This window comes from Stegodyphus dumicola, chromosome 2, assembly GCF_044657685.1.
Source record: "Stegodyphus dumicola isolate Sdum_Otavi_A_Nest chromosome 2, ASM4465768v1".
NCBI classification, from domain to species: Eukaryota; Metazoa; Arthropoda; class Arachnida; order Araneae; family Eresidae; genus Stegodyphus; species Stegodyphus dumicola.
Genome location: NC_140769.1, coordinates 67065305 through 67642020, shown reverse-complemented (window position 1 = coordinate 67642020; position 576716 = coordinate 67065305). Strand labels below are relative to the sequence as shown.

General features: G+C 32.8%; 1 protein-coding gene and 1 non-coding gene across 2 annotated transcripts; both read right to left on the bottom strand.

Annotated features, from left to right (window-relative positions):
- Positions 1 to 112954: 112954 nt before the first annotated feature.
- Positions 112955 to 522634, bottom strand: Ccn (cellular communication network factor protein Ccn). The gene is made up of 5 exons (XM_085810741.1): positions 521408 to 522634; positions 153621 to 153843; positions 144076 to 144303; positions 135308 to 135504; positions 112955 to 129056 (listed from the first exon to the last, which is right to left on the bottom strand). Exons 1-5 carry the CDS (start codon positions 521588 to 521590, stop codon positions 128808 to 128810), a joined length of 1080 nt encoding a protein of 359 aa, XP_085666867.1. The 5' UTR covers positions 521591 to 522634; the 3' UTR covers positions 112955 to 128807.
- Positions 330108 to 330181, bottom strand: TRNAI-AAU (transfer RNA isoleucine (anticodon AAU)). The gene has a single exon. It is a non-coding gene; the product is annotated as a tRNA-Ile (tRNA).
- Positions 522635 to 576716: the final 54082 nt, after the last annotated feature.

Here is a 576716-nt window from a genome sequence, read left to right as displayed (position 1 = left end):
TCATCACAGCAGTTGCCTGATGAAAAAAGCAGCCCATTCTACGTGATGTGATTTTTAGAAAGAAGAAACAAGTATGTAGAACTAGATCTCTGAAATTATGTAATGTGTTAGGATTATTAAATTATGAAAATGTTAGGATGTCCCAAATTGCAAATATATCTTGTGACCCAAACCTTTTACATAATGGCAGACATTTCAGACACTCAGTAAGGATCATTATCGGGAAGAGAACAGTTAACTATACGCTTCTAAATATTTTCTTTGTTCTATGAAACATCGCAAGAGGTCCCTAAAGAAAATTATTTCTAAAATTATTTGACGCACAAAAAGTAAGTAAACAAATATGAAATTGATACGAAAGGCTGATCTTTGTGCATGTTTAAAATACTATAATCATAGAATTGTACGCAACAAAAAAGGAGGGGAAATAAATGTCCGTTAGTCTGTTATGACTAAACAATTTTTTTAAACTGAAACTTCTTTCTTATAGTATTCACCTTTTGCAATTTCTTGCATGATGTGCATTCCTTGTTTGATATCATAATCTGCTTAATGTAGTGCAGTGAAAATTTCCTTTTTAATTTCGTTTTCAATTGATAAAATTTCACTCATCGAGAGTTTCTGTATTGTTGTACATTACATAATTTCAGAGATCTTTTCGTGTATGTGCTTCATCCAGAAAGTTGTAACAGTTTCAGGCAGGAAAATAAAAGATTTTGATTAAGCAACGAAGGCTAGAAGAGCGTTTCTTCTCTTTAAATGAATTTCGAATCCTGTCCGAAAACGTGATTCGCCTTTGTTTCTTTATTCTGAAACTTATATTAGAATATAAAATTAGGATATTAGCTCTTTTTTAAGAGGAGGATATTAGCTCTTTTTTTAAGTAGAAATAATTGTTTTTTTGGGAAGAGAAATCATAAAAAGTTAACTGAATCTTTACCAGTATTCGAACCATAGATGTTTCTGTGCGAAGTGTATTGGATAACGAGCTATTTACAGCACTATTTACAGCACTATTTACAGCACTATAGCTTGCACAGGTAAAAGCAATGTTCCTTAAAGTATGAATGTTTTCCTTCGTGTTGCTTTTTTTTTTTTTTTTTTTTTTTTTTTTTTTTGTAAAATAAGTTTTATTGTTGCTTGTCTCACTTTTAAAATTTCGTAAAATTAAAGATTTTTATTTTTCTATTAACCAATAAAATAAACCTTGAAGGAAAACAAATTTAGAATGTAAACTTGAAGAAGAATATTTTCCCAAAAAATTTATTTTGCAAAAACATTGAGTTGACACCATTTTGTTTTCAAACTGATCGTAAAGAAAGGAAATCTGGACATCTAAAAAAACGTTTTTTAATTTAGCAAATATATTTGAGTCAGAAAGGTTTTCTATTTGTTACGGTTTCTTCAGTCAGTGCTTAAAATGTAGCTCAGAAAGAGATCGAATTATAAAAATCAGAATTTCTTATGTGTGAGCTTTAGCATGTTATTATTTTCGAGAAGCAACATCTAACTGAAAAATGGTCCTTTACCAATAATATTATTTCTGTTATAGCACACTCATCAACTTAACTTTTGCTCTGTCGAACAGTAATTAGTGAGTAATCTTATATTCTACTTTTAATTTCTCTGATATTTTTGGTAACATCCACTTCAAGAAGCAGAAAAGAAATAAAAAAATCTGAAGTTTTCAGTTTACAGCAAACTATAAATAATAACGCATATCAACAAATTAAAAACAGTTCTAAACAATCAGCAATTAAAGGAGATTAGTTGTGTCTTTAACTTTAAAAATGTGTTATTGAAATATTTAAAAAATTATAAAACTAGGAGCATTAGTAGGTGTATTTTAAGAAATAGAAAAAAGTGTACATGGCTCGTCAGGCTTTAGTAAAATCGGTATGCATCATAATACAGAGAATCTGCAAAATATTTCTTAAGATAGTGAAAGAATAATGGAATCTATCATTAGTTCAATGTATAACTAGATCTCATACTATGTAAATTTAGCTTCCTTAGATAAAGAATGTCTTTGTTGTTCAATTCTCTTAAGCTTTGAAAATGATCGAGACATTAGTGTTTCCCAAAATGCTGCAATTATAGCCCGATTCAACCTTGTAATTACTTCTGAAAGCATCTCATTTGTCACTCGCTTAGTTGCCCTGTTATCGCTTACGCGTGCAAGTAAATGTTTTCTGTCTTATCTTGAGACGTTGTTTTTACCTTACTATTTCATTATTAGTTTCATAGACAATACTCATTTATTTCGAAAGAGAAAATTTATCTTATGATCTTAATTACTGTAATTTAATTAATTAACTTAATTCTGCAAAAATATACGTGTTCGAAGAATTTCCAAAATAATTTTAGTTCTCGGTACCGGCTTCCATTGAAAATCTTTTATCGCGTTATTTAAAAAGTATTGTTTCGGTTAAACTGTTTGTCATGAATTTTATGATAATTTTGCATGGTTTACTTTTTTTTGTTATTTACTTTAAAGGCTCTTTTAACTAATTAGTTGTCGTGGAATTTAAATTCTATGTAATTAGTTGGCGTCCTAGACTATCTGTAAATACATCTGAACAGTTTGAAATACTATTTTATAATGCGTATGATCATGTTAAATGTCATTTTCATGTTCATGTATAGGCCCACCAGCGGCCGAGCAGTAAAGTCGCTGAACACTGGAAGTTCAGACCGGGGTTCGAATCCTGGCGAAGGGGTTATATGCATGGGTGCTTTCGTGGTTTTCTCCTTGTGTATACAAGGAAGTTTTCTTTAAAATGTCCTCCACGAAGGCATCCCTTACCTAAAGCAGATAGCCAAAACCAAACCATGTTTATGCATATTTTATTACTAAGGGTTACTTTAACGAAGTTCTAGTTATTTCGTCTACATATCTGTCTGCATGAAGCATACACATGAACAATATTGAGAAAGAAGGTACACTTTAAAAATAAGATTCAAGTACACTAAACATTCATATAAATATATATATACAAGCACTCTATGTATATATATATATAATATGAGCAAAGAAGAGTAAAGTTTAAAAGCGATTGCTTAAAAGTACATATGATACTGTAGTTCCTCAGTAAAATAGTTACACCGTGTAAAAACAACAATAGAATACTAAAGAAGTAAAAGTTATCGTGTAAAAATTTAATGTAAAAATTACAAAACGAGATAACTTCAAAATCAAAAAGGGGTGAGAATAAACTAATAAATTTTAAACAAAAAAATTAAAACTTTTTTAAAATGATGCACGCAAATAATTAAAAACATTTCAAATACACAAAAAGTATGTACAAAGAATTGCATTAAATGGTAAATTAGCCCAACTGTAGGTTTAAGACGGACTTATCAAGGGAAAAGCGTCACAAAACTCGAATCCATCTAATACCATTAGCGCGTTTCGTCAATAGTTGAGACTGAAAGCGGAATTGCATTAACAGAATAATCAAACTAAATTATCTTAAAATAGTAAGTTTCGATGGTTTTGTTTCATTTTCCGACGCGCCTGCAATTTAAAATACTAAATGTAAAACTTATTATTTAAGCAAGGAAAAAACTATACAAGAAATCCTAGTTAGGTAAATGTGCAATTTAAATAAATAGCTAAAAAGCTATTAGTCGAAAAGTACACAGTTTTAAGGGAGATCCTAATGAGCATGAAGAATATAAACTTTATTAAAGACAAGAATTAAAAGAAACATAATAATAACGTCTCAAAATGGGTCCTGTTAAGAACAAAGGCAAAGAAAATAGAAGAATACGTCAAACATACCTGCGTCCATAGCATTGGCTTGATCAAAGTAAAGTGAGCAAAAACTCCTGAAAAAGATTGCCGGGATTAGAAGAATTCCAAAGGAGTGCTACCAGAAAAGAAAAGTAGTCAAAATTTTCCAATTAGGGTGAGACAACGTTGAAGGGGGGAAACAAACGCAATGAAACAGTAGCCTGTAATGTTGCGCGCTCCCAACCTGCACGCAACAATAGTGGTGACTGCTATGAACTGGAAAGTACACAAAGTCTTGAGAAGGGTTTAAATCCCTTTTTATTCAACTTTAGAAATTACAGCTGCGTGCTCTTGACGCTCACAAACTACGCCGACCCGGCGGTAAAATAAAAATAAGAAACTAAAAATGAATAATAACAAGTGACTACCTACGAGGCTCTCTAAACGTAATAACCTAACCGCGTTCTAAGATACCCCTGATAATTCAGCAAACTTCTGAATATTAAGTTGAAAGATTTAACTATCTGCCGAGGAAAGCACACAGGCCGAAACGCGTGGTTCTTCAATTTCTAACTAGCCACCTCCACGCTCGTGAAGCAAGAAAACACACTATCGAAATCGTTTCCCTTCAATTTAACTCAGATTACTTCCGCTGACAATTTGAATACTTTGCGCGTTCTACTAAAATTTACATACTCTGGCATTGGCAATTCCAGGGGAAAGTAAGGCTTGACAGGAAAGATAGTTTAAACTTAAAATAAATGTTAGTTAAAATAAATATAAACCCTACAAGCCAATGGTACGTAATGGGGCCAGTGGGGAAAACCTTGTATCCATAAATGGGAGTTTTCGAAGATGGAAGACAGATGTTATTCTTACAATATATAATATGAAATATAAATAGAAAATTATGTATAATCTGAATATATTTATAATATGAAATATAAATAGAAAATTATATATAATCTGAATATATATATAATATGAAATATAAATAGAAAATTATATATAATCTGAGTATGTACATAATATGAAATATAAATAGAAAATTATATATAATATGAAATATAAATAGAAAAAGTTTCATATGAAAATCCGCTTAATTCTCCTTTTTAATCTGATTATTTTCTATTTCTTTTTTAAAAATAGTAACTGCTTATATTAAATCTTAATAAGCTACATCATTTCAAAATCTGTCTTTCTCATAGGATTCTTGCGTAACACTAATGAAGCAAGAAGCTTCAGCTAACCATGATATTTAAATTTGCGAACTGGAACTAAAATTAAGCAATCAAAATTAAGTTGAACTTCAACTAAATCATTATTAACCAGGCTTGGTATTTTTTGCATTTCTTTTCGGTTTCTTTTTTCTGCTGGTTTGATTTCTTCTGCTGATCTTTCTTTCTATAGACATATTACAAAATTATTAAACAGTTATAACTATGCCCTTTTTGAGCTAGTTTAGCTGTTTGTCTATCAAAATTTTTATCAAGGAAAAAAGAGGCTTATCCTACTTAGTTTGCCATTTTAGCATCTAGTACTTCATTAATCGAGTCTCCTCGTGAAAGCTGCTATAATAATGTCATCAACATCGAAAATATTATGTAAATTAAAAATGATATAAAGGAGATAATTTAATAGTTCACGCTATTTGAGATTTTCTTTGCTAGAAACATAAACGTAGATCGATATTAAAACTGCTATCAAACAAACTAGTCATATAGAAAAATACTGTGTTTTATCGTATGCTTTATATGCATTAAATGGATAACATTTATAAAAATCCCGATTTTACTAAATTTTGGTATACTAATTTGCTTAAATCGTATAACGTGCCTACAGGCCTTATTGTCTAAAACGATAGTTGCTTTTTTTTTCCTTTACCTGAAATATTCACTAAAATTTCCTGTGATATTTGGACGATTAGTGCAATAATTTGAATATATTCTAGGAGTTATTTTGGGAAACAATATGTAGAGAGATTTAATTTAACAAAATCACGTTTTCATTTCTTAATAACGAAAGTGAAATTAATCTAAGTATAGAAACGTTTCTGATGTAGAACTGTGGCGGGAAGAATTCTATAAACAAATAAGATCCACGTGTTTACATAAAATATTCCTATGAAATTTTTAAGAGGCTTCCATCTTAAATAATATGGCGGTTACTCGATAACTTTGTAGTTGGCGCCTTGAAGGTATTCATTGTGTGCATCTGTGGTAATTTTGCACGCTTATGTTTTAGAGCATTTCATAACTAAGAATAATACAAATTTTTTAATTGTAACAGGGATCCTCTACAGTTATCTTATTTAAATCTAGATTTTAGTTTTGCTTGAATTTCCCACCCACAGTGAGCTGGTTTACTAGCGTCTGAGTGATAAATTTGTTTAAAACTGCTAATTAAACCTTTTGTTAGCCATTTTGCTCAGATTTCAAATTTTATTTTATTAAAAACGTACAGTACTAAGCAAAAGTGTCTTTCCTGTTGTTGTCTTCTTTAATGTATGACTGATACAAACATACTTTCTTAATAACGAAAGTTTTGAGGGATTTGGACAACATTATTATTTAGATTCGGTTACGAGAAAATTTAGGTTTAATTCTTGCCTGTAGCTATTTATAAACTGAAATTTTATGTATGCATAAATCAAGTTTCTAAGCGGTTCTATAACCTAAAATTTCCATTCTTCAATTTGGTTTAACTTATTAAGTTTCACGATAAATTATATTTAGTGACATAATTGATGAATTTCCAAAAGATCAGCATGGTAGTCAAAATCGTAGCTCAAATTATCAGTACTCCTAGGTCTGGTCCCAATTAAACTTTATGTAAGAAACAAATTCAACGCATTAGTCAGTTGAGAAATTTTTATGACTTCAATCATTCAAAACTCACTGAGATTTCGCGGAGCCTCACTTTGATTAAATGTTTCTGAATTACTTCGAGTTTGGGATATCTGATGTTTTCTTTAGCAGTTTTACAATAGTAGTTGCTTTTTTTTCCCTTTACCGGAAATATTCACTAAAATTTCCTGTGATATTTGGACGATTAGTGCAATAATTTGAATATATTCTAGGAGTTATTTTGGGAAACAATATGTAGAGAGATTTAATTTAACAAAATCACGTTTTTTTTTTTTCATTTCAGACTTTAAATCAGCGTTCTAGAACCTAAAAATCACAAAAATACAGTAGAATGTTAAATGCTTATCAATTTCTATAATAAAGTTCTCCTTTCAATTAAAAGTACGATTTAGTTTTCGATTTTTTTTCTACTGTCATAACGTTAGAATGCTCAGCATTTTAATATTTAAGAATATACCGCTTTTAGCCACATTTTTCAGCTAAGCTACATAAAGTGCTTATTTAAAATTATTTTTATAATTAAAGCATTGCAGTACTAATACAGTAAATGTTTCACTGTATTTACAAACGGGATTGTCTCACTGTATTACAGACACTGTATTTACAGACATTAAATACATGGTTTTAAACGAAAGCAAAAGTTTCCTTTTATTATTCTCATTTTCTTCTTCATCAGCTGGAGATTTACTCACTGAGTTATCAACTTTTATGTTCATGATGTTTCTCGTCAGCACTCGCTTTTCCGATAAAAGCGTTCATTTGTTATTATTGTCAGTAATCTCTTTTACCCTTTCTGATCTTTGGATCATTCACTGTGTGGACTTTTTACACAGTTTTTATTGCAAGAGTCTGAGCTGCAAGGAGCAAAATAAATGTTTACTTGTTCAATAAAAAGTAAAATTATTAATAGTAATAAAGAAAATTGTAATCATGGAATTTATCTTTACTCTGGTGTCATCAGTGAATACAACTGTGAGAGTATGTTTGTGTGGTTATTCCTTTACATGCGTAATCATATACATAATTTGTTCATTTTCTTTCAAATTCAGCTTATTTATTATTCGTATGGGCTCATTTAATGATGTCTAGCATATAGATAAAATATTTCATTCACTTCATGTTATCTAATATGTCATGATGGGACTGGATTGAATACGGATTTATTTGATAATGACAACACAAAGGATCTGTTTGTTTAAGAGGAAGGATAATTTCTTGGACGATTTTTTTAGAAAAACTGATTTTATTTCTATTGTACATGAGAAAAAAACACGAAATTTCGTACTCAGCCAACGGAGATAAGGATTCGGGTTTTATCCCCAGTGTTCAGCAACTTCATTCATTTAGTCATTTGTTCGCCTGTAATCTAAGAATCTTCATTTCACTATTAATCAATCTGCAGTGGATTGATTACTTGAAAATATTTCTGTTATTTAGATTAAAATTTCGTAATTTGTGCATAGATTTTTGTTGAAGCTTTTTATTTGAAGTAGTTTTTGTAGTCACTTAAATATGTATGAATTTTAAGCTTCCGCACTTCAAACAGTCGACTATTTCCACATGACTTTCTTGTATGAAATACTAAATTATACTCTTTTTCCCTAGCATTTAATTTAAACTCACTTCCTCGAATTCCATTAGAGATATATTTCTCATTCAATTAATTCAGTTCTCACTTCGCGGCAAGGAAAAATACATAAAATCTCAAAATATTTTCATTAAAAATTTAAAGATATAGAAAAACATAAAATATGAAATACAGTCAAAACAATTAAAAAACAATTTTTAGAATCAAAATTACAGCTTCTACGCAAGAACAATTAATTTGGCCAGCGGGCAAGAAGGCAGATATTTCGGTGCACAAAAGTAAAAGTTTCCTTTTGGTCCCTATCGGCAAAATGACACTGAAGGTACAGAAAGACTTAATCCACTATTCTGATAAGTTTCAAATATATACAGAGATGTCTGCTATGGAAAACAAAATTAGGCCTAGCGGCACTTAAACAACTTTTAAATCTTTGATAAATAAATAAATATATATATATATATATATATATTTGGTGCGGGCGAATGCAACCAAAACCGAAGGTGCACAATTATATGTTATATCAGTCCTATATATAAAATTTCACCTTTCTCAGGCTATTCGTTTTTGAGCTAAGACGCCACAAAATCATCTCTTTCGAATCCATTTTAAATGTTTTATAATTCGTTTGGAGGAAAAAGTCCTTTATTCTATTCTTACTTACAAATGTCACGTAGAAACATCGTAAAATTGCATTCAATAGCGGTCAAAATGGAAAATGTAGTGCACGGAATTTTTCGTGATTACGATACTTCATTTAATTTGTTCAAGGATATAAAAAGGGGATTTATTTAAAATTTAAAAAAGTGTTATAGAGTAAGCTTAATGAAAATTCATGAAATAATTTATGAACTCAGCCTAAAAGAAATATTTTATTATGTAATTTCAGGGTAACAAGAGATTAAATAACTATCTTTAGAAAATTCATCTACAATTCTATATCATGAATAAACGTGCAGTGCCCTTGATAAATTTATAGAGTTAATAACTTATAATTTTGACAATGCAATTCGATTATTAAATTTCATTATTTAAACTCCCAAGCTTTTATTACTTTAAAATTGCAGATGAATTTTGTAAAGATAATTATTTAATGTATTTTTCCCATTAAATTGCATGCTAAATTATTTTTATACTTTTCGTTATTTCATGAATATTAGATCAAAGCTTATTTTATAAAATTTTTATTTATTTTTTTTTTTTTCATTTTTATCCTTTTAGTCACAGCGACCCATTTATCAATGGAATTATTATTCATTAACAATTCTGTTACACAAAATGAACGAAAAAATAAAAAATTACGCTATTTTCTCGTACGTTAAAATCACAATAGTTTACAAATCGATGACAAACTTTTGATAATAACTACAAGCCTTATGCGTGAGTTAAATAAAAGTTTATTATTCTAAAAAAAAAGGCTTAGCACCATTCGTATCTAGACTATTAGGGTTTTGAAATCAACATAAGGTTGTCTTCATACGCTAAATAGACAGGTTTTGATGGTTTAGTTTTCGTTTTATTCATGTATCAATTCATGTATAAATTTTTTCCGCTATGCTTAGTTGCAAATTTAAGCGGAAGGAATTCAACTATCTCTTTTTCCAAGGAAAATAATCAAATTCAAATACCCGAGAAAACTTTTAAAGCCCAGTGTTATCAACCATTTATCAAGAAGACGAATTGGTATTCATTCAGAGAAATAAACATAGAAGTTTGGTCCCTTCATTTAAAAGGGTGGGGCGGGAACATCTGTGAGTATCGATGACATGATTTTGACTTAAACTGGTCACGAATAATACTACTCTTTCGTTTGCATGCCTATAGATTATTTATCCAGTTCCGTAATCACTTGCTACTAGCGTAGCATTAAATTTTCTATTCTTTTACACAGTTTTGATGTTAGGTAAATACTACTCAACTTTTGGCACTGCTACTTTTCCACATTTAACATTATAAACGAATTTATCCCTTTCTGTTATGTCGTGGAGCAAAATAATTTTACTTTACACCTGACTGCCATTGGCATGTAGAGTATTCACATTGCCGACATAGCAATGTGAATACTCTACATCTAAAATTTTAAACACCATTCCAGAATCTTAAATGTTTATTTACTAGAATTCAATCATATATTTGCAAGTTATACACTATAAACACAATAACAAAATTTTAAACTTATCTGCATCAGCGTGAATAAGCCTGGCATAATATTCCGAACTCGACGCAACTTTAGAAGGTAAAATACCGCAAATTCAAACACAAGGGTTTCATCCTTTTCAACGCAGCTAATTTTCTAAATATATTTTACTACTATACGCAGAGGGGCAGCGGATTCCATTTCATTCACCCAAAACTCAAATTTTGTAACGCAATAGTGTCGCAAAAGCCGCAAAACATCGACTCAAAATCAAAGTTAAAAATCTATAGAATATCATCCGCTGTTGCCATTCCAGCACTGCCATGTTTTCTTCCTGCAGCTGTTGCCAGACTTATCCTGGCTGTATGTGAGAAGTACAACATCCTCCCACCTTGATTTTTCTCAAAAACCAAACATTGCACAAAATTTTCTAACATTACGAATAAAACAAAACAGTACTATGTATCAGTTTAGAAAACACATAAAAGAAACTCGGTTAACATACAATATATATGACAGATCATACTAAAATGAGTTCAATAAAGAATAAACTTCTAATTAAAGTCATTGCTAAAGAAAAGAGGATATAAGTCCAAAACGTCTATATTGTACATTATGTCTAAGAGCATGTCCTTGGTTTTAAGAGTCTACCGTATCTAGATCTGTTTTCAGTTGCCAGAGTTAGCACAGGATCACTGGTAATTGAAACTTCTAGTGGATACAGTTTTTTGAATGGTCTTACCAAATATCCACTGCTTGGTTTTACCTGTACCACTCTGGTAGCCCCATCTCTACTACTGAATATTTTTACAATTTTGCCCATTGGCCACATTAGACGTTTTTTATTATCTAGTTCTATGAGGACTACATCCCCCACCTTTAGGTTTTGACATGAAGCGCTTGCCTTCTGCATTAGTTGAGCCAGATATTCCTTGCGAAAGCGACTTGTCAGTTCTTGTCTCAACGTATTGCTGTAATTTACACGCACATTCAGTTTCTGGGAATCGATGTAATCCAGATCTGGTACCGCCACTTGTTTTATGTCTTGCGAAAACAGGGAAGGTGTCAGAGGTACGAGCTCTTCCGAATCATCATAGATGTATGTTAAAGGACGGTTGTTTAATGTGGATTCAACATCACACACTTCAATTCAACGAAACACTTCAATTCTATTATTTCACCACCACAAAACCTTTAAGTAATTTTGATCCTCACGCTCTACCTCAATCTGTAAAATATCCGCCTAATATCGGATGTTACACCAATTGCCTTTTCCCAAACCGCATTAGAATGGCTGAGATTTCTTCTACAAGGTTTGGACCTTTTATCAAGCAATCATTTAGCGAAAGCGAACCAACGACTTTGCTCGACGCATCGAATACAGGCCTAATCTTGGTAGTGAGGCTACCTAATTTTATTACTGGATGGTGTGGTAAATAATGCCCTCCGTCATTCTTTACTGATTTTGGGACAATTTCTATGACATCTTCCGCTAGCCATTCGTTAAATACTGTACTATACTCATCAAATTTATTTAATTTTCTCAATTTTCTCGTAGTAGCAAAGAGCCTCTCTTCTGCAATATGCCAGTTAGAGGGAATATCAGGAGGGAATTTTAGAGCCCAAGGTAAACTCACGCAATATCTACCATCTCCGGTTCTGCGAAGGCCCCTAAGAAACTGCTCTTTCGCTGCTTGATCTTCTGCGACCCTGGAAATGCTTTGCGCATCATCTGCAATGCCGATAGTTTCTAACTTCCACATAAAGGAAGGTTCCATGTCTTGAATAAGAATATTAGCTACTAACATAGATGGGGTACCCTCAAAACTTTGGATAATCGTTCTTTTCGATTCCCCGCACAGCGTCCATCCCAGTTTAGTATTTATGGCTGTCAAACCACCCTCAAGCTGAATTACTTCACCAGTATTTGCCCATAAATATCACTCCCTATGAGGATTTCTATTTCCTGGTGAACCTCACCGACATCTGAAATCCAAATTCTGTGTCTTTTTAATTCCTTCAATAACGGTCCTTTAGGTATGCGTGGTATGCCTCCAAAAATGGTATTTTGATCCAGAAAAGTAAATTGGCACACTTTGTTTTTCCCAACCGGGCTTAGACCTATAGAATATCTCTTGTGAATTTTTGACTCAGTCCTTGTTCCGCCAAATAACGCGTGAGTTAAAGTTTCAGAGGAAGTGCTTTTCAGATTTAAAACTTCAGCTGTGGATTGTAAAATGTAAGATCGTTGGGATCCACAATCCAAGAGGCACCTGACCACTTTCTTTACAGTGCCTACAACTATTTCAACCATTAACGTCATAAGAGTGATTTCATTCGTACATAAGGGAGAAGACATTGTACTTTGTACCATTACTGACTCGTTTCGTTTTTCCTTATTCTCAGCATTGTTTTCTGATACCTCAGGGCATAAAATTATAGGGTGAGATCGCCTACACAAATAGCATTGAATAAACTGTGGACACTTCTTCGCAAAATGCCCAGGTTTAAGACAGCGGAGGAAGCATTTTAATTCTCTTAATTTGTCTAATCTTTCCTTTAAGCTCATCAATCGAGCTGTAAAACATTCTTTGCTTTAGTGAGATTTTCCGCAAAAAACACATTTTTGTTCTTTGACAGCCATTAGACTTGCTGCACTAGCGATTGTTTTTTTGGTCTTAACTTTTACATCTTTAGAATGTTCACTGCTCGAAGTAGAAGAAATTTCAAATCCAGACTTAGCTAGTTTAACTCTCTGCTCTCCTTCGACCTCTTTACGCAAAAATTCCAGGAGATTTGTGAGACGTGATCCTTCTTTACTGAACAAAACGCTTCTCTGCCATACTCGAAACATCTCAGCAGACAGACAAGACTAGACCATGGGATATAACCAGGAAACATTAGTATCCAGGGCTAAGCCTAAAGACTCTAGAGATCTGAGATGGAATTCGATTTTGTCAAACAGTGACACTAGCGGCAACCGATCTTTCCCTTGTGAGCGTACATTTTGGATAATTAATTTTAACAATTCCCTCATATATATCTCAGTTAAAATTTCCTTGTTTCCAAAACGCTCCTCAAACGCAGAAATGGCTTTCGGGTAATTTTCAGCCGTTAAAGGATAACTATCTATCAACTCACTAGCCCAAGTTCCGGGTAACATTGATTGAGCTAAATAATGGAATTTGTCAACGTCATTAAGCTCCTTATTCTCATGGATCTTTTTAAATTGACCCCAAAATGTAAAGTAACTTAATAATTGTCCATCGAATTTCTAAATATATCTTACTAATATCCGCAGCGGGGCAGCGGATTCCATTTCATTCACCCAAAACTCCAATTTTGTAACGCAATAGTGTCGCAAAAGCCGCAAAACATCGACTCAAAATCAAAATTAAAAATCTATAAAATATCATCCGCTGTTGCCAGTCCAGCACTGCCAAGTTTTCTTCCTGCAGCTGTTGCCAGATTTATCCTGTTAGCATAAATTTAGGTGTTTTGCATAATGAAACTCGAAAGGCATATGAAACGAACGTGCGCCAAGATTGGTGAGAGAAAGTAAAGTTCGCTTGCAATGCAGTATATTTGACTTTCACCTTAGCTACGTGCAGTGTGTTCGATTTTCACCCTAGCTACTTATATCACGGCCAAAGGCCTAATTCAGTTAGTACTTTCTTTTTTCAGGTGCCGTGTCAAAGTATGTTCCTGTTTTTTTTTCTTATTGCTTAAATAGGTATGCTTGAAGATGTATGACTTATATTTGTATGTAAGTTATCTCCTCTTCGATAATTCAGTGTTTTAATGTCGGTGAAGATTATTACTTTTTGTTATGCTTAAATTAAGCAAAATTCTCCTGTTTAATTAAATAAAGATTTCGTAGTTAATTTTTTGACTTATGATTCTTTAATGAAAACTGCGCCTCAGGAAACTTACTCATTACGCCTTCAGTGCTAATGCACAAACCAACAATAGATCATGACACTGAGTAGGGTATTGCCTTGTGGAAATGCTTCTTAAAAAATATTCTAAAATTGAAATTTTATAATGTTGTAGGATTCCAGGGGCATAAGGTTTTAAAACTCTTTTGATGAAAAATACTAGTTACAAAGTTTATAAGAATAATTGTAACAAATAATAATGTCTATTTTAAAAGAATCAATTTGTATAGAAAAGTTAGCTGAAAATTACTCATTGTGAAAATTTAAAATAGAACAACTTCTAATAAAAGAAGGTTTAGATGATCTTGTATTCGAAGAAAAACCGGAAACTGTTACTGATATTTGGTTAAAGAACGATCGTAAAGCTAAAGCTTTAATATGCCTAAACATTTCGGATTCGCAAATTATCCATGTTTTGCATAGTAAATCTGCAAAAGAAGTTTGGCAGAAGTTAAAATGTGTCCATGAACGTGTAAATTTAACAAACAAGTTATTTCTTCTTAGAAAACTATATTCCATTAGATATAATGAAAGTTCTAAAATGCAGGAACATATCAAAGGAGTACTAGAATTGGCTGAAATTCTGCGTAGTATAGGTGAAGAAATTAAGGAAAATAATTTAATAGCAATATTACTATGTTCTTTACCAAATTCATACAACTCCTTAATAACTGAAATAGAAAGTAAATCGGAAGCTGAATTGTCGCTAGAATATGTTAAAAACAAACTAATAGATGAGTATTGTAGACATGTGGAAACTAAGAAAGTTCAAAAATACGATTCAGTTGCTTTAAAAAGTAAAAGCGAAAATAAATCAAAGTATGTTACCCGATATTGTACTTATTGTAAGAGAAATAACCATACGATAAATGACTGTTTTCATTTAAAACGCAACGCTAGAACTTCCCCGAAAACAGATGTAAATAACAGTAAAGTAAGAAATTATTCTCAAAATTATAAAAGTAATGCATGCCAAATAGCAAATACGCCAAGTGTAGAAAACATAACAAAACTTAAAGAAAATAAGTATCTTAAAAGTATTGAAACTGGAAAATCGCATATTCAGTTTAATCATGTTCTAAAAGTGGAAAATAAACATGAAAACACGCAAACGCAAGAATGGGTTATCGATTATCGACTCAGTAGCCTCAACTCATATGACGAGTGATAAGAATTTTTTCTCTCAGTTAAATTACTCTAATAAACTAATAGTAACTGTAGCCAATGGTGCTAAATTAAATTCTTATGGTATTGGTGAAGGCTATTTTAAAGTTCAAAACTTAAAGGGTCAGGTTACACAAATAAAAAATTAGAAAATGTATTGTATGTACCAGGTTTAGATAAAAGTTTACTTTCTGTTCAATCTGTTACGAATAAAGGTTGCATTGTTACATTTGATAGTAATAAGTGTTACATAAAGCGTAACAATATACTCGTAGCCCACAGCAACACTCAGCAAGGTTTATATAAATTGACCGTAAACTCAATTGACGAGAAAGCATACTTAGCTAATGATGTTTCATGTTCTAATACGAACTGTATACTAAAATGGCATCAAAGATTAGGTCACAGAAATATAGATGGCCATAAAAACGTTTGAGAAAAATGATTTGGCAAACGGCATTAAACTTGGCAAATGCACTCATAGTGTGGAATGTTCTACTTGTGTAAAAGCGAAACTAACTGAAAAATCTTATCCCAAACCTGGTTTTAGATCTAAAAATCCACTGGATTTAGTGCACACAGATGTGTGTGGGCCAATTAAAATCAACAGTTTAGGAGGGAAAAGATATTTCGTAACTTTCATTGATGACTATTCGCGTTATACTCAAATTTATTTTATTACTTCAAAAGATGAAGTATTCGACAAACTTAAACAGTATGTTGCATCGACAACAAATAAATTTAGAAAGAAAATAAAGGTTCTCAGATCCGACAACGGTACAGAATACTGTAACGAAACTACTGAAAATTGTTTAAAGAAACTTGATATTTTTCATCAAACTTCGGTTTCTTATTGTCCGGCACAGAACGGCGTCGCAGAAAAGAAAAATCGCTCTTTAATAGAAATGACGAAAGCTATGCTAATACACTCTAAATTACCGAAAGGATTCTTGGCTGAAACAGCAGCTACTGCCGCATATCTTCAAAATAGGTTACCAACTAAAGCCACAGATAGAACACCATATGAATTGTGGAATGGTAGAAAACCAAACTTAAGTCACTTACGAGTATTTGGCTGTAAAGCATTTTATTATGTGAACAAACAAAAACGGCGTAAATTCGACAACAAAGCTGAAGAAGGATATTCGTAGGATACGATTTACGAAGTAAGGTATACAGGATTTATGTAGGTGGAAGGAAAATAATAGTTAGTAGATCTGTTAAATTTTCAGAAAACGCGTCTTTATCTGACAAACATGCAGAAAATAATGCTGAAGATTTAGAATTAATTCACTTCAATAACTCACAAGAAGATGAAGAAAGTAATGAAGAAACATCTCTTGGCGATGATTTTACAGAAGATTCAGAAAGTTCTGAAGAGTTAATTAAATGTGAAGAAAATGTAGAAAGAAGGGTTTCTAGCAGATCAACCAAAGGGGTCCCACCGGAAAGATTCTCTTATAAAGCAGAAGACGAAGAATCGATCTTACCTAAAAATAAAGACTCAGAAAGCTTTAAAGAAATTCTAAACTTACCAAAACGTGAACAAGAAGCTTGGATCAAGGCTATGCAAGGAGAAATACATTCTCTAAAAGAAAATGAAACGTATACGCTTACAGAATTACCACCAGGAAAACATGCAGTAGGCAGCAAATGGGTGTTTAAGACAAAATATTATGAAACTGGTAAAAATATAAAATACAAAGCACGCTTAGTAGCCAAAGGATTTACTCAAAAATACGGCAGTGATTATGATGAAACGTTTTCACCAGTAGTGAAATGCGCTCATATAAGAGTTTTCTTAGCATGGGCAGCGTATAATAATGCCAAGGTACATCAACTATATGTTAAAAGCTTCTTTGTATGGCAACTTAAATGAAGAAGTATATATGGAACAACCAGAAGGATTCGTGGTTCCGGAAGAAAGACATAAAGTTTGTAGATTACAGAAGTCGATTTATGGTCTCAAACAAGCAGCTATGTGCTGGAATGCAGAAATTGAAACTACATTGAAGAATATTGGGTTCAATCAAAGCAAAGCAGATCCGTGTCTTTTCACAAAAGGTGTTCGTGGTAAAAGAATTAATTTAATAGTGTATGTTGATGACATCCTAATAAGTTCTACAGAAGAAGGACTAATTCTTCAAACAATTAATGATTTAAAGAAACGTTACCAAATAACGTATCTTGGTGAAGCTAGATATTTCTTAGGCATGGAAATAAATCGCAAGGAAGATGGAAGTTATCTCTTATCACAGAAAATAAAAAAAAATCACCTTGTCAAGCAATTTCAACTTGAAGAAGCGAAACCCGCTAGCACACCAATGGGAACAAACTATTATAACCTAAACAAGGAAGAAAATCTCCTTTTAAATGATAAATTTCGCCAAGCTATTGGAAGTCTTTTGTATATATCGTCTATCACAAGACCAGATATCACAGCTTCAACTCACATACTCAGCAGAAAGTGTAATAATCCACGTCAAAAGGACTGGAATGCTGTTAAAAGAATTATTAGATACTTAAACACGACAAAGAATCTATCCTTACAAATTTCGTCGAGTGAAGAACCTAATATTACAGTTTATTCAGATGCTGATTGGGGCAAGATATTGAAGGTAGAAAATCTACATCAGGAAGTGTTATTTTATTAGGAAAAAACTGTATTTCGTGGTTTTCAAGAAAACAAACTTGTGTTTCTTTATCCACAGCAGAAGCTGAATATGTTGCACTATCGCAAGCTACGCAAGAAATATTATGGCTAAAATTAACAGAAGATTTCAATCTATCCCAAACTCTACCGATAAAGGTATTTGAAGATAATCAGTCTACTATAAGACTTGTAGAATCTGAAAAATTCAGTTCGCGCACAAAACATATTGATACAAAAGTTCATCATATACTCGACTTGAATAACAAAGGAATAGTAAAACTTGCTTATCTTTCAACAGAGCAAATGGTTGCTGATATTATGACTAAACCAATTCCTAAAGCTAAATTTCAGTTTTGCAGGAATGAATTGCAATTGGTATGAGTTTCATTAGCAAAACAGGAGCAATGTTAGCATAAATTTAGGTATTTTGCATAATGAAACTCGAAAGGCATATGAAACGAACGTGCGCCAAGATATATATTGGCGAGAGAAAGTAAAGTTTGCGTGCAATACAGTATATTTGACTTTCACCTTAGCTACGTGCAGTGTATTCGATTTTCACCCTAGCTACTTATATCACGGCCAAAGGTCTAATTCAGTTAGTACTTTCTCTTTTCAGGTACCGTGTCAAAGTATGTACCTGTTTTTTTTTCTTATTGCCTAAATAGGTATGCTTGAAGATGTATGACTTATATTTGTAATCTCCTTTTCGATAATTCAGTGTTTTAATGTCTGTGAAGATTATTAATTTTTGTTATGCTTAAGTTAAGCGAAATTCTCCTATTTTATTAAATAAAGGTTTCGTAGTTAATTTTTTGACTTATTATTCTTTAATGAAAACTGCGCCTGAGGAAACTTACGCCTTCAGTGCTAATGCACAAACCAGCATATCCTCGCTTTATGTGAGAGGTACAACACCTTTCTTTTCGCAGCTGTGCTGCAAAATGATGTCATGAAGTTTTATATCAGCGAACACATCCTTATTTTAAGAATTTTCTTATTTTACTCGTGGTGTGGCTATTTCGTCACGCAAATATTTATTGGCATTGTAAGTCGTCTTTTTTTTTTTTTTTTTTTTCTTTTTTTTTTTTTATCTCTTAACCTCGATTACATGCCTTGATGACAAACAGTCACATCCTTTTTCTTCCTTTCCTCCTACTAAAGAGTGAACCACAGCTTATGATAACCTCGCGTATTGAGTCTACCGAGCAGTTATTGGTTAAAAGAATCAGGCACGTTACTGTGTTATATTCATGGTATATAGTCAGTTGTAATTGGAGCAAACCGCATCGATGCTTTCAATCCCTGTTCTGTGCTTCAGTGCCTGTCTGGCAAAGCTCACTACGTCTATCTGCATATGAGAAGGGATGTCTTCGTGGAGGATTTTCTAATGGAAACTGCCTCATATACAGGTTGCACTTTGGGAAAACCACGAAAACACCCATGGAGCCATCCAGTTTGCCTGGAATGGAACACAGGTCGGAACTAACAATGTTCAGCTATTTTACCACTCGACCGCTGGTGGTTTCTTATGGTGGATAAGTAATTATTGTAATACATATTTAAATGGTTTAACGTATGCTGCACCCAACTGATAATTACCTTAAGCATTTCACCACATTCATAACTAATAAAAGGTATTCTAGAGGTGAATATTACATATTTAGGACTATGATAATCGCTTAATTTAAATTTAAGGATTAAACGCACAGATAAATTTTATTCAATTTGCAACGGTAATCAGTTAAAAAACTAGCGAATTTAATGTACAGATTTTCTTTTATTTTGCCCAAGGAAAATATGTTATAGCAAGACCAAAATCTTTTATAATTCTGTATACCACAGTCTGTTCCTTCTATTTCAGAATCTCAATTCTGGACATATACGGGTCAACACGTACATAAAGATTCTTTTACTCCTCTCGGAAAGTTCGAAACAAGAAGAAAGAGTAAACACTACTAGACACGGTTCTCGCTCGAAATTCTTCACTGTAACTGAAAAGGAATCACTCTATCTAGTGTTGCAAGCCCCGCTATCAAATATCAGTGGTGCTAGTAATACAGATGGCGTATTTCTTAGAAGAGAGCACACGCAATTTCCTACGGTTTATTGAATTTCTTCTTTTTACCATATGCCTTAGCCTAGATCAAATATTGCCGTGAACTGTAGATCATGGAAGAAAAGTTCACTTAGAATTGCAGGAATGCTTCGATTTTTTTATTTTTACTAAGTCTGTTGCCTTCGAAACTTTTTCATAAGGATGTTTATTCTATTTTTTAACAAAGCATTTGAAATCCAACTTTTTATACGATTGCTTTGATAAAGTTGGTTATTTATTTAAAATATTTTTATCAAAGTGGAAATATTTTATATAAAGTCTGCACCTCATGGGGCAGTTGATATGTCAGGAAGTTTGTTGCAGTTGTAGAAATATAGTTTAAAACTTATTCTATACTCCTGATCCTCTGTTAATGGTCTGACTGTTACGTATTAAAAATTCGTATTGGTGAGCTATCATATAAAGTATGCTAAATAATGATAATCATATTATTATATATAATTACAAAGTATATTTCATTACGTATATATAAATATATCAGAGGTGATAGGAAAGTCGAATTTAAGAAAACATAGTAAACCTTTTGATGATTATCAAAGAATGTAGCTCGCATTTAAGGAATACACCGCACTGGTCCCAAACGAACACATCGCATTAGAAATTTTCTAATGACAGTTATCGCGCGTATTTGAAACGAAGGTATTGCTTAATCTCGCAATCGGTAAATAACTGTTAAAATTTTACGAAATCAACGATAAATTTAAATGTATGATTGTAAGTAGTAAAATATTAATCCAGTCTGGACATTACTGGGACACAACTTTTTTTTTATAGTTTTAGGTAATTATCTTTCTTGTGTCTTTAATTCCTATAATGCGTAATTTTACTTATACAGGGTGTTCGGGATAAATTTGACATATATTTAATATGACATATATTTGATATAATTGATTATATTTTTCCGTAGGTTGGAGGTATTGACACACACTACTCGTCATTTAAAAGTTTGGACCCTTCTTCATTCATATGCAAGATGTCAGAAAGGATGGATGACTAGAACCCACCTGAATAATGGAAGAGAATAACTTGCATCATGATGATTCGTGCCGGCCATCAAAATAAGGATATTATGACTTCTGCCCAATGCTCCCTGAACACGGTAAAAACAATCAGGCATGAACTGCATTGGTCGTTGCCACACCTTGCCCCTTGCCACACATCTGGGAAAAGTCAAAAATGGTTGTCTGAAAATTTCTACGACTTCACCAGTCCAAATGTTTGGCTTCCAATCTCCCCAGATCTTAACCCCATGGATTATTTTATATGGGGCGCAGTTGAAAAAGACACCAGTCGCACTTCCAGTAATACAAAAGCCCAGTTAACGGATAAAATTAAAACAGTTTTTGAGGCCCTTCCCAGGGAGACTGTAGCATCAGCTTGTTCGAGGTTTCGAAGCAGGATTGAAGCTGTGATCGATGCTAATGGTGGTTATTTTGAATGAATCTTGTTGATAGTACTGTAATTTACTCTGCCTGTAATTGTTTTGTGAATTCATTAAATTTAATAGATTCAAAGCGGATTTTCTTTTTCCTTACGAAACTGTCAAATTTATCCCGAACACCCTGTATGCCAGTTTGATCTGAACCAAGTGCTGATGCCTGTTTTCCTTTTGTCATCAATATGACAAACTTTCAGTTACCTGGACTAAATAACCACCTTATCTAAAATTTTTATTTTATTTAGTGAAGAAAAATAGAAAAATTACTATTATAAACCCTTAACGTAAAATAAAATTGCCCATAGAATGAATATAAAAGTACGAAGCAAATGCGTTAGATCCGGTTTTTTCCTAAATATCATTCTAAATGTATAATTAATATTATTCCCTTTTTTCTGCAATATATTCTTTTAGTTTTGAATAAAGATTTAATTTATGTAATTAAATGGACATATTCTCCAGGTTAAAGGGCTGAAATATACATGTAAGTTACTAATAGTATTTTTCTGTTAATTATAATATTGGTTATCCCTTTTCCTGTGTTCTTTTCTTTGGCATTAACTATGATTTTGAATTAACTTTGGAATTCAAGTACTGCATCCATAAATAATAGTGTGAGAGTGAACTGCAATATAATGTCCATAAAACATCTTTGCCAAGACCCCTTCATTATTCAAAGATATTGGCTTAAACAGTCTACAATTTGATTTTCATACAAAATAAGAATATTTTAGACTTTGGTAGTGCAAACTGTAGTAAAAAACAGAGAAGTTTTGTTTCAAACTCTTTCAAAGACAGTTTAATGCAACACCGCAAATTTAGATCACGTAAAAGTTTGCTTTAATTTTACAGATAATTTGCTACATGAACTTCTATGGCCTGAAATAAAATAATAATAATAATAACAATAATAAAGTAAAATAATCAGTTTAAAATAAATGCTTGTTTAAAGTAAAATTTTTATTATTTAATTCGTTTAAGAAACTAATAGAAATAACCTTTTTTCCTTTATAAATATGATAAACTTTACATTAAACATACTATCAGGTTCAGTGTTCCTCCTTACTTGCTTTGGGAACATTAAATGACCTGACTCGGAACAGGGAGCTTACTAAAGCTATGTTCAATAAATGTGGGAAGTAGACAAGATACACAGGAAGGATATACGAAACCCTTTATTTTTCTCTCTTTACAATGATTTCCGGACTTCGGAATACAGAGACCAACCACTTGTGGTCTGAACGTAAGAATATACAAATATTAACTAAACTCTAACTTAACTAACTTTGGATTAATAAACAAGTGCCTACTTGAAGATTGGCCGTATATTAGCAGAAAGCCGTATGTAGCACAGAGAACTGTTAACACTACGATACGTTTAAAATTATCAAGAAGATTATACCTCTGGCCTTGAAGGCAACCAGCAACCGAATAAAACTGTTATGGCAAGCGGCCTGCTCCTAATCACTCCTCCCTCTCTCTTGCTTGGCAAAAAGCCACAACTTAAGTACTTGGCGTTCGCAAGACAAATTTGCATAAATAAGTTAAAGCTTTTAATTCTGGCCGGAAGTAGAAAATAAGAAGTGATAGTAAAGATTCAAAATAAAATAAACGTTAGTAAAACTTAAGATCCTTACATACTTCCCGCCAGAGTTAATTAGTTTGAAACTGAGGTCTAAAACGACCTTGTTGAAATCTTTTAGCTCTAGAATGTAACGCGAGGCCAATCTTTTACAAACATTTCTCACTAGAAACTAGAAATTAAAAAAAAAAATCGTTTTTTACATTATCAACTTCATGGACAAATACTTTTCATCTGTACTGCATCTGAACAGGAGCTCTTAGTTGAAATCTGGTTCCTTCCAGAGATCTGGAAGGAAAACTAGTTTAATGAAATGTTACACAATTAAATGGCAAGTAACATGAATATTTATCTTTCTCTTAACATTCTTATTTCATTCATGACTTTATTTAATTCTCTCCCCGTGCTCTCTGACATGTGTTGTAAAAGAAAACACCAAACACGAACGTGTTTATGTACAAGTGTTCAACACTGCCGCCTACAATCAAAACACTAACGTGTTAAAATTCAACATAACAAGACCTCGTAACACACCTTATATTCATCTCTAAATCCTGAGGTACTATTTTGAAAGTGGCTAACTCTGAAGTGTAGCGTCAGAGAGCCTAACTACATTCATTCAACCTTTAACACATATTCACAATAATTTGGCTCTTTTTACAGTCACACGAATAAGTTAAAATTTTTTGGCATTACTTTCACTTTTAACATATCACAGTATTTCTTAACGCTTAAAATAACAGTTCACATTGTATATAAGAACATATTAACATACCGTTAATTTTACGCATTTTAAAACATACATTAGTAGTACATTGTTAACTTCTATTCTTTTCCAAGCAAGTGCCAATTCTTCTACATTGAAATACTACATTTCAAAAGTCTTTCAGACTAAAACTTCTTTCTTGCCAGAATCTTTTACATAAAATTTTATACAATAACTTTTACAATATTCAAGTATTTACACATTCCTATTATATATTAATTTTAGTTTTACTCGCGAGTAATTGAAAAACATAATACGAAAATAGGTAACAACTCATTTCTCGCCTTTTTGGCGATAAAGGTAGACCTCACATGAGGTAAAACGTCTTGAATTCTGCCACTTGCAGTAAGAATGAAAGATTAACTTAAGGTTGCAAAGTAACATAAAGTTTTACTTATCTTTGTGATATTCAGACATTCTTTTTTCTGCCCAGTCCTGGAAGGTAGCGAGGATTACTGTTTGGTTTATCTTCCTTCTTGTGCGGGTACGCCCTTCAGTTCCTTCCTCCATGAGCTTTCTTTTCCTTCCAGTTCGGTCACCCTTGAAGAATTTCTTCTTAGCCTCTGCCTGTGGTCTTGGCCGTTTGATGGCAGCTGGTCTTGGCGGAACCGGGACACTTCTCACTCGTTCCTGCTTGGATCTCGTTGCTGGCTGTTCAAATTTTCCTTGTTTCTTTGCCTCCGCAGCTGGTGTTCCTTCAGCAATTCGTCGACATTTGCTGCGTAGACTCCTGTCCGATGGGTAGATCTTCCGTTTGGGAGCCGGGTTATAGTTGTCGTTTTTTCTCCTGGCTCTCTTTGCATTCGTCGTACTTCTCCCTTCTTCATTCTGAGGGTGGTCGTGCGCTCTCTTTTCTGGTCGGTGGAACGGCTTCTTTTTCTTGATACCTTCAATTTTCCAACGGGGAAACTTTCTTTTCACTTGCTCCTGCCTCCTAATGGCTTTACTTGTGATTCTCGTTGTTCCACCTCTGGAGCTTGTGCCTGCACCGCCTGCCGTGCCTGCCGTCCCGATCCTGCAAAAGATCTTTAAATATTTGCATTTTATTACGGTCATAGAATGGTTTTATCTGGTCAAAGTTTGCAGAGCATGTTTCACCATTCCTGGCTTTTAACACCACTACAGCCTGAGTTATTTTTTCTATGACATATGGTCCTTCAAATCGTGGAAAAAATTTGGGGGTTTTATCTTCTGGTGCTGAAGAAAGTGAATGCTTAATTTTTAATACTTCATCTCCTACTTTATAAGTTACTCCCCGTCGTTTCATATCGTAATAAAGTTTCTGTTTTCTCTGTGCTACTTCAGAGTTCTTTTTTGCTTCTTTAATAAATTTTTCTATATCACCCATTTTAAATTCTGGGGCTCTTTGTTGAACATAAAATAATTTATCTAACGGCGTTATAATCTTTCTGCCTAAAAATAACTCAGCAGGAGTTTTGCCCGTTGTATCATGTTTTGCGGTCCTAAGGGCGAAAGCTAATTCATTGACATAGTTATCCCAGCTTTTATGAAAATTTTTAACATAACTACGGATAATTTTCACTATATTTCTATTGACCCGTCCCGCTATATTTGATTGCGGCCGATACGGGACCATTTTTAAATGACGTATGCCCAGTTTTCGGCACATGTCTTCAAATATATTACTTACAGATTGAGGACCATTATCCGATATAACTTTTAGGGGCGCCCCGTATTTTAAAATATATTTAATTAAAATAGAATCAGTAACTAATTTCGCGGAGGCTCGTTTTAAGGGAACAATTTCGGTCCACTTACTAAAATGATCAACCATAACAAGGAGATAGCTACTTTTATTTAACTGACTTTTTGGGAAAGGGCCCAATAAATCCATGCCAATTATTTCATTTGGAAATTCGGATTTAATGCTATTTAGAAACCCGGCCGGGCGGAAATTAATATAATTAACTGCTTGACATGTTGGGCAGGACTAGACATACGCCCTTGTTAACTGGTGAAGTTCAGGAAAATAGACTGCTTCGCGTACGCGTTGGATAGTTTTTCGAATACCAGCATGAGAAGCTAAAGGGCAGTCATGTAACTCCTGCAGGATATTTAATCTAAGACTAGCTGGGATAACAGGTCGAAATTCGTTGTTGGAAATTGTAGTTTTTGTATAAAATAATAGGCCATCTATTAGTTCGTAATGGGCCGCCCTATTTCTTATCGCCACAATATCTTGGTGGCTAAAATTTTCAGGATCCTTTAAATATTCATAAATGTTTCTAAATTCAGGATCCTTACCCAGTTCGGTTATGACAGATTCTCTGGAATTTATTGTACATGCTGTGAGCATTGCCACCTTTACATTATTACCTTTTTCAGCTATTTTTATTCTGGATAGGGCATCTGCTACGATATTTTCCTTTCCGGGGGTGTGCTTGATTACCAGATTATACTCTTGTAACTTGAGTGCCCATCTTATTAACCTTGGGGATAAGTTTTTCCCTGAGTACAATCTAGTTACCGCCGCATGATCAGAATACACTGTTATTCGCGCCCTTCCAAAATAGACTCGGAACTTTTGCACTGCTAACAGAACTGCAAGTGCCTCTCTCTCGGTCGCGGAATAATTTCTTTGTGTTTGATTTAAAGTTCGACTAAAAAATGCCACGGGCTGCTGATTTTGCAAAAGTACCGCTCCTACCGCATAATCCGAAGCATCCGCTGAAATTTCTAAATTCTCATCCTTTTCAGGAAATTTCAAAACAGGGGCTTGCTTTAATTTTTCGAAAGCACTATTGGCTTCGGCCGTCCACGAGAATCTTGCCTTTTTCCTTTTTAATTTTAACAATGGTTCAGCAATAGCTTCAAAATCTTTTATAAAGGACCTATAATATGAACAAAGTCTTAGTAAAGAAGAGAGCTTCTTCGCCGTATTTGGCGGCGGATACTTTTGTACAGCGATTTTTTTTGATTCGTCTGTCTCGATTCCTTTCTGAGATATTTTGTAACCTAAATATTTACATTCAGGGGCTGCAAATTTGCACTTTTCGACATTAACTTTTAGACCGGCCTCATTTAATAATGAAAACACCTGTCTTAAATCCTGTACATGTTGGTCCAGATTATCACTAGTAATAATGATATCGTCTAAATAGATAAATGCAGACTTTCCAAGAACAGGCCTTATCACAATGTCCATACATCGCTGAAATGTTACCGGTGCCCTTGAAAGGCCAAACGGCATACGCAGGAATGCATAAGTGCCAGACTTGGTTATAAATGCAGTCTTATGCACATCTTCCGGTCTAACCCCTGTTTGAAAATAACCAGTCGTTAAGTCTAAAGTCGTCATGTATTTGGTAGAAGTTATGTTCCTTAGAATTTCTTCAATAATAGGTAACGGTTATACCGGATATTTAGTCATGGAGTTTAATTTACGATAGTCAATCGCAAAACGCCACCTTTTTGGATGTGTTTCTGGATAGTCATTGTTTTTCTTACATAAAACAACCGGGCTAGCATAACTACTTGAGATGGGCGTTATGATCTTTTTACGTAACATATCTCTAATTTGCCACTCTATAATTTTTTCTTTATTCTTATCATATCGGTATGGTTTGTGGCGAACTGGCAGTGAATCTCCGGTGTCGATACTATGGTTAGTAACTTGAGTAAATCCTGGAATATCACTAAATAACGAAGCAAATTCACTTACCACTTGTCGAATTTTTTGTTGCGCTTCCTTAGGCAGGTGGTCAAGGTTTAACATTGGTGGTTCTGTTTTTTCTTCTCGAACTGGTTTCATCGTCAGCTTAAGGGACGCTTCGTTAAAATCCAGCGTTGCTTCTGTCTCTGAAAGAAAATCTATATCTAAGATGATATGTGCTTGCAAATTCTTTAATATAAAAACATAATCTTTACTTGTTCGTCCTTGATACGAACGTATAGCGGTAATTTACCTATGCACTTGCATCTTTCTCCCTGCGCAGCTAACACTGTCGTATTATCCGAATTATATATGCGGTATTTACGAAAATACTTCCTAAAAAAATCTTCTGCCACACAGGAACACTGCGCGCCTGTATCCAGGAGTGCGGTGGCTGGGATGTTACTCACCAACACTTCAATCTTTGGAAGAGTCAAATTTTTCACCATCACTGTATTTAACTTGAAGGAAGAGGGGTTTTCTTGGCCTTCGGATTTCCGCACCGTCCTGTCAGCAGAAATCCGTTTTAGTTTAAATCTTGTTTTTTCCTTTCCATGCTTTCTTTTTTTTCCACTGGCCTTCAGACTTTTTTCCTGGATTACTATTGAACTGTAGACGTTCGCCGGTTGTTTTTGGATATTCGGGTTTCCTTGCCCACTGATTCGCTTTGCTTCCGTAGCCGTGTTCTTGACTTTGCTCTGGTCTTGGCGCACCAAATTGGTTTCGTTGCTGATACTGGCGTCTTCTTTCAATGTCCGCCGTTCTTCTACTTTCAAACTGGATTGCTAGCTCATATAACTTTTCCAGTGTAGTCGGATTCCTTAATTCAATAAAGTCTTGTACTTGGGGAAGTAACCTCGGCAAAATCACTTGAATTATCTCAGGATCCGGACGGTTTCCATACAAGAGTTTGAAGACTTGAATTTTTCTTAAAATAAAGGTGGAAAGATTTTCGATTCGTTGCTGATATATGCTGAAAAGTTCCTTTTCTAATTTTGCACGATCCCTTACGACAGGGAAGGGTTTTACTAAGGCAGTCTTGAAATTTTCGTAAGTATAGGTGGGACTTCCCGCTTGACCCAAGAGGCTTCTGCCTATACATTTGAACCAATTAAGCGCTTGGCCCCTCAAAGCGCTGGTAGCTAAGGTGACTTTCTGGAACTCATGCACGGTATACAGCATTAAGTGGTCATCCAATTTTTCCAAAAAACTGGTTACCGGTGAGTTTCCATTAAATGTTGCTTCTGGTTTCATCGATGCGCGCATGGTCTGGACGATGTAACCAAATCCTTCCAGGGCGGCAGCTGGCATTTCTGGATTCTGAGCCGCTTCTGCAGGCAGTACAGGTTCTTCTTGAAACTCGGCCATGGTTATTCTTCTTCGTCGGGCGCCACTATCAGGTTCTATGTTCCTCCTTACTTGCTTTGAGAACATTAAGTGACCTGACTCGGAACAGAGAGCTTATTAAGCTATGTTCAATAAATGTGGGAAGTAGACAAGATACACAGGAAGGATATACGAAACCCTTTATTTTTCTCTCTTTACAATGATTTCCGGACTTCGGAATACAGAGACCAACCACTTGTGGTCTGAACGTAAGAATATACAAATATTAACTAAACTCTAAGTAAACTAACTTTGGATTAATAAACAAGTGCCTACTTGAAGATTGGCCGTATATTAGCAAAATGCCGTATGTAGTACAGAGAACTGTTAACACTACGATACGTTTAAAATTATCAAGAAGATTAAACCTCTGGCCTTGAAGGCAACCAGCAACCGAATAAAACTGCTATGGCAAGCGGCCTGCTCCTAATCACTCCTTCCTCTCTCTTGCTTGGCAAAAAGCCACAACTTAAGTACTTGGCGTTCGCAAGACAAATTTGCATAAATAAGTTAAAGCTTTTAATTCTGGCCGGAAGTAGAAAATAAGAAGTGATAGTAAAAATTTAAAATAAAATAAAAGTTAGTAAAACTTAAGATCCTTACAATACGAGATAAATTTTAAATTTTTGAATAGATTATATCGTTAGACTTGAAGGAAAGGATTTTAGTTATTTATAAAGGTATAGTTATTATTTATTATATTTCAATATTTATAGAATAAAGTTTAGTTATCAGATTTGTTGTACTTTCTAATGCTCATTTGTCTGACCTATAGTCAGCCCACGAAATTCCTCATGGCAAGGAGCGCAAATTTAGGCCTGCCGTTGGCAACTGCTTTGTGCACCTTATAGGTGACAGAGCGATTTAGCTCAGTTTCCCCTTCAAATTTGATGAAGAGCACCTCGGGCGCACAGGTCCGAGGGTCTCGCACCCCTCTTTCCCTACCACCATCCTCTCGAGAGGACTTTCGGTTCGCCGCATATTTAGAGTTTCCCCATACCGCACGAACTCAATCATGTACAAACATCTATGCTTTCGGATGTTCAATCTACATGCTAATCATTGGGAGCATTTTGCAATCACTATTAAATGAATCGTATATACAGACAATACTCATAAAATGTCAAATGGCATAAATTTCTTCTTTATTAATACAAAAATTTTTCAGATGATTTAGTATACTAATTTCAAAAATTTTAATACTGTCTCAGGTATTGTTAAACCGCACGTTTGCTTCAACATTTTGAATTGAATACTCTTCCTCATTAGGAAACGGGTTCCAATTTACCAAGTAAGAGTAATAAATTTCAGTCGAAGAATCTCTTAATATCATTTTGGAAAACCAATAACAGGTGCTTCCATTACTGTAAGTTTTAAGGACTATATCAATAAGCACCACTATCCATTCTCCATTCTCTTCCCTCTCCACAACTGTGAGATTTAAGTCGTAAATTTTGCTGTGAAGCATTGCTTTGTTCGCCTTCTTGAAAATCGATAGTTTTCCATTGGTTTCAGCTAACTTTTAAATTAAGCTCACACCAAAATTTCGATAATTCATCATTCACTCATTTTCTCATAGCAAAAAAAATTATTTTAAATTTTATCCATCCTTGATAGAGTATTCATGAGTTTTGGAGCTTTATTGAGCGATGAAAGTTTTTGTTCTTTCTGCGTAAACATGAGAGTCTAAGAAGGATAATTGAGTTTCTTTCAATCTACAAGAAAGTTTTGCTTTAAAAAAATCACCTAGGCTGAACGAAATGAATTATGATATAACAGGTATATGTTTACCCATATCATTATACATCTATTTCTTAATTATTAGCAAATGCACTATGGCTAGACGGAGAAGCAGATTTTTCCTTTTTAAAGAGGATATATCTGTTTCATAAAAACTGTACATATTCAATGACTTATTTTGTCTAGTTTAAAACATACTTTATAACTTTTATTCAGAACTCCTGGCTAATGTTTAAAAAATATTACATTTTCTTTCTTCTGAATTTAATTGCATTTATGATTCAGATACGACCATGAATTAAACCAAAATTCTGTGCTTTTACATTCAAGGATGAGAAAGAATCTAATCACTTATTTTTGTCTTCGTTCATCTTTTCCCATGTGTATTGTCTAGTTAAATTCATGACTTTGACAGGTAGTGCATAAATCATCTATAAAATAAAGTTTGTTATTTTGGTGATTAACGTTTCCCTGTTCGATGAAAGAGGATTCTTTAGTCAACTTAGAGCTGACTAACTTAAAATACTACATATCTCTATGAACTTATGTCAGTAAGAAAAAAAAGAATTTAATTAATAAATTCGTTTCGAATATAATTACTTTATATCACTACTATAAATATAGACCATTTTGTTTTTCACTTATTAAAATATATAGTAGATATTGTTAACTGATACGTTCCTTGTATAGCGACTAAATGGAAATTTTACTTTCTTGCAATTTTTAAGGCAAGTAATAACTGATAAATTAAAGTAAAATCCTTTTCCAAAGGTGATGTATTAAACTAAGAAAAGCTAAATTTATATGCTTACAATGATTTATTGCGCAATCTTAAGTTGTCCCGCTAGCAACTGGAAGACATGTGGCTTGAATGCCTACAAGAGCGTTATTGATTTTTCACACTTTCTGCTCCCATAAATCTAAAGGTTTCGACCTTGACGGCCAGACTAAAATGTAGTGAGCGAGAATTTCCTCACTACTTGAAATTAGTCGACTGGGTCTCGTGACTCTTCCTAGTCTCTCTTTAATTATGAAAAAATGTAATGACGTTTCACATTTGCCTGTGCGCTGCCTTGCGATGTAAGTAGCGGTCTGCCTGCCCGCGGGCCGCATAAGAAATTTTACGCAGTTCGTGAGCATTTTCTGTAAATTAATTAGTATTAATATAACTTTATTTATTATAACAAGAAGCTGAAGAAATCTTTAAAATTTTAGTGATTTTGAGTCCAGATTTTCATATTTGCATAAATGATGAAGTTGAGTAACGTAGCAAAATAATCTGCTAATTGTGCTAATTAATTTACACTGTGACATAAATGTTATTTAAAGACTTAAAGGTACGAAGAAACAGATTTGCGTAACCTTTTCTTGTATTTGTCAAAAGCTAAAATATTCTTCTTATGAAATTGTTCAATTAGAATAATTTCTTTGTTTAGGAATTTATTTATATACAAATAGACTTTTTTTTTTTTTTTTTTTTTTTTTGTATTCGAAAATAAAGAAGTCTAAGAAAAGAACCAGGCTGATAGGTATCAATAATTCGTATTAAAAATAGTTTCCGATAGTTTTCCTCCAATGTTACCAGTTTTATCTTAATGTAAACGTAATTAGATGTTGTAGCTAAAAGCTCTAGTAAGAAATAAAGAAGTTTTTAATTATTTACATATAAAATATATATTTTCTCCTGTATTCGTCAAAAAATGATAAATAAAGGAAATATAATAATATAAAGAAATATAATTTATATTGTCATTATCTATTCAAAATTTTTATCATACTTTTTAAATATTTGTTATTTATTTATATTTAGTTTAAGTTGTGTAACTAACAGAAATTTAAAATTTCATTTCAGGCAGAAAATTAATTAAAATTGATTTTTTTTTCTCTAGGCATCATTGTTATTACCGTTTATGTGTGTTTCGATAAATATTTAGTAAATAAAATTTAAAATTTAGTTGCAAAAAGTTTCATTTTATAAAAAAAAAAAAAAAAAAATGTAGCTTTTCAGTGTTATTTTTTAGATCATGCATTTGGCCCGCAATTTGAGTTTGAGACCATTAATATAAGTGATAATGATTTCAATTCAGAACTGGAAGATCCATGGCTTGAACCCAAGGTATTGTGTAGTTGATTTTTCTATTTTTTTGGCTCCGAAAAAATCTGTACATGCTTTTTCGTCTACAGTGAAACTTACCTACTGAACGAGCTTGCTTACGTTCTAGAAATCCTTGTCCCATATTGCTAAAGTGCAATATTGATGCATTTGCTCGTTTTCATGGAGATTATGCTGTTATCTTCAGTTTTTCTGTGATTAAAGCTGCCATTATCACTTTAAATTCTCATAATTCTCATTCATCAGGAACTTAAAATTAAAAAAAAAAAAAAAAAAAAAAAAAAAAAAAAAAAAAAAAAAAACGAATCTAATCGTTAATCACCCAATTATACAGAATCCTAATTAAATGTCTAAACATTTTATTACTTTATAGAAATAGATCAATTTTTACTTCTTCCTAACATCTACAAATTGCATTAATTTATTCAGTTTTCAGAGATTATTAGATTTTTAGTTTATTAAAAAGAAATTTAAACAATTTAATGTTTCTAGATATAATTCCCGGAAATAAAAAATAATCAAAAACATGCAAGAATCCAGGAAAATGAGATACGGAAAGAAACCTTGCTAACATGTTTCAGGAATCTTAAATAATAATACAAGGAAAGAAGGCTTAATTTTATTTTATTTGGTTTCGTTTAGTACTAATGATTAATCTCACAATGAGTCAAAGGAAACCATATAAATCAGTTGTCAGCTGCGCCAACTACCGAAATGCAAATGTCCTATTTTGTAAAAAAATGTACAGAATTATCTTTAAAATTTTCATCTCTGTTGTTGTGACCAATCTCACTTGTTTGATCTTGTAGCTAGCTATATTAGGTTATTTCGAAGCAGCATATATGAAACCTGCGCAATCCCCTCCCCGGGTCTCGAACCTGGACCTCTCAAATACGCACCGAGTGTGCTACTGTTACACCACAAAGGCATGCAGAAAGAAGGGAGAAAATATTAAAGGCGACTGGGGAGTAGGGGACCCAATAGCCAAATCCGTATGCTGAAGCATCATCATTCGCCATCTTTTAGTTTGGGTTATACTGTATAATAATTAGGTTCCTATACATTCCACATAGACCAAGAAGTGAGAAACATTATATTGGTGCTCTCGCCGTGACTCTAACCGGGATCTTTAGAATACGCGCCGAGGGTGCTATCGTTACACCACGAAGGTATGCAGAAAGAAGGGAGAAAATTCCTTATAATCTCATCATCAGAGGCCCGAGATTTATTGTAAAAAGAAGAACAAGATCACATCTGTCGTTTGTAATAGCGTTGGACACCATATATGTGACAGTACGATTTTGCCCAAGTCCCGCCCCAATTTCGAGAGAAAGCAGCCCGACGGATGCGTTCAAGGATCTCTCACCCCTCTTTCCCTACTACTAAACCACCGCGAGAGAAATTTCGGCTCGTCATATAGTTTGCATATAGAGCCCTGACCTTTGAGTCTAGAACTTCAGTTACGTTACAGTAGTCGTTTGTTTGTAGCGGGCTATCATTAAAATAATTAACGGTATCTTATCTCAGAATATCTTGTTCTATACCATTGTGTGCTTTCCTGTATGTATTAATATAATATTTATGAACTGTTTCTACATCTGAACATGTTACGACTTCCGAATGGTTTAATCTATTAAAATAACTAAACCTTCTTCCTTCTTCATCTGTCTTAGTATAGACTGATTCAAGCAAAAACGTTTTATTCAGTTGAATATGTTTCCAAATATATATTTGCAGAGGAAAGTTGAAATTCTCTAATGCTTTCAAGTTCATTTGATACTGCAGTTCCAAAGTAAACAAGTGACACCAAGTATAAACAATTATACAATACTAAAGCAGTTAAATTTTACGTGAAAAATCTACTGTAATTACTACTAAATTATATAAACTACAAAAACAAAATTGGAAATTTGAAAAGACTAAAATTTTTTTTAAAAAACCTAAAAAATATCATCATATTTTGTTCGCAAACAATCAAAAGCATTGTAAAGACAAAGAAATCATATACAAATAATTGCAATAAATGGTCAATTAGCTCAGTTCGAGGTTTCATACAGACGTATCAAGGGAAAAGTGTAAGAAATCTCCAATTTAGCGATAGGCATATTTCGTCAAACCAAACAACTGAGACTGAAAGGGATAATTCATTAATACAGATATTAATTTAAATTATCTTATTCTAGCTATGTCTCATTAGCTTCGTCTTTTTTCCCGACGTGCCTGTAAGTTTAAGTTAAAATTGAACTTCACAAAATGGAATATATATATACGAATCTTAAACAATTTACAGTCTGAATTATCCATCAGCGCAGAATTCGCAAGTCCTGTTAGCTCAGATTTTAGATAATTCAAATTTATAGTTTGTTCTCTTGAGTTTCAACAGTTCGAAGCTCTGTTGTTCTTTGTTACCAGTATTTAGGCATACGAGTAGTCAAACATGTGCACTGGTTTTAAAAACTAGGCAAATAATTAGATTGCAAGTAGTTTATTACCTGGAGTCTAAAGGTGTAAACACAGAAGTTAAAAATGAGAGTTCCTGAATCAAACTTTTATGTTTTGATAGCTCATTTAGGACACATAACTCAAGAGTTTAAAGAAAATTATTTGCGAAGCATAATTGTTAGCTTTTGCTACTTTCCCTTTTCTTCTGATTTATTACTTGGACTTTGGTAATGTACTCAGATCTTAGAAATTCGGCATTTCTATTATTTTACTCCTGGAATATTAATGAGGAAAGTTGTGTTTGCAAAAATTATCTGCCCTGGCTTGCAATAGAAGTTTCAGTGCAAACGTCTCACTCGACATCGCAGTAATTGTAGCGAGTGGGATTTCATTAGTGTTCTAGCGGACATTTCATTACCTTCTAACTACGTAATTTAAAACGACTTTGCAACTTTCCGTTCAGAAGTAAAAAGAGGAATAGATTGTGCGCAACTCTTGAAAACTTTCTTTTCATTTAAATCAACTTGTTTTTAACAGAACTGATAGTAACTCCTGGAAATTTCCAGCGAAAGAACACTGCTATCAGATTTAGAATTTTTCGGTTACATTATCATGTAAATTCGAATGAGAAAAGGCGAAATTAAAGCGTCTGTTTTTCTTTTTCTGAACTTTTAAAAGTGTCTGTGAACCTAATTAAAGTCCTCTCGAAAGTTACGCTACTGCATTTTAACACGTTGCTTCGAATATGTCTCTAGATTCATGTTCTTCTTCTTTGTAAGATTATAATTTGCTTGCAGTTATAGGTCTGAAGTTTTTATATTGTTTAAAACTTGACAACTTAAATAATTAAAAGTGCATGAATGTTGCGTCTTAGAAACATTATTTTGCCTTTTGTATGCTAATAAACATTTGTTATTGGAAACACCTTTTTTTAAGTTAAAATTATTTTTAACAAACGTATGATTATTTGCAGATCATTGGAGTGGAATTAATTACGTCCACGTAGAATATGATTTAAATAAAATGTTAACATTTTTACAAAATGTTTGAATTTGTATGAATATTTTCCATCAAGAAAACATAGAAAATATACATAATTGACGAAATCAAGTAAACACGCACTTATTATTAAACTTCAAAAAATAATTTTAAACATTTTAGTTAATATATTATGAAATAAAGAAGTAATAAATGAGTTAGAAACCCTCAGGGTGCATTAGATATTACAAAAGCGTAAACTGTACTCCTTTATGGATAAAAAACTGAAACTACGGAAAGTAAAATCTAAATTTGTATTTCATTAATTATGCACCAAATGTCGTTACAAACATTTTTCAAATTTATAAGAACTTTTCTTGCCATTCGGGGTAGAAAGCCTATAGAAGGCCAAGGACAAAAATGAATGAAAGCCACATTCGAGTAGGACATGCAAAATTTAAGAATAGGACTAATTGTAGAGAAAAGAATAGGAGGGAAATTTTGAATAGTGGACATCGATGTGTGGTTAACTTCGATCCATATTTTACGTTTCAATTCAATGCATTCACAGTTTTTTCATATCAGTTTGAAAGTACCATTTTGTTTTGTCTAACTTTTCTCTGCGTCGTCATTATGAGTGTTTTCCCATTATAAAATTTCATTAAGAAAAACATTTTTTCATCAGTACAATCTTTCCACAATCAGTACAGTCTTTCTACAATTTCGTTTGTAAGTGTTTAGTTCTTGGATGAGGTTTACTAGATATGGTTTTGAGCAACAACTGTACAATATTCGAAACCGTGATATATAGACCTGCATATTAAGCATTCTTTCAATTGTGATAAGAAACTATCGGTACATAATGGTAGCTGTTTATATCAAAGAGAACTGTTTGCAAAAGGGAGATTTAAAGTTGTAGGTGTATAATTAAGATATTCTGAGTTGTTAGCCCGGAAGATCTATTAGTCTCAAAACGGTATTTTCCGTTGAATCACTCCACCCGAACATGGAATCTGGAAACCCGAATCTGGAACTTGGTTTATTGTCTATTTCATATTTTATAAACCTTTAACGAATTTTTGATTAAACAAAATAATTTCAAACCGAGCATTTGCAACATTGGAAGGAAGAAAACATTTTTATCTCCAGGGCGCGAGGCTCTCTATCGGAAATACTAGAGGTATGTTGTTTTTAAATGCTTTTAGCACAGTGTGGCGTTAGGACAAATGCTCTAAAAAATGCTTCTGTGTCTCTAAATGAAAAAAAAACGCCCGTTTAGGCGTAATATAAAATCTGAACGCTTTCATATTTTATTTTTTACATATTTTTTTTTTTTTGAAAAACATATGTAGTTAATGCTGTTATATTTAAAATGTGCTTCGGAAGTTTTGCAAGCAAGAGGATGGAGGATACTCTTTCAAGAAGCTATTTTAGAATATTTAATAACATCTATTTTCTGAAGCTGTTCTGTAAAGAGTTTTAATCAAAGTGAACTTAAGCTTTGAAAAATATGAGTATATTACTTTAATAACGCCGTAGAAAAATCTCAGTGAGAATGACTGAGTCTTTCGTTCGTAGTGTTATTACTCTTCACAGAATGATTGCAATCTTAAGATATGGAATTCAATGCATTTTTCTATTAATAATATTAATTTTACTGCTAAAACAGAAGTGCCTTTTTTTATGAATCGGTGAAATGAATAAAGGTGAGATTTCTACACATATAAATTGGAAAATACTCGAAATATTCACCCTAAATATAATTTTAAATTTCAGACTTGTTTTACAGAAAAATATAATTTTGATATCCATAAATATTATTTTTTTCTTATTCATAAATCTCAAAATTTTCCAAAATGATTCCTAATTATTTATAAAAGATATGTCTGCATAGTTATAGTTTAAAATATCATTATTTTAAGTATTTTTCTGTTTTTGATTTGGTTTTGTATCAGGATTTGAAATTTCTTTCTGTACATATGTCAAGCAAAATATTTTATGTTATTGAGAAAGGATTTTTAATTTCTGTATTGAAAGACAGAAATCTATGTTGATCAGCTAGGTTATGCCTGCTGAAACTAAGCCGTAAAATAAGTAAGTTCGAAGACTTCTCCAAAATATTAAAGGTATTTTTGTTACCAGTACATTTAATACTTTTATTCATTTTAATAATCAAACGTAGTGCTGATTTATTTATTAACACTGAATGCAAAGTAGGTTTGGAGGTTGTCAAAATAAGGAATACTTACCCAAAATATTATGCAGTTGCGAATGTGAATATGTTCTCTAACATTTTGTAATGAAATGCATAAAATATAGCGTTAAAAGTAATTCCCCAACTATAAAACTTGAAAAATATTTCTGTTATTTAATTCCTTAGGTTAATATAATTTCATGGCTTGTCTTTTTCCGTGTAGGGGACAAAATAAAAGAAATCGTGCTTGGTTGTTTTCTAGTAATTTTCTAAAAAACATAAACATTTCAAAGTTTTGTTTGCATAGCAAATTAAAATGAAGAAACAAAGAGGAATGAATATTATCTTGAAATGTCTTACACGGTATAATATTTAGTAAAGGACGGAGTTTGCTTTCTCGAGACATATAGAAGGAGGACCAAAAGTGTTTTACATATGGACTTGATGTATTAAAGGAGAAATAACAAGAAATATATATATAAGTAGTAAAGCTTTAAAGAAAAAAAATACATTCTTCATAAATTAGCTAAACCAGCAACCTTGTGTTTGGATTGGATTTAGTTGAGAACTCAATCGATTTCAAGGGCAAACAGGTGCACGTCTCTCTTCATCAGGAGCAAAGAATTATACAATACTGTAAAGCACCTTTGATGCTTTGTCTGTGATACTGGCTTTCAGCAGATTAGGTTGATCCTGCAGAAGTTCCAGTTCCTCAGAGAATCCCGTTCCGGGGTTTGCATATGAAAATCCGCAAAGAGATTTACAACATTCGAGGTAGTACAACTTTCGGGGAGTGAAATGACGCACTTTTCTTCTTGAGCGAAGATCGTAGATGTCTTGAAGGCCGAAGAGCAGGTCATCTGTCATTAATAGCGAGTCAGAAAATGCGGGGGCTGGAGCTTGAGAACTACTTTGGGAAGTGGGAATATGAAATGCAGAAACATGAATATAGTATGAAATACAGAATAAAATGAACTTATTTACAGTAATATATAATATGAAACAGCTGCAGTTTTCAATTAAGCATGCGACTTGTTTGATATCAGATTTGCACTTAGTGCGCAGGTGTTACGTAGCAAAAAAAATTAATTTAACTTTTTAAAACTGTATATTTAACTCTTTAACTATCTTTTAACTGACTGCTTGGTGCCGCGACAAAAAAGGAAAAAAAAAAAAAAAACTAACTACTAACTACTAAACTTTGTACATACATAATCAAAACTTTTAAATCTCTAAAAGACATCAAAGAAAGATATCCTCCCTGGTGTTAAGATTAATTGACAATTAATTGACAAAAACAAAATTCGAAAATGCACTTCCACAACAAAATCTTTAACACGCTATCTCTCACTAAATTAAAACTAATTTAGATCTCCAACCTGAAAACACATAAATTTCAGTACAAAATCTAGAGATAGCCTTAAACATTTATCTTTTCAAATACCACACAGAACTCTTCAAAACACCAGGGAAAGACACAATCTCACAATTATGAAGTTTACTCAACATAATCAAAATAAATTCAGTAAACAGATCGTATAGTCACCAACACTAAAACTTATTTTTCTACTGCCGCAATATACGAGGTAATTACCCAGGTTCGAATAAAATAACCATGTTTCCGTAAGGATCACATGGGTGACCTACAGTAGACCACAATTAATACACAAAAAAAAACATACAATATTAAAGATAATAAACACATTTATTGAAAATTCCCACACATTATAACTTAAGATAGCTGGCCAGACTACCCCTACAAAATCTTTTAAAGTTACTCATAGTTTTTTTTTCATATCAATCTCATATTTAACATTAATCCATTAATACAAACATCATCGTGAAACACGTCACAGTTCTTAATCATTTTAAGCAGGAACTCAAGAAGATTAAATTTATTTAAAAAGACTAATTTAGAATAAATCATATTGAACATAGCACTTAAACATTAAAACAAAGATTCACTTCCTCCAATTAGTTCAATTAACTTCTGACTATTAAACATTAAATAAAAAATTACTTTCTCAGCTAGAAATTTGGTAAAAATATTCAATTTTTATCTAATTAACATGACAACTCTTGCTTTAGTATTAAACATTTCCAAATTTAAAAAAGATTAAGTATCAAACTAAAACACCAATGAAAATAAAAAGTCACTCACGAAATCCGCGGACCACTTTCACAGTTCCAGCTGTAATCACTGTCAAGCAGCACTTTAACTCAATCAACTTCCCGTTTTCGAAGTTCCACTGAAGATAAGAGAAGGAGGTCGAAACTGGAGACAAAAGACCAAGGCAGACCTCAGGTGATGACGACCTTCCATATTTCCATCTTTACTAAAGCAAAATAGAAACTCCAACACGAACGAGCAGTTCAGACTGTACCACAAATAGGAAAAAGAAACCTCAGCGACGAAATTGAAAATAATAGGCCGCAAGAATTGCCGCCGTCAACATGACGAGCACCCGCACTGTCTCGGGCCCTCCGTACTCAGATTCTCGGAGATAAAACTTAACTCTAAACCGCGGTCGACCCCCGAAGAACCGCCGCATTTTTCCTCCGCTCCATCTCAGCACCTCACTGACCGCGGCCGGCCCCGTAGGGGCCGCCGTCAAAGTAGCAAACCCGCTAAGGCTCCAAAAAAAAAATCTTCTAAAAAACGTCTTCTCTAAAAATCTCTTTTCAGTCCAAAAAGATCTCCTCCTGCCTTCCTCCGTACGGCTTAAGAAACCTCGGTTTACACACACCAAGAAACGCCTCAAAATTACTATTGGTTCAAACAACACTAAAATTAAAAATTTAGCCAATCTTAAAGAAACTTAGATTCCCTTTCGTCAATTAGAAGAAAGGTAATAAATCGCCACTGAAATTCTCAGAAATTCAGTACTTTCTACAAGATGACAGATCCTTTCTTTCCCACGCAACAGAAGAAAGTTTCCAATCTATAACTCTGTCAAAAAAAATCGCCGCCCCTTAAAACTATTCGTCTCTGAACGAGAAAAACACGTGCTTTCAACCCCCGCGAAAAAGCGGAAAATGCAGCTGGACAGTGATCTCTAACCTCCAAAGAAGCCTACGCGTGAGAAACGGAAATACACCCGCGCCCTTTTAATTGTAACACAATTCTGCCAAACTTAAAGGAGCTTTGCCGTAAAGTTTAACAATATTAAATATAATACATTAATTTTAAATCAGAAAAATACAAATTCATTAAACACAGTAAAATATTATAATAACTAAGAATACAATATGCACAGTAAAATAACACGCAATAATTATACACAACAAAAAATACATAAGAATTTTCCATAACACAGGAGTAGTCCTTTTACTGTAGTAAAAACTATCCGAGTGCCAAAAAATAGTGAACAAAAATACAAACTATGTAAAATGCCTGCTTAAAATTATCAGGAAATTTTGGGCAATATGAAAAATGGGGGGACGAGTTCATGAAATGAGGCACATGATTTTTATTATGTTTCCAACTTTGAGAGATTGTTGAAAATACGTACTAATATTTCATTGGCTGTTGGAATAGCACTGATTAAGATGCACTTAGTAAGCAGTGAATGGGCGAAAGCTCCTGTTCTCTTAGAAACTTTCATATTTTAGAGTGTCGGAAAAGTTGACAGGATTGTTTTTGATTACTCTTTTGAAGAATTTATCATTACTCTCATTGGTAAATTCTCTTATTGAAGTTCGCATGAAGGTTGCAGTTTCTAACGTAAATCTGAGGCCCGTCGTTGATGCGTAAAACTTTATTTTGTTCTTTTGGCAAATAGAGATACAAGGCTCACTATTTAATTGCTTGAAATCTATTTTTTTTATGAAATTTAGAAATTTTTATTATCGCTTTTAGTCCATTTAAACTCTTTCAAATTCTTTATTTTCTCTAACTGCGATCATCATAACCTCATTCATATAAGTAATAATTTCTTTTAATGTCATAAAGCTGATTTAGCATCTAAGACAAATGTATTTAAATAATAATCCCCAGAACAAAACTTAAGGGAAGCATACGAATGAAACGTAAGGCAGGCATAGTAAATGGTGAATATATGCTATTATTTATATTAAACATTTTTTGCTGCTTGAAACTGTGAGCAAGTGGAGTTTTGTACTTGTCTCATGTTTCCCGTAAAATGTAATTGTATTGAAATTAATATTTTTACGGGTGGTTAACTTTTATAAAAACTCAAATATCATTTTCTCTCAAACTCTGCATTTCTTCATTCATGGCTTTCTTCAATAGATTCCATGAGCTCATTTCTATTTGTTCGTCTTCCGGTAACATCGATATAACTTCATAAAACGATGTTTCTTGTTGAGCAATCATGTTTTCATGCAGTTCTGGCTCAGGATGTCTAAGTAGAGGCTTTCTCTCTTGGAGGACTTTCCTTTACCATATACACAATCGTTTATATCTTTACATTTTAAAAGAAACTTTTTAATCATCACTCTTCGGCTTTTCTTTATTAAACTTGCCATTTCTGCTTACCATCATGCGCTTTGTCACCGGATCCATTAAACCAGAGTTTCTTAAACCTTTTTCAATCGCGACTCCTTTCTATCACTGAGATTTTTTCGCGACCCCCTGGACTCCATAATATTTACAAAATTTTGTAGGGCCCCATAAATATCGCGCGAATCCGACACAAGCGTGAGTGAAACTGTCACTTTTTTCACATGTACTGTAATATACTATTGCATTTTTAGGTCATTAAAATTAATTTCCAATTTTAAGACGTAGAACAATGTGAAAATTTAAAATTAAGTAACAGACGAAATGACAGCGTCACGAGCAAATCAAGGAAAGTGAACTTTTATATTATGAAAAGAATACGTCGAAACGTTTTCGAATTTTTTTTTTGGGTCTGTATTGTCTTATGTATATCTATTTTGAGATACTTTGCGTAAAAATATTTGGCAGTTGTAAAATTAATATAATACGTTGAAAAAATATCAAAACTGCTAAAAATTTTCGCGACCCACCGTTTTCGCGCGTTTAAGAAACCCTGCTGTAGATTATAAATATATCGTTACGTTCTCTGCTTTCCAGTCTTTCAGATTACTTTGCACCTGATGAAGATGTACTTGTACATGTTTGCCCTCGAAAACGATTGAGTTCTTGACTAAATCTACACCAAGCACAAGGTTTTTGCTTTGCTTATTTTATGTTTCACGTTGGTGTGTTTCTCTTCTGTTTTGAAATATATGTTTACATAAGCGAAGCTAAACAAACATATATTTATTTTACCAAAGCCAAGCAATAAATTATATTTTCCTCCGTTTCTAAAAGCTAGGATGCACATATAAGTAACTTTGTTTTCATTCTGATATTTTTCTCAAAAAAGGAGAAGTCGTCATTTTGCACTGGGTGTAGTATCGTTATCTATATTTAATTATACGTAAATAACTATGTGTATATTTTCTATATTTTCTGTTACTCGTCTATCTGACGCGAAAAATTTAATCTCTTGCGAAAAATACACTCACAAATTTTATTAACATTGGCAATGCTAATTAATATAAGATCTAGACTTCTAAGCATTAAAAATTTAGTGTTAAATCTAAATAAACTAACTAATTTGGAATGAAATGCCAACCGCAGAAACTTAAGGAATAATAAAAAACAATTAGTGAAGAAAATGTAACTGCAATCCGTCTTTTATGATCAGATGATGCGTGTAAACTACATCTATGTATCAAATAAAACATCATTATTATCAGCAAAAGAAACCAATAGTACTAATTTAATTTAAAGAAGGTAACATACTTTTTTTTTATCAGACGTAACAAATTACTGTCGGAAGTTAATTGTGAATAAAAGTAAGGAGCAGAAGCCGTATAATTTATGGTATGGTTTTAAAAGGCAAAATAATATAATAAGCATTTATAAATAATTTAATTATTGAATATGAATGCGTTTATCTTTCAAACGCAAAAAGCGAAAAGATCATAGCAAAATTACATTCAAGAAGACGAAAGTAATGTAATTACTGTCTAACTAAAGATAGGAAATGTAATTAAATAGAAGCATAATAATGCTTTCCCATATGAAGTCTTAAGCTATTGCTTAACATTTGGTTAATCATTTTTACGAACTGTTATTTTCTTTAAAATCTTTATCTCTTAAGTAGATACTTCGATTCAGTAATGTGATAAAACTTCAAAGCGTGCGCAGTAATTAATATAACTTATTTATACGTACTTAAATAAACGTAATCAATAAGTCGATTCCTTTTATTAACCTACCTCTACGTCGATTCGTTCGAAATTCTTTGCTCATTTATTTCTCTAATATATTCCACAGTTACGGAAGTACAAGTTTTATAACAATAGTTTCATGCTTACATTATAATTTTCTTTAATATGATTTAAAGAAAGCCAAGTTAGAAAATTAAGTGAAGTAATTGACAGATATTTATTTTGGTGCTCCCTTATTCCCTCTATGCTTCTGAGATTTATTGTTAGAATGTTAAACTCATTCCAAATCTAAATATTCAAAACAAATCAATTGTCTTTCTACAGGTATTTAGTAACGTAAGTAAATATTTGCAGCTATTAAATTAATGGAAATTATCCTCATAACAGATTTCTTACGCAAGATATAAAACATGCTAAGTAAATATTTATTGGCATGTGCTCGTCGTTGTTAAAAAAAATTTAATTTTTTGCTATACTACCTTTTAAAAAATTTAATTTAATTTTTTAGTCTGAAGAAGAATTTGAATTCAATTATTTGAATTTTCCGGGTAGTCTAGAAATGAGTGACCACTGCAATCAAAAGAAACTGAAATGAAAAAAACTGAGATAAAAATTCGTTAAAAAGGACTACTTTTAACGAAAAGTACTTATTTTCGTTAAAAAAGATAACGAAGTACCTTCACTATACAGAATGAACAAAAATAGGTCACTTGAAATAATAAGTAAACAGCAAATAGTTTTTTTGGTGTTTTTCTTTGGGTTCCACATGATGTCACAGCTGCAACGAACGTTGATTTGTATTTCTCCTTTCACTATAAATGAAATATCTTAAGTCGTATTCGTCTTCAGTCATATTCTATCTGGAAATGGAAACAATCTCTTTATGATAATATTAAAAAAGACAGTTTTTTAGCCACAAGAGACATAAATTGATCAAAAACCTGACTAGAGCTTTCAGTTGCATAACACCAAATCATAGATAGCAACAGAGACTCGATAAATGAGCAATAATAAGAAAGTCTTATTCATCCTCCTAAACATCTAGGCATTATCCACCGTCTTCAGTACCTGTTTAGATCACTGCAGCGTTCTTTACTTAGCAAAAGGTTTCAAAGCAAACTAGAAGTCGAACATGTGATAAGTGATTATTTAACGGCCAAATCAAAAAGTGGAATAGCTTGAAAGATAAAAGAAAACAATAACTCCCAGAAGAAGATGGACCCTATCAACAAGTAAATACTGAAAGAGTAGTAGCTCAGATGGTACAGTGGTTAGGGAAGCCTGATTGCGACACCGAAGGGCCTGGGTTTGAATACCGGAGAAGTCATGGATGTAAAAGTTATCTGTCCCTTCATAGGAGGCAACGTTGGCCCACCTATTAGATGACTCCATAATAAAAGAAACCACCACATCTGGCCTTAAGAGTGGCTGATGCCGGCTTAGGCAAATACCCGCCATTTCTTGATTTCCAGGTTTCAGACTCAATTCTGCGTTACTTTTATTTCCGAAATTAATAGTATGCCCTTCTGTGGACCTAACGGCAGCAACCATCGTCGAAATACGTATAATGTTATACATTCTCATATGTTTGGGAAACATAAATTCACGAGCTCTATAAAGACTGTAGAGGAATTATCCTCGTGTCTTTAACAATAGGTAGGGAAAGTCAGAAGTGTGTACATATCCCTTTTATTAGATCAAAAAAATTAACAGTCGACCCCACTTGGGTTTACATAAGCCAACACTTTTGGTTTAACTTAGAACAAGTAATATTAAACTTAAAATAAAATGCAAGTTATATTAGCCTAACGGATCACAGGATAAAGTAAACGAGCATGAAACCTCTGGCTCGTAGAAGCCGGCGAGACAAGCTTACTGACCAGAAGAACTCAATGCCCGAAACTCAAATCGGTACTTAGTCACGGTAACAACGTAGCCTCAAGTAAGTAAAACGCTCTATAAAATCAACTGTTCCGTTAAGTTCCGTTTGCCGTTGCACCGTTGTTCCGTTTGTCCTAAACCGTCTATCTTCATTCGGTTGTTTCATGTAGCGATGCAGGGACAGAAATGCATAAGTGAGTCCTGGAGACAAGATATAATGCATAAAATACAAATTTTTCTCATAAACTGGAAGATTATATACACAATATTTACAACCCTTTGCTTTGCATTATGAGTGATGAGGATGAAGTCAAAATCATGCTATAAATACATATTCAGCTGAGATTTGGGACAGAGCAGATGCGAAAACACATTTAAGCTTTATGTAGGAAAATTTTGGTTATGTAGGAAAATTTATAAGCATGAAAGCAGTAAAAGGGCAAAGATGGCGTTCCTCTTGAAGAATCTCGTAGCTGAAAAGTGGTTCATTATATTACATTCCTGTGCTTCTTTATAGAAGCGTTCATTGAGTTTTCTGAGAAACTTCGCCAACGGTTTGATCTTAATCTCGTCGTGAAGACATTTGTTACGCACATAGAAATGGGCATTTGTAATAATGCGAAGATATTTACTTGCACCACTTGAAGCTTCCCAAGTTCCTTATCGGAAGTAATTGTCTATGCTGGCGAAGCGTAAGCCATGACTGTTCTGATAACGGAGAGATAAATAAGTCTCTTCTTGTTCAGGTCCAGTGAAGATTATTTCCCAATAATTGGGTATATGCATTTGAGGATTTTAAGTTCCCTGTCATGCACATTTTTAACATGATGTGTCCAAGTAAAGCGCTCATTACATAAAACAGCAAGATATTTGGCCTGGGAAACCACCGGAACAATTTCGTTGAATAAAGAAAGTTGTTTTCTGATCCGAGCGTTCCTTTTGCATTTCCAAATGATCAAGACCTGTGACTTTAAGGCATTAATTTGGAGTTTTCATTGTGGTACAACACTGCTCAATCCAAGGAACAAAATCTTGAAGGTTTTTGATTGCGTGATTTACATTTGCAGATTTTACAGCTAGCGCGATGTCATTTGCATAGCAAGCCAAAATAGGATTGTTCTGTAGTATTTCTGGAAAATGCGCAGCATAAAATAAATTAAATATTGGTCCTAGGGCCAAACCTTGAGGAATACAACTGCGAATATTCTTTTTGCAGGAGTCAGCACCATTTACACAACCATAAAACGTCATGTTCGCGATGAAAGAATGTACCGTAAATAAAAACTCTCTATCAGAGTGACAGGAAATCAATTTTGAGATAAGTCCACCATGTCAGATGCTGTCGAAAGCTTACGCCATGTCTAGCATGAGGAGAGCAACACACTGTTTATTATAGAACGCTGAGCGAGCAAACTTCGTAATTCGTACTAATTGCTTGGTCGACGAAAGTTTGGTTTGGTTTGGTTTGGTTTATTATATTACGGCAAATCACTCGAGGGCTATCTGCCTTAAAGGAGGGATGCCTTCGTGGAGGACGTTTCAAGGGAAACTGGCTCGTATACACGTTACACATGAGGAAAACCACGAAAACGCCCATGCAGCCAGCCCGTTCGCGGGATTCGAACCTCGGACCGAACTACCAGTGTTCAGCGACCGTCGAAAGCTTGGCTCGAAAACCAAATTGTTCAGTCAGTACTGAATTAAGATAAGGTTGCATGAGTGATAAAATAATCCATTCGTATATTTTTTCTAGCACTGGTAGCAAACTGATCAGCCGATAACCATCAGGTTTATTGTAATCCTTACCAGCCTTCGGAATCAACTTTTGCACAATTCCATAAGCTAGGAAAATAGTTGTGGTACAAGCATGCATTGAAAATGCTGGTCCGTTTACAAATAATGTTGTGCGGCAGGTTCTTGATAGCCGCATTAGTGATGCTGTCATTACCGAGCGCTTTGCGCGGTTCAAGGTTTTCAATAATATTCACAAATACCGCATGAGTGGCAAATTTCGGGATACTTTTGACAGATGGTGCACAGATCCATTCAAGTACTTGAAATAACTTGGATGATTCGAAATTTTTATCAACAGGCCTTTTATTTCGCTTACATTGAGTTTCCAAATGCATAGCGAAAATATCCGCTTTGTCACTATTAGAGATAGCCACTTTTCCATTGTAGTAAAGAGGGCGATCTGACGCATAAATACGATTTGACATTTTTATTCAAAGGGAGCCGTCCAAAGGGAGCCGTTCTGAATGTTAATCCCCGATAATTTTTCGCTCCACATTTCGTCTTTGTGGGATTTCACTGCTTTCTTAATGTCCTTATTTAAGCGATTTATCGCGTCTTTTGCAACTGGATCCCAGGTTAGGTGGTAGACCTTTCTGAGTCGATTACGTTGCTTCATGAGTTGTCGGATATTCCTAGGGAGCCAGAACATCTTTTCGCTTTTATGAATCATATAGCTTGCTTCTTCCACAGCGATTCGAAAATGTTCAGTAATGGAAGAGACAGCTGCATCGACTCCTTGTACACTCACTGTTAAAATCATTTAAATGAATTATAGAATTTTTCATAATATTTCCATAAAGTTGCCAATCAGTTATTTTCCTTGAGGAATTGAAATTACTTTTTTGAACCCCAAGTGTAGCAATGAGGGTTATATGATCTGACGAGAGTTCGTGGACAACTTTTAATGTAATGTGAATCGTGTTTGTAGATAATGCAATGTCCATCAGGGCGATAGGTGTATTCATCCGGTGCATAAAATGCTACAGGATGGTTTAGAATTTAATCCTGGAGAATTTTTCCGTTCGAATTACTGCGTCTGCAGTTCCATACAGTGCTTTCGGCATCCCCAAAAATCACAAAAAATCAACTTGCGAAAACTTTCCTTAAATTAAAATTAACTATTGGTCTAAATAAATAAATAAGTCATTCTTCAGAACGTTAGGATAAAATCAATCTATGGAGAACTTTTATCAATTTGAAATTTCAAATATACTTTTTTTTTTACTTAATACTCTTTTTGTTTTACCATAATTCAATTCTACCCCAATCGATAATCACTGGTATGTTGATTTTGGTAGAATTAAATTAATTAAATTTTCCCCCTGTAATCTATAAAAAATTTATTGCAATATTTAATCCAACGAATAGCGAAGGCTTTATGTTTGAAACATGCTTTCTCAGCGTATTAACTCATGTTATTATACTTGGAAATCTTTGGTGATTATAAATCAGATCATTAAAACATTTATGATATTTGGCACTGTATAAGTAATATATATATATATATTACTTAGGTTATCTTTAAAGGAAATTTAAAATTGAGATTATGAGATTTGTGTGCATTTATTTAAAAATATATTCTTTTAAGCTATTTTAACAAAACTTTTAGGAAAAATGTGTATTATGTTCTTATATATATATTATATATATGTATTATTTAAGTTATCTGTAAAGGAAATTTAAAATTGAGACTATGAGGTTTGTGTGCATTTATTAGTAAATATATTCTTTTAAGGTATTTTAACGAAACTTTTAGCAAAAATGTGTATTATGTTCTTTTAAATAAATGAGCTTAAGCAGATATATAGCCTTGTGGGCAAATGCATTTGTTTCAAAACTGCCACAATAATTTTCTTGCGATGAAGACGGCTGTATGTCAGCCCTTTTGGAAACTATAAAGTTTAGTGTAATACAGAAACCTCTTTAAATATGCGCTTAACTTATCATTTAACGTACTTCTCAGGGTCAGTTTAGGACTTTTAGAAACCTCAAGAATGGGGATTGTTTTAACGTCTCGTTCATGTCAAGTTAAACAACATCTGATCATTAAGTTTCGCTTTTCAAACTGAAATAAAGAATAGCAGTAAAATGGAAAATTATACATATATATTTTTTCCTTAACTTATTTTGGAAGTTTTGTCTTCCAGATTTAATTGCAAATATTTCAACGAGGTACTTACAACTTGTTTTGGGTAATAATTTCTGCTTTTTTTCAAAACTACGATTTTTTTTTATTTATTTTTTAATGTATTTTATCTGAGAAAAGGAAACCCAGCTGAGTAGCCGGAAGCAATACTATTAAAATTATGTCTGTTATAAGAAAAGAAAATACTTAACAACGAAAAAAATCACATTTCTGCGAAGAGAGAAAGAGCAAAAATACAAATATTTGAATAATTTTGGATTTATCGTGGATCAATACGTTTTATTAACAGAATAATTAGTACACAGTTTCTTGTTTTTCCGATTAAAATTTATAAAGCTTTATACTATATGTACAGAATCCTGTTTGGTTAGTTTTAAAAATTTATACAATTTAAACAACTTTTAAAACTTTTATCATAGACTTTCCTTGAACCTCGTTTTATTAGAAGTTAAATTCTTCCTATGCTTCATTACGATATGCATATTTGAACTATGCATTTACCTTTATTTAATTACTAATATCTCATAATAAATTGTAGCATTAAAATGACTCAAGCCCAAAGAATCATTCAGTGGAAAGTGGCGACACCTTAAGCTTTGGAACATAAAGTTAAGATCATATGAAGCCAAGCAGTCTCAACCGATGTGCCATCTAAATACGGTAATTATACGACAAACTTAACGAGGAAAAAAAAAACGTTGCGAGTAATTGCCCCCAGATGAAATCAACCATCTTCTTAATTACTTTATTTTGGGCTCCCAATTAGTTCCTGTACGTCAGGATTACAGGCAACCTCTTTACTCTTCCACGAAGCTTTTGGAGCAGAGAAATTCATCTAATACTATCTGCTGCTAATTAATGGGAGGAACGCCCTCCAAGGCTGTATCAGGTTCCTGCTCTACGTAAGAACCAATACAGGCAGATTAAATAAAAATTAACCTTTAGGCAATTTTGTTTGCTGCAAACCAGTGACTACCGAGCTTTACATGAATATCTTCACTTAATCCTTTACCACTCCTTTCATCTAGGTGAGATCTTCAATAATCGCCATTGTTTCAAAGTAAACCTTTTAATTACTGTTATTTAGATTCTTGTTTGCGTGGCAACTTTTGTCCCGGAACGCGCCATATAATTTTAATGGCTAAAATAATTATGGAATTTTAAATGCAAGATACATTGAAATTAAGAAGGCACTCTAAATGAGATTCAACTGATAGTGAATGAAACGTACTTTAGTTTTTGTTTAGTATCATAGCTAAAGTAAGTTAATAAATTTATTTAAGATATAATTATTAAAAGAACTAGAAATTAAGAAGGGGTAAGAACTTGTGCTTAAATATTTCTAAAGATTTATAACAGTACGTAACTAGATTTTGACCAAGCCATAATTGATCGATTGATTATGTGTACCTGTCATTGTTCTTGAATTTAACTTGGTAGGCTTTAGGAAATAAAAAACTTTATTTTATTTTAAAAACATTTTACGAGGAGTAGAAGAAAAATTTAATAGTGCTATTCGGAATTATAAGTAAGGATTGTTTAAGATTGATTGGGAGAAATCGTTTGAAACAAAAGAGTTTTAGTAATTAATACGTGCATTTATACTAAATACTTGCACAAACACACCCACAAATAATAATAATATCTGAAATTGGCTAAAAGAAGTCATATATCCCCAGTTTATATAAACTTGTCCGCGACAAGTACAGAAGAATCTGCCAGATGTACTCTCACATTTCCTTTTTAATAAAATATTTGTACAATAGGCACAAGAATCTGCCAGATGTCCTCTCATATTTCTCTTTTAATAAAATATTTGTACAGTGTCATTGAAATTTTAATCTTTCGACATGCATTAAATTCCTCAGTCGTCATACATATTGGAATTTAGAAGTCTTTGACAGAAGCAAAGTTAAAACCATCTGAGTTCTTCCCATCAAATGACTATTTTTATAAAATCTCATAATGTTTCCACAACGTCTTCAAGCAAATTTTTGTAATACTTTCATTCATACTATGATTCTGAAACCTTAAGACTCGGCAGATGCTTTCCTAATATTGTATATTAGATTAATATTTCATATATTTGAATTTGCTTGTAACTTAAAATTAAAAATTAGTTGTCATATTACATTGTTGTTCATGGAGATGACTAAATTTATATAGATATTAAACTAATTCCATTTATAGCTTCAATTCGATTTTTAGAAACAAGAAAAAATTTAATGAAGTAAAACATTTAACTGCGTGAAAAACTGCCTTTATTTATGACGATCAAAATATTGTGAAATTACGATATTCTTACTATGCATATGGTCAGCATACATCATCAATAAAATTGTGTCCATTACTCCCATCATAATCAAAACAAGCAACTCAGGCAAAATCTAGTTATTATATTCAGTGTTATAATGTAGTAAATAAAGTGACTAGTCTGATAAATTTTATTTAAGCTTAAAAGCGTTAAATACAAACTCAAGAACAAGCGTGAATTATTGGGGTAAAAAAGCAAATAATGTAAAATAATGTAAAAATGAAGTGAAATTCATACCTTAGTACTGTTACGTGCGTACGGGTTCGTAATGGATTGAAACCATTCAGAACCGATAAAAGATTGATTAAATTTATTTTCCAATAAATAAATAAATTATTTCACAGTTTCGAAACTTTTCAAACAATAGGCTTCGGTAGCTCTTCTTAGTATGACAAAGCACGATCAGTAATTATTACTGGAAACTACCAAAAACATTAAACACAAAACAATTCTACATTTATTCAGATGTTAGGCTGTCTAAACACAGAGCGACAGGAGAACTTGTTGCTTCGTTTAACGCAGCTCAGTAGGGTAAATGCTGTAATCACATTGCCTTTCCTAATGACTTCGTCTTATCATTGACGTTGGCAACTTATTACTCATTATTGCTCTTAGTCTTCGTTAGATAGACGAGTTTGGAGGTTGCTGTCGTAGTTCTGAAGATATTTCATTATGCCGTACCGGAAATTTCTGTTTTGAGCTAAGGATTCAGCTATGAGAATGGTGGTACTAGGTCATTTTGTTAATCGTGGCACTGTGATGATTCTCTCAATGATAGTACCGTGATGATTATGTTAATGGTGGTACTAGGTCATTTTGTTAATCGTGGCACTGTGATGATTCTCTCAATGATAGTACCGTGATGATTATGTTAATGGTGGTACTGTAATCATGACATTGTGAAAACTTCTGTTAATGGTGACATTGAACTAAAATTTGGTGGACGAATTCAATTCATTTTTCATTAATTTTGAGTAGGTTTATGTCTTCCCAGGTACAATGACTTAAAATATTCTTGAAGTTAAAGCAAAAAAAAAAAGTATTTCTTAGAATGTATAATCTGAATAGGCAAGAATCCGTGCCACATATGCCGTGTATAGATACGCGGGTGGTACTTTCAAACAAGATGTTAAAGCTTAAGTTTCCATCTACCCTCGATTTTATGACACAACAACAGTAACGTAGGGCGGCGTCCAGATCAGTTTGCGTTCCTGTGGTTGAGCCAGATCTTTTCGGATGATTGCAACACTGAATCGTCTATCGATGGTTAAAAATGCAAATAACTCTAAACGGAGTTATGTCCCATAATGAAGTGTCCATTACTACCTCCATTCGCTGCAGAAATCTGAAAATCTTAAAAATGAAGTTTCTCAATATCTGGAAAACCCGCGAGATGGCCACAAATTAAATTTCTTCCTCTTTGTTGGGAGTGCTTTAATCTTGAGATATTCTGTTGTTCCTTCGTATATAGCAGACCAGCTTGCAACGCCTCGACAGTCCTCCTCCAGGGCATTTCGTCGTGCGAATGATGCCTTCAGCTCATGTTTTCCGTTTGTCTCTCTTTGATCACATGGAACTATCACTGCTTGCAAACTGACGCATAGGTCCGATATGCCCCTTTTTAAGTTCTTGTGGGGTTACTGCAAGATTGTGTTTTATTCCGAGGTTAAGTTGCCTGTTTGCCTTCAGTGATACAACCTCTGCTTTATATATAAATTGCTTCATGAAAAATATTTAAATTTCATATACATTCGAGAAATCAGTCAGTGTGCACTTTATATCAAAGTACAAAGTACATATGTTGCTAATATCTATTCTGCAAATATGCAGAAATTTTCTCAATACAGTCGTTTCGAAGAAGTTTCCCATGTTTATACTTTAAACAAACCAAACATCCTCCAAGAGAAAGGCGTAAATAAATTGAAACATCTTGATGTGTAAAAACTAGGATGTCCTCGCTTGAGGCAAAACTCAATATGCATAGCAACTATTAATTTAGAACTCAAACAACAAAAATCAGCGTTATATTTTCAAATTTCACGACTAATTTCGATGGTTTTACCGAACCATACTCCTCAGCTGCAAAAGCGCAAACGAACGAGATAAGATATAATGATAAGAAAAGACAAGAAAAGCCTGGACAAGGGATAAGCTACTGGCGCCGTCTGTTGAAGAAACCAGAACTAAAACATAATTTCTTTAAAGGCTGAAGGCAAAGATGGATTGGAATTAGGGTCGTTAACTAGAACAGAAAGATTTTTTTGAATGTAAAATGCCTCTAGAAAATCCAGTTCACCAAAAAGTGTGATTTTCGGACTTTCAATTTGGAAGATGGAAGGTCTTGTCTGTCTTGTCGCTACAGAATTTAAAAAACACCAATGGAAGATGTTTTTTGAATAATTTTGGCAGCAGAAAAATTGAAAGTGTGATTTTTGGACCAACAATGTTGGGCAACGGAAGATTTCTGTGTTTCCATTTTCCTAACATATGCCTCATGTTCCTTAACGCGAAATTTTAAGGCTCTCATAGTTTGGCCAATGTAAATTAAACCACACTGGCAAGGAATCCTGTAAATACCCCAGGAATTCATATCCGGAATGGGGCCCTTGAGTACGGAACTCGGACCCCATTCCCCATTTCAACTTCAGTACTACGGTTTACCGTAAACCTTCTTCGGTTTGTCTTCCACCACACTTCAAATCATGCTATCCGACTAAACAAAAGTTAGCTTCATTATATTCCTATGTTTTCCGTGCTCTTCAAGTTTGCTCCTCCAAACTATCCCTTGATGAAGACCTAAATTATTTAAAAGGAAGAGCTATTGACAGGGGCTTTTCAGCCAACATTATTAATCAATCAGTTAAAAAATTCTCATGTCAGCACACCAAAAGACACACTCTTGTTTTAGGAGATTATCTATAACGTTGCACGTATTTTGCAGAAATTTAACTTTCGGGTCGTTTATTCTCCCATCAATAAAATTCCGAGTTCCATACTCAAGGATTCCATTCCGGATCTGAATTCCTGGGGAATTTACAGGATTCCTTGCCAGTGTGGTTTAATCTACATTGGCCAAACTAAGAGAGCCTTAAAATTTCGCGTTTTGAAAACATGAGGCATATGTTAGGAAAAAGGGAACACAGAAGTCTTCTGTTGAAACAACATTATTCGTCCGAAAATCACACTTTCAATTTTTCGGCTGCCAAATTATTTAAAAAACATCTTCCATTGGTGAACTGGATTTTCTAGAGGCATTTCACATTCAAAAAATCTTTCTGTTCCAGTTAACGACTCTAATTGCAAGCCATCTTTGCCTTCATCCTTTAAAGAAATTATGTTTTAATTCTGATTTCTTCAACAGATGACGCCAGTAGTTTATCTCTTGTCCAGACTTTTCTTGTCTTATCTTATCATTATATCTGTTCTCGTTCATTTGCTTTGCAGCTGAGGATTATGGTTCGGTAAAATCATCGAAACTAGTCCAGTGGAATTTGAAATTATAACGCTGATTTTTGTTGTTTGACTTCTAAATTAAAATTTGTTTGGCGTGTTATTGTATCTTAATACATAGCAACTGTTAGGTTCAGGTTCAGGTGGAAATGTAGTGGGACACTCAATGTTTACTATAAGTAATGTAGGTATAGTCCCACTACACTTCGGTTTATTTTTAAAGTTAATATTAAAAAAAAATACATAGTATAATATAACACATAATATAACAGTATAAATAGCATATCGCTATTTTGATTGATATCATATCTATTAGATATAATTATAGAAGTTATAATAGGTATAATAATAGTAGGCTAACAGTCATAATTTATAACAGTTCGTAATAGTTCCTTGAGATAAAGTTTATTTTATGAATATGTATCTTCTTCCTCTTCTTTTTCCTTTTTTTTTTTTTTTTTTTTTTTACTATATCAGTATTATTGCAAGGGTTTGTTTTTAAGTTAATTTGATAAGAAATGTTTTAGATGAATTGTAAATTTAATTTTTGAAAAATTACTCAGCTGATTTTATGTCGTATTACAACATAGCAACTGTTGTAGTACGACATAAAATCAGCTGAGTAATTTTTTAAAAATTAAATTTTCACTTGTCTCTATTTCTTTGGATCGCTTTTTTCATTTCCGCAGAAATTTTTCGTAGGCCTCTAGAGTACTCGTACGATGAATACGTAGATTTCTTTTGAGCCATTCATTACCTTGCTCACCAACTGGTAATTCGCGTTTCTGAGTTCTGTTCCTAATACATCTGCAATTCCTCTGTAGTTATGAGAATTCTGATGAAGTTACAGCTTTCTTGCTACTTGATGTACCATCGGAAACTTCCTCTGGTATGTCTGGATTTTCGACCGTTGGCCTTGTTCGTGATCCAATAGCTCGCTTGCTGTATAAATTATGGCTTGGTTCTTTTTCCGCCATTCTGTGCCTCCCTCACAGCTGGGCTTCTCATTCGTTGACTTCCCAGCAATCGCTACTGATTAGCTTTTGTTCGCCGCTGTCTCTGATGTATCTTTGTACTTTTTTAACTTTTCAGTAAGCTTATTTTCAAGTTTCTGGGTTCCCGTTTTTCGTAGCTTTCCTTTTAGCAGAATCATCAAACTTAAGTTTCGTCCTCCTCTTTTTGACCATTTCTGAACTTCCTTTCTATCATTTTACGGATCTTGTACTCCGAATGTTGACACTGTACAAGCCGCACTTCTAGATAGCCCTTTATTGACCATACTAGGTGATTCCCTCAAAACATCTCGTAGCTGTGATATTATTAGCGCGCTCATAATAGCGCTTGATCTGATCTACGTGTTCTTTGGTGCTTTCGCCATCTTCACCTTTCAGAAATACTTTTGTTTCTCTTATTAGCTTAATTAAAAATCCGGCTTCGAACTTATTGCAAAACTTCGCAAATTTTGCTTCTCGTGCACACGAAAGAGAATATTTAATTTTTAAGACATTATCTCACACCTTAAAATCTGCTACCCGTCTTTTCCTGTCGTTAAAAAATTTTGTTTCGTCTTGACCGTATCTGAATTTCTAGTTGTCTCGCAAACTAGTTTCAGATGTCTGTCATCTTAAATTCCGCAAACCACTTTTGAACAAAGAAGTTTATCTAGGGACGTCCTTTCTGTCAAAAAATATTTCGGCCGATGTGTTCCCTGTAGCGACATGTTACCCGTGCTCAAGGCTAATGCCAATTTGTCACTGCAATTATTCCAACGTTCATGATAATTGTTTTATAAGGTATTTTTGGCATGCCTTCGTAGTGTAGTGGTCAGCACGCTCGCCGCGTATTCAAGAGGTCCGTGGTTCACGTCTCGGCGAGGGCATTGCTAATTTTTCATCTCTCCTTCTATCGAAATAACCTAATGTCTTTACAGTGGCGCCCGAACTAAAAGGTGGTGAATGATGAATCTTCCCTATCAAGATTTGGCGATTGGGTCCCCTAAAGCCCCAGTCGCCCTTTAAAAGGGGGCCCTTTTAAAGGAATATAAGTTATCATAGCATGCCTTCATGGTGTATTGGTCAGCACGCTCGATGCGTATTCCAGAGGTCCGTCGTTAAAGTCCCGGCGAGGGCATTGCCCATTTTTCATCTCTCCTGCTTTCAAAAAATCGTAATGTCCCTGTTGTGTATATGGCTGCAGATGATTTTAACTGTGTACCCATTTACACGCTCTGCAATATTCCTCTGTTGTCGAAAAGACACCAACTTAAAATACGCATTGATCGCATTGCTCCAAGACTTAAAATATTGTATTCCAAGACTGGTACAAAAATTTGACTAACGAATTGCATTCTGTTGTCTAATAATGTTTTAAGAGAACCTCATACTTTAATATATATATGTTTAAAAATTATTCTGCAGCAATATCATCGAAAGCGGTTTTGAGGGGATTTATTTCTACCCATTCTGAAAAATGAACAAATAACGAGCACTGCCTGGTAGCACGAACAAATAACTGCCTGGGTAGGGACATAAAAGTTCAGTTCCTTTCATTCATCAGGGAATATAGCTTTTATGCTGTTAGTATACCCGGCCAGACTAATATCGTCAACTGACAAATGTTGCAGGACATGACATATCCAGTGACCAATGTCTATAGCTATGGAAAATAAAAAGCTTCCTTTACTCTCTCGACTGTTTTTCGTATTCCGAGATGGCCTGAAATTGACGCATCAGCAATTCTTACAAAATTCTTAATTTTAAACTCGCTAAAATAACCAGTTTTAATTCATTTGTTATTATTAATCAGCTTGTTGTAAAATAAAGATTATCAATTATTTTATAATTTAGAACTTTGTTTTTCATATCTGTCATACCATAATATTCAAATTGGTTAGGATCTTTCAAATTCGCGTATATGATTTTTTAATTCCAGGTCTGTTTTGTGTCCTGAAATAACTGTTTTTTGAGAATCTGAAATTTGTGAAGTTAACATTGCTCATTTCACTTGATTCTCCTTACAAGTTTAATACTTGAGAAAGCATATGGTACTCATTTACTTTCCCAGGCGTATGTTTAAATATTAAATTGTATTCTTGCAAACTAAGACCCCTATCGTATGATTCTGGGTGATCAATTCCTTCCCGAAATTCAAACGAACGACGGTCGCATTGCTATATAGAACGGGAACTTCCTAAAATACACTCGAAATTTCTCTGCTGCCAGAAGGAGTGTTAATGTTTTTTTCCTCGGTTGTGGTATAATTCTCTAGAGTTCTAAGTGTCTTACTTAGATATGCAACCGGCTGTCCGTCTTAAATAAGCACGTCTCTTAACGCAATATCCGATGAAGCTGTTGAGATTTCTAATTTGGGGCCGACTTTAGGAAAATTCAAGACGGTAGCTTGAATTAATATTCTTTTAAGTCTTTCAAATGTAAATGTTGCTTCTATCGACCAGGTGAAAATGGCTTTTTTTCCTCTAAATTTAATAGGGGACCTGCTATGAGCAAAATCTCTCATGAAAAGCCTATAACAGGAACACGATTTCAAAAATGAGGTTAAATCATGTGCCGTGTTATGGAGTGGATAATTTTTTATCGCTACGATTTTAGAATCTACCGTTATGATTGCACTTTAAAATACTATTTTATAACCAGAAAACAATGTTCTTTGGTCGCAGATATATGTACACTGGTGTGCAAAAATTAAGGACGAGACGGTTTTTTCAATATAACTTTGTACAAAAGCTTTCCAAATCAACACATTTAATACCGTAAAATCCCCAATACGTAAGGACATGAGTAATGTAAGCAACACTTACTAAAAGAGAAATAAGAGGGATAAAAAGAAGCTTTCTTGAAAATGTAGCATGGAGTGCAATGCGACTGGAGGCCGAAACATCCCTGTGATGGGTGTCCAGCAAGAAACATCCGGTCTTTAATAGGGGATATGATCTCCCCTTACTGCTAGGCAGGTTTCACAGCGTCTGCCTATGCTGAGAATGAGGGTGTCAATGAGTTGTTGAGGCATTGCTGCCCATTCGTCTTGCAGCGCCAATCGAAGCTCCGGAATCGTTACTGGTGGTAAGGTACGAGCTGCCAAGCGTCTGCCTAGAAAATCCCATACATGCTCGATGGGATTGAGATCCGGAGATCGTGCCGGCCAATTTATACGTTCAATATCCCCACTCTCTAAGAGCTGTTCGGCAGCTACTGTGCGATGACATGGTGCATTGTCGTCCATGAAAAGGAACTGCGGACCCATAGCGCCTCTAAAAAGACGCACATATGGAAGAAGAATCTCGTTACAATAACGGGTCCCGTTGACTGAACATGCGTCGAAGATGTGAAGGTTTGTACGACTACCAAGCATGACGCCTCCCCAAACAAGAACACCGCAACCTCCATACCTGTTCCTTTCAATGATGTTCGAGGGATGATTGCGGCTTCCCCGCTCTCTCCAGATGAGTATGCGATGAGAATCGCTACTCAGACTGAATCTGCTCTCATCTGTAAAGAGTACTCGTCCCCATTAATTGTCTCTCCAATTCCGGTGTTCCCGGCACCACAGAGAACGCCTTCTCCGATGGGCAGGCGTTACAGGTACACACCGCACAGGGCGTCGTGCAAACAGACCACCACCGTGCAGTCTTCTGGCCACGGTAAAACGCGATATCGGTCGTCCAGTCGCCTGTGTCGCCTAGCGATTTCTCCCGCTGTCTGCCGCCTGTTTCTTCTGGCCTGTAAGGCAATATACCGGTCATCTGCGGGTGTGGTTCCTCGTGGACGACCACTACTAAACCCCCGGATAGCTGTTCCTGTAGTTTGAAATTGTCTCCAAAGTCGTGAAACGATGCTGTGATTCCGAACTCTGCAGCCACACTTGTCACACTGCGGCCTTTCTCCAACTTCCCAATGATTCGACCTCGGGTAAAAGCATCCAGATGTCGTCTAACAGATTGATTATTCGCCATTTCTCGCTGAGGCAGCAACTCGGTGTGATTTTAACTGCTATACGGCGTGCAATCTCTTTGCCAGAAATACTGATCTTACACCGACAGCATGCTTTATACTACTCAGACACTCCCCCATTACGTCTACCTGTATATCTGCGCATGTGCTACGTACATCACCTTACTTAATCTCCTGATTGGTCTTTCTGTCCGCTCTGCCTCTTCGTTCAGCTGATATGCTAATTTTCCGATTTCGTCCTTAATTTTTGCACACCAGTGTACATTTGGCTGCATTCATAGCTAAATCTGTTTCTTCTAAGAGCAAAAACTCTTCCATAAAGCCCGAATATATTCATTAGTTGTATCGCTACTAACGATTATATCATCTACGTTAGTAAACGTAGAAGTTCCGAGGATAGTTCACAGAATAACAACCATGACTCTATTAAACGGGATGGGAGCTTCACATAAACGGCATTCTAAGAAAAGCATAAACTTCTGATCTGGTAAGTGCCGTTCTTGCACATCCTCTGGTTTCACATGTATCTGAAAGTATTCAAAGAGAAGTTTAACGTCGTCATGTATTTTGGCGATTTATTTTTACAAATAATTTCGTCAATGCGCAAACTGGGTATTTTGTTATGCTATTTAGTTTTGTACAGTAAATAGAAAAATGTTATGCTTTAAAATCCGTAGGTGGGATTTTTTTTCCCTCCAACACTACTACAGGACTAATGTAAGGGTTGCTTACTAGCATTATGATTTTATTCTTTAACATTTTTGTGATATATTGTTTTACTATTTCTTCCTTATCTTTATCATAGCGATAGGGGTTTGTTCGGCTGAGGTGTGTGATTTCCAGTGTCTGTTTGTTATATTTCCCCTCAGTTAACCCTGTAACCTCGTCAAATATTCCTGAAATTTTCTTACCAACTTCTCCAGCTTATCTTTTTCGTCCGCGTTTAATTCTTTAAGTCCAAAACCGGCAGCTGGGCTTCTTTTTACACGAGCTTACTAATTTCCAATTGCACAGATGCTTCGTACAAAATGCATTACTTTATATTGGATTTGTTTGATAATAAAATTATCTTGTGGAGAAAAGAAATAAAAAGCATGCATTATTTCAAGATAATAAGATTTTCGTATTTAACGTCATGCCCAGTAAAACCAGTCTTAATTTATCTTAGCCTAAAAACAACATAACTTTTATGTTATAGATGCATTAATGATATTCCTTTAGATAATGGCTTTTATTAATGATTACGGATTCATCTTATCTGTCTATACTTGGAAAATCCTTGTTCTTTGAAGACATGCGTAAAAAATTCGCTGGATAGCGGATGACATTAAGCCCAACGGATAAATCGTTGTAATCCTAATGTGAAATTAAAGAGCAAAAAGCTAATATGTCATGAAATAATATTAGATTATTTTCGATTAATGCTAATAGCAAATAAATACAAATGATCGCGAGCTTACAAGTAACGTTAATGGAAACAGCATCTTACAGAAATGGAGTTTTTGAAATATGACTAAACAAAATGCATTTTTAATGAAAACTGAAAATATATATAGTATGAATATATCTTGAGTGCCAAATTATCTGTGCATATTTTCCTGGGCATGTAAACTTACATCATTAACTAAATCTATGAACTCATAAACGAATTTTACTCTGCCAAGCAAATTACAAAAGAAGCTTTAATATTCATGAATATGAAACTATACTATTATTAAAAAAATAAATAGCAAACGCCAAAAGTAAAAATTATGAATCAAAGCAGGCATTTTATATATGATGTAGAGGTTGCATAACTGAAAGCAAATAAGCAACGTAAGGATAAAACGCAATCCCGCAGTCACACCACAGAGCCTAAAAAGGCACATCCCGGACCTGTGCGTCAGTTCGCAAGCGGCGATAGTTCCGTGTAATCCAAGATAGCCAAATGGAAAACATGAGCTACTATTTTTAAAACTGAAGTATGTTCTGTTAACTGTTTTGTACGTATTAAGTGTTATGATATTGCATATAATAAATTTAAAGTACAATCTAGGAATTGATAATGATTTGAAATAAAATAAATGCTTGCGTAGTGGATTTGGGTGGCTATAAGTTATACTCTCCAGCCTACACTATAAGATTTAATGAAGTATGATTTAAGCTCAGTATGTTATGTATGATTCAAGCTTAGTATGTTAGGTAACATATTGAAGTAGTGGGGAGTTGAAGTCTAAAATGCGTCTAAGTTGTTAACATTGTAGGATTTCATTTAGCAGGAAGTTTCTGGAAATTGCGCGTACTTTCACATGCACATGCATACTTTATAATGTTGGAGAGCAAGCATGAGAAACTGAGTTTGTGGGAAACAAAACGTTAAAACTTAATGAAATTGTAAATGGGAAGTTGAAAAGTATAAGTTGCGAAATATTTGCTTGTTAAACTATTTTTATCCAGATGACCTGAAAGAGATGAGCTGGAATTAAATGGCTATGACAAGAAATTTTGTAAAACGAATTTTAAACTTCTGTAAAAATTTAACTTAGATTTAGACATTTAAATTCATTGTTGCGAAAGTTGGCTTTAGAATTTAAAATCTTAGCAATGTTGCTAAACACCTTCATTGGAATTACTTAAATTCTGGTGGAAAAATTTAAATAAACTTACGTTAATTAATCAGTTATTTATAATTTCAGTCTTCATTATAACTTGGCGTTTTCCGTATTTCTCATCAGAACGCAAATTAGTAGCAAGTATATAATCTTAGGTCTTTGAATTTGAGACACAGAGTGTTTCTGACATTGCGTGTGCGCTACATTATAAGTTTCTGCCAGCTCTGAATAGTTGTAATTTTTCGGCTCTGTGTTTTCTCGCTGCCGACCCTTTAATTCTGACGCCGCTGTAGAGTTAGTGAGCGAGATTTTAATAGTAACTAATTGTGCAGTCCTTAACTACCGTTCAACGTTTGATTTAATTTTAAACGTTCTATTTTATTTTGCATCCCCACGGGTGTGGAAATTTGTAACCCACACCCGTGGATTTGCCGTTTGCAACATAGAATGATCTTATGTTGCAAATTCTGTTTAAATAGAAAGATTATTTTATACGTCTTAAGAATTTAACGTTGTTTTCAGACGTACGAATAGTTCGCTTCTAGACTAAATCAGCATTATCAGATCAAGCGTAAATCTATAAACGTACGATAAGTAACTTAAGATCACGTGATCGTGAGATGGAATCCAAGCCAATCAAACCAAGAATCGTAGTATAAGTCGAAACAAGTGAGCAAGAATTTCCACAAACATCAGAGCGATAATATAGAAAAGTGCGGAGACAGAAAGTTGAGAACAGAGTAAATACAATACTTCTACAGTAAACAGTACATAAACTTTTAATCACTGATACGTGCTATTATTGCAAAGGTGAACGTTTGTAATTAAAGCGATATATATTTTATTTGCTATCAATTAATTCAACGTTAGAAACCTCACGTGTAAAATCTTTATATTAAGAACCGGTGAGAAAGGAGATAAGACGAAAGAAAAAATATAAAAATAGAGACCTTCAATCGAAAGTAGACATGAAATAATTAAAGCTTCAGAGCAACCAGTACAATAAAAATATAAATAAGATATTTATTTAAGTAATCATAATGCAATAAATTGTTAATAAATTCAGGATAAATATAAATTGTGAGAACATGAACGGGGTATTCGAATTATTGTTCATATGGCCTTTCTACTGTTTTTAAATAGCGGTTTCCAGTAAACGCAAGTTGAACTTCTTAAAGAGATCTAAAAAAAATTAAAGTTCATTCAGATGATTTCTATGGATTATGAAAGAAATACGAAATGAGGCACTTTGTCTTATAGGTAAAGATAAACTGAACTTTTAGGAATCATCTTAATTCTACATTTATTTATGCGTGAACTAGCTTTTACACAACGTATATCGTAAGTAAATTACATAATATTTTTTGTTATTATTTCAGTAAGCAAGGGTGTGTCCTTTTCAAGAAGTTTAGTTATGTGTGGTGATTGTAAAATAGTATCAAAGTAAATAAATTTCTGTTTAATTAACTTAAACGGGACCAAACCATTTACTTCATCATTACTGTAAAATACAGTAACATTATTGTAAAGTATTATTGCAGCATTAATTGTAAAGTACAGTAGATCCTTATATAGCAATACTAATTGGGGCGAAGACATTTCTAATACCCTTAGAATAAAACTATGAAGTGCTTTCTAGCGCAAAAGCAAAAAGATGTTTTAAGAATCAGTTATAATAACGCTAAAATTACGCTAAAATTAAGAATAACGCTAAAATTGGAGTATGAAGAACAGAACGAGTTTATACGCAAAATTATGTATATATTAAATGTACCGAAATTCTTTGTGAAATCATGTAAGTTTCTATGTCATACACAATATTATATTCACCCATAATTAAACAGTGACAGAGCCAGAAAAGAATTATTTGATACTTATCCACAAGGAAGATCATCGTTCACAGAAGATATGCTGCAATTTGATGAAAAGACGTCAAAGTGTTAGAATTTCAGGTTGACAAATGACTCAGGAATTACTTTTTAGGTTGACCAAAAAGCAACTTTCATTCATCGCATAATCTAAATTTTTTTAACATAGAAACACATGATCAAAATTACTTTATAACTGGGTTATTATTTTCTTCAATGCTCAACATTTGAGTTACTGGCTCTAATACACTGACAATTCAAGTTTGACATTCTCTTGAAGTTGAATAAATCGGAAATCATTCAAAGTTCATAAACGAAAGGGTGAACGCTAACTCGAAATTTATTATGGTACATTTCGCCAAGCGTTTCACATTCATCCACCGACATCTGTAAATTGAAAAAAATAGAATTCTCTGTAAATATATGTGAAGGAATTTATATTTCTCAAATACTTTTACATAGAAATTTAAAAAAAAAAAAAAAAGAGACTATAATTGAAAATATCACAAAGCTACGCCTTTCATAGCAAGCAGTTATTTTAACACTACAAATCTTCTTATTTTTCAAAAATGTAAATATTTCTTGCTAAAAAATTATTAATATTGAACAACACTGAATCAGGTAATATGGTACTCGTCTTTCTCCAGTTCAGTGTTGTGATTTGTATATTTTCTCTTTTTATTCTGCTTTCCTAAAATTAATTTGAAATTATTATTAGCTCTTAGAATAAGAAATAAGCAACAAAGAGTTTAAAATTTCAATCTGAAAAGGAAATTAATCTTCGTTTGAAACGAGAGATTTAAAACATCATTTATATAGAGTGCTCCATTTGCATTTCAAAAGTATCCTATTTCGGTGCATTACTGCGTGAAAATAAATGAGCTGAATAAAAAAAAATAAATTGTTTAAGAAGAATAACTCAAAGCTTTGAGCGATATTATTAACAAGAATTAATACACTTCTAAACAGGATATTTTTATGGTAATGAGAATTTCTATTTTCTTTCATATAAACTCAGAAGTAAATGTTAAGGGAGGTAATATCATATGCGTATTTGAAAGAATGCTGTGATCTGATTAAATAATTTCACATTTGTTTTTTCTGACATGGATATAACATGCTTCCAATTAGATGTAATCACTATTTTCTTGAAAGAATAATCTATGTATGCTAGTCTCCTAGAAATGTGAATCAAAAGAAAAAAAAGCAATTTGCCTTCCAACAAATACAGGCTAGTGTGTTGAGTAACATCGGCTTCAACCGAAGGAGCAAGATTATGAAACCACAGTCCGTTTTTACTTCAAAGTTTATACGGCTGTGCTCAAAGGTTTATTTTATGCTTCCCATTTATGCTCGCTGAGTTGATTAAATGTGTGATAAATTGCTTGATCACTTACTGGCAGTGATTCAAAATTTTTCGATTCGTTTTCAATGAATGGAAGAGATTAAAGTCGATTTTCCTAGGACAGGCTTTAGAACAATGTCCATAGCTCTCTGGAATGTTCACGGGGCCCCACATAACCCAAAGGGCATGCGTAAAAATGCATAAGTGCCCGATTTTGTTATAAACGCGGTTTTATGTATGTCTTCGGGTCCCATAGCTATTTGATAGTAGCCAGACGTTAAGTCCAACGTAGTCATGTATCTTGTAGATTTATTCTTTCTAATAATTTCCTCTATAACCGGCAAAGGGTAAACTGGGAATTTAGTAACACTATTAAGTTTTCTGTAATCGATAGCAAACCTCCAAGCCCTTTTATCCGAAGGAGGAAACTCGTTCTTTTCCCTACATAGTACGACTGGACTCGCGTACTCACTATTTATGGGCGTTATTATTTGGTTGTTTAACATTTCCTGAATATGTTCTTCTATGATTTGCTCTTTCTGTTTATCATAGCGGTAAAGTTTAGTCCTACAGGGTTTGTCGGCAGTTAACTGTATCTCATGCGTAACTATTTGACAACTACCAGGCCGTTCTGAAAACAAGTTTGAAAAAGTACTCACCACTTGCTGGATGGCTTGGCTTTCATGGTCATTCAAATGGCTAAGGTCGGCTTGCGGTTGTTCCACTGGTTCCACCACCCTCCGGTCCATCTCCAGCACGATAGAACTTTCCTCAAAATTCAGTTTGGCCTTCGCGGCTTTTAAAAACTCCATACCTAAAATAAGTGGACTTTGCAAGTTTTTACTACAAAAATTAATACTTTAAGGCTTTCATTTTGAACCTGTATTTTTAAAGATACTTTTCGAATACAATGACAAGTTTGTCCTTGCGCTGCTATGATTTCTGTGTTTTTATTTTTAAATAATCGAAACCTATTAAAATTCTTCTTAAAAAAAATATCACTCATAAAATTACCTTCTGCTCCTGTATCGATGAGGGCTTCTACTGGTACATCGCCAACCAGGACTTGTGTAATTGGTAATTGTATAATTACCAATTACCAATAATGATAACCGTATTTAAGTATCTTCTTGAGGGTTATTTCAAAACTTCCGGGGTCTGGACCCTCGCTTTCACAGGCCCCTCTACTCGTTTAAAGCTTTACTTTCAACTTCTGCCTTCTGGGTACGCGGACGGTTGTTTTCAAATTCCCTTTTTGGGCCTTGACCTTCGAGCTTCGATGAGTTAGCTTGATAGCTCTTTCCCCCATAAGAGCGGTTTGCATTTCTGGTCTGCTCATTTGAAGATTGCCTTCGGATACTTTGAGAATACGATGCCCCTCTAGCTTTTTCCGCTATTTTGCGATATTGGAACTTGACCGCCAATTCGAAGAGCTCCTGCAATGTGCTTGGGTTTCTAATTTCGAAGTAATCTTGAGCAGCAGGTAGCAATCTTGGTAAGATTATTTCAATAATCTCCGCATCGGCTTTCTTCCCATACAGCATATCCGTCAGCTTAATTTTTCGCAGAATAAAGTCCGTCAACTCTATATTCCGTTGATAAAAACTATATAGTTCGGCTTCTAGCCTTGCTCGGTCTTTCACTATGGGGAAGGCCTTTAATAACGATTTTTTGAAATTTTCAAATGTATATGTCTGGCCTCCGAATTCCCCTAATAAAAATTTGCCTATATTCTTCCACCATAGCGAGGCCTGTCCTCTTAGTGCAGATGTGGCGATGGTAACTTTTTGTCTTTCAGGCACAGGGTAGAGCTGGAAGTGATTTTCGAGGACTTCTAGAAATATCGCCACCGAATTTTTTCCGTCGAAATTGACGTTTGGCTTGTTTGACGCTCTCATCGTCTGGACCAGGTATTTAAATCCTTCCAACTGGCTTGCCATTTCTTGTTGTTGTCCAGCAGCTTCCATCCAATTTTCGGCCATTTCAGTTCGACAAGTGTTCGGGCGCCAATGTAATGTTGCGCGCTCCCAACCTGCACGCAACAATAGTGGTGACTGCTATGAACTGGAAAGTATACAAAGTCTTGAGAAGGGTTTAAATCCCTTTTTATTCAACTTTAGAAATTACAGATGCGTGCTCTTGACGCTCACAAACTACGCCGACCCGGCGGTAAAATAAAAATAAGAAACTAAAAAAAGAATAATAACAAGTGACTAACTACGAGGCTCTCTAAACGTAAGTAACCTAACCACGTTCTAAGATACAGCTGACAATTCAGCAAACTTCTGAATATTACGTTGAAAGATTTAACTATCTACCGAGGCAAGCACACAGGCCGAAACGCGTGGTTCTTCAACTTCTAACTAGCCATCTCCACGCTCGTGAAGCAAGAAAGCACATTTTCGAACTCGTTTCCCTTCTATTTAACTCAGATTACTTCCGCTGACTATTTTGAATACTTTGCGCGTTCTACTAAAATTTACATACTCTGGCATTGGCAATTCCAGGGGAAAGTAAGGCTTGACAGGAAAGATAGTTTAAACTTAAAATAAATGTTAGTTAAAATAAATATAAACCCTACAAAGTCATATTTTTATCATTTTCAATTTTCTGAAAACTATGATTTTACTAACATTTCTATGAAATAGCTAATCTAAATGCACCAAATTTTACATGGATGTTTATATGCTAGATATGCTTAATATGACGAACAAAAATGGTTCTTATGTAAAAACGTTTTTGTAGTTAGTTTACGCCAAAACAGTTTGATAAAAATTTAAATTTTGTTTTTTAAAAATTATTTTTGCAGGAAAAGAGCATTTAAATAAAATAAATCTTCGTCGTTTTAAAGATACATTATTTTTCTACCATATGAAAAAATGGGTACCTCTTATGCTTTATATAATTGCAATGCTGCGCGCAGTGAATTTCAAAATATTGAGCGATGATCTGGAGGAGTTTTGAGCGATCGATGGAGTCAAAGGCTTCCTTGATGTCAAAGGATGGGTTGTGGCGGCATATCATTTTTAAATGTTTGAATCACTTTTCAAATTGTTCCCTTGATGTGAAAGGATGGGTTGTGGCGGCATATCATTTTAAATGTTTTAATCACTTTTCAAATTATTTTCACGAAATATTATCATCCCGTATTGATTTTTAAGAAATTAAATTAAAGAAGAATCTGCGTGAATGTATACATAATTCTCACACTTCACATTCTGAAAAACGACGGTACCTAGGGCCATCTAATGTTGAATAATGGAGTCCTACCCCTGAACATATTCACTTGGAAACCCGAATTTTGAATTTCGAATTTTGTATTTCATATTTTGTAAACCTTTTATGAATTTTTACAAACTCATCGACTCGAAAATGATCAGTGGTAACACTGTAGATATTAAAACATTCTTATCTCCAGTGTGTGACACTGTTTACTGGAAATTCTAAATATTCGCCCTGTTTAAATATTTGTGATATTATTGGGGAAGAGAACTTTATGTGGCGTAAGTGAGAAAAGCATGATATTTAATTAATAAATTTAACACACAGAATGTTAATAATAAAAAGACAAAAAAATCTTAAAGAAAATGTACACTGAAGTGACAAAAGTCATGGGATAGCAATATGCAAATATACAGATGGCAGAAGTATCGCGTAGAAAATGTATAAATGCGAACTGCTTTGGCAGGGCTTTCATTTGGGTTCAAGTTATTCATGTGAAGAGGCTTTGACGTGATTATGGCCACATGGCGAGAATTAACAGACTTTGAACGCGGAGTGGTAGTTAGAGCTAGACGCATGGGTCATTCCATTTCGGATATCGTTAGGGTATTCAACATTCCGAGATGCACAGTGTCAAGAGTGTGCCGAGAGTATCTAATTTCAGGCATAACATTCCACCATGGATAGCGCAGTGGCCGACCACATGCACTTAATGACCGAGACCAGCGACGTCTGCGTAGAGCTGTCAATGTTCACAGACAAGCAACACTGCGTCAAATAACCAAAGAAATCAATGTGGGACGTACGAGGGACGTGTCCGATAGGACAGTGCGGCGAAATTTGTCTTTCTTGGGCTATGCCAGCAGAAGACCAACTCGAGTGCCTTTACTGACAGCACGACATCGCCTGCAGTGACTTTCGTGGGCTCGTGAGCATATCGGTTGGTCCCTAAACGAATGAAAAACCGTGGCTTGGTCAGATGAGTCAGGATTTCAGTTGGTAAGAGCTGATGGTAGGGTTCGAATGTGGCGCAGACCCCATGAAGCCATGGACCCAAGTTGTCAACAGGGCACTGTTCAAGCTGGTGGTGGTTCCATAATGGTCTGGGCTGTTTTTACATGGCATGTACTCGGTCCTCTGGTGCAACTGAACCGATCATTGACTGGAAATGGATACCTTCAGCTACTTGGTGATCACTTACAGCCATTCATGGACTTCACGTACTCAAACAACGATGGGATTTTTATGGATGACAATTCGCCATGTCACCGGGCCACAATTGTTCGCGATTAGTAAAAGAACATTCTGGACAATTCCAGCGAATGATTGTCCACCTAGATCGCCCGACATGAATCCCATCGAACATTTATGGGACATCATCGAGAGGTCAGTTCGTGCCCCAAACCCTGCACCGTCAACATTTTCACAATTATGGACGTCTATAGAGGCAACATGGCTCAATATTTCTGCAGGGAACTTCCAACGACTTGTTGAGTCCATGCTACGTCGAGTTGCAGCACTTGGCCGGGCAAATGGAGGACCAACAAAATATTAGGAGGTATCCCATGACTTTTGTCCCTTTAGTGTATATTGATATGATAAACTAAGAAAAGACTGGAAAATAAAAAAAGCATGTATACCAGTACTTATGATTTCACGGGGAATTCTAAACACATGTTGCATTTAAAGTTTTTGTAAGTTTTCTGTTGAACTGTATATGGCATTAAGTGCGAAGAAAATGATGCTTAGAAAGCTAAAACTATTTAAAAAAAGTAGGTTTGCAGGAGTGAGTGCAAAAGCAGACTAGTAGACTGCGGGCTCAGTGTGAGCGTAAAATACCTTAACAAAACCTTTGAGCGACCGTAAAATCCTAGCTCTTTCAGATTTTTTAGCCGAATATCTCAGTCAATTTTTGAATTTTTGTCTAATATTTTGTTTTCATTAAAACGCTGCTTTAATTTTAGACCATTTCTGTATTGGTTACAAGGAACGTCGTATCATTATATTCTGCACTTCCGGTCACGTTAAGTGTTAGGTTGACGAGCTTTTCAAAACTTTTTTATATGAAGTAATTATATGATCAGTGTTAAAGAACAACTGTTTCAATTAGTTTGGGTGTGGATGTGTGTATTTTAAAAATGATCTTCAGCGCGTTTGTTATAATTTAGAAAGCTGATTAATTTGGAAAGTGATTATATTTATGATTGTCGCCCAGATGGTACAGTGTTTAGAGGAGCCTAATATGGTATCGAAGGGCCCGGATTCGAATCCTGGAGAAGACATAGATCTTTGTAAATGTATGGTGTCGGTGCGACGTGGCGGCACTCTAAATATGTGGCGAGCCGAAAGTCCTCTCGTGTGGATTAGTGAAAGGGAAGAGGGTTGGGGAGACCCCCCGGATCATCCCCGGGGTGCTCTCCCTCAAAACTGGGGTGGAAAATAGAACTCCAACCCTTTTAGGGGAAGGCTCTGGGAACCATTGTTTCATGTAATATGAACAAGACAACAACAACATTATATTTATGATTCTATTTAGAAACTGATTTCATTTATGGTAATTATAATGTATATGATTTTATTTGAAAGCGATTTATTATTTATGATATTATATTTAAAGACTTCTTTAATAATGTTATTCGAAACAAAATTTCGTATCTTAAACTAGTTGCTAGCCATAGCTTCGAAATTACGTTTGTAGTCTCAAAATAAAATTTTTCTTACACAAAAATTCTCACTTTACTTCCAAACAGATTTGCAGAAAATTGAACGAAGTCCTTCTAAATAACACTATTTAATTAAATTGTCTCGTATTTTGATTCTTTGTGTAATTTGTCATTGGACTCTTTTATGTTATTTTTTGTCTCAAGAGCATACAGACCTAAGAAGAACTTTGTACGGTTCTTCCATTATGTGAAGCACATGGGAACAGTTTTCCGTTATAGCCCTTTCCTTTTAAAAAGGAATTCCATGTAAGTAGATTTGTCAGCCATTAATGCGTCACTTGGCTTGATCATGAAGTTTCATCAGGCTTTTTGAAATTACCCAAATTGTTCTACAGATACATAGTTTTAGTTCGTAGACACGTTCTCTTAAAACTAAGGGCAAAATTTAGAAGGAGAAGCTGAATGAATCGGTTGTTTTCAAGAGATAAACTTTTTGTGACTTATTTCATATTTTACTGCCCAAGTATATGACAGATAAATTTATAGTATATAATTTAAAATTGATGTTCAGAACTATGATTGAATAACAAAGCTTTTTATCTGTAAAACGCTTAGTTTAACAAGGCTGTCAAGTTATTCATATTATTATAAGCGTATACATTACGTCACATATTGTGCATAAATTACAACACATATAATAGAAACAGGTCTGAGACTCGGGAATACCTAGACCTTCCCATTGATTAAATAACTAAATGTTTGAAAACTTATCAGAAGTCCTCCATTATCCAGCGCGCTATGAAAAATGGATCAAATAGAAGTTATTAGATTATGCGAAAGCATACTAGGGCTATTTGCTCATGAAAAAGAGTGACTTTATGTAAATTTATCAGGAAATCGGCTCCTATGCACTTCAGACATAGTAAAATGCACGAAATTAGTTTGCATACACACTTTGACCCCTCGCCAAGATTCGAGCCCGTGTCCAACTACTGGTATTCAGCAGTCTTAACCCCTCGGCTGCTGTTAGGTACCGTAAGAAATTTAGAAATATAGAAGTTGGGTTTACGACAATATGAGAAAAATAAGTCAGTTGCACCTGACATAAGTGAATGTATATTTGTCAAATTATTGGATTACACAGAATATTCTTTAATTATTTATAATCCGAAAGAACTTCAGTAAAATAAAAATAAAGAATGTAATCACATTTTTGACAATAAAAGAGCTCTTTGCGACCTGTTTCCGTGGGAAATCGGTTTTATTACCTAGCCAATAAATAAATAATTTTAGCCAATATCCAGCGAAATCGTGTGTGATGTAAAGTCTGTTTTGAATTTAATCTATTTTCAGAGATCACCTCTGTTATTAAATAAAGAAGAATCCGTATACATGCACAAATGTATATATTTTCCTCGCACTCAAAAAGAAAAAAAAAAAAACTGTAGTACCTAGAGGCATCAAACTGTGAATATACATAGTCTCCTAAATCACACATGTGCACCTCAAAGCCAAACTATGAATTTTGAAATATTTTTATTTATTTCATATTTTGTACGACGTTTCTAACATGAAATAACTTTTGACTATATAAAAGCAATTTGTTGCCAGTCGGTAAAATGTAAGATATTTATGTTTCAAATTTAGTCCGAAAAACTCAACCATATAAAAGACATGTGCAGCCATTCGGTAAGCTGCATTAATTTGTCTTTCGAACTTAAGTAAACAAAACTCAATTCAGACATAAATAAAAGTAAAGCTATATATGTGGGTAAAAAAAGAGCGCTTCTGATTATAACAGCATTATCACATTTATTTCTGTTAAATCTCAGAGACGTTGAAAATTTCCCCTGTCATGATAAATTAGGAAGCGGTTCTTAGGTAACATAATATGTATTTTACCTGAACCCAAGTATAAATTTATTCGTATTTCATAGTAAAAAATATAACCATTAACTTCTATATCTCCAGGATATGCAAATGAAAGACTGTATAAAGTAGTTAATAAATTTGATCAAAAATATTTCATACAAAAATATACCTAAATCTAACAACCCCCCCCCAAAAATTTCACATATTCATTTCTAAAATGAAATAATAACCTAACAAACAACATACATGATAGCACTATTTAAGAAAAAACATGAACTAGCAGTGTTTGAAAGTTTAAATAGCAGAAGGAAGGTAACAGAACTAAAATTTCAAATTAATAAAAAAAATATTTGTGTTTTTCAAATAACAAGCAATTAAAAGTGCAGTAATTAGGGATTGCAGTATTTACTAGTAATGCTGATGTTTCTTAACACCATTTCTTTCGATCATATGTAAATGTATATTCTTATTTTTAGTTTCTACATTTTAAAATGGTAGTAGATTACAATGATTATTTCATGCACTTTTTATAATCAATAACTTTCCTTTTGATACTGTACAGAAATAATTTAAATAATACAGCATACGATACTAAGCTAAGTACGCTTAAGTAAGCTCTTCGTTAAATAGCACACGATGAAACTTTTTATTTATATTTATTATGAATTTCTTTGTTATCACAAGCACATAAGAAGTAAGCGAAGAAAGTAGAATATACTTAACTTTGATAAAAATAAAACCTAATTTCCAACATTCATTTCAGATTAATAAACGTACATAACGGTAGTATTTAAAAAAACGAGAATTACACAGCGTTTGGAAGAATAGATACCAAACGAAAAGTAATAAAACTGCAATTTTCAATCAATAAAAAATATTTAGTGTTTTTTAATATTACACAATTAAATACTACATTATTATAGATTACAGTATTTCATAGCAATGCTTTTGTTTCCTTAACTCTATTTTTTCGATCATATGCGGATGTATATGCAAATTTTTAGTTTCTGCATTTTAGGATAATGGCAGATTACCATAATCATTTCATACACTGCTTAAATTCATTAACCTTTTTGCATACTATACAAAAGACAACACACTGTGCATTAAAACCGGTTCTTTAAACAGCATGTCATATTTTTAATGCATAGCTTTCTTGTTATTACATATATCTAATTAATCTTCAGTAGTCATATTAAGTACTGGTACCAGTCAAATAATTTCTTCGTATTTTGAAAATAATGTACATACCATAACAGCTTGAATTGTTAAGATACAATAACACGCCGAACAAGTATTAATTTAGAAGTCAAACAACAAAAATTAACAATTTAAATTCAAAAAACTTCTTTTACAGTCTTCCAATTTAAGTAGTTAAAAAATCTTTCCATCGTAAACATTAAGCCAGTAGTTAATATTTCCAGTGTTAGTTTGTCAGAAGAACAAGAGACAATTCTAAATTATAATTTTAAATTCTCACAAACCTCTAAACCCTTGATTCCAAAGATTTTGGCTTCTATCGAAAAAACTTGCAAATTCGGTAAAGTTTCAGATTCACAGAAAGAAATGATTAGTCTTAACGCTCATAACGTGAAGTTCAATAATAAACTTTTGAAACCAAATCTAAACGCGAGCGAAAGAGCTACAATGCGCGAAATTCATTCTAACCCGGATGATGATTCCGAACTGTGATTCCGAGCATGTAGGACGCACTTTGGTTTTCTGCTCATTTTTCTGCGAACTGACCCAGTCCCGTAGACGGCCAGTGAGTTTACTTTCAGTCACTTTCTGAGAACCCTTGTTGATTACGAGTGTGATTCCTTCGGGTTTCACAGGTAATTATGTCCTTTTATAGGGCAGTTAATACCGACGATGCTATTGTAAGGATCGTAAGTTTTACTAACGTTTATTTTATTTTAAAACTTTTCTTTCTTATTTTCCACTTCCGGCCAGAATTAAATGCTTTAACTTTTTTATGCAAATTGTACTTGCTAACGACCAAGTATTTAAGTTGTGGCTTTTTGCCAAGAGCTAAAGAGAGAGATAAAGAGGAAGCGATCCGCTTGCCACTGCTTTCTTACGAGCTTTCAATCAGTTGCTGTTTGCCTTTAAGGCCAGACGTTTAATCCTCTTAATATTTGAAAACGTATTGTAGTTTCAGCAGTTTGGCGTACTACATACTTATCCTTAGGCATTTGTATACTAATTCAAAGTTAGCGTTTAGTTAGAGTTTTAGTTAGTAGTTTTATATGTTTACGTTCAGACCACAAGTGGTTGGTCCCTGTATCCCGAAGTACGGGTTCCCGAAGAAGAATTCTCATTCAAACCCTTCATGTTATGGTAGGAAGGATATATGCGTTACACATAGGATCATCACTTCACGCGTTACATATAGGATACGACTACCAGCCCAGGCGCTTGTTTTCATGTGTGTTTAGCACCTGAGCCTATAACCTGTAAAGTAATAGATAATAACGGGTTCAAATTCCACACAATCTGGAAAATAGCTTTAGTAAGCTCCCTGTTCTTATTCAGGATACGTTATGTTTCCGAAGCAAGTTAAAAGACATACAAATCCTGACAATATTAGCGATTGTACGGTATTAGCGATCTGAACGATCTAATTTATCTTTACCAACCGCCGCAAGATGAATGAATTTTTGAAAGATCCCCGACTCCGGAAAAAAGGCAAAAGCAAGAAGGAGAAAGCAAAGTTTGAGGCGATAGACCCAAAAAAACCCGAGAAGTTGAATTACAAAATCTTATCGAAAATTATGGAGTGGAATATGTGACGAAGCACCCGGAATTTGAAGAAAGGATGAAAGCTACCAAAACCCCAGAAGAACAGTACAGAACTGCGTCGGAACACTGTACGAATGTCTCCAAATATCTCGTAAAGAGAGCACATACGGACCAAGATATTAATGATTCTGTACAGAAGGAGAATAGACCCTACGAGAAAAGACTGCGAAAACTAAGGAAAAGCCAGAACCGATGGATATCCCTCAAGATTCTAATTACTTCGAAAATTGTCGAGGAGAACCTTGAATGACAAGCCAACGCTGAATTCTCACTCCCACCTATTGTATATTCACACGAAGAAAGTGATGGATGATACTGAACGAAATGTTCACGAAAAATTGCACAGAGCCCTACGAAAGCCAAATGAGAGGAAAATCTATCTTCGTTTTTACCAAGAATCTGAAAGACTACAGCAAAATGAACGAACTACTATTAGAAAAGAAAATTTCATACCCTTCTTACTAGTTAGATTGTGAAAAACCGATACGTGTCATTATGAAGAACTTTCCGTATCTGTAAAGGAAGAGACTATACAAAAAGACCTTAAACTCGTGAACTATCCCATCGAGAAAGTGAAACAGTTTTCCAAATGCCGCGACGGAGAAACAATAAAACTTCCCATCTTCTTACTTGAGCTCAGAAGAATCCCAGAAGGAAACAAGATCCCTTAGCTAAACAAAATGTTTAGCTTCAATAATACTATAGAAAAATTCGATCCCAGGAAAATACCAGTGCAATGCTTCAGTTGCCAGCAATTTTGACACCTCCAATTCTGTTGCAGTAACCCAGTAAGGTGCGCAAAATTCCGGAATCAACACCGAATTAATCAGTGCACTATGAAACTCGAAGATAAGCCAATATATATTTTCTGTGGGAAAAAAAAACACGTGAACAGCTATAGAGGTTGCAGCGAGTACAAGAACAAATTTCAGAAGAAAAGCCTCCCACCGCAGCCTAAAGCACCCGAATTCACAGAAAAACATTTCCCTACTACGAAAACTGAAAAGAACCTAAAACAAAAAAATCTCCCTCGAGTCAAGTACAGCGAGAAACTCAAAGGTAAGATTACTTCTCCTCCGAAAGACTTAAACGATGCAATAGCTTGGATAGAAGATAAAAAAATCAACGCCTTCCTTACCTCTCTAATTTCATTCATTGGATAAATCAGATCTGCAAAAAACTCAGCCGAAAAACTTCAAACTGGTTTCCAGGCAGCAATGCTACTCATTAAATTCGTCTAAGCAGAGGATTAGAAAAGTAACTACATGCGATCAGCTATGGACCAATAGGAACGCAGACAGCGTATAACAGCTAAACTTTCGGATTTCTAATTATTTCTATCTTTTCTCTTTTAATTCAGCAGCAGTCTGACGATCATCCTTTCCATAGTAGCTTCGTTTGTCTATGCGAAGGTTCATCAACGCATCATCGAGAATTTCTTTCAATTCTCATTCAACACCCTTCATGTTATGGTAGGAAGGATATGTCACTTCACGCGTTACATATATGATACGACTACCAGCCCAGGCGCTTGTTTTCATGTGTGTTTAGCACCTGAGCCTATAACCCGGATATTATCGTTTCAAAGGCCGACAAAGATGGCCAGATAGTCGTCATAGATAAGAACACTTACATCGATGGTGACAGTAAACTCTTAAACGAAGGCCCATATAATCCGATCCCTAATGATCATTTACCTTCGGACTTGTCAAAAATAAAAACTCCGATCAAATCTTCATAAAGCCATTCAAGCAACTTAAAACAGCCGCTTATACCATCTGTTGCCAGTTGTGCCAGATTATATGCTCTTCCCAAAATTCATAAAAATGGCATTCCTTTCCTCCCTATTGTATTAAATTTAGGTAGAGCCTTGTGTCCGTGAGCTAAATATTTAGTTTCTAGATTTTCAACTCAAATAGAAAATAATATTTACACCATAAAATATTCAATAGAGTTTGTAAAAAAAGTTAAAAGCATTTCTCTTAGAAATTTACTCATGGTTTCTTTTGATGTAAAATCATTATTCACCAATTTTCGAGTGGAGGGCGCATTAGGATGTCTAGAAACCAGAATTTTATTTCTCTTGCATCGAAATTGATGAGCTAATTTTCCTGATTCTGTTTGAAACAAACGCATTTTGTTTTCCAAAGTAAATAATACAAGGAAACTGAGGGAATAGCCATGGAAAGCCCTCTCAGTCCCATCCTGGTCATATCTACATGCATTATTATGAATCAAAATTGTTTGAAACATTAAATTTCTCGGTATGATTCCGCTACGTAGACGATACTTTTACCCTGTTTGAAAGTAAAAAAATTGATTCAAATAAAGTTTTTTCAACAATGAATTCCATTGATCCTGCTATTTGGTTCACTTTTGAACTTGAGACTTGCAATTCTCTTCCGTCTCTCGACATTCTTGTCACACGTAACACAATGATTTCAGTACTACGGTTTACCGTAAACCTTCTTCGGTTTGTCTTCCACCACATGCTTCAAATCATGCTATCCGACTAAACAAAAGTTAGCTTCATTTTATTCCTATGTTCTCCGTGATCTTCAGGTTTGCTCCTCCAGACTATCTCTTGATGAAGTACTAAATTATTTAAAAGCAGTAGCTATTGACAGGGGGTTTTCACCCAACATCATTAATGAAGCAGTTAAAAAATTCTGATCTCAACAACACCAAAAGGCACACTTTTGTTTTAGGAGATTATAAAAATTCTGTTGTTATTCCCTTTTTTCCATCAGTTAGCTATAAAGTATTTTACAGAAATTTAACTTTCGGGTCGTTTATTCTTCCATCAATAAAACTCCGAGTTTTATACTCAAGGACCCCTTTCCGGATATGAATTCCTGGGGTATTTACAGGATTCCTTGCCAGTGTGGTTTAATTTACATTGGTCAAACTACGAGACCTTAAAATTTCGAATTAAGGAACATGAGGCACATGTTAGAAAAAAGGAAACACAAAAGACTTCAGTTGCCCAGCATTGTTGGTCCGAAAGTCACACTTTCAATTTTTCTGGAGCCAAAATTATTTTAAAAAAAATCTTCGATTGGTGAACTGGATTTTCTAGAGGCATTTCACATTCAAAAAATCTTTCTGTCCTAAATAACGACCCTGATTCCAATCCATCTTTGCCTTTAGCCTTTAAAGAAATTATGTTTTAGTTTTGGTTTCATCAGCAGACGGCGCCAGTAGCTGGACTCCTTTTCATTCGTTCTTATCTTATTTTATCTAATCACTATATCTTCTCGCTCATTCACAATCTATCACTATCTCGTTCATTTGCGCTTTTGCAGCTGAGGATGATGGTTCGGTAAAACCATCGAAACTAGTACTGAGAAAATTTGTTAAAATATAACGGATTTTTTGCTGTTTAACTTCTAAATTAATTGCTCGAATTGTTATCGCTTCTAATGCAGAAGCACATTGCATTTTCAGCAAAACCAAATGTGACTTACCGTTGTATGCTATATTTGGTTTCATATGAATGAATTCTGAGCACCATCCTTTCACTATGAACACAATAATTGAGTAAGATGAATGATATACGATATAGCACTTAGAACGTTATAACCGAAGCACAACGCTAATCCGGTATCCAAATATTGCGGAACACCACCACATATTTTTAATCACTGGAAACACATAAAACACCAAAACAGAACACTATTTCACTCTATGGTTGATTAACATTGTAGCACGTTGCATCCGATATTTTCCAAATGATAAATCGAAAATTCAGAATTTTAGTGCCGTCTTGTAGCGCAGATATTCAGAAACAAAATAAGCACAAAATCGGCATTCCCACGATGACTTCTCCTCAATTTAATATAAACTGGCCATCATTATATTCCTCTACATAGTCTACTTTCTGTATTGAAGCTCTTCAGTACTTAATTCCGACGGTGAATTAGAAAACCGTGATGGAAAAATTCACGAAAATAAGATGGAGTCTCAACTAATTGCGCAGTTATCAATTTGTTTGAATTTGGCAGCTAGTCAAAGCGCGCAAACCTCGAGATGTTCTTTTATATAAGCATTCAGGAAATAATATATGTTGAATGTCATCGGTTGAGCAGCAATGCAGTGTAACTTTCAGCGATTTATACGATTACAATAAACCTTTCCACGGTTCTTCTGATAATTGAATAGAAGCTTTTTTATATGGCCTAAAAGAATTATTTCAACTGAATAGAATTACGAACAATGTTCGCAAGATTATATTTACAAAAAGATATTTATCGGGGTCGCTAAAACATTTGTAATATCAATGTCGCCAAATCCCGAGTGCACCGTATACTAGGATTAAACCAAGGACTTTTGAATACATGGAGATGGACAAAAACGTAACAATCTAACAAACAGTTCATCAGAATTTTTATAGGTAATGAATTTCGTCTTTTTCTACAGTTTCTCTAATTTTTATGTCAACATTTCTTAGTACTTTATCAAATTCATTAATTTTGTCTTTTTCCATGAAAAGTGTTAATATTTCTTTCTCTTTTTCCAATATTGTTTCGGTTTTGTTTCTCCTGACTGTCGGTGAGTTTTCCTCATATATACTGAACAGCCGTAAATATGCATGGATATGGGTCGTCTTTTGACATTGGAAGCTTTCTTGGAGTTCTTCGTCCCATTTATAACCGTGAATACATTTTCACGAACAATCATATCTTCTCGAAAATTGTACTTTTTGCACTGTATGCAGTAAAATGTTTCATATTAAGTCAGTATATTAATTCAAATAAATTCGTCCTTACTTCAAAAATAGTAAATTTTTCAGTAGTGAAATAATTGCTAACATGTAATTTGAATTGATTTCGGAAATATGATTTTTTAAAATATATAAAATGCATAACTTAATAACTTACATTACAGATTAGTTTCATTTTCAAATATTTTGCTATAATATTTATATAAAAACATTTTAAGTATTAATTGTTTTAACAAAATTTTAAACAATAATTAAGCAGTATTTTAATACTAATTAAATTTAATAATTCAAAAGTATTTATATTAAATTTATATTTAAGTAGATGAATCTACCTTAGATTAATATATTTAAATGAAATAAAGTAATGAAACATTACAAAATAAATCTTATGCGAACTTCAGATTCTCGAAAGGGCAGATATAGACTCTTTCATTCTAAAAGTAACGCTGATGTGCTAAAATAACCACGTTTAAAAGCGGTCATATCATGCAGTTTCAGTAACGTCGACAAATTACCAAGATGCAACGGCAAATATTTTTCGTTTTCGCTGCCTTATAAAGACGTCATAAAAGTTACCACGACCACTTTGCACCGCCTTTGCTACGTCATGTGCTACTCAGGCGTAAACCTTCGCTAATGGCATTGTAAATTCCCGCATGGATTATATAGGATAGACTTTGTGCAACTTTTATTTTATTTAGAAATCATTTGGAGTCTCAAAAATATAAGTAAAATATACGTTTTAAAACATTACAATTCAAATAATTTTATAATAATATTTTTGAGGTTTACTATGTTTTTAAGAATTGTCAAAACTTTGCTTTTTTATCTGATTTATAGCTACAAAGGGTTAGAAGTTTCACCCAAATAAATATTGATATGTCTTTGTGTAAATAATTTGCGTTCAAGCCTAAAGCTATAGAATTTCAAGATTGTAAAAATATTTCTTCCGCATTTTCATACTATTCCTGTTTACATATTTTCTTTTGGATTTTTCCTTACTGTAGCATATTACATTGCGCTTGAGACATAAGAATTGCAATCGAAGTAAGAATTTTCAATGTTAAAAAACAAATTTACTACCAGCATCAATTTTACATAGATTTTTTAATAGAATTTCATAAAATAAACTTCTAAGAAACTAGCAGACCACATTAAAGGCTAGCAAATGTTAGTTTTAAAATTTTTATGTTAGATTACGCAGCTATGTAATAAAATGTTAACAATAATAACATTTTGATTGAGGAAAAGAAGAAAGAAAAGCTAATTGCTAGTTCTTTGAAGACAGAAAAAATTGTATGTCTTACTAAGACATGTATTGTTTAAACTTGAAAGAATATTCTAAATTGAGTTCAGTTCTTTCGTGCAGGATTGCAGAATACCTTGTATGGTTTGAAGTTTTCTCTGCTGTAACCTATAACCAAACCTCTTACAGACGTAACTACAACAAGACTTAAGAAGGGGGTAAAAGACCTTTTATTTAAATTAAAACGAATGAACAGAAGGCACGTCTGGTGCCTAAAAATCGACAAGCATTTATGGCGAGAAATTCAAAGGTAGAAATTCAAAGGTAAATCTTAATTTAAATATTAATAGCCAGCGGATAACGCAGAGTAATTTATCGCGAAGTTGGCTTGGATTTTACCGATGTGTCTTTAACTATCAATATGTATAATGCAAAGCCGAAGACTAGAACTCTTATCTTATAAAAACAAACTAGTAATGTGGCGTTCAAGATGCAGAGCCGTCTTTAACAATTTCAAATTCTCACTTATACGCGTGAACAAATTTGCATTCTGACAAGAAAACGGAAAAAGAGAATTTCCAGTAAAAGTTTGAAACATTAAACAATTGGTTAAGCAAATTAAATAAACCTCACAACCTAATAATACTTGACCGTTTATAAATAAAATAGATAAATTGTATAAAATTTATTATTAACTGAAATTTATGATTTTACATTATACGAGTTATGTTCAAGAAATCGCTCTTGTAGCCTATGCTAAAATTTAACGAATTAAATGGAAACCGTATTCTAAGTACTGACATTTTTTTGATTAATTAAGTCGTTGGATATGGAAAACGAAATATAAATTTTTCGATAAGCGTTTTAGCCGCCCAGGCGGTATAGGGGAGCCTGACTGCGTTTCTGAAGGGCCAACATTGACTGTGTATTCGTAGGAGGTAACGACGGCCGCTTATTAGGTGCTTCCACAATAAAATGACTACTACTTCTGGCCTTAGGAGTGGCCAATGACGTTATAAGAAAGTGCCCACCATTGGGAAAAAAATATAAGTCTTCTCAAAAAGGTGGGAAGCAAATGCCGTGTTATTTTCTGAAAGCTACAAAGCATAATTTCTATGATATATATTTACAGGATAGTCTGAACTATACACAAAAACACGCTATATGATTCCTTATATAAAATTACATCGAAACACCCGATTTGATGTTTTAAACTGTATGCTGCATTCGAGACATAAACACTATTGCTGCATTCGGGACGTAAAATCATCTTGCGTAGTTTCCAGCTCTGGAGATTCCCCATGAATCCAAATACTAGTTACATAAATAGTTGTGTAACGATCCATTCAAGGCTAGAAATTGTTATGAAATTGATTTGAAAACTTGGAGGATATTGCCACTTAAAACTTTCACCTGTACTCCTGTACAGCGATTTAGAATAAGGTGACTATACGACTTTAGTAACTAAGATTATATTGATTTTAACTGCAGTGTGACCAGGGGTGATGTCGTACAATGTATATTAGGATTACTTTGATATTACATATACCAGAAGAAACTATGCACTAAGTGTCGGTAATAATAATAGCTTCAAATCAGCAGTAGCCGATTCGACAACATACAAGCCTCAGATCATCCAAAACTTTGACAGCTGGATGTATTAAACAGAAGATGTGGCATTATATTTAAGCGCAGACAGTGATGATGGAAAGTGTTTCTAGAAACAATGGGAATGGCGTTAACTAGATTACATCAAGTGTTGTCAAAGAGATTATTATTAAACGTATGCAATATTTAAAACTTGCGTTTCTGACGTTTTGATCGAAATTTCTTTTCGTTAATTACAAAAAAGTGTTTTTAGTTTTAGTTACTATTTAATACTAAACATTATATCAAAATACAGTTTTTGCATGAAAAGTTGTAATCACAAGATTTTAAACAGGGGAAAAATAATCCAGAAAAGAGCAATATTCAAATCTGAGTTGGCTGTTTATAGGAGTATAAAAATAGCTCTAGTCGTGATTAAATCTTCTAAATAAATATTACACGTACTTTTCAATAATAAAATAATTTATTTGCTCATGTACGTAAGGCATAAACCAAAAACAGTTTGTTAAAGGATTACAGTTGTCTTTAGAGACTGATAGCTAACAAGAATACAGATCTGAGATAGCAGAATAATATTTTAGAAGAATCTTTCAGTAAAATAAAGTGCAGAATATTTTCGAAGAACAATTTATTTATTTATAGTTTTATTATTATTGAATTCAGATATTTATTTCTTACTGTGGATTATGCGTTGTTTCTCCTTTCCACTTTCATCGGATTACATTTTTTGACTTAGGGTTTCATCGAATCTATTTTTATTTTAAATCTTTCTTTGTTTTTTTCTTACTTAAAGCAAAGGAACGCTGATCATTTTCTCTCTTGAAAGGGGGAAAGGGTTGTAAACGTATGTTGAAAGCACTCAGTTACTCAGTTATTGTCAGCAGTATAAATTCGATATAAGAGGATAAATATCTGATTTAGGTAATTGCGTTTATGGTATTATTCCTTGTCGATAGCAAACATTTTAGACGTTGCCAACGCGATGTTTATAATCTGAATGAAATAAAAAATATATGAAAATGCTCTTCGAATGTTTCTTTTCTCATCCCCTTTTCAAAACAAGTGTGTTTTTTCAGCTTTTAAATTTTGTTATATTAAATGTGCAAAATAGAGAAAAATCTTGACAGTCATATGAATCTGATATTCGAGTTTTTGAGGAGATTACGAAGCTTCTCCCCTACCCGTAAAGTGTTTTCTTTTGTTTCAAAAACGTTCATCTGTATCGAGCTAGTTCATATTGAAATATTCAAATGCCCATTTCGTATATATCACACCAAATTCGTCCATGCTCTCTTAACTTCATTTGGTATGTGTTTCTAAATAACTAAATTTTATTCGCAAAACGCATTTCTGGATGCCCATCGATGCATATAAGAACAATTTTCCCTATGCTACTTTATCTAATGAATAGCAAAAATTTAATCCCTGGATCATAATCTAATAGGCTATGATGCGTCAAACACATGGTCCAACTATTACCGGAAATTCACAGAATAAATTTAGATATAAAAACAGATAAAATATCAGCATATTTATATAACACATAAAACAAATTAAGCTATTTAAAAATCAATCAAATTAAATAATAAAAACCAGTTTATGTCAAATACTGAAACAGATTAAAACTGATTGCTGTTCCCATTAAACGGTCCAAAGACAAATCAGAGCTGTTAAAATATTTTAAGCGAAAACTCTCAAAATGTATACATTCTATTAAAATGTGTCGTACCGACAGACGGGCGTTACACTTTGAGAAACGTTGATCACTCTCGGGTTTTAGAAGGTAATTATATGTAAAATGCGAGAGCCCAATTCTAAGTCGAGTCCAAATAAAATCCTCTCTGCGATTTCTATTAGCATCCCAGTCTTCCTGTCTAGATTTTAAGGTTTTCAGCTTCTTGTGAACAAGTAGGTCCCACAGTCGCTGTCGTTTATTGATGATATTCTCCTTGATGACACTGTTGATATCTTTAAAAGGAACACGCTGACTAGACAGTTCAGTGGCAGTCTTATGTGCAATATCTGCCAGCTCATTACCTTTGCTTCCAACATTTTCTGCATACCTGATAAACTTGTTCCTTGAAGTTCAAATTTAGATTTATGACATCAGCAAGTCCTGATTTCTCTGCAATAGAAAATATTTCTTTTAGGGCACTAAACAAGTCTATATACAGTATAAACGTTCTATGACATAGTTTAGAAATGCAGGAAAGTGCGTAATATACAGCAGACTGAGAAAATATCAAACAAAGAGACACCTTCTATGTGATTACTAGACACATAAAATGCTCCAGTATGATTAGCTTGCTTGGACCCATGTGCATATATATCTGCGGTATTTTTGCTTGCGCCCTAGAAAGACTTCACTATATCTGATCTCATTATTATTTCTTTTGTAAAATTGGTGAAGACATAAATAAGCTGTATTTGTGCTTACTTCCAAAGTGGAATTTACTGATTGGTCAGTGAGTTCGTCAATCAGTGAGTGAACCTTAAAGAGAGAGAACGGACACTATATAGTCATACTTCAAACAGATGATCAGACATGTTATCAAATAAAAGCAGCTTACATGGATGGCCTGGGTGCGATAATATATTCAAATAATGATGAAGAGACAGTTGTTCGCGCCTCAACTGAAGTGACGAATCCTAGGAGTACGCAGACTGACTCTGGAGCCTAGTTATAAACAGGATCGAGTTTCAGTAAGATAGAAGGCCATACGGAACCATAAACCACTGGTCTATAATCCAATTTTGAGCTGATAAATTCTCTATAAATGCGAGCAAAGAGCAATTATCTGTACCACAAGCTGCTCGCCAAGATGTTTAGAAGGCTCAATGTTCTGAGACAATTGTTTCTGAGGCACAAGTTTGTTGAAGGAAGATCAGTTTTCGTTCGAAAATCACGCCTAAGAATTTCACCTCGGATGTGACCAGAATCAAGGATCCCTGAAAATAAAGCTCCAGCTCAGGATGAAGTTTACGTTTCATGTAAAATGGACACATACAGTCTTCTACTTTGAAAATAAAAATCCATGTTTATTTGATTACTTTTGGGTCCTGTTAAGCACGATTTGCAATTGTGTCTCTACATATCTCATATCTGTATTATGACAACTTATTTAAAGGTATCTACATGTAATTATCCTGAAACGGTTGATGGAAGTTCCTTTACAATGGAATTTATTTTTAAAATGAATAAAGGTCTCAAAACACAGTCTTGAGGTACATCCTCTTCTTGTGCAAAGAAAACTGCCAAAACAGAGACAATCCTGACTTGGAAAGTAATTGCTCTGAAAATTTTTTGAATGAAAATAAACAGGTTCCCGTGAAAGCCACAGGGAGGAAAATCAGTCAGAGTACCTTACGTTCATGCCTTGCCGTAAGTGTTTTTCTAAGTCACAAATACAGAAACTAAAAGTATGGCGAGATTATGTTGTTTTAGTAAACTAGTGGCTGTTTTAGCACTTTTTCAAACAGCTGTGTAGGATACACCGATAGTTGGAGGTTTTTTCTGGTCTCTTCCTCGTTTAGCTAGTGGAATGACAACAGCTTTCTTCTAAGCATTGAAAAAATTATGCACCTTCAACATCTCATTGTAAAGTCTGAGAAGAGCAGTCAATGACGTATAGAACAGATGCTTTTGCATTTCATATTTAATACTGTTTATACACGGACTAGACTATGTGTCAGTAACAAAGAAATCTTTAGCTCAAGGATGATAAAATCGCCATTATATGCATCCGAGTTGAAAGATGTGAAGGCAATGGGAAATTTCTCATAAAGTTGCCTGACAGAAAGAAATGCCGGTGGATAATTTCTGCTGCTAGAAATGGCAGCAAAGGTCTCATAATAGTATTTGCGATATATTCTGTGGTGCTAATCACTCTGCCTTCTTTTTCCAAAGAGGTAAGTGAGTGCTCTTTTTAACTGTTTCTTTTACATAGTGTACAAGAGAATATTGATAACACATATGATATCCATAAAACCATCTGACTGTGCTTCCTTATCCTTATTGCATCTGCTTTTGCTTATTTGAAGGATATAAGTTGTGACAAAGAGGAGGTACCTATGAAAAATTCCCCAAATGTTTTTCTGTTTTCACATCCTTTCTTTGCGTCAGGATTCCACCACAGTTTCGAATATTTTGTGAGATTTCTTAATATCACAGGAATTGAATATGTTGCTGTCTTAATTAATTATAATATCACTAATGGCTTTCACTGCATTCTCGAAAGGCATGTCTTTTACCATTACTGAGTGAGCTCTGCAGAGATAAGAAGCGTTTCCAGTCTACCCTATTAAGTGTAAAACGGGAGGTTCTTGACATAAGATTTGTTTATTCTCGTAAGAGAGATACAAAGATGGGAAAGTGAACGCTATCGTAAAGATTGTTTCCAACACTAAAAGTGTAAAAATGCAAAAGAGATTGTAAAGAGATGGTAAGATCAAATGTGTGAAATGGCCTTGTAGGCTCGTGGATTTTGGTATTTTGCCCATTATTGAGGTGGCAAAGGAAATGTTCTTCATTCAGTCACCCAGGGAGGAAACTGACACTAAATTCTGTTTATTTTTTAGACAGCAACAGCCCGGATGTGTGCGTATCAAGAAATCAAACTAGAAGTGTAGTCAGGTGAGGTGATGAGACTTACACCTCCACCGACACGATCACTTGCCAGATTATCTTTCCTAGCGGAAGATTACCTCCAAGGTTTCCACTATTGTTCCGATTTCAACATGGTTTCGTGAAATGCTAAGCGCACACAATAATGTATATCGATCAAATTTTTTATGTTAACAAAATTTTATTGAATGCCTCGACAGCTCCATGAAATAAAATTCGCCATTATTACTAATGTTTGCTTTTCCTGTGTTATATTTTGGTTTTCCGTGGAAATAGTCCTTTAGGATTTATAGCTCTTCTTCCACGCCAATCTCTGAATATAAAAGATCTGAAATAATGCTTCTGAAGGATTCTGTATTTGGATTTGTGAGAGGTTTTGTAATTTTGTTTCTTTTTTGACATTTTGACTTTTCTCAAGCTTTGGTATTATTACTATTGATGGAAAAGATTTCTGAGGTGTTTTTACTTATAAGGGCTGTTGATTTAAGTACAGAGTGATGTCTACTTATTTATTGATTAACTGATTGAATTTTCGTAAGATAATTTTTTCCTGGCTGTGTCTTTGCTGTTATCCTTTTGGCTTCAAATCAGAAAATATTTTTTGTAATTTTTGTCATCTGCACCTTCTTTTCTGGCTTCCATTTTGGGAAGAGTCCAGAGAATTCTGTGTACTGTTCATTAAAATTTGCGCATAGTGACTCAATTTATTCATTGCATATCTTACAGTTGTAGTGTTTCAAAGAGAAAAATATTTACTGTTCTTAATTTATTATTGAATACCAAGAATTACGGAACACTTCGACGGGGACAAAGCTACAGTGATAAAACCAAAGCGTATAAAGGTAGATAATTTATACACTTTGGTATTATCACTGTAGCTTTGTTCCCTTTTATATATATATATATATTTTAAATTTTATCTGTTGGATTTTAAATTTTGTATATATTTTCTATTGTATTATTAATTTGTGTGTCATGTTCATAAAATTATTAAAGTATTAATCGTTGTTCAGTTGCGGCATTCCAGCTATTAAGTATAGGCAAAATAATGGGCAAACCGCACGAAACTGTGTAGGAATTATATCTTATTGAAAATAAACTTGGCGATTAGAAAATGGCTTGGAGAGTGGCAATGATGAATGGTGGTTTCAGATTTGATTTCAGAACAAATTTTTGTAGTTTCTGTTCTTTATCAAGAATGATTGTGTAGGAATTGTTTTGTGTATTTTCTCCAGCGGGAGATTCGAATGAAAATTTAATTAAATTGGACGATATGATTAAATGTTATAATGATTTTTCTTTATTAAGAAATTTTATGTCTAAACATTTTAGCTGGGAGGGGCAAAAGTATGTATAATAGGGTAATTTAAACTTTTGGTTACATTTTACAGACTGATTTAATTATTTAATAATGACCCCAATTCTTTGCCTACCAATGTATCTTCAACTCGAGAGGTTTGACCGGATTCGATCTTAGGCTCCTCTGAAAGGTCTTCAATGTCTGTGGAATTAATTATTGAGCAAAAGAAGTACGTTTGCTTTTAATTTTAAGTGAGGAATGTGCAGAATTCCCGAAATAATTAGATTCTCAAGTGATATACAAAGAGTTTAAATATAGATTAAAAGTTTAAAAGGTAAAATGAAGAATTTAAGGAAAGAACTGATAACTGTTGTAGAGAAAACTAGACGTGATGACGTTGTTGTTGAATCGGAAAATATATTATTTGATGGAGACAACAGGATTCCTAAATTTAAGAAGAGAATATTCCTTTCCGCTTGCGTTGCTTCCGCGTCTAGCTTTCACAGCTGCAACCTGTAAGATGAAAATTTTATATTCAGAAGGTTTATGTAATATTTTAAGAACGTTATTTTGTGGTGGACATCGGAATTGCTATAGATTAAAGCGACTGTTTCGCGCATTTAGAATTAAAAATGTTTTTATGGAAAAGAAGATTTGATATGTAGAAGATGTTGAAGATAATATGAAGCCATAGTAAATTAGTATTTTTTTGTTGAAAGCGCGGAATCTTATGAGATTTTCTTCGTGCTGTGAGTGATCAGGCATGTGTCTCAATTTTTGTGAAAAAAGAAGTTAACACTGATGCAAATAATTTTTAAGTTATTAAAGGTTATTTTATTAGAAAATTTCACTGTGGTTTTGTTGAATATGATTTTCTAGGTGCGGATTTGTTACAAGCAAGATTCTGTGTTATAGCAAGATTCTGTATTCTGCCTGCTTGAAGGCCACGTTATTAAATTTGATTTTCTAACGTTTATTATTCCGCAGTGTTGAGTATTCCTAATGGTAAATTAGGCTTGCTTACACCGACTTCGGGCAGAGCCATTTTGCGGATTAGTTAAACTGTGAAGCGGTTAGGCCATATTTAATTTTTGTAGTTTTAGGTCATCCACTACCTTTGATTTAAGCTAAAATATACCTTTGATTTACTAGATACCTTTGATTTAAGCTAGATAAACTATTGGCTTCTATAAGCATGAGTTGGTGCCGTCTGTTAAACTGTATTTGGATTAAATAAAGGGTTCTTTACACCCTTTCCTTTCTTTGTTGTACTTTCAGAGATACCTCACAAATTTTCTTTTAGAGTTCGGGTTTAATTGTATGCTACTTAAGAAGGCCAGACCCTATACTATTATCACAAAAGGAATTTAAATTTGCAAAAAATTTGATGAGTTGTATAAATGGTAATAGAGCAGTGTTGGGAATTTTAATTTGATGTTTCTAACTATATATATATATATTATTTTATTTTATATGAGACCGATTGAATGTGAGAAACATGAGACCGATTAAAATCGGCTAGGAGGGTTGCAGTTAACTAGTATACTGCATTACATTGCATTATAACAAGACACTATTATGGATTACGCTACATACTTAGCTCGCATAAGATTTGGAGGTGTGAAAATCCCTAAAGATAGCAAAAATGCATTCCATTTAATCTGGGCTCAAATTATGAAGAATAACAAAAACAATGTTAATGATTCGAAGCTCAGAGAAAATCGATGCAAGGATCGGAGATTGAAGGTAAAGCAAAAGCAATCTAGAAATTTCCGAAGAAAAAGCCAGAAATTTTTCCTGTACAGATGATAGAAATTCGACAGCGGAATAAATTTTCACCACTAAATGATGTGCCAACAGACAACGATACGAATGATGAATTAGATGTAATTAGATGAAGGGAAAGAAAAATTTCCTCTAATTGTAATCAGCGGCACTACGTTTGACTGCGACGAGCTAAAGAAAAAAATTACTTGTGATTTGTGCAGATCAAGCTAAAGCGTAGTTGAGAAAAAATTTCCTTTTCATCTACGAGAAAGATAAAAATGACGGATCCCTAGTGGCACAAAGTTTACAGAAAAGAAATTTCCTTCTCATTCCTCTCAAAATAAAAGTGAAAAAAAAAATGTGAAAGTTATTCTTAAAATAACTCCCAGGCGGACCACGTGTGGAAGGGGTTATATGAAGTTATAGGGGATGTGCGCAATACAATAAGAGTCTTCCAAAACATAGAAAAACTGGAATAGGAGACAGAAAGAAAAATTCGAATGACAAAGGAAAATTTTCCTCTACTGAGTAAAAATTCTGAAAAAACGTTCTAACCAGACAGACTCTTAAGAAATACAGAAATATGCTTGGAGTAATGCAACCAAACATTCATTTTACAATTATCAAGAGGAAAATTATCCCCCTGCTAAAGGATTAAGGAAAGTTGTAATGATTTTAAGTTTTACTAACGTTTATTTAATTTTAAAACTTTGCTCTCCTCTCTTATTTATCCATTTCCGGGCAGAATAAACGCGAACAGATTTAGTTATGCAAATTGAGCTTGCAAACTGTTAAGCATTTAGATATGGCTTTTAGCCAAGACAGAGTTAGAAAGAGACTTCGCGCTGCCTTACCACGCATGCGCTTTTCAGTCAGTTCCTGTCCGCCTTTAAGGCCAGAACTTGGTTCTCTTTAATTTAGTTAAGTTAGTTGTATTTCTTATTTTCTACGTTTCAAACCATAAGTGCTGGTCTTTGTATCCCGAAGTGCGGGATCAGCTATACGCTGGGAGAAATAAAGGGTAATTTTAACCCTTCGCATTTGTACTGTATCTTCTACACTCGCACGAACACAGTTTTGAGTAAACTCTCTGTTCCTACTCAGGACTCCAATAATGTTTCTAATGTTTCCAAAGGCTATTAGAAGGAACAGAAGTCCTGGCAAAGTCACCGGCGGATATTCTGTATTTATTTTTCAAATTTGCGAAAATACTCAGGAATTCTAAAGGACAATAATAAGGGATTATTATTAGGCTTCAAGCTCGACAACAGCAAAATTGAAAGCCGAAAGAATACCCCATTCCTGTGTTACTAGATGATGGCACAAGCTTCACCAACTTTTTTCGATTTATCAGGAGCATGCTTACACATTTAAAAAATAATTAACTGCTACCACATTAGAGATAAACTGCACAATACTGATTAAAGGTAAATTAACTGCTACCACCTTAGAGATATACTCCACAATACTGATTAAAGGTTAATCAACTGATGCCAGTTGTTATACCAATTTCTTATGTTGATGGCACAGTTGTTTACGATGGCGGCCGATGCATGAAATGGGAGCTGCATTAAAGTTGGTGGCAACTTTTTTCGAGTACCAAAAGTGTCTATTAGACATAAAACTCACGTTTTACTCGTATTACTTTTAAACATTTCAAATTGTTATCACGAAATGCTGTCAGGATGTAGTATTTAAAAAAATAAATAATATAGAATCTGTGTATGTATGCATGTATATATATGTATGCTCTACGTATTGTGAAAAAACGATGGCATGTAAAATCATCTAATTTGTAATGATTGTAGTTCTAAACTGTAATGTGTCCACCTGAACATGAGCACCTCGATCCTCGAATTTTAAATTTCAAATTTGATTTTTATTTGCTTCATATTTTGTGGAAATTTAACAGATTTTTAATTTAAGGAGATCAGCAATGTTTAAGTGAGAAGCAGCAACATCTATAGAAATAAAATATTGTTATCTCCAGTGCTCCAGACTGCTGCCATTCGGCAAAGGGTAACATATTTATCTTTCAATTTTAATCCACCAATCTGGCTATTTGAAAGCATTGTATTTCCATTGCCCCGAATAGAATACATATAATCTCCACGCACCAGCTAGTTGTCATTCAGTAAAGCGTAAGATATTTAACTTTCAGATTTAATCTTTCTCTTACTGAGTAGCAAACCAGTGACTAAAAAGCAACAAACATAATTCTTAAAAACATTTTTGCTACTTTTTAATCTGATTTATTTAAACAAAAATGTGTTTAAATCATGAGATGTCTAATTAGAAAAATTAAATATTTTTATGAAATGGCACTATCTGTGCTCATTAAAATCATTATATATATTTTTGTTTTTATGATAACGTTTTAGATGGCTGGCCATTTGATGGTCTAGTTTTTAAGGAAGTAAATCAGCGAATATATTTATAAAAAAAGGCATAGAAACTTCTAACGCCTTTAGAAGGTTTTGAAGAACACTACTAAGAACTTCTAATACTGTAGAAGTTGAAGAACACAACTATCATTCATAGCGTACTGCGACGCCTACAGTCGCAGATAAGTGATCAGATCGTTTCGTCAGATACGATCATACTCATGATATCTACTGCATATTCAGGGCAATGAGTTTGCGTATAAATGTGTTCTGCTAGAGGAGATAGATGTTTTTTACTACGCACAGGACATAAAAATGGTAACTTTCTTTTCAGTCAGTCCTGTAACCTCCATCACTACATGCACTGTAGGAAATTCTAAAGATATGCTGTTTTTAAATACTTCGTAATTTTGCTCTTTACTTTTATGTGACGTATGAGCGAAAAAACGGAGCTTAGTAATCAAGCTAAAAGGTGAAACAATAGGTTAGCAGGAGGAAGTCCAAGAGCAGCAGATTGTTAACCTTCAGTACTCAGTACAAATTCTCTGGTACGAAGTTATTTTAGATTTTCTTTCATTTCTTTTTTTTTATTTTCTAGAAGCACATTTCAATTTAAATGACTCAGTTCAATAGGCGTAATTTATGCGCTTGTTCGTTCATATTTCTGTCTTTATAAAAATTAATTTCGATGGATTAAAAATGTTTGCATCATAGCGCAAGCAGGTTTATAAGACTGAAACAAAAGATAGAATGCGACATGTTCAGGATGAAAGCCCATTTAGAATAATTTGGTTTTGGTTTAATATTATTTCCATAGATTCATTTTAAGTTTCTGATGTTATTATTGACTGGAACGTTTTGTAAACATCTTCCTTATAGGCATTATGCCAGACTATAACAGAGATTAATTTTACAATGACGCAGTTGGAGATCAATTTATATAAGTCGTTACAATTTACAGGAGAGAAAGGAATATTAACCCGATTAAAAAGGAGAGCAAATTAAAATCGGTGTCTTATCCCATCTATATTTTATATATTGCGCGCTATATATCATTATCGTTTCTATTTCTATACTAATAGGCTATCATTTATAAGGCACAAACCTTAATTTCAATGCCATAAACAGAAGAAAAATAATCCATGATATCAAAGAAATAAAGGAAATAGAAAGTACAACATTACCATCCTGGATGGTATATTTATTAGCGAAAGCTAATTGTCTGGCCGAAATGAGCAACTGTGTGTTTGATCCCCGCGTAAAGCCTTGCTTTAAATATGTTGCCCTTTCATGCTTTTTCGGGTTCTCCTGTGTCTGCACCCTGATCAACGAGATCGGATCAAAATATTTGACAATTTTTCTGGCAAATGCTTAAAAAGAAACTCTTCGGCCATTAAAAAATAAAATAAACAAATAAAGATACTCAAATAAAAATAATCAAATAACGTATACGATATATACATATTTTACTGCAAGAAAGTTTTATTTCTTGAAGTCATTACTGTATCAGTTTAACAACACATTATTTACCACTTGCCAGCAGATCAATGTAAGAACCAGATTTTTCTAAGCTTTTGTATTGCTGTCTATACCTTAATCAATAATACATACGTTTTATTTCAAACCTTGTTTCTTTTGAGTAGCCTTTACATTCATTAGAGAACAATGTGTGGCTTCTAGAGCATTTGTGCAGCAACGGTTTTTAAAATTAATGGACGATCAATGCTTTAAAATGTTAATTTCCCTGTTGGTATTGCCGATTTTAGAAATTTCTTTCTATTTTTGGTAGAAGCGTAAGTAGAACGCTGTCAGTCAAAAGCCATAAGAAATGTTACTTGCTCAAAAAATCTTTAAATGTTTTTGTGCTTAGAGGCTACATTTCAACATAAAAGCAAAGCTTTTAAATGTATGCAACACAGTAAGAATGAGCTTCTGCCAATGAATTCGCAGTTGGAAACAAAATATTTGCTATACCTAAACCTAAAAAATGGAAAATTTAAGCTAACGGTTGGCAGCTCTGGAATAGCAAAGGTTTTTAAAGGTAACGGAACTGTAAACTATGCACTCAAAATTTATAGTATTGCATCGTACCAAAACATAAAGAACATACCCACAAATTATAAGTAAATTTCTAGAAGAGACAGGCTTCACTAATTACGTACTACGCACAAGATGGTACTAAAAGGGAGCAACTCATTACAATAGGACACTTCGTGTTCTTCCGTTAGCTACTCTAAAGTACTGCTACCCGAAATATGCAATGAAATGTATAATATCCGGGAATAGGAGTTGAATAGGCTGCGCTGGAACCTTCATTCCATGTTCATAAGCACTACTGAAATGCTGATTGACAAAACCAATAAGTTGTCGTTGCAAAAGACAAGAAAAAAGATGAATAAGCCTAATAAAGGAAGTTGAACATGTATGCTTCTCCTCTCTTCTCTCGGGGACAAAAATTGTTTTATCCTAGTGCGAAAATGTTTCCTTGATTACAGTTATGGACATGAGAACTTTTCTTCCTGAAGAGATTCATTATGTCGAAGCTATTGCTATCGCTCGATAGCATTGTTACTTCAGTTTTCTCAAAAAATAGACATAAATGATTTTTCCCTCTTAAACTTCCATTTGATTAATTTAAATTTAACTCTGTCACCTCAAATTTATAATTTTGTATTGGTACTAATTATCTTGCATTAGGAAAGGAGAATATGTGAGCAGTGAACTTACGTCAGCTGATCACATGGACCTTATAAGAAATAGACTAACCCAAACAGGTTTTCTTCCTCGTCTGAGGCGTTTCCGGCTGTCACCTTGATCACATCCGGAGGAGTAGGGACTACTTGCTAAAATTTAACATTGGTTGCCTATTGCAGCGTGTATAATTGTCAAGAAAAAGCTGGTTGTAGCGCCACATTACACAAATTAGAATTTTTACATATTTTTATTTTTGAAGTTGAGATTGACTTTTAAAAATTTAGCATATTTATCAAGCATAATTAACGTTCCACATAATTATAAAGCTATTGCATGCTTTCAGGGCTGAATATATTTTTAGCTTTTCCTATGCTGTAAGGAAATTTGTAACTACTTCTTTTAGAAAATGATATTTTAAATCTGAACTAAAAGAAAATTTCAAACAAGCAATTTTCTCTTGCAATTTTTATACTTTTTATTGGCGTAAATAAGCAAAAAGTACTAAAATATTTAAAAACGAATTTTTGAAAGTTTTGTTTAAAATTCTAAATTGTACTGCTTTTTTAAAATTATAGATGAGCATAATAGCACAATTTCTATAAAGGAATTTTATTTCAAATATATTTCATAATACATCATAGTGATAAACCCTTTTGACTCCTTAAAAATTTTTATACATTTAATTCTAATATTAAAATTGTATTTAACCGTAATAATTAATTTTGCTTGTATTTTATAGTGATTATTTTTTTTAAATTTATTTTTAGTTCTGCATAAGATTTTTTTTTATTTATTTACTGTTAATTTGATTTATTAGCCCAAAGCGGCGGTAGCCTAGAAAGGCTGTTAGTTTCGAAGCGGCATTTTGAGCTGTTTTACTATAAATGTCCCTGTCTCTTGCAAATTGTTACCAAATATTATCGCGCTGTATTATATATAAAAAAATTAAATAATGAAGAATCTGCACGAATGCATGTATGTTTCTCGCACTGTGACAAAAACGACAGCATCTAGAGCCACCAAATTTTGAATAATGTAATCCTCCACCCGAATATGGTCATCTGGATAGCCGAATTTTGAATTTGTTTTAATCTATTTCATATTTTGTAAATCTTTAACGAAATTTTTATTAACAAACTCAACGAGTTCAGAGCGAGCACTGTACGGAAAATAACAGCTTTATCTCAAGTTCGGAAATTCTAAAGATATGCTGTTTTCAAATGTATGTGGTTTAAGGGCGAAGAACATGATATTCAATAAATATAGGTAACACACAAAACTTTAAAAAAAGGTTCCTTTTAGGCGTATTATAAAATATGAGTGCTTTTAGATTTTATTTTGCCTTCTTTTTTTTCCTTCATTACGCTCAGAAAATTTTATGCTCAATTTTATGAATTATTAAAATAACTAACCCACTTTAATGTTAATAATTTAATGATCATATAATCAAATAAATATGATAGTTTTTTAATGTTATTATAGTTTGGATTTTTTTTTTTTTTTGCCTTCTTTTTTTTTCCTTCATAACGCTCAGAAAATGTTATGCTCAATTTTATGAATTATTAAAATAACTAACCCACTTTAATGTTAATAATTTAATGATCATATAATCAAATAAATATGATAGTTTTGTAATGTTATTATAGTTTGGAAAATCACTGCCTGAAAATGTTCATTAAATTCAAAAAAAAATATCAGATCTTGTTTAATTTTACCTTATTTATTTCAAAGCATCACGTACTATCAATCTTGTTTAATTTTACTTTATTTTTACTCAAAATTAAGTTCATAAATTTTGTGCTTAGAGCTTTTACCTTTTTACCAAAGTAAAGATGTTTGTACAAGAATTACGCGTGTAAAAAATGCGCGAAATGCAGTAAAAAGTGCTTTAATGAGATATATTAAATCCTAACTGTGGCTTTCATAATCTCATCACTATACAACGTATCACATTTAATAATTAAAAAGAGTTATGTGATAGAAACGCCATAGCTTTCAGTGTTAAAGTAAACCAGATCGTCCCTACTCTTTCTTGGCGACATGTCGGTGACGCGCGCCCCGCCCACTGGGTTCGTCTATCTCTTATAAGGTCCATGGCTGATCAATGTTCACGTTTGCAGACTGTTAAGGGCTTCCATAATATAAGGTATTTCTTCTCGCCTTCGTGGTGTAATTGCAAGCACACATGGCAAGAGTTTTCAAGAGCTCCCTTAGTTCAGTTTCTTGCCTTCGAAAGAAATTCTAAATGATTCTGCTGTGGCGCCGTATGTAAAAGGCGGACGATAATTCGTTATCACCAGGTTTTGCAGACTGAGTCCCCTAATACCCAGTCTCTCTTTAAAATAGGTTATATGTAAGGTATTCTCTCTCTCCTTTCCGTGGGCCCTCGTGGTGCAGCTGGGAGCACACTCCATTCAGGAGTCCCGGCGAAGACACTGCAACATTAAGTATCCGATTGATTTGCTCCGCATATCTCCCCCTACAAATACTTGGAATTGTAAAAAAGGTTTAATTTTTTTTTTTTTTTTTTGCTGTGCTGCCATGTTTATTTACAAAGCTTGGACGAATGATTAACGCACAAAAATACTAACTGAAAACATTAGATAATATGAAAATATTTGTTTTTTTTATTTCGAAGTTATGGATGGCAACGATTTCTAAAGCAATTTAAAATGAAACCTAAACTTTAAAACTTTTATTTTGGAAAAAATTTAAGATGTTAGTTTTATATATTTAAAACTGAATTTTAAGACACAAATATAGAATCCGATAAAATATTTTTCACCTTATTACTGTGATTTACTTTTCATTCAGTGAAATCTCTTGATATTAGGTTTAAGATATTATGAGATGAATGAGTTTTATGATGTAAAATGTCTACTTTAGTTATTGAATGTTAGTACTGACGTCAGCATCCTGGTTAATATGACTGAGAAAGGAGGCGATAAAAGAGGGAGATAAGAAAAAAAGCATATAAAAGCATATATAGGAAACATAGCTGCAGCTGGTAACATTCCAAAAATAATAATTACTTAATTTTTTATACAGTGAAAAGAACGAATCGAAAAAATAACTTCAATAATACTCTTTTGGTTTATAATATTTTCTTTGGAAGGGGGGATTTGATTCTTTGAACTTCTAAAGAATTAGTGTATTTTCAACAGCAGATAAAGTTACAAAAATTATTTCAAACATTAAAAAATATATATATTTAAAAATATGCGTACGTATGTAAAAAAATGAAAGTTAATTGACATTTCGATTGTAAACCGCAACAATAGCACTAAAACTGATCAAAATTTAATGTTTACAAGCACAGGTGTATAAAATGGCGCGACACCAGAATTTCACCATAAATTCTACAATCCCACTACACTAACTGTACAGTTCCGCTCCAATTTTGAGGGAAAGCACCCCGAGGGATAAGTAATTTTTCAAAAACAAGAGTAATCAAAACAGTCTGAGAGAGACCATTGAGTAGTCCAAAGTTATTAATTCTATCGGTACACTAGACGCGTTAATATCAACATTGAGCAGTCAGAAGAGTTTCGTTCTTTCCGAGCGCTCGACGAGACTTAACATGAATATTAACTCATTAAAAAGCTATTCGAGACGTAGCACTGGGGATTGAAAACAAAGGTTTTACGTTGTACAGGATACAGGTACATTGATTATTCATTTTAATTTAAAGAATTATTTGATTCGTTAAAGAATTAGGGATTAATATTTTCCTACAATTTATTAAAATTGCCGTTAAATAGGAAACTGAAGCTAACCATTTTCTTCAATAAAATGGATCTTAATTTCTTCATATTTCATTATATTTGTTTTCTCCCTTGATTGTGTTCCGTTGAAATATTTTAACACAGTTACTGCCAACCGGAGGGAAATTTCGTTTCCGTTTATTATTTCGTATTTTCAGTTACTTTGTGTTTTATTTCATTTTTATCTTGCGTTGTATTTTATGGCCATTCGTAATCAATTCATGTGGACCTTAAAATAGTTTAAACTTTCGTTTTATATTATAGCTTTCCTTCATTTTATGTTTCAAATAATTGCAAGTTCTCAGTACTTAAGTAATTTAAATTATGTTGCTGTTTTTAATTGGGTTTTAAATATACAAAATATGAAGTATATTTTTCTTAACTCTCTAGCTTGCTTTAAATCTCAATATAGTTAAGTTTTAGCCTATGTTAATCATATAACATACCTTCTCAATTAACTTTACTAATGACTAAATGACTAGAATATTGTTACATTTGGAAAATTAGAATTCTTTCGACCCTTAACTAATATTTAATGTCGAAGATAAAATAAATTTAAAATAAAATCAAGTGAAATAAATATTAAATTTTATAGCTAATAAATATTTATGAAACAAAGGAAAGCTTCCATGCCCTTTTAGTGAATAGAGTGTTGCTTGCGAATTTCATCAAAATTCCAATGGTTTTCAAACTGTGTTTCGCAGCTTTGACTTGTAGAACCCTGGGGTTCTACAAGTCAAAGCTCGGGGGCTTTGTGAGTCAAAATAAAAATTTGGAAAGATAATTTTAAAGCACTCACACTAGTGTTTATTAACTAAAATATATAAAGATACACTGCGGCCGACGTTCGTAATGTGACATCAACTGCGACGTACATTCGAGAGTAGCTTCATTTTTTTTTACTTTTCACTCTATATGTAAGTCAAAATGTTTTTCACACATCTACAAACATTTTAATGCCATTTCGAGTAATGTCTTGTTTCTTTCCTCAATGTATGTCAACAACTTATTCTGTGACTCACAATATTTTTAATTTCGCAAAATTAAATCCTGCATTTTCTGTATGAGTTAAATAGTGTGTCGAGTGCTTGGTTTTGTCAATGACTATGCATATTGTACTCTTTATGCACCTGTGGGTAATAAATAAAAACGACTACGTCGGACAATAGAATGCAACTATGAGACGCCCGTAGCGCCACATGCTGTCATTATTCATAACTTCTGTACTCGAATATCGGCAGTTGCGTTAGAGCACGTAGTTTAAATTTAATTTTTGTTCTTGTAAAAGAATATCAAGCCGCCGGCTGGATGGAATACGTTTTGGGCCGAATTTGGCGCCCTGGCTGTAGTTTGTCGACCCTTATCTAAATGAGACTGGATTTTATTACTTAATATGATTTTGCTTTTAAATACGTGTTTTAATCATGCCTACTTTAATGACTGTCACATTTGTGCTTTCAGCTGGTTCTGATTTCATTCCTCCCTGCAATTTTCATTTCATCTCACCATCCTAAATTTAATAAATGCTCATCACTTTATACTTTACTGATTTCATGAGGTAGAATAACTCAAACTAATGTTTGGAGCATTATGAACTATTCAGGCTATGAGCACAAATTTTACCATCTATTTGTTCAATTCGAATGCACGTATTTCAAGTGGGATGGCTAAAATGAGTTGTAAAGGTCTTACTAGTTCTTAAAAGAAATGTCAAACATTTTTGCCATTTCAACTGCGGTTTCAGCTTTGATTTCAATACATATTAAGGCGAACTTAGCTACAACGTGTTGGAAAGTCATAAGTCTTGAGATTCTAGAATACAAAAAGACCAAACAGACTCAGGGATGTACGACTTTTAATAGAAATGAGTGTTTCAGAATAAGTTAGAGAAGTAGACTTCAGACATCAAATTGTAACAATTTACCTGACACAAAATGCTGTTTGCTGTACATAAAATAGCGTATCAGAAGCAAGGCAAATGATGACCAGAGATCTTTCCCCAATAGTGCGGTGTAGGACTCAAGCTGTTGGCTAAGATATTAACACAGCAACATAATAACAGTTCCAAGAAATATTGATTAAACGAACAACGCAGTGGTTTTATTCTTTTTATTCTTATTTTATTTTATTATGTAATCTGCCATTAGGCTTTACAAGGTCAGGGAAAGATGCCCTGTGGAAATTTTTTTAGGAAAATCGGCTCGTGTCAACATTACGCATGGCTGGAGCCTTCATAACGTCCATACAGTCGGCCCCTTCATCTGGATTCTATCCCTAGACAAAATTACCAGCGTTCAGCAGTTTTTACCGTTCGGCCTGTAGTGGAAAATGTAGTAGTTTGAAAATTTATATTTTAGTTTGAAAGTTGCTTAACTCGTTTATTATCATATTTTCACTGCAAATATGTCCTCATAAATACTAATTAAATTCGCAGATTTGTGGAGAATTTAATTAGTGTTTAATTAATTACACAGGTAGGATACATGGGGTATTTCAAAATTATTGCACATCCTTCTTGAACAGTTAGACATAGAATCATAATAACAAAATAAGATATCAAATAGCATACGTTTTCAGACTACAATAGATTGCGTTACGCAGTTTATTTCAATAAAAAGTGCACAGAAGTGTAATTACATATCGTCTGCCAAAACAATTCAGTTAAAAAGTTGCTGCTTGTTTTATTAAAGATCATTTCAAACAATATTCAGTTTTCTTAACGCTAAAAATTAACTTTTTTTAGCGTTAAGAAAACAATATTCAGTTTTTTATTTCTCATAACTATTTTGCAATATATATTAATTAGCTATTTCGTCAAGCGAAAAGGAATGGCAAAAGAATTTACTTTTTAAGATTATATAAAAATTCAATTACGTTATAGAAAAACGCTTCTAATTTTGCAACCCATGTAAATAGGAGAAAGTATTGCAAATTCATCTCCACCTAAAATAAAGGATAATGATCTGCATTTTGAAAGTTATTATGAACTATCACTTTCAGCAGGCATTACATACGTTTCTTAAAACGGTAATTAATAGTATCGCAGGCAATTTTAATGGCGATGCATGAAGCTATCTTTTGAGTAATTACTGTAGAAAAAAGGCTATTTCCTCGTTAAGAGTATTTTACTGTAAGAGGACCGTGTAAAAGTTCATATTTGTTTATTTTTACTATAAGATATCATGGAGCTAAAACTGAGGTACGAAAAGGTACTAAATGTATTTAATTTCTAAAGCTGAAATGATGTGTATGAGATCTTGTTTAAAAGATAATCTGTCCTGTGATCTATAAATACTTTTTATAAGTCGTATTTGCATAATGCGTTAATTACACAATCATTTATTTGAATAGAAACATTGTTTATAGAGTGCAGAATATTTAAAAGCATTTACCTAAAAATATTCATCTGCTCACTTTTAGAGATTCTTCTATTGCTGCTGATGAAACCGACCGACATACATTTAATAAAACGATTTGTTAATGAAATGCAAAATATAAAATTTTCATAAATGAGAGAATGAGCACCTTAACCTTTTCAAAAATCATAGCACTCAGAGAATAAGACTATGAAAGAAGATAAAGCAGGAAATTCGGTGTGCCCACTTCTTTCTATGTATCACCATTCCTGCCAACAACTGCTTGTCAGGTGACGCATGAAACGCGATGCCAGTAAATCCCGGCTGAGCATTCATGTAGTGTAAAATTTCCTTTCTTGTAAAACCTACATCCCATAAAACGGGACAGGAGGAAATCAGAAATATTTCTTATGCATTTGCATAGCATGGAGGAAATGTTTACGCTCCAGTGACTTCAGACGTTTCACAAAAGAAGGGGTAGTAGGTATGAAACAACTGATTTTGTTATCTTTTGGAGAGAGGTTTTTCAAGCAGATTTATAGACAAGAAACATTTGCTTAATGTTAATCAAAATTTTTTTCAGCGGAATGTTAAAAGAAGCACTTTAGAAAGCACTGCATAGCTATTACTGAACGAATAATCTAATATTTTCGAATTAAATTACCGTTTCCAACGAGAAATAGTTACTAGAAATTTACTTTTCGTAATTTAGCAAATTTCATATTTAAGGATTTTCCGATGCGAAATATATCTGCGTTTGATAGGTGTTACATATTCACATGCCCTGAACATGTCAAATTGCGCTAGATGATTAATTGAAGTTGACTGTATATATTCGAAAGTTTGGATTCAAATATCAAGCAAAAAGGGGATATTTGTGATTGAAGTGACTCTTACATTCTATCCATTCGAAAGTCCTTTCAAAGTTTGATGGTAAGAAGATGATGACCCTGGGACTTCATCTCTGGGATAATTTTAGTCAAAATTGAGATGGATCATAAAGATTTGGAACAAAAAATGAGGTTAAAACTGAGCTGACAACTTTCGTGTACTTTACCTAAACTAAAATGTTCGAAACCTTAAACTGTAAAAATTAGGCTCAATATTTTCAACAAAAAGCCTACCTGAATAGTATACAGATTAGCAGAAGCAGACTGCTATTCCAAAATCAAGGCTGATGATTCGACTCTGGCGTAAGGCCTGGTTGTATGAATGTACCTCTCGACCCTTCTTGGGATGTTTAATCAATCTGTTTCTTTCGGTGATACGTGCGTAATGTTCTCAGTGGCAAGGCTGCTAAATGACTGATGTTCTCGGCCATTATTGATACAAAAAAAGTAAAAGTACAGAGTGATAGTGGAAGGAAGGAAATCGATCTTATGAGAAAAGATCGTATCAAGATGATATATCTTGATATGATATCATCTGATTTTCTGATTTTTGATGTCTAACTTTGTGCTACAACGACATTGCGCTTCATTACCTAAATTAGACTTTTAGCTATACGAATGGGAACAATTTCATTTATTATCATGGAGTTATTCTTAATCTGAACTTCCATTGTTCTAATTGTATGTATAAAAATTCAAAAACGGTTAACCTTCCAGCAGGCGCGTATGCGTAAAATTTACGACTGCAAATTTTTCGCATATCGAAGCTGAGACATCTAAAGGTCATTTCGATTCCTCCTTTCTACCCGAAATCATTTTTCATTTGATTTGTCATTGGAAGTCATTTGATTTTTTTAACTGCACTTTTATGCTACGTGACAGCTTTTTCATAAAAGTTACGACACGCGCGTGGTCGTGTTTTAAAATTCGGAAAATATTTTTTTCTCAAATATTTTGTAATTTTGTGTTATTAATTGTCGTGTATTATTTTAATTTGAACACATTTGGCTCTATAAATTTTCTATCCGTTTTCATGGCAAATATATATGTGCAACGAGCTGATTTTCCTCGCATTCTTCAAGAATTATCTGATGAAGAAAAGGAAACCTTTGGAAGGGAGAACAATAGCTATTTCCATTCCTTGTTTTCTTTTACTTCTATTTTTTAGAAATAAATAAAAATATTAAAGTTAGTTCAAAGTGCGTTTTTGTAACCAGTAAGAAGTAAATTTCCTTGCAGAAGTAAGTAATGCTAAACTTACTTTTTTTTCCTACCAAGGTGTTTTCCTTTTTTATTTGTCTATGCTTGCCTTTGATGAATATTAAAACTAGCTTCGATTTTAAAATATAATTATTAAATAATAAATTTAAATTGTTCTATAATGAAATATATCATTGCATTTCCATCTCACTAACATAAGAATTTAAAAATAATTTACTTATATTTGAATGTGATATAGTTTGTATTTTGAAAAAATAAGATGAATATTTTATTTCTTAACAAATTTATTATCAATAATTACTCATTTTTGTCGATTTTCGTGCCAAACACGGTAAAATAACGGATGTCGTAAAAAATACGACGAGCGCGTGCTCATGTAAATTTGCCAAGCGCGCGTGCTGGAAAGTTAATTAGTTCCATGTTTCTGAATTCTAGTGATATACAGAATAGGAATTCAGCTTTCCCAAGATAATAACAGCAATAATATCTATGTATAATGGTTACATTTTTAATTAGGTAGTTTTTTTTTTCACAGTTCTGATTTGGTATGTTTCATATAATGCATGTAGTTTTTCAAGACTACGTATAATCAAATTGTCAACAACATTATATGATCATCTGATATATTATTATGTTTCTGTACTAACAAATTCTTTTACATAATTCTTAAGAAAATGTTATGTGTAAGAAAAATCATTTTTTTAGACAAATATGATTGTGGTTTTTAAATGTTTAGATAGTTTTATTTTCAGAATGGAAGCAACATACATTTTTAGGCTAGCATCAGATCACCACCACCACCATTTCGAATTTTGCAGATGAAAATAACAAACATGCAGATGAAGATTACGATGAATAAGATGTTCTCATGCGCGTTAAATAGCAAAAATTAAAGACATGTTTCAGATAAATATTTCCTTTGAACTTCGGTCGAAATGCCATTACAGAAAATCCTGAAAGACCTAACTGAAGTAATTTATTTGACTTTCTAACACCTTTACTAATAAAAAAATTAATAATCTACTTTCTATTATTAGCTACTACTATTATTTCTACTATTAGCTATGCATCTTTTTTTATATTTGTAAAGTGTGAAATTAATGGATACAAAATGCTTATAAAACATTTAAGTAAGATGAAGCGGTTAAAACTTTCAGCTACCTTGACTATATCACTGTTTAGTGAATATGAAAAACAACCGCTTTTGTGTGAGCAGCATATAAATTTATACAATTTTTACAATCAGCGTTAAACTTACTGAAAATGCTTCAGAGAAAGACCATTTGTTTTCATTCAATTAAGTTAGGAAAGCAGTTATCAAGCAATATATAGGATGCGTTATTTTCCTTTAATGTCAAGCAGGTATATTTAAAAGGTCTCTTTTCATCTATCTACATTTCTACGTTATTTCTATTAAATAAAAGTACATACAAGAAGAAGCGACTGAAAAAGAATGGACTGAATAATTCGAAGCGATTTATTTATCACTTTTATGTTGCTCACTACGTGAAAAATTTGCTGTGATTGAAAAGAGTGGATGAAATGCTGTTAGAAACTAATAATAATCCAGCATTCGAAATTTGCCCTCTCCAGAAAATATTGAATTTTATTACAATAATATTATTTACAACAAAAGCAGTTTCATACCTCTTAACTTCTAAATGTCATTTCGATTCCTCTTGATTTCGTTTTCCTGCTCAAAATTTATTTAATTTGTAGTCTTTCATTTATTTGCTTGGAAGCATTAACGCTTTTGATTCGTCATCGGTTTAGTTTTATAAAGAAAGTGAGGTTCAACATGTACTAAATTCTCAGTTTTAGTAAAATTTTGTTCTTATTCAGCAATTCTTTTAAGAAATAATTAGCTGTAAAATGTGTTTAAAGGTATGAAAGTGGTTACGTCATGTAGAATTTTGCCGCATTTCCGCGCACTTACTCATGTGGTACAAGTAATTGTCATCGAAAGTCATACAGAGGTGGCAGAACTAAAAGCTTTGTGAACATACCACTTGGATTTGGTGGATTAGCTGACGTGCCTCTTTCTAGTCTCCATTTAAGTAGACGTCTCTAAAGATTTATCCCATTCCCCGTGTAGTGGCATAAGAGTTTAGGATGCTCAGTTGACAAGACGATCCGTGGCTTCTATCATGAAAAGAATATGATTGATTATCTACGTTCCTTGCCCTAAACTCTTTGTCATAGAATCTCTTCAGGTTTATAATATTTAGCTATAATTGCAAACATAAAGGATGTACAATTCCAAAACTGCATAACAAAACACATTATGAAATAAGTAAAATCAGAAAAGTGTGATATTAATTGGTCTTCCACTATAGATTCCTACTTTATGAAACATTCAACATGATGTTTTAAAGGAATCAACCCACTAAACTTAATCAAATTCAAATGTGTTCCTTAAAATATATGATATTCTTGCTCCAGTTTATTCATTTATTGTAGACTAGGTAAACTTAATTTCTGAAGAGATGCAAATAGGGATTTGGCAATTGCGAAACTAATTATATTTGTTTTTGTTTCTGTGCCTTACACATGCAGATAGTTAGAATGATACTTCTACCTTCGAAATTCCTAAAGGTCTTACATTTGCTTGCAATTCCTTAAATAAATTTAAATGCTTTAAAGTTTGACAAATTTCTAACCTGCTTAATCTACAAGAGTATAGACGTGATTATTCATTACTATGTCGCTTTTACTATATCTTTCTTTAAGTATTTCTAGTCTTATTTTATAATTGCCGCCCATTAATCAAAATCATTGAACTGCAACTAGCGCAATTCCACCTAAAATTCTCGATTTTTATGTTAGCTTTATCATATTGATTGCAAAAGTTGACCCAGGCACTAGAGCCCAAATTAAGTTAGGTAAATAATTGTGGTAGATAAACTTACAAGTTTAGATTCTGGAAAGTGTTCTATCATTGATCATATTAAAGTTTGAAACAATTCTTTCTTGTTTATTTAGTTAAAATAAATTCTAATTTCGTATTTTTCACAAATGTATGTGAAGGTAGGGGTGACTAATATAAAAGTTATTAAAGAAATGTAAAAGACGCTCTTCTACAATAGAAAACAAAGATTCTTAGCCTGCCAACAACAAAAAAAAAAAAAAAAAAAAGAAAAAAATGTTTTATGAAATTTTAGCCTTTGTATTACTTATCTCGTATAACATAAGTACTTCAAAGTTTAAATTTAGAACAGTATTTCCATACTGTAATTTCAAGATTTATTTGTGTTTTTATAAGTGGGATTCTCTCAAGTAAATAAAGAAAAGAAAATATTTTATGTTCTACACTGCTCTTCTAAAAAGTGAAAGTTTCTTCCTTGTAGCAAATTCCAGAATTCAGGTACAATTTATAAGGTATTTCTTCCGCTTTCCTAGCGTGCCTACGTGGTGTAGTGGTTCTGCACTCTGGGCCGGTATTCCAGAAGTCCGTGGTTCGATTCCCGACGAAGACGTTTGCTAATTTTTCATCTTGCCTGCTCCCAGTCGCTTTTTAAAAAGGGGAGTATATAAGGTATTTCTCCCACTTTCCTAGTGTGCCTTTCCTAGTAGTGTAGTGGTTCTGTACGCTGGGCCGGTATTCCAGAGGTCCGTGGTTCACTCCCGGCGAAGGCGTTTGTTCCTTTTTCATCTTGCCTGCTTCCAAAAAGTACCTAATGTCTCTACAAATTCCATTTCCAAAAAAATATGGACGTTAATTGTACACTGTCCTTGCGGCACAATGCATCTAGAACTTAACATGGTAAAAAGCTCTTTTGAGAGTTTTTGGTAAGAAAAACGGAATATTAGATTGTACGGATTCAAATTGAAAATTATGTTTCATATTAAATATCGGGTAGAAGTGGGCGTGAAGTCAATCTGTTATGAATATAGCTCAAGGTCTCAGGCCAATGACAGAAGCTTTCGATATCAATTCATTCCAAGGAGTTGTACTCCTAAACGAAGGAGATCCAAATAACAACAACAATAACGAAAGATATTAACAACGTATAATGTAGATTAAGCTACTTAACGATAATTTATCACAGATTACATAATACTTTACCACTGTATAACTTATATAGTGTGTAATCTTAAGAGATTAATTTAATTGATTAAATATGACATTAGCACAGTGTTAATAAACCGGTAAAACTATTTCGCAAGTTTTATGAACAAGTCGAAGAAATTTTATTAATTCTGATCAAGCAGCGAACAGCAAGCACTCTAGCTGAGTTTAAGGTTAAGAATATGTTACCGAAGATTTTGTTTACATCGGTTCAGTGCAAAATACTTAAGGAATAACATCAGATAATTTCATTAAAAACCAGGAAATCAATGTATATTTTATGATTGAATTCTATGCAGATGGCATAAATCAATTTTATAAGCCATTCTCCTTAAGTATAATCTTAAAGCATTTTGCAATATTAAATTATTTTAGAATATTTTTCTTGAATTTACTTCACGCAAAAGTCTAGTTACATTGAATTTAGACCAAATGAAACGGATTTAAACATGCAAATTGTTTATTAAACAGTCCTCTGTTTTAAATATTAACTAACTGCACTTAGTTTTAAGCAGTCAGATTTCCGAAGAGAAGATCCCCGCCCATACACAGAATCTCTAGAGAAACGTATGCAGAGTGCTTAAAAATAAGATCAATTTTAAGGAGAGCTCGTTTTCAGATGGCTTCTGATTACGGAGGAGAACCAAGCTAGAACATGCTGAAACAATTTAGCTTTGTCATAAAATGTATTACTGGAAAACAATGAAGGCCCTACAGGGTGTCTGATGACAAAGTAATGGCAGACAAACCAAACCCTTAATGACAAGAATGTCACAGAAATGAAAACCAAAACACATTTTTTTTATCCCTAATAATACGGTAATTATGTGGATGACTTATCTCGACGCACAACGATAACCGAGGGACTAGATATAAAGGAAGCCTCATTGACGAGACGCTTTCCAGCAAAAGGAAATCGAGATATGGTAGTTTGTATGATCACGGGGGTTTACTCTCCCAGTGTAAACGGTTTAAAGACGTAACATATGTTATATCGAAAATGGGCTGGTGTTCCAGCATGGTAGATGACTTATGCCGCTGGATGGCTCCTGGAACGTTCTACAGCAATTCCGCTTGATCGTTTGCAGGAAAAGTCCTCTGTCTTCCTTCTCGTCAAATCCTAAAGTGCGCATCAGTATTCTTGTTGATTGTATACTGATTCATAGCCTCAGAAGATGGAGCTGCTTTGCATTTATGCATTCGAAACTCACACTTGTTGGAAAGTGTGGGTGTGTAGCACCTTTATCATTCTGGCATGTATTCTATGAAAATAATTATTGTTTTGATATAATCTACCAACTCTTAAAATGTGATCTATTTTTATTTAAATACCCCGTGGATATCGCTATGTAAAGGAAGTGAAATTTTGTTAAAAATAAGAAAAGGTAGGAAATGCTAAGCGGCTTTTAGATATGTTTGATAATCAGATATTTGTTGACAAGGGCAGTTAAGATAAGTTCGAAATTTGTCGATAAGCGTGATCACATTTTATATGCAAATACAAAGCTGCTTTTTTTGTACACTGATCAGGTTTTTATTATTTATTGCTAATGACAAAAATCAAAATTTATATAGCAAACGTTAAACAAATGGCCCGAATTCCAGTATACCCACACACATACACGTACACGCACAATGAACATAGCCATACTACAAAATGAGCACAGCCACACTATTGTTTTAGTAAAACATTTTATTCGTACATAATATTTAGATTATACATTTGGGCTATACATAAATTATTCAAATCATAACAACATCAGAAAACTGTTTATATGTACATTCTTGTAATATCTTTATTCCCCTCCATTTGTAAAGCGCTCTCTCTACTAGCTTTGGTGCTCAAAGCTGTTCCGTGATATGTGCATTTTATGCTCGAATTAATAATCTTTGAAAACTGCCACGTAGTTTATTTGTACAAATGTCACTGCTTGATTTACTGAGATGTGATATAAATTAATGAGACATACAATAGCAGTCATTATATACTTACTAAGGTCAATGCTAAAAATAATTTATTGATAGCTCCCATATTTATCTTGATCCTTTTCGTCACGTCTTTAAGCAAAAATCGGATTTATAGGTGATCTCAAAATCATCCCACAATCAAATACCTTTTAAATGACTTGAGCATAGACACAGTTTGTGAAATGAACCAAATAAGATGGAATTTAAGATGAAAATCAGTTTGGCTTAAGTGACACGTTTGGCAAATAAATTTCAATAAGCGGAATAGAAAATATGAAAATTGCTAAACCGCGTAAGTAGACAAAAGGAAAATTACAAGACATCAGAGCAATGATAGTTTGACCCGAGTTCGTGTCCCGGCGAAAGGGCTGTTTGCATATCTTTTTATGTTTCAGCTCATGTAATATATGAACATGAATCATATTGCCTTTAAAAAGATACTCAATAGTATCGTTCAGTTAACAGATAATTTTTTTTTGTGTTTTTTGGTATATTCAATTAAGCATAAGTGATTACTCAAACAAAAGTAAATATTTTTCCTAAGGATCAAAATTTTATGAAGTGTCATAAATTATAATGCATTTAGAGTCCGTTTAAAATTGTTGCTAAAAATAGTTACACTTTGCAGAAAGTGTCTATGGCAAGTGAATTAAAGAAACATTTTATAAAAGAAATAAATTAATATAGGCATGACGTTTGAATTTCTATTTACGAAAATGGCATCTGGAAATAATTAGGCAACATAATTCAGTTTTTTACAACTACTTTGATCATCGTAAAAATTAAAATTTGGGTTATTTGGCTTATACGTTTAAAGGAGTTTATGAACATTTCCAGCTATTTTAATAAATTTTACAGGTCTATGTTTACATGGACCCTATTTTCCCTTTCAAATATCTTTAGCAATGTAAAGAACAATTTACTGACGAGAACGTCTATTGAGCTAATTCTCATAACAATTTTACTTTTCAGTATTTTTGCAAAAGGCTTTTAATAACAATTGTCTAAAAGTTTACCTTATTTGATTCATTTCTTAGCCTTTAGTCATCGATCAGTTGCCAACCTTTTAAGAGATATTTCATATGTCAGCAGCCTGAAACACTCTGGAAATAACTATGATGAAGTAAGTGACTTTAAAGGACTAAATTAAAAATGTTATTTATATATAAATGATAGATTATCAAATTGAATGCATTTATTAGGCAGTACGGAAACTCATGCATGGTGTCTAATTGTGTATTATGTGTGTATTTAATTATGGCAAAGCACACGAGGGCTATCTGCCTAAAGGGAGGGATGCCTTTCGTGGAGGACTTTCTAAGGGAAACTGGCTCGTATACACGTTACACATGGGGAAAACCACGAAAACGCCCATGCAGCCAGCCCGTTCGCGGGATTCGAACCTCAGACCGAACTACCAGTGTTCAGCGTCTTTACCGCTCGGCCGCTGGTGGGAATGTGTATTATGAAAAAGGGTATTTTTAATTATTCTAAATTACAATTTAATACCATAAATGAAATTTGTGTCTAATTAAGAAGTGCAATTAAGTCTTATACTTAAAAAACAAGGTCTTAAACGTATTTCTTTATCAAACAGGATTTATATCGCAAATCATTTTTTTCATATTTGCATATATATTTTTTCAAATTTGTTCCCGAATTTAATTCTTTAGTTTAAACCAAACATACATTCATTTCATTCGTATAAAATTGAAAGAATATGATCTATATTTCCTTTAAATATATTCTGTACTCTTAAATCATTTCTTATAATTGAAGAATTGTACTTAGTTCCCATTTTGTTAATCGCGAAGCCAAATGTTTGCAATTCATTTCCATAATGTTTCCAACTACATAAAATCAAGCATAATGAAGAATGAAATAGCATATTATGTTATTATATATGAAATAGCATATTATATTATATTATTATATATAATCACATGCTTAATTTACCATCATTTCAAACTAATATTTACTTTCGCGCGAAATGAATTCAATTATTTAATAATGTTAATTAATTAAAATGAAACAAATATTTTGGTACTTAAATAGAAACTGTCCTTTCAACAAAAATCCAATCTTGTTGCAATACTTCGTTCCTAGCATGACCCTATATGTTATATAAACAGCTCCAAGATATTTGATAAATCAACAAGTTATGTTGCAAACCATTGCAATAAGGCCGACAGTCCTTAGAATCTTCCTAGCTTACGTAACAAAACCAGTTTACATTTTTATAAAATGAGATAGAAAATACAATAAAAATGCAACAATAACATGTAACCTACTTCGAGTTCTTCCCGTGAACTAAGAAAAAAAAGTGATTTCTTAGGACAGCTGGCTATCTGGCTGATTTCCAATATACTAGGCTTTGATCGATAATCTTGTTGTCGTTTAAATAATAGAGATCACAATAATAAAAATATTATCTTGTCAAAAATGCTAAAAAGATTATTCGGTTTTGATATAGATTTAATTATTTACTATGATTTCGCGTTATACGTATTTTTTAAGGAATGTCAGTTTACATTGCAAACATTTTATCAAATATCTGTCATAGATCGGATAACATGCAGTAAGGCATCAAAACGCAAGAGTACATGAGATGTGTTATCAGTCAGGAGGTAGAAATACAAAATAGCGTCATCATGAACACCAGCTATCAAGGTGATATCTCTGAACTGCTTTAGAGCATATTGTGGATCACATTGCGTGTGTTTCGCATTATCTTTCGAATAACATGAAGTTTGCAACGAAAGCCCAAAATGTCTCAGTTATACGTTAAGAAACACAACCATCCCTATAAGATAATGTAGCAAAGCCGGTCGTAATAGCCGGTATATACAGCTTATGTTTTTCACGTTTACGAAGTTTATTTCAAATGTGCCTGCCATTTGCGGAAATCTTTTGGCCTCAAGATACATCTGCGTTTGTTAAATGGTGCCTTTTTCAGACTTAGCTTCATGGGTTATTTTCAAATTTTCTAAAACCAGAGCACCATTTAAAATTCTCTTGGCAATATGCTAATCATCCGGAAAACTTTAAATAGAGCTTTCAAAAAAGTGCTTTATTAAATTTTTAGCATTCCTCCATATTAAAGTAATCAGACAGCTCGCATTTCAGTGAAGATTTTTGCATTTTGCAAATACAATGAAATCTCTGACATCGACCATCTCATTATGAGAGTGATTAGTATTCTGAAAACATAAACATCAGCATTGGACATCTCTTTCTGAGGCGATCATTTCCACAGAAAATGAAAACCAGCTCTACCCGTGCTTGTGGTTCTTTTGAAAAGAATCCATCATGCTCCAGGATTTGCTGACACGAATCTTGTTAATACCTATCCACATAGCATGAAAATATTTTCCTGGGATCAGAAATGTATTCTATAGTAAAAGAATGCATGCTTTATAAATGTACATTTTGGGAAATTAAAGAGTTCACAAAAAGACCAATTTTCAAAAGATTTATAGGATACCTATTTCAGTAGCATTGCGTACCTTGAAAATACTCAGTGAAGTTGAATTTTCTGTAGAATTTTCATGAGATCTAATTTAGAAAATTTTGCAGAATATCGGAAAAATCAGCTTACAGAATACGAAGAACTTTACTTTGAATAAATCAAATTTAACAAGTCTAAATGAATAAAAATATTAGAAAGTATACTATAATTTGCCCAAAATGCTAAATGTATTCTTTATTTTTAATGTCAACAATGTGGAACGATTTTAATCATAATATTAATATAATACCATTACGATGTGAACTATTTTAATTGCTACTTTCAACTGAATGACTGAAAGTTTTTAAATAACCATATTGAATATTAATTTCTGTATATTGTTTATATAATCTGCATATTGGTTTTATTGAAGCGCTCTTATTATTATAATTGGCAGTGTTAACCTAACTGCTGATTAAATTAGCAATTTAGCCAATACAGTCCGACTTGCAACTGCGTGAGATATTGAAGAGCAATGGCAAGTCTTGATCAATAGCCTTAGCAAGATCAAGATCTAGCAGAACAAGAAATAATTGCGGAAAATGAATATTTGGTTTCTGGGATTAAGAACTATAAGAAAATTCATACTAGGAAATATGTAGAAAGAGTTTTCTACATATTTTCTAGTATATCTTGATTACGAGTATTTTGTAACATAATATTTTATAACATATTTAACATATTTAATAACATATATTTTGATTACGAGTATTTTGTAACAACGAACTTGATTTGACAGAAATTCGATAGCAAGATAAAACATTTAAATTCGAAGTCAGGTTGGAAGGAATCACTTCACGAAATAGAATAAAAATGACTAATGACTCCACATATTTTTATTTTTAAGATATCGAGAACTATTGAATATCCATATCTTCAAACATATATACATACATAGAATGAAAATTTTCTGTGTCGAAGTAGAATGTGATATGGAGTTGATGAAGGCCAGTTAATGCAATCTTAATTTTGCACACAACTTCCTTCGTTTAATAATTACACTCATGATGTTCACATATTTACGGAAATATAACTGGAATAAGGAACGAAGGCGGGGTACTATATGGCAAGAAGACAGAGATAGACATGTGAAGAATGTGAAATGACAATGTTGGTGCTATATCTAGAATAGCAACGCTATATTCCCGCTTTATTGATATTGGTTAATTCAACTTTGGTTAGAAAATTTATTGCCTTATTACAGAATAATATATTAATAATTATATTATTACTGAATAAAAGAGTTTAGTTTGATAATTTTTAATATTATGCAAGTAAAAAGTCATTAACATTGAGTAAGAATCATATTTAGTTATGAAATGACGCAGTTAAAAAGGTTTATTTTTAATGTATTGTCATTTTTAGGATATAAAAGAAAGTGGAATTAATCAAAGTAACAGGATATTTAAGAATGTCTTTTATTATATAAAGGGGTTACTGCAAAATTAGTCTTATTCTCAGGCTTGCTTTCTCCAACACTTTGTCGCCATCTGTTCAGTTTTGAGTGCTTTGCATTAGATATGCATCCTGGATATTAACAGGTGTGTTACTTTATATCTGTGCTGCTTGAAACATTCTTGTAAATTATTTCACCCAAACATATTTTTCTTTCCCAAACACTTTGTTCAATTAATTACTGTTTTTAGCAAATTTTCCGATTTCAAATATCAGTATCGTCTGGATTTTATAAGCAACGATTATGTATATACTATTTTATGCGATAATTGCAAAACCGATATCCTATTGACAGTTAATTTAAAGTGAATATAAATGCAAACGTTTACCGATCATATATAGTGCTGACGCCCCAAACAAGAATCCGAACGACTAACAAGAATTACAAACTTCCGACATTCGATATCCCAATACTTAAGACGTCAAATTGCTAGGCTGCGCCTAATTAGAAATAGCCAACGAGGGTAACCTTAAATGAGATTTAAATTACTGCCCCTGGAGTCATTATGAGATGGCAGGAGTAATTAGAGGCGATAAACTCAGTCTTCGATTACTCCGAACTGTTGAGTGCCCCCTTCATCGTTCCAGGGTTCGGGACTTCTGATCAGCCATTTTGAATTCTTTGAAGGAAGAAAAATATTTTGCGTACAATTCATACCCTTCCTCAGTTTACGCTTAACAGATTTCAGCGAAGTAATTAAGCTAGGGAATTAACAATTTCGTTTATTAAAATATCGTCAATGGATATAGAGAACGGTATGTTTTTATTACGCGTTTAAGTAAATTCATGGTCTTCATGAATTGAGCCATTACAGATGATTCATTAGATTATTTTTATGAGATTTTTCATAAATTATTGTGAAGAAAATAATTAATGAAATAAAATAATGTCGGCATATAATGGCAACATAAAACTAAGTTAGAAAATGAAATCAGTCAATGTGATTATTAAGGTTATCATGCTCTGATGAATTAACTGGAAGTTTAGTACCACTAAGAGTTAAGCAAGCAGTTTCGCTCATGCATTGATAATTAGAAGAAAAATATGAAATGAATGCTTATAATACGTTTTAAACTGTGCAAGTGTTTCTTAAACTATTTTCTATAAAAATTCGAATTTTTTTGTCAAATATATTTGTGTTTATTTCAGTTTTATTTGCAATAAATAAGAATTTCTGAGCTGAACATAACTGTGATCTTTATATATATGTATATATATATATATATATATATATTGAAGTAAAGTGAAAGATAAAATGAGTTTAAGATATGAATATATCTGCAAATGTCCGTATGTATTAGAAGTTTATAATTAAATTAGACATTTACATTCATAATTTAATTAAAACTAATCAAAATAACACAAATGTTTATAATAATGTCTCTATGTTTCTGTTTTGCGTAAATTAGAGGATTAAATTCAATTTTATTTTTAAATCAATTAAAATAAAATGCGGATGTGCCTAACTGTAATGTCAAATAATATTTTTAATGTTTATACATAATCATACTTAGTTCTGAAATATCTTCTAAGAGACTGTCGCCTTTTGAAAGATTTCTAAGAAGCGATATTGCACGGCATCTTCTTTTACAACAGTCCCTGAATACCTATATATTTTATTCTCACTACACCTAGTCCCAACAAAGGCCGAGTATCTAAGACCGCTGAATATACTCTGTTTTGACATCTACTTGGTCTACAATAGCTTGGCTGCATGTACGTCTTCGTTCTTTGCGCTGTGTAAGGGAAAATACGAGCTAGTTTTTCTGAAAACAACGTCCGCTAGCATATATTTTCCGTTTAAAAGTAAAGCTGGATCGTTTTTCTGTAATTCATTGAATAAAGCAACATATTACAGATATTAGAATCGTTATTGTTTCTATAGTGCGTAATTATTTTATCAGAAATTACGAAATTCCTGAATTAGCTTCTTAATGCACCAATAAAAATTCATGAAGTGGACGTGTTCCGCCATTTTTAGGGCGTCAGACCAAAAGGGCTGTTAGTATCAAAACGCCATTTTGCGTAATTTCACTTTCTATGTTGGTTCATTTTTCAAACTGTTGCCACCAAATATTAGGTTTAAAGAAACTAAATAATGAAGAATCTGCATGAATGTTTCTCGTATTGAAAAAAAAAAAAAAAAAAAAACTGTACCTAGAGCCGTCAAATTTTGAATAACGTAGTCCAACTTAACATGGTCACTTAAAAGCTCGAATTTTGAATTTTGAAAATGTTTTATCATATATTTCAAATTTTGCGAAACTTTAACAAATTTTTGATCAACAAACTCAACGAGTTTAAAGCGAGTAATGACAACACTGTAGAAAAAAAAAATATCTCAAACTCGCCGAGACTGTGTATCGGAAATTCTAAAGATATGTTGTTTCGCTGGTTTTAAATATTTTGTGAAATTGCTGTTAAATTGAATTTTATGTGGTTTAAGTGCGAAAAACATGATATTTCACAAATAAAGGTAACGCGCATAACGTTAAAAAAAGCTTTCAGATTTTTTAATTTTTTTTTTAATTTTAAATGAACATGTTTTCTTTCTTTATTTTAACTCAGACCTGTGGCGAGTTCTTCTATTGTACTCATATCTGAAAAATGAAATTATGAACGTATTTACTGGGATCACATTATTTAATTCCTCGAATATCTGCACTTTGCTGTCATTCGAATCTTAACTTGAGAATCTGTTATACATTTTAATTCCCTGCTTTCGAAAATAATTTACCGATGTCCGGTAGAAACTTTCATTTAGAAAATAATTGTTGAAAATAATTTACAAAGATTGTTGCAAATCCAGTTGATCTGGATCCCAAGTTTCATTTCAAGCCCGCCTTGTAAGCCAGTATTAAATTTCTGGGAAAATAATTTAGTGCTTAACTAGGTTCAATCTGATATAATTTATCCTCTGCATGTTTGGTTGAATATATTTTGGAAAATGTACACGATCTGAACTCTTACTCAAATATATTCCCTCAAATTATATTGCGAAATGAATCTGAAGATCAAGAAATTTGAATTGTGTAATATTTTATTAAATATAATTTCTATTTAAAAATGTATAATATTTTTTAATTGTGTTCTTAAATATGCTTTTGATAGAAATTTCTTTTCAAATTTCGCGTTAGTTAGAAATTTTCCTATTGATTAAAATATTTTTTTTCACCTTATTCTTATATGATTCAAGAAATTAAAGAATCTTTTAGAATATGGATCCAGTTCAGATTTGAGAACATTTAGAATTCATTCTACATTTAAATAAAATAATTTAAACGATATCTTTGTGGTATTTCTGTGACATTTTTTGTACCATATAATGGGCAAAATAATTGGTTATTTGCTTGGACATGATTGAGTTGCTTAATTTAATCTAAATCCATTACAAAGCAATATATTTTGTAAGATCTTCAGCAGTTTTAATCCAACTTAAATTTATGTTGTATAGCTGAGCATTGCAAAAATCTTTCATTAATGATAAATGCCAAAACGGCTTTTCTTATGCGGAAAGCCATCATTATTTTCACCAAGAAAACTGAATCAGTAAATAGTTTTTTTCATGCTCACGACTTCCTCCTTACCAGAGAAAATGCTTGAAATTGCCAAATACCGTTAAACAATGCAATGATCATTTATTTATTAGACAGAGGCAATTTTCTCTTCTGTTAATGAAAGAGGAATTTTCGTTATGTAACATGTAAAGCGGGAACACTCATTAATACTACAAATGAATAACGTTTTTGTTGAAATGGAATTAAGTTTACTTTTATTTTCTGAATATCTGTTCTTAAGGGAAAACTTTCCTATCATTTCTTTTGAAATATTTAAGATTAACACATTTTCTTACGATAAATAAAGCAAGTATAAAAGTTAAAAAAAAAGTATCACAATTTTCATTATTCAAATTTTCAAAATAATTACTCACAGTTTTGCTTGAAGCTGAGTAATAATTTGAGTCAAAATGTTGGCATCAAATATCTTGAGTTTCAGCTATTTTCCAGGAAAAAATCGAAAACTGCACAGGCAAAACTTTTTTATACAAGAAACATTTCTTCGCAGTAATAGATAGTGCTACACCGTTACCCCACATATGTTATTCAAAAGCACAAACAAGATGAAACGTACAATAAAAAAACTAAGATTACGAAATAAAGGATTCTTATATACAGAAATAGGTTATTAGTTCTTAGCGAGTTTAAAAGAAATGTTGAAAAGTTTAAACACAAGACTGTCACATATTAAGTAAATGGTGAGCGACAAACGCAAGAGCATGAAAATTTCCTGAACATAATATACTTTTATTTCAGCTACTAAAGTTCTGAATAAGTAAGTATAGCTTTATAAGGCTTTGAATTTTTATTATTAGATATATATGATTATTTTTACGACGTTCTAAATTGTTATATGGCTGTACTGGTCTACACCGGAAGAATCTAAAAGTAAACTGTACCGACTTTTCTTGAATGAAGGTTCCTCAAAGTAAAGAATTATCACTACTATCGGATTATGCTTTTACTATACGACTGTCTCTTTTCCTTTGATAGCACTATAATAATATGCCTAATGTTGATAACAGATGGCGATATAACACGCAATGTAAAAATATTATTTTAACTAGCTGGCCATAAACAAAGACATAATCATGCTTTATTTAAACTACTAATTAGAAAACTACGCATGCTATTAACTATCATAATTACACAACTTCTATATTGCAAAGCGGAAATTCGGCTGCCCCAGTCGTCTCAGAAAGCAATGGCATAATTTGAGATACTTATTTCAGCTGGAAGTTTTGCGGGCATCATATCTACATAGTTAATAATAGAAAAGATATTAAATCCTTATAACCAGAAAAGAGAGCACGCTATATGCTTACAGTTTTCATTAAATGCTGAAATACTGGCAATAAAATTTAACTTGTCATGGAAATTATCTCTTATAAATTGCTAATTGTAACTACGGTATAGTTTCTTTAAGTTAAACCATTATTTTTAATTGTGCTCTAAGTTGCGTAACTATGAATTTAATGTTTTCTATTAAAGAAAGAATTTCCAGATTGATGATACTAAAACATCAATCAGACATCTTTTGTACGGTAAGCGAGAGGAAAATGGACAAAATCGTCGCTGTTTTTTAGCACATGTAAGAGAAATTACTTCTGAAAATTTGAATAGATTTTCAAAGCATATTAAAATTCTTCCGAATGCCTTTTTGACAGTATTAGACGTCAATATTTTCTCATTTAAATATTTGGTTTTAAACATTTAGATAAAAATACTGTTATTGACGAAAGCTGACACATTATAACAATTTTATATTAAATATTTATATTCATGCTTTCTTGTATAACAAAACATATAAATACCAGATAAAGATCTGATCGATGAGTAAAGAATATATTTTTTATTAGTTTTAATATTTCCAATTTTTTTTCTAACTATAATCAATATATGACGAAGAGTCAAAGAATTAAACTTAATACGCCAGTAAAAATGAACATCACATATTGGATTGCTGTGTGGGAGATTATGAGACTGACGCGTCGCCTACTGCGCCTATGCCTTGGCTTTCAGATTACACGACTGAAAACAGCTACAGTTACATGATTTGAGGATGCTGAAAATGAGAAACTCACAATCATCCATTTATCATAGGATAAAAATATAACGTGACAGATATCTAGGCATTGTTACAGCTTGTTTATGATTTTCAACTAGCTGATCGCTAACAAAATGGTCAGTAATCAGATCAAATGCTTGATATACTAGTAGCTATGTCATCAGTCTCATGCGATTTTGTTCTTGAGACACACATGCATAACTGAAACCTATACTAAATATGATGGTGTCTAAATTAAAAGATATGAAATATTTACGAGTCTTATTACACATACCTTACCTACATGATTTGTTTCTGTGCAAGCTTTCAGCAAGAAATAATAACGCTATTTATTCAGTTTTCTTCACACTTCAAAAAGAAATAAAACAATTGATAAATGTTGCTTAATTAAATGCTGTTTAATTATAATGTCTTAAATTTTATGTTGCTTTCTACATGAATTAATTCGCATATTTTTGTTTTAGCTTAAGATGCTATAGATTCATTTATGTACAAAGAAATTTTTACCACAAGAAATTTCAAATTATAATTAATTGTTTACTAATTCTTAATTACATTTCAATTAATAAATTTTAGTATTTTCTGAAATCTGAACTATGGATCTGAATTCATTTCATATTTATTAATTTTTTTCATATTTGTAGTGTCTTTCAATATTTCCCATCTGGGAGCTTCTGCACTCACAAATTTTATCTGAAGAAGGTCCTTAAATAATTTCTAATTAATTTGCATTTTGAATTTTTCTTTCGCCTTCAAGAAAATTAATAGTAATCAGAAGCAAAAAATTGCGTTTGTAATAAATAAAAATTAATAATAATTTACTAATTTATGAGAGCAAATACTCAAAAAATAAATTTTTCAAAACATTTTAAACTAAGTAATAATTCAAATAAGTGAATTAAGGCCCAAAACTCTGGTAAATTATTAATTTAAATAATTTTAATAAATGTTTCTAACTTAAAATGGGGAAAAAGAATTGAAAAAAACCGTATTTATATAATTCGCTAATTATGATGAAAAGCATTAGAATACAACTCAGCTGAGTAGGTATCTTAGCTGATTTACTTTTTCCAGCCAACTTACTTTCTCGTTTTGTTACCGATGGAACATACGATGGATGGTGGAGAACAAACTCGGGCTCTTTTAGAATTTAATTCATTACATATTACCTTTCAATGTATCGTATCGAGAACATAAACTTTCTATAACACTTCTGCTCAGAACATTGTTTTACGACCGTTGCTCTAAAATGAATTTACCTTTTCCTCAGTATGTGCACTTACTTTTTAACTACATTTTAAATTTATGTTTTGTCGCACTCCATGTTGCTAAAATTATTAAATGTCAGTCCATTCATATGAATATATTGCTTAACTCATGCTACATTTTGTACTATATGGGTGCCGAAAGAATCAGTGTTGATTCCTTGATTATACCTAAAAGCTTCATAATTAAATTCCTTACTTGCAAGAAATCTTAATTAAATAACCTGACATGTTTAGTATAGAAAGAATAATCAACTAAAGATAGCATTATATATATATATATATGTGTGTGTGTGTGTGTGTGTGTGTGATATTTTTTTTTTTTTGAGAAACATTAAAAAAACTATGTTTTAAGGTTAATAAATTAGCAAAGCTTTAAGATTTCTGAAATATTAAGATTCAAATTTGCTTAATACTTTAAGGAATTTTATGATAATTAGCGAGTTATTTATAACTTCAACTTTTACTATAACTTCTACTTTCCGTATTTCGCACCAAAATGCAAATGAGAAGCAAGTATTTAAAGTCATGTTTTGGGATTTTAAGACCCAGCGTGTTTTTGACATCGCGTGCACTCTACAGCTGTTAGTGTCCTGTTACCTCTGATAGATGTAATTATTCTGCTCTGAATTTTATCGCTGCCGGCACTTCGGACTTTAGAGTAGTGAACCACCTTCTAGTAATATTTAATTATATAGTCCTTAACTATTGTTCAACGTTTGATTTAAATGTGGATATTCTGTTTCGTTTCATCACCACGAGTTGTGGCTTATATTGTAGTACAAGAGAGTGGCTTTGTGTTCTAACTCCTGTGTAAATAAAAGGGTTATATTTAACCTTCTCATCACTCAACATTTGACATAAAGCGATGATTCGATTCTTGTCTATTAGGGTTTTTTAATAATTATCATTACCAGATCAAGTTATTCAATTCAAATAACATTGCTCTCAGCCCTAGAGTGAAGTTAGTTAAACGATATAAGTAACATATATCATTTTATAGCATTTTATAATATTAAACAGAGAGGTAAATTAAATAAATTAGACATTCACTTCCACAAACATGTAAAATTTAAGCACGAAAGTACTAAACCTACTTTTAAAATAAGAAATGCTGTAACTACTTTATTTTTCACAATGAAACATCAAATAAAATGCAGGAATTTTAATTATGGAGTTCGCTTACTACGTTTTTGTTTCTATGATCCATTTCATAGATAACCACTCGAAGTGCATTTCAACTGTCTGTTAATGCAGAACATGAAGTCATTCAAAAGGCACAGAAAGAATGCAGAATAATTTTATGAGTTTGGAATTTTTCACTCGAATAGTTATAGATTCAATATGGATGGGAAAGCCATTTTTATATAAAAGTTGAACGTAGTTGTTTCAGTGGTTGTTTTCATAGGCAATGTGAAGATCGTATCTGATTCATCTTTTGTAAGGCATACTTAAAGTTTCTTGATGAAGTTGATTTTCAAAACGAATATCGCTGCTAAAAAATTTTAGTCATTTTAGAATAACAGAAATATTAGTGTAAGTTTTAAACAAAATCATCTTTTATAACTAGAATATCGATTGCACAAAGCTCTTCAAAACTATATGTCTGAATAATCCTTTGAGCGGATAGCGCAGCTTAAAATGTCTAGTATTCCATTTTAAGAAAAAAAATTGTCAAGACTTCTATAGATTTTAATTTTTGATAACATCTAGTAAAAAATATGATGTGGACACTATGCGAATCAATTATACGGCCTACTAAATTATACATACGTGCTGCTGCATTTCATTTAAACTTATTACCTCGAATTATTCGAAGTTAATTAACCGGTCCCTGAATGAAAGATGAAAATCGCAAAAAAATTGCAAATTTTAAAATTAAATATCCCAAATATAAGTATAGGAATCGGGAGACTGCATTAAAAGTTAGATTTCGTTATTAGTCGAAATTTATTTTCTTTTAAACTTGACATTGCGTAAAATAAAGGCCAGGTAGGACTTTCAAGCCATGTAAGGGTGTAGGTAGATATATATGTATAGACTTTCTGAGAATTGCCGATAGCAAAAAAAAAAAAAAAAAAAAAAAAACGGGAGGTGCACAACTAGATGTCAGAAGTCTAGATTACAGAAGTCGCATATGCAAATTTCAGTGTTCTACGGCTAATCGGTTTTGAGTTCTTCGAGATGCATACACACGTGCGTACGCACAGACGTCACGAAAAAAAATCCCTTTTAAAACAATTTTAAATTCATCTTACAACCCGTTTAGTAAAAAAGAGACTTATTCTGTCTGCACGTACAGACGTAACACAAAAAAAAAACATTCAAATGGATTCGGGAACTCTCAAAATGGATATTTCTGTTGAAATATCATAACCGAAATTTCTCGATTACAATACTGCTTTTTCGCTTCGTAAAAAATGAGGAAACATATAAAATGAGTTTAAAATTTGTGATTAACAGATTAAAAATCTCGGGCTTAGTTTTAAAGATAAACTTTTAAATCTTACTGTGGGAAAGTGAAATTTCTAGGATATTGCGATTTTTCGAGGTTGTACCAATTTTAAATATTTGTGCACATTTAGCTTCGTTAATACAGGATGAAGAATAAGAACTTATTTTACACTTTTGCATTTACAATTTTTAGCAAAATTACTTATTTATTCGTCAGTTTATTACGTGAGGTACAAAAATAAAAAAATATTTTTTTTAAAGTTAACCTACGCGTTACTTGTGTTTATTGCAAAAAAATTTATATATATATATATAATTTATGTTTTCTTTAGTTTTTAGCACTAATTTACATACGAGCTGTACAAGATATGTGTACAAGATTTGCTATACTTAGCAAACCCATTCTAAAACAAACTGTATTATTTGAGTATACATTATAAAGTATATGAATACACGATATCCTCTGTAATTGTTAATTAAGGTAACGTAACTTTCGTATGTTCCATAATATACACAATTCAGACACCAAGAAATACCTTCCAATAACCTAAAATAATTTATGTTAAAAATGGAGAGATACAGTTTTAGATGCAAATGTTAAAAGATGAATTTTAAAATAAATGCATGCTTTTCAAAAGATTAGCTTACTCAAACATTATTTATTAATTTTATGTTTTTACCCGTTCGCTGTTTGTAATTGATGACATGTGTCAAACCTTTTTATGCATATCACTAGTATTATTCCAATATAAATTTTACTAATATTTTTCTTGACGCATTTTTATGCAATATGAGAAAAATTATTTTAGAGCTATTTCTAGATGATAAACTCTTACAATCGAAAGCTGACTATACACAACACATATTTTTGCAATATTTTATGACTTTATCAGAGTTTAACCTAAATGAAGGTTTTAATAAAACAGAAAAAAAATACGACCTTTTTTACGAGTGACATATTGAAATTATGAAGACAACAGCGAAACTTCGACAACAAATATAGCTAGCTAAAATAGTTGTATAACGAAAGTTTGTGTTTATTCTTAGTTCCGCTTTACACCATAGCATTGCGAGGACACGTATATCTCCACATCCTCTGCAGACTGGACATAAACAAGTATTTTCATATGTATCTAAAATCTCATTTTGTTATACTTCGCAAACGATGTATCAGCTAAAAACACGATTATGGTATATTAATTGGACGGTAGCATCAGAAGGAGATATTACAAAATAGGTTGAGGCCCTATTATTAGCAAACCGTTGTACAGTTGCATTTGATAATCCACAAGACTTCTTTCTGCATAATATTTGTGCCTTCTTCGTCAATGCACTTGAATTGGATCTTTTTGCTTGTGGTCACTTTTGGATGACAACAATGATGACTAGTGCAGTATCCGCAGTATTTCGGTTGGTACAGCTCAACGCTAGTGCAGTTGCCATCGTCGGTTAGACGTATGGGAGTGGTGCTGCGAACTGTGGCGCGACATACATGATTTTTCTGAAAAAAAAATAAGAGGAAATATAAGCAATTTATTGCTAATTAGCCTATCATATTCACAATTAGAGATTGCAAAATATGTTCCTTATCAAATCATTATATAATTAAAATTTTAAAAAATTGTATGTGTTTGCAGTTATCATAATACATTTTGTGCATTTTAAACGAAAAAATTAGCTGTCACGTTGCTAAGCAAATATTTATTGTGATCATCAGAAAATTGGTAACCCCAAAAAGCATTTTTTTAAAATCCACCTATGAATATTAGTTGCCAAGAGTTACGCAAAACATTATCTTATAATTAAAATTTGATAAAAGAATTCTATTTTTAACTATACAACAACTGTACATTAGTTCAAAATAATACAAATGATTATAAGTAATTAACAATTGCTGAACGTAAACCTATATTTACGCACAGTAACGCAAATCAATAAATGTAAATGAATATTTAATGAATGTTCACAAAATATAATACATGCATATATAAAGATAGATGTAATAATATAGGCACATAGATTGCATGAATGTTAATTCATAATGAACAGCAAACTTGGCAGTCGAGGCAGATTAAATACTCATTTTTATTTCATTTGACATCTGTGGCCACAGTTCATTCGGCACCTTAATTGTGCCTGATACAAATCATTTACCTTTTTCATAGCTTTGCATGTCGCCCAGAAGGTATAGTGGTTAGGGTAGCCTACTACGGGCGCGGGTTCGAATCGCAGAGAAGAAATGGATGTTTGCAAATACATATATTTGTCGGTGCGGCATGGCTGCACTCTAAATATGCGGTGAGCCGAAAGTCCTCTCGTGTGAATGGGTGGGAGAGGAGAGGAATGGGAACCCCCGCATTTCCCCCCGGAGTTCTCTTCCTCAAAATTGGAGGTGGAATATAGAAGTTAAAATTCTTTTCGGAGCAGCTCTTGCAACCATTGTTCCATATAATACGGGCACGACAATAACAACATAGCTTTTCGTTAAGAAGAAAAGCAGCTAGCAGCAGTCCAACTATGCCGGGGGTGCAGAAAACAAGCTCGTAGTTATCCAGTATGGAAGCTTTATTAAGACAAAGGCTTCGGTGCGAATTAGCTACGTCATCATCGTTATGTAAAAGTCATAAGATAACTAGAAATGTCGCAGTCTAGAAAAAGTTATTATACCATTTTTAGAGCAGGGAGGTGAAATTCCCAAATTTAAATGAAGAATTAAGGGGTTAATGCTAATTTAAGTTATAATTTTAATTTACATATTTTTTTTTTACCTTACACTGACACATACATATACATATATGTAAATTTTCGATGTATAATGATTATACTATTCTGGAAAGTCAGAATAAGTGAGTGTAAAGAACTATTGCCATTAGTAATAAATTACGATCAAAGTAGAAATTAAGATTAAGCAATAAAAAATTTAATTTTCCATTTTTTTAAGTATAAAATTTGTATATAATATTTAAAACAAACTCTAACTTAATTTTACATAGTTTAATGTTTGAAATAAGCTAATCAAGGTGTGATTACCTCAAAATTCGTTTCATCCTTCTTGACTATTTGAGAAAATTAAAACACTACTAAAGAGAAAACGTAAAAATAAAACTATGTACGACAATGTTTTAACACCCCATTCGCAAAGAGTCAAGAATATACTCCTTTTAAAAAATATTTTCACATTCAACTGGATAACCTGCATAGATTTTCAGAATTAAGTCTTTAATTTTTCTCATTTTATTAAACTGGTTAAAGTAAATGTATGTAATATATTTGTAGAAGTGTACACATTCTGTTAAATGTGATGTAACTGCATATACGTTTACAATAATATTGTTACGAATTTTGTACATATGTAAAAACGTTTTGTGAAATAATATGTTTTACATATAACAGCTCGAAGTAGCAGCGTAATGTAGCAGCTTTTGTATAATGTAACGTTAAAGGCCTCAGAAATACAAACCTTTCCCTAAAAATAGGATTACAGTGTTAAATCCATTTAACATTAAAGTACGCCAAAATGACGAGGGTTTAAGCGACTAATTAAATTTCGCGAGAATTCGCCAAAAGCTGCCAATCTCGGCGACCAGCTGGCGACATTTTTCCCGATCTCAGTATTTCTGTAACTGGTCCAGTCTCTATGTAACTGCAAACTGTATTCGGCCATATGTAACCGTAATTGCGTTTAGTTACACTTATATAGGGTCGGATAGTTGACTGTAACTGTGTTTAGTTACAGTAACAGTTACATAGTTAGTTCAGAGTTTAGCTACGAGCAATTTCGAGAATCTTAGGAAATGGAAATTTCTCGGCGGGTGGGGAAATTTATATACGACCGGAAAGAGTATCAAAATTTTCAGTTTAATTCAGAAGTAAGTTCAGAGTTTAGCTCAGAGTATTTAGTTTAGATGAAAGATCACTATAAGAGCTTCCGCATATTTTTTTGTGTTTAACGTTCTCTATAATTTTAAGTATTACTTACTGATTGCGTTCTGTCATACTGAGAAATGCTGTACGAGTTTGCGAAAAGTCCCAGAAGTGTATAAAGTGTTTGTTCTGGGGGAAAAATTTTATCAAGCTATCATCGGTACTGTACCCGTTATGAACATAACAGTATATACAGAGAGATAGTATATTATAATTCCAAATAAAAATGAAATATTAAAAGGCAATAAGAGAGAGAAAGTGTGATAACATGCATGCGTAATAACAAATATTTATTTATTAAGACAGGAATATTTTTCACATGAAGTTATTACAAAATTATCAATTTGCTTGGTGTTTTATGTGTCCGTGTTCTGACACTAAGCCATAAATATTTTAAGCTGAAACTAAGTGTTAAATTCAATTAACAATTTAAAATAAATACTTTTGTAATTTTATCAACAAAGCTATTATTACTGCTAAGGCTAGAAACGTGTCCCTCAAAGTTTAAGCTTTCGCTATCGATTTAAATGAGATAGGTTTCTACGATAAAACATGTCTCATATATTCCAAAAACATCTTGCTTTAAGCTTGGAATATCTAACTCATAAAACTTTTATTGGAGTAAATGTGACGTAAAAATTGTCACCAAAAGCTGTTAATAAATTTTTAATGGTGATTCTAAACCACCAAACACCATTATTATTTTACGATCACAAGTGAACATGCAGATAGGAGTCTTGGAAGTTGAAAATAATAGAAGTGGTTTCCTAGTAAAAGAGTACAAACGGCGCTTCCTAGTAAAGCTCACAAGCGGCTTTTATGCCGTATAAGGTAATTACGTTTTGACTGGAATTCATCCTCTTTTTTTCGAACCTAGTAAATAATAATTGACTTATATTTAAGTTTTCGATTGAAGCTGATGTTCGAACAACCTTCCATTGCTTACGGTTCTTTTGTAAAAATCACTTAGTTACTTAGTATTCTCATTGTGATAGAAATGCAATGTGAGATTCTAGTTGTATAAAACTGCGTTTAATAGTGTTCAATTAAATATGGGTAGATATGACTGCAAGGGTAAAAGCCAGGGAATTATATCTCTATGGTGCCAAAAACGACACAATAGAAAATAAATAATTTGGGGAGATTAAAAACGAATACATATATTTTTACGTGCACTTCAGTTACCCACAAGATAAAGTAAAATTTCTTTTATTAGTAGAAGAAATAAAATGCAAGAAATGATTATGTAAAATTGTAGCTCTTCATTTAGCATCAGACATTTTCACGTAATGGTAGTCTGCTTTCTGATAAACAGCTGTAGTTTTACGTACTGATTCCGTTCCTTTTACATCTTCCATTAATAGTATGGTTTCCTTTTATTTTTATCATTTACCTTTCACGCTTAGGAACCATGATGGATGTAAAACTTTCCTGCAGAGTTTCTTACTTTATCGCATTTACTGTATCTGCGTTTGGTGCAAAACTAATGCAACGTCATTTTTCTTTTAGTTTCCTTTTCTTATTTCTCTTACACACTACTACACATACACAAATATATAGAAATATAATACGGATGTATGTTATAAAATTTAAAGTAATGAACCAAAATGTCAGCAAAGCTAGTTCGTGTGCCTTTCTGGTTAAATATTCGCAGCAATTTTAAATAAATAATTAAAGATGTTATTAAATTCGAGGAAGGATCAAAAATAAAGTACAGTGGTTTTTCTTATCCCTCCCCTTTCTTGGTGATCGGTAGACAACTACGCCAACTACTTAGTAGGTTAATTAACACCAGTTTTCTGAATCAGCTGTAGCGAATGAAGTGTCTGGAACTGAAAAACGTTTTCCCACGCTAAATGGAGAATCTTGACTGAAATTCACAAATAAATAGTAGATGCGTGTGTTGGTGATTTTATTTATTTACCTCCCATCAGATGAGCAGCAGCACCACTTTTAAGACATTCAGCTTTTATGTTCAACTGATGGAATCATCTACCAACTGTGTTGTTATATATAAAATACAATAATTTGTTTATAATTACATAATAAAAATTAAATATCTCAAGAAATACATATATAAATGCATAAATAGATCCAATAAATAAAAATTAAAAAATTAGAATTATATAAAAGGCTAAATACAATGTGGTTATATATGGAATCAATATAGTATTAGAATTTTGAGAATTATATAATAAATTTTTTTTAACATTAAATATATAAATACATACTACTACCTAAATAAATATATAAGTAAATGAAACATAAATACATAAGTAAATACTTAAGAAGATCATTACAAATTTTGAAAATGAACAAACAACATAATGTATGAGAATAGTACGGGGCTGAGAATGTAAGTTTTGTAAAGAGTTTAGAATGAGAGTACAGATTTTGATTATGGAGAGTGAAGAGCAGTAACCAAATAAAAGTTGATGAGAAATAGTATTTGAATGAATTAGGATAACTTGAATGAAAAGTTCTTGATAAAGAGTAATTCTTGTGTAAAAGTCTTGACTAATAATCTTGAGTTGATACTTTATTAATATATTAAGGAGATGGAGTTAGAAAATATTCTTAAATTCTTGATTCAGCTTGGGAGATCTTGAAGATGTACTTAAATAAAGATGGTCTTGAGTGAAAGCATGGAAATGTATTTTTAAAAAGTAAATAATTAAAATGAGGTAGCAAAAAGGATGGCGTATTAAGTAAGATAAATGGACATAGAATAATATGATTTCAAGTTCCTTTAAGATTATCGATGAGTTGTTATGTGTTGGTGATTACTTGAACTTCAGCAAGATCTTCATTTTACCCATTTTTTGATTTGACCACAAAAATCCAATCGATCGTTCGCAGGAAATTAGTGCCACATTTGGAATAGTTTCAGTTCTCAGTTATGCATAAGTTACCTAAGATTATTATCATGATCAGTACTTTTTTCTCTATCTGTTTAGCTTACAGGGAAAACAAGTCTTGAAGAGTTTTCAGCATTCAGTCCTCTATTGTATTATTAATCATAAAGGGATGTTGCTAAAATAAATTCCTAACTTTGAATTCGAGCTATTATTCTTAACACCGATATGAATTTCAGATCCATAGCAATGGAAAAAAGCGGATAACTGAAGTGCACATAAAAATATATGCCATTTATTCAAGACATATATGAATTTGGCACAAAAATATGTGCACGTCTGCTCTCTTTTGTAGAAAAAATGTAAAACTAAATAAATAAATAAAATAAAATCTGAAAGGTTTCAGATTTACGCCCAAGCTACGTTTTAAGAGCGTTTGGGTTAACGCCCCATTGCGGTAAATATATTCAAAAACAATCTATCTTTAGAATTTCCAATAGATAGTCTCGCACGCTGGAGATAAAAATGTTTTATTCCTTACATTGTTGCCACAGCTTGCTTTGAAATTGTTGAGTTTTTTAATCAAACATTTGTTAAAAGTTTAAAAAATATGAAATAGACAATAAAACAAATTCCAAATTTCAAATTCGGGATTCCATGTCCCCAAGTTAGGGTGGAGGATTATGTTATTCATGTGGAGGATTATGACTCTGTGTACTGTTGTTTTTTCACAATGCGCGAAACATACGCAAATTCATGTAGACTTATCATTGTTTATTTTCTTTAAATAAAATTCAGGGCGGTAATATTTAGTGGCAACAATTTGAAAAGTGATTCGAGACTAATAGCCCTTCTTGGCTAACGCCCATTTGAACTAATAAAATATTTATTGAACTTACAGAATATACTTTGATTTCTTATAGGTTTTCTAGTAGAGTCTTTAAAACTAAGGAATATAAAAATTTGAACCTACTCTTACATGGTGTCCATGAGGAGTAATCAGCTGCAAATCCTCTCCGCTCGGACAAGGTCTCAAAAGACACAACCTTGTTTCATTTTTCAATTCACATTCAGGATTATCGTTGGATATGCGTGATGATATTCCCATACCGCAGGTTGTGGAACAAGGCGTCCATTCGCTGGTATACGATTGGCAGTGTTTTTTACGGTCTGCAAGGAACAGAAATCGATAATAAACAATCAGTATTAATTTCTTATTTAAATCGGAATAGGCGTAAAGACAAGAAACTTTTGCAAAACAATTTTCTTAGCTCATTAACTTACTCATTTTTAAAATACATGTTTAGTTTGTTATATAAATAGAGAAATTACAAATATTTATTTTTTTCCTTTGTCATGGAAAAAGGTAGTCATGCTGTTTTATATTTAACGTGGAGATTCAATAAGTGAAATATTTGACAAGTTTCTCCGTACATAATCTATTGTACAATATTTAAATATACTTGTAATGTTATATGGGTGCTATATTCGTTTTCTTTATATATGCACTTCTCTTGCAAGAATTTCCTCTATTAAGCTATTGCAAGCTCTATGTGAAATCAGTATGATATCTTGGTATTGGTGAAAATAAGGGAAAGAAGAGTCAGCATCGAATACTAGTCTGTTATCGAATTTTGGACCTAAGATATGGACAGCTTGATCAATATGCATGACATGTCAAGCATATGTAAATGAAATCTCCCTCTTCTATAACGAGAATGCAATGAAGAGATGACGAATGTAACTGAAAATTATTCTGAGAATTATGATGTAATCTTTTCAGAAATTATAAGAGTGTATTGAGTGCTCTGAGGTTCAAAACCGAGTAAAAAACAAGAGCATTTTTTGAAACATTTCTTAGCTGAATGTTGAACATTCCGCTTATAAATGAATGCGTAACTAATAAATATAATTACATCAATGACTTAAACATTAATTGTAGACTGTTTCCTTATGATTTTTTTCTGATTGCATCAAATCACTGAAATGTATATTATGCCAGGTGATTAAACATTTTAATTACATTATCTCATAAAAATTTCAATATAAAATATACTTATTTAAAAGAATATCCGATAAATACAATGGTATAACACGCGTTTATTAATAATCTGCATGAATATTTAAAGATACGAATAAGAAATTCTTCCGTCTTTTTTTGTTATAAACATTAGAAGATATTCCTCAGTTTGAGTGTTCCCGTTAAGGTCATGCAACACGTATGAAACTCCCGTTAGTAGCATTAGGTTGCACGGAATTTTACGTTTATTAGCCAGTTATTTATAATTTCAGCTTTTATTATAAATTCTACTTTTTTTATTCCTCACCAGAATGCAAATAAGTAGCCAGTATTTAAATTAAGGTTTTTGTAATTTAAGAAATAACGCGTTTCCGCGTGCGCGCTAAGGTTGTTAGTTTCCAACTAGCTTTGATAGTTGTAATTATTCGGCTTTGCATTCTATCGCTGCCGACACTTTGATTCTGACGCCCCAGTAGAGTAGTAAGCCAGCTTCTAGTAATAGTTAGATGTGTAGCCTTTGACGACTGTTCAGTGCTTGATTTAAATTTGGCTGTTCTATTTGTTGCATCACTATGACATTTTAGCATAACAGAGGGTCTTTGTGTTCTAAAGTTTGTACAAATACAAAGTTGATTTTTATTCTTCTCACTATTTTGTTGTTGTTTCCAACATAGTGATAATTCGCTTCACGTTTGTTAGCGTTATAGCATTACCAGATCAAGTGAAATCCTACAAGGTATTTTTCATAAAAGAGATATATAAAATTACGTCATGCAGAAAAATGTAGTCTCAGTTGTAATCGAAATGATGTACCTTTCAAGCATTTGCCAAGATGTTCCATTTCGACAAAGGGCTTTTCAGGAAATAAGCTGGATATCCTTGATAAAGAACTGATCTTATAAGGCCATAGCTACTTTACCTTTCATATGTTTCAATTTATGAACCGCAATGCTACCCTAAGCGAAAGGTTTAAGACAATTCAAGCTAGCTTATAGAATTCGATGCTTTATCTAAATGCTTAGTTTTGATAAATACCAAACGAAGCATTATACCATTGCTTCAGGGAATATCAGAATATCTGCAGCAAATATGTCCGTTTTGAGGCTGTTATTTAGAAGGAGATTAGACAATACTTTTTTTTAAATTTAAGTTATCTGCAGGCGTTTTCTTCCAACATTCTGAGCGTATTAGTATACAAAATATTTCAGATATACGAGAGCAGTTCGAAAATTAACCTCCGTTTCCCTGTAAATTAAAACCCCTCAACAAGTTTTTTATTTGCATCTGAAAGGAAAAGCTTTCCATTTGTTTTTCAACTTAGTCAGCATATACATTGAAGCACCTGTCATAGCATTATGCCAACAGTGTTGCAGTGCACTTCAGAATTGACTGTCGTACGACATTCAATGAATTCGACAAGCAAGATTCCATTAGCATCCCACAACATGGTGACCAACTTCACCTTCACTTATATAGTATTTCTCTCTTGTTCTTCATAAACTAAAGTAGATCCTAAAAGTACCTGACGAATTCATGCACGGGCGTGAAGAAAACTACTGACTCAAAAAGGGGGAAAAATATTCCTTTAAACTAAAGTCAAAACAGTTAACAGAAAAACACGGGCTTCGTGCGTTACAAAGACACCGTCCAACTGCGGTGAAACTAAAAACGTAGAATATAATTTAAGTCAAACATAAAATAAATAGTGCAAAATAGCACTTAAGTAACGCCTACCAGGTGGACTCACAAGACCCCCAACCGGCGTGATGATAAATCCGATATGTCCAAGATTCTTACTAGCGTAACAGTGAAACAACAACGAAACATGCGTTTGGCTAGAGAAACACGCTTTGAATAATCTCAGGTTCACCCGTTTAAATAAGCACTTCACTTAACTTTAAATTTACATCCTCACACTTCAACCCTGCACACTCATAATGTTTGGGCTGTGTACGACACACAATTCACGATGAATGTCCACCGCTGACAATGTTTTTCCCAAAGAAGTCGTATTACTGCTCTTACTTCGCATTTGGCAGGATTTTCAATACCAACGCACATTTTGTGACCTTCTAACCAGCACATGTGCGGAATACGACACTGTCACTGGGACAGCAGGAAGTTTACTGAATCAGATTGGTTGATGTAACAGTTGTTGCGCTCCACTCAGTGCTAGTAGTTCCACGCCACAGCGGAAGTTAGTTTGCGTAATGCCCCCCCCCCGTAAACACTGTTGCTGTTGATTTTCGAAAGATAGAAAAGTTATGCTCCTTAGCTATTTAAGCATATTAAAAGATTTAACCGTAAGCCCAGACATCCTAACTCAGCATGTGAAATGGGCCAGATAGTCATCAACGCACAATAGAACGAGCCGCAAGAAACAAACAGCCATTTTCATAGCTAGCGAAAAAATATACCGTATATACCCGCGTATAAGTCGAGATATTTTTGGACCAAAAAAAAAGACTTCAAAGGGGGAGGTCGACTTATACGCGGGGCCATAAAAAATTAAAAGAATCGGAAGTTCAAAAATTTCTTTATTTAATGCAGTTGTTTATTTATTGCAGTTTATTTATTTAATGCAGTTTCCCGCACTCAAATTGGACGACTTATCAAATAAGTCACTTACTTGAAGTAATTTCATGACTTAAATTATGTGACGAATTATACACAGAGTTTCATACTTTAACTAGAGTAAGTTTCGATAACCCCTAGATGTCTGCCTCAATAAGCCCTTCAAAGTAAAGTAAGAAAATATTGGGCAGAGTGGATTAGTTCCGGTCGACAACCATTTACAAAGGGAGGCAACATTAAAAAGCCCGATATTACATTAATTGCTCAGTGGGTTAAAGATGCTTTGAACGAAATACCCTGTGAAATGATTATAAAATCATTTAAAAAAATGTTGTATTAGCAACGAACTAGACGGCACGGAAGATGATGCTGTCTTTGAAAGTGAAAATGACGACGAAGGCTCTAGTAGTGATTGTAACAATACGGAGTTCGAGACTGAAAATATGTATGATGACGAGCCAATGACGACAGAAGAGTTCTATGAAATGTTTTGCGAATCTGACCATGAATCGGACGTTGAAGGATTTGGATTTTGTTTATTTACCAAGGTATTTTTTATCGTATATTTACTTTTTTTCTCAGATGATTTTGAATAAATGTAGTACATAAAAAAATTTTTTCGAAGTTTCTCGATCGATTTCGGAAGTGGGGAGGGGATCGACTTATACGCGGGTTTCTTATTTTCTACGAATTTTTTATGTCGAAGTGTGGGGGGGGGTCGACTTATACGCGGTATCGAATTATACGCGAGTATATGCGGTACATGTAAAAATTCTTAATCCTAATACCACTGATATGTAATTCTTAAAAAAATATATGTAAAAAAAGAGAAATCTAAATAGTAAATAAGTATTTATTATTTTCTGCCGACGCATGGCACCTTTTCACTCAGACCAGCTTTCAGATGTTTGGATAAATGTTCTCAGGCTGATAACTTTCAACAGAAATTAAATTAATGTCTCTTAATCTGGATTTTGCTAGAAACTTTTTCCTTTTCTTTAGTGACAAAAGTTGTTCACACTGACACCTACTAATGAACATAAAAACAGAGTACGTTTTAATCTGGCGTCTTTAGGGGAATAGCAAGTCATGGTAAAATTCGAGGATATGCACTTCACAGTTTTAAAGTTGAGTCGCACTGAATTTCTACTAATTCCCATCTGTAAAAAGGTTGATATATTCTTAACGTCAGCTCAGAGAGTATTTTTGTAAAGAGACCGCCGCAAGAGTCTATTTTCGCAACCGAGGGTGAATACAAGCTTCAATATTCGGTGGAATTCAAATTTTTATTTATTTATCGTAAAAAATGTGTTTTTTATTTCTTCGAGATGAGCCGCAAAAAATTTTTTTCATGCAACGTTCAGGTCGTCTAGGGTTAGATATACCTGGTCTAGATTATCAGAAGAAAATTTGACTCATAGTTTTAAGGAAAAAAAAAATATTAGTTTCTGAAACTTATGTTACTTTATATAGTACGCTTTACCTTACTGTATTAACTTTTGACTAAGAAGATATTGTGTAGCAATTTAATCATTTTTAACATTCTTTCTGAATGTAAATGCACTGAATCCTTTTGTAGTCAGCACATCTGAAAATAACCCAAATCATTTGGATTCGTGTACGATCGTCTTAGGGAAGCTGTACTGAAACATAATTCCTTTACATTTTCTGCTGAAATATATATGTATATATCTTTTGCTGAGATAGTCTTAAAAATTTATTTTTTCCTTATCCAGTTCAACAGGCTAGTCAGGTGTTACAAAAGTGTCAAAAAGGGTTAAAACAAATTGAAGTTTTGTTTGTAACGATAGAAAATAACAATGCATTTTTTTATAATTTATATCCCAGGAAAATCAAAATTCGTTCTAAAAATCAAATTAACGAATTTAAACTTCACATTCTGTGTTAGTTGCGCTTTATTACCGAACGGCAATAATCAAAAACAAAACAATCAATAAAATTTCGCGAAGAAACTCATGAGAGCCTATAACTAATTTTTAATTGTAGCAGTAAAGAAAGTTACTTCTTATATTTGCGAAACAGTCTTTCAAAAAATATTTATAAGCGTAGTTATAAAGTTATAAGCGTATCAAAAATAGGTTGAGGCAAACTGCTACTGTCCTGGCACAAGAAATAGAAAATAAAATTATTTCCTTATTCTGTATTAAAAAAAGTGTTAAATAAAAGTTAAAGAAAGAAATTAACAAAGATAAATTTCACATATCGGATTAATTATACGTTATTACTGCTCGACAAAAACCACAATAAGAAATCAATAAAGTTTCACAGAGGGAAGAGGAAATCCCGAAAGCCTATAACTAGAGGTTAACTACAGCAATAAACAAGGTAAATTCTTATATATATTTGGGGAAAATTCCTTCAACAAACATTGGACCATCTTTTTCTGGAAGCCGATAGGAGACTGGCATCAAACAATTGCTATTGGCCATGACGTTTGCAATAACGAACAAAGGAGCCACCTCTCTTCTGATTCAAACAAAGAATAGGAAAAGAACCGAAAAAAGAATCGGATAATATGGGTTGAAGCATCGGCGCTTTGTGGCAGTACTTAAGTTTAGATGAGAATCTATATAAGGAGCGTAAAGAAAACTTTGACTTTTCGATTTTTAGTATAATGTGTACTGGAAGATACCCTTTGGTATAAGCTGCCTTCTTTATTGATCAGAATGGTCTCTTTTTCTCCAAACTACTAGCAATGCTTTGATGGCTGCAATTTTTCCCTTTGTATTACTTCTGTTCTTTGATTCTTGAAAAAAATCTAAACGTTTTCGCATTTTCTGTTTCAAACTGCTTCTTTCTGATATCGATTCCAAAACATACATTTAGCATTTACCCCTTTCTTCTTATGTCATTAGCCATTCATTTATGAAAATATTAAACTATGCAAAAATAGTTACGTTCCATGAAAGAGGCGGTTCTCCCTAGTTACCTTCCGGCTATGTTGAAAAGATTATTTAGCAGCCTTGTTGTGTGACGTAGATGCAAGCAAATCTTCCATATAAAGTTTATCACAGAGCTATTTTTCCGCATTCACATAGCCTCTAAGTCCTATGCCAAACTTAATTATCACATCACAGCTAGGTATCCATGTATGTGACCATTATGGACAAAATATGAACAACGATAACAGTTTTTAATAGTTTTGAAACGACATTTCCTACATGCTATAAAAACAGCTCAAACGTCAATACTTTTGAAGTTTTTGAGACTAATTATATCAAAGGAACTTAGGGCTTCTATTTCTTCCATCCAGTGGTCCACCAGTGGTAAAGCGGAGAGGTTCGCTTAACACGGTATTTTGATCCTGGTTTATATTTCGGCTAAAGAGCTAGCTGTATATTCGTTTTTGAGATTTTCCTATGTTAATGTCGATACGTACGCTTTATGTACAAAATCCTCAAGAAATCCCTCTACTTACTCAGACATCTATGCCATAATTAGAAGATACAATATTCCACTAAACATATGTGTTTTCATATGGATACTTTGGTTCGCTTGGTGGCTGTTGGAACTCAAACATTTGATTTAATTTTATTTGTATTATTATTTTTTTTTACTTTGACAAATATCTAAAAAAGGGTTTTGAGGATTTTAAATGATTTGAAAACATTTTCACTCGAATCTTATAGCTTACAAATATATAATAAATTAAGTTAAACTGGCCTTGAATATTTAGTAAATATTTATGCACGGATTTCTTTCATACCAGCATAAAATATACATAAATGTGTCACAAAACATTTTTATATTTGCACATCTAATATTTTAAACACGAAAAACGAAAGATATACGACAAAACTTATTCACCTGTCAAAATAGGAAACCTGTCACTTGAAAACAGGAAACATTGATAAATAAACTCTCTTACGTAAATGCATATTTTCATTTCTTTACTTTAACCTGTTTAATACTTACGAAATTCTAAAAGGCTACCTACTATTCAAGGAGGATAAAAATTATAAGCTTATTTTTGATATTGCGTGAGAACCACCTCATTTTCCGATTCAGTATTTATTAATAAAAAGCGAATATAAAAATCAGATCTAATTAAACTAAATGCTGCTACACAGAAATTCCATCAGATACTAATTATAAATGCTTAAAATAAAAATTCATAAAAATATTATCCGAAGTACTATACAGTATTTCCTATTTTCATTTTAAAACGCTAAAAGTATTTTATAGATTATCACCTAATTTCAGCATATTAATCACAAATTTCTGAAAGCAAGAATTCAGTGAATATTGCACTCAAACTGTGCTTTAAAAACGAATGATAATTTTAATGTTACCATGGAACTATTAGTATTTTGGCTAATATTATCATCGTCATCATTATTTTAATTTAAAAGGAATGAACAGATTATTTTTTTAGCATATGCATTAATTTCATTGTACACTGATTTTATCGATACCGAAATAATCAGTAATAATATGCGGATACCAGATATGAGATGCATAGAGTAGCGAAGCATATATTCTGATGTAAATAAATAAAAGCGTTTTCTATTCCTGAAATTTACGCGTAGACAAATAAATAACAATACTTCTTCAGATATAAAGATTCTTTTAGAAAAATTGCAGAACTACAAGCCATAGACAATGCAGAACTATAGATGTCCCATTTCTAAAAATGAATCAAATAATCAAATTAAAATAATTTTAGGCGCGAGGCGCATTTCAGTAAGATTATACAAAATTTGAATTTTTATACTTACCCACTACGCAGAAAGCTCAGTTTATTAAATTGTTTTTTATTCTACTAAACACAATTAAACTTCCGTGCAAAATGTAAACATTTCCTCGAAACTTGTGACAAAATAGCCAGGTTAGCAATATTTACTTTTAATCCAGCAATAAAAATCATTTCTCGTACCAATATTTGTTTTCTACCGGATGTGTATAAACGTCTTTTTGCTCTCTTATTATCACATGATAAAAGGGGTTTAAGCCCAAACACTTATATTATTTCTTAGATTCATTTTTTAAACTAGATTCATGTTTTACGACGAACTACTCAAAAGCTTTTTAGCAGGCAATCTTTCGGAAAGATCCTATTTATAGGATATTTCGTATTTTTTAGAAATGGCGAACGAGGAAAAGAAAAATTAAAGCAAATATTTTACCTTCCATAAGTGTTGAATCGCAGAGCCATTCCCTGCAACAGGATTCATGCATCTTTACCAGTTGTGGATGATGGCACTTAGAGGAAGGCCGCACGTTTTCGTGAGGGCACAGTGACACGCATCCGTACGTACCATTCTGGCAAGTGCACTGCGTCCTACAATCCAACTTAAAGGTTTCACCATCCCGGTAGTTTGACTGCCCAACATGGCACCCTTGACCTCTTCTCACTAAAAGAAGAATTATATATAGACATGTATATAATAAAGATAAAAATATGTAAATATAAATTATAATTTAAATTAAAACAGTCTATAAATGTTTAATTTTAATTTGGGATGGTCCCCTCTCTATAAAAATAACTATACTTTTTTTTTTTTTTTTTTTGGTATTGCTTTGTATGTCCTATGGCTATAACTAAATGCTGGTAAGATAAATGGAACTAAACCTCAAACACCCAACAATACATTTTCAGCATTATGAATTATCCAGTCAAATTCACTGAAAATCAAAACTAACACATTATGAATTAAGATTTCATCTTGAACGCTAGACAATTGCTTTCTACACCTCGGCCTAGATATACTGCTGCTTGCTGCTGCTTTTGTCGTCGCAAAGCTATCCAAAATATAAAGGTTCTTGAAAAAGGCGCAAGTAGTATGCCAATTTGTTTGTTGCCACAAAATATTTACCAAAATATAAATGAATATTTAATCTACATCGGCTGCTAAGTTGCTGTTCATTTACGAAACGCAATAGTTCTACATCTACTCTATCAATATTTCTACATCATTAAATCTAAGTTCGCTTCATTACAAGCAGTCGACAGGATCACTTATAGAAAACTCATTTTGATGCAAGTCTGTATTATGACTATTTCTAATTTTTACTTTCATAATCAAAGTTTTACATTTCTACATTTATAGTTTTTTAATTCTGATGCAAATATGTGCCATGCCTATTTTATATTTCTGCGTTCATAATCGTTTGCTCGTGTTTTCTCCAGTGTTCAAGAAGGGAAAACAAAAAATTACTATATAATTAATTTGAGTTAATTAACTTTGCAGTTAACCAGTACTTCAAACTCAATGGAAGTATTTCAAATCAATTACAAAACGATTCAGCATTCCTGTCATCAGCCTGTATTTATTAGAAGTGTTTTCAATTACAACATGTTCGTAAATTTCCATTCTGGTATCGAAAATTAACAGATGTTATTAATCTTAGTGTCATTTGCTAGGCATGTTTTGAACTACAGGAAATGCTTTTCATCAGCTTCTGATTCGTGTGTTTTAGTATACAGCCTTATACACGTTTTATCCATAATTTGTTTCTTTCGTTCAAAGCGTATTACATTACTGTTTTTCAGTGAAAGAAAACAAATGCTGTTGTACTGGGTTTTCAAATTTGCTTGAAATGAGTTCATTAAAATTTCACAATTTGATTTTTGCTTTAAGAAAACATAAAACATTGTGTTCACATAATGAAAACACAAGTATAATGAAAACGCAAGTTTTTCTTTACTTCGTGTAAGAAAGTAATTTACAGATGTTTTATATAGGCTCAAATTTCCTTTTATTTGCTCCATAATATATATATATATATATATATATATATATATATATATATATATATATATATATATATACATATATAGTATGTGTGTATCTTAAAACCGTGTGAATTTTCAATTAAGAAATGCTTTTTACTTCTAATTTTGAACAATTCAGGTATTTGCAATTGCTTTATTTTATTTTCTATCCTAAAGAAAGTATAAAATCTGCTTCTGAACCAGTAGTTTGTATCTTAGAAAACATTATCAGTTTGTCTTTCAAATATCAAAGTTTATCTACCAAGAAAGAGGACAGAAGATTGTCAAATTTTAGAATTTACCTGTGTAACCTGATATTTTCGAACATGACGTTGCAAAAGAGAGAAATATATATTAGTATTATATGCACTCTTGCTCAAAAGATAAGCGACAGAGGCAAAACGCAGAATACATTAAAAACTGTTTAACGGAAGTGCTTGAAATTGATCCAAGATGCTGGTGTGGGGTTACTAGACCACATATCAAACATTAAATCAAAGGCATCCAAACACACATACATTACTATCATCACACTGCGAAAGACCAAATGAGGCAGAAGAAACTGCAGTGGAGAGATCACGCTAATACCAGGTTCACATCGTACCCTCTAGCTGAAATGTCTGTTTAAAACAGCAAGGCAAGTTGGGAAGAATATCGTTGATAGCTTGTTGTGGCAGTAGCATCCATTTCTGTCGCATTTCATATCGGAAACTCGTGGATAATATTTGGAGGCACGTTGAGACCAGCTGTTCGTCGTCCCAACATGTTCCACACATGCTGTATGGGATTCAGGTCCAGTATCTAGCAAGCCAAAGCATATGCAAAATTGTTTGGCTCTCCAGATAACTATACACACCACTAGCTTTATGCAGGTGGGTGGGATAGGCCATAAATATCTTGTTGATAACCATTACAGCGATAAAAGAATACACAAAAGGGTGAAGAATTCCGTCGCGATATCGGACGGCTGTGACGGAACCAGCAGAAATTATGCAAAGATCCGTGCGGCCGTTCGTTCCTATCCCACAAGTTCGCCTTCTCCTCTCTGTAATAGTCTTACGACGATGGTTGGCGACCGACAGTGTGTCTCTGGCTCTCGCCATATCATTACACTTCGGGAAACGCTCTGGATATTAAATCGAGACTCATCAGTATATAATACGTGGGCCTACTACTCCAACTGCGATATTCAAGGAAGTAAACGTTTGCCGTTGTGTTACTTCTCTGGTGTCCAGACTCATTTGTTCTACATGAGTTTTGATCTCTTTTATAGTAATTCCACAGCCTATTGATGACGCTATGATGCCCGCTAAGCTCTCTCGCGACAGCAGATTGTCTTGCACCAGCTTGCAACATCCCGACAGGCCCCCAAAGCATTTCATCGTGTGTCCTCGGTTCATGATTTTCGTTTTGGCTATCTCGGATTATACGGAACTATCGTTGCTTGGTAACTGATCCACAGGTCTGGCATACCTATTTTTAAGGCTTTGTAGGGTGATAACTGGATTACGTTTATGCTAATACTTGTTACTTATATACATTCGGATGTGCAACCTCTTCCTCACATGTAAATTGTATGTTTTATTTCCCCTTTTTCCCGTTCGTACCTTTTCTTTTAGCGTTTATCTATTCTTTTAGCATGAGTGTAGCGAATAAATGCAGAGAATGAACTTTATTTTAAAGAGGATAAATATTAACAACAAGAATTCACTTAATATACTTATAAGATTTGTCGCAATTCTATACAAATTTCAGAAACTATAGCTGACCGCTGGTAAAATTATTGATACTTTGTTAAAATAATTTTACCAGTCTACATTAAAGTGACAAACTACTATATCACTATTTAATTAATTTAAAAATGTTTATAAGCTTTTTATATTTAATTTTTATAATAAATAACCAGCAGGCTGCATTTAAAATACTGAAAGTTATCTTAGCGCTACAAATATCTTTAAGGAATGTATTGTTTACAGCTTACAGATATAATGTTATATGAATATTACAAGTTGAGAATTACATAACTATTCTTCTCCTGGTCAGTATATCTACCGGAAGCTAGCAGAAACTTTGTACAGGCAATCCTTAATTATTTTAAAGATACAAAGTAATATAAACAAATATTGTGTTGGCTCGGAGATAAAAATATAAACAAAATTATAATCAACTGCTTTGAGGTAACTTTTGCCAATGCACAGAAGTATATTTTTAGAACAGATGCTGGAAAATTAAGTTTATTTCTTTCACATATAAATTATAGTTTATAAATACAGTATTGCTCAAATCAAAATAGTGTTTCGTAGATCGTAAAAAATCTGCTCAGTAGCAAAATATGGCAGTTTTCGGTAACTTGAAAGACGTATGGCATATAGTTTCTGTCATAAACTATTTTTGTCAGAAATCTATTTATTTTTAAATTAGAATTTAATTTTTCTGATAACAATAATTTGCAATTAAAAGTACTATTTTGTCTGTAGCATGTCTTCTTTTAATCCCATATGTGGCGATTCGTCCAACATGTTTGTCCATTTCTGCTCTAGAATAACCATCAGAGTATTTTTTACAGATATATTATACTTTCATCAGAGAGTTTTGTAATTTTTTATAATCATTATTTCGTTTAATATGTTACATTTATAGTTTTGTTTAATAGTTTATAATTCTGTTGTCATATAAATCACTATATAAAGCAGGTCTAAATAATATCTTATTTTCTGTGTTAATGAAAATATTCAGTTTTATAAAAATAAGGATCTGATAGCACTCTTAGTAATGACAAACACATCTCGAAAATTACCCAAACAATTCCACAAATTAGAACTATTGATGTAGAGATGTATAGAATTCTTTCTTAGAACAAAGGCGAAGTTTTGACGGATGATGAAAGATCCGTGGAAACTTATTCGACAAGGGTAAGAATCTATTAGATCCGAAGTCTTGTACCTCATTCATCAACTTATTCAACTAAGGTTACATGGTTCTGCTTTTCACATTTCTCAGGTTGTCAGCTGTGACTGATATATCAGAAATTTAATGATTTTCTGCAATTTGATCAGAATGTAGTGGCTACAGTGAGAATACTTTGCCTTATTGTTTTATGGAGCAATGTGCAATGTACCCTTAAAACTGGAATTTTTACTAAACGTACAATTTTTATTTCGAAGAGTAATTATAGATACATTTTTATAGTGTTGTTTTTGTTACTTCAGACCACTGTGCTATGGCAGGACTTCAATTACCTGAAGTCCAAATGTCCGGAATTCCAGTTAATATTCTTTTTACCAAATACCACCAAATAAATCTTTCTTAATGTTTTTACATGTTTTTAACTTTAATCTACTTACTTCTTAATGTTTTTACTTTATTTAAGAAAAGCCAAAAGAATATACTACAGAACATTTATTGAGAAGCTACTAAATTAATTTAGATGATTGTGTTTGATGAATAAATTGGTCTTCAATTTTCGGCCAGTATGTATCCATGAAGTTTTAATAGAAAAGGTGTTACTTTTTATTCACTGGAAATATTGTTGTCTACATATAGTTACGTAAGGTATATGTCTTCTATTCTTTATTTATTCCAGAATTATCGGTTAACCATAATAAATGCTCTTTTTGTAAATGTAGACCAAAAATAATTTTAAAACAAATTTTTAGAGAAACGTGATTATTTTTATTGAAATATAAAAGCAAAACTATATTCTTAAATTTAATGTACAAATAAAAAAAATAATTTTGGTACTTTGCTTTACAAGAATAGCAATAGATTATATGTTTAAGCAAACAGGAAATAACTGGTTGATTAAATTTGCTAAAAAAGCTTTTCCGTATTTCTTTTCAAAAAGCATTATATTTTATGTTTTAACTAATCATCTTTATCGAAACTTCGATAGAAGAAAAGAAAATTCTAGCTTTTGCTCTACTGCAAACGTATATTTTATCTACTAAATGTTTTGAAAATTCAAATGTCTTGAACTCCCAAATATTCCAGATATATGTTAAAGAAAATGCTCAATCACCAGGATAGAGCTATCTGTCCGAGATACAAGGTTATGTTTCTGAAGGAATGCCTCATGACGTTTATTTCTATCACTTTCCTACCAGTTCCTCTTTACAGAGAGTACCCATCCAGCGAGCTAGAAAATGTACCATCATCTAATATTTTGAGCGAAATAAATAAAAGGAATTCATGAAACACCTAAGTTAAAAAAAAATTACAAGGGAGAAAAAATATGGAAGTTTTCAGATTTAATATTACATCCAAAGGGAAGTTTTTTTTCATGTATACATATATACACGTTTTGAGAAAATTAGGGCTAAAAATATTTAAAAACAACATATCTTTAGAATTTACGTTAGACACTCCCGCCTACTGGAGGTAAAACTATTTTATTCCGCACAGTATGTTGTCACTGCTCGCTTTGAAATTGTTGAGTTTCTAAATAAAAATTCGTTAAAGTTTAAAAAATATGACCTAGATAATAAACCTAATTCAAAGTTCAAGAATTGGGCTTCCAGGTGCCCATATTCGGGTGGAGGATTACTTTATTCAAAATTTGATGACTCTATGTATCGTTTTCTCACAAGGTGAGAAATATACATACACTCATGCAGATTCTTCATTATTTGATTTCTTTAAATACAGTACAAGTTGATAATGTTCGGTAGCAGCAATCTGAAAAGTGTACAGCCCTTTATAGTGATTCTACGCAAAATTCGTTTCGAGTCTAATTTTTGTTCTAGGGTAAGGCCCCTTTGGGCTAAAAAGCTAACAGTGCATCCAGCTTTTATCATACAAGTAGACTGCTACGAGTGCATTTGCAGATGCTTCGAGTCTGCACAATGAACTGTACAAATCTCAGCACTCACTCACATCCTTTCCATATTTAAAACTTCGCTCAACAGCCACAGCAGAATACAAATTCAGATATTTCTTATCGATGATTTTTTAATTTTATGCATGTAGTAGAAAAAGAGAACTTACGGACATGCAAACATAAATGATTCGGTTGTAAAAAATTAAAAGTTCCCCCCTTACAATGCTGCGATGAAAATATTATGTATCGGGGGAGCATTTCGATGATCATGTTAAGTACAGGGATTTTTACACTAGTAATAAAGTAAAATCAGTAGGATTCTCTCTATCGTAGTTTTACTTAACACGGAAGCATTCTCTATCAATCAAATTAATTATTTTTATTGATGCAATGAATCATGGGATATGTTCTTAACTCGGCCTTAAATCTAAAAAATTGGCAATGAAATGTTAACTGGTGAAGTCCTTTTCACTATTTCAATTTTCTGTATCTTTAACCATGCTAGGTAATATTCAGACCTAATACAATTATCGTTACTATTACCAACTGTTACGCGTCCCAGTGCAGCGGTTCTAGAGGATGAAGCTGCACTGTTACGATTTTAGACAATGTATGTATCACAACAATTAATGTTATTTTACGTTTTTGTTTGATATTTCGTAATGATCTGATACTAAGGGCATTAATGGAAATTGCCTTTCCGTTTTACGTGATTTCAGCTTATGAAGTATTCTAATATTTGAACTACATTAAATGTAATAAATTTCTAACATAAAATATGCTAGAAAATTGTCTTTTTAATGGGTAACATATTAAGATTCAAAAGGAATATGCGATACTTCTTAACTTTTAATTCCTGCAGGACAAAATTTGGAACAAAAAATGAGGGATAAAGTACTTAGCGTTACACGTTTCACTGAATTCAATGATGTTAAAACGAATTTCTCTCAGGCATCGCATGTTTTATTTCAATGCTGCACACTTTAAAGCACCTTAAGGCTCACAAATTGCTAGATACTTAAAAACAAACAGGAAAAGAGTTCATAAAAAAACTATGATGACTAAATAAAATTAATTTAAATCTGTGCTATAATTTTTATTATCTGCTTCAATAAACGTTAAGAAGATGAAAATGTTACTGAAGTGGAGGAAAGATTAGACGATTTGACCTGAATAATTCACTTTCCGGAGGGTAATACAGACTTATTTTCCAATATTTGTTAGTTCAGAAAAGAGTCCTTCTGTTTGACTATGCACTTATTAAATCAAATTTCCCAGTGATGTGTGCATGCCCAGGGGTGTACTCTTCTTTTAATAGGGAAATAAGTTTCGGAAAATCTCTTACTTTTGAGATATCTTTAATGCACCGACCACAGTCTACATGATAATTTATAAAGGTAATCAAATTACCTTAAATATGCGGATGAAGTATTGATTAATGACAGAAGCAAACAGTGGAAGTAGCGAGATAATTACTGATCAGGTTATTGAGAGGATATTCAATATGTATCAAAAGCCGAAGTTCTGATGTCTTGTAATTAAGCTGTTTATAATATATAGATTGGAAAGGAGTCAGTTGAATTTTTTTGCCATCACATAAACTCTGCAGAAAATTATATCAGAAAGTATGACTCACGATATAATTTATTCAGCTTAAAAGGACTTTCAGTAAGTAATCTATTATGAGTAATCAAAAGTTTCGTAGATATATCTTGAGGGATAGAATGTACTTTGGACTATTTATCTCAGAACAAGTACTTAGCCAAAATTGTTGAGAACATCTGATCGATAACCGCGTTTCATAAAAGAGATCTATTTAATTACTTAGATGTCTTGATTATTTAACTTGTATGTAATTTGAAGTGAGAGTTATGATCATATGGATATGAATACTTCTGTTTATACAAAAGATAATTTAGTATAATTTTTGATAACGGAGAAGGACCATATTGGTATATATGTTTGAAGAAATTATTTAATCGTAATGTAAAAAAAAATTGCATTCATATCGTTTGGAATATTATCAAGAAATGGGAAAGGAATAAATATTGCAAATGTAGAAATTTATATGTTATCAAATATGAAGCTTATCTGCGCTTGTATCTCATATACATACGCGAATTTTTCTGCCATTGTTTTGTAAAAGCACATTTCTTTTTTGTTAACGAAAACCTAAAGAATATTTTTGGTTTTTGAATGCAAAAATGTCGTAATGGTTCTTTTATTCACTGCGAGTAACTAACGTTTATTTACTACCAATTGGATTTAAAAGTATTGATTTGTATAAATTATATTTATTTCTTATCTCAAAATACACCGCAGGAAATGGTTTCGAAACTTTTTGGAATTATAAATTTAAAGCGTGCTTTAAATTTCTATGCATATAATATATTGCACTTATAACTATGCGTTAGTTAAAAATTATTAAACATGCTCTAGAGAATCTCATTATTTTCCAGAGAAAAAAATTAGATTCTTAGTTCTGGGGTTTAGGACGTTTCACGTCTCCACGCCTTCGCCTTCCATTCCGTAATTATTATCTACAAAGAACAGAAATAGTTGTGCAAGTTGCAAAACAGTTTCTCCAAAACTTACAGAAAGAGAAATATTTGACACTGACTCCGCATCTTGTTCGGCATTAGTTTGCCATGAATTAATCTATTTTATCATAACTGAAAAAGATAATTTTTAAAATTTTCTTGTGCAGTAAGTAATGTATTTGTCTTACACGATGCATTGATGCTTATCTTATGACTTATCTTACACGATGCATTGATGCTTATCTTATCACTTACCTACATGTGTTTGTCATAAAGTTATTTTATATTTGCTGAAGACTCTAAATAGTTTTTAAAGATATTGGTATCAAAGTGATAGCTCATTTATGTTTCCGAAAGAACAGAGACTCTAACACGAAGTACAAATGTAGCTGTCTGGAAGCCTTGTTCTTACTTACGATTCTAAACTGCAAATTACTAACTGCATGAAAGTATTTTTACTCATGAAATGTCTTATAGATCTAAAGTAGATATACTGACCGTTGGCGCTGAAATTACATTGTAGTGTATTTTCAATGCACGTAACGAGAAAAATTTTGGAACAAGAAAATTTATTTTTGATGATATTTTACTATCTTTTACCTCTGCATATCCCAGACGTCGAGAAGGGATCAGCATAAATGCATTGTAGTTTCCTGGTGACGTCACATACTTGAACACTGTTGCAAATATCTCCTTGCTGCCGTGCGCAAACTGGACAACATCCGCATCCATCTATCACAACTGGAACGCCATCTTGACATTGTGGATACGTTTCTGGGCATCTGCATGTTTCTGGACATCGGAATGACCTGTCATCGATCATCTAAAAGGAAAAGGAGTATAATTAAATGATAAATCAAACAAAATTAAGTATGTATAGTTGGGAAAAACTTACACAAACTCTTAACTCAATAATCATCGTATTAGGTAAAATTTAAAGAATATGAGAACTATAGTGAAAAACTGCTTGTAAGGATCTTAAGTTTTACTAACATTTATTTTATTTTATAACTTTACTATCATCTCTTATTTTCCACTTCCATCCAGAATAATCGCGGGAATATGTTTATGCAAATTGTACTTGACAAAGCCCAAGTATTTAAGTTGTGGCGTTTCGCCAAAAACAGAGTTAGACAGAGAGAAAGTGAGCCGCCTTGCCTCTGGATAACACGCGAGTTTCCAGTCAGCTGCTGCCCGCCTTTAAGGCCAGAGGTTTAGTCCTCTTGATATTTAAAATGTATTATAGTTTCGGCAGTTTGCGTACTACATACGTAATAATTTAAAAGGCCAGTCTTAGCGTTAGTCAATTGCGTAAAGCAATCGCAGTTCTCTTGTTTTTAGTTAGTTAGTAGTTATTATATTTTTAAGTTCAGACCACAAGTGGTTGGTCTCTGTATCACGAAGTGCGGGAGCACCTGTAATATCGTGGACAATAAAGGGTAAATTTATCCCTTCCTGCTTGTGTTGTCCATTCCACACATATTTGAACATAGCTTGAGTAAGCTCCTTATTCCTATTCAGGACACGTCATATTCCCAAAACAAATCAAAAGACATACAAGTCCTGATATGCTTAAACGCGGATAAAAATAAAAATAGTTTCAAAATGGTGCCATGAATTTCAGATAAATTTAGTAATTAAATACTTTAGTAAATATGTTGGAAGGATTTATTAATTTCCAGCTAACCAGTTATTTTCTGTTAAGTAGCATTACTATCATTTTCTCTTTCCGTTTTCCTGCCATCATGCTAGTTTTAGTTTGCGCATATTATATGAGGTAGAAAGAGGTAGTGTTTAAAGGAAGGTTTTAGATTGTTAAATCAGAATGAGCGAGTGGACCGCTAAGATGTCTTCCGACTACGGAGGTGAACGAAACAGAATTATATGTAGAGCACAGAGAGGAAATCGCCAAAGTTAGAATGTTAAATGTACGTTCCTCCTGTTATTATCGGCTGTTCTACTATAGCAGTCTGTCTTCGCCGTTTCATTATTATTGACAATAGTGCTTGTCACTCCCATTATAGGTTGAGCCAACTTATGCATTAATAAGTTCTGCATAGTCTTCGGCTAACTTACGACTTGGCTTACTTTTAATTTGAATTTTTATAATTTGGAATTACGCCATAAATGCTGGCTAGTCTGTAAGCACAAAAAGCGCCTACTGCTACATTATATTGAATTTTGAAGAACAGTGTCTTTTACACCCTTCTTACGTTCTCTCTCTTTTTAATAGACATAACGAAAAATCGCGCTCAAATAGTCAGACTCCTTATTCTCACAATCTGGTACATAAGCGTTAATAGTCAGACTCCTCATTCTCACAATCTAGTACATACACAAAGCATCATGAGTCACAATAACTTGCATCATAAAGCGGTGTCCTGGCGTAAGTGTCATTAGCCACCCGAGTTTCGAAAGCTATGTATTGCAATACGAAAGCGAAGTTCTTCGACATTTATTTCATCTACGGGACTGCGGATGCGAACGGATTAACTGCTCACAGGAAGTAGTCAAGAAGTGGTCTTTGTGCTTGCTTTCGCAAGCTGCTCCGTTTCTATTCTCAGACCCATAGATATGATTCATATCGGTGAAGTCAGCATTGATGTTGAGATTCATGTTGCTGGAAACCGCTCGAGGAATGACGATGTAAGCCAGATGATCGCTTTTATCTACCACTCAGCATCCCTTTCGTACCATCTCAAAACGTGGTTTGATTGCAAATTCATTCTTATTTAAGTCCGCCTCTCTATGTTACCAGATACTTTCGAATCATCCTGTATATACAATCCTAAAATCAAGTATGCAGACGTTCTGACAATTCAATCCCTGGCAAATAAGAGATGTTCAGCTCAATATTTATTTTCGTCAATAGTAAAAGTTAAAAATGATATAGCACATTTGCTACATATTCTATTACGGTTATTAGGTATTCATTATAGTTATCGCGATAAGATATAAATGTATTACATCACTTGGGAAAGAAGAATGCCACGCCTTTCAAAAAGGACAAAATATGCATCATTTGAAATGAATAAGGGGAGTATGCTCTGTGTAAGTAAAATTAATTAGGGCGATTTAAATATTTACTTTAGTAATTAAATTCTGTATGTAGATTTATTTAAATCATTATTTAGTTGTGTTAATGCTAAAATTTTCCCGTTTGCGTTAATGCAGAAAGAAATATTTTCAGCTGCATAAAATAAGCTCACAAACATTCTAATACCAGCTAAACAACTCAAACATTAAATCAACCATCAGAAGCCAACCAGAAGATAAATCTTAGAAAGCATGTATTACCAAAAAACTACAGAAAAAATCGATAGAAGAAGAGTCAATTGCAGCTTTTTAACAAAAAAAAAAAAAAAAAACTTCACTTTTTCCAAAGTGGTATTCTCACTAAGCCTGCGGATTCAAAATGTTACTATTACTCAAGATTGCTTTAAATCCTCCATATCCTACTAAATGACATCTAAAAATAAAACCCCTGACATTTCACTCCTAGTTTAAGAAAGAAAAATTGGTTGAAAAAGTAAAATAATCGATATTAGTGTTGGACTGAGGCTGAAAAGGGACAGAAAATACTTCAAAAACACAAAAGGTATGTGAAGTAACTTGACAAGTGCTTTGGTTGAAAATATTTCCCTAACCGGCTAAAATGCTTTACTGAACCAAATGCAGAAAGAATACTTTTCACCAAAATTCGAAGTAAATTTTATCACTAGTGAAATTGTCTTGATTTATTAAGTGCCATAAAAGGGAAAGGAAGTACTTTTGTGAAACATTCAAAGGCTTTCAATGAAAACTTTCAAATGTACAAACTTTAAATAAAACTTTTAGTTTCTTTTATACGGACGTTGAATTGAATGTATTATTTATTTTTATTACTTATTATTATTTTATTAACTTTTCTTTTCTTACTTTAAACATTCATGATTTAGAAAAATTTGCTTTCACACTGACATGAAAAGAGAAGAGTCTTTACACAGTATATATAAACCTCAAATAAATATCTGAGTATTAATCTAGATGCAACATAATAGCGTTTCTTTTAATAACTAAAAAAAGTGAAATATTTTCCATGTTTTTTTAGACCTCAGAACTAAACGTTTCTCTCAATTTTGCCAGTGATTTCGGAGTAACTGAAACTCGCAGAACACTGGTGTCGTGGTTTGTATGTCCTCCTTATTTAGCAAGTAAAGAGAAAAATTAACAATTAACTAATTCCCATTATATATATAATCCCAATATTCTACAAGCATTAAGTCATGAAGATAAACAGAGTGGGCGGAAATTAACTTCCTATTGAAAACTGCTTGTAACGTCTTTAATATTAAACCCATTTTCAGAAAACAAAAAATAATTTTGTTTCTTACACTTGTTCCTTGCATTTCTTGCACTTGTTCTTTGCATTCTTGCACTCGCATTTCTTGCACTTCCTACATTTCTTGCACTTGATCCTTGCATCACTGTACGAAGTATGGCATTCCGTGGTACAATTACAGAGATGGTAGCGAAGTGCGAAAGGATGTAATGCTTCGGTAAATGTAAAGACTATAAAAAGAGTAATAAGTAGTAAAAAGAGTAGTAAGTAAAGACTATGCCGAGCAATGTTAATGAACAAACATTCTGTAGCAGATATTAGGAGATGAGTTCGCCCCTCAAAATCCAGGATGGAAGAAAATTTGCAAGCGATTTACAAAATGTTCACACGAAGTCCTTATAAACAACAAAGACAGCCATCTCACGAAAGTGGTTTCACCCATCGCACAATCTGAACTGTTCTAAAGAAAGAGTTGAATTTTTGTCCATAAAAACTAATCTGGCAGTGATAATTATGATATCGCTAGAAGACTATAATCATCGCTTGGAGTATGGGGTAATGCTTGCTTGGATGAAGATTTGTCCGATCTCTTCAGAAATATACTTTGGTCAGATAAAGCCGCATTCCATGCTGGGGGTTTGTTAAACGACACAATTGTTATTATTGGGCAGACGATGATCCGAGGATTGTTTCTGAAAATCACCAACATCACCCAAAGGTAGCAGCGTGGTGTGGTATGACCTCCACGAAAACTGTAGTTATATACGTTATTCGAGGCACAATAAATGCAGAACGGTACCTGGTTATGCTAAGATTATGTTCACAGTATTGTACCCATAATAATTATTGCGAAAATTACAATGACCTAATCTATAAACAAAATGAGGCCTCGCCTCATTTTGCACGTCCTGTCCGTAAATGGCTCGACATCGATTTTCCAAGACTTTGGTTGGGAAGTCGTGGCCCCCTGAAATGGCCGGCAAGTTTTACCTAACGCTCTGCGACTTCTTCCTCAGGGGGTGACTGCAGAGGAAGTTTATAGCAGAAAATCAAAACATTTTGAGATACTGAAAGAACAAATTCACTAAGCTTTTACAAAAGTACCGCAGGAGAATCAGCAGGTGATTCCCACAGAGATAATGGTCGGCTTATGTGGAATTTTAGCAATATATAACAAATCATATATTGTGAACAACAAGATGCTTTTTGTTTCATGAAAGCTAGTCAAGTATTAAAAAAGTTATAAAGAAGTTTCAATAGGGAGTTAAATTCCGCCCACTCTGTAGATCTCTGCGAGGACGCAAGTTACCGTGTGAAGCCAGTGAAGCATTTAAGAGCATACGAGAAATGTTTTTGCCGTTTGGAGAATTTGATTGTTTAATATTGTCTTAACGAGGAACTTTACGATTTATTAACTTTGATAAGCCATGTGATATTTTTAATGCGAATTACATTGCCTTATTTAGAAAACAGACAAGTAAAATAGATTTTTGTAATAAAGTATGCCACGGATTACAACTTATCTTTTCGCTTCTAGTTTACTAGTGATCATTTCTAATGGAAATATTTCGTAATAATGAAAATTAAATCAACTCGATATTTACAATCTCGAATTGCGAGAGAGCTCTCTCTCTAAAACAGTAAAGAAACAGAGTGCAGTAAAGATATATTGCCTAAATCGCCAGAATGTCTTAATGTCTGACGGTTTCGATTAGCGGCTTTACGAGCAGAATTTTGATGTATTTATAGTCTCAGAATGACATAACGTTAGGCGAACTGATTATTTAATTCCTCAAGCATTACAGTATATTTGCACAATTGAATTTGATAATCCTGCTTTATCTGTATTTCTTTTGACTACAAAAGTCCCAGTATCACTGAAACAGTCGCAAGGTGACAATATTAAATTTGACGCTCCTATTTAAAGATGCTATTTTTATGCTATTAAAGTTGTCATTAATAACACAAGTTCTTCTCACACCTTTAATTGTGCACATCATCATAGCATAGCGCTAACTTGATCTTTCACAGAGAAGATACACTTTCAGAACTCTTAGGAATGTTAAAAGCAGAAAACAGGCAAATTTCAGCGATACCTTTGCCGTGATTCGAACTCTTGGCCTCTCGATCACTCGCTGAACTTGCTTTTAATTGCAAACTAAGGTACACGATGAAGAAGGATAAAATTTCTTGTATTTTATTAACAGTTAAATTGAGTTAAACTTCCTTTCCTATCGCTTCTTAATTTTAACTTAACCACTTTCGACCAGAACGTAGTTTTAGAAACACGTTTAGATGCAAATTGAGTGGTGTTTAACCGCGAAGGTATGTCATAGTCAAAGAGAACCAGAGTTTCTACCTAGTACGCGTCTGCCTTTTTAGGTTACTCTCTCTTAAGCTATCATTACGCTTGGCCGTACTTTAGGCCCTTAATAGCTTCGCAGTCAATTATCGTTAAAGGGCCAACTCCGTTAGAATCTTGATAGCTTCGGTTATATCTTTTTAGTTAAGATTAGTTAAGTTTTAATTCTTAGTTTTCTAAGTTCAAGCCCGAGTGTCGGCTTTATTGAATTCTAAGACAGAGTTCTGTTAAATCTCATTTGAATAATAAAGGGTCTTTTGACCCTTTCCATGTTTAATTATTGTCTCAACTCAAGCGATTATTCGCTTACTAGTTCTTAAGATTCTTCACATTCAACTGTAACTTAAGCACACAGTACAGCATCTTTACAGACTTAGATAGGAAAACTTCTGAAATTTTTACTGAGGTATATTTCATTTCAGCATTACCATATATATATTTAGATATTCTGAGTTCATTACTTCATACAGTATTCTTCTTTTAACTGATTAATAAGCTTTCTAACCCTTTCTAATTCGTGATAGATAACAAAGTTTCTCCCTGATTATTTTGTCTTTTACACAAAATCTTAAATTTTGTTTCGAACAGCATTGGCACCTATGTTTACAGCCCATTCGCAAAAATCCTTTTAATTGCATTAGAGAATTTTCTTCTATTCTCCAAACGCAGTTTTATATGTTTTCTGCAAAAACATATTTTGAATATTTTCGTTACTTTAATAATTTGATTTACAATGGACTGTTCCTGTGAATTCTTCTTCCAAAGTTTAAAATTTTCTGTTTTGGTTATACCCCATGCATTTTCCCATATTTTCCTCATAAATATTACATTCTTCACATACAAAATGCTTTGCGTTCCTTTCTGAGGACCCAAACAACTCTTTTCTTATACTTGTCTTCCTACACAAATACTAGAGCTTACTTAAAGACAGAGCAATATATATATATATATATATATATATCAAGAAGCATAGGAAAGCAGATAACAAATTACTTATTGACAAATACATAAATAAAATCTTTTGATGTTAATTCTGTTAGCCAATGATATAAGATTACTCAAGTTAACACCTCAATGGATTTTTCAGGATGAAAAAATACTTAAAATGTTTCTATCTGACGTATTTTGTTTAAACCTGCATATTAGTTAGTCATCTAGACTATAGGGAAAACTGCTATAAATTACAACAGTTCAATTTCGCCCACTATAATGCTCTTTTCACGCAATGCAGAAACTATGCTATGCATTTTAAAATGCCAGTATTCAACGCCGTGAATCATTTCTGATCGTGCTTTTAAAGAAGAAAGGTTAAGCTATACCAGGCAAGCTGTTTTAAGATATCTGCAATATTACTTTAGCTGTGCTGCAAGAAAATCAATGTTTGAGAGGCTTGGAAAAATGAACTATATCGAAGAATGATCTAACGAGATGATTACTAGCACTGAAGCGAGTGGGCGATTGCGTGTGCTATTTGGAAGAGGATAGAAACTGATTTCTAATAAAGCTGTAGAAAACATCGCTGTTCCTCTATTTTTTGTTCCTTTATTTGAGCATCCAGTTCCGATATTTCCCTAAAAGTCTGGGAGGGGTATTATGTAATTTTTCCATCCCTCTGCGTACAGTGCGAAAGATTCTGCGATCCAGTTTTCTGCGATATCTAAACAAGATCCAAATGGTTTAAAAACTGTATCCTTAAGAACTACATAAACGCTTTCATTTTGTTTGCCGGTTTTTGGCGAGAATTAGCCGTGGATAACGCATAATTTGGGAACATTTTGTGATCAGATAGGACGTATTTTGCCCTAAACGCAGAAGTTAATGCTTAGGTACGTCACGTAAAGTGTATTACAAATTCTAGTATTGTGCGTGAACAAACGTGAGGAACTGTATGATTTGGTTTTACTGCTGCTTCATAGTTGACTTTTTCCTCTAAGCACTCCAAGATATTAAAATTTTTATCGTCTCTAGTTTCTGTTACTACGGGCTTCTGCATTCCTGCTTTACAAGAACAAGAATGTTTACAGAATACTGCCCTTATGCAAGAGGGTGTGTCATTCCATATTCAACTACAATTGACGAAATTGCTTTATGTTCATTTTGAAAATGATCGAGTAGTTTCAAGAAATTTTCCAAATGCTTAGCCTCCTCGTTTCTCGAACTTTATTCTTTATCACTTCTAGTAATGTGGATTCCGAAAAATCGTACCTATGAAAGAAACGCATGGACTCTGCCTTAATTGAGAGCAAGCATAATACCAGTTTTGCCGAAATTTCTCAAGAAACCCTTGTATGCTAACCCTTGTATACCCTTGAATAAGGTTCGTTGATTCTGCAACTAATACAGTTGGATGCACTTTGAGCAAATGTTTCGATAAAATAAATGTGCTTTTGATAATTTGTCCTTCATGTTCTTTATATGTCACGTTTAACCTGGTGTTTGAAGTTTGAAACATTATTTTCTATTGCACTTTACATCCCATGATATGTTTACCAAGTTTCAAAGGATATACCAAGTTTCAGCAGAATACTTCATCTACAGCAGGCTCTTCCTTGGTATGGGGTAGGGTCACTTTAATTGTGGGCATCCTATATTTTTGCTTCACATCACTCACTGCTGTAAGTTTTGAATTTGTGAAATTCTCAGTGTATACATTAGAGAGGTATGCTTTCTTCTTACCTTTTGTCATAAGAGATTTTGAATTGAATATGGTTCTACAGACCTTTGTTGTGAATGTAGCTGCGGAAATAAAAGTTTCAGCTGGTGTAGCAAATAGATATTTTGTGATCATGGCATCTTCACTTATAAGCTTTATTAAATATTTCTGCATAGTATTTACATTCGATTTTTTGTTTTCCGATCTATGGATTTTGTCCGTGACCAAAATTAAATGATTGCATTTAGGACATTTCAAATCTATGAAATATAGAGTAAATGATATTTCAATCATATTAAGGAAAATATTCCTCATATAAACAAGCTCACGTTGCTTGCGCAGGAAAAGGATGGGAGTTGCCTCATATGTGTGTGTGATTATGGCAAAGCCTCTAGGACTATCTGCCTAAGGGGAGGGATGCCTTCGTGGAGGACGTTCTAAGGAAAACTGGCTCGTATACACGTTACACATAGTTGCCTCATATGAAAGTAATTACAATAACTGCATACTCATTCATGAATTTGTTAAACAACAAAAACCTGGCAGTGGTATCAACCTTACAATGATTCGGGAACCAAACGTAAATTGAAATTAGCTAAAAAACAAAGTGAGGAAGTGTACTGTATCAAGAAGTTATATAACATTATCAAAGGAGATAAAAATATGTTTGAGACTAACACTAAAATGACCAAAAGCAGTCTTTTAGAATGTTAACTGGTAAATCCTTGCTTTATCGTCATTTCAGGTGAACATTTTGCGTAACCAGGTCTGAAAATTGAGAGTTAATGCTCGATGGAGAGTTAATGCTTTTTAATCTTTTACTGCAGTTAACGTCTAAGGACAGGGAAGAGCCCTAAAAAGCAGCTTTTCTAGCCAGTTTATTAGTTATTACTATGGTCTACATCTGCTTATACATTCTCAAGTTTATATAGCTATAAACTTCTGCACAATAAAGATAATTAATTCATTGTTGTATTATTATATTTTACATATGATAATCTTCTCAGTGAAGCATAATACCGTAAGCTTTTCTTGAAAAATAATTTACACGTAATTAAAATTTTAAAATATATGTTTTCTATCAAGGTGCACAATACGAGAATAACTAGTGCAAGTTAAAATATTTTTTCAATCCCTGATTTGGTTTATGTTTATATCATAAAACGTTAGATTTTAAAAACTCCATTCATGTTACAAAGTGAAACATCTTTACAATTAATTTTTGATGTGTCGATAAATCTTATCCAGTTATCCTGGATATAATGACTGCTGACATTCACTTACTGCATCTTGATCATTATATCAAAAATGTTTTCGCTAATATTAATAGCTCTTTCTCATATCTGTTATGAAATAACTGCAGTACTGCATTTTATTATTAATTTAATCTTTATTTGACCTTCTTCTTTTGTAGTCCTCCGTCAGGGGAAAAATTATTTTTTGCATACTTAAGCCGAGAATTTGAACGTTTTAAGGACAAAGCTTCTGGCAGCCTCACATCGCAGTTACAAAACATCAACATCGCAAAGAAAGTTATTCCGGCTTTAGCATCTTGTTAGCTGATGTTTAAAATACGCGACGGTAATTATGTTTGGCCAGCTTAAGTAGTCAACTGCATGTGTGGTTTCAGATTACGTTACCTGCATTTGAATTTAACTTTATCTTACGGTAATTTTAATAAACTCAAGTAACGGAAGTTTACCCTTAGACAAGTAAAGCGTTCTATCTATTTGATAGTTAAATATAAAGGTCATTTTAATATTTTGGTTTTGGTCAATTGTTTCAGACTAAAGCGATAACTCTCCTCCCTGTCGTGTCTGCAAGACACTGAGAAAAGCTTATAAACATATCAGAACACTCACTACATCTGCTAGGGCAAAGAGTGAAATTTTGCGATGTTTAGTTCATGCCTTAAAGTAAAATGTTCGAAAAATTTGTGAAATGTTGCCTCAAAAAAAAAAAGTAAAAATGGAATGTTTAAAATACTTCTTTGAGGTGTATACACACATTAAAACACACAGCGCTAATTTTAAAGCTACAGACCTTTCGTTTTCTAACCTAAATGCTGAAAATACACAAGCATAAAACAACCTTCTTTTATCCTTATTAATTTAATGCAAAGCAAATATAAAAATTATGACGATGAATTTAAATACTGTTTTAATATTTTTGTCTGTATCGGCGAAAGACAACAGACTGTTATAAATTGAAAGGAAACATTTTTTGCTACAACAACCTGTGCCAAAACTGCCAATGAACGAGACAGCGAGCATAATTATTAATGTGGCAATGTAATGTAGATTAACATGTAAGGTAACGGCATAATAGAAACAGAAAAGATTAGACTACAAACATTTGCAACCTCAAAATTTATTCTGTTGTCTTTCTAAAAAAAAATTTACATTATGAGCAAGATAAGAAGATACTGTGTATTGAAATGTCCTGAGTTTTCTCCTCAATTCTCTCTCATCGTTCATTAATGTGCTGCAGATTTGATGTTCAGTTTTATTTCTGCTGCATTTCCGTGGCATAATTACTTTTGAGCTTTTTTCGTTGCTATATTTCTAAGGTTTTAAATGTTATCTTTGTGATACATGTAATCTGTTTTCTGCTTTCCATCTGTGGTAACAAAATAGCAGAAAATTAATTTATATCCCCAACATTATTAAAATACTGCATGTTTATGTTTCTCTTGCTGACATTTTTCACGGAACAGCATAAAATCCTTAACAAATATAACCTTAGCATTTGAAAACAAAGATTAACCCAAGCTATGTTACTTAAATTAGGCAGGTAAAAAATGAAATAAATGCAGTATGAAGATAATTTTACTTCTGCACAAGAAAGCAAGAATATTTTGCAATAGTTAACGAATTTTACAACAATTGCAAACTCTGAAACAGCGAATAAAAAACAGAATGTATGAGAAGAATGAGAATGAATGAGATCGTTACGAAGAATGGCAGAGGCCTTTGCTCGTTAAATAGAGGCAATATTTGCATTATTACGAAAAATATTTATTATATTTCAAAACATTTAAACTTTTCGTTGCAAATGCAAAAGGTAAATATTATGAAATGTGGCAGCAGATATATATGTGTGTGTGTGTGTTTGTGTAAGGTATACAAAAATACGATGGCTACGTTAAGAAATACATGGCAACTTTAAAATTGAATAAATTTGATGAGAATGTCTTAAATTTTATGGTCTTCCCGTAGGTTCAACTTTTCTCCCAAATTCGAGATTTTTCCACGTCACTTAATGATGCTTGCAAATGAAACTAAAATCTAAAATTAACCAATCGCAGCTTAGGTGTACATATGCACCTACCTAGTATAAATACCTATTAACTACGTAGTCTCTTTCTATTTCGCTTTTCGTATCTTCGCCTACCTACTGCCAGCGTGTCGCTCAGCCTCTGCTAGCTATTCGCCATTATGTAAAATGTAATTGCATATTTAAAATAATGGGGCGCGTTTAGTACCCCTAATCTTTTGCCAGTTATGAAGATATGTACTAGCAAATTTTTCATCCAAAAATAAATTATGCTTAACTATCAAGATGGGTCGTGCTTCTTCCAAAGTTCCAGCCGATCATTCCACTACGTCTCAATTTCCATTCATACGCAGCAGTATTTTCGGTCATGACTAAAACATGATTTTTTTTGTCTCCCGCCAAAATTACATTACATATATCTACATATACATATATATATATATTTGCATTTATATATATATATATATAAATGTAAGTTGTTAGAGTAAAAAAACCAAAATATGCGGTTTTTCTGAAATTATCAGAGCAGAATTTGAAAGTAAACATTTTTCAGCCACATTGCTGCATTAAGGTATATATGCCTTCCAATAAAATTTAAATTAAAATCTCACAATTTCAAACTTTATGCATTAATTTTCATTTCGAGATATTAATGTTGAATATGTATGTCCCTGTAGTGCATTGTTGTTTGGGAAAACATGAATCTATCAAAATATAATAATCAAATTTTCCAGAAATTCTTATACCTCTTTTTAAGGAAATACTCATTCGCTTCTGTTTTGTAATATTTAATACATTCACATTGTGAGTTGTTGAATAAAATTCCAAGCATCAAAAGTTTAAATCTCTATTGTAATAAATAAATTGTTTTCCACAGTTTTAATAAGTACAGACTATAAAAGCATACAGTTATATTAAAAATAGCTGTATGCTTGAACATGTACTGAATTATACTGTATGCATGAAAGGCATAACCATTCATAAAAGCTTCAGCAGATTTTGTCATTTTTGAATTTTTACAAGTTTAATATTTTATCTTAAAATTTGAATATATTCTTCTTGCACCTCTGTAAATTGAATTGAATATTAATACATTCGAGAACTACTCCAATTCTGGAATATAATAAAATATGAATTAACTGCACAAATTCTTTGACTGAATATTTTTACACATATTTTAAAATCAACAGTTAATATAAAACTGGAATAAGAGCATTCTTGATTGATTTGAAAATAATACGCATTTTATTGCCTTCTGAATAAAATATTGAGAATAATATGTTATTAAATGTAAAATTTAAAACGATCCATTATTTCAACCATTTATTTGAGAATAAGCTAAATTCTCATTTAGGAAAACACTAAAAGTAATTTACTACGAAGAAATTCCTTTTGTGTAGTTTCGAGCGAGTAAAGTATTAATTCTTTAACAATGCCAGAAAATATAAGAAACTACAAGAATAAAAACACTATTCTCAAATTTTAATCCCATTTATGATTTTTCGTAAAATCAAACATTTGCGGACAAACCTTCTGATTTAAATGTAGAATAATTTAGCTAAGTAATTAAGAAATCTTGATACTATAGTTTCAAAATTTTAATTAAAATGTGTTGAATAAATTGTACAATGAACTTTCGCATTCAGGAAAAGAATACCAGTAATTCCGCTTAATTTTTACTTATGTGTTTATGACATAAATTGCTTAGGGATCAGTTCTTTTACTTTCATAGAACAAATGATATAAAGGAAATGTCACAATAAATGCTAATAATGCGAGTTTAAGAAGGCCAAAATATGATTAGTTATCATCATATGCATTATTATGTTCAATAATATTAGCATCAGTTTTACATATGTAATGCTTGTACATAAATACCTCTCTCCAACATAACTAAATACAATATTTGCTAGTCTGAAACGCATTACTAACAAAATTTGAGTGAAAGTAAAAAAAAAAATTAGTAAAGCAATAAAAAAATTTTAGTAAAACCATTTCATCATCGTAGAATTTATTACCTTAACTTGTTTAGATAAATAAGCAGAACATCATAACATTTTCTATGCTTAATTTATGATAAAAAGCCATTGACATATATTGTCTAAGACTCTGTAACATTCCTGATATTTCATCTACATCACGCATTTTTTACGTCGTTATTAATCATTAATTACGATTTTGCATGTATTGCCGGGATGAAAAACTAGTCGGTTACCTGGGAAATTTCAGTTCTAATAAATACATTTCATTAAAACTTGCAATTACCAGAAATTTGGATAATTAAAGAAATGGAATTAATCTTGAAAACTCATAATTTCCGTTAATCAAGAACATGAAAAAATTAATCGCGTTTCTCAAACATACAGATTGATAAAGTTAAGCAGATAATATTATACCTTCGACGTAAAAAAAAAAAAAAAAAAAGAAAAGAAAAAAAAAAGGAGCTTTCGAAAATTTAAATCTTCCGACCATCACTGCAAATCGTGTCATATGGATTTGGATTAATTTGAGTATGATAAAGCACACTACAGTTACTTGTCAAACTAAGAATATTATCAAGAGGATTTTCTATGAGATGCTGCTTCGCCCTGATCTCACAGCTCTGCCAATATGAGGTGTTCCTGGTGTGTTCAGGTGCCAGTGTGTGGTGTGCCAAATGTTCTTCACACTGGCAGAACATTTGCTCATAAGAAAAATCATGAAACTGCCCACTCAGTCAGTCCGCTAGCTGATATGTGAATTTGGTAGAACTACCAGCGTCCATCGATTTTATACGTTTGGGAGCTGGTGGAATCTGTTTCTCGTGAATGCCAAAGCGAATGGTGTAACCTTTTTTACGTAGGCTTTATGTATTGGAAGCCATTTAATCAACTATTCAATCAACAAAGAGCAAGAAAACAATTCGACAATGTCTGCCATTCCTTACTTCTCATTAAGTAGCAGATTTTAAAATAAATTAACCATTAAATTAAACTAAAAACCATATAAAACTAAATTTTTTAGTCTTATTTAATGTAGTGAAAGACTTATATGTGTCAGGTCACTGGAAAAGGATAAACGTCTTATTTCATTATGATTTAAAAGAGCCATTATATATAAATAATGAGAAATATGCCGAGGTGTCGGACATGCTTTTCTTAAAACTCAGGCTCGTGTTAGATGACAATGTTTAATTTGCTTGGAGTTCATTTTGCGGTTTTATTCAATGGTGAAAATTTAAAAGCAAATTTACGAATATATTTTGTTATAGATCCATAAACAGAAAAAAGTTTTTATATAACAATAGTAAATATCAAGATTCATTATCGTTCGACTCTGCATTTCTGAAATCATAAAACTTTTTCTATATTTCAGTGAGATTAAATTGTAAAAATGCAGAAGGAGAAATAATTTCTCTTTATTATTTATTTATTAATAATTTCTCTTTAAGCATTAATAGTTTAACTTGTCTGAAAAAGCTAAATGAAATATTTTATTGAATTATATTTCAGCTTACAATCCTAATTTGAAACTTTCCTTATTTTTAAGATGAAAAGCATAAGTAGATTCTTTTCTTTAAAATGCTTTTCATTGGCTCTGAAGATTTTATTTTATTTTGCCTTTAAGTATTTACATTGTCGAAAACTAATAAAAAATATTATAAATGAGAGTCGAATGAATTGCTATGATATTTTTTATGAACTGTACGATCCGTTGTTAAAAATAGTGGACTGTAAGTTGACTTGATATTACTTCAGTATAGAACCCAAGAAACCTCAGAGTCATAATGTCGACCGAAACTTCTTTATTGGTTTTCAAACAGTAAGTTGGTTGAGGAACGGACCACACTGCAAACTCTGACATCGGTAGCGGCTTACCAACACAAACTCAGAAGAACCTCTGCTTAGTTGAAACTCCAGTAATTCACCTCAACCTCAAAGCTCTAAACGCGAGCTTTAAAAACCTAACAAATTTGCGTCTGCGCCGCTCCTCGGTACAAAGAAAGAAATACAATTTGCATAACATCGAACATACCCCCAGCCTTGAAGTCCCAAGGGATTCAAACAATAAATTTAAACTGTTGAACTGCATAAACCTGAAAAATAAAAATTAAATTCTCTAAATCAGGAATTAAATGGCAAAGCACATAGCTTTGCTATAGGTCGTTTTATTTCACCATTAGACGTGCGTAACTCACCACTCGAACTTTCTCATCAAGACCAGGATACACTTTAGTAATTCTACCTAATTTCCAACGTAGCGGAGGTAGATTTTCGTTCTTAATAAGAACCATATCACCAATCTTCAGATCTTGTTGTAACTTGCACCACTTGAGTCTCTGCTGCAATCTAGATAAATACTCACTGCTCCATCGATGCCAGAAATGTTGAAATAACCTTTGCACGTTCCTCCAACGGTCACTGCAGCTCATGGTTTCTTGAATGTGGTTAGATTCTGGAACAGCCCTTAAAGCCGCTCCGGTTAAAAAGTGTCCTGGTGTTATCGCCTCCAAGTCGCTACAATCACTTGAAGCTGGTACCAAAGGCCTAGAATTAAGACAGGATTCAATTTGGGTTATTAATGTCAAAAATTCCTCGTATGTTAAAATAAGTGTTCCTAAACATCTTTTTAAGTTATGTTTCATAGACTTGATACCCGCTTCCCAAAGCCCTCCAAAATGAGGGGCAGAGGGAGGATTAAATAACCATTTAATATTTTCTGAAGAAATATAACCCCGTAGCTGTTCATCACGTTGAACAGTAGAAAAGGCTTTCCTTAATTCTTTATTAGCTCCTATAAAATTCGTTGCACAATCACTGTGAATTTCACACGGTTTGCCTCTACGAGCTATAAACCGCTTAAGTGTCGCGAGGAATGATTTTGAAAGATCTCCAACTAATTCTAAGTGTATTGCTCTTGTAGTAAAACAAATAAATAGACATACGTAACACTTAAAGATTTTGACTCCTCTACCAGGACGATATTTAACGTTAAATGGTCCTGCTAAATCAATCCCTACACGAGAAAAAGCTCTACTTTGAGTAACTCTTGAAGCGGGTAAATCTGCCATTAGCTGAGTTGCAGTTTGCGCTATAACTCTACGGCAGATAAAACATTGGTTTATACACTTTCTTATAATATCTCTAGCATTCACAATCCAAAATCTATGTCGTATGACAGAAGTGAGTAGCTGCGTACCTGCGTGAAGATACGTGTCATGATAATGCTTAATCATTAAACGCGTAATATTGTGATTCTTAGGTAAAATCATTGGATGTTTCTGATTATTTGAAACTGTAGAGTTTCTGAGCCTTCCTACACGCATTACTCCCGCGGAATCCAAGAAAGGACTTAAAGACAGTAATTTACTTGATGTCTTCAAGGGTTTACCAGAGTCTAAACAGAATAATTCTTCTGGAAATTCGGCTCTTTGCACAATCCTAATAATCATAGAAGTAACTTCACATAATTCTTCAGTAGATAAATAACACTTTATACGCTCTGTAGGTAACTTACTACAATTATTTCTGAATCTTAAACACCACGCTAACACTCGACATAACTTTAACCATGATTAAAATCTTGAAAACACACTAGGCTATGCATGATAATACTGCATGTAAGAGGTTGGTTAAAAGTAACGCAGCACACAACTCTAGTCTCGGAAGAGACTGGGTTTTTAAGGGCGCTACTCTGGTTTTCGATGTCAGAAGGCTGACTTTGACTGACGAATCAAGGATGATTGTTCAGAGATAGATGACTGCACAGTAAATTTTTCTGAAGCGTCGCAGAAAGCATGGATTTCTATAACTACTGCCTTCGGACTCAAGACATACCTCGGAAATTGTAAGCTTGAAAGTAAGGGCAATTCTAGATAGAAACGCTTCCATTTTCTACTTATTCTCTTATCAATCATCCAACCCAGCTGTAAGTTCCATAACTCTTGTAATAATATTTTCGCGTATATTATTGTTGGCGCTTACCATCCCATTGGATCAAAGATTTTGGCTACCTCTGATAAAATAGTCCTCTTAGTAAACTCTTTATCACTTATGCATACCGAAAAATGAAATTTATCACTAGAGTTGTTCCAATTAATTCCCAATACTTTTACTTTCTTGTCACTGGTTATTTCAAGAGAAATACTGGATTCTCGTAAGCACTCGGGAATATTCTCTAAAATAGCTGAACTGTTTGAAATCCACTTCCTTAAGCGAAATCCACCCATTTTCATCATTTCATTCAACTGCTGAACTAGAACATTCGCTGCCTCTTCACTTTGTGCCCCTGAAAGCAAACCATCAACATAAAAATCAAGAAGGGCAATTTTTGATGCTAAAGGAAATCTCACTTGTTCATCTAATGCAAGTTGTTTCATTACTCTAGTAGACAAATATGGCGCACAGGCAGTCCCATATGTAACTGTCACTAATCTAAATGTACTCAAGGGCTCACTAGGACTATCCCTCCAAAGCATTCGTTGCCAATTTGTATCTTCTGGGTGGACACGAATTTGTCTGAACATTTCTACATCGGCACATACTGCAATTTTGTGAGTTCTAAACCGTAGAAGAATTGGAAACAGCTCTTGCTGAACTCTTGGCCCAACCATCAAAATATCATTCAATGAAAGACCCGATGTCGGTTTAGCTGAAGCATCGAAAACAACTCTCAGTTTAGTCGTAGTACTTGGTTCCTTTAATACGGCATGATGAGGCATGTAATACGTAAAGTCAATAAGAATCTCTCCCTCAGGCACTCCCTCCATATGTCTCAGCTCAAGGTATCCCCTCATGAAATCCTTATACTGTTCATATATCTGAGGCCTTTTTAGAAGTGAATTTTCTAAAGATTGGAATCTACGCATAGCTAATTGTCTGGAATCTCCAAGCTGAGAAGGCGGAGAGTGAAACGGTAATTTCACAGTATATACCCCACTTTCCTCTCTCGTATATGTAGATTTGAAATAATCTTCACGTATTCTCTCCGATTTAGGTTGCATGTCAAACGTAGGTACAGCATCCAATTTCAAAACGTCAGACAGCATCTGATCAGTTTCCACTTGTATATTATTAACATAGATAGTAGGATTAATTTCTGTTGAATTATTCACACTACCTGAAATAATCCATCCTAGTTCAGAACGAGAAGCTACCGGTTTACCTTCTTCGCATTTAATTATTTCTCCCTTTAAAAGAGGTAAGGCAATATCTACGCCTAAAAGTATATCAACAGGCCCACTTTTGTAAAATGTTGGATCTGCTAACATTAAATCATTATATTCCTCAACGTACTTCTTATCCAATGTAAAATGCGGCAAAGTTCCAATAATTCTATTGATGATAAATACTGGTGTTTTAAATGACACTTTCGCCGGAAAATGCGGAACGAAGTTTATTTCCGTAATTCCATTAGTTTTCGTATCCAAAGACCCTAAATATGAAATAAAAACTTTGGCATTTCTTCTTGCTAACCCTAGCCTTTGTACAAAATCTTCTGAAATCAGGCTTGCTTGACTTCCAGGGTCAAGGAGGGCTCTACACAATTGGTATTCACCCGATGAATCTAACACTTTAATAACAGCCGTACATAATAAAACTTCACTCTGAAAATTAAAGTCTGAAACATAAGATTTAATTACTGGACCAGAACTTGCGATATTTTCAGCTGATTGAGCGCGAGGTTCTGGCCCAGGGAAAAATGGCTTAGCCGTCACTGATAATTGATTCGAACTGTTCGTAACTCCTTTACGTGCCTTTGTTTCATTTTGAACTCTTTCGAAATGCAGCAGTGTGCGATGATTTTTAAAGCACTTTTTACATTTATGTGTACTTCTACACTCGAAAGCTTTATGATTTGAAACCAAACAATTAAAACAAACATTATTTCTCTTGACAAAATTAACGCGTTCCTGAACATTCAGATTTAAAAACTTATTACATTTAAAAACTGAATGACCGGCTTTACAATACGTACACTACGCGCGAATCTCTGAAGCCAATGAAGTTAATTTGTCTTTTGTAACTTGTTTTTTAACACCTTGCGTTTTACCTGCTTGCAAGGTTCTGGCATGAGATTTCAAGAACTCTAGCAGATTATTAAGTGTTGGTATTTCCTCACTCTTTAATGTTCTTTCCCACCATCCTCTCGTCGAAGAATCCAATTTAAATTGTACTATTAACATTAAAATAGTATCCGCGAATTGCTCCACTTTGAATCCTAGATTTTCAAACGAACATACACACTCTTACAGTGTCTACTAACGCTAATATCTGACTAGGAATTTCAGCTTGTAAATTTGATAAATACAAGATTTTCTTTAATAACGATGAAAGTAATTCTCTCTTATGTGAAAATCTTTGACACAATAAATGCCACGCTATTTTGAAATTCCTGTCACAAATAGTTAAAGCTTGAACAATCCGCAAAGCATCTCCTTTTAAAGAACCCTTTAAATATTGTAGCTTTTGTGCACCTGATAAACGGTCATTATCCACTATCGCCGTTTTAAATAAATCAAAAAATGATAACCATTCTTCAGTACTGCCACTAAATACAGGAAGAGTTAGCTTAGGTAAGCGTATACTCGCTATTTCACAAGATTTAGTTTCCACACTAATGTCTTTAACATTCTTAACTCTGGTTAGCATGAAAATTAACTCATCAACAGTATCTTGTATGACCTGTTGTTCTTCTATAAATACATCAATATCTTTTTTTTTCACACACTACAAATATGTTACTAAAAATATCCGAAAGTTCGGTCATTAAATTATTTAATCTAGATTTAAAAAAGTTCTAACTGATCAACATCAGCAGAATCGTAAGTAATTTAGAGAACTATAATTTTCTCTTTCAGTTTACTTAACTTAGTTTTAGCTACACGCTTTTTAGTCTTAAGCGTTGTAAATTCCATTATCTAATAAGAAAGATAAAAAACACACTGACTCACCAAATTTACTACGACTCCGGCTCGACGGACCTAAAAACATGTACGATCCGTTGTTAAAAATAGTGGACTGTAAATTGACTTGATATTACTTCAGTATAGAACCCAAGAAACCTCAGAGTCATAATGTCGACCGAAACTTCTTTATTGGTTTTCAAACAGTAAGTTGGTTGAGGAACGGACCACACTGCAAACTCTGACATCGGTAGCGGCTTACCAACACAAACTCAGAAGAACCACTGCTTAGTTGAAACTCCAGTAATTCACCGCAACCTCAAAGCTCTAAACGCGAGCCTTAAAAAACTAACAAATTTGCGTCTGCGCCGCTCCTCGGTACAAAGAAAGAAATACAATTTGCATAACATCGAACATGAACACTCACTCAATCACATTTTTTATTAAATTTCAACCAGGACTTCATTTAGCATATGAGTTAAAAGTAGCATTAATTAATACATATAAAAGTAATACAAAAAATATTAAGTTCCACCGAGTATTTGTCCAGCTTCATCTATTTGATATTTGTTTTATTGTTTAAAACTGATAATAGAAAAAAACGTTTCACCGTTTCTGTTGTTTATTTAATGTGGTTTCATAGAAAATAAAATGTTGTAACATTTTTTTTTTTTTCTTTCTTTTTTTTTTTTTTTTTTTTCAGATTTATGGAGTATTTATCTTTATACTACAGAATAAGTCAAATTATTTTCTGTAAAACGATTTATGCAAAATCTTACGTTAGGAAAGAATCTTTCATTTCGACTGAGGTGAACGTTTTCTAAACGTAAGGAATGTGTTCTTTATTTTAGTTATTTCACAAAATATACAACGAAATAAAATGACACATTTTACTTCTTTTTATTTGTAATACTTACTTTGGAAACAAGAAAACTATTGTGAAAAATAAAAGCAACACATTTAGTCTAACGGTTTCCAGTAAGCGTCATTAGCAGACATATCTTTTTGCAGAAACTTGTTTGGTGGGTGCTGTTTCATGATAGATAACATTATAAAATATTTCTCCCGGCCTCTTGGCATGCCTTCGTGGTGTGGTGGTCTGCACGCTGGTCGCGTATTCCAGAGATCTGAGGTTCGATTCCCGCCAAAGACGTTGATCATTTTTCACTTCTCTTGCTTCCAAAATATATCCTAAAACAGTGGCGCCCGAACTAAAAGTGTGTTGGATGATGATTCTCCACACTTAGGATTTGGCGACTGGGTCCCCTAAAACCCCAGTTGCCCTTTAAAAGGGGGGATATATAAATATTTCTCCCGCTTTCCTGGCATACCTTCGTGGTGTGGTGGTCTGCACGCTGGGCGCGTTTTCCAGAGGTCCGCGGTTCCATTCCTGGCGAAGGCATAGCTTATTTTTCACTCTCTTGCTCCCCAAAAAAATCCTAATGTCTCAAGATCAGTTCATTTTGTGCAAAATATATTAAAAATGTCTCATCAAAAATAATCCCACTTCAGTTAATTCGGTTATTATTTTCCCATCTGCATACAAAATTAACCTGAAATTATCTGAATTTATGTGGATTAAATATCCCTATCACTCGTCATTTGTAAAAATAACGCATAACAGCTAGAGTACTGCAAAATGTCGTATTCTAATGCTCGCTGTTTTCCAAATTAAAATTAATGTTTATGAATGTAAGTAAAATCGATATACAAATATTTACGTACAACAAACACCATTTCAAACTGATGCTAATTATTTTAGAGGCTGAAGGAGCATTCAACGTTCATGCATGAGTGATAAGGAAAAAATAATCATTTCTGAGGATCACATCCAAATATCTACATAAAGACCTTTAAACGATGTAGTATTGATTCAGAAAATGAGTGATAGAAAATTCAGATATCAAAAACGATAAAACTGCTCACACATATATGCTTGCAAACGCACTTTAAACAAATATTCTCTCTCATAGCTTCTGGCAGAGCTGGCTCAGATCGGGCTCGAAAACGGATCGAAGGATCAAAACTAAGAGAGATCTTAGTTACAAATCGATAATAACGGCAAGATAACACACCCAAGTTCATAAGAGAAAAATTAAGAGCGAAAACGTTGCATAAAGATGAAGTCAAGATAAATTTGTCGTGAAGGGAGATTCAAAGTGAGTTACTGGAAAAATATATTTCCCACTTACATTTTCCGATATCAACAATAAATTACTTATTTTATTTTAATGTTTTCAAACTTGATTTACTGAAAACGAACGGGAAACTTTATACGCTTACTAAAATTTATAGAAAGAACATGAAAATAATAATTTTGTGTTGCTGTATCTAAATATGTTTGCCTGATAACGGTCAGTAATGATTTGTTTAATAACTACGCTAAATACACAGGAATCCATAGACACTTTATTGAAGTAAATAACAGCAAGGCAGTTATTTACTTCAATAAAGTGTCTATGGATTCCTGTGTATTTAGCGTAGTTATTAAACAAATCCTTCTATAAAGTGTATCTGAGTCAAGCTGAATCTTTTCGAGCTATCAGCTAAATCCTTTCGAGCGGAGACTTAGTGCAATCATCGACTCTAAAATACACTATAAAATTCTAGTACTTTACGTCCTCGACTACTCTTTCGTTCGCTCACAGAAATACTACAGTCTGCCTTAGAGGAAAGCCTCCACATGGGCTTTAACTAATTCTATTTAACTCAAATTAGCCAAAGCTATACAGAAATAACTAAACGAGTTGGCCCGTAATTACATCTCACCGGCGAATACTAACAGGCACGTAAAACTACGGTCGAACGTAAGATTAGGCTTAGAACGTAGGAATAACGACGTGGTCCAAAGGCAAAACACACTCTAGTTAGAACTTCTGAGCTCCTCTACGGAAGTGATTGAATTTAGATTGAAGAAGAAGAAGTGAGTGATCATTAAATACTTGTTCTACTTCATTTACATGAAACGCGATACTAAAAACTCATTTTGGTAAAGAGTTGTAGATGAGAAACAAGAATTCAAAGAAAAGAGTTTCAAAATTAAAAATAACTATTAGAAAATAATCCCTACAGGACAATTGAACTTACTTCTTTTCGATAGTGCTATCTAATCATTTCTGAAAGCTTCAAGAAGAGTTGTTTCTAAGAAAAATCACTTCAAAAAGGAGTTTTTCAAAATATGCGAAATTTTCAGGCTGTCAAAAAATTGCCGACTTGACGAACCTGGTCTGCTTGGACACAAATATTGTCATTAAAAATTTTAGAAAATTTCTACGCGTATCACTCGTTCTAAATGAGATATTTTTTCAGTTTATTTATTAATTGTTTCGCCTTAAAGATATCTGTAACACAATACATAATCTACGAATTCAATTAAGCAAAAATACTCTATAAAATTATTACATGGAATGCACTAAATAAGCAAATTAACCAATGCGCAGTAAATAAAGTCTAGGTGCAATCAAATAAACAATAATATTTTACATGTATTTACAAAAATATCAACCGGCAAGGACGCAATTTAACAATAAATGAATAATGTCCTTTATTTTGTTTCACGTGCTATGAGCTTCTTCCTGCAAATCAAGCCTGCAATCAAATATCGTAATCTCTTTATGCCTTAAACCATTAGATGTGGGGCGTACGTAGGGATTGTAGAATGTACCATAATAAGTAAACTCTAACTCATTTGGAAAGCTTCAGTTATCCATTTCCTTAACCTATTTTAAAAAGTTTGTATTTTTCCCCTTTTCTTTTTTTTTTTTTTTCTTTTTTCTTTTTTAAAGAGTTAGCTAGTTTGGAAAGGCACTAATCGCTGGTGTCCCCCATATTTTTATCTGTACGTGTATTAAAGAGGACGCATATGTTATAAGAAACTCTGATCATATTGAACTAGTTATTAAATGGTTGAAATATTACAAGATTAGTTGTTTAGTGTTGCAATTAATAATGTTTAAGACCTGGAAACTGATAGCGAAAGTTCACGTCTTCCATTTTGAAACATTATTATTATGAAATTTAAAAGGATTCTAATGATTTTCGAAATTATTTACATTTTGTTAAAGTTGTGTATTAAAAATCGTCCAATCGTTCTGAATGAAATTCTGCAGAAAACTGGAAACAAATTTAGCGTTTTTAATTACTATGCTACTTCAAAAGCATTTAAATCAGTGGGCATTTCCTGGGCAATTTACAAGCGGCACAAATAAAATTAATGATCAAAGATATTATGAGAAATTCTTCTAAAGATTTAAAAAGCAGTACAAATGAGTTTTCACTATTACAACACACATTTCTTCAGTGGTCTTATATTACTGTAGATTATACTAAAGATGGGTTTTGATCAGCAGTTATTTACGAAATATTATAAAACATATAATCCCTTGTTTTTATAAATTTAGTTTTTGCGTTACTTCTCCCTCATTAAAATAACTGTATTTATATTTTTATCATGCCTACTAACATTATTTGAAATAGATAAATAGCTTTAAAGTAATATTTATAGGAAATATAGGGTGGCCCAGAAATCACTTTACATTTTGAAAATTAAATAACTTTTTTTCTATTAATATATTTCTTTTTCTCTTTTCAGAATTAAAAAATATAATCCCTGGAAATTTTTGGCATGGATAAGTTTACAACAGAACAACGAGTGAAGATAATTGAATTTTACTTTTGAAATGGACGGTCAATTGTTGCAACGCAAAGATCGTTATATGCGCCATTTTAATGTTCGACATCCCCCTAGTAGGCCTGCAATAAGGAACTCAGTGACGCGTTTTCAAGGTTCAATTAGTGCAATCTTTAAAACCAGCAGACTTTCAGAAACGAGTAAATTATGCTGTCAGGTTTCAGAGAACTGCAAGAAATTTATCTTGACTTCATCTTTATGCAACGTTTTCGCTCTTAACTTTAATGAGTTTATTCACAAGTTGATCATGGGAGATGAAGCTCATTTCCATTTGAATGGACATGTGAATAAGCAAAAAATAAAAAAGAATTAATTAAATACAGTCATTTAAGAAAAAGTTATTTAATTTTCAAAATGTAAAGTGACTTCTGGGCCACCCTATATAAAGCAGTAATTTTTCTTTTCACCATTACAGGCTTATTTCATAACATTACGTGACTAAATTAGAACATTAAAATATAAATTTTGGAGTTTAGTTAAGAAATACATCATTTTCGCAAGTGATGTATATAAAAAACGACGTTTAAATTTTATGATACGAACCTGTCCAAGGGCAATCGGAAGTAGTTCTGCCTTTTTTTACAAGGGGGGGGCGGAGTTATAAAGAAAATTCTACGCTGTAATTTATTTACAATTAATATGCATTCGTTGCTGAAAAATCTAAACATTTTCGATTCGTATAAAATGTGCTTCTAACTAAAATAGCTTTTGTTAAAAATATAAAATAGAAATGGTTGAAAATAAACAGCTGACGTGACAGAAAATCTGAAGTAGAGTGAGTACATTGCAGAAAAAAGGAAGAAAAAATACCTCGTTCCACGCAGACTGAACAAGAATTCTCCATCAGGAATAAAAACGTTAATAGGAGAAAAACAATATCGAAAATGGCCAACCAAACCCATGTTATCCCTGTACGCAGTTAGCCTGGTCTGCTAAAGTACTGCATCGGTTACAGTCCCAGGATGGGAAATGGCAGACCAAAGCTTTTCTGGAAACAAGGGAAAAGAAGGGTTTATTTATTTATTTATTTTCATTTTTGTTTTCTTTTTTCCAAGAATGGGGTTTGGTTTAAATCGATTCTGCTAATACTGTCACTGACGGCATTATTTGGGTTGGGAAGGAAATAATTTTGTAGCTGTAAAACACAGAAATTCTTTGATAGAAAAGTATACTTTTATAGAAATCTCTGGAAAAGAAAGTTTTTCCAACTTTTTGTAAGGATTTTGATTTTTTTAAATTAAAATAATAAACATAGAATCCACACATATATGCTTACACATAGCATTACACTTTCAAACAAATTTTTATTCAAATAATGCAGAGCGCTGTTGATTAAGCCTGATAATGAAATCAGGAATTTAAAAAATCAATCAGTAAGTTGTATAATAAATTTTACCGAACAGATATATCATTAAATTAAAACAACATATTATTAAATATACGCATACCATTAACAATTTCTAAATATTTTACATTGACATATAATTCAATTTTATAATTTTGTAGATAAAGAATCTCCAAAGATTATCAGTAACATTCAGAACTGGTAATATTAAACTAGAAAGATATTACGGCTTTTCAAATTTGGAAACACGAAAAATCAGCTATGAACTCTAAAGATACAAATCTCAGATTTTCAAATATTTTAAATTATACATTATACTACGCACGCAAGGGGGCACGCAAAAATCTGATAATTCTATACTGTGTTTATTTAGAGAAATACTTAGGAAGAGGTCAATACTGAATCTACCAAATCAAAGAGATTACGTATTATTATGACTATATTTTATTTAGGCCACGTTGGGGAGATAGTAGGTTCCTTCAAAGAAGAAAGACTGAAAAATAATTAAGTATTCTCTCACCAAATCATGGATCTTCCAGTTGCTAGTTAGAGGTGCTACTACTGATACGATAGGACTTTATTGGGAAAAGTCATAATTTTTCGAAGTTTTGGTTGCTTGAACACGTCAAAGCACCCATCGACTATCTGTCTAAGAAGAAGTTTACGTTTGTGTAGGATTTCGAAAAACTTCTCATTCATATCTGCGTTACACATGAAAACAAATCTGTGGAAACACCCACAAAAATCAGCCCGTTTATCTAAGTTTGAAAATTCCTTTGGACTAGCATTGTTCAACCGTTTTCATCACTTGACCGTTTGATGGGCGCAGCAGTCTGCTTAATGTAGATTTAAGTTAACTTTAACGGATTATACCTTTTTTAGACTCATCTTTTTATTTTGAATCTGAAATTAATTTTAAATAGAATTATATTACACATTATAATTTTTAACTATGTGTAATATGGGAAATTTATATTTTTGTTTAGCTATCACATTTCCGCCCCTAATTGGTCTTAAGATGGTATATTTAAACGTACAATCGTGTTCCGTGGTGTATAGCCTAATAATATGATCCCATCAATATTTTCTGTTTACACTTTAATTTTTCAGTTCCGTTTTAGTATTTTAATACACGGATACATATCGCAGCTATAAATAACATATACTGAAATACGAAAGACAGTTTCAAAAGGGCACATGATTCATAATTGAATTTTAAATAAAATATTTGGCAGTAAAAAAAAGTAAAATTTGAATTCAAATCTGCACTGGAAACAAATTGAAGTTTCTTTCAAATATGACGAAAATGGAAAAATCGTTTCCCGCAAGATCGGCAACTGATAGAACTGATTTAGTCTTCAAATATAAGAATTTGAGAATACACAAAAATATGAAAATTAGATTTCATAATATTATTGAGCTCCTTAGGAATGGTACTATTCATATTCTGCTTTTAAATATGCATATTCAGAAATTATTTTACTACGTTCTACACCCAAATTTTGGAAAACGGTATAAATAAATCTAACTGGTGTTATTTAGAATAGCATTACTTAAAATGATAGAATCAGGTAATAAACATATTATCCAAGTAAAAGTTTTGTTTTTTTTCTTACATTTTGGGTTTAAAATAAGTTGAATTTCAGGATTACTATCTATGTTCCAGCAAAAGTATTTATCAATATTTTACTTTTATTTTTGTGCCTTATATTTATTAAAGTATAAGTAATTTAATAGACTAAAATCTAAGCGATAAAATAAAATGTGTATTAAATATCCTTGTTTGAATACATGCACTAACCATTTTTCGAGAAAGTTCTCTCTTTTCATTTTCAAAATTGTTTGAAAAAATTTTAGATATGCACCTAAACCTAAACCTTTAGTGCATTTAATTCGCAATATTTCATAGAAGATATGAAGAGAGTTTCATCAAATTACTATAGTAATGTTTAAAGTTTTTTTCGTAACAACAAAGTTGGAAAAAAAATCAAAATTTTCAAATAATAGTTTAATATAATGCTAACCCAAACAGAATCGAAAGAAAATATTACCAAGTATGGAAATTATATTGCAAAACTAATCTTGTTCCCGAGCACTAACTAACAAATATAAGGGTTCAAATTCACCTTTTGAACATCACAAAATATATGCAAATGAAAAAAATCTGTGTACCTTTATCCATCACCTTCCGGGTTCTTTAACCGAAACTTCCGGTTCACGGTGTAGGACAAGAACAGTCATAATTCTTCTTCTAACGACCAGACAGCCAAAATAAAAATAGTTTTGGGAAGCTTAATATATAAGCTTTAAAAAAGTAAATAAATATATTTTCAAAATTTGATCAAAATTGAGGATTAGAATGTATTCGTATACTTTAAACTACTTACTATATTTGTAAAACTGATTCAAACATTTCGTAATCATAAATGAATGGAAGTACAAGTAAGAATTTTATTGAATAAACTTAAATCCTTGTCTTGCATTAGTAGAAAAATTTAATTTTGTTCTATAAATAATTTTGAATAGAAGTAATAGTTCTTTACAAAAGTAAAAGATCAAATAAATAATTGAGAAAGCAACGCAAAAGAAGTAATGTTACTTTTATATCTAAGATATCAGAATACACTGTGAAGTTTAAGGCTTTAAATTTTTAAAATTATTTAAAGTTTTTAGAATTCAAGTAAATAGTTAATTCCCAACCTCTGAGATTTTTATATGGTTTACGCAGTTAATTTGAGTTTTACTTTTTTCCTTTTCGAAATATAGGAGGATGATAAAGACAGGCTTCTAGAACCGCACTTTTGGTCCGCGGAATCTAAGACTGAGAAACACTAACCTACAAGTAGACCAACGACAGCCACCATTTCTTACCTCTTAGTTACGATAGATATTCGTTAACCTATTCTTACTGATATCCAGATTAGGAGGCTTAGTAAAATTAACATGTCAGTAAATAGGTTTTAAAATGTTTCTTACAATATTAATTCTTTATTTACCGAAATAACTAACTCAAGAGTCATGTTTTGCACGTTTATAAAAATTTTATCACAATCAAAATGAACAAACGAAGAGAGAACATTACCTGTTGGAATTAAATTGACGCTAAAATATAGGGTAATTATAATTAAAACTGTGATTTCAAAACGCTTCAACTTTAAAACTGCTAATTAGAATGACTTGTTATTTTACTAGAACAATCGTGGGGCAATGGAATTTTGTTTGGCGAAGAAAAAAATAGATTCCAAATATGCCGATAGATGGCGCTATCAGGGTTCACACTACATGCAAATTACTAAGACGTAACACTGCAAACATGGCTAAGATAAAAACGCAGAGCACTAACGATGCACAAAACATTTGCCCGAGAGCTTCATCCTAACTCTGATGAAGAAGGATCATGCTCTTCTCGTGAAACATTTCTATCAGAATAGCGACTGTGCGTTAACAGCTATCAGGGACTTCCGGACATTAAAAGGCATAAAATCCGGCCCAGTGATGACATATGGCCTGCGGAAAATGATAGACAAATTCGAAGAGAACGGTTCATTTGACGTGACACCACGTAGAGGACGAAAACCAGTTTCGGAGGCACTAGTGGAAAATGTGGCCACTGCTTTACAAGAACTGTCAAACAGTGCTCGGGAAACTGGCAGAATGTTGGACATGCCTAACAGCACAGTATTAGTTCTACGAAGCATCTTCCGCTGTTATCCGTATTAGACAAGTCAAGCAGTTCACCTGGAAACACGTGAATCGTTTGCACAGCAATTCTGTTGTGGAACATGCCGTTTTGAGCTTCCAGTTAACATCGGAACAAGGAGGAGAGCATATCGAACAACTAATGAGTTAATCATCTGTATGGTGTTTGTTTCCTGAAACTTCTCTTCTCGCTATCGCTGTTTTCTCTGTAAATACGTATTTTTGTCTTTTCGCTAATAAAATTGTCGTAAGCCCTTAGAGTCTATTATTTCCTTTCGGCTATCCAACAGCAATGTGGATACTAACAACGCCAACCTATCGAAAAATGTGAACTATTTTTTCCTTGACCATTGACCAAACTAAATTCCAATATATCAGGATTGTTTTGGTAAATATCATATTCTAACCTGTAGTTTTAAAATTAGAGGGTTTCGAAATCGCAACTTTAATTATAATTACCCTGTATTTTTATCGAATATTGCTTGCGTGGGTTTTCTCTTTAACAAAACAACTCATAACTGCCATATAAACTCAATGTCTTTTATTCAATGTGTCTCTGCCATCCAATCAAGGATACAGTAACAGAAACTGTTATTAGTGATAAACAGTACGTATTACAAGAACGCATGCAAAATGTTAAAAGGATTTTAAGCTAATAATTTATTCAAATTAAATATTCAAAACTATTGGTGATTCATTCATAGCTTTTATACTTTAAAAGCTGCAATTTGCTAACTTTTAAAAATTGTTTTTCTTATTAACGATATGAAAGAAAAAATTTGAATCTTATTTATATTACGGAAGTGAAGATATAGAAATATTAAAGAAACTTAGTATCTTCGGGTCATCAACTAATAAATACATTCTTGGTAACATATTCGATTAATATATGTAAAAGTTCGGTTTAATTATGGCGAAGCATTAGAGTGCTATCTGCGTAACCCGGCGGAAGTCGCACTAAGAAAAGTTACTAGAGTGGGCGTGTGGGGTATCACATACCCCAATATTTAAAATACGATAAAAATAGTTTTATTTAGTTTTAAAGCTGTGTTTCTTGTTCTCGTGTATTATAAATGCGTGAATAATAATTGGGTTTCAAAAAATTAATTTCCAAACTAATCTTAGAGTTAAACTTAAGATAAATGAAAATAATAAAAAAATAAACATCATACCTCTAAGTTTCATTGCATCTTTAATACATAATGCTTATTTTATTTTTTTACACTTTGAACAAAATACATTCATGTTTTCTTGGCACAACATGTTTTCACATTTTAAACATTGCAATCACATTCTTCTGTCCTTGGCGCGAGGGCAATTTATGACATGATTTCATACTTAGTTGTTTCAAATTTCATGTATTCGTTTTAATTCTTCGTCTAAAATCTGCTTTTGTTTTAAATGCAGTACGTCAGTTTCTTGGTAAAGTATTATAAAAACATATAATACCTGACATTCAAAATCGTAAAAACCACCTTGTATTTAGCGTAGGTATAATGAAACACTCAATCGATTTCGAGGGCAGCTAAAGGTCCCTCCTCATCAGGAGAAAGAAATACCTAGAAAGCAGAAAATAAAGGAAGAAGGAGTCACAGAAACACGTGGTCCTTATCAGCACTGCACGTGGTTATAACTAGATTTTTAATCAGCGTTGCACTGGCCGCCTACTTTTACTGAGCCAGGCTATCTGATCAAGCATAAAGGACAAGAAAAATTAGCGAAGTTAAAATAGGGAGCGAGGGGCAAATGCACCTTACGCTCAAAATCTGAACTTCAAATAATGGAAAGCAACCACTGAACGGATTTTTATACCCTCTGGTAGTATCAAACGCGAGGAGGTAACGCCATCTATCGGCAAAAATAACTGAATTAAGATAGTAGAATTTTAAAGGCATTAGGAAGGACTGGATTGGACTTCATATCATTAACTAAACCTGCTAAATCTTTGTGAATGTGAAAAGCCTCAATAAAATCCAAGAAGCCTTTTAGATAATTTTTGCAGACCCAAAATCAAAATTACGGTTAAAAGTCTAACTATGATACGCTATTGAAGACTTGTTAATTTCGCCTTTTCTGACATAAGATTCATGTTCCTTGATACGAAACTTCGACGCTCTTTTTGGTTGGCCAATATATCTTAAAATACACTGACACGATATACTATAAATTCCCCAAGAATTCAAGATAGAAACGCAATCTTTTAGAATCGAAGGGTGAATTTTATTAATAGGGGAGAAACCGACTTGAAAATTGAATTTCTGGAGAATCCGTGCAATTTTATAGCTAACAGAAGGATAAAATGGAAGCACGACAAGGTCATTGATATTATTTCTAACAGTGGAATGTCTTCTTTGATGGGAATCTGAAAATTTTTTGACGGCTTTATCAATAATCACGGGAGAAAATCCACGGTCAATCGCAACTGCTCTCAAATAATTAAGTTCATTGGTAAGCAAAGATTCAGAGTAACAAACTTTAAGCGCGCGGAATACATAATAGTAAAAAGAAGCCATTTTTTGCTTAACAGGGTGGCATGACTTGGCATGGGGTGGTAAACAAACTGAAAGGGTTTACGGTACACAGTGGTGCTAAAATCAGTTTCATTGCGGATTATAAGAATATCGAGGAAGGGAAGGGAATTGTTGGATTCAATTTAGTAAATTCAATCAGTAAACTGGATGGCTGGATCAATTGAATTCATAATAGATAGAGTCTCGGATAAATCCTCTTTATAACCGTCAAAAAGTACGAAAATGTCGTCAACATACCGAATCCAAAGACGAAAAGATAGTTTATCGAATAATTTCATCTCAAAATAGTGCATATAAATGTCAGCAAGTACCGGACTGAGTGGATTACCCATAGCCAATCCTTCAACTTGACGAAAATAGGCATTTTGGAAAACAAAGTGGGTTTGACTTAGAGAAACTTTAGTAAGCGAAACCAACTCATTAATTTCAGTATGTGTGAAGTGAAATTCCCGAAGCCTAGTTTCAAGACAATTCAGTGCTCCTTCGATCGGAACATTAGTAAATAGTGATTTGACATCAAATGAAACCATAATGGAACGAAGTGGAGAAATATTTTTAAGTTTATCAATGACTTCAACAGAATTTTTTACAGTGTGAATATTGTTAGCAAGTAGAGGAGAAAATCTGGAAACTAACTATTTGGCCAAAGGATTTTGAAGCAGTACCTATGTTGGAAACAATTGGTCGAAAAGGAATACCGGTTTTGTGGACTTTTGGAAGAGCATAATGTCTAGCGTAATTAGTAATAGGTGGAATAAGTGATTTCTTCAACTGAGTTGGCCGAATGTGGGAAGATTTAATAGCACTTTTTACTTTCGTGAGGTCCGAAGTTGAAGGATCTTTAGGGATCGAGCAGTATGGGCCTTCATTTATCAGTTTAGAGACTCCAGTAATATATGTGTGTTTGTCCATAGCAACGATCTGTCCGCCCTTATCAGCTTTGGAGATAATGATATTAGTATCAGAATACAATGTACCTGACATTGTATTTTCTCCAATAGTATGATCGTTATATAATGTTGAAAGCATAAGAACAGTTTTTCCTTTTTTAGGAACATCAGGAATTAATTTTTTGTCTTTTTCGAAACCAAAACAGTGTAGAAAATATTCCTAGTTTCATCTTCAGTTTCCGAAATCCAATCTTCATCGCTTTCAAATAATTCTAATAAATCTCACAGGCATTGCAACTCCAACTCATAGGGAGTCATTCTTTTTACCATAGTGCGGTTAGAAATTTTTAAGAATTCAATGTCAAGTACTTTAAAATAACTTGCGAGTAGAAATATTTACTGTTACACTCTAGAAATAAATTTCTGAACTAAATATTCAGTCAGAAAAACACTTACGCGGACAGGCAAGTGGGATGTGTCATACCCCAGTTCCAACGAAATACCGATAAATATTTTTCTGAAACACACAGTCAAAGAAAAAGCGGTTCTGAAAGTCAACCACAACTAGAAACTCAGCTACTGAATGCAGCACAGAATTTCAGTTTCATAAGTTAGGAATATTCCACTTTTATGTAGGAGTGGGGTATGATACACCCCACGCGCTTTCCCTCGGGTTAAGCAGAGGGATGACTTCGTGGAGGATTTTAAAGCAAGCTGTCATGTATGCATGTTACACATGGAGAAAACCACGAAATGCCCATATAAGCTAGACCATTTGCCGGTATTCAGATCTCGGACCGAACTACCAGTGTTCAGCGACCTTAGCTCAGCCGACATTAGCGACACTAGCTCGGCCGCTCGTGGAAATTGTATAAGAGTTTCAAAGTAACAGATCTTATTCGTAGAATTTAGTATTCCTAAAATAGAATCTTTGAAATTAATTTGCAGAATCCTTAGACTCCAACCTATCTAAATAATGAGATCTGCCATCGGAATCGTCCTGTGTCATTCTGCCACAAATTAATTACTCAGCATTTATTTCAGAAGAGAAAATCTGGGTAAATGGGAAGCGAGATAAATTACAATAATTACGTTTTAGAAAAATCTTACACTTTCCAATAGTTGATGTCTAATAGTTTAACATATAGTTTTCCATTCAGTCTAAAATAGGTTAACCCATTAACTACTAGGAATGTTTCTTTTCTCATGAAAATAATAACAAATATTAAATTAAGCATTTATAACATAAATTTACATTGAAAATAAAAAAAAATGCTCTTACCTGTGGAAAAAGCGACTGTTGCGTTCGCGCAATGTCAGCGGAATAAGACTACTAATGTTTAGTGAGTAGGATTGTACTCGTGTGATGTTTCTTTTGAGTCGAGCGCAGGTTTACTTTTTAGCTGTATAACGTTTTATAAATTTACAAATCAATTTACTTGTAATTAATTTAATATTAAAATATACATTGTATTTCTTTTACAAATTCAGATTATTTCGTTTGAAAGATTTAAGCATGAAAAGCTTGATTACAATCATGATGTAAAGCTACATTACATACTTTGCATCTATAAACAGTCTGGCTATGGTACTCTTTACAACAAAGTGTTTTGTTATCAGCGGACTTTACGATAAAATGTCTACCATCTCCATGCAGTGGTTTTTGAATGCTGAATTTACCAGGTCTTCCTGTTGCTGATCTATTTCTGGCTAATTCTACAATCTCAATAGGAGTTTGAAAAAGGAAAAATGCATTCGCGCGTCTGAAATCTAAAAGAGACTTTATATTTCCAGTAATAAAAAGTAGTGATATTTAGTAAGTTTAGATACGGTCTCACCTCATACAATTTATCAGTATTGTCAATTTGACTATTGTCAAATGCAAATTCTGCTTCATATTTCTGTACTGCAAACGTGATATCAATTCTCGTACAAAAGGAACAGAAATGTCCTTATCAAAACACCAATACATTTTTTCTTGAGTTAAAGAATGATATCCTGTAAGCAATAATATTCCAAAAAATCTTCTCATATAGGCTTCAGATGCAATAAATTCTGGGCTGTTTTTTTTAATGCTGAGCGTATATATTTGTCTCTTCAATTAGAAGAGAGTAAATGTCTAAACCAAAAAGAAAATCGAAAATCTGTGCACTAGTTTTACCTCGTGTTTTGTCTTTTATAACTTCCCTTCTATCTCTTTCTTCATGTTTTTTCTGAGACATAACTAACAGTTCCTTTTTTATCCACTTCAAGATTTCAGTCTTCTGCTTTTTAAACTTTTTAGTATGACTATAACTGCTTTTAGAAGGCTGAAACTTACTTCTTACGTGAAGTTCAACTTCCCCAGCAGTATCATTTGGTAAAATATCATTATCATTATTTAAAACATTGCCATATTGCCATTCCTTTCTTCTTGGTCACTAGCCTCTGCAATTTCTGGGGGAACAACAACAATATCAGTTTCATTCTGGTCATTATTAACATTATCATCATCTGTTTCTTCATTAAAAACTCTTTGAAGGGCTTCTTTTAATGTACGATACCTCGTTCTAGGCATTTTTAAACAACCAGAACATGAATCAGAACATCGAAAGGAATGAGTGAAAAAGAAGATTGACTACCCGTTTCCTGCTGACGTTGCGTCAACGCAACACCTGTTTTCCCTTTCTTCCCAATACAAATATAGACATCTGACTGATGTAATGTTCTGATAAACGGTGACCCTGACAAAAATAGATCACTCATAAAGACGGCGATTCTTTCGTTAAATATTTTCAGCAAAAGTAACCGATCGAAAATTTTGCTTAAATTTTGATTAAAGTATAAGGTTAATTATTATAAACAGAATGATTGTTGAAGGCAAATATTTTTTTGCAGAAATAATCTTCATAATCCCTACACAAAATCATCTGCTGGTATAAAATATCTTAGGTAGTTATATTTATATACGCATTTATTTTGACCGTTGCGTCAACGCAACACCAGCGGCTAATGGGTTAAACTTCTAGATAACTTGTGATGCGAAGGGTCCACTTGAGTCAAGTCCTTAGTTTTCAATTTCAATCTGAAGTCTTAAACAAAGCAAAGTTAACACTTTCAGCGCCTGAGTAAAGAATGAAAACTGCTAATGAAGCCTAACTAAGCTTGTTGATCGGAAAGGTATCAAACAGCATGAAGGATAATGACTTGTAAAGCCAAAATCAAAGGCAACTCTTATTGAATAACTTCTCATAGCCAACGAGCGTTGTTCTCGCTACGAAATACTCATTTATGACAAAAGAATCATCTGTTTTAAAAGAAATATGATAAAATGAAAGGCCCTCTGGTGCTATGTAATCATAGAAAAGTAGCCTTAACTATGATAAAATATCCCCACTGCTAAAGGAAGAAGGTAAAGTAAAATGTCTTTAGAAATTTTCCTAAAGAAAGTCCTTTACAAATATATATTTTATAGGAATACTAAATACATTTTCTTTAAAAAAATTACGTATTCGTGAAAGGTTTACTTAGTGTTCATCAGCTTTGTGTACTGTAAATGTACTATGACTATCTTGCTTAGTGAGTAAATAAACCAGAATGACGGGAAATTCCAAACTATATTACGAATACTGTGCTTAAAGTATTTCAAATCCTACATTCCCAACTTACACCACTTTGTTTTGCAAGCATCACTTTTCATACTATATTACGAATACTGTGCTTAAAGTGTTTCAAATCCTACATTCCCAACTTACACCACTTTGTTTTGTAAGTATCACTTTTCATAGTAGGTCCAGTTTCTTGCTCTCTTTCGAAAGTGCTTTCCGAATAATGGCAGACTTCTGCGACTTGTGACCCCCAGAAGATCTAACTCCCTATCACCAACAGTTAGTGATCTCTTATTGGCATTGATCGAACACCCTGGGACTTTTCTTGATTGCTTCACACAGCGGTTTTTCTTTATTTCGTTAACTCAGTTTTTCCTGCCTTCCGTTCCTCGTTTTTTTTTCTCTCTATCTGGCGTACCAACGCAGTTAAGTTTTCCGCTGCTTTGCTTTCGTTTTTATACTTGCTTGGGACTTTTTTCCTTGGGTTTTTACGGTGGCTTAACTTGTTACGCCTTTGGCAGTTACATGGGTCAGACTTGTCGGAGTTAATCTGAGATAAGGTTCTCTTGTGTGATCTGGATGGGGGACTCTTAAAAAAGTCGCAAGAGTTTCTAAAAAAGAATTTTCATCTGAATAAATGAAAGGATAGAAATATTCATGCTTCAAACTATACAAACAGTTTTTATAACACTAATTATAAAAATGAGATACATTAAGCTACTTATTGAAAAAAAAAAAGTACTGAGGTCAAAATAAGAGTTTTTTTTTTAAATTTTTTTAATTAATTTTTTTTTATTTCAGTATGAGCTAATAGATCTACTATTACGTAATTACGCTTTAAAAAGTTGATAATGAAAAATCCAGATCGTCATTTGGCATTTGGTGCCTTCTTGATTAAACAATTGGCGAATTTATGTTCCTTTATTCTCTTAAGCATTTCATTTTTACTCAGAAATTTACATTAGAAGGAAGAAGGCTTAAAACTTTAAGATTATTTAATTCGCGTTATAAATCATTTCCAGAGAATTTGAGTTTTGGTCTCTGTGAGTCTTATTGTTAATTACAGAAAAGTTTATATCATTTATCTGAAATCAGAAAAAGATTTTTAACTCTCGTTTATTTTTTCTGTTCCCAAAACACAGAATAAGTAAAATAAATGTCCCAATTTCATAGGTGCATAACGAAAAACGTAATAAATGTATTCATTAAAAAAGTACATACATGCATAATTAATATAAGCTAGTTTTGAATCTACTCCTCACAAATGTTCGATATACGCTCCTTTTCATATAAGGCATACATCAAGTCTGTATCGATGCTGGCGATAGCAGCTGTGATACGGGCTTTCAAATCACACATGGTAGTTAGACCTGGAGGCATATATACGGAAACTCTTACCAACCCACACAGGAAAAAATCGCATGGAGGGAGATCTGGGGCTCGTGGTGGCCAAGGCAAAAGTGCATTATCTGCAGTAGATGCAGGACCAATCCATTGCTGTGGTGACATGTTATTGAAGTGGCTCCACACTTCTGCCATAAAATGTGGTGGAGCACCACCCTGCTGCAGAATAAAGCAAGACATATTCTCTTGTAGCTGTGGCAGAAGCCATAATTTGAGCATACTGAGGTACACTCTTCCAGTCACAATAGTTTCAGAAAAAAAGCAGGGACCTTAGATAGTTTCATGGGATGTGTTACAAAACACATTCACCTTAGAGGACTCACGTTGGTATTGCATTGGGGCATGTGGATAATGAAAAATCCAGATCGTCATTATCAATATCCCAAATTTTCACGTTGTGCTTATTTACTAATCCCGAAATGTGAAAAGCTGATTTATCACTGAATACTAAATTTTTGAAAATTCATCATCCTTCATCCTCCATGCGAGTCAGAAGAATCTCACAGAAAGGTAATCGACGCTGCACATTTTAGAGTTTCAGACGTTGTACTAACTGCAAACGATACGCTATCATTTGCAAACACCTCCTAAGAATTCTCCACACAGTTTTCTGGGCTACTGCCAGTTCTCGTCCAGCTTGATACGTCGATTTTGTAGCGCTTCTCCCATAAATGGCATCAATACGCTCAACTACGTCCTATCCTACCGAAGGACAACCTGTTGATTAACCTTTACAAATGCAGCTTGCCTCTTGAAATTTTGCATATCAATGACGAATTGCCTTATGATCTTCCGCTCTCTGTACGTATTTTGTTCCAAACTGGAGCTGAACAGTGACAATAGACTTGCTAACATGAAGCTCAAGCACACAAAACGGTTTTGGCGTTGCGTCGACAATTTACGTAGAAGTTGTTTTTCTGCCGGTTTTGTTTTCGCACAATCTCTAATGACAATTGGACTTCCAGCGCCAACTATTGACGAATGCTCAAAACTTGTTTACATTACCTCTGCACATATGCACATTTTTAATGAATGTATTTATTACATTTCGTATAATATACCTAAGAAACAGAGACATTCGGTATTGAATTATCTTTGTATAAGAACCCTCATTCCAGACGGTGTTACAAAATAGCTTATCTAGAAAAAGAGGCTTCGCTGGCTATTGCCAAAGTAAGAGCTGATTCAGATTAGTTGAAAATAATCAAAAATTCTGTATAATCCATATGTCATACTTTTGACGGTCCAAAGAAGTAACTGTGTGGATAAAACTAAACTCAGTGGCGTAACAGCCCTAATGGGCCAAAGCCTGCAGTGCCCGAAATCTGCTTTCTTGACCGTGGGCCGAGGGGTGTTTAAGCATATGCCCTAAAGAAGTGGTCCGCTTGTCGCAGAACTCCCAGTGTTTAGCCCCCAAGCGAACTTGGCACTCATTTCATCGATCCAGGTAATGGAAATCAAGGGATGAAAGGCTGAGTCGACCTTGACCAGCCCGGGAATCGAACCCCGGACCTGTGGTGCTGCTGCGCTATGCACTACCCACTGCGCCACCGGGCCTCAACTGTGTGGTTAGTATTTATTATAAATGTTTTAAAGAATTTACCGGTGAGAAAAGTAATTAGATCATCTCGGCTCATTAGTAAATAAATCGAATTAAGATTCCGTTTTTGCAGAGCGTAGAGAACAGCTGCGCTTAGCCAAAACTCTATGTTAACACCCGAACTGTTGAAATCATCAGATAATAGTTAGTGTCGCGGCATATAGGTTAAATATGATACATCTGCCTCTCTTCAAGATTTTGGTTTTATAATAATATTTCCATTTCACCATACTGTTGCGTCATTTTCTTCCTTCACTTTCGTACGGGGTTCGTGTGGATTTGGAGTGAATAACGACGACACTTTATGAAGTATCGAAACACAATTTATTTATCAATAATTGTCAGGACAGTTCCAAAACATGTTTTACAGTCGTCGATGAACTACTATAAACACGCTGACACGATCAGCGACACAGCCTTCAGGTTATCAGGCTATTACGGTGGAGACAGCTTCCTGCAAAGCACTCGACTCTGCTTTCCAGAGTACGAATAAGTGGTATAAATCAATACTGAGTGGTATAAATCAATAAAATGTTCATAAAATAAAAATTTAAAAAAATAGGCTTCTTCTGCTTTCATGTTATAGCTATTTACATAAAAAGATTATTTTCAGATCAATGGACGCTACATAATTAAATCAGTAATGCAATTCAAATAGCTAAATTAAAAAGTTTAATTATAGTAGTTTTTAAAGGAATAAATAATTCGGATATCAGAGGTCTGAATTTAACTCGAATGATTTCAGTGTTAAATTAAATTAATACTTATACATTTTTAATAAAGATAAATGTCCATACATATTTCATTAAAATTTATTCAGAACAATTCTAAGTTTTTTCATAAAATATACAGCATGTATTTTTTTCCGACTCTGCTTGGTCGTTCTCGGAACTCCGCGTACTCTCGAGACTCTCCACGCTACAACTCGTGGTGCACTCGACGACACACGAGCAAAGCTCCTGACTCTTCGGTTCAGTCTTTCCCGGAGCTCAGCACGCTCCCTCGACGATGCACTAACCGCGATACACTAACAGACTCATTCAGTGGACTCGACGACCCGCTCGGCACTCGCTGCCCGGCTGTCAACTCGATCGACTCCGCAGGGACTGACTCGCTAGACGAGGCACACACACTCTCGATGAGAGACACACACTTCCTCTCGATGAAGCACACACACTGACTGCTGACCAGCACGGTTTATATACTAGCTTTCGGCTTGTGTTCGGGAACATTCTGGACTAAACCGGTAAGAAATCGTTCCAGAAGATTCTCCAATCGTCCATGGTATATCGCCAAATGTCGCCAAATAGGTGATTTCTTGCCAAATGTGGCAACCCTAAAACTGCTTTGCGGGGAAGCTATCTTACCGCGCCTTTACATTTCGTAACACTACTTTTCCATCCCTAGCTGCAACAGTAAGCTTGAAATAATAACAATTATTGTTTTAATGGCTAACATTTTACTTTCTACAAATCACATATTTATGAAATTTTAGTTTCAAATACAATATGGAATTTGTTTTTTCCCTTTTCTACTGCGCAAGAACAAAGATACAGTAATCTTATTCACACATAAGAAACCATATCAATTTTTTGCTTTTGCTTTTATAAATAAGATTTCTTTTATTAGCCCAAAGGGCGTTACCCAGAAGAGTTTTTAATTTCGTTTCGGCATTTTGCGTCGAAAGATTTAAAAGTCTGAATCACTTTTCAAATTATTAAAGAAATTAAATAATGAAGAATTTTCATAAATGTGTGTATGTTTCTCACATTGTGATAAACAACGGTACCTAGAGCCATCAAATTTTGATAACGCACGTCTTCACCCGTATATGGGCATCTGGAAGCCCAATTTTGGAATCTGAAATGTTTTTATTATCTACTTCATATTTTTTAAAGCATTTATGAGCGTTTGATTAAACTCAACGATTTCATAGCGAGCAATAGCAAAGCTGATAGAAAAAAAAATAAATAAAAAATATAATAATCAGGGCGCGAGACTGTGTATCGGAAAGATACTCTTTTCTTAAATTATTTTGCGACATTGCTGTTGAATTGAATTTTATTGTTAAATGCAAAGAACATGATATTTAATAAATAAAGGTAACGCACAAAATGTTAAAAAAAACGCCCCTTTGAGGGTAATATAAAATCTGAAAGTTTTCAGATTTTTTTAAATGTACTATTTTTACGAAAGTTTATAATATAAGCATCGTACAAACAAAACTATTTCTTTATCAGCGCTATAGCTTAACAAAGATGTTTAACTTCTGAATTTTATTTTCATCTTACCTCGTGATAAGATATCGTATGTAAATTTTACGGTTTATTGAACGTAAAGTTTACTGTTTTATAGGGTATTTTTTACGTGTTCTTAGCATGCCTTGGTGGTGTAGTGGTTAGCATGCTCTACGCGTATTCAAGAAATACGTGGTTCGAGTGCCGGCGAGAGCATTGCTCATTTTTCACATCTCCCGCATCCAAAAAATGCCTAATATCTCTACGGTTTATCGTACATAAAGTTTTATGATGGAACTTCTGTCTTCTGGCAAAACTTCCATCATAATCATTTACGTCTCTGCATTCTCATTTAGTTAAATAATTTTGTCACTTAAGTTAAATGGTATAAATCAATAAAATGTTCATAAAATAAAAATTTAAAAAAATAGGCCTCTTCTGCTTTCATGTTATAGCTATTTACATAAAAAGATTATTTTCAGATCAATGGACGCTACATAATTAAATCAGTAACGCAATTCAAATAGCTAAATTAAAAAGTTTAATTATAGTAGTTTTTAAAGGAATAAATAATTCGGATATCAGAGGTCTGAATTTAACTCGAATGATTTCAGTGTTAAATTAAATTAATACTTATACATTTTTAATAAAGATAAATGTCCATACATATTTCATTAAAATTTATTCAGAACAATTCTAAGTTTTTTTCATAAAATATACAGCATGTATTTTTTTAATTAGGCAGAAAAATATAACTTTTATACTTAGAACTTCCAACTTGAAATTGCTCTGCCACATTTATTATTTTTATAAGCTTTAAATAACTAGTCAAAAATATAAAATGCGATCCAGCTTCGAAAAGAACATCACTCTCTGATTGGTTTCTGACCGTAATTTTAATAACGCCAGAAAACGAAAAAGAAGGAAAAGTCTATCAAACTCCAGCGTTGCATATTAATGATTTGCAATCAATACGTTTGCGAGTCCTTTGCACCAAGTAATTAGTCACGCATGAGTTAAAGTCACGTACAGGCTTTTGCGAAACATGAATAAAAACATTTTATGTGTTGACAATTTCAGAACTCAGAAAACTCGTGCTACGAATGAAATGATAGTTCTGGAATTCGAAAAGAATGAACAATCCATCAAAAAACAGGAAAAAAAATCCTCTTCATAAATACTGACTGTATTTAAAAAATAAAAATAAAATGCTAGCAATTTAATGTGATGAGATTAATTTAAATTAATTAAGCATTCCAGAGTAGTATGCGTATTACGAGAATTGCGAACTCAAAATAATTAAAGTGTTAAGAGATTTATTGAAAACTACAATAGCTTTAATCCAGATTAAAGTACTGATTTTTCAGAATGCTGTCAGTCACATATAAATCAGCTAGCATTTGGAAAAATTACAAATACCATTATCTCATCATTACGATTAATAATAATTTTGAATTTCTGAGTGTCAAGAATTCCACGATGGAAACTAAATTATTTTGACATCAATCTGATAATATATTGGTTCTGAACACCCAGATTGGAATTTTATATATATAGTATATATATATATATATATGAAGAATGTGCTAGCAAGCCGGCATCTATCATCAAACTATCGCTTCAAGAATCGTCATCGTTTCGTCCAAGCCATTGGTTGGCAGTTGTTGGACCAGTTTCTTTCTCTTCGCTGCTGGGAGTCCAAGGGTGAAGGACGGGCTTCGGCCTGTCTCTTCACTGACTGTCTCTTCACCTACGACCTCGTTTCATGATGCACGTTTAACTTTCCTGAAAAGTCCGATGACATGGATTCTGATGTATAGAAAGCCAACTGTAGTTTTATATTGAATATATTCATTCTATATGCAGTTGCTGAAAATTCATCCTGGGTGGAATGATGTTTTTTAAGCAAGAATCCTGAACGATCTCATTGTGCAATTTAAGACTCATCCATTGTCTATCGCCACGTGGTGCACTGCTCGAAATTAATTCACTGGTAGAAGCTTCAAAATCAAAAGAAATTTCAAGATAAGTATATTCCTGGTCTACATATATCTTCGATTCCAGGTTTTTCGTGATTGATAGAAAGTGATGCAAATGGATAGTGCTCAGTGTATCGATAAACGAGTGGACGCTCTGTATTTATAGTAGGACTATAGTTATGATCTGATTATTTAATTTTCTTGTTTATTTGTGTGAGCTCAGCAATAAAATTTTTGATAGGAAAGATAAATAGAGTAAATTGTAGACGAATAACTTTTATTTTCTTCTTCAACTGTCACAACGTCTGGGGTAAGTACTTTATTTTGCTATCCTCTGTAGGTCACATATTTTATCCCTATCATTCGGGTTATTGCGGAAACAACGTGATGACTGTTATAATTTCATCGCTGATAAAATTGATATTCAAAATTTTGGTTATCACTTATACACCTGAATAATTATATTAAATATTTCTCATAGCCTACAGATATTAACACATTTTTCATTACATAAGAAATTAAAATATATAAGTATTTTTACTACATACAAATATTTTCACTATATATATATTATTTTCACTACATATGGTGCCGGAATCATAGAAAGAGTTCATCGAACTATGAAAGAAAGCATAGCTTCTTTATCCAATAAGGTAATCGAATGGTCAGATAGATTAGCTTTTTTCAAACTATATTACAACAATTCTAAACACATAGTGACAGGTTTTACTCCGGCACAGTTATTTTTTGGGCGAGAACTCAATACACCTCTAGATACAAATAATGAACCGGCAACGGTAGATAATCCTTCACAATACTTGTTACGTCAGAGAGAACACATTAAAGCAACTAGAGAATTAGTGAAACAAAACGAAGAAAAATATTTTCAGTCTCAAAATAAAGTTGTTAAAGGTAGAGAATCACCAAAATCTAATATTGGAGATGAGGTATTTTTAAAGGCTTTACAACCACCTCATGCTTTTCAGCCAAAATTCAATGGACCTTTCAAAATAATAAAAATTTTTCGAAATAAAAACTACTTAATTCAAAACATCGAAGACCACAAAACTAAAAAAATTCATTGTAGCAAATTATTTAAAAGAGTTGATCCAAGGTTCAATTTGATTAATTAAGAACATTTATTTCATCGAGCTTGTTTTTCTTGTTCACTAAGTTAGAAAAAATAAATAAATAGAAGACATACACACATATGTAAGTGTTAGGAATTTAGTGGATTTATTTCCAACAAAAAAAAAAAAAAAAAAAAAAAAAAAATTGAGATTTCATGATTAGTTTGGGTGTCGGTTGGCCACCTTCACTCATACGTTTGGTTGGCTGCAGGCTAGTCCGGGTTGACTAATGTCATAAAATTTACAAAAAAAAAAGTGTGCAGTACACTTAGTGATCATTACAAGTAACGAGCTAGACATAAAAATTGTGCTACTAAAACAAGCTTGCGTAGTAAAAAAATATATATATATATACATATATAACAATAATAAAAAGAGGAAGAAGAAAATTAATGTGTTCAAAAAAAATGAAATTGTAGAGTAATTGGTCTAGATGAATTTAGTAATTTCAAGGGCAAATTGATGTCATCCAGAAGAATTTATAGAATCTGTATAATTAGAAACTTGTCAAAAAATGACCATTAATGGAGAGTTGTGTTTAACAGTGAAATTGTATGAATGTAAAAATAGGTATTAGCTTACAATTTCCATTTACAAAGAGAAAATTGTAACTTGAGTACAGATTATAATGAAAGTGTATGCTGTAACTATATGAGTAACTTGTATGATATGTATTAGTTATTAATTTTTGATTGTACTTCATATGTGTAGCACTTATCCCAGACAATGAAATTATGATAAAATAATTTTTGACTATTTTTCATTTGATTTAACTATTATACCAGATCATACTTGTAATGAGTTTTGTGCGTCAGTAAATTTATCGTGCAATGAACTGTGTTTCGGTGAAATTTATCATGCAGTGTTCAGCGTCAGTGAAGTGCATTTATCATGCAGTGTTAATGCGGTGATCTGTGCTTTTTCTTTGGCCGGAGGGAATGTGCTAGCAAGCCGGCATCTATCATCAAACTATCGCTTCAAGAATCGTCATCGTTTCGTCCAAGCCATTGGTGGCAGTTGTTGGACCGGTTTCTTTCTCTTCGCTGCTGGGAGTTCAAGGGTGAAGGACGGGCTTCGGCCTGTCTCTTCACTGACTATCTCTTCACCTACGACCTCGTTTCATGATGCAAGTTTAACTTTCCTGAAAAGTCCGATGATATGGATTCTGATGTATAGAAAGCCAACTGTAGTTTTGTATTAAATATATTCATTCTATATGCAGTTGTTGAAAATTCATCCTGGGTGGAATGATGTTTTTTAAGCAAGAATCCTGAACGATCTCATTGTGCAATTTAAGACTCATCCATTGTCTATCGCCACGTGGTGCACTGCTCGAAATTAATTCACTGGTAGAAGCTTCAAAATCAAAAGAAATTTCAAGATAAGTATATTCCTGGTCTACATATATCTTCGATTCCAGGTTTTTCGTGATTTATAGAAAGTGATGCAAATGGATAGTGCTCAGTGTATCGATAAACGAGTGGACGCTCTGTATTTATAGTAGGACTATAGTTATGATCTGATTATTTAATTTTCTTGTTTATTTGTGTGAGCTCAGCAATAAAATTTTTGATAGGAAAGATAAATAGAGTAAATTGTAGACGAATAACTTGTATTTTCTTCTTCAACTGTCACAACGTCTGGGGTAAGTACTTTATTTTGCTATCCTCTGTAGGTCACATATTTTATCCCTATCATTCGGGTTATTGCGGAAACAACGTGATGTACTCTTAATGACTGTTATAATTTCATCGCTGATAAAACTGATATTCAAAATTTTGGTTATCACTTATACACCTGAATAATTATATTAAATATTTCTCATAGCCTACAGAAATTAACACATTTTTCATTACATAAGAAATTAAAATATATAAGTATTTTTACTACATACAAATATTTTCACTATATATATATTATTTTCACTACATATGGTGCCGGAATCATAGAAAGAGTTCATCGAACTATGAAAGAAAGCATAGCTTCTTTATCCAATAAGGTAATCGAATGGTCAGATAGATTAGCTTTTTTCAAACTATATTACAACAATTCTAAACACATAGTGACAGGTTTTACTCCGGCACAGTTATTTTTTGGGCGAGAACTCAATACACCTCTAGATACAAAATTGTGATTCCAGTGAGCTGTACAAGTACTGCCACCGGCGGCGGCATCAACGGTACTCAAGTGGGGTATAGAAGGCCTCAGAGAAACAGGTTGGTCAAACAAGCGTTTCAGCCGCCACCTCGGTGGGAGCGATATGGTAGTTCCTCGGTGTCGGCCACAAAAAGGAAGAGGTAGTCTACCATGGCGGAGGAACAGGGCGTGCCAGAAACATAAATGAACGCGAGGTTAGCGCAATCATAAAAGCGGCCACTTTCGAATCAACAATGTCGCTAGCGTCTATTCAACGCTATTTACCCCCTTCCAGCCATTTAGTGGCATCAAGCGAAACCATTCAGAGACGACTGGACGACGCTGGTATATGCCATTAAGACGCCTACCAGTGACCCCCCATCACAGGTAGTGTCGATTGGATTTTTACTGAACTCGGACAAGATGGCAAACTGGAGTGTGACCGACTAGAGGCATGTGATCTTCGTGATGAATCGAGTCAGTCTCGATGCCGATGACCAACTCACACGCGTGTGGAGGCGACCAAACCAGCTGTCTGATCTGGCATTTGTTTTCGAGCTGCATACGGTGATTACACAAGGTTTAACAGCGTGGGGAGCGATTTCTTGGGACACATGATCACCTGCAGTCGTCCTTCGAAGCACTATGACAGCTCGCACTCACGAGGACGACATTTTAACGCTAGTTGTTCTGCCTATGTTATCAAGTCGCCCATGTGCCATTTATTTATCAAAACAACGCTCGCCCACATACTGCGCGACTGTTCCAAAAATGTCTTCATGGACACGATATACTCACATGGCTTTCTAGGTCAACAGACTTCTCGCCAATAGAGCACGTTTCAGACATGCTTTGAAGGGAATTGTATCCATCCCTGGATACTGGTGAACTAACTGACCAGTTGCAATGCTTATTGCATGATCTTTTGCAAGGGGTCATAGATAGCATTTCTGAGTATGAAAGTTATGAATAAAAATTTAATAATAATTCAATTAATTACTTTGCTTTATAATTCCAACCCCACTTTGTTATGGACTTCAAAAACAATAAAAAATAATAGTTTCAAAAAGAACAATGAATACGAAAGAACTAAACTATGGTACAAATATTTCCAATTTTAATATAAATAAATATTTCCAATTTTAAACAGGAAGAAAGTATAAATACATTGAGCTTAAACAAACTACCTTTAATTTTTTGATGAAAAAATACATGAAAATAGAAACAAACCGAATATATAGAGAGAGGGAGAGACAGAGAGATACTACATAAATTTATTACATTATATATTCAAATATAGATAAAAGCAGTACCTTCAGAACTGCTTTAATCAGAGGAAACATACTAGTTAATACAATGTATCTTTATATAAAGTTTGTAATCGGGCGTTATGGCCATGTAGAATAAATGCAATGTTGAGTTTTTTGTCAGTTGATCTTATCAAACTAGTTTTAAACTCTTCCGTTTCTGAAAGTGATATTAACATGTCTGGCAAAGATGTTTCTTCAGTAAAATTTTTAAATCATAAAAAAATTTTGACAGAATGATAATATTCACTATAAATAGTTATATCTTTGTCTTTGAAATATATTTCTTAACAAGAGTAATATAGTAGGCATTTAAATGCAAATAATCTGTACGACGGAGCCAGTTTTAAAATTTAGGATAAAAGTATTTTTATATATATACTCATTTCGTTCTCTGCTTACAAATATGTTTGGAGACTATAAATGATCTGCTAAGCAGTACACTTTCAGTCGTAATTAGTGTCTATTGTGCGTGGTTAAATGCTTATAATGAATGGGCAAAATATAACCATTAAAAAGCTCCGAATAATTCTTGCTTGGAACAGATGATTTAACTTTAACATGCAAATGATAGGAGTGAGCGCGTCCTTCAGAATTCGCTCATAATATGGTAGAACAGGATAAAAATAAGCATACACCAGAAATGTACCATGTGGGGATGCAAGTATTGTCCCGTGATGTTGATCCAATGAAGCATCCCACAAACGTTCCGTGCCGTTTTTATAAAATACTTTTTATGCAGTTATTATTTTGAAAGATATGTGCAACAGAACAAAGACTATTTCGTAACATAGTTCTGCTCACAAATATGTTGGCCTTGTTCTGAAATGGATTTGACAATATTCTTAACATTCTAAAGACATTTTGGATTATTTATAATGTATCTTCGATACTCGAGTTAGTTTATAGTTGTTCTAGAACTCTGATCTACATCTGCTAATGGACGTGAGTAAAGATAGTGGTGTGCAACTTTAGCCTCGAACGTAGTTTCCGAGGAAGAAATATTTGTCTCATAGTAATAGATGGGGAAGTGTCTTTGTCCAGATATGAACTAATTTGAACGGGCTTTAATGCGACATAGTTTCCTTTTTATTACGTTAATTAATGCATGCGTTCTCCTACCTATTTTCAGAACATAGGACATCCCGATCATTAAATAATGGAATGTCTCTGTGAGGTCTATATTATTTTACTAATGTTATTTGAATTTGTTAGCCGTTCATTTCTTGTTTTTCTCGTGTTTTTTCGCCAGGATGTAAATGAGTTGAGCTAAACAAGTGTGTATTTAAATTTAAGTAGCGAAAAGGTTAGTCACAGCATGTTTTGAGTGCGCAACTTGTTGTTTCTCCCAAATGTTTGAATTGGAAATCTTGGCTTTGCATTCTTGCTGCCGAAGTTTTATATGACGCCAGTGTAGGTTTCGGAGACAATCTGCTAGGTTAAATCTGTGTAGTATTAAACTAATAGTTACCTTTAAATTCAATTTAATTTACCAGCATCCTTATTTTTATTGGCGCAAGTAGATGGCGGATTCGTAAGCACAAATACTGTGCCGTCTGTTAATAACTTTCTTCAAAAGATTTTTTTTTATTAAACAAAGATATTCTTAAAATTTTTTAAATTATTAAATTTCTTTCGACACTGAGATAAGATATTTGCCAACCAGCTTAAAATATTTAGAAGATAGTAACATATTATCCTCTTCTATTAAAATTTCATTGTTTTATTTATAATTTCATATATACTATAACTATAACAACTTTCATCTATGGGCATAAGTTGTATATTCAGGCATTATGTATTTTTTTTTTACTGTTTGATAGAATTTTACGAATTCAATTAACTGTGGACTTCATTCAATTTGAATATCTAGCGTAAAATTTTAATTTAAATTGTTTGTCTTTATTCACGTACACGCCTCTCAAAATGTCTGCATTATATCAAAATTTATATAAAATATTTATAAATAAATTTATAAATAATATATTATCACAATATTTACATTGTATAAATCAAGAATTGAAATATAAAAAAAAAACAAAAAATTTTGCTATTGTAATAAAGTAATATTAGTTAATGATGGATGTTTAACAATACCTGTTAACTACGAGTGAAGACCAGGTTTCCCCATTTATCATCAGCTAAACTGAACTGACTTACGGAACGGTTCCCTTCGTTCAGCCAAATTCGGTTTTTTTTCTGATGTGCTTCGTTTTTACTTCCTTGTACGAAGTAAAAAGGAAGTATTGTAATCGCGAAAAGTTTTAGGCAGCATATTTCAACGAAAATATCCATTTTGACCGCTATCGAATGCAATTTAACGATGTTTTTGTGTGATATCTGTACGTAAGGACAGAATAAAAGACTCGTTTCCTCCAAAAAAAATTATAAAACTGCTTTAAAACTAATTGTGAAGAGAATTTTTCGTGGCGTCTGTACGTACGTACGTACGTATCTCGCATAACTCAAAAACGAGTAGCCTCAGAACGTTAAAATTTTGTATATAGGACTGCTATAACATGTAGATGTGCACCTCGTATTTTGGTTGCAATCGGCCGCACCAAACGTATATAAATATATTTATACATATATCCACTCTGTTACCCGGCTCAGTGATCTCAGTTTCTTTACTCGTATATGTTTGTAAATTGTACATTTTTTGCTTTAAAAATGATTGAATTATGTTGTTTTTATCTTCCGGTTAAGGTTTTTATGCCTTTAGTAAATCTGTATGCAATATTTTTAGAATAATCAACAATTTTAAAGTTGTTTAAGTGCCGCTAAGCCTTTTTCTTTTTATGGTGGCCATTGATTGTTTACATTTGAAACAGACGACTAGTGGATTTGTTGCCAATCTAGAGAAACTTAGCTTTGCAACAACAAAGATAACGCCTTCATTTATTACTGCCAATTAAATCATGCTTAATCCTTACTGGAATTTTTTCGAGGAAATAAGTGTTTAAGATTTACTTCGTAATTTTTAATATAGATATTTTGAGTTTTTATGTATTTTTGCGTTCTCGCGAAGTGAGAACTGAATTAATTGCATGAGAAATACTCAATCGTCTGTGAAAAACTGTTTCTTTTTTGTTTTGTTTGCTTAATTTCTTTTATAGATCATTCTAGCATTATTATAGTATTTGAATAGAACATGTGGCAACGATTAGATAATTCTATTCTTTAATGATATAAATTTTGTGCATTATGAGTTATAATATGAACGAAAGATAATACTTTTAAGTGAATCTAGCGCCAGAGTGTCGCTATGGTAAACAAATATTAGAGTGAATTTTAAAGAATGCATTTATTCTATTGTGGTTTATGCGCTGTCGGCGAAGTAGATTTAATTCAATCTAATAAGTTTAAATGAAATGCAAGAAAAAATGCGTATAATTTAATATTCCGTACAAGGAAGTCATGTGGTGTACACATCAGATTTTTTAGATATGACTTAGGCCCTTTTAAATTCAAAATTTTGGAATTGGGTGTCCTAGATGTACCTTTAGCAAAGGAGTCAGAATCTTTGTTATTGGCAACCCCTGCATATCATTTTACACAAACAAGCAAAAATTTAATTTGGCTGTTTTGTGGGGGAAATGAAAATTGACTTGTACTATAGGAGAAGGGTGTTTAAAGTTCCCTATTGTTATGTAGATTAGGCTGAAATCTGATTGGAGCTGATTGTATTGATTATTAATCGTTATTTTTGTTGTTTTTTAATAGCTAAAATTTCCGCTTGAAAAACTATGTTTTCTGAACTGAGGCGTTCTTTCCAGTATACTTTTAGATGTTCGGCTTTATGGAAGATACAAGCTGTTCCCCAAATTTATATTTATTTTTTATCCATCATTGTATCTGTATATGATATTCGTTGATATCTATAGAGTTCTTGAAGTAGAGTTTGATGTTAGGAGAATATGCAGGGTGTCGAGAATACGGGGAAATTATAAATTAAAAGTTATTAAGAGCATACATTAGTCCGTATAAGGAAGATTGAATCCTAAGTTGTAACGTCTTAAAAATTTCTAGCTCCGATAGAAAATATAATGTGGGTATTCCGGAGAGTGCTCGCAATGCTGCTTTAGAAGTGCCGCGTAAAGATTTTATTATAGTGAGGAGATACGGCACACAACTGAATGGCACGAAGCTGTTGCTTCTACCTTTGTATCGAATATCATGAAAAGAATAAATAAAACTTTGTTTATCAGCAACAGTAAAGCATTGTGTTTCTTGATTTTCGTTGTTAATGAAATGTTCTCGTATGTCCTTACTTTAGGCTTAGATGGCTGCTCCGCTTGTATTGTATAAATTTCCAATATTTTATGTTTGAATAAGCTTTTAAATTTAAATGTTGTGAAAAGATCCCTTCTTAGAATATTGGTCACTTTCCAATAAAACTATGCCATCTAAATCTCTGTTAAAATCATATGAATTCAAAGTATCACAAACAATAATTTTCTAATGTAATTAAAAAAAACTTTTTAGTTTCTCGATTTTAATTGCCGATGCCGACCAGCAGCTTTTCATGTGCTAAACTAATAATCATTTTTGATAGCATAATAAAGAATTCCCACTACTTTCTTTCTTAAAAATGTTTGTAAACACATCTGCGTGGAATATTAAGTGTTTTTCAAGCATAACTTTGTAGAGATATTAGGTATTTTTTGGAAGTAGCTAAGATGAAAAATGAGCAAACGGCCTTCGCCAGGAATCAAACCGCGGACCTCTGGAATACCAGCCCAGAGTGCAGAACCACAACACTACGAAGGCATGCTAGGAAGGAGGAAGAAATACCTCATATACTTCCCCTTTTAAAGGGCGACTGGTGTTTTTACTGGACCCAATCGCCAAATCCTGGGTGAGGAGAATAATCATCCAACACCCTTTTTTTAGTTCGGGCGCCATTGTAGAGACATTAGGATTTTTTGGAGGCCGGAGAGATGAAAATTTAACAACGCCTTCGACGAGAATAGAACTGAGGACCTCTGAAATACCGGCCCAGTGTGCAAACCACTACAACACGAAGACACGCTAGGAAAGCGGGACAAATACCTTATTAAAATTCTTATTGTAAATCGAATTTTCGATCACATGAAATTTTCTGCTTTTTTCAACTACCCCTGAGAGCAGTTCAAATGGATATTCATATAGATATTTTTATTGATGAATTAAACTTTTAAGCATATGATTGATTCCCCTTTGCATTATAACGTTTGATCAAAAGTTGAATGAATAATCCAGGGCAAATTTTGAATGAAGTTGAATATACTGTTATTTTCATTGTAATTATATTAAAATGGGATAACGTAATTGCATGAAATTATTATGTAATAGCAACAGTGATTATGAATAATGAAATTATTAATGACGTAATCTCCTTATCTATTTCTGCAATTACACTAAGCTTTACATTTAATTTTATACCTTTCCTACGTCCCGATAAAACCAAAATTTCGTTTGCCTTAGCTCTAAGTTTGGCCAGCTGAATAGACATAACGATATTACTGTGGCAAACCTTGTATTAAAGATTCACTAGCATAGTGGTTCATATTAATTATTAGTAATACAATTAATACTAATTACCGCGCGTTTTCATATAAATTACTAACACTCTAATTTCGTTAGTAATAATTACTCTTAGTGAAATTACTGAATAGTAATTTATATAATTGCTGCATAAATTTGTTTATAATTACATTATATTATTTTTTTGTAATTACATTAAAAGGAAATAATGTAATTATAATTTAAGTTTGATTTTTTTAAATATAAATGTAACACGTTCACGCATACAAGTAAGCATTAAAGACTTCTGTTATTGATTCCACTTTCATTTCTTTTATATTGGCAGTGGCAAGTTATCATTTGTCCAATCACAAAAATGTTATCATTATCATAAATTATTTGAAGCACTTTATCAAACTTTCACTTTCAGTTTGCACAGGAGAAAAACTGGACGGTAGTGAAAAAAAGAGAAAATAAAAGATACTTTGAAAGCTTTAATACATCAGTTTAGCTATAGAAATGATGGATGGTTATAACACTGTTAGATCTGGTGTCTGCTCTTCCTTATAGAGATTCCTTTAAAAAATTAAAGTATGAAAACAAACATCTTTTTTTGGCAATGATTATTTTCTTTTCCACTTCGAGTTTTTAGACCGATATATTCTCTTTTTTTTTCGATACTGTTTCTTTTTCGATACTTTAAAAGAGATTTTTATTGCCCTCATTAAATTTAGTCCTCATTAAAAGATTTTTCAGTTCACTGACGCGAGGAAAGATGCTTCTACAAGAAACGAGGCAGTCGAAATTATTTTCAAGCTCAGAGAATTATTTTTAAGTTCAGCCTTTTTTAAACTTCGATACTTTTCTGATAAATCTAACTCACCAAATGATTAGTTTTTTAAGCATTTTATTTTACAGCTTGAAAGTGTATTCTTTCTGATTATAAAATGATAAAAATGTATATTTTCAAAGGATCATCTTCAAGCTCTTTACAAAACCTATGAAAAAAAAACGAAATTCATTAACATACTTCAGTTTTATTTAAGAACTCTATCACTTAATTAATTTGCTTAATTTTTTTATTAATTTGTAAATATTATACAGGTTTTGTAAAATGAAACGAAAATCTTAGTGGTGGATTGTATTATGCAAACATGTATGTAAAGATATTTAGATTCGGTGATACGGAGCATCTGCATAAACAAGTTGTAGCATCCATAGCTAACTGAATAACTCTTTATTCTTCGCAAAATATTCTTAACTTAATTACTAATGTTAATAGTGATAACAACAATAATAAATCTAAAAATACAGTTCAGATGCCGCACAACGCGCACTAGTGTTAAATGATAAAATCCTTTCTTTTCACATTGACATAATAATATTATCCGAGGTGCCCCCCCTACGAAAAATTGGTAAAGTCGCTGAAATCTGGTAGTTCGGTACGGGGCTCAAATTTCATCTAAAGGGCTGGTTGAATGGGCTCTATCGTGTTTTTTCATATATGTAACGTGGACAGGATCCAGTTCCTCTTAAACGCATCTTTACGAGGCATTCCTTTCCTTTGGAAGATACCACTGTGTGCGTTGCGTAACCAAACAAAAAGAAAAATCACATTGGAAGCAGGAAAGAAAGCGTCGAATTACATGTTAGCAACACCTAGAAGCGGGTTTTTTTTCCCCAATGGAATTGTGAATCTTTACACTTTTTGTAACAGAGTCCATTAATCTATACTAAGGCCAAACGTGGTGGTTTCTTTATTATGGAGGCACCTAATAGGTGGGGCACTTAATAGGATTCGAACCCAGGCCCTTCGGTATTGCAGTCAGGCTCCCTTAACCACTGTTTCTGTGGGCAAGTTTTTAAACTACCTTGGTTTTCTAAAAAAATTGTTTTCTACTCTTATTTTTTATTTTATTTTATTTTTTTTTTATTTTTAATTTAATTCTTGTCTTATTTCTCTAAATTCCACTTGTTTGAATTTCTTTTTGGTAATTCACCGCATTTAGTGTTGCTTTTGGTTTTGACTTTTACTCTTGCCTACATGGATGACGAAACACGAATTGAATGATTGAAGAGTTAGGTTTGGAGGCAACTTCCCCTTGATAAGTCTGTCTCCTGCCTGCTCATTCACTTATGCATTTTTCTAAACAATTTTTTAGGATTAAATAACTTTTAGAATTTTATATTTAGTCATGAATTTGATACTTGCATTTGATTTACATATGCTCTCAGAATTTAAATGATATTGTACATTAGTTCGCAACAACATTAATCATTTATTTGGTTTCATTAAATTTAATTTAAATTAACTTTAAATTTGCTTTTAATTTGCTTTTAAAGAATAGAGAATGTTTGTTTAATTCAAATTTAAATTTAAATATAGATATAAGCATGTTTTTGTTTTTTTGTTTTAAATAAAAGAGAGAAGCTACCAGATTGAAAATGAGGCTTAAGGAACTGCTATAATTTCAAGTTAGAATTTCTATTGCATAATGCTATATTGACTTATATTATTCCTTGTAAAATGTGTCGATCGTGGGTCATCATAAATGAATAGTTTTATTTAGAGTAGTGCCCTTGCTAAGTTTGTACTGTTTGAGCTTACTTGAATTATTACTAAAATGTTTCGTAAACTTTTGAAGACAATTATATCTTTATACGTTTTCATTATATAATACCCGAAAACGAGAAAATTCAAAACTAAATATTAATTCAAATCTACTTTATTTTGTGAGGTTTTAACTGCTTTCATAGTTATATATGTTAAGACTTTGTTGAATATTCACAACTCCATTGAAAATTTAAAGTTTAAAATCCGATTCTTCCTTAATATTATCTCTTTCTAAAATATTCTGGTAAAATACTTCTTTGTTAGGAAAATTACAATACTTTAGTATCCCTACTCTGATATCATATTATAGTTGAAAATTTGCTCATTAACTATGACCGTCGTCATTTATCAAAAGTAAGCTGCACGAAGGACTGAACTTTCAAACCCAGCAATTATTTTTAAAGTTACAAGACACGAAAACGGAGTTTAGTGACGTTAATCTTTCGGCTCTTGAATACTATTTTTGAATGATATATGATTCGTGTGCTGTAACCAGACGGATTAAGCAGTTCAAAATATCAGTCCTGAAAAAGTCAGCAGAAATACAGAATCATAATACCACTTTTCTTTAACTGGCCCGTCACTGATGGAAGTACGGACATGAATAGTAAAGTGATCATTAATGGAATAAAAAAAGAATTGAAACACGAATTGAATGATTGAAGAATTCGGTTTTGAGGCAACTTCCCCTTGATAAGTCTGTCTCCTGCATGTTCATTCATTTAGAGTTGAATTCATAATGCTTTTCATTCTATACCATTTTACCTAAAACTGATACCTAAAACTGATTTGCTTTCATGTGAATGATCTAGAGTGGATGTTTTATGTTGGTATCATCAAACCCTACAAACGCTTAAAACTCTAGTATTTAAAGAATCCGGAACTGCATTTTCATCTAGTATACATTGTATTTACTTTATGTTATTTTTGTAGCTTGTTAGATAACTGCATAATTGTTGGCGATAGTTTTATTTTTAGTTGTCAGTAGGACACTAGGATATGTTCATTATTCGTCACAGTTATGAATAACTATATTTGAACGTCACTATATGAAAAATTATTAAACTAAACTAAAAAGGATTGACAAAAAAATGCATCTTTAAATTGCCATCGATTTTGAAAGCAACTCTATCGATTTCGAGAGCAATTACACTTACTTTTTCTCCAAGGGCAACATATATTTGCAAAGGTAAGAGAATTTGCAACAATTGTATAGAAACCAATGGGTAAGCAAGGCGAACACGAATGTAAAGTTATCTGTCGAGGAAAATTTTAATAAAAAGGGGAGAAAAGCTAACATGTTAGAATTTTTAAATGTCAAAAAGAAATTTTCAGAAATTAATAATATTGACGAAACATTTTACAAATCCGAAAAGCTTCAACGAAATGCAATTCTCCAACTAAAGGATACTGTATGAATCATTTTCGTAGAAATGAAGTCAAACAAACTACGTGGAAGTACCCAATTGTGATTCAGTTTCGAATTTTGTTTTACAGCAGGAGCGTTTCGTTAGCAGGAATAACTGCAACAACAAACTGATAAAATATATGCTCAGCGAGAGTGAGAAACTTTAACAAACCCTTTGGTGTGACCGTTAAAATCTGAAGCCTTTCAGATTATTTAAATTATTTTTATTTATTTCTATTATTTTATTTTTTCCCCTTAAAATTTTACATACATTGTTTTGTTTCTTGGGAAGGTTTTAAAAATATTTTCAATTAAATTTTGATTAATTTTCTGCTTTAGCTCAAATTATCTTTTAAATGCAATTACATGTATAAAAGTTATATTATTCAATATTTCTATTTTGTGTACTTAGCTTTATTGGAATAATTAAAGCGAGTTCTAGCACATACGACAGCCTCTGATCAATGTCGTTAAATTTAACATTAGTATTGTGGTCACACTAGATATTTAACGTGAATTCCTCTACATTACTGAAATGAAAGGATTATGGTAATCAAAAACATCTCGATTCTTCCGTTAAACATTTTCTCAGCGTTTTTGAAAGAGCCTGTCCCAAGCATTTATAATGTTCACCAAAAATTTGATATTTCATTCTTGGAATAATAATGAAACGTTTTTCCAAAGCAGTGGCTGAGGTGCTTTCTGTCTAAAATAATTATACACATATATCCCATTTCTGTAGAAAATCATAGGCGCATTTTAACGGATAGTGCAGTTAAAGTTTCCTCGACTGTTAGAAATCAAACATTGCTGCCTACTTATTCTTTGCCTTGTGCCTATGCATTTGTCAAATGTCTTGAAGAAACGGTTATATCTGCAGAATTCAAAACGTTGATTTATAAGTAAACTGGGACACCTTTTGCGTAATTTTTATATATGAATGAAAAGCTGAAAAGCTTATGCATTCTACAAAAGATTATAAATTTCTTAGTATTAGATACTATATAGAACTTTTGTTTTCTCTAAAAATACTTTCTAAGTTTTATAACTTCCGAACATACTGTAAGGATCTTAAGTTTTACTAACGTTTATTTTATTTTAAATCTTTACTATCACTTCTTATTTTCTACTTCCGGCCAGAATTATAAGCGTGAAGGTTTTTATGCAAAGTTTGTCTGGCGAACGCCAAGTATTTAAGTGTGGCCTTTTTGCCAAGCGAGAGAGAGGAAGCAGTGAGTTCGAGCAGGCCGCTTACCTTAGAAGTTACGCAGTTGCTATTTGCCTTCCAGGCCAGAGGTATTAAATCCTCTTGATAAATTAAACGTATTGTAGTGTTCACAGTCTCTGTGCTACATACGCTTCCTGTTATTATAAGGCCAATCTTATTCTAAAGTTAAATTAGAGTTTAGTTTTATTTTGATATCTTTTACGTTAGACCCCGAGTGGAGGGTCATTGTATTCCGAAGTACGGAAGTCATTGTATATAAAGAAAAATAAAGGGTTTTGTATACCCTTCGTCTGTATCCTGTCTACTTACTACAATTAGTGAACATAGCTTTAGTAAGCTCTCTGTTCCTAGTCAGGTCCTTGTATGTTTCCGAAGAAGGTTAGAAGAAACATTGAACCTGATAATACTAACTTTAAATGATCTCAATGCATATTTAGGATTTGTAGTATATGATGCTATAAATCACATATCTAACATCGGAATAATGAAAAAAAAATCTTTCAATATTTACATCACTTAATTTGTGTTACAAAGTTCTCTGAAAAATGAGCCACTATACGTAATTTAACGTTAAAATATTTTATAATGATCCTGTATTTAATAACTGCATTTAATTCTTTAAATTTTTAAATTAAAGAAGGTTGTTTCAGCAATCAGGAAAAACTAATGCCCTTTAAGCAAGAGGATTAATGCTATTATTTCTCGAATTTTAAATAAAACAATGGTTTACATAATTCTAAACAAACAGTTATTTCAAATAAAATAAAAACGGCATAAGAAAAATATTTATTTCAATCTACTTTAGAGTGAAAGCATTCTAAAACCAAAAACATTCCGAATGCAAATATTTGCAATAAATTAAGAAATAATTCCAGATTAAAAGATGCTTTACTCTGTCTAACTAAATATTGTCTCGATAAATTGCTTCATTTTCTTTTATTTTTTGCTCGTGATTAGATACTGTTGGAGAATCAATTTATTTGCCAGTATTTGCCTTGAACTGTTTATACAACATTAATTCTTTTCTGAAATTTATTTAATTGAGGGCTTTCCGCTTACTGCATTATGTCAAACAAACCGAAGACAAATGAAAGTTTTACGATAAACCACAAAAATAAAATAAAATCGTTTTATATTATTTCAAGAATGCTTCGATTCTTGGTGAAGTAATTAAAGAAATGTGAGACTTATTACATTTTATACCGGATTTCTGAGAAAATAACATTATGTTAATAACATTATGTTTTTGTTCATATTATGTAAAAATTTCTTTTATGTACAGGGAAAGGTTTGTTAATTTTGGGTTTTCTAGTTAAAGCACAATGACCGACATATTAAAATACCACATTGTTAGGACAAACATTGGGACGGAAGAACTTAATTTTGCGATGTTAAAACCTGTTGTACAAAATACTGTGAGGAAAGGAGAGGGGAGAAATCTTAGCCGCCAAACTTTGGAATTTCAAGAGATTAAGGTATGACTGCAGTAAAAACAAAACAGTTAAAACCATCGCACAAGCTTGCATTTGTGTATTATATTAAAATATCTTAAATATATACTTTCGATTGTTTTTATTATTATTACTATTATGGGTATTATTATTCCCATGTTGTGTTTCTGGAGGATGTTTTAAAATTGCAAAGTTTTATCACTGCTTCCTTTTCCACAATGTTTCATACGGCGAGTGCTTTCAAATTACGAATTTCTCTCCCATACCCATGTATGTGTATTTGTGTATTTAATTACGGCAAAGCACACTAGGGCTATCTGCCTAAGGGGAGGGATGCCTTCGTGGAGGACTTTCTAAGGGAAACTCCCATACCCATCCTTTCCGCCAATGTATTTGCACGTCGACGATTTCCTCTCGTTATTTTTCTGCGATAATTTCCTTCGCGATGTATCCTTTTAATGATTTTGTTTGTCTCTAATGATAAATCTAGTGCTATTAATTTTGCATATTAACAGACATATGAATAACCATTGCAAGTCAATACCAAATCTGTTTAAACTTGCTGATCAGATTCTCTAAAACATTGTTTCTGCAATAATAATTTGCACTACAACGCGATATACATTATTTACTTTATCTAATATTATTTATTTTAAGTATTGTTCATGAACATACATATACAAAAAATTATTTTTTCTTACTTTTCCAATACCACTTTTTTTAATGACTGTTATTTACCTAATCTCCAATGCAAGCGTCCGAATCTCCCTCCCTTGTTAAAATATAAATTTGATAGTACTTTCTGAAACAAAGGTAAATGGAAGCTTATTTTGTTGTCAGATTATAGAGTCTCGTTCTCTGTGAAAGCATAAACTAAGGAGCTCTAGAAGGCTGTATGAGGAATTATTCCCAGGTCTTTAAATACAACAGAAAGGCAGAAGAAGGGTGTAAAGAACCCTTTATTCACTGACTATAATTTAACAGATGGCCCCACTTGGGTTTACACAAAGCCAACACTTTTGGCTTAAAATTATGCCTAAGTTTAGAAATTTTACGTTAGGCTTTGAACGTATTATCAGCTGTGTTATTTTATATAAAGGAATCTTCTGAAGCCCAGATAAGAGATATACTGCAGTGTTTCTTTGGGGATCTTGTTTTGTATGTTTTTTTTTCCTAGCGGCTGATTTAAGCAATGTTTTACAGACATAATAACAATTAAAAACATCATACTCTCTTAAAAGGTCTCAAAAGAAGCAAAAGAAGGCTTTAATTGGCACAAAATAATTAACTCATGTACGTAGACATAAAAAATTTTAATAATACTTTGTATTGCATAAAAAGCGTAGAAGCTGCACAAAAACAGACCATCGTAAATAAAATGGCTTAATGTTCTTCCGATAATGTTACAAAAAATATTAAATAAATTTAAGATAATAACGATAATTGATAAATTTAGTATATTATGTTAAATTGCATTAATTGATTTAGCAATTATTTAAGAATTAACATTCAGTAAATAAAAGCAAATTAGTAGTTTCAAAATGAAATTAACAAAATGATCCCAAATACATTAACTTTCTTGTAATCACTGCTTACTGATATTTTAGCAGTGTCTCATGAAATAAAGGATTCCTCTCGAACTTGGTAGAGAAAATCCCATCTTATAGCTATATATGATATAATGGCATCTTCTTCTGCTAGTAAGAATTTATAACCTAAGGCATTAAAGCTGAACTATATGAAAGAAAACAAAAGCAACCGATGTTATAAAATCAAAGAATAATCCTATAATGTTTGTTGAATTAAATGTCAAAATCAAGTTCTTGCTCCTAAGGCAGAACTAAGTGTTTCAAATGCATTCACATTACAAGAGTTTGCTGGAAAAACTCTCCATCTTTCACGGGGCCGATTTATAAGTTTATATCGTGGCGTTATTGGTTATGCTTTATCCATCGAATGGAAATGTCGCCCAGTTTTCGAGAGATCGCATTCCGTACGTCAAACCAAAATTTACATTATTGGACAGGGATTCTCGTTAAGATGCACATTAAGTTATCGTCTTATGATAGTTGGTTAAAGTTGAATCATCAGATAAGTCAAACTATTTCTCCTGAACTGAGACAAACATTTCTGCTCTTATTTTCCGTATGGCATTAGCTGCGTATACAGACTGTTTTCGCCGCTTTTATTGCATTTGTTTTTCAGTTGAACGTGAAGCTCTAAATATGCCGTAAATGTTCAAATTCGTCCACTTCGCATTTCACATTGTTTGGTATGTAAATAAGTAAAATATGCTCAAGATTAGAATATATTGTGTTTTGAAGAATACAAAAAAGGGGGAATATACAAAAAAGGGAATAAGGAACAACAAACTCCTAACAATAGAGTGTTATCGACCCATATGAACGAAACGAGCTTACACACCTATCTGCTTCCTCGTAATTCTGGTCAACGCAGAAAATTTGCAAGTTTCAATTCTCTTAACTACCTTAAATTTGATTTCTATTTAGCTCAGAATACGAGGAACAGCAATTTAAGTTTCGAAAATTATGATTCTTTATGTCAACAAATGTATTCCTATTCCTCGATCCTTCATCAAATTAGCGCAGTAGAGACGAATGTTTGAGAGTGTAACCGTAACCATTAGTTCGATGATTATATGTTTTAATCATTTTCGAGAGAACTAGTCTATACATCTAATATCTTCTTCCACCATCTTTTTCATGTACATTATGTATTTTTTAGATGAGTGGGCTGTAAGACGAAATAGTAGCATATCACTTGCAATTTAACGTATTATGTTCAAAGGTGCGCAAAGGTGTAATACGCATGGGTATATAAATTTAATTAGACATTAAAAGTTTATATAGCCGTATACATAAAAACGCCGTCTGTAAACTTATCATAAAAAATTGTGTTATGATACAATTTATTTATTACCGACCGGTATTTCAAACATCGGTCGGTTCCGTATATTGGTCATATCGTCTACATTTCAGCTTCGATCTGCAGATAAGTGCATCAACTCATGCAATTAACATAAAATATTAATAAGAAACAAATATTGAAAATTGTATCCTAATAGCAAATCAGCTTATATATTACATACATATAGTGGTAAATAAGCGACTATATTACACAATTTTAATAGCAAATAAGCACATAAATTATAAAAATGTTATAAACGTCGTACAGATATAAATTTTTAAGCACATAGATTACATAAACATGAGTTGAAGATCCAGGGAGCGACAGCAGATGATAATTTTCGATAGCAAAAAGCTTTTTATTTTGCTCATACTCAGACTATCGGATAAGAATACACAGGTAATTTGCGTATATGGGCCCAAAATAGCAGAGTTCTATATATTGTCGTGAATAAACAAATTTTTTTATTATAGTTCCAAAATGACGCTCTCAATTTTTGCTTTTTTTTTTTCTTTTAATGTACGTCCGACCCGAAATCCGATAGACCAGGAGCTAGCAGAGATTTTCACGCGGAAGGAAGTGGAAAGCCATCCTTCTATACAGAATTTTAAGTCTATATCCGTTGAAGAAATCTTCTAGAACTGATAACTGCTTATCAAAATGTGTAGAAGTAACAGATTCCAAAAATGTTAATCATTGCAATAAATGATAGGAAAGAATGCAAAACATAGGCTATTAATGTAAACCATTGCGTCTATAATATTTCATATCTGTAATAATTTGCAAAATTACATGGTACAGAGGTCAAAATTAAATTAAAACTTCAGCGAAATTTTAAAAAGTATTCAAAAGAAAGGAATTTTTATGAAGGAAAATATTTCTTTCGCTTGTAAAAATAATAAGGAAAATAATTTTTCTAGCAAATTTTTATCAATTTACCTAAGTTTTATAATTTATTTTACAGAAAAAATGTTTTATATTTCTGAATTATGACAAAAGCAATCAACTTCGGTGTGACAGAAAAAGCAGAATACGTCGCTAAAAATATTTTGATTGTTCTAAATAGTGATGCAGTTAATTTGATTTAATCATCTTTCTATGTTATTATTGTTAATATCATCATCACTGCTACGGTTATTCAAGAAACATAATTTTAGGTAATAGATGCGACGACCAGAACCGACAAGAAACTGCGTAGCGTTGGTTACACATGTATCGTTACGTAAGGTATTTTCTTCCTGATTTCCAGATGCCTTCGTCGTGTAACTTGAAATGCACTCGACGCTTATTCGGGAGGTCCGGAGTTTGTTTCTCGGAGAGGTCAATGCACATTTTTCAGGTCTCTAGTATTAAACAGCCTAATGAATCTACAACGTGAATATTCGATCCTTAAAATAAACCTTCAATCAGAAGCAGTCTAATTTGATTCATAATATTAAACGTTTACTCCCTTTTTAAAATGAAAAATTTACTATTTCTATCTTTATAACTCTTAATAGGCTTAGGAAGCATACGCTAACGAGCTCTAAAAATAGTGTAAAAGAATTATCTTCAAGTTACAAAACAAAAGTCAAAAGAAGGGTGTATAAGAAAGACCTTTTTATTATTGTTTGTTCTGTCATCAAGTATTTCTAGTCACCGAGCTGAGTTGAGGCACAAACGCAAATAAGTTAGGTCTTTTAAGCTAGAACTTGGAGTTTCAGGGGTAACTGCAGTTCCAACGACCCAGATTTACTTTTGAGATTTCACTTTTAACACAAGAGGTTCGCCGTGTTCGTGAATCGCCATTCTTCAACCAACGTGACATTTATAAAGCGAATAAAGGAGATTCAGTCAAGATTAGGTAAATAAGATTTTTTTTAGTTCTACTGAAGATTCACAATCCAATTGACATCCAGGATTTGCTTAAAGAGAGCAAGACTTTAAAGAGTTAAAAGACTATTAATATCTCCTGGATAAAGGCACATGATGGATACCAGGCGAATGACGAAGCCTGTGAACTCGCCAAAGAAGCAACAAGAAACATCAGTGCTCAGCCTGTGCCCATTCTGCTATCTAGATCTCATCTCAAGAGACAAATATGAGAGAAGGCATTAAAACAATGGCAAGAAGAATCAGATGCAGCTCCTCAAGGTAGAAGAGCTTATGTATTTTACAGCAAGCTTCCACTGATCGACTTATCTCGGTACCTTTTGTAACAAGATTTGTAACGGACCACTGCTCATTCCCAGAAAATTACTGTAAATTCTGTATTCTGTTCCAGAATATTTCTGCGTTATTTTTAACCAACTTCTTACATGCAGTATTATCATGCATATAGCTACCGATTAACAGTGTTTACGCATGGACAAACTCATGGGTTGCATTGGCATGGATGTAGTCCGATCTTCGCCATTGGCTACAATTTATATCAAATTGAGTTGCGCAATAGTTAAACAAATCTATAATTCATGTACAGAAAAAATTAAGTGTAGAATTAGAGAATGAGGTTATACTAAGGAAACAGAAAAAGAGTTTTATTTCGAATTTTATGAATTTTGAAGAACCTACTGTATTTTCGAAATTTTTACCATGGCCAAAGATGTTAGACGGGTGTATGAGATTTAAAAATAATTGTAGTAAGATACCTGCAGAGCGTATAAAGAGTTATTTCTCTGCTGAATAACTTCATGAAGTTACTTTTACGATTGTTAGGATTGTACAAAAAGCTGAATTTTTAGAAGAATTATTCTTATTAGAATCGGGTAAACTTTTAAAGAGATCAAGTAAGCCTTTGTCTTTAAATCCTTTCTTAGATTCCGCAGGTATAATGCGTGTAGGCGGAAGGCTCAGAAACGCTACAGTTTCAGATAATCAGAAACATCCTATGATTTTACCTAAGAATCATAATATTATGCGTTTGATTATTAAGCATTATTATGAAATGTATTTTCACGCGGGTACCCAAATACTCATTTCTGTCATACGACATAGAGTCTGGATTGTGAGTGCCAGAGATATTATTAGAAAGTGTTTACACTAATGTGTTATCGGCCGTAGATTTAGAGCGCGAAATGCAGCTCAATGGCAGATTCACCTGTTTCAAGAGTTACTCGAAGTAGAGCTTTTTCTCATGTAGGAGACGATTCTGCAGGACCATTTAACGTCAAATATTGCTCTGGTAGAGTATTTAAAAATCTTGAAGTGTTATGTATGTCTATTTATTTCTTTTACTGCCAGAACAATACATTTAGAATTAGTTGGAGATCTTTCAACAAAGTAATTCCTTATGGCACTTAAGAGGTTTATACCCCGAAGAGACAGATTCATAGTGAAATTCATAGTCATTGGGCAACGAACTTTATAGGAGCTAATAAGGAATTAAAGAAGGCTTTTTCTATTGTTAGAAGCGATGAACAGCTTCAGGATTATACTTCTTCAGAGAATATTAGGTGGTTAATCCACCCTCTGCAACTCATTTTGAAGGACTTTGGGAAGCGGGGATCAAGACGAGGAATTTTTTACAGTAATAACTCAAACTAAATCCTGTATTAATTCTAGGCCTTTGGTACCAGCTGCAAGTGATTGCAATGATCTGGAGGCCATAACACAAGAACACGTTTTAATGGGATCGGCTTAAAGTGCTCTTCCAGAAACTAACCAGATTCAAGGAAACTTGAATTGCAGTAATAGGTGGAAAAACTTACAAAGATTTTTTCAACACTTCTGGAAGAGGTGAGAGTAGTGAGTATTTTTCAATATTGCAGCAGAGAACTAAGTGGTGCCAGTTGCTGCAAGATCTGAAAGTTGGCGATATGGTCCTCTTTAATAATAGAATCTACCTCCACTACGTTAAGAATTAGGTAGAATTGTTAAATTGTATCCTGGTTTGGATGACAGAGTTCGAGTGGCGATTTTACGTACTTCCAATAGTGAAATAAAGAGACCTACAGCTATGTCATTTAATTCATGATGTTAGCCACTTTAATTTTTTTTTTAATTTTTCAGGTATATTTAGTTTCGATAATTTACAGTTTATTGTTTGATTCCTTGGTACTTTAAGGCTGGAGGTATATTGATGTTATGCAAATTGTATTTCTAGTCATCGAGCTGAGGAGAGGCGCAAACGCAAATTGGTTAGGGTTTTTGAGCGTGCGATTGGAGCTTCAGGCTTTACTGGAGCTCCAACGATGCAGATATCGTTTTGAGATGAACTTTTAAAGTAAGAGGTTTGTCGTCTTCTTGATTCGCCTTTTCTCACCTAACGTGACGTTTAAAAAGTTAATAAAAGCGGTTCAGTCAAGATTATGAATCTGGCGATTTTTTTGAGTTCTACTGAAGGTTTACAATCGCAAGTCAGCACTACATTCCACTAACCATTAACGTGGATCATACAATTCAAACACAAAAATATTTTCAGACGGGCTTACACAAGTCAACATCTGGTTTAACTTAAAGAATAAGTGCCGAACTTAAATTAAATGTAGACAGATTATTTTAACCGCTCACAAGATAAAATAATGCGCAGGACGGCTCTGGTGTGTAGAAAAACGGCGAGGTAAGTCTACAGCACTCAACGCCACAGAATTAAATCGCTATTTAGTCACGGTAATAAAGTGGCCTAAGGCGTTCTAAAATCATCTTGCGAAACCTTCGCTTAAATAGTACTTCTTTCTCCCTCAGTCTGAATAAACGTTCGCTATAGCATTAACATTCTGGCATGAAAACCGTGGGTATAAAGGAGAGCGGCAGAAAAGTACTTCAACTCAAAATTTACTATTAGTCAAAAATAAATAGATAAATCCTCACAGCTTAATTTTATATTATTCAGTCAGAAGTAATCTAAATCGCATCAGAATATTAAGCAGTTTACTCCATTTTCAAAATGAAAACTTTTCTACATCGTTAAGGTTCTATTATTCAAAACTTTACAATATGATCACAGCTTTGTAGTAGAGCCTCGCCATTAATCCTTAATTTTGCGATTTTATTCCCTTATGAAAAAAATCATCTCTAGATGTCTCTCGTCCAGTTTTTAAAAGCAATAGCTTTGTATTGCTATTTTGAAGCTGCATTTTTGTGTTTATATGTTTTTATTAGCTCAAAAGGGCTCGTAACACGATTTTGCGTTGACTCACGTAAATGGCATTCTCTGTAAATGCCTTCTTGCTCCGTTTTAAATACAATTTTCATTGGTCTCAAAGATTTAGTTCAAAATGTCAAACATGTGACTAAACATGTTTTCCTTACAATGCGACTAACGTTTGCAAATTAAGTGAACTGCAAACAAAATAAGTTAATTGCAAACAAATCAAGATGTATTGCAAAATAAACAATTAACATTGCAAAGGAATGCTTTTTAAAAATAAATCGTATATATGTGCCCTTGTAATCGACAAGCGATCAAAGTATAAGAATATCGAGACGAAATGCCAGATTAGTATTGCACAACTGTTTGCAGAACATGTACTAAATCCTTTTGAGAAAAATGCCAAAAATAAACTACAGTAAACACTGTGCTTTATTAATAATATACCTCAAATATACTTTCAACAGAAAGTTTAAAGCTGGATCTGGGAACTCTAAAAAAGAAATTAATTGTATGATCAGGATAGTAATAGTCACGTTTTAGAAATGTGTTTCGTGTAATAGAATAAATATTACTTTTTTATAATTTATAAATTAAATCAGATTAATATTCAAGACAATTAGTTTTTATGTATTTTAGTTACATAATTAACAACTGTTTTTGTCTCAGATCAATTTAAATATTCTAAAATTAGAAATTGATAACCAAATAACATCTATATTATTGCAAAAATTGGTCCTCTTCATTAAAAGCTAACGAACAAGTCAGTATAATGCTTCTTCGTATCATCCAGCCTAAGCCGCACAAGCTTTAGTTATGGAAAATTCTTATGTATTTTTTGTTGTGTATAATTATTGCGTGTTATTTTACTGTGCATATTGTATTCTTAATTATTATATTATTTTACTGTGTTTAATGAATTTATATTGAGCTTAATTTAAATTAATGTATTATATTTAATATTGTTAAACTTTACGGCAAAGCTCCTTTAAGTTTGGCAGAATTGTGTTACAGTTAAAAGGTCGCGGGTGTATTTCCGTTTCTCACGCGTAGGCTTCTTTGGAGGTTAGAGGTCACTGTCCAGCTGCATTTCCCCTTTTTTCGCGGGGGTTGAAAACACGTGTTTTTCTCGTTCAGAGGCGAATAGTTCTAAGTGGCGGCGATTTTTTGACAGAGTTATAGGTTGGAAACATTCTTCTGTTGCGTGGGAAAGAAAGGGTCTGTCATCTTGTAGAAAGTTCTGAATTTCTGAGAATTTCAGTGGCTATTTATTAGCTTTCTTTTAATTGGCGAAAGGGAGTCCAAGTTTCCTTAAGATTGGCTAAATTTTTAATTTTAGTGTAGTTTGAACCAATAGTAATTTTGAGGCGTTTCTTGGTGTGTGTAAACCGAGGTTTCTTAAGCCGTTGCACAGAAGGCAGGGAATCTTTTTGGACTTGAAAAAAAGAAGCGATTTTTAGAGAAGACTTTTAAGAGGGTTTTTGGAGCCTTAGGGGTTTGCTACTTTGAAGGCGGCCCCTACGGGGTCGGCCGCGGTCAGTGAGGTGATGAGATGGTGCGGAGGAAAAACGCGGCGGTTCTTCGGTGGTTGACCGCGGTATAGAGTTAAGTTTTTATCTCCGAGATTTCTGGGTACGGAGGGTCCGAGACAGTGTGGGTGCTCGACATGTTTGACGGCGGCAATTCTTGCGGCCTATTATTTTCAATTTCGTCGCTGAGATTTCTTTTTCCCATTTGTGGAACAGTCTGAACTGCTTGTTCGTGCTGGAGTATCTATTTTGCTTTAGAAAAGATGGAAATATGGACAGTCGTCATCGCCTGAGGTCTGCTTTGGTCTTGTGTCTCCAGTTTCGACCTCGTTCTCTTATCTTCAGTGGAACTTCGAAAACGGGAAGATGATTGAGTGAAAGTGCTGCTTAACGGAGGAATTTGAAAACTTTAAACTGGAACTATGAAAAGGCTCCGGTTCCGGAAAACAACGATGAAGATTTGGCAGTTATTGTTTCGGGATTTGTAATTTAGATCGGGGCAGCTCCCTGAGTCTCTCAAAGGTGGTACGCCGATTTCGTGAGTGACTTTTTAATTTTCATTGGTGTTTAATTTTGATAAAAGGATTAACTTTTAAATTTGGAAATGTTTAATACTAAAGCAAGAGTTGTCATGTTAAGTAGATAAAAATTGAATATTTTTACCAAATTTCTAGCTGAGAAAGTAATTTTTTATTTAATGTTTAATAGTCAGAAGTTAATTGAATTAATTGGAGGAAGTGAATCTTTGTTTTAATGGTTAAGTGCTATGTTCAATATGATTTATTCTAAATTAGTCTTTTTAAATGAAGTTAATCTTCTTGGTTTCCTGCTTAAAATGGTTAAGAACTGTGATGTGTTTCGCTATGATTTTTGTATTAATGGATTAATGTTAAATATGAGATTGATTTGAAAAAAAAGAAACTATGAATAACTTTAAAAGATTTTGTAGGGGTAGTCTGACCAGCTATCTTAAGTTATAATGTGTGGGAATTTTCAATAAATGTCTTTATTGTCTTTTATATTGTATGTTTTTTTTTTTTGAGTGTATTAATTGTGGTCTACTGTAGGTCACCCATGTGATCCCATGTGTGAAATTAATGTATTATATTTAATACTGTTAAACTTTACGGCAAAGCTCCTTTAAGTTTGGCAGAATTGTGTTACAGTTAAAAGGTCGCGGGTGTATTTCCGTTTCTCACGATTCGGCTTCTTTGGAGGTTAGAGGTCACTGTCCAGCTGCATTTCCCCTTTTTTCGCGGGGGTTGAAAACACGTGTTTTTCTCGTTCAGAGGCGAATAGTTCCAAGGGGCGGCGATTTTTTGACAGAGTTATAGGTTGGAAACATTCTTCTGTTGCGTGGGAAAGAAAGGGTCTGTCATCTTGTAGAAAGTTCTGAATTTCTGAGAATTTCAGTGGCTATTTATTAGCTTTCTTTTAATTGGCGAAAGGGAGTCCAAGTTTCCTTAAGATTGGCTAAATTTTTAATTTTAGTGTAGTTTGAACCAATAGTAATTTTGAGGCGTTTCTTGGTGTGTGTAAACCGAGGTTTCTTAAGCCGTTGCACGGAAGGCAGGGAATCTTTTTGGACTTGAAAAAAAAAAAAAGCGATTTTTAGAGAAGACTTTTAAGAGGGTTTTTGGAGCCTTAGGGGTTCGCTACTTTGACGGCGGCCACTACGGGGTCAGCCGCGGTCAGTGAGGTGATGAGATGGTGCGGAGGAAAAACGCGGCGGTTCTTCGGTGGTTGACCGCGGTATACAGTTAAGTTTTTATCTCCGAGATTTCTGGATACGGAGGGTCCGAGACAGTGTGGGTGCTCGACATGTTTGACGGCGGCAATTCTTGCTGCCTATTATTTTCAATTTCGTCGCTGAGATTTCTTTTTCCCTTTTGTGGAACAGTCTGAACTGCTCGTTCGTGCTGGAGTATCTATTTTGCTTTAGAAAAGATGGAAATATGGAAAGTCGTCATCGCCTGAGGTCTGCTTTGGTCTTGCGTCTCCAGTTTCGACCTCGTTCTCTTATCTTCAGTGGAACTTCGAAAACGGGAAGATGATTGAGTGAAAGTGCTGCTTAACGGAGGAATTTGAAAACTTTAAACTGGAACTATGAAAAGGCTCCGGTTCCGGAAAACAACGATGAAGATTTGGCAGTTATTGTTTCGGGATTTGTAATTTAGATCGGGGCAGCTCCCTGAGTCTCTCAAAGGTGGTACGCCGATTTCGTGAGTGACTTTTTAATTTTCATTGGTGTTTAATTTTGATAAAAGGATTAACTTTTAAATTTGGAAATGTTTAATACTAAAGCAAGAGTTGTCATGTTAAGTAGATAAAAATTGAATATTTTTACCAAATTTCTAGCTGAGAAAGTAATTTTTTATTTAATGTTTAATAGTCAGAAGTTAATTGAATTAATTGGAGGAAGTAAATCTTTGTTTTAATGGTTAAGTGCTATGTTCAATATGATTTATTCTAAATTAGTCTTTTTAAATGAAGTTAATCTTCTTGGTTTCCTGCTTAAAATGGTTAAGAACTGTGACGTGTTTCGCTATGATTTTTGTATTAATGGATTAATGTTAAATATGAGATTGATTTGAAAAAAAAAAACTATGAATAACTTTAAAAGATTTTGTAGGGGTAGTCTGGCCAGCTATCTTAAGTTATAATGTGTGGGAATTTTCAATAAATGTGTTTATTGTCTTTTATATTGTATGTTTTTTTTTTTTTTTGAGTGTATTAATTGTGGTCTACTGTAGGTCACCCATGTGATCCTTACGGAAACATGGTTATTTTATTCGAACCTGGGTAATTATATTGCGGTAGTAGGAAAAGAAATCAATTTTAGTGTTGGTGACTATACGATCTGTTTACAGAATTTAATTTTGATTTTGTTGAGTAAACTTCTTAATTGTGAGTTTGTATCTTTCGCCGGTGTTTGAAGAGATCTGTGTGGTATTTGAAATGTCAAGGGTTTAAGGCTATCTCTAGATTTTTTACTGAAATTTATGAGTTTTCAGGTTGGAGATATAAATTAGTTTTAATTTAGTGAGAGATAGCCTGTTAAAGATTTTGTTGTGGAAGTGCATAATTAATCGTGATTCTATTTAAACACCAGGGAGGATATCTTTCTTTGATGTCTCTTAGATTTTAAAAGTTTTGATTATGTAAGTACAAAGTTAGTAGTTTTTTTTTTTTTTTTTTTTTGTCGCGGCACCAAGCAGTCAGCTTTAAAGAGATAAAAGTTAAGCGTAAATTTTTTTTTTTTTTTTTTTTTTTTACCACGTAACACTTTCTCATCTTAGACGATTTGCAGAATATAGTTGCCAGGAACTGGGAATCATTGAAATAGTAGATATACAAAGAATTGAATAGCCTATAAGTTTTATATGCCTCCCGTAAAGCGTAAATAAAATATCACATATCCTTTTGTGCGAAAATAAAATGCACTTTTTTCACACAAAAATATTTTAAGATTTCAAAAGCTTGTTGATTCAGTTGCATTTTTTCGGAGTTGAAAACATGAAAAATATGCAGCGCCCCCACCATGATTCCAAATCCGTGTCTTTCAGTTGTTGACCTGTTCTGCTTAAAATTACGCCACGAATGCACGAGACTTCTTCTCTTAAAGAGCAACTGAAGATGGGAGACTCAATCACCAAATGCTGGTGGTGAGGATTTATGGCCCACCACATTTTAATTAGGACACCACATGTAGAATCATTAGGTTTATTTCGAGCTGGAAACAGGAAAAATGCGCAATGCCTTAGGCGAGATCCAACTCCAGATCTCCCGACTAGTGGATAAAATGTTTCCAGTTACACCCCGAAGGCACGCGGAATGCCTTTACAAATTTACTTATATGCATAATACGTGAAGAAAATTTAAGAACGAATTACGCTTAGAATAGACTCGGATACGAATTGGACATAAATGTGTATGAGTTACAAGTCAGCGCACGAAAAACAGGCCCTTTTGTCGTCACAAGTCCATTGTTGCGATTCTTTGCTGAAGAAAATGTATTTTACTAATCAGCTTTACGTATCTCCATGACTTTCGTACTGGTAAAAAGAATAGGCTATAGTAGTCACAAGAATGAAGGATAGTGAGACACGTTATAGTACCTCTCTCTAGACGTGTATCGCTCAAAAACATTTTACTGAATAAACCTGCATTGAGCCGATTCTCTGTGTGCCACTTTTTATAAGTATAAAAATCGCGAATTTAAGCGAATTGTCGAAAAGTAAGCAATCGTAAAACGTCGAACCCTGTTACCAGAATGAGGTCATCGATTTATATTTTAGATATTTTCAGAAACTGCGAATAACAGTGACTTTTCAGTAACGTGTGATAATTCTCATTCAAGCTGTACAACAATGTTAAGATGTGTGCTACTAGTACCAAACAGAAAGATGCTTTTACGCAAGGAAAGTGAATACATGAAAAGCGCTTTTTAATCGGTTTAAATTAATGATAGATTTTAAAATATTCAGAAGAAAAATATAATGGCATAAAAATATGCTATTTCTCCTCTTAAGGTTTGCACATGAAAATTACACGATTTTATACTAGCATTTAAAAATTCACTTGTATTTGTTTCGCTATAGAAGAAGAAGCTTAAAAAAATTCAAACGGAATATTTTAACAGAGAGAAAAATTTACTTGAATATGCATTGGATGTTTTAAATTCAAAATTATTGAAATGAAGAAGGTGCAATTATAGAAGGTGGGCTATAAATAGGTTTTATTTATAACATTATAACGTTTGAGTTGGTAATGCATTTTATTCTGACAATATGCAATTGTTGCAGATCTTCGTATAGCGAAAACCCAAACGTCGCTTCTAGATGTTAACAGTATATTGTTGAAACGAACTGCAATAGTAGTGTCACATAACTTGAGATATGAAAATAAAATTGTTGATACCTAGGCAAAAAGGGTAGAGTTGCGATCTAAGCTGATCAATCATTACTTTAACGCTTGAAAAAGGAAAGAAAAGAAAGAATAAAATCCTGATTTGCTGAGAATTTCTTTTAAAGAAAATTTAAGCCACAGTGTGTAAGTGAAGAGGGAGCCTCCTTTATTTACATTGACAGAATTTTACGGATTCAATAAATTGCTCCACATACGCGTCCCTTTTTTTCATGTTGAGAATGAGCAATATTTCCCCTCACATAAAGTAATTTATTTTCATAGCATGAGAGATCTCTTTGTAGTGATTTCAAAGCAAATAAATGAAAGCTTGTAGAAGACAATATAAGATAAAATTTTTCTTCAAAGACCTACAACATTATTTGATAGTAAATATTTTTCTGTCTGCTTTGTGAATAAATCCACGGTATATGAGAACAGAAACAAGGGAGGAACGAATTAGAACTAAAGCACATTATTTTTTTTAAATTTTAATTTATATTAATGAAATATTTTTTGACCACCCCTTCCTTCAGTAATTGTCATAATAATAAACAGGAGCTGTAATTCAAAAATAACTACGATATAACCGGAATGAGTGTAAATGAAGAAAAATTAGAAAACAAGTATCAAATTAAAAGATTAGTCTTGTTTAATTTTAGAGACATTAAGATAATGCTTCACGTATTTTACTGGAAAACATGAATTTGTATTGGATATATTGTATATAATAGTTTTCAGTTTTAACGCATTAAAATATGTTATATATAAACACTATCATATTTTAAGAATTTTACCACCTTGTAGAAGGTGACGTGAACTAAAACGTTTAGATTTGTTACACAGTAGATGTAGTAAGAACAATGGTTTTCTTATAAAATTTTTAAAATTACATTTTACTAGATTTACTTTATTCTAATAAAGTTTCAGCTCCTTGCAAAAGGTGAAACGAATTAAAACATTTAAATTCATTGTAGAGCTATTAGAGCAATACTGTTAATTTCAGATTTGAAAATTTAGTTCCATTCAGATAGAGATTTAGCTACTCACAAGAGGTAATGTAAACAAAATTTATTACAATTGCTAATCAGATGCAGGGAAAGCTAATATATCATTCTTATAAATTTTAGTAGATTGAGTAATATTATTGTTTAGTTCTTTTTAGTAGAAACTTAAGCTCAGCTCTTTTCAGTACAAATAAACAGATCTCTTCAGTAAATTAAAGCTAAATTTTATTTAACAGAAATACCATCTATATCCAACATAATGAATTTTTTATTTTTTAAAACAAAAAATACTTCTACAATATTGTAAGTGCTATAATATTATAAGTCATCTTCAAGTTTTGTTTCCGATATTATATTTTATAGCTCATAGACGCTTAAATGACTGCTTTAGCACGAAAATATTAGATAAAAGAACTGCTGAAGCTTTGCAAAATTTCCAGAATTGTACAAAATACTGTACGGCGTGCCAGCGGAAAATTATCGTACAAAAATTAATGTTTGAGGAAGACTCATAAAGTATTTCTCCCGCCTTCTTGGCATGCCTTCGTGGTGTGGGGGTCTGCACGCTCGGCGCGTATTCCAGAGGTCCGTGGTTCGATTCCCGACAAAGGCGTTGCTCATTTTTATTTCTTGCCTGCTTCAAAAATTAACTAATGTCTCTACAGTGGCACCCGAACTAAAACGGTGGTGGATGATGATTTCCCCTAGCCAGGATTTGGCGATTGGGTCACCCTAAAAGCACCAGTCGCCTTTAAAAGGAAGAGTATATAAGGTAGTTCTCCCGCCTTCTTGGCATGCCTTCGTGGGGTGGTGATCTGCACGCTGGGCGTGTTTTCCAAAGGTCCATGGTTCGATTCCTGGCGAAGGCATTGCTAATTTTTCATTTGTTGCCTGTTTACAAAGCTACCTAATGTCTCTATAGACTTTAATTTTGGATAGGTTGATTACATACCTTGCAAAAATTGAAACTTACGCATGATATTAAACGATGTGACTTCTGTTGCGTATTCCTCAACAAGTTAGATGATGATGATGAGTCATTTGTGGAGAATGAATCTTCTGTGATGAGACTGCGTTTCAACTTACTGTTTTGAATTGTCATAATGTAAAGAACGTAACTAGGTACAACATGGGTCTTGGGTTGGTTTTGTCTCTTCATGTGCATGACTTGTGTCGTGCTGTTAAGTGTTGCTAAGTAACAAAATGTTAATATTGGAAAGAATATTTTGGGCCAACATGCAGATAATTTTTAAGACATAGATCCGAAGTCCTCTTAAAATTTTGCTATTTTTCTAGCTTTTGAAAATTTGCTTAGGCTTGATACATTTTAGATTTAGCTCTTAATAGTATTAGTTAAGAAATGTTTAGAAACTAGCTAGACTGAAATTTCTATAACTAGGAAAATATCAACATACTACAATTTCAGTATTAAGGTACTTCTCCCGCCTTCATAGCATGCCTTCGCGGTCTAGTGGTCAGCACACTCGGCGCGCATTCGAGAGGTCCGCGGTTCGAGTCCCCGAGAGGGCATTTCACATTTTTCATGTCTCCTGCTTTGAAATAACCTAATATCTCTACAAAGTTCTGAAACAGATTGTAGTTTAAATAAAAGAAAAGAGATACTTATAAATGCAATCTCTTTTCTAAAAAAAATTTCCTCCTATCCCTTAAGTTTTATTTTTGCTGAACACAACAGTATACCCAAGAAGTAGATTAAAAAATTTTGATGGCAACGTCGACATTATATTTGGTGTGAAAAGTGTACTTTATTTGTTCCCTTAAAAGTATAAAATAACTCATGCTGCAAAATTTTATTTCAAAATAAAAACAAAATTACCTCTCAAAGTTTCGCTTTAGTTCGCTTATGAACAACGAACTTTTAGCATATGAAAAATAAATGAAAATTTTTAAGCCGTTGACAACAGCCTCTGATCTTTTTCGTAGCGGGAAGAAACGCTGATTGAAAATGCGTGTTTGAAATATTAGTAGGTTCTGCACTGGGGCAAATTATGCCTTTATTCAAATAAAATAATAATATGATAAAAAGCTGAACGAAGAAGGTTTTGGTTGAACAAGAAGTTGCAAATGAGAAAGGCTTGTCAGATCGGAAAAACCGCGATAGAAAATTTGGAAAATCTCCTTCAAAAGTATGGAAGACAGAGGCCAACACTTTTTAGTTTGCTTAATATACTACCTGTTTATAGGAGAAAGAGCTCCCAATAAATAACTAATTAATTCTGGCATTGCACGTAAAAATAAATCTAAGTCTATTCAAGTTTATTAAGTTTTTTGCTGTTCTTAAAGTAAAATTTTATTCTACATTAAAATTTATGCTATTATTTTCCAAACGAAGATAATGTAAAACAGTTCATGATTTCGAATGTAAGATTGGAACATACTAAGCAAACATACTCTCATCTTGTGATGGTTCTGTATTCTATTAGCAAGAATACATATAAAATTTCTACAGTCTCGAATTCTAGGGTATTGTTTAATTTGATATATCGTAAAGAATTTTTTGTTTATATGTGTATCACTTTCAATGCAATGTCTCTGTTTGCATTATAACAAACGCGCTTTTCAATTGAAAATAAACATTCTTGATGCAAAAGTTTTCGAATACGCCGAGATTCAACTGTTTATTTTCCTGGAATAAAATGCATTTCCATTCAGTGAAAGGCAATATGATATTTCTCAGTGCTTTCGAAAAATACTCGAGCTTTCAGCATGAAATAAGTATGGTATAAATATTTATTTTAATGGAAATATCCAAAAGCTGAATCATAGAATATTAAGATTATTAATACTGGGCTGGATATATTGCTAAAAACTAACTAACATTGAATATCTCTATTCTATGCTTTTAAATACAGATAATTTAATGTTGCTATTGTTGCGAAATATGAGGAGTATTAGGCAACTTTTACCATTTCATATTTCTATTTGCCATTTCATATTTCTGTTATATCTCAGTTTAAAAATAGAATATATTGAATGAATACAAGATATGTGATCATTTTTATGAATACAAATCTCTTGAGGAAAATATGTCTTATGTATAGATGAAAACATATACACTTGATGAAAATATATATTACGTACACATGGTATATAATATTTAATCATAAAATGCTAAACTCGAATTAATTGCATTTATATAAAGATAGTAAAGTTATATTGGGCAAGTATTAGAATTTTCCCGAATATTACACTTTGTGGAATGCAAAGACATTCAAATAATGTAGTTAGAGGTGTTATTTCCTGAAGTAATGATCTTAGAGTGCTACTTATATTTTCAAAGCTTTGTGAAAGGGACAATACATCCTAATCATGACAATACAAAATGACCAATACAGGGAAATGACAAAATAATTTCATCCTGTATTGGTCATTTTGTGAAAATATATCCTAATTTTCGACCATACTGTTATAAGGTATTTTCTTCCTACTTTCCACGTGCGTTTGTGGTGTAACTGGAAGCGCACTCGACCCCTATGACAGAGGTTCGGAGTTCGAATTCCGGTGAAGGCACTGAAGATTTCTTCACTTAAACTGTTTATCCCCAATTGCGCTTTAAAAAGGGGGAGTATATTTCTTTCTCTTTTCCGCATACCTCCGTGGTGTAACTAGAAGCACACTCAACGCGTAGCATAAAAAATAATAATAATAATAATAATAATAATAATAATATAATCACTTTGCACTTCATCAGATCTCAAAAGTAATAAAAAGTAATCAGATGTTCTAATAAAAGTGAAGACAAAAGTTAAAATATTTACATACAACATTCACAAAGATATGCTTAATTAATACTTTCTAGCGACCAGTTATGAATTAACAAAGAAAGTTGCTTACAAAAGACGAAACCATTAATCATGAAAAAGAAAAACTCTTGTTTTATAGTTGTTTTTTATATTTTTTCCATGCATCGGGGTTAGACGCTATAAAGTGATTTAAATCATTAACTGAAGATAATAGCGTTCGAAATGCCTTCATGACAGTTCTCCATCTTTAAAGATGCCCACACCTTTATGGATGTAGTGGTATTACAACAGTTTGAAATTAATTCTAGTGAGGGTACGAACAGAGTTATATAGAGTTTAGAGAGAGAAGCGCCCTTATGAAAGATTCTTTTTCATCGAACAAACGCTGACTTACGTAAAGATATCCGTAACTCTATGACGGAGCACCGTTATAAGGCCTTCCTGCAGTTTTTAACCTTCAAGCATTGATTTTTCAGATATGCGTTTAACATTGATTTACACTTTAAAAATGTTTTAATGCAAACTGAATACAGATCGGAATAAAATTAAGCTTACAGCTTAACCGTAAAATTAAAATTTCGTAAAACGATATTTAATAAATAAAATTTAAATATCAGCATTTATGATTTTTCAAAAACACATGCTTTCAGAATATCATTATTATTATTATTTGATTTAAATTCATTAGACCTGCAGATTTTGAAATTATATAACATTGCATTTGTGAAAAATCATTGTTTCGGATGTTTCGATGATTTTCCCTTTCCTTTGAGATTAAAATCTATATATTTGGTGTTTAATCCACATCTTTAGCTCGTTTGATCATAATTTTTTATCTTCAAAATAAGCTTATAATTTCTTCTGCACACATAAATTTTGTTATTTTGCTTTTCCATAAGTTCGCTATTGAGGAAGAATACTACCAATTTACTTAATGACAATGTGATCCAAGAACACCGCTTTCAAGTGAAGTCTTTTATACGTAACAACGTATGCTGAGTATAAAGCAGTATTTATTACACAAAACTAAGACATGCAGGTTTTAAGTGATACATTAAACACAGAAAATCCTCACATTGAAAAATGTTAAAACAGGAAGATGTACAATCTCTATACATTTGGAGAGTTTTTTTTTAATTTTTAGATTTATTTATTTATCTTCCCCTCTTTTCTATGTAAGAAATTTCTGACACTTACGTGAATATGTTAACAAATTAAACGAAAAAAAATAAAGGTTTATTCCCTTCATCTTTCCTGTTTTATTTATTTCAGCCATGCAAAGTTTGGTCAGTCCAGAAGGTTATGCAAATTTGTGTTACTAGAAATTTAAATAGCTGGGAATCTGAATTACATTTTATGGTAAAGCGAGTGTGTGCTGTTTGCTTTAGGGATTTGGCTTGCTGTGATTAAACTTCATTTTTCTTTGTGATTGACGAATTAATTTATGCTCGATGAGTGAGACTTGAATTTCATTTCGCCCAGTTATTTCAACTCAGGTTCAAATCTTGGCCACGAGAACCATCGAAATAACGGCGTTTATGGTTTATCTTGCTTAATCTAAATCGATGTCACATTTTCTTTGCAGGTCCTCTACAAAGGCATATCGTATTTGGTAAATCATTTTCGTATACTTTGTCATAATGGACTATAAGGGGAAAGAATGTCACCAGATAACTACAGGACAGCGTTTTTAATAATTTATATTTAATTTATTTAATTCAATGATTTTTAAGATTTGATTGTTCGAAAAGTACGCTTGGAGAAAACAGGTAAAAATCGCATGCAGTCAGCCCACTCACCGAAATTTAAGCCCAGGTTGGACAACTGCTCAGCAGTTAGACTGCTCAGCTACTTCTTTGCCTAATTTTAATTATATTTATTATTTTAATTTAAATTCTTAGCTTTAAAATTTTTATTTCTACCTTTTATACAGCAAAAGTGATGAGAAACTGAATATAAATATATATACCCACTAAATTAATAATGTATTATTTTACCTCCAAAACAAATTAGTTCTAAATTAAGCTTCAGTTTAGTAGTCATTGCAATATACGAGCTATTTCATGTAATATTACAAATTATTAAATTCAAAGTGTTCATTAAAAGGTTTCTAATGCAAAACACTAAGAGGTAATAGTTAAAACAAAAAAAGTATATTTTGAATTGGGAAACGAATTGTAATTTTAATTCTCTATAAAACTCCGAAACGTATTTCTTCATACAACCCATTTTTAATAGCGTTGAAATTTAAAAAGAATTTCATTTACGTATGACTACATATTAACTCCGTGAATGTATTCCAATGTCTAAAATAACATGTTAAAAACTAAATAATAAAACATTGGAGTGAACAACGCTGTGTAAAACATATGCAGGCAATGGCAGTAGATGTCGCTTTATGTCATCTATTCTCGGCATATGGTTTCCCTATCACTAACAAAGCCTTTATTTTCCAAGCTTCAAGGTAAACGCCTGCTTTGTCTTATGAATACATTATGACGGCAATATCGACCTCATCAACAACTTAGGCCTTTCGCATGTGCCACATGTCGTACGTATACATAATGGATGAATGTGATCTTTTCAAAACACGTGAATCGATTTTTGTAAAAGTAGTTAGCTGAATCGATAGTTTCGGCCGTTACGGCAAAAATAAAAGGCGATATCTTTATAGAGCTGTGCTCCGTAATGGCAGCTCTTATTTCATAGAAACGGCTGAAAGTAATATCGAAGCTAATGTGATATATGGAAACGATCCTTACCGCAGGTTTCGTATCCTGAATAAATTATTTAAGTGAATGTCTACTTTATCGCCGCGTACAAGATCTTCGTCATATAATTTAATGGTTCTGTTTATATGAATTTTGATCAGCTGTCCTCCGCCAGCTGGTGGTAATACTTTTCAGTTAGATGAGAATTTGAAATTACTTTGTATTTTACCGATGCAAATTTTAAATTTACATAATTTATGGATATTTTATTATTTTCTAGAATATTATTTTTAATAGAACTTTCTACCTGCATTGAAATATCAGTGGAAATTGAGTCATATAACAAATGAGAATATGAATCAAAAATAAGATAACGGCTTAAGAGCATTTCCTGCGATTCCGGTTATCTAACGGGACAGTAGAGAAAAAAGTTCAGTAGATGAATTATAAAGGAAAACTGCCATCCGCTTATCTTGAAAGCCTGAAAAATTGAGTTGATATCTTTCTTTAGTCTAAATAAGTACTATTACGGAGCTTTAAATTTAAATGCGCATATGCTATGGAATTCTTAACTAAAATTTCCTTCAGAACCTATCTCTCATCTAGCGGCTACTCTTAGCTATGTAAAAGTGAACCCAAGTAATTGCTTGCACGAAAAATATAGAGTAATTAAATTATAAAACTAAAATTGCAATAATACCGTAGTTAGTGGTTCAACCATAAATGAGCTTACAACACAAAACTTCGCAAATTCGTTCACTTGCCACAAAATACATAATTGGCCTATATCCTCTAACCGTTCACTTTCACTCAACTAGATATTTGATATTCTTCTCAATGAATGTTACCTTCCACTTACTTCTATCACGTCGATCTACGGGTCGCGCTAGACAGCAAGAAACAGCTTCCTAAAAGATATAAGAACTTCTCCAGCTGTTTCATGTAATCCAGACAAAGTAGAACAAAAAAAAAAAAAACTGAAAGGTTTCAGAATAAATATCATGTTTGCACTTAAACCATAAAACTCAGTTCAATAGCAATGTCGCAAAATAGTTTTAAATTGAGCCTATCTTTAGAATTTCCGATACAGAGACTCACGCGCTAGAGATAATTTTTTTTTCTGTACAACGTTGCCATAGCTCGCTTACAAATCCTTGAGTTTGTTAATCAAAAATTCGTTAAAGTTTTACACAATAGTAAATCGATCACAAAACAGATTCCAAATTTCAAACTTGGTCTTCCACATGCCCATATTCGTAGGAGAATTACGTCATTTAAAATTCGATGACTGTATGTACCATTGTTTTATCATAATGCGAGAAATATGCATACATTTATACATATTTTTCATCATTTAATTTCTTCAAATATAATGCAGGACTCTTAACATTTGGTGGCAACAGTTGAAAAGTGAAAAGGACATTTATAATGATTCAACGCAAAATCGCAAAACTAAAACAATAGTTCTTCAGGGACAAAATTCTTTTGGACTAATAAGTTCATGTAATATTGAAAAATACTGTAGCGTATTTGGACGATTTTCAGAACGTTTTGGATCAGAAGAAATACAAAGAAAAATAAATTAACACTATTACCATAAATCATTATTGTTATTAGATTTTAATACTATAATTTTATATATATAACATAATATATATATTAGGAGCAGGATTTAAATTAAGGAATCGCTGTTCAATAAAAATAACTTCTAATGCCCGAAACAAATTTTGGAAAGCTCCAAAAATTCTGATGCTTTCCAGAGCGTAAACTAAGAAACTAATGTAAGTGATTAATCTACTTATTGCGAATTGCGAAGTGTGGAATCGATCTTTCTTTTCCTTGAATTCTACCAAGAGGTTTAGAGAAACCCACCATTTAATTCCATTCTGTAAGTATTAAAATCCATACAAAATACTGCTGCCAGCGTACGGATTCGTAACAGATTGAATGCACAGAGAACCGATGATAGTTTGATAAATTCTTCACAGTTCTGAAACTTCCCACAGAAATACTCGTATAACTCTTCACAATATCAGAGTTCAATCAGTAGTTACACTTCAAAATACTAGGCATGTTAAAAGCAACAGAATGCAAAGCGTATCTAAAAGGCAAAGCTCTTACCGATATCTCAATACAGCGAAGTCGTTTTGAACTAACAGTTGAGAAACTGGTGCTCTCTTCGGCCTTATATAGTTTTCCCAGGCCACCTAGAAATTTCTAGTAATTCCTTAAATTACTGGAAGGTGTATGAGGGCCGGGTACAGTTACAGTTGCATATAGGATAAATTATATTTATGCAGGGACAGGACCCAAATATTGCCAGTGGTCGCCAAGTTTGGTGACTTTTGATATTTCTCACAAAATGTGGAGACAAATATAATTACCAAAACCGTTGCCATCTTGCCGGCATATCGCTAATTTCCAATTTAGCCAGATAGCCATTTACTCAATGTTAAATAGACTTGCCCCTGTATTCGTATTTTTTCGGTAGAGCATCGTTTCTCTCAAACTTTTCATGTTACATTATACAGAAAAATTACAACAATTTCACATATAATTTCACTAAAATTCGTAACACTACTAGTTCCAGACGATGAATTTGATCTGTCCTTTCAAGAATTCTTTTATAAGTCATTGTTACAGAGTTTATTTTCTTAGCATAATCGTCACTACAAGCGAATGAATTCGGAATAGGCGGGTGTGATTCATAATAAAAAATAATAATTATGCATTTATACGAGATGTTTGAAAAGGACTAATTAGCTGTTCATATTCTACAACTATCCACATCCTTCAGAAAGTAATCTCTCTCATTCTGCAGGACTAATTATACCTTGAACGGATGACCTCAGTTTCTGGGTTCAGTCACTTTCAGAACAGGACAGTTACGGTGATTTAGGTTTTTGACAAATTATGCGAAATGTAAACTTTCTTCCGTACGTGGGAAAAAATATTTAAAAGCAACACATGTCAAAATCAAACATATAATTACGCTCCAAACCCAGAGTTTTCTTTATTTTGGTTTATAGAATATCGATTTGAAAAGACTCAAGCAATGAAGTCATACGTTTTCAATGAAAAATATATTTTGAAACTGTGTATATTTTTGCTTCTAGAAAATGAGACCTTATCGAAATGAACACTTTCGAAGAGGATAAAGATTTTTGTACAGCATTATATAGCCATTAGGTTATTTTTAAAGCAGGAGTAATAAAAAACTAGCAACGCTATCGCCGGAAATCGAACCACGGACCTCTGTAATACTCTTCCAGGGTGCTAACCAGTGCACTACGAAGGCATGCTAAGAAGGCGGGAGAAAAACCTTATATAGCATGAACAACCTAAAATTGGAATTTTGCCTAACTTTTTACTTGAAATGTTAAACAAAAACTTTCATTCCCATACCATTAAAATACCAAAATAACTAAAAATATCACATAGCCCAACACAAATATTCTTAGGGATAAAAACGCATATGAAGTTTCCAAACGCAATCATTACTTTCAAATTAACATTTCTAAAAATGCTAAAATTTAGAATTTATAATAAACGAAATTTGTATCTTTTATCGACCTTAAACCCGATATTTTGTCTATATTCTTTGGCGATTTCTATTACAAAATACTGAAAATTATGTGTCTCTGTATATAAAGAACGGCATATTAATTCAAGAAAAATATTTAGTGGGTTTTCGTTCAGAAAAGAGAAACTGTAAGGCGAGTTCTATGTGAGGAACATTACGAAAGCTTCGTATATTTTTAGAAAAAAGTTGCACGTCAACAAAATTGCCATATTTTGAAATCATATCTGATCTTTTTTTTTTTTTTTTTTTTAACTGGAAAAATTAACCAAAAGTCAAGAGACATTTTGGCATGATATCGGCTTGAAACACAATGCAAAAAAACATCCTACGTGAAGTCCTTTTGATGTAATTTGTTGCACAAATCACTTCATATGCATTGGAAACTACTTCAACAAATTATATTTCTACGTACAATCAGTGCCATGTTTGGTTATAGGTATAAATAATGTTTGTTATTCTTTCATGAAGTTTTTGATGTTGTTCCACGCTTTATAAATTCAGGAATAGCAGAATATGTTTTCAGTCACTCTCAATTATTTTTTAATTTGAAGATTTAATGAGATTAGAAGATTTCTGTGTAATAGTGAAATAAATACATTTTATGGCATAGTTCCTAAATTTCCTTTTAAAAAAGGGGACATTATTTTTTACTTTTTACAGCTAGATGCTGTGAGGAGTAATATAACGTTTTTGGTAATATGCCTTGCGATATGCATATAATTGCTTTTCAGGGGTTCAGTACAATATTAACCATTAATATCAAATTTGGATACCTTCAGCTGAAATGAATGCATTGCAAATAGACACCAAAGTTTATTTTAACAATAAACTGATTTCTCAATTAAACTTTATTTTACAAAAATATTAAATGTAGAAATGTATATTCATGAATATTAGATGTAGAAAAAACTACACGTTTCATAGTAAAATATTATAGCATTCCCTCACGCATGCTATAGTGATGCAAAAGTTTATTATGTTAAGCTAATACTTGAAAAATCTGCAGTGAGTATTCCGGTAATTCACAAATGAAATTTCAGGGTTTTTGCTTAAAAATTTCAATATCTCTACAATGTACTGTATGGAAAGATATTTTTTTTATTTACAACTTGTTGCTAATAAGAACACCCTCTATATTCATATATATATATATATATATATAGCTTATAGGTAGTTTTAATTTTAATATAATAAATGGGTTTTTTTATAATTTCGCTGAGAACAAAATAAAATGTCACTACTGAAAACATGTCTGATTTATAGAAAAATAGTTTGTACATGCTGTCAATTTTCCTCTTATATGTACTATGTAAATTTCATATATGAATCTAAAGAATATTCAAAGCGAAAACTTTAATTGATGCGGTTTTATTTTATCATTAGTTTACTGAAAAAAAAATATTGAAATGCACGTTTAGAAAGTAACTAGATATTTATCTTATATTCTTCATCGAAATAGTTTTGGTGTGGTGTATTTAATTATGGCAAAGCACACTAGGGTTATCTGCTTAAGGGGAGGGATGCCTTCGGGGAGGACTTTCTAAGGGAAACTGGCTCGTATACATGTTACACATGGGAAAAACCACGAAAACACCCACCAAATAGTTTTGGAGAAAATGCATTACTATTGATCAAATGACAGTTTTCTAGGCTGTTCACAAAGCACGCATCCCCAACCTCCAAAAAATGAAACACGTTTCCATTTTTAATAGATAAATATAACGGTTAAAATTCCATATTATATCCTGCAGAATATAAAAAATGAAAAATTAAGTTATCTTTCAGTGTTCTAATTTTATTTCTCTCTAGAACAGCGGTCACCAAGAGGTGGTCCGTGATAACATTTTGCTGGTCCGCAGAAAAAATTGGGACATTATTTATATTTTAATGAAAATTAAGTTTAAAAAATGACGACTAGCAAAACCTATCATGGATTATGGATTATACTTTTTAAAGAATTTTAACTACAACTTTTTTCGAAATTCCTTCTGAATTTAGCCACAGTTTAGCTACTTTTGCCGGTGTATCTAGCGACATTTGAAAGTGAGAGTTGGCATCCATGGATATGTTGCTATTATCAATATCAGCGGGAACTGAAATTCTCTTTCCTTCTCAATTGCAAACATATGCTATTGTAGTCGTTAATAACACAATCTTCCTTCATGCCATTAGGCAACTTGATGGATTTTTATGAGAACCATCTGCATTCTTTTTTATAATTCCATCACTGGAAGTTTCCGTTTTTGTTTTGTTGATCGTTGAACTGTTCATCGATGGAGCCTATTGCTGAGTAAATGATGGTTATTTTGTTTACAATAATTAAAAATTGGCGGCATAACACTATGAGTTTATTGATATTGCTTTGCGTTTGCAGATTTGTTCTTGCTTCTCTTGAAATTTCTTTTCAATGATATGGAAATGTGAAGCCTTCTCTACAAGAAAGTAAGATTTTTGTATTCTTCATGTAATTTTTCAATATGAAAAAAATACGTGTAGATTGCTGATTATTATTGTATAAATGTATTTACCTTTTTTATTCATATTAGTGGTCCACCAAATATAAAATTATATATGTAGTGGTCCGTTGAAGTTCTAAGGGTTGACGACCGCCGCTGCTGTAGAAGGATTTATTGAAATATACACTTATAAAGCATTTCATCTGAATAATTTTATAGAAATGTATTCGTATCATTTTTATATAAGGAGAAAAGTAGAAAAAATCGTATGATATTTTTTCTACTTTTCTCCTTATATAAAAATGATAAAGAACAGAAAATTCTTTAAGAAAAGTTTCAATACATCATGTATCATTTAATATGGTGCTTTGATTTTAATAGAAACGATTCATCTTTACTGTTTTGCTATTTTACACTTTTCCACCTAAAATTTAAAATTGGAATCCTTTCTTCTGGAGCAAGAAATAAAAATTATAATGATCCAAAATTGGAGCAAAATATTTCTGAACGGCAAAAACTATCTCCAAAGGATTATGTTGCTTTCTGTTATGCGAAACACATTAGCTGCTCTCCGTTCCTATCTATTTACTAGTTATCTCTTCCCATAAAAAAGTAACTATTCACGAGCAGAGTACTTAAATAAGCTTTCAAACTTTTATCTTTAGAAATTTCAGAAGTTTTGATTTCTTTATTATCAGATATACGTTAGGGTATAGAATTATGAATAGAGAGGAAAAATACGAAATTTTAAGATATTTGTTATTTTAAATATGCAAAAAATCAGATAAAACTATATTTTGGCTATTGTATTTCTGTCTCTGCACCTAGTTATTTTTTTGTTTTTTACATTACCTGATTTATTTCTAAGCAGTTACAACATTTTGCTAAAATAGGACTAGCTCTAAACTAAGTAACATAAATATGGCTATCTAACGCATTTATAATTAATTTTTTAATTCTTTATGCTTTACATTAATTTTTAGTAGTTTTATTAATTTATATTAATTTTATTAATTTATATTAATTTTATTAATTTATATTAATTTTATTAATTTATATTAATTTTATTAATTTATATTAATTTTTAGTAATTTTCATTTCATTTATATTAGTTTTCATTATTATTTATTCTATTATACCTTGAACTTCCTTCTACTTGCCTGATTAATGAATATCAACAATTCTTTAAAGCAAAGTATTTGCTAAATAGACAAATTATTTAACGAACGAGTATGCATCGAGTCGAGTTCGAAGTAATCAGGTGATCACGAGTCAAGGTTCATCGAGTAACCATCTAGTAGAGTTCAAGAAGCCACAAAAGCAATGATTATCCGCAAACAATGTATTAATATTGAATTCTATTATATTAGCTTAAAGCAAATTTATAAAAAATCTTTTTGTACATTTCGCAACTGCGATATCAATGCATTGATTATTGTTGCTTAACTTTGGGATTATTTTTTTCGCTCGCTGCCAGTATACCATACACTGGTGTGCAAAAATTAAGGACGAAGTCGAAAAATTAGCATATCAGCTGAACAAAGAGGCAGAGCGGACAGAAAGACCAATCAGGAGATTAAGTAAGGTGATGTACGGTAGCACATGCGCAGATATGCAGGTAGACGTAATGGGGGTGTCTGAGTAGTATAAAGCATGTTGTCGGTGTATGATCAGTATTTCTGGCAAAGAGATTGCACGCCGTATAGCAGTTAAAATCACACCGAGTTGCTGCCTCAGCGAGAAATGGCGAATAATCAATCTGTTAGACGACATCTGGATGCTTTTACCCGAGGTCGAATCATTGGGAAGTTGGAGGAAGGCCGCAGTGTGACAAGTGTGGCTGCAGAGTTCGGAATTGCTCACAGCATCGTTTCACGACTTTGGAGACAATTTCAAACTACAGGAACAGCTATCCGGGAGTTTAGTAATGGTCGTCCACGAGGCACCACATCCGCAGATGACCGGTATATTGACTTACAGGCCAGAAGAAACAGGCGGCAGACAGCGGGAGAAATCGCTAGACACACGACACAGGCGACTGGACGACCGATATCGCGTTTTACCATGGCCAGAAGACTGCACGGTGGTCTGTTGCACGACGCCCTGTACGGTGTGTACCTCTAAAGGCTGCCCATCCGTGAAGGCGTTCTCTGTGGTGCCGGGAACACCGGAATTGGAGAGACAATTAATGGGGACGAGTACTCTTTACAGATGAGAGCAGATTCAGTCTGAGTAGCGATTATCATCGCATACTCATCTGGAGAGAGCGGGGAAGCCGCAATCATTCTTCGAACATCATTGAAAGGGACAGGTATGGAAGTGGCGTTGTTCTCGTTTGGGGAGGCATCATGCTTGGTAGTCGTACAGACCTTCACATCTTCGACGCAGGTTCAGTCAACGGGACCCGTTATTGTAACGAGATTCTTCTTCCACATGTGCGTCTTTTTAGAGGCGCTATGGGTCCGCAGTTCCTTTTCATGAACGACAATGCACTATGTCATCACACAGTAGCTGCCGAACAGCTCTTAGAGAGTGAGGATATTGAACGTATGGATCTCCGGATCTCAATCCCATCGAAAATGTATGGGATTTTCTAGGCAGACGCTTGGCAGCTCGTACCTTACCACCAGTAACGATTCCGGAGCTTCGATTGGCGCTGCAAGACGAATGGGCAGCAATGCCTCAACAACTCATTGACACCCTCATTCTCAGCATGGGCAGACGCTGTGGAACCTGCCTAGCAGTCAGGGGAGATCATATCCCCTATTAAAGACCGGATGTTTCTTGCTAGACACCCATCACAGGGATGTTTCGGCCTTCAGTCGCATTGCGCTCTATGCTACTTTTTCAATAAAGCTTCTTCTTATCCCTCTGATTTCTCTTTTAGTAAGTGTTTATTACATTACTCTTTACGTATGTCCTTACGTATTGGGGATCTTACGGTATTAAATGTGTTGATTTGGAAAGCTTTTGTACAAAGTTATATTGAAAAAACCGTCTCGTCCTTAATTTTTGCACACCAGCGTATATCACTACAGCCACCACAACACTGGTGATTTAGCTAATGTAAGAGCGTACAGCGGGCCAGTATGTAGGTAAAAAAGCATTTTTTGGTAAACCTGAATAAGAAAAGATCACAAGATGTAACGAATAAAGAGCAGAATACTGTAGACATCGAAACAGATCGTCATGTCTTCCTTGTGTGTCTCCTATCCTTCTTAGACAGAAACCTTTTGACTAAAGTATTTTCGCAAATGATGGGAGATGAGTGAATGAAAATATCACTATTTTTATTCCACACCTTTGTGTTCATTCAACAGCTTTCCAATACGTCACAGTAAATCTTCCCATGAGTGCATCTAACATCAGGAAAAGTGGATTTACTAAATGTTTACGAAATACACTCTTTTGCAAAAAAAATCGATGCACCATGAAGAAAGTGGTTGTTTTTGACGAAACTGAATATGTGTATAGCTCATACACATATAATAAAATGATTAAAAAATCAAGGACATAGAACCTGTTCACTGCTCACAATCACCCATTGAGTGTTCAAATTAGTAGTTGGTCAAACCACCTCTGGCGGCAATGCATGCTTGCTTGAATTCTTCGAGGCAAGGAGTGGTAAAGGTTCCTAATGTCATCCTGCAACACATTCTGCCAGACATTCATCAGTTGTCGCTCGAGAACTGCGATATTTTGTAGTTCCCAAATCTGGCGGCCTACCATGCCCCAGACATGCTCTACTGCTGAAAGGTCTGGTGACCTTGCTTACCAAGAAAGAAAATCAACCGGAGACAGTCCAGAGATATTCCAGCGGTATGTGGCCTGGAATTATCTTGTTGGAAAATGGCCACAGAATGACATGCCATAAAGGCCACAGGATGGTATCAACATATTGTTGAGCTGTTAAAGATATACGAAAGATGACTAAAGATAACCAGTTGTCATAAGAAATAGCGACCAACACCATCATGCCAGGGATTATAGCCGTATGCCTTTGTAAAACAAAGACTGATTGGGACAGCTGCCCTCGTCCTCTCCAGACACAAACACGGTGGTGATCTGCTTCAAATGTAAGCGGAATTCGTCGCTGAACACTATACGCTGCCAGTCTGATGGCAGCCATAATAATCGGCTGCAAAACCACTCCAGACGACTCCGCCCATGTTGTGGGGTCAAAAGAAAACGTCTTAAAGGCCTCTGTAAACGTAACTCCGCCTCAGACAAGCGCCATGAGATGGTGAACTGTACCACGGGAGGTATAGGCGTGGCTGTCGTGCGTTGAATAGTCGACGATGATACCGTTGGAGCGGTTCGGGTCTGGCGAGCAATCAATCTATCTTGCCTCGCATTTGTGCTCCTTGGCCTTTCAGAGCCTTCATTTCGTCTGCAATTTCCTTGTAGCAACTATTGCAGCCAACATCTCTGCACAGCAGTGTCTGTACGCTGCAGGTGGCAGCCTATTGCTCGGTATGACCACCCAGCTTCACACAGCCCTACAATGCGACCACGTTCGAAGTCATTTAGTTGCCTGTAAGGTCTTCGATATAGTCGTAATGGCATCTTTAATTGCTTCTTTACGGAATTACAATGGCAGCAAAAAAAAAAAAAAAAAAGATAAAATTTCCGTCTCTGTTACTGGTTTTATACTTTGCGAATTGTGCACTAGAAATGTGCGCTATGATCGCAATTCCTGTTCATTTTAACTTTAAACTTTGATCACTTGCACGTTCGACCAAGATGTTTTTGCATACCAAATTTCGTTACGATTACGAAAGTCCTTCTTGGTGCTTCGATTTTTTTGCAAAGGAGTGTATGTTTGAAAACATTCTTCTATCTTTGCGTAATAAAGATTAATATCAGTTACACGATTTATGAATATTTAAGAGTTTCACGGAATTATTAATAACTGCGTATATGTGAGATAAAAATGTAACTTTAAGCTATAGCCTTTTTAACCTTCTATTTAATTTGATTATTTTTCACTTCCTCTTCGAAAAATAGTAAAACACTTAAAATAAATCTTTTCGAAGTAAATAACCTCAAATGAATCCCTGCTACACGATTCTTATATACTGTAAATGATACATACATTCGCGTTGTGACTTATCTCACCTGTTTGACAGTAACATCAGAACAAACCCACGAAATGAATCGTGGCATGGAGAACAAGTTTGCGCCAGCGCCTGGCAAGCATCCCAGGGGGACGGATCCGAGAGTCTTACACCCTCATCCCTTACCAACAACCTCTCGAGAGGACTTTCGGATCGACAGATATTTAGAATGTCCCCCATGCCGCAAAGACACTATACATTTAAAAAGGGATTCGAACCCGGGCCCTTCGGCACCACAGTAGGCTCCCTTAACCACTATGCCCTCTGGGAGGTAAATGAGACATATAAGCACATACATATATATAGGGCAAAACTAAAAAAAACATTTTTCTAATTTTAATCAAAATATCATTTTTATTAGATTAATATTATAATATGTTGCTCTTCTGAAAAATAAAATAATTTAATTTCACCATTCTATATTTTTCATCCATAACAAAATCTTTTCTCTTCCTGAGCCTTCCTTTGTCTTACTAGCACATGACTCGCAAGCTTTCTTTCCCACCTTGTTATAATGCCATGAATATAATGGTTTATAGAATTAATGACGCATCTCTTGTGCCATTTTAACTACATACGCTTACTTCAAAAATAGCAAACGAACTGTACCAATTAAGCCTGACTTCTTTACATAATTTTACATTAAGTCCAGCCTTATCATTTTTACGTCAAACATCAAATTTTCATGTATTCGAATGTAAAACTTAAACTGAATTATTAATTACAAAATATATTTAACAAACAATTTAAATAATCTGAGGAAAGAATGAGGTATTAAATAATTATATTCATCGAAAAAGAGAAACTTTTATTATCTCCCCTCAGAAGTGAATTTTCAGTTATTGATTAATAATGAATAGAAAAAATTTTGATTTAATTTCATTTAAAACAAGTTATTAAAATGTAGTTTAAAACTCTAAATGTGAAATTTCATTATATGGAATATGGTTAATTGCCAAAATGTTTAGTGATGGAGTTTTTCTCTTGGCTTACACTGATATTGGTTGAAATCTTAATGAGAATAACATAATGTTTTCTATATTTTCCATTCTTCGCATATTAGCATAAATCATAAACTCTTGTTTTAATTATTAATATCTTCTTCCGAGACTGCATCATTTACATTTTCTTTTATTTGCGTTTTCTACTATGTGTGTCTTTTATCTACTCGAATTTTGGTTCACTCAAACTTGATATAGATGACAAATCTGTGGAAAACTTTGACTGCTTCATTAAATTCCAAAACTCGTATATACTGAGTGTAACTGAGAAAAATATTTAATGATTCCGAAGGAATCCAAAACCAGAAAATTCATTTTCTGAAACCAATATTGAGAACGCAGTACGATAAGAGTAGAGTAATGAGGGGAAAAAAACTTTAAATCAAAGTTATTTTAATGTGTGCTCAGAATTTTGATTATATTTTCATTTGAAAACTATTGAATACTGGGAGAAGCAAATAAAAATGTTATTCAGTTGAAAACATATAAATTAATTAAATAGATGGATGTTTTGAGAAAATTTTAAACATCGTTTGTCTTTTTATCAGGAATTTCAGAAATTGTCTCATTCTATCATGCGCATTCTTGCGGTGTAAATGGTTAATATATTCAGTTTGTACTTAGCGTAACCATGATTAGATTCCAAGCGAAGATACAATTTATGTATCATATTTTTCTCTGAGAAATGCCCGTAGATTATATATAACAAATACACCAATCTGGTACATTATGTGTCTAGCTCAAAGCTTTACTCATCGCAGTAAGATAATGCTCATTATACGAGTATATGGATTAAAAGTTACACATAGCTTAAATTAACTTGTTTTGTAACGCAATGCGAGAAAGCTAATAGAAGAAAATGTTTGCAATAAAATATGTTGGGCTGAATATCAGTCAAATAATAAACTCTTCCAATTCAAAAATTAATAAATATGATCCTCTGTGTGTGTGCGTATGCAGAGTCTTCAGATGTTTTCTTAAGTTCTTTTTATTAAAATGTTGTATCAAATCAATCATCAAAGCAGGACTTCTTTAAACCAATCATTCCTAGCTCTTGCATAATACCTTAAAGAACTTCTGGAATCCATTCTTTGACATAAACTTCAACTCAGGGAATGCCACTTTTTTCACGTTTTCTGCGCTATACAGCCAACGAAGCTTAAGTTGACTAGCCAGCTCAAGAAACAGGTAGGAGTAGCATTTTCTGATCAGATGAATATAGTAATTGTGAAAGAACGAGAGTTTCTACTTCATAAGAAATTTCTAAGTTATGAGAGAAACATATATGAAAGAACATTATCATGTAACTGAATTCAACGCAAACTGAAACATAGTTTAAATTAGGAAAGATATAAAAACTGCATTTCAAGGCGAACAATAACCTTGGAGTCAAAAAATGTTTGCGATATGATCCTATCTCCGCTAATATTTTGCAGAGTTTCTGTTTATATGAAGGCCTATGGACTTTCAAACAGCTCACGTCCATTTGTTTGTCCCATTTAAATCTCCTTTAGGATAGACAACGTTGATGTCAACAGAAGAGTTTTCCCACATTATTACCTTTACTTTCTTTTAACATTTATTGAATTCTATAGAGATATTTTCACACGTTTAGAGTATTTGAACAGACGTTGCTTTTTAGCACTTAATCAGGAGCATTATTCATTATAATGCTATTCATATTCAACAAACATTATTTTTGTACATATTTTATAAAACTTTAACGAATTTTGGATTAACAAACTCAACGTTTTCAAAGCGAGAAATAGCATCACTATAGGAGGGAAAAAAACATTTTTATCCCCAGCGCACGAGATTGTATCGGAAATTCTAGAGATACGCTCTTTTAAAATTATTTTATGATATTGCTGCTGAATTGAATTTTATGGTTTACGTGGGAAGTACATAATATTTAATAAATAAAGGTAGCATACAAAACGTGAAAGAAACGCCCCTTTGGGTTACTATAAAATCTGAAAGTTTTCAGACTTTTTGTATTGTTATATTTATTGTTTTTACCTCGCTTCAGTATGTTAAGTAACTACATCCGTAGTTTGAATGATAAAACATACAGTGTATACCACATCAAAAGCAAACATTTTAAGAACTGAAATTTAACAAGCTAAGTGATCGATAAATAAAATATATTTTTCCTCTTGAAATAAAAACACTTGCCAAAGCACATAAGTAATGAATGCTACACACACAGCGACACCGAAATGGTTTAGAGATACCGAAATGATTGAATAAATGTAGGAAAATTTAGTCGTAGAAATGGGATACATTTTTCCGAATTTCATAATCTAAACCTAGATCTGAAATAATGCAAACCTAATGTCTGAAAACCTAAATCATACAGAGGTATGAGCTCTATATTTTTTCATACCCCATTTTTTTAACCAGGTTTTGATTTTTCTTTTAATTTCATCAATTTTCAAAGTGATTTAGGGAAGGAAAAAATACTACTCGAATAATTGAAAATGCTCCAGCTTGATCGCTATCTAGCTAGCGGAATAAGCTGCCATTTTGCTGAGCACGATTTTGAAAAGTGTATAATGTCTTCGCAGCTTCGAGAAGTTTAAAACTACTTCAAAATTTGCTCAAGAAGTTACGTTAAGGTAAGAATGGTACAAAACCTTATATGCCATCCACAGAGTGCTCTCGAACAAAATTAGTATACACCTGAACAAAACATGAGACCTTATAAGGTGTGTACGAAGTTCAACAACGACAGGCATTCCCTTCCCTTCAACCAGGATATATCTCAAGATCACGAAGAAGTACAACAAAAATAACATAGCTCTAGGTACTGAATTAGTAGCTACAACGCATAACTAGATTTTCTTATTCAAAAGAAAAGTGATATTTCATGCAAAACTTACATTTACAATTTACGTACGATATCTGCATGAAATATGTTTATCCTGCAGTCCTTGTTTCATATACAGTATTCGCCTTTCAGCCTCCTAAACTTAACATCATAGTAAAATACAGCTATCAGATTTCCTCTAAAATATTTTCACATGATTTAACTTTATGATAACGTGATAACTCTGATTAAAATTAAGTTTGCTTTCCACATAATAACAAGGCCGAGCTACCCATCCGTCATATATCGTCATTCTCTATAAAGTCATTCTGCCCTAAATGACTTTTTCCCCAGCCGATTACGGCAGAATATTCCGCAGAGTTATTTAACGATTTCGCCTGCCTTAAAACTATGGGAAGGTTGGCCGCAAGGTTGGAACGCATGCTTATTTGAGCGGAACTAATTGAAAACTGGGCTTTAATTTCCGGTTCCTGATTTCTGAGATTTTCGTCATGGCTTCCTCTTGATAACCTAAAGGTTTGATGAAATGGGTACAGCAGTAAATGCTCACGTACAGACCAAGGGAATATGTCATTTAATGGTAATTTCTCTGGAAAGCGGATCAATGTATGGGAATAGGGGATATATTTCAGAATCTGTGATGTATTTCTGAATGATACAACGAAATGCTTTTCATGCAATTTGAAGAATGCTAACCGTACAAGACTGATTTCGATATCGTCTTCAACTTAGTTAGTTTAATAATGATAGAAAATGGTAATGTAATAGATGAAAGATTTCATAGTGGAATAATTAATAGCTTATTAGGGCTCAAAAGTCTTATTAAATAAGAATGTTTGTGGTTCAGAACTAAAAAATGGCGATGCAGTTAACAATTAGGATTCAGAATTGGCAATACGATAGATGATTACAATTCAGAACAAGTTATGAGTTCAAGGGTAATTAGATAAAGTAGATGAAAGTGATGCAGTAGATGAAAATTTCAGAATGACATATGTTGGGCTACTAAAGGGGCTATACGATAGATGTTTACGGCTTAGAACTGGAAAAAAGCTTTCCACTGAATGTATAAGGATCAGATTAGATACTGAATAGACAATTAAAGTTCAGATAACGTTATGCAGCACATAATATCGCTCTGAATCCTAGCACAGTGATAATTGCAATACTTTTAAATCTTCACGATTTAATACTTTTAAATCTTCACGATTCTTTTTTCATGAACGAATAATGTGCATTTTATTCAAATTTAAATAGAAAGCATTTTAAGGAAAATTTGAACTGCTAGCGAAAACTGGATTTTTTAAGAAATTGAATTAAAATCTTGGGGTAAATGATTCTAAATTCCTAATTTGAGAAAAAAAGTGTTGAATGACTATTAAAGTGGTCTTCCTGTGCTTTCCATTCTTCACTTTAGTCGAGTGATTAGCTGGAAATAACATCGTGAAAAATTATTTTACGCAAAGTTTTCCGAAATTAAATTCTAAACTTTCTAGAGTACGTTTATTTTTCTTCAATGGAAGCATGCATTTCCTCAACTTTCCAGATAATTTTATATGCAAATTCAAAATTAGTTCAGATAAGAGCAAGTAAAAATTCAAAGTCTTATGAAGACTATTTGACTCAGAAAGGAGGATGTTCTAAGTAAAATTGGTTCAGATTTCTGCTAGACATGAAAACGCGGCAATCAAATCCCGGACAAAATACAAAGGTTCAATCAAAAGATATTTTAATTTGTTTCAATGGCGTCAGAAAGACAATATTTGGGTATTGGTGATTTGAACGTCTCAACAAGCAACCAAAAATATGACATGACGGTCTAGTAATAATAGATTTGCATAGAATGGGCTTTATTGCACAACTAATTTTGCCCAAATTCAGGAAATTACTCAGTGCTGTCTAATGCCTCCCAGAAGGATAGGTTTAACTAATATCTCCCTGGAGTGCAGAAATATGCAATTATCACATTCTCACCCAGGGAGTTATGTGCATTATTAAGCACATATTCGTCCTACCATAGCCTCACATATGACAATTAAGATGTGCATGCAGATTAATCACTTGAAGTATGCCTTAATGTAATTACGATATATATTGCAAACAATTTCTAGATATATATATTATTAAAAGAATTCGTAAACTCAACATATTATACCTCTCTACTCAGTCTTGCATATTTCCTTTCCCTTATCAATTACTTTTCATTAACTGCTGCTGCAAAATATTTAGTAAATAAAATGCGATAATTAAACTGGTTGCTGATTTAAATATCTTTCGAACGTTCTGTAGCAGAGCCGTAATTACAGCTTAAGAAGTAAAACAAAAAAAAGAGAGATTTTTCATACTAGACAACTTATAGAATGAAGCGCTTCAAATATTGAATTGCTGTAAATTATACCTTTCAACAGAAACGTGTCGAATTTAAATTTGTATAGTAAACGCGTAGGAAAACAATTAGCAAGCAGAAAGAATTTTCGTAGCTGCATTAATCTAAAACAAAATCCGAAGAAAATAAAATTATCCGAGCTACTTTAACTCTTTGATAAAAATAAAATATCTCTAAAATTTGCTGTAAATGTCAACTTATTTTTTTCTCAGTTTACATAAACAGCATTTTAAAAATGTTTTCAGCAGGGTAAAGACCGACTTACTCATATAAATATTCTCAGCAGGAGGCATGTGTAAATCTCCGGATTTCGCGTATGTTTACTAAAATTTGTTAAATTATCAAAAGCATCGTAATCTGAAGCCTACTTAATTTCGTTACTATTTTAATTTGGATACATTTGATAACATTGGAAAACATTCAGCATAAATAGCAAATTATAGACATCAGTAAATTAATACTTATGAGGTGCTTTACTGCAAATATTATAACGTATCTAACTAAGTTTGTAATAAATTTATAATAATTGAATTCTTAAATCACTTATTGACAAGTAACATTTAAACTTTTTCTCAAGGCATTTACTTAAATTATATACCGAAAACTATTTTCATAAAGCTACCTAGATCGGTATTACATCTTTTTTAATATATGGCAGTACATGAAAAGGAACTGCCTTGTGGTATCTTGTGTGTCTTGTGATGGTGATAGGTATGCATCTGTTACAGCCTTAGGCCCGAGTCCAAGGTGTTTATAAGCATTTATCAAACTTATAGAATGAAGCGCTTCAAATGTTGAATTGCATTCGAGAGAAGAAACACCTCTCGAGAGCGCTGAAATAGAGAAAGAAGCGTAAGAAATCTTACGGTTTGACCCAAGAAAATTCCTCCTAAACCTTGGGATGGGATTAATAAATCTTTATTGTCAGCTGTAAAGTACACAAAGCCTAGCCAGCGGCATGCGCAATCCTTTCTTCATGGCTATGGCAAAATTTGAAGACTTTAGATAAGGAGAATTAGAAATAGCAACTACAAATTAGCAGCTTTAATAGCAAAGAAATGGAAAAGAATAACTGTGACTCTCGGAAATATTGAGACTGTCCAAAAAATGACTAATTAAGATCGTTCTGCCATATAAAATGAAATTGCATTCTCATTCAAAAATGAAAACGGACGAATGCATTGCATTCCAACTAGTTTAACTCAAAAGGTTGCTCGAGACAAACGATGAAAGAAAATTCAAAGATAATTATTATCCGATGCCTTAAAAGCTGTCTTTGTCGCTGTCACATGTGAAGAAATGGAAGTTTATTCTCATGAACCTAAAACAATATAACAATTTATTCTTTCAGTGTGTCATAAGGTAACTGCAAAAGTTGTAGTTCATACACAAAGTGATTCAAAGAAAATAATGCCTGTGTGTTTTGGCAAATGCGGCTATGTTGGAAACTTTGGTCTGAATGACTGTAGAATAGAAAATATTGATCCTTATGCGATGATTTTTGAGCCAGAAATAGCTGTTGAGCTCGGGGAAATACGAAACTTTGTAACATTATGTATCGCGGCAAAGCTAATTTTGGCACTTCATCTCTAGTTATGAAATATTTGAACCCTGAAAAATTTGATTTGATGAGTCATTATCCCTTTCTACTTATTGATTTCTTCTAGTTTCCAACAAACTAACTCAAACTACGTGATCTCTTATTTAACACCGCGAAAGATACAGTTTAAGCTTAAATATCACGTTTTTGGCGCGCAAATTTCTGATGGGCATAATTTTTTTTGAAGATCGGCTTATTCAAATGAAACATTGTACTAATGTTAAAAAATACTTTAAACAAAGAAATGTATTTCCATACATAAGAATCCTGTGCATTTTTTAAATGCGTATAAGTATTGGCCTACGGATGAAAATACAGTATGTATTGCCAGCTTTACAGATGAGTTTCCTGAATTGTTTCAAGTTTTATAATGCTTAGACGAAAGTGCTGCAACATTGACTCGGATGAATGTATTATACTGAATACTGATGAATGTATTATACTGAATTTACTGATGAATGTATTATACTGAGTATTATACACTTACTCAGGCTAACAACAATAACAATTAATCTATTCAAGTATATTTCCAGTGATTCTTTAGATAAGGCTAATTTAAAAAACAACAATACATTTACACAAATTATATTTCATGCTTTATTATATTTTTGATGGAACATATATTGAGTATTAAGAAACAATGAATCCAAACCCATTCCGCTATCATCTATAGCTACTATGACGCCCGTCTGACAGAATGCTCTGTACCTTCAGTAGCATAATCCTGTTCAATCTATCTGAATGGCATCCAGTGTTGAATATTAACTTCGATTATATCCGTTATAATATACATCGTTCCTTTTTAGTAGATTTAAGTTGGGATTCTCGAAACGAAAATGTTCAGATAAGTTACAATGGGACACTACCTCTTCTTGAGTACCTTTTCTTACTTTTTTAGCTGCATTATTTGGTTTTATTAGTACATTTTTGTTTCCAATGATGTTTTTAGAACGCTTAATTATCCCTTTAGTGCATACATCTATAATATAACATATCTTTCAAAATTAATCTTCAATTTGTTTTATGAAAATAAGATGCACATACTGAGGTTTCTGAACATTGTGATACTTCTTTGGCAATATGAAGCAACTCCAATGATGGAACACAGAAAAAACTTTATTTAGCACTCAAATGGCGACATACAAAACAAGAAGAGAAAACATATTCTAACATTTAAAAATAAATTACATTCTTCGTACGAGAGTCGCATGTGGCACTCGAGTCTGGTTTCAAATATTGCCATACACAAATACCTTAATGTTCATCTATTTAAATTGTTTAAACTACAAAATTTTAATATTATTTAAAGCTGTTACAACATTTACTTATGTTTTTCTGAATGTTTGGGGATTTAAGTGTTATAATAAAATATAATATACCTGGTTTTCAGTGTGCTATGATAGAAGTTAGATTTTTAAACTCGGAGTGATTATGTGGGGTTCCACCCTTTTCTTTAGTAACTAAATGTGGAGGAACCTAGTCAACAGCTAAGCGAATAATCACTTAAGTTCAGGAACAGAGACGTAAACTTGAGAAGGGTTAATTACCCTTTTTTGTTCAAAATAAAAGTTAACGGATGGCCCCTGAGAGACGTGGCCGAAAGGCAAACGCGCGCTAGTCAGAAATTCTGAGGATCTCTCTCGAATTCAATGGAACTTCGACTTAAATACTATTCTTACTCATTTGCATTAAACGCGATTCTAAAAACACATTCTGGTAGGAAATTTTAAGCTGAAATTAGGATGGACAGGAAAGTAGCTTTAAATAAAAATATATTTAAAAACTTAGAATAAAACTTACAATTAAATTTCTTAGCATAGGAAAACATCTTTCGCCTGACGTTACCCACTTCGATACGTGAAAACCATAAATATTAGACAGTAAGCGAATCTGCATAAATTCCTTTAACCATTATGAAGACGTTTCTGGTAATGAGAGATTTGGAATGTGCTAGTCGTCACTTCCAGTTACAGTAAAATTGCAACTTTTTTGGAGGTTTAAGTGTTCACTGATTATTTGATACTGAACAGAACAGAAAGACCGAGTGTCACATCCTCAAACTGCCGTATTCTTTGTAAAACCTTTTAATCAAGTGATTCACTTCAAGCAGGTAATTTTATTTAAACCTAAGGAATATCCGAAGACAATATATCAACAGAAATATATGCGATTACTAAGTGATTGGAGCTGCTGGTAAATCCTTAATAAAGGTTTCTCAACGCTACTGAACTGCTTTCCAAATTTACCAAATGCAGCGTGATGGAATACTACCTAAGATGGGCTTGACGTAGCTCTATAGAACGTCCTGAAGTTACACGAAAAGCGCCATTATAATTATATTTAAATTAAATCTCTCAGACCGTTTGGAGCTTTCGGTGGGTGTAGGTGACTGAAACTAGGTCCTTCACATACCACCGCAGGAAAAAGTAAAATGAAGTAATTATAAGAAGACTAGTTAGCCTGCCTCTAAACTGCTATCATGCTCTTTGGAAGAGCCAATACCATTTAAAAGTATTCCATGGCGAATGGTAATCATTTTCGTAGCATCAACAGAAGCATTAACGAGACTACTAACTAAAACTTTCAAAAACCGGCAAAAAGTAAAACTCTTTCTGTAGTTTAGTGGCCATTGTGTCAAAACCCTTCTTATAGAGCAGTTATTTTGAAAACAGTGCTTATTCTTGGCATCACTCCATAACTCAAAGATTTCTTTTTTAAGTGCATGCCACTTTAACGCACATTCAATAGGTAGGAAATTATTCTCAGTTAATTCAAGCGAATCCTTTTAAATAATCCCTCACATTTCAAAATCGCGTTGGGACTAATGAATTTAAACAAACAATAAAAAAATAAAATCTGAAAGTTTTAGATTTTAAATTACGTCTAAGGGGCGTTTTTTTTTTTTTTTTTTTTTTTTTTTTTTTTTTTTTTTTTTTTTTTTTTTAACATTTTGTGTGTTACCTTTATTTATTAATTATCATATTCTTCGCACTTAAACCTTAAAATTCAGTTCAAGAGCAATATCGCAAAATAAATTTAAATGAGCATATTTTTCAAGTTTCCAATACACACACTCACGCGCTGGAGATGAAAATGTTTTTTTCTGTACAACGTTGCCATTGCTCGCTTTGAAATCCTTGAGTTTGTTAATCAAAAATTCGTTAAAGTTTTACAGAATATGTGTGTGTGTGATTATGGCAAAGCACACTAGGGCTATCTGCCTAAGGGAAGGGGTGCCTTTGTGGAGGACTTTAAGAAATACTGGATCGTGTACACGTTACACATGGGTAAAACCACGAAAACGACCATGCAGCCAGCCCGTTCGCGGGATTCCAACCTCGAACCGAACTACCAGTGTTCAGTGACTTTACCGCTCGGCCGCTGGTGGGCCTTTATAGAATATGAAATCTATAATAAAAACATATTCCAAATTTCAAATTTGGGCTTTCTGATGCCCATATATGCCCACTAGGATTACGTGATTTAAAATTTGATGGCTGTAGGTACCGTGGTTTTATCATAATGCGAGAAACATAATATATTTATGGAGATTCTTAATTATTTACTTTATTCAAATATAATACAGGGCGATAATATTTGGTGCCAACAGTTTGAAAAGTGAAAGAGACATTCAGACTGATTCGACGCAAAAATTGCAAAACGAAAACAATAGTCCCTCAGAGACAAAGCCCGTTTGGACTAATAATCTAGCTGCCCTGAAAAATATTATTCTATTTCACATCTGGCATAAGTTTATATATAAAAAGATATGTTTATTAAAGACCCCATCAATAAATCAAATAAAAGTAAACTGCATTAAAAGTATCCCACTCTTTCAAATTTTCTAAAAAGAGTAAAGCTACTAAAGTGAGACTAAATTCTGTTAAGTATTCTGGTCACAGCTATTACGTCACGAATTTTGGAGCTTTCACCCTCAGGGTTACGTGACTGGCAAAAATGCTCTTAAACCTTCATAAAGAAGAGTTTCAACTCTTCAGGCCAAAAAAGCATTATTTGAATAAATAACCGAAGAAGTTTGTCTGGCGGTACCTTTTTAAAGAGATAACGCGTTTTTAGGATATACTCTTTTTCAAAAAAAAATAAAAATGTAAAAAAAAAAAAAAAAAAAAAAAAAAAAAAAGGGGAAGAAAAAAAAAAGAAAAAAAAAATCTTGAATTCGTTAAAAAACTATAATTTAATAAAAAAGACTGAAATAATTAGTTTCAGCTTTTTGTATTTAACGTCGGATAAAATTTCAGTTTTAAAATCTTCTCAAATGCTTTAAATTTTCTAAAATGCATAGCTATTTATTTCAATGAATTTAAAGAATCCCAGAATTAATTCTAGAATCAGAAGTTAACCTTAGTTTTACCAACTATTAAATATAAAAATGTACAGAATAAACAATATTTTACCCTTTTATAGGACATTTCATAGTTTCAGCAAGTTTCATGCAAGTGGAGTAACTCAACACTTGATCAAAATCGAGTTACGCTGGGAAACGATAATGCCACCGCTACCTACTTACGAGAAGTGGCAAAGCTTTTGTACTTTAAGCAATGAAGCAAAATTTATCAATTTTTCCAAAATATCAATTTTTCCAAAGATAATATCCGCATTTAGGCAAAAAGTCCATTCTTGTTTCCTTCAGAACAGCCGGAAAGCAAGCCCATTCTTCCATAACATGACTTAACTGATACAGTGATTAGTTTTAAAATGATATACGGGCTCCTCGTATATATATCTCAGATGACAGGTTTTATTAATAGCATTATGATTAAAATAACAGCTTCCAATAAACTTCTTAAAATATTTTAATATTATATAAATGTAGATCGAAACCGCAACATCATTTCCTTTGACCTTTAACGAAATATGAAAGTAATCTGAATGGCTTTCACTACGTAAACTTCTATAAATTCACAGAACATAAACTTCTTCACAGATTAATGCATTGAAACAGCAGACACTAAAAGACTTCAGCTAGATCTACTAATAGAAATAAGATGCTTAAAATTGCCAAATAAATTCCTGCTTTCTTAATGTTGTAAAATATATTTGTTAACTTTACATCTTGCCAGCCTTTTTCCCCACACCCTCTCAGATGTCTTATGAGGAAAAGAGAAAATATTATGAACATGTTTTTGGTTAAATCTGAATAACTACTAGCTTATTTAATATTCATTTTACGAAACGAAAATAAAACACATTAACCAGCTGTAATTTCATCTTATATGAAATGTTTCATATTCGGGCTTTATCATTTGATTTCATATATAACATTGAGTTTGCATGAATTTTATACAAATAATATAACACATGTTTTATTACTTTTTTATACACTGGTGTGCAAAAATTAAGGACGAAGACGAAAAATTAGCATATCAGCTAAACGAAGAGACAGAGTGGACAGAAAGACCAATCAGGAGATTAAGTAAGGTGATGTACGGTAGCACATGCGCAGATATGCAGGTAGACGTAAAGGGGGAGTACCTGAGTAGTATAAAGCATGTTGTCGGTGTAAGATCAGTATTTCTGGCAAAGAGATTGCACGCCGTATAGCAGTTAAAATCACACCGAGTTGCTGCCTCAGCGAGAAATGGCGAATAATCAATCTGTTAGACGACATCTGGATGCTTTTACCCGAGGTCGAATCATTGGGAAGTTGGAGGAAGGCCGCAGTGTGACAAGTGTGGCTGCAGAGTTCGGAATTGCTCACAGCATCGTTTCACGACTTTGGAGACAATTTCAAACTACAGGAACAGCTATCCGGGGGGCGTAATGGCAGACCGCACATTGAGTTGAACAGTGTTAAGCGAATTTCGCTTACTACGCATGCTTGATGGTGTACCTTTGGCGCAGGGAGAAATATTGGCGACTAAGCAACCCTACGCTAGCTTATTCGTGATCTCCATGGCTGTCGAGTGTGTTCGAGTGATTCCACAACTGCAATGTTGTGGAACTTTGCTAATTAGTTATTTTAACGTCCATACCGATTGCACTTGCTTATTTTTCTAACATATGTTTCATTTTAATTTGTTAATAACAGTGCATTTAAAATTTGTTAACATATGTTCGTAATAATTCGTTACTTAGATGTAATTTGTTCACATGTTATAATTCAGTAATTGTAAACTGGAGATTCTAGCTTAGTTTGTTAGCGTATATCCGCGCTTTTATTTTCTCATTTTAAAGAATTTAATAACTAGCATTAAGGAATTGTAAAATTCAGTGTTATTTGCAAGCACTTGTTATATTCCTCAGTATTTCTTTATGTATGTACGAATGGAACGTATGGTAAATCCTGAATTGTTTTTATTGCTTAAAAGTATAATGAATAAATTTTCAACTAATATATCCTAAATTTCATTCTTTTTCTAAAAGAAAATTTGTACAGTTACAGAGGAATGTGCAGAATTTCATAAGTATTATATCTTACATTTTGAATGCAAACACTGCTTCACATTACTTCGCAATAATTTCAGCTTTCTAGTTGTTTGAGCAGTACAGCAAAAAATAGTATTTTAACACAGTAATTAATTTACATTTACATTATACTCTACGAAGTTTTAAACGCCAGATTTGTTTACAATCAGATGGCGGTACATCTACCATATGCCGTATTTATCTTCTTTTCAAATCGCGCCAACATAGTTATTACGCCAAATTCTTTTCTGAGCATGCGCAGTATGCGACATTCGTTTAACACTGTTTAACTCAATGTGCGGTTTGCCATTACGTATCCGGGGGTCTAGTAGTGCTCGTCCACGAGGAACCACATCCGCAGATGACCGGTATATTGCCTTACAGGCCAGAAGAAACAGGCGGCAGCGGGAGAAGACAGCGGGAGAAATCGCTAGACACACGACACAGGCGACTGGACGACCGATATCGCGTTTTACCATGGCCAGAAGACTGCGCGGTGGTCTGTTGCACGACGCCCTGTACGGTGTGTACCTCTAAAGCCTGCCCATCGGTGAAGGCGTTCTCTGTGGTGCCGGGAACACCGGAATTGGAGAGACAATTAATGGGGACGAGTACTCTTTACAGATGAGAGCAGATTCAGTCTGAGTAGCGATTATCATCGCATACTCATCTGGAGAGAGCGGGGAAGCCGCAATCATCCCTCGAACATCATTGAAAGGGACAGGTAGGGAGGTCGCGTTGTTCTCGTTTGGGGAGGCATCATGCTTGGTAGTCGTACAGACCTTCACATCTTCGACGCAGGTTCAGTCAACGGGATCCGTTATTGTAACGAGATTCTTCTTCCATATGTGCGTCTTTTTAGAGGCGCTATGGGTCCGCAGCTCCTTTTCATGGACGACAATGCACCATGTCATCGCACAGTAGCTGCCGAACAGCTCTTAGAGAGTGAGGATATTGAACGTATGGATTGGCCGGCACGATCTCCGGATCTCAATCCCATCGAGCATGTATGGGAGTTTCTAGGCAGACGCTTGGCAGCTCGTACCTTACCACCAGTAACGATTCCGGAGCTTCGATTGGCGCTGCAAGACGAATGGGCAGCAGTGCCTCAATAATTCATTGACACCCTCATTCTCAGCATGGGCAGACGCTGTGAAACCTGCCTAGCAGTCAGGGGAGATCATATCCCCTATTAAAGACCGGATGTTTCTTGCTGGACACCCATCACAGGGATGTTTCGGTTTTCAGCTGCATTGCGCTCCATGCTACTTTTTGAATAAAGCTTCTTTTTATCCCTCTGATTTCTCTTTTAGTAAGTGTTGCTTACATTACTCCTTACATATTGGGGATCTTACGGTATTAAATGTGTTGATTTGGAAAGCTTTTGCACAAAGTTATATTGAAAAAACCGTCTCGTCCTTAATTTTTGCACACCAGTGTATACTTCCTACTAATATTATTTTCCAGAAATTGCAGTATTTTGCACGTCATGTTAGCGACTGATGGAATTGTTTTGCTTCTGTCGTATTTTATCAGGAATAAAAGATTTTAATTACGCCACTAAATGTGTTACTGCCTGTGCTGACTCGATGACCACGCATGCGCATTTTAGCCTAATGGCGCCCATCGCCTCTCTCTCACGTGCCGTAGAAAACAATAAATGAGAATGTGATAGTAACGAAAGCTATGCGCTGTATGCCAGCCTTGTAATAATCATACGATTCTATTTTTTGTGTTAACTATTTGATGATATTCGTCTGATAATAAAGTGTTCGTGCTACTAAATGTATGTTATATGAAATTCTTACATTATGTTCACAGCCACGTTAAGTAAAAAAAAAAAATACCTAGAACCCACACCAAGAAGAATGTATGACGTTACCTAATTTGTTTTGCTACTTAAAAATGATACATACAAAAAATATTCATAGTCTGCGATAAACTGGACATGTAAGCAACTAATTACAGCATTCGAACTAACTGAAATAGAAGTGTTCTTCTTCATAAGGTATTCGCACAACCAAAAATATAGTAATGAAAGGATTCAAGAGAGGGGAGAAGTACCTATTTTAAATGAGACAACAATGACACATATCAATGTCTCAGGATCATCAAACGCAAGTCATTAAATGAAAAGTTTATTTCAGGTTAACTACAATGAAATTTTCACTCGGTTTCCATTATATAAGGTTATGGTGTCCTCCGAAAACATCGCGGACGAAAACGTCGGGGAGAAAACAACGCAATGCGAAAACGTCGTGGCACAAAATATCGTGGGAGAAAATAAATCAAAGAGAAAACATCGCAGTTGTAAAATACCGTATTCGAAAATTAAGCAGTTCAAAAACTTCGCAGTTTAAAAACGTTGTCGTCGAAAATATCGTGGTACAAAGTAACGTACTTACAAATCATCGCATGACGATAACATCACAGACATGCGTTTTTCAGGCTTTAATAATTGTGAAAAGATACTCGCATAATGCTTTGTGAGCGCAAGATAGAAAGAAGAGTAATTTTTACTTTCGTATTTTTTGTTGACTAATAAATATTTTCTGGAAGTGTAAAAGGGAAACTTAAGCATTAAAAATTAATGCAACCTATTGCACTGAACAGAATTTTAAAATGACAAAGGTCATTAATAAACTATTTTTATAACGTTTTTACTGGTAATTTGTCATGAAAAGTATAATCTACAGAGATTAGGAAAAGGAAGATAAGTAACTGCATTCCCTTATCTACAAAAAAAAATTGCCAAGTTAATTATGAGATTATTTTCTTCACTTTTGTTAATCTGACACTCTTATAGTGAAAATTATTTCTTATTTGTTTAAATTTTTTGTTCTGTTTTTTATAAATTTATTAATTAATAAAATTATTGAAATAAAAATTATCCTTCTTTTCATCTTGCGCTCACAAATCATTATGCGAATATGCATTTACAATTATTAAATCCTGAAAAACGCATGTCTGCGATGTTATCGTCTTGAGATAATTTGTAGGTCCTTTATTTTTTACCACGATATTTTCGATGACGATGTTTTTAAACTACTCAGGTCTTCAACCGCTTTATTTTCGACCACGATGTTTGTTTTGTACCACGATGTTTTAGAACTGCGACGTTTTCTCTTTGCTTTATTTTCTCTCACGATGTTTTGTGCCAGGACATTTTCGCCTTGCGTTGTTTTCTAGGCGAAGTTTTCGTCCGCGATGCTTTCGGCTGTAACCAAGGTTAAATTGGTTATACATTACACTGGTTACTTATACATTCGTTTAGAATTCAAATTCAAGGAAATTATTGTTCTGATTTTCCAAGCAACAGAATTTATCTCGTTATTAAAAGGAAACTGATATTTCAGAGCGTACGATTTCAGGAAAAATATCGGCCACAAAATCATCGTAGACGGAAATGTCACAGCAAAGCGATGCAAAGAAAAAAGTACAAAGCATCGGCGGGAGAATCTGAAGCAAGGCGAAGACATCGCAGTTCTACAGTATTGTGGTATAAAATATCGTGGCAGAAAATAAACTTCGCTGTTTGAAAATATCGTCACACAGAATACCCTGATAAAATACAGAACATTTACAAATAACCGTATTAGGGTAACAACTAAAACATGCATTTTCTAGCAATAAGAAGTTTTAAGGAATTTACGTATAATGATTTATGAGCACGAATGGAATAAGATACTTTTATCACACATACATTTTTACTCGAAAAGCAAACTCAAGCATTCAGAATAAGGGAATTAATAAAAATTAATGCTTGTATACCAGCTACAATATAATTTTAAACTTGTGTTCTTAACTATTAAATGTCATTGTTTAATTAATACATTTTATAAAGACGTATTAGTAGTTTCCATGACAAACTATAATATAAAGGCGCTTAGGAAGGAGAAGGGATATAAATTCAAAATTCTATTGACTGTCATACGTAGCATTGCCTTTAACTTAGATATTTAAAATATTTAAATTTTCTTCTTACTTTATCAATAAATATTTATTACTTAACACAAAAATATGAAACATAAAACAAATTCTTTTTCTTTTGTACTCATAAAACGTTATATGTAAATTAATTTTTTTAGACTCACAAAATGTATTTATATGATGTAATCATAATGCGATGATTCATAATAATTACTTTTTCTTTTACCAATTTTTTACGACAATGCTTTAGAATGATCGTGTGATATTTTGTTTTGCTTTCTTTTTTCAGCGATGTTTTATACTAGACGTTTTTCAGCGACATTTTCGTTCGCGATGTTTTCTTTCGGGTACTTAAGTTATACCAATTGAGATTTTGAATTGAGAAAAAAATGGATGTTCTATTAATGTAAATATTTTTTATAAAATACGTTTTTTCATGAAACTTATTAAACACGAGATATTTTAAAACAGAGTACGTCCCTCTAGTAATGTAATCGATAGGCTATTTAATTATATTATCTTAGTAAAGAATAAAGGAAACCTAAGAGAAAGATGAATAATTATATTATTTTCTCAAAACATATAAAGCGTTGTATAAAATTTTATGTAAGAAAACAGTTAAATGAAATTTAATTATGATTAAAATTATGATTCATATTGTTACGCAAACATTATCACACTTTCAAATGATTTCTAAAATGCACATGACACTCGATTTAGGATTATTTTCTGCATACCTTTTGAATTAGCAAACTTTCTGTGTACTAACTAAATTTTAGAATTAAACTAAACTACTAAATTATTAAATTAAGAAAGATAGATACCAGTTGTAAGCTTTAATGTTTCAATATGCATTCAAGTAACTGGAAAGCAGTACTCAATCTTTCAGCTTCGTTATCATTTTCATTCAGCGCCTCACATTCCAAAAAGAAATACATTCAGGACCAACGTTACAAAAATTAAGTATTTTATCTATAGTACAAATGGTTAATACAAACTTATACTCTTTCAGACATATCAATGCAGCCTTGAAATATCCGTGTGAAATAAAGGATTTTATAGTTGCTTTTCGTTTACAGTTTCAATATTTTTAGAAAATTTCTGAAAGGAAAAAAATCCATATAAGAATGCCTCTGCAAGTAACAACGCATAAAAGGGTAAAATAAAATAATGATAAAAAATTCTCAATTCGAAAAATTGTTTCCACTCCGTTGTGTCAATAAAACGATAAGACAACTCGATATTGGAAATCCTGTCTGCTTTTAACGAGAGCCAATAGTCTTAAAGGAAATTTACTGTTGCCGATAACTACCTAGACCTCCACTAGCCACCCTTGGTATAAATCTCGACAAACTGCCCCATTCGTCTTTCAAAAGGGAAGTGTGTCGAGGATTTATATAAAAAACAATGTTTTCTTTGAATATTACTGTTTCTTCTCGTGCTTTGAAAAGGAATGTCGTCAGCTATTGGGAAGACATTTTGTCTTTTAGTCAGTTAGCTGTCAAAGAGTTTTCAGTTTTGATGTTTATCTTATTTTTAAACTCTAACAAAAACCCATCGTTAATAAACAAAGCGCATATTTTGTCGGAATTGGAATATTGCTTCACGACCAACTCTTAATGATAAATAAAAAATGAAATCTGATAATTTCATAAACGTTTTAATAGCTAGATTCCTTAAATTATTGCATTTATTAACTTTGCATTTTCTCTTGTGTGAAATAAAATATTTTTATTATAATCATTTCATTTAGTACTATCATTAAAATTTCTTCTGATCTGCTGTATTGCTTTTTTTAGCAGAAGGAAGTAATACTAATAAATTTGCTTTTTTCCGTTTTGGTTTTAGGAAGTAATTCAGTTTAGAGAAAAATAAACGTAATGAGCTATGTAAGGCAACTTTAGTGAGAGAAAGCTCATTTTTTTTCGATATAGCAATAGAAACACTAGGAGGCAGATATAGTAATGATATTATCTTAAAAACAGCATAATTAGAATGAAAATGAAATTAGTTTTGAGCACGTTTTAAAAAATTATATAAAATATAAGCATGCATTTTATACAGTAGCCAAGGGAAGGGATATGTCGCACATTAGCAGTTATAAGGTATTTCACCCACCTTCTTGGCATGCCTTCGCGGTATGGTGGTCTGCACGCTGGGAGCGTATTCCAGAGCTCCGTGGTTCAATTCCCGCTAAAGGCGCTGCTAATTTTTCATCTTGCCTGTTTCTTAAAAATTACATAATGTCTCTACAGTGGCGCTCGAACTAAAAGGGTATTGGATGAGGATTCTCCTGATCCAGGATTTGGCAGTTCGGTCCCCTAAAAACTCCAGTCACCTTTAAAAGGGGGAGTATATAAGGCATTTCTCCCACCTTCTTGGCATGCCTCCGCGGTGTGGTGGTCTGCACACTGGGCGAGTATTCAGAGGTCCGCGTTTCGATTCCCAGCGAAGGCGTTGGTAATTTTTCATCTTGCCTGCTTCCAAATTATCTAATGTCTCTAGACTGTGTAAATTTAATTTCAAGAACTGAGGCTATAGCCGCCCACAACATAACTGTCGTCGGGTCTGAACATGGCTGAGTTAATATGTGCATAATTTTTGACAGAAAACAGGTTTGTTTAGGTTAGGTAGATTATGGCAAAGCACACTAGGGGTATCTGCCCAAGAGGAGGTATCTGTGTAGGACTTTCTAAGGGAGGCTGACTCGTACACACGTTACACATGGGGAAAACTACGAAAACGCCCCTGCAGCAAGCCCGTTCGCCTGGAATGAAACCCAGGTCAGAACTACCAGTGTTTAGTGATTTTCCCGCTCGGCCGCAGGTGGGCTTCACAGAAAACTAATTTGCGAGTATATTTTGACCAAAAATTAACAAACGAAATTTATGACACCATATAATATAAACTTTTCTTTTAAAGACCTAAAAGGAGTTACTGAAATTGAAAATGAAAAGATGCCAAGAGAAATACCAGATTTGTTGATGTAACATAAGCGTTTTTGTGTTGGTGCACAATGTGATGGTTACACTAAAATAAACAACTATAAAACAATAATGATGGATATTATTACATCAAGATCTGCTACATTGTTACAAAAACTATCTTTTAAAATTATTAAATCACAAGGAATAATAAATTACCGCGGGGAAAATAGATTCATTCTAAATAAAAGGTACGTGAACATTTTCTGCACAGTCTGTGTCTCAGAAGCATTGTATTATTCTTGTGAAAGTCTTTCTGGCCCAAAGCTCAATTATTTAATTGCACCTTCCTCCCTTTACAAATATTTTATTCCTTGTGATTTCTGGCTATTTTTACAATTAACAATCTGTTTTTAAGAGGCTAAGAGTTTCCAAAATATTTGATAGTCAAGAAAAGACGGAACAAATTGCTTCATAAAATAATTTCCAGTCCTATTTACAGATTTGGGAACACGTCTAAGTAAGTCTAGTGCACAAAGAAGTATCTATGAAGGTAATACGTATTATGTATTATGGTACAAAATTAGTATTCGCACCTTCCTGTCAAAAGAAAAAAGTTTAAAAACACATCCCACTTTCCAACCAAAATGTGATTATTGCATTCTATTTAGTAAGAGTGAAACAGCATAGATTTCTTTTCACTGCTGCTTGTCTGAAGAAAGAAAGAATAATTGAAAGCTATATGAATATTATATCAAAGGTTTTGAAAACACTCTGGCGGTACTTTCAAACTGAATTCTTACACTTTTTTTTATCTCTGTGTATTGCTTTAATTTATCATTTAAATCAACAAAAAATGTCGATACTAAACGATTTTATGCCGAAGTGCTTAACATATGGCATTGACATCTTATTTTATTGATTACGCATGATGCTGCAAATGTTCATAATTAAAACTTCATACGGTACAAATGAATAAAACTAATTTTAGTTATATAAATCAACTATGCATTTCATAGAATAAAATATTTAAACTATTAACACCATCATTTGTTCTTTGTAATTTGCTCGATTTAAAAAGAAATAGAGTTATAATCTGAAAGAGAAAGATCTTATGTCCCCTGAAATGGTAACCTACTGGAAAGTAGTTATTTACTAGGTCGCATAGATGACAGCTCATATACTTCTTGCAGTGACATTACTTGACTATTTACGGAACGATAAATGATATAGTATCGTAACGAAGCCTTTAAATATTGCTAACGAAAAAATATCGCTAAACATTTCTAAAGCCGTTTTCAATGTAAGAACACGTAAATAAACAATTAGCAGGCTTAATTCTACTTTGTTTACAATAAGCAAACGAACCGAATAAATGGAATTTTACAGCAGAGCCTTCCTTGGCGCAGATAATGGATAATTCCATATAATTTTTATCATTTAGGAACTATACTCAAGGACAAATATTACCGATTAGTTTCATGTATGTTTAGTGGCAACAGTTCTGGATTTTACTAATTTTGTCAACTTAATCGAAAAGTTCTTACCCTAGTTTCTTACTGAGTGAGAGATAACTACTGCAGACAGAATGAATAGTTCCACGCCTAAACTTAATCTTTTTTGGCACTAATTTCCTTTCGAATTACCCAGCTAATAGCATTACCTCTTCTTTTATCATGCATTAGGTATAAAAAGTTTATATGTTCTGTTGAGAAAAGGTAACACAAATGGCCAAACCGAATGAGGAGGATTTCATCAGGTCTCTTTTTTTCTTCAGCTGACAGAGAGACTCCATGAAAAGAAAATAAGATGTTTTCGATCTAATTTTTTACTTTGTATTTCTTTTCTTTTAAGGAATAAAACATTTTATCGGCGAGTATTACTTGGAAGAAACTTGCAAAAAATAGTGTAAGTGTTGCTTAATGATACTTAACATCATGAGCGGAGACTGAACACATCATACGCTATTATTAAATGTTATAAAACGTTTTATAGAACAAAACTGTTGCATATAATTAAGCTAATTAATGTACAATTAAATGAATTTCATACTCCCTAGATATGGCAATTTTTCGTGATAAAATTACTTGAACTGCTGGAGAGAAAACTATTCGGACAAAATAGAGATTTCAAAACAAATAAAAATAAAATTCAAAATAGATAGATTCAAAAAGGGGAGATATTCGAAATAGCTTAACATTAATATGGGAAGAAACACTGTCATCTAAGGAGAAGTTAATGAAGTTTTAAAGAAATTAATGACGTCCATACATAAAGCGTTGAAATAAAGTTACTTTTCATGTTACCATACAGACAGTTCACACTTCAAAGTGAGTTTGAACTGCAAGGATCTATTTGATAACTGCAAACATTTTCCAACAACTGTATTGAAAACAGTTTCAGTAAGACTAAAAAAACGCTGGTGTCGACGGAAATGCGTAAAATATACCTCAATATATTTTTATTATTTATATCATAAAATTTGCAAACGATACAATTAATGTTTACCTTATTATGGTGCGAATATCTACTATGTTTTCAGTCACACTAGACAAAACTGACGTGAGCGCAGACAAACGATTCATCTTGCAAATAGAGGACGTAGATTTACGCTTCGATAAGTACATTACAATGCAATTGCGACATTTGATTTAACTTACCTAACAATTAGTTTATTGTTTCTTTAGGCTTTGTTTCCCTTTGTACTCTCTCAGTCTACGCAGAAACTAATGGCAAAAGTTGAGAGATGAGAAGGAAATTGCAAATGGTATGATTCGGAGTAGATGCTGCTGCATGACTGGACAGCCGTTGATTCGAGTAGCTGAGAACACCGAACTTTGTCCCAGTTTGTCATTTTCAAGTTAGTTGCGTTTTTTCTGTCCGGCAGAGTTAGTGTTGTTGCTCCTCGTAGATTGCTGTACTTCCCTCTTCGTTGTAATATGTATATTTTTAGGCCGCACAACCGGGATAGCGGCTAGCGACGTTGCCTGCCGTACCGAAGGACCTGGGTTTGAATCCCGAGGAAGGCATAAATTTATAGTCTCTTTGCGGCATGGGGCACTCTAAATATGTGGCGAGCCGAAGGTCCTCTCGAGAGGTTGGTGTAGGAGGACAGGCGTGGGAGACGCTTGTGCCCATTCCCCCAGGGTGCTGTTCTTCAAAATTGGGAGATAGCCTGGACAAAGTTGTCCTGTCACCAGTGTGGTGCTCAAAGCTCTTGCCAACGACAAGCTCAGTTTTGCGATCCTTGCCCTGATAAATTTCGTGGACGTGTTCTGATGTTACTGTCAAACAAGTAAGATAAGTCACAACAACGATATACGTTTAAAAAACTATAAAATAGCTAAACAAAATTTCAAATAATAAGAACAAAACAACTCTGGTATCTTTTTCAGGTTAAAATAACACGCCGAACAACGATTATTTTATAAGTCAAAAAACAAAAATCAGCGTTATATTTGTAAATTTTCAAGGACTACTTTCGATGGTTTGACTATCGAACCAAGTTCCTCAGCTGTTATAGTACAAATAAGCGAGATAAGGTATGGTGATAAGATAAGATAAGTATGGCTGCACATTAGCTAAACTACTGGCGCCATCTAATGATGAAACGAGAAAACAAAAACATAATTTTTTTAAAGGCTGAAGGTAAAGAGGGATTGGAATTAGGGTCGTGAACCAGAACAAAAAGATTTTTTGGAAGGAGAAACGCCTCTAGAAAATCTAATTCACCACTGCAAGATGTTTTCTGAATAATTTTGGCTGCAGGAAAATGGAAAGTGTGTGTTTCGGACCAACAGTGCTGTGCAAAAGAGGAGTTCTGTGTCTCCTTTTTCTTAACATATGCCTCATGTTCTCTAAAGCGAAATTTTAAAGCTCTCTTAGTTTGGCCAAAGTAAATTAAACCACACTGGCAAGGAATTATGTAAATACCCCAGGAATTCTTATCCGGAATAAGATTTTTAAGTATGGACTGGGAATTGTATTAGACGCACTTAACAGAAGAGATGCCTTTCAGACAATGAACGTCCGACGTTTTAAGGAGGGTTTTCATTTTAGGTCTATGAATGACCTATTATTCCATCTGTCGTACCGCACCTGCAATTCACCTACATGCTCTCAGACATGCACAGGATTTGGGCACGATGGATGAAAAGGGAACTGTGAATTTTAGGAGTATTAGTGCATCTAGATCGATGTCAGCAGCTTGAATTCATGAATCCGATGGCATGCGGTGAAAGTTTCATAAACCATGACATTCTACATTGTGCAGAATATGCAGGAAGCGGTTGTAGGATCAGCAAAAAAAATTAGTGAGACGATTTGTTGAAAGCAATTTTCAGTCACGACGTCCATTATAAAGACTCGTTTATGAAACGCGATCGACATTTACGATTACAGTAGTCTCAGTGTAGAGCTTATTGGACGGCGAAACGATACAAGAGAGAGTATTGTTTCTTCACTCTTTGTCACATAGGAGACTGGAAGCGACTTGGAGGTAGGTCCGACATTGCTACGACTGTTATATATCATACTATTCAAAAAGGCAACATCGCCATAGAAGGGTGGTAACCTCTAGTTCAGATCAGAGTCATAATGACGGCATGATAGTGAAGTGGGTGAAAAGCTAAACTATTAATACTATCCCACCCTTAGCCAGTTGCAAAATGCTTTTTTTTTTTTTTTTTCAAACAAATAATGCCCGAGTTCACACGACAATCATATGGCTCTTCTCTTAAGATACCTAGGTACTCCAACGCTTTCATGGCCACCGAAATCTCTAGCTCTCACCTCAATGAAACATTTTGGGAACCTGATTGACAGTCGCCTGTTTGATCTCCCCAGTCTCAGCTGGAAAACAGACTCTGAAAAATGGTTGAAAACATGCAAACTGCATTGACAGTGCATACGGTCATCGCTACCTCATTTCACCTGAGCTTCAAAAGGTTGTTTTTTGTATTGGTGCAAGATATCGTCCTTCTTATTATTAGTCACCCTGTATACCCGTTCCAAAATTAAAATTATATATTTATATATGTATTTTCTGTCTTTCCGCCGCTTTTAATCACATTCCACTTACTGTTGCATTGTGTTGCGTTTTCTCTCTCATGCAGAATCTTTGCAATCAGTTTTGTATTTCCTGATCAGGCTTATTGTCGTTAATATGTGGTTTGAAACTGCATTTCAGGAAAGCCGAAAGCTGTTTGGTGATTTTTGACAGAGTGGTAGCATCTTCGAACACTGAATTCTTTAAGATCGGTTGCAGTTTAGAAAAGGAAATATTAACCAGAAGTCAAAGTACTTTTTTTTTTGTTTTACAATTCGCTAGTGTTTAATTAGTTTGCTCTATTCTATTGAGAAAGGATGCATAATCTTTATAAAGCTGCACTAAAAAATACTTTTACGAAACCTTTCAGTAAATTCTTGATTTTTATTACGAAATACTACTATTTATTTCGCAAACAAGGAGCTTGTAATGCCGTAGATTTGTTCCAAAGCTTGTATATAATGAAAACAAAGGATTATAAGTAAATGCCATTCTGGTTGCTGATTAAAAATCAAATTCCTTGTTAAATACTTTAACAAACAGCTGAATGTTATGTTAACTAACCTGCCCTTATTCGTCTTCTGAATTCTAGCTACAAAACTATTAAATTAAAGGCGAATAATAAACAGCGAGACATCCTTATAGTTGTACGTTTGCTCAAAGTACTTCGTTGACGTAAGTAATTAAACGTGTTTGGATTAGTAAAACATGATTCGTAAAATTCGAATTAACAAAGTTGGGTTGGTGATTAGAGGATAGGTAGAAGGTCTTTGATCCGTTACTGCAGCAGATTATTTCAAAAAGCTATTATCTTCAAGAAGGAACATTCTTGAAGTTCTTTATTAAGAGGTTATTAAGAGAGAAATCCAACAATAATGAGTGACTAAATATATTTATGCTTTAGGGATCGGGAATGCAGTTTGGTATCATAACTAATCAAAATCTACCTGCAGCCTTTTTTCATTTTATGTGAAATAAAAGTAGCATGTGTAAACATTAAAAACACTTTGTCATCGACGAAAACCACGTGCAAGTTTGGCTCTTTTTTAATCCAAAGCAACTTCTGCATTGTTTATGATTTTGCATATGTTAAAATCAGTTTATCTTTTACTCTAAATTACAAAAATGAAATCAAATTATTAAATCTTTAAGCTGCATACTTTATTAATTTTATGTACGAGTATATTTTAAACCAAGTGAGCCTTTTCCTGATTTTCTTATAACTCCCGGTATTTTCTACAGAATTCTAAAGCAATTTTTTCTTAGCTGCTCTTTCAGTTCTGACGGAAATGTACAGAATGTTTCGTTTAAGGAGATTATTCATATAGATTAAGGAAGCTGAGTGAAACACTGAGTCTATTTGCTGTTTGCGCTACCACTGATTGCGTAAACCTTGATGAATGAACTCGAAATTTCTCTTGTGGGTAGACTGTGAATTCGACCAGAATCCGAATCATTACGTACACGAACTTCTCGACTTTGAGTCCTCTTTTTGAGAGAATTTCCAACAACTGCATAGACTTCAGAACTTCTTTAGAACCTTACTGAATTTCAGACGGAAACTTTAGAATAATAGTGCAGTGACATTAAAAATGGAATTATTTTTATGAGTTATTAATACAGAGCGAAATACAATACTTGGAATTTTATTCTATATTTTGTAGGAGGCCTTTGAGAGTAATTTTGAAAAGATGTGGAACCATAAACGTATTTAAAGATAATGCTGTTGCTAAATGATTGTCACAAGAATTAAAAATAATATTAAAATACAGTTGATTTTGTTTACATATGTCGATAGTGTGTATCTGGATCTAATAAAATTTAGAAAAGTTATTGATGTCTCGAATACCACAGGAAGAGAAAGAAACTCGACATTAAGAATTTTGAAGATAAGATAATTTGAAATTTAGATAAATTAGATAAATTAACAATGCACACAAAGATTAAAACATGAAACGTGCTGTAGAGGCATTAGGTTATTTCGAAGCAGGAGACATGAAAAATGAGCAGTGGCCTAGCCGGGATTCGAGCCTCAGACCTCTCGAATACGTGCCAAGTGTGCTGACCATTACACCACGAAGGCATGCTAAGAAGGCGGGAGAAATACCTTATATACTCCATCTTTTAAAGGGCGACTGTGGATTAGGAGACCCAATCGCCAAATCCTGGTGATGGAGAATCATCATCCACCACCCTTCTAGTTCGTGCCCCACTGTAGAGACATTAGGTTATTTCGAATGAGGAGACATGAAAAATGAGCAATGCCCTCACCGGGACTCGAACCTCTCAAATACGCGTCGATAGTGCTGACCATTACACCACGAAGGCATGCTAAGAAGTTGGGAGAAATACCTTATAACACTACTAAAAACGTATTTAGTTTTAAGGTTTTTCAAACTAAGCATACAAACTTTATCACGGTTTAAATAAAATTCTATTGTGATGTTCATGCTAGAAGCATGAGACTTGTAATGTCTTAAAAAACTATTTCCACTGGAAGGATTGGTGTATATTTCAGTTGCTTTCCTGTAGTGGAATTCCGTATCTATATAGTGGAGTTCCATATTCTGTATATTCCGTAAAGTAATCGAGAAGAAGAATTCAGAACAAATATTTCCTGAGAATTTTAAAATGTAAGCAATATCTTAAGAACTTCTCCTTCCCTCACCATCATGTTTGTGTAATTTTCTTGTGGGTATTCTCCATCTTCTTCGTCTGATAGATATGTTATAATTGCCAAATATTTTAAAATTCCACATGTTGTATATAAAGTGTCTTCTTTCATGCAATAGAATTTCAGAATTCTAAGAGAGTTAAATTCTAAAAACAGTTAAGAGAAACTAACTTTTCTCTAATTGCTAAATTGCACAGGCAATTATCGTAGTGAATTACTGTAAGAAATTTTCGATGTTTTGCCTTTCAGAACACAAAAAAATCCCATTCCCTGGAGTAAAACTATTGGATTACGGAAGAAAACTAACCTTTAGGTAAATGAAGAATACTCAGTGTTTCCGGGTTAAAAAGGAATTAAAGTATTATTTCAGGGCAGCTGCACAGATGACTTTATCATTGTGGCAAAGGATAAGGATCTTGAGCGTTATGGGTGCAGAAATAGCACCGAGATTATCCAACTATTTTTTATCCACCTCAATTTACAGTATTATTGGTAGTCGCTCCACTAACTCGTAGACATTTAAACTGATAATTGAAGGATACTTAACTACAAGCCTTCATTGCAGCAATTATTCCAAAAGGTTTAATAATTTGAAAAGATTCGAAGATTTGGATTCTTCCATGTTAATGCCGAAATGAAGTGAAGCCAATATAATGTTTTTCTATTGCTTTAACTTATTGGATCTGGCAACTCAGTGTAGAAAAGAATAGGAGGAAAACTGGCTGTCATTAATTTGGTGTGTTCTGATTGCATGTTCTAAAGCTATTATGCTGATTATCTAATATGTACAAGTACTTTAGTCCGGGTGGCTAGAGGGACCACCCAAGTAAATATAATAAAGTTCTTATTGTGTGTTGACAAAATTAAAATATTTGAATAGGGTCCGCTGTGTGAATTTCATGACTTTTGTTTTAGTGTGGTAGATCTAACATTTATGTCCAGCCAGACTCGAACCAGAGACCTCTACTGGTTCATAGAAAAATGATGGAAGAAATATACGTGTCTGTTAAACTGCTGAGTGGTTAAGTAAGAAAATAAAGAAATTTACTACTCAGTAAGATCTTAAATATAGACTGAGGAACTCAGTTAGCTTTGGAAGCAGGTTTGAATGAGAATCCGATGCCAAAAGTACACGACTAATTTTCAGGATATCATTCAACGCTACATAAATTTCTGCAGAATGATAAAGAAACAGAAGGAATTTACGAGCCTGTATTACAATACTGTTATTATATTGTATAAAATTTGTTATTGTCTCTTGTAATTTTATTATTTTACAAATAAAAAGCTCAGAATTATTTTTGCGTCTAATGCTTTTCATATTTATAATTAGCCTTTAAACCATATGTACTTATTATAATAATTTTTACGTGACATTTATCTAATATCGTGATTTAAAATTAATAAGCAATGATTATAATTCAGGTAGCAATAATGTTCGAACAAAAGGAATGGGTTCCAGAAACGCTGTGCTAGAGATTTCTTTCATTTTTCATGAAACACTGAAGTTTTCCAGAACATGCAAGAGTAAGGTAACATAAAATCATCGTTAAGCGACGCATAATTAATTATTTTATTTCGGGATGATATATATATATAACACTAATAATATTTTTCGTTATCTATAATAATGAGAAATGTTTTAATTAAAATATGAAAGCTAATATTTATAAACGTTTTCAGTTACTTAAACTACATCATTTCGGGCTATTATTTGAAACGTTTATTAAGAAGTACGTATACTGCTTTTAATCGCTACGTTTTTCGAGAAATAGTATAGTTTTAATTTAGAAGATAAATTAAAATTCCAAGTATAATCTTTGAGGAGTAATAAAGTCTAGTCGCAGAGATGATGAATAAAAGTTCTTCTGCCTTGTGAAACGTCAGGAACTCCAAGTTACATGGTTAATAAATGCCCTGGTGACGTTACCTAACGGCTACGAAACATAAAATTTATAAGCGTCCGTTATTTGTACACGCATCAGCACCTAGAATTAAAAAATAACTTAGTGAACTTGAACCACATTCTGTTATCAGTTCAACTAATCTTATGCCGTTGCGAACATTATTTCAACTTCAAAAGGTGCTGCTTTTACGCACCAATAAAAAATAATATTATGAATTTTAAGACATTTTAACTGTGATAAAAATCCATACGAAAGTGTAAGAAACAAAATCCCATTTTCCATTTTCTTCCTTAAAATTCATGAAAAGAGATGCATAGAATTTTTTTTTAAAAATATGCAAACATGTTATTTGTTGCAGCATCGATCAATAAAGTATTAGTTAAACCTGACTTTTCAGACACGACCAAGAAATTAAAAGAGAGCCAATAAGGAGCAATGAGAGTTTCCTGCAGCGGCTTATAAGCTGCAGCAAATGAGTAAAGCACTATAGTATACTAAATCAAAGCAAAATGAATAAAATTATTATATGAGGAAGAACAGTTATATCATAAATCGACTGCAGGAGAATATTAAATTTGTAGGAAAACGAAATTATATTATATGGAGAATGCCAGTTAATGAAACTGAAGGTTAATCCGAAGGTAATTTAGAAAAGCACAAGAAAGAAGAGTAACCCGCCTTGTAACCAACATAAAATTACTATTAACAATCCAAGTACATTTTTAGCACTTTAATCTGAATCTATTTGGCTATGAAAAATGATTCTATTTGGCTATAAAAATTAAAAATAAAGAGAATGCATCGTAAAGAATATATCGTTAGAAATAAAGAAACTATACCCGGCATTTATCAGCAGTTTTACAAGATAACTTGACCAACATTAGTGAGTTCACACTAGAGTAAAACAGTAGTTTAGATATTTTGTTTTTCTTTGGAATTAATCTGGCAGACATCGTCAATTATTCAACACCTTTTTTTTTTGTTTGTATTTTCTGTAGACAGTTTTGTTTTATATTGGTGATTCGTGCATGCAAGTTTTCTATTCTTTCTCGTTAAATGACTAAAATTTTTTCAAACAGGGTGCAGTTAACTTTTCCATGGAGGACGAATGAATGAATTCTATGATAGCTTTCATACAGGGAGAAAAAAACAAGAATTAGATTCGGCTAACACAATCAGCATTAAACAGCATATTTATGAGAATGTGCAGAAAACATTTATGTTTTCCCATCATGAGAAATTTTATGTTCAAGGAATTTATGAAGGAGAATAAACCTGTATTCCCTTGCAAAATAATAAAAATTAAGTAGGTCTAAAGAGGTCTGCGAACATGTATGAAAGGATTAAGATATACATAGATTTAGAGATGCTGTTATTGGCTCCAATATTTAGCTGACATTCTAACAGATTGCGTATTTTGAGTGTTATTAAATCTTTTAGTTTAATGCCAAAACATTCGTACATATACGATGAAATTCTCCAAATGCGTTTTTGCTCTATTAAATGAAATACAAAATTTATATACATTTTTTCTATTAAATCCAATTTGCTGAAAAATAAAGTTCAATCGTCCAAATCTTCTACAAACATGCATGCACCTGAGAGAGAAACTTCAATGAAAGAAAAGGTTTTCTCAGTCAATTTATGCATCAAGTGGGCATCGTTTCTATGTTCGAAATCTTACCTGTATGGCATCTAAGTGGAAAAAAGTTACTTTTGTGCTCAAAGAATGGAGATATCGGAAGAATGGCCAATCGTTGAACAGAAAGGGAAAAGAAAGAAATGTTATTACCATAGCAATGGGGTCCTTTACATTCAGAAGACCAGATCTCTGTGATTAGGTTCGCCCTAGTGCATTGAAGAGCAGCCTAATAATAGAGCTCTGTTCTTTGTTCGAAAAGAAGGATATGGTGTGCTTTTGGATCTAACTAGGCTCTTGAAATGAGTAAAAGTCTGTACAGTCTCATAAGAGAGGAGGTGGTGCTTCAGCATTAAAGAGTTTAAGGCTTCCAATAATTAAAATGCTTTGATTACTGACAAAAAGCACTTCGGTATTTATTTGCCTGTACAATTACTGCAAATTCTACATTGGTAATATCACTGAAAACAAGAATTTACTGTTTCAAAATACTCTTTGTTGTTATTCATGGCTATTTATAATATTATTTGCTTTGGGATGCATGATGAAAGTCTAATCTTCCAAGCTAATATATTGGTTGTTAATTTCTTCAACGATTTCATATGCTCCAAGTCAAAATTATTTACAGTATCATAAAAGTATATAAAATATATCCCTAGTTTACATTATTTTAATTTACCTATACTTTAATATTACTTCAAAATCATTGACACTAAAATAACAAAACAAACTTGCTTTATATATTTTAAATATATTTATCGATTAAGTCACTTTCCAAAATTTTATTTTTACAATCGAAACAGCTTTTTAATATGTCTTTTCACTAATTCCTATAATTGTTGTTTACCTTTGCCCGCCATCCGATAATTATACACGTTTTAGGATTTTGTTTAAAGAAGTTTAAACTTTAACTCGTATAAATCTTTTATTTAAACTTTCCTTCGCTCTTTATTAGTAAACTTATATTCATAAAACAAATGGAATGATTATCTTTTAGGGCTCGTAACGAAGAATTTTAATTCTATGTGCTTTGAATTCTAGTGCTTTGAAGTGTCCAATTATTTTGCCATTTTTATAATAAAAATTGCAGATAATAAAACTCTTATTATATAAATTATGCTTAAGTTTTGAAGTGTTAAAATTATTTAATTTCTATAATTTAATATGATAGTACAGTTATTGGGCAAAGAAATATAGACTGAGTTTTAAATAATTAATTCTTAACTAGCCGTTAAATAGATAGCGGTTTGAATACAATAAACCAATTTTTATAGATTAAACTGGAAAATAATTTATTTACCTAGCTAAATATAATACCAAACGTGAAATTCAAGTGCGAAATACTTTATTTTTTATTTTGGATTACAAGTAACGAGAGTTGGCAAGTCATCACCTAAAAAAAAATTACAATTTTGCATCTTACTCGCATAGTTACCAAAAACGCTAACGTGTCGAATTAGCGAAAACATAACGATGAACAAACCAACAGTCTAGTGACAGTCCAAAACCGCAGTCTTGTCCACCATGCTTCTAAAGCGTCACTTTATCATTTACATCAAAATAAATGCTACACATACGTGGTGGTTCTACTGAAAACAATCAAGAAATGATACTTAAATCGTTGTAGATGAATTATCGTTTCCAGTACTAAGATATTTCAACTTAAACTGTATTATTTATAAAGGCAGTATAAAATTGCTAGATGCTATTTCTAGAGGCGCAATGGCATAGCCTAGAGAATATCTGAATTTTCATCGTCACTAAATTGCAGTTATTATTTTGGACTTTCTATGCTGTTATAAATAAGATCTTATTTCTGTATCCACAGATTGCTTCAGCATTTGCATTTCCTAAAACCAGAAGAGGGATGCGCTTGTTGGGACAAGAACCGACGGAAAGCACTCTCTGCTCTACAACACGTCTGCCAAAAAGCGTGTTAAACAGGAATCTTTAATTCTAGAAAATTGCTACACAGTGAAAGAGGTGTGCACAAAATATCAAAATTTCATAAACGGTACATACTGGTGTATACAACTGACCATTACTGCAAAGCATCCCAACGAAGCAGCGCTGAAAGCATACATGAGTAACGCCATTACGTTACGTATAAATGCGAAAATTACAAAGTGAGGTTCTCATTTCAAAGATGTTCAAAGATTTCATTTGAACATTGGTTGCTTGAATAAAGGTCATTTTATGCTTTGTGTAAGAAGAACAAGCTCTTAGCAGTACGTGACGGACGTCAGCCGCGGCTGGATCATGGTCTATAGCGACTCCGGTTTATCGTTCCGCGACATTGCTGATCATGTTGGTCGCGATCTCATGACTGTCAGGCAAAAATTGAACCAATGGGTCCACTGAATACCATCTATGATCTCAGCGACCCCGGGCGTTTAGAGTTCAAGAGGACACACATTTTAACATTACCGCCTATACAAAACAGAGGTGAACGGGGTATTCATACGGATATAAATACCCCTTTCACCTCTGTTTTGTATAGGCGGTAATGCGGATGTAATAAGGATTTTTTTAGTTCTTAAATAGTTGGCTAAGATACTTTTTTAGTTCTTAAATAGTTGGCTAAGATACTTTTTTTAGTTCTTAAATAGTTGGCTAAAATGTTCCTTGCAAGATAATAGAGCCACGTCATGTACCCTGCGATAGTAACCTGGATTATGCTCAGGACGACAAGTATCCGCATGGACAGTTCGATGATATCTGCAGATAGACAGACTGTCAGAACGACGCAGCAACACAAATTGTCACCATTGCAGCATCTTCCCTTGACACTGCAGTAGGGACGAGCGCACATGTAGTGATGCGACGAACGACGACACTGGACACAGTCTATAAGGATGACACCACGACATTCTTTCAGTTGAATCCCGGTTCTCCGTACAGCATCATGGTGGGCGTATCCGTATGTGTAGTAGGGTAGAGTGAAAAAGGCAAACAGAAAATTTTCAGATTTTATTATTTCCTGACTCAAAAAATGGTTCTGTTCGATGAAAAAAGCACAGCAAAAAGTTGCTGCTCAATCGCTCGTCATCTTCGTCATCACCAACAAAGATCTCAGAAAGATGTACTTCTAGTTGACGTCATGCTAATGCAACGTGAACAATGACTCATAAAGTAAGACTGACAAAATACGTAGAACAACTGAATATTAAATAATAAAACGTCGTTGAAAGATCGTGGAAGCAACAGGATTCTTATCACCAGCTAGAAACAGCAGTCAGATTAGAACCCGCTCTATCATCTAGCAGCATATGTTGGCATTAAATTTGATATTTTGGTGTGGGAAGCTATTTATCGCGCTAACGATGGTATGTTTGACAAAGCAATTCATGAAAAAATTATGAAACCGTTAAAAAAGGTCAGTGCAGATATACACTTGATGTGTGGAATATCAAGATACCAATATTTCGGGCTGATTTTTAAACACAATTTTTTCTATCTCATTTGGAACCGTATAATGACTCAAGCAATATAAAGTTTTAAAAAAATTTTTTTTCGCTTAGCCCTAAGTGTAGGCACTGTCGAGAATGAGTGTTGCAAGCTTCATCCGTTACCATCATACGGATATAAATACCCCGTTCACCTCTGTTTTGTATAGGCGGTAATGCGGATGTAATAAGGATTTTTTTTAGTTCTTAAATAGTTGGCTAAGATACTGTAACCGTCTGTTTAAAATGGTTGAATTGAGAAGTTAATGTTGTAACCGCAATAACCTTAAGAACTTGAATGTAAGATACAATATGTGACCTAAGGAAAGGAAACATTATACGCAGTATTTACCCAGACCGTGTAATCCTGGACGTAAAATGAACAAACTTTTATTATGTAAAACCTTTTATTATTTATTGTATTATCATGATTATTCTTGGGTAACATAATTGGACATGCACATCAAACTAAAACCAGGTCTATTAAGCCTCGTCTCTACACTAGATTAACAAAATACACACATAAATGGAGAATACGCCGGATCAAAACAATGTCGATCAATCTACTAAATCCTGAGAAAAGCAAAACTGACACTATTTACAGAATAATCCCAGTCCGAACACAAGCTCTATCACTAGCTTTTTTAAGATGATAGAAATAGATCGTTATTGCAAGTACTGAATACATGGTTGGTCTCCGCATATGGTCGGCGAGGTGAATTCAGAAAATGGTGAAGCTGCACCTCGTCCTTTTTTTTTTTACTCATATATATGGAAGTTATCATAAGCAGCTTTTCTATACTATTATGGAGTTTAATTTTTTTTTAATTTGTTAAAGTATACAGGTCGAGTTCTTGCTCACTATATATAAGCAGCGGCATAGCAATAATCGCTCGCGAAGCAAGCGAAAAAGTAAAAATAACGAGGGAAAGGAGCGAAACCCCTTCATCCTCTTACCACTCCAACCAGCAGAAGGAAGAAAAACCTCTCGGGGAATTCCCTAAGCTTATCTGCCGATTCGATGACGATTAACAAAACGATACGAGTTCCAAAGTGCAGGCTTGCTTTCACATTCCCTCCAGCTAAAGAAAAAAGAAACGTAACACAATTCACAATGGTATCGCTCGTGATATGCCACAACACTAATTTTCAGGTTAGATCTAGAGTTGCATTTGACATCAGCAGATATCAATTTATTAGAATTTCATGATCTTGCATTACATTTGATATTAGCAAATACTAAGTTATCAAAATTTCATGATCTTGCATTACATTTGAGCAAATACTAAGTTATCAAAATTTCATGATCAGGCATTACATTTGATATATTCTGAGATATTATGCTACACATGTGATTTAAAATTAAGATCAAAATTTAGAATCGATACATACAATATGAGTTTCAGATACTGTAGCATATGATTTCACTATCATCTGTTGACGTATTATAATTTTTCTTCTATAAAATGACAATTGTAAGTTAATACACATTACTAGATTTCATACAATCAGTTACTGTTATTCCCAAATCTTAATTAACTAAAGCATCTCTTATTTAAAATTTTTCAAACCATGTTATATTTATGCAGCTTTTTGCACAGTGGATAGCCACAACTGCATTTCTGACGTCCTGAATCCCGTGGCTGTTCCCTGTATTCGAAGACTGCATGACGTCATCTTTCAACAACACGACCGCATGTTATCCATGCTGTCTTAGCCTTCCCCGACACGGAGGATATTCGACTGTTGTCTTGTTCAATAGGTCCTCCAGATCTCTCACCTGTTGAGAATATCTGATCAGGGGCTGCCGAGAGGAACGTAACCATTTATGAGCCAACTGCGACTGAATAACTCTGCCATAGTTTTTAAGCTGAAATGAATGCAGTGCCCGAATGATCTCTCATGCAAACTTAGTTCGACTCGATGCTAAGATGAATTATAGCTGTTATTGCAGCTAGAATTGGCAGCTGTTTGGCCTAAATTCTACGCACTGTGTACCCTAAGTACCACATGAAAATTTAATCATATCTCACTTCCATTATGGCAAACGAGCTGGCTACGTGTGAATTTTCGTGGTTTTTCCCGTGTGAAACATGTATACGAGCCAGTTTTCCTTAGTAAGTCCTCCACGAAGGCATCCCTTTCCTCAGGCAGATAGCTCTCGAATGCTGAGCCGCAATCACATAAAGCATAATAAATCACTTCCATTATGTTGCACGTGCATAGTAATAAATAAGATTCTGCTATTTTCTTATCTTCCTAAAAAAAAGCTCAAATTTTAAAACTATGTTCAGTAACATTCATTTCAGAGTTGAATAAAATGCATAATAATATGGAATCTTAATAATGCATAACAATATGGAATTTTAATAATGCATAACAATATGGAATCTTAATAATGCATAACAATATGGAAAACAACAATGAAGAATTTATTGCTTTTTGAGTTAAATATATAAATAATAATTACGCAAATTCGTTTGTCAAACTAATCTCTGTCATTCGCAAAATTAAATGAAATTTCGTGATTTATAATTTCGTGATTTATAATTAATACTATAATTAATAGTATTTAAAACTATATTAGAGAATGTAGCTTAGATTTCTTTACTCCTTGACAGAATAATGCTGTACTAAAGAACTCAATCTCACCACCAAGATAGTAAATAAATAAAAGCAATGAAATCCTTCAAGAAGATAAAAAGATAAATCTCCAAGGAAAACAACATTCACCAAAATGAGAAATAAAACCTCCCGTAAAATCTGAAAACAGCGCGATCCAATCTCAGAGGAAACGAAAAAATAATTGAAAACTCCGCCTTTTCTTTAAGCATATTTTTTTATTTATAAGAGATCGTGTAACATTTTAGCCCACTCACACTGCATCTAAAGCAAAACATAAACAAAAGTTATAGATGATAATAAGAGCAGAATGTAATATTATTAATTTAAAGATGATGGAAGACGAAAAGCAATCAGTGAGAAACTGCGCAATAAAGTGGAAAATATTGGTAAGAAAGAATATTGGTAAGAAAACTTATCTTTATACAGTCACAAAATATATTTAACAAATAAAGCAAAAATTAATTTAATGGGAGTAGACGGTAGAAAAGTGTAATTTCTTAGCGATAAATATAAATCAAAGACTAATCAAGTTGGATCAGGCCCTAAAACAATTTTGAAGTCACACTATAATTATTATATTTATTAACACTGTTCCGTAAAATTAGGTATACGTAAACGAAAAAACAACATCAGTGACATTACATGCATAAACATTCAATTAAATAAATATCAAATTCGATATTGTTTGAAATTTTATTGTAAAATCGCAGTATCTCAGAGGAATTGTGAGTGGGAGAATAGATGCACACTTAAGTAAAGACAATAGACACCGGTAGTGACCTTCCAACCACTTACAATTTGTATCAAAGAATATGAGGGCAATTTAAGTATTTCCTGTTTTCTATTTCAGTACCACTAATATCTCTTAAGAACATACCAATGTTACCTCAATATTTTCTATATTACCAGTTGTAACGAATCCCCATCTAAGAAGTTTCTTGTTAAGAAACAAGATCGCAGGCAAATATATTTTATTCTTAGCGAATTGTCATAAATTTGTCTATCAATGGCAAATGTTTTCCTTTTGATGACAAGTCAAGGACTTTTACGTACACTGTAGAATCATTAGGTTATTTTGATACGGGTACACCTGAAAAATGAGCAATGCCCTCGCCGGCACTCGAACCTGGACCTCTCGAATACGCTCCGAGTGTGCTAACCGTTACACAACGAAGACGTGCTGTAAGGAGAGAGAAAATATTTGATGATGCCATCTAGCTGGGAGAGTTATTTCGTCACGTGGATTAAGTAGGAGACAATGTCTGAAACATGTGAGAAAGACAATGGATGAGATCCTTTTTTTCTCTCCTGTGGGATGAACGAATATCGAGTAAGTTCTTTTACTCCAAAATAAAATCGTAATCTTTTTGCAAATAATAAAATGTTACATTTAATTTCCAAAATGCCACCCGATTTCATCTTCGGCTCTGTTATGCCGTAAACAATTTTGCGATATGTTTTCCACAATTTGTTTGCGTTATTTTTCTGTGCACCCGACAGACAGGAGAAGCACAGATATTCATCTCATATACGGAATTCGATTACTGTATAGAGTAATTTGTTTCAAGCATACATAGGAGAAGATGCGCACGATTATAGCTGTATATGATATCAGTTACTAATTCTTTAAGTTACCCATAATAGAATTAAAAACTTGGAGCTTCAATGGCAATTAGCTACGAAGCTATCTTTTGAAAAGCAAACTATCTTCAGAACGCTTACGGAGATATATTTTAAAAATCCAATGAATACAAATTATTAACATCTTAAGCTTCGAGATCAAGGGACTATCGTGAAAGAGCTTTAAGGAGTTTCGAAAACCTTACTTTCCTCGACGGCTGTCCAATACCTAAAAGCCAAGTTTAAATAACATTTGCGAATAATATTTAATGCTTTCTTAAGCTAATTGGTAAAACCGGAGCACTGTAATAAATTATTCGGTACATTTCAGAGCACTTAGACATTTATCCTATTCCACTGAACAGAGATCCAAACTTTGGAAAAACGTGATCTCAGATTCGAGCTGAAGCCCGGAATTGCAAAGCGAAAAGATATCAGATTTTATTCTTGGAAAAGATTTTAAATAAAAGAAAATCTCACGAGGATAGGATTAATATCCGTCTTCAATAAAAGAGAATTGCATCAGTCGAGCTTAAATGTCACAGCTTCTATAGAAGAATCACATTTTCTTTAGAATTTTGACTCTGAATGGGGAAAAACTGGAAGAAATGCTATGGGTAACTTTTAGGCTTGTATTCTACAGGACACAATTCAGTTATGCTAAAGAACATTTTCATGTGCCTCGCCTCAAGAACCCTAGCTTATGAAATGGAACTAAGGATCTTGTGTTTTTTAGGCATTAGAGACCATAGATACAAATAGAAAAAATTCATGAAACTTTGAACGCTCCGGATGGGGACAGTGCCTGTTGATGTCCACATAGAGATATCTGAATTTGTACAGAGACCGAGGATTCCCAAGATCGAGGCACACAATATGTATCAAACGTTTTAGGAGGAGAAGAAAGGTTGTTTTTCTGTAAAAATTTCAGAATTTTGGAGAAGTTCCAAATCCACATTGCATGAATTCTTTCTTTTCTAGGAAAAAAACATAATTCAGTTTATGCATTTTAATTTCTTCTAATTATTTGTATTTTTAATATTTCATTATCACTATATTCACGATTGAAATGAGGAAATAACTTAAAACACAAGTTAAGTAGTCTCTCAAGTGTGTAGAAATTCCCCGCTATTGTTTTGTTGTATTTTGAACTGCAATATTAATACCAGTTTGAATTTTCAATTAATGTTACTGCTCAAAGATATTTAAAATTCATTGATTCTGTTATTCATAATTATTAATTAATAATATTATTAAAATTCTCAGGGTAATCTTTTGGTTGTAGTGAACTAATACAGACGAATACAATATTAAACAACTGAAATGAAATTAATAGAACGAATGTAATATTAAACAACTCAAATTAAATTAATGGAACTAAAATAATTAGATAATCCTATCAACTGCTGCAGGATTTCAGAATCGCATAGGGAGAAGTCTAAGGATTCACAAAACCATGCCCTTAGATTTCTACCAGTTTCGAGAATCCCCGTCCATTTTCAATTGCGGTATTTCTGTTCTCGAGAAATGTTCTTAAAAAACTCTTGAAATATTTTTTTAAAAAGTTCCGTTCTTCAGGCAATTTGGGATTTCTCAAACTTTAAATGTATTTTGTATATTCTAATAATGCAAGTGATTTATGGTTCCTTAATATTGCAATATTTTTGTTGATTAAGGGGACTCGATACCCCAAAATTAATGAAATTACCAATTTTTTAATTTTTTGCTGGAAACGTACTTTAATACCCTTACTACACTGAAGAGAAATTTTGAAATGATCTGACGATAATAAATGCCATAAAACGGTTTTTAAAAATTTTGGCACCCCTTTAAATGCCACCCCCACTCAATGTTTATTTATTTTTTACTTCTTAATTTTTCTAGTATCTTACTGAACATCAGTGTAAATGAAAAGGAGTGTAATTAAATATGACTCCAACTATAAAAAAACTCTGTTTATGTGTATAAACTGATTCATGTAAATGCAAATTGAAGTTGGAAAAAAATTGTTTTTCACCTTCAAGCTGGTAAGTTTATATATTTATACTGAGCTCAGAAAATAATTTTATGCGGATTATCAGTCAAATTCGCTATACGTATATTATCTGTGATTAGACACGAACAGAAGAGGTGGTATAATGAAAGTGATCAAGTTTCTGACTGTGGCATTATTGAAATAGTTGGCTGGAACAAACCTTAAACTCTTTCATTAATTAAAATGCGCATAAATTAATCAAAATACAATTTATATATGAGAACAAATGGCTAAAATAAGAGAAGAAATCGCATTAGATGCTGAGTGGTTTTAAATAAAATGTTTTATGTCTGTTAAAATTTCAAATTTTGCTTTTAAAAATGGATAAAACAACAAATTAATATTATTAATATTTATTATAAGCGTTTTAGAAAATATGTTATAATTAATTTATGCATTAAAATTCTTTTGAGCGTGTTTTAAAAAACAAAAACAGATAAAGGAAATTGTACTTGCATTTTATGATTTTTTTGCAATATTTCTAGCCAGGTAAGGTTTTAAACAAAAGCTTGTAACTTATGTTCATATTAATCAATTGTACTACGTTTTATTTTATATATACATATGTATTGAAATTCAGTAATAAATTTTTTAGGAAATTTGAAATGATTTAAGGATCATTCAGACAGTTTACGTTCTTTAAACTGCATTTTCTCAGTTTGGAATTGTTCAATATATCCTTTTACTTAAAGTCCTAAAACCTGTGCAGATGAAAAATTATTGGAAGTGAAAATGTGCTTGAATTCTTATTTTTTTAAAGTTTTTATATAAAAATGTGCTTTTTATTTTTTTTCTCAGAAACTAATTCATATTTTGCAAAATCGATCCTTAAAGTTATTAAGAACACTATTATAAATACAATAAAAACGTTTGAAGCACAAATATTGAAAATTGTGAAAGAAGAAAGAATTTTTAACTGTTAAATTTTAAAAAAAGTTAAAATTAAACAAAAATGACTGTTAATTTTTTTTACAGTTTAAAATCATTGTGTCTCATAAACCACTTAATTTTATTCATAAAAAGTAGATGAAATCTCTTAAATAAAAAAAAATATCCGAAAGATACAAAGTCGCCTTGAAGGCGACGCAGATTGAACGCAGACTGCAGCCAAATGTTGACTGATTGACAATTAAATCTAACAAATTTAATGCGTAACTGTAAATACTATACTGCAAAATGGGGAAGAAAATTTTACAGATCTATTCAAGCAGCATGGCCTTTTAAAATAAACCAATATATTCGTGAAGACAAAACGTCTAAGGCGTTTATATACCCAAAAGATACGTAAACGTTTGTCCGTGCCCTAATTAATACCATGGTTAACGATGCTAGCTGCTGTATGGTTGAAATCAGGTATTAACGGCGAGAAGTCTTGTATGTTTATAAGGGTACAGTGAATTTGTGGCATGCCGACATTTAAAATGCACAATGAGCCGAAAGCCGAGGCAAAGGAAGAGTGGCAGTCCATTGAAACCGTCTCTCAAGAGATTCTGCTTCAAAAGTGGGACAGAGAGGAGCAAATTGTACTACCACATTTGAAATACCAGTGACATATGGAATGAAATATTTGCATTTATATATATATAACATTTTAATCTGTATAAATATAATATCTGCTGTAGCTGTACATATTTATGTTGTTGCTACAATATTTCGGCTGCTACGGGGTTTTTAACGTGGCCATGATGTTCAGATTCTGATGCATCATACATAAAAATAATTAAAAGATAGTTTATAAATTTAAACTCAGTTTGGGCTGGGCTAAACATTAATATATCCCTCTGCACTAGCTGATGAATATCCATTCCGTTTTTAGCTTTCAGTTCCAAAAGATTAAGTGTAATATAATAACGTTTAGTAATTAAAGATTTTACTTAAACTTACTTTGAAGCATAAAATTAATCAATTAACAGAACGAGGGTCCACTCATTCCGGCATTGACAAATATCACTTTAAAAAAGTATTTAAAGTCAAAACTTAAATTTATAGCTTAACTAGTGTCGTCTTCTCCATAACATCTCACCAGCAGTAGCGACACGCTGATTGCAGGAAACAAAAAGAGTTTCACCGGCAGGCTGATGTTTTCGCTCTTAATTTTTTCTTATTTATTTATTTATTTATTTCGGAAGAAACTTAACTTCACTTACATTTTTGATGGAGAAGGTGAAACAGCAAAAGTGTATTACATATTTATCATAAAGAATAATATATTACGTAGAATAAATCTTATAAGCTTGTGGACTAAAATACATTATATAATGGATACTGAATCTAAAATTGCTGGATTGCAACACTTCGCATAAAATTTCCATCAATGTAAAAGTCTGACAGCCTTCTCCATTATTAGGACTTAAGTATGCAAAAGAAGAAACCGTTCAGTAGATAAATCAATGCACTGTTCGTGTATTTTGTGAAATTATTGTGTGAAAACAGTCAATAATTTTAAACCAAATACGTATTATTAATTGTTGAGTACTGAGCAAGGATTAGTTAAAAGTGCAAATGCAAATTAACCCAATATTTCAATTTTATTTCGCAAATTTGTTCTGTTTCGTCATGGTTTATTTCTTTATTAAAACAGTTTATATTTGGCTAAATATTTTCTCAAAATCTTGATAAACTCATAAAATATTCTAAATAATCTCCAAACCTCAAAAATAATGAAACTATGAATTCAAGAATTATCGGATCTCGAGAAATTAGAAAATTCACTAAACACCAAAATCTAGAAAATACTGTACTGAAAAATGTCTCTTGGCTAATTTCGGATTTTAATAGCCAGACTCCTTTCAAGTACTCCAAAAATGTATTGCAACTTAAAGTTTGCAATGTTGTCCCATTACAAATCAGGCTATGCCATTACTGGTGTCTGACTCCATTTGAGATTCAGCTATGACTTCGGATTGCAGAATTTCTGTTGTTAATTGGAACTCTTCCCAGGGTAACTAAAATTAAGCTTGTTGTTGATTTATTTACATATTTTTAAAGCTTTGTTGGTTTAAATTATGTAAAAGCTGTCATACTACAGCACATACTTTATTTAGTTGAATGTATAAAAGTGTTAAGCATGACTTGCAAATTTCGCTATGACACAGCTGATAAATATAAATGGAAAAATATTTACGTAATGCATGTTCCTATTTTTTGTTTGTTTTTTTACCGCTGAAATAATTACTTACTCAAAACTAATGTTTGTTTGCTAAAAGTGCAAAAAAAATGGTGTTATTACTCTTTTTCATGTTCAGAAATTTGTTTTGCAGTACAGTAAATATGAAAATAAATCGTGCATTTAGTTTTAGAGCTTACGGAAATAAAAGTAAATGTCATTGTTTTATTTTAGTGGAAATGGGATAGGGTCTTTTTAGGTGTGTAAGAAATAACTTCCTCGTTTAATTGTAAAAAATATATTGATTTACTCATATTAGAAACAGTTATTTTACGATAAAAAAGCATTGAAGTCAAATTAAACTTATAATTGTTGTTACTATGCTGGATGTGAGTTGACTCGCTTCTCCTTTCGGAAGAAAACAGTTTTACCTGTACTACATTAATTTATAATTCACCCATAAATGAGTGAGAATCCATTTATTCATATGTTTCTGTTATTCAGAAAGCTGTAATCAGAATCACACCGCACACATTCAATTCTTCAAGTAGGAACTATTATAAGAGAAGACTTAAAGGCAGAATGTTTACCAGTTGATTAATAGTATGAAACTCAATGTTTCATGAAAATATACATGCTTTAGTCTTTTACTTGAGGTAAAGAAACGTAATACAAGTATAAAATCCTGTGACAGCAAGTATAATTTTAACTAAAATCTAACTCGAAATGCAAAGATCAGGTAAAGAAGATTATATACCGGCAGTTACATGATAGCTTCCATACAGATTTTTTTGATTTAATTACTGACTGCGCGTTGAGCATTTGCTCATCAGAATACATGTACAATATCACTGTTATTTGTGCAATGCAATTTTTAATAAAAATATATATCATACGTTACTTCTTAAAATGAAGAAGCAAAAATTTTCAATTTTCCACAAATGAGATGCTCATCAAATCGCTTACCTGTAGAAACAAAAGAATCTATTATTAAAAATATATTTATTTTAAATTATTTGGCATACAATCAAAAACTGTGGATTGTAAATAAAATTGGATAATATATACATGCAGTTACGAAGAAAGTGACGAAATCATTTCTAAGTAATTTCATTGAACAAAAGCTGTTGCTCTCAAATGACTTTTATATGTTCGCTATATAGGGCATACATTCTATTCGCCGCAAATCATTTTGCTTTCCCTTTTTAATGTTGTAAACAAGTCTTAGTGTTTTTCATAGGATAAGCTTAGAGAATTACTGTTATAAAGTAAGAAAAAAGAGAAATTTCTTTTTTTACTATAGTGCAATAAATATTTTCATTAGGTGTGCAGAAAATGAATTTCGTTTACTCCCCTTTATCCAAAGTTAGCTATTAATGGATGTTGTAAATCAAAATTTGAAAGTGTTCTGTTCATGCAGCTGAATCTTACACCTTATTTCGAATTTTTATTATTGATTAAGCAGTACAAATATCTGATATAATCTTTCATATCCAATAGATGAATTTTAATAAAAATATAACCTAGGAATTATAAAATACATATATAATTTCATATACAGATATAAGAATTTTTTAATAATAAAGTTAAAGAAGATTAATAAAAAAGATCAAATCTACTTTTAATACTAAAAACAGGGATTCTAATAGTTAAAGCGTATTTTTATTTATCATTAAAAAAAAAGAGATTAACAGCACACTATTTATAGCGGCGAAATGGAGACAGTTGGGCTCAAAATGATATTCTTGGAGATTGAATGGGCTAGCTGCACAAGTTTTTCTTAGATTTCTAATTGTAACTCAAACTAGCCGATATTTCACAGCTTGAAAAAATAACAAACACATATTTAGAAGCATAACCATAACGGGGTATTAAATCTTGATTCTCCTGTATTATAAATTGTCTGATACGACTCGGTTTTGGAAACTGCATGGGTGTTTCTCAGAATTCGCATATAATTAATATGATATCAGAAAATCCATTGAAGAAAAGTAACATTTCACGCTTAGCAATACTAAGCAATACTAATACTCACGCTTCGCAATACTAATTTCCCTTAAGAGAAAATATTGATAATATTTCCTCTTAAGAAATATTATCAATTTTAAATAATGTTTTTGCCTTTCTATTGTCCGATAACATAAAAAAAGTCCATTATCCTCATGAGGATTCAAAATTATTCAGTCTTTGTTAAGAAGTAGACTGGAGATATTTTGCATTAATTTCTAACTCACGACTGGTATTCTTTCTTATTTGTAGTCATAACAAATTTGAAAATGTTTATAATTTTTTATTATGTTCCATATTCCTTTCGTTCAATTTACTAAAGTTCTGTGTTCTTTTAAAGGCTGTGTAATTTGACTACTAGAATGAATTTCCTTGTAACAGCTAACAGATTTATCAGTGAATCAAAAAACGTAAAACTTTTAATATTAAAATGGATAAATGAGCTGTATTTTTCCTCTGATTCTAGCTATCTACGATTCTTGCATAGAGATGCCTTTAATTTTAATGTAACGCGAGTAGCCTTACAGTGTAGGTTTAATTATGATCTCACATTATATTATGACAATATTACATTATAACGAAGGAAGCCTACATAACTTATTTATGTTTAAACAAATATAATTTCCAAAAGCAAGTTTTCTATAACATTTGAAAAAAATACTTTAACCCTTAATGAAACCCAGATCGGCCACGGTTTGTATTTGTTTATGTTGTTTGAAATAATAACACATGACATTGTAGCAGAATGCAAAAATACAAAATAATTTAATACAAAGAGAGCAACAAAGTAAACTAGGCCGAGTTTTATATTTTATAAAATTTTATCATACTTATAATTCCAGATATGATATTTTTTCCTAACGGTGACTGAACAACTGTCCTACTTGTAATCCAATCATTGGAGAGAGTTTGTAGGAACACGTGAAAACATGTGTAGTGCTAAGATTAGTCTGTAATAGATGCATTCGAGAGAAGACACAATATCATTGTATTTTATATATTACCTGCTTTTACATACGATAATACATACAATAGCTTCGTAATATATTACTATATAACGGTGGTAATATTGTAATATAAGAAATCTGTTTTGGACAAAGGAATCCTTCATAATAGATAAAAGGAAATAACTAATTATATACATAATTTATTTAATAATTAATTAATTTATTTAATAATTAATTTATTTAATAATTAATTTATTTAATAATTAATTTATTTAATAATTAATTTATTTAATAATACATAATTATATACATAATTTAAGTTTTTCTAATTTATGAAACTCTGTTTACTTAAGATATGGACAACAAATTAGCAGTGATGTTGCTAGTTCAGTAATTCGTATTATAGCGTTTATATGGTATAATACTCATCATCAGTTTAAATTTTGGTAACAACTAATACTTTCTTTTAATTTTCAATGTTCATATCTTTCACGAAACGAAACATACATTTTGTACACAAGAAGTATCCAATATATAGATATTATACTAAATTGCTGAGAAAACGCTTGAGTAAAGAGAAGCAGCCTCTCGTAATGTCTAATACTAAACATCATTTTGTTAGATATTATTTAATTTTTCACAAAAAACAAAACATAACATTATTATTATTATTATTATTTCAAGTTTCTTTTCTAATGAATGAAAACATTCGGAGTATTAAAACGTACATTTCATCCTGTTAATGACAAAATTGAGCATATTCTTCATAAATCATTTTCTCTTCAGTTAACAAAATTTGTGATTTCTTTAAAATAAGGTAAAACTAAAAGGGCTTTCAAGAACACTAATTTTATGTCAGAAAAGGAGATGTTAATTAATCTTTCATTTCCAGTAATTTCTAGCGTCTTATTAATTCTCTTAATTTGTCTTCTGCTATAATTAGCAATAAAAATGCTTTAGCAGATGAATTATATTTTATTTAAGGCTTTGATATTCATGAAAATCTGTCAACATTCGTGAGGGATTTTTAATTCAAATTCCTAACCATATAAAATTCCTTTAAAGCCTTTTTCATGCTTACTTGTTCATTTTTTTCTAATTTTCGTTTATTTCCTTTTAAAGTATTTTTTGCTTGTTTCCACTTTTCATATCAATGAATAAGTTTCGATGAATTTTCTTTTCTTATTGGTTGCACTCAGTAGAAGGTATCATGAATTTTGCTTTTTTTATTTTTATTTTACACTTCAATGATGTGAATTAACAAAATAAGATAAAACATTTTCCTTCTCAAAAAGACATCTATCAGACTCTTAAATGAACATTCCTCTAAAATTATCATTAATCTAACATCGAATTCTCTAAGTTTATCTATAATATAAAATATATATGTATTGAAATATAGCAAAGTTTTATACCGAGACTATCTGGGTGAAAGACGCTACTTTAATCAGAATAATTTTAAGCGCTTAATTAATTTTCTAAAAATTTGTCTTGGGGATAATGTACTATTTAATTTAGTCAGACCTTGCTGGTAATTGAAACAGTAGCACTGATACTTTTCACTGACTAGAAAAGTCCTGAGTAATTTTATTTTATTTTATTTAATATTAATTTTATTTAGTAATTAATTAAAATTAAGTGATATCTATTTGTTCTGCGTAATCGTCGGCAGATTTTTATGCGCTTTTTATCTTTTTTTTTTTTAAAATTTCCTGTATTACTTAAGACAAGGTCAAATGCATTTTTTTTCTAATCTGTGCAGTCAAACCTCTATATCTCGAAACTTTCTGTATTATGAAAAGTAAACATTTTTCGTATTTTCATCAGTCAATATATTTTCTATAACTCTCAAGTATTTTCTTTTTACCTTTTGCTATCTTGTGTTTCTGATTTCTGATTCAGAGCAAAGAATACGCAATTGAATCTATGTTCCTTTTTCTCTGAAACTTAGCAATCTTCAGTATTGTAAAGGCTTATTCATCCATAATAGACAGGTTTTGGGCCGTTGGGCAGAAATTATTTATTCTTTACTACACGTTCTAAAAGAAAAATACCTTTATAAGATGTTTTATTTTAGAACTTTTTCTCTCTATCCTCTTACATTTTCTCTATATCCTCTAAAGGTATAGCAATAATTCGCACTGATATTTTCCTGTGACCTTTAGCCTCAATACAATGAAGACTAACTAGAGAAGTATTATAATTTCTTGTCTCTGTTTTTTCATAGAAACCATTTTCTCAGAATCATGAACTTCCGTTTAAAAATTCTGAACATTTCATATGAATCATGTACGATCCCCATCCTTCAAAAAAGAAGTGACCTTAAAAGAAGCGAAAAAGTCATTTAACACATTTCATGTATTTCCATAGTGATATGAAAAACCTATTTATGTCTCTATTAGTGCTTTACAGAAAGTTTTAACTAAATATAAGCTAGGTGCCATACATAATTAATAGATCATTTTTGAGCTATATTGTAACCCTAGTATGTGCCAAACATCATTAATATATTATTTTTTATTAAGTTATATTGTAGTTATTTTCTTTTCAGTGATGCATTTTACTAACACATTTATTGAAAGCACAATTTTTAATTTAAAAGCTTAAAGTCCGCATTACTAATCTAAAATTGATCAAAAATACCTTATTATCTCGAACGTTTATCTTTCCGCAAGATTCAAGACATCGAGGTTCGATTGCGTTTTAACTTAGTTTATTTTTCTATATACTACCAAAAATATTCTTGCATTTGCTTGAATAGGAAAACTTCGAGTTCTATTGTAATATACTGAAAGCGATAGAATATCAAAGCAAGATTTAGATATTGTATAATTTTCATCTCTCCGGCAATTACATCTCATAAAATTATTTTTGTCAGAAAGAAAACTTCTAAATCCGACTGAAACGAATCAGCTTTTCTAAAAACGAAGAAGGGAATTCCCACTTCATTTTAAGCCTATTTCACTCAATCTTTTTCTTCTATTGCTCGAGAGGTTTTTTTCCCTATTCAAGTCTTAAAAACGAGTACTTCCCCCTAAGGGCCTTGTGAAAAAAATGACGCTCTCCTTCAGGAGTTGGAATCCCCAATAAAGGGAAGGTGGTTTGTTGTGAAAGGGAAGGTCGACGGTCCAACGCGCTTGAGGTTATAAATAAGAGAATATAATAAAATCAATCATTCCTCCCAACAATAGGTTGCCAGCACCTTCCCCGGAAAAACCCTTCTGTAGTTCTTTGTGATACGAATCAATCTTACGCCCGAATGGAAGACTATGTTAGCCCAGGAATTCAATACATTTTAAATCTTTTATTTCTTTTTTTGCTTTATTTTCGCATTACCTCTGGGCTTGAATAAAAAAAATTTTATGATATCGATTACACGCATTTTTTCCACTTTTCTTTCTAAAGGTATTTGTGAAAATTTGCGTGAGGTTATGGTTGAATTTATTTGGTGCCTTTGTAGTCTTTGAAACGAAGGATGATTAGATTAGAAACCATACCAATACTCAAAGAAAAAATTAGAGAAAAGACATTTCAAACTCTATTGAAAATGAAATGAAACTTTGTGCTCTTTTTCCCCTAGATGATAAATTAAAAAAGAATTGAACTTTTAGCATACATTATTTCACAGTATTCTAACATGCCTAACATTTATAATTTATTAACATAAGTACAAAACGTTAAGACACCTCCAGCAAAAATGTAATTAGTTTACTTTATATGACTGATTATTAAAAAACTTCGTTCTATATTTACTTTCAGAAATGTATTTATAACATTTTAGAATATTTTATAATATGATTTCAAAATAAGTTTTCTGTACAATGCGCACGACACGTGGAAGAGACAGAAAGTGACATTAAAGTACGATAAATAAAAAAATATATATAATACCGCGGAATACACAGTTCGATCCGGAAAGTAAGGAGAATATACCTTATTTACTCCCCTTTAGGGCGACTTTGGATTAGGAGACCCAATTACCAAATCTAGGTGGTGATGAATTATTGTCCATCACCTTTTAGTTGGAGTGCCACTGCAGAGTCATTAGGTTATTTTGAAACAGAAGACGTGAAAAATTTACAGTGCCGGAACTCGAACATGGACTTCTCGTATACGTGCCCAGTATGCTAGGGTCTCTTTATTTTGACTAATTTTTTGCAACCATTGTTTGTATTTGATGTTCGCTTTTTGGGGGGAGGGGTGTCTGCTTTTGTTTAAATGTCTGTATTTGTTCTTTTTCTTCACTTTTATGTTTCTAACCATTATTAACACAAGATTATTTTCGTTTTGTTATTTTATGTTTCACTTATTTTCCTTTGTTGAATTAGGCGGGGCCTGTTATGACCATGATAAATACGTGTTTAGTTAGGTGGGTCGGGCTGCACCCATTTCTGGTACCTTATAGGACGAACCAGTCAGTTATTCAGTCAGCTTATCATCGAAAATGTTGCCCACGATGCCATAGGAGACTGACCAGTAGTGTATGAAGGGAACATACGAAAGGTTATAAACAATTAACGAAGATTTTCGGGGTACCTAACCCTTTCAACATCTATTCACCGTCAACAGCTATTCTGTCCTAGACGACATAGTATATGATTTTTCTGTATTGCGTAATTAATGCTTTCCTTTTCAAATTTTAAGTTTATAGTTTACTTTTTAAGAGCCCGGTAAAGAATTATATGTTTCATGAAAAATATTACGTCAACAAATATCAGCTAATAACTGACCACACTCACCACTGGGATGCATGAAGCAGTGCTGTCATTCATCTATTACACTTACCATGAAGCCATCACACAGAAGTTAGATTTCCAAATGATGAAAGTAAGAAAGCAAAAGACACACATCGAAGGATTAAGAGCCTCAAAGAATAGAGATAATTATAATTATTTCAACAACGTGGAAGTTAACGTGGGTGACAGAGACTTTTCTCGCAATGAAAAGAACCGCAAATGACCACGCCCAGAAAAAGTAGATTTCGACTTTGTGATTTATTCAGTATATTAATAAGGTTTTCTTTTCATTATTAGTGGAGAATATATATATATATATATATATATATATATATATATATATATATATTGTAGTGTGCGTACGGGTTCGTAATGAAATGAATGCACAAGTCCGATGAAAAATGAACAAAAATTTATTATTATCACAACAGAAATGCTTAAATTTTCTCAAATTATCATGCAGTATCACAATATCTCACAGTAGTTATCTTTTAACTACTTAAATGTACAATAGAACGTAATTCAAAACAGCTAAAGAACGCTAATCCGCGAATTCGCTACAATCAACAACGGCAGTTTTCTAAACAACAACAAACTAAGCAACAACTACAAACTGAGATGTTTTCCTCCTTTTATAACATTTTAAAATCACGCGCTAGAATTTTCCAGTACTTTCTCGAAATGAAAAAAAAGAGATATTTATTTATTTAACGCACGCGCTCTTGTATTTTTAATTTTCCGGCTTAGCTTTCTTTTAATATTCGTCACGCGCTGCACTGCGCGAGAAATAAAACCATTTGATTAATAATTGAACTATCATTAGCTTTTTAAATACCAAATTCGTAACACTGCCCCCTTCCCAAGGACTGCACGTCCCGGGCAGTACAATCCCTGGACAGGAAGCTAAACTTACAACTGTGGCATAAACATTACATTACAATATCAAACAACATGAACAATAAATGCAATAACTAACTTAAACAAATCAAATGCTATCAAATACTAAATACAAAACAAATACTAAATACAAATCAAATCAAATACACATTTAAAAACATAAAGGACCATGGTCTGATACTATTTACAATTATTTACATTACGTACTATGGCCATAGTAATGAGCTAACCTGTCGTAATGAACGACTTTAGGTTTAGAGTTCGAAGACTTACGAATCCGAACCACGACGTCATTCAGCCTGTTTAGGACTGTGTACGGGCCATCCCAAGGTGACTGTAATTTCGGACAAAGTCCTTTCCGTCGAGTCGGATTCCACAACCACACCTTGTCTCCTTCGTGAAATTGATGTTCAGTAGCTCTTGTGTCGTATCGGGTCTTCATCTTCTCCGTCGCTAAGTTGACTCGCTCTCGTGCAAAGTTGTGCATCACTTCAAACCGGGCCTGGAGATCTTGAATATATTCCTCAGACGATGAAGGAGCATCCGGAGGGCGGCCAAACAATAGATCACAAGGCAGACGAAGGTCACGACCGAAGAGCATCTGTGATGGAGAATAGCCGGTAGTCTCGTGGACAGCACTGCGGTAAGCTAGTAAAAACAGCGATAATTTCTTGTCCCAGTCCTGCTGGTTTCTGGAAACCACTAATGAGAGGTTATTAAGGATGGTTCGATTGAATCTCTCTACCATGCCGTCCGACTGGGGATGTAATGGCGTCGTTTGGGTCTTGTCAATGCCGAGTAGTTTGCATAGTTCTTTGATTACTACTGAGGTAAAATTCCTTCCCTGATCGGAATGTAACTGAAGAGGCACTCCGAACCTGGAAATCCAGTGCTGTATCATCACCTCAGCTACTGTAACAGCCTCTTGATCAGGAATAGGATACGCTTCAGGCCACTTGGTGAAGTAATCAACGACAACGAGTATGTATTTGTTGCCATCAGCAGTTCGTGGCAGAGGTCCCAGGATGTCAAAGGCGATACGTTCAAAAGGCGCCCCTACGTTGTAACGTTGCAGCTTGCCTCGGCTGCGTCTCTTCGGTCCTTTCCGACCTGCACAGGCATCGCAAGATCGGCACCACTTTTGCACGTCATCCTTTGCATTATTCCAGTAAAAGCGCTCACGAACTCTCTGTAAGGTCTTCATTATTACAAAGTGACCTCCCGTAGGGCTGTTATGTAGTTCTTTAAGGACATCAAGAATGCGGGATCTTGGAAGTATCAGCTGCCATCGGAACGTCTTCCCATCATCCGATTCGAATTTCCGGTATAAGACGCCGTTTCGAATGTGAAGTGAATCCCAGAGTGCCCAATATTGTTTGGTTGTAGGACTACAGATAGAAATGTCGTGCCAGGTAGGTTTTCTGTTAGACGACTCCATTAAATCAATTATGGGCTTAATGTCGCGGTCTTCCAGCTGGTCTTTCCTGACTTCCATCATCACTCCACGGTTCTCGATCAGCCGATGTTGATGTTGTAATTTGTCTTGCGACCGGAGTCAGCAGCTCGTATTTCGCTTCCACCCTGGAACAATATCGGCAGTTTTCTTGGCAAGGTCTTCTAGACAGGGCGTCGGCGTTTCCGTGTGATGATCCCTTACGATGACGGATAGTGATGTCATATTCTTGGAGTCTCTGTATCCACCTGGCTACTTGACCCTCAGGATTCTTGAAATTTAAAAGCCAGGTCAATGATGCATGATCGGTGCGGAGCAGGAATTTTCTGCCGTATAGATAGTGATGGAACTGTTCTACAGCTTTAACTATGGCGAGCAACTCTTTCCTGGTGACACAATAATTTCTCTCCGGTTTAGACAGGCACTGGCTCCAGTAAGCTATTACACGTTCTTGGCCGTCTATTTCTTGGGACAAAACAGCACCGACACTTTCATTGCTCGCGTCGGTGTCGAGAATAAATGGTCTATCGAGCTGAGGATACGTGAGGATTGGAGCAGATGTTAAAGCTTCCTTTAAGTTGTTAAATGCATCTTCGCATTCTTTTGTCCACAAGAATCTTTGCTTGCTCTCTGTCAGCTTGTGAAGGGGTCTTGCGATGGAAGAAAAGTCCTTCACGAATCTTCTATAGTAGGTGCAAAGACCTAGGAAGCTTCTCAGCTGATGGACATTTTCGGGACGTTCCCAGGATTTAACCGCTGATACCTTTTCAGGATCCGTGCGCACACCTTCTGCAGAGATGACATGTCCCAGGTAAGTCACTTCCTTTCGGAACAATTTGCATTTAGCGGGACTCAGCTTCAGATTGGCTTCTTTCAGTTTCTGAAGCACCTTCCTAAGATTTTCTAAATGTTCTTCAAAACTCTTTCCGACGATGATGATGTCGTCCAGCTATATCAGGCAGGCTTCGTAGGAAAGGCCTTTCAAAACAGTCTCCATAAGACGTTCGAATGTTGCCGGCGCATTACACAGTCCAAACGGCATCACCTTGAATTGCCAAAGCCCTTGTCCCGTAGTAAATGCCGTCTTTTCTCGGTCTTCAGGCTGTATTTCTACCTGCCAATCCCCACTCTTTAAATCAAGTGTTGAGAACCACTTGCTTCCAGAAAGAGTGTCTAGAATGTCGTCAATTCTAGGAAGAGGGTAACTGTCTTTCTTCGTAACCTCATTCAACCGGCGATAGTCGACGCAAAATCTTGTTGAGCCGTCTTTCTTTCTGACTAGGACGATGGGAGATGCCCATGGACTTACTGAAGGCTCGATGACATCGCCTTCTTCCATATTTTTAACAGTGTTCGCACCTCTTCCTGTTTAGCAAACGGTAGACGTCTTGGATGTTGCTTGATCGGGGGATGATCGCCGGTATCTATTCTATGTTGTGTCAAACTAGTTCAACCCACGTCAGAAGACGAGCGGAAGAAAACAACTTGAAGATCTTTAATGACGCGATCGGCAGCATTCCTCTCTTTATCGTTTAATTGCGCATTCTGCAATAACTCCGATGTAATGCTCTCTGAGGACACGGACTCTTGGATGTTACTCTTTCTTTCAACGCTGGTTACTGGAGTACATGCTGCAACCACTTCACCTTTCTTAATAATTCTCCCCTTCTCAGTTACATTGGCGACTCTCACCGGGATAACCGTTCTGGATAGGTCGACGAGTGTTGAGGCTACTAGTACTCCTTTTGGGCTATTACAGTTAATGGGATATTCTATGATGCCATAGCGGAAATTTCTATTTTCGGCTATGGATCCAGGAAGTAAAAACTCGGTTCTTGCGGGTATTGTTATATCATCTTGAGCTATAATTTTGTGGATAGATTTAACTTCTTCGTCATTAACTCCAAATAACGCTATGTCCTCAGATGTAGAATGCAATTCGTTATTTTTAAAGTCCAAGGAAAAATTGTATTTCCTTAGAAAGTCCAATCCGAGTATTCAAGAATCAGTGATCTCTGCTACATATGCCGTGTGATGGTAAGCGGCATTTCCAAATGTGATGTTAACATTTACTTTTCCGTTGATGTCGATCTTCTCACCGGACACAGTCTGGAGGGTAACGCATGGCGGAGTCCAAATAAGTTTGCTTTCCAGTTGCTGAGCCAAATCTTTTCGGATGATGGTAACGTTGGCTCCTGTATCTATAGTCATATTGCAGGGAACTCCATTAATATATCCTATTATGAAAAGTCCATTACTGCCGCCTCTCATTGCAGAAATCTGAAGCGCTTTAAACGGGGGCTTTTCATTATCTGGCAACCTCCGCCCCGGGAGATGGCCACTGATTAGTTTCCCTGCTGCTTGTTAGAAGCGGTCTTAACATCAGTACCCTGGGGTGTTTTGCAGTTTCGTCGTATGTGTCCTTCAGCACCGCAGTTCCAGCACTTAACGGTCGGTTTCTTCTCACCAATATTCCGTCTCAAGGCGTTCAGTTGTCTAGTTAAATCGTCAAGTCGAGCGGTGACTTGATCCCCTGGCTCCTGGACTTGAGCAGCTCTGACTGGGTGGCGGTCTCGACGAGTGGCTTGCTGGGCTGCCTCAAATTTCATGGCGTACACTAGAGCACTTTTTAAATCTTTTACATCCGCCATTCGTAGAGCTTTCTGTATTTCAGTATCTCGGATGCCGTCGATAAAGTATTGCAAGGACAGGATTTCCCTTGTTTCTGTCGGGCATTCCGAAAAGGCGAGATGGGACAGCCTTTCAACATCCGCGGCGAGCTCCTGAAGTGTTTCGGTAGGCTTCTGTTGACGAGATTTTAATTGGAGCCTGCTGTAGTCTTTTAAACACTTCTCCCCAAAGCGCAACTCCAAGGCGCCGGACAGAGCTTCGAAATCTAACCTTTTGTTTTCGGGAAGAATCTGAAGGATATCTGCTGCGTCGGCTCTTAGAGAAGCGGCGAGATGACAGGCCTTAGCTTGGGAATTCCATCCATTCGCATCCGCCACGATAGAAAATTGTGTCTTATACACCTGCCAGGAGGTCTTCCCATCATATGTGGATAGTTTCAGAACGGAACGAGCAGGCATCGATAAAAATTTGAAACAATCAGAATTGTTTCCTACCGTCGCTATGCACTTCTTTAGGCTGTCAACTTCTTTGGCGACGGCAGCAGAAACCCTATCATCAATTTGTTGTTCGACGGCAGAAACTCTCTCTTCTATATGTTCTTTTACAGAAGAAATTCTTTCTTCTACTTGTTCTTTTACCGAAGAAAGTCTCTCTTCTATTTGTTCAACTTTAGTTTCAACCGCGTCTATTCTGCCTTCCATAGCCTCAAATTTATTTTCTATTACGCAGGTAATTTCTCTTTTCATTTCGTCCTGACCTGCTTTCATCTCATTTTTAAGAGATTTCATCTCTTCCTTAACGGATTCCTGGCCCAATTTCATTTCTCCTTTAACGGATTCCTGGCCCAACTTCATTTGTTCCTGTGCCGCTTTCATTTCTTCCTTGAGGGATTCCTGGCCCAATTTCATTTCTTCTTTAAATGAGGCAAAGGCTGATATTAAATGCCTTAATTGCTCTTCCATCGCTCTTGTTATTGGCATTCAAATCCCACTTCTGACACCAAAAATTGTTGTGTGCGTACGGGTTCGTTATGAAATGAATGCACAAGTCCGACGAAAAATGAACAAAAATTTATTATTATCACAACAGAAATGTTTAAATTTTCTCAAATTATCATGCAGTATCACAATATCTCACAGTAGTTATCTTTTAACTACTTAAATGTACAATAGAACGTAATTCAAAACAGCTAAAGAACGCTAATCCGCGAATTCGCTACAATCAACAACGGCAGTTTTCTAAACAACAACAAACTAAGCAACAACTACAAACTGAGATGTTTTCCTCCTTTTATAACATTTTAAAATCACGCGCTAGAATTTTCCAGTACTTTCTCGAAATGAAAAAAAAGAGATATTTATTTATTTAACGCACGCGCTCTTGTATTTTTAATTTTCCGGCTTAGCTTTCTTTTAATATTCGTCACGCGCTGCACTGCGCGAGAAATAAAACCATTTGATTTATAATTGAACTATCATTAGCTTTTTAAATACCAAATTCGTAACAATATATATATTAAAGGAGTAATTTATATTTTATATAGAGTTATTTCTTTTCTTCTCTGTTTTATAATGCTTATTATGCATCTAGCAATTTACCTGGCTTTGTGGTAGTTATAAAATTTTCTGAGAAAAAGGCCCTCATAGATAAGGAGTTTTTATTTCTTTTAAAAACATTAACAAATTACACAGCATTTGACTTCTTTAGTCTTCTAAAAAAACAAGAAAAATTTAAATTAAAATTTTAATATATATATATATATATACATATGTAAGATAATAATTATGTAAATAAAAGTTATAATTTAGCACATAATACAAATGGAACTAAAAACTCAAAAAACGAGTAATAATTTTACAGCCGTATTCATTATCCAGTCAAAATACACTAAGACCCAAAACTAACTCAGTCTGAATTAGGATTTCATCCTGAACACAAAGCCCATCGGCTTAAATTTCTCACTTTATGTCTTTACCGGTAATTTTTCAACAGCTTAATGCGCTAAATTAGTAGGCATGATTATATTTTGTCTCTAAAATATTGTTTTGTAATTATGAAATACAAATAAGCAGCAGAAAATATAACGCTGATTTTTGTTGTTTGACTTTTGAATTAGTATTTATTCGGCGTGTTGTTTGACTTCTGAATTAGTAAATAAGCAGCTATTAGCACTTATACTATTTTAATAGTTTTACAAATTTAGGGCTTAGAATTAACATCACAAAGACAAAGTTCAAAGGTTTCCTCTATAAATTTTACTATAATATAGGTTAGCACCATTATTACTTTTACTTATTGCTCGTAAAAAGAATATTGAAATAAGGAATGTCAGAGTTCCACCTAAACATGTAGGCATAACGTTACTCCTTCACGACATTTAATCATATCATATAATGTATAAAATTTTAGATACAGTACCTAATCTTAAAAATAGACTTTTTAAGGAATGTCTGTATCTTTTGCAGTCAAGAACGTTTTATCCCTATGGATTAAACTCTTCTAATCATAGTAAATCTGCCTTTTATGCTACTGTTTACGAACAATTCAGTCTTTAGTAAAAGAATGCAAAGAGGTACCAAAGGAAGTAGCAAAAAAGTTAAAACTTCTCTTAATACTAATATTCTACAGTCAAATTTTTTAAATTTATTTGAAGAACAAAATTTCAAAAAAAATATTCTTAACCAACTTCAATCCCTACCTCACAGACATCTTATTATCATTCAAAATATTTTCAAAGATAAATTCAAAAGTAATAATCTCATTAAAAATTTAGTACTTGATTTCATAAAATTTAAATTCTACAGTGCTTCTTCCAAAAATTAAAAAAATAATTCTGTACCATTCACTTTCTACATAAATATTATGATAGTCTTAACTTCATAAGATTTTTAAACAAGCACAGCAAAAATTCCCTGCAATAAATTCTAAACTTTCGGTTTTCTTCAAGTACAACAAAACACTAAGTAGATTTGTTTCTAACCAAAATAAAGATGATTTAGCAGCACCATGATTTTGTAATGAAGAAAATATTCTGCCATTTGTTGATGAAGAGCACAAACATATTATAACAGGAAATCTAGACATTATTTGAGATCAAGAGATTAGCCTGCTTATGAAAAAAGGAACAAAGTTTAGACCTATTAAATTCATTAATAAATTACATTGAATTGAAAGTATTTCTACATATATTGATAATTTCATCTTGACAGTAAGTTCTCAACTACGTTTAACTTCACATCTATTTAAAGAATGGAAGAATGAGATTATTACTCAAAGCAAAACGAAAATTGAAAAACTTGAAGGATTTAAAGTAATTAATAATTGGAAAAATTTACTTCTGAAATTTTCACAGCTGAAAAAGCAATTTACCATCACCAAAATTGATAAAGCAAACAATAAGTTCAGTACTTTATGAAAATATTTCTACAATAATATAATTGAAAAAACTGAAAAACTCTTTTATCTATAGTAGCTGCAAAAATAAAGAAATAAAGTCTTTTAAAACAATCTGGAAAAGTCTACACCCTATAATATTTTTTAAAGGATGAATTTTTTATCTGATAGCTCCAAAAGAGAAGGATAAAGAAGAATGGTTAAGGGTTTATAGGGTTTTATTTTTTATTTATTTTTATTTTTCTCTTAATTACTATTCTGTTATTAAATAAGCAGTAATTAACAAAATTTCTGCTTTATACAAAAAATGGAGAATTTCTCTTTTCACTGAAAATAACAGATTTGTAAATCTTTATGCCTTACCAAAAGTTCATAGAAATCCTGTCAAAATCAGATTTATAGCCAGTGTTATCAGAAACTTCAAGGAGAATTTTGTTCAACAATATTAATTGCTATGACTTTGAAAACCTCTACACGTCTCTTCCACTCAAAAAAATCTACGAAAGTCTTTTAGAAATGACAGAATTTTATCCTTAAACACTTAAAATTATTGATTTGCAAAAATGGAAAGAATTTCTACAATTTTCGTTATACAATACCTAAATTAAACATTCACAATTTTTCTACCTGCAAACACAAGGAATTCCAACGGGAAGTTAATATACCATTTATATTTGTAATTTATTTCTATTTTCTTAAGAATTCAAATTCCTAAAATGCCTTTCTAATTACGATTTCTGTAAATTTGACACACTTATAGATAGATATATTGATCGCATTGTTACTTTCAACATTTTATAATTAATCTCATCGATAGCAGCAACATATGCCAAAATTGTCTAAAACTAAATAAGACTAATAAAAAACAAACAGAAATAGTTTATCTTGATCTAAGAATTCATAATCTAAAAAAACTTAAATTTTTGATAATAGAAAGTATTTAAATTTTTCTACTAATAAATTAGTACTCCAACATATCTAAAAACGTTTTTGCAAATACTATTATTAACCAAATTAGCAGAATTAAAAAAGTTTACACTTTAATAGAAACACAAAAAGAAAAAATTCAAATTCTCACCAAAATTTTAAAAGAAAATGAAATTCCTTTAAAATTCATTAATAGTCTTTTAAAACAGTCTGGAGATGTCTACACCCTATAATACTTTTTTAAAAATGTGAATTTTTTATCTGATAACACAAAAGAGAAGGATAAAGAAGGATGTTTTTAAGGGTTTATAGGATTTTATTTTTTATTTATTTCTATTTTTCTCTTAATTACTATTCTGTTATTAAATAAGGACCTTCTATATTCAAATTCGTCGTGGTAAGCCCATGGAATGTAGATTCCTTACTTTTCTAACAATGTTCCATTATTAAAAAAATTTTCTGTAATTAAAAAAAAATCTAAAATTCAGCTTTATGCATTTTACATTCATCTACAAAACAATAATTAAAAACCTTTTGACTATTTTTGGGGCACCTTTTTGAGACTACTATTTTTTTAAAAATAAACTGATTTTAAAATTTAATTAAAGTTTTACCCTGATTGATCTTCTTTATTCCCATTTTTGTTTTAAAAGAATCAGAATTTAAATTAGTAAAGTAATCTTTTTCTTTGTCAAAATTAAAAATTTGCCTATAAGTATTAAAAAGCTTTTCTTTTGGTTTCAAAATTCCATCTTTTGTTCCAATTTTTAGACTTTTGAGAGACTACTTTCTCCACAAGGTATTTTATCTTCGTCAATGAAGCGAAAATGGCAAACCTATACGTCACTACTGCAAGGTTCTCATTCATAGTTTTGATTGTATTCTAAATGAAAGTGTTTGAAGTTGTTGACTTTACTGTGAGTAAAGTCTTTTCACTAAAATTTTATAATGTCACTTATGTTTTAAAGTTTTTGGATTGTGTGCTATTTGTTTAAAGGTAAAATATTGATTTGAATTTATCACTGAAATATTTTAGTACTTTATTATCTCACATACGTTTACAATTCCTTAAATAGAATACTCTTTATTTAAGGTACAAGATTCTAATTAGAATTTTCTTTATTTTTTCCTTGCTTTGGAGAGAGGCCAAAATTTTCAGGTGAGCTTGTAAGGATCTTAAGTTTTACTAACGTTTATTTTATTTTAAATCTTTACTATCACTTCTTATTTTCTACTTCCGGCCAGAATTAAAACCTTTAACTTATTAATCCAAATTTGTTGGCGAACGCCAAGTACTTAAGTTGTAGCTTTTTGCCAAGCAAGAGAGAGGAAGGAGTTAGTAGAAGCAGGCCGCTTGCCTTAGCAGTTTTACTCGGTTGCTGGTTGCCTTCCAGGCCAGAGGTTTAATCCTCTTAATAATTTTAAACGTATTGTAGTGTTAACAGTTCTCTGTACTACATACGGCTCCCTGTTAATATACGGTCAATCTTCCACGTAGGTCCTTGTTTATTATTCCAAAGTTAAGTTAGAGTTTAGTTAATATTTTTATATTCTTACGTTCAGACCACAAGTGGTTGGTCTCTATTCCGAAGTCCGGAAATTATTGTAAAGAGTGAAAAATAAAAGGTTTCGTATACCCTTCCTGTGTATCTTGTCTACTTCCCACATTTATTGAACATAGCTTTAGTAAGCTCCCTGTTCCGAGTCAGGTTCTTGAATGTTCCCCAAGCAAGTAAGGTGGAATACTGAACCTGATAAGCTAACATAATTAAAATACAGTAAAATTGTTCATCTGCTAATTCTGGATACAAAAGAGCAAGTATTTTTCTAGAAGAGAGAGAGAGATTTCAATTGATTTCAATATTTCTCCTCCTGACGAAGTGGTATTGAAGCTGATTGAATTGCTCCTCTATATTGTTCGTTTTTCTCTAAATTTCATTGATTATTTTCAACTGGGGTATTGCTTGTTTGAAGAGTTTTGGTTTTAACATATTTTAAATTGTTTGTTGCATTTAGAGAATTATTTGAAATTTATTACTTCAGAATTTCAAATTTTGGTCTTTGTGAAAAAGTAGTTCTAAATTTCTTATTTTATGTCTCTACTGATATATATATATATATTACTGATATATATATATCAGTAGAGATATAAAGTAAGAAATATAGAACTAATATTTCACAAAGACCAAAAACTGAAATTCATAATTAATAAATTTCAAATAATCTTATAAATGTAACAAAGAATTTAAAAATATTAAAACCAAAACATTTCAATCAAGCAAAACCCTATTTTAAAAAAATTAATGAAATTTAAAGAAAAATTAACAGAAACAGAAGAGGGATTCAATCAACTTCAATGCTATTTCGTCAGGGGTGGAGGAACACTGAAATCGCTCTTCCACAAAAATCTTGCTTTTCTGTATTCAGAATTAGCTGATGACCATTTCAATGCACTTTAATTATAATAATTCAACCGATATATATATATATATATATATTATATATATATCGGTTTATATATTTCGATATTATATATATATCGAAAATTCTGACCCTTTCCCAAAACAAAGAGAAAACAAATTTAAGTCTAATTAGTATATCCTTAGATAAAGGCAATTCTATTTTATTAAAAGAATTGAAATTGACATCCATACTGCTTCGCATCTCATAGTTTAGACTGGTGTTTAATGAGAGTTCTTGAAGTTCTTAATTACTTCCTATGTGTTCTAATAAGGTTTTTTTCAACTAATATTTCATAAATTCCTTCACATCTTAATTTAGATATCTGTTTAAATTTTGATTTAAAATCTTTTTAACTTTCGTTTTCAATTCTTATGTCCTTAAAGACTGATCCAAGATCCCTACTACTACTTCCTGTGTTTGAATTCAATTAGCGGATTAACTGAACATTTATTTCTGCAATGCAAATTGTTATTTTGTGCTCGGAATTACTGGCTTTATATGAAGAGTACAACTCTAATGTTCAAATGATTAATACGCAGAAAGATAATTTAGAATTCTAAAACTTCTTTCCAGGTTTTAAGCGAGCTCAAATATAAAAGTAGACAAATAGAAAGCAAGGCACAATATTTCTCGCTCGTTTCCTTTCCATTTTAATTTTTCAACATAAGTCTTGCTCATATATTTTCTATTTTATCGAAACTGCACTACGATTCGCATTTCGCACAATTCTACTGTTTTCTAAACAACGTCCTTGAATTTTTTTCTGAGTAGAAATTTAATCGTTAATATTACATAAAATAGCAGAGATAATCTAAAATTCAAACTCAAAAGTTCATACCATTTTTTCAGGGTTACGCGTTTTTGGTTTGCTCATAAATAGTTAAGCAGTAGAAAGGAACGATTTTATATCTCGAGTAAATATGAAATAGTAAGAAATTAGGTTTAATAAAAGCATGCGAGGATAAAAGTTTGATCTGAGCCTGGAGATGTTTTTAGAAAAGAAAAAGAATCGTTGCATTTAGACAGTGTTTGCGATTACATCATACTTTCAACTCCATATTGCTTTATTCTCTAAAAATAAAATTCGCAAATTTAGTCTTTATCAAATTAAAATTCTGAGGGAATTTAGTGCAATAGCCGTTAGCAAGAGAAAAGTTGTACATTATCTATCTATAGATTTAAATAAGAAAGCTTTGAAAATTTTCACTAAAGAACACCAATCTTGACTTTAAATAATTTAAATCTGAATCTTTTAACATTCCTTCAAAAGGGCTCATTTAAAGTTTAATATAGATTATCAGCAGGCATTATTAAGAGAGATGGTCTCGGTGGAATAGCGAAGCATTTTATAGGATACTAGATGAGTATACATTTAGACAAATATGGGAATGTTATATATTTTCAGTATATTTTAAAGCTGAACGAATACACAATGTAATTCTGTGAAAAATTAGTCTTTTTAATTAGCTATATCATGAATTAAATGTATTTTAATTTAACTGAATGAGATTCAAAATTAAAAAATAATATTTTAATGAACTGCATCTGTTGCGTTTAAACAGCTTAGTTTGTTCATCACAATCCGACAGATAAAATTTGAAAGATAAATGTCTCACATTTTGCGAAAGGGAACAGACTTGCATGAAATATAAAACAACGTATTAAAGTGAAACAAAAAATCGGTTTCTAGACTAATTAGATTGAGAAAAAGAAATTAATATACTTGTTCTACTCCTAATAAACTTCAGTATTTACATTTGTCTTCCAATTTTTCTTCTGAAAAAGTATCCAAAGAATTTTAGTTGGGGATTTCGTTTTCCTTGAAGTTCACAATTTAAGTTAAGTATGTTTTCACTTTCTAAGAGTTCTTAAAAATCTCCCATAAATGTTTTGTAATTTTCCCCACCGATTTTAATTTATAATCATTTCTCTAGTTAAAGCAATGTAAATGCGGCCCTATCATATCTCTTGCTACACCAACCTATAAAATACCTTCTTCTTATACAGCGAGATTTGGCAGGTTATTTACTGAAATGCTCGCATATCTTCATTTATGATTAGAAGAATATACGTTTTTCAAATGTACCACAAAAGCGTGTCACATTTTTAGCAATTTTTTGTACATCTTGTGACATCTATGATGAATGTTTTAATAACAGTTAGTTTTATGTTGATTTATATACTTAGTTACTTAGCTCATTACAAAATTGGCCCTGACCAAAATGTAATGCAGATTTAAAAGTAGGATGCAATCTTAACTTCGAGCCTGTTTGGAGCTTGTTCCATAATTATGTCCCCTTGTTCGCGAGAAATCGGTTGTATAGCTATGAAACCCTTACCATGACGCTTTGGAATAATTAGGCGAGTGTCAAGCAATTAGTTTGATTGTGTCCCCCAAGTGTTAGGATAATTTTGTAATCATATTGTTTTCTCAGAGTAAAGGAAAATAATCTGTTGTTAACTGATGATATCTCTAATTTAGTTGTTACCATTTTTGTTTTTTAACAGACGTAAGACGCATCTTATAAAGCTTAGCTTTTGGGCTTTATCTTGCGTTTAATAGTTAAACACAATTAAAGACGATAACTCGTCAAGCAGTGCAATTAACTTCTGTGAATATCCTTTAGGTATTCAGGGAAGTAGTTCTAAGTTATTTTACATCACAGATGATATATCCTAAGTTAACACTTTTATTTATCTAGTTTCAACTACTAGTCTTCTTCGAAATATAAAATATCATTTTCGTAGCAAATATGAAATATCTGAGGGACAATTGCGCATAAAATATCATTTCTTGTTTATAAATTAAATTCTATAATCCTAAAATGCTTTTGTATCGTAAATAAAGAAAAAAAAATCAAAACCTAAAAACTTCTATCCAGTTCCATATTTCCGAGAAATGCTTACATCCAGAAGAAGTACTTAAGAATATCACGATTAATTTGGTGGTAAACCTTAGTCTATTTGGTTCCTTTTAAATAAGTATTTAGAAAATGAATAAAAAATGAATTCACCCTTCTTGAACATATTACAATTAAATGATCCTATGTTACCTCTTGTTATCTCTTGTAGAAATTTGTTGCCGAGCAGATTTCTGTTTTTGAGTCCTCACTTTCATTTAAACATGTGGTAAAATCTTTCGGCCAAACTTAATTAGAATCAAAGAGCTCTTATTGACTGGGGAGACGTTGTTACCTTAGGTGACGTAAGGTTCCATAAAATGCTTTGAAAGTTTACTTTTGAATTTTGCACGAAAAAACAACTATTGTACTCGTACTTTCTCCTGAAAACGCAAAGTTTTCTTAAAATTCTCGAAAATACTTTTTAACTGGCTTTCTCAGCTAATAACAAATAAATGCTTCGCAGAATAATTATACTAACTTCTTTTCCTCAATTAAGAGTTTAGAAACTCTGTTATCTAAATTACTTGCTCTGAACTCAAATGAAAAAAATGTATTTATATGAAAGGAATGTAAAGCACACTTTAAATTGCTCTTATCGCTTATGCGTAAGAAAAGAAGAACATTATTTTTCAGTTTAATTAGCGTTCAAAGAATAATTATCTTTTAGTATTTGTCTTTTTTTACTGATAAATCTGTTATCTTCTCAACAGAACGCACACAAAAGCTTTCAATGTTTGCAAGTCTTGTAGTTAACGATTCTCCGTAGGTGCTTTAGGCTACGATTTCTGTCTTTGTTACACATTTCTTTAAATGCCGTTTTGCACAATCTTAAAAGAGTGTAAACAAATGATGAAATATGCAGTGAAGCGTATATTCAATAATTAAAACACTTTGCTTAATTTTTACCGCTATTGGAATGACATTTGCATGTACTTCATGTCCTTTGTTTTATTTGCTTAATAAAGGGGTTGACGTTGCAGCGTTTCTGCATTATTGCATACTAAATATGTTGATTGAAGCCTACTATCAGTGACTGTAACAAAATATTCACTTCTTGGAGTTTCTTCTTTTTGCTGTCTATAAATTCTAAACAATGGAATGCAAACAGCAGTTTAAAATTCGTTAAATATTCATAATTTCCAACATAGGTACAAAATTTCCTGTATGTTCTCTCAATTTCTTCCGTTTCAATTTTAAGACAAGAAAAATGTTTAATTAAATTTCAGATGCTGATAAAATAATCTAATGATAATTCATAATTTGCATAATTTAATTATATCTCAAGTACTAAGTAAATTATTTACTAACTCAATGAAAGCCTATATTGAAATTTTGTTCCACTGAGAAAATTCGGGGAAAAAGGTATTAAATTCAATAAAATAAAGTTGTAGAAAAAAGTAATAATCTAATAAATTTACACAAAGATTCCTGCAAAAGTGAACCTTCATTTAGGTAACTAATCAGAAACAACGTAGCATTGAAATTTATGCTCGCATTTAAAAGGCACAGAAAGAGCATAAAGACCCTTGATTTTATAATATTTTCCCAACCTGGGTGAGATACTGCCCACTAGTGGAGGTTAAGTTAAATTATTTTATTATTGCAAATGTTGTGTAGAGAATTTGTCTGATCGCTTTATAAAAACTAGGTGAATGATTTTCTGATTTATGGAAATCTTAATTTTATTTGATTCTGAATTATTTATTTTAATGCTTTAATTTTGGGGAAAAACAAATGCTTCTGGGAATATTATTTAGTTTAAAAGAATATCATTTATTTTTCTTTTATTTGCAATTTTTGTACAAGCTTTGATTCATTGTGAAAAGAAGCAGGGAAAGGGAAGCAATTTTTGCTAAGTCATGATTTCGCGCGCTTTGCCCTTTAGAATGTTCTAGAAGGAATTTCATTGTGTAGTTGACCTTAAGACAGGAAGTACGTGATAGAAAGGTCAGAGGTTGCTACTGGACTTTCAATGTAAGTCATTCAGGTTTTTGGCGATTGAGGGTCCGGTTGTTGGCTAAGTGAAGAAGGGCGCGCATGCGCGATCACCCTTATTTCCGTATTCAGGGGTTGAAAACGCAAATTTTGCCAAAATTAAGGGGGCGATAATTGAAGCCATAGTGGAAGCCCGCGTTTGTGGAGGAGAGGAAGAAAATTCGAGTTTGAATCACTTTTCGTGCAAGACTTGACGAGACTTGCTTGCGGAACTTACTTTGGACGTTACTCTTGAAACTTGCTCTGGGATTGAGCGTTCGAAACGATGTAATTTACGAAGAGAGATGCTTCCCGGCCGCGTTTTGACTAAGAGGCGAGAGACTTTACTGTGAGTGAGTGAGTCAGTCAGTCAGTGAGTGAGTGAGTGAGTCAGTCAGTCAGTGAGTGAGTGAGTGAGTGAGTCAGTCAGTGAGTGAGTGAGTGAGTGAGTCAGTGAGTGAGTGAGTGAGTGAGTGAGTGAGTGAGTCAGTCAGTGAGTGAGTCAGTCAGTGAGTGAGTGAGTGAGTGAGTGAGTGAGTGAGTGAGTGAGTGAGTGAGTGAGTGAGTGAGTGAGTGAGTGAGTGAGTGAGTGAGTGAGTGAGTGAGTCAGTGAGTCAGTGAGTGAGTGAGTCAGTGAGTGAGTGAGTGAGTGAGTCAGTGAGTGAGTGAGTGAGTGAGTCAGTGAGTGAGTGAGTGAGTGAGTCAGTGAGTCAGTGAGTCAGTGAGTCAGTGAGTCAGTGAATCAGTGAGTCAGTGAGTCTGTGAGTCAGTGATTCAGTGAGTCAGTGAGTGAGTGAGTGAGTCAGTCAGTCAGTCAGTCAGTGAGTGAGTGAGTGAGTGAGTCAGTCAGTCAGTGAGTGAGTGAGTGAGTGAGTCAGTCAGTCAGTCAGTGAGTGAGTGAGTGAGTCAGTCAGTCAGTCAGTCAGTGAGTGAGTGAGTGAGTCAGTCAGTCAGTGAGTGAGTGAGTGAGTCAGTCAGTCAGTGAGTGAGTGAGTGAGTGAGTCAGTGAGTGAGTGAGTGAGTGAGTGAGTGAGTGAGTCAGTGAGTGAGTGAGTGAGTGAGTGAGTGAGTGAGTCAGTCAGTGAGTGAGTCAGTCAGTGAGTGAGTCAGTCAGTGAGTCAGTCAGTCAGTGAGTCAGTCAGTCAGTGAGTCACTTACTCTTCTTACTCTTGGAATCACTTACTGGGTGGACTTGCTTACTTTTGGGCTAAGATTGTAACTTCGAGCTTGCTCTTGGGATGAGCGAGAGAAGGTGAGCTGTAATTGCCTAGAGAGACGTTTTCGGCCGGGAGCTGTAAACATGCTCCCCTGCCGCGTTCTGGTTAAAAGGCGAAATTGAACCGGGCGAGTGACTTAAGACGTTCAAGACCAAGCGGACAGCCGTGCCGGGCATCAGTGCTCCTGTTTTTGTTTTCCAGAGTGAAAATTGCTTCGTCGTTATGAAAACAAATTACCTGCCGTGTGTGTTTCGCCAATAGTGCCAGGACAGGACGATGTCCTCTGAAACTTCCATTTGCAACCATGGATAATCTCCGCCGACGTCAACTCTTATTAGGATACGAGTCCTCCACTTCAAGATGTACACCACAAGATAAGTTCTATTTTTTTGTGTTTGAACTTTAAGTAAGGTTTCAACAACTTCCTTGAAATGTAAAAACAACGTCGAATCTTAAATCAATTCTCAGGCTTTCAATTGTTTCCCTTTCCCCTTCTTAATTGACCGAGACAAACCTTAAGGTCTTTATATGAATTAGGATGTAATAATTTAAGTTGTTTGTGTAATCTTCCTTAGAACATATGTGAATTGCAAATAATATGTTTTCTTTAACCTCTTAGTAATTATAGAACGGATACCCGTTAAATTAAAAGCGTCATGTAATAGATTTACAAATCATGAATTTAAATGTAACAAAAGTAAATGACAAATTGAAGAATTCCCCTGTGTCTAAAATAAGTATATTGAAACGGTAACCTGAATAAGAAATTTGACTCTCTGATTAATATAAGATTTAATTTTAATTGTGAGGAATTTGAATAAACTGGTAGTTAATCTGGAAACCTATTACTTATGTTTTCTTTATATCTTTTATGTGTTTTTCTTATATATTTATTGATTTTACATGTTGTTTATTCGATCCTCTCACGGCGCAGTCCCGGATGAATTTTCACAACGCAATGCATTAAAAATTCACTTATACGATCACTAAAAGTTTGGTAATTAACAAACTCTTAAGAATTTCTCAGTTGCTTTTTAGTTATTTGCGGTTTCACCGATCTGTTTCTGCATTAGCTTCCTCCCTAAGAGGAGGTTGTAACAGAACATTGGTGCAGTAGCTATTTAACACAAATCACACGACGGCTAATTGCCAAGGGAAGGGAATGATTTTGTGGAGGACGTTTTAAAGGAAACTAAGAAAACTTAGGTTATCTAGGACTAGTGCGCTAAATGGAAGACCCGCGTTCATCCAAAGAAATCACAAGTCTTACTTATAAGAAGATTCCGTACCAAAGACAATATCACCAATAGCATCACTCTCTTCGGACATCAAGGTCCAAAGGTCACCCAAGCAGTATATCTTGGAGTCACATTATATCGCTCATTCACTTGGTATTCTCACATCAAAGGAATGCGCAGTAAGGCCGGGGAGTAGCCTTGAGATTATATCCCCTTCTAAAGGATCAGCTCCTGTCACTAAATCGTAAAAGGCAAATTTACGCTTCAGTCATCCGGCCTATTCTTACATACGCATGGCCTACCTGGGCAAGTGCCAACGAAAGTGACATCTATTCCCTATAAAAATTTCAAAACAAGATTCTCAGGATACTCAACGGAGCTCCATACTACGTTAGAAACAAAAATCCCTCATTCTGACCTGAAAGTGGAAATTATTTCTGATTTTCTGCACTGAATAAATGCTAAACTTTATGATAAAGCTACGCAGAATCCGTCCATCGTCTTTGTAGATATTTTCGTTCACGAAAGACGTGAAGAAGATAGGAATAATAAGCCATTTGCAGCTTTTCTCTTAGATAGCGCACACACGCAAGGACAAGATCAACATGTGTAACCTTCGTAATAATTTTATTGCAAATTTTGGTCTTAAAAACTGTAAGTAGCTCAGCAGAAAGCACAGAACTGCCGCCACACCCCTGACGGGACAATGCTAGTCTTCTGTCGTCGCATCCTCACCCGCCAGTGAGATTTCAGAGACAAATGCGTCTCAATATTATTTTTTTATTTTATCTGTATTTTATGTTAAGGTACACACCTTTATGGTGCACTAATTTGACGAGCCTTAATGTGTGAGGCCCCTCAGGGGATTCTGTGATAAGCTCTGGTAAGAGCGGAATTAATTCCCGCTGTAAACCAGAATATGCAACCAAAGCATCAAAGCATTAGAAAAAGTAGGTACGCGTTATTAGTTCAAACTGCAAATAAAAATACACATGAAAATTTTGGCTACCTATAAGTTTTCAAATAAACATTAAACTTGCATAGTAAAGAAAACCATTTCAATGCACAGATATTTTAACCATGCATCTATTCAAGAATTATAATAATCATATTAGGTAATATTTCCCACATGTAGAATAAATTTGTATGTAACTACAATATTTTATTCTGAAAGAACGCACAAAATTAACTTTTCCTTTGAAAGTTGCTTGATTTTTCATAGACATAATACTGCAGATTTTATTGGTCACAATTGGATTGCACTAGACATGTGTGGAATAAAATGCAGCATTCCTGTGAATTTTTATGTAACTATTTATCAAATAAAAATAAATTTCACTTATTTCTAGAAGGGCACAAGGAGGAGAATTAAATCAAAAGTGAGGCATCAGATGAACGAAAAGGGACGATACAGAAATTTAAAAAGTACTAGCTTTCTAAGTAAATAAGAACTGAAAACTTCAAATGAATATTCATGTTTCATATATATATATATATATAATATAAATTCGGTGTTATAAGACCTTGAACGGCAGGATGAAAAATTACGGCAAAATCCCAAAGAAAGCATCTTATTTTAACTGTGCTTAAATAAAAGCTTATAAAATAAAATGTAAAATATCTATAAAAATTAATTAGGCTGTGTTCTTCAGTATGAAACGCTGTCTTCTCCAAAGCATTTATTCGTAGCAATGTCTCAACAGTGCTTATAGGTGCATTTGACAACAAAGCTTTTTCTCAAATAAGTCCCTTTTTTATACAGCATGAAATTGTTGGATGAGATTGAGAGGAACGGCAAGTTTCTCAAGAGCTTTCACATAGGCTGGATAGGATTAATGTAAGGTGGTTTTAGTTATAAGGCCATATGTATGATGAAATCTCTTAAAAGCATTGCCAAGCTTCCTTAACGAAAAACATTTGAAAGAAATGTATCATGTGTTTCAAATGGATAAGAACAAATGTGGATTTCATCACGTAATCTCTTTTCCTTCCGAAACACATGTAAAGATTGGTATTTTCATGTGATTGTGTATCACTCTAAACATAAATATGTTTTCATTATGAGCTTTCATGTAGCGTTTACAAATGGGATGCTAATTTGATACTTTAGAGTACGTTTCAAATAGCTATGGCAGAGTAAGCTATGGTAAGGAAGAGCGAACGCTAATGAAAAATTAAAATTAAGGTAAAGTTTAATGTTGTATTGGTATTGGTGTTAATTCACATATCTATGCATTTCGAGGGAAACCAAAGGGTTTCTCGTCTTCGAAAAGGAAAAATTCTTTGCATGTGAAAAATAGCTTTGAATTTTAGCGTATAGGGTGTACTACTTATTTTGCAATCAGTAAGGGAATTAAGATGTCAAAAAGATTTTTTTGCTGTTTCTGTAAGCGGTATTTTTACATCAATTAATAAAAACGCTTTATGCTCTGCAGTGAAAAGAATAAACCGTTTAAAATAGACTTTAAGGGCACAACATATACAAGAATCTAAGAAACATATTTCGATTGCAGTCTTTTTAAAACTTGCACATTGATTTTTGCATACTGATATCATATTCTTAGGAATTAGAAACTCCATGTGAGTCTTGAAGCTGTACTATTGAAAAACATTTATTGCTTGAAGCATCTACTTACTGATCACGGCCAAAACAATTTAATCACAAATTGTATCCGTTATAATGTTCAATAACTTCCGTTGGGAAATGAATCATTTCGGGGCATGGACCTTTTCCTGAATTCTTCGCACGCTTTGGCATAAGTGATACCAATGTCTGCAGTTGTGGTGAACTCGGCTATCCGGAGCACTATTTAGCCAATTGTCCCCTGACAGAAGGCCTACACATACGATTTCCTACGCAAAATCGTCAGGCATTTTGCAAACTCTTAGTTAAGCAAAGACACCTGATCCGCAAACTAAATTGCGTAATGGAGAAAGTCTCCAGCATTGGGCTTGACCTATGTCAAGTTTAATCTAAATGGTTTTCAGGAAATATATTAACCATGTACTATCTGCTTTTTGTATCTAGACTGTTAATAACAAATGAAATATAAGTTTGACTGCATCACGTTAGTTTGTGTGTATCGAACTCCATCTATCACCTTTTCAGGTTTGTTAGAAATTTTTATTTTTATTTTTATTTATCTATTTATATATATATATATATATATATTTAAGCTATGCCTTTACATAGTTCTCACGTTGGTTTGATTGTACTGTACTCTTCTATCGATAGTATGCTTTTTCTTATTAAGTTGATTGTCTATAAGACAATCATTATCTTAATCATTGTATCATGCTTACAAGTATCTTCATTCAGTATAGTATTATTAGTAAATTATGTTGATATGTTCTATTGTAATGTATAGTGAGCCTTTGTACTATAACAGAAATTGTAAATGTTTATTTGATGGCATCATGTTAATCTAATTACATTGAAATCTGTCTCATGTTGTAAGAATCTGTCTACTTTTTATTTAGTACACAATTTCAATATCATTGTTTCTTGTCTCATGTTAGCTAGTTTCATTCTTAAGTCAGCAAGTATAGCATTATCAGTAAATAATTCTAGTCGATCTGCAAATATCGCATTCCGTCAGTAATATAGTTCTGTCGGTACTATAGTTATTGTTGTCAATATGGATAGTTTCAGTCAGCAAGTATAGCTTTTTCCGCAAATTCTTCTTTATTTTGTATGCAACTTTCTGTCTTTGTATATGTTTTTGTTTAACTATTGCATATTTGAGCCTAGTATTTTTACAGATGACTTGTTTGTTTGTTCCGTACTCTCCTACTGTTCATATGCATTTTTTAGTCCAAAGGGATTTCAGTCCCGAAGGACTATTGCTTTCGTTTTGGCATTTTGCGTCGGACTCATAAACGTCGGTTCACTTTTCAAACTGTTGCCACAAAATGTTAGAGTCCTGCATTATATTTGAAGAAATTATATAATGAAAAATCTGCATAAATGATTGTCTATTTCTCGCATTGTGATAAAACAATGCTACATAGAGCCATCGAATTTTGAATGACCAATTCCTACTGCGAATATGGGCATCTGAAATCCCAAATTTGGAATTTGTTTTATTATAGATTTTATATTTTGTAAAACTTTAACGAATTTTTGATTTACAAACTGAATGCTTTAAAAGCGAGAAATGGCAACGTTATATAGAAAAAAAATACTTTTATCTCCAGCTCGCGAGACTGTGTATATCGGAAATTCTAAAGATATGCTTAATTTAACATTATTTTGCGATATTGCTCTTGAACTGAATTTTATGGTTTAAGTGCAAAGAACATGATATTTAATAAATAAAGGTAACACTCAAAACGTTAAAAAAATGCCCCTTTGGACGTAATTTAAAATCTGAAAAATTTCAGATTTTTTTTTTTTTTTTAACCTTCCAAACTGTGTATCATTGCAAATTTTGTATTCATTTCAAATTATGTATCTGTTTGCTAATATCAATAAACGGCTGGGATCACGTAGTGGGGAGACGGCGCTAAACCAATTAACCAAATGGTAAAGGCGTGGTGCCCGTCTTCCCCGTTCCTAAATCCTAAATCCTAAATACTAAGGGAAAAGCAGTTACATACTAAATGCAACCCTGTTCGTCGTTGATTAGGCCAGTGAGTCGGTGCATGCTGCATCAATTTTCCAGTTTCTAAAGCTAAACAGAATAAATTTGGTGAATTTATATTATTTCTGTCTATATCTAAAGATAGTTTTTTTTTTCATGGTATGCAGCGTAACTTCCCGTTAGTGTTTTGGTATTGAGCGTTTTTTTTTTTTTTTTTTCCTGTGTAAGATTTTATATTTCTTTGAGGTATGACATTTAATGCACCTCTATAACTCTTGCTAAAGCAAAATGCGTAAACAAAATAATGCCTCACCTGCATTATCCATACTTCAGAACTGATTTCAAATTTTTGGATTTAGAGAATACCCGAAATTTCTGTCCACGTGTTTGTTCACGGCACAGAACATTCTTCGGTGTAAGAATATGTTCTCAAAACAAATTAAAACAAATCTACTATAAATTTTAATCCTTATGAAATGCTGCCTTGTAGTAAGGATTTAAAAGGAAAACATTTTTGCATAGAACTATTTTTTTAAAATAAATTTAATTACTTTTTAATGAGAAAAGCCTTTAATTAAAATAATGCAATGTTTTGCTTAACGACATCTTTTATGCACAGACCTTAACAAATGCATGAATGTATTCTCTATTCGGCATAATGTTTTCCTTGAATTAATTTTCTTAAGAGACCGTTCTTTTCGATGTTTACTGCAGTACATAAAACATGTTTTTTTTCTCTTTTTTTTTTCCAAGAAAACGTATAAATAACAAGAGAAATAAGAAAATAAAGAAAAAATAAAGCATAATAAAGGCATGACGAAGCAACTTGTCATTATGAAATTCCTACTCGGAAATTAAGAAACGAAAAAAACAACAACTGAATGGGTCTAAAATTAGCTCAGTGCAAAGTATTTAAAAATTATTAACGCTAACTCTTTTTTTTTTCTAGAAATGAAAATGAATGGAAGCTATAACCCTAGCAGAAAAATAACAGATGAAATAATTTATTTCGCTTTTTCCCACAGAAGAACAAGTACTTTATAATTCATTTTAATGCATTTTGCTACACTAGTTTGACTTGCACGAATACTAGTGCAAAACATTTAAATGTTTTTATTCCTCTTTGGAATTTATATTTCGTTATAAATCTGCTACGCTACATTACATAGAATCAGCAATAATTTTATATTCTCTCGAAAATCAGAATTCATCTTTTGACATTTAATGCAAAACAACATAATTCAGTTTTCGCTGGTATGTTGACTACTTTGGTGGAATAAATTTTTGTCCAAGGAAAAGTTCCTTCATGAGCAAATAAAAACATTGAGCAAACGAAAATATATGAACATAAAATTATATTTCATTTGTTATTTTAAAATTACCGCCTTGAGCCGTTTCTAGTAAATCTTATTCATTGTAAAATAATAACTCTTTACAGGTTTTAATATGGACTTTTGTTTCTGTTTCTTCCTTTTTATATCCTAATTCGTTTAATTTGATTTTTACCACATTTTTTTAATTCACTTATAGCAATTTTACGCACTGATTGGATGATTTTGAACGAATTTTGTTTTTGTTCTACTTTGCTGAAGCTAAATATGACTTTTACTTGAATAAACTTTTTATTTTATTATTCTTTTAATTTTTATTTTACATTATTAATTAACTTGCAACACTTTCAGCGCTTGATTTAGCCACACATGTATTAGAACTTAATGTTAAATTACTTATTTCTTTCATTTTTTATTTTTATTAATTCTATATAAAAGATAGAATATTTCGATTCTTTAATACAGATTCATAATTATTCGAGGCTTTAGATGATCATGGTACGATCTGAAACGTATTATCAGCGGCTATTGAGAAACAATTGTACTGTTTTCCCACGACCATAAATTGCAAGAGCGCATGCACAGTTCTGATCAGAATTTTAGTGCTAATTCATTTTTGCAATAGCAAAGCGTGGTTTTTATCCTTTTGTCATACTTTGAAACTTCAAACCATTTTTCAGCTCGCGAATGGGAATCAGGATTGTAGAATCATTAGGTTCTTTCGAAGGAAGAGTATATGAAAAATGAACAATGCCCTCGGCGGGACTCGAAACACGAACCTCTCTAATACGCACTGAGTGTGCTGACCACTACACCACGAATGCATGCTAAGAAGGTGGTTGAAATACCACGTGGGATAAGCACAGAATTCAATGCTTAGAATTAAAAATGTTTTATTTGTAAAAAAACAAAATGAAAAAAAGTGTGCTATAGATGTACAGTGCATCATACAAAATGCTTTGGTGTACTTCGCTTAATTAACATGGTTGGGATCAATATGGCGGTATGCTATACTGGTGACGCAACTTCATGAGGTACCTGGTGTTGGTTACTTTTGTTGTGTATTACTTACTGCATTAGAACTAAAATACACTTAATATAAATCTATGAGAAATTCCATCAAAGTATATAACAGCATTTAAGGCATAGAAACAATTATAGTACGTTATTGTCCTCATCTTGTGAGGATTTTGCTAACGGCAAGAGACTCTCTAGTAGGCAGTTTATGAGCATTCTGAGTTATCTCCTTGTCTAAAACAGTCTGCAGACTAAATTAATCACGCTCTCTTAATTTTCATGTTGTGCTTCCAGGCCTCAGTTATGTTATAGTCGAAATGATATCAGAGCAGCAACAAATCTCCCTGAAATCGAGGAGATTTGATGTCCCACACATTGCGGATCACTAAAATATCGAGACATTGGCCGTAAAATTATGATTCTTGTAAATGCCAAGAGGAGCCGTAACTGAATGAACATTGATTCTGCAATGTGAGAGACTTTCTTCTCACACCTAGTAGCAAATTCTGTATTCTTTAATTAAAAGCAATGCTTCTTACTGAGGGTTTTTTTAATTTAATTATTTTTTTTAGTTTGCAGTTTCTTTATTTATATTTTCAAGTATGAGTTTTAATCTCTTTTTTCCAAAATTAAATGCGCATCCCTTTTCCCCCCTTTTTTTACTACTTTGCAATATTTGCATCGAGTTACTAGAAATTTACTTTGATTATCATTTATTTATTTATTATTTTTTTAAATTTATATCACAAGCACCTCAAGTATTGATTTAATTGTTGTAATACTTTGCATATTGTTATTGAATTTCTGCATCATTTATATTTTAAAATTATTATCATTTCTGTCATTTTTACATATAGTATAACTGTTTCATTGAATGATTTCATGTAACGCTTTATTTGCTGTAATGTTTGTAAGGTATGTGTAGAGTAAGTGGGGCACTGTTTTAAAACAATTAATGTAATCACCTAACGCAATGTATTATCGTATTTTGTTTGACTCATTCTTAAATAACTATTTATGTGTTATAAAACGCTTTGCATTACTACAGTTCTTATGTCAAACAACATAAATTTAATGTATCACACTTCACATTTAATCGTATTTAACTTATAGTACTATTCGTACTTTATCATAGTTCTATCTCATAATATTAAGGCAATATACTATGGAATACCATTAAATTATGTATTTATGTATCTTCGTGTATCATACATTTATCTCAGAATATTAAGGTAATATACTATGGAATACCATTAAATTATGTATTCATGTACTAAATGCACTATTATTGTTCTATAATATTATACACTGACGTTTTGCTTATTGTCATTAGTAGCATCTTATGCAAGATGTCCTGCAATCATTTTCGTAAAATATTTTCTGTGACATTCCTGATTAAGAGCAATTGATGGCACTTGGTCTTTTAGCCATTGACTTGTTGTGGTGGTTGCTTGTTGATTTTTCCACTGATCAGGCATCATTCCGTTCGGTTTTACCTTAAGTCGAAAGCCTTGTCAGTGGCGCGTAACCATAACCATAACCTCGTAACAGCTCGAACGCTGCGACCTGTGAGGGATCGCACGCAATAATTTCTTATCTTTGAGTGGTCCACCTCACGGTCTTTATTCCGGTTAACTTATCAGTTATATCATTGTGCACACAAATATATTTATATATCTTAATATTTCTTCTTATGAGCTTTCATAGTCCTTCGCCGAAAGTGATGGAACTTGTTAGCAGAGGATAAGGTAAGAGAACTCTTCGACTATAGTTATAGTTATAATTATTTAAGACAATCAATTAATTCCATAGCTCCCCTTCCCTCATCTTCTATCTTAACGCGTGTCATCATAACTATACAGATAGAAATATGAAATTTTTGCAAATTAGAGAATTTGACTTTTTTCCTGCAGCAGTCGTTATTTTGGCTATGAAGGAAGGGAAATAGCCTTAAAGAGCCCGTTCTGAAGTAACAGTCTGTAATGAGTTCCTACTGACTTCTCTGAAAACGAGGGAGTATATTTTTTGCAATAAATTTACTTAGGTTTAAGATTAGTAAGCAAATATGCTAAAAAGATTCCTTTAATCGAATCCTTGTTCAGTTAAATGTATATATTCTTCCTGGTCGATAATGAAAATCGTAATTCACTATTTCTATATCGCGCCGAAAAAAAAAATGAAAAGAATCTCCATTTGCAAGTCATTTGAAAGGGCAACTATCAATTGCACATCTTACATTAAAAAAATCAAAAGGTTACCGGAATAGAAGAAAAAATTAAATTACGCAACTGAAATAAAAAAAGGTTGTGCCAAAGAAAGAGATTTAACTGAGATTAAGATGTAAAAAAACTGTATGAAACAAACTAAAAAAATTAGTAAATTCTACGAAGGGGAAAAAGTAAATGATGGCAATCCAAATTACGGAAAATAATCAAGTGGAAGCAAACAGAACATGAAACGATTACTGAATTAAAGAACCAAGGAAGCGGAAGGTAATTCACAGAGCATAATTTTTTTCTTCTTTCTAAAGGGAAAACTTTGTAAAATAAATAGCTTGAATTCACGCAAATGTCATAAAATAATTATGATTCCCTGAAAACCTGGTCTAATTATTCAAGGAAAAATACAACTTATTGCAGTTTCAAAACACTACTTAAATTATTAGAAACACGTAAATAAATATAAAGCATAGATAGTGAAAAAAATTATGCAAAGCTATGAATTAAAAATTATTTAATGAGTGTTCTTCAACCCCAAAGTAATTTCTAAAACACTTATAATGTTCTATGACTTCGCTTTAAAAAAGAGAATAACGGATTTATTACCTAAAAATATCCTAAAATGAACACAAGAAATTAAAAGTGCTAACTGGCCCGTGGGGGGATTGAACCCACGACCTTCGCGTTATTAGCACGACGCTCTAGCCAACTGAGCTAACGGGCCACGTATAAACCTGCTGACTAAGTAAATCAAATTAGTAATGCTTTACTTGCTCATCTGCTTTAGTATTCTCAGTAGAATGAATACTAAAGCAGACTTTTAAAAATATAAGTCTTGAAATCATAATTGCAAAATGAAACTTGAAAGATGCTTTCTAAAATGAATACACTTACATTCTTCTATTTTATTTTTTAAACAGAAGTACTTGATTAAATACATTTTTTGAAAAAAAATCTACCTTAATTGTTGACTGAAGTTGCTGATGTAATTTAATTTCCTTTTAATTTCAAATCCACACTGATTTCAGCAAAATGCTGTTAGAACTAGCCTAGTTGCTTGAGAAAGAGAAAGTTATAAACATGTCATTGGTACAGTCTAAATGAGATCGTATCATGAAATGCATGGATGCAATGTTACATTTTTCTGAAATCAGCTTAAGACTAAATAATCCGCAATTTTGAAAAATCTCATATATTGATATTTAACACTTTCAAATGCTCTCATGAATTATGAATGTTTTATCCTGTATTCTCTATAGCTAATTTTTGACATCCCTGCATTATATTATAATATTATCAATTAATGCATTCTAGAATTATTTTATAAAACGATAAATAAAGTAATTTTTTAAACAACTAACCTACTACTTAACCTCTGAATAAAAACGTGAAATATTTGTTAGCTAATTAATATTAATATTCTCCGTTGAAGTAGAGTAATTGCTCAACGACCATTTCTGTTGCCTTCGTTCCCTGTCAGCGATCGAATGAAAAAGACCGCTGTACAGTAAGACTGTCGCACACTTTCGACCTGGGATTTAATGTTGACGAAAATATTGCATGGAAATTCTCATATTTTTTCCCATGTGCAACCTGAATACGAAACAGTCTTTTATATTAAATCCTTCTGCCCCTAGAGATAATCCTTTCCTGCTTTGCCATAGTCCGTTTATCCATTCATTTGTCCCTTAGAAATTCTTCAACATATATAAGACTTCCCTTAACCCAGTATAATCCTCAAATAGTCCCCGAGTGTTTTGTCATAACGCAATGAAGTTCAGTCGTAAGAAATCTATCAACGAAGGTATCTTCTCTTATAAAGATAACACTTGTTTACCTTGCCCTTACAAACTATATATCGTATTCTTAAAAAGTTGGCATTATGTAATTAATTAAAATAAAATGTCCATTCAGTTTTAACAATTAATTTATTATTTATTGATTATATGTCTTCTTTAAGAATCTGGGAAATGTACCCATACTATGTGATCATAACTGAAAATAAATTTAAAATTGCTAAAATTGTTCAAAATAAAGATTCTCTTCACTGGGCTACATTTAAAAAATAACTTCCATGAGAATTGTTTATATATCTTATTATTCAACATGATCAGCTGATTCAAAAAGCTAATTAACGGTTATATGATTTACTTTTTTATTAACACGCATTAAAAATGCTAAATGTGATTCCACCCACGTCGACAGCTAATCGAGGTGAATTCTTGCATTGTAGCGTTCCTTTCTCAAGAAATATAGGGACAACAAGAGGGACTCCCCTGCCTTAGTTTCACCATGTTTAGAATTTTTGTTTTCAACGATCGAACATAAATTTTTGCCCTGATGAAAACATTGTGCTAACCTTAAAAAGGATCAGAGAGACATTTTCTGGTTTCTGGCTGAAAGGGCGGAACTTCCTCCACATCCCACCATGAATGTTGGGCAGTTGCGAAGAGACTAGAATTCGAACAGGAAGAAAACGGACGCAGAGTTTCCTTCGCTACGTTGTAGAAAAGATTTATTTTAAAGATTTTAAATGTAACTTCTGTACACAGTTTTATGTATTATTCAATTTAGATTAATGCAGAAATTCAAATCCAGTCTTGATTGTTAGCTACTCTATAGCATTTTTATTCTAAGTTCCAAGAATATACCCTCTTTCAAGAGTTTAAAGCATTTAAGCTATAATGTGGTTTTTCTCTTCCCGACTTAATAAAAAAACTGCATATAACTAGCTTCTTAAGATATCTTACTCTAATTCAGAAGTCAAACAACAAAAATCAGCGTTATATTTACAAAATTTTCACAGGACTAGTTTCGATGGTTTTACCGAACCATCATCTTCAGCTGCAAAACCCCAAATGAACAAGATAGGAAATAATGATTAGATAAGATAAGAAAGCCTGGACAAGAATAAGCAAGTGGCGCCATCTGTTGGCGAAACCAGAACTAAAACATAATTTCTCTAAAAGCCGAAGGCAAATTTGGATTGGAATTAGGATCGTTAACTAGAACAGGAAGATTTTTATGAATGTGAAATGCCTCTAGAAAATCCAGTTCTCCAATGGAAGATGTTTTTTGAATAATTTTGGCAGCAGAAAAATTGAAAGTGTGATTTTCGGACCAACAATGTTGAGCAACAGAAGACTTCTGTGTTTCCTTTTTTCTAACATATGCCTCATGTTCTTTGATGCGAAATTTTAAGGCTCTCTTAGTTTGGCCAATGTAAATTAAACCACACTGGCAAGGAATCCTATAAATACCCCAGGAATTCATATCCGGAATGGGGTCCTTGAGTATAGAAGTTGGAATTTTATTGATGGGAGAATAAACAACCCGAAAGTTAAATTTCTGCAAAATATGTGCAACTTTATAGCTAATTGATGGAAAGAAGGGAATGACAACAGAATTTTTATAATCTCCTAAAATAAGAGTGTGGCTTTTAGTGTGTTGAGATGAAAATTTTTTAACTGCTTGATTAATAATGTTGGGTGAAAAGCCCCTGTCAATAGCTATTGCTTTTAAATAATTTAGTTCTTCATCAAGGGCTAGTTTGGAGGAGCAAACTTGAAGAGCACGGAAAACATAGGAATAAAATGAAGCTAACTTTTGTTTAGTCGGATGACATGATTTAAAGTGTGGTGGAAGGCAAACCGATGAAGGTTTACGGTAAACTGTAGTACTGAAGTTGGATGTGTTACGTGTGACCAGAATGTCGAGAAACGGAAGAGAATTGCAAGTCTCAAGTTCAAAAGTGAACTGAATAGCAGGATCAATAGAATTCATTGTTGGAAGAACTTTATTTAAATCATCTTTATTACCTTCAAACAGGGTAAAAGTATCGTCTACGTAGCGGAACCATGCCGGGAAGTTTAAAGTTTCAAACAATTTTGATTCATAATAATGCATGTAGATATCAGCCAGGATGGGACTGAGGGGGCTTCCCATGGCTAATCCCTCAGTTTGCTTGTAATATTTATTTTGGAAAACAAAATGTGTTTGGTTCAAACAGAGTTGAGTGAGAGAAATTAGCTCATCAATTTCGATGCAAGAGAAATGAAATTCGCGAAGTCTGGATTCTAGACATCTTAATGCACCCTCCACTGGGACATTGGTGAATAATGATTTTACATCAAAAGAAACCATGAGTAAATTACTAGGAGAAATGTTTTTAACCTTTTTTACAAACTCTATTGAAATTTTTATGGTGTAAATGTTATTAAAGATGATTTAAATAAAGTTCTTCCAACAATGAATTCTATTGATCCTGCTATTCAGTTCACTTTTGAACTTGAGACTTGCAATTCTCTTCCGTTTCTCGACATTCTGGTCACACGTAACACATCCAACTTCAGTACTACAGTTTACCGTAAACCTTCATCGGTTTGCCTTCCACCACACTTTAAATCATGTCATCCGACTAAACAAAAGTTAGCTTCATTTTATTCCTATGTTTTCCGTGCTCTTCAAGTTTGCTCCTCCAAACTAGCCCTTGATGAAGAACTAAATTATTTAAAAGCAATAGCTATTGACAGGGGCTTTTCACCCAACATTATTAATCAAGCAGTTAAAAAATTTTCATCTCAACACACTAAAAGCCACACTCTTATTTTAGGAGATTATAAAAATTCTGTTGTCATTCCCTTCTTTCCATCAATTAGCTATAAAGTTGCACATATTTTGCAGAAATTTAACTTTCGGGTTGTTTATTCTCCCATCAATAAAATTCCAACTTCTATACTCAAGGACCCCATTCCGGATATGAATTCCTGGGGTATTTATAGGATTCCTTGCCAGTGTGGTTTAATTTACATTGGCCAAACTAAGAGAGCCTTAAAATTTCGCATCAAAGAACATGAGGCATATGTTAGAAAAAAGGAAACACAGAAGTCTTCTGTTGCTCAACATTGTTGGTCCGAAAATCACACTTTCAATTTTTCTGCTGCCAAAATTATTCAAAAAACATCTTCCATTGGAGAACTGGATTTTCTAGAGGCATTTCACATTCATAAAAATCTTCCTGTTCTAGTTAACGATCCTAATTCCAATCCAAATTTGCCTTCGGCTTTTAGAGAAATTATGTTTTAGTTCTGGTTTCGCCAACAGATGGCGCCACTTGCTTATTCTTGTCCAGGCTTTCTTATCTTATCTAATCATTATTTCCTATCTTGTTCATTTGGGGTTTTGCAGCTGAAGATGATGGTTCGGTAAAACCATCGAAACTAGTCCTGTGAAAATTTTGTAAATATAACGCTGATTTTTGTTGTTTGACTTCTGAATTAATATCTTACTCTATTTATGAAACCGTGTTTAAATAAAAGAAATAGGTTGCAGGAAACAAATTTGATGCAAAAAGAGATAATTTTAATACCTGTTTATTAACTTAGGAGTAGCTACCTTAGCTTGAAACTCAATGGTTTTCAACTTTACAAAATTCGATTTTTCTACTCCCTATTGTTTCTACATCTGCTTAAATTGATACATTTTGAGTATAGTCGCATTAATATCTTTACTCTTATCATTTCGATAAATAGTTATAATATTTAACCATTGTTTGAAATTTTCTGATTGGGATTCAGAGACTTGTAATTCTGAAAGGTTATATGGAATGTTAATAAATATGTTGATGTAAAATAATGGAGATAAAATAGAAGCGAAAAAGATTATTACTAAAGACATGTGTGTTCAATTAATGAGACTAGATATAATAAAAGTTACACCTCAAGTATTAATTGTTTGGGGTCTGAAATGTTAATCGCTAAGAATAAGAATTATCATAGTGTAAGACTAGGAAAAGCTGAAATTAACCATTTAAATAATATAATATTCCGGAAGCGATATTTTGAGTAAATTAAGTTGTAGAGACATTAGGTTAATTGGAAACGCCGGAGAGATTCAAAATTAGCAACCGCCCTCACCGGAAATCGAACCACGGACCTCTTGAATGCGGCAGAACCACTACACCACGAATGCACCCTAGGAAAGCGGGACAAATACCCTATAAAGTAAAAGCAAGAGAGCAGAGTAAGATAAGGTTTAGGTTGTTTTGTGAAATTATGGCAAAGCCTCAAGGATATCTGCCCTAAGAGAAGGAATGCCTTCGTGGAGGACTTTCTAAGGGAACCTGGCTCGTATAAACGTTACACATGGGGAAAACCACGAAAACGCCCATGCAGCAAGCCCGTTGGCGGGATTCGAACCTCGGACCGAGCTACCAGTGTTCAACATCTTTACCGCTCGGCCGCTGGTGAGCCCAGAGGAAGTAAACCGTGTGCAATTATCAAAATAACTGCACCCGTTAGTCCAATTGGTTTAAGGATTATAAGTCTAGCTAAATCTAGTCTTACTGTTGTGTAGAGAATTTGTCTGATAGCGTTTTAAAAACTAGGTGAATGATTTTCTGATTTATGGAAATCTTAATTTTATTTGATTCTGAATTATTTATTTTAATGCTTTAATTTTGGGGAAAAACAGATGCTTCTGGGAATATTATTTAGTTTAAAAGAATATTATTTATTTTTCTTTTATTTGCAATTTTTGTACAAGCTTTGATTCATTGTGAAAAGAAGCAGGGAAAGGGAAGCAATTTTTGCTAAGTCATGATTTCGCGCGCTTTGCCCTTTAGAATGTTCTAGAAGGAATTTCATTGTGTAGTTGACCTTAAGACAGGAAGTACGTGATAGAAAGGTCAGAGGTTGCTACTAGACTTTCAATGTAAGTCATTCAGGTTTTTGGCGATTGAGGGTCCGGTTGTTGGCTAAGTGAAGAAGGGCGCGCATGCGCGATCACCCTTATTTCCGTATTCAGGGGTTGAAAACGCAAATTTTGCCAAAATTAAGGGGGCGATAATTGAAGCCATAGTGGAAGCCCGCGTTTGTGGAGGAGAGGAAGAAAATTCGAGTTTGAATCACTTTTTTCGTGTGACACTTTTTCGTGCGAGACTTGGAGAGACGTACTTGCTTGCTGAACTTACTTTTGGACGTTACTTTTTGCCCGACTTTGGACGAGTTTGTTGAAGGATTTAAGACTTTCAGGATTAAGACTTTTTTGCCGGACTTCCAAGGCTAAAGGATTTGTTAAGTTTTTGTGGATGAATAAGTGGTGAGTCAGGCGGATCACGGCGGACACTATCCGGCCGTCGCCTTGCTGTCGAAAAGAAAAAAAAATGATCCAGAGAGTATTAATTTCCAAAATTATTGGCCAAGTTCCACCCCGGCCAACGTGAGATTTGATACTCGACATCCTGACTGCGAGCTTGAAGATTCTGCTTGGGTGCTGGTTCGAGGGCTTGTTTTCTGCAAGGCTGTGCGACCTGCGGCCAGTGACACCGAAAAGCGTGAGACTCCTTAGACTCCTGTGTTCCCCTTACGGATTGAATTTCCAGAAATTATGGTGGGACTTAAATTCCTTTGAATTTTCTCCCAGAATGCAAGGCCAGCCCAATTCCCTTCCGGGTGCGTTTCAAGTCGTCAAAATCACAGATAAGTGCCTTATCAATTCTCCTTAGAACGTTTGGAAATTAGAACTTTACCTAAAATTGAATCTTAAATTCAGTCTACTGAAAATGAATTGCTTCCTTTTTCCCCTTCTAAATTACCGAGACAAACCTTAAGGGTTATATATGAATAAGAATGTAATAATTTAAGTTGTATGTGTAATCTTCCTTAGAACAGATGTGAATTGCAAATAATATGTTTTCCTTAGCCTCTTAAAAATTATAGATCGGGTATCCGTTAAATTAAAAGAGTCATGTAATAGATTTGCAAATCATGAATTTAAAATGTAACAAAAGAAAATGACAAATTAATGTATTTCCTATGTCTAAAATAAGAAAATTGTAACTAACAAAAATAAGAAGTTTGACTCTCGGATTCGGATAAGATTTAATCTTTATTGTGAGGAATTTGAATAAACTGATAGTTAATCTGGAAACCTATAACTTATGTGTTCTTTATATATGTTATGTGTTTTCTTATATGTATATTGATTTTACATGTTGTTTATTCGATCCTCTCACGGCGCGGTCCCGGATGCATTTTCGCAACGCAATGCATTACCGTTTTACCTATACGATCACTGAAAGTTTGGTAATTAGTTTAGAGTTTGCTAACTAAAAAAGCAACTGAGAAACTAAACTCTTAAGAGTTTAGTTTCTCAGTTGCTTTTTTTAGTTAGTTGCGGTTTCACCTGTCTGTTTCTGCATTAGTTTCCTCCCTAAGAGGAAGTAGTAACACTGCATTGTTGCCCATGATTTTTACGGCAAAGTATAGAAACAGAACATTGGTGCAGTAGCAATTTAACACTACACATGTGACGAATGAATAGGTAATAAGAGATTATATATTCTTTTATAGTGAACAATTTATTCTATTTGCTGTAGCACCAACTAATCTAATTCTAATAAACCAGTTTTTAAGTGTAGTTAGTTTTTGTAAAATAAAAAGGATAAAGCGGATTTTACTAACAAGAACCCTTTTTGTGCATAATATTTGTTCTAGCATCTTTGCTAATGGAATTTTCTTACATTTCCGATATATTCCTTAGAACCGTGCCCATTTCAATCAATTTCAGTACTCTGAAATGATCTGAGTTCGACTGACAATGTATTAATGTATTCAGTACCGTAGTTTTAATTGCCGATTTTTTTAATTTTATACGTCATTAATATTTACATATAATGATATTTATATAATTTCAGGATATCTTGCAAGAAAAAAAGAGTACTTTTAATAAATGTAAATAAATATTTAAACGGAACCGAAGAAATTGATTTACAATGACAGATTAATAAAATTAAAATATAAAAAAAATTTTGAATTGAAAATTCAATTATTGCATCATATTAGTATAATTAACACCATATTATCATTATTAAATAAGGCTGATCATAAAAGATATACTAAAGCCATAATATCATTCGGTATTTATGAAAAATTGTGTTTCCCTTTTCAACTATAAATTATTAAAGAAATAATTCTTCAAGTTCTCTAGATAATTTTTGTTTATCAGTAGAGGAAATTTGGTATTTCATGGCAAGTACTTTTCCAAAATAATCTATACTTTTACAAATCTATATGCTAATTAATTCCTAAGCATAAGGCTTTAGATGAAAGAAGTCAAATTAAACGAAATCAGCTTCAGTTACTTTCTAAAATGTAAAGATGGGAACCATTCTTCCTACGAAATCTGGTCCAATTCACAGGCGTAATGAACAATATGATACAATAGAGTCAAAATACAAATTAGTTCAAAGAGATAAGAAATTTTAAAATTAATGACAGAAAATTAATAAACAGAAAATAAACATTTATCTTATATAGGACGTTAATGAATTCCATACTGATGATGGAACACAACCATCTTATACGAAATGACTATAACACTCTCTGTGTGCGGCTTCCAGTCCTTGTTGTAACCACAGATGTATAACTCGTCTCTCTACACTATTATGCGATTACTAAATGGAAAGGTACGGTCAGTGAGGCTTTATATACAAGTGGGATGGAATGTACCATAATCTGAATATGGATACTAAACGATTTTGTAATCCTTAACTCACGATTAATAAGAGCATGAAAACCAAAATTTGAAGACTGCCTTAAATGAAACGTGCTTTCCATTTATATACTGAAAAGCTACATTGAAAATACAATTACTGGTATATTGTGTAATTTTTTTATTATTTCATTAACTATTTAAGTTTCAAATGTGTTTTTAATTGCACTTCAGGCTAAAAGAATTATTCATTTTTCAACATGTACTTACAAGATTCGATGAATGTATAGGGTGTCCGAAAAAAAAAAAAAAGAGTCATGAAAAAGAACAACTCCTACATCCGAAATCAGTGTGTTCATTGCAATGCATTTTATGCAGCTGGATGAAGAAATGAAAGAGTTATGTTGGCAGGGAAGGATGGGGTGAAGCTGACTTAACCACTTTAGATTTCTATTTGAGGCTCACGCCGGAATTAATCCTTTTGCATTTCTTTCTGTAGAACGGTTTTATCAGTATCTCGAACACTTGTGACCAATGTTACACATTCGCATATCCGAATAACGGGGGCTATAATACTTTTCATGCTTTCGAACATATGGAATGAATATTGTTATGTAGTAAAATGTCTGAATTGATCGATAAGAGAATTAATTAACGTAATTGTAATTATTTAGAAGCTAGAATTATTCTGGTGCAATTTTGAATCTTTCTTCTTTGATTAAATAGGGAGTTTTTATTTCACTAAATTATTGATCTGAAAAACCAGTGCTTCAATGCTATTTTTTGTTTGTTAAATTTTAATTGGAAATTGTGAAAGTAAGGAAATAATTTTTGTGTGTAAAATCAGGGGGTCCGGCAAGGTTTTTGCTGCACAATTTTCAAATTACGGAAAAGCAATAGAATGTTCTCAAGCTTTGCTTTATTGTTTTTTATCTTGCTTTGGGCCTAAGTACGTAATTCTCCTTCTGTAAAACTCAAGGGTTAATGTTAGGTTACGCGGAAAAGTCAACGTGTTAAAGCTGGCTGTGTCTATTTTTGGCTTCCGGGCTTACTGAACGCGCTTGCGCAAAGGGTTGGTTCTGACCGATTTGGCGGAATAGTACTTTTAATCGTGTTTAAAAGGTGCGAAATTCTGGAATTCTGGTATCCTGGTTGTTTTTGTGATAGCGCGAAGGATTTCGTGCGCTCCTCACTTTTCGTCTGCTTTCGTGTAATTCGTGTGCTCGCGGCTTTTTTAGTTTTCTTCGTGAGGGTAAGACCTGAAAATGCCTCTAGGTAGGTTTTACTACTGGATTTTCGGACGTTCCGAAGGAAAATTTTGCGTTTAATTTCCATCGTAGGAAAAGATTTGAAAATAATGCAAATCATTAGTTTTGTGGTTGGAAACTTAATGAAACGGAAAATTAATAGACTTTTTGACTGTTCTTCGTCAGGGTTAGACTATTTTCTGAGTTCTTGGTGATCTCGTTTGCTTATCTTTAGCAAGTATGGCTCAACGGAAATGCCTTCTGAATGCCGATGGGTGCACTTCTCTCAGCGGTCCATCAGCAACTGAGCTAAAGTGGCGTGAAATTATGCAGTGCGTTTTAAGATTATCCTCTGTGGTTACTGTCAAAGGAAATGCTTTTGTGAATTCTTGTTTGGATGAATTTAAGAACTTACAAAATTCTTCAGCCGAGCTGTTTATTTTTTCGAGAAGAAAAGTTTCTTCTGGTGGATCCTGCGGCTTTATCTAGCATCTAGCTCTCCAGGGCTGTGAACTGTGCCTATCTCACATTTATCAACGTGTGCGGTTAAGAACCATGAGCATGTTCATCTCATCAATGTGTGCTGTTCGCGAGATCCGGTCTTTCCGAATATTTGAGCTCAGGTTTCGCCAAAAGCTCACCGAGGTTGTTGATCTAGTCTAGGCATGTTCCTGAATTCTTCAGAAGCAGAGATCTTGGTGTCTCCCTTTTCTGATCCCAGTATACCTTATTCCTGTTTACATTTTCATCCGCTTAACGAAGGGAATTTTGACTAACAGTAATTAACTTTGCAGGTTCTCTTGGTTTTCAGTTAATATAATCACAATAACTGAACCTCTTCGTCGTCCCTAACGCGTCTAGCGTGTTCAAGTGAAACTTCCGCACGGTGGCCGTAACGCGCTATAAGCGTTCTTCTACATTTTAAAACTTTAAAACGTTTAAAACGCTTTCTAAATGTTTACTTGTTTGAGTTTTTATTTTTTTTTGTTTTTATACCTCCTAGAGGGCAGTACTAATCAGGTATTCTATTTCTAATTGAATTTTTCACGGGTTTTATGAATATTCGCGCCATTTTACATAAGATACAAGACAGTGAGAGGTGGCTTCAACGTCTACTCAGCAGAAAATGAGAAAAAATGAGGTTGGGAATTGGAAAGACAAAGAAGGATGTACGTTTGATGAGTGCAATCCATAATAACTCGATGATTCATGTTGGAACACGGAAAAGAACTGTAAAAAAATCAATAATTGTAAAAGATTTAACAACAAAATGGGAGGAGTGGACCGCCTGGAACAGATGTTATCAAATTATCCTGATGTGAGAAATAAGCAGAGATATTATTTTTCCATTATGATTTATTTCCTTATAATTTTACTTATTATTCATTGACATTCATCCACTACGAAAGTTATGTATGGAAAGTTATGATGTACACAGAAAACAACATTACACGCTACGAAAAACAGACAGCCGCTGGGAAGAAATTTTCGCGGACAGGAGAGGACGGCGAAAGAGAGGAGGTTAAAGGCTAAATGATAGTATTGCTATGTTAAGAAAATGCCTCCTTCACCTATCTGGCTGAGGAAACAGTTTTATTCTCTAATAAATGATTAATATTTTTTTTGTAACTGACTGATGTGTAAAAATGTGTAGTTCTACTTGTGGACCTAGTATATAATTGTTAAAAGAAAAGAAAGATTGTTAAATTGGATACCCAATCCATTCTCATGAAATGATTACTTAATCAATGTTTCATTGTGAAAAATAGTATAATCAACTCTAAACATTTAAGTAAAAATGGATACTAATAAGCTTAAATTAATCAGTCGTTTATTTGTTTTACTTTAGTATTATTTTATTAATGGATCTCTTAAATGGTTATTCAACAGGCACGAGCCCGGCAACCCCTAAAACAACGCAAACTACTCTATATTCGGTCTTAATTAAGGTTTCGATTAAATTGAATTTAATAAAGTATTTCAGTCATATCTTACAATCTCATTTAGCATATGGAGAAATTATTCAATTGGGCTTGAATGATACGTATTATTGGTACTGTGAATTAGGTACATAACAAAATTATAATGTCGAGTAAGCGGAACATTACAAATGTTACCGTGACCAGTTCAAGACTTTACAAATGGACCGTGCACAGTTGACGATAAAACAATATATCCTAAAAATAATCCAAAAAATAAATAGCATTTACATAAAGGTGCATAAAACATATTGAGACGGCTCACTGCTATTATCACATTAGTTTCGGATATATGTAGCTATTTTTACATCAGTTCTCTCCAGGACATCTTTTATTCATTCTTTTACAAAAAGATTATTGATAAAGGTGATTATTGATGCATTTTATTAATATATTTTAAAATAAAATTATAAAATATAAACTCAAAAAAAGAAACCTTCAGTACAGAAAGATTGTTATCTATAGCAAACGTACTTAGATATTCAGTTATATTTCGGATGTACGTATGTCTCAGGATATACAACGAATCTGCAATATTTAATTCAAATACATACACAGCTCTGCAATTCTGAAACACAGATTGAAACTTGACTTCAATCCAAATAAATAAATAAATTATTTAAAAAGTATCACATTGTTCGATATCCATGCACTCTCCAGTTGCTTATCCAAATAAAACTTTCATAACAGAACGAAATCTCCACTTCATATAAAGCACTGAAGCACGATTCTGTAGTGATCTCTCATTTCTTATTTTTTTTTTTTTTTTTAATGTGAAAGTTTTCTACTGCTCTGGAACTCGTGTTTTTGCATACATTACTTTTGTTTCTGTTGGAATGCACTTTGATATCCATGATAAGAAACAATTATGATCTATGTTACTTATAAAATTTTAAACGAAATTAAACATGGTTCTTATCCATTCTACTTCTAAGCAGTTTAAGCATATGCCGTGTAACAGGTTTTTGAGTTTAGGAAGTAAATCATAGCCATTTTTTACCCTTGTGACATCATATAATAAAACATCTGATATGTATACATGACATGACTTCCCTGTACGGAATATTGAATTATAAGCACATTTTGCTACATTTCATTTAATCTTAATTCCTCTAATTTCATTAGAGATATATTTTTCATTCAAGTACTTAAATTAATTTCTTTGTGACAAGGCAAAAATACACAAAATCTCAAAATATCTTTATAAAAATTGAAAAATTTTGAAAAATATAGAAAGAAAAATATCTAAAAATTTTCAGATTTTATATTAGTCTGAACGGGTGTTTTTTTAACATTCTGTTTGTTAAATATCATGTTCTTCGCACTTAAGCAATAAAATTTAATTCAACAGCAATATCACCAAAAATAATATTATATCATACTAAAGAAGAAACGTGATTCTCGTTGGAAGATCATGTTGTCCAAGTTTTTCTTATTTTTAGTTAAGCCCGGTTAGGGGAGACATAACATACAGTGCTTCGCAGGAATAACTTGACAAAGGACTGCAGGAAGATTGTGTAGATGGCCCAGGCCAGTGTCATACTTTGAAACTTCCAAATTGGCTGGAAGAAGTTAAGATTATTTATGGGGGATTGCGATAAATTTATCGCATTTCATTCCTCTATTTCATGTGTGTGGTTTTCTATTCTGATTATGGCATGTAGTGGATGACAAACGCTTGCTTCCACTCAGCTGGGAAATAGCATAGGTACAGGCAGTCATTGTAAATGCTACAGAGTTTGTTGAGGAAATTACCAGGCAGATGTTTAATCGTTAAATTAGAGATTTTGTCCTTCCCAGGTGCTTTTCTGTTATGAAGTTTAGCTATAATAGAACTTACTTCTGTGGGTGAGTTAAAAACAGGGAGATTTTTGACACTGGGCTGGTTAATCCAATTATCGACAAAGCTCCTGTACCTCGAGGAGAAGCCCTATTTATAGATATGTCTGCGTCATGTTGCTCATCCAATCAGCGATATTAATTGAAATCACGAGGTGACGCTATCTTCTCATCAGGAGTGTTCTTAAGGACAGTAATATGACAGATTTATGAGTTTGACGATTTGGCGGGCGCCAACAGGTTAATATAATTTAAAATAAAGGAAGGATTACGCCAAAATTTAGGAACAGGGTTTCAATTTAGGTAGAGAATCGCCAACACATTATTAAGGAATATAATTAGAATTTAGTTTAATCAATTGATTTAAAAATAGCATTACATATATATATATATATATATAGCCGATTCCAACCAAAAAGGGAGGTGCATAACTACAGCGTTTCTGTATGCAAAATGTCAACATTTTGAGGCTACTCGTGTTTGAGTTGTGCAAAGATGCATGCATACACGACGAAAAAAATCTGACGTCACGTCGTTCGTTGAATTTGATAGCAGTAAAAATGGATATTTTCGTTGAAGTATGACACCCAAAAATTTTCGCAATTCCAACATTTCCTTTACTTCGTACAAGGAAGTAAAGATAGAAATTAAAACATTTTATATGGGCATTTTACATAAAAAGATGTAATTCATTCTTAAGGATTTAAAAAAAAATTCCAAAATATTTCTGTAAAGTGTAAAACTGGGCTGTAACAATTTTCCAAAGTAAAAGGAATTGTGAGATGTCATTTTCAGGTATCATACAAATATTAAATTACGTGAACCACAAAATTAATAGTCTTAGAAATTCTGTAATTGTGGATGAAACCCATGATTTTGCATTGATTTGTTTTCGTATAGGGAAATTATCTTAAAAGTCTTCAGTCGTAAAAATTACATGGCTAGCTCTCTTTAACAATATGTATGTGTACACATGGTTGTCTAAATTTAATTGATGGTATGGGTTAACTGAATAAATATAGATAACTTTGAGCAAATTAGCTGTATAAAATGCTTTTTCTCATTAACACAGTTTTACGCTTCCCCAACTTGTATTTTTACTAAAGTATATCACATTAACAAAATTGCAGTCTCATAGCATATTTTATTTTATTTCTTAATTAAATTGGAATCCTCAGTCTGTGACTGTTTGCTCGAGAGAAATTTGATATTAAAATCCTTATCATTCTTCTTAAAACATCCGATGGACTATATTTTGATAGAAAACTCAAGGTGCGTAAAATTTTAAATAGGGCTTAATGAAGTAAATGGAATATTTTAAATAGAAAATAAATAAAAAAAAGAAAAAAAATATAAAATTTGAAAACTTTCATATTTTATATTACTCTCAAAAGGACGTTTTTTTAACGTATTGTGTGTTACATTTATTTATCAAATATCATGCTCTTTGCACCTAAAGTATATAAAATTCAATTCAACAGCAACATCACAAAATATTTAAAAACAGCATATCTTTAGTATTTCCGATAGACAGTCTCACGTGCCGGAGATACGCCTTTTTTTGGGGGGGGAGGGGGTACAGCGTTGCCATTGCTCACTTTGAAATCGTTGATTTTGTTAATCAAAATTTCGTTAAAGTTTCCCAAAATGTGAAATAGATTATAAAACAAATTCAAAATTCAGGCTTCCAGGTGCGCATGTTCGTGTGGAGTGCTAAGGTATTCAATATTTGATGGCTTTATGTACCTTTTAAAAAAATTCAAAATAATACATACATTCATGCAGTTTGTTCATAATTTATTTTCTTTAAATATAATACAGGGCAATAATATTTGGTGGCAACAATTTAAAAAGGTAATTCGCCGTTTATAGTGAAACGCCGCAAAATGCTGTTTTGAGACGTCCTTTTGGTTTATCGCCCCTTTGAGCTAACAATAAGTTTAATTTTGCTTGAACTAGAAAGAAGAAAGACTTAAGTGTAGGGGATTCTTTTCTTTCGCTACAAAGAAAACTCTTACTCTGCAATTCTTTAAGACGAGACTGATAAATGAAACGCGAGGGATCCTTTTTTTTTTAGGTTCATTAGGCTTGTCGAAAAAGGAAATGTAAGAATTGTTCGGTCCCCCTCGCCGTATTTTAACTGTGAATCTTCCGACTGCTAGCTGAACGTGCTTCTAATTGCACCATGAAGGCACACTGTAAAATGGGAGAAAAGAACTTACAATTTTCTCCACTCAAAAGGCGACTAGAGAGGCGAGGAATACCCTTTCGCAAAATTGTGAGGGTTACGAATTGTTTTGTACCACACTTTAGTTCAGGGTTCTTTTATAATTTTTATTTAAAGAAGAAAACAGAAAAAACCAACATTACCCTCTCTGAGATTCGAACTTCAGATCTTTCGATTGCCAGCTGGATATGTTTCCAATTACACTATGAAAGCAGGCGGCAAGGGGAAAGAAAATACCTTACAAGTGTGATGTATATCATCTGATTAGATTTGACAGACATTTATTTGAAACTGATGTAATGAAAAAAATCCATTTAGAATTTTTGTGTTCAAGTGAAGGAATTATATTTTTGTCTCAAGATTTTCATACTGTCTTAATTAAATTATAACATATTTCTCCCGCCTTCTTAGCATGCCGTCCTGGTGTAGTGGTCAGCACACTGGGCGCGTATTCCTGAGACCGTGGTTCTAGTCTCGGCAAAGGCGTTGCTCATTTTTCATCACTCCTGCTTTAAAAAAAAATTGAATCAAATTTAGACAACAGAAAACCGTTGATAACTCATCTTTCACGCAGTTTGACAAATATCCAATTCTCAAAACTTTATCATTCAGCGTTCTCTATAATTTTTGTGTTTCAAGTTGGGACTGCAATTAATCAAAAGTATGAATGATTTAAATGTAGTAAGCGCACTTCTCGAAATTCCACCTTCATTTTATTCTAATAATATTACATTTCATTAATATAATTTATAACACATTTAAAAGGTGTAAATCGAATTTTTATGCTTTATGAAAATTTTCCCGCTTACTCTGTTTGATAATATATGTTTCTAATCCCATATAATATTTTTTCTCTTCAGATATTCATTTGTAATTTTATGGGCACAATTCCTATTTATGAACCTCTTATGGTAATTTCGAATTGTAAAGTTCAGAATTGCATTTGTACTTTTTTTAAGATATACGACTTTACACTTAACAGTGTATGAAAAATATTAGTTTATTAATCTGCTTATATGTCCTATTTAAGAACTATTAGTTTATTAATCTGCTTATATGTCCTATTTATTTATATTGGTATATTAGTTTATTAATCTGCTTTATATGTCCTATTTAAGAACATTATTGGTATTGCTTTAACTACCTAATTTTATTCAACGTATGTAATTTAACTCACTAACTATATTGTACATGATTATACTGCAACAATACTGACTCTATTTCAAGATGATGATGAGATGCAATTTTCTGTGATGATTTAAATAATTCAAATATAGGATCTGTTTATACTATTATAATTCAGGAAACAGAAACTATGTTTTAAAAATAACTATTAGCTAATTTACATAAATATTTGCTAAACGTTATGCTTGGATTATAAAGAGGTGAGTGAAACAATACTTCTTTATTGAAAGCACCATACAAGTTTTCACTTATATTTGAACTTGAAAATTATCATAATTCATTAAAAATTTCAATTGCGAATGTGTAAATCAAAACATATAAACAATATCATATTTGGAAGAAAAGCGTGTTAACTTGAATATTAAAAATCAGAAAACACTGCATTCCTTCTTCTTCAATAAGAAAGAGTATATTCACAAAGAGCAGAACGTGTAGTTTTCAAGATAAGTTTTTCCACTGCAAGATAAGTTTTTACAGTAAAAAAAGAAACAACGTAAATATCCATTAAGAGGCAATGAGATTTTTCTTGATGCCAGTTGTAGTTTCAAAGGAGTTTTTTTCTGATTTTAAGTTTATAACTTATGTATAATATTCAAAAATTTTCCCCTTATTATATATTCCCTACGCATATAATAGAAAATTGCATGTCATCAGAATTCATTTCAGCGTAACATAATCGTAATATTTAGGATTAATAAGTGACCTTTGAGATTTGGCTTCCAATGGTAATAAGCTTCACGAGCATGGAATTGATTCTGGGGCAACGGGAAGTGCTTATTAGTCCGAATTGCGCTCCTTCATAAACATTTGGTCCGCAGTCTTATTGATTTACTTTTGTTTCGAGCATTAGGCCTGATTCGAGATCAATCCCTTCTACCACTGTTTGCTCCCAAATAGCAATTATGAGAAATCCTCGAGGGAATCAGATATGCACCTTATGCCGTAGTTTGACATGAAGAATTGACTGAATATGAACAGCTCTATTAAGCAAAATGTGTTGTAATATGTAACAAAAAGTCACATTATTATATAGTGAAAGGTTAAACTACTTTATCAATTGTCGCAGGCTAATTATCGTTCTTTTGTCTACAGAAACAACACTAGAATAATATATAAAACAAAAATAACCAGTTTTTAATGTTTAGTTAATGTTCTATTTTGAGCACGAAAATGGTGAATAAAATTCATTCAAGTTTTCAAAAGTAATGGAAAAGTATTTAATCAAAGACTAGATCCGTGGTCACAGAATCTGATGGATTACATCTTATTGAAAACAACAGATTTATCGTAATAATCTTTTGCACATCATACATATAAGTCACACATTATTTCTTCTTTAACGCTCTGTTTTTATCCAATTTCATGAAATATATTTTGAAGAGTGTTAAAATCTTAATTATATATCGATATTTTTTCTGACACAATTATGTTATTTAAGCTGCAATTCTTAACGTAATTTTTTAAAAAAATAGAGACGTAATGTTACATTAACTAGAGAAATGCACTGAATTTTCGACTCGATACAGAATACTTTATTTAAATGTCATGCTATATCCGCTTCGCATAGTACTACATTACAGATGACGTCTGATGGTACGCAATAAAGCAATTCTACCACATTTATGAGTGTTACACGAGCAGCGCGTCATGACAATGTTCTGTCGTGTCACGTAATTGTCATCAAGTCTTGAAAGCCTTAGCGGTAGATTTGGTTGCACTACTATGCAGCTGATACTGTAGATATTTTCTATTGTTGTTTTATGAGACTGTCAGTTTGTTATTCAAATAAATATTAATTCCTTCACAAGATGAATTTTATTTTTTCTTAACACCAATATTCGCAACGTTTACTTTAACTTATTTTTATGATACTTCTCTGGTGTTACTTCTATGTCTTTCGTCCTCACTATAAAGTAAATTAGAAGGGATTTGAATAGCACGCGAAATGCAATTTAAGAGAGAGAATTTGGCAGTGTACCAGCTGTCTTATGAATCAGCAATCGTTATTCTAAATTATGGGGGTGTTTTCTAATATTTTGCTAAGTTTATACTTAAAAGTCGCAAATAGTTTGGAGGCAGATTGATGTATATTTAATATACTTGTTCAGTTTAAATGTATAAACACTATTTTTGCTTTCAAAGCCGAGCAAAATGATGTGAATTATTTGTTTACGTTTTAACTGTCATTTAACTCATAATCTAAGTAAACTTTTAGATTAAAATTCACGGTTTTCTATATTTTAATAGACTAAACTTTTAATTCAGCAGTAGGATGATAATCCTTCTTCCAGTAAGTATGTAAAGTAAGTAAGCTCAGTAAATTCAACAAATGTTTAGTTTTTAGAGTTAATTAGGTTTAAATTTACATATTCAATTTTATTTCCAAATAATTATTATTCAGTATATTATAGCTCGTTCGAATATCATATTATTCCTTCATAACTACAGGTAATGTTTCTTGAGGAATTAGGAGACGAAAGGGACTTTTCTATCCATATAATTAAATGATTTTCGAAATGCCTTACACACATACTTGCTATGTAATGCACGTATGATGCAAGTTTCTTCATTATAATTTATCCAGCTGCAATCGTCTCCATTTTACAATTAAAAAATGTTTAGTAAAACATCAAAGAAGAAACGTATGTCTAAAGGTTTACTCGGGCTCTGTAAGATCCCTTTATGATTTCTGTTTGTTGTAGTAATATATTTCATTAACATAAATCAAGTCGTTTATAAAATTAATTCTATACTTTGTAAGAGACTGCAAGTACAGTGGTTCTCAATCTGATTTGCCCTATGCATTTCTTCCTCCATTACTATAATATTTGCTTCCCTATTTTCCAAAACTAAAAAAAATACACGTATACTTTTATTTAGACTCATTTTTTAATGTTTTTCATAACTTAACTAACATAAAGTACAGAAAATGTTAATAATATCCAATACATGAATAAAAGTAGATTTTATATTTAAAAACAAAATTAAATACTTAGCAACCAAATGCAAGATTGACCACATTTGATAGTCCCTGCCATTGAGGCAACCTAGCTTCTAATTTTGAATTCATCCATTGCACACTATTCAGTTGCAAACGTACTCGCATTTTGTACAATTCAAGTAAATCCAAGAATCGTTCTTCTGTTATAATAATGCCAGTGACAAAGGACAGGTTACAGAGAGTATGGCATGATTTCGGCCATCATGTCGATGTTGTTCGTACAAATGTGAGACATGAAAGACAACATTTGTAAATTTAAGGACAAAATGAAGACACTTGTGCATGCGTCCTGACTAATTTACGTTTAAAAATTCAAAAATGAAGGTGTATCAAAGCATTCGTACGACTGGTTATTTCTTCCAGACTGTTACAATTTTTCATCGTAACAGTTTGGAAATTTACATTACAAGTTTCATTGAATCATTAAATATCTCTTTTAATTTTTCAATTTATTTTTCATTCTAAGAATATCACATTTAGAGTTGACACATTAGAGATACATTTAGAAATGATAGAAAACAAATAATCGTGCTAAAGTGGATACTTTAGTAAGAAAATCACTTCCAAAACATGAAAAGTCTTCAATAAAACGACACAAAAGTAAGATAATCTAGACAACAGCTGATGATAAGCATATTTTGAGAGTCTACGAGAAGGACTTATTCTTAAATCTTACCAGAGATATAACGCTAGAAAACAAAACAAAACAAAAAAAAAATTATAAAGAAATACAAAACGAAAGAATCCTCATTGAAGTTAAATTTGGTTTTTAGGGCAATTTATTATTCCAACAACATGCCAACTGCTTAATCTCGTTTTAAAAAGTGAACCACGGCACGAAATGCTCCTGTATTTTAAAGCTTTGTTTCTGACCATTTTCTTGTCGAATTATTCATGAAGCCAAATGGAGAACGGATATATACGTATGCATGAAAGATGAATAAAAAGCTAACACGTGCAAACAAAAACGTGAAAGGTTGTTTCTTTTATTCGCATACTTCCAGAAGCGTATGGAATTTTTTGGGGGGGTTTATTTTGTTTTTTGTTATACTTTACACGATGGATTTGATGCGGATCAAATGTTCCGTCAAAATGTAATTCTGGAGAGAATAAAATATAGGGTGCACTCGCTTGAATAAGAAGGCGGATTTAAATCGCAAAGTGAGAACATTGAAATTCATGTCTGCTGATGCAAGCGAGTGTTCAATTTCATCCTGTTTGGGACCTTATTTATTATGCAGTGGATGACAAAATGGTCTTCTGAATTGCCACCAGCTTTCAGTATTGTTATCATTAATGCGATATTATTTCGATAAAATACCTTTCTGGGGAAACAAATATTTATAGTCATGTCTTGTATAATGATCATTGCTAAACGAAAGACTCACACAGTAGTAAAATGATTAATACCGTATGTGTTCAGGGAACAAAGGATTATCCGAAATTGATTTGGTATCGTAGAGGAAATGTATGCTTTGTATGTCACTGAATATAAATTTAGCGGTTTGATGACAATCTATGTCCATTTATTTGTTTCTACTTTGTCGTTAAACGTATATTGTTTTCTTGCTTTCGCTTTCGTTCACAACATATGTTTTATAATAGCAGCTTGAATACATAAACTGCGACAGCCAAATATTATGGTAGTATGCACTCAGAAAACATTGAATGTAAATGCAAAATGATAAAAGTAATATTCATGTCTTCGCTATATAACGATAAAATATGAATTAGTTTCAGCAAATATGAAAATAATAAAACATTCCCAACAACTTTAACATTTAATTCCATTTTTATTTATCTCAAAATGAGTTCACAAGACATATGGTAAAAAAAAGACTTTCTAGAATTATATTCAAAACATGATGCCTATCAGAAATTCTTATTACTGTTACACACTTGCATGCTACTTATTTCAAGATTGATGTATTTATAAATGACTAATACTACTAGAAACTGGCTGTAGTCTGAATAAACAGCATTTATATTTGGCTTTAGAGTCAAAAATGTCATAAGCTGAACACTGTTGTTACGCAACAAGACCATGCTACATCACGAAAACTGGTTAAGCACTTTATGAAGCGTTCTAACCTTTTAAATATATTAAAACGTTTTTATTAATGTTCTAAGATGAAATAAAAATCACAAATCATAGGCAAATGAGCAAGTTGAACATCTGAAGACACATTCACGCATGCATAAGTTTAACTTTCCTGATTGGCTATTGGAACCTGTTCGACAGGTGTGAACTAGCTAATGAATCTCATAACTTTTGCCCCAAGACAATTGTGATGCTTAAGCTTAGATTAATGCTCCCTTACAGATCAGAAAAATCTACAAAAACCCACTTTCAGTTATCAATTTGATGTCCAGACGTATGCTTTAACGAATTACAACCATTTAATTCTCTAAGTCATTCGAAAAGCGATACGTCTGCATTGAACTGTATAACCTCCCTGATCTGTATAGTGGTTAGCATTGCTCTCTGCCGTACAATTGGTCTCGGGTTCGCATCGTGGAAATAGCATACATATTTCAGGTGTACGTATGTTTGCAGTATCGAAACACTTTAAAAACATTTGGAAAGGAGTCATGTTTAGTGGTAGGCAAACAATGATTGGAAATTCTCGGATAATTCTCCTTCAAAATCAGTGAAAAAGCCGAGGAAAACGTACTGGTAGCTATACGGTACCCAAGGCTCATACGAACGACAGACGCAATCCTAATCTTCTCTAATTTTCTGTCTCTGGTTTTTCTCCTTCTTCTAGTTTTCTGCCAGTAACTCAAAGGAATTGTGTCTTGGATCAAGCAGTATATTTCTTATTCCAGAAAGTAGAAGTAACTTAATTTCTGAGAATAGTTTAATGTGTTAAACACAAAAAGTTCCAATTGGATATTTTCCATAAATGTCCATTCTGGCAATGTAATTTCATCCATAATTGTTGCACTGAAACTGCAAGATTCATTGTTCATTTAACTGTTATAAAACTAGCATTCAGCCATTGCCAAATTATTCCGTGAGAAGAAACTTTATTATCACTGTGTGAGAATTCATAAAATTCTAAAATATCATAAGATAAAATGCAGAAGTATAGTTCTCTCTATGTCTCACAAAAATAAAGAATAAGGTTTTGGTTTTAGATAATTTGTTAATAATTGTTTAAGTCATTAAGTAATTCACAAATTTGTATGATGCATTTGAAAACAGCAGTTAATTCATGCATGTTCATAAGTAGGTTAACCGTCCTATTTCACGATAATCATTTCATTAGTTAGGAAGTACCACTTGCAGATGCATAGTTCAGTTTGAAAATGCTAATGAAATACGATGAATGTACAAGAGAACAGATCACTAGAGATGGACAAACCGCTCCTATAAGGCATCAGATCGGAACCGTTCGCTCACTGAAGTGAATCATTTCTTTTTAATGATTCATTGCTGACTAACAATGACCTTGATGAAAACGCTCGGTACAGACGTGGATCAAGAGCGGTGTGAAACATGGGGGGGGGAGCAGAAAGAATTGAAGAAAGAGTGGGATCGCTGTAATCAACCAAACCGCTCATTTTCTGGACTAATTTGTTTCAACTGTACTTTTGAGATTCCCTAAAAATACTTTTTACGTAGAACAACAATAAAATTCTGGAATTAAGAAAATGCTAAAAGTTAAAAAAAAAATGAAAACCAAACTTAATTTTATTAAGGATTACATGATTTTATAACCATCATTTATATTTTGTTGCTACTACAAAGAAGAGTGTAAAAATAAATTTTTAGATTGGAGGAGTGTTCCAAAGAACGGGAAATTGTTTACTAGCAATATCGGCATTTTCCCCTTTTTTTAATCTAATTTGACAAAATGATACCAAATGTCGCTCGAGGTTCTTCTGTTCGGTGGGATCCACATTTTGTTCTGCAACCTTGAAAAAACACATTAATTGGAAACATTTATGTTTATAAATATATACTAATTCTAAAGAAAATTAAAGAGAAATTTTCACCTTGTGTTTACAAGGCATTAATAAATAAGTATGCAATAAAAATATAATTTGTTATTTTACATAGATATTACAGTAATACTGTATAAAAAAGGTAATACCCAATATACATAGCTATACTATGGTACAGTGTATTCCAAGAATCGAAAAGAAACTCAAAGGAGCAGCTCCGAGGAAGCGAAAAGAGCAAATAATCAAGACTCCCCGGGAGCCAGATTTGTGGCTATAGCAAGAACGATAAAAAGCGAATAATGAAGGTTCCGTTGGAATCGTTGGAATCAGATACGCAGGAGGGAAGAAAATCACGACTTCGAATACCCAGATCTGTGCCTAGCGCAGGAGTACTAACAGTTGGGAATCGGTGAAACTACTCGTAGTTTCTATAATCTACGTACTTTAAACAGATCCTCGCACTTCCAGATGAGAAAAATCTCCATTCATTTGCAAACAGAGGAGGGGGTAGGTCAGTTTCTCTGAGATGCATCAGTTTATTTAATGTTTTTTGTTTTAAATACTAAATGGAACACAAGCAAACCAAAAAGCATACATATATATGCATACATAACGCAAAAACACACATAAAAATAGGTCAGAGATGTTTCTGGTAAATAATAAAGGAAATAATGCTATTGTTTACATTAAGACGAAATCACATTTTTGGCACCCTTCCCAACAGCAGGTTTCGGTGAACTATTAAAGAATTGCCGTTCTGTTTTCGTTGGAGCACTGATCATTCGTTCAATGGAGTGAATCGGTTCCGGAGCGGATTGTCTATTTCTACAGCAGACCCTCCCCCTAAAAATCTGTTTATTTGGGGAAGGAGGTGGCATAAGAGTTTCATGCGGAAGGTATTCATAATCGAATGTTTCTTATGTGTGGAGAGAACTGTTGTTGAAGGAAGCCGTGCACAAGTAGGCGGGAATTATTCTCAATGCCGTTTTAAAATTTTAAATGAAAACTGACGTGTCCGTCCTGTTCAGACTGGAACAGACTCAACAGCACAGAGGGTGGAGTAACTGATTCGAGAAATTTACTGTACACAATAACAGTAATAGTAGCAGTACCTAACTGGTCCACTAAAATTTCTTGCAGGCAAACTCTTTAAATATGATGACGATGCTTAAGGTGTGAACCTATCTCAGCCGAAAGAATTTTATGCAGCTGTTACTTACAAAGGATGGAACAAGTATATAAATAATTAAAAATATTATGTTGAGAAATAAAAATAGTTTTCATGTGAGTATGTCGTTAATTTATTTTGCAATCGTCCCTCTTATTGACTGTCTCTCGTATTTAATTCTTATTAACATTCATCTGTCTTAGCTATTTATTTAGTTTTATCTTTCAGACCTTTTTTTTAAAAATTCAATTTTTAAACTGCGCATTATCAAACATACGTAATACGATGCAATTGTTCAAACAGAGATTGAACACTGATTAAAGTCAAATGCATATTTAGTTTCATTCCTCTCAAAACTGTAAACGAGTCCACTTTTTTACCATTTGTACCGTCCCGTATATGGTAGAAGATCTCTGTTCTAACTGAGACTATCATTTGCAAATATTCTACTACCTAACACTTCTGTCACCAATTTTGCATAAATGCATAAAGTACCCAAAGCTTATTACTCAAAGCTTACTCCGTCAAATATTAAAGAGCAAATATGTGTAGAACATTCGGTGTTGATCATTAAAGATTTAAATATGACAAGTTTGGTTTTCGGCAGTTTTCGACAATTTCTGAGCTTTAACTTTGAGAACGGTAAGTGATCAAGCTGTTTGCTCTTTGAGAACAAACATCTGGAAAAGCCGTTCGGGAATAAACTCATTAAGGCAGCCTTTGATTAAGGAAAAGTAGTAAAAATTTTATCGTACTTGAAAATATCACTAGTAAGTAATTTTGTTCTCAAGTGCAATTGATTTTGCCCTTTAAATATTTCATATCTATGAGTATTACAAAAAGGCTCGGTTTAGTAAAATTAATTAATTTATGTGCCTGATATCTAATCGCAACATTTATCAGCCTTTTAAATACCATTTCGTGAGTTTCAAAATGCAAGGATTTATTTAAATGCATATTACTTTATTTCCCAAATAGTTAATTAAAAACTTTACGCTTATATATTATTTGAACGTATTAACGTTCTTTGTAATTTTTCTGTGGTCTTGACGTTTGGTTTATACATATTTAAAAAAATATTATAGTGACTTTCATCAGTTTCGTACGATAGGTTTGCTACCTTAAGATGATACTCATGCTATATAATAGTGCTCCACAATAGTATGTCATCTATCAGTTCGCATATCAAACGGGAATATGAAACAGTTTTAATTAGAAAAGCCTCCTCGAAAGCATCACCCGTTTAAGCGGACACCTTCAGTGTGCTTTGCCATAATATAAAATCTTCAAATCCAAGATGTTAATATCGTTCATTTCTACATTTGATATTTTCTGGTACGGTTACCTTGTTAAGCTTTATTTCCGTCAGGGAAAATTAATTTTGAAATGTTTGCTTAAATTTTGGGAAATTACTGGATGATCATGTTAAAAGTGTTCGGAGTATAGCTGGATAAATATTTATCCTAAACGCTTAGGAAATTCGTTGAGCTACCATTTAAGGGGGGGTACAGGAAAAATCTCAGAATATCTAGTCATCCTAAAATTCATAAAATTCTCCGCTAAAACTCAAGCTACAATCAATTTATTATCATATTTATAATTAATAAAATAAATATATATAAAGCGGTATAATAATGAATAATCGTTTCCACACTGCCTAATTAATTATTTTGTGTTCTGTTTAATATAATTTTGATAATTTTCTATTTATACGTTTAAATAATGTTGGGAAGATTTTGGGTTTCAAATCTGCCCATGAACATACTACTAGTTTTCAACGCCGAGGCCCATTTCTATTTTCTTTCTTTATTGACAGACAGGTTTTGTGTTTTATCTCCTCCAGTTTCAAAGCACCGTAAAATTTCTTATACGAAAACTTAACTTCTATTCTCACCAACACACTTTCTTCCAGAATCAGAGAAGTCTCGTTTTTAATACACCTGTGTATTTTTCCAATGTCGAACATATTATTCAAAATATTTGAGCTTGGATATACGGTTGATATAATTAATAAGTTTGAGAAATATATTTGTTGCATAAAAGTGTTTGTATAGCTCACAGAAATGCATATCATACATGTGTTAAATATCTTAAGTTAATTACGTAGCATCTAAATTACACAGTAATCCATCAATTGTTAATTACATATATTTTACGTTTGTAGAGACATTAGGTAATTTAGAAGCAGGAGACATAAAGAATGCGCAATGCCTCCTCGGGACTCGAACCACGGACCTCTCAAACACGCGTCGAGCGTGCTGACCACTACATAACGAAGGCATGCTAAGAACGCGGGAAAAATACCTTATATACTCCCGCTTTTAAAGAGCGACTGGGGATTAGAGGACTCAGTCGCCAAATCCTGGTGGCGGAGAATCATCATCCACTACCTTTTTTAATTCGGGAGCCACTGTAGAGACGTTATGTTATTTCGAAGCAGGAGGCATGAAAAATGAGCAATGCCCTTGCAGGGACTTGAACTAAGGACCTCTCGAATACGCGTCGAGCGTGCTAACCATTACACTACGAAGGCGGGAAAAATATCTCATAAGCTAATTACATAGAGGAAAAGCATATAATATTCTAACAAATTAAAACAGCATGCTATAGTATGCATACTGTCTTTTTCTAATATTATCGCAAAAACGAAATATGTACAACAATTAAGTTGCTTTTGCAAGATGCCTGTAATAAAGATTATTAAATTTTGAGAACTTAAAAACTTATATATCGCATATAATTGAATGAAATTGAAGAACAAACGCACGGCATATGATTCTAAAATGGTAAATGATCTCGTTCTTTAATGAGAGTTATTTAGTAGATATTTATCTTCAACGTCATCTTTATGAAGCGGGTGGCTGACATATTAGTCATACATTTCCCTCGTAATGCATATTTTGCGATATGGAGGAGAAAGACATCAAGCCACGGAAACATGGCAATAAGGAGATTAATCTGGAAGAGATTATGGACAAAGGGAACAACAGATGTTCTGATCATAACTCGAGGCATCCATCATAATCCAGAAGCATCTGACAAGCAATCTATCTCGAATGTTGATTATTCGGACAAAATCTAGGAAAACCAGGCATTTTCATTATTAAATATATATATATGATCAGGGAATTAGAAAGTTTTTTAAGAAACTTCATAATTATAAAGTCCATATTATAATATTTTTGGAAAAGCTTAAAATTTTGCGATATCAAACTGCTATTTTTTGGTGTTGACTTCTTCGCTTAATTAAAGACACGCATAAGTAACTTAAACGAAGTTCTTTTATCTTGCATTTTTCTCTCTAATCAGTAAAAAATAAAAATTAAACAACTATTAGGCGCTTGTCCACTTTCATCTAATATTTTTAAGCATATTTATTTAATTAACATAAAAACTCTCTTTCACTTTCTATATATATACTATATACATATATACATTTCTAATAAATGGCACATATCTTGAGGATTACAAGTCACATCTGTTGACATAACAACGGAGAAGAAAAATTTTAGTAGAAGTGACGTTGATTCATACGCTGTTTTACTCTCGTAGTTAAAACAGGTTCACATATCTATGGGCCCTCTATGCACCGCACTATTTTTAAAGCTTATAAGGTATTTCTCCCACTTCCCTAGCATGCCTTCGTGGTGTAACGGTAGCACGCTCGGTCGGTATCCCAGAGGTCCGTGGTTCGATTCCCGGCGAAGGCGTTGCATATTTTTCATATTATCTGTTTCCAATTAACCTTATGACTCTACAAGTGGCGCCCGAACTAAAAAGTGTTGTGGATGATGATTCTCCGCACCCAGGATTTGGCGACTAGGACCCCTAAAATCCTAGTCGCCCTTTAAAAAGGGGAATATACAAGATATTTCTCCCAATTCCCTAGCGTGCCTTCGTGGTGTAACGGTAGCACGCTGCGCCGGTATTCCAGAGGTCCGAAGCAGGAATGAAAAAGAAGTGCGCAGTTAGTAGCAGTAGTATTTATATTAAAACATTTCTTTAATTTCATTGGCTGGGAGCTATTCTGCATCTCAGTGATCCATGAAATGAAAGGACTTTCAAAGACGTACTTTAGAAAACTATATTACTATTTTTAAGAATAAAGAGGAAAATTATCCCAAATTAAAAAAAAAAAAGAATTAAGGGGCTATTGTCAATATGAAGTATAATTTATTGTTGCATGTCTCATATACATACAGATATATATATATATATATATAATATAACAGAAATTCTTTGCAACAAGCATTACCGCGAAAAATGCTGCTGAAATATTAATTAATTACAGGTAAAAAGTACTAAATTTAGAATCAAAACAACAAAGACATGAAAGAAATTGAATATAAAACCAGTACAATCTCAAAATTTTGTAATAATAGTGTAAAATGACTAAGTGTAAAGAAACGTCGAAATTCTGTTAATTCATAATTCATGACTGCTCCTTTCAGTAACGTCTTTCCAAAACGCTTTTCTGCAGTAAATTTTATATCTTTTTTGAGTATGAAAAAGGATGTGGTAATCAGTCATTTAGAGAATATTGCCCCTTTCCTTTGCCATGAATGGCACAATATGATGGTATCCATTGCAAGGCAAATTCTTTGCCATCCGAAGCTAAGTTGTTTAAAACATACACAGACATTGGTAGCTCTGTGTGTGTTAAGACACAGAGCTCTGCGTAAACACATACTCTGCGTATGTAAGAAGCTAAGTGACAGTTGAAAACATACACAGACATTGGTAGCTCAAAAGAAAGAAGAGCAACTTTAAAATCAGAGAGTACGAAAACATTTTGGAAAATTTTCAAGGTGACATTGGAGTTGGGAGAATTCTATGCGTATGGCCGTAATCCCAGCATCAAAACCAGTCTTAATCCTTCCAACAGGACACTAAAATGAAGAAAGCTTGGCGCCAGCATCTGCATTCATATACTGTAAGCCAACATACAGTCATCCGTAAACACATTAGTCATTCACTCTCGGAATATAAATCATTAACGGTTCCCAAAGACATAGATTTTAAAATTTGGTCATTCGCTGTTTTTGAGGAAATCGTGTAACAGATTAGATCTGAGTACAAACCCTCTTTTATCAGTTGGACATAATGATTTCACAAAATTTTCAGCTTCCCATCTAGGGCTTTAGCTGATTACGGTAAAAACTGTCTGAAGAAATCATTCTGAGTAGTTTTTCCCCTTCGATAAAAGACAATAGTTACACATGGAGAAGCAGTCTGGTTCTCTCAATTTTTTTCCATGGGATGAGCGCTTTCTCTTCCACAATGCTTTTAGTGCACATATTGTGTGTAGCTAAAGTGCATCAGCTAGAATTGTTTCATTAGAACCAATAATAAGTTGGACAGTTTGGCTGTGAAATCTTTCAGTATATCGATCACTTGGTTAGATGCTGCCACGAGGGGCTCGCAACAGTAAGTAATAAGAGGTAGAATATAGGAGCTGCATGTCAAATCAAGAGTGGTTCTAGAACAACCCCAATTCGGGACGGTACGGTTCATAATTTTAATGATACATATCAGGGTGTGTAAATAATAATTCGTTTCGTATTAAATATTTTTCGGAATTAAAAATGTTTGATGACTCGGTGATAATGGTATCAAATAAATCACATACGTTGCTTGTAACTAAAGACGAATTTGTAATTATTAATTTTGTCAAATTTGAATGTAATTAAAATTTCTATTAGTTTAAAAGTAGTAAAAAAAATTAGTAAAAAAAAAGAAATACCAAATTTTGGGTTTTTTTCTGTGTACATGAATCAAATACTTTCTTGTATGATTAATTAAAAAATGAATCAAGTACTTTGATTAATTATCCGTGATACTACCATGCCGTAAACAAATGTAAATTGGTTTTTATTAATTTCATATCGCATTCTTGCTGTTGAGAAAATAAAGGAATTGTACAGTAATCAAAAGTATTCTTACATATTTTCCAAGGGATTCATTAGATCATTTTTTTAATTTAGCATTTTTAGACAAAATTATGAAAATTCTCACTCAGAAATGAGTTCGGTGTTTGAAGTCCTGATGCAACTGCATAAGAAAGAAATATTTTTTTTTGCTTTCTTTATAATTGTCAAGCGATATTAGACTTTATATAAAGTGTTACAAAATTCAGATATTTTTATTTTTTATTTTTATTATTTATTTATTTGTTTTGCACGTACTCTTCTTGCATCACGAAACATCTTCTTTCACCACAAAAGCACCTCTATAATAAGTAATTTCTTTAAAAAAATGTAGAATCAATCTGAGAGGAGCTACTTTATCATCTTGTTTGTAAGTGTATGATTGTTACTATACTTTTGAACACCAACTTAGTTTATATAAAAGTATAGATATTTCCTTATATATATTTCCATTATCCTCTATTTCAGAAAATCAAACGTCTGTTTATATTTCACTGAATTTTATTAACGATGCTTACATTAAATCTTAGCTACAGTAAAAACAAATCAGTAGTGTGATCAGAAACTTTGCAAAAATCAAACATATTTTGACTTTGATTCGATAAAAAATACCCTGAAAGTTTCGAAAGTGATAAACAGGGTTCGGTCTTTTACAAGGAGTAAAATACATTTTGTGCAGTTTGCTAAGAATAGGCCATTTCATTAAAAGAAATAGAATAAGTAGAAAAAAAGGGAGCATAAATTTTCCAACCCCATCTTAAGCATAAAAATAATACAAAACAGAAAGCTGAAGAAAAATTACGTGATGAAGCTATTAAAGGCAAGAGAAAAAATTTAAGTGTTACTAGAATCATTAATGAAAACGGTCCCTAAGGAATTAAATTAATTTTAAATTTTTTTCATATCATTTGAGACCCTATTAAATAATATATTTTCTCACAAACTAATTCAGTCAAGTGGGATTATATATTGAAATTTATTTTTCTTTACAAATCAGAAATATTATAAAAAAATGTGTTGTCTACTAAAGGTGTCTACGAAGACAACTGAAAAATACGTTTAAATAAACTTTTAAATATTTGTCTAGATTTTCCCTTTTTTGCATCCCGTCACATTTCGTTATTCCGATGTTATAAAAGCTTGGTAAATTGCCATTTATTAGAATAGCGGGATAAAAACTTTTAATTCTTTATATTGCTTTAGTTACTTTTAATGGCATTGCTACAACAATCTTAAAATTTATTTATTGGTAATTTGTATATTTGTTCTATTTTAACAGCATAAATTATTGCATAAATTTATAACTTATAATATCCATAATCTGTATAAACTGTTACCGCGTTAATATAAAAGACGCTACCAATCCAATGCATTGCACGTATATTCAGCCAAATCGGTAATCATTTTTCTTTTTCTATGTTACCCAACAATTCCTTAGAATTTTAAAGATTAGAGCGCCACCATGACTGCATTTTGATAGCGAAGCTTTTATTGAAGAAGGACTTCTGTGGTAAATGTCCCCTCTAGACCAGAATAAAGCAGAAAAAAAAGAATCGAAATCCTTAAGGTGTTTCTTTTACACTTGGTGGAGAAGAAACCGGAACTACCCAATTGCAGAAAAAGGGATGGTAGCTCAGGAAGTTATTCTTCCTTAACCTAATCTGTATATCAGGGATTTGCGTTGGAGGATTTCAACTGGCACTTCTCTGTTGGACGTGAGACTTTTTCCTCTAGTGCCGCCTAAAAGATTTTAAAGTGGCTCTTTCAATTGCTTCTTTATCTCTCTCTCCCCCCTTTTTAGTGTTGGGGGAAGCAGTCTCTAAACCATTAATTTTCTCTTTTGCAACTTGGAGAAAAATAAAAAAAATCTTTTTTTTTTAAATTTACAAGTGTCTAATTCCAGTTTACTATAAAAACCATTACTTTATATTTTAATGACATGTGCTTTATGATACTACTAAAACAGAATAAACTCGGATCTGAAATAAAGGTTATTTTATTTAACATAATGTTATTTTATTTACATTCTCAGTTATTTCTCATCAGTTCTCAGTTATTTTATTTAACATAATGTCGGTCGTTTCAGAATAAAAAAAACTGTAGTCCCTAGCTGCCATTCGAGAATGGAAAATTAATATTTTATATCAGCCAGAACATTAACCCTCTCAGGTATTTAAAAACACAAAATGGTTTCGAAATTCATATAAAGTATTCAAATATTCCTTGAACTGCGATAGATCATATAAAATATTCAAACAGCGTAAATATGTACTGAAATTCATATAAAATGTTCAAACAGCGTTCTTTTAACTGTGATAGAGTAAGTATGTATTCTACGAATACATAAAGTTACTACTAAATCCTACTACTAAGATCCTAAGTTACTAAAGTTAGATCCTGATACTAGTTTGGATTTTTCTAATTCGATAATAATATTTTTATTCTAGTACTAATGACTTTTTAACTCTTAGGTTTGCTTCTGTATTCGCTTTTTTTATTACTATTTTTCGTCATCATTTTAAACTTCAGATATATAATATTCTCGCATAATTACACAGCATTTCCTCTGATGTCAATTTTGCATTTGTATATGTATACAGCATAAGAAAGAGGTTAAAATCAAATCAAATCACGTTTCAATAATTACTTAGTTGAAAGGGAAACATTCTAACACATGATTTAAAATTAGGCGAAAAAGCAGTCTTAGATTGCCGTAGCGTTTGAAACACAACGGCAATACCCCTTTCCTCCACAAATGGCGCTATATCGTTTTTTCTTCTTTCTCCTCTCTTTAATTTCCCTACAGATATGAATGGTACTCCATTCTCTTTGACATACAATATTTATTTCCAAAGAAGAGTCTCATCGCTCTTAGAATACACAAAGTATTATTAGCTCTTAGAATACACAAAGTATTATTAAAGTATTATTATTTATTTTAATTTAAAACTTTGTAAATGAAAACTTTGTAAACGCTTTTTTTGCCTAAATTTACTGAAGTTTATTTTCTTATCGTTGAGAAATAAATGGGTAAAATACGTTTTGCATAATTTTTCACATTCCAAATAAGTACTCTGATATGAGCTTGTTTCTTTAGAGCGTAAAAAATGCAACAAAAATTTAAAACTGATTTCCGTAACATATTACAAATATTTACCCGTGCATGTGTAGATATGTAAAACACAGCGGAGAAATCGAAGATTATGCCTTCTAGGTTGGCGAAATTTGCTGTTTACGGATAATCCTGACGCCTATTTGGCGAAATGTCCTACTTTAAAAATACCCGATTTTCATCGAATAGTGTAAACAACATCTGCTTTTCAGCGTTAACCAGTTATGTTGGCGTCCATGCGAGGAATAGCAGCATAAGCCTCTGGCCACAGCATGAATGAATGTTTTCAATTAGGGTCCATTTTCCTCACCTTCCAATTTAAATGTGTTTTTTGAACATTTTAATAGTTCTGATTCTTAGGACGTACTACGCTATTGTTTTTCTAATACCGCTAAATGAATTTGCAATGAAAAAAAAACTTTGGGTATTGTGAATCTTGAATATTTTTCGCAATCAAAGGAATAAAAATCAAGAAATTTCTAAACTGCCTCTAAACACCTTGAAAGAAAATTTAGCATAATGTTATTAGCAATTAAACTCATTCCTACGCACTGTCTTTGCCACTGCAGCTAAATAGTGAACTGGTAAGTTTGAGTTCCATTACCGGCAGCTATATGATTGATATTTTGGTATTCCTAATAGAGTAATATTCATCCTAATTAGCACAGAATTCTGGTAATGGGATATTAATTGGTCATGAGTTTGAAAAAAAGTAAGACTGGAAAAGATGGAAATACAGGTTAAAAAAGTTTTCCAGAAACCAAATGCAAACGGTTATTTTAAATTAGAGGGCCAGGTTAGGTTTGTAAGAAAAAACAATATTTGACTTTTACTGATTCAAGATATCGTTTCATGTTTTCCTCTCCTGGATAATAGTGTAATACAATATTTATTGGTTTAATACTAAAGCAACCGTTAACCATTTATCTTAAATTTCAAAATTCTAGAGGGTGACAAGAATACTAATTCTTGAGTTCCTTTCCCGTTGAAGAACAGAACAGATTAATAAGTATTACATAAAATTGCTAAGTAATTATATTCGCGTACTTTTCCCCCTTTTCGTATTAATTTTATCGGTTGAAAACCGAGACGAGATAAGTACTTGGTGTATACTGTTCTGAAGAGGCTTCTTAAATGGTAAACATATAACATTAAAGGCACAAACATACTAATATTATTATAGTATGAATTTCAAAGGACTTATCATTTTTGGTAATGTTCTTTTTACGCAGAATATAGTTTATGCTACATTTAACATTGTAACTATAAATCATAAATCCTATGCTGAAAAATATATATACACGATGCGGAGAAATATGCGAATAAATACAGTATGTCCTGCGACAATTTCTTTAGGACGCTTTTCAAATTTAGATAAATAGAAAGCAGTGAACAAAGTCGAAAGTAGACCGAAAGAAAGCGTTGAATCTGGAGTTAGTTAGGACTTTTTCACGTAATGGGCCTCAATATATTATTGAAATCATTGGTTCTGAAATTAACCATTTAACTGTTTCATTTTTCTCGAATCGATCCAGAAAATGTCACATTTTTTATCGCAACTTCGTATCATTTTACATTTCTAAGGGGGGAAATGTTATTAAAATTACCATAGTATTATTTTTAAGAATTAAAAACAGCTTTTTACTGCAAATAAATGCTATTTTCACTGAAAGTTGTTTTTTCTTCCTAAATGAGCGCGAAGCAAGGAAGTTACATTTACAATTGTCTAATTGTCTATATAAAAAATACAATTTCTTTATACTTATGTTCGATTACAATTAGTACAATTACATTCATTTATCATTTTCCCCCGAAGATCCGATTTACTGCGATAGATCTTTAAAAAAATAAGAGGCACAAACCAACAGAACAGTCCAAATAAAAATTCCGAGTATCTTTTTAATTCTTTTTGCTGCTGTCATTTTGTTTCAGCGAATACACATCGCATCGTTTTGCGGGTATTCATTTTTTATTTTCTGTAGGCACCTCTTAAAATGTCTCTCTGATAGTCTTAGTGGAAGCGATAAAAATACAGGAAAACCTTTCCTTTACATTCTATTGTACATGCCTTTTAATCAGACAGTAATATGCAGTCGAAACTGTAAATTAGTATCTTTACCACCATGTTTTTTATACTTATTTCGAAGCCACCTAGAGAATTTTCAGACCCATTTACAGATATTTTAGATTCTGACATCGAATTACGAATTCAATGCAAAAATTAATTGCATACATTCTAAATAAGCCATTTTTTTGTAAAAAGCAGTTTAAACTTATTTCACATCAATAACGTTATGAAATCAACAATAAAATACATGTAAAATGTTAAGCATTTAAAGATAAAAATTCGACGTGTCATGCAAGTTACATAAAACATACTCACGCTTTTGAATCAATTTTAATACAACCAAATAGATTTTACCACAAAGTGGCCATCTACTGCCATCTGTACGATAATTTGACATTAAAGATAGAAAAGATACTGTAGAACAGCGAAAGTAGCAGAAAAATGGGATTGCCTGTATCAATAAAGGTCCGAAATACAGCGCACGAGCTAAATTGGCAAGTGTTTAAAAAACAAATATATCTTGTAACGTTACGTACATTAGCAGCCTTATAATAAAACTGACTTATGAAAAATATTAATTAAAGAATTAAGCGCCCTATATCGATTAATTGTAAGTTTGCTGCTAAATTTTAGGACTAAACAGAGCTTGTCAAAGTGAGAGAAATACTTACAAAAATTGTAATTTAATTTTGACACAAATGTCAATGCATGTGTATGTAATAAGTAGAATTCTGAATCTATCGTATATGATGATGATCATGATGAACATAAACTAGATTTTCACAAGGAACATGCAATCATGAGAGCTAAGTATATTGTGGGAATAATATTTTGGCAAAAACACATACCTAAATAGGCTTAAGACACCCGTCCAGTATTTTATAATTAGAACTAAACATTCACATATCCATAGCATCATAACCTATGATAAAGCGGTACGCCAGACAGGTTGTTAAGTGTGCGGAGACGAACGTGAGACGAAGAAAATCTTCCATCGCAATTAGATTAAGAAGGGAGAAGTTACTTAATTAACTGATAAAGAATTTTACATTCATTTCGGTAGTTGTATAAGTAAAAATATCATTAGCAATACGTAACAGTAATTTAACTTCCTTATGTAAGTAATTTAACTAAATTTTGAAACGACGCACTTCAGGAAGCTAGGTTAGGAAAGGAAAATAACCCAATTAAAAAGGAGACTTATAAGTTTATTACGAATAAAGGTTAGAATTATATGTTACATGAATACGAGTGTGCATGTGTGTGTGAGCGTTTACGAAGAGGCCCTCTGAAAATAAACTTGAAGTATCTTAATTAATTTTTAAGATTTTAAAATTCTTATGAAAACGTAGAAAGCTTGTGCAGCTTAGAGATTCTCTCATAATATACAAATATACAGCATAAATGTTCTATACATACAACCCTAAAATTACATAATGAATTATGACATTATTGAATTTTTATAAAATTTTACATCTTATTCTTATAAGCAATGTTGTTGATAGAAAAGCAGAACGACAATCTCTACAGCAAAATATTGTTACGCTTTTCCTATCCAACTTCTGACACCAGTTGTTACGTTTTTCTTCCTTCACGTTCGTATGGTGTTCGTGTGGATTTGAAGTGAATAACAACGACACTTCATGAAGTATCGAAACACTTTAATAGCCAGTATTGTCAGGACAGCTCCGAAACACGTTTTACAGTCGTCGAAGATCTACTATAAACACGCTGACTCGATCAGCGACACAGCCTTCAGGTTATCAGGCTATCACGGTGGAGACAGCTTCCTGCAAAGCACTCGACTCTGCTTTCCGGAGTACAGATCCCAACTCTGCTTGGTCGTTCTCGGAACTCCACGTACTCTCGAGACTCTCCACGCTACAACGCGCGATGCACTTGACGACACACGAGCACAGCTCTCGACTTTTCCGTACAGCCGTTCCTGGAGCTCAACACGCTCTCTCGACGATGCACACTAACCGCGATGTACTACGAGACTCTTGCGGTGCACTCGATGACCCACTCGGCACTTGCTGCCCGGCCACTCCGCAGGGACTGACTCGCTAGACGAGACACACACACATAGTTTTCAAAGTGGGGGAATATTCTTGCCATACTGGAGCACACTGCATAAGCTGCACATCAAATTCTGTCATCTCTGTATCACATGCATTTTCAGATGGTTCAATACTCGCGAACTGCGACTTCATAACTTCACTATGTTTTAACGAACTTAACAATCACATTTTCACTTTCTTCCACTTCAGGCACTTGAGAATCAAACTCTACTTTCCCTTCTCTTATTTCTTCTTGTTTTCGTTCTTTATCTTTAATCCAGTTAATTGCTTCATCTTTCATTTCTGGATCTTTCTCAGGCAGTTCGCTAGCTAATACTTTCATTTCTTCATCCTTGGATTCTCCAGATGCCACTACTGTCATTTTCACATCTTCTTTTATGGCTCCACTTTCTTTTGCAAGCTTCACTTTCAGCTGTTGGAGTTGCTCTCACACCTTTTCTCGGCCGACATTTATTTCTTCTTCCCCGGCTTTCTTATCTTCCAGTCCCGCTTTCATCTCTTTCAGTCCGGCTTTCATCTCAGCTGCCATCTCTTTATATCCAGCTTTTAACTCATCATATCCGGCTTTTATCTCTGCTAACAAGTCCATCTGGTTTTCAGGAAATAGAGGTAAATAAGCATGTACCATCTGCTAATGATACCGAGGTGAACTATACGCATGCTGCGAATGATCTACAGAGTGGTGCACGAATTGTTTTAGATTTTCCTGTGGATGAAAAATCTGAAAGGACTGAATCTTCATACTGTGATATGCAAAACAGAAATGCATCTGAGAACTGCAGTGGAAAAGTTTTTGACCCGGGTATATTTTAATGGAAAGACAGAGACTGAAATTATACTTTAATTTGATATTAGATCTTAGATTTAATTAGAGATTAGATTTAATTTTATATTTTAATTGAGACCTTAATTTGAATAATTTAAAATTGTTATGCGTTTAATTTGTGTATATGACTTGTACATACTGTAAATATCTGTTTCTTTAGTTATGTTATTTATTTATAGCTTATGTTTGTTTCATTCCGCTTTGTTTGTATCGAATTATGCTTCGGACCAAGGGTTGTATTGCCCGAGACGTGCAGTCCTTGGGAGAGGCAGTGTTACGAAATGTAAAGGCGCGGTGAGATGGCTTCCTCGCAAAGCAGTTTTAGGGTTGCCATAAAATGACAAGGAAAGGCAGGCGCCCATTTGGCGACATTTGGCGATAAAATTGGCGATAGACCATGGACGGTTAGAGAACATTTTGGAACGAATTCTTACCGGTTTAGTCCATAATGTTCCCGAACACAAGCCGAAAGCTATATAATCCGTGCTGGTCTGCAGTCAGTAAGTGTGTCTCTCTCGAGAGTACGTGGAGATCCGAGAACGACCAAGCAGAGTCGGGAGCTTTACTCCGGAAAGCAGAGTCGGCTGCTTTGCAGGAAGCTGTCTCCACCGTGATAGCCTGAAGGATGTGTCGCTGATCGTGTTAGCGTGCTTATAGTAGATCTTCGACGACTGTAAAACGTGCTTTGGAGCTGTTCTGACAATATTGTCTAAATAAAGTGTGTTTCGATACTTCATCAAGTGTCGTCGTTATTCACTCCAAATCTACGAACCCCGTACGAACGTGAAGTAAGAAAACAACGCAACAGCTGGTGTCAGAAGAATTAGAGAAAAAACGTAACAATATTAATCATAAGATATTAGTTACATTTTACATAAAAATAAACGATATAGAGCGAACGATATTTCTTTTAGAATATAATAGATAAAACGATATTCTTTTTTATGTGAATTCAGTAATACTAATATCTAAAATTGTCACAAAGAAACATAATTTGATTTAATGGCAAAAATGCAATCTTAACAAATGTAATATAAAATATTTGATTTGACCAGCGCATGAATTCCTTCCAATTCCATGTTTTAAATAGCATTCAGCTTTATGTAAAGTATTCCTTTCGTTTGATTATTTGTAAACAAAATCTAATTTGTTTTTCCAATAAACAGAAAGGTCTGTTATACCATATTTTGGATTACATTTTATTATGTATAATTGGCCATCTGGAGAAATTGATTTAATACACATCAACAAAATCAAATGGGTGCTCCTTTATTTCTTTCTATTCAAATCTTATTTTACTCAGCTGTTTAATAACATATAATTTAAATGGCTTCTGGAGTCATTAGACTATTTTAAAGCAGGAGACGTGAAAAATGTGTCTGGACTCGAATCCAGAACCTCTCAAATGCGCGCTGAATATGCTTCCAATTAATTACACTACGAAGGCATGCGAAAAGGAAGGAGAAAATACTTTATAAGCTTTTAACTAAAGAAATCAAATCTTTATAATATATTCAAATAAATTCTTTAAAACACTTAAAACTTTTTCTTCTATGTTTTTCCTATAGCATCAACAAATCTAATTTATTAACTGTTTTTAATTAAAAGTTTTAATTAAAGTACCAGTTTCGTTTATTACATGTAGTAAAAATTTAATATGTTTTTCTCAATCAGATACGAGATTTAAATGCCAAACATGAGATGTTTTGGGTTATATCATAATATAATTTTTTCACGAAGATCTGTTCTGAGTTTCACGTAAATAATTACTTACGTTTTGTCAGTTTTAAACCAAAATATAAAATGCTGTTTTCTCTCATTTAAAGGTCTTAAAATACTGAAACTGAGAATTGTTGAATTATATTTTAATACCGTTTTTCATTAAAAACTGTTATGGGCTTCAAGTAAATTATCACTTTTGTCCAATTTTACCCAAATCTAATCAACTCTTTATATGAATGGGGGAATTTTACTACGGAAAATGTAAATTTTTGAAAGTTTGGCATAAAAGTTATCTTGGACCAAGACATCACCATACACAGACAGACATAATCGTAAAATCATAAAAACTTGTCGTAGAAGACTCTAATTCATGCTTATTCACTGAAAACTCAGTATCGGATTTTTGGACCAAAAAACATTACCTTTATATATATATATATATATATATATATATATCTAAAGGTTGGCGAATGTAACACTTTATTCCAAATATTGAACATGATATTAATTGTATGAGCTATGGTAATTGCTAGGGAATAGGATAACAACTACAACTACTATTTCCTTTCTTTTCCAAATGCGTTAGATTCCTATGTCCATCTGTCCGCTGTATGTTTCTGTCTCCGTCTAAATTCAAATGCACAGTGCATTAATAATAATTATCTCTCAACTTATTTTTTAAGATAATGTACTTTTCTTACTATAAGTCATGCATTTTGACAACCGTGATCATTAATAAAAATTTTGAATTTTTATATATTATATATATAATATTAAATTTCTTTCCGAAGACATTTAGAGAAACAGAATCCCCACATCTTATATTCATACACATTTTTGCTTTAGAAGTTCATGGCATACGTTATGCATAAAATACGATTCCATGCTGGTAAACAGGTATGGGGGAAAATCACATTTCGCGAATCCTATTCTCCTTTACGGCCGTTAAAGCAAATCAAAGTTTAGAGGCTTACAAGATCAATGCTCAAACTAAAGAAGCCTTTAAGCTATTTTCAGATCATTCGATTTCATTTTATGGGACATGAAGTCACAGATCGAGAGGAAGTGGTAATAGGAACGTGATTTATTCCTCTTAAAAGGGGTCTCAGATGAGAGAGCAACTTGAAGTTACGGCTTTTTGATTACTATGACGATTAAGGTTTCCTTAAACTTTTCCGAAATTAGTTTTGCACTGCTTTTAATGCGTAGAAAACTGGAAAGAATATCAGGCTGGTCAAAGTATGTTCTACACTGTTAAATTTATTGCATTTATCGTATATTTTGAGATTTTCTTAAATCTAATGACTATGTAAAAATAGGTGCATTTGTGATTAAAGGAATGCTATTCAAAGTTATATATCCCTTTACCTTTCATTATCCATTTTTCATAGTCATAACAAAAGGCATTATGTTAAAATATTTTTGTACGTTTGTATCACCACATACAAAACGTAGTAGCGGTTTATTTTGAAAGAACGAGAAAGAGTTGTTGAAATTAAACGTTTTTATTTTGAACTTATTTACTCGTTCTACTATTCCACAGAAACAATCCACGACATTGAGTTACTTAAGGTACTGAAAAATAGATTTTTACATAAAGCTTAACATATGCTTTTGTCTCCAATCTATTAAGACATGTAACTACTACTGGCTGGAGTTTCTCCTTGTCAGTAAAGCGCGTTCCAGACCAAAAATCTCTTCTATTAAACACATTATGAGCGATAGAGATAACGTCAAATTTGTAGGCTAGATGTCTCCAAATATCCTGAAGAAAACAGTTTTGTTAATTTTGTTACTTACAATAATATAAGTAAAGTATTTCCTTTTATTAAGAAGCATTTGTATTTTTAATCAGCATGTTGATTCTATCTCCTGCATGAATAAAATCTAACATGATTTCCATAAGAAATTTTTATCTGTATTTATTCCGAAATTTTAAGTAACACATGCTCTTAATGCTCAGGTTCACTCAACAAGTTACGCTACAAGTTATAATTTGATTCCATTTTCTCCTACCCTTTCATGATTTTTTTTTCTCTAAGTGATAAAAAAAAACTAAACGAACTGCAGTATGTTATGAAAAAACATTAAGTCTCGACTAAATATGGAAAATAAATAAAAGAGGCGATTAAAATATCAAAGCAATGCCGCTGAAATGTTCTTGATCGAAGAACATTTTGATGAATTCTATCTTTTGTTCTTTAAAACATCAAAGCAGCTATAACAATATTTGCAATTACATAAAATATGTTTTTATTTTTTATTTAAATACAAATTTTTATGACGTTTCCTTTCTTACTGGTATGAAAAATATTTCTCTGACTTTCGCTTAGAACATAAGCGTAACATATTTTAAGAAGTGAAATTTATTGCATAAATCCAAATTAAGTGCAGAAGTGCTTTGTCACAGTATATGTATGTATGTATGTAAAATTCAGCTACGGAAAAGTAAAAATGCGTAATTAAATTCTCTCTGGCTTTAATACATAAATATTCTTTAACGTTATTCTCAAATTAATGCAAATCCTTAAGATAACATAGCTTTGATTGCAACTTACTCGATAAAATCGAATATCGTAATAAAAAGAATCGGGTATATATATACAAATATATATACACGATAATAATTTAAGTATATATATATACTTAAATTGAAGAAAATATATTCAATAAGGACTTAAAAACATTTCCTGCGCATGCTGCTGCTAAAGTATAATTTGTAATATTTATTTTATCATATCAATTAAAGAACAGAAGAAGAAATGACTAAAAATTGGAAAATTAATTGGTTTAATTATTGCAAAGTACATTAGAGCTATCTGCCTAAGAGGAGGGATGCCTTCGTGGCGGACTTTCTAAGGGAAACTGGCTCGTATACACGTTACACATGTGGAAAAACCACGAAAACACCCATGCAGCCAGCCCGTTCGCGGGATTCGAACCTCGGACCGAACTACCATTGTTCAGCGACTTTACCTCTCGGCCGCTGGTGGGCCCAAATACGAAATGGAGAAAGACATTTGTAAAAGTAGATTTAGATAAATTTCGGATCGTCATCAGGTAGCACTCATATACATTCAAAATCAATCGCTTTTTAGATTCTAACACTAGAAAAAAATTTTAAGGGGTCAGATATCCTTCAAAGCAATCCGAAAATTCGGAATTGCTCAGGATTTTATATTAAACTCCGATTTCTTACAAGTTAGAACAAACCCCATGTAAAAATTCGTTTTAGAATTAAAATTATCTCCAAAAATATTTCTAAAATTTCTTTTTTTGTCAGATGGTTTCTTTATATTTGTATTTCAGCAAATTACCTGTGTTAAATCCTTTGGATTACATATAAAATGCTTCTGTGTAAAATTTTATATTAAGTTATACTTTATACAAAAATTAAATTATTGGTGTATTTAGCTATATCTTTATTAATTTTAAGAAAGTAACATGCTTAAAAAGTTGCAAGACCCTCTTCAGCTAAGAAATTATTATAATATGATTCTCTTGCTTGCGTGTATGCTGTTACTCCTATAATAATTTCAAAAATGATAATTAAGTTTGAAATCGCATAAAAATTTCGTCTCGTCACTTTTCATTTTCTCAAGTAAAATTACAATGATTTTGTATTGAATAGCACTTAAATTTAGAATTATGCATGCATACAAACTCATAAATTAACTAAAAGGCCTTTACGTGTCTTTATCATTTTTAAACAATAATGTGAATTTCTAACCAGAATTATTACATATTAATGTACGCATGATTCCTTAGAAACCGACAATTAGAATTTCAAGAAACCAGTTATATAAACTCAATAAGAGTATAAAGTAACCAATCATTATGCTTCTCGCCTCAAAACGCTAGAACTTACGTTAAATTGAATGTTAATAAAATCGAACTGGCTTTCGCAAATGAAATAATAATATTTGTTAAAATACTTTTCGAGTAAGTCGTTTAACTGCACATTAATTTTCTAATTTGAAAAAATAAATTAGAGAAAAATGAGTGTTTTATCCGTAATGCTGCGCGCAGTGGATAGTATAATTATATATACATCTATCATAAAGAAAATATATTTTTATTATATTTAAAAAAATTAACAGGGAACAAATGCAATATAAATGACATTTAAATATGTCCACCAAATTTGGCAATTAGGTGCAGTTAGGTTTAAATATATTACGGTTTAAAATGCGTTAAATGTTTGCCATATTTTACCGTATAAAATATAGCAAACATGCAACATTTCATGCTGTAGCGTATAAAAATACCGTATAAAATTTCGTATGCCATACCGTATAAAATATCGCAAATATGAATTAAAAATACACCAAAAGTATTTTAACAAATATTATTATTTAATTGGCGAAAGGCAATTCGATACCGTATATTACCATGGCATTCTCCTTTAATTAAATTTTTAAACATTAAACAAATACAGCGTTTGCTTTAGTAATTGTTTTAATAATAATTGGAATTAATCAAGCTGCCAGTATTTTTGGAGGGTTATAATGAATGCATGGAACCGATTTTCCTCATAATTGGTATTTGACATTTTTGCTTTTCTTTCTTTGAATAAATATCAATTCTCAGAGTAATTGCGTTCGCTGCAAATTTCTTTGGATCTTAATGTTTTCTTGGGAGTTATTGTTTTGCGCAATGGATAGGCTAGCTTTCTGATCGGCTTCATATCCAGAGAACTCCAAGCACAATCCCAAAGTTGCACAAACGCGGTGGATTTCGAATGACTTTGGCTTTCCCTGTTGATGGCTAAAAAAGGAGCATATCAAAAATATGTTATCCGATCGTCTTTCTCCACCCTTTAACTGAAAATTCAAGAGGATCTCCTTTTCCTTTTCTCCTGCCAGGAGCATTTTATTGCAGGTTAAACGAACATAAGAAATACAGGTGCGGTCCGGTCCCAAATCGCGATCTAGAGTCTGATATTACGTAATCGAGCCATTAAAAGGTGCAAGATGACATGTTTTGATATATGAAAGAAGAAATATTATTAACATATATGTATGACTCTACTTTACCTTACAATAATTATAATTTTACGAACTGTGTCAGAGGAGTTTAGTGATCCGAAAATCTGTACCATTGAAACCCTATTTCCTTAGCCAGAGCTATGTCTTTGTATAATGTAGATAAGTAACTGTTCTTACTTTTGAAAGCTAACTAAATACAGCTTCCACGGATTTAATATTTAATTGCTAATTTGTTACTGATTTTGTCAGTAATGTAATTATGGTAATGAAAGTTTTGTAGATCAATAATAAATATGTTAAAGTTATAAGGTTTTAAGTTTATCAACCGTTATTTTATCATTTTGCATATACGTTCGTTGGCTCCCACCGGTATTCAAATTAGTTAATGTATCGATCTTTGTCTCATAAATCTCCTATTCTAATACTTTAAATTTTACTTCAAGCTGTATTTCTTTACTCCCACAAACTGCCAAGTTGAGCTGTTATTACGCAGGTTGCGAAATAATAGGCAGTAGAACTAGTAAAATGTTTTATTTTAAACTGTGCTAAAATTATTTTACTAAGAGATTAAAAATGGAGAATAAGAGATTAGCATTTAAAGTAGTCACGATTCGTATAGAGTTCACTATTTCACTTGCTCATGAGCAAAACATGCAACAAGACGCCAATCGCTCAGAGGAGCCTCTCCAAACTTATAGTTTTCAAGTGAAAGAAAAAACCTGATTTGAACTTCTCTTAAAATTAATACCTTTATCAATTTTTATACAATTATAAACATTTATATTCTTAACGTATTTCATGAAATATGGCTATAATACCATATATTTTTGTACCTAGTCTATGGAAATTTCTTATAAGTATTTTATTCGTTTATTCACTTTCATAAACAAATTTTCAAAAACATTAAATAGAAAATACGATAGTTAAAAATAACATTAAAAATTCATAAGAAATGATTCTGTATTTTAGATCATGTTTCTTGGTAATCTTTATTAAGTAAATAGCGAATCATTAGTAATAAATGAAATGTTTACTGTACATCTAACGTTTATTATTAGAAATGCGAGAAACTAGTATGACAGTTTAACCGAAATACAGATTGCGAATAAAAACAAAACCCTTACAGGTACACATTTACAATGTATATTTCAAATAATGAATTCTCTGTATATTTCAAATAACTTAATTTATAATTAAATATTTGTTGAAGCTCTTTACTATCTTTTGTATCTTTTAAGAGACTTTTTACTCTGGTCGTTACATTAAAAAATATTTCCCTACAAGTTAAATTCGAAAATGCGACACTGTAACATAGGCGTTTTACCAGACGAATTTTAATCCTATTTTCCACATGCTGTATGCACTAAATTATGCAAATTTAACGGGTGTTGAATATCAGAATAAATTAAGAATCCCTCATGCAGTAATACAAACAGTTAGTTCACACCGTTCCCAAAACTTGGTTTCCCCAGAGATCTTAGGGCGCTAGCGGTTGCGAATAGGGATTAGATTTAAGTGGCAGTCCCTGAATAGGTACCTGATACTTTAATTACTAAGCAGAGTTCACTATTCAGCGAATTTCAGGAAGCACATTAGACTTCAAAGGTTGTAGTTTCTATTTACTTAACAGCAAGTAATAAATGATTCTTGTGGCGCAGAGTGCGTTTGAGTTTGTTGAACTGTTTAGCAGGAAATGTTTTTGGAGAAATGGAACCTTCTTAATGTATATAATTATTAAATTGTCAGCAGGTAAAATACCTTACTGTATAATAAATAATGAATTACTCGCAAAATATTCCACACTCAAGTATTTAAGTTCTCAAAAAAGTTTTATACGATGTTAATTCACAATGTTCACCTTATTAAAGGTGTAAAAGAAACCTTTAGGAATTAAAATTATACTTCAAATCCAGAAGTTTCTTTGAAAGTATAGTAATTAGAAATTTTAATAATAGTGTACACCTATGGTAAAATTTTGTTCTAAAAATATACTAAGTATCATGTAACATCTTTTTGTATATATATATATAGATAAAATGTTGAATGTTCTGCGCTACCACTTCAACTCAAAATTGAAATTTGAAGTCAAGATTTTTTTTAATTAATCTGAGTTTAAAACACTTTTTTAAACAAAATGCATTTCATATATAAAACTGAAAAGATAAGGAAATATTGTAGAGAAATACTGAATTTTTAGTTACAAATAAAATTAAAATATATTTCGAGAACGGAGAAATAAACACTAAAATCTTTAGAAAATAATGACAATTTTCAGCAAACTAATTTTTACATCACTGGGTCACCTTTTATTAGTTTTTATATTGTTGAAGATTGATGGTAGGTTAGTTTGTTAATTTTAATTAAGACAGAGTATGCTGGAGTTTTGCCATAACCAACCAGGCAAGAAAAATTTGAAGGGCTGTCTAAAAAGAAACTGTTGAACCCGCGAGCGCGCGCTCTGGGTCCAGAGGATACGCCCGATTAAACAAACCTCAGTCAAAGCACTCCTATTTTGCTTAAGTTGTTGAGGTCCTGTATAGTCGCGTCCAAAGTCATTCTCTTTATCTCTTCGGGGTTTAGCTTCAGTTTTGATTCGAAGTCTTGTTTTTGATCGGATCGGGTCCATTAGATCCAGCCTGCCTATTCGCATTCTTGCTTTACAGTTGATTTGAGATTGTATAGAAAGCGGCAAACAAGTCGCGTAATTTAACGTAAAAGGAAGAAATGGTGCAAAATTATTACAAGATATATCAACTGGCGGATAATCTATTGAACAAAATTAGGAGAGAAGTGATCACGAATTTTTAGTTCGCCTCATACTGATTCAAAAACTGATATAGATTATGAAAACGAATTTGATAATGACATATAGTGTTTTATTGAAAACAAAATATCTGAAACGCAAAACAACGCAGTGTTTACTCAACAAAAATGCCCAGAAAAGGAAAAACGCATTGCGCCGAATATGAAGAAATACGTGTGTTTGGAACTCACGCCAACACTTTGTTCAATGTGCTACTAAAATTTGTTGTTGCATTTTTTTCTCTGCGTCTATAGTACTAATAAAGGAAATACAGAATCGATACAGAGTTAACGGTGTACTATTCTTCCCTGTGCTAATATATAATATGTTTTCCATTTCCTTTAAGAAATTTCATAAAAATATTAATGTGCATACTTTTAAAGTTTCATCACAAAATTTCTTGTTGGCACAGATGTAAACATTTTAGCTTTAAATTTACAATTTTTCAATCCGGATCTTTTGGATCCAGTATGCGCCCTCAATTCAAATTTGCGCGCACTCGAGGGTTAATTTTAAAATTACCCATTCTGCTGAAGATGAAATTCACTGGCATGCTACATGCAACAATAATATATTTACCATCTAAAATTTTACCTGTTAACAATTAGTACCTTATGAAATATACATGTAGATTGTTTTCACTGCAAAAACATAAATTAATGCCATTAACGTGTATATTTCTTGACAAATAAGAATAATTTAAATTTATACATATATCTCTACGAGAAATGTAAAAATTTACATTGATGAAAAAATAAGAAAGTTTTAAGGTAAATGTACAAATTCTAACTATATCATTCTTGGATTCTATTGTCCCGCTCCTTTCGGTACAATAGTTACTGCTCCTGGCTGTTGTTTTGTTCGTTGGCTTCCAGTTCAAATCTCGAAGATGGCATGAATGTTGCAAATGTATCGGGCTTGTGAGGCATGGGTACTCAAAGTAAATGGCAAGTCGAAAGTCCTCTTGAATGATTTGGTGGTAGAAGAAGAGAAGAGAGAGAAACTCAGACGCATTTCCTAGCGTTTTCTCTCCTTTAAAATCGGGAGGGATATGTGGAAAACGTTCACCTATATGGTGTTCAACTTCCGTGCAAGGACAGATGCAATCATAAAGTCATGATAAATCTCTTGGACTTGTTCTGCTAGTTCAGACAAGTGAGTTAAGCCATAGCATAATTATTGTATTGCATTAAACTATGTAATGAGTTGAATACGGATTCTAAAAACTTCCCCTTAACTTTAAAAATGACAATATCTTATTTAACAATCTGTGTTATGTTAATTTCCTCTGATGAATTTCTTGTAATTTTGTAAGTCTTTCTGAAGCTAAAAAAATCTCCAATTATTTTTTATTTGAGTAGCATGTATAATTATTAAATCAAAGCTTTCGAAATTTTTAAGTCTGTTAGAAATGTTAAGATTGTTGCAATCAGGACATTCCAATGCAACATGTATTTTGTAATTCAAAAAGAACTTTTTAATTTGCATTTCATTAACCCACAGAATTCAGTTACTGGTGCTTACTTATATTTCTAAAATGTAATGAATTTTAAAATGTGTCTTGTTTTAAAAATATCCTTTAACTTATATTTTACATAAAACGTATATTTTACATAAAAAAATATATTAAAAAAATTTACAGACCATTACGTTGCTGTACATTTATTACCTACCAAGTTTGGCAATTGACCCTAAGCGAAATTTAAATTCTTCAATATGCCTTCCGCATGGCATTACAGTCAAAGGTAGAGTGTTATCATTTTGCAAAATACGAGTGTAACATTATTGATTTACCTTTAACGTTTAGTCAATATGTAAATACTTAAGGTTTATATCAACTAAAATGGAATTAGCGTAAAGCTCAGTAAATTAAACTTTTAGTGTCAGTAAAGGAAATGCCCATTCAGGCTTCAAAAACATCACGGCTGGAATGCCTCAGGTTTTATTACCTTATTCCAGTTCTCTCCATGTTTTACGCAATCGATTGTTCCAGAGATAAACTGAACCATAAGTCTATGTCAGCTTGTTTTGCCGACAATGCGGTGGTAGCCGTGAGCTGTGTTCAACCAATAATGCCATCTCCAATCTCAAAGATTTTGTTTAAGATATTCAGGAATGGTGCAGAAAATGAAGAATCAATATAAATAGCTCAAAGCTCCTATTGGTAAGAAAGCGCAAGACTCAGAACATAGTATTGAACAATTGTCATATTAATCAAATAGTAGGAAAAGCCTGTGGTATCATCAACCAACTTTCTGTACTTCTTGGAAATTACTCTGGACAGTATTTCAACAAAACGACTAGGGTATGCCTATACGTTTTAAGACCAAGTCTACACTACGCATCTGCAGCTTGGTTGTCAGTCTCAAAGGCAGACTTCTACAAACTTCAGGTAGTACACAATAAGATGCTGAGAAGAACTGTAAATGCTCCTCACTTGATTAAAAACAAATTGATCCATTACGACTTGAAAATCGACCCTATAATTAATCACATTACTAAATAAATAATTCTTCAAATCTGAACTTACCTGTGATGCTGTAGCAAATCATTCCATACGATAATTTGATTAGACCATTTGCTACTCACATGCTTAGAGAATGCAGCTTTGTAACTTTGTTTTAACTGCCAGAGTTGTCTTGTTTTTCCTGCATTGTTTGACTTTTGCCTCTTGTCGCTTTCCATTAGATTATAACCCATACAGTAGAGGAGACAATGGTCTCCTCACTTTTACTTCACTTTCTTGACCGTTCTTGGAATTCGACCTGCTAGGTCTTCAAAGTCGTGTGACCTCAGGAACTTAATTTTCTTATCTAGCATATTAAGTTCCCTTTTAAGACCACATAAGAAAATTCACAATCCGTATGCACTCAGTAATTAAAACTCTTATTTTAAATTTTCAAAAATATAACTGATTGTTGTGATTTAACATGCTTTAAATTTACAATACATTCAGTTGATAATTACGAGCATTTTTAAGCATTATTAAATCAACTAAATATTTTTAACGCCTATATTTTATATTTTGTTGTAGTTGGTTTGCTCGTTTGGCGCCTATCCATTTAAAGTTTTCCTTTGTGTGTTCCGGCTAACACATCAACGTCGAAAAGTACAACACTCGCAGAAATTCAGCTAAAAATAAAACATGGTATTGTAAATATATTTTGTTGGTAATTTTGTTAATATATTCTATTTTATTAGGTACTATGTGAAATTATCTTTCCCCTATTTAAAAAAAAGAGAAAGATTTTTAAAAAGATCTTGAGCCTCCTCTCTAGAAGACGTAGGATCTGTAGCCGAAAAAATTCAAAAAATTCTTGAATGTTCGAACTCTTTTCACAGGAATTCTATAAAGCGTTATCGGATGCAGCTATTTAGCTTATAACGTATCTAGCGATGTATGCTGAAACACGTAATGAACAGAATAAAATCAAAAACACTTAAGCAAACTGTTATTCTCACTTCGATTGCATTCTTTCTGCCTTATAAGTAAACCACCATCTATCAACAGATGTCTTTCTACAATTAAAATAAATGCTACAAACTGATGCAATTACAATTTAAAAATTTTTTGAATATTATTTATTTAATTTATTGCTAATTAATTCTTTTTCCTTGAACCTTTCGAGATCTCGAGTTTAGTAGTTTATTGCGCTTACTGTATTCTATTCAGGGTTTAAGCTTCTGGTCGAATTTTCTTAGTTCTCAGTGGGTTTATAGTTTTGCCTTTGCTGGTCACCGTAGACAAAATATATTTTTTTAAAAAAAGAAAAAACGAAAAAGAGGAAGTATAAGAACCAAGAAATTTTCGCTTAATGTAAGGTGTATACTGGGCAATATTTTTTTGTTTTGACCGTATTTAAAATAAATAACTATTTTAAAATCTTTCGTAAGATATTAGGAACTAAATCTATGCAGTAAGAAGATTACATTAAAAATACCTTTTCAGGTTTGCTAACGGTCAGATAACATGTTCATTACCAATAACTTATCAGTAAATCTGTAATCAGAGAGCTATAGCTTTAATGTGTACTACACAACTATTGCAATAAATGTGACTAACCTATATCCTATATCTTGGCCTGGGTCAAGTGGAAAATATACATGCTATATCTCTATTTTCTTTACCGATTTGGTAGTCATTAATGTAAATAAAAACATTCTATGATTTTTATTTATGCATTTCACGGTTAACTGAAAAATATCTTTACTATCACAAAACTCGCCAGCATTAGCTTAGATAATAAATAATCAATACGTGATATTCTTTTACTTAGGTCTTAAAAAATCAGAATAAGAATGACACTACAACTAACTTCAAAGACCCGAAACAACCATTTTGAGATACTTGATATTCATAACATCCAAATGGTGGTACTGGATGTCTTTGAAGAGATAACTGGCACATCAAGTTGTCTTCGTCTTTGACAGAATACCCGATCTGCAATCTCAAATGGCACGTTTTCTTTATCTCACCTGACAGATTGGAAATTTTCTTTGCGCTATGATCTGCCCCCATTCGTGTCACGGATTTACGATAAGGATTTCGAAGAGAAAAATGGTTATATTTATGACCAATACGGATTTGAGCCAAATTCTTTTGACGTGGGATACATGAAAAGGCGGTGTAGTGGAAAAATCTATAGATGTAGGACTCAGTTTAAAATTTTCTTTGCAAAAAATATGACAAAATAATGTTTTATTTCAAATAATATTACGATCCTCTGATTTATGATTGAATCATTGACGGTTTATTGCATATAATTTTATGATCCGTTTATTTATGGTTCGTTGGCAGTATTAGCTTTCAAAGTAGAAAAAAAAGATTCACATGAGAAAGTACAAAAGTAACGGTATAATATAAATTTGTAATATATAAAATTAAGTCAAAAACGACTACTTGCTTAATCTTTTCCCAATTATTATACTTAATATGTTACACTGACGTGCGCCTTTTCTGTCATAAATCCGTGCAAAGATTTAAGTTTTCTTTTAAAATTAAAATATCGTCTATCTTGTAGCTCTACTGCTTAGCGTAATCTTAAAAATGTATTCATATATCTTCTCTTCACTAAAAGTTACTTCTTAAAATGTCAGCGAGTCACCACCTGATTATAAGATATTTAACACTAGCACAGATTTAAATATCAACAAGTTTATTTGCCCATTCCTGAAAGGTTACAGCAAAACGGTAATTTACAAACTAAATGGTTAATTCCTTATTAAAGATAAACTCTTGCCCTGAAAATTACAACTATCAATATCAAACTTTGAAACACTTTTTATTCGTAACTGAGCGCTAGAAAGGCATGTTTTACCAACCTCCAGTGACGATGTGAATGGGCGTAGCCTCCGACCTAGCTCCTACTAAAGAAATCGGCCTCTATTTCTCTGTCAAATCTCTTAGGAATAGCAATGCTGTTTCTTAGAGCATAGAAATTGAATTAACAGATGAACTTCGCTACTTTTTAAACTATCTTGCACATGAATTATTTTGTGTGTTCTAATCTGAGGGAATATATGTGACCTCAACCAAAGAAAAGGTAGGAAAGTGTTTAAAATAAGCTTAATTGTTTGTAAAACTGTCACAATCTTTCTCAAATTAAATGCAATAATTTTTTTTCGAAACGAACACATTTCTAAACAAAGAAAGTAACGGTAAAATTATATTAATATTTACTAGTACAAGCTTATTAAAAGTATAGCTATAACACCGTAAACTTTTTTATTGTAAAACCTGGACACAAGCTGTCAAGGTGTATATAAAAACTGAGCATGTGCTTGAAAATTTACGAAAAGAATTGAAACCCAACAAGGCCTCGAAATAACGTAATTATGCACAACTGAATTAAACTGAAGGAAATTAAAGTTTTTACATATTATACGTTGATGGTTATTATCAATTACTCTAATCTTGCATTTACTGTTAAATGCAACCAGTATATGTTTGGCTATTATTTTTTCTCTCTAGTATATGCCCAATATATAACATAAACCAAACTTCTGTATCCATTAATTCAATAAGCACATACTTCACTAAGTTACACATTCTCTGAAGTATTCAGGCTCTCAAAATGAATAGCACCTTATCTAGAACTCGTACTCCGTATCTAATGGTAAATAACAACACGAAATTACTAGCGGATTGTCTCTGACATCTAGACTTGCAATAAGGAAAATGCATGGTCAGCTTCATGCCTCAGCTAAAATTCCTTCTCAGAGAAGTGCAAAGGCGTTGCTGCAAAGAATCATTATCACCTTCCTCTTGTTCGAATTGTTCCAAATTCAGATTAATGGCTATCCTTCACTTTCTAAAGCCTCCGCTAGCTAAGCCTTCACATTACTTACTCATTGTGTTTCCCTTTCGCCATTAAACATCCCAAACAGTTCGTGCGCATTTACTCTAATTGGACATATTACGGTAAGTTTTGTCGAAACCTAAACTTTACTTTGGAACCATAGTTGGTCATGCCGCTTTTAAAAGAACTTCTGTTATTTCAACATTCCTGTGTATCATTCTTTATGACAATGAATAAATTAAAATTCTATATCAGGCACACTATCAGACAGCGTATTTGACATAGTCAATAAAGTTGCTAAATCTTTGTACATTCATGTAATTAGCTAGTTGCATTATGTTCACAATGAAAAAATATTGCTTTAGAAATTATTGATATATGCCGTCAGATAACGTATTTTACCACTGTCAGTGACGTTGGATGATCCTTGTTCATTCGTGACTTCAGGTAAAGGACAATATAGAAAAGTATTAGAGATCATTAATAGTGATACCCGTTGCATTGTGCCTTTTAACACTGCTAGCGGTGCAACATTATCTTTGTACATTCGTGGTTTCAGATAGTTCCATAATAGACATTATGAAAGAGTATTGCTTTAGGGATAATTGACAAATGTGATCGAATAGCATGGTTAATATTGTCAAGGCATTGGATGATCTTTGTACATTCGTGATTTCGTCATTACTGCAGAATCGACGACTTTCAGAGCTAGGTGACCACTGATAAGGAAAATGGCGGCTCATGCACTCGTATTTCCCAGGAATACAGCATAGTAAGAATGAAGTATTGTTATATAAAATTCAAACTTCCATATCACAAAATCATTGCTTGCTTTTTCTCGGGTTAAAGATACTATTGTTTCATAATACGTTAGTGTAATGCAAACCTGTGGTTCTGATAATTGCAAATTACAGCCAATTACTAAGAATTTTAGGCGCAATGTCATATTTAATTAATTGTTTTTGTTGCTGTTGACTAATGGCTCACTTGTCGGACCTATAATGAGCCCAAGCCCACGAAATTTCTCGTGGCAAGCAGCGCAAAATACGTCTGTCGTTGGCAACAGCCCTAAGAAACTTACAAGTGGTAGTGTGATTTATCTCATTTCTGCCCCAATTTTGATGTACCGCAGTCCAGGGGATGGGTCCGATGGGTCCGAGAGTCTCTCACCCCTCTTACCCTACTACAACCTCTCGAGAGAACTTTTGGCCACCAGCATATTTTGAGTGCCCCCATGCCACACATACACTATACATTTACAAAAACCCATGCCTTCTTCAGGATTCAAACCCGTGGCCTTCGCCACGGCAGTTAGGAAATCTAACCACTATACTGGTTGGGTGGCATATTTAAGGAATAATATTGCTAATAAAAATTAAGAAATATAATTTTAAAAAGAAACTTTAATTTTCCCCGTATATGAGCTGCCTGCGTTAGCATAAGTTGTATAAAGCTACTGAAACATAGATTTTAAGTAATTTTATTGAATTTTAGATTATTATATATGCCTATTAAAATATCACACGCATAATTACAAATAAAATTATATTTGTAAGCAAGCAAACATTTTAAAATAAGTCATTAAATTTTTTGTTAGATATAGAAATAAACACAGTATCCCAAAATAATGTTTACACTTTTTAACATTAATAACAGAAAAACTTCTAAAAAGTACCTTATTCTACACTTTTTCATTTAAAACTACACTATCTATCTAGAGTATGTGTGACTGAATGTAGGTATTTTGTTTGATATTAATTCCGTCATAATACGCTAAGCAACAGCTATCATTGTACATTAAGTAGCAGAGGTAAGAACGTTTCCTTTCAATTAACATAAGTAAATTTCAAAACACTACAGAAAGGCTGAGAATGCGTCTAATGTACAAAGAGGATTAACAATAGATTTGGTACTCCGGGACCAGAGTTCGAAATTTTAACATTCACCACATAGTTAGGGAGAAAGAAATTAAATTCCTTCAAATTTCATTAACTGATTTATTAATTCAATAAAATTTTATTTATTATTACTCATGATTTAATTCTGACATAGCAACTTCAGAATATATTAGCAATTTGCTTGAATTTTCTATACATGACACGCTCTGACAGCGTTATGCCCAATTCAAAGATTATTACTGTAACCAATAATTTAATTGAAAAACAGCTTAAAATCTATTGTATTTTTGTGGCATTACCTCCTTTTTATCCCAATACGGTTATTAGTTTCGAAATGGCATTTTGCGTCGACTCACTCAAAGCGTTGAATCACTTTCAGATTATTTCCGCCAAATATTATTGCTCTATATTACATTTAAAGAAATTAAATAATGAAGAATCTACATGAAAGTATGTATGTATGTTTCTCGCATTCTGTAAAAAAGACGGTAACTAAAGCCATCACATTTTAAATAACGTACTGCTCCACCCAAATATGGACACCTAGAAGTTTCGAATTTTAAATTTCGAAATTTTTTATTATTTATTTCGTATTTTGAAAAATTTGAATGAATTTTTGATTAAGAAAACTCACCGATTTCAAAGCGATTAGCGGCAACACTGTACGGAAGGAAACAGTTTTATCTCCAGCGCTGCGAGGCTGTCGATCGGAGATTCTAAAGATAAGCTACTCAAATGGCGTTATCCCAAATACTCTCGAAAGGTGTATGTCTGTGTAAATGAATAAAACGCATCGTTGGGGGTAATATAAAATCTGACAGCTTTCATATTTCTCAAGTTTTTATATGCAAAGTTTTTCACGTTAATGTTATGGTATTATTGTTTCTAAACTCATATAGTGCCTAAATGGCTTTTCATATTGTTGGCACCAAATGTTATCCCCATGCATTTTTAAAAGCAAATTAAATAATGAAAAATCGGCATGTATGTATTATGTATGTTTCTAGCCATTAACGACGACACCTAGAGCGACAATGAATAACAACGATACCTACAGCCGCCGAATTTTGATCACACGTAGCCCTCTCCACGAACATGGACACCTCAATGCCCGAAATCTGTTTTTGATTTCAAATTTGTCAAATTTGTCAAATCAAAAACAAGTCAAATTTGTTTTTGATTTATTTCATACTTTGTACAAAGTTCACGAATATTTGATTAATCGACACAGTGATTAGAAAGCAAGAAATGGCAACATCCTTCGAAATAAAAAAAATTATATTCAGCTTGCCAGACAGTTGTTATTCCGCAAAATGTAAGATATTTCTCTTTTAACTTAAATCAACAAACTCTGTTATTTAAAAGCAATGTTTTGTCGCTGCCGAAAATACAATCATTTTTATTTTTCTCGCCCCAGTGTGTTGCGATTCAAAAGCCTAAGCTATGTAACTTTTAGATTTAAACTCGAAGTAAAAGCTACGTGATTTGAAAGCAATAAAGGCAGTTCTTAAGAATATATTTTCAACATTTTAGTATAATAGATTTAAATAAAAAAACCTTTAAAATCATGAGATGTCTAATCAGAAATATTAAATATTTTTTATAAAATTATACTAACGGGACTCATTAAAATAATTATATAACTTTTTTTAAAATTACAGTTATTTTAGGCAGCTGGCTGCTCAAGCAGGCCGTTTTTAAATAATTAATGCAGTGAATATAAAAAAAAAATGTATAGCTGCCCTAATACTTTATCGGGAATATTAAAGATATGTTGTTTTTAAATATTTTATGACTTCTCTATGGAATTTTATGTGGCGTAAGTGAGAAGAAATCTACGCTTAATAATAAAGCTAAAAAGACAAAAAACAAGTTGTGTTAGGAGCAGAATGGTTTCCTGCGTTGCTCAATGAGAGTATAAAATTCCTTAAAAATCTTCTGGTGCGACTTAAAGTTTGAATCTCATCAGACTTTTTTTATTCTCATGTAGTTTTTAAAGTAAAAGTTTTCTTTATGATTCAATCATTGTAATATATTAAATTTTGTATTTATCAAACTCATCATTGTTCATTGTCGGTCTCTCTCTCTCTTTATATTACATATGTATATAATTGGTGCGTTTAATTTGCGTGATTTCTTATGTGCCCAAATATGGCATCAGTAGCAAACCTGTTCCATTTAACAGAATTTAACTGCCATTTTCGACTGCGTGTTCCCCGACGTCACCTGATTTGCATACTAGGGTATCAATAATTTCTTCGTGTCCCTTTCGCTTGGCAGATAACAGAATTTCCCAAAGTCCACCCGAATTAGGCAAATGCGCAGAATAATTAAGAGGAGTTGAACGTTTATTTAAGGTTGACTGATGTAACGTGCTTTCCGTGAGTACGACAGGAACTCAGAATTAGCTAATTTAGGGCAAATAATTACATTCCTGTCTTATTAGTGCTAACGAATTCAGTCACCTTAAAGCAGGCATGAGTGAGAACCTTAATATACAATACTGTAAATGGCATGGTAATTTTCTTGAAATGAGGCAGCCAGCTTATTTCAAATAAATCTATAGCAGTAATCTTGTTATAACTACCTGATTTGCGTTTGTAGGTTTTTAATAAGAATAGGTATTTTATCCCGGACGTAAAGCGATGCTTTCTCTCTGCAATTCCATTCTGTAGCTGCACTCGTTTTATATATGTAAAGAATTAAAAGCATTCCTTATCTGTGCACTTGTAATGCAATAGTTATCATAATACAGTACAACTCCAGTTATCCGAATAACTTTCAGAATTTTCCAATTTCTCTGTCTATTAAACTGAATGCATAGAAGCAAGATGTTTAAACGGCCCCAACAATTTTCCACAACTCCGAAGAGCGCATTTCCCTCTCTTTCTTGCATCTCCGTATTTTCCTTCCTTTATAATTTACGACTTGACTGTAAATGATCAGCATTCGAGGGAGCGTCAATCCGAATGTAACCATATGCAACTTCTCTTCGTTACGCGGATGCGCGACTTGGCTGCCCGAAAATGGATGATGACAGACAAACTGTTTACTTTGACCGGGATGTTCAGCAAGCAATGACTTTCAGCAGTTATACGTACTGTACAGTACGCTATATAACACGTACATAAAAGTGTTTGCCTTTGATTTTAATTAATTAAAAGCTCTTATTCTTTAAAAATAGTTTTTTTCTCCCATTTTCAACATACGGTACATACAATAATTAATTGAAGTGTACGTAGACCCTTCCTTCGAAAAAATCCAATTATCCGAATGGGATCTGGTCCCAATTGATTTGGATAATTAAAGTTCTACTGTCCAATGAAAAGTTATAACTTGAATTACGTACATACTTCAGAAACAGTTATTGTATATCATAACACACATATAACTAAAATAACTCAAATTTTGAACGGTTTCTGCTCCATAAATCGTCATATCTTAACACACATTTATGGGACGTAATTTTCTTAATATTTCTTTATTTTTAATTTTATTTTATGGCCATTCAAGATTTATATTTTTAATATACTCACCTTTTCAAAAAGGAAAATTGTTAACTATCAAAACGAGTTTGTTTTCGATGCATGATACTTAAAACAGAGAATAGTAATCTTACCACGACCTAGAAGAGTAATATTTCTGAAAGGTTACGAATGCAACTATAAACTGTCAAACATACTTCAAATAGAAATTTTGAAATTTTTACAGTTATTACCGTTACATACAGAACTAACATTTTTCAAATAGTTCAACACTCTTTCTCGTACTCCGACACAGTTTTATTGGGGTATTTTGCATTTCATTTATTTATTTATTTTAAGTACTTTACCGAAGAAGAAAATTTTTAATGATCAAAAGGGAGTTCAGTTTGTTACATGACACTTGATGTTATATTGATAAGATTTCTTAAAATGAACGGAATGTAGATGGAGAAGTTATCTGGATATAGTTTCTGAGTGGTCAAACATATTTCAACGTTATTAGTTTATTTGTCGTTTGACTTCTGAATTAATATTTGAACGCCTTTTACACCTGACTTTAAACTAATAAAAGCCCTCAGCCGACTTTATTTCCGTAATCGTTTGGCACAGACGCATATTTCACATTACGAAAATGTTCTAAATAACACAAAGATTAATATTTTATATTTTATATATCTGAATATGTTTCAATTTAGAGAAATCAGTTTTATAAAAATTACGAAATTTAACGCTTTACATTTCTTAACTTTTTACCGTTCCCTATACTTACGTTTAGGAACATTTCGTACTCGCTATGAAAAACAAAACATAAATTTTTTCATTCCAGAGAATTTCGGGGGACAAACTAACCACGGTATTTGATATTAAGATCGAGAATCATATTCAGGGGTCATACACATATTGCAAAGCGAAATGTTTGCATTTGTACTTAATTAAAAATAAAATATCGCTTAGAAAAACGATTCTGATGCTAAGAGTTTACGTGACAAGCATTTTTGTGTAGATTACTGAAAGAAATTTTAATCTCTCTCTCGCTATATATATATATATATATATATATATATATATTGTAAGGATCTTAAGTTTTACTAACGTTTATTTTATTTTAAATCTTTACTATCACTTCTTATTTTCTACTTCCGGCCAGAATTATAAGCGTGAAGGAGTTTTATGCAAAGTTGTCTGGCGAACGCCAAGTATTTAAGTGTGGCCTTTTTGCCAAGCAGAAGAGAGGAAGCCGTGAGTTCGAAGCAGGCCGCTTACCTTAGAAGTTACGCAGTTGCTACTTTGCCTTCCAGGCCAGAGGTTTTAATCCTCTTGATAAATTAAACGTATTGTAGTGTTCACAGTCTCTGTGCTACATACGCTTTCTGTTATTATAAGGCCAATCTTATTCTAAAGTTAAATTAGAGTTTAGTTTTATTTTGATATCTTTTAAGTTAGACCCCGAGTGGAGGGTCATTGTATTCCGAAGTACGGAAGTCATTGTATATAAAGAAAAAAAAATAAAGGGTTTTGTATACCCTTCGTCTGTATCCTGTCCACTTACTACAATTAGTGAACATAGCTTTAGTAAGCTCTCTGTTCTAGTCAGGTCATTGTATGTTTCCGAAGAAAGTTAGAAGAAACAATTGAACCTGATAGTGGCGCCCGACGAAGAATAACCATGGCCGAGTTTCAAGAAGAACCTGTGCTACCTGCAGAAACAGCTCAGAATCCAGAAATGCCAGCTGCCGCCCTGGAAGGATTTGGGTATATTGTCCAGACCATGCGCGCTTCGATGAAACCGGAAGCAACGTTTAATGGAAACTCACAGGTAACCAGTTTTTTGGAAAAATTGGATGACCACTTCATGCTCTACCCCGTGCACGAGTTTCAAAAAGTTACCTTAGCTACCAGCGCTTTGAGGGGCCAAGCGCTTAACTGGTTCAAATGTATCGGCAGAAGTCTCTTGGGTCAAGCAGGAAGTCCCACCTATACCTACGAAAATTTCAAGACTGCCCTACTAAAAGCCTTCCCTGTTGTAAGGGATCGTGCGAAATTAGAAACAGAACTTTTCAGTATATATCAACAAAGAATGGAAAACCTCTCCAGGTTTATTTTAAGAAAAATTCACGTTTTCAAGCTCTTGTATGGAAACCGTCCGGATCCTGAAATAATTCAAGTGATTTTGCCGAGGTTACTACCCCAAGTGCAAGACTTTATTGAATTGAGAAATCCGACTACACTGGAAAAATTATTTGAGCTAGCAATCCAGTTTGAAAGTAGAAGAACGGCGGACGTCGAAAGAAGACGCCAATATCAACAGCGAAACCAATTTGGTACGCCAAGACTACAGCAAACTCAAGCACATGGCTACGGAGAAAAAGCGAATCAGTGGGCAAGGAAACCCGAGCATTCAAAAACAGCCGGCGAACGTCGACAGTTCAATAGCAACCCAGGAAAAAAGTCTCAAGGCCAGTGGAGAAAGAAGGAAAGCACCGAAAGAAAAAATAATTTAAACTAAAACGGATTTCTGCTGACGAGAGGGTGCGGAAATCCGAAGGCCACGAAAACCCCTCTTCCTACAAGTTAAATACAGTAATGGTGAAAAATTTAACTCTTCCGAAGATTGAAGTCTTGGTAAATAATATCCCGGCCACCGCACTCCTGGATACCGGCGCGCAGTGTTCCTGTGTGGCAGAAGTCTTTTTTAGAAAGTATTTTCGCAAATACCGCATATATAATGCGGATAATACAACAGTATTAGCGGCGCAAGGAGAACAATGTAAGTGCGTAGGTAAAGTACCTTTGTACATCCGTATCAAGGACGAACAAGTAAAGGTGATGTTTTTTATAGTAAAGAATTTGCAAGCACACTTAATACTAGGAATAGACTTTCTTTCAGACGCACAAGCTACACTGGATTTTAAGGAAGCGTCTCTTAAGCTGACGATGAAGCCAGTGCGTGTAGAAAAGGTTGAACCGCCAAGGGTAAATCTCGACCACCTGCCTAATGACGAGCAAGATAGAATCCGACAAGTGGTAAGTGAATTTGCTTCCTTATTTAGTGATATTCCAGGATTTACCCAGGTTACCAACCATAGTATTGACACCGGAGATGCATTGCCGGTTCGTCAAAAACCATACCGGTATGATAAGAATAAGGAAAAAATTATAGAATGGCATATTACCGATATGCTACGTAAAAAGATCGTAACGCCTATCTCAAGTAGTTATGCTAGTCCGGTGGTTTTATGTAAGAAAAATAATGATTATCCTTTGGAGCATCCAAAAAGGTGGAGATTCGCTATTGATTACCGTAAATTAAATTCCATAACGAAATATCCGGTATATCCGTTACCGATTATAGAAGAAATTTTAAGGAACATAAAATCAACCAAATTTATGACAACTTTAGACTTAACGAATGGTTATTTTCAAATAGGGATCAGGCCTGAGGACGTGCCTAAGACTGCTTTTATAACCAAGTCTGGCACTTATGCATTTTTGCGAATGCCGTTTGGCCTTTCAGGCGCCCCAGCAACATTTCAGCGATGCATGGACATTGTGTTAAGACCTGTTCTCGGAAAGTCCACATTTATCTATTTAGACGATATCATTATTACTAGTGATAATCTAGACCAACATGTACAGGATTTAAGACAGGTGTTTTCTTTATTAAATGAGGCCGGTCTAAAAGTTAATGTCGAAAAATGCAAATTTGCAGCCCCTGAATTAAAATATTTAGGTTACAAAATATCGCAAAAAGGGATCGAGACAGATGAATCAAAAATAATCGCTGTACAAAAGTATCCGACTCCAAACACGGCAAAGAAGCTCTCTTCTTTTCTAGGACTTTGTTCATATTATAGGTCCTTTATAAAAGATTTTGCGGCTATTGCTGAGCCATTGTTAAAATTAAAAAGGAAAAAGGCAAGATTCTCGTGGACGGCCGAAGCCAATAGTGCTTTCGAAAAATTAAAACAAGCATTAACGCAAGCCCCTGTGTTGAAATTTCCTGAAAAGGATGAAAATTTAGAAATTTCAGCGGATGCTTCGGATTATGCGGTAGGAGCGGTACTTTCGCAAAATCAGCAGCCAGTAGCATTTTTTAGCCGAACTTTAAATCAAACACAAAGAAACTATTCCGCGACCGAGAGAGAGGCACTTGCAGTTCTGTTAGCAGTGCAAAAGTTCCGAGTCTATTTTGGAAAGGCGCCGATAACAGTATATTCTGATCATGCGGCGGTAACTAGATTGTACTCTGGAAAAAATTTATCCCCAAGGTTAATAAGATGGGCACTCAAGCTGCAAGAATATAATCTGGTAATCAAGCATACCCCCGGAAAGGAAAATATCGTAGCAGATGCCCTGTCACGAATTAAATTAGACGAACAGGGTAATACCGTAAAAGTTGCAATGCTGACAGCGTGTACAATAAATTCCCGAGAAACTGTAATAACCGAACTGGGTAAGGATCCTGAGTTTGGAAGTATTTATGAGTATTTGAAGGATCCTGAAAATTTTAGCCACCAAGATATTGTGGCGATAAGAAATAGGGCGGCCCATTACGAACTAATAGATGGTCTATTATTTTATACAAAAACTACGAATTCCAACAACGAATTTCGACCTGTTATCCCAGCTAGTCTTAGATTAAATATCCTGCAAGAGCTCCATGACAGCCCTTTAGCTTCTCATGCTGGTATTCGAAAAACTACTCAACGCGTACGCGAGGCAGTCTACTTTCCTGAACTGCAAAAGTTAACAAGGGCGTATGTCCAGTCCTGCCCAACATGTCAAGCCGTTAATTATATTAATTTCCGCCCGGCCGGGTTTCTAAATAGTATTAAATCCGAATTTCCAAATGAAATAATCGGTATCGATTTATTGGGCCCTTTCCCAAAAAGTCAGTTAAACAAAAGTCGCTATCTCCTTGTTATAGTTGATCATTTTAGTAAATGGACCGAAATTGTTCCCTTAAAACGAGCCTCCGCGAAATTAGTTACCGATTCTATTTTAAATAAATATATTTTAAAATACGGGGCGCCCCTAAAAGTTATATCGGATAATGGTCCTCAATTTGTAAGTAATATATTTGAAGACATGTGCCAAAAACTGGGCATACGTCATTTAAAAATGGTCCCGTATCGGCCGCAATCAAATATAGCGGAACGGGTCAACAGAAATATAGTGAAAATTATCCGTAGTTATGTTAAAAATTTTCATAAAAGCTGGGATAACTATGTCAATGAATTTGCTTTCGCCCTTAGGACCGCAAAACATGATACAACGGGCAAAACTCCTGCTGAGTTATTTCTAGGCAGAAAGATTATAACACCGTTAGATAAATTATTTTATGTGCAACAAAGAGCCCCAGAATTTAAAATGGGTGATATAGAAAAACTAATTAAGGAAGCAAAGAAGAATACGGAAGTAGCACAAAGAAAACAGAAGCTCTATTATGATTTGAAACGACGGGGAGTAACTTATAAAGTAGGGGATGAAGTACTAAAAATTAAGCATTCACTTTCTTCAGCACCAGAAGATAAAACTGCCAAATTTTTCCCACGCTTTGAAGGACCATATGTTATAGAAAAAATAACTCACGCTGTTGTAGTATTAAAGGCAAGAAATGGCGAAACCTGTTCCGCAAACATTGACCAGATAAAACCATTCTATGACCGTAATAAAATGCAAATCTTTTCAGATCTTTTGCAGGATCCGGTACGGCAGACACCGCAGGTACAAGTTCCAGAGGTGGGAAAACGACAAGTACAAGGGCAAGCCAATGAGAGACAGAAGCAAGTGAAAAGAAAATTGCCCCGCGGAAAAATTGAAGGTACAAAGAAAAAGAAGTCGTTCCACCGTCCAAAAAACAGAGTTCACGAACACCCCCAGAATGAAGAAGGGAGAAGGACGACGTATGTGGAAAAGACCGGGAGAAAGGACGGCAACTATAACCCGGCTGTGAAACGGAAGATTGACTCATCCGACAGAACTCTCCGCAGCAAAAGTCGCCGAACTGCGGAAGGGCCATCAGCGGCGGAGGAAAAAGTACAAGAAAAATTTGAACGGCCAACAACGAGGTCCAAGCAGGATCACGACAGAAGTTTCCCGGTTCCACCAAGACCAGCTGCCTTCAAACGGCCAAGACCACAAGCAGAGGACAGAAGGAAGATGTTCAAGGGTGGCCGTAGTGGTGAAAAACGGAAGCTTCCAGAGGAAAGCACTGAAGGGCGAGCCCGTACAAGAAGGAGGATCAACCAAGCAACGGTCTGCAGCACCTTTAAAGACTGGGCCCAGAAAAGGATGTCTGAATATTACAAAGATAAGTAAAATTTTGTGTTACTTTACAAACTTAAGTTAATCTTTCATTCTTACTGCAAGTGGCAGATTTGAAGAAGTTTTACCTCATGCGAGGTCTACCTTTATCGCCAAAAGGGCGAGAAATGAGTTGTGACCGATTTTCTTATTATGTTTTTCAATTACTCGCGCGTAAAACTAAAGTTGATGTATAATAGCGTTGTATAAAGACTTAAATATTGTAAAAAGTTATTGTATAAATTTTATTTAAAACATTCTAACAAGAAAGAAGTTTTAGTCTGAAAGACTTTTTGAAATGTAGTATTATTTCAATGTAGAAAGAATTGGCACTTGCTTTGAAAAGAATAGAAGTTAACAATGTACTACTAATGTATGTTTTCAAATGTGTAAAATTAACGGCATCTTGATATGTTCTTGTATACATGTGAACTGTTATTTTGAATGTTTAGAAATACCGTGATATGGTAAAAGTGAAAATAATGTTAAAAAATTTTGTTATTCGTGTGACTGTAAAGATTAAATCATGGTGAATATGTGTTAAAGGTTGAATGATGTAGTTAGGCTCTCTGACGCTACACTTTAGAGTTAGCCACTTTCAGAATAGTACCTCAGGGTCTAGAGTTGAAATTAGGGTGTGTTAAGAGGTCTCGTATGTTGAATTTTAACACGTTAGTGTTTTGATTGTAGGAGGAAGTGTTGAACACATAGACAGAAACACATTCGTGTTTGGTGTTTTTACAACACATGTCAGAGAGCACGGGGAGAGATAATTAAAATAGTCATGAATGAAATAAGAATGTTAAGAAAAGTATATTCTATATGTTATTTACAATGTCATTCTGTAACATTTCATTAAACTAGTTTTCCTTCCAGATCTCTGGAAGGAACCAGAATTGAATAAAGCTCCTGTTTTGATGCAGTACAGATGAAAAAGAAAAAAGATTGTTGTATATTCCGGGAGCTGCTATTGTAACAAATTTCTTTCTTTTAAAATTTTCTAGTTTCTAGCTAAGTTATGTTTGTAAAAGGTTGGTCTCGCGTTAGTTTCTAGAGCTAAAAGTTTTCAACAAGGTCGTTTTAGACCTCAGTTTCAAACTAATTAACTCTGGCGGGAAGTATGTAAGGATCTTAAGTTTTACTAACGTTTATTTTATTTTAAATCTTTACTATCACTTCTTATTTTCTACTTCCGGCCAGAATTATAAGCGTGAAGGAGTTTTATGCAAAGTTGTCTGGCGAACGCCAAGTATTTAAGTGTGGCCTTTTTGCCAAGCAGAAGAGAGGAAGCCGTGAGTTCGAAGCAGGCCGCTTACCTTAGAAGTTACGCAGTTGCTACTTTGCCTTCCAGGCCAGAGGTTTTAATCCTCTTGATAAATTAAACGTATTGTAGTGTTCACAGTCTCTGTGCTACATACGCTTTCTGTTATTATAAGGCCAATCTTATTCTAAAGTTAAATTAGAGTTTAGTTTTATTTTGATATCTTTTAAGTTAGACCCCGAGTGGAGGGTCATTGTATTCCGAAGTACGGAAGTCATTGTATATAAAGAAAAAAAAATAAAGGGTTTTGTATACCCTTCGTCTGTATCCTGTCCACTTACTACAATTAGTGAACATAGCTTTAGTAAGCTCTCTGTTCTAGTCAGGTCATTGTATGTTTCCGAAGAAAGTTAGAAGAAACAATTGAACCTGATAATATGATCATTCGTAATAACTAATGGGTACATAAAATTTTTATAATTGTGATATTGTATGTAAAAATTTTTGGAAATCCTTCGCTAAAGTATCAAAATTGTGATGTGAAAGTTTCAGAAAGAAGAAATTTCTACAGATTGGACTAAAATCTTCATAGGACTTTAAAATTATTATTCAACTCAAAATTTTACGCATCGTAATTTTATTGTTCAAAAGCTAATATTATATTTTGTATTTTTTAAAATTATATATCTCATGTTCTGCCGCTCTAATGCTTTTTCTCTATTACTCTGCCTTTTTTAAAAGGGGGGATTATGTAAGATAAAAAATATGAAAGCCAACTTCTAAATTTAATTCACTATAACCTCTCTTGTTTTTTATTTCATTTGGGAACTTCATATATCTGTTCTAAAAATAGCGCTGTAAGTCTAAACTGCGTCATTAAAATTAATCATGCGATCTTATGTAACCCTTAATGCAACCTTAATGCCTCTTGACCAATCACCAAATTGTAAACCAAAATTAAAAACTGAAACTTTTGACTATATTTCTTCTTTCTATAACCTGATGCGTCACTTTCGCTTGTGCTTTCGTCTTGGCCAGACGCCTTTCAGCAGTCATGTATGTGCTGCTATATTCGCTTCTATGACAATTACATCAAAATTGGAAATTTTCTTTAATACGTACGAGTAGAGTGCCAAGTGAATTGTGGCCACAAAATAAGAATTTTAATAAAAAAAGGAATTTAATCCGGCTTTACTGCTTATTCTTCAAAATGGATGGATGCTCTAAGCAATTGGTATTTCTACGCATCTAAGTTTTAATGTTCTTAATTCAGTTATTATATATTAAATTAACATTTGTTTTTTAATAACCTTTCTGTTAATGTTATTAGTCCTACATATTATACCTGCAATTTTTTTAACTGTCATGAGTTTGTCTCTTCATACAAAAATTGAAATAAAGAATAAATTGTGTTTTAAATATTAGTATTTATAATTTTGCAAAATTATAGTGCTATTGACGGAAGGATGATTTACAAAACAGATAATACCTTTTTCTTATTGAGAGTTTTCTCTATGAATTTTTTAATTTAATGTAAAATTAGTAATGTTATTTCACACAACGTGTCAGTGTTCAGAATGTGCTCAAACTGAGTCATCTTACTATCCTGAAAATGTTCATATGTTTTGCCAAAAGTTTTCGTGAAAATGCAATGTTCAACAAGATTCTTTTCTTTCCCCTCGCAATAGTCATTAATTATGGTTTTTCATAAATTCTTTACATCTTCAGCAAAAAGAGGCAAAACTCACAAAAGTTATTTGCTTAAGGAAGACATGTTTTTACGCAAACGTTCAAGAATAATTTGACTCGTATTTAAGCTATGCTGAAAACCAAGAATGCACCCATGCAGCTAGCCTTATTCGCTTGAATTCCATTCGAGCTACTATAGCTCCGTGCACTTCAATCATTCAGTCTCTAGCAGCCTGTAAACTCTTTGGTATCCTATTCATATCATTCATTAATCTGTAGACATTAGGTTAATTCGAAGCACGGAAGATGAAAAATTGAAACCGCCTTCCCCGGGATGAGCAACCGCATTCACCGGGAATCGAACGCCGGACCTCTGGAATACGCGCCCAACGTGCAGACCACCATACCACGAAGGCATGCCAAGAAGGCGGGAAAAATACCTTGTAAATCATATCTAACATGGAACAGATGTACTGACTTCAAGTTAGGCCTTCTGGTTTGCCCACAAATGGTCTAGAAACGTCATAAATTACAGATTAACGATAGTTTCTTTCCCCTGCATCTTAATGTTTTATATATTATACCTCTTCCATCTATAGCTTCCACGTCTGAACATTTCTTTGGCGTGAAAAATATATCTGTTACCAAAATTTTTATCTCAAAAATTTTATAAATGGGCCCTTGAACAGTATTGGTTATTTTATTTATATGAAAACATTTATTTCTTCACTGGAACCTAGCGCATAAAATTTGGAAGTGCCTACTATTGTTCCTACTATTCAATATGCTCTTTATTGACGTCGTTGTTTTTATATAAATTCTTTAATGGATAATTAATCGTGGCAGATGCATTGTAAATATTTGGCGTTTTATTTCAGAAAACTATTCTGGACACCTTTGCATTAGCGCAAAATCTTCGGTGTAACTTGGTAATTTTGGTATGAAAAAACGATTTGTAACTACAAACAACTATGTTTAATTAGATATTTTATATTTTAAATAGGTATGTATCCCGAAAATCAATAAATAGACTTGCGTGCGGCTTATTGTTTCTTTTGTTCTTCAACCTCTTAATCTTGAGCACAGATGCCCCTTGTAAGCATTCTATTCTTCTCCCCCACTCCCAATTTTGAAAGCAAAATTTAATATTGATAATTAATTACTTCCTGCAAAAATACATAAAATTGATTGCCATAGTGTAAGGCACACGGTTACTTTTAAACTAATTACCAGTCCGAATGCCAAAACTTCAATCAAAATGTTCACACTATTATTCAAAAAGAGTTTTTTCAAGAGACGAACTTCATGAAATGCGAATTATTTGAAAATTCTCATTTTTGCAGCAAAATAATATTTTATTCCTGCCGCAATTTTCCCCCACTTTCTTTTGTTGGCAAAAAATCTTGTACATACGTATTATTCCGTCGACTGCGAAACTTTTGTCAGGCAGCTTGATTTACTGCACACTCATTACACTTGAGTTGCCGTTTAATGTACCCCAATTAATTCTCAATAAGCCACCTTTCCTTTATGAACAAAAATATAAATTGTCTGTTATTACTGTATTTTTTCTTGGCGTTTAAAAAATGATAAAAATTTGTGGCATGCTTTTCTGAATAGAGAACTTGTGACTATTTTCAAAATTAGGAGATCCTACTACCCAATAAGTGGGTATTCATGAACACGATATGGTCATCTAAACATGCTTGATTATTTTACAGTATATTGGAACAATACTTACTTGCAGAAAGATTGTACTCATAGCTCTCTAATTAGAACTTCCGGCAGAAGAAGAACTTAATAGTAGAACTCAAAGGAAACCTTTAACAAGGCGCAAAAACGAAATGAGCCTGTCGATTTCTGATCATTGTATTGAATAAAGAGGCCGCAGTTCCTTCCGAATTCCGTAGAAACAATTGACACAACTTCAAACTTTCGTGAATCAATGGTAGACAAATTTCACGGTTGACCGGTTAGTACCAAAAGCGCAAACCCTAAATTTTAAAACTCTGCTTATGGGAACATGCATCATTATTTATCTATAAATCTGTTGAAAATAGGAATGCATCGAACAAAACGCATAGAAAATAGCGACAGCGTTTGTTAAAGCTAATTAATTGTTATGCACATGATTGCCAGATTTCGGAGCATTTTGAAAATTTGGCGATTTCTGCTAGGTAGTTGGGCTAATACGTAGAATCTTACTCTGTGTCTGGATATCAGTAACAAACTGATGATCCCAGAGCAATTTAGTCAAAAGTAATTCGTTAAAAATTTGTCCTGTTCTTGCAAACAGCATTGCAATTAAGTACAAAAATCAATAACGATCCCTTTTCGATACAAATGTATTGGTACTTAATTATGTACTGTAGGGTAATTATGTACTGTAATATAGATGTACTAGTATTAATATTACTCAGTGTCGGAATATTACGTCTGCAGTGCCATGCAGTCTTTAAACATGGGACCGAAAATACTTCAATAAAGTATTTAAATAATATGTTTTTCCCCATGAATGTAATTAAATTTTAGAAGAACTACATTACTGCCAGTTCATTTTTCACAGCTTGCCATAATGGTGACAGCTTGACTAACTTGAAAACATAAAAATAAACTAGTTACTTTATTTTATACGTAAAAAAGTAATGAACTCAAAGAAAAAGGTTCAAAGCTATCAGTACAGAATATTATTTTGAAAATTATTATTTTACAAGCAAGTAAATTTCTAAAATATTAATATATTATACATTAATGTTTGCTGTTATTAGATTACTTTTGATTAGGAGAATACTGTTTGCTTGTTAACACTATTTATTATGACTATATATATATATATAGAGAGAGAGAGAGAGATACAGGGTGTTTGCGTTTGTAACCGACAAATTCAGAAAAGTGATATTAGGCATCAAAAAGATGAAAATTTGCTATAGAACATGATATTGGAAACCACGCTTATCGAGAGAAAATCGCAAAACAATTATGAAGGGTTTGACGTCAAATGAAACGAAAGAGACCAATAATAAATAGGAAAACTTTTATGTGACTTAAAGCAGGATTACAAGGCATCACTCTTCAACTGAGAAAGGAGACGACGAGAAAGTTTTCAAGAATTTTTGCATTCGCGAGGTTCATTGCACAGCGGGCACCGAAGTACATACCCAGTCTTTTGATAATGTATGATGAAGCGTCGATTATCTGTGCTGTTATATATCCTCCGATATATAACAGCATATCCGATATGTTATATATCTTATGTATCCACATATCTGATAAACAATCGATTTCAGGTTGCTGAAATGAGAAAAACCAAGGGACTGAGGTCCGGGAAGCATAGAAGATAAGCAACAGGTTCTCTGCTTCCAAGCCACATCCCGGGATATGTACCCGGGATCCGGAATCCCGGAATTGAAAAATATGCTGGAGCATCATGCATATTGTAGTTCATAGTGGCCGGTACTCACTGCAGCAAATCTGCGACGATATGTTGCAGGAAAACAAAGTAAAGTAAAGTGTTCTGGTAAGTGAAAGTAAAGTGAAGTGTTCGGGCAGAAGGTACGGTCGCAAAAGATGATCTCTGAAAATCTCTGCTCATATACTGCAATGCCCACTAATAAGAACTTACTCGCTGCTTTTGTTCTTGCCATACGCATATGATATTTGCGTACGAGAAAGTTCCTTCTTTTCGACTGATGCTTTTACTTTACCCATATGCTTTGGGAATTTGCATATAGAAAGCTTCCTCTTCTCGATGGCAGTGGTCCTTATCCTAACATTTGTTTGGCTACTTTCTTCGTCAAGCTCACTGTCATCTTTACCTCTATTTTTGCAGTTTTTACTCACTAAATAAGGTTTCAGAGCCAATATTATAGGGTAATTTTTCATCCTCTTGTTCTTCTCTTCCCTCTTTCATCCTCACTATCTTCTTATTTTACTTGTTTTCATGAAATTTTACAGCATAGAAAATATTTATTGCAACTTAACCACAGCTGAGTTACATATGTAAGGAATTTTCTGCTACCTCACCACATGTCTTCATAGTGTAATAAGTAGCACATCTGGCAAGCAGTTAGGAGGTCCAGGTTTAGAGCGCCGGCGAGGCTATCGCTGACGTGCTCTAATATAAACATAACCACTCTAAATAATAATAAGCGCTGTGTAATTATAAAATAAATCAATATGAAATCGATTCCGTTCTGAAGACCCTTTTAAGGCAAATGGACTAAATATGAAAATTGTCTTAAAGATTATGTTGCCTTTATGATTTAAGTAATAACAAACATTCTCTCCTAATTTCACTTTTTTTACTATTTAATCAAATTGCCGGTGTCGCAAGACATATTAAAACATCACTTCTTCAATTTAAAACGCATAAGACATATTACGTATTTAATATACTTATTTTTATAATAAAAGGGAATTAGCCTATTAATGCACTAAACCGCGATAACTCAAGTACACCGAACAAAATTATTTCTGAGCAGCTGAGTAAATGAGTTCAGGATTTTGTGTCTTCCAAGATATGAGTACAAGAGAACATATCCACAACAGTTTTGAGTTAAAATACAGAAAACGATTAAAAGAAGCTGAATTAAAGAATAAAACAACTGGAGGAAAAGAGACCACTTTTTGAATTGTTACTGTGCATGAAGGGGTTAAACACTGTAACATTGCTTATTTAATTAAAATTCTGAGGGGAAAATTTAAATTTAGAAAATTTTTATGTTTAAAATATAGAATGTTTAAAAGCACAGCTGAAATCAAAGTATTGATCCCAACAGTAGAGAATTTCTTTTTTAAATGATTAAATATATAGAATCAGCTTCTTGCTGAATTTACACGTATATATGGTAACATTTCACAATTTTTAATGTGAGTTAATACCCGGTTCATCAATCGTTATAAGATTAAAAAATGCATATATGTAATCAGGTTATATATTTTCTCCCTCCTTATAGCATGCCTTGTGGTGTAACGGTAGAAAACTCGGCGCGTATTCGAAAGTCTTGGGTTCGAGTCCCGGCGAGGACATTACTTATTTTTCATGTCTCCTGCTTCAAAATAACTTAATGACTCTACATGTACAACATAGAAGAAAACATAAAATGACTTAGAAACAAAAATATCATACATACACACATAATTCGCGTTTGAAAGGTGACATGTGATTAATAAAAATCGTCAAGTTTTAATAGAAAATATATGACACTGATGTATTCAAATCTTTACTAAATTATATGGAGTCACGTAAAACATTCTGCTGTAGTTTCTTATGGATAAATGTTTTCACCGCACTCTAAAGATTGAGTAATACATCACCCATACTCGGACAAAATATATAAATATATGAGTATTCTGCTTTTCAGTAAAAATATTAGCATTTGTTACATTTATAGCGAATAATAAATATACACTAAAAACAATTTGATAGAATTGAAACTTATTACAATCAATATAGTTGAAACAATAATGTGAGGTATTACAAAAGCATAGGACGGAATTAATTCTGCGTATGAGCACTACAAGTTTTTTATATGACGTTTTAAATTTTAAGATAAATTGCTGAAAATATTATTAATGAATAAATTAGATAACTCATTTTTCTCATTTATCTTTGATAATTTTGAATGAATATTATCAGCAGTGATAATTAATTACAAAAAAAATTGCTTGAGATTTTACAGACTCCGAAAGAAAATCCCCTTTTTTATTATTTTTTAATCAATAACATATTGAGCATGCTGTAGTTTTGCATATATTTTTTGTGTATTCATTGCATTAATACAGAAATTTATAGGAAATAAACATAATTTGCTGCAAAGTATACCATTAAAAATGCGTCAAATTAATTATTATTCAGATTAGGATTCCTGTTTTATTTATTTAGTACATTAATTTATAATTGAGAATCTCATTTTGCCAATATGAATAGATACCCAGAAAATGGCTCACAAAATTCGTCCCAAATTTTATACACATAAATGAGTTACTTAATTATTTCATATTCCTCTTATACGTAATTCAATTAGGCTTATAGGATTTACAAATGCAGAGCGAAATCTAATGCCTTTTAACATGCTTTCTAATTTAATGTCTTTTCTATTGAAGAGACTGTGAATTATTGGGGAGGACTTGGGTTTCCTAATCATCGACTGATGGATTCCAGACTTGAAGATCCATGGCCGATGTCACGTATCAGCAGCTCATTAGAGGAAATGAAGGTCATTAAGTTTTCACCATTTTAGGAAGTCGTTGAGCTTAAAGATCAGATCTCTAGCCTCATTAAAGGATCACCATTTGCCAAAAATCAATCTATTATACATACTCATAGAGAGGATCTCGTTAATATAAGCCTATTGTGCTCTAAATATAACCCATGCCGCACTTTTAGAGCACACAAAACTTATGATCTTCATCATGGAACAACATGTCTTCAGTTTTTCAAATGCTCATCTACTCTGTTTTTTATTTCCCAAAAAATAATAAATTACTTTACATGAATATAATTAGTTTGCAAAATTGCCTAATTATACATATTTCGCCAAATTTCGAAGCGCCTTTATAATTCAAAGGCTTCATTTAAGGGTATATTTTTCAGAAAACGTCAAATTTACTAAATTATAAATGGTATATAAAACGAAGATCAGTCTGAGGTCAATACGTATATGATGGCTAAATTATTTATGAGCCATTCACTGGGCTTAAGTTCTTGTTTCCAATTTCATGAAAGGAATTAAATAAAACTATTGTTCAGTGATATCGTTTGGTAAAATACATAAAACTTAGATTTTGATATTGCATTAGTTAAAGGGGAAGGATTAGACAATGAGAAAATTATTGCGCATCAACCACATTTGAGCCGGTCAAATCATGTATTATTTCATTACCATGTGCCATGTTTGCTTGTAAGAGATTTCTCAGTTATTGCTATCTCTTGCAACTTTTACAAATACTTCATTTTGTTAGGATACCTTCATAACGCTCCAAACTCAAAGAAATTCATCATACTCGACCTAGTATGCTCCTTTCATTTGGCACATTTTTGCGGATTATCAGAGGCTTTATTCCTGTCTCCCTTACTACCAGAACTTTTTATCTCAGTTGTGAACGACATTCGATTTTTTCTCTTCATTTGACCAAACTACTTACAGCACATCATTTAACTTTCCTCATTCCCTATCCTTGCTCCTTTTCCCCCTCTTATCGTCTTTTTTCCAATATTTTTCTTTCTTTAACTCTTAATTTTAATTAAAACTCACACATATGGCCACACCTCATGTCTCCTCGCATTGGTGAAACTTCGGTCACACCACATTATTCTAAACCAATTATAGGCACTCAGCAATCGAAATTATGGACTACACTTTCTTTCATTTTATCGCGGGAGAGACGCGAACATATTTTTAAACCTCAACGCACAGTGGCAAAATCTGTATCACCGACGGAACACATCTTAAAAATAACAATATATTAGAGAGTTTATAGTTTATTTATTTATCAGAACAAGGTGTTTAAGTCAAGTCTTTTTTCAAAGCTACAGCTTATCTATAAACTTTTAGAATAAATGTTGTTTATTGTACATTATAAATCTCTCATATTTTAGTTTCTAGACGCTTCGACAATTAAGCTCAAAAGGACTTTAAAAGCAGCATCCGTTCTTCTCAGCCATCCCCCACAGCTCACTAAAACGGCAGAAAATGTTTCTTCTTACGCTACCAACAATATAAAGCGAAAGAATCTTATATTCAAATATATATAATAATTCTTATATTCTTTATGTCTATTTATCTTTCCCAGCTTCTGAAACTTATCCACTGTCGCGGAATTACTCGACTCTCTGGTCACAGAATTAAATAACAAGATTTATCTCTGAAGCCATATTGCTAAGCTGTATGGTTAGTTTTCGTAGTTTTCTGTATTTGTAAAGTGCATGCCAAACAGTTTCCTTAGAAAGATACCTATCAAGACACCCCTTTCTTTAGGCAAATAACCATCTTGTGCTTTGATATATTCAAATAACCCACTTTAACCTAAGCATAATATAATGCAGCAGAGCAGGTGTCCGAAAGATTACAAGTGCTTCAAAAAACAAGTTCTTAGAGTCATTATTGATGCTCTTTCTTTAACCAGATTTTCTAGATATCTCAAGATTGATTAGATGAACAACTATTTCAATTATATTAATGATGAATTTCGCGTCTAAACCAAGAACATAAATTTGTAAATTTTTCACATAATCTAAATTACGATGTGTTATCAAATGTTTTATATGTTCATCCTTTTACAATCATTCGCTTCAAAATTACGGAATGGCCTTAAAACCGCATTGATTTCCTATATTTTTCATTCTGAATACTGCCTCCAAAATTAACGAAAGCTCAAATGAATGATAAACGCAATGTAAAATTTAAATTTAGGCAAAAAGGCAACAATAATTTGACGTAGATTTTAAATAAAACTCGATTGATTACAAAGGTGATCAGGCACATGTTGCTCTTTTCAGGCGTAAAAACATTTTCTTCTAAACGTTTGTTCTCCTTATGAAAAGGGATCTTTGTCTTTTCTTCCTCAAAATCGATAAAGATTTATTTAAAATCTTATCCAAATTGAAGTTATTTGTTTACTTAATTTTAAACATGGAAAGCTCGTTCGAATTATGCAAGGAAATCTTTTTTCCTTCTTTTTTAGCTTCTTTTTGCAATTTTTAAAGTAGAAGCCAGATACCTGAATGGCATTCGAGATTTATTTCCAAATGTATATGTACTATATGAATGCACAATATTTCAATATTAAGTTATCAAAGATTTGCTGTTCTATGATTGCTTTGCATGTCGGAAAGTATTTTTGACTTAGAAGAAATAATCTTATTAACAAATTTAAAAATAGATGTTTTCTATTAACTACGCTCTCTTAAATTCTTTCAACTTATAAAGATCGAAAACTAATTTAGAATAACAAACTATAAATGCTGATTTTTGAATGCAGTTTACTTTGAAAGGAATAAAAGTATTATAATCAAGATAAGAACAACACATTCAATTTAATGGTGGACAATTGACAAAGTTGCCATACACGTTCTGCTGAAAATTGTTTGGGTCATATTATCCTATAACGAAAAAGATTCAAATGTTCCCATAGTTGCTTTTTCTAAAATACATTTTGACCTGAAGGTAACTAGATTTTAAAATAATCTGACTTGCTAATGACTATACTTACAAGAAACTGATTTTTTAGTTGATAATTCTTAACTACTTTCTTGGTATTTAGACATATACTTTCTGCTGAAAATTGTTTGGGTCATATTAATCTATAATGGAAAAGAGCCAAATGTTGGCATAGTTGTTTTTTCTAAAATACATTTTGACCTGAAGGTAACTAGATTTAAAAATAATCTGACTTGATAATGACTATACTTACAAGGAACTGAAATATTTTTTAGCTTAAAATTCTTAACAACTTTCTTAGTATTTAGACATACACTTTCTGCTTAAAACTGTTTGGGTCATATTATCCTATAACGGAAAAGATCCAAATGTTGCCATAGTTGCTTTTTCTAAAATACATTTTGACCTGAAAGTAACTAGATTTAAAAATAACCTGACTTGATAATGGAAAGGATATTACAAGGAACTGAAACATTTTTAGTTGAAAATTCTTAACAACTTTCTTGGTATTTAGACTTATATTCAATCACACTGCTTCTCCTTACTTTGTTATCTTTATATTAGAAATACAAATGTACATAAAGCGAATCCTTTCAAAGTATACCTGCAAATAACTACATAATTATGTATGCTGCATTTTATCTTTGATTGCAATAAGTAGTTAAATGTTTAATATGTCGTTAGTTTAATAGTAGGCCATAACACTCGAGTACTTATTACTATCATTTACAGTAATCGTACCTTAGCGTGTAATGATAACTTAGCGTGCTTTTCAGCTTAATGCACATTCTTCGTAATATATTTTAGGAAAATATAAGTATATATATTACTATATTCTACGCAATTTTTATTCCGCGGGGCAAAAAGAACATTTTTCTAGTGTTTAAATGACTAGTTAGAAGTTTCCGTTTCTAACCTTGATTGTGTTACAGTATTTAACGTAATCCATGGTAAAGTTTCTTTACATGACCGCTGTCTTAATGTCTGTATAGCATGATAGTACCGCTTCAATGCGATTGGAAGGTGACTTTTTTATTATATAAACAAAGTCCTTTTTTTAATAGTGAACAAGTATTTCTAAACTTAACAAGAACAGAAGCGACAAAAATCAGAAAAAAAATTAAAATAAACTTCCATTTACTGCAACCACCAGACTTAATTGTGAACTATTAATGGTCTCAGAGCCAAAAATAGTACATTTCATCTAACCACTTTTATCTTAGAATTCAGCACAATTTATTCGTTATTCATGATTTCCATAGAAAATGTTTAGAGCTTTTGAACTTAATATCATTATCCTTTCTATAAATTGTCACCACCAGTCAAGTGGTTAAGACTACTGAAAAATGGTAGTTTAATTAATTTTCAATTCCTAGAAAAACGGCTTTCGCAAAAAGGATATTTTCGTTATTTTGTACATTCGTAATATAAATACAAATCAGTTTATCTTAGAACGTCCTCCTCAAAGGCATCTTTTCCCTTAAGCAGTTAATCTTCGAATGCCTTTAATTTTCAAATAACAAATTTTCTATGAATATGATTGATTATTAGGCAACAACAACAATTTTTTGTGAATATAATAGATTATTTGGCAAATATCTGAAAAATACTCGTTTGATTGTTGGGTTCATAGGATGTATAACTTTGCACATATTCTTTTCTATATTTCCACTAATGAGCAAGTTTAATAATGGTCGATTGGACCCAACCTTGAAAGTCTAGCATTTTCATAAATGTTTCAATAGCAAATGGCTAAATTAGTTAATGCACCCCTCCTTTTACAACGTGCAGTGTGAGTCCTTTTCAGTTTCCCAAAAAAATCTTGTAGTCTGTTCTATGGAAAACAGTTCTCACAAGCTTTGCTACAATAATCCAATTCAACATACGTAATCCTTATAATTTATTTCCCGAACACATTCCATGCTCATTAATTATGTTCCTTAGGAGCGTTTATAATTTTTCATTCAAATTCTACAAGTGTTACAATATTTAGTTTACTCTTACAAGACCATGACGCCTTTATTGTTATGAACCGACATTATAACGGGCTCTTAAGTCCAAGTTGCAATTATGCCACTTTAAAGGATTTAATTAAAGTACAAAGAATAATGACGATGTCTGTTCTATTACAACAAATACGTTTCTTGACATTTGTTAGAAATCCTTCTCTCCAATGTAGCAGGAGCAACTTCATCAAATAAAAAAGCTCTTTTAAACTATGAGGCACGATTTGCTTTCGTTTCATTTTAATATCTAATTAAAAACTGGGTTTATTGAGATAAATTAGCAAAAATCAAACCAATTTCTTATGTATTTTCTTCTTCGGGTATTAATACGTAGTTATATTATATTTACTTGATGTAAAAGAAGTTTCGGTACTCGCACTAAAGTTTCACCACTTGCTTAAACTAATAATAAACATCAAAACCTGTTGGAAAAAGGGTGAAAATTTTGGAGGTAAAAATAGGTTTACAGTAAATGTACACATGATATCAATGGCATAGAAAGTTAAAAGTAAAAATTGCATTCAAGGAAATTTTAAAAAATTTAATATTGGTAATGATATTACTAATATCGATGCTACATGCATCACCTAATGATATGAATATTATTACGTACTATTAATGCCAGTAGATTATGTAAACGACTATTATTTTACACGTTGTTAGACTTACATGACTGTAATATTAATGAAATTACATGGCTGTAATATTAATGAAAAGCCAAGTGCATTCAGATAAGCTTTTTCCCTTTTATGAAGAATTCAGTTTAAAATAAGATTTTTGAGCTTTATTATTGAAATAAACTCCATATTGATGAAACTGGAGGGTTGTAAGTGGTATTATAAACAAAACTGTTCGTGTAATACTTGATTCTTGGAAACCGCGGGCCCGCATCATTTCAGGAAACCATTAGTGAGTTTCAGCGAAATAGTTCGTATACGAACATCAAGAATATATATATATATATATATATATATATATAATTCCGCGATATTAACGTCAAATAGTAACATTCAAATGAATTCTGAAGTGACTTCAAGTATTATAACATCTGTGATGTTATTTAATGGGTATTGATTTGGCATAAATATATAGTAATATAACTAGTTAGGTATTTCAGATGCATGTAGAAAGTACTTTTCCTTCAACTTTCAAAAGTTTTATTATAGCAGATTTTATAAAACAATAGCACCCGCGGTTGCTCAGTTGGTTATCAAAGGCCAACAGAACACGCATTGGGCTTCGTGTCAATGTGTGTAGGTGAAATAGCTTTGCAGCATATTAGCACTTCAAATCTCTGAATCCCGGGGAAAATACCTGCTAGGTGCTGGTAACAGGGAGATAATAAAAGAGCCTTGAAATTCCATCTTTGAACGTGGTGTCTTTAAAATTGGGACACAGCTTCGACTACTGTACTCTGTTACTTTGAAACAGGAATTTTAAGGGGTTCCCCCCCGCCTCCTGATTTTATTTGTAACAATAAAACAACAACTACGGAAAAAAAGGCGACCCACCTTAATCTTTTTCTCCTCTTCATTCTCTGTAACGTGATTTTCTTCCTGCTGTCTCAAATTTGGGAGAACGGGGTAGGTGAACTGGCATTGAAGCGCCCATTTTAAAATAACAGACTATAACTGTAATATGCTTCCTTAGATTAAATAATTGAGTTAAAAATAAAAATGAGACTGTGAAACAGCCTTAAAACACGTAATACCTGAAGTAAACTATACTGTATTTTAAATATGCATTAAGTAGTGCAATATCTCAGATTTCTGGATAAAGATATTTTTGTAATTTAATTTTTATTTTTCTTTGGAAGTTATAATTATTTCTAGGTATGGTATTCAAGGAAAATGCCATCACTTTAAGACTATAATTTTATATGATTATATGACATACCTAATGCCCATAAGCCTTATTCTATCAAGTTTTAGCAAACATAAGAATAGATTCTCCAATTTTAACAACGAAGATAATATTTCCAACTTACGAAGCAACAACCGTTATTAACAGAATTTTTAGCTTCATTTTCCCATCCCTAATGTTTTCAAAATTTTTCAACATTTCAATAATTTTTTTTGTGTAACTTTCAATGCAAAGCTTTGTCAATAGTTCAAATATACTCAAAATGCTAAAAATTGCAAATTATTTTACTGATCGGAAACTCATAAGCATTTTTTCTAATATTAGTATTTGAGATATTTTCAAAAATTATTAAAAGTTTTATGGTAATCATCACACGAATGGATCTGCTTTTTGCTTCGTGTTTCCAATACTGTATTTTTTGCACCGCCACATTTTGAAAATCACACTGGAATGAAAAACCGGAATAGAAATCCTCGAAGATAAACAATACAATACAAAAAATCACGAAAAGAAATGAATATATCAGACGTGCTCTATTTTCCTACATGCTGAAAATCTGCATAATCATACACCATGAAATAGATGCGGAACATCTTCGATGCGTCGAACGCCAAAGAATGTAAAATATTCACTCTACAAACATGGATTGTTTTTTATATTTCAAAGAAGACTGCCGTGGACTTGCGTTTTCGACTGAGCAGTAAGGCTGAGTTAAAATACTGGTAAAACTTTGGGTAATTGCAAAAACTGTTATTGCAAGTATAAAATTTAAACTGAATGAAGGGATTAAAAAACATATTTCTATAGACAATGATGATACTAAATAAATATCGTTTATTTAAAATAAAAACCTGCCAGAAGGAATTAAACAAATTCTAATAGCAATGATGATGATAAATAAATACTATTTATTTAAAATAAAAAACTCCCAGTCAGAATATTTGAGTGGACGAGGGAAATAGAATCCTTCCTATTCACGATACACATGAAGAAAAATTCACTTAGGTAACTCATTTTGTCACCTACAACCTTAACTTGCGTGAACTTCATTATTTCTTACCTACTTTGCCTTGAATATCGATGACAAACATTTGCTAAAGTATCTAGCAATAGGATCGTGGATAAAATGTTTGAATACTGGTTCTTCTTCTGAGGATTCTTTTCCAGCCAATGTAGTTTGCTTCCTGCTCTTTTTAGTGCATTTCTCCATAGGAAAGGTGAGCAAGACACAGTTTTTTAGAAACTCTTTTCAGAAGACTTATATCTCCTTAAGCAGATAAGCTTCCTTATTTAAAGATGACACTTAGCAAAAGAATTCCTTACATGATTGCTTCTTTGGGTAATAAATTAGCGAAGCAAAAAGGCTAAGTCATTCTTTCCTGAGAATAAAACATCTAAAGGACAAATGGTAAATATTTAATTTTATTATTGTTTTCGTTTTGCGATTTTGCGTTGAATCACTATAAATGTCCGTTTCACTTTTCAAACTTGTTGCCACCAAAAGTTAGAGTCTTGCATTATATTTGAAGAAATTAAATATGGAAAAATCTGCATAAATATATGTCTATTTCTCGCAATGTGATAAAACAATGGTACATAGAGCCATTGAATTTTGAATGACGTAATGCTCCTACGAATATGGTCATGCGGAAGACCAAATTTGAAATTTGGAATGTAGCTTAGTATCGACATTATATTTTGTAAACCTTTAACGAATTTTTTAGTAACAAGCTCAAAGATTTAAAAGCGAGCAATGGCAACACTCTACAGGGATAAAAAACCTTTTTATCCCCAACGCGCGAAACTGTGTATCGAAAATTCTAAAGGTGTGCTCATTTTAAAATTATTTTACGACATTGCTATTGAACTGAATTTTGTGGTTTAACTACAAAGAATATGATATTTAATAAATAAAGGTAAAAGACAAAACGTTAAAAAACGCCCCTTTGGACTTAGTTTAAAATCTGAAACCTTTCAGATTTTTTCCTTTTTAAATTTTGAGGAACTAATAGGTAGTAAAAATCTTAACGGTAGTAAAAATACGTATAGCAGATAAATTGAATTATATTGTTAAATGTCCGAATTTGGATGGAATTTTTGAATTTGGAAATCTTAATTCCAAACGTTTTAATATATGACACTCAAATTTATCTCCAGAATTAAACAATTTCTTTTGGCTACTTAGATTCTATGTCAGTGAAAAATAATTATCACGTACCCACAATAAATTTGTACAGTAAAAGGTAACTAAGTTTATCAGGTTAAGAGACTGTTATTCAAGCTATACAGGAAGAAAATCAACAGACATTTCGCCTGGAATCGAATTCAGTATTCAGCGGTCTTCAATATTTGACCATTAGTGGAATGTAACACATTTTAATTCCTGAGAGCGGATTATTAACACAAATTACACAGTGCGACGGGCTAAAAATTTGCGTCCACCTTCTTAATCGCACTTGCGCTTTTCCTGCATCTTAAAGCAATTAAACTCGATGGAGGGAAGAGCAGTAGGTGGTAAACGAGCTGCCATCAGAGAAGCTAAAAACCAAATGCGGCGTGTCCAAGATGAAATCCCCGGTTCAGAAAATTCAGTATTACACATAATTAACATATTAATTCAATTTCTGGCTTCTGATCACATTTTAGGAAAGTTAGGTTAAAATATGGTGTTAAAAACTTTAGATACATTAGATACAATTTCCAATTAAGATATTTTCAAATTACAGTTGTTTTAGAAGCAGCCTTATCACAAATTATAGTAGTTAGAACGTAACAGTAGACGTACAAAAATGAATCCCAAATGTATGCTAAATGGCCATCAAAACTGCAGAACGGGTAAACAGCATAAAAAATTATATATGCTGAACATATATAATTTTGTTACGGTTTCTATCGCGACGCATAGGCTAGTTGCATAACCGTTTTCATATCTTCCCTGCATATAATATGAATACGAGCTAGTTTCCGTTAAAACTTTCAGCAAAAAGGCATTCCTCCTTTTACGCAGGTAGTGCTAGCGAGCTTTATCATTTTTTTATTAAATCCGATCCATTCCATTGCATTTTGAGGAGCTCAGAGTTAGGTTAAGTTAGGTTATTTGCTGTAATGCATAAGAGTGAGGTGTATATATCTTTATAGACAGAGTAGTTATAAATAAAACAAATGCATAAAAAATTACTATTTGTTTTCAGATTTGCTCTTGCTAAACATATTCATTTTTAGACAATTATGAATATCTCATCTTGTTGGCATTCTAAATTATTTAAGAATTTTGAATAAAAAATTCAGTTAATTTTGCGTTTAACAAATATTTTGAAAATAATCAATAAAGCATCTAAATTAATAAAATCCCAAAATCAAATTTCAATAAAATTTTACTTACCTACTATATTATTAAAAGAATAGTTGTAAGCTAAACCTTTTCTTGTAGATCCTTGAACCTTTAAAAGCAAGGTAAATGGGTGAGCAATAAAATGTAAATTGGCTCCAGCCTTCAGCACTCTCATAATTATTAATACCGTTCGTGCATTCTTCGCTTTCCTATCCAAACTATTATTGCGATTCTAGGGTTGCAAGAGTGTATAATTGAAACGAAAAGGAAAAGAAAGCACGTACGTCTTAAACCCAGCATTTGTGACCTCACTCGAGACGGCGGAAAAGCAATTTCATTAACGTTTCAATTATTTTGCGACCAACCGCCATTCCAGGCGAGATTAATATCAACGTTTGGGGTGAGTTTTCTTGCGCTTTGCTTTTTCTTCTGGGCGCAACTACGTCTTTCCAATTACTGGTGCTATTGCTGTATTTCACAACAATGAGAACTATTCCTGTGACGCCGACGAAAACCAATGTTTCGGCAATCGTGGCGCAGTGGTTTTTCTTTTTCAGTTTGCTTACACGGCTTATCTTTGAAGACAGTAAATATTTAAGTTGTGACATTTTCATTAACACCAAGTTCGGAAGTTACTTTGCATTTGTCATGAAACAGCAATATGTACCACGGTTTCAAATATACAACGTAACTTCCAAGTTATAATGTACATTCATTGTTGCTTCGCATTAAATATCTTAAAATAATAAAATGCAAAATATTTATCATTCTACATCGTAAAGTTGAGATTAGTGTTCCTAATTTCTTGGCCTTTTCATTTCACTAGAAATGTAATTTTTTACTGTAAAACTTTTATCTTTTTAGGGGTTTCTTGAAAAATATATATGTTAGTAGAAAGCATCATTATCTTTCGTAAATAACAAATTTTCTATCAGAACCAGCATCCAGCAAGAAAATTAAAGCAATCTTTGCAATCAGTAAATTTACGCAAGTCAAACAAAATTATTGCATATTATGTTTTCGATTGCATCCATCTTGTTCTTTAGCGCAAAAGGGTTAGTTGTCTCGAAACATAGTTTTGCTTCGTGTACTGTAAATAGGCTATTTTACTTTTAATTCGAATCTGTTGCCATTGAGAAAAATATAATCTGTCGTATTTAATTTGTCCGTTATTAATAAACTAGGCAATTTAAAGTAATAGATGCAGTACTTAAGAATGTTATTTTTTACGCTTTAATTGGATTGATTTAAATAAAAATACATTTAATTCATGATATATCTAATTAAAAATATTAAATACTCTTATATAATTATATTACATACATATTTTTTATTTATAAAATGCTCTGTACTATGTTTTATTGACAACCTCTACAAATAAGCCATACTAAACTTTAAAAGAACCGTTTCAGGTAACCGTTAAAATCAGAGGTATTTCAGATATTCCTATTTTTATTTTTTATTCGAAATTAGTTGATTAGCTACTAATTAAATTGATTAGTATAATTTTTAAATCAATGCGCGCATCCGCGATTTGCCAAATACAGAATATTTCTCTATTCTCTGTTTCCAGCATTGCAAAATTTTTGTTCTACTACAAAATTTTTGTAAATGCGTGCCAACAGCAGGAATTAAGAAGAAACTTAACTGTAAACTTTGTAAACTTTTTAGAAGTGTTCAAAGAAGATCTCTCCTTCCCATTATTCGTGGTTACAGGACTGTTAGTCACGAGGCAGCATTCATTATTTCGGGTTTTCGTCCTATTGATTTAATGATCCTAAATGATATGGATGTTAGAGATAAACATCCTAATGACAACACTGGCGATCCCTTGAATGGAATTCTTTCATTTTCAGATTTACCTCACCCTTCACACAGAAACCTTTGATAATTGCTAGGTATGATAATAGTGTTTTTCAAGAATATAGTATCAATTGTTTCATAGATGGTAGTAAGTTAAATGGAATGGTTGGCCTTGCATTTGTTATTTGTGAAGATGGCAGGGAGAATATAACTGTTCGGTATATCATATAGATGTAATCTTATAGATGTATCATATAGATGTCTTTCAAGCTGAGCTCTTGTCGTATAATAGATACAAAACTCTTGTCGTAAGAATGAGACGTTTAAATATCTTATTTGCACAGATTCACTTTCTTTTCTCTTTTTTCTACGTGATAGACTATCGAATGAAAACCTGGTGGCAGAAATTCACTCTATATCACACGTGATCGGACATACTGCAGATATTCATTTTACCTACATTCCAGGGCACAGTGATATTCTCGGTAATGAGAGGGCTGACCAATTGGCTAAGCAAGAGACTTATCGTGATATGGATTTAATGCTGTCTGCTCCCAAGTCTTATTGGATGCATGTGGCTTGGAAGAAAACTGTGGACAAAGAGATTTTTCTTAAGTGTCCTTCAACGACTTAAGTGTAGGCCTTTTCACCGAATTATGAACTTACTCAGATTTTGACCGGTCGTGGGAATTTTGGAAATTACTTACTTCGTATCAATATTGTTACTATTGGGATCTGTGCTTACGGCGATGCTGCAGAAGATATGGAATTTATTTTATTGCATTAAAGGTTACACGCGACTGTGCCAGAAGTGCATTTAAAGTGAGTTTAAGCTGTCTATTTTCTGGTCTCCTGTTTTCTATGATCTTGTTAGGAGTTCCGGCGCCTTTGCCGTCTTGCGCGACTTATTTGTTCTTTGAATTTTTAGTACTATTATTTATGTGATTGCATTTTTATCTTTTATGTATCATTGTATTATTTTGCGTATTGTCTATGTATGATTACGTTATGTACTGATGTTTGTACTGTTAATGTATAATTTTTCTTTGTATTAATATTATTTTTAAATATTATTTCATTTTTAAAATTACCATGTTATTTTAACTTAATTTATTTTCTTTTATAGGAGTATTAGCATAGTTTAAGTATTCATGGTATATTTTAGTATTTTTATTATAATAGATTTCGTTTTTTTTATTTATTTTTTTTCTTTGCTCTCTACAGGCCTAGGTTTTGTGTTTTCATTGTTGAATTCCTTGTATGTGTTTACTTACATCTGTGAGTCTCGTGGAATAGTTCGTTTAACACGAGAAGTTTTCTATCTGTTTTCCTAATTAAAAAAAATCTGATATCTACATAACATGACTTCATCGTACAGAATATTAAATTATACACGTTTTTTCTTGCATTTCATTTAAACTTATTGGATTAAGTTAAATCTACTTTTTCGATAGCGCATAAACCACAATAGAATAATTGCACTCTTTAAAATGCACTATATTTGTTTACCGTAGTGACACTATGGCGCTACGCTAAGTTCCTTTAACAGCGTTACATTTCATTCACTTTATGGCTTTTGACCTTTGATATCCCTCAGTAATTAATATCGACTACGTTGTGTCTTGCTTAGAAGATCAAATTGTGGCACTAGGCCAATAACGGTTGTATCAAGAAATGATACCCCTTGGTATCAACACCCTCAGAAGATACTAAAAGATAAGCATCAAATTATACTAAATACAATTAGCGCGATCATCTATTCTCAACATGGCATAAACAGGAATTGCTCATTTTTCATGTCTCCTATTTCGAAAATAATCTAATGACTGACAATTTTTCTGACGCACGTCATAACTAGTAATGAGAGATGAGTATTCAAGTACGACCCAGAAATGATGAGCCAGAACCAAGAATAGCACACTTCAAAATAACAAAATGCAAAACAAAAACAAAAACTAGAATGAGCAATTCAAATATTATTTGGCTTTTTTCGACGGCTAGGAAGTCGTCGAAAAATTTGTCTCTTCAGACCAAGCTGTGAGCCAACACCTGTACCGAGAAATTCTTGAAAGACTTCAACAAATGCTCATTCGTGTGAGGACATTAATCAAGACCAACTGCGTGTTGTTTTAAGACAGTGCGCCTTGTACTGCCAAAATAAAACTCCAAAAAGGTTTTATAAAACAAAGGCAACTTTTTCAATAGCATAAATGCCTGAAATGCAATATGTTTGAAATTGGGGAAAAACTTAATTAATCAATAAATAACATTAATAGCAGGCCTAAAAATATTCCATTATGCCGTAAGTGAATTTTCTGTTTTGAGCTATGAATTGAAGTAGTAAATCTTTCATTCTTACCGGTAGTGTAGTATCGTCTTGAGTTACTATTTGATGGACGTAGCATTTGATTCTTTTATCTCTGATACCAAATGGAGTTTGTCCTCAGAGGCAGAACTCGTTTCAATACTTTTTATAAAGTCTAATCTGTTTATACAAGAGTCTGTAATATCTGTTCCATATACGCCATGTTGGTAAGTGACACTTCCTTATGTGACATTGTAGGGATCCTAAGATTTACTAACGTTTATTTTATTTTAAATCTTTACTATCACTTCTTATTTTCTACTTCCGGGCAGAATTAAAAGCTTTAAGTTATTTATGCAAATTTGTCTTGCTAACGCCAAGTACTTAAGTTGTGGCTTTTTGCCAAGCAAGAGAGAGAGGAAGGAGTTATTAGAAGCAGGCCGCTTGCCATAGTAGTTTTACTCGGTTGCTGGTTGCCTTCAAGGCCAGAGCTTTAATCCTCGTGATAATTTTAAACGTATCGTAGTTTTAGCAGCTCTCTGTACTACGTACGGCTTTTTGTTAATTAACGGCCAATCTTGGAGTTAGGCACTTGTTTATTAATCCAAAGTTAGTTTAGTTAGAGTTTTACTTAATATTTTTATATTCTTACGTTCAGACCACAAGTGGTTGGTCTCTGTATTCCGAAGTTCCGAAAACCTCTGTAAAGATAGAAAAATAAAGGGTTTCGTATACCCTTCTTGTGTGTATTGTCTACTTCACAATTTATTGAACATAGCTTTAGTAAGCTCCCTGTTCCGAGTCAGGACAGTTCATGTTTCCAAGGCAAGTAAAGAGGAACACAAGTCCTGATAACATTAAAGCTTTACTTTCCATCGGTGTCGGTTTCCTCCACGGACAGTCTCCATGGTAGCGCAGAGCGGAATCCAGATGAATTTACCTCAAAGTCCTTGAGCCACATCTTTTTGGATTAAGTAGCAATGATTTCTGTATTCATGGTCATATTGCAAGGAACTCCATTTATATGATCCATGGTAAAGAGTCCAGCATTGGTGTCACTCACTGCAGAAATGTCAAGCGCTTTAGAATAAGGCTTTTAAATATCTGACAACCTTCGCCCCAGGATATAGTCGCGGATTATTTACCTCCTTCTTGCTGGAAGCGGCCTCATCTCGGTGTCTTAGGATAATCCGCAGTTCTTTCGTATGTGTACTTCATCACCGTAGTTCCATCCCTTTAACATCCATTTGTTGCTGCTGATATTCCACCCAAGGCATTGACTTGCATCGTTAAATCGTCTAACGAGCGGTCACTTGATCCGAAAGCCCCTGGGTATGAACATTACTGACTGCATAGCGATCTGTATAGATTGCTTGCTGACCTGTTCCCTGGGCTGTCTGGAATTTCATGACATACACAAAAGCGCTTTTAATAACCTTTGCATCCGCCATTCTTAAGCATTTCTGTATATCTCAGGATCCAGGATGCCATCGACGACGTAGATATTTTAACTGAAGCTTACTATAATATTTTCAACACTTTATACCAAAGGGCACCTTTAAGACGTCAGATGCAGCTTCGAACTCTAGGCTCCGGTTTTGGGCAACGTTTACAGAATATCCTCTGTGTCTGCTCTCAGAGAAGCGGCAAGATGGGAGTGTTTAGTCTCGGAATGCCATCCTTTTGTATTCGATACTACCGCATACTGAGTCATGTACACTTATTGGTGCACATTTTTCATCAAACGTGGGTAGTTCTTAGAAATGGTTCAGACGACATAGGTAGAAAATTAAAGCTGTGATAACCATCTCCAGCTGCCACTAAGGTTTTATTTAAGCTGATAAATTGCTTAGTGTTAGCAGCAGAAACTCTGCCAACATTTTATTGTTCGACAGCGAAAATCTTCCTTCGATTTGGAGGCCCACCAGCGGCCGAGCGGTAAAGTCGCTGAACACTGGTAGTTCGGTCCGAGGTTCGAATCCCGCGAACGGGCTGGCTGCATGGGCGTTTTCGTGGTTTTCCCCATATGTAACGTGTATATTTCCCTTAGAAAGTTCTCTACGAAGGCATCCCTCCCCTTAGGCAGATAGCCCTAGTGTGCTTTGCCATAATTAAATTAAATACACACCTTCGATTTGGAAGGGAGGCATAGAACAAAGATATGTGATTTTCGCACAGTTTCCCGGATTAAGAAAGCCTGGGTTTGCTATGTGAATTCTTATTCACATAGCAAACCCAGGTCGCAATCCGTGTACTTAGTCATAAATGCAATTTAAAATGCATTTACTATAAGAAAACTATGATGTTTCTATATAGACGAATGCCGAACTACAGAATGTTTCAGCGGTTACTTTGTCAACTTTGCGGAACAGGTTCTTTCCACATCACCAGACAGGATGCTGGTCGAAGACGAACTATACGCAAAGATTCCAAGAAAGGATCTTGAACATTGTGGCTTATGTACCCGTCTCGTCTACAAGAGCTGATGCTTGCTATCAGTGTGCAACTTAAGAGTGTTAACGAAAATCATTTACATCCCTTCCATTTTCAGCGAGTACAAGCTTTCAGTCCGCAATATTATCGTCTACTCCTGAAGTTCTAGTGACCTTTGGACCAATCTGCATTGCAGTCGGAGTTCACAGCTCATGTGCTATTTACAGAGGAGGCGATGGTTACCCGCGCGGGTGTATTTAATGCTCAGGGTTCTCATGTGTAGGCAACTAAAAATCCAAACGCAACGCGACAACAAGCGTCTCCACAACGAAACAATCTGAATGTAGGGGAGGAGTATCGTATATATAATTTTTTAATTAGCTCATACCTAATGTCGTAACTACTCATGGAAAATGTTTGAAATTATCTGAATGCCATTTTGGGGGTTCGATGGACTGGCCGCAGTTGATGAGCCCCTTGGGGACTTCGATCTTCCGATTTATCGAGACTCGATTACTTTTGCTGAGAACATCTGAAGAGTTTTGTTCATACGACTCCAGTTGACTCAGCTGAGGATCTAGTTGCTCAGAATATCAGTAGCAGCTGCATGTGTGCATGAAATACCCGGCATCTTTGTCCATGTATACCAGTCGTTCCGCCGACGCTGTCAAGCATGTATCGCTGTTGGTGAAGAGAATTTCGTATTCTGATAAACATTTTGTTCCATTTGAAGTGAGGCACCCTGTATTTTATGACTATCTAATAGATATGATATCAATCAAAATGTCGATATACTATTTATACTGTTATATTCATGTTATATTATACTATGTTCATTATATGCGTGTTATAGTACACTATGTACTATTTTGAATATTAACTTTAAAAATAAACCGAAGTGTAGTGGGACTACACCTACATTACTTATAGTAAACATTGGGTGTCCCACTACACTTCCACCTGAACCTGAACTTGTATTTATGACCAAATAAATGGATTGCGACCTGGGTTCATGAATACCATTCATACGTTTGTTCTGTACCTCCTATCCAAGTTTGTACCATAAATTTTGAATCACCCTGTACAGACTATCCCCTAGGACAATGAAGAATATAAACTATTGTAATTATAAAACACATTAATATCATATATAACATATTAATATTATATATAACATATTAATATCATAGATATAATAAATTATGATCCTGTTGGAAAAGAGATTTTTAAACTATTGTAATTATAAAACGTTGTAATTAGTGTCATTATTGAAAAAAGAATACAAGATAAAAGTATATTTCATTATTGCTGATTCCATGGAAAAAGGCTGGATTTTGTACGGAAATCAGGCCTTCTCAATAAAATCACCGACAAATATTTACATCTGATCGTGTTTCCTCCCTTTCATATATTTGAATGCAATTCAGTCCAATTTAAACCAGTAAAGGTTTTCAGTTTAGTTAAGTTAATTACAGTCATTTTGAAATATACGAAAGAAATTCCCCGACATGATCCAGTTTCAAGGAAAAATGAAAATATCCGAATGCCGGTATAAACACTCGAACCAAAATACGCAAAAATTAAACATAAATTAATCTTCTAAAAAACTGCAAATAAAACCTAAATATTTACAAATGTCATAGTTAAAATAATTCTTCATACTTTACTTACAAATACTTATGAATGTACAGCAATGCGTTCTATTGGTAACCATTTTTCTAAATCCAAACGATAGCCTTGTACAATTTTTACTTAATGTATTAATTATATATATATGTATTATAACGATTTTCTAGAATGTAAAATTTATCAAGTAGTTCTACTAGCTGATTAATATTAATAGTAATAGTAGAATAACTAATCGGCATCATTTTGTTGCATTGCATAACATACTCTTTACCCTTTTATTCGAAACTTCGCTAACGACTATTTTATTCTTGTTGTGACTTATTGCTTCATCAGCCCTTGAGATCTCTAAATATTTTATGCTATCTTAATTTTATTCGTATAAAAAACTCAGTTTTGCAGTATCCAATTTCACGGGTAATCTTGCATCGCATCTTTGCATGTATCACCCAACAGACACATAATATCCCTTTTGGAAAGCTGCAGTTAAAATTACCGTTAACTCTCACTCCTTACTTTGGACACCGCACTTAATCAAAGGATGGTATCAAGACCCGGATGTGTCTTGAAATATGTCCGAAGGATTAAAATACCATTTCTGTATCGGAAATGCTTCACATCGAAGCCATGATGAGTTTATCATACCAAAAATAAAATGCTCTAATCTAAACTTAAGGACACTGCAATTAATTACATCTTTCATTATTGTATTTGGTTTGGTTTCTCTTCGGGGGGTTAAAGTTCTCAAGAAACTGGGCATAACGAACTTCTCTTTTTTTAGATAAGTATAATACTTTTGGCAAATCATTTAATCTGTCGCTCTAAATGCGATTAACGTACACAACAAAAGATTTATTTAATGTAAACAGGAACTTTAAAACATTTTATCCTCCGAAAGTTAATCTCAATACTCCAGTTAACAATCACTGGGAAAATATTATAGTTTAAATCTAGAAATTAAAGTTTCGAAATCATTGAAAAATGTTCAAAAAATAACACACGTGGCGGAAAGTCCACGAATATATTTCAATAAATTATTTCTGCAAAAACAGTGTTGCAAAGATTTCAAGATTTTAGTTATTTGAAGTCCGAGTTTACATTATTTTCATTACTATTAAAACACTAACTTAAATAACACGTGATATTATCTATAAATGAAGCAAATTAATTAAGATACAATAACACGCCGAACAAATAGTAATTTAGAAGTCAAATAACAAAAATCAGCGTTTATATATTCAAATTGTCACAGGACTAGTTTCGATTGTTTTACCAAACCATCATCCTCAGCTGCAAAAGCGCAAATGAACAGGTAAAATATAATGATTACATAAGATAAGAAAGCTTGGACAGGAGATAAGCTACTGGCGCCATCGGTTGATGAAACCAGAACTAAAACATAATTTCTTTAAAGGGTGAAGACAAAGATAGATTGGAATTAGGGTTATATTGAAGCAAATTACTTTACATTGAGACATAAATCTTAAAGATTTCAAAATAACGATTTAATTAACTTTTATTAATATATGCAAACAATAAATACGTTCAGTCACCAGTTCTTGCGCTATGAACGAGTCACCAGTTCTTGCGCTATTGCTTTGTTTGGGAATACATTTATACACGAGCAGCTCTTTTGTCGACTTGAAAATTAATAAGAAATGAACGTGATTGATGATTATCGGCAATCCGTAATGAAAAAGATTTCTAGTTATCTCTTCTAAGTTTACAAGTTTAGTTCACAAGTCCCAAGTGTCATATTATCTAGAAAGGCTTCCGCCTGAGCTCTGAGATCTAATGGCGGTATTCTCGCTAATGCCTAAGAAAACGCGCTCTTACCACCCTTCATTTAAGAGAAGACGTTCGCTGCGTTGAGTTTTACCAATAACTGGGTTCGTTCTTAGTGTGCTTTATGTGTGGTAGTCATGAGAGTTTGTTATCAATAAGCAGCCCTAAGTATTTAGTTGCTGTACACACTTGATACTTTCCTTAACACAACGATTACGCTTAACACAACGATTACGCTTGGAAGTACATTTCGGCCAGTTATAAGATAGCTGCTGCTAGGCTGTTGATTATATCCAGCCATCACAGTGAATCAAATGCACTCTGAATATCAATTGACATCATCATAATGTGTCTATCATCACCTGCAGCTTGGGTTCGTGACCATGGAGAATTCCTTTATTACGTTTATAACACATTTTATTTTCGATATTATGCATGCAACTGTTCTAAACATAAACATTTCGGTATTACAATTTCGTGTTGCAAGTTCAAAATTTAAATCGAAATCCGCCCATAAGAAATTCGTGACTGATGTCATATGCCTGTCTATCGAGAAGCCGAAATATCCTTCCCACCCTAGTCAACCGCAAGAGATCTGACCAGCTGCAACGGTCGAGTCACTTCTTTGTGATGAATACGCGGTACGCATGATTTGCATTCACCATCACGGCCTTCGCTTATCCTTTCAACAAGGACTTTTTTCTACATATGCCGAGGCCGTGCGTCCTTCTGAACAAATCCCAGATCATGTTTCCTAATGGGAACTAATTTGGCAATATTGCGTACTTGATAATAACTGCAGAAGATATCCTTTAGACCATCTGCTAGCTACGTTCTTATGCTTGAATAGAAAAATGCATGTTTGTTGCGAAAGTCTTAACAGCTGCTGTATAAGTGGAACAAGCGCTTAAGTTGGCTGAATGACTTATGTTGCACTCTACACCTTTTGCGCTGTTTGAAATTTAAATCTGGCGCAGGAATTCGTGGGTGAATTGCTGTTCTGCAAATTGTGGCTTTTGTATACACTGAAATGAATTTGTGAGATCGACTTCAGTGTTCCAGGTCTTGACAACGGTAGCAATGCTGGACGTAGTGGAAAGTTCGGAAAAGGCAAGTTTTAAAATTAAGGTAAGCAGCATTACTAGCTTAAATAACTTATAAGAAGCATATAACCCTTGCATCAAGGATTGCAGTTCTCCGTTGCAATGTCAGTGGGACTGGGAAGGAGTGGGGTGATATGATCAGGATCTTCACCAGGTATAATGTTGGCAAATGCTTGGATGATGCTATCGGCTTGGGCATGCGTAGGCACACCAAAGGTAACTATATTCGAACTCCTTGGATTCCCCAAAGAGAACTACATCACAGAGACAACATGTGTCTTGTATTCTCCGCTTGAGTCGCAGGAAATGCGAATTTTCCCGGCAACATATAAGAAGCTGGCTGGAACAAGTAAGGCGCACCTGTTAAACTGTAAACCCAAAACTTTCAGGGCTTATATCTGCTTATAGCAGTTGTTTAATGGGTTCTGGAGTACGTGTTGACTTGTTCGAGCTTATTAAATACACATGATCCGATGTGAAAGTTGCTAACAAGTTGCTACCGGAGGAGGAATTGACAGGAAATTCTTATACTTCATGTATGTGATCAGTGTGAACGGACTATCATCCTCTTGTTGGGAAGAATTGTTTTTACTATTTGCAAGTGGTTAAATATCTCTGAAGGGGTTGAGATCAAATTCTTCAGAGAATTAGCAACATGCTCTTGAAATGCTGTTATCTTGTTTTTTTTGCTTAGATAGGCAGTTCTTGCTGCCCTATCAGGGGATTATGCAGCCCATAGGTCTTTGATCGCGGCCGAGATGTTTGCGGTTCCTAAATTTTGTTTTTCCCATTTCATTAAATGTCCTTGAGATTGCCGATGAATAAGTGATATTGGGAACAATGCTAGGTAGTGGTGATGGAAGACTGGTTGAAAGAGCTAGGGAAAGCAGATGAATTCATTCTATTTATTTGTGGCTGTTGAAGACCCATTAAAGCAGTTGAAAAGATTGCACTCAACAACAAGAGATTTCGAAGATGATACAGAATTGGTGATTCACCAAAAGTGGAATTAAAAACTCGTTAAGAGACAAGTTGGAGAGTATGTGAAAATCACACACACACATGTAAATTAAACACTGACACACTTTGAAAGAGAAACAGCAGAATACAGTATTTGAGTACTTTTTTTGGATGCTAGCTTGATAGAATGTACTGTTGGGAAAAGTAAGCAGGCTGCTGCAATGATTTTTGACAGAAATGAAGAAGGCTTCAAGTACTATTAAAGGGCTTTCTAGTAAACACAATAAAATATTAGGGCACTGCGCTGCACACTAAGATAGTCTTGTAACTAGGCCGACTGCAAATGTATCTCGCATTTTAGCTCCTCAATGTTAATTGCATTTGGTATATATTTATTCATATCTCTTTTTCTGTTAAATTTACTTGATTTCTTCTTTCGCAATTCAAAATTTTGGTTCAGCCCAAATAAAATTCGCAGTTATTTTTTATTTGCTTTTAAAATTTACATTTTTTATTAATTTTTATAATTTTTTTAAAAACGTTTTGAATTATAATCTATCAAATTTTACCATCATCTTAAAATAGATGTTTTGCAGGGCATACATGAACAATATTAGAGCTTTTTATTGAAAGTTCCCAAAGATAAATGTGAATTTATATATTGGCGATTTGAAATTTGGCAAATTTATTATAAGCGATAATGGCAACAAATATGCTCAACGAACTTTGTTAATATTATTTGAAAGTATGAGGAATGCAAATTTTTCCCGCTTATGCACAATGCAAAAAGAAAAAAGAAAATAAGTTGCTATAATTTAAGAATTTCCAAGTGAATTATTCTTGGCGCATATTGAAAAAAGTGCGCCAAGGTCAATGTTTCAATTTCTCGGTAAATTTTCCAGAAAATTTTCCAGAATTTAATATTTTGACATAATTTACCGAAAGATGGAAACACCGGGGCATGCCATTTCAGAAAATGTCTGATTTTGTGTCAAAATACTTATTAATATATATTAGAACTATTAAAATATATATTAGAACAATACTATGTATGAATCTAATATGTATTCTAAGTCGAGCTTTCGAGATATGGAAAACGCAATTTAAATTTCGGCTGTCGACCAGTTGAACGGGGGATATAGGACTGTCCTTCCACCTTTTTTCTTTTTTGGTGTAAGGTGTTCCACTGAGTACAACACTCGGTGGTAGAAAGAGTAGTGAGCGATGTGAACTGCTTCTGATCATCGCATGAACCAAATAGGTTATTAAACTATCTCCATGGAATATATGAACAGCTAGCCAAAGTCCAATTAAGGGAGAATTGGCAGTTCAGACCATATTAGTATACCTAAATTTGAATGATTTTGCATGGCCGTTAAATAGTGCATAGCAGCAGAAAATGTCACAAAGTTATACAAATATACAAATGTATGTTCATTATATACATATGAACCTAATTATACAAACTGCATTTTCATGTATGTTCATACATAGTTATACAAAACTTAATTGCTAACAAGTGCACAGTATTCTGTTATTTTCAAACAGTTATCTTTATTCCACTATTATGAGCACGCATTTTATATTGAAATGCGTTATACAAGGATACATTATTTCAGTTTGCAAAAGGTTTTAATATACTAATACTCTAGAGTGTTAAACGCACACTGAGTTTTCATTAAGATCAAGATAGATATCACTATTTCGGCTATGTAAAATCTTTTTACTCTTTGATATTTTTACCGAGCGGTCTGTATAAAAATTTCAGTTTGACGTATTTCTAATGAAATTGTCACGTAACCGAAAACATCTGTAACTTTTATTTGTTTCATGTCTTTAATTTCAAATATATGCGTACGATCAAGTATATTTTAAGAGACATTTAGTCGTGGAACCGATTTGTAACATCTCTACGTTACCATATTGCTACAAAATTGCCCTAGTCTCAGATTTAGGAACACTTGTACATCCGATAGTATTCATATCGAAAGTTTCTGAAGCGCAAATTCTAACATAAAACATATGTGATTTATTTGTTTAATGACATATCGAATATCGATATATTCTCTAACGTTTTTGTTTAAAACTCTCAAATTTCTTTGCTTATTTATCATGGTGAGAATAAAATCCATAGGTCTATGGATTTTTGCGTCTGAAAATGTAATGAGAGAATTTCTTTTAAAGTTTTTGTTGTAGCAACCGAAAAGTGATATCGATTTTGTCTTGTTTGTAGAAAACGCATTTAGAATCTTAACTATTTTTTTTCTTCTCACATATGTTTCGTTGATTTTACACCAAATTTGCTGTGAAATGTTATCAGGTTCAGTGTTCCTTCTTACTTGCTTTGGGAACATTCAGGGACCTGACTCGGAACAGGGAGCTTACTAAAGCTATGTTCAATAAATGTGGGAAGTAGACAAGATACACAGGAAGGGTATACGAAACCCTTTATTTTTCACTCTTTACAATAATTTCCGTACTTCGGAATACAGAGACCAACTACTTGTGGTCTGAACGTAATAATATAAAAATATTAACTAAACTCTAACTTAACTTTGGAATAATAAACAAGGGCCTACGTGGAAGATTGGCCGTATATTAACAGGAAGCCGTATGTAGTACAGAGAACTGTTAACACTACAATACGTTTAAAATTATCAAGAGGATTAAACCTCTGGCCTGGAAGGCAACCAGCAACCGAGTAAAACTGCTAAGGCAAGCGGCCTGCTTCCACTAACTCCTTCCTCTCCCTCGCTTGGCAAAAAGCCACAACTTAAGTACTTGGCGTTCGCCAGACAAATTTGCATAAATAAGTTAAATCTTTTAATTCTGGCCGGAAGTAGAAAATAAGAAGTGATACCCTGCTAAAAATGCCCCGTAGAAACCCATAAAATGCTTTTACGGGGAATTGGCCTACGGGTACCCGTACAGCTCTGCGGGTACCCGTAGGCCAAATCCCCGTAAAACCCCACAGACAGAAACCCGTACAACTGTACGGGTACCCGTAGGCCAAATTCCCGTAAAAACCCATAGAAAGAAACCCATACGGTTGTACGGGTACCCGTAGGCCAAATCCCCGTAAAAACCCATAGAAAGAAACCCATACAGTTGTACGGGTACCCGTGCGCCAAATACCCATAAAAACCCATAAAAAGAAACCCGTACTTTTGTACGGGTACCCGTAGGCCAAATTCCCGTAAAAACCCATAAAAAGAAACCCGTACGATCGTACGGGTACCCATAGGCCGAACACCCGTAAAAACCCATAGAAAGAAACCTGCACGGCTGTATAGGTACCTGTAGGCCAAATACCTGTAAAAAACCTGCAAACAGAAACCCGTACGACTGTACGGATACGAGTAGGCCAAATCTCTGTAGAAACCTGTAGAACTGTAGGCACTATAAACAAAATCCCAGTAAAAACCCATAGCCAAAAATCAAAACTTTACATGCATATCCATTGGCCAAAATTCCATTAAAAAAATGGACATTCCGTAGGTCTATGCCTTGTAAAATCCAGTAAACAAAAGCATGTACACCTATACAGGCACCCATACGCCAAAGCCTGTAAAAACCACTTCACAAAAATCCACTGACCAATAAAGGTACCTCTTGGAAAAATCGCTGCACAAAACCCATAAACAGAACCAATAGCATTATACCATAGTGGAGTATCCATACATAGAATCGTACATAGAACGGGTATCCATATACAGAATCCCTATAAAAAAACAATACACAAAAATAGAACTGTAAATCAAATTTCCATAAAAACATAAACCAGCAGAAGTACATAATGAGCACTGATGAAATGTACAGAACTAAATTGCGGAGAAAGCATGTAAAGTAATTTTAAATAAAACTCGATGCAAATAAATAGAAATTTTAAAATATCTAGAAGCCTACGAGCCCGTCCTTCTTAATGCACGTCAATATCTATAAACATATTACAAAATATTTGTATAAATTCTCTTTACAAAATTTTAAACTACCTTTATATAATTCTGAAAATAAAATGAATAGAAAGATAATAACCAAAGTCATGATTCACAACCATCGAATGATATATGTACATATATATATGTAAGAAAAATAAGGAATATGCAAAAGATTAAATTAGCAGCATAAAATTAATTTTCCTTCTCTATTCTAAAAACAGTAATCTTTCTGCACTGCATCATTTGGAGATTAATTCATGTCATATGACATATTGAAATGCGTTATACAAGGATACATTATTTCAGTTTGCAATAAGTTTTAATATACTAATACTCTAGAGTGTTAAACGCACACTGAGTTTTCATTAAGATCAAGATAGATATCACTATTTCGGCTATGTAAAATCTTTTTACTCTTTGATATTTTTACCGACCGGTCTGTATAAAAATTTCAGTTTGACGTATTTCTAATGAAATTGTCACGTAACCGAAAACATCTGTAACTTTTATTTGTTTCATGTCTTTAATTTCAAATATATGCGTACGATCAAGTATATTTTAAGAGACATTTAGTCGTGGAACTGATTTGTAACATCTCTACATAATTTGATGTTGTAAAAGAAACTAAAACTCAAACAGCCAATAGTAATTTTACAGCAGTATTAACTATCAAATACGAGTAAAAATGCATCGAGAACCAAAATTAACTCGGTCTGAATTAAGATTTCACCCTTAACATAACGCATTTGCTTTTTATGCTTTGTATTAGCTGGGTTGCAGTCTGTCTGCTCCTTGTTTCTTACTACACATTTATCAAAAATGTTAATTTTTGGAATAGGAATAAATAATGTGCCAACTTGTTTGTGGCTGCAACATATTTGCTGAAAGAAAAGTTGAATTAAATCTACATCGACTGCTAAATTTCTTATTCATTGTGGATTGGAGTTTCAACATCTCTAAGCCATCAAAATTCTTGCTGTTCATTACGGATTCAGCTGCTTGTATTCGACTATAGAATCTATTACATATATATATAATATCATTTCATTTGATGGTTGCGAATCATTACTTTGACTGTATATATATTATTGATTTCATTATAAATATATACATATAGTACTGTACCTCACTGCATATATTTGTATTTCAGTTCTTTAATTGGGAAATTAAACAATTGTATTTAATCACATCAGCTTGTTTAACAATTTGATACCTAATGAGAAATGTATTGCCAAAGGATGGTACTTTCTAGCATCTGTTTAAATTTTAAGTTACCTACAATGCACTAAACCAAATTAAAAAATAACTAGAAGAAACCAAATTTTCAGGAAGAGAAACATTATTAACAAGCAAGCAAAAAGTATACGGGACTTGCAAATTAGAAACTTAACATAGAGTTCAAATTTAGCATACTTGCTATCCCCTTAAAGCTCGCTTACCAATGATAGTAACACCCTGCAGCTTATTATGACATGCATACACATAGATGTTTTGCATGGAAGAAAGGATGAATCCAAGAATATAATGTAGTGAAGAAATAATAATATACAAACACTGTGTCGACCCCTTATTACAACACTTTGAATGTTACCTGTATCTCTCAAAAGATAAAAGAAACATGAAGATAACATATAATAAACTTAATAGTACCCAAAATACAATAAATTATATTGTAACAAAATGAATTTTAAAAAATTTACAAGTTTTAACAAATACCAATTCTCAACGCACAGTTCGGGAATTAAGAAAATATCTCATAGTGTATAATGTTTTATTCCGTATTTCACTTTTAGTGCTACATAATCTTCCACAGATTTTATATAAATAAAATCTATAACATAATGGGTATTTATAGTACATGTAGTTCTTGATGTAAAAAAGATCAACTTTCGTACTGTAAAAATTCCATCTATGTGAATAAGTATGAATATACTCATATACACATAATTATACTAAATAACTAATTTAAGGAAACTAAATTCCTATAGAAAAATGGGGAAAGTGTAGAATCGCCCACTGCTTGGCGTGTTTTTAAGAATTGCACATACTCTGTATCCATGTACACATCGACCTATTTTCACTTAAAAAAACATCCCAGAATTGCACAAAAATGCCATTGTGCACTCCTTTGACTTTATTCATGTACACATCGACCTATTTTCACTTAAAAAGTCAAAAGAAAATTGACAAAAATCCAATTTCTTTGTATCCTTATCTTACTTTTGTAAAAAGTGCCAAATAAATAAGTGGGTGATTCTGCACTTTACCCAAAAAAATATATAAAAATACCATTTACCTATATATATTAATAATTTATTATTACACAAGGTTCTTCATATATCATCTCAAAGAAACATAAATTTAATTAAAGCGATGCATTATTTGAATAAATTTGAGTCAGTGTTTTAGGTGTAAGTTATTTAGATTTCTATTGTAGAAAGAATACTTTAGAAAATGTATAGAAATAATATTTTGAACCATAAAAATTCTAAATAGTAAAATTTAAAGTACTGAAAAGGTAGCTATTGTTTTTGACAGTAGATTATAAAAATACCTCATGTTGAGCATTTTCTGAAATTACAATGGCAAATGAAATTTATATAGTGCAGTATTTAGCAATAATAACCTTTTGTAAACAAATGTAGCTATATTCGCTTAATTGTAATGACAGTAATTTTAACTGCATTTGTATAAGGCTGTACAGAAGATTTATTTATATGGGTTTTCATCCGCAGAGAACAACCGGATTCTCTGTGGAAGTGCTTTCGAAAATAATGTTTAAATGTTACTCCAACTATATCTGAAAGCAATGCTATAACAGTGCCCTTATAAGACTCATGATCCGAAAAGCTTTGGTTTTAATTGTCTCGTAAAAACTTTCAATTACTTCTGCAAAATTCATACCCACGTAAAAATTACTACACCGAAGTCATTTGATTATACAGCAAAACGTTCCTAAAACAATCAACTCCACAATTCGGGAAAATGCCAGTTTCCTGTAGCCTGACAAAACTATGAATGATTTTTAAAGTCCTGTTATTTAATTATTGTCCTGACAAATGTGCCATTATCAGAGGTGGTCATTTAAGAAAATAACCACTATATGAGGTTTCAACTTAATGTAATTTTTTTCAAATAAATAATTCACTTTTTATACTCCCAAGACTAGTACATTTAATATTACATAAATCTTATTTACAAATCTATTTCTATTTCAAAAGCAATTTATGAAAAACACATTTGAAATTTTCTTCATCAAACTAATAATAATGAAAATTAAAGTATGCATAAAAATGATTATATGTGTTTTAACAAAATAGCACAAAATATTTAATGTAAAAATGTGGTTCTAGTCTCATACTTGTAAAGAAAAATAGACCAAAAAGAAAAAAACAATGTAAGCTACTATGATCATCTAAATTTTCACATAATTTTAGTAGTGGAAAAAAGATTCCTTAAGCTTGTATGTCTTGTCTACCCCATTCAATAAGTAATAAACACATTAAATATTTCAATGTTTATTTCATTAATAAAACTTACCTTTTTTGCTCGCGAAATATAATTAGTGCATTTTTTAAAACATAAAAGAACATTCTTTTTGCTTGGCCACATCACATTAGTCGAAAAATTGAATCATGCAAGATAATTTTTAAGTAAGGTATGCTCAAATTTATTAGTACATAATATTCAAATGATAAAGCATCTACATGAACAAGCTTTAAAAAAGTATTTCTAAACTGTAATCAAAAAAATAAATTTTTTAAAATACAGTTTCAGTAGAATGCAAAAACTATATTTCTGCATCTGCACACTGAACCAAATTATCAAGTCTGAAATTATCACTTTTCAGTCTTTAAGCACATTGTTTTTCAGGTTAAAACTAAAGATGGAACATCAATTTCACGCACAAAAACTCCATTTCACAATTAGTCAGTTATCAGCAACGTTCTCTCAAACATTAGACACGATTACACGTGCATGGCTTTAGTTGTTTATTCATAGTCAGTGCTGGTATTTTATTATTTATTATTAATTTCTAAACAGTAAAACATAGTAAAATTTGTAATACAGTGAATCCTAGTAAATAATATATTGCATTACTACAACCACACGAAGAAAATAACACCACCATCGCACAACAATAACTACAGCGGCGCCATATTGCTTGTTTGGGAAACTTCTGAGAGTGGGGGAGCGAGGGGAATTTTTTTCTTCTCGTCAGCGTTAACAGGGAGAAAAGTTCTGCGATTGTGAATGAACTTGTTCGCGTTAAAGAGATGTCGGTTGATACCGGTGTTTATTTGTAATTCAGAAATGTAAGTGCTTATGTGTGTGTATTCAGAGAACCAACTCGTAGCAAAAACCACCTCCCTAAGACGACCGCCTCTGAAAGAAACTAGTATTTCTGAAAACATAAGTATACTTTGGTATAGAATATTCCCTCTGTAACGCGACCATTCACAAAGAAAATTCTGCAAGTGTGTCTGGTCGCCTTAGAGAGATTCATTCCGTAGATGCAATCTCCCTAAGACGACCACCTCTAAAAGATAAAAGTATCTCTGAGAACGTGAGTATATATTGGTATTGAGCATCACCTCTCCACCTCTCTAAGGCGACCACTTGCAAAGATGAATTTTTATTTGCGGCTGGTCGCCTTAGAGAGACCTCGTTGTGTGTGGTGTATATGATTACTGTTATTGTTTCCGAAAAAAAAATTTTAATCAAATAAATAAGCATGTTTAGTAAAAACCCTCTCTAAAACGACCACCTGCGTTTCCAGGTTACTCTGATGGTCTTAAAGAGATCATATTTTCATTCTGTTAATTTTATTGTTTACAAGAAGTCTATTAGCGTCAGATAAAAAAAATAGCATAAACCCATATACACCAACAGAAGATTTATTATTATATTGATACCAGTAAGAAAACCAGTAAAAGTCAATATAAACCTATAAAAACCAGTACAAAGTTCTGCCATTGAAAAAGAAAAATGTTGGTTGTATGGGTGTCAATTGATACCAGTAAGAAAAACCCACATAGATCAATAGAAACCAGTAAATTCAGTAGAAACCATCAAAAATTCTATAGGTACCAGTAGAAAATTTTACTGGTTTTTATGGGTCATTTTGAAACCAGTAAAAAAAACCCACAGAGACCAACAGAAACCAGTAAAAGTCAATAGAAACCCATAAAATGTTATGGGTACCCATAAAACGTTTTACTGGTTTCTATGGGGCATTTTTAGTGGGGTAGTAAAGATTTAAAATAAAATAAACGTTAGTAAAACTTAAGATCCTTACATACTTCCCGCCAGAGTTAATTAGTTTGAAACTGAGGTCTAAAACGACCTTGTTGAAAACTTTTAGCTCTAGAATCTAACGCGAGGTCAATCTTTTACAAACATTTCTCACTAGAAACTAGAAATTTAAAAAAAAAAAATTGTTTTTACATTATCACCTCCATGGACAATTATTTTCATCTGTACTGCATCTAAACAGGAGCTTTTAGTTCAAATCTGTTTCCTTCCAGAGATCTGGAAGGAAAACTAGTTTAATGAAATGTTACACAATGAAATGGCAAGTAACATGAATATTTATATTCCTCTTAACATTCTTATTTCATTCATGACTTTATTTTAATTATCTCCCCGTGCTCTCTGACATGTGTTGTAAAGAGAAACACCAAACACGTGCGTGTCTATGTACAAGTGTTCAACACTCCCACCTGCAATCAAAACACTAACGTGTTAAAATTTAACCTAACAAGACCTCGTAACACACCCTATCTTCAACTCTAAACCCTGAGGTACTATTCTGAAAGTGGCTAACTCTGAAGTGTAGCCTCAGAGAGCCTAACTACATTCATTCAACCTTTAACACATATTCACAATACTTTTTTTTTTTTTTTTTTTTTTTTTTTTTTTTTCAGTCACACGAATAAGTTTAACATTTTTGGCATTACTTTCACTTTTACCATATCACAGTATTTCTTAACATTTAAAATAACAGTTCACGTTGTATGTAAGAACATATTAACATACCGTTAATTTTACGCATTTTAAAACATACATCAGTAGTACATTGTTAACTTCTATTCTTTTCCAAGCAAGTGCCAATTCTTCTACATTGAAATACTACATTTCAAAAGTCTTTCAGACCAAAACTTCTTTCTTGCCAGAATCTTTTAAATAAAATTTATACAATAACTTTTACAATATTCAAGTATTTACACATTCCTATTATACATCAACTTAAGTTTTACTCGCGAGTAATTGAAAAACATAATACCAAAATAGGTAACAACTCATTTCTCGCCTTTTTGGCGATAAAGGTAGACCTCACATGAGGTAAAACTTCTTGAAATCTGCCACTTGCAGTAAGAATGAAAGATTAACTTAAGTTTGCAAAGTAACATAAAATTTTACTTATCTTTGTGATATTCGGACATTCTTTTTTCAGCCCAGTCCTGGAAGGTAGCGAAGATTCTAGTTTGATTTATCCTCTTTCTTGTGCGGGCTCGCCCTTCAGTCCTTCCTCTCGAAGCTTTCTTTTTCCTCCAGTTCGGTCACCCTTGAATACCTTCTTTTTTGCCTCTGCCTGTGGTCTTGGCCGTTTGATGGCAGCTGGTCTTGGCGGAACCGGGACACTTCTCTCTCGTTCCTGCTTGGACCTCGTTGCTTGCCGTTCAAATTTTCCTTGTATCTTTTCCTCCGCCGCTGGTGGCCATTCCGCAGTTCGGCGACATTTGCTGCCGAGAGTCCTGTCCGATGAGTAGATCTTCCGTTTGGGAGCCGGGTTATAGTTGCCGTTATTTCTCCTGGCACTCTCTGCATTCGTCGTACTTCTCCCTTCTTCATTCTGGGGGTGGTCGTGACCTCTCTTTTCTGGACGGTGGAACGGCTTCTTTTTCTTGATACCTTCAATTTTCCAACGGGGAAACTTTCTTTTCACTTGCTCCTGCCTCCTAATGGCTTTACTTGTGATTGTCGTTGTTCAACCTCTGGAGCTTGTGCCTGCACCGCCTGCCGTGCCTGCCGTCCCGGATCCTGCAAAAGATCTTTAAATATTTGCATTTTATTACGGTCATAGAATGGTTTTATCTGGTCAATGTTTGCAGAGCATGTTTCACCATTCCTGGCTTTTAACATCACTACAGCCTGAGTTATTTTTTCTATGACATATGGTCCTTCAAATCGTGGAAAAAATTTGTGGGTTTTATCTTCTGGTGCTGAAGAAAGTGAATGCTTAATTTTTAATACTTCATCTCCTACTTTATAAGTTACTCCCCGTCGTTTCATATCGTAATAAAGTTTCTGTTTTCTCTGTGCTACTTCAGAGTTCTTTTTTGCTTCTTTAATTAATTTTTCTATATCACCCATTTTAAATTCTGGGGCTCTTTGTTGAACATAAAATAATTTATCTAACGGCGTTATAATCTTTCTGCCTAAAAATAACTCAGCAGGAGTTTTGCCCGTTGTATCATGTTTTGCGGTCCTAAGGGCGAAAGCAAATTCATTGACATAGTTATCCCAGCTTTTATGAAAATTTTTAACATAACTACGTATAATTTTCACTATATTTCTATTGACCCGTTCCGCTATATTTGATTGCGGCCGATACGGGACCATTTTTAAATGACGTACGCTCAGTTTTTGGCACATGTCTTCAAATATATTACTTACAAATTGAGAACCATTATCCGATATAACTTTTAGGGGCGTCCCGTATTTTAAAATATATTTATTTAAAATAGAATCAGTAACTAATTTCGCGGAGGCTCTTTTTAAGGGAATAATTTCGGTCCACTTACTAAAATGATCAACCATAACAAGGAGATAGCCACTTTTATTTAACTGACTTTTTGGGAAAGGGCCCAATAAATCGATGCCAACTATTTCATTTCGAAATTCGGATTTAATACTATTTAGAAACCCGGCCGGGCGGAAATTAATATAATTAACTGCTTGACATGTTGGGCAGGACTGGACATACGCCCTTGTTAATTTTTGCAGTTCAGGAAAATAGACTGCCTCGCGTACGCGTTGGATAGTTTTTCGAATACCATCATGAGAAGCTAAAGGGCTGTCATGTAACTCCTGCAGGATATTTAATCTAAGACTAGCTGGGATAACAGGTCGAAATTCGTTGTTGGAATTTGTAGTTTTTGTATAAAATAATAGACCATCTATTAGTTCGTAATGGGCCGCCCTATTTCTTATCGCCACAATATCTTGGTGGCTAAAATTTTCAGGATCCTTTAAATACTCATAAATGCTTCCAAACTCAGGATCCTTACCCAGTTCGGTTATTACAGTTTCTCGGGAATTTGTTGTACATGCTGTGAGCATTGCCACCTTTACAGTATTACCTTCTTCATCTACTTTTATTCTGGATAGGGCATCTGCTACGATATTTTCCTTTCCGGGGGTATGCTTGATTACCAGATTATATTCTTGTAGCTTGAGTGCCTATCTTATTAACTTTGGCGATAAGTTTTTCCCTGAGTACAATCTAGTTACCGCCGCATGATCAGAATACACTGTTATTAGCGCCTTTCCAAAATAGACTCGGAACTTTTGCACTGCTAACAGAACTGCAAGTGCCTCTCTCTCGGTCGCGGAATAATTTCTTTGTGTTTGATTTAAAGTTCGACTAAAAAATGCCACGGGCTGCTGATTTTGAGAAAGTACCGCACCTACCGCATAATCCGAAGCATCCGCTGAAATTTCTAAATTTTCATCTTTTTCAGGAAATTTCAACACAGGGGCTTGCGTTAATGCTTGCTTTAATTTTTCGAAAGCATTATTGGCTTCGGCCGTCCACGAGAATCTTGCCTTTTTCCTTTTTAATTTTAACAATGGTTCAGCAATAGCTGCAAAATCTTTTATAAAGGACCTATAATATGAACAAAGTCCTAGAAAAGAAGAGAGCTTCTTCGCCGTATTTGGTGGCGGATACTTTTGCACAGCGATTATTTTTGATTCGTCTGTCTCGATTCCTTTCTGAGATATTTTGTAACCTAAATATTTTAATTCAAGGGCTGCAGATTTGTACTTTTCGACATTAACTTTTAGACCGGCCTCATTTATTAAAGAAAACACCTGTTTTAAATCCTGTACATGTTGGTCGAGATTATCACTAGTAATAATGATATCGTCTAAATAGATAAATGTGGACTTTCCAAGAACAGGCCTTAACACAATGTCCATACATCGCTGAAATGTTGCCGGTGCCCCTGAAAGGCCAAACTGCATACGCAGGAATGCATAAGTGCTAGACTTGGTTATAAAAGCAGTCTTAGGCACTTCCTCCGGTCTAACATCTATTTGAAAATAACCAGTCGTTAAGTCTAAAGTCGTCATATATTTGGTAGACGTTATGTTCCTTAGAATTTCTTCAATAATAGGTAATGGATATACCGGATATTTAGTTATGGAGTTTAATTTACGATAGTCAATCGAGAAACGCCACCTTTTTGGATGTGTTAATGGATAGTCATTATTTTTCTTACATAAAACCACCGGGCTAGCATAACTACTTGAGATGGGCGTTATGATCTTTTTACGTAGCATATCGCTAATGTGCCATTCTATAATTTTTTCTTTATTCTTATCATACCGGTATGCTTTGTGGCGAACTGGCATTGAATCGCCGGTGTCGATACTATGGTTAGTAACTTGAGTAAATCCTGGAATATCACTAAATAACGAAGAAAATTCAGTTACCACTTGTCGGATTTTATGTTGCTCTTCCTTAGGTAGGTGATCAAGGTTTAACATTGGCGGTTCCGATTTTTCTTCTCGAACGGGTTTCATCGTCAGCTTAAGGGACGCTTCATTAAAATCCAGCGTTGCTTCTGCCTCTGAAAGAAAATCTATCCCTAAGATAATATGTGCTTGCAGATTCTTTACTATAAAAAACATAACCTTTACTTGTTCGTCCTTGATACGGACGTATAGCGGTAATTTACCTATGCACTTGCATCTTTCTCCTTGCGCAGCTAACACTGTCGTATTATCCGAATTATATATGCGGTATTTCCGAAAATACTTCCTAAAAAAATCTTCTGCCACACAGGAACACTGCGCGCCTGTATCCAGGAGTGCGGTGGCTGGGATGTTATTCACCAACACTTCAAACTTCGAAAGAGTCAAATTTTTCACCATTACTGTATTTAACTTGAAGGAAGAGGGGTTTTCGTGGCCTTCGGATTTCCGCACCCTCCCGTCAGCAAAAATCCGTTTTAGTTTAAATCCTTTTTTCTTTCCATGCTTTCCTTCTTTTTTCCTGGATTGCTATTGAACTGTCGACGTTCGCCGGCTGTTTTTGAATGCTCGGGTTTCCTTGCCCACTGATTCGCTTTGCTTTCGTAGCCGTGTGCTTGACTTTGCTGTGGTCTTGGCTCACCAAATTGGTTTCGTTGTTGATATTGGCGTTTTCTTTCAATGTCCGCCGTTCTTCTACTTTCAAACTGGATTGCTAGCTCAAATAACTTTTTTAGTGTAGTCGGATTCCTTAATTCAATAAAGTCTTGTACTTAGGGAAGTAACCTCGGCAAAATCACTTGAATTATCTCAGGATCCGGACGGTTTCCATACAAGAGTTTGAAGACGTGAATTTTTCTTAAAATAAAGCTTGAGAGATTTTCAATTGGTTTCTGGTATATGCTGAAAAGTTCCGCTTCTAATTTCGCACGATCCCTTACGACAGGGAAGGCTTTTACTAGGGCAGTCTTGAAATTTTCGTAAGTATAGGTGGGACTTCCTGCTTGACCCAAGAGACTTCTGCCTATACATTTGAACCAATTAAGCGCTTGGCCCCTCAAAGCGCTGGTAGCTAATGTGACTTTTTGAAACTCGTGCACGGGATACATCATGAAGTGGTCCTCCAATTTTTCCAAAAAACTGGTTACCGGTGAGTTTCCATTAAATGTTGCTTCTGGTTTCATCGAAGCGCGCATGGTCTGGACGATGTAACCAAATCCTTCCAGGGCGGCAGCTGGCATTTCTGGATTCTGAGCCGCTTCTGCAGGCAGCACAGGTTCTTCTTGAAATTCGGCCATGGTTATTCTTCTTCGTTGGGCGCCAATATCAGGTTCAGTGTTCCTTCTTACTTGCTTTGGGAACATTCAGGGACCTGACTCGGAACAGGGAGCTTACTAAAGCTATGTTCAATAAATGTGGGAAGTAGACAAGATACACAGGAAGGGTATACGAAACCCTTTATTTTTCACTCTTTACAATAATTTCCGTACTTCGGAATACAGAGACCAACTACTTGTGGTCTGAACGTAAGAATATAAAAATATTAACTAAACTCTAACTTAACTTTGGAATAATAAACAAGGGCCTACGTGGAAGATTGGCCGTATATTAACAGGAAGCCGTATGTAGTACAGAGAACTGTTAACACTACAATACGTTTAAAATTATCAAGAGGATTAAACCTCTGGCCTGGAAGGCAACCAGCAACCGAGTAAAACTGCTAAGGCAAGCGGCCTGCTTCGACTAACTCCTTCCTCTCCCTCGGTTGGCAAAAAGCCACAACTTAAGTACTTGGCGTTCGCCAGACAAATTTGCATAAATAAGTTAAAGCTTTTAATTCTGGCCGGAAGTAGAAAATAAGAAGTGATAGTAAAGATTTAAAATAAAATAAACGTCAGTAAAACTTAAGATCCTTACAATGTAACATTTAAATTTAGAAGGCTGTTAGGTCTAGTTTTGCATTTGGTTTTATGAATAATATCGCTGTAGCAACTGAAAAGAAAACGTTATATAATTGTGAAACTCAAAATTTCTTCTTTAAACATAATCTGAAAATTGGTTCATGCAATAATTCTCTGGTTCACCTTAATTATTTCAAAGATTATCAAGAAAACTTAAAACAACAGAAAACCAATACAGAGTACATAAAAAGAAAGTACGGTAACAATATATTTGTCTAGCAAAATATCTACTGAATGAAAGAGGTGGGAAAATGTAGATGTATAAATTTTACAGTCTTAATAATATTGTTTGAGTACTTCAAGTACTTGTTGTAATGTATTTGTTTTAATCAAGCTTTATTCCCGTATTACGTTTTATGATCGGAACAATGCGTAAACATATATCATTCATAGCTAGGCAAAATGATCTACTCTACAAGATGAATATTATCCTGGGGATTGTCCAGATATGTTTTTGACTGCACTAGTTTATAGAATTACTGAAGATGATAATAAGTGCCGAGAATCAACAACTTGTGTTAGTGCAGATTCATTTTATCTATTGTAATTAAACCTAAGTCAGAATAGTCTGTTTCTGTTTTAAAAATAGAAAGTTTATGAAACGAATAAACAATGATTTGTTTGGCAAAATTACAAAATACTTCACTGTTTACCTACCACAACAAGTGGCTTATCTCATATCTTTTAAATATCTTAAGAGAGTTTAAATCCACAAATCTCCTACAAAGAGCTTTTTGTCATTAGTTGTACGATTTGCTTTCCACAAATTATCTATTTAATGGTATGCGAAATGGAGTCTATTTCGAATCATGAGGCGATCGAAAAGAATTCATAATGCTGTTAAGGTACACTGTTACAGATTATTGTTTCTAGTGAAAAATATTCAAACATTATTATGAAGAAATTTTAATTCCGAATTTTTCCAAAATGGCTTTTTCCTCGTACTTGATGGAATACTTTATTGTGGAAATTATAACTTATTTTGTACTGAGATTCGTACTCCTCGGATTCATACCTTCAGTCTGTACTCGTCAGACTCAATGCACCGAAGCAGCGTGCAGCCGGTTTTTGTTTGCCTTACATTCAGTCCAATGAATTGCACGATCTAACCGAACGCTGGCTTCCCAATCAGCTAGGTAATGCCATACGGAAGGGCTGTTATTATCGAAACTCACTTTTGCTGTCGCGTCCAGCCAACTAAAATAGCTAATATAAATGTATGCATATGTATATATTATGTTATTTTGCGAAGATTTTATTTTGCTATATTGATGGTGTGGAACGTAAACAATTGAATCCGTAATGAACAGCGAGAATTTTGTCGTCGTAGAATGATGAAATTCTGATCCACAAGGAATAGGAAACCGGCAGTCGAGTCATATTAAATTCCATTTTTACTTAAACTCACATTTGTGACCGTAATTCACTTGGCATTCTGATTGTGCTTATTTTCAGAACATTTACAATTTTGAATACTGTTGCAATAGGAAGAGACCACAGCGAAATTAAATGGCATTTAAGCAGCAACAGAACTTCAAGCGAAGTACGTAAAGATCCAATATGGCGGCTCACCAATTTCGGTTGCGTTAAAACTAAGCAGGAAAATTTCGGTTTGCGTTAGACAGGTTTCAGATCTCAGAGTTTAGGTTCCAAAATATCTACGTCATGAGCGTTACGCAAGCTTTGTGTCATAGATTAATATAGAAATGACGCAGTTTAGAAACGTTATTATTATTTTTAGAATAAAGAGGAAATAACCAAATTAAAATATTGCAATTAAAGGGCTATTACTAAATTGAATTAGAAAGCTGATTTGCATATTTTTTATCTTACATAGTCTTACTATCTTACACACATTTTTATCTTACATCATGTATTCCTTTTAATAAATCGAGCTACTATAATTTCACGGGTCAGTGTGAAGTAACTTCCACAAGCATAAATTATTCAATACAGAAGTCACATTACATAATAATTTATTTAAAACAAAAGTGAGATTGATAACAGGAATCCACTAGCAATAATATTAATTCAATTAACCCATCTAGGAAAACCTAATCTTGGTAATGCACTTGATAAGATTCTAAATGAAGTGTAGAGATCTAATGAGGGATGAGCAGTTACCATGAATCAATCTACTAAATAGCGATGAATCAATCTACTAAAATATCGATTAAATACTCCTACTAAAATACTCCTCTGCAGAACAGAAAGTCGCCGGAATAGGTCCCTTCCCTGAGATTACAAAACACGGATATTTGAAAACCCGGTGGATGTATTCTGACAAATTACATTCGAATATTAAAAGACCATTAGAAGTGCATATACACACATATAAATATTTTATACAAAGTGAGATTATTTACACACGAACTACTTATGGTGTAGTTTAGGTATGTACAAAGAAAGTACTTTTATAATTTTGAATATCAGTATGTGGTGCATATCGTAACAGCAAAATTTATCTCAAGACCGGAAAGGACAGTAATTAGAATGGAAGTTTCAAATATTCTTCTTCAAGCAATGGTTTTCACTTAGTGTCATAATTTATAATAATTTTCTTAATTATTTCACGTGTATTCTTCTTTATTTTTAACTGATGCGAATTAATTGTACTTTCATTATATTGATTATTCTATTAAAGTGTAACAAACTTATTTCAATGTAGATAACTACAGAAATTTCATAAATAACTGAATAAGAATCACAGGTATCTCTTGTTAAAAACGACCTAGCCCATAGAGATAAATAATGTTGTTGTGGTTTGATATACTTCGAAAGCTTCAAAAAAATTAAAAGTGAATTTTTCGTAAAATTCTAATAATTCCTTTCAATTCTCTTTACATCCCAGCAATCTTCTTTCATTGACAGTAATTCTCTTCCTTTGCTTTTGTAGTTCAGTAATGCAATTTGCATTTTCAGTTTGTAGTTCAGTAGTTCATAATATATTTTTTTCCAGTAATTACTTGCTTTGTCACTTATACTAATTCTTGTCTTTATATTCCGGTAATACTCTGTCTTTGCTCATTTATTCCAGTGGTCTCCTTTCTTTGTCAGTCATCATCTTCATCACTTACTCTAATAATCTCCTTTTTTTTGCCAGTAATCCTCTCTCTTTGCCTTTGTATTCCAGTAATCGTCTTTCTTTGCTTCTTTTTCTTTGTAACAATCAATAGCACTTGCCCGTTACTGACGACCAGAGATTAATCTTCAAATCTTGAGTCGTTTATCGCTATTATTATGATTCATTAAACTCAAAATTAAGTGATAGCAATTATGAAATTGCATTTTCCCTCTCTCCTATTCGCGAAAATATAATACTATTTTTCTCCAAATTTAAAGCGCTGACAAATCTTAATTTACCATCAGGAGAAAGTGAAGCTATTGTTACATTTTCAAGGAATGGATGTTTTACCCCCGACCCGAATTGGCGGAAACGGACGTGAGCTGAAGTTTCACTTAAATACATGCGAAATTTGTGTGGAGATACAATGGGAAAGATTTCATATCGGCAACTCTTCTGCTGCTTTAGACATCACATTCATAAAAGCGGTAAGCTATATTGCCGATTTGCAGCCACCTGAAAAAGTAATTTCAACTATTTTAAGCAGGAATGGGTATATTTCAAAGTAAATTGAAGTAGGTTTTTTCATTGTCGTTAAAATACTTTTCAAAGCAATTTTGTTTTTGTTTATTGCCTAAATTTAGAGATGTTTTCCCTTGGTGCTTTGGTCACCGATAAAACCGATTACCACAGCTGAAAGTCATTTAGCCTGCTCAGCTTTAGAATTCACTTTTATGTCCAAAGACAGTATTTTAAGTCTTGCTTAATAAGTGAACTTGCAATATTTATGTCTTTTAACCTCCAACAAAAGGAATTTCATGCAGTAAATATTTTTTTTCGTGTGCTTTGCCATAATAAAATAAAGGAAACCAAACACTCTTGTTTATTCAAGTTATCTGGAACGGCTTTTAACTTTCTAGGGAAGTCTTCAAATAAAAATACATATGTGCATCTTGAATTTTGTCTAAGAAATCAAGCGATTATATTAAAAAAATCCAGTATAAACATCCAGCAGTATTTGGGTACAATGATCATAAACATTATATTTTTTATGGTAGTTTTGGATATTTTTAATTTCGGAACCAGACATCAGTCTGATTGCAGAGTTTTGAAGCAGTGATATATCGCTTGTTTCAAATAAATATTCTGCACATTTATTTCTGATTTCATATAAAGAAATAGCTCTGTTTCTGAACTAAAATGAAAATATTAGTATGCTAGTAAAGTTGAAAGGATTCCCGAAAGAATTACAAATACTTATTTATAATGTTCTAAAACCAGTAAGAAATTTCTAACTGTAAAAGTAAAATGTTTATGCTGGAGATATGTAAAAAAATGTTTTCAATTATAAATTTTTGCAAATTACTTTTGATAAAAGAAAATCTGGTCTTGAGACGGATATCTCTAAAAAAAGGTATAAAGTATATTTTCTAATTTTAACCAATTATAACAAAGCTGACGGTGTTTCTTGTTTTCCTTTAATAGAAGGAAATTCAATTTATAAGGATGTTTAATATTACCTTCGTTTTCATGATAATCTAACTACCCACTCTCATTTCCTGTTTCAAATGCATTTCTGTTCTTATCTAAGAGGTCTTATATAAAAACTGAAATTTTCTTTCTTTTTATTCGATTTTGTTTCATTTTTCTTGCAGATCAAAGAGTCCCAGAGAACAAAATATCCCATTCCTCGCATGTTTATTCTCTAAAGTATCCTAAACCACGCAAATTTCGGTTATATTCCCGGACTCTGTTATTTACTTTCGCAAAAACAAATTAAGCAAAGAATAAAAATTGAAATAGATTCGAGTGGGAAAAACACAGTTGGAAATGTTTTGTTTAAACAAACGCATGAGTAATACGATTCAGTTAGGAAGGAAAGTAAAGTATCGTCCAGGGAGTTAAGGATGAAGTGATTTTCGAATATTTCTTTTATTTTTCTGAATTTGGGCAGTGGAGAGTTTTCTTATTTAAGAAATAATGATCCGCTTTTCTTGAAGAAGGAATTTCCAATAACAAGCTGAAAAGGTCTGGGTACTTAAAATATATTTCTTTCCATTTGTATAGATATTCGTCTAAACGAATGTTGATATTTCAGTGGTTGTTATGTTTATATAAAAATTTGTTTTCTGTTTAAGTTAAATGTAATAGCATAAACTGATTTCAATTTAAAATAACTCCTCCGAAGCTCAGGCTTTAGAAAGTTTAAAACACTCACAGAAAAATTCAGCAGGATAAGTAAATTCACAGTATTAAAATTTTCTAGAAGAATGTCTGATTTATGAACAATGAAGGAAATTTAAACTTGCATGGGCTTACTTTGAGCAAAATAACCTCCCTTCCTCCCAAATGGCACGACACTTGCGGGAATGGGTTATTAATATAGACTCTCAATTAGCCATCTCATCATGAAGAATATTATCCAGGGTGCACCGCAAGAGCAAGATCGATATTGAACCAGCGTGAGGAAAGGAACGGCATATTCAAACAATTAAGTTTTTCCGTCATCGTCATTTTTACGGCGATGATGGAAATCAAGTAGTAATCAAGCCCACGAAGCTAAAACACGGGATGATGGTTTTGCGGGGAAATCGAAGCCGCATCCATGATATTAGTTTATTAATCAGCTATACCATGACCACCAGCCATTTTTCATCAAGGCCAACTTTATTTTCAATTGCCGTTTGCAATCCGCAAAACGTAATGCTATGGCGGTAGAATACTTAAAGCTTTCATATTTTGTACAGAAAAATAAAACGTCAAATCTTGTAAAATTGCTACTTATAAGCACAACAATCATTTGAGCCTAAAACAGACGTTTTGAGAACAATTACGTATACTTCATTATTACTGGTTTATTCACCTCAGGTGAGGTTGTTTTTGAATTAATAGATATAAAACTGCAAGTCTGAACTCGCAGAAAAGATATTTTGATTGCTTTAATTTATGGTTTAACAACATACTGAGAACGTAAATGAGCAAGAATTATTAACCAGCACTAGTGATTAGTTTGCACTAAAGATCTGATTGTTAATTTCTGCAATTTGTTATGTCTACAACTGAGCTACGTCACTGTAAGTTAGTATCCTACTGTAACTTAGTAGCTTATATCAACTGCAGGCTGTTTTTAACTTTAAACTTTTATTGATATAAAGTTCTAAATGTAATTATCTTCTCTCAGTGCTTCTAAGCCACCTAATAGCATACACAGTGGTACATAGTCGTTGCCTGTAATCAATATATAAAAACTGTAATTCTCTTATTGAGTTTTATAAACTGTTTATTGTTTAATTAAGTTTTAAGTTTATTGTATTAAATAATATTTATAAACTTCTATTTTTATTTCTAAACTGCTTTACATTTAATTAAGTAGAGTACGAATCCACTGCAATTCTTATACTGAATTTCAAACCGCGGAGCGTCATAACTACTCATGCGATTGGAAGAAAATACTAGAAGAACTATCGCATGAAGTACAGCGTGCGGCAGAAAAATCAGACGGTTTTTACCGTCTAACGAAACTAAATAACTCACTTTTTTTCATGATGTAGCTTAATACTTGATTATTAAAATATCGATTATCGACACCCTAATATTAATTTCTTAAAATTATACTTTTCAAATATCGCCCTTCTAGGCTAACATACTATTACAGTCAATAAGCGAAATTCACATAATGGTTCACAGTATTTCTTTCGATATGGTGGCTGTGGCTAACATATGCTAAAGGGCAGCCTTGAGTGACTCAACAGAAGAAGTAGCAAGCCAAAGATGAGGATGGTCGCACGATATTCCCAAGTCGGGAAATTAAATATTCAGTGAAAATTTCCCTTTTATCTCGAATTCTCAGAAGTGTAGGCAACAGTCCCATATTGTTGAAACTGTAGACTTTTTTAGTCGCCTTTAGCGATGTTCTGGAGTAAATAATTTCTGCAGTATTGCAGTGCATCGTTCTGCATTCACTGTTGCTAAAAAATAATTGCGGAGCGATCATTTCAATGTTTGACGTTCCACAATATATTATAACTTGCAAGCCTGCAGAGGACATTCATGAAGTTGTATGAAGTTTCGTTGATTGGTTCTAGCAGTGTGCGGACGGAGAACGACGATATAAGTAAAATGTCATTTTCGGAACTTAATATTGAAATTTTTTTATTATCATTTTTTCTAATAATGGCATGTATTAAACTGAAAATTTACAAATGATTAAAAATATGTCTTTTGTATTTTTTGTGCTATTTCATTGCAAAAATCACACTTTTTTGCCATACACTGTAATATAAAAGTGTATTTGTACATAGATTCGAAAGTACCTTGATAGAGATACGCAAACGTATTTTAATATGGTAGGTGTATAAATACAATACAGTACTACATGACTTCACTTCTATGTGTATTTATAATCTTAATTGTTGAAAGCAATTAACATAGGTTATCCAAAAGTGCGGGTTATCCAAAACTGTTCAACATAAGGCTCGAAAAAATAGAATTTTGGTGGACAAACAGGATAAAGCAAAATATTTTTTAATTGTTCTCTAGACTGAAATTCACAAGATAATTTATACCGCTATTATATTCCAATTTAAAACAGAAGTACATTACTTGCTAAAAACAAATAACATAGGTTATCTGAAATGCCTCAACCTAAAGATTGGCTAAATACGTTTCAAAATATAAATTGTATGGAGCGGAAGTTTTTTCTCGAAACAGAAATATATAAATTGATTCTTGCTGATCTTATCACTAAATTTTCAGCCACTTTAAAAATTATAATTCTTAAAAGCTATAGTTGGCAAGGGTGACTAAAACGTACTCAAACTAACGTTCACCCCGCCAGCGGCCCAAGTGATAAAGTGGCAATGAATTCGAATCTCGGCGAACAGGTTGGGGGCAAGGGAATTTTTATGGCTTTCTCCATCTGTAAAGTGCATACGAACCAGTTCCCGTAAAAATATTCTCCACGAAAGTGTGCTTCTCAATATATATATAGTGCTCGATTTGCTTTGCTCTTATCAATTAACCTTCATGTAACACCCTAAAGTTCAAATAAATATAATCGCAAAGAGAAAATTGCATAAAGCAGAATTTCTTATTTTTATTACTATTATTCTCCGAACTGAATAATACAAAATAATCTTTCTTGACCTTATCTCTGAACTTATGTTTCCTTCTTGCGTCTGCGAAAGAGGTGCTGAAACTCCTCACTTGAAGAGTGATCAGAAAATAAGACCGTTTTATGAGGAATTCCGGCTATGTAGAAATAACCAAGAAAGAGTAAGTTCCCGAAGCAAGAATTGTAGTGTCTTCTGTGTAACCTAATTAGGAGTTGTTGATAAAAAAACAGTCATTCGACTCCCAAATAGTTCTCTTGTAACATTATCTTAATTCAAGTAGACAAATAATCTTGCTGTTTTCCCCGTAGCAAAAGAAAAAGAGCCTTGTTTTGCCTCTACCAAAAGTTAAACACAACGAACCGTTTCCTTTCCCTCTTGTTTCGTTAGAGAAAAACATTTATTGTTATTCCTATAAAAAATTTATTGTTATTCTTATCGATAAATGACATGAGTCTATTTCTGACTTCCGTTCTTCATCAAAAATATTTATCTTCATCTATTCTGTAAAATAGACTATTATCTGTTAATAAACCTTTTATTTACATTTTATTACAATGTAATTCCGTGAGCGTAGAGTATAATTTGCTATTAACAGCGAAATGTTTAAAATCGGCATATTATTGTTGAGTTCAGAAGTGAAAACCTTAGGTTTTGTGTTTATTTGAGACTTTAGCTTGGTCTTATTTTTAAGAAGTTTTGGAACTCATATTCAAGTATTTATGTTTTCTACCTACCAGTTCTATGCAACATAGCTTAATAATTTTCTCACATGTCTTACATTTTTTTTTTCCTTACAGCGAATTATATGCACCTGTGAAAATTTCTCGAAATTCCAATGGACATAATGCGAACTACTTGTGAATTGTACTTTTACGCATTATATTACTATTAATGTTTTCCTTCCAAAAACCAAAGATTTCTTTATGTATATAAAACTGTTCAGTACATCGTTGGCATGGCTATTTCTTTTGTTGTTAGGTTTAGTTGAAAGAGTTATAGAAAACACTCATATTAATAAATAACTAAAACTATATGTTTTATATGAATAAGCTAGATCTAAATTTTTAATGCTTGCAGCTTTTTCGGATGACACTTTACCATCAAAATACAGAATTGTATCATCCACAAGCAAGTGGGCGTTGTTTATCGATGAAGTTTTCAAATACATAAAATTCAATTATTCTTTTCCTCATGTGCTCTACTATACCTAATTATTATTTTAAATCGCACATATACAATCACTAGATTCTATTTTATAATCATGGATTATTTCTTAGACAACCATACAGACATATATTAATTCTCATTATTTTTTAGACTCATTACAAACATAATTGCTGTTTTTTATTAACAAGAGAACTAAACTAAGCATATCAATAATTTTGATCTTTGTATCAGTAATATGAGGTAGTTTCTGTTTATTAAGACTGTCACGATAAATTACTTCGAATGATAAAACGACTGACTGTATCGTACAGTTTTATTTGCATTGCGTCCTGTCTCGTATTTAACAAGAAAAAAAATTAAATCTGAAGGTAGGCCATTTTCCTTTCTGCAAGATTTACTATATACAACCTTACCCTAATTCTCCATAAAACGTAAACGTAGCATCGAAACTTCGTAATCGATTACAAAGTGCAAAATCTATCCGCTATTCTCCATCGATGATGAAATCACAGTCTGTGCCATCTGAAAAAGCGCGATCATTTTTACCCCGCGAGCACACGCACCGATCCGACGAACACGAGAACACGCGCCGGGTATGTCATACCCGAAAAAAAAATTGTAAATAAAAATTTCCCGGAAAAAATTCATCGGTTTTTTAAAAGAAATTAAAATATAAAACCAAGTTAATACTTCATTTTAGATAGAATAGGAAACAATAAGGAGAGGAAAAATTATTTACTTACAATTTTTTTAACATTGTTTACAAAATGGAGTCATATGTTCCATACATATACTTTTGCTACAACTTTCACAAATGAATCTAGTCTTTCTATCGTTTTTCTTGTAACCTCTGTACACCTCTTGTAAGTCATTTAAGGTTTTTTGGAGGGCGGTCCATTGTTAACATGTTCATCGGTGGTCAGTGTGCGTCCAGAATCAGAAACCACAGATGCTCGTCGTCGTTCATTTTGAACATTTTCTATTAGCTGCATCCCTAAGGCTTTGAGAAAAGTACTCATCCCGTTCACGAGTGAAATTTTCTCGTATTGAATCAATATAAATATTTACATTATCAACTTCATCGATAAGCAATGACAAGGACTTTAACATATCTTCATCGATAAGCAATGACAAGGACTCTAGAGGTGTTGAGACGTCTTTAGAATACTTTGTATTTCCAGGGAGTTTAGTAATAAAATTTTTGCCTCAATTCTAACATTAGTCCGGAATTTATTTTTGTTCCATTTTACTTCATTTTTTCCAACATAAAACTCATTGCTACATTCCAGAGTTTCATTTTCTGTATCTGAATCACTACTCTATATGGATGCATCATGATTACTAATTTTATTCTTCGTCATCAACATCTTCCTCTTCTTCACTAAGTGAATCCTCACCAAAAGAAACTGTTTCAAGGAGATTTCTCAATCTTTTCATCTCTTCATCGTAAGGAATATACGGCCCCATGCTTACAACTCAAGAAAAACTTATACTAAAAGCTTGAAAACGAGAGGTACGAAGTGACTCACGCCAGTACACGCGCGGGTATGACATGCCCGAACAATGCTGGTCCTAAAAAACCGTTGCACTTGCCACCTCAGGAATTTCCCCCATTTAAGTATGTGACCTTGAACTCAGCTATACCAAGTTTCGTCCTTTTATGAGAGAATGGGCGAGAAATATACAAAAAGAAAAATGCACATGGGTATGGCATACCAGCTGAGTGTGCTCGCGGGTTAATATCGAAAGAACATTTAAAATTGATGCCACGCATAGCTTATGTTCTAAATGTAAAAAAAAAAAAAAAACGATTATTTTTTAATATTGGAAATGAATTGTTCAAAATAATCTTTCAGCTTTGATGAAAGGTAAAATACTCAATCTATTCTAACCAAATCATATTTCTTTATTACACAAAATTTGTTTAAAAATCATATCTTTCTTGTTATATAATTATACGAACCAAACAGATTTCTATACATGCAACAGTATTGCCTTTTGGCCATCTCCAATCATCCAAAAAAAAATAATTACTTTTATCTTTTTCCAAAAATCAAAATTCCTTGTTAAAAAAAAGTTGTCCTTTATTTTTAGGTGCCCATTGGCCTCTTCAAACCAACAGCATGTGTATCTTACCACTATCAGGAATGTGATTTTTAAAGCACTGAGCCAGTTGCCGATGGGAAAGTCTTTCGTTTACTACGTATTTCACATCACATCTTCATACGGCTCTACCAGTGCTTAAGTGAAACTTTATTTCATACTCGTGTTTATAAATTCGGATAAAATATCATTTTCTTGGAAGAATGTAATAACTTAATTTTTATTTAAAGGTAAATTGCAAATTGTCAGCATTTTGAATCCGGGAAAAAAGAGCTTCTTAAGATACAGAAGAAAAACATTCTTGGTATTTTTTAACTGTAATTTTTGGTTTGCTATACATATTGGCGATTAATCGCCGGATGCCAATAAAGTCAACAAGTTCCCAATGTTCGTATTCTGAAATTACGAACTGTCAGTAAGAAGGTTTTGAAATGCGTCATTCTGTTCTTTGTTTCTTTAAATAATTCACTAACAGACAATCGATAGTTGACAGTAAACAAAGGCACCATTGCTTTACCATAAATTCAATAGGCGTCACATTTCGATTGCGGCATTCTCTGAATATAACACTTTTTACCTTACCTTTTTTCAACATTGAGCTGATGACGAAAGTGCATTTGTTTTCTGAAAGTATCACACATTGGCTGGGATTTTCTATTTTATTAGGTATTTTTACTAGAATTGTAATTAAAATTGTTTTTTTCCCCGTGCAATGCAGCGCGTGACGAGGTTTAAGAGAAATCTACGCCGAAAAAGTTAAAAATATACGAGCACCCGCTTTTAATAAATAGCTATCTCGTAATTTATATTTAAATTGAATAAACGCAATTGTGTGTTAGCTGTAACTGTAATTCTAATCTTTTATTTTCCAGAAACCTCGAGAAAATACCAGAATGTTCTAGTGCACGATTACAAAGCTTTAGAAACCCGGAGTAAAACATCTCAGTTTAGTTGTTTACTACATTGTTGTTGTTTACTGAGCTGCTGCAATTTTGAGATCGGATTAGCTTTCTCTACACTTTGAATTATTTTCTATTTAACGTTTTAGTAGTTTAAAATATAACTACTGTGGGATATTGTACGAATACCTGCGAGGAAAAATTTCCGAATTTTGTTTTCTCTCTTGTGATAAGAATCAGTTTTATTACCTTTTCATCACACTTGTGCATTTAATCCATTACAAAACCGTACGCACGCAACAATATCTTTCTAGAAAGCATTGCATAGTGGGCATTAACCTATTGGATGAGATCCAAAAAACAAAACGCGTAAAAAATATATTCCTGAACGTATTTAGATCATGGTACAGAATTTTGGGCTCTCTGCCTAAGTAAAAGGGTACTTTTGCAAAGGACATTATAAGAGGACCTGGCTCATATTCACAGTACACTCTGAGGAAATAAAAACAGCCTGCCGCTTTATGTAGATTTGAGCTTGGGTCCAACTACCTCAGTTCAGAGATTTTGCTAGTCTGCCGCTGGTGAGCACTAGATACCTAAACAGAATTAATTTATTGAAAATGTTTAGATGAATAATTTGGAGGGGGGGAGTGATATTATGTAATATGCAAAAATGTTGCGTAGTGAAAATAATTTATTTGCTTATCATGATATAAAAAATGATTATTTAAATAAATACTTTAATAAAGTATCTCTGAAGCATTTTTGTTCTTTTGGATCGCGTGTGATTAGGAATGCGACTGAGGTATGACAACTAAGCGATTATTCAGTCGTTTTGTAATTGTGTTCCAATTATAATTAATATGCTTTCATAAAAATACAAAGTAGAAGAATGCTTTTAAGAGCTTTAGTTTTAAACATATATCTCATAAACATAATATCCTATTAAATCGGTAGATTAATAATAAATAATACACTTTTTAAATGAATAACAATTTGGAAAGTAATTGCATAATTGAAAAACTTTTGTAATAATTTGTTAATCCCCAACAGATACTTTGCAAATAATGGATATTAAGTGCCTTTTTAATTAGCTATTTTAACGAGCATTAATCTGCGTTAGAAGCAACAGAAGCTCAATAATATTAAAAAATAAACTTCTAACATTTAGTGTCTGTACGTCTAGAGAATCGTTCTATGCATTTCGAAAGAATCCAATTTAATTATGTTTCTTTTTAAACAGGAAAAGTATTTTGTAACCTTTAAATCTTGTTGGTCGGAGACGCGAATTAGAATAGCGTATATTAAACCATATCAGAAGTGGAAACATCAATTGACGAAAACATAAAGGGACCTTTAAATATTTGAGAAACAAATATTTATAAGCATGGCATGCAAGATAAAGATTATATAAGATAAATTTCTGACTTTAATTTGTAATAGACATCCCTTTGAGTCTCTTTTTGAATTTTATTATTTCCCCTTGCATTCAGAAAGTTATAACATCCTTATAATGAATCTTTCTCAAATTTATTACTTCAATATTAAGCCCTGTTAAGTGATTCTTGCATAATGCTAATGAGACATGTACTTATGAAACGGCAAAAGTGGAACTGAAGCTTTTATTTAACTAATAATGGCAAATTAACAAACCAAACTTTTAACCAATCGAATAGGAATAAAGCGAAAGGATAACATTATTCATCTTAATATTGTATTAATATCGTAATTTGCGCAATTTTCTCACGCTTCTCTATGCTATTCAAGATGTTCTCCGCCTTTATTTCCTACCGCTAATTACAGTTCCGTTAATTTAGGAAAAGTAATCTAATAAATTATGTAAATCCGCATCCTAACTTGAACTATTTAAATGTGTTTGTTTCATATTGTGGAGAGAGCAAAGAGAGTTCAACGCCACGACGATTTCCTATAGTATAATATCCGACTTTTATCAGCGCATCATCTACGCTAAATTCCAGATTTCCATTACATAAATTTATGAATTTTATTTTTCACGCATACATATATAAGACAAAGTCAGTTACTATTTTTAGAAGGTTATAGTTTAGAAAAAAAATTTTAAAGTGTTAATGTTTTTTGGATGTGTCCGGCTTTAAGAAAATCTAAAGCATCAACTGAAGAAATTTATGAGATTTTAGAATAACTTTAGTGCTTTGTATTTAAAATTCGATCTAATTCATAAAGTGACCTTTAGCTTGATTCCATAAATTAGTTCTTAATTTACGGATGTACACATATATTTAATTTTCTTCATATTTATTCAGAACAAAAAAAAGTTTAAATCGTAGAATATGTAGAAGTTAAATTCCTCTATAACACTCTATCAGGTTATGTTTATTTTTGTCAGAACTTGAGCCAAAAGAGAAATTGGTAGCATAACAGTTTGATTTGGTTTGGTTCATTTGAATACTGCAGAGCTCGCGAGGACTAGCTGCCTAAGAGGAAAGATGCCTTCGTGGAGGACGTTTTAAAGGAAACGGGTTCCTCTCCCCTTTATACGAGGAGGAACAGACGACAACGTCTGTGAAGCTAGAACGTTTTTCAAGAATCGAACACACAAAATAGATTTTTTAAGTACACTCAGCGTTTTGATATTATATAAGTACTCTGTAAAATAAGCCTTCAAATGTATGAGAATGTATTCGAATGAGTTTAAAGTACGCACTGAATTGAAATATAAATACTCTGTAAAATAAGCCTTTAAATGTATGAGAATGTATTCGAATGAGTTTAAAGTACGCACTGAATTGTAAAAAATGAGTTTTGAATACTATATCACTGACGTGATACAGTATTCAAAACTCATTTTTATTTCTACATTTAAAAAAGCCAGAATTATTTGAATATAGTCATATAAAGCATTTAAAGCACATTCAGAGTTAGTAATAACTCTGAATATTTAGAAGAGTAAGTCGAAATCTGTTTAACAGATTTTAAAAGAGAAAATATGGACTTAAATATTATACTTTTTCAATGAATCATAAAATATAATGTTTCGCTTTTTGATTCTACAAATTTTTATTGCGTATATTTTTCCTTTTCTATCTGTTAACTAAATAAGTGTTTAACACGCAAAAGTAGATTAAAGCACTGAGCAATGAATTAGTTAAATATTAAAGTGCAAATTATAGTAAATACTTAGCGTTAAACATCTAAAGATGCCTCTGCAATATATAGTTTATATAAATATATATCAATTTATATAAATTCAAATGCTAAAAGAGATAATACGTTTTCCCATTTCATCGCATTTTAGCGACTATATTTTTATTGGCAGTATGTAATGAAATAACATTGAAGATATTTCGATCTTTTAAACATACTTTTCGCTATACTCAGGTCAGGATTGTTGGCATTTCTGTAATGAGCAGATTCTAAGAGAAGAAAAAAAAAGATTATGATCTTGTTTTTACCTTATTTCTTTTACCTCACAGTTTACACTGAACTTCTTAGCAAGTGTCCATATGGACAGATCTTTTCTTAATGCTCTTATGAATATTTGTCAAGGTTTCAGAATCATTTACAACTTTCAGTACTCGAAGTCGGACTACTTTTTACTCCTCCTTTTTAAGTGTATTTTCACATCAGAGCAATTCCACTATGATTAGCTGACCATCTTATTTACTATCGACTCTACAGATCTATAACGTGACAGCAGAGAATAGCATATTTGTATTATAAAGTTTTTACTTCCTGATTTCGATTTAACATGCAAAATTATAGAATAACATATTTTTCTTATTTGAATAATAATAATTGCTATATTTTATCAACATTATTTTCAAATAAAATATCTCTTTTTCTTAAACCATGGTGACAAACAAACAGAAGAAAAATGTTTCCGCTTGCTTCAAACAGTTTAAATTTGCTTTTGAATTCTAAGTGCTTTGCATAAACTTAATTTTTTCTCAGCTTTTTCTTAATCATAAAAATTGAGTTTAGTTTTGTTAGACTAACTCGGTATTAAAAATCTGCATTCCTACACTTTTTATGTCCGTTGTTTTAACATTCATATCACAATGACTATTTTTATGGGAAATCTACGTATTATAAGCTCCATAACATTAGCCATAACTTTTGTTTTAAAACGTCTGTTTTGTGTAAAGGCCTTCCTCGTGATTCAAATATATGAAGAGAACCAGATGTTCTACTTCCCCTTTGTGGTTAATGTCTAGGCTTATTAAATGAAGGAACCCTTTTATGATGGGGAAGTATCTCTGTAAGTGAAGACTGAACACAGAAGCCTTCTGTTTTCCTTGTAAACCGCAGATAAATGCTTTGGTTCTCTCCCATCGATGCTTGAAACTCGGAAACTTTATTATTCTTTTCCACATAAATCAATGAAAACCATTATACTTCAGAATACAATAAATTTGTATAAAAATATAATTCCTATTCGTTTGCATTTTATTGTACATTTGATTTTATTTATCTCATATACATTTTGTATCTTTATTTATTTTTCCTGTGCTCTCATACTTTAAATTTGAGAATATTCTTTCTATTATTCTTATATTTTATTAAACTGTTTTGTTTAGGGTATTTAATTAGATCCTTATGTTGTAGATTTCTAAATTCTGTGTAGATAAAATTAAAAATGTTGTAAATAGTTTCAGTAGAATCTCTTTTAAACCCTTTAAGACATCTCCATTTAAATTCCACCGCGGCTTGAAGATATCGGCAAAAGTGCGCTACATTTGAAGATTTCTTTTGTAATGTTTCCAAAACATGATGCCGAAAGTATACAAGCATTTTGTGACATTTGAACAGAATATTTGAGGAATGCTATCTCTCTTTCTTTCTATTTTCTGACCAGAAAGATAAAAATACCTGGTGAGAATGCAGATTCGTAATGAATTCCTTCAATAGGAAATTTGTGCATACTCGCATTTATATTGCTTATTTAGTCGATTAGATCAAGGCACACAGGGACTTTCTGACAGTTTGGGATAATTTCTTCGTGAACGAACTTTTAACTGGCTTCTAATCACATTATGAAGGTGACAGGGAGGGAGGTCGGAGGCACCTGGAGTCTACCAGAGTTAAGCAGGTGTATGTCCGTTGTCTTCCACTTTCCAGCGCTTACTGAAGAATTTAAGAATTTAAGTAAGATACAGGACAACAGACGGGTTAAGTGTTATGTGGAGAATTTGTCTGATAGCGTTAGAAAAACTATGTGAATGATTTTCTGATTTATGGAAATTTAAATTTTATTTTGATTTTGAATTATTTATTTTAAGGCTTTAATTTTGGGGAAAAACAGATGCTTCTGGAAATATTATTTAGTTTAAAAGAGTATTATTTATTTTCCTCTATTTGTAAATCTTGTACAAACTTTTATTCATTGTGAAAGAAGCAGGGAAAGGGAGGCAATTTTTGCCAAGTCATGATTTCGCGCGCTTTGTCCTTTAGAATGTTCAAGAAAGAATTTTAATTGTTAGTTGACCTTAAGAGAGAAAAGTACGTGACAGAAAGGTCAAAGGTTGCTACTTGTCTTTCAATGTAAGTCATTCAGGTTTTTGGCGATTGAGGGTCCGGTTGTTGGCTAAGTGAAGAAAGGCGCGCATGCGCGATCACCCTTATTTCCGCATTCTGGAGTTGAAAGCGCAAATTTCGCCAAAATTAAGGGGGCGATAAGTGAAGCCATAGTGGGAGCCCGTTTTGTGAAGGAGACGAAGGAAATTCGAGTTGGATTCAACTTTTTGACGCACTCACTCTTGGACTCGCTGACTTTCGGGCTTGCTGGACTTGTGGACGTTGCTCTTGAAAACCGGCTGGAAAGAGATCGACAATATGTAGTTCATTACGAGAGATGTTTCCCGGCGGGGAGCGGCAAATATGCTCCCCGGCCGCGTTTTGGGTTAAGAGGCGACTCTCTCTTGCTGACTGGCGGGTGGAACTTACTTGGAACGTTACTCGTGAAGCTTGCTCTTGGGATGAGTAAGAACAGGCGAACCGTAATTGCCTAGAAAAAACGTTTCTGACCTGAAGCTGAAAACCCTCTTCCTTGCGGCGTGCTGGTAAAGAGGCGAAATTTGAACGAGTTACCTGCATGTTGACATAGGACTTTCAGGACCAAGCGGATAGCCGTCCTGGGCAGCAGTGCTCCTGTTTCTGTTCTACAGTGGGAATTGGCGCCGACATTTTTAGAACCAGTGTCAAGATGAGCCCGGCCGACATCAACGCTTGATAAGATACGAGTCCTCCACTTCAAGATGTCCCCTCAAGATAAGTTTTATTTTTTTTGGTGTGTTTGAACTTTAAGCAAGTTTTTCAAAAACGTCCTTAGCAGTAAAAACAACGTCGAATCTAAAATTTAACTCTCAGGCCATAAATTGTTTCCCTTTCCTTTCTTTTAAATTACCAGACAAACCTTAAGTTTTTTTTTATGAATTTAAATGAAAAGACTCTCAGATGAGGTTAAGATTTTTCTTATTGTGATGTAATTGAATAAACTCACATTTAATCTGGAACCTCTTACAGTATGTTTTCTTTATATATTTAATATGTTTTTTGCTATATTTCTTGTATATGTTTTTCTTATGTTTACGATCCTCTCACGGCGTGGTCCCGGATGCATTTTTTTCACAACGCAAAAGTGCTGTACACGTTTCACTATACGATCACTAAAATTTTGTTAGTTGGCAAATTCTTAAGAGTTTAGTTTTCCTCCCTAAGAGGAAGTAGAAACCTTTTCACGGCAAGTAGTTTCATATTTAACATTTAACATATAGGAATTTCAGATATAACATGGTACCTTGAAGTAAAGCTATTTAACCTTGGTGTCGAAACTTTCCTATTTAACATTGGTGCCGTGACCTCTGCTTAGTGAAGGATCGAATCAGTAACTTATTTTTTGAATTTATTTACTTTGTATAACTTACTGTTTTATGAAAGTGTTAAATTTTATGTGTGAGGACTAATTAAGGTTTTGATTTGAATTATGTTTGCTTACTGGTTACTGCAGGATATTAATTCTCTAATTTAATTTAAGACTTGAATTTAAGATTAGTTAAACTGTTTTGGTATAATATTAACCAAAAAGATAGTGTTTTAGTACGTGTGATTCAATGATTTCATACTGTGCATGTTAGGTTGTTTGCTAGTACAAAAGTATTAGGTTTTAAGAAGGCTTGTGAATTTCAAATTTTGAGGCTTTCGAAATACTCAGTATGTTTTAGATGTAATAATCGATACTTATGTTTTCTGTAAAAGTACCGGAGTTGTCAATGAGTGGAGGTTCTTTTAAGTTTTGCGCGTAACTGGCAGCTGATTAAATTAGCTTGACAATTTGGAAACTTTTTTGAATGACTCAAAACTATTAGAGGGCGATATGTCGAAGAAAACGCGCCGTTCTACTAGACAGCCTGACCCATCAGTAGAGATGTTGGAAGAGACAGCCCCGGGCGTAAAGGGTACTTCAGTTTTTGGCTTGGACCCACTGGAGTCAGTTCCTATTTTTAAGGGAGGAGAAAATAGCATTAGCCTAGCTGATTTTTTAGATAGACTCGAACTGATAGCATCACATGTAGGATGGACGGAGTCAGATAAAGTTACGGTAATTCGGGTTAAACTTGGGGGGGAAGCCGCGGAATTTGTTAGGAATAATCCGCGTTTGAGGAGCGAAGCTGGTTTTTCCTACCTGGTAGGTGCCTTGAAGGACAGGTTTACAACAGTTCAAAGTCTACATTCCCATATTCGCTCCCTTATACAGGCATTTCAAAAGCCGCGGGAGTCAGTCAGACAATTCGCTGCGCGTATCGAGGCTTTATCTTATAAAACAGTGCCAGTAGAAAGGATGGGCGATCCGGCAGCAGAGACTCAGAGACAGGAATTGCTATTATCTGTTTTTCTGGAAGGATTGCATTTGCACCTTAGACGTCTGCTTTTGCCCCATAATTATAAATCATTTGTAGCAGCGAAAAACCACGCAGTTTTGGAGGAAGAGATGTGGATAAAAAACCATGCTGAGGCAGATTTTCAGTCAGCGGAAGTTAAGGCGGTCCATACTACGGGTACGGTAAATTCCAAGGACACTCTTTGTGTTTCGGGTGATAATGTAGAGCTTGTAGAGGCTATTCGATTGCAACAACAGAACTTAACCCAGTTGACACAGATGATGAATACTTTGCAGAGCCAAATGCAATCTTTGATGGTGCATAATCCTCTGTCGAGATCCTTACAGCCTAGATGTTTCCGTTGTAACCGGGTAGGACACATAAGCAGAAATTGTTATGTAAATGGCAGGTCTAATAACGAGCAGGGTAGATCAGATCACAGATTTCGACAAAGAGAGGCAGGAACGGCGAATACACTTAATTCTCATATGGCACCCGAACATTTGACGGTAGCATCTCAGGATCGAGGTGCAACTGGTAGCAAATTGAATCACCAAGCTCAGACATTTAATTTAAACTAGAAAAGGGTGGGGAGAAACACGCTTCCATTTCTTCCTCGAATGCCCTTTTGGAGGTGCCATCCGTCTTTGTAGTCACTACAGGAGAGTCTTTATTACCAATAGTAGAGGGTTCTATATTACAGACAGAAATTAAATTTTTGATAGATTCGGGGGCAACGGTTAATATTATAGAGGAAAAAATTATTGCAGGGTTAGGGGATAAAGTTTCATTTTCTCCTTGTAAACTTTATTTAAAAGGAATTTCTAATCAAAATGTTCTAATCACACGAAAAGTTTCACTTCCCGTAGTATTGCAAGGCAGGATTTTTCCTGTTGATTTTCTCATTAAGGACAAGGATTTTTCTTTGCACTATGGTGCCATTTTAGGAACACAGTTTTTACTTGATAATGCACTCATGCTGGATTTTAGCACTAAACAATTACTTGGGCAAAATTTTGCTTTACGTTGGTGTGACAGTTCAAATTGTCTCTTTCCGAGACCGATAGATTCCTTGGATTATTGCTATGCAGTTCGTAAACATAAACTTTTGCCGTTTTCTGAGAATATAGTAAAGGTAATTGCTCCTACGTTTAATGATTCGCATGACACAGTCCTATTAGAGCCGATTGATAAAAACTCTCATAGTAAATTCTCTGTGGCAAGATCAGTTAATTTAAATAATGATTCTAAGACTTTTAACGTTAAGATAGCAAATTTTACTCCACAGACTATTCATATTAACAAAAGAACTAAGTTAGCATCTATTCTTCCTGTTACTGTGTCTTCAATAGAAACTGCTTGCGTGAATAACACGACGACCATGGAGAAAGGAGAGGATTTTGAGTCGTGGGGGGAGAATTTGACCTTTCTCACTTGTCACCGGATCAGCAGCAGCACCTGACTAAGCTTTTAAGCCATTACAATGACATTTTCGCTTCTTCTGTAACTCAGCTAACGGGGTGCGATACAATTCTACACAATATTAACCTTAAGGATAGTATTCCAGTTCGACAAAAGCCATACAAAGTGCCTTTTCATCTTCGCGAGGAATTAGATAGGCAAATAACAGAATTATTGGATTCCAATATTATTCAAGAAAGCGATAGTCCATATAGTGCGCCGGTTCTTTTTGTAAAGAAAGCTGATAATACGTATAGATTAGTGACGGATTTTCGGAAACTTAAAAAACTGTTGAAGATTCATTTCCTCTTCCTAATATGCTCGAGCTTGTGGAACAATTGGGTGATGCGAATTTGTTTTCAACGTTGGACTTAACTTCGGGATTTTTCCAAATGAAGATCCACCCGGATGACACATTTAAAAGTGGTTTTTCGACCCCTTCCGGGCATTACGAATGGCTTCGGACACCTTTCGGAATGCGCAATGCACCCAGTTCCTTTCAAAGGCTTATGTCTGTTGTCTTAGCCAATCTGTCCCCGTTAAAAATAGGCATATACATAGATGACATTGTGATAGCTTCGAGTACTTTTGACGAACACCTTGAAAAGCTTAAAATAGTTTTTGACAGACTCAGAAATCATAATCTTAAGTTGAAACCGTCCAAGTGTCATTTTCTCAAAAGCCAAATAACTTATCTAGGATTTAAGGTATCAAAAGGTATCTTACAACCAGATGACAGAAATTTAAAAGTTGTACAAGCATTTGTTCCTCCTCGGAATAGAAAAGATGTTAGAAGGTTTCTCGGGCTTGTAGGGTTTTATAGAAGATTTATACCTAATTTCGCACAGAAGGCTCTTCCTCTTACACAGCTAACAAAAGACAAAGTTGTATTTAAATGGACCAATGAAGCTCAAAATTCCTTTGACACTCTTAAAAATGAACTTTTAAAGGAACCTATTTTAACTCTACCCAATTTTTCCAAACCGTTTTCGCTTTGTACGGACGCTTCCAATTTAGCCTTAGGAGCTGTTCTTTGTCAGGAGGATGATACTGGGTTCTTGCATCCAATTTGTTACGCAAGCCGGAAGTTAAAAGATCCGGAGACCAGATACAGTACAGTTGAAAGGGAAGTTTTAGCAGTAGTTTGGGCTACTGCCTTCTCTCGCCAGTACCTTTTAGGGAAAAGGTTCACAATTTATTCAGATCAGGCGTCGCTGTCCCACGTACTAAAATTGAAGGATCCCACTTCTCGGATAGCTAGGTGGATTATGGGCTTGTCCCAATTTGACTATACAATAATACATAAACCAGGGAAATTGAACGTAACAGCTGATTTCTTGTCTAGAGCAGTAAATGTAACGCACCTTGTTCAAAATTCTGTCAGTCCAGACTTATTACAGACGTTCAAAGAAGAGCAGGGTTCAGATATGCATTGTAAGCAGATTATTTCAGATATAAAAAAAATTGACTCCTAGTCCTCGTTTTTTGAAATTTTTTATGCGTAATGGCATTTTATATTGTGAATATGCTAAGCAACGTACCCGTTGGCAAAACCTGCACAGGTTGGTTGTTCCACGATCTTTAGTTTCACGTATTCTGCAAGAGCACCACGATTCGCCGGTGGCGGCGCATTCCGGGTTCCATCGCACACTGCAACGTATTCAAAAATCCTTTTATTGGAAAGGCATGTATAGGGACATTCATAATTATGTAAAATCTTGTCATTCCTGTATCGGAAGGAGGGGTCACCGGCCTTCTCACAAGGCTCCTCTTCTGAGAATGCCTGTGGCTTCCCGTCCGATAGAAAGAATAGCCATGGACATTGTTGGTCCCTTACCCATTACTTTACAGGGAAATAAATACATCTTAGTTATCACTGGTTATTTTACGAGGTGGCCCGAGGCTTATCCTTTGAAAGACTTTACTTCTGAATCTATCATAGAAAAACTGGAACTTTTTATTTCGGCTCACGGTGTGCCTTTACACGTAGTTACTGACAGGGGCTCGAATTTTATTTCACATGCAATAAAAGAAGTATATTAGAAATTAGGCATCACTAAGCACACTACCACCAGTTACCACCCGCAGTCTGACGGAGTCGTTGAACGCTTAAATGCTACTCTAATAAATTCTCTCAGCCACCTTGTGAGTGAGACGCAGGAAGATTGGGACAGACATTTGCCTTTCGCACTTTTAGCGCACAGAACTGGACGGCATAGCGCATTACTGGACTGCCCAGCATTTTTTCTTTATGGAAGAGATTTAAATTTACCTATTGATTTGTTGACACAAACAGACTTTAAGACTTATCGTGACACAGACACTTATTCAAGGGATTTAATTTTAAGACTCCGCAGGGTTTTCTCTTTAGTAAATAAAAACTTAACGGAAGCGGCTGAAAGACAGGAAAAGATTAGAGACAAGGTTGTTTTTTCAAAAAATATTAAAATAGGGGATATGGTGTATCTTTATACTCCTGTGTTGCGGCCTGGATTGACTAAGAAATTTGCGAAGTTTAATAAGGGTCCATTTAGAGTGGTCGAACAGGTCACCAAAGTGAATTTTAAAATTGAGTCAGTTACGAGCCCACAGCAGTCGCAGGTAAGTACATGTGGATAGATTGACAAAGGTACCTGAACGTATAAACTTTCCTTCATTGCAGGCGTGCAACTCTGATGCATTGATTATTCAATGTGCTGATATTCCTTATAACCTGAGACGTAGGGATTCGCAGGGTTTTGTTGCTTACTAATGTAGGGCTTTGCAAACATTTATTTTTGGACTCCGTAAATCAGACTTCAGCGAAATATATACATATAGATATATATTTTTTTTGGCTGTATATAGTTTGACTTTTTCAGTTTGGCCAAACGTTATTTTGTATAGGCATTGGGTTGTATTAGTATTATTTTTGTGTGTTTTGGATAAAATTCTAATTGGTATTTGCACAGCGTATTCTGGATGCTATTTTCGGAATTGATTATGGTTGGACTGAATTTTTGGGCAATCACGTTATCTTTCTGATTTTTTGTGGGGGGTATTTTCGGCTGGTTCCGAGGTTCCTTGTGTTGTAACGTTCTTTTCTTTTCTAATGCTTGGCCCTGATCAGGTCGCTTCTGTTCTTAGACGTGATTGTTTGGGATTCATTCCTGGAAGTTATTCAATTTCGTAGTACTTAAGGGGGTCTTTACTCTTTGTTTGAATACGTTCATGTGACATATTTTATTTGGAATTGTTTGAATTATTAGTGTGTTTATTTTCTCAGGAATGTATTTTATGTATCTGCGGCGCGTTAATTATCTTATTTTTATTTATTTCATTTTTTGGTGTGAACAATTGGATTAGATTATTTCTTTCTTCGGGTGTGAGTATCCGAACACATTCAGTGGCTTATCTATCGTCAGGGAAAAATTGACAGATAAAGTCTTCTTCAACTTTGAAAGAGTGATTGTTCTTCCTTGGTCGAAGGTGAGACGTAGGGGGGGTGAAATCTGGTTTCTTTTAAGGTCAAGTTCCTCTACTAAGGAGTATTGTGGTGCTGAGTTCACATTCCGGGGTTGGTTGCTTTCATTTTCTCGCGTTGAAGGCTGCAGGCAGGAGTTGCTAACACAATGATTTCTAACTACAGGGTTTTCCCTCGATTGCATTGACAACTCCGTACTCATTTAAAGTACTCCATGTGTGCTCAGCAGAAATTGTCACAATAGTAGAATGTGCTCGACCTCAGGTGAAATTGTTTACATTAATGGACTGAAAAAGGAATGAATAGATAAATAAACGTTCAGGAATGTGGCCACACAGAGACTGCAACACTAATGTGATGTAATGAACTGAAAAAAAAAAGAGAAATTCTTTTTGTCATTATTGATTGATCTTAGACATATTTTGTTTGTGATTAACGCCTTATTTTTATTTTTATTTTTGTATGTGTTCTGAGAATTTCTAGGTAATTAATTAAGTGATTTAATTGATGCTTTTGATTAATTATTTTTGATGATCTTCTTTGAGTATTTTAATTAGTAACTGCTTTGATTAATCTTGTTGTTTTACTTGCACATTTTGGACTTGAAATTTAATGTGTCAGTAACGTCACTGTACCAAGGAGTCGTGTGAAATAGTGTTACATTATGTTATCCTTTAGCCTTATTGCACAGTATGAGTCATGGTATTTCAAGAAGTGTCTGTCTGCTAAATTTTGGTAAACCAAAATTTAATTCCTTAGGGGAAAGGAATGTTATGTAGAGAATTTGTCTGATAGCGTTAGAAAAACTATGTGAATGATTTTCTGATTTATGGAAATTTAAATTTTATTTTGATTTTGAATTATTTATTTTAAGGCTTTAATTTTGGGGAAAAACAGATGCTTCTGGAAATATTATTTAGTTTAAAAGAGTATTATTTATTTTCCTCTATTTGTAAATCTTGTACAAACTTTTATTCATTGTGAAAGAAGCAGGGAAAGGGAGGCAATTTTTGCCAAGTCATGATTTCGCGCGCTTTGTCCTTTAGAATGTTCGAGAAAGAATTTTCATTGTTAGTTGACCTTAAGAGAGGAAAGTACGTGACAGAAAGGTCAAAGGTTGCTACTTCTCTTTCAATGTAAGTCATTCAGGTTTTTGGCGATTGAGGGTCCGGTTGTTGGCTAAGTGAAGAAAGGCGCGCATGCGCGATCACCCTTATTTCCGCATTCTGGAGTTGAAAGCGCAAATTTTGCCAAAATTAAGGGGGCGATAAGTGAAGCCATAGTGGGAGCCCGTTTTGTGAAGGAGACGAAGGAAATTCGAGTTGGATTCAACTTTTTGAAGCACTCACTCTTGGACTCGCTGACTTTCGGGCTTGCTGGACTTGTGGACGTTGCTCTTGAAAACCGGCTGGAAAGAGATCGACAATATGTAGTTCATTACGAGAGATGTTTCCCGGCGGGGAGCGGCAAATATGCTCCCCGGCCGCGTTTTGGGTTAAGAGGCGACTCTCACTTGCTGACTGGCGGGTGGAACTTACTTGGAACGTTACTCGTGAAGCTTGCTCTTGGGATGAGTAAGAACAGGCGAACCGTAATTGCCTAGAAAAAACGTTTCTGACCTGAAGCTGAAAACCCTCTTCCTTGCGGCGTGCTGGTAAAGAGGCGAAATTTGAACGAGTTACCTGCGTGTTGACATAGGACTTTCAGGACCAAGCGGATAGCCGTCCTGGGCAGCAGTGCTCCTGTTTCTGTTCTACAGTGGGAATTGGCGCCGACATTTTTAGAACCAGTGTCAAGATGAGCCCGGCCGACATCAACGCTTGATAAGATACGAGTCCTCCACTTCAAGATGTCCCCTCAAGATAAGTTTTATTTTTTTTTTTTTGGTGTGTTTGAACTTTAAGCAAGTTTTTCAAAAACGTCCTTAGCAGTAAAAACAACGTCGAATCTAAAATTTAACTCTCAGACCATAAATTGTTTCCCTTTCCTTTCTTTTAAATTACCAGACAAACCTTAAGTTTTTTTTTATGAATTTAAATGAAAAGACTCTCAGATGAGGTTAAGATTTTTCTTATTGTGATGTAATTGAATAAACTCACATTTAATCTGGAACCTCTTACAGTATGTTTTCTTTATATATTTAATATGTTTTTTGCTATATTTCTTGTATATGTTTTTCTTATGTTTTCGATCCTCTCACGGCGCGGTCCCGGGATGCATTTTTTTTCACAACGCAAAAATGCTGTACACGTTTCACTATACGATCACTAAAATTTTGTTAGTTGGCAAATTCTTAAGAGTTTAGTTTTCCTCCCTAAGAGGAAGTAGAAACCTTTTCACGGCAAGTAGTTTCATATTTAACATTTAACATATAGGAATTTCAGATATAACATGGTACCTTGAAGTAAAGCTATTTAACCTTGGTGTCGAAACTTCTCTATATAACGTAAGTGCGGTACAATGGCTGCAGTTTTGAAGACAGAGGATGTAAGAAACTATTGTAACGCCAAAATATAAAACAGAGAATATAAAATATAAAAATGAGTAATACAATTTAAAAGTACATAAGAAGTAGAGATATGTAGTAAAATGAATTAGCACGATGGTAAAGTACGTTTAGTAGATAGGTGATGGAGGGCTGAGACGCATAACCTAGGTAAGCTAGTATAGCTAGTATACTTCAATTGTCCTCCTTTGGTTAGAAGAAATAATTCCTTAGAGCTCATAGGAGCACCCTTCGGGAGTTTAGACAAATACAAATACAGCGAATAAGTTCGCGGTTCGACGTTCATTGTAGTTCGCGTGATTACACTATATTGTGCTAAGTGTTTTCAGACTTCGCACGGTATGCGCTGCAACTCGGCATTGCAGAATTTACACTGTTTTGTTGCCTAAAGTTGGAGTGGCTCAGAGAGAGAAAGTCTTATGTGTTACGTGCCTTTTTAAGAAGACAAGGTAACACGAATTTAAATTTTCCTAACCGACTAAACTAACTCAAATTTAATAAGTAATTGCGTTGCGTGTTTTAATTTTGTACAACACTTTTTCCAATTTAGAAATCTGCTCTGGTGAAATGTCAGAAGTAAAGTTAAATAAAACATACTAGTAATTAATCCAGAGAAGTATGACAATTTATTTACTAAATGGCATTGTTAAATTCAATAATCAAGTAATAAAATCAAGAAAAGAAAACAAAATAGAATATGATTTTTCCGGAAAAATCTGAAAAAAAACAACATAAGCTTACTATACTATTGCACATTACTCTTTTGTGTTACATTCTCAGATACAATTTAATTTTCCAATGCGTCAATGCATTAATTTGCTTCGGAGGAATAGTTACTAACATCTGCTTTAATGCTAGAAGTACTAGCCTAATAGCCCATAGATTCAATCATTCAAAGAACAGTAGCTTTAATAGATACATAACAGATATTTAATTTTTAGTATTAATTTTCACACTGAAGTTAATATACCATGACTTATTATTGCACATACAAAATCAATTTATCATGAAGAATGGAAAAGACTTTAGCAATTCTCTAGTGGTAAACAATTTTAAATTTTACAGTAACAAATTCTTATCAACACATTTCCTAACTCTTACGCTTAAGGCGAATTTGTTAATAACTAATATCTTTGGGATTTAGAAATTATTCATTTTTGGACCCGCCTACAGCTCCATATAGTAACAAACACATTGATTATAAATAACCGTTTTACTTTGCATTGATACTTTCTATCCAAAATGTTATCGAACGAATACAAAGAATTTAGAACAGACTTAAGGTGATTAATTCTATGGAAATCATATTTTGTTTTTCTGAAAGAAATATGGGTGAGTATTTAACAAACTAGAATTTTCCAAAAAAAAAAAAACTTATCTGATTAGATGATTAGAGGTCAGGTTCAGCGAGAAGCCGGATCAACCTTGTGCCAGGAACTGGACCGGGGGATAGATCTAAGGTAACCGTTTTGATGACAATGCAGATGACAATAGATTCGAAGACCATACAGCAGCTTAGATGACAAAATGCAACAGCGTTGATAACAGAATGCAGCAGCTTAGATGACAAAATGTAGATGCAGAAGGCGCTCCTAGAAACTTGCTCCAGACCTCTTCTGCAACCTCGGAAACTGAAGAGAAACTGTACGGATATCATAGGTTAATTTTTTTCCAAAATATTTAACGGTAAGTCAAGAGATTTTCTCGGTTACTGACCATGGTTGCTGTTCGTAAATCAAAATAATAACTGCAACAGGTGGATGAAGAATAAACAGACAGGAAAACTATTATCGGTCATGAAATGAGAGGTAAGGTAGATTACAATTTAATGACCGTGAAATCTTGTAATACCACTTGGGCGAATGGCTCCGTAGATTCGGTGGGAAGAACCACCGCCATTTCGTAAAGTAAAAACTTGAGCGTGCAACACCACGCGACAAAATCGAGCAGCAATCGTAGAGTGACGAAAATTTCTCCTCGCCCCGAAATTAACCTGTTTTAGATGTGACGGGGCAGCTATCTTGGCTAAGCCCACGCCAGCCAAGATGAAAAAAAACCTGTTGACTAGACTCCAACCTTAAAACCTTAACCTTATGCAAAATTTCACCTATTTCCGTAACGTTGAACTAAAAGCGAAACTCAATTGTCGCCAAATACGCGCCAAGGGAAGGCCACGTCTAAACAACTGCAAGTGAAAAATATGGCAACCACATACGCTCTCTTAAGAAAAGCTTGTTCGAAGTAAAAAAAAACCGCACTTTTTTTTTTCGTTAAAAGTGAATTCCTCCCCCTTTTAAGCCAAACAATGGGTTTTGCAAGTTTTACATTAATTAAATGGCTATAACTTAAATTCTGTTGAATGTTATATAAAACAACATATATTCACACTTAATAAATACAAATGAACACCATATCTGTGAAACAACTAGAGAAAAAGTTCATTCTGGGTTATGCGATAGGTAACTGTGTATATAAGTCACTTAGCTGAACATATCAATCAATATTGTAACAATAACATACTAAGTGTGTGAGCAGTCATAGTGAAACATAAAAACAAAATACGTAAACAATTCAGTTAATTGCGTTGTGAAAATATTGTTAACCCGTTCTATGTTTAAGGTCCAGTGTAAAAGATAATTACAATAAATACAAACAGGAGAATAAAATCAACTTACGTTTATTTAAGGTAGGAAAATATTATGATTACAAAACATAAAAAGAGAATCGAGACCTCACTAAACATTACAATTAAACGTGGTGGCTGAATCAATTAAAGAACTAATTTGAAAACAACAGAAAAGGATGACATACCCTTCTTTAACATATTTGGGATCAATCATACATTTTAGTTTTGTTAGCGAACATTATTTCTCAAGGAAAACTTGGGATAATATCTGAAATTAGAAAACAAAAAGGGTTAGATTGACGAGACTCAACAAAGCTATTGGTTCGGAGGCCAGGCTTCCCTCCTATTACTGCTTCCAACCAGCAGGACACAAGTCTTCCCTCCACAGGCCATCAAGATAGCGTAAATTTTTGGATGAAAATATAGATGTTGCAGTCTCTCTTCGGTGCTGGTTAATTTACGTTGCTACATCTACAATGAGGCTCACCTCCGAGCTGCTCGCCCAAGATGACATCTTTTATATTCTGAAATTTCTTTTTTCCGTCTCTCTTCTGTCGTCTCCGTCACTGTCCCCGTCTTCCGAAGTCTCCAAAAACTCTGCGCATCCGTTTAGTAGCTGGCGCGTTTTTTGAAAACTTGGCGTAGATGGTGACTAGCAGGAAGCCAAAAAAGGCAACCCACACTCTGGATCTTCACGGGAAGGGGTTTTCCGACTACCAAAAGGAGCCGCTTCTCGCCATTCTATTGTTCAACTTCCAAGTCCACACCAATGTGTCATCACAACTGCAGGAGGAAACAGGGGGAAAGAAACTAGCCTCGCTCCAGGGTCCCAGTCGATAATGCAGATCTTCTGTCTCAACGTATATTTTCCCCCACCATAAGTATGCTGTAGAACATCACCCTGCTAGCCTGGTCCAGCAAAACAGGTTCCTCTTTTCGTGAAAACCACATGGTAAAACTATCAAGCACTTCGCCCCCCACACATGGTGGAACGCTTAGCAGAAAGGAATTTTGGGGTGCAGTACAATTGCTAATAAGAATTTCCGCTGAAGGAAAGAGGGCAAGGGGCGAAAATCTCTGAACTAAGTTAATAAAAAATGACTTTGGGAAATTTAAAAAAATGAAGCTACTAATTACACAACATTATAATTCATAATAAAAATGTCAGCACAGTAATAATTGTTTCCTCAGCCACCAATTGAGACTAAACACAATTTATCCAAAAAAAATACAAATAGAATCAAATTATTTTTCTTCTACCGCCAGTCAGAAAGTATGTTTTCGTTTAACGTTAAAAGAAAAAAGGATACCAATTAAATTACTCAAAGTTAAGGAAAAAAAAATTAACACACAAAAGTGCAACAGCAAAGTTTTAAAATAAAAATTAAAGCTAAAAGTTAAACAACCTTAAGGGTAAAAACAACTAGATACAAAAACCAAAAATCTAAGTCCCTAAACTCAAATTAAAATTAAACAACTTCAACTCTGAACTTTAAAAGCAACCTAACCAAAAATTAAGTTTACAAAAGTTACAATTTAAACTTACAACCAACTTTAAACAGAAAAAAAAAAAAAAAATTAGAACTTCAATTACAAATCAAAACTGAAATAAGCAAAACAACTTAAGCTTAAAAATATATATATATATATATATATATATATATAACGATTAATACATAACATGAAGGTAGAATTATGAAAGTACTCTCAAATAAATGAGCTATTTTTTTTTCATCTATTGATATTAAATTTTAAGGCTTTAACTTAATTTAAGTCATGAAACTCCTAGTTCATGACGTGAAAATTTACCAAGATCCATTGCGTGAGTAATCGCGAATACAAGCAAGAATGAATGAAGCTAGCTAAAAAATATTCGTGCAAGTTCAGATAGATAATTTACCAAACAATACCAATAACTAATTGAACAAATACATGTTGTGTAGCATAAAATTTAGAATAATTAATACATTAAATTTTGATAGCAGTAATTACGTTAATTTGCTACACAACATATGTTGTTGTGGTGTTGTGTGTGACAATCCCTATTTAACTAGATACCTGCAAGTATCAAATCAATTTATATGTGCCCAATATTTGCTGGCCTGTCTGAAATCGATATATTTAGTACATAGCTTTGAAAGAGTAACAAAATACTTCATTTACCCATAAACATATCAAAAGGACTTCAGAGAACAACTTGTTTGCTCAAGCTCATTTTATTTCATTAATTATTGATATTTAATCTGGGTTAGATATTCAACTTGCTAACATAGCACACAAAAATATAAGAACACCAAAGCGTATTACAAGAACACTAGAAACGAAAGAACACGAATACGGAAAGACCGAAGAACGGCGCCGTCTATTGAAGATAGAATATGAATTTCAAATCTGTTAACATCGAGTACTGAAAATTATTTTCACGTTAACTACACGCATTGCTAATGGTGCTTTCCATACGTGCTGACACGTTTTTACGCACATTCTTCTGGTCAACACAAGGTAATTACCACTAGGAGACGAACTAATCTAAAAAATGGTAGCAGTTCCTTGATGCGAAACACACATTAACATGTTACTTCTATGCAGGTTAAATTTAACATAATTCTCCAATATGGATCAATTTTCAACTTAATCCTTTTTTGATAATGTGTGTAATTTCCATGCTGCTCTGCTCCTTCTTATCCATCAAACAGAACGACATGAGTGTGAGATATGCAAGGGCCACAACCCCGCATACTCGTGCTAGCCGAAGTCAGCCAAGAGAGAGAGAGGGGGGAAACACCGTTTGGCGGGTGTTTATATATTCACGTGCAGTTCTGCGATTACGATTATTGCTACAATAGTGTCCATGTTGATTAACTGCGTTGTGTGAGAAACATTCTCACAGTTACTTGGCAGATGTCCTGTTCTAGGGCTGCAATCGTAATGATAGTCTGACATATCTTATCCACAGTCAGACGATTTTGTATAATAAAGTTTCTTTAAGTTTCCACATTTCTGAAGCACTGACGTAGGTGAGTGGCGTTGGTGAGAGGGCACTGATAATCGAAGTGGTTATGGAAGCCTTCTGTTCTGCAGACGCACGTTCCAGCTTTCGAAATGCCAAAGTAGAGGATCTAAACAGGAAACGGTCCGTGGCCCGTGACAAAGTTTGTAACTTGTACAACGGAATCTCTGAAAGTTAATTTTCGGGAAGAAATCGTATGAACGTCCCTCGGTATCACTTAAGCCCCATCCCTGTTGCCATTTCAGGATGGATTTTTGAAGCAGCTCTTTTTTGAAGAAAGAGGGAGGTGCCGGAATACTGATTTCAGCTGCGTTTATGTTGCTCCTGTCTCTTTAGCAGTGTGCTGTACATTGCTTATCAGGCCTGCAAGTGCTCTGACCTATATCAGCTGTATGTACTTGTTGATATCGCTTTTCAGAAGACGCTGTATGTTAACAATGAATAGAGAGAAGTGGTTATGGTTTAAGACTACCAGAAAAGTGGACATGCTGTCTGAGTAAACAGTGATGGAAGAACAGGTCGAAGCCATAATGTATTCATTAGCCGCTTTAATCACGCTATGCACGAGAACATGAATGAAATCACCTTACTCACCGAAAATGAATTCTTAGTTGAATTAACAAAGGGAACCAGTGGGTGTCCATCAGTGGCTGAATGATTAAACCTGCTTAATACTGGTAGTTGGTACGTATATTTTCCAAACATTAGCTCATTAAATGAATCTACAAAACTTCTGAAGGTTTGCATGAATTATTTATTGTTAAATTTTCAGCAGCTGGTGATACTGCAGATTTGGGCCTAAATATGCGATATTTTCCCCTCCTTAAAGTTTTTTTGCTTGTTATTCATATATGCGCTTAAAATGTCCTTTGCAGCAAAACCTGACTTTAGAATTGGATTTTTTAGATTAGGGCAAAATACAATACCACTGTCTGTTAAAGAGTATAAATGCCACTATGAACATTTTAAGGGAGATTAACTTGTATGTGGAAAACCATGAAAACTCCCATGCAGTCAGCCCATTTTCGGAAATATGAACATAACAGATATTAACGGTTTTATCGTTTCTGCCATTTGTAGACCACCTCGATTCATATGTGATAAAGCAAAATCAATGTACCTACCGCCTACTTAGCATACATATTTATGAAAATTTAATGTAATAATAACTCGATATATAATAGCTTGATCTTTTAAATAGTCATTATTTATACGTATAATTTAGAAAACATAATCAAATAAAATATATTTTGGTAATTTTAAGTCCGTATATGATTTTAATGCATATATTCAAACCTGAACTTATGTTAATTTCCATCCTGGTAGGAGCCTAAAAAAGAAGAAACGGAAGAAAATGAAAAAAATAAGATAACTGGTTAATAAACATAAAATACCCTAACAGTAAAGGCGGACTGGAATTAGGATGGTCACTATCCTCAGCTTTAAAGGAAATTACGTATTTCATAGCTCTTTTCATTTTATATTAATAGATGGTGCTAGTAGCTTGATTTCCTTCTTCTGACTGCTATAGCCTGAGCACAGGCTTCTCTTTCATCAACTGAACCTCTGTAGCTGAAGAAGTAGGTTCTATATTAAAACTTTCAAAATTAGTATTGCAAATGTATGGATATTTCGCTGATTCTTGTTGTCTTAACACTTCCGATAATTGTTATTCGGCGTGTTAACTCAATATATGCTATTATTTGAACATTAAATTCATGTTAATGTAAATTAACATGAATTAAATTTATATTAATCATACAGGGGATTAGCAGCTTAATTACTAAAATAAATACCATATTTTTACCACCCAATTATCAAGTTACATTTCGGTTTTGATTTATTTTATAAGAAATAACATTTGTTTTCAAAACATCTGAGCCAAAAGATATTGAATAAATGAAAACACTTAAATTTAATTTTCTATTTCATATTGATTAAAAAGTTTAAAATGACTTTAAATTATTATTTTATGTTAAAAATTCTTACGGCAATAAACTTGCGCACGGAAATTAATAATGAATGGTACATAAAGTATAAGATGATAGTCCACTGATAAACTGAACACATATGAATTACTTTAAATATTTTTCATTCGCATGAACTCTATTGAGTATTCAACCTTTATTCTCTTCCTTTTATCGAAAGAAGATGCAAACGGAAAGACTCTTTCGGGTGTATTGCCATAGAAATGGCTTCTTTTATCTGTAAAATAGCAATTCCTTTTTAGTTCCTTGTACGAAGTAAAAAGGAAGTATTGTAATCACGAAAAGCTTCAGGCAGCATATTTCAACGAAAATATCCAATTTGACCGCTTTCGAATGCAATTTAACGATGTTTTTGCGTGATATCTGTACGTAAGAACAGAATAAAAGACTCTTTTCCTCCAAAAAAAACTAAAAAACTGCTTTAAAATGAATTCTAAAGAGAATTTTTCGCTGGAAGGAGGGAGAAAATTCCTTATATACTCACCCTTTTAAATGGCAACTGTGAATTACGGGATCCAGTTGCCAAATCCTAGCGGTGAGGATTTATTGTCCACCACCTTTTAATTCGAGCGCCACTTGTGAAGTCATTAGGACTTTTTGAAGTAGAGTACGTTAAAAATGTGCAATGTCCTCGTGGGAACTCGAACATGAACCTCTCGAATACGCGCCGAGTGTGCTATTTTTACACCACGTAGGTATGCTGGAAGGAGGGAAGAAATCCCTTGTATGTTTAATCCACAATTAAAAATTTCTTATAGCCATTTATTATAGTTTCTCCATACGCTTTCATGTGGAGCGGATTCCAAAAAAATATTAGTAACATCGACATCCATGCTACAAAATGAACATGTAAAATATAATGCATTAGGTCTTTAATAATTTATCAGAAAATGTCCATCATAATAAAAGCTCAGTTCAGATATCTATCTGAAATATGTTTTCTACAAAAAGCGTATTTCAGATATTTATTTAAAATGCATCTTTTAAGGGAACTTTTGACAAGTAAATTGATATAAATCTTTCTTTGCTTGACTGATTTTCTCATATATTCTACCATTCAGTTATGCTTAGCTCGGGGAATTTCATTTTTATTGTCCTGTTAGTAGTTTTATGACGCAGTTGATGTTGGGATTTAAATTTCATTCCAGTGTCACCATTTTGTAGCCTTGTTAACTTCTTCGTAATTTTTTTCTATGAACCTGTCTGCATTGGCATTACCATTTACTGACGATGTATTTCAAATCTTTCTGAACAGTATTAGGTAAATGTGTAGTTTTTAACTTGCAGTAAAGGAAACTAAAGATAGTTCGAATCCTGAGTTACATTGAATTTGAACGTGCAACAACAAAGATCTTTGGATTTTTGAATAGCACATCTGTCGTTACCTTCAAGTGAGAAGGAAAAAATAAAAAAATTGCATTTAATTTTAAAAAAACTTATAAATGAATCGAAATTTGAAATTTGCTTTTAATAAAAAATCTGAAAGCTTTCAGATTTCATATTACTCCCAAAAAGGACTTTTTTAACGTTTAGTGTCTTACCTTTATTTGTTAGATATAATTTTCTTTGCACTTAAAACACATAAAATTATATTCAGCAGCAATATCACAAAATATTTAAAAACAACAAAATGGTTTTTCTTTAGAATTTCCGATACACAGTCCGGCGCGCTAGAGATAAAAGTGTTGTTTTTTCGTTCAGTGTTGCCATTGCTCGGTTTGAAATCAATGAGTTTGTTAATCAAACATTCGTTAATATTTTACAAATTTTGAAATAGGTAATAAAACAAATTTGAAATTCGTTCTTCCAAGTGCCCATGTTCGGTTGAAAGAGTGCCTTATTCAAAATTTGATGGCTCTAGGTACCGTTGTTTTTCCACAATGCTAGAAACATTCATGCAGATTCTTCATTATTTAGTTTGTTTAAATACAATACATGGCGATAATATTTTGGGGCAACAGGCATCGAAGCAAAATGCCGTTTAGAAATTAATAGCCCTTCTGGGCTAACACTCTGTGGGATAAAAAATATATTTTTAAAAAAATACACGCATTAAAAATATGCGAATTAAATTTGGTCGATAAAACAAATGGCTAAGGTCACGAAATTCGGATTTTTTTTAACGCGATTAAATAAACATATATGAGAAGCATCTGAAATTTCAATTAACAGTTCAAAATTCAGCAACCATATATTAATAGTACAAGTGGTAGCCAACTGTATTCATGTTCGCCTCGTAGCGTTTATGCACCGTGCTCTAAGTTTTGAGAAACATGGAAGACGAATTAGTAGGTTATCTATGTCTAGAATTATGTCTCGAAACGATTCCAGAGCTTAGTTTCATGAATTTTCTATAAAGCGGTGCGCACAGATTACTGGTAAACTTGGGCAGGTTCCCTTGGACGCCATATTAAGACTGTGTGACACTCAGGGACGTCGTGATATGATTTTAATGATTCGGATGTCACTGAAAGTTTTAGAATCGCGTTTTTTGTTATTGAATGTGTCTAATATGCATTAATTAATCTACACTTTACCATCATTTTTCAAGTTAAAACGTTCAACAATTTCTTAGGGTACGACTTGAAAGATTAGAAGGATAAAAAAGGGACTTTTAGATCCCTGTTTTGTAACTTCAAATATTTTTTTAAAGATTTACGGGATCGGAGAATTCTGATGTCACATGCTCAAAAGAAGCAAAATGCAACTGATAATTCTCTTTGAATCTAAAGAAATAAATCAATTATTTAGGGCTAGTTTGATCTCGGTAAGTTACTTAAGTGTATGGGGAAATCTAAATTATTTTTTGTGCAAAACTGTAAAATTATTGACAAAGTACTTTAAAACAAACTTGCTTTCTCACAAGGCGTTATTCCTTCGAAAAGTCCTCAACGAAGGTATCCCTACCATTAAGCAAATAATCTTCATGTTTTTGTCATATTAATATAAATATAAAAGAAAATAAACCTTTCCCGAATGGCAATTTCTCCGTAGCGTATGTTTTCCCATTTTACATAGTTTATTGCTTCAAGAAGACTACATTAGAATTAAAAAATTAAGAAAAATCACTGGATATGTTTTACAGAATAGTGCTTTATTCTTCACTCAAACGAAAATGTTTTATGCTTTATATTCATTTTATTTGTTTATTCGTTAAGACCATTACGATTCATTCTTTTAATTTTAGTTTATTTCTGCTGAAGTCAGTCAATAGTTTAAATAGGTGAAAGGGAAACAAAACGAAACATTTTCCGTCTGAAAGATGAATGTGCGATTGAATCTTATAGTCTTAGATGCAGAAGTTCCTAAATATACAGCTGAAGAAATTTCGAAGTTTTTAATTTTATAAAATCATATTAATTACAAGAATAACAAAAACCAATAGGGAATAACTAAATGAAATCTGAAAGATTTTAGAGCTTAGTAGTCACCCAAAAGGGTCAGCATATCAGTGTAAGTTTAGAATTCCAGTTGCAGTGTTAAGGGTTGGCAAACGCATTTTTCATCCATTTCTCAGTTCATCATAACAATATTCAGTTGTCTTAGTAAGATGGCTAACAAAAAAAAATGTCTTTTCATTATTAACTTTTTATGAGTTAATTTTTTTATTCGCTATCATGTTATTCTAATAAAATTCAATTCAACAGCAAAATCACAAAATATTTAAAAACAGCATTAATTTACGATTTCCGGTACAATGTTACATTTTGCTATACATATTTTTATATTCGTTATATCATTTCTTTAAAAACTAGCTGCACCCGCAGGAAGACTCCTAAAGTAGTTATCATAAAAAGGAAAAAATATAAAATGATTTTACTGAGTCCACTTTATGTAATTTCATAAAAATAATGAATATTTCTAATTAGATATCTCATGACTTTTAATACACGTTTATTTAAATAAATCACATTAAAATATCGAAAATATTTCAAACAGAGTTGCCACTGCTCGCTTTCAAACCGATGATTTATTAAACATAAATTCATTATAGGCTTAAGAAATCTGAAATATAATTCGGTCTTCCATGTGTCCATGTTGAAGTGAAGAACTAAGCTATTCAAAATTTGAAGGCCCTAGGTACCGTTGTTTTTTCAAATTCGAGGAATATACACACATACATGCAAATTCTTCATTATTTTATTTCTTTAAAAATATTATAGCGCCGTGATATTTGGTGGCAACAATTAAAACATGATGTGCCGTTTAAGAATGTACCAACACAAAATCCCATTTTGAGACTATAGCCTCTTTTTAGTCTAATTTTACATTAATTTATTCTAAATTAAATGAATATAAAAATTTTAAGGTTATTTTTATGAAAATGTGTATCCTTTTTTTAAGAACGTACATACGAAATTGCGGCTTTTAGGGAAAAGTGTAGTTGCAGCTCTCGAAATTTACTAAATCCTATTATGCGGAACGTACTGCTTTTAAGATTATCCGTGTTTTTGATCATGTTTCTTAATTCTTTTATGTTAAAACCTAATGTAGCAGCCCAAACCTATAAATAATACACTGTATAGTGAACCAGTGTAACTCTAATTAACCAGTGTAACTCTGATTAAAATCCGATTATAACCACGTGCAGTGCTGATAAGGACCACGTGTTTCTTAGATTCCTTCCCCTTTATTTTTCTTCTTTCTAGGTATTTCTTTCTCCTGATGAGGAGGGACCTTTAGCTGCCCTCGAAATCGATGAACTGTTTCAATATACTTACGCCAAATACAAGGTTGTTCTTACGATTTTGATTGTAACATTAGCGTGTTTCTCTTCTAGTCTAATTCTTCTCTTCAGTCGGAATTTACACATTCGATTATAAAATGCACATAAAATGTGTTGAGCAAACTAGTTGACTCATACTGATTCATAATGTGTTATGTTGCATTTTGTTTAGCTGCCTGAAAAAAAAAAACACGTTTAAATAGAAAATTACCGGTGATAAATGAACAATGAGTTCAGTTTTCTTTTTTTTTAATATATAATTTCTTTCAGGTATTTAAAATATGATCTACCTATAAAGACCAAATTGTGACGGCTTTTAATTTTTTATCAATAATAATTTTCTCTTACGTATTATGATCCTTAAACGATACACACTATGAGATTGGTATTTAACGTAGAAACCTCAGAGTTTATTTAACATTCTAAGTCATATGCCAATTTATTAGTCCAAAGGGGCTTTGTCCCTGAAGGACTATTGTTTTCGTTTTGCGATTATACGTTAGTTCACTATGAAAGTCCGTTTCACTTTTCAAACTGTTGCCACCAAATTTTAGAGTCCTATATTACATTTGAAGAAATGAAACAATGAAAAATCTGCATAATATATGTGTATTTATCCCACTATGATAAAACAACTGTACATAGAGCCATAGAGTTGTGAATGACGTAATCTTACTGCGAATATGAGCATGTGGAAGGTCAAATTTGAAATTTGGTACAAAGAACGTCATATTTAATAAATAAAGGTGACAGCAAAATGTTGAAAAAAACGCCACTTTGAACGTAATTTAAAATCTGAAACTTTCAGCTTTTTTTTATACATTTTAAGTCACATGCAAATTTATTTTATTATACATTTTAAGTCATATGCATATCTTTAATTCCATTTTTTCTAAAAAGTGCATTTTGAATTTAACTGATTATTTTCTCATTCTTCTTAAATGTTACATATACAATAATCTCCATTGTTCACAATGTTGACTTAGGGAAGAAAGAGAGGAATTATCGACATAGACATACACGAATTTATCTCTGTAGAGAAAAGTTACCTACAGACACTTTAGTCAACCACATCAAGTTGAGAATCGAAAGAGAATCGATTATTCTATTTCGATGCACATCGATTATTCTATTTCCACGTACTTCGATTATTCTTTGTCATACCCCGAAGGTGGTTCCATTTGAATCAATTCTTACGATATGCGATGTTTGATCATTTCGAAAATAATACAAAAAGAATCTTAGGAATAACAAATGAAATATTGTTCAAATTATCAATCGATTAAATTCTGAGTAGTCATATGTTATTAAATATGTTTCAGTGATGAATAGTGAATCATCAAAATGTATTACACAGTAGTTTATAAATTAATTCATATATTTGGAATATTTACTAAATTTTAAATCACTTAACTACGTTTGCTTTAAGAAATCGTAAAGTATTTTATTCTATAATCAGTCCCTCTACATTTGTTCATCTGTATTTCGGCCATTATTTTACTGAAGAATGAATTATTGACATGTATCATTAAAAATGAATTACGGAAATTAGAACAATAGTGCTGAGGAACACATGACAATAGAATTAAATATTGCGTAAAATATTGCAAGTGCCACACAGTTGATTATCGTCTCTCAGTTGCAACTGCTGGTAAGTAGTTGAGTTCCTGATCAAGAACTGATTTGAAGAAGCAAATTTTAAATGTGCAAAAACGAAAACATAAATAAAGGCAACTATTATTTCGGTAAAATGATGGCAAATTTATAAATATATAAGTTATATAATTAAGTATTGAAATTAGATCATTGCATGTGACCAAGACATCGAGGAATGTTAGATGGGAGGGAGTTGGATATCTCGAATTCTAAAGTTAGCTGAGTAGCAAAATCAACAAAATAGTATTTTTGCTATAGATTTGTCTTTTACTCAAGCAAAATATTTTATTATTAAAAAACATTTTATTATCGTAAACAACATAACCTAATTTCTGTTCAATATAATCTACATTCTGTTTTAGGCGTTGATACTGTATCAAATTATGAACTGCTGTATCGAATTATGAACTATGCAACTTACAGTCTCTATCATTAGAAAGGTATTCAAATTCTTCAAATGTATAACCTTATACGAATTACTTAAATAAGTGTGAAACGAATCCTCAAATAACAGTAAAATTGTTAACTTCATTGTGGACCAGTGGGAAATGTTCTCAAAGACACATACGTTAGGTTTAATGAAACTATAAGATATGCAATGAACTAGGTTTAAAAAATAGTACAATACTTTTCAATTTCCTTTATTCAAAGTCTTCGCAGATACAACAACTAATTATATCCACTGAAAATAGCTACTGAGACTAAGAACTGAAAATTCATGCATTAGGTGCGTGACAGGTTTGAAAAGTATAAAGTATACGCGAGTTTACACTTCCATGGTTAAACACTTCTTTGATTATAGCTTACAGTTTAACTCATAAAATTTTACTCGTATTTGATGGCTTGCTATGTATGTTGTTAAGTATTTACACCTATGTCCAATAATGATACTTTAGCAATATTGTGAATTCAGCCTTGATATAAAACTGATTTCAGTAACAAGATGCAATTAAGAAAATCTAAGAACCTATTACCACCCGTTTCTAAATCTGTATCATTGAAAAGAAAATTTCAGAAAACATAAGAATCAATTTAGAATTTTGTATTCCAAATTAGTGAAATGCTCCTTCGTACTTTCCTTTCAACTTAAATATACTTTTTTCAGAAATGTCAAATATGAATTCTTCTGATTCCTCTAATGAAGAATGAGAAAAATAAAACGCATAAAGAGCGAATGTTCATACATTCATTTCGACGAAATGATTAAGCAGACTACAGATTTATTTCCTTAATGCGATTTTAATGTTTATGCAGAGAATACATTTTCCCCTTGATTTAATATATTTTCATATTAAATAATTCATTCGTTTAATTGATCTGCTTTCTTCTCAAATATATTCTTCAGAAATTTAAAAACTCACTGCATGAAAATATGTATATTATTAGAATCCACCTTTTCAAATTTTTTAAAGTTATTAGCTGAATTTCTCGAAATTTAATTTTTTTGTGAGTAATCCCTGCTATAAATTTATGAACATTTTAAACATTCCCTTGCATTCTGAATTTTTAAATTCATTTGGAAAGTACCATACGGAAAAGTTACGAGAAGTATTTTTTGATAAGAAAAATGTAATTTCTAAAGAGTATTATAATAAAAGGTATTTTGTATTAGTTGAAAAATGAATGTAACGCACACAATATCTCTTACCAAACTTCACTTTCACTTTTGAATTTAACAAGTATAATTTCATAATATAATTCGTTAACTGAAAAATAACTATGTGGTATTTCATGCTTAAGACAATGTTGTTCTACTTGATATAACTAAATCGGTAATAGAAATTATTCCATACTGTATAAACACAATAACTCTTATTCTTTTTTATTACTTATTGCTAAATTCCACTCTGTCATATCATTAAACAGCGGAAAAATTTAATTTTTTATAGTAAATTAATCAACCAAATTAAATTTGACATGCAGACATAGAAATATTTTAGTTCATAGAAAATTTAGTTCATTTAGTGAGTTATTATAATTTAGAATTGTTTATCAAAAGGCATATATTTGAACTAAAATAATTATCATAGTTTATAAGCTGATATTTCTGTGCGTGATAAACCTTACTTGTATAATATTCATTAATAATTTAACTAATTATATGGTGGAATAATAATTTAAGTCTCTAGTACTTTTAATGCATTTAAATTGATATATTTTTAGTAATAAAAATCATGATAAGTTATGCTTAGTTACCATTTTTTAAATTCTTATGTTTTACGTTTCCTCCGTAACACTGACTTATGATCTCTTCAAATGCCTTCGGAATTAAAGGTGCCTATTTTATCCCATAGTTACAGGACATTTAGTACCTTATGTAATTACTCAAAGTTCAATGATCTTCGTAAACAAGTTCACAACTAGATGTAAGCAAAAATACATTTTCATGGCTCAGATCAAGTCATCAGGAAAGAAATTTACTATTTAGCAACACATATGTATTTATACATATATATGTACCGTTTTTAGAAAAACCATTGCGAGATATGTCTTTGCGACGACACTCTCACCCTGGGGACATGCACATCTGCGTTCCAAACCAAAGGAATAACGGAACAATTATTGATGTTCCGAAAGTCAGTTTGAAAATAACACACATTGCGAACAAATAGACAACTTCATTTCTTTTGGACGTCCTCAGGGCTTAAAGAAAATGAAAATTTTTCATTTAAAACAGTATTTCATATATTAAATTATATTGAGTTGCATTAAAAAAAATGTAAAATATTAATGCTTTTTTACTTGAATGGCAACACACCTAGATAACTCATACAGTAACTTTAAGTTAAAAAAATTTATAAAGGTTAATTTTTTAATATATTTTTAGTAGTAACAACGGAATATTTCTTGCAGTTTATATTGAAAGCTTAAACTATTTTTGAGTTCTTGACAACGATTTCATTTGTTCAGATATGTACACCTAACATTTACACATTTTTAAGGTCCTCAAAAATTGTACTTCTACTCTTCTGGATTAATAATGAGAAATGTTAAATATTAAAAAAACATACTAGCATATATATTGAATACTAGCATAAAATTTTAAATTGGGCAATATTTTTCTTCAGCAGTCAAACGAATTTTGCACCTGAAGAAGATGGACGTATTTTGATTGCCCTCGAAATCTATAGAATTTTTTTGTATTCTATGCCTGGTTATTTTTTTTTATTTTTTGTTTTATACAAAACATGTGGTACATATTATTTGTATATGAATATGAAGTAGCCTTAATATTCTTATTTCATAATTCCAAATTCGACTCGACGTAAATATGTATTCAGATCGAATATTTACGAAGACAAACAAAACTTCTGTGAATTATTTAGTTTCACATAACTCGTTGTGTCCGTAAGTTTTTAAATTACTATTAGCTAACGTTAGTCAGATGCATCTAACTAATCGCTCATTTTGATACACAAAATTGTTGTTACTATTGGTACGTAAAATGGTTACGGTTGCTACTTAGTACCCAAAATCATTGCTACTACTATTTAATATTAACATAGAAGCCAAACAACAGAAAAATCAGCGTTATATTTTCAAATTACCAAAATTTGAAAATATAACGCTGAATTTTAGTTGTTTGGCTTTTAAGTTAATATTTGTTCGGCGTGTTATTGTACCTTAATTAATATTTTCAGTTCACAAAGAATATTATTCTGTTATTTCAGTTACAAAACTACTATTTTTCATATTTCCTTCTAGTAAATTTTCTTTGAAATTAGGGAAATAGTCAGTTTTCTTCTGATGCTCCTTTTATGAAAAACCTCTAAATTTCAAAAGAAATAACATGAGATCCTTTTTTTCCATAGAGTTACAATATTCTGTACAGTGTCAATATAAGGCTGAATTTTAGCTAATACTAATTCATTCATTTTTACGCACTTATTTTGCATATTTTATACAGTTATAAAAGACAAATTTTTCCTCAAATTAAACATCTCTATACTATCCAAGCAAAATGAGCTTCGGCTTAGAATCGATCGTACCTTTGATATAACATTTTATGTTTTGATTTCTTGACATATTTTTAATATTAAAATGTGGAAAACTTTTAAACTATACGTTTTCTGATGGCTCAGGCGTCCATGTTGTGATACTGTGTATCAGATTCTGAAGAAACGAAAGAAAATAAAGATGCCTTGGACGCAAGTGAAATAGACTAAGATTGTGATTAAAAGTCGGAAGAATTCAATTCTTACACTAGTTCCGTAAATGATAAACAACTATTATGCTTAATAACAAATTCTATTTTATTGTAATAAAACCATTTGTTATATGCATTTTAGCGTTTATTTATTGCATCTGCTGAATTTCCTTATTATTAAATTTCTTTCCCTCTTTTGTAGGTGATACTAAAATAAGAGTTGCGACTTCAGATTGATGGAGACATTAAATTAAGAACAATTTATATATATGTTCCTCAGCTTTAATTTGCTGTTAACTTACCGATATTATGGCAATGTTAAATCCCATCTTATAGCATATAAATTAGTTTAAGATTTGATACCAATAGTAAAGAATTTTTTAATTTTTTAGATCATTCCAGCTCTCGATAAATTTAAAATATTTAAAATGGAAAGAGATAAATTCATAAATTCGGGACAAACTATGATTTTTATTTTCTTTTAGCATAAAACTGTATGAATCTATGAATCTTTTGCAAAGAAGTATCTTTCATTTTTTTTAATTTCTAAAACCTAAGTGACTTTTATTCGTGCTAAAAATGATCAATGATTAGCGTCCTATTTAATATATTATATTTTCATATAGGTCATTAATCCCTCCGGGTACTGCAACAAGTTTGGAAAGAAGATATTTTTTGTTTGTTTTCCTTATTCAAATGCTTAGTTTAATAGAATAACGTTAAAACGTCAAAAGAACTTTTTTCTCACTCAACGTAAAATCTTTTTTTATTTGTTGTTTTAAAAGATTAGCGCGACTTAAAACATTTTCTATAAGTAGTTTGCTTGAGGAGGTTCAAGTTTCGAACTAAAGTTTTCAGTTTAAAAATATTAGAAGATATTCTACGATATTTTATCACTTCCTGTAGTTTCAGTTTGACTCATATTGTGTTGAAAGAAATAGGTATTGATTGTAAGAGTAAAAATGTATTTAAAAAATCATTTAATCAAAACATGTCATTTTCGTGCCTGAAATTTATATAGTAATTAGATTAATAAATAATAAATTTGAATTTTTGCTTTAGAAAAAACTATTACAATATATAAAGTTTGGTATGCTTCGCAATTATCAATTACTATTCTAACAGTCAACTGTCAAATTTAAATTGAAGTAAAATAGAAGTCGAAGGCTACACAAATCAGTTTAACGCAAACTTGGCTCGGAAATCTAACCAGAATAGATATTCAAATATCGGCAAATATAATGCAAGGCCGAAGACTACAAATCTTATCTGAGCTAACTGCAACTTAGTACCGTGTCCTCGAAATATGTCTTACAACCTAAAACCCTCATCTTAAATACACGCAAACTAATTTGCATTCTGGCGCGAAAATAAAAGGAAGAAGCGACAGTAAATATCTATATCATAACAATTAGGCCTACAAATGGACTGATTCTCACAAAAAGAATGAGGAGGGATCATATGAATTTCCTTTCTTTCTGTCAAATACTGTCGTTACAGAATGTACTGACTTGGTGCATTACCATGCTGAAACAATCATAGCCCGTTGGTCTGTTTGGAGTTAGGAAATCTGTGATTCAGCATTTTGAAATTTAAAGCCTCTTAAAAATCATAGCTATAAATACGTTTTATAATAGGCAAAATAAAACAATGGCTCCATAGACATTATTTTAAATAGGCAATATTAAGACGAAATTGCAGAGAGAAGTTAAATAACTTAAAGCGCAGATCCATAGCATCCCATGTAGACATTAATTAGAAAGTTTTTAAACCGGTTCTCCCTTATTTCATTTGATTTTGATCAAAGTGGTATTTCTGAACGTTTAAAAATGTCTTCTTATTCTTTTTTCTTTTGTAAGCATTTTTATGTAGTCTACCGAAATATGAATTCGTACTTGACACCTTTTCGTATACTAGATAACAGCAGGTTTATTTTCTAAATTTAGTTGCAGTCAGAAATTTACTAAATTTTTTTCGAACCATCAAGTTAATGGAAACAATAAGGATCGTACAGGAGAAAATTCATTATAGTTCCTTTGGAAATTTCCTATTTGGGAAAACAAGCACATTCATTTAGAGTTCAAGAATATTCTTTATTAAATTCATTTGTACAGTACTCCACATTCTTTTAAGTATAATCTCTAGAACGTTATTAAGTATTAGTTTTGCATATTTAATTTGGTGATTTTTAAATATAATTTAGCAGATATTTTAAAAGAAATGAAAAATACGACAAAAGTGCATGTAATTAAAGGTTAATGTAATATCTTTCCTGAGTCAAATTTATTGTATGAAACATTTTATTCAAGAATTAAATATATTGCAAGAGTTTTTATGCAATTTTGAGAGGTTATAAGGTATTTATTCCCTTCTTTCTGCATGCCTTCGTGATGCAACCGCAGCACACTTGGCGCATATTCGATGGGTCCTAGTTCGATTCCTAGCGATGACACTGCTCATTTTAAGTCTCATGCTACAAAAAAATCCTAATGACTCTACAGTGGGGCCCGAACTAAAATATGGTGGATGACGATTTTTTATCACCAGGATTTGGCGATTGGATCCCCTAATCCTCAGTCGCCCTTCAAACGAAGGCCGTATATAAGTTTTTATTTCTCCATCTTTTCCGCATGCATTCGTGTTGTAACGGTAGCGCACTCAGCGCATATTCGAGAGGTCCAGGTCGGAGAAAGCATTGCTCATTTTTCAAGTCTCCAGCTTCAAAAAAGTCTAATGACTCTACAAGGTAACTAAATTAGTGTTTTGCAAGCGCAGCCAACTGAAAATATAAGCCTGTTTGTGATTGAAGCCAAAGTTTCCCGACTGGGGACAGGCGGCCCAAATTTTTCGTAATAACACTGCAGCGTGTCGTACGTGTTAAATATGCGAAATATTGTGAGCCAAAGTAATAAAAATCCAAATATGTCTTATCTTGAAAAAGCACAAAGATTTAATATAATTACAGTGTTGAAACATAAAATTCCGAAACTTGCTTTGCGTAAAAAGTTATATTATCCGCATTTTTACTTGATTTTCATGAAGAATAAATAATTTCCTTTAAAGGATGTTATATTTATTCGAGGTATTGCAAGACAGCTTGTAATCAGTTCTGTATAATTCATTCTAAAAGAATGACGAAATGAATAATCTTTTGCATGGCAAAAATTAATTAGATACTTGGAACTAGATACTGATTGGATCAAATAACATTCGTGAACTGTTTCCACACAAAACACTGACAGTTCGACCCAGATTCAAATCCGGGCAAACAGACTATTTGTATGGCTGTTTACACGATGTTTAGATAAACGTGACGTGCATCCGAGAACAATACATTTTAGAAAAATCTTCTACATATTTTCTAAAATATATTATGCCTTAGGCATATAACCCTCGCGTACTTTTTCTAAAGCAGTTATACACCAACGAACAGAAATTAAAACTTAAAAATAAAATGCAATATTTTATATAAAGTACTGTAAATATATATATATATATATATATATGTGTGTGTGTGTGTGTGTGTGTGTGTGTGTATGTATATTGATGGAGAATTTATATTATTCAGCTTCTTACTCTCATCAGATTTGTTTTGCTCTAAATACACTGAAATATTGTAAAACAAGAAATTACCGAGATATTTAACATCGTAATTCTATCGATAAGAAACTTAGTCCCGAAGACTCACACCATGCGTCCCCGAAGGTTTCTACTACCCTTGCATAAGATTTTGGGGTTATGTATTTAACATAGAACAGCCACGAGTGTCACACAGTAACAAATTATAGCCAGGAGAGACAGCTCGCTGCTCTATTCCGTGACATCCTCCACCTACTCAGGAAGTCATTTCTCCCATGTCGCTGTGGTCTTAGCGTGAGGCATTTATTAACGTCCAGAACTGAGGCAAATGTTTCCTTTTTTTCCAGAGAATAGGTAAAAGGAAGGCAATTTTCAGTCTCTAGGCAGAAGGGTAACAGTTTGCTTTTAACCTTATTCACTCTGCTGCGCATTAAGCGAATAACACAAACGTAATGTTTTCTCTGTATTATTACCAAGAATTTATAAATTTTTCGTACATGAAATAAAACACGAAAACATTTTCTTTCATTTCTGGTAAACATTTAATTGCAGCATGTTAAATAAATAGCGATTTTTAATACATCTTATGTTTAATAATTTGAGTTAATTATAGTATTATATTATATTGCAATTATAAGATATATGGAAAATGTACAACAACCTCTTACATAAAGAAAAATTTTAAAAACGTTATAATTTTTAATACCTAATGTATAATGGATTTTAAAACAAAGGAAAAAGCAGTATATAAAATAGCTACCTCAACTAGAGTACATTTGTAAACTATAGCATTATTAACCAGTTTGTTCCTTTTTAATTAAGCATCTTAGTGTATCTTTATGCATATTAAAATATCTTAATTTCGTATGCATATAGCTACCTAGTTGTTCTGTTCCCTATGTCTTATTACTATAATGCATAGCTCTATTTTATAGGTTATTTTAAATCTGATCTGCTTGATAATGTCTTATTAGATATGGGATGGCTCTTAATTATTTTTCAATCCGAATCCTAATAATAGCCATGGAAATAATTTTACTTGGTATTAAAAATTATAAAAATAAACATGAAATAATTTTACTTTGTATAAAAAAATTTCAGTTAGAGGTAAACTCGAAATATCTGTTTAAATAAAAATTTAAGAATATAGTTTTTATAAATAGGCTTACATTTACAAAACAAACGACGGATGAAATTTCGTAATTGAATTGCAAATTTGAAATTCTTGAACCTTTCCCTTTATTTTTTCAATATAGTTTGACAAAAATATATATATATTTGAAACTTAGAAACATAACTCAAGATTTTCAATTTCTTTCAGACTCCTTTTAAATCAGAACAAGTGCCAAAGGGAAAGGGTTATATGAAGAGTTGATACAGATACACATTCAACTTGGAAAGCTACATATTCTTCCAACAAAATTATAAACGTGGTTGATTCTCAGGGCCAATGAGAATTCTTTTTTTGCATATAACATTTCTGTTGATTATCAATAAAACTAATTATTTTTGAGTTAAAGTCTTTTAAATAACAATTCGTAAACTTCAATTAGCTAAAAGAAAGCGCAATAAATTGAGCTTTCAAATTTCGAACCTTTTTCAAATTTATAGGATTTGAGGATCCGAATGTCCTATCTGTATTTTTATATAATTATAAGCCTTAAAAGTGACTAAATTTTCTAATAAAATAAGATTGTTTGTCTTTTTGCTTTTAGACATTTCTTGTAATTAGCAATGAAATGAATATTTATGGAGTTTACAGAGTTAAGTTTAATCAAATTAATCCCTGAAGATTTGGTTTAAAAATAAATTCAGATAATTCAAGGTTTTTTTTAAATTTTTAAATTTTAATGCCATTCAGTGATAGTTTTTGTAATTTGTTAATGTATAGCACCCTTCAATTTATTATTTATTGCATCTGATATGCATTTTCATACGAGTAATTTGAAAATTTCCAAGTCAATATGTGTCAATAATAACCAATACTCAAAACATCAATAATATTCATATGTAGTTTTTTAACTTTAGAATCTTAGCTGTACAAAAAATTCATTGGATGATAAATATTTTTCAATTTTAATTGATTCAAATAATGTTGCAAATTGGCTATATGCAACACTTGAAGAGTACTGCTGGTTCCTAGAATACGAATTCTATAACATTATGTGAATAGATTTCCTTTGCGAAAAATTAATTGAATTGATCTTAACTTTCCAAGACAGTCTGCATATCAATGATCGTCATTTAATCATCAGAAAAACGTTTTACTTAATTTATATTTAAAATTAAGTTTCGCACAAATGTGAATATTTTGCTGTTTAATTCTCTTACTGTTTCTCAATTTTCAATGAACTTGATTTAAATTAAATATCTACGTCAGATTTATCATACGAGAGTCAAAGATTTTTAATACTTCAATCAGTTTTTAGAATGAATATTCTATTAAATTCTATTGTATTATATACGTTTTGTTAAAATTAATTGTAGAGGATAAGAAGATCATACAAAAATAATTTTTAAAATTTGAAAATGACTTAACATAAATATTTGTCTCACGCGCACAAAGGAAGGCGAACACAAAGGCCCCAAAAAAACTTACAGTATATGTCTTAATGATTCTGCTGTTGACAGTTATTTTACAACAAATAGCCAGATTAACATTTTTTAAAATACAATTGCAGAGACGGTTTATCAGTATATACCATTATGAAATTTTCTAACGCATTTATGCAGATTTTGCTATTTAAATCTTTCGCTTTTCGAATGAAATTGCATTATAAAAATTTAATTTATTTTGCTACGAATTTCTAATCGTTTTTTATTTATAACTAACTACTAAAGGTCTTAAATATTCATTAACAATCTTTTATCAGATTTTGTTTTTAGTTTACAGATACATTCGATTTAGCGCATTCTACTGTTTGACTTCATCTTCATTTTGCACATTTATTTTATATACGAAATGTCTTGTCAAAAAATTAATAACAATTTTAAATAAATTTTTTAAACGTTTCATTTCATGCGCATGCAAACACATGCGTCAAATTCAGTTCGAAATATTAGTATTTGAATTATACTTTATGCTTCATGGTAATGACCATAAATCTTACAGCTCACCAGCGGCCGAGCGGTAGAGTCGCTGAACACTGGTAGTTCGGTCCGAGGTTCGAATCCCGCGAACGGGCTGGCTGCATGGGCGTTTTCGTGGTTTTCCCCATGTGTAACGTGTATACGAGACATTTCACCTTAGAAAGTCCTCCACGAAGGCATCCCTCCCTCAGGCAGATAGCCCTCGTGTGCTTTGCCATAATTAAAATACACAAATACACACACACCATAAATCTTACTAAAAACATGTATGTGTTTGACTAAGAAAATCGCCTTAAAATGGTTTTATTATAGTATTTTTATTTCAGCAAATGAAACAAATTGGAAAAACTGTCATTAACAAAAAGGAAACATAAGTTTTCATAGTTAAATATAGATGCAATTTAAGTAATATTTTTAATAAATAAAATGTAATCGTGAAATTTACGGCTAATTTATTAAAAATAAAATTATTATCCAATCATATTTTTATACTCCAATAATTTTTTAATAATAATTTAATGAGATTTTAACTTGGTTTTATTAGATTACGGAAAAGCACTCTAGGGTTATCTGCCTTAGGGAGGTATGCCTTCGTGGAGGACTTTCTAAAGGAAACTGGCTTGTATACACGTTACACATGCGGAAAACCACGAAAACGCCCCTGCAGCCAGTCCGTTCGCGGGATTCGAAACTCGGACCGAACTACAAGTGTTCAGCGACGTTACCGCTCGGCCGCTGGAATCCCCACAGTTAAGGAAATCTTTTCAATTTTTGTTTATTTTTAATCATTTTTATTCAGAGTGAAAATAAAAGAAATATTCTTGAAATGAATTCAGGAAGTTATGTTTAAAAACGTTTTATTGCCTTTATCCAATGATATTTTTCTGAAACTTTCATTAAAAACTTACTTCATAACGGTCAATGCCTGCAGGTAAATTAAATATTTCATATATTAAAGAAATATGTATAATTAATAAAGTATAAATGTATAATTTTAATTAAAAAATTTAAGGGCAAATTTTAAAGCACTTCCTGCAAATATAGCAGAATTTTATTATCTTTCAATCAAAATATTTATAAAAGATTGTTTCATGCTTTTCGAATAATTTGTAGTAAAGACGTATAAAACACGAGGGAGCCAATCCTGAAAAATCAAGTAGATTTAAATTTAATTTTTAATAAAAATCTCTCAGATTATGAGCAAATAAAAATTGACAAACTTTTCTTTAGTTAAACTCTATATTCTTTAACCGACAATTAACTACGGATCTGATGAATTAAAAATTTGAAAGTCCTGCCTAATTTTGTAAGGATTTAAACTACAATATTCCTAATTCTAAACTAGCGTGCAAAACGTAATCACCTTTTCTGCTTTTGGCTGTAATTTTGTAAAACATCAACTAGATGACATGAATTCATACTATAGATGCACAGTATTGTACTTATAGGATGTGGAAAATACAGTAGAAAGTAAAACTAAATAAGAGGCGCAAAGAGCATGGAATGATTAGAAAAAGGATTTTTTTGACAGAATAGCATGTGCAAAAAACTGCCTGGCCAAGAGGGAGAACAGCCAAATCAAACAGCCTTAGTAAGGGACATGATCTTCCTTAACGGCAGTGTTTTCGCTGCGCCGTGTGGCGATACTCAAAATCAGATTCTTTTTTTTGGGGGTAAGAGATCCTATTCTTGAAGAGGCATCTGTTTTAATTGTATGATGCTCTTCGGAAGGTAACATTGTGCCCCAAGGCGTCTCCTAAAAGTATCCCAAACATGTTTAATGGCAATTATATCAGGGAAGCACGTTGGATAGTCCATTCTGTGGATTTCTTGATTTTCTAGCAGCTCCTAAACAGCTTGAGTCTTCATAAAGAGCGTCTCTCTTCCTCTCTCCATATCAAATGGTTCCAAGAATCCTTTGTCAGACTGAAACGACTTTCATAGGTGTCCAGCCTTTGTAGTTCCTACACCACAGTAAACGGTGCCGTAAATAGGCAGCTGCAGCATTCAGAACGGTACGTGAACAGACCACCTTTCGTCTTGCCGCAGTAAACCAGGACACCTGTCGTTCAACTGCTGAGCGCAGCTGCTGCGCAAAGTTGCCCGTTGTTGGTTTCATCTCTTCTTGCCTATAAGGTAACATATTGGTCATCAGTCACTGTTATTTTCCTTGGCCAATCATCACCTTTCTTACAGCTATACTTGTCGTTTGGAAGGCTTTTCAAGCTCGTGAAACAACACTTTTATAAATTTCACACTCTAGACGACAGACATCAAATTACATATCTCCACAAGCTGTCCCTTTCTTATGTCTAAAGTGCCCTGCAATGAGAAGGCTGATTCCTCTCGTTTTACATTCCATAACGTACCCTTTATATGTTGAAAGATGAAATTGTTGCTTAAGTTTTACACACTAGTATATTTAAAGCAAACCTTATTCGGGATCCAAGTTTAAAAGCGCGATTCTTTTTAAGTGTCCTTTTTGGGGGAAAGGAGACCATAAAACAAGAAATAAAATCAAGCCATCAAATTATTCAGTGCGCCATGTTTAAAATGCATATAATGTTCTAAATTTTATGATCTTTGAGTTCTAAACTTTATAATTTTTGATTCATGCCTGAAAAATGCAAGAAAATGTGTTTAAATTAAATGCTGTTATATTTGAGAGTTTAATTTCTCCTAATTAGTTTATTCTTCTTGTACGATTTAACACTCATATGACAGTTTTATCTGAATTTCATAACCTAAAATAAACATAACAGCACTGTAGTAACAATCTCATCGTTAGGTCTTTAGCAATATTTTCTCAAAATTTTGGGCCGCATTGTCACATTGGGTTATCAGGCTATTTTCCATTTACGCAACAGGATGAGTGTTGCAATTGTAAAGGATTCATCGAGGTGATCTGCTATAATTCGCTATATAGCTATCTTCTAGAGTACTTGCCATTCAGTGTGTTAGTAGACTTTTCATTTACTTTTAAATTAAAGCTATGGAAACATTTCAAAGCAAAAACAAATTCCTTGCTAATATGGTTAATTCATAAAATTTTAAATATGTTTAATTTATAATATAATAATATGTCTAATTTGTAATTTTAATAATTAAAGCTATTTGTAGCATTATGGTAGTTAACATAAGACGTTTTTATTTCTATGTATTCCGTCAGAAGCGTTTGATTTTATCCTTGACGTGAATAATATTTATTATCTTATTAATTTGACAATAAACCTTTCTACGACAATTTAAAATATGCTGATTGGTAACTGAATACACATTTTATTCCCATGGTTTTCAGTAAAGTACTATTTAAACCTTCATTTAATTCGTTACTGGATAACCATTTATCGTTAGCCCACATAAAGACATTTACTATAATAACCGGGATAATCCTTTGCAAGCTAACTTAATAGTTCCGCCTGTGCATACGTTAGGATACTTAGGATCATATCAACGTGAGTAAGAGTCATAAATTTATTATAAGAGATCTAACAGATCATTTTGGTAAACATGATGGAGTGGTCCATAACAAGTATGCACTATTACTGTGTTCAAAATGTATTGCGAATGATTTCATAAAACATAAGATTTCAATTACAAGTGGATATTTTATTTTATGCTCTCGAGTTCTCTTTCTTCCCATTAACAGATTTTAATCGGTAATCACTAAACGGCACTTTTAGTCGTGGACGCAAAGTGGTGCCGTATCAGGTGGATAGGGATTATATATTCTGGAATTTGGTAAAATATTCAGGACTAAAAACAGAACTATGAACACGCATACAATAATACAAAATCCTTAGATTATTTTAAGAAAGTTCCAATCCTTTTCTTTAACCGCTTCATGCAAACTCCCCAAAAACTCTAATAACAGTCTTCGCTAAGAGTCTGCTGCTCAGTTGGTAGAAATTCTGGAATACTAATTCTGTTGTATGCTAATTTTTTAATGAGCTTAACTTATTTCACATCATCAGATTATGATTACTAGAAAAAGTTTAGACCTTCCCCTGTTAAGTGTTTTATTTGCTAATCTGATGTTACTTTAATTTTTAAATCTCTACAAATTCAATGATTCTTAAAAATTGTGTTTTCGTTTCCGTTTTACCTTATACATAAGCATTAATAGTATATATAAGCACAAAACAAACGTGTGCGTATATATATTGTTAATATATATAAGCACACAAAACAAACGTAGACTCCTCTAATATTAAAGAAAATGATGATTTATTAATTTCATTATTTTTATTTATTAAGTTGAAATGACTTTCTTTATAAATGACGAGCGTTTTAACCTGTGTAAAAGTAAACCATTACATGGTGAATTTAATGGCATTTCTTTCTTCAAATTTCGCTCAGATGGCCAATGGTCGGAATATACAAAAGGTGGTTTCATTTCAAATTGGTTGGTACTGATTGAGTTTTCAAATGCATTTTATATGATTCTGAGGCAAAATGATTTGAGAGTTTTGCCAGTGACTTAAAGGATAATTGTATTTCATTGAATCATTTTATATATCCTCAGCCCTCACCCCGCAGTCGTTTATTGTACTGCATAGAATCGGTACCTTGACTGTCTTGCCACTAGGAGACAAAAACACGTGCGATGTGGTTGACCCACAGGGGCCCATGTAGTACTGGTAGGAGCTTCTTGACGACCAGTCAAACCTGCAGGTTTTCAATGTTTTAAACACTGTAGTTTTTTACATTTTGGTAATCTTTGAATGCACAATTCACCTCCTACCTAATATGGGGGCTTCTCAGTTAGGCCCAGTTTGTGTAGTGGTTGACAATATAAGACAGCGGAACACGTATGTAAGACCATTACCATACCCTCAATTCACATTTACATAACTTGCAATAAGCTTTCAGCTTATCTGTTGTCATTCTTTCCATCCTGTTCTCAAACAGATAATAATGGTAACTGTATATTAAACCAAGCGTTCTGAAAAGTAGAGTTAAATTTTTTCACTTACTTATGAATCACATAACTGTATTAATCAACATAACTGTATTATAATATATTATGCAAACATATTCGCATACTACCAAAATATTAAATAAAGCAATCAATCAAATACATGGAAACACCAGCGACTTGTGCTGAAAATTGAGTGAACATGTACTACATTTAAAAGATTGCCAGTTATCAGCTTTTATTTAAGCTTCAATAAATTATTCACTTTTATTTGAAATTAATAATTTTAGTAGCTACGTTAGTTTAACATATACATATTTTATGATAAATTTTAAAAATATTATAGTAGTACAAAGTAGCACATGAAAATGAGCAAATTTGCAAAACAGTACAGAATTAAAGCTTAGTAATCCCAATTTAGTCAATAGCTGCAAATTTTTGGAACATCATGCAGTTTGGAAATACAGATTGTGTACTACGATCTTTCAACAAAATTTAAAAGTTGTAAGTAAAAACAATGTTGCCTCTAAATTTTCTAGTTATTAAAATCAGTTTTAAGTCCATGACACATTATATGTTCATTTAAATAATGCAGTGTTTGATTATCAGAAAAGTCCCAATATTGATTTCGCAGTAAACATTACGATCATAAATTCTGAATAAACAGTATCATTCTAGAAGTCACAAATTTGCCATTCTCCAAAACTGTATTCTGCTATGTAACTCAATTGTATATGTATTATCTAATAAAAATGAATTCTCTGAGGAAAGAATAGGGAACAATACCATCTGTAAGCATCGTAATTCTTGCAGAAGAATTTGAAACGAAAATAAAAAAGCGATAAGATTTTACGATTACCAAGGGAGAAATAATGCTGTATGAAACATGAGGAAAAAAAAATAAAGGCGCATTCGGTGATTAGCAAAGGAGAAAATCTCAGAGTGAAAGGGTAATGGAAAACGAAAACGATGCATGTTTACGCTCAAGCACAAAAAAAATTATAATTACTTCATCATCTCACTAAAAATATGTGAACCGCGAAATGCGATTATCAATTAATTATAGATTTTATGCCGCATGAATGCAGCATTACTCAAAGATTTATTTGTATTTATTATCTTTTTCGAGCTAAGAATAAATTAATGATTCTATGACAAAATTTGAACAAGAGGTGTAATAGATTTGTACAGATTGTTCTTTTTGTAATTATAACGAAACAAATGGCTGAAAGGATAAGATATGGTTAACGAAGTTTTAAAATAAAATGAGTAAATTCGCCATGTTCTTGATACAATATTTGCTGTTCGCTTGATAGTTTCTTCACCTTTTGCTTTAATTATATCCCAGAGTAAAAGCAATTTAATAACAAAGCAGTCTCTAAGCTTTAATCATGTTCCTTATTTATCTGTAAAATATAGGGAATCTAATATTTAGGAATTTAATAGTTCTTCTTCCCTTTTCTAATGCTAAGGATACCAGGTTAAACCAAAACTTTTAACAGAATGTGATTAAGAATGTAATTGCTTGTTGAGGAAATTAACCAGTTTAGTATTTGTATAACCAGGAGAATTTGGTAGCAATAGTGTTTGTTGAAAAAGTGCAATGATTTTTTATTTGTTATGAACATAGCGCCAGCTATATATATTTTTAGCTCTGATAGTATAAAGCACAATATTTGTTTTTCTTTTAATATTATGAGACAAATTTTAAATAGCAATATATTTTTATATAACAATAAAATTTTTATATAACAAATTTTTATATAAATTTTATATAACAATATATAGTATGTTTCATTAATTGAGTACCATCAGCATATTGGTAATATTTTAGTAAATAGTATGTTATAGCTAAATTGATTATTTGCTAAAGCTGATTGTAAAATTTGTTAAAGTTAGTTGAATAATAGCTAGAGCTGGATTAAGGTTTTCTACTGCTTATTATGTTAATGATTAATATTGTTGCGTGCATACGGGTTCGTAATAGATTGAATTCAAAAGTTCGATAAAAGATTAATAAAAATTTACTTTTATCAAAAGAAATATTACAGATTTAGAATTTTTCACAGAAATGTTCGTACAAGTGTTCACAGTATCCCACAGTATAATAAGTAGTTCACTACAAACTACTAAAAACGTTAATCACAATGCAACGCGAAGCGCATCTAAAGAGAAAGCTAACTCGGAAGTCTCAGTTCTCGCGAAACTAAACAACTCGCAACATTAGTAACTAAGCAACTGAGAGCAAATGCTCTCTCTTCCGCCTTAAATATATTTAATTAACTGTGCGAGATCTTTCTAATACTTTCTACATCTCGAGGTTTCTAGAAAGCTAAATGACTGCGGAATTATGGTTACAGCTATCACAGTAGTCAATTACATTTATTCCGTTTCAATACAAATTACCCATTTACTCAAATGCATGTGCTCTTGTATTCTTACTTTTCCAGCATAGCTTTCTCTTAAAATTTCTGTCGCGCTGCATTTCACGGGTAAATACAATTTTTATTATAATTCTACTAAAATTACTTATATAAATATAAAATTCGGAACAATATGTTTATTTCCTATCTTCCGGGAGTAAGTATTCTAAGAAACATCTGGTTTTAATTGATAACAAAAAATAAATAACTTAGATTTAAAACTATAGCAGTATTTATTTGGCGTTATAAATATAGCAGTATTTGCTTGTTGTTTTTATTATTTGCTTTGATTATTTATTTTTATGTTCTTGTGCCACCTTACTTTTCTGAGTTGTTTACATATCTAGGTTAACACAACGCAAGCTTTCTTTTAATTTGCAATTTTATAAAATTATTTGTTTTGTTTTTTGCGTTCTCCCTGGCTAATATTTAATTTAATATTAGGTTTAAGGTTCTGCTCAGGCCATGAAAATTATTAAATTAGAGTCTTAATTGGAACCTTGATAATATAGTTGTTAATTTTTAAATTTAAATTTGAATATAAAACAAATATATTTTGATTACACACATGCAAAGATTAAATTACTTCGTGTTTCGATACATTCTGTATTTTTCTATAAAAATTAACAAATATAAAAAAGCTGTTCCTTTAATAATAATTGCACCTGAGATGTAAAATGTCCTTGAAACTTTTACAGTTACATTAAAACTCCTTTTTCTCTGTCCTTCAGCGCGCCAAAAATAGAATGCACCCCCCATATTACATTATCTCAAAAAATTGTAATCACAGAAGTTCTAGAAGCATAAATTATTGCTTCAGATTTTGAAAAAAATACAATTTTTTTTCTGGATTTCTTTTGGCGCGGGGGTAGACAATCTGCAAATACAATAACGTGTTAATTTCATATATGATAAATATTTTAAATGATTTACAATTAAATAAATGTTTTCATTACTTTCATGAGTCGTTAGTTGATCGAGAAAAGTTTGGTACTACTATTTGTTTCTCATTGTGTAATGAAATACATTCTAATGCCAAATAATCTTTTGCAGATTAAGCAGCCCTGTTGTAAAAAATAGTCATTTATTTTTTTAATCACGACGGTTTAATCTGTTATTTTAAATGTGCAATCTGTTTTAAAAAATAGTTAAGTTTGTTCAGTTACTGTGGGAAAATAACTATCACAAACCATCAAAGTAAAATAAACTGTCTACATAAAATTTTAAAAAGACGAAAAGTGTATGGGCTAGCAGCAGTCGTAGCAGATGATGTCAGTATGTCGTAACAGTCGTAGTAGATGATGTCAGTATTTTGGAGTTGTTTTGATCCACAGCAAAAAGTAAGTTAATTGTACGCAAAGCGTTGTGATAGGGAATATATAAATATTGTTAAATCGTCAGCAAAGATAAGATAAGATCATCGGTTTAAATAAAATGGATGAGTTGCCAAAACACAGAAAGCCCCAAATGATATGTGTTATATGCGAGTTTGAATTCAGTATTCGAAATTTTCTGTAAATATTGTTCTTTGATGCTATTTATCACTTTTTTCCGTCATTTCTAATAATGGTTATTTTCCACTTATTCACAGAACGTTTTGGGTGCTGATTTAATTTGCGTAATCAGCTGCACTTATTCTACATACTGCTTGAAAATACAAGAAATTTTAGTTGCAATTTCTTGTTGTTTATAATATGGACTATTCCTATGGTTTTAACTGTCATCGAATTAATTGTTATTTTGAATTGACCAGGGCCGTCGTGCCTGGTATTACCCCAGTTTTCTGGGAGTTGACATTATATTTAACTGTAATTATGAATTAATTTTTAATTTTCATTAAACTGTTAATATTTTTATTTATTATCATTTTAGAATTATACTGCTTTCCTCTACAAATTTTATTCGTTCCTCTTTTCGTACTAATTACCTGAATGTGGGTCGCGATATGTCGCGGGTCTTAGAGCATTTCGGTAACATTGTTTGACATTATCAGTTTTAAAGTTTTGTTCAAAATACCTAGCATAAAAACACAAATTTTAATATTTGCTTCAACACTTGCATATAAAGAGCAAACAAATTCCTGGAGGAGTTAATAAATGAAGTTAAATAATACCTGCTTCTAAAATTTTCTCCCTCTGGTTATAAAACAAATTTTAATCTAAAGTAGCGATTCATATAAATATTTTTACTGTACAGCCAGCTGTATAGTTCGAGGTCTAGAGAACACAGTGAGATACGTACTCCACCTGTAGTGAGAAATTACTTAACTCCGTGTTTATACACCTCATATTTAAAATAACGTTCCCAGTTTCCAAAGCAGTTCCTAGTAGGGTTCTCATTCATTCGTGCGTGAGTAATAGCAGCTTAAGTTAGATAGCTACTATTTAAATTTAACTTTAAGAGAGCATCAGTGGTACTGTTCTTTCCGTGCCGCAGGCAGAATCATTTATAACTTGCTGGGATAGTGCATGTGTTTTGTAAACGGCGTCGTTGGACTGTAAAATGCTGCTACTTTAGTACATAATTGTGTATCCTAAATTTAAACACATTATCTGGATGATATTATTAAAAGTATGTTATACATTAACTATAATTCTCAATCAATGATTCTATCTTTAGTCTCGTTTTAGTTTTAAAGTAATAAAAAAGATATTAACAGGATTTTACACAACTTGAAAGGAGTTTTACAGAGACGTTTATTTATATTATTTTAAGACCCTAATTCTCTAAAGAATCGGATAAAGCTTGTGGCTTTCCTCCCTTTTATCTAATAACTTAAGTGTGGAGGAACCTAGTTAAAGCTAAGCGAATAATCGCTTAAGTTCAGTAACAGAAATATAAAGCCCAAGAGGAGTTAATTATCCTTTATTTCTCAAAATAAAGATGTAGAGTCGGCACCTTTCTCAGGGCGTACAGCAAAGCTTCCACTTGGGCTTAAAAGTGTAAGAAATAAGAACTTAATTCATGCTTAACTAAAGAGATGCTAACACAAATCTAACTAGTGGCCTCTAAATATCGGAATTAGCTAGCGAAGCTATCAAGGGCCCGTAATATGGCTGAACATAGTAACAGCTTTGATTTGGTTTGGCTTATATGATTATAGCAGGCCTGGAGGACTATCTGCCTAAGGGGAACGATGCCCACGTGGAGGACTTTCTAAGATTTAACAGCAGATTTACTCACTTATAGCTTTTTCATGTCTGTTATCAATTAAATTCAAGCTGTTTTAGAAAAAAAAAGTTAAGATGCAGGTACAAAAGAAAGGCGGATCTTTTAGCAACTTTTTAGATATTAAATCCATCTAGGGTCAATATTTAAGGTCAAAACTGTTTAAATACATATTCTGAACATTCTTTTTGCCAGCAATTAATAAACAGCATATTTATGAATAATTAAACATTTTCAAAAATGTAAATCAAATTTAAACACATCCCTTTCATTACCCAACAGTTGATTTCATTTTCTAATGCAGGTGATGTATCAAACTAACAGCTAAAACAAAATATACTAAAGAGGGTACTATGTATTATTTAAGTACGTATGAAATCCAAAATATGTAATTAAATGTTTAGACACTGAAATAGCCAGGCCAAAATAAAATGGAAATAAATTTTGAAATATATCTCAGTATTTAGTATAAAATAAGATATAAATAAAAATGTCTGAAAGGATTCAGATTTTAAAGGTATCTCAGAAGGGTTTGCTAAGGTTTTTTGTGCTCTCTAGCTGAGCTCGCAGGTTATTGACCTGTTACTGCATTCACTCCTGCTAACACACTTCTTTTTGTCGTTTTTAGCTTCATTATTAAAAATCCTTTTCTTCACAATTGCGCCCTACACAGGCCAATAGAAAATTACAAGAGTTTTAAAATTATCATAAAGTTAGGTAAACGTACCCTATATGTCATGGGGAAAACAAAATCTGAAAGGTTTCAGATTTTAAAGGTTGCCCAAACATATTTGTTAAGATTTTTTACGCTCTCACTGAGCTCGTAGTCTACCAGACTACTATTGCACTCACTGCTACTAACACTTTTTTTTTTGTCTTTTTTGCCTTATTATTAAGTCTTCAAACTTACACCATATACATTTCAACAGCAAATTAACAAGACTTTGAAAAGTTGCATAACAGCATACGTTTAGAATTTCCGATGCAGTGCTAAGTGCTGATATATATTTTTTCACACATTTATTTTTTTTTTTCAATATTTTCTCAGTTCATCAAACTAGTCGAAACTTGAAGACCATTCTACATGTCTCATAAATTCGTTTAAATTAATTAAATAAGTTTTTAATATATTAATTAAATAATAGTTTTTCTTTTACTTACAAGAAAGGAAAAATTACGAGTATGATAGTAGTTAGCATAAAATTAGTTTTACTGGGCTTCGGGTGGGGGAATAAATGATCAAGATATTATTGAGTTCCGATATTTGATATCCAAACTGATGGATATTTTTTACTGTTGTAAATGTTTTCATTTTTATTCAAACTGAGGCAACAATTTTAAAACATTGTTTTAAATTCCAAATCCGGAGGAGATACTAGAGATACAAAGAGCCATGGTTTGGATATTGGATGCACACTCTGTTTGATAAGTCACCAATCACTATTGAAATTTGAATTGGCACATTCAGATTCGTAAGGTATTCTTGGACTCCTGCTCCAGAAAACATCAAAACCATCTTCACGCATTGCAGTTTCCACATTATATATAACAAAAACAAATGGCTCAAACTTATATTTAAATTCCTCTAACCAATAATATTGACTGCGTGGTATTAAATAACATTAATACATTCTATTTCTAAAGTTTCTTAATTATAGTCTGTTTAATATTTGCTAATTAGAATAGTTGCAACGTCGAATATATAAATATAATTTTAATTAAAGCTAGAAAATGTAACAATGATAATCATTTTACGAGAATATGAATAGTTCCAGTAATTTCAGCAACACTACAATCATTTTAATAATTTAACTTTCATTTTAAAGAAACTGCAATGTTGTGTTATACTATTCTAAATATTAAAACGTATATTAAACAGAATATCATCTGCCTTAGAGGAATATTTGGGTTATAAATTATGTTTAAGTTTCGGTTGATATTTAATTATCACAGTAAACATTTGGAGATGCCTGCCTTCCTGGATACCAACAGCGCTTTCGAATCATTTGAAATGTGATTTCTTTTCTTTCCTCTAATTAAAGAGTACTGGAGAGAAATGAATAACTAAATATCTGCTTAGAATAATAAATTAACTTCATAGTTGAAAATGTAGTTGTTATCATGCACAGTTGTAAGGAAATTTCTGCTTTCTTGTTGCGGGTAATTGGTCGTTGTGTAATTGGAAACAAACCAAGTTAGCAATCGAGAGGTCCGGAGTTCGAATCCCAACAATAGCATTGAAACATTTTTCATGTTTCTTGCTTCAGCAATCTAATTATAAATTAAAATTTTCTTAAAGAAACATATGAGTCATTGAAAAACGAATAAGAGCTAATTATTCGTCTATATTTGTTATATACCATCCCTTCTTTTAGTAATGTTTATGGTTTTTATATTTTTAGCTTCATACTTTTCTTAACATCACGTTTTAAATCGCTATCCCGTGATTATAATCTATAATTATCTTTCAAATTATAATAAGACATTATTTGAAGTAAACAGAAGTGATTTCATGATGCCAAAAACCACTTGTAATAACTGAGAATTAAAATTATATTTTAATGATGGTATTAGATGCAGATGTAGTATATCTGTAATTAACAGGAAAAGAAGTGTTCATATAGGAATATAATTTGAGAAGTCTAGGGAGAGATTTCGTACACTTTTGCACACACACTGTTTATTCGTTGATGGAAGACATTTTTTCCGTAAAAGAGGAACTAGCTTAAAATGTCACGTCCAATAATAGCAGACTGGAGAAATTACTGCTTACCCACTTAAAGACCACTCTTACTATGTTTCTTCGCATGGAACAAAACACTCAGTCTCCTTCCAAAGAACGATAGGCAGTTTTGCCAAACCGCGGTGGTTTCTTATTTCGTGTCTTGCTAAAATCTTGTTGCAGTGTCTCGTTTATTATCTAAATTTTTAAATACTAAGCAGCCAAAAAACACAAGAAGAAAATGTCCAGTATATACTAAATGGATGTATGTGTCTATATAGAAAGGGAAATGGTAGAATCATTCCTTCTCCGCCCTAAAACAGAAATAAACATTTTCTGGCATGACTCCAACAAGCGGTTTACTCTCGGTGGGCAGTTGTATACCCACGAGATCTATTATCTCTGAAATCTAAAAATATTTTCTCACAAACCAAAAAAAAAAAAAAAAAAAAAAAATGCTGGATATGTACTTCTCCAGCAGTTGATACACAGCAGTTTCTGCAAACGGAAAAGTAGTGCTTTCTTTTTTAGGTTGTAGAGTCATAAGTATTTTCGGAGCAGGAGATATGAAAAAGGAGATATGCGTTCGCCGGGACTCGAACTTGGACCTCTTTAATACGCGCCGAGTATGCTACCGTTACACCACGAAGGCATGCAGAAAAAGGGAAAAAATGCCTTGTCCACTTCCCCTTTTGAAGTGCGACTTGGGATTAGGAAACACACCACCATTCATCCACCGCCATTCGGGTGCTCCTGTAGAGTCATTAGGATTTTTGAAGCAGGAAATATAAAAAATGAGCAATGAGTCCCCTTACCGGGACTCGACCCTGGACCTCTCGAATACGCGATGAGTGTACTACTGTTACATCACGAAGGCATACAGAAAGGAGGGACAAAATACCTTATAAGGTTATATGATTCCTCTAACGGATTAATAACGGAAACATTAAAGAGTAATATAAATGAAGGCTACCAATAACACCATGTATCGTTTTCCCAAGCATCTGGTGTAGATGAATTTGCGTTCTTGCCTTTCTTCATGCTTGGCGATGTTTTGCGCAATGGCTCACAAATGGTACCGGAAGTTAACATACATTTCTCACTACTTCATTACACATTTTGTGAAACGTACTTAGAGTTTTACACAAAGGGAATTGGAATTATTCACAAACCGATGTATATTATAGCACATCCAAAGATTCTGAAAATTCAATGCCTTCTGGATTAAACATTTTTCGAGTATTTATTTTAATCTCAGCATTATTTCAACTCCAATTTAAATTTGACAAGAAGGCAATAAAAAATTCTTTGAAAAAGGAAAGTTACCTATAACCTCGATTTGAATTCATTTGTAAAATAATTTTTGCTAGATTTATATAATTATGCTTAATATATTTTAATGAACTATACATAATAGCTGACTTTACTTTGTGATTTTACAAACTACATACAGACGACAAACTGTTTACATGTTTTCCAATACAGTGCATATTAATTGATTTCAATGTCTTGTTCTTGAAAGCACTCTTGCATACATTAAATCAATGCCAACAAACTTTTACGTTTCCTTATTTTCTGAATGTAAATAATTTAATTAAAATTACCGCGTTCATAGTTCAGGAGATTTTAGCAACTATTTCCAGGAATATTTATTATACTATAGCAGACTGGAAAGTAGACTAGAAAACTTTTGAAAGTAGTTGGAAATCTGTAGTTTCTCTTAACTATTGATGAATTGTGAAAATCTAATTGTTGAATGTCTACCACTTTTCTTATGCTGTAGAAGATGTTGTTCAATAGGTCGATGAATGGATTGAATCCTCACTCTAACGTTTGCTTTTCTGAAACTCACTGTTCGTTAACACTCGTAGGTTTATAGTTATCAGGTATTTAAATTAGAAATTAAAATTAGGTGCTTGTTTCTGTGTTGATTTAAGAAATACCCTGTAGGATTCCCCATTGTTTAATTCTAAGTTACAGTTAAAAGTGAAGAATCTTAAGAACTAGTCAGCGAATAATCGCTTGAGTTCGTGAGACAGTAAATAAACTTAAAGGGTTAAAAAACCTTTTATTATTCAACTAAGATTTAACAGAACTTCGTCTTGGAGTTGCACAATAAAGCCGACACTTGGGCTTCAACTTAAGATACTAAGAATTAAACTAATCTTAACTAAAGAGATATAGCCGAAGCTATCAAAATTCTAATAGAGCTGGCCCCTTGACGCCAATGGACTGCGAAGCTATCAAGGGCCTAAAGTACGGCCGAGCGTAATAATAGCTTACGAGAGAGCAGCCTAAAAAGGCGGACGCGTGACGTGCAGCCAGAATATCCGGTATCTCTCTAAGACAGTAGAACTTCGCGGTTAAATACCGCTCTTCCTCATTAGCCTTCAGACGTGATTCTAAAACTACGTTCTGGCCGGAAGTAGTAAGTTGAAATTAAGAAGTGATAGGAAAGGAAGTTTTACTCAAAATTTAACTATTAATAAAATTAACATAATCCTTACAACCCAAACCTTAGCAATAAATGTAAACTTTTCCGCTGTAATACATAAGATGTGAAATGTCCTTACTTCTAGTTTTACGTATTTTATTCAGATTCTTGTTGCATACTTCAATTGTATTACCTTTCAAATTGTAATTACCTTTCAAAGTTCTAGTAAAGTGTTTAAAGTTTAATTCATTTTGTCATGTTTTACAGGCAAAGGTCACTTTATACGATGCACTCTTTTATATCATAAACCACATTAATCTAACTTAACATATTCAAGCAAATATATCATAGCTCGAATATTCAGCATGTGTTGCAAATAAATTACGTTGCAATGAATTTTGTTATCAACATCCGTTTTGTCCTTAGGCCTGGGAAACGTGCATTGTTGTACTCAATGAATATATGTCAGAAAATCAATAGTCCGATACACATATTTCTGTATAGCAGACTCTCGATTTATGATGAGATGCATTCTGTGAGTCCGTCGTAAGTTGAAAGTATGGTGAAACTGAAAATTTGTCTGATACACGTAATGAAAATCCTAGCTTAACCTAATCTGACTTAAATGCGTTTAGAAAACAAGCAGTTTGTAACTGGTTGTTTTCTAAAGTTGTAACTGGTTTGTAACGGGTTTTCATTCTGTTTCTCATAAAAGTTGTTTTCTGAACGTTTGAATATCTCATGTAATTTATGGAAAAATGTCCGTTCATTGAAGAGTTTCTACCGAAAATTAGTCATTGAATAATTTCTGCAGAAAGTTAAAGCGTTTGAGTTAAATGCATTCTTTTTATCGTTCATAGGTGAAATTTCACTAAGCCTTAATAATATCTGAGGCATTTAAATAAATCGCTGGATATAATAATTGAATAGGTTAATTTTTAACCATAACTAGAAAGTAATCTCTATTATTATTATTATCTTAACCATTTCACAATCTATGAGTCTTTCTACTGATAGCACCTAATATCACTGACATAAGGTTCTCAAGCATCGAACATTAATTAATAGTTTCATGAGTAGAGTCTTTTTATGTATATAAAACTATTTTATAGCATAATTTGTTAGCTCCATTCAGTACATTTAACTATCAGTGTTTTGACTCTCTTGCACAGTACATATCCTATTGTAGCATGCGTTGCTAACCCGCAAAATGGTGAAATAAAAACTAGAAGAAAATTTATTTCGAACATATATCGGTCTCTCAATAGCATAAAATTCAAAACTGCAAAAATCAGATAATGACACATCGAAGCAGCCAAGACGAATACTCTGACATTTATTTCATACGCCTGTAAATTGTATTTCTTCGCACTATTAAACTATATACCAGAAAACCAACCTTTAACCACAGTCAACTCCAAGTTAATCGGGGTAATACCATAGAGGAAGCACCAGGGCAAACCAAAAATCACCATTAATCCGAGAACAAATACAACAGAGAATAGAAAAATAACCTGTATAATTATAATTAATTATAACGCCATTATAATTAATAGAAAAATATCCTTACTAATTTATAGGCATTTTTAAGCAATGTGATTTTTAGAACAATTTCATTAAGTTTTGTAAATTAAATCAGTATTCGAAGTTAATTTCCCTCTTTATTTCTGTCTCGGTTTTGCTCATCTCATTTTCTTCTGTTTTTTTAATGTTTCTCTCTATGTTTATTCGTCACTTCACAGTGCACTGCTGTTTTTTTTTTTTTTTTTTTTTTTTTTTTTTGTGTATATTATTTTTGTTTTGCTACAGAAATCACACAATTTTTAAAGGGTTGTGCATTTCATTTTTTTAAAATTTATTCTAAAGTTATAATTTAACAATGCCTATCTTTAGAATTATATAAAATTATTAAACTACGTACAGTTGCAGATAAATATAACGGCGGAATAATATCGCATTGTTTTTAGTTCAAAGGGATTTGAGTCCCCGAAGGACTATTACTTTCGTTTTGGCATTTTGTGTCGGACTCCTATAAATGTCGGTTCACTTTTCAAACTGTTGCCACAAAATGCTAGAGTCCTGCATTATATTTTAAGAAATTAAATAATGAAAAATCTGCATAAATTTATGTATATTTCTCGTATTGTGATAAAACAACGGTATCTAGAGCCATCGAATTTTGAATGACGTAATCCTAGTGCGAAAATGTGCATCTGTAATCCCAAATTTGAAATTTGGAATTTGTTTTTGGAATTTGTTTTATTATCGATTTCATATTTTGTAAAACTTTAACGAATTTTTGAGTAACAAACTCAACGATTTAAAAGCGAGCAATGGCAACACTCTACGGTGGAAAAAAACCTTTTTATCTCCAGCGCGTCGAACTGTGTATCGGAAATTCTAAAGATATGCTCATTTTAAAATTATTTTGAGACATTGCTATTGAACTAAATTTTATCGTTTAGGTGCAAAGAACATGACATTCAATAAATAAATGTAACACATAAAACGTTAAAAAAACGCCCCTTTGGAGGTAATTTAAAATCTGAAACATTTCATATTTTTTTCTATTATTTATTCAACACCATTTTCTTTTTCGTATTTTCGGTGAGCAGTTTTTATTTACGCTGACAGATTGTGATAGTAAATTTTTCCATCGTTTCATAATAAACAATCTTTACTATTTTAATAGGGCTCGGTTGACACGATTCCGCTTGAACAGGTTTTCCTACACATTTGCTTTCGCAATAAGAAGGTAAATTGTGTTACTAAAATTAGTCACCACACAACCAATGCTATACCTAAAGCAAACACTTTATATAATATAAACCACACTTAAATAATATAAACCTGCACTGGAAAAATTACCTTACATGAATACATAAGTAGAAGAAATTTAGTTTTATTTATTAGTTCTAATTTAGTATTTAGAGTAGTTTAAATTTGTGTTGTTAATTTTCCAAGACAGACTTGAAACCAATTCTAGAATATCTAAACATAATAATAAATTTTATGTACATTTAAAATTTGCTTTTGAGGGATGTTGCTTTAAATATTCAAAAATTAAAGAATGAATTTAAAAGCAAATATTAAATGATAGATATTAACTTAATGATTAGCACAACAAATTTCAGGAAAAGCATTATTTCGAGAAGCAATTATGAATAAGTAGTGGAATGTAAAAAATGAAACTTTTCTCCTAATTAATTAATTAATTACTGGGAACCAAATTAAAGTTCAAAATGCATAATTATAAACAAAGTTTTAGCGGTAATTTGTCTTATATTTTCTTTTCCCTAAGGATTGTCAATCTTTCGATACCTAAGTTACATATCATTATCAGACCGCTCTTGAACATTGTATTTAAGAGCCTATATATAAATATTCTGTTTATTTGAGTTAGATGGAAACGCACTGAAGTGGCATATAAACTGCTACGTGTAAATTTTAGTATTAGATAATTGAAAGAATCCAGTAATATTTTAGGCTGTATTAGTTCTTTTTTTAACCGAAGAATCGAAAAAGATTATAATAAACTACTGCATTATTATATGCAGTTCTAACCCTTCTCATTTATTTTCTCTGTTTCGCTTCTAACAAGACTTACATGTATTACATGTCCAAGCTTACATTTCTGTTACAAGTACGTTTATAAGGTATTTTTCCCGACTTCTTAGCATGCCTTCGTGGTGTAGTGGTTAGCCCGCTCGGTGCGAATTCGAGAGATCCGTGATTCGAGTCCTGGCGAGGGCATCTCACATTTGCCTCTTCTCCTGCTTCCAAATAACCTAATGACTCTACAGTGGCGCCAGAACTAAAAAAAAGTGGTGAATGATGATTTTCCACTATCAGGATTTTGCGATTGGGTCCCTTAATCACCGGTCGCCCTTTAAAACCACCGGAGTATATAAGGTATTTCTCCCGCCTTCTTAGCATGCCTTCGTGGTGTAGTGGTCATCACGCTCGACATGTATTCGAGAGGTCCGTGTTTCGAGTCTCGGCGAGGTCGTTGTACAATTGCCTCTTCTCCTGCTTCCAAATACCCTAATGGCTCTACCCGTTTACCTAAAGGTGTATTATGTGAGGCTATATGTCTAGTCGATGGATAATCGCTTAATAGCTAATGCACTAAGGAAAACGGGATTGAATTATCATGATTTATATGTTATAGAAAATTCGTAGAAATTATTAATATTAATTCAAATGTGCAGTCTTACAGTTCTAATTCAACAATTCAGCTTATAAATGAAACCCAGGAGTTACACTGCACCTGCGTATCTTTGAACTGCTATAAATTCAGAATCTATCTCCTACAACCGGCATTCTTCATTCATAACTATAATTCATAGATTCTCAAACATTACCAGCACGACGACAGAAGACCACAATTATTTTCCCAGAAACGTACTTCAATACAATTAATTTATTCGATTTTTGATTACAGATAATAGTGAATTTGTCTTTTAATTCTTCATGGTAAGTGGTTCATTTCTATGTTAAAAAAAATCTTTTATACATCCGAAATCAGTTTCAAAAATGTAAAAGTGATTGATTAAAAACTTATAATAAAAGTTGTATGTGAACAAAATATTTTCAACTGTTGCACTTCGTATTGGTTGAAAGATCATTTGTTAATATTAAAGTATTGCGATGTTATGAATCGATGTAACGTTATATTAATCATATATTACGAATGTCAGTGTTTGTGCCATATGGATTTATGAAAATACATGTATGAAATTAAACCTCTACATTACTATAGCTAGTCATGTTAATATTTTAATCAGCTGGAAGAAAAGAAATTTTTCATTTTTCTGCGGTCAAAAACTGCAAGCATAGCGTAATTCTTCGCCCTTGATTTTCAGGCAGCAACGTTAACAAAAACCTTTATGACCATATCCAATCATTACAATTGAAGTAACATTAACAATACCTGGGAGTAGCCCTATTTAAAGACCCGTGTAGACCACATTAAATTTTGTAATATGTTTTCCTGTAAATGCAATGAATTAGGGAGTGATATCTTGGGTTTTCATTTGCCTGACTCTCTTCTGTCTTGTGCATGATCATGAAACAGCCGTGTGTATAGATTTTGGGCAGTGAAAGTATCTGTCGTTACGTACTTTAACATTTTTGCTCTCTGCGGTGCTTACTCTGTATCGTACCTGACGTTTTGCATACCTCTGACTGATATTATTCCACAGACTGAGTACATTATTCCAATTTTCTGAAACTTTTTCAAATGCTTTCTTTTGTTATTATATTCAACATCTCAACCTTCAAAATTTGTTCTCGTGAAAGGAAAATATATTTATAACAATTATCACGCTTTAATGCTCTTGTGTGTTGTGCAGTATAAACACATTTTTAAGTGAGATATTTTTATGCATTTAAAAGTTGTTTTTTTTTTAAATCTTCACTATGTAAAGCATTCCCCACAAAACCTTTCCGCTAAATCATGAAGTATGATGAGATTTTTTCAAAATTATTCCTAAACCTTTTCGCTTTAGTAGGTTTTATCTAATTTTCAGTTTGTTAACAAAATTCTCATATCCTATATTTTCCCCGTGTCAAAAGGAGGCTATAGTAAGGCATGAGATCTCATTCGAGTAAACTCAGATGGTAAAGAAAAATCCTCGATCATATTTTAGTTTGCACACCATTAGAGATACTAAGGTTTTGAAACACGAAAACACGAAAAAAAATCATTAATGCAGTCAGAGCTTCGAACAACTGGACTTCCTGTTGCTAGACATATGTCCTCTTTCTACAAAACGAGTGCAGACATAGGGAAATATGATAATTCATTTTCTTCTTTCCCATTTAAAGCGCGACTGATGATATCTAGTCTAGATTAAGTCCACCAAATCCAAGTGGGGATGAATTATGCCCAGCTATAATTTAGTTCAGTTACCGTGATAAAGTTGCTAGAGTTTTTGTAGGGGTTAGGGAGCCCGAAAAATCAGCTACACCTTCCCCGGAATTTAAATTACGAATCCTCTAGTTCCTAGCAAGCTGTGCAACCCCTTACATCATGTAAGCATGCATGTATGAAAGAATGTTATACTTATTTATGAAATTTTGTAAATCATTGAACACCGGTTTAGTAAGTCAAGAGCGTTCATGCCAATATGAATTTAAAGTAAGATAAAATTCAGCTTGAACTAAGTCGTATTATTGATAACTTTTATACATTTCTAGAAATCAGGGTCACAATTGTTTCAAAATGCATAAATATTTACCATAAAGCCAGCATTTATCTTCCAAGCATTACTTTTTACCAGCATTTTATTTGAATGTGATTTAAATTTAATGCAATTATGTATTATGTAATACAATTTACTTGTATTTCGCATTTAAAACCATAATTAGAAATAATTGCGATACTTTTGTCCATAGCAATTACTTCCTTAAATAGCATAAGGCTTCAATAAATTAGTTTTATATTCGTAAGAAAAATTTGATCTCGAAGAATGTAACGGCATCTAACTAAAGAAAAATCATCTGCAATCAAATACCACTAGTCCCGTTAATGCTCATTAGCGGGATCCTCGCATTCTTAATGTCAATTACCTACGTAGAACAAGTAATATAATTCTTTATTCGTTACGGATATTCAATTTCCCTGCATGGAAGTATGCTTTCTCTTCACCTTCCATCTGTTTGTTATTTTATTTCTTTTAATGATTTTTGATTTTCTATTGCTTGCTTCAATAAGTATCAATTATTCATAAAGTATTTAACAACTATTATTCAATGATGTATCTCATATATTTTCTTATTCTTTCGTTCTCCCCACTGATTATCAAGTAGTATTTGAGACTAATTATTCGTAAAATGTATAAAATATATAGAAACACATGAAAAGGGCATAATAATAAGGATAGGAAACACCACGCTACAACATGTGATATCCAGATTTATCAGGTAGGAATGACTTAACAAGCGGAAATCATTTCATTGTAACCCATATTTGTTTCAAGAAAGTGTAATTAAAGTGACGCAAGTAAATTTTAATTTTTTGAATTTCTAGAATAGAATTTTCGTCAATGAGCGTCATTATAGATTAAAAATGAGAAGCGGATACAATTTTAGCTCTTTGCAGAATGCATTATCACTCAAACGTTTAAGAAAAATTCGAAACATCAAACATGCATATGTTTGCCAAATACATATGGTAAATTAGAACAGTTCGTGCACAAATCTTTACGACAGTGTACATACTTGCTTAAAGTTCTTATAGCGCCAGCCGAGTGGTTAAAGACCTCTGAATATTACTGTTTCGTACCAGGTTCAAACACTGATAAATCGAGTGGTTACCTGGTTACTTTCCGTGGTATTCCCCATGTATAATGTGAACTCGATACAGGTTCCGATTGAAAGTCCTCCGCAAAGGCGTCTCTCTCCCTTTAGGCAGATAGCCTTAGTATGCTTTGTCATACTCGAACGACCTATCGAAGTTTTACGAAATTTCTTCAGAGGTAGTTTTTTGAAAATTCCATTGTAATGTGAAATTGTTTCAATGTCTCTTTTGTTTCTCAAAATGTTATTCTTTTTTCATAACTTCTAAAGCAAGGATGATGTTTTAAATCCATAAATTACACTTAAAACTTTACAAAATTTCTTCAAAATAATGCACAACTTAAAAAGCTTAGAGTTTGTGTTGCTTATAAATAAATTAAAATGGATGTTTGTAAGATTAGTTCTTCAAAAGCCTACCCCTATATGTAATCTGTTTTTGATGTTATGAATTCATTTACTTTCTATAAAATTTTTACTGAACCAGCATACCATGTATTAAAATTTAGATTACTTTCTATCATATATTTTGTAATGAAGTTTCACTCATAATATTTAGTTTTGTGAAAAAATTTAAATTTCTGTTTATAAGAACGCTGATTTCTGTAATTAATTCTCAAAATGCATAAATGTACTAAATTTTATTGCCAGGTTAGAGATGTGTCATTCTTTGGAATATTTCTAGATTTTTTTCGATTTAACGACACCGCAATTTTTGACGCTTTTAATGAAACAAAAATTCGATTCATCTTAAATATGAGTATTCCTGTAGAATTCCTTATTATAAAAGTATTCCTTATGATAAAAAGACACCTCTTGCGATATATATAGTCACATGTTTGTGTATATACAGCTATTTTATCTGGCAAGACCATTTATATCTCTCAAGAGTGCACTGTATACGTTACGATACACATATATATAAATTTTCACATGCCGTACATGAAGTTAAAATTGATCAATTTTAAAGGGAACCGTAATAAAATAATTTAATCAAATTTAGCAATTTTTAAGGGGTTAATAAATGTTAATGTTAACTATTTCACATGATACAGTGTTAATTTTGCACATCGTAGACTTTCGTTTGCTTCAAGAGAGATGTATTTGCATTTGCTTTACAAAATGCTTCCTTCAGATTCGGATGATTTCTCATTCGCTTCTTTTTCATAATAAAATTTGATTTGTTAATCGTTGTTTACAACATTTGTGACGTATGTATGAATAGGAATTTAGGAGTAGATTAAAACAAGGAAGCTGGAAGGAGATATAGGTTTTAATGCAATTTTAAAACTATGAATTGTTTAATTTAAAATTAATTTTTACGGAGCTAATTATTTAATTTTTCTAAAGCTACAGGTTTTATTCAATGGATATGTCCCAAGCCATCGACTATTGTAAAATAAAATCTTTAAACTGACGATGTAGTTAAATAACATTAGATTTGAATCAATCTCTGGTGAGATATCAGTGCACGTTTTTAAATTATAAACGGGCTTTATACATATCATTTTAAAGCACCTATAAATATAAATAATATATGAGATAAATAAAATGATATTTTTCTGTTTTCAAATCCAAAATTACTGGGTATTTTTTTTAAATATTAGTAAATTTAAGCAGCAGTTTTACTGAAAAAAAACTTTTTTCTTGATATTACGTTATAAATAACTTTTTTTATATGTAAGATTACCATGCATTGCAAATATAACGGAGAACCTTATCGGGCATATAAAATACATTATCTGAAAACATATCCATTTCTTTCACTGTATAAGACAGTTCTTTATAAGAGCCGTATTTCTAATTTTATACGTATATCGTAATTGTATTTTATACAAATTACATAATGCTTTAAAACGTTAAGCTAAAATTTGGAATTTATTGATTTCCAAAATTTAGAGGTGAAACATTTTTATACTAAATATTGTTTTACATACCTGAGATTGGTCTGGTGGGTTCTGTCCTAATTCCACATGCAGTTCTTCACAGTTCACGCATGGTGCAAGCAGTGATAGTGTTTGTCCAGCGTATGGCAGTAGAAGTGGAATACAGACAGCTATAAGGAAAAGAGATTTGCTGTCGATGATTCTGAATAACATTAATGTTCTGTTTTTTGCCATTTTTTCACTGTGGTAAAAATAGTCAGCTTGTTCTGCTTTTTCAAAAAATAGATATAGATCAGTTAATTTTTTGACTCAGATAGAATACAGTAAATTTCATAAAGAGCTATACATTAATTCCAATACCAACTTTCAAATTTATATTCAGATACAGAGCACTTACACACACAACAGTTACAATATCAACGCTTTTTACCTATACTAATCAGTAAACGTAATGTTTTTTTAACTTCAAAACGTAGCGTACATATTACAGGTGAGTACATTAACAATCTCTTAATATTCTGCGCAATTATTGAAAGGCACTTGTTCTGCTTAGCTCTTATATTCGAATAATTGGTTTTTCAGCCAAAGTGTTTTGTTATTTGAGATTTGGTTTAGATAAATCAAAACTAGTACTAAGACATTTGATCCAAATTAATATATATTTTATGTGAAATTCACAAATAAAATGCAGTTCTTTTACAGAGATCGAAAGCTTATCAATATAGCACCCGCTGTGAAAGAAGGTGAAATCTGAGAACCTGATAATTCAGAAATTATCCTGTGCGTCGGTTATTTTACAGTTCTTTATTTTTACGTTTGTAAACGTGGCGAATCAAATAATTGATATTAATTCTGCAGATGCTGTATGAATACAGTTAGGTGGTCATAGCTTATAATCTTGTTCAAATGAATACATTATTCATTTACTGAATCATTTAAACATATCAATATCCGAGAGAAATCTGGGAGTTTTAACACGTGTTCTAGAATTGTTATCTAAACCATCTTTTTGCAATACTTTTTTTTTTTTTTTATGTTTTATGTTATGGTACTACACTGTTTTCGAAAATCAAATTTGCGAAACTGCAAAAATTGCGGAGTTCAAAGTATTCTAAGTACAGATCATTATTTAAAGAGATACTAAATTTTACTCCAAATTCTTGTACTGCAACGGCAAGAAATCGCAATTAAAACAGATAATAGGAAAACTGAGCACAGGCAACGATAGCAACTGGTACACCGAAAGAGATGGGGCGCGCTGAGATCCGCAATACTCTTTATCCGGACATACACTAAATCACTCAGAAAATTCGAAGTTCGGAGACCAGTTTACGTGCACGTTTCGACCACGGGGTGGCGCTACAGTCAACCTCAGCGGCCAACGACACTACTGATTGCCGTTTTGAGTTCCCGTAAAGACGATTCCATCTCTTACCGGAGGATTACACGGTTCCCAAATTGGCACTCTACCCTTACATGCCCTTTTATATAACGGTGCTATGCCAAAACCACGATCCTGAAAAATCTTTACTTTACTAGACTATTTAAAGGTGAAACATTTTCTTAAACTTAAAAAATTGACTTCTAAACGATAATTATTTATTACAGCATCATGCCAGATTTGCCATCACAAAGCTGGAAGATATTTTTCGATGATATTGTATGTCAAAGTCAAACAATTTATAAAAAAAAAATAGTTGTAAATTTATGTAAGAATATTACGCTAAAAAACAAAGCTGTAAAATCACTTTTCAGAAATATCATATTTCAAAATCAAATATTTTTTTTAACTTCCATTTCATACTTCTGCTTAATAATTCTAATTATGTATATGGGCATCAGACTGAAACTGAAAATATGCAAAATCCTTTTTGAGGAATATTATACTATTCTATAATGAAACAACTTTGAAGAAAAATCTACGTAAGCCTTTTGCCCCAAAATTCCGATCATTCATATTAGTATCATTCCAAAATGACAAATCTGCAAAGTGCTTGTTTTAAGAATTTTCTGTTTCAGAATGAAGTATTTTTCAGCATTAATGAAAATCTATTTCAGCAATCATTTTTCATCTCTCTCAGAAAACAGAAAAGTGCAAACGCTGTTAAAAATGTATTCAGCTGAAAAGAAATATAAAAACGCTTCATGTGTGCATTGTACTATTAGCAAGCTGCTAACACTTATTTCATTCTTTTTTACATACGTGAACAGTAGCTACATTGTGTTTAAATGCATGAGTTCACATTTTAAATGCAATTTGTTGGAAGTAATTTCTTTGACTTAAATGGCAATAATACTCGTCTGATGCTAAAATAAATAACAGTCTAAACTAAATTATGATTACGAAAGATGGAATAACAAAGTCATAAAGAAAAAATGATTTACAAGAACACTAGCTTAGGTTAGATTATTTACTGTACTTTACGGGCCTAGAACAAGAAATACATATAATGCGTCTGGATGCAGGTAACTATATAATCAAATTTGAATTCTTCTAGTTATTCCATCACAAATATTAAAGAAAAAACAGTATACATGAAATTAAATATCATTACATGATTTTTGTATTTAGGATACTAAATTCAAACTAATTCTTTGTTATTTATTTCGGGGACCATTTTATTTAAATCATTCATTTAAAACAGCCTTTGTTATAGATTTCTAGAAAAAACAATCGTTAAATTTTACACCTTCAGTTCTAAAAATCTTCTTAAAATCTATTAATATTCAAACAACATTTTTAACTTCCAATTTAATTTGCGGTTTATTTATTCTGTACAGTCATTAGGTTTTTTTTTTTTTTTTTTTTTTTTTTTTTTTTTTTTTTTTAAGCAGGAGACATGAAAAAAGCCGTCCCTCACCGGGACTCAAAGCCTTGACCTCTCGAATACGTGTCGAATATGCTTCTAGTTATACCACGATGGCATGCGAAAAGAAGGGAGAAAATACCTTACATACACCCCCTTTAAAGGGTGACTGGGAATTAGTGAATCCCAATTACCAAATCCCGATAGTGACGAATTATCTTCCGCCACGTTTTATTTGGGTTCCACTCTAGAGCCAATAGAATTTTGTGAAGCAGGAGACGTAAAAAATTGGAAATGCCCTCACCGGGACTCGAGCTCTGGACCTCTCGAATAAGCATCTAGTATTCTTCCAACTACACCACGAAACCATGCGGAAAGGAGGCAGAAAATGCTTTATAATCCATGCATTATTTACTTCAGTTAATCCAAAATTCGAGCTCAGATATGAATTACTGATCTTCATCCAATATATTTAACAAAACATACTTGGGTCAAAGCTATAAATAACTCTAAACAAGTAATCTAACTTTGAAGATTCTAAGATTGGGAGACCTTTTACCTTTAAATGGAGTTTAGATTGTGAGAGTGTAGAGACGTGGTCTCAGACTCGTGGCCTGTGAGTCGCTTTTGGCTCCCGAATCAATTTTAAATGTCTCATTAATACATTTCAATTATGTTTCTGTTATTCAATTATGTCTCTAAAATACAAGCACTGATATATCAGTGCTTATATTTTAGAGACGTAGATATTTTCATTGAAGTACTGTACGCGAATTTGTTAGAATCGAAATGTCATCAGGTATCAAGCTGCGGCAACAATGAAAAATGTTAAGAAATATTTTCATACGAGCATGTGTAGTTTTTCTGCATGCCTCGAAGAAAAGTTTCATAAATAAAAAAGAGCCTAATGTGCCATTATGCATTCACAACGTTTTCGCACTTGGAAAGTTTTCATAATTTGTGTATTTTTGGTTTAAATTAAAATTAAGTTATTTAGTCAGTAGAGTAAAATTATTTGAAGTAAATATATTTGCTAAATTCAAGATTTAGCTTTCAATATGTTTGAGGTATGAAGTGTAACTAGAAGAAAAGTTTTACAGGTGCTAATCTTCAGATTTCAGATAGAAAATTAATTAATTTCCCTTTGTTTTATTATTATTATTATTTACGTATGTTTTGATAAATATTTAGTTAAGGGTAAGATTTAATTAAAATACCTATTAATTCTATTTTATTTAAAATAAATTCTGGCCCGTCAGGGGCTTTTAGATTTTGCATTCAGCCCGAAGTTAAAAATTGTCAAAGAATTTAAGTAGTAGTCGAAGATCAAGGTATGATAGACTAAGAAACAGTTTAAAACAGCTTAATCAGCACAACAGAAGACGTGCTCCCAGCCATTACATTCTGTACAGCACAAAATAACATATAAACAGAACGAAATTCATAAAATATTAAGTTCTGTTGCAAATTCTAGCAGATCTTCGCTCTTTAAAAATTATCCTCAATTTTTGTGACGGTGAAGAGAGTTATTATTTTCTTCAAGCTTCATGACTTTCACAAATCTAAAATGGATAAATTGTCCGTTAGTTCAGCGATCGAGGTATCATCTTTTTATTCTTTTACGAACTGACTATAATTTTTCTTTTCATTTGTTGCGAAGTTCTTTGTAGAAGATTTTGCGCTTTGTTTAAGAAAGTCTTTCTTTCATATTAAATTATTTTGCCTTACATTGTTTCCTTTTCAGCAATCTCAAGAAATTAGGGCATCCAAGGAATTTCGATGGTTGCTCATGTGTTGACAATTAACTCGTTTAGCATTTCCTTCAACTGCTAGAGGTCACGTGAACTGACATACATATACTATAAATACGTGTACTAAAATAAAATATTAATATAAGAGCAGTAGCCAAATCATTGACAGAGATAACATCGAATAAATGTTTTCTTCCTTAATTGGTGATCTGAATTATCAGATCTATAAGACAATTGATGCTGAATTTTTTTTTTTTTTTTTTTTTTTTTTTTTTTGTTAGGATCGTAGAATATACGCTGATACTCAGTACTTTAATTTATAGTTCTGTTAAACTATTTAACTTTCTTAACTGATTTTTCAATTATCCATTGGGACACTAGGTTGAGCTCTTTGGCTGGATCACACGTTTTATAAGCCGGTTAGTTTAAAATTGAATAATTGCTTTCAAGAAAGAGACTAATTCTAGATTCCCTTAATTACTAGATGAATTGAATGGAATCATTGGTAATGAACGTTTAGGAATCTTTTCCTCAGTTCTGTTTCAAGAAATTTCTAATATACAGTGTGTCCCTAATTTAATGCTCCTTTCGAGAAACCGGAAGTGTCATTTTTCCTAGTATCCATCGTTTTGAAGGTGATGCGAAAGAAATGACTGCTAACAACTTTTTTGACATTTTCTGCAATTCTCCTTCGACAATATACGAGTCTAGTTTTAGATAACCTTTTTTTAAGTCTGGAGAAAATGCTTCTGTAAGGATCTGCCCCTTTATCTTATTAGCTTGTTTTTCAACTTGTGTATTTGTTGTCCAAACAGTCTTATTTCTTTAGGAATGCCCATTTATGAGTCTTCATAACTTCATTCTCGTTTACGCTCATACGATGATACTATATGTTTGCTTCTGCCACCTTCTTTTTTTTTCTTGACTTGAATTATTTTCATTGATCTACAAAGCCGCGTCTTAGTTAACCTGAGATCAAATAGTTTGCTTCCTCTTTTGCTTTTATTCATGTGTTGACAATTAACATGTGTTGACAATTATTGCTCTTGACTTTACGAGTCGTAAATACAAAAAATTTATCTGCTGCATGAGTGAGCTTGCAGTACCTGATTTTACCACATACTGTATTTTTCCTCTCATTTTCTCGATTTCGATGTATTTCATGAGAGCGAAATCTTTCCGATCGACCTGAACCTCTAAGTCGTACTTAATTAGCTGTATCTTATGCATTAGTTTTCATTTCCATCTAAAACATTCAGGTTTTATAACCCTAGAGAATCCAGTGTCTATAAATTTATCTTTAAATTCAAATTGAGAGATTTTATTTTAATTTCTTTTCCCTGTATGTGTCAATGATTCAAAGGCATCTGAAATACCATTCAGCTTCTACGTACAAGGCTTCATGTCTGCAAATGTTAAATTTTCCATCAATATCCCTATTAGAAATTGCGAGATGACACATCTAGGCCTAATATAAGCCATACCGTATCTGTTGGCGGGGAATTATTTTTTGCATGTGGTACTTTATTAGCTGCTCATGTGGGCTTGATGATCAATAAATATTTTCCTGTATTTTGTTTTATATGGTATATGCTTCTTACACTGAAATCAAGAAATAATTTCTCGATACGTTATAAATGCAATTTTTGATAGTATTCTTTTGTTTTCCCTTCCTAGAACTTTCTGAAAACTAATCTGACTTCAAACCCTATTCCTTTTATTTTTAATAAATAATTATTTTTTTAATGATTAAATAGTGTTCCTTTGCAGAACGTCAGATAGATATTTAATTTTTTAATTAGTTGTGATGTTATAGAATGTTGTCATTTGGCGTTGCATATGGAAAATAAAACCAAAAAAAACACAATTGCTTCAGCACATCAACTAATGATGTAAAGTTTTGACACGCTTTTAAACTTTTTACACGCCATTATCATTATTATAAATAGTAAGAACAACATAAGCTTATTCTTACTCTTTACAGTAAAGATAATGGACTGAATTGCTATTCTAAAAGGAAACTTTTCCTCTTCTTTAGCTTAACCATAAAGTCCCTTAATATTAGGACAAACCATTGTTAATGGATACAGGTTGAAGTAAATTACTGTTTTGTCCTCTACGAAAATGCTGAACATTAAGTATAAGAGGTAGAAGTTACTTTTCCTCTGAATGTCTGTTTTAACTAAACCTGGGCTTTTACTGTTATTGCTGAAAGTAATGTGCACATCTAGTATTATCGTACACGGAATGCTCAATCCATCGTATCTGGAAGCAATAAAATATTCAATTCTCATCTTTTCTGCAAGTTCTAATGTCCTATCCTTGAAACGTGATCCACCAACTGCAGCGTTCTTGGCCCTGGCCTTCGGAAGCGAAGTTGAAATTGCCCCTTTCATAGCAAAGAAATAAGTGGTATTGCCTCAAGTAATTTTATTTTCCTGCAGAATTAGGTTATTTACAACCCTAATACCTCTTATATTTTAAGCAACTTTTATTTTTAAGATCTAATTAATATTACTTTTCCATTTTTTGACTTTTACACCATGCAATTAATTTTTGGCCAATTTTAGATATTAAATAACATTATTTGCTAAAACATTTTTACAAAAATTGAAAGTTTCAATTAACGCAAAAAGCACCCAATAAAGCTCAAAGAATAATCTTACGAAATTAGGGGATGCGCGGTCTTAGGACGCAGATAGTGTAATCTAGAAGTCTCAGTTACAGCCCAGATATGAAATACTATTCTTCCCTACAGATTTATATTCATTTTATATATTCCGGCCTAACCTGTTCAAAAGATTATACATCGATCTTTCAGATTTTAGCTAATGAACATTTATAAATTTATACTTCGAGGCTACTGTCAGTCACAGAATAATGATTTTTTATGATAATTTGTACGTATATCTAATTTCGCTTCACCTTTTATCCATTCACATCATTCGGTTTGCTACTATATTTTATAAGCCATTTTTTTCGAAGTAAAATTACTACTTCTTTTTTTCATTTCAACATTTAATAATTAATTATGATTATGCTTAAGAAAATAGTTTATGTGATCTAAAAATATATATTATAATTCAAGAAAAATGTGCATAATAATATAGGAATTCATTATTGCATTTTTGGTGCAGCGTTAATGGACTTTGCAAAACAGTAAAGTAAAATTCAAATTGAAATATTTCGCATTTAGAATACTATAAGGAATACCTAACTATTTTAGAGCACATGCTACAAATGTTGAAGCTATAAGCGCTAACCCTAAGAGATTACTTCTATAAGACTTACCTTAAATTCGATTCATTTCAGTCCTCTAAATGAAAGGTTTCTAGTGCTAAACGTATTATAATGGAGTACTAGTATTATAAAAAATGCCTTGTATAGGGAGAAGATTATAGATCTATATTTCATTTAGATGTCATTCTTGCAGTAGCTTTCTTTATTATCATTTCCTGTCACTATACTTTCGTTGGAAGCATGTTACGATAAGTATAGTTACTTATTTCTATACATGTGTTTATGAAAACATTATACACATTTTGAAAATTAAAACATAAAGTGTTTGACTAAATGCAATAAGGACTGATCTAGATATTAAATTCCAAGATCTGGGGTATTTAACGTATAAAGTTGCTACTCTATCTGAAAACAAACGTTAAGTCCTTTAGACCCTACTAGACAAGATAGCGAATTATCCCTACTTCCTAAATAGTCATAAAGTGCTGAAGAATTGTTAGAATATTCTTTTTATTTCAGTCGAAACTTTCATATAAAAGCACAACTTATGCTACAGACGAAACACGACAGGCTATTCGAATTAAACAGCACTACTTTAACAGGCAGTTAAAGTCAGGCAACAAAATCTAAGACTACACATTGAATAGAATTCGAAATGCTGACTCATTTATTTTACTGTAGATATTGTTATGTAAGTTTAAAGATCGGCTAGCAAGATGCGAAAATTTGAATATCGCTTTTGAATAGAACTGGCGAAAACTAACAGCAAACGGAAGCTCTCTCCTACTCAGATTCAAGACCCTCAACATAAGCACGCCCAAAGCTAATGCATTCCAATGAGGAATGGGGAAAGAAGAAGTTATGGTAAAGATCAACATCACAATAACTGGTTAATTAATATAAGAATCTTACAAACTTCATTTCCAACTTCCCATGAGGGACTAACCGATAAATAAATTACAATAATTCGAAGGTAATTTTGTTTTTAAATACCATTTAATGATATACTTTAATTATTTAATAGTCTAAAATTCTCTAATTTATAACTTTATTACAATTTATATACAAAAGGAATTTTCAGACAAGTATTTTAAATTATCAAAAGCTAAATGTATGGTTTATTAATCTCATTGTGACTTAGTACTTTAGAATCTTAATCTAATCAGTGTACGAAAAGTTCGTTAAACTAGAAATATTTAAATTTTTAATTAAAGTAAATAATCTTACGAATTACTCAAGTGCCAATACTGAAGCCTGTCAGTGTTTCCTAGAACATGAGTTCTGTAGGATTCTGTGAAATATCTTTTTTAAAAAATTACATTTATCAATACTTTTTACTCTAATATGCCTAGAAATGTTTGTCATTAAACTATTAATATCAGAAACTTTTTCTAAATTTATATATTATTTTTAGTTACTAACATAGGTAAACAACATTTCGCACTTCAATCTGTGTGCGGCATCTAAATATGATCACTAACGTTAAAAGAAGTACTGCTGTCAGGTTATGTCATACTTGAGGAATATCTTTTATATTTTATTTTTTATAATGAAAATTAAAGTTTCTTAATTATATATGTATAGGGGAAGAGCAATGTTTAAAATTTTGTCTTTCGTAATTTTATAAAATTGATTTTTTTTTAAATTTAACAAGAAAGTTTTTTATTTAACAAAACTTTGCATTATTGGAACCATTCTTGCACTAAAAATATATATCTACAACCAATGATTGCGAGGACTTTCGACAAGAACGACAAGGACTTTCGCGTATCCGATATGTCGTATGTATGTAATTTATACATCTAAGATCAATAATAATAGACCTTGCATTTATTAACATGCTAAAATTCACAATAAATATTACAAAATATGAATGAATAAATATTTTAAAATATATACTCTCTTAACTAATATTAGTTTGAATATTTAAAAATAGCTCTCTATACATATGCAATCTAATTATACGAGTAAAAACATTCATTTTTTCATTTACGAAAGAATTTTGATTGATATAGTTATATTTTATTTGATTAATATAGTTATATTTTGATAGTTATTTACTCTACATTTGAAGAGATATGATTAAATAGAGCTATGTGTTTTATAAACATTTATAAAGCATAGACGTCTTTTTATTTAGTAAAATAAGTTTGCTAATTTTTATTTAATTGCATTTGTTAAGAGCTATCTTAACTCTCCAGCTCAAATTTATTTATCAGAGGAATATAGATATAGTTCCTGTTTATTTTTATTCATTATAAGCAAATCAGTATTCTACATTTAACTTATTAAATATCTGATAATTAAAGCAATTTTGTAGAAAATATTCAAAGGTAGCACATTAACTCTAAGTAATGTTTGGTTACAGTCAACAGTACCTTTCGGTTTAATTTCATTTCGACGATTACTAGATTGCCAATATTTATCAAAGGGCCGCAAAACCGTATTTTGGGGTCAACCCCAAAGTTAAGTTACCTTGAGCAACAGGTAGGCTCAGTTCAATCTTGAACAACATGAAGGTCACCTTTGACAAACTTCTTTGATAAGATTATTTATTCCTAGTTTATAATTTAGTATCCTTCATTTATTTTTAGTCCAAAGGGGCTTTGTCTCTGAAAGACTATTGTTTTCGTTTCGCGATGTTGCGTTGAATTACTATAAATGTCCGTTTGACGTTTCAAACTGTTGCCACAAAATGCTAGAGTCCTGCATTATATTTGAAGAAATTAAATAGTGAAAAATCTGCATAAATGTATGTATATTTCTCGCATTGTGATAAAACAACGGTACATAGAGTCATCGAAATTTGAATGATATAATCCTCCTACGAATATGAGCATGTAGAAGACCAAATCTGAAATTTGGAATTTATCGATTTCATATTTTGTAAAACTTTAACGAATTTTTGATTAACAAACTCAAGGATTTCAAAGCTAGCAATGGCAACACTCTACGGGGGGGGGAACCTTTTTATCTCCAGCGCGCAGAACTGTGCATCGGAAATTCTAAAGATATGCTCATTTTAAAATTACGAGTATTTTGTGACATTGCTATTGAACTGAATTTTATGGTTTAAGTGCAAAGAACATGATATTTAATAAATCAAGGTAACACACAAAACGTTACAAAAACGCCTTTTTGGACGTAATTTAAAATCTGAACGGTTTTCAGATTTTTTTTTATTTTATAAATTTTAATTTAAATACCTATAGGAATTTATGGAGTCTACCAAACTGGGGACTTACAGATCGTGACCTCAAGTAACTCGTAATCCTCCAACACTGTTATATACTCCAATATGCTTTAATTTAAAAATAATTTAATAATTTATCTAAATTTGCTCTACTGCCTCCCATCGGTGACCTAAGTCTCTCATTATCGTCAATATACAGCTACCGATGATCGATAGCATTGACGGGCACCAGTATTCTTCGTTTCAATTTCAATTTTAATTATCTGTTTAAATTTTCTACATCGTCCCATATAAGTGGCTGTACGCTGGCCCCCTGTGACCACAAACCTGTAAATAACTATTAATCAACATCGTTTTCTTTTTTTCAACCAACTAAAACCGAAGTATTTCTGTTTAATGCAATCTAAATTAAGCCCACCGCTCCGCATCAGAAACCTAATTGTTGATCACAGGTAATTGGCAGTTTGTAACCAACAATCAAAGTTCTTCAGTGTAACTTAGGCTATAATATTTTTCCCAATAATCTATCTGGCCTTAAGACATATAAATGTGTCTAACTTAACATTTTGATTAAGATCTGAAGCATTTTAAATTAATAAAGTATGTTTCTAAAGTAATACGGAATTCCGTAATTTAATAGTCTTAAAATACTTTGAGAAAGAAAGCGATTACATCTCTTCAAGAGCAAAATATTATGCGCAATAAATGTTTACTGAAGGCAGTAGGATTCTTACTTTGTTGTTTGGAAATACACTGAGATATTTTTTAAAACAAACAGAAAAGCGATGCGGAAATGTTTCATGCTTTAACACTCAGGTAAGTAAGTGCACAATGCTTGCATTAATTATTTGTTATTTCATGCTTTAAGTTTATGCGCATAATGACTTGCATTTATTATTTGAGAAAACTTTTTTTTTAAGAAATCACAAAGCAAAATATACAAGTCATATTTTTCAGACCAAAAAGAAGCTACACATATGCTTTAAATTATGTTCATTATAAAGCTGATTAAATTCTATTCAGTACGCTGGTCTGAATTTTGAATATGTAATTGCACATTCAGATCGAAAACAAGCAAAATTGAGCTTCACAAAATTTTGTGGAAATGTCTGCATGATTACGTAGTTTCATACATAAAACTATTTTATTAATGCTGGATTTTCGTTTTCCAATTCAAAATATTTCGCTCCAGTAAACATTAATAATGACTGAACTTAAAATCAATTCCAAATAATAAGGAAACCACTTGGCTTAGAAATACATAGATACAGAGAAGATAAGGTACTCTTTTGATAGGTATATATAAAATTCCTTGTAATGATTTTCTGATAAATTTCTGGTTTTCTTGAATTTAAAGTACTCTTGTTTCCTGTTATACAATCTAAAGTAATTATTTTCCTCAAACGGTTCACCATGACAACGAAGTTCCTCCTTACAGCTACTGCATAATGAGATTAGTAAATCTAGATGAAATAATTGCAAGACAATAAAAAAGGTTCTAATAATAATGAAATACAAGAAAATAAATTTAAAACCCTTAGTAGCATATTTCTCGTTTAAAGCTATATAATTTTCTTGATGTTTGCATTTTGAGAAATACTTTTTCCTTTTCCACAGGTATACGGCGAGGGGGGGCGAATGGACAGTTATACATCTCCCGTTCTATTGGGCCGATTGATGAAATTCAAACTGCGTTTTTCATGTCTTGAAAGCGCGAGTTAGGATATATATTAGATTTATACACGTCATTGTTCTAATATAGGTATTTTGACACGAAATCGGAATTTTTCTGAAATACATACCAATTTTTTCCTTCATATATCGATTTAAATTACACTTAGATAATAAATTTTTGTAATTTTTGGTGCAAACGTTATAGAGAAATTAAAAAATTATCTTGGCGCATTTTTTCAGTTTGCGCCAAGAGTAATTCATTTGACGAGCTTCTTAATTTATAGTAATCTATTTTCCTTTCCTTTTTTTCATCGTACAGGAGCGAGAAAAGACATCGCTCATACTGTCAAATAATTTTAACAAAGCGCGTAAACCACATTTGCCGTTATTATCGCTTATAAAATATATGCTAAATTTCAAAACGCGCCAATATGTAAATTGACGTATATCTTAGGAAATTTTGAATAGAGTACTCTAATTTTTTGTAAGTAAGCTTTTGTTTGTAATACATATACTTTACGATGATGGTAAAAACATTATAGGTTATAATTCAAAAGTCTTTTTGAAAAAATTTATAAAAATTATTTAAAAATACAAATTTTACAAATAAACCATGGAATTTTACAAATAAAACACGGATTAATTTTATTTGGAATGTACTTAAATTTCGAAATGTGAAAGGAAGAATCAAAACAGTTTAATAAAAAAAAGTGACGTTAATACCATATTCAAATAACATTCAGGAGCTAAAACTTTGAGAGCTAATGTTTTAAAAACTACTCCTGCGATGTTTACAAAACTTGGCAATTTGACATAATTTGAGTCGTGGAAAACATTTCGCATGTCATTTGAAAAAAAAAGTCATATTTTGGGTCAAAATACCTATATTAGAACAATGCTATATATAAATCTAATATATATTCTAAGTGGCGCTTTCGAGATTAAAAAACTCAAGTTGAACTTTGTCAATCGGCCCAGTAGAACGGGAGATATAGAACTGTCCCTCCTCCCTCAGTTTATCATTTTCTTACGATACACAGACTTTGCACTTTCTTTTTAAATCACAGATTATAATCAAGCAAAGAAAGTTTCGTAAGCTTGATAATATTTGTATACCAACTGTCAGCTTCTCAAAAATAAGACAAATTTCGACTTGTCATAAAATATTAACAACCTAAGACTAGAAGATATCAGATATCTTTAAATGTCTTTTTATTTTAAGATTTTTGCGCTATTAAAACTGCCCATTTTTATGTTATTCTTTTTGTTTCATAATGATTCTAAATGCATTAAATTACTACAAACTACATTCATACACTGAAAAGTGTAAAGTATTAAATCTAGCGGATTTCCCAGTTTTGCAAACACAAACTGGGTATGCAATATGTTTTTATTGATTTGATTAAAGAAGGAACTTGAGGGCGATCTGCCTTGGGGAAGGGATGCCTTCATGAAGGACTCTCCAAGGGAAACTGGATCTTATATACGTTACACATAGGGAAACCCGGAAAGCGTCAATACAGCCAGCCCGTTCCACCAAGGCTGGAATCCCGGACCGAACTACCAGTGTTCTGCAACTTAAGTTCTCGGCCGCTGATGGTCTGGATATGCAATAGGAGTTTAAATATATTTGAAAAAAGCATTATGTAATTCAATTTAAATATTTATTTTTTGATAAAAGAATAGAATGCATGATACATCATCTCATTTGCTTCTTAATTTTTAATAACGCATTTCCCAAAGTTTCCCCATGAAATCTGATGACTGGTTTTCAGTATTTTAGGCTGAAAGTATTGCGTATTTTGAAAATCTATGGATCTTCAAAATGGGGCGATATCACATGCTGCTATAGAATCCATGATTTTGCTTTCATAATACTCCCGTTTCAATATCGCAATTTTCAAAAACATATGCCATGGCCAGTACGTTTTTGCTATCGGTATGCGAGTATTTTGTCTTGGGCTACCTCAAGTTTCAAGTGCACATTTTTACATCAATAAACCTATGAATAATGACTAAGTTGATTATCACTGTAAGCAAAATTAAAGCTACTCCAGTTATTATGGTCTTAAGCAGTCCGAATGTTGGCCAGTCCTAGGAAAATATGTTAATATAATAAGAGAGTCAAAAGAGGAAGTTGTTGTAATAATAAATGGCATACATTATCATACGTTTTCATTAAATAAATAAATCTTTGACATGCATTTCATTGTTGGGTGTTCAATCTCTGAGCCGTTAGATTCTCTTGGTCCACGCTGTATTATATTGAACCCACGAATGACGGATAATATTAACCGTAAAATTAATTCAAGTGAATTAAATAACTAGTCATTCCTTGTGTTTAATGAAAGGCTAAAAATTGTGGAACTTAAAGGATGAGGTACTTTATAATCGCGATGACCTTGAAATAAGCCTTGTAGCATTAAACAGCATATACATCTCAAATATTTTAGATACTCTACCCATGTTGCTTGAAACGCAACCAACGTGATGGTACATACGAGATATTAATTGGAAAGCCTATTTTATTTCTTCAGATATCCAACCTATTGCAAGCATTTATACAAAAATTTTAATTTTTACACAATTTATTAACCTGTGAATGAAGCTATTTAATTCAAAATTCACAAATTTCATACAGTTACTAAACACAAAAACGATAAGATAATATACATATAACATTAAAAATATTTCATTTTTTCAATAGCGCATTTTCATTTATGCCAACTAGATATGTTAATAAAAACGGAATGAAAATTTATATTTTATATTAAGAAATGGGTTTGTTCTTTTAAGTTGCTCAATAGGATAAGCAATTCCAGATTAAATATGAAAACCCTTAAATACCTATAACCTTCTGTTGAATGGAAATGTTTTCAAAGCTGCTGATGCACGAGACCCATGAAAGATAACCTTATGTTTTCTGCAGTAGCTCTTCAGTGCGGGCTGCGTGTGAAAGTCATTAAAATTAAATTTTATTTTCCTCAATGTCAACATCTGCGAATTTAGATAGATGATATGTCTGTTATAGCATACCATAACCTAAACTTACAGTCCAAACCTTTTTGGAAACACTAAGCTAAAGATGTTTCTGGCGTCAAAGACTGCTAAAAGTATTTCAAATGGCAAATTTGAATCTAAGGATACCAATGTCTCTCAAAGCTTCATTCACTCGACTTACTAGATGATGTTTACTAGAGGTGAAACTATAGAATTGGCGAGAAATTTAGATAAGTTTTTGAAGTAATAAAATTAGGTTGAATGATACTGGTACATGTCTGTGTCATTATAATACTTCACTGAAGTGGGGCTATAAGTTGAGATGAATGGTTATGCATAATTATTCGCAAAAGGCATCATTAACCGTAACAGAAGAAAATTGCAGACCCTCAAGCCCGTAGTCAACAGGATATTGTTCACTGCTATCTTATGGCTTTTCAGTCATGAGTGTGGCACATAGCAATGCTATCGCAGTGATAGCAACTTATCGAAACAATGAGTTTAATTATATAGTGTTGCTTTCTATGATAAATAGTTTTAATTGTTTTGCGTATTGCTTGAATAATAATTTTGCATTGACTGAATACTAACAGAAAAGAGCATATTGTATGTACACCGAAAAGTCATTATATTATGACCACGCTGCTAACAACGTGTAGGACTACCTTTATCCCTCAAAACTGCTAGCACCCAGCGTGCCATTGCCTCCACAAGGTGCTGATACGTAGTCTGAGGTATCTAGTACCAAGCGCTCACCAGCTGGTCCTGCAATTCTAGCACAGGGGGTAGCTTGGCAGCATGAATTTGGTTTTCCAGTTGAAACCCCAAATGCTCTACTGGATTCATGTCAGATGAATTTGGAGGCCAAGACATGAATTGAAAATCACTGGAATATTCCTCGAACCATTCCCTGACGATTCGACCATTATGACATGGTGCATTATCCTGTTGGTAAACACAACCTTCCGCCGGAAATACTGTTGTCATGAATGGCTGAACCTGGTCTGCAACTATGTTTAAGTAGCGCACTGACGACAGGTATTGTTATATCGGGATTATGGATCGTAATGTGCTCCATGAAAACATCCCCCATACAATAAAACCCCTGCCACCAGCTTGTAACTATGCATCCGGGAGCCAGGGTATCGTTTGAAAATCGGCGTATTAGCACATAACGGTCGATGTAATAGACCAGAAAACATGATTCATCGTATGAATTTCCCGAATTCCGATGTTTCTTGGCAGACGCAGCTGGCGATGACGTGCCGTCAGTGCAGGGACATGCTTCGGCCTCCGGCTGCCTAGGCCCATACGCAGCATTATACGCTACACAGTGTGTTGAGCCACACTGTCTGGGTCTCCACTATTGTATCTGGTGGTGGTTTCGGCTGTTGTAGCTCTTAGGTCACGGGGAACAATGCGTAGCAATCTGCTCTCTCCTCTGGAATCAATACGCCGTCGACGACACACTGCTAGCCGGCGGCTTGTCGTTTCATCATCCATATACCACTTTCGATATGTGCTTACAACAACAGCAACGTGACTATTAAAATAATTGATGTTCCCAATCTCACTAAACGCGCCGTTTCTAATATTGATGTTCCCAGTCACCGAGCCATAACGATTTAACCTTTATCGAAGTCTGATAAATCAACCGCTTTTCCCATCATGTCGAAATCACGCTATGTTTGGAAAGTTTGAAACTTTGGGGTTATACTGGTGTTTAGGAGGTAATTCTAACCAGCTTGTTACCAGTTCTTTAATACAATGCATAGCCGCTTTATATACTGTAACATAAGGCACGCACGCGCTGTGGTTTTGTTTCTGGCCCAGCGTATTGTTATAGAGGGAGGGTGGTCATAATGTAATGGCTCTTTGGTGTACATTAACTACATAAAAATGAAACTGGAAACGTTACATATACTTTCATGTTTCAGAACAAAAATGCTAGACAATATTTAATTCAAAATAATTATATTGGAAAATATTTACATTATTCCTTAAAATTAATAGTATTGATTTATTTAATATTTTGTTTTCTTCAGTTGTTTAATATATTTTAATTAAAAATGTGAAGTCAGAAATTTCTTTTATTGTGGTTTACTAAGTAGTAAATGGTCTATAAATGTTGCTAATGTAAATTGCTTCTTCCCAGCCTCAATAGTACGTAAGATGTAATTTAAATTGTATGTACTTAATTATATCAACGAAAGAGCTAGTAATCCTTCAGCGTATATGAAAGACATAACCTTGACAACGCAAAGGAGGAAGTACTAATGATGGCTTATTTCTTCCTTTATAAAATTAACGGGTATAGAAAAATCAGGCTTAAAATGTCTGTGGAAAAGTAAAAGAAATCTCTTGACTTTTTTTATTCATTTGAGTCAATAACAGAGCAATTCGCCGAAGCGTAATGAAGGAAGTAGTATTTCTTACGCACCGCTGTTTCCTTACTGCAAAAACTTTATTTCCATTTCCAAAGGTTAGAAATGGGAAATTTAGAAAAAATAAGTGAAGTAGGTATGTTATGTAATGCTAGAATAATGTGAATATTTATTTTTTCTTTTCCAAAAATCCATTAATCTATTTTCATTAAAGTCTTCGTTTATTTCTTCCTAGGTTCATAGTTTTTCTCACTTCGCAGCATTATTTTCGCTTGCCTTAATTTGCAACTGAGATCAACCAGAAACTGATAGAATGTATTTTTTGCCAAGAAAAAAACATTTTCATGGGGTATTTGCATCAGTATTTTATTCGAGGTGTTGATTCCATCAGGATGTAAGGTTACTAACAGAAATTATCAAATTATCTCTTACGCTGTCCCTCTCACAGTTTTTGATTATTTTCGGCCTGCCGATAAATTGTATCAATCTTTACTCGATTAGCAGCATAATGTGTTCTTATTTGGGTTTCTCCATTAAGCAATTTTTATTTCCCGTGATATCCTACAAGTTTTCCAGAATGTTATTTTGTTTGGACAAATTGCGTAATTAACTAATATAATTGACTAGGTATTTTTATAAATTAGATAATGTGCATAAAGTCTTGAATATCATGATTCACTGGAATTAAAGTGAATTTATTTTTGAAACGAAAATTGAATTATATATTGAATTATATTATGTATTGATTTTGCAGGATAACCTATCAAGACTGCATAAACGCTGCGGCGCGAGATTCCTCAGCAAAAAAATGACCCGAGAGTTATACCTTTAAAATCAGTTGTTTTCGATAAAAAGGTGCAAAAAATACATCATTGCCAGTACACAGAAAATAAGTTTTATTAAGAACATAAACATCGGCACTATACATGAATGTTGTAATTGTTATAAATTATGTCAGTTATGTGCAATGAAAGTATTAACAGCTTCTTGTTCTTTACATAGCCATTCATAGAAACCATCGGGATAACGAAGTGATGGACAAAGACGAGCATATTACTTCTAAATTCGTAAATAATTACCCTTGCGCTGTTCTAAGATAAAGTACATGCCACCATGCTCACGATCTGTGTCCGATAGCTTTCAGTTCCCACCATCTTATATAAGCTGAAAGACGATAGTTTATCTAAAATAACAGAAATGCACTTATCTCAGACGCTTAGTATGTAAATTTTTCTCCTTTCACAAGCATAATTTAAGGTAAATTACATGTTTATTTCACTCTCATTCGCTCTGTATTTTTGTGTTTCCAATAAAGGTTATTTTCCTTACACTTGAAATGATGGGTTCACTTTCCTTTCGCACATTCTCGAAAGCTATAGGTAGGTTTTTCATAATTCTCTACACACTCTGACCAAAGAATCTCTTTATGCGGAATTGCAAAGTCTGAATGGTACAACCTCTATATGTAGACCTAGTCTTTAAACATTGTCAGCTTACAAAATCCGTAACTCCGCCATATATTTTTAAAACCCTTGCCATCATCAGAAAAGTGTTAGAAAACATTGGAATTATATTATTATTGCGTGTACTTTATGAGAAAATGGAAAGCAAAATTATTCTTTAACGTAATGTTGAATGTAAGATCAGATCTACGTCATATTGTTTTTATGTAGCATTAAAAACTGAAATAGAAAAGCATTGCTTAATCCATTACTTTAGATCTTCAGCTTTGCAGTCCACTCTGTATATAAAACAATTTCTGCATTTTGTGATTTGTGGAATTCCAGATTTCTGTGGAACATAATTTGAGGACCATTGATTCCTTACATTTCTAGAATTTTTAGTAACATACAAACCTTCAATTACTTAGTTTATGTAACTTATAATACATTTACAAATACATCTAAATATTATTTTAATAATTTCCTTCACTTCCTTTTTTGTTTCTTTTCAAAATTCATCGATATCATTGCTGCTGTTTTCTCTTATACCAATATCGATATCAGTAGTTTTTCTCGTCCTGATAACATCATTACCTTCAACATTAATTGCTGTAGACTGTGTCAACTTGCCGTAGAATTTTTTTTCTGTCTAAAGATAGTTTCAGATTGAACCAGTGTTTGACAAACATTTTATACTATGGTATGCAAACAACATTTAACTGTACTACAGCAACATGTTATTAATTTGTATAACACGCATACCTTCACACTGAGTTAGCTTGTCCGCATTCGGAAGTTATTACATATCTATTAAATTTTATGAAAGAATGTTGCCTACAGAAATTTCCGAGAGGTATTTTAATTTCGTAGGATCAAAGAATGAAAATTCTACAAGGATATTTCAAATCCCCGAGAAAACGTTCTCTGATTTACTGAAAAAATGTTAGCCCTAATAAATGTATGGTTTACTTATGCAAATCAGATTTTTCTTTTGATTAGATTCAAACTTAACTTGATATTAGTTTTAACTACGAAGAGTGGCTATCAATGAGGCAACAAAATTAACGGTCTTCTCTTTCTTCAGTTGTCACAAATGTGTTAATTTGTCTATAAAATCAGTCTCGATCTAAGTTTTATCATCGCCTAAATTCAAGTTGCGTAACAGCGTAGGTCTTTCCATTATGTAAATATACTTTCTCGATACATTTTCGAAGCCAAATTAATAAATTTCAAGTCTATTGTGTCCTTTGATAGTCAGTTTTATTGGCTGTTTTAGTGATTACATTAAGTTATAACTTATTAGATAATTATTGATTAAACGAAAACAGAAATAAATAGACCATTTTTGTGCAAAATTCAAATATATTTTAGAATAATCTGTTTTTTCCCTGACGGTTATTTATACAGTTTCTGAACCTTTAAAAGGGATGTCTTAAATATCAAAGTAAAATTTCTGAAGGATGATAAAAATGATAAAAATTATATAAAATTTTCTGACCAATACTATTTTTTCTCCCATAAAATATAAAATAAGAATTCAATATGCTGTATCTTATGAACTGAATCAATAGTGTAATAAAAGTTTGATGACGTAAACGAAAGTAATGGTGAAAAACGAATCACGAAGCAGAACTTTCTACGCTTTCCGATTTCCCCTTAATTAAATTTATTGCTCATATCCTGTAGGGGCTGTAGCATTATTACTAATTTTCCTTTCAGCTATTCCATTAAAAGTTAATGCGATGAAGGATAGAAGTAGAAATCTATTTAAATTCGGTGTTCCGCTGAGGAACTAGCTACATTTTCACCTTCGTCCCGTCCTTGCTAATATTAATGAGAAATTGATTATTATACATCAAGCTAAATTGTACATATACATTGGAAAATGGCGACAGAAATCAGCTTTTACGTCATATGTTCATCGGTAAAAATAAATCAGAAAAATAAACTAAAATAAGAAACTACTTAAATGCGACATCCATTAGTTTTGCTAATATTAAAATGAAATATATATTTAATTAATTTTGTCGATGATGTTCATACAAATTGTAGCCGATTATTTCTAAAGATAATTTAGAATATGTTCAAACTTGTGTGAATTAGACAAGGGTATTAATTTATAGAAAATACAATACACATTTTAACTTCTAGTTTGTAAATGAGACTCTATGCATAACAGGTACAGCTACTAATTGAAGCACGGCCGGAACCTATGTATTTCTTTGCGTATGTTAAATATCACTGGGTCTCGCTAACTGTTAAGCTTCCTATTCGATTTTAGAAAAAAAAGCCAAGAAAACAGTCCGAGAATCTCCATCCTTTCCTTCTTTCAGTACCAGCAACCTCTCGAAAAATATTTTTACTCCCCTTGTATTTTGAGTACCCCGTTGCCGTGCAGACACCCGGAGCTTACAAACATCAATGCCTTCACAAGGTAAAGTGGCTGAATAGTGATAGCTCGTTCAGAGGTTCAAATTCCGTGAACGGGTTGGCTACATGGGCGTTTTCGTAGTTTTCTCCATGTGTGACGTGTATATGAGTCAGTTCCCCTTACAAAGCCCTCCAGCCCTCCACGAAGGCATCCCTTCCCGTTGAATATAGCCCTCGAGGGTTTTGCCATAGTAAAATAAACCTAATCAAACCAAATTTTCTTCGGGATACGAAGCCAGGCCCATCAGAACGGCAATTTAGCATCCTTAAATATTCTTCTACGCATAACACTACGCATAGGAACTTCTACGCAAAATATCAACAATCTACAGAATTTTTATTACTACGCATTCTTACATCATAATACAAACGTATTAATTATGCTTGGATGACTTACTTTATGATAAATTCTTTCAAATGCAACAGCATTAAGTTAAATTATTTATTTCTCATAAAATACATTTTATTCGTAAATGCCTGTATCCCTTACAACATTATTTTCCAATGAAATTTCCCTGATCAGAGAGATTTTCCGTATGAAGAGGCTAGAGTATATAATCACTTCATTTTAAAGGGTTTATGTGTCAAAAATATTACGTTTTTTTATTAATGCATTTAAAATGCTGAAAACTCACATTAGAATTATAATATTTTTAAGATTATCATAAAATAAAAATTTGTATTTTCTTTCCAATTATACTAATTTTGTTATTTCAAAAGGTTATAATTATACTTAACCTAAACACTGGATAACATTATTAGATTTCCAGAAGATTACTAGATTTTCGCTAACGACTTTCTAGGATTTCATCCTCTCAATTTTTATGCTTTAGTTAACTTCTGCATAAAAGGTTTGAATTAAGAAAATAGACACAAGTAAATATTACTTAAGATAGATGGAGATTTTAGAGGTAAAAAGCACCGTTTATTTCACTGATTTTCAAATAGGGGCGTTTGCCCCACAAGGAAGGGGCGACGACATCTAAAGAGGGGAACAGACGGGGCGAGCGGTACGCCACCGCCCGCGCAAACAGCACCAGCCGCTTCACTCCACCGCGCTGCGATGAGTTTTAGCTGGGCCAAACAACATGCATATTACGTGTACATACACGTTCTTTGGTTGGGACTCAATTCAGTCAGTATCGATTACACAAGCAGTGCAACTGCGTGTATTTTTGATACGAAAGTAAACTGCCGACTTGGTGTTTGTTTTTTTTTATTTTTTATTTTATTTTATTTTCCAAAATGTGTTATTTGTTACTAAGTATTGAGCAGTGATGCCATGCGACCTTCTTGTTTGAAGCGATGCTTGTGGACATTTGCGCGTTAAAAGACAATCCGAAGGCGTTTTTGCTGAAAAATTGATGAAAGTTTGAAACGTCTGAGACTTGATAAAGCTGGATCCTTTGCTCAGATATCTGAAAAAAGCTCGAAAATGCGTATGAGTTATCCCTACTCATCGCAAAGGTCAAGAAAAGTCACATTATTGGAGGCACATTTCGCCAAACCTTGTCTGTTGAAAACAACTGATATTGTTCTTGAACTAGAAAGTAAACAAAACATTTCACGAATACCGCTTTCTGACAATACTTTGGAAAGTCGTATTTATGATACGGCCGAAGACATAAAAAAATCAGTTAGAGCAGGCCGTGACAGAATCAAATTTTTTCGCAATATAGTTCGAGAGTGCAAGTGTCACAAAATGCTGTCAACTGTTAGTTTTCGTTCCGTACATACAAAATGAAACCATTAAAGACGAGATACTATTTTCTATAGTAAGTTAACGACTACTTCAAAAGCATTTCCTATAATGGTGATAGGTTTCTGCACAGATTGCGCTTCTTCAGTATTTGGATCCACTCAGGATTCGTACTGATGGTCAGAGAAAATAATCCCAGTATTAATCCTATTCTCTGTGTTATACACCGTCAAGCGTTAGCACCTAATAAACTTCCAAGTGAACGCAACGATGTCTTACAATTATGCATCAGAATTGGCAATCATGTTATAAAGAATGCTTTAAATACTCGCCTTTTTACGGTCCTTTGTGAAGATTTGGGAACAGGATATAAAACACTACTATTTCATACGGAAGAATGCTGGTTCATAAAAGGAAATATGTTAGCAAGATTAATCAAATTTCCAACTAAAATGGTTCAGGTTTTGGAAATTCAAAATCAAAGTGAATTCTATGTGGAATTTCGAAAGCCAGGAGTTCAAGTTGTACTGGTTTACTTATCAGATATTTTGGATTCGTTGAAATCATTGAACTTAAAATTACAAGGTGTATATTTGAATATAATTCATCATCTGAATGATAGAGAATGTACTGATAAGCTGAAACTCTGGGAATGTAAAATTTTAGCATGCAATTAACCTTGCTTCCCCAAATTATTTAAAATCCAAACGCGCTCTAAGGAGGTTTTTAAGGATACTGTCACTAAGAATAAAATATCAAATCATTTGCAACACCTCACTAATGAATTCAAACGTTACTTCCCTAACTCGTATATAATAATATTTATAGATTTGTGACGGATCCTCTTTATGGTGACACATATGTGTTGCCTGAAACGCTACAAGAGACTTTGGAAATTAAAATGATTCTGCAGCCAAATGTGACTTTAAAAAGATTGATAAAATTATTTTAGAGAAAATTTCTCAGAGTTTATCCCAGCATAGTAGAGCAAGCACTGCAACTATAACTTACCGTTTCCAAGCCCTTATTTATGTGAAACAGCGTTTTCAGCAGTTGTAGCGATAAAAATGAAGTATACTTCGTAATGTAAACAGAAGGGACTTCGTACTTCGTAACGCGCAAAGTAAATCACTAGTAAGTGATTTACGTTGTGCGCTTTCTTCTGTTCAACGAAGAATTGAATTTCTTGTCGAAAATATTCAAGCATATCCTTCGCGTTCATTTTACCATTCATATTCTTCTCTCTTTATAAAATACTTTTTTATGTTTTATACCCTTATAGGTAGGTATTATGATTATAGAAAGGGATTTTCATTTTTAGCAGGGGAGAGGCATGACAAAAGTGTTTAGGAATCCGTGTCTGACATGAGTTCTCGAAATTTTTAGCCCTCGTGTGCACTCCCATAATCAGTAAAACAAACTTTTAATTTACATGAACTGGCTTTTGCCTTTTTCAAATCATCTAAATTGTTAAATTGAAGTTCTGATAGAAAGGTTTATTTATAGCCTTTCTTCTGAGATAGTAGTTAATTCAGCCAAAAGTTAGCTTTCAATTACACAGGTTACACATATAGGTACTCAAATTTCGGACAATGAATGTTTCAAAGAATGTTTCCATATGTTTCAAATGTTTCAGAGAATCTTCATTTAAATGTTCCGAAAAATTAATCTCAATATTTATTGTCATTAATTTTTAATAGAATGTATGTCGTTTCTTCGATCCCTTATAAATGATCCGACAGGAATTGTTGAAGTCAAGTTGATACTTACTTGAAAAGCCAGAAAAGCTTTGCGATTGGAAACACACAGCTGGCTCTCACGCAGATCGAAAATTTATTAAACACATAAATTCCATATTAGTAAAATCAGTTAAAGTAATTCTTCCCCGATGTAGCTAATAGTATTAATATAAGATATTGTAATAAAACTCTTAAAGGGAGAATTTAGAATTAAATGCATATGGCAAAATCAAAATCTTCCATATTTTTTTTGGTCGGGTAGCTGGGTGAACATAATTTAGAGTTTAAACAAATTAATCCTACTTATAAATAACACATATAAAGAAGCTATAGTGCGGATTGTGCTGCATTCATGTATTGGATATTCATGTATTAAATAATAACTGATATGCTTTCCTTGATATTTTCTAATCAAAGCTTTAGTGGAAGAGCAGATTTAGTAGTGTTCCATTTCTTTTTATTATTAAACGTATTCACAACATAATTTGCTTGTTTGTTATTTGTTACTTTTTTCGAGTTTAGAGCAAAATAATCAATCATTATTTAATTTACTGCATTAAAAGGTTAGAGTATTTAGTTGGAATTTAAATTTTATGTAATGAATTTTCACACACTGAGGCACTATTTAATTAGTGTCAAAGAACATTTCATAAACCTTCTTATTAAAAACGATATTTCTGCAGATGTGAAATTAAAGTAAGTAAGCCATGACTTCTTACATCCTATAGTTTTGAAACTAAAATATGCTTTTTCTTTCGCACCATTATTTATTTTCCAAACAGTGAATCATTATTGTGCTTAGGAATCTGCACAAAATATACAACGCTGTATTTCAGAAAGAAGCTGGTTTTTTAGACACTAAAGAGCTCGTTACGAAATTGCAATTTGTGATATTTTCACAAGTCACCAGTTTTTTCCTCCTTTTAGGGAAAACATTGTAATGACTAAAATCTCGGACATAATAAGACTCAAGGTGCTGGATTTTGTTTTCTCTATTTTAATGAGTTACAGAAAATAAAGTTTGGAAAAGAAGAGTTGGATTTCATGTTCCTTAAGCTTTCTTCATTCTGCTAAGGAATAAAATGTTCAAAAGAGATGGTGAATGGAGCTGTTAATAAAAAAAAAAATAAAAAAAAAAAAAAAAAAGACTTCTGAAGTTGCGAAAAAGGTTTTTTTTTTTTTTTTTTTAGTGGTCAGGTTATTGGAGAACGAATTAGTTTTAACGTGTCAGCAAAACGAATTTCCTAGCATAAGTAAAACCTCATCATATATACTAAATAGTCAAATGTGCAAGGACAAACGTAAAAATAACATACAAATTATTATGTTTTATGTTAATAACACACGAGATAAGAAAAATATTAAACACGAGAAAAGGATAAAAAAAGTAAACTGAAGCTTTTGCCGGTAAAAATGTCGAATTTTAACATGGTGCATGAAACGTTTACCTGCATATGCATTTAATAGTGAACTGCCATTGAACATGCATAGCTAATTCCGTTTCCAACATTCTGGGTTAAATTATTTTTTCCTTCTCTCTTAAATATGTATGTAAATGTGCCTTAATTGCCAGATACTAACTCATTTACTATGCAGTATATGTTAGATTCTTTGGCAACATTTGATGAGACTTTCCTGTCTTTTATTTGTTATATCATTTATACATTTGTGCATTTATTTGTCCTCTTATTTACATCATCTCATTGACCATGCAGTATCTGTTACATTTTTGCTGCTACAATTTTGTGTTGCTATTTTTGGAGTAGGTGTTCTCCTATTTAATCCCAATGTGTCGCATATACACATTCCTAAATTTACTCCTTTTGTGTTTATCAAAATGTATAGCAAAACCATCATTTAATTCATAGCTGCTCTTTTTATATAAGTACCCACCGTGCATTATTATCTGCCAAATAGATAACGTGAAATTACTGTTCTGTCTTATTCACTTAGCTATTCCGATATAATTGCACTGTTGAGTCATTAAGCATTCTTTTAAGCAGATGACATGAACATGTGCATTTCCCTGGACTCGAACTCTAGACCTCTCCAATACGCGTCGAGTATGCTTCCAATTACACCAGGAAGACATGCGGAGAAAAGGGAAAATATATCTTATATACTCCCCCTTTCAAAGGGTGACTAGGAATTAAGGGACCCTATTCGTCAAATCCTGGTGGTGGCGAATTATCGTCCACCGCCTGGTGCCACTTTGTAGAATCGAGTATGCTTCTAATTACACCACGAAGGCACCCAGAAAGGAAGCAGAAAATACTTTAAGGTAGTTTGCTCCGTACACTTTTTCGCTTTTAATTAATAGCAATATTTCACCCTTACTGCTGTGTATTTATGTAATTCCATTGAAGTATGCACAAAATAATTTACATTATATAACTTTTTTTCATTGTATGTATTTATCTGTATATTTGAACTATAGTTTTTTACTAATATGTTACAAACTCGTTCAGTTAAATTCTCGACTTTTAATATGCAGAGTATATCTGTACTTACGCGTATTTGTAAAATGTATCAGTAAACCTTTAGGCCATGAGCATCCTAGGCATCATTGTGTTTCAGACAGATAAAATTAGGGGTGCATTTTGGTTGATGTGCTTGACGCCCAAGTGGGTCGCTCAAGCGCTCCACTGTTAATGAAAACAAAAGAAAGAAAACTTGAACTTCGGAACCATTCTATGCATTGTGTGAGTAAAAAGCAACAAAAAAGGAAAGAAAATTACTATAGGCAACATAGTACTCAAAAGATATATACGTAAACGCGTAATAAACCACTAACATATTATGCATATTTATTTATGTAATATGCTTATAATTCGTGTGTCTTGTAGTTAATGTAATTATTTACGTTTATTAGTTGCTACTTTGATTTCTATATAGATTTTACATCGTTCTGTATTTGTTTTTCTTATTAATCTATTTTTTTATTAATTTTATGCTTATTTAATGTGTGTTTTGAATTTTGGGGTGCTTACTTTATTCGTATTGGCACCTTTCCGTTTCGCCGGCGCAAGTCTCGCCAAGCAGAATTTCTTGGTGGCAACATACAGTATACAAATAAAAAACGTTAACAGCTGTTAGTTCTAAGAATTTTTTATTTTGAAGGCATAAACATTTTAATATCGTTTAAAATTTTGTAAAAAAGCCAATAAATAAAGACAATAAATTTGTAAAAAGACATAATTACAAAGTTTACTATGCTTTCACGGATTCGCCGGTTGATATCACATGATCCCAAGTGATCTCATCTCACGTAAACTACGCTAAAAAAATCTAATTTTCTCAGTAATTATTTACATTAAATTCAAGTTAAATCTTAATTTGGAATACAAGTTTAAATGCAAGATTTATTTCAATTCTTACGCTTAGCTTACTCAGAAGTTATGTAAAACTGGAGTGCTTGCTTTACTTCCCTAGTGCATTCTCGTTAGAAATCATGACTCTTGACTTTACCTTTTCTATATTTTTGCCTTCGGGTGAGCGGTGTGATTGCATCCTAATTGACTTATGTACCGCGAATGGGCTTAGGGCATAAAATTGAACTATCTGGCAAATATTCTATGTCATTGTATGCCAGTATTGAAAAAAACAATCAATCTGATAAGAAATGGGATGCTAATTGTTTTGAAAATGAGGCGTAAAAGATTACCAGCGAGGTTATTCCATTTGACATCAGTTGCGCCATTATTGGCTACTTTATCGTTTGCGCCGGCAAAACGGAAAAGTATCTTCGTATTTCTTGTTTATCTTATTATTTTGTAGAACTTATAAATCTAAATAAAAAAGATACTGACATCATGAAAATAACTTAAAGGAGAAGTAAATTACAGGCTGCCACTTCTGCTGGGCTTTAACGGTAGTTTGATTTCTCTAGTTAGTGGCATTTAAAGGTTTGTTGCAATTTGGTAATATTTTCTTTATTCTCAGGCTGATTTTTCAGGAAGGTTCCGGTATTGTCATCACCTACTCTCGTATTGTGTAAATAGGTGGCTGGAGTCAGTTAAGAGCTCACATGTAATAACTTAATAAATTTGTCACTTTAGCCTGTGCCTTGGGAGTTATATTGTTACATATAACATTCCTCTTAAGTTAACAGGAATTTCAGAGTAATATATGCTTTCTCCATGAGTATTTTAACTCATTTTCTTCATTTATAAAATATTTACATGTGCAAGATTAAAATTTTCTTCTTCAGCTGGCCTGACCATAAGAAACTATTACGATTCCATAGATTGTAATAGTAAGTCAGCTTTTTAAATAATTTTAAACACTTTTAAAAATTTAAGCTACTGTTAGGCCTTTTTACGTGTTTTTAAACAATTAAACTCGAAGTGGTAGAACTCTTAAATTATACATTTCTAATAGACATCGAATGATGGTTTGAATGGCAGGGCACTGGCGCCGTGAAACATATAGATCCTTTAATCGTTTGTACTTTGTTACTAAGTGTATTTTTCCAGAGCAACGTGGTTCTAGCAACTGTGTCACCATCCACATTGCGTTTGCAGTTTTACAAAGCCTTTTTTGGTGAAACAAGAGCTTTAGTTCAAATTATGGGAAACTAGTAGAGGATTATTAATGTCGGCAGCAGGTGGATTGAGACAACGTTGAGGCAAAACCAAAAACATTTGTTATTTCAAGCTGCTTTATGTAACTGGAATGTTTTGTATTTAGTGTTAAATATACTATTTAAGTATTTAACTCTTTGACGCGCGCGATATTATTTTTATAATTTTTCTAACTAAAAACGCTAGAAATTGAATATTATGATCCTAGAGACAAATAATATATGAATTTAAAAAAATCTATTCTTATCCATTGTTCTGTGGGTGGTGGTCGCACTGTGAAACCACCGAGCGTCTAGGACTTTGAAACTTACCGAGGTTAAGTAGAGAAAAAAAATTACCTTTCTCAGTGCGCGTTTCCAATAAATGACGAAATTTACGAATTAAAAACAAAATGCATGTAGGAGTTGCATAATATATAATATATATTTTTTTACATTATTTTACAAAGTAAATCGTCAGAAAAAATAAAAAATAAACATTTATGTAATTTTCTATAGCAGTGAAAGTATTTACATAATAAGGACGTTTGACTACATGGATTAAAAAACTCAGTAAAATAAGGATAGAAAAAAAGACTCAGTGCTTTTTTTTTAATTTCAAAGAACAAATATTTTTTGTGACACTGTTCACATGTTTGTCTTTTGTTTGTCTTTGTTTTGTCTTTTGTCTGTATGTATGTTTTGTCTTTTTGGTACATGCATGCCCACATTGCAAGTTTCGCCACATGTATCTTCTTCTGTAAGGTTTCTTCCTTGTCTTACAAAATGTACGCTGATTGGATCTAAACTTCACTGGTATATGTCCAGCGTTATTTAGTTTTTTTTCATCTGGCACATGAAATTTGTGGTTTTTTTATGTTAATGAGGAGGGGCTTGGTCTTTTTGGCTTTGATACGATCATTCGTTTCCCATTCATACTTATTTTATTCATATTTCGTCCCAAAATATTCAGAAAATATTTTTAATTTAAATAAAACTTTACGCGATTTCTATTTTAATTACGACAAAGTATATTTACATTAAATTTAAACCACAGGAAATAATTTTTAAAATCACAATACTAGCTTGGAAAGCAAGTTTGTTGAGGTCAGAGAAAAGTCTCTGGAAAAGAAAGACCTTTTTATTGGGCAGGTGCATATATTGTTTAGTAATAAAATAACTCTGTGATTTCAAAACCCCTTATCTATATCCGGGTAAAAATAAACATTCCTATTTGAGAAGCAAGCAAACGCCATTGTGAAGAGCAGTGGTTTCAAGGCGCGACCCCCGAGCCTCTAGAGCATTGTGACACAATGCTCTAGAGGCAGGAGAAAGGTATTTTTTTTCCCCTATGGTGCAGTGGTCGTGCCCTGAAACCACAAAGCAAATGCCATACATATAAGAGGGTTTTTTTATATATTCAGTTTGATTATTGCTATTTTTTATTGTTCATGATAGAAATCATGATGTGCGATGAATAATGTTTGAAATTTAAAGTTGTTTATATTAATAAAAGGAAGTTATTTTGTCTCATTGAAAACGAATTTTAAAAGGCATCCGATTTGAAGTACTAATACCTAAAACATTTATGATTCTGCAGTCATTTTGTATTATTTTGAGGTAAAAGATCAGTAATCAATTGATTTTCACTCAAAAATTTTGGGAGGAAGAGGAGAAAAAAATTCGAAAATTGGTGGTTTCAGGGCGCGACCACCACGCGTCAAAGGGTTAAACATTAAACGTATTTAACGTTTAAAATGTTTAAAAATATATTTAAGACATATTATTTCAATGAAATTATTTTCGAAAATCATCTAGCTTCAAAAAGACAAATCCAAAACAATACTTGAATCCATAGATCTGCCTGCTATTTAAATTCAAGAAGCAAAGAAATTTTCGATAAATAGCAACCAACAATTTTAACCTTTATGAAAATTACCTTTTTAACTTATGTTTATTTATTTTCCATTCAACTAGTCGCGGTTTTCACCAATTATTTTATTCTTATATGAGTTATAATTTTACTTTATAACTTAGGCTTCTTTAAAATACCATTGATAACAAAAGATTCACTTTGGACACTTTAACTGCGATAAATAAATGATTAATATAAAGTTACGTAATAAGAAATATAAAATTAACAGACGTAGCTGCTAAGGACGTCAAATATACTGGTGATAAAATAATTGCAATAGTAGAAATGACATTAAAAAAGAAAATTAATTTTTCTGTTAAAAGTTTCCCAGATTGAAGTTAAATTCAAGTTGTTGTAACCATTAACTTAGATAGCCTATTATTAGTTTAATTTTTTAACACTCTCTTATCACTGAGCCACATACATTGAGTTTTGATAGTTAAGAAACATTTTTAAACATATTGAACCTAATTTTAACCTTTATGCAATTACTTAGTCTTGAAAAGTGCGCATTATTTTATACCGATTTAAAATAAAACACGAGTTTATGATATAAATATGAAATGTTTTGGTAAATGTAATTAGTTACTACATAGTTTGATTTCTGCATTCGTATATTTTCAAAGGTATTTCAATCTAGCTGTAATTACAGGAAATAATTTCGTGTATGTTTTGTATAATTTTAATCTCAATATCTGGTATATGTATCTAACTCTCATAAACTCTACTGCAATTAAATCCTCATTTCATTTCATAGAGTCATACCCAGATAATATGCATATGTCTGCGGTCTTATCTGTGCCTGGCAGATATATTCTGAAACTCATGTCCTGTTAACGGTATGAATTAATGATGCAAGTGGATGGTTAAACAATGCCTGCGGATTGCAATAGCAAAGTTACAAAGCAATCGAATAATATTTGCATGCAGGAAATGTACTAAATTTGAATGATGAATAGGTGTAAATAGCGTGCATTATGTAGCAAAATTGTAAATAATTGCATATCGCATAGCAACTCTGTAGACGCAATTTCAGTAGCTTACTAGATAATATTGATTGAGAATTATAAATTAAGATTTTTGCTTTTTTTTTTTTTTTTTTTTTTTTTTTTTAAGAAGAAAATTTTTAGTATTACTGGTGTAAACAGTTAAGTAAGGTGGTTAAGTAACAGGAAATGGTAAAAAGCTAAATTACTAAATAGTTTTTCTTTGAATTCTGCACTAAATATTTCAAATCGTGTAGGATAAATTGGTTTTAAGTTCAGCTGGTAATTAATCATAAAACATTTCCCTAAGGTTTATAGACAGACAGTTTCCAAAGTCTTTACTGCGTCCTTTAGCTGCATAAATTATGTCACTCTCACAATAAAACCTTTGCAAGCCTTGCTACAGTATATCTGTTATTAATGTCTTCATACTGTTGCATGCGTATGGTTTCGTAATAGATTGAATACACAAATCCGATAAAACGTTAATAAATTTATTCTTATTACAAGAATAAATAACAAAACGCAAGATTTTTCCTCAATGATATTCGTATAATATCACAATACCACGCAATATAATCAGTAGCTATTTTTTAAACTACTAAAACGTTAAATAGAACACAATCCCAAAGGACAGAGAAAGCTAATCCGATCAAAATTTACAGCAGCTAAGTAAACAACAAAAGCTCACTAAAACAACTTAACTCAAATGTTTTTGTCCGGCCTTTTAAGCTTTTTAATCAGTCACGAGAAACTTCTGTTTATTTTCTCGAGGTTTCTGGAAAGCAAAAGTGTAGAATTACAGTTACAGCTAACACACAATTGCATTTATTCAATTTAAATATAAATTATGAGATATCTATTTATTGAATGGTCCTGTATTTTTTTTTTTTTTTTTTTTTTTTTTTTTTTTACTTTTTCGGCGTAGCTTTCTCTTAAAACTTGTCTCGTGCAGCATTGCAGGGGGTATAAAACAATTTTAATTACAGTTCTACTAAAAATAGCAAATTAAATACAAAATCCGTAACAATACTTTTATTTCATCACTGATATGCATTAATGTGATATGATATCAGTTATGAAAGAAAGCTTAAAACAATTTTAGAAGTACTTTGTCTAATTCTAAATGTTGAGACATAGCAGACTTCTTCAACATTTTAAGCTTTTCAGATTTCTCTTTTCAGCAGAAGAAAAAATAAAAGATTTTAAAGATTATTGTTTTTAGCATCAATTTTATGTATCATTTATTATCATACGTTTACGCCATGAAGAGCGTTAATACAACTGAATGTAAGAAATGAAGAGTAATGTATAGAAATAAGTGATTAGAATCAAAAGTCTACGGCTAAAGTGTAAACATGTTTCAAACCTGTACTATTGACTGTGACACCTTGGTAGGAGTATCATGATAGACTGCGTTTCCAAACGTAGATGATGTGGAAATTTCCGGGCCACGAAACGCAGGATACAACCAATATTCAAAATACAGAAATTCTTTTAATGAAAAGAAAATACGTTTTTCACTTTTTAATTTAAGGAAATGCACCATTCTGTTATTTTGGACCTAATGCGTGCACTCGTACCAGCACTAGTGATACGTGTTGTCGTGAAAAAATATTGAATCAATATATAGAATCGCATAATCCAGAAACCTAAGTTTTGCATCAAGAAAGCTTTTATTAAACCAAAAATGAGAGGAAATATCTTCCTTTTTCCAATTCTTTTATTTCACAAAAAGGGAAGTTACATTAAACATTTAGATACTTCTCTCCATTACTGTTATTTTTAAACTGCATTTTTCCATCAAATTCTCCAGATTTTCTCATACAACGAACATTATTCTAAAACGTTCTTTGTTTTAGATACCAGATCCATTTACCTTCCGTTTTCTCTCAGCACTTTTTGCACCTTCTTCTGCAAAGTGCACTGGGGAAATCACCTCTTGAAATAAACTACAACAATAAAAATTGGGAACATGAGTTAAGATAGATGTTTGAAACCGTAGATACAATGCATTAAAACCTGGAGAAAAGCTTCGTCTAAAAGTAGCTGCTTCTTTTATCGCAAAACAGCTGGTAAAGGCAGGTTTACCTAGAAGAATTGAATTTTCAAAGAAGTTCTTCGATGGAAAGAGCTATTTATCTGCCAGCTCCTTCCTTTTTGAAGATTGATATATGTAAAAGAATGTATACCTACTACGTTGCTGCAATACAAAGAGTAAATCTGAAGAAGCTGATTTATATTATGTTAAACATGCTAAACTTAAGTAAGATTAGAAAATTACGAATTGTTACTTGAAAAACTAAGCAACCCTTCCTTTGAAAGTTACTGGTAAAAAAATTAAAGAACGGATCATGCATTTCTGTCTATGCCTTTGAACATTTTAATCCCGTCAACCTTGAAGTATATTCGAGATTCGAATTCATGAAAGACGTTTACGAGACTGTTCGCAATTTTTCATGAGTGCAAAATTATTTTCATTGGAAATTTCCCCATGAAGTCATCCTTCTTCTTAGATAACACTTGCACGCTTTGCTGTAATAGATTATATTAACAACAATTATTTGCAAATATTTTAAAATGCTGCCTCCTTTTGCAGTGACTAGACACTTTCTCTTCAAGCACTTGTTGAAAATGGCCAAAATAAATCTGGTTTTTAGTCCTTTTAGTTTTTTAGTTTAGAAAGGAAGCTGGAAGCACTTAAGAAATCAAGCCTTACGCGGGATTCATAACGGCACCCTCGAGTACCAACTAACAGTCAGCCGCAGATAATCACCATTGTTAGATAAAATAAAAATTAGGTTTTGTTTTGTTAAAATCAATGTAAAATGTAGCCCCAGAAAAAGTGGAATTTTCGTGTCCTACATCCTTTTAAGCATTAAATATCCATTTTAGTTAAACGCTTCCGAAAGAGTTAAACCAGTTGCTGTTCACTGAAGTAATACTACAATCGTGTGAATGCTAACAGCAGTAGCATTTAAATAACATTTTTCCTCTCAGAAATGCATTTAGTTAAATTTGGAAAAGAAAGTGCTAAAACTTGAGGTTTTTCTTTTTCGAGAACCTGCTTTTAGAAGCACAAGACAATTCAAATTTACAAGTGTAATCGCGAGAAATCTCTGGCAGAATACAAAAACTCAAACCAAAAAACATGACTTCTTCTGCGGCAGGTGAAGATTTCGGAAAATTGAGATTCATGAGTTGAGTTGCATTTAAGATTTCCTCAGAGGATTGGGAAGTTTTGAATAAACTTGCTGATGCGAAACTATCAAAATCTGCTCATCCATGAAAGTTAAAAAATAACTTTGATTTTCCTTTTAATATACGTACAAAGATTAAAAAATAATATAAAATATGATCAAGAAAAGAAGATGCGATAGCATTATTATATATATAAATTATTTTAAGCAGTTCCAGAGTATTAGTAATTTATAAAACAGAAATATGCTTACTCAGTTTAATTAAGAACTATAAATAACTTAGATTATATCCTTTTCAGAAGTCATAACTGGATATAAATACAATAAGATGGTAAAGAATAACAAAATACTTTTGTGGTGTTATGGTCATGTAAAATATCGTTATGGTCAACGCATGAATTCAGTTATTCAAACTTCCGGCATTCGTCAATGAATAAAATCATTGTTGATGTCAAGCTTTTCAAGTTTTATATATTATTATTGAAATAAATAATATTGAAATGCAACTAAGCAACCCTTCCTTTGAAAGTTACTGGTAAAAAAATTAAAGAACGGATCATGCATTTCTGTCTATGCCTTTGAACATTTTAATCCCGTCAACCTTGAAGTATATTCGAGATTCGAATTCATGAAAGACGTTTACAAGACTGTTCGCAATTTTTCATGAGTGCAAAATTATTTTCATTGGAAATTTCCCCATGAAGTCATCCTTCTTCTTAGATAACACTTGCACGCTTTGCTGTAATAGATTATATTAACAACAATTATTTGCAAATATTTTAAAATGCTGCCTCCTTTTGCAGTGACTAGACACTTTCTCTTCAAGCACTTGTTGAAAATGGCCAAAACAAATCTGGTTTTTAGTCCTTTTAGTTTTTTAGTTTAGAAAGGAAGCTGGAAGCACTTAAGAAATCAAGCCTTACGCGGGATTCATAACGGCACCCTCGAGTACCAACTAACAGTCAGCCGCAGATAATCACCATTGTTAGATAAAATAAAAATTAGGTTTTGTTTTGTTAAAATCAATGTAAACGACGTTTATATAGCATTAGGAAACTTAAACATACATTTGCAGTCTCATAGTGAATTTTTTAAAGTTAACATGAAAAGAGAATAAAAGTAAGGGGGATTACGCAAGTACACTCCTTTCGTATTATTGTATCAAATAAATAATTTTCAAGCAAAGCATTTATGCATATAACGTAATGTTACACGAAGAAACGATATTTTACATGACAATTCTGAAACCAATACGTTGTATACGAAAGTATAAAATATATGTATATGATGTTGCTGATAAAAGTTTAAATTTAATTGTTCATACAGCATGTATTTACAAGAAGTGCAATTGGTTTTCAATTCCTTTACTATTATTATTGTTGTTGTTATTATCGTTGCTGTTATTTCTTTGTTATTATTTTGCTCTAGTGCTTCATTTTGAATAGAAGATTTTTATTGCTTAGATATTGTTAGGATACTTCCGTTATTTGAATGCTCTTTTCAGCTATTTTTACTACATTTAAATATTGTAAAGTCTAATGGCAAAGATCATTGTATGAAACGATTGTTTTTATATACTTAGATTCTCTGAAAGTCATAATTCCTATTTATTAATTTTAGACCCTTTTTGCAGGACTTTTTTACGTTCCTTCTTTTCGCCATCGTCAGAACATCTAGTCCACTGAATTATGTTCTCATCAGCCTATTGGGTCCCGTCGGTGGAATTAAAGAAAAAGCCCGTCAGCTTAGCGCGTTGTCACCCAGAACTTGAATGCATAAAATAACGAATGTTAGTTGGACGGGAACAAGAATCACAAGTACAGGATGCTACTACAAGTATTATAGTATATGTTGGGCATGCAAATATAATGCCAGGTTGTTGTTACAAGTATAAAGCTGAATCAGCACAAATGTTTAAACATTACATATATATACATATATATATACATGTTACGGTGATAGACCGAAATCTGGAGAATGTCGACTTTCACCGGTGAATGTCAACATTCACATAGTCTCTTGGTGTATGTCCGAAATATTTTCCAAATACTCTTATTTCTGACTTACACCGGTCAATGTCGACATTCACCATGTACTAACGGTGAATGTTGAACATATAAAAATATTATATTTTCTTCTCCGTAATTCAGTCGCGAATAAACGCACTTGAAACTTGAAATAAGAACATGAGAACCTAAAACACACAATACATTCAAAATGAGAAAGGAAAATAATGGAAGTTAAAAACTTACTTAATTATACAGTACGTTCTAAATGAGAAAATAAAATAACGTTATAAAAAACTTACTACATTATGTGATTCAAATCTTATTTATTGCAACAACTTAAACTATTATGGCACTTTATTTCCTCTCTTTTCGACTTACACCAGAGCATATCTGTGATTGTCGACATACACCGGTGAGAGTCCGAATATACAAAAATGTAGTGCAATATTCGATCTTTCACCAACGTATTTCATGAATGTTAACATTCTCCGGTGAAAGTCGACATTTTCCAAGTTCGGTCTTTCACGGTAACATATATAATGGTTTGATGCAGCTGAAGGTGTTATATGGTGCTAGTTGCAAAATAGTACAGTGTGATACAGTCTGGCGGTATTGATTAATTATTATAAGTCCTTGTAAAAGTGAAAGAAGGAAAAATACGGGCTTAATACAGAATATTTCACGCCTGTTTCTGAAGATGTTAGCTGTCCATGCGTTGGCTTTCGCATATTTTTACTTAGATGAATATAGGGAATCAACTACATCATAGTCGGGGTCTCCAAACTCGTCACATATGCGAAGATCTGTTTGCATTAAACCAAACTGATTGAGATAGCCGATAAAATTTCCATGTCAAGTGAAGAATTGTGTGAGCTCATAAAAGACCAGTCAGTGAATAACTGGAATAAAAACCTTCTACATGATTGTGCTAATCTTGTCCAGGATTCACATTGTACTAGGCCTGAGTCGAAGAGTGCATGAAGTATAGGATTTAGGGTTTCCCCAATATATGGCTGCATTTATTCAGCATTCAAAAATAGAGTTCAGAATTATTCGTTTCACTACATAAAAATAGCATGCTGGAAGTGAAATTCTAATCGTTGAAGTAAATGGAAAAAATATACTCTGTAGTCAAGTGTTTGTAAGGAACTTCCTTACTTCAAAACCAAATTCTGTCTTCATTGTAGTTAGTTAGGTAACTTAACTGCATATTCATAATCTTTCAGTAAATTAATGCCGCACGTTTTTGTTTAAGTCTGGTTAAGTTTTGGTTTACGTTATGCCTAATAAAGGCTCAATTATTTTGCATATTTCAGGTTGTGCACTCATTTATTCTTTTTTACATACAGTTACATCTTTGTTTATCTTTATTTATCAGTCACAGTTACGAATACAGCAATTTACTTATTTTTATGTAATTTGGTAAATTTGTTTTAATACAATTTCAATTTTTTAACAAGAAACGCAATCATTTAAAATAATCTAGGCCATTCTAATGAAATAATGCATTCATTAAGATTCATGAATTTCTTATTTGCTTTGGTAGAAATGCTATCCTAAGTAGGATGCTGGTCAGTATAATTCATTTTCCTTTGTTTCAAAAACATTCCGGAGATGCACCTATTACTCTTAAAGATTTTTCGAAAAATAAATTTCTAAATAAGCATAAAAAACGAATAAGATTTTTTTATTTTCATGTTAATTAATTATTTATTATTTTAGTTAATTGTTATTTATTTTTGTATTATCATGTTAATAAATTATTAATTATTTTAGATATTCTACGCATTATTTGAAAGGAAATAACTTTTCATACAGTTTCTTGGTTTTAATTTACATACTTCACCACTGTAACAGAAATTAATATGCATTTTAAAATATATTTATTGACATTTTTTTGTGTTAATTAGAGGACGTGTAACAGCTATCGTATTAAACATGTCCTGTATATGAATATAGTGATATAAGCAATACACGCATAAAACTTATATGTCATATGAAATAGAAGTTTTTTATATCTTTTCTTTGTGTCGTGTGTCAGACAATTCACGTAAAGCTATATAGACTTTTAAACATTTCCATGAAAAGATGCTGCTTCATTCCATTTACGTGAGTCGCCGTCTTTTTTCGTAAGTCACAAATAATTTTCTAAGTATTCTTCGAAAATATGATGTATTTTAGCATACACCATATCTAAACGTCATATCAAGATAAGGAGGATAAATGAGAATGACATGAAAGAGGGTAAGCTTTATTTTTACAAAGCATGTTGTTTAAAGTTGGTAAATTTATTATGAAATTTCAATAATATTCATTTTAATTAATGGTAGATTGCATTATACATATTCATAAGTTGTCTACACTTTTATTAACACTAGTAAATATAATGAAACACGGCTAATTAAATTTAAAAGAAAAAAATAATTTGTAATCGTAAATACTATATATACACATCTGAGGAATCCCAATTTAAGTTTATTAGACTTATCCAAATAACTCTACGGAGCAAGCTCAAGATCCTAAATGCATAAATAAGATTTAAAGCAGATCCAGATGTCGAATTTGTTATGTAGGGTTTCTAGTTTCAGGGTTATTTCTAGTTATTGTGAATTCCTCATACGAAATATCCGAAAACTAGGGGTTGAGCGATATGCACTAGTAAAACCAAAACTATTAGATCGTGAATAAAGAATTCCTTTCGTCTTGTGTGTACTTTGCAGAAAGAGATAAAATGTTTACTGCTTCTTTATGAGATGCGAACAACAAGGGTTCCGTTTAAGGATAGACTTTGTGCTTCAAACAAGACTGAAAGTCTGAAAACGAAGGTTGAAGTTTATTTTGTTATCAGAGGTTATTATTATTCGTTAAACGGTTACAGAGCTTTTGTGAGCTTGACGTGGAGCATTGACGCCATTTATTGTTTATTTAGTCATTGAACTATGATGAAAACAGGGAGTAGGCAATGTATTATTTTCGTAAGAGACGTTTTGTGAGGGCATGGCGTTTTGTCGTCTCGAAGAATTTCCAGTGACTAACGAGGAAAGGAAATTAACCTACTCGTCTTTTTTATGGTGCTGTAGACAATATGTGAGGCGCTTAATTTTAATTGATACATAGTTGCAATTGGTTCAAAAAAGATTGTAGCAGACTGTGATTGGCCAATTAACTTTAAGTAAGGTGTGGTAGCATCAGAACATGTCATTTAATTAATAATTTTGTATAGAGAAATAGCAAAGAATGTACCGCAAAGAGAAGGATTTGGGAGGGTTGAACTTTTTAACTTTTGCTCTTAGTCAGATGTGAGTTTAACAATATGAAGAAGAAAAGGAGAAAAAAGGATAGAAATTTGCGGTAGAAGGGTGTGGAAGGCAGCTCTAGTTTCATGCAGACTGGACCTTTTCAAACTTGATCCCGGGAATAGTGAATAGGACTGAGGTCACAGGAAGTTGGATATGGAAGGAATTTGAATTCCGAATTTAGTGCTGTTTTTAGACATATGAAATAGTCCATTGCGCTCAAGGAAAATAGTCAACGACCACCAGCTTGAAGAGTTGTCATTATGCAAGATTAGTCCATGAATTTGTTCTGTGAGCAATATATGCTCTTACAGTTAACAGTTTCAGTCATCAAGTGAATAATTTTTGTGCTCTTTTTCCCACAGCAAATGCGATTTTCTGTTTACCAGTGATAGCATAGCCATCCTCTACAAACCCTTGCTATCAATTTTTTAATATTGCAGAATCATTCATGATTCGGATATATTTGTGATATACTCGAACTGAAATGAGCTGCTTGCTTATTGTTGTTTTGTTTGTTGAGGAGTGTTTGGATCAGCCGTTTGACAGTTCCAGAACTTTTCACAAAAGTACCTGTACAGCTGTTCTCAGCATGACAGATCACAATGAGTAGTTAATACTTCAAACTACTAAGAACGTTAAACAAACATAGTGCAAAGCGCATCTAAAAAGCGAACCTCGCATGGAGATCTCTCAATACTCCTAACTCAATTCTGAACTAAAACTGAGAACTGATGCGCCCTTCGGTCTTATATAGGGTTTCCTCGTTTTTCCAATACCTTCGATTTCTCGAAATTGCTGGAAAGCAATTCGAATTGTTGGCTGGCTATAGTTACAGTTACATATAGGTGGATACGGTTACAGTTACATATAAGAATCAATTACAGTTATGCAGTGATAAAACCAAAATGTCGCCTAGTGCCATATTTGGCAACATTTGTCGATTTCTTATTTGGCGACAAAACTATGTCGCGAAAAACATCGCAGCTTCACTTTATCTCGCTAATTTTGCAAGATTGCCATTTACATCAATGTTAAATGTACTTGCCCTTGTAACCTTATTTTTCTGAGGAAGCTTCGCTAACTTGAGGCATTATGCGAGATATATTATAAATTTACATATAATTTTACTAAATTCGAAACTATTACCTACACAAAACTCGTAACTATGTAGTTGATATTTAGCTTTGATTATTATGTTAAACAAAAAATGAATTCCTCTAGAAATGTTACAGTATCATGTATTAACTGGTAAAGCTAATTTCATAAAGTTGATATTTGTACATAGTTTTATATATGCTATTGGAAAACGTGAATACCAAAGCGTGAGACACGTAACTTTATTATAAACTAAATAAAATGAAACGTAACAAAAGCTTTGTAAAGCATAAATACCCCAGAAACAGATGCAAACATTTGACAACATACAGAAGGGAGAGTTATGCAATTATGTCATTTGGTTCTGAATAAGGTAGTTGATTAGAGTAAGATTCACGTCTTCAATGGTATGGTCTTCAATTCTTTCAGATATACTAGCGGAAAAATTTTCATACGATTTTCCAAGATCTCCCATAAGTTCTTTATAGGATATAAATCAGGTTTAGTTGCTTAGTATATGCGCTAATGCCTTAAATTTTAATTACTTTTTCACTCCCATTTGCTTGAAATAGTAGCATGTTTTCATCATGCTGAAATAGATAATCATATTCAATTCTGATGTCAGATCCATTAAACAGGGTTGCGGAATTTCTACTCAATATATCTAGGTTGACGCAGATTCTCTGTCAAGCACGCGCACGGGGAATGGCGTCCATACATTATTTTTACTTCTTCACACCATCCATCTACTTATCCGCTGCGGTAGCAGGCATACATTCTAAAGATAGTGCAAATGATTAACAATCCAGGCCTTTTCAGGTTATTAATGCGTTTAGTCTCACATAAAAGAGTGAACTTCTACTCGTTCCCTAATAAGAACGAAAGACACTGGCACAGCTTCCAAATAATTGCAGCATTTAAAGAGTTCTCTCTTTTTATGTGAAATCAGTTAAACACTGACTATTGACAATCCGATCTTATGAACAAATTTTCAGAATGAAAACCTTCCAGTGGTAGCAACAAGCTCTGGATTTCTTTAACGACTAATTACGGGCAGAAGCTGAAATTGAGAAATTGTTCTTTCTAAGAGTTTTCTCCACCTTGCTAGGAACAGTCTCAAAGCCTTTAAATTGTTTGTAGAGGTAAGAAATTCTCTATATTGAAATCTTTAGGCCATCTTATCATTTTCGAAATAGTCTTCTTTGTTTCTAAATGATACTTTAGCACAATAAAAAACTGTTTTTGCTCATTAAATACTAAAATCGGATCCTAAAATGTTGCAGATAGAACACACACTGTGCGCGAAGCTCTTGACACACTCTCAGAAATACATTAAACAACTTGATCCGCATAATATTAGTTATATTTGCCTTTTCATTCATTCCAAATGCTAAAATAGAGTTTTACTATTAATTATTTCATGAAATGTCATTATTATTGTATTATTCGGCAGGTAAAAATACTTTTGAATATAAGTGTAGATGACACGGCAGCGAAACCAATAACTAGCATTGAACAAGTTGCTGTTGCCAATATATTTCAAAATACATCTTATTTACTAATAATTAAATGTGTTTCCTAATAATGATAAAAAACTAAAATAAATAACTTAAAATAAATCTTCTAAGTTCACGTAGTTATTCGTTTTCTAGTATGTTTAAAATAAGCGAAGAAAGAAAGAAAATTTCTCAAGTTGTTTCATACGAAAATCCATATGCGATTGTAAAAAAAGCACCCTTTAATTAAAATGATTTTAAAATATTTCCCCATTTATTATTCTTTAACCTTTTCAATCTGCTAAAAAAATTACATTTTCATCGTAAGCCCTAGCATTTCCTAATGAGATGAAGGGGAAAACATTCGAGCGGTTCTATTTTGAGTTCCTCCTGTTAAAAATTATAGTAGAATGACACAAAAGTTACTTTTCAGTTGAAGAAAGATAACGAAAATAAAATTGAATTATAAAATGAAAGGTATAAAGGCTCTGCATTCCTTTTTTCGATATGAAAAGTATACTTTTTTTCATTCTCTGTTTCACTTCAGTTACTTAAAGTTTGATTGGGAAAAATGCATCTCGGCTGTTGTGAGATTTTAAAACATTTTTCTTAATCGAAAAAAAAATTGTAAGAAGGAAAATTAAAAAGAAATAGCAATTGGAATCGAACCAAAAAAAGTGTAATCTTTTGATTAATTACTATATTTCACATTCAGAAACAAATTTTATACTATAATTTCGCATTTATCTTCGCATGAATTCATGAAATAAATCATGCAAAATGGTAAGCAATATATATTCTAGCTTAGAAGCTTTAAAAAGTTGCTTTAATGTAATAAAGAACAAAGTCTATATTATATATTGCACATTTTTTTTCAATCTAGGTTCCGCATAACTGTGTTGAGCATCAAGTAACATAAAGTTTATCTAGTAAAGCTTAGGTAAGTAACTAAAACCTAGTGTGGCCTTAGAAAGCGCATTTTAGTAATAACATTACAAATGCTTTTAAGAATTATCACTCAATATATTGCAAATGAAATATGCTTTAAATTACATTAATTAGATACATTCTTCTATTAAAAATTTCTTGGAAAGGTCGTGTGTCAGATAAAAGTTTGTGGAGTAACATCATTTTGGATAAAGTAGTTCGAGCTGTACTGCAAATCAAATTAAAGTACATTTTAGTCTCTCTGAGTGACGTTGTATTTTGACTGAAGGGTAATAAAGCTTTTGTTGCCCTTAATTTTGTTTGATTAGAAATAGATCCTTATCATTTCCAAACTACCTATTTCTTTTCGTTTTTGACCATTCTAATCACTATTATTACCATGATTCTTCTGTGTTTCTCAGCGTTTCTCAACCTTTTGACTAACGTGTACCATCTAAACAAAAATTGAGAACCTTTAGTACCACCTCTAACAAAGTACTACTACCACCACCACTCTTGAACAAAGCTCAAATCATATAAATTTACGAGTGTTAGAGGAAAAACTCAATCAGGATATTGGGGGTCTTAATTTTTGATATTAATAGTTAAAAATATTTTGCTTCTTTGTGTACCACCTAATTTTCTCTTGCGTACCACCGGTTGAGAATTTCATTTTGTGTTATACACCGAAAGCGTCGTTCTCTTGGTACTACCACATTCTCAGGAATGGTGGAGAAAATGTAGGAATAGATCCTTATTATTTCGGAATTACCTATTTGTTTTTCTTTCTGACCATGTCCATGTTATTCACTATTATTAGTATGGTTCTTCTACGTATGTTTCAAACGTTTTAGACAGGCGACAGAGGACGGGGACAACTAGTGTCTAACAAAGGTAAAAAAGCAGGTGTATGTCACACGCCCTCCACCTATCTTGAACCGGCAGCTCCCTCGAGTCCGAGGTGGCCTGCCTCGGGAATGCATTTACTTCTCTCTGAAGTCGCATGAACAAGTAGGGACGTGGATGATATTACATGAATGTACTAGCTGCATGAATATATGAGCATTAGCTGTTAAAATGCATTGGCGATGCTCTTGAGCACGCTACCATAATTCTTAAATATATTCAATACTAATAATGATACTACTACTAATAATAATACTATTAATACTTAAATATATCAAATACTTGTAAAATAAATAAATATATCAAATAATCAAAATGTTAATCAAAATGTTAAATATATCAAATCAAATACTTTATTAAATATGATCCGTCAGCTAAATACATTAATACATTGGATACATAATTGAATCACATCAATATATTAATTATATACTTGAGAGCTTGACTATAGTAAGCCATTTGAATACAATAAAATAAACCAATGTACTTTCATTATTTGTGAACTTGCGTTATTTGAATACTTAAATGCGTTGATAATAGATATATGATTATGTCATATGAATACTGCTTATAAACTTCAATATTAGTTATATACCTGAATACTTGTTTGCAATAAAAACACTTGATTAATTGATTAATCTTTACACATTAATTATATGAGTATTTGAGTACGGTTGTTGACATTTATATACTATGTATATATACACATAAATTCATATAATCTTGAATAAACTCATATAAGCTCTAGTACTTATATATAGGTTACTACTTACTTATATATATACGTTACTGAATTATATATGCGTTACTGTTTGAATATTTAATTACTTATTTTATTACAGCTGCAATTCTGGTTCTAGTGGGACTTCCTTGGCCATGTAGCTGGTGGTGAAATATATCTTACATTTGCTTGTACAAACACTAAGGAGGCGTTTCATGAGGAAGACTGAAAAAAAATCTTGCTTAGTTCGTGGTCATAATATCTAGTCCTGATGACATTAGCAGGTTAATGATGCTGTAGATTCTCCGGCGTAGGGCTGGATTTATCAATATAAACCGCCTGAATGGACTGATGTTGGAAGGCATTCTGATATGGTTTCGGTTAGCGCACATTACGTGACGTAGTGGTCAGACTTCCTGGGTGCAGAAATACTCAGAGAATGGGCCATGTCCACTGATACATCTAGTAATCTGTGAGGCAAAATAGAGTCAATTTATACAGACATTTGGAATAAAATCGTGCGTACGACGCCCTTTGTCGCTATTACTCCATTTCATTTGCCATTTTTGTAGGTAAATGTTCAGAATACGGCACTTAAGAGAGGATTTTGGTGACGGGTAGTGGCATTGGGATATCCCTATATTAGACGCCGCTTCATTGGCTGGAGAATCTGCGAGCTCATTTCCCGCATATCCTGCATGTGTCTTGGTCCAATGAAGCGTGATGTTCAGATGCGTGTTGTTGCATGGACTTCACTGGTTCTGAAGAATGCAATAAATTGCGGATCGCTTTGGCTAAGATTATTTGTATATTCAGAGATTCTATGTAATGGCATAGGAGACTGCTTGCTCCAAGGCTAAGTACTCTGCTTGGAAGACTCTGTTATGTTCCACGAAGTGACCATTCCGGTGATATGTCTGTGCACAGTTAGTGATATGGACTAGGGCACTTCCTACACCTGCATCATATTTTGAGTCATCTATGAAGATGGCTGACATGAAGCGTTTCAAACACTGAAACTATCCAAAGCGATATGACGATCATTCTTGATATACATCAAAAGCGTCATTCTCTCAGTATTTTTAGATTGTCAGGAGCGCTGGAGTGAAGAATTGTGATTCAAGAAATTTACTTCAAAGTTAAGTTGCAAGTAATCCTTTACATTTTAAATAGCATTAGTCTTAGAATAATAGGCTAATGCATAGAATAATAGACTAATGCTTTTCCCTCAACTGCTCTGAATGTAGAACTGTTATTATCATTATAAAATTATATCATCATTAAATCATTAAAAAGTGCATTTATGCTTTTAATCGTTGCATGTTTTAACAATTTAAATATTAACTTTGAAAAGGGACAAATAAAATGACAATAATTATAATTTTAATTTTTAAGCACATTTAGGCTCAATTTTTAACCAATCTCATTTTATGGATAGCGAAAAGGTTTTTAATTTTAAAATCATCGTTACCAGATGTAACAAAACAAATAGAAGAAGTGGGTAAGTAGCTCACCATCATGTGTTAAAACTTCGATTTACGTGAGAATTTATTCGCAGAATTATCCTCAGATCTTACGTGATTCCACTGATAATTCCTAACCAGCTTCTGTATTTGCACAAGTTGGTTTACCATAATCGGTTTTAGTACGTGATAGGAACCTGCATGATCTAAAGAGATGATCACGTGAGAGGAACCTGCATGAATCTAAACTCGAACAGTGATGGAATTAGACTTCAGGTAAGTTTTCCTGATGTCTAAAATTACGATATTTAACAACTTTGTAATTAACTCAGGTATACGTAATTAGTTGCAAAAATTCCAACTAGGAAATTGTGATTACCTTGATTGGAGCAACACTAGACTTGATGCACAAGCGATTTTTTTCACAAACTGATCTGATGTTATGCACTGACTTTCTGAGTACGTTCAGAAGTATCTAAGGGTCTATAAAATTTCATTCGAATTTCCTCGACTGTAGAAAGCACCCCTTTCCAACAGGGTTCTGAGCTTTGATAAGTTTCAATATTTATTTTATGCAACCCAGATGAAGCAGGCGCGAAGGCACCTTACAGCATAATAAAACACGTTCAGTTGGTGTATGAAGATTTACTAAATTTATACAGTAAATAATACCTATTTTTCTCTAGTAGATGCCGGAGATTTTTGCCTTTTCTTTTATAGCTAAAGAGGTAGCTATTACCCTTCGCCATTGATTGCGCTCACCAGTCCTTTTCATGGACCATGAACAGTATACTGTATCAGTAGATTACCTTTCATTATTTTTAGTGCACTCAGTACGAACGTTAAACAAAATAAGTCATTTGGGAACTTAATATAATTCCAATTCTATTCGGAGCACACTATTTAAAGTATAGTCAAAAAGACAAACATGGTTTGTGCAGATTTTGAACGAAACTCTATTGATTTCGAGAGCGACAAGACACAGGTGCTTCTTCTTCAAGAGCAAAATAAGCTTTGCAAAAAATGAAAGAAGCGCAGGAGGTTTCTGTCAAAAAATGTGGGCGGAGCAAAGCGAAAATAAAGTTAGCGCTATTTATCAAACAGAATAGTAACAGAAAGTAATAATATAAGATATTAGAATTTCGAAAGCGTTATGAAAATCTCGATTGCAACTAATATCTTTGGTGAATCTGCAAAATTTCAAGAATATCCAGTTCATTTTTGGACCAACAAAATCAAAAATGTGAATCAGTGTCCCGAGTCTAGCTAGTGTTGCATTATAATATTCATTTGAGATTTCTATATGCATGTTACCACACGTGTTACATTCCTCGTATGTACCTCTACTCAACATAATGCCATTCAAATCCAAGCAATAAAACGTTTTCATAAGTAATAGAAACAAGACAAAACAAAAAAAAATTGCGAAATAATAAAGAGAATCGTAAATAGGTTCAATTAACTTTTTTTGGTCCTTAAAGACATTTATATAGAAATAGTGATCGTAGCTCTACACAACTTTGTCCATTTTTTTTTCATGTTCCAAATATAATAAGTGTTTACTAATAATAATTACTTAATACAGGTTTGAGCCCCAGTTGGCTGTATGAGTGTTTATCGTGATTTCTCCATATTTAAGGTGAATACTAGCCAGGTTCCCTTAGAAAGTCCTCCATAAAGCCGTTAGGCGGATGCCGTGGAGCGCCTTGTCATATGCAAAAAACCTAACCGAATCCGATAATTCGACAACAGCCTACATGCATTTTATAAATTTTTTTGCAAATTTGACATATCATTTCTTCTTTATTATAAAATGTTGAAACTTCTGTTGCATCAAAATTATCTGTTCAGAAATAAATGCTTTGATAATTTCCATTTATCAAAAAAGCATCGGGTTTTTTACTGCATATGAGAAGGAACACCATAAATATTTTTTAAAATACATGATTTAATTAAAATAACTTTCAAATATTTCCACGTTTCTCAATACCCGAATCTCCCGGCCTGCTGAAAAGTGGTTTGAGAAAAAAAAAAGAATTAATCTTATCTAATATGAACGAAAAATACTTTTACTACCTTATTTTTGCATCCCCTAGACATAAAGCCGCTAAAATGGAGCAAATCAATACCTTAAAGGAAGGCGAATGCCGTAAAAACGAATTGTAAAATAAATTTATTAATATCCTGAAGCTTTTAGAAAATGAGATTATCCCTCTGTTCATTCTCTGTTTCTCTTCTACTAAATGTTTGATTGGAAAAGTTTTCCAGATAGTACGATCTTTAGAAACTTTTTTTTTCTTGTTGTAAGAAAAACATTCTGCAGAAAAGAAAACTAAAATAGTCTTAGCTAACAAACGGTTCAGGAAGTTGCATAGTCTGATTAATGACTGCATGTGGACCATAAAGGTATCATCCTTACCTTTTATATCTACATGAGCTTTTTTAAAATGAAAAAAACAATTCTTTTACAATTTAAAAATAATATATTAATTTTTACTTGATTGCTTTCAGGCATTTGTTTTCGCTTAAAATACAGGGTATTTCAAAACTCTCTATCCTGATTAAAAGTTTGAATAAATTTTCGCTTTCGCTTGTAATAATGCCGACAACTGAAAAAAAGCTTCTGTAGTTTATGCATGATTTAAGGATCACTATATGTTCAGATTCATTGTGGATTTTAGCCGCATTTCGATAAACTAGATTCCACAAGATTCAATATTATAATATTGTTCAAAGCATTTCCAAAAATTAGATGTGCTTTGGATATACTTCGTTCATCCATCCGCATCATCAGAGATTGTTCAAAGACTGAAGTAGTAGCCAAAACAAAAATCGTAATTTTTCTGTACGCAGACTGAATATGGAATATGGTGCTGTTCAAAGTTTCTTGAGAACTTTAAGCTATTTCCTTAAGTAACGTTCGATACTTAAAATAAGAAATTTCTGGATTTTACATGCCGTCAAAGGAAGGTGCTTTCGTATATCATATACTGATTATTTTGAGGTTTCTGGAAATTAGTAACTCACAAAATATGTTCAGTCTGTTCATCATTTATAAAATAATCAATCGGGCAACATAGAGCATCGACTTGTGAACAGCACCATGAAACCTTTCAGCAGGATAAAGATTTAGCTAATGTTAATGTTTGATTGAACTGAAAAAAAGAAAAGTCTATGGGCCATTTATATTCTCAAAAACGAAAAGGACAGGTGACAGATGTCTCTATATTTTTAAAATTTTCCTATTTTCCGGTTAATTTCGTACAGCATTTATGATAAAATTGTGTTTCAACAAGGAGGCACACAACCGCATTTTTCCAATATTACACATAATTATCTGACTGAGTATTATTCAGTCATTATATAAGAAAACACTTAAAAGAAATAACAGTACCACTGTCATGAAACCTAAATACATCTTTTTTTTAGGGGGGATCTTTATTTGATTACGAAAAGCAATTAAGTCTGTCCACTTAATTGCTTTTCGTAGAGATACCTTCCTTGATGACTTTTTGAGGGAAACTGGATTCACATTAATGTTTGAAAATCCACAAAAACGCCCATGCAGGATTTCCGTTCTCTGTGTGTCGAGCCAGCAATTTCAGCGATTTTATTCATTTAACATCTAATCCGTCAAAAATGCTGTCTCTTGAACAGTTTACCTTGGGTTTATAAATTCAGAAGTGTACAAGGGGAAGACTACAAGTATTAACTGATTGAATTTCAATATCCCAAATAGCTATTAACAGAATTATAGCTCCTGTGCTAGGAACATTTTAGTTCAACTTAGACGAGATAGGAGAAAAGTCTGTTGGAGTGTAATAAAACTCTGTGATATCAAAATATGTTCAATTTTCCTGAACTGATATTTCCCTTTTAAATACATTTTACAATAAAATGGTTCTAGACCTTTCAAACGCTTTCTGTAAATATTTGTCAAATAAAGAATTTAAATGTGATGTGCAACATAGTTATTGTGGTTTAAATCTAATTTATTTTGGATAACATTTTTATTTACAGATAAGCAATACACTTGAGTTAATGCTCGGCCCCCTTTTCGGTGGATCCTTTCCTTTTGAGCAATCTGAAATTGAACGATCAGCAAACATCAGGAGGAACTAATAGTTTGTCTCAGTTTTTGTACTCCGTAAGGCATAAACAGTGGATACAGTGGGATTTTTCTCATTGTGAAATAAAAGATTTCCTTTGAATATTTTCCATAAGGCATCCCTAATCTTAGACAAATATTCTGATATAAGATTATTTACATATCCTTAAGACTCAATCATTCCATTTGCGCATAAACTTTCATCATGCCAGTTAAATATTTTAACAATTTTGTAGTATTTCCATACGCATATAATGTTTAATTAAGATTTCATATGCATTTGCTAAAATAACGTTCACTGCTTTTCTCATGATCTCTACAGCCAGTGTGTATTCCCCAATTACAATAAATCTAATTTTTCATTAAGGCATATCTAATTTTCAAAAGTGATCATATTACCGAATAAGAGTGAGGTGCACGTAATATAAAAGAAAATATCTGAATCTTACCTGCTTTAGAAGTTTACCTTTTTTTAGGTTACCTCCGTTCTGAAATCATAACTTTATGCCTCATACAAAAGAAAATATTTCCAATGCAATAAATTAAAAAATACTGTAATCAGATTATTCCAATTATTTCCTTATTTGTAGTTTTCTAGAGACATTAGAAAAAAAGCAAAGAATTTTTATTTCGCGTAATTTTCATGAAAGGATTAGCTCTTTCTTTATAAAAACTTCTAGTTACTTATGTAAAAAATTAGAAACCATTTTCAAATACGAGCTTTTCTACTGATAAAAGACGGCATGGACTAAAAGAGAATTGCCTCAGCAAAAATAAAAGAAAACAGGTTTTTGTAACTATATAGTTAAGGAATTTCTAATCCTCAGGAATCCATCCTTTTTAAATATGTGCAATTAAAGAGTAAATATATAATGATTTCTTAATTAATTTTAACATAATTCCTTCTTTTCCAGTTACGTAATCTTTCCCTTCCGTGTAAAATGCAATGTTTCACGAAATTTCATACAACTTTGTATAATGTAAATCTGAATCAACATTTGAGATCCGCAATTTAAAACGTACTTACTTGAGTAAAGACTTTGTAATTTTCTAAAAACAATAATTTATATCAAATATTTTGATTAAACAATAATTGGAATGCAATTATTTTACATTAGAAGAAACCACGAAATTAATGACCAATTATATTTAGCTGATGGATTTTAATGTGCTGCATGTAAAGCGAATTCATATTATTGAAAACTCTGTTAATTAAAAGACGTTTACCAATAATAGGAGCAAAACTGCATGCGTATAAAAAACACATATATTAAATTATTAATCTGCGAAATTATTATTTCTGTGGTAAAATATTTTGAATCACTTTCAAAGCAATTTTTCAAAGTTTTTTACACAATTTCAATAGGATTTACTTTTGAGCTTTATAAACATCGTATTAAATAAACTTCGTTTTTCATAACTTTCTTTAATACGGATCCTGCTTAAATGGAATTCCGAAACCCTCTGAGTTATAATTTTAAATTTATATATTTTTTACTTTCGTATACATATCTCATAAGTAAATACTATGAGGTTCCAACCTCTTCTCCTAAGCTATGTGTGTGGAAACTCGAGAACTGGTAAGCGAATAATCGCTTTAGCTCAGGAAACAGAGACGTAAACTCAAGAAGGGTTAATTAGCCTTTATTTATCAAAATAACAATTTACAGTCAGCTCTTGTCTTAGTGCGTACAGAAAGCCTCCACTTGGGCTTGAACTCAATGAGAAATCAAACTTAACTAATGTTTAACTAAAACTAATTATGCAAAATTTAAAGGAGTGGGCCCTTAAATGTTAACTAAACGACGCAGCTATGAGGGGCCTGAAAAACGGCCCCTGATAGCTTTGCCGTTTAGATAGATAGAGTAGAGCTTAGTTTAAATAGAGTAGAGCTTAGATACAGCGTAGCCAAAAGGTAAACGCGAGCTAGTCACAATCTCTCGCTCTTAACGAAGTCAGTGGATTCGACTTAAGTACAGCTATTCCTCATTTGCATTAACCGCGATTCTAAAAACACACTCTGGCAGGAAATTGTAAACTGGAATTAAAAGGGACGGGACAGTAGCTTTAACTGAAAATAACTGTTAAAAACTTAGTATAAACCTTACAATATATATTTTATAAAATTAATGCATGATCTCTGTATACGTAGAACTATGAAGCTCAGTATATTTATATGTTAAATTATGAATTTTTCTAGTGAAGATTTTAAATACATACTTTGATTTAAGGACTACTTTATTAAATTTAGTTCATAATTAAATTACAAAATTCTGGGCCGGATCACTACTTGTGATGAAAAGTGGATTTACTTCAACAATACAGGCCGAGAAGGGGCTTAGTCTGCGCCCGGTGAGCCCGTCGACAGCATTGCAAAGCGCAATCTGACTAACAAAAAGATCATGCTCTTGTGATGCTTCTTTGGCGATATGAAGCAACTCCAATGATGGAACACAGAAGAAAACTTTATTTAACACTCAAATGGCGACATACAAACAAAAAGAGAGAACATATTCTCACATTTTAAAATAAATTACATTCTTCGTGCGAGAGTCGCACGTGGCACTCGAGTCTGGTTTCAAATATTGCCATTCACAACTACCTTAATGTTCATCTATTTAAATTATTTAAACTGAAAGATTTTAATACTATTTAAAGCTGTTACACTCTGTATCTGATGGGATTGTCGTGGTATTATCCACAAAGACCATCGGAAAAAAGGTAAAACTCTCGACAGCAAAGTGTACAGCGAGATGCTACTCAATGTTGACTCTGTTATCAAGTAAAAACGTCGAACTTAGTTCCGGCTCGAAAAGGTAATATTCCATTAATGCAAGACCATATGTATTAGCATTCACCGGCTGGACCTCTCTACGGACTCGAATGGGATCTCTTGCTATACCCACAATATAACCCCGACATCGCTCCTTCGGATTTCTACATTTTTCCACAGCCGCAGCAACATCTTGCTGGTGTCATCTTCCATTCTGCACAGGATGTCCGAAATGAGGTTGATTTATTTTTGGACTCGAAGCCACCAAGTTTCTGGGAAATTTGGGTGTTAATTACTATCCGCCCTAAAGGTACTGCTTTCATGTTTTTTTTTCTAACTATATTAAGAATGTTTTTTGGCGGAAAACTTTCGTCACAACCAGATATTTATTTATTTTAACAATAAACCCAAAGTATTGCTTTTTGGTTACACTTATTTAATGAAACGTTTCAGTCCAATGATTCTAAAATAAATGCAATAGAAATTACACACTGAGATGTAATGAATATTGCAGCTCATTGTATAATTCTTTTAATTTGAGA

What these genes read in the sequence shown, in the direction of transcription:
- Ccn (XM_085810741.1), bottom strand. Translation starts at nt 521,590, where the DNA reads ATGGCAAAAAACAGAACATTAATGTTATTCAGAATCATCGACAGCAAA. An exon ending in CGATTCAACACTTATGGAAG is followed by an intron (nt 135,505 to 144,075) that starts GTAAAATATTTG and finishes TGTTCCTTGCAG; the next exon opens with ACCGTAAAAAACACTGCCAA. An exon ending in CTCATGGACACCATGTAAGA is followed by an intron (nt 129,057 to 135,307) that starts GTAGGTTCAAAT and finishes TTTTTTTTTCAG; the next exon opens with AAAAATCATGTATGTCGCGC.